Source organism: Falco rusticolus, chromosome 2, assembly GCF_015220075.1.
Source record: "Falco rusticolus isolate bFalRus1 chromosome 2, bFalRus1.pri, whole genome shotgun sequence".
NCBI classification, from domain to species: domain Eukaryota; kingdom Metazoa; phylum Chordata; class Aves; order Falconiformes; family Falconidae; genus Falco; species Falco rusticolus.
The window spans coordinates 40,248,543-40,810,105 of NC_051188.1; the positions used below are offsets into that span (position 1 = coordinate 40,248,543).

Sequence of the window (561,563 nt, forward strand, 5' to 3'; positions counted from 1 at the left end):
AACCATGGAAGTGAAGAAGCCTCACATCAAATAAATACTCAATCTTTTTTATTGTTTCCTTTTTCATATATACATCTGTGGTGGGTTGACCCTGGCCAGCAGCTAAGCACTCACACAGTTCCTTGTTCATTCCTCTCTCCTGCAGAATGGAGAGAAAGTGGAAGGTGAGAAACCTCATGGATTGAGACAGAGACAGTTTAATAGGTGAAGCAAAAGCTAAGTATGCAAGCATAGCAAAGAGGTAGTTCATCCACTGCACCCCACTGGCTGGCAACCTATTCACTTGTGGGGCAGAGTGGAAAAAGGAAAAAACCTTGATGCTGTGCAAGCATTGTTCAGCACCAGCCAATACACTTGTGTGTTATCAACACCATTCTAGTCACAAATCCAAAACACAGCACTGTACAGGCTGCAATGAAGAAAATTAACTCCATCCCACCCAGATCTGGCACAAAATCTCTTTTTTTTCTTGTTTAGGTTTACATTGTGATCAAATCTGGAATAAGTTGGCAGCAGATAACTCTCATGAGTCTGTCATTCTTTTCTCCAAGCTAGGCTAAGACATACTACTATTATTTCCTTGTGTTTGGTGTGACTGAAGTATCTATATGTACCACACCAAAAAAAGCTTGCCAACTGATGTGTTCTTCTCAACATCAGCTTCATTGAAAGATCTGATCTGGTGAATGAATCTTTAACAGGTGACACTCCATTGTATGCTGATAAATCACTGGTGAAATCAATATTTAGTGTATCTGTTGACATGGATGACTCATCCGCTCCTCTACCAGTATTCATCTTGTTCTGTTTAGAACAATTCTCTTCTTAGAATATGTGATTACTCAAAATTATATAATCTTTTCAGTGTACAAGCATAGGTAGAATTAATCTAAAAATCTTCTCTGCATCAATGTTAATTCTGTGGTCAAAAGCTGTCATTTATATTCCCTCTGTGCTCAGTGGACAGAAATAAACACCCCCAGACGGTGATTCATATGGGGTTAGGTTTTTTGGTGTTTTGTTTGTTTCTTTGATTGGCTTTTTGATGTGGGTTTTTGTGTGTGTGTGTGTGTGTTGGTTTTTGGGTTTAGATCCAGAAGTACTGAGCCAGTAGGATGATAACTCTATTGCCAAATGGTTTGTTTTAAGGATACAGTTCTCACACAGAATATAGCAGGAATCTGGATAACTAGCTTACACTGGAGGGTTCATTTTTAAACTGTGAAGTTATAAAAGAGTTTTTCCATTCCATCTGTTTTCTCTTAGTATCTACCCCTGTAGTTACCCCATGCAGTAAGCAATAAAAGTGCCATTACTGTTATCCTGAGAAATATAAACCTGTAATTGCTCCAGTCTATATATTGGTCTGTTATACCAGTTTGGTCTGCTGATGTATACAGCATCATATATTACAATTTTTAAAGCAGCATTGAACACAATACATCAAAAATCAAATGTGCTAACTTGATTAATTAAGTTCTCTGTAAATGTAAACATTTTTAATGCTAAAGTAGGCTTTTGTTAAAACATATACAAGTCTCAGTTTCCATTTCATCCTCTGTCAACTCCATCGTCCTTTCTATATTCTTCTAATAAAGAAAGTGTTGAACTAGTGGTTAGCAGATGCTGTATATGTCCTAGGACTGGTTGGTTTGGAGTTGTTTGAATAGTACCAATCTCCAGGAAGCTGAGAAATTTTCAGGAAAGCGTGGTCTACATATTAGAGCTATATACACCTATTTCCAAGCTTGACTAGATCAAGTTTCATACCAATATCACTGAAGTTGTATATTGTAGAAGAATTGTAGAGGAATGAAGGCAGATTAATTAACATTGATAATATACAGCTGTGGGCTGGCTTCAGGGGCGGTGGATTGGCTGACGTGGATAATGTACAGCTGTGGCTGGTTCCTGCTAAGTAGTTAAATAGCTCTAAGGGGTACAGAAGAAGAGCTCTGAATGAAGAGATCTGGAAGAAGCAGAGGGAGGAGAGAGAGTGTGCCCTGGATGTAGGAGAGACAAGGAGAGGCTCTGGAAGAAGAGGGCCTGGATGGGGAGAGGCTGCCTGGAAGCGGAGCCCAGAGGAGGAAAAATCCGGATGCAGCAGAAGCAAGAAGCAGGGTGGACTGGCCTGAAGGGGATAACGAGACACCACAGACAGTAGATCAACTTTTGGAACTGAGGGAGATTGGTGGCTGTGCCAGAGAAAGATGTGGGAACTACTTATTGAAGTTAACCTGGTATGGGATGGTAAAAGCCTTGTTGCAGCTGACTAGTTTTGATAGTGCTGTGACAGTACATGAGCAAATCCACCACATAACACTTGTCCTGCTTTCAGCTGGGATAGAGTTAATTTTCTTCTTAGTAGCTAGTACAGTGCTGTGTTTTGGCTATGATGTGACAACAATGTTGATAGGACACTGATGTTTTTAGTTGTTACTGGGTGATATTTACAGTGAGTCAAGTTCTTTGGGCCCTGCCAGCAAAAGGGCTGGAGGGGCACAGGAAACTGGGAGTGGACACAGCCAGGACAGCTGACCCCAACTAGCCAAAGGGATATTCCATACCATATGATGTTATGCTGAGTATATAACCTGGGGGAAGAAGGAAGGGGGGGACATTTGGCATTATGGTGTTTGTCTTCCCAAGTAGCTGCTATGTGATGGAACCCAGCTTCCCCGAGGATGGCCGAACACCTGCCTGCCTATGGGAAGTGGTGAATGAATTTCTTGCTTTGCTTGTGTGTGCAGCTTTTGCTTTACTTATTAAATTGTTCTTATCTCAACCCTTGAGTTTTACACTTCTTTCCAATCCTTCTCCCCACCCTTCTGGGTGGGAGGGAGTGAGCAAGCTGCTGTGTGGTGCTTGGGTGCTGGCTGGGGTTAAGCCACAATATCACTTCACTATCCTGTTTCATCGTTCTGTACAGTTAACAAAAAACAAACGGTATCCTTAAATGAAGCAATCCTTTTATATGAGGTTTATCATTCTACTGGGTTAATATTGACTGTTATAAGTAAATGTATAAGTCTATCAATCCTGGGATCCTATTTCATGCCTTAATTGAACTTTCTTCTTGTGGAAGGAATATGCATTTTTATATTGCTTCTGTCTTTATTCCAGTCTGATTTCACCCCATGACCCTTTAAGCCACTCTTACAAACCTTATCTAACAAGTAAGAATGTCCCCTCTTCAATTCTGAGCTGCGCAGTCTTGCTTTGCTCCCCTCACCATCTGTAGCATACCATGAGGTTCAGATACTATCATCTTCCCTGCATGTCAGACAGATTTGTCTCAGCTCTTGCCTTCAGTAGCCTGTCTGTTACACTATGTATATATACATCTCTATATTGCATATATATAGGGAATTATTACAAGATACAACTAGCTCAGCCAAGACTAGGTCAGAAGAGCTCTGATCATCCTGAGGACCATCAAGTCAGTACAAACACTATTACCTTTTATTAGAAATGGAAATACATTATTTACCAGGATGCAATTTCATTTGTAAATATACTGGAAACTGCCAGTGATTTGATCAATTAGAAGTTTCAAAAGCTTGCTAAAGAAAGTGGGTTTAATTTGATACATGGCACATGAAAACTTGATCTTGAGGGTTTGTCTAGTCTGGTAATATTTTACCCATTTTGTAGTTCTAGATATTTGGAGAAAAGTAGTTATAAATTGAATTACTGAACAAAGATCTGGCACAAATGGGGGAAAATTTTTGCTTTCTATATCTAAAAAGTTATTTAAGGTCTATTTCATATTAATGCAGAACTTGAAGATTTTTTTGGAAGCACTAGGTAAAAAGAAACATGAACAAGCTCTTCAGTCACATATTTTAAGTGCTGTCCAAAAATGCCAAAGGATTAACTTCAATAGCAGCAATGTAGTCTCATGTGTATGCATATTATAGCGTCCCATCACATGTGACTGTGGCACATTGCTCTCATGGTGAATGTGTCACAGAAATATAGAAATTTCCTGTTTGAAGGAAAACATCTTTAAGATTCCTCAAAGGGAAAACTGAAATCATGCTGCCAAGATCTCCATGAAGCAGTTCCAGACTTTCCACAGGAGACAGGAGTGATAAAGAAGTCTAAGTGCAGCATTACCCTTTTATCTGGATTTACTATATGAAATATCAGATGACAAGTCACTGTGGTTCCTCAGATAGCAGTGGCCTAAGAATTCAATGTTGAGAGATTAAATTAGTCATAGAAAGTATAAAACTGGTAAATGTACTAATAATGAATGAAAATAGCTGCAAAGTAGCATGTGAAACAATGTGGTTATAAAAGAGGGTGTTGACCTTAGAAATGCTAATCATGGTTTCACATATCCTTGTTGTTAAAGGTATTACAAAGACTAGTAGATTTAGGATGACAGTATTTCCAAGATAAGGCATTTCCACAGTAAGCCTTTATGGCAAGATGTAGTGCATATAATCCACCCACTCCCTCCCCCCAATAATGAAGAACACTTATATCTCTTAATAGACACTTCAATGTAATGGTAAGCTTTTAAAATTTAAACTTCCAAATGTAACTTTTCCATGAAGTTTAATAGCAGTTTTCTTAGTATTTATTGATGACTGCTGTATCTAAGATTCTTTTTTTTTCTTTAGATGAAACTCTAGGATACTGAGACTTACCAAACCATAATGCAGTTTTTTTAATTTGTGTAGAGATGTGCTTATTTGTCCAACTGTCTGTCTGTGTGTCCCTCTTAAATGAGCTCTGAACCCAAAAGACCTTGAATGTAACATTATAAATATATCAGTCTGGGGAAATGCTTTGATTAGTTCTCCAGGTGCATAGGGCACATGTTTTTGTTAGTTACAGGACTCATGGGTCTTGCCAAAGCGATGCTACAAAATAAAACAATTTTAAAATACAACATTCCATTCAGTGCTTTATCAATACAGTATACTCATTTTGTGAGACACTCTACATAACAATTTTTCCCATACATAAGAATAGAGATATCTCAAAAATAAATTTGTAAAAATTCAGCATTTCAGGGGGGTGGGGTGGGAGGTGTGGAATAAAAATATCTCTATAGATTAAAAATAACAAGAAAATGCCATGTACATATTTAACTCTGTTTGCATTGGTTGGCCTGTTGTACTCCCTGGGAAAAGCAAAAACAGAGGCCAAAAAAAAGAAGCAAGCCACACTGTGTTTTTAAAGATTGTTTGCTTTTCTCCCCCCTCATTTCCCACCTTTTTCAACTACATCTTTCCCCCCCCCGCCCCTATTTCTACAGCACTCCAGTTCTACTATCAATCCTTATTAGCAACCAGTAAATGGGCTGCACTTCCAGGGGAGGTCTGCAGGTCCTCAGTCTGATTTTTTTTTTTGTTTGTTTCTATCCATATTGGTACAACTTTCTTTTCTCTCCTCCTTCCCTTTTCCCACCCCTACTTCCCCAAAGCATCTTCATCCATGGACAATCCACAATAAAGGTCTACAACTTGTAGCAGCAACTGAAAGCAAGCAAGAACAATCACTGTTAAGTAAATGGGATACTAGTGTCCTACACCCAGTGACTCTTCAGGCCTTTCGGAGTGCTGCGTAACCAATCACATTTTCTGAAAAAAAAGTTTTAATTCACAATTTAATTCTGTCATTGGAGCAAATAGACTGATGTGATTTCAAGTAGAGGACAAGGAAAGATAAGCTACGCTTATGGCTAAAACTATACCCAGGTTGGTTTTTTTTTAAATTAAATAAAGCTGTTGTTAAAAACATTAATTGCCAACTGGAATGTAGAATTACTAAAATATTACTTGATAGGCGACAAATTTATGCTTTTCATTGATCACAAGCTACTTCCATCACCATGTAGGATGGACACAAATCACAGAATTAAGTTATATGTTTCTATGCAATCAAATGCTTTAAACTCTCAGGAACACATACAAACAAAAAAATCTGATTTCTAAATCCAGTTGCTCTGATCCTCATTTCCTTTAATGGAATAGAGAGGAAGAAGGCCAACTTCCATAGCCTCTTTACTGATGAAATCAAGCAGAGGCAGGCATAGACAGGCATACCTATGCTGCATTTTCTACCTAAACAACAAGAGCAGGAATGTGTCAGTCCATAGCATCACTGTCGTGGAACAGTGAGACATACCTGTACCTGTTGAAAATGTTGGAAAAAGAGCTTCTACGTTTTTTATACTCAGATAAGCCTGGAAACTGAGAAATATGTTTGCAAGTACAATGGACTTTTTCTTCCAGTAGACCATTATTACTCCTTAAAAAAAAAATAAGGACTTCAGTAAAATTCTCATTAGTATTCCTGTTAAGTTCTATTTTGCACCACAATTCACACTACAAATAATTAAGTGCTAATATTGTACACAAATTAACTTTTCACCATCTCTCTCATATGTCTGGATTTATGATTCAGGGGTTTAAAAGGGCAGTAAATACAACATCTGAAATACCTTTTCCCTTTGAGTACATCTGTCACAACAGAGAAATAATCTAGTTTGGTAATAGCCAAGAAAGTAAAGCTGTTCAGTCCTTCCTAATTACACCAGTTGTTTGTAACTACAGACCAATTTTTCTGTATAGGAAATCAAAGTTTTAGTTTAGTATCATTCATATTCTTATTTATTTACTATTTCTACTGTCTTCTTCTTTGTAGAGAATCCTCAGTCCATTCATTTTTATTACAGAAAATTTCCTTAGAATTTTCATTTACGTAAAAAGAAAAAAAAATAGCTTTTGACCTCGTACCTTTTACCGCATTATCTGTCATGGGTTCCTTTTGTTTCCTCATTTGGTTGGATTTTTTTTTTTTTTCCCCAAGGTTTCTTCATTATGCCTCAAGCATGTCCTCGTTTCCGATGTCTGCTATGTAACTCTAATGTCCCTCAACACAGTAGGACAAGCCTGGGAGTCTGATGTTGTATTTACTGCATGAACAACAACTTAATTAAGTCGTGCTTTAGAAATATCATCAGTGCTTTGTTGCTACTATTGCATTTGGGCATGTATCACATTGTTCTGACAAAAGTGTTGGGGGAATTGCTTTGTAGTTTGTCTTGTTTCTGGAACACTGCTGGCTAAGGACCCTAGAACAAATTGTTTCTATTGCACAGCTGGGGATAATGCTCTCAGTTCCCAAAAAGAACACAAAAGATTCAGGATGAGGACCAAAGTTCTTTCAAGACAGTACACAATCTGAATCAGAATTAGAACTACTTTACTTTCATTGTTATCTCATATGCCTGACATAGGAGGTAATATTTTTCTCCCCACCACCCGCCCCACCCCTTTATTAATACAGAAAACCCAGGCTAAAATTCCTTCTTCCATTCCTCTTTATATGTACAGCTAGGGAATGCAGGAAAATAGAGAACAAAGTACTTTTTATGCATCCTATAAAAGCTGTACCAGCATTTTCTGTTCTATTCCATTGCTTTGCACTCTGTGTGGTATATTCACTTGTATTACATAGGTGCAAATGAAATTAGTTGGGCTTGATTCTCCATCAGTTTTCAGCAAGTGTAAATATCTGTGCCTTTGTGAAGTAAGTACAAGGTGAATATGAACTAAGATAAAAAACACATTTTCACAATTACTGTCCTTAGTGTGAACAGACCACAGTGCTAGGAGGATCAAAGTGGCAAAGCCATAGTGAAGAAAGGCTAAAGCTAATGTTCAAAGATTACTTCAATTCCATAAAAACAGGATGGTGTAATAATTACATGGGAAAATTTTTGGATGTTGGAAACTAGGATGAACAAAAACCAGGGGGGTCCTAGCACTGTAAACCCACAACTGCTAACAGTATAGATAGGTTTTACAAAGTAGAGTTTAAACGAGATGTTGTTACCTTCAGAACTAATTTTGTGCAGTTCATACCTCTTCGTATATAGTTAAACAAATTGTTGAAAAGTCTGGCCTAAAATTTCTAGTCTAAAGTCTATTCATGTATTTGCTAATTCTTTACATGTTATTGTTCCAGTTGGAATGCTAGACTCATAGAATCACAGAATGGTTTGGATTGGAAGGGTCCTTTTGAGATGTTCTAGTGCAACACCCCTGCCATAAACAGGGAAAATTTTAACTATACCAGGTTGCTCAGAGCCCCATCCAAGCTGACCTTGAATACTGCCAGTGATGGTGCATCCACAACTTCTCTGGCAACCTGTTCCAATGTCTCACCACCCTCATTGTAAAAAATGTTGTCCTTATATCCAATCTAAACCTACCTTCTTTCATTGCCTCTGTCCTGTAACTATAGGCCTTGGTAAAAATTCTCTCAGTAGCTTTCCTGTAAGCCCCTGTGGGTTTTTTTGGATTCTGTCTCTAACTAAGCATCCCCTCAGCTTCTGGGTATCAGCTTCTTATAACATAAGACAGCCTCACACAAATACCTGTATTCCAAGCACTTGTTACATTCCTCTGAAAAATACTTTTGTTGGTAAATGTATATGGAAGAGGTGTCTGCTATTTTAGGGGTGTCTAGGCAACAAGCTTTTAAATGCAAAAAGGGATAAGTAAAGTAGGAAGCCATAAACAAGAACGTAAGAGAACAAGCCTCACTGACAAGTGAAAAGGGGGGTCATAGAAGAACAAAACCTGGTCAGTCACACTAATTGATAAGGATACGTGGGATTGTGAAAATGTTTATTTCATTAAGACTGTCTGCACAAGAACATTACCAAATGGTTTACTAGGGAAAATGAGGAAGCCATAAACAAAATTAACAGAGATGCAAACCTTGCAGACAAACTTAATGGAGACAAAGACAAGAAACAAACCTGCCCAGTCACAAAAACTGATGATGGGTTGTCACAAAACTGTAGGCAAACCAAGACTGCAGCTGGTAAGGATGCAAACCTGAAGGTCTGGGATATTGGGGGTGGGGGTACGTGGATCAATGAGACTGTGCTAGCTGGTGCAGGGGAGGAGGATAAGGAACAAAGCAGGAACAGGCAGAGAAAGATATAAAAGGGGCAATCTGGGGCAAAACGAGGCCCATCATATACTTGTCTGGTTGAGCCCTGTACCTGATCATCTCTGTCTGCCCTGTTTTATTAAATCTTTTCTTAACGACCTCTCTGCACAATCTCACTCTCTATCCCATGTGTGGCAGTGTTGCAAGGATTCAGTGCCAGCTACTGGAGGTACCAATGTGAGGGGACTGGGTACCAGCTGCTGGGGTCAGATTAAGGCTGCAAGCACCCCTGGCCTGTGGTGTCAGTGGAGCCAGTGAAGTCTTTTAACTTTGAGCCACTGGGGTGGCGGCATGTATGTCCCCCCCAAAAACAGCTACTGGGGGGACTGGGGTGAGTGAGGGGCTCAGCACTGGATGGGGACCATGGGTCACAGTCCATATGCCTGGTGACAGCTGCTCGGGTTGAGTGTCTGTATGTTCCCCAAACCAGGTATGTGTGGGATGTGCATGTGGATTTGTTGGCAAACTCCAAACTGGGCCAGCCACTGAGAGAGATCCATGGGGTATTGAGGGGAGCTGGGATCCAGGCAAGGATGCCGAGCAGGCAGAAGGGCTGTGCCGGTGCTCAGAGGACCCACAAATGTGTATGTATTTATGAACCTGGAGAGTGTGGTGTGTGCACTGCACTGGTGACCTTCTGCCTCTGCCAGCCCAAGAGGAGGAGGGGACGTGGCTGCCTGTGTCTGTGTCTGGTGTGAGACCTGAACGTGGGGGCTGCTGGGAGCACTGCCTTGTCTGAGGCCATCTGTGAAGCCACAGCTACAGCCATGTCCATGTCCTCTGTTTGTGTCTGTGTGTGTCCGGGATACACACTCAGTCTTGGTACTTCAACAGCTTCACTAGTGCAAAGGGGAAAGCAGCAGACATGTCCCTCAGCCTGGGCAGAGACCCTGGGTCTCTGGGCACCAGCCTGGGCTTCAGCAGCCAGTCAGGAGGGTCCTGGCCAGGGGCAGCTCCTAACTTCTCTAAATGTCCTTCAGATCTGACTAGGTTCTGGCACTAGTACTTCTTTCCTTAAGGACACTATGACCAAGTAAATAAATACTGGCCGAAACCCCTCTTTTAAATTAAAACACAGTTTGTTCTTTCTCTCAGGAGGCCAAGTTTAGAGATACAAATATTAGAGCCCCAAAAAACCATTCTTAAGTCAAAAAATATTCCAGTTTTCCAGTGACCAGAGTCACATTTAAATTATTTGTGACTGATGATCTGATTGCAGGTTCTCTTCCTCCCATAACCATGTTTTCATGAGCAAACCAAAGAATTAGACTCTTCTTTGCTCAGTTTTCTGCCTGATTTTTTCTAGCCAGTGCTTAAACCTCAACAGAACAGACAGAGAAATGAGCTTATGTTCAGGACAAATACCTGAGAAGCAAGACCTGCAATGAGTTTCAAGGTAAAGCTGTTAAGGAGGGCCCCAAACCTTTCCCACATTGTGAGAAACTGCTAAGATCACTACAAAAAGTTATACTTAGGACACTAGTTACAAGAAGATGATGGTTTTCTCCTCTGTATAGATATCTTTATTTCCACATCCTGATGGTCTGCACTCTTCTCCTCTGTATAGATACCTTTGGTTCCACATCCTGATTGTCTACACTCTGTAAAAATGCCATTATTTCTCTGTTTACTGTGGAAAAAAATTAGATGACACTGCTGCACGCATAATATTGAAATATTGAAAATCTGACGGGTGATGACAAGAACTAATCCCAATGTTCTCAGTCTCTAGTAGTTAAAGATAACTGCTTTGCAATTCAGTAAGTAGTTTCCTACATCTGATAGCTCCCTAGGTTCTATAAATAAGGCTAAAACACTTGTATAATCACATGTCATCTGTCCAATGTCTCAGTAGTCATGTACAGTAGTCCTGTTACTACAAAATCACTTAAACTCTGTCTCAGGTAGCATTTTTATTCCCAAGTGTGTTACCAGACAAAGAGTTAATCATTGAAATAATTGTTTTGTCTTTAAGATCACCATGTCACACTGATACTTCAATACATAATAAATATGTTGCAGCTGTTCTTTGATAGTAGCCTCTATTCATAACATTTATATTTGAGATTGACTAGCACTAGAATATCTTTCAAACTGACTATTAACAGGGGGACCATTTTTAGGGAACTTTGGGCCTGTGCAAATTAGATTTCCTTAATTATTTCTGCAATTGTTTCCCTGAGAGGCTTGAATATTTTACAGGCTGTCTATTGCCAAATAGCAATACAGTCATAGCTCTATGAGCAGAACCCATGCGTACAGATACTGTATGCCAAAAAGGACTTTCTGTTACAAAATTTGCTCAATTTCTCTATGTAATACTAGTTAAACCAACAAAACACCTGGTTTTAACAGCTCAGACATTTTGCTCCAAAATGCCTGCACTAGCAGTATAGTCTGAATTTACTATTTAGATTATGGTACAGATATTTTCTACCAAACACATGATATAAAATATTAAAATATTTAAGCCATGTAATGCTAAATGATGCTATCTTTCCCTCATTAGGTCTTTTGGTTGTAGAAACATCTACATCCTTGAAGCTATTCAGCATAATTCTTTGTATGACTTGGATTTATTTCATGTAACTTACGTTATCTACACTGCAGAAGTCTCTGTCTGAGCTGGTATCATTGCCATCCTTTCGTGCTTAATGAAGGGAAATACCCGTGCATATGCTGCAGGGTCTTTTATTTGGTTTATTTATTTATTTTAGATTTCTAAATTAGGTCTGCAGTTTAAGACTACCTATTTTTCTTCATTGACTCTGACGGGAGACTAACTCCACAGATTCATTTACACTGGAGTAGAAATGCTTGTATTTTATCATACGAAGTACATACCTTGTAACAAACATTATAACCACCTATTTTTTATTTGCAATGTCAGCTCTGTAGAGAAAGGACAATTGTCTCTATATGTGTTTGCACAATGTGAAAACCAGTAAAGTCTTGATCCATGGTAAATGTTTTTAGGCATTATGGGTAGTAATAATACAGTAACAAGTAGTACTAATACTAAAATGAATAGGTATGGAAAAGTATTCTGTTCTCTAATATATACTGGGATGCAGGATCTGGGAAAAATAAGCCTGCATAAATTCTGATAACAAGCTGTCTGAAATTCTCATTGAGATGAGTAGTTATGCTTGTTAAATGACTTTATAGAAATGGATAAATTACATCCTTTAGAAAAAATAATTGTAGAGTGATTTTCCTGGTCATGCAGTTGGGAAACACTTGTTAGGATTTTCTGTCAAAGGCTGCTCTTTCTTTTAACTATATTTCCATACTTCTTTAAGAGACTGTATTCTATGTCAACAAGCCTATGGGGCATTTCTGTGAGCACATTCTAAAAAGAAATGTAGTTTTGAAAACTATGGCATTTTTTGTCTTTCAGACTTTATCATCTTTATGGCTTTATATTTGGCTAAAAGCATGAAAACGTTTCTCTCAGATTGGAGAATTATATCCTTTTAAGCTATCCTAGGTAAGTATTTTCTTGGATTTCTTATAACCTAAGTGGTTGTGTCAGAGCCCCATGCTTCTCTGAAGCACAAGAGCAGAAATTTTTTAGCTGACAATGTTTTGTTTCACACTATGTAAACAAAATACACAGGATCCTAGGTCAGGAGTTAGCAGGGCTCATTGAGAGAGCTTTAAACTAGATTCTAAGGGTGACAGGCATAAAACCAAGCTTGTTAGAGATGAGCCTGGGAGCAGCAAGCCAGGGTGGGAGGCAGCACAGCCTAAGTGCATCTATGCCAATGCCTGAGGCACAGGCCACAAACAGGAGGAGCTGAAACCCATCATAACATAACCGCCATGATGGAAATATGGTAGAATAACTCACATGACTGGAGTGCTGCAATGGATGACTATAAATGCTTCAGAAGGGATAGCAAGGAAGGACAGGCGGTAGGGTAGCCCTGCATGTCAGGGAGTGTTTCAACTGCCTAGAGCTGAATGATGGTCACAGTAGAGTGGAGTGTTTATGGGTGAGAATCAGCGGGAAGGCCAAGAAGGTAGGTATCCTGGTGGAAGACTGTTACAGATCACCCTACCAGGATGAAGAGACAGATGAAACATTCTACAAGCAGGTGGGAGAAGTCTCAAGATAGCTAGCCCTGGTTCTCATGGGGGACTTCAAACTACCGGATGTCTGCTGAAAGTACAACACATCAGGGAGGAAACATTCTAAGAGGTTCCTGGAATGTGTGGAGGAAAACTTCCTGACACAGCTGGTGAGTGAGCCAACCATGGGAGACGCCACACTGGACCTGCTGTTTCAAACAGAAGAGAGTGATGTGGTGGTCAGAAGCTGTCTTGGGCACAGCGATCATGAGATTATAAAGTTTTCAAATCTCGGAGAAGTAAGGAGTGGGGTTAGCAGAACCCTAGACTTCCAGAGGGCCAACTATGGTTTACGGAGTCACTAGGGAGATAGTTCTGAAGGGCCAAGGTATCCGGGAAGGCTGGACATTCTTCAGGAAAGAGATCATAAAGGTGCAGGAGTAGACTATGCCCATGTGCCAAAAGATGAGCCAGCATTGTGTAAGACTGGCCTGGCTGAACAGAGAGCTTTGGCTGGAGCTCAGGCAAAAAAGGAGAGTTTGCCACCGTTGGAAGAAGGAGCAGTCAACTCCAGAGCACTATAAAGATGTCACGAGGTTATGCAAGGCCCAAATTAGGGAGGCAAAAGCCCAGCTACAACTCAGGCTGGCCACTGACATAAAAGAATGTAAGAAATTATTTTACAAATGCATTAGCAACAAAAGGAGGGTTAGAGAGAATCTGCAGACTTTATTGGATGCAGCAGGGAACACTGCCACAAAGGATGAGGAAAAGGCTGAGGTACTTCATGATTTCTTTGCCACAGTCTTTAACAGCAAGACCAGCTTCCCTCTGGGTACTCAGCCCCATGCGGTGGAAGACGGGGACAAGGTGCAGAGTGAAGTCCCACAGTCCAGGAGGAAACAGTTAGTGACCTGCTAAACTACTTAGTTGTACAAAAGTCTGTGGGGCCAGATGGCATCCGCTCACCTGAGGGTACAGAGGAAGCTGGCAGAAGAGTTCACCAAGCCACTCTCCATCATTCATCAACAGTCCTGGCAAACTGGAGAGGTCCCAGAAGACTGGGTGTTAGCCAGTGTGACACCCATCAACAAGAAGGGCTGGAAGGAAGATCCGGGGAAATATAAGCCTGACCTCAGTGCCAGGGAAGGCCATGGAGCAGGTCATCCTGAGTGCCATCATGTGGCACGTGCAGAACAACCAGGAGATGAGGCCCAGCCAGCAGGGGTTTGTGAAATGCAGCCCTGCTAGGCAAACCTGCTCTCCTTCTACCACAAGATGACCCACCTAGTAGATGAGGGAAAGGCTGCAGATGTTGTCTACCTGGGCCTTAGTAAAGCCTTTGACACCATCTACCACAGCATCCTCATGGAGGAACTGGCTGCTCATGGCTTGGACGGGTGTACTCTATGCTGGGTTAAAGGCTGGCTGGACAGCCAAGTCCAAGGAGTGGTAGTGAATGGAGTTACGCGCAGCTGGTGATTGATCACAAGTGGTGTTCCCCAGGGCTCAGTATTAGGGCCAGTCCGGTTTAATGTCTTCATCAGTGATCTTGACAAGGGGATTAAGTTCACCCTCAGTAGGTCTGGAGATGACACCAAGCTGGGTGGTTGTTGAGCCTGCTTGAGGGCAGGAAGGCTCTGCAGAGGGATCTGGACAGCCTGGACCAGTGGGCCAAGGCCAGTTGTATGAGGTTCAACAAGGCTCAGTGCCGGGTCTTGCACTTGGCTCAGAACAACCCCACACACTACAGGCTTGGGGAAGAGTGGCTGGAAAGCTGCCTGGCAGAACAGGACCTGGGGGTGCTGGCTGATGGCCAGCTGAGCATGAGCCAGCGGTGTGCCCAGGTGGCCAAGGCAGCCAACAGCATCCTGGCTTGTATGTGAAACAGTGTGGGCAGCAGGACCAGGGAAGTGATTGTCCCTCTACACTGGGCACTGGTGAGGCTGCACCTTGATTACTGTGTTCAGTTTTGGGCCCCTCGCTTCCAGAGGGACATAAATGTGCTGGAGCATGTCCAGAGAAGGGCAAAAAAGCTGGGGAAGGGTCTAGAGCCAAGTCTTAGCAGAAGCAGCTTAGGGAACGGAGTTGCTTAGCCTTGAGATGATGAGTTTCGGGGGGACCCAATTGCTCTCTACAACTACCTGAAAGGAGGTTGTAGGCAGGTGGGCGTAGGTCTCTTCTCCCAGATAATAAGCAATAAGATAAGAGGAAATGACCTTAAATCATATATATATATGATGCCAGCAGAGGTTTAGACTGGATTTTAGGTAAATGTTTTTCACTGAAAGGTGGTGAAACATTGGAACACCCTGCCCAGGAGGTGTTAAAATCACCATCCGTGGAGGTATTTAAAAAGCATGTAGATGCGGTCCTTTGGGACATGGTTTAGTGATGGACTTGACAGTCCTTGTTTGACTGTGAGTTGATGATACTAAATTCTTTTCCATCCTAAATGATTCTATGATTTTTCATTATTAGTATTTCTTCTATTTATTTCACAGGTAGTATGATAGCAATGGATTAAAGTATTGCATGATTAACACTTAAAATTTATGATTGTGTAAAAAAAATTAAGTTGATTTTACAATATTGTCTCTTTCTACTTTGAAATATGATTCTAAATTTTTTACCCATATAGTCATTAGGATTTACCAGTAAATGTAACCACTGTTAATTATGATGTTAACCTTATGCAGGTAACTTTCTCTTTTTACAGCTCCTGATTTCTGAGCCCTTAACATTCTTGATCTCTTACCCATAGTGTAGTATTAATAGTACTGTAGAGTATTTTGAAGCATTAGTCGTTAACGACACACTGCAGTAATTAGTAAAAGTATGTGCTTTTATTTAGGTTTGTTCTTTCTTTTCTTTTTTTTTCCCCTTTTTTGTCTTTTTTTTTTTTTTCTTTCTGTTAAATTGTCTGGACAGATCTCATGGATGTATTTAAACATACACCAAGGAATGTTTGCAAAGCTTTTATGGTGTGCTTTAGACAGCTACATAGTTTTGGTTTTGAGAGAGAGCTTTGCCCTGGAGGAGAATTCCTTCAGAGATAAGAAAAAAGGGAACACAAAGACTCAGAAAAAAAGTTCTGCAAATGTGGAGAATGATTAGCACAAAGGAAGGAGGAGGAGACATCTGTTGATTAAATGATTTTTAGAGATAATTAAGTGCATTCATCCAAAAATAACAAACATTACACATTGTTTGCAGGCACACACGGCTTTCTTGAAAACAAGAGAGAATTGAACAGAGCTTATAAAATAATCAGCAGCTTGGGGCCAGTCAAAACTGTGTCACTGGCATGACCTTCCAGATTTTGTACAAGCCTTTATGAAGTAGTAGTAGTAGCAATCAGATGCTGAGTGTTACATTAAAAGAGTCTAAATATAGATGTAGAAAGCTGAAATGAGGCAATCCTTTTCAAAAGTATTGTTCAACTTTTCTCAAGTAATGTATTAATATTCATCATCAATACTACATAATTCCATTCTTTTCTGTCATTCTCACTTCAAAAAAACACATCTGTTTTCCAAAACAGGTTAGGTATCTTCATAAATTATTTGTCCCTTTGAGAAGCTTCTGATACTTTATCTAATATGACAGATGTATGAAAAAAGAATTCAGGGACAAGATGCACTGCAGTTCAGAGGAGTGATGTTCTGCAAACTACAGTGTGACGGCTACTGTATATCTTAAAGAGAAAAGTATAAACAGAAAGCTATGTTTGTGTGATTTTTTTTGCTGCCATCATTTCTACCTGGAGTATTTATGATTATCACTATGTTTGATACCTATTTAATCAGAAACTGTTCTTTCTTTAGTCAGTTCTTTCTTCAAGGGAAAGGACTTCTGGTCAGAGTGGTCTTCAGGAGTTCATGTTTCAGAGTTAGCACTGGGTAAGGACTTAACTTCCAAGTCATCTGATATTGGCAAATAGCTGATACAAGTACTGTTGCAACCAAGTTTCACCATGCAGAAAAGCCATACAAGAAGAATTTCACTGCTGCTTTTCAGTCCTGGCCTTTATACACCCATTTACATATAAGTCTTTGACTCTGTCCTCTGTCTTCTTTTCTTGTAGGCTGCACAGAGACAACTAATAATAGAACTGGAAGGGGGAAACAAAAAAAGCAACAAAACCATTTATACCTGTAGCTAAGATTTAATCTCTAAGCCTACACATCTTCTTTATAAATTATAGTTTGGGATCAGATTCTATGAAGTTGAGACATTGTTGTGTTTTATCTAGAATATGTCTGTGGATGTGTTTAACCAAGGTGGACATATGATGGACATGTTTGATCCTAGGTAAGTTGTTACTGACCCTTTTCCTGACTGGCACTTTATGAGACAGTGTTGTGGGTTGACCTTGGCTGGTTGCCAGATGCCCGCTAAGCTGCCCTATTGCTCCCCCTCCATCAACAGGATAGAGGGAGAAAATATGAGAAAAAGCTCATGGGTTGAGATAAGGACAGGGAGATTACTTACCAATTACCATAATAGGAAAAACAGACTCAGGAAAATTAATTTAATTTATTGCCAATTAAACAGAATAGGATAATGAGAAATGAGAAAAGATTTCCACACCTCTCCCTCCTTCCAGGCTCAACTTCACTTTCAATTCTTCTACCTCCTCCCCCTGAGCAACACCGGGGGGATGGGGAATGGGGGTTGCAGTTAGTTCATGACACTTGAGCTCTGCTGCTCCTCCCTTCTCATATTCTTTCTCTACCCCATTGTGGGTTCCCCCCCATGGGAGACAGTCCTTCATGAACTTCTCCAGCATGGGTCCCTTCCACAGGCTGCAGTTCGTGAACTGTTCCAGCACAAGTCCTTTCCACAGGGTACACCCTTCAGGAACAGACTGCTCCAACATGGGTCCCCTAAGGGGTCACACACAGGTTCTGCTAGAAGACTTACTCCAGCATGGGATCCTCTCCATGGGACACAGTTCCTGCCAGGAGCCTGCTCCAGTGTGGGCTGTCCATGGGCTGCAGCTTTCTACAGGGCACATCCAACTGCACAGGTATGGGATTCTCCTTGGACTGCAGTATAGATATAGATATCTGCTTTACCATGATCCTCCATGGGCTGCAGGGGTACAACCTACTTACACCATGGCCTTCACCATGGGCTGCAGGGGAGTCTCTGCTCTGGCACCTGGAGCACCTCCTCACCTTCCTTCTTCACTGATCATGGTGTCTACAGAGCTGTTTGTCTCACATGTTCTCACTTCATTCTCCCAGCTGCTGCTACACAGAGTTTTTTTAGCTCTTTAATCCTTTTAAACTCCTTTAACCATTTCTTAATTATGTTATCATGGAGGTGCTACCAACATCACTGGTTGGCTCAGCTTTGGCCAGCAGCAGGTCTGTCTTGGAGCCAGCTGGAACTGTGTCTTTCCAACATGGGAGCATCTTCTGGTGTCTTCTCACAGAAACCACCATTGTAGCCCACCCCCCTGCTACAAAAACCTTGCCACACAAACCCAATACAGAGAGCTAAAAAACCTACAGATTGGGGTGAGCAGATGAATTTAGGAGCCAGGCCACTGCTGGTGTTAGAGGTGACTAAAGCTCAAGGAATTTGCAATAGCCCAGGCAGACACCGTTAAGGCAGGCTGAAGGAATGGTCATACTGGTACACAGCACTAAGCTACAGAGGAACTTTTCTCACATGGCTAGATTCACCAGAATCAAATCAGCTTTCCATTAAGTTATTTCCTTATTTAGTTTAAACCTCTTCATCACAAAACAGGATATAAAAGTAGTGCTGGTAAGGAAGCTGTTTGCTACAAGAAGTTACAGAAAATCCCAGAAGACAGTATCAAGTTGTCCTGGTTTCAGCTGGGATAGAGTTAATTTCCTTCTCAGTAGCTGGTGCAGTGCTGTGTTTTGGCTGTGGTGTGAGAACAATGCTGACAGCACACTGATGGGTTTGGCTGTTGCTGGGTCATGTTTATACTCAGCCAAGGACTTTTCAGTTTCTCAGGCCCTGCCAGCGAGAGGGCTGGAGGGGCACAGGAAATTGGGAGGGGACACAGCCAGGACAGGTGACCTGAACTAGCCAAAGGGATATTCCATACCATGGGATGTCATGCTGAGTATATGAACTGGGTGAGGTTGGCCAGGGCAGCTGATCACTGCTCAGGGACTGGTTGTGTCAGTCAGCAGGTGGTGAGCAACTGTATTGTGCATCACTTGCTGGTTTGGGGTTTTCTCCTTTTTGATTTTATTCCTCTCTCACTCTCTCCCCTTCTCATTACCATTTATTGTTGTTATTAGATTTTATTTTATTTCAATTATTAAATTGCTTTTATTTTAACCCATGATTTTTACCTTTTTCCTGATTCTCTTCCCCATCCTGCTGGGGTGCAGGGGGTGAGTGAGCTGCTGTGTGGTACTTTGTTGCTGGCTGGGGGTAAATGACAACACCAATGCATCCAAAAGACTTCAGGAATAATAACAATGGTAGGAAAGTGTTGGCATTCAACTCGTAACCAAGCGGTCCTACAGATTACAGCCCTCAGTCCTTGAACTTCAGGAGAAGACATAAAAGAGACCAGATGTTAAATAGAATGAGCTAATTATCTGCCCAAATCAGTTCTTAAATAGACCAAATAACTTTTTGTTATGTCCCAGACATAAGAAATATTAATTCCTCTTTTCCCAAAAGACTAGACTCTTCTGTGTATACATATGCCCATTTTCAAATGTGTGCTTAATAGAATGTGTCTTCTCTTTAAACACATTCAATATAAGAGTACGTTCCTTACCTATTGAAGCTAATATGTTATCATAACTAAGCCAATATGCTATCATAATCTTTACTGGTTAAGAGGAACAAGAATGAGATTACAAATAGTTGAAAATTTAACAAAAGGATCAAGAAAAAGTATAAAATCTTTATTTTCACAGATTTCAAGAAAGAATAATTAATTTAAAAAAATCCAAAAACTTAGAGCTTTGTCTAAACTCATAAAAAAGATTAAAGACATATAAGAGCTCTCATTTTACATTTCCCTATTCTGTTTCTCTACTAGATCTGTTAGTCCAGTTTTTACTCATCTCTGTTCATTTGTAGGGTACATTTCTTTTTCCAGAAAAGGTAAAACTCTTCTTCCCTATTCAGCTAGAGGCAAATTTATTTGCTTTTTGACTTAATATAATAACCATATTTCATATGTAATGTTCTATCATGCTGTAATATGAGCCAGATGTGGTCATTTTCCCAATTTTCGTCATTGACAGTATCGATACATGCCAATATATGTCAATATACGTGTCATGTATTAATACACTTTCAGCTCAGACAAATGGTTACTAGTCAATATCTGTGCATGTTTGTTTACCTCAGTTCTTTCAGTTAATGAAATAACACTGTAGGTAGAACACAGATCTTCTAATTCAGGTACACAATATAAACAGTATTGTGGTAAAAATTTAGATGCCTTCAAGAAGAGGAGTAATCAAATTCCCTACAGATGCAGTGAAGATTCACATTCTAATTTATGCATAAGAACTAGTGAGAAATGCTAGGCATACACACCTACCTGAATCAGTTTTTCTCATCACCTTCAGAGGATAAAACTTAATCAAGTAGGGATTTTTCTTTTTAATAAAAAAAACAAAAACAAAAACAAAACAAAACAGAAGTTGAAAATAGTATCTGAGCCTACCATGGCTTTCATAGTGTCTCTACACTTCATCCCATCCCTACATGTGAGCCCTAACTGTTGTGTAAGTTTAGTTTGCATTCCTCCTAAATTCATTACATTCTCATCCATGACTGCACAGTGATCTAGCCTCAAAATATGTAAGATCTCCTACTGAGGATACTCCACAGATTGGTTGTCACAGCATTGTCCTAGGAGATACAAGTTCAAAGCCTTTCCGTCTGACAGGGTCAAAAAAACAGCTTATAAATTTCTACTTCAAGCTTACGCTACATCACAGCTACCAAATGAGACATGATGTTCATACACAAACTTGACAGTGGCAAATCACATTTATGTTTTGGGGTTTCCTGGTGGACTTGGAACATGCATATGAGTCACATCCAAGTTCCAACCTGAAGAAAAGTACGTGTTCCCTCAAAACAGGCACTTCTGAGCAGGCATGACAAATTAACTGTCATTGGCAAGTGAGCATTCAGGCTCAGAAGATTAAGTAATGAATTTCAGGGTAAAGCAGTCCTGGACAGTAGGCAGACTGAGATGCTGTGTGGCACTAAAGAGGCTATAGGGGACTAAATTTTAATTAATAGGGATTTCTGTTGATTGAAATCCAGGCCATGACCAATCTTGCCCTCTTTGCAATAGCAAGACAATCTAAGCATCCTATATTTCTTACTTGATTCAGCCTTAGCATATACTTGTTTTTCACTTCATTCTTCCTCCGTCTCTAGTATGTATGACATGAAATCAAGATATTAGAAGTACTTCCTTTTTAAATAGTAATCTTCTCCTGCCTTTCATGTCTGCGCTGTTATCCCCATGTATTTATACTTTTTACAGTTTGACTTAAATAATCCCACTAACATAGTTGCTTTTTGGTTTTTGGGGTTGTTTGTTGTTTTTTTTTTTTTCCCCACCGCAATGATAGTCTAATACACCAGATCTCAGGCTTGGAAATCTCTGATCTTCACAGCTTTGCTTTAATTTCATTGTATTGTTTTCCTGTTACATGAACAGGATTTCTGTGATCCTTTCCATTTCTGTCTTTGGTATGTACATCTTTGAGCAATAGCCAGGGACTTACCATGAAGCTTTGTTGCTGTCCCTTAGCAAATCTGTGAATACTAACCATCCTTTCATCTCTGTGTATCTTAAGTCAAATCAGTTTAATTCCCTGACTGCTTTAGTTGCTTCATTCTTTTCAATTCATCAATGTATTTCTGGTAAAAAGGTGGCCAGATGTGAATGCAGACTTGAATTTTATCACTATATATTTCAAGTAGTTGTGTGAGATAGGTTTTGAATCAGTGAACAGAGATTTCACAATGAGTTGTCAAGTTGACATATTAAGGAGGTTACATTAGCTCCTGAAAAGTTTACATTTGCCTAAAAAATGAGAGGATTATACCATAACATTCATAGGTAGGTTTGTGTTATTTCCACAAGTGTGAAAAAAAAATATCAAAAATATGTTGCTCCGCAAATAATGAAATAAATTATTAATAATAATTATGTTAATATTAGGGAGCAAAAGCAGTGGGTTAGACAGTAATGTGAAGTAACATATGAGAAGACCCAGAACAGCAATGGCAATGTACAAGAGTGTCACCAAAAGGAAAGGTGACAAATTGATACAGACAGTTCTGGAATGGTTGCCAAAGCATGGGAATCCCAGCAAAAGAGACTAAACAGAATCGCAGAGAGACAGAACCTGGTAGATAAGCCAGAACAGCAGGGGTACAGACTAGCCAGGTACTGCAGAAGATGTAAGGCGCGGGGAGTCCTGTGTCCAGCAGTGGATTGATAATGGCAGATATGCTAAAAATATGTTGTATTTGTATTACTAATGCAGTTGTATGATGCTGCCATATTTGATTAAGCTGTTTCATACTGAGTCTATCTCATACAATGCAACTTCATGTGGTTGTACATAACACCATGAAGAGACCTAATGGAAGAGAATTGTTTTTTTCAAATGGATTTGCTGTCAGTTTGGATGAAAGTCATTTATATGTGACCTCACCTTGTGAAAGGCTATATGTTAATGTAACGAATAGAAAATACATTCAATTACTCTAATAAGTCTGTTGCCAAAGTCACTTTCAATCTAGGTCTCTCTCCGCCATGTAGAGAGTCCCCTGGGAGCATTGTCTGAGTGAAAGCCTGTAAAAGCAGACTCCTATGGTGACTGAAGTCAGTGGGAATTTTTCCAAAGGTTTTAATAGAATCGGGATGAGGCCTTCAAGAGAAATGACCATTAGGTTTTTCATCACTTAGTTTTTATGTACACACATGTTAGCAGGACCTTCAGTCCAAATGAGGCACTCACATTCACTTTGCAATTCATGCAATTATCTCTTGTTGCATGATCACAAAAAAACCTAACAAATCACAGCATTTAACTAAGTAACGAAATATCTGTTTTCTGGAGATTATCTATGCCCAGAAACAAAAGTTTGATCATTAGTATCCTACAAAGTTAAGTGTCTTTAATAAGCTATTGGGTCTGTGTTGCAAGGAGTTCACTGGCTCCCATTTGGTGTCATCAAATGAGCAAATGAATATATTCCTCTGTACTGCAGTGTCATCAAATGAGCAAATTAATATATTGCCCCAAGTACGTATTTGTCGACATTGTTTCTAGGCATATGAATACTTGTTTAACTTTAAGGAGGTGCTTAACTCCCACTGACTTTGATGGTGCTCAAATTAAGTAATCAGTGTGAAGCAGGTACTTATATGCTTCCCTGAATTAAGTCATTAATTAAGCACCATTTTTTGATTTTTTTAAAGATTATATTATTTTTCCAATTTCAAATAAAGAAGTAAAGAGTCAGTGTATTATTTGGAAAAGGAATTTGGGCACTGTTTGTTATAAATTAACCCCACAAAAACATATTAAGCCCTACTGAAACATGAAGTTTTTGCAAAATTTGACTTCAGATTGAACACTTTAGTTCCAAAACGAAAGCTTAAAACCTCACAAAAGGCAGTTATGTAAAGCTTGTTGTTGTTGTTGTTGATGCAGATACTTAGAATTATTCCAAGCCAGGACTCTTTGAAAAAGCAAAATATCTCACAGAACTGTAAAAACAGATGATAGCAAATAACATTTTAAAGCTTATCATGAACAGTTTTAACAGGTCTCTTTAGCTTCAGAAAGTAAAGGGAAAAAAAGACAAAGAAGCACAAGGCACCTAAGACATTTCTCAACCCATCTCCTTGCCTCTATAAAAGATAAGAGGAAAACACCCTGCTGATGCAGAGATTTAATTTGAAGTAAGATGCATAAACTTTGATACCTCCTCACGGGTTTCTTAACTCTGCCACAGATCTGCTATATTCTGCATACTGTATAAACACAGTTCTGAGGGTAATTCTCACACTAAAATTAGAAAAAAGAATAGCATGCATATTTAATACCTCCCTGAAGTGTTTTACTTCAGCAATAAAGCATAGCAGTGAGGTAAGAAAAAGCTTGCAGTTGCTTTCCTGAGCTATTTGCCTGAAAGGGATCACATTGCAGCATTTGTTTTATTATGTAGAAGCGGATTCACTTGAATAGAAATACATTTTTCCACACCCTTTTCTATTTATAAATGAGAAACAAAACAAAATGGGGAAAAAAAAGTGAGACAGCTGAAAAGAGGCTTATAGACAGAGCTGATCTTTGGCAGTTTGGATTCAGAAACAATAATGCTGCAGAAAAAGCAATGCTACAATTTAAAGTATAATAGCAAAACTGAAAGTGAAAATGGGTAGGTGGTTACCTTATTGGCTACTGTAATATTTCAGCCAACGTGATTTGATATAAAGTTGAAAGTATATAAACTCATACGTATTTATTGATCAATTTTTATGGACTCATTAGTAAAATTTTGGTAAGGAGAGTGCTAATAAGACAACAGTACAGTGATATACTTTTCCCTACTATCACACTGTCATCATGAAATTACATCTAACAAGGAATTGCAATTTCTTGCAATTTATGACACAAAACGAAAAAAACAACTGGAAATTTTGATCTTGCAATTTCCCCCTGTACAGACTTTTATAGGTACAAACATCCATTACTAAATAAAATAATGCCTATCCTGCCTAGAGTGTTGCAGAAGATATTTTATATTATGATATATAATGGTAGTAGCAAGAGTTATATTTTAAATTCATTGGGAAAACATGTAATGGATGCAACAAAAGGAAACTGAAAGACAATTGTGAAGACTATGCTCTTACTAAATGCTAGTTCAGAATTCTAGCATACTGATTAATTTGTTTGTACTATTTTAACATTATATTCTGAAGTGTGATAGATAAGTAAAAGTGAAGTACATTGTCCTTCCCTACGCATTTCATGTCTTAGCAGACTTCAAAGGAGGGAACTATACTAAAGTAACAAAAAAATTGCAGTAAATATTTTAACAGTCTAATTTGGTTTTGATTTACAGCATTTTTAGCATCTAGAATCACTATAAACAACAGATTTATTTCATAAGAAAGTTACTGCAAACCAGACCAACACTGAGACAAGAAATATAATTTAAATGAAGTTGAGCATCATGTACAGTAGTAGCAAATCTATTGGCTGATTTACCATGCCATGTTTGTCTTTAATTGTGGTAGTTGGATTTTTTCCTGTGCCATTTATGCTTTGTTCAGCTTGTGTGGTATGTATTACGAGCAATATATGAATACTGGAATTAATATATTAATTATATATATACATATATGTATGTATGTTTATGTTATATATATGAATATATGAATTACTGAAATAGGAACAAAGAAAAACCAAGCATAGGGGTGGTTTTGGTATAGCCCACAGTGCCTAAGTTAGACATGAAAGTTCACAAGTATCTTGAGCTTTGTCAGTTTAATAATAGCCTAGATTCAATTACAAACCAATGAAGTTAGCCAGATGCTGATCACCAAGTACAGATATGATGTCAAGGATTGTCTTCATGAATGAGAGGAAGTCTGGGTCTGCATTAGTTTGAAATAAGACTAAGCTTCAATTAAGTCAATTTCACGAGTTCAGCAAATCCCTGAAAGTTTGTTGGGTATCAAATCAGTACCGTTTTTTTCTGCTGTGGATTTAAACTCTGATAACATATAATACCACAGTGTGTTTTGTTTTGGTTTCAGGGGGCTTTTTTTCCTCTTTGTTTGTTTTTTCCTCTGGAGTTTCTGGCAACAATCTGTCCTCTTGAAGTGCAAACTCCTCTGATCAAAACCTAAAATTATAACTGAACCCACAGAAAGCAATGATAATTTCTTGAAGTATGAGAGCAATTTTCAGCTCCACGTAAAAATTTCTAATGCATTTTGAGGCTGTTGACTGTCAATACTCTGTGGCCATTCTCCGGACTTAGCTAATAGAAGATTTCAATGTTTCTGTAGTGGCAAAAAAATTCTTCCATTTAACATTTTTAGAACTGTAGGATATCAAATGAATACCTTTGGGTTTGGGGCACTCAGATCAGGCCTTCCTTTCTCTCGAGTTGTCTTACGTCCACCATGCCTACTTTTTTCCCTCTGATAACCTCAACGTGGATGTTTCATGTATTCTAAAGACATTACCTTGCTGAGGCATACTGTATGAAGCTCAATTGTACTTCTTTACATAGGAACCTATTTGGTTGAGAATAATCTAAAGTTTTAAGTGTTACTCTTCCTGAGGAGTATTCATAGCACTGAGAACAGATAAAATGCTTGTGAAGTTATACAAACATTTCACAGTGCAAACACTTCAATTCTTGTTTTGAATCATGCTTTTAGATTGCTACTAAATAAAAAAAAATATGCTAGTGACAAGTGCTAGTAAAAAGACTAAAAGCAAATAAATGTTTTATCTTAATAATCACTAGTTACAAACAGGTACCTGTAACTAGAATGCAGATACATTTCAAGCAACCTGACCAACAGCAGAATTATACCTGGATCATTAATTTTAGTTTATCTTGCAACAAAAGCAAAATGCTGCTTGAAAATACGGTAAGCAAACTGTAATGAATAAAAACATCACTGTTATATAGGAATTGACAATTTCATTGTGTAGGAAGTGGTTAAGACAGGAAAAAAATACTTAATTCATGCCACATTAAAATATTTAAATGCAGTATTTAAAATGTCTGAACAAGATTTGGAACAAAGGGATATGAATGAATCGAGGGACAGACTTAAAATAGTAGGCCACTTGGGGGGGGGGGGGGGGGGAAGAAAGAAAAAAAAAATATGTATATGTAGGTGTCACAGTTTAACCCCAGCCACCAACTAAGTACCATGCAGTTAGCTTGCTCAGTCCCCCATCCCTGCCCCAGCGGGATAGGGAGGAAATCAGAAAAAAGGTGAAACTCATGGGTTGAAATAAGAACAATTTAATAAAAGACACAATATATAATAATAACAACAACAATACTAGTAATAATTATAATTATAATGGAAAGGAGAGAGAGAGAGAGAGAGGAATAAAACACAGGGAAAAAAAACCCAAAACAACAAACACAAGTGATGCACAGTACAATTGCTCACCACCTGCTGACCGATGCCACGCAGTTCCCAAGCAGTGATTGGCCAGCCCTGGCCAATTTCCCCTGGTTTATATAATCAGCATGACATTCTGTGATATGGAATATCCCTTTGGTTAGTTGGGTCAGATGTCCTGGCTGTGTCCCTCCCGGTTTCTTGTACTCCTTTCCACTGACAGAGCATAGGAAACTTTAAAAGTACTTGATTTAGAGTAAGCACTATGTAGTAACAACTAAAACGTCAGTATGTTATCAGTATTATTTTCATACTAAATCGAAAACACAGCATTGTACCAGCTACCAAGAAGAAAATTAACTCTATCCCAGCAAAAAAGAGGACAGTAAGCATGCATAAACTCTGTTATTTTTCATTCTATTGCCCTGGACAGTCAAGGTTCAGATTCACAACATACGTCAGTTTATAAATATACCAGGCACAAGCGATGCTTTCTGATCTTTGACCAAATCAAGGGATCCCTGCCGAAGGGAAAATAGCCACAGTGCCAAGTTACAACTGTGAAGGAAGTGACAGCATCACACAGCAGTACTTCTGGCCCTAGCAGAGGTCAGCAAACACATTCAACATTGAGGAAGTAAGTTTCATTTACTTCTTGCAGTTTAAATAAATGAATGCTCAAGAGGCAGGCTACAGTAAGATCTGTAACCAGTTCACCCTTTGCCATATGGTTTATGAACTTTTCTCTTCTTTACAGGAAAAAATATATAATAATATTTGGACATTTTTTGACATTGAACATGTGATAACAATTTTTCAGAGTAATTTATCTCAAGGAATAATACTGAAGGAAAAAAACCTGTAATTTTGAAATGGCAATTGTACTCTGTGTATCCAGCACTACAACAAGAAATGCTATGACTATGTATTTTTATTCGGCAAATTTAAATTTTTGGCTTTATCTGTGTAACTAAGCTTATAATTTTGCCCTTTATAACCCAATAAATTCTTCCTTCAGCAGAACAAGACAGGTAAATTTGCCAAATAAACAGTATTACTTAAATGATGATTTTTTCAAAAGTGATCAAGAGAAAGCAGAGACTGACTCAGCATTGTTACATATTTTATTTTCTTTTTTTCTCTGTTTTTTAAGTTACATGTGATTTGTCTAGCTTCAGTTCAAATTAATCTTCTTTTCCAGAAATCTTGTCCAAATACACAAGCCAATGTGAAGACAGCTAGTATTGTGTTATTGATTTTTTTGCTGTCATTGGAAACTGTTATGTCTTTTCATTTAGTTTTCAACTCGTGTAGTCTTTTCTTTTTTATGGCTTCCTCCTTTGACCATCAGCTTTCTAATAATTAAAAAACCCCACACACAAACCAAAAACCAAACAAAACCCCCAACCAAACAAAAACAAACCATATTTATAATTGTAAAAATACTTTTCTTGTTAGCATATCAGAGTATTTAAATGTTAGATCAGTCTCAGACTAGATTTTTAAGGATAATGAGACTAAGGGTGAAATTCTATAAGTCTATTTACGTTGATCAAACCACAGTCTGCTAATAACATACCTAGGCAATGAGGGAGTCTGGAACAGAATTCAGTCCTTTCCTTTTTGACCTCTGTGAGCTAACACTAAAGCACAGTTTTACCTTTCTTCCTACTATCGATCAGCTAAACAGTCTTTACTATTTTATCCCTGTAGTGTCCAGATGCCCCAATGAATATACAAGTAATATTTTTGCTGGTACCTGCCGTTCTGAACAATGTCACATAGATGTTTCATTTGAGATATATTTTGTCTCTCTTTTTGTTAAGTAATGATAATTATTGTTTTTAAACTAGTCCAAGATGATAATAGAGAAAATTTGCAAGTATATGAAGCAGACCTCACTTCTCCCTTCCTTGCCCACCAGCCAGCATTTTTCCTTACTAGAAGCCATAATGAACATCCTATTCTTTTTGTTGTTACTATTTATGCCTTATTCAGTTTGATGTTTATTCGATTGACACTCATTCAGATTATTACATATATTGTCAAATTGATGCAGCCACATTGAAGAAGATAAAGATACACGTCCAGGAATGTTCAGGATGGTCATGTCAATTAAACTTACAGTGCCATAAATTTTTCAATGATTCTTTCCTACATATGAAATAGAGAAAACAGATTTTACAGGATCATACAAATGAAAGCTCTAGGGGATGAAGTGAAATGACAGCATTGCCTGAGACCTGCTTTTCATCATGAAAGAAAGAAGAGGAAAGTTGTCAGTTTACTTAGCAGAGAGAAACAGCTCTAAAGCAAGATTCATCTCACCTTAACACAGCTGTCTAAGGAAGACTGGGTTATTGGCTCTGTGAAAGTGTCTATTTCTCTCCATTGGCAATAAATTATGATCAAAGTTGTTAGGTGAGATTTGGGTGTTTAAGCTATAGAAATACAAAGAGATTAAATTAATTCTACATCAAAGTATTCTTGTCTTTCAATTGTTCATTTATGGATGTTCTTCTCTTTATTTTCTTAAAAATGTTCCATCATGTATGTTATAAGGCATAAATGGGATTTCACTTACTAATTATCAACTAGTCAACTTGTTGAAGTCTGGACTTTGTCCTTTGGTGAGGCACATTTCTCCTCATCCTCTGCACATTATTTGTTACAAATTGTTTTTATGATACTTCCTAGCACAAGTATGGATAAGTTTATGCCTACTGTTACATACTGCCTTTTCTTCTCTACTACTTTTAGCATCATTTTGCAAGAAACTCAGACATCAATACTATTTATTTTCCCTTGTAGCTAGGACATTAACGGCTTAATTCAGTTGCCTAAACACAGAAAACAACTACTGTTTTTTTAAATACTCTAGGTTACCTGAGATATCCACACAGGGATAAAAAATACAGCGTAACACCTGCAGGAGTATCATGCTCTCTGGGTAAGGCATTGGAAATCAAAGTAGGCTGCACAGGCCAACTACCATGACATTAGTTGCTACTCTTCTGAACTGAACTGAAGTCTGTTAGCTCATTGACTGTATGGCTATGTGAATTCTTGTCTGTGTCATTTTCAGGTAAACTGGTTAGAAGCGCTGGATTGACTCTTAATTTTTGTCTGTTAAATACAAAAAATAAATATGGAATACTACTTGATCTTTTCCATCAATCTGGTTTCCACAAACTCATATGTGCTATAGGAGACAAAATTCCATTTTTAATGATGAAACCTTAATAAGGGTATCTGTATGTCTATGTATTAAAATTATGATTTCACATTATGGTCAATAATCAGCTCAGTTCAGCCGCCCACATGTTTATATCTATTGCAATTTGAGCTGTAAGAATACTTTGGCTAGCATCTAGCCAATGTTTCTGGATTTGTGTCCTATAGGACTTGTGTCATATATGCAGACCCATGCAGCCTTGTTGATTATCTTTAGAAGTCTCAAATTAGTGCTAAGCATCTATGTATAGATAATTGAATCAAGCTGCAAGCTGAATTTCTTTCTAGGCTCCACTAGCAATATGAAAGCTTTGACATGTACATCTGCATACGACAGACAAGCAGAAATCTAAAATAGGTGTTTGGAGCTGAGGCTCAGCCTTCATTTCATGCTTGTTTTCATTGCTGGAGTTTTTACCAGATACAGTAACACTTTTACACACCCAGGGTAACACACAAACACCTACAGGTGGAGACAGAAATACACTGAAAATGAGAACGATCGGGGCGGGGGGTGGGGGTGGTGTGTGTGCTGGGGGAGGGAGGGGAAAGGCATCAGAAAAGTAGGTTTACAGTTTGCTTTCTCGACAAAGTTATGTGCAGTCACTACAAAGTCACAAAGCCAACACTTCTCTCAATCTAACAATGAAAACTATTGTGCTGTTTCATATGAATTAAAGCAGCATCTCTTTTTTTTTTTTCATTTTGAATTTTTCTACTTCTTAGGCATGAGCAGACCCAGAGTGCTCCAAAGACATATACACCTGAGAGAAAGCTAGAGAAAGACCAAGTCTGCTTTAGCAATTTTGTCCTATTTATCATACTCTGAAGAGTCAGAACCACTCAACTCAGTCACTACTGCAAGACCCTACAGCAGCCAGGGCAGGGTGGAGGAGCCACGCATCACTGAGGGTCCAGTCTGAGCTCAGGCGCATGGCACTCTAAGTAGTTTTACCATGATTACAGTACCCACTTCACTTACACCAAAGACATCATTTTACCTCAGGTATGTTTCATGATTCATATGATCATTTTCCCAAACAGTATTTTTTTGTTTAAGCACTATTCTCTGTAAAATCATCTTGGGCCTTAGATCAGTACTGAAAATCTGCACAAACGCTGAGAAGAATAAATCATTTCCCTGATTGTGTCTCCATCTCTCTGTCCATAAAGTGGGAAGTATGAAATCAACCTTGCCCGCACAGAGATCCAAGACCAACTGATAAAAGCAGTATGAAAGAAGTAGCTATTATTACATTATTAAAAAAGGGTGAGAAGAGTTTTCTCCCTTTTGGATGGCAAATGATGATTTATAGGCACCCCTGTGGTGTTTTTCAGAATTGCTTAATAGTGTGTAAGCTTTTAAACGTACTCAGCTCAGATCTAAGTATGATTTCATTGAAGTCAAGGGAAAACTCCTGCTGATTACTATTGCTGTTCTTTAATACTTACTGCTGAAGTTGGAAGAACAAAAGTTGAATAGTAAAGCACCATGAAAAGATCTTTCATTTTTATATGAGATTGGTACACAAAAACACACATATTTTTGAAGTTAAAGTTAAATGTATAAATATAGCACTTGAAAACAAAGGAAAAAGTATATTTTTAATATTTTAAATAATTATCACTGTAAATACAGATGAATCTGTAGAAATACATTACATTTGGAAACAAGGATGTAAAACTAAAGCTTAGTGATTCAGTTATTGACTACATTGAAGCAGATGCAGGTGATCTTTAGTCTTCCATACAGTGATTTACTGTGTTGTTAGAGTGAACCCCAAATTTTTACATATCATTGTAGTGTTTCTGGACACTGGATCTACTTTACGAGCTTCCTGGAGAGAAGTATGCTTTCAGATTCATAGGGGAAAAAAAGCATATCTTTCATTTTGGGGGTTTTATTGCCTTTTTATCCTATCACCTTAAATAGCTTGTGAATATATCAACATACATGCACTTGTACATGTTACACACAACTAGATGAGCTTAGATGTTTTAAGACTTGCACAAAAATGAAAAAGCAACAAAAATGCAACAGGTGAGAGAATGGATAGTAATGAGAATTGAATGCTCCAAGCTCCAGCAGAGGCAAAATATGGTTAACTTATACATAGGCATTTCTAAAAAGGAGGAAGTAATATGCTAATAAGTAAGTAACCTAACAAAATAATTAGGGTGCCAATGCAGGGGTCTCTGACTACAAAAAATCTGCTATGTAGTACCATAGAAAAAAAGGTACAGAAGAAATAATATCAGAAAATTGTGCTTGAGAATATAATGCTTGTCTCTTTTTACCATGTTTACCACCATCCCCCACAAAGACAAACGGTGTCCTCATTACCATTTGTAATGTTCCTGTTAAGAAGAGGCAGTATTAGACATATTAATGTGTTTGGTTCTCCTTTAATTTATGATTCTCTCCCCACTTTAATGAGATCTGCTCTACAGCCCATAAAATAATTGTTATGGTAAACTGACTTTTTAAAATTAGCTACACACCAGTTGGTCCAGAAATCTATTCCTCTGGACTACTCATGCACAGAATACCTTTGTGTGAAGCTCTTTCCAAACGTGTAATGACTGGAGTAAGTCCAGAAGTTTGCCTGCAGAGTCTCTCTGCATGATTGCCATTGCAAGCAGTCTTACAGTTTCTTTTCCCAGCAAAGTTATGGTAAGGGTTAGTGTCACGTAGAAATGTTGATGCTGCTTTTGGCCTTAACAATGAAAACCATAGTGCTTCTGCATGTGAAATTAAAGTACTTCCCTTTTTAAAAAGAGCTCTTCTAAACTTCCCATTCCACCCTAATAGGTCACAACTTTCTGTTATAAAATTCTTACAAAAAATCCAAGAAGGGGGAAAAATTATCAGATTTCCTGATTGTCTCTACAGTCTCATTAAGTTACTTCAGTGTGATACAGCACTGCTGTTTGCCCCCCAGACCATGTATCCCTTTGAGACATTCTATTTGAATGATTTCCTGCCAGGAGTGTTAGTTTAGGTCACAAACGCTGTTTACCAACAATATTTTCAAATCAGCCCTAGGAAAAATATTTTCTGTTCTCAGAAAATAGATCATCAGGAAAAAAAAAATCCACAAAACTTAAGGCAGCTGAGCTATTTCATATTTTAGGGGCTACATAAAATAAAGATACTGAAGAAAGTTTAAAGATCAAGGCATGCCAACAGACAAACTTCATCAGATATAGATACATATAAAACCGTGCATAGGCAGTTCTGCTGTCTCTAGCTGAAACAGGAATGAATGCTTCCCTGTGTGAGAAGTGGAGCAAAAGCATAATGGAGAGCTGGCTTTATATCCCAGTGAAGGAGACAAAAATCTGCAGCTCACAATTTTTTTGCTCTTCAGCGCTTAAAATAACTTCTGTAGAAGATGATGGCTGTAGACAAACAGGGAGCAGATCATGTTGAGGCCTCAGCAGAGGCCTCCTTATAAATGGGTGAGCATTTTGACTATGCTGCCTGACAGCTCTACTTTCCTTTCCTTTCTCAGCAGAGGAATTTTTAGACAGGAGTTGTGACTGAAGATGGTGCAGGGAGTTGGAGTAATCTGCTAACACTTCCAGAGCTTTGGTGTTTGTAGAGGAGTTCATAGCAGAACAGAAATTACCATTCTTAAGACTTTTTTTCTTGTGATTTTGGGTTTTTTGGGGTTTTTTTGCCTGTTACAAAGATCAGGGGGACATGTTTGAATTGATCAAATCTTAATCCCTGTTATACTCAGAAAAGAATCAAACATAATACCTATATACTACATGTGCACACTGAAACGTATAGCTGAGATCCTGGCTCATAGGACTGTTCCCACATTTTATAATGTAACCGTACAATGTAAAATGAATACAATGTTTCTGCATCTGGAAACCAGGTCTCAGTCCCACCCAAGAAAGTACATTAGATTATAGATTTGTGGATGATTTCATGCTTGGGCATCTCATATTGGTCTATATGCATAGACAAAATGAACAGAAAAAAGAGAAAAGCACCAGTTTGTTATACAAGGCACTCTCCTGGGCTCCACTTCTTTCAGTAATGTAAGACATAGGCATAGTGATCACAAGATGATAGTGTTTTCAATTCTTGGAGAAGGAAGGAAGCGGGTCAGCAAAACCACTATCTTACCCTTCCAGAGTGTCAACTTTGGCCTGTTTAGGAGCCTGGTTGAAAGAGTCCCTTGGGAAATAATTCTGAAGGGCCAAGGTATCCAGGAAGGCTGGACATTCTTCAGGAAGGAGATCATAAAGGTGCAGGAGTAGACTATGCCCATGTGCCAAAAGATGAGCCAGCATTGTGTAAGACTGGCCTGGCTGAACAGAGAGCTTTGGCTGGAGCTCAGGCAAAAAAGGAGAGTTTGCCACCGTTGGAAGAAGGAGCAGTCAACTCCAGAGCACTATAAAGATGTCACGAGGTTATGCAAGGCCCAAATTAGGGAGGCAAAAGCCCAGCTACAACTCAGGCTGGCCACTGACATAAAAGAATGTAAGAAATTATTTTACAAATGCATTAGCAACAAAAGGAGGGTTAGAGAGAATCTGCAGACTTTATTGGATGCAGCAGGGAACACTGCCACAAAGGATGAGGAAAAGGCTGAGGTACTTCATGATTTCTTTGCCACAGTCTTTAACAGCAAGACCAGCTTCCCTCTGGGTACTCAGCCCCATGCGGTGGAAGACGGGGACAAGGTGCAGAGTGAAGTCCCACAGTCCAGGAGGAAACAGTTAGTGACCTGCTAAACTACTTAGTTGTACAAAAGTCTGTGGGGCCAGATGGCATCCGCTCACCTGAGGGTACAGAGGAAGCTGGCAGAAGAGTTCACCAAGCCACTCTCCATCATTCATCAACAGTCCTGGCAAACTGGAGAGGTCCCAGAAGACTGGGTGTTAGCCAGTGTGACACCCATCAACAAGAAGGGCTGGAAGGAAGATCCGGGGAAATATAAGCCTGACCTCAGTGCCAGGGAAGGCCATGGAGCAGGTCATCCTGAGTGCCATCATGTGGCACGTGCAGAACAACCAGGAGATGAGGCCCAGCCAGCAGGGGTTTGTGAAATGCAGCCCTGCTAGGCAAACCTGCTCTCCTTCTACCACAAGATGACCCACCTAGTAGATGAGGGAAAGGCTGCAGATGTTGTCTACCTGGGCCTTAGTAAAGCCTTTGACACCATCTACCACAGCATCCTCATGGAGGAACTGGCTGCTCATGGCTTGGACGGGTGTACTCTATGCTGGGTTAAAGGCTGGCTGGACAGCCAAGTCCAAGGAGTGGTAGTGAATGGAGTTACGCGCAGCTGGTGATTGATCACAAGTGGTGTTCCCCAGGGCTCAGTATTAGGGCCAGTCCGGTTTAATGTCTTCATCAGTGATCTTGACAAGGGGATTAAGTTCACCCTCAGTAGGTCTGGAGATGACACCAAGCTGGGTGGTTGTTGAGCCTGCTTGAGGGCAGGAAGGCTCTGCAGAGGGATCTGGACAGCCTGGACCAGTGGGCCAAGGCCAGTTGTATGAGGTTCAACAAGGCTCAGTGCCGGGTCTTGCACTTGGCTCAGAACAACCCCACACAACACTACAGGCTTGGGGAAGAGTGGCTGGAAAGCTGCCTGGCAGAACAGGACCTGGGGGTGCTGGCTGATGGCCAGCTGAGCATGAGCCAGCGGTGTGCCCAGGTGGCCAAGGCAGCCAACAGCATCCTGGCTTGTATGTGAAACAGTGTGGGCAGCAGGACCAGGGAAGTGATTGTCCCTCTACACTGGGCACTGGTGAGGCTGCACCTTGATTACTGTGTTCAGTTTTGGGCCCCTCGCTTCCAGAGGGACATAAATGTGCTGGAGCATGTCCAGAGAAGGGCAAAAAAGCTGGGGAAGGGTCTAGAGCCAAGTCTTAGCAGAAGCAGCTTAGGGAACGGAGTTGCTTAGCCTTGAGATGATGAGTTTCGGGGGGACCCAATTGCTCTCTACAACTACCTGAAAGGAGGTTGTAGGCAGGTGGGCGTAGGTCTCTTCTCCCAGACACCTAGCGGAAACAGCCTCAAGTTGCCCCAGGGGAGGTTTAGACTGTGTTTTAGGAATCTTAGGAATCTTATGGAAAATTTCTTCACTGAATGCATGGTGAAACATTGGAACAGGCTACTTAGGGAGGTGATAAAATCACCATTTTAAAATTTAAATTTAATTTTAAAAACTTGTAGATGTGTCGCGTAAGGACATGGTTTAATGGTGGACTTGACAGTCCTGGATTAACTGTTGGAATTGATGATCTTAAACAACTTTTCTAACCTAAATGATTCTATGGTTCTCTAATTCTAAGCTGAAGGGGAAGATACAAAAACGGAGGGTGAATCATTTTCCTTATAGAGAACCCTTCTTTATACACCTTCGTAATTCAGGGGTGGTTGGATTGTCTGGGATGCTGGGGGGGTGGTGGAGAGGGGGAGGAGTTGTTTCGGAGATGTACCAGGTGGCAGAACCAGCCCAGGAAAATTCCTTTAGTTCTTGTTGAAATAATCAGTAGTAGTAAGGGTAAGGATCAACATTTCCCTACACTGTAACAACATGAACTACAGGAAATAAAATGTTTCAGACCTTTCTTGAATCTGTGAATGGATTTATTGCATAACAGCATCCCTAAATTGCCTCGGTTTTACATTAAAAATCTATAGAAACTATGCATTTCCTATCAGTCAGAGTAATTGTTACCCTAAAAAAAACTTCTCTCTTATTTCTATAAATAATGGAACTTCCCTGTGATTTTTCTAACAGAAATCATAAAGAAGCATAGATTTACATCATAGCAAAAATAAACTGCTTGGGTTTTTTTCGGTTATACCATTTTTTGTTCTATGAATCTGCATCTCTCCAAAAGAGCATAAGGTTAAAATCAAAGCAAAAGGCTTTTCAGAGGTGAAAGTATTAAAAAAAAAAAAATCCACTACTGAAGAGAAAGAAAAGAAAAGAAAAAAGAAAAGAAAAGAAAAGAAAAGAAAAGAAAAGAAAAGAAAAGAAAAGAAAAGAAAAGAAAAGAAAAGAAAAGAAAAGAAAAGAAAAGAAAAGAAAAGAAAAGAAAAAAGAAAAGAAAAAAGAAAAGAAAAGAAAAGAAAAGAAAAGAAAAGAAAAAAGAAAAGAAAAGAAAAGAAAAAAGAAAAGAAAAGAAAAGAAAAGAAAACTAAAGAAAAGAAAAGAAAAGAGAAGAAAAGAGAAGAGAAAAGAAAAGAAAAGAAAAGAAAAAAGAAAAGAAAAGAAAAGAAAAGAAAACTAAAGAAAAGAAAAGAAAAGAAAAGAAAAGAAAAGAGAAGAAAAGAAAAGAGAAAAGAAAAGAAAAGAAAAGAAAAGAAAAGAAAAGAAAAGAAAAGAAAAGAAAAGAAAAGAAAAGAAAAGAAAAGAAAAGAAAAGAAAAGAAAAGAAAAGAAAAGAAAAGAAAAGAAAAGAAAAGAAAAGAAAAGAAAAGAAAAGAAAAGAAAAGAAAAGAAAAAATCCCCAAGAAAAATCCTCAACCACTCATGAACAAACCTACCATGGCAAAGAAACCCAAGATGTAATGTGGAAATGCTCTCCCAATAGGATGCAGATTAGCGAACTACTACAGCAAAAACTCTAGAAAACCCTTCAGTTACTGGGAAATCTTCAGCAAATGAGAGACACCATCACCCCCCCAACATTATAAGATTATCCAAATTGTCAATAAACATAAACATGCAGCACACTTACCCAAAAAGACACAAATCACATCACTAAACCCCTAGAAACACCATGCAATGAAGTGATCTATCATCATACTTTTAAGAATTGCCTTAAAAATGAAACTCAATTGAGTCAGGATTTTTATCATCTTCAGGCAATGGAAGAACTGGCAAAGTGACTCAATGAGACATTTGAAATTCTTATCATTTGAATTGCCTGAGCCTTGAAGGTTGTTTAAATGTATAGAGTGTCTGCCTTCTCTGAAAATCTTAATGTCAAAATGTTATGATTGAGGGGAAAAAAGCCTGCCTTCAATCCACTCAAAAAGTCTGTTGAGATATATAAAATATATTAAATATTTAACTGTAAATACACATAATTTCAGCTCATTTAAACTGGAGGTGCTCCTTTCCTCTCCGAGGTAAGGAACCTCTATTTCCTTACTGTAAAACTGGTTGATCCATCAAGTGCATTGCATAGTCAATCACCACAAGTTTAGTTCCAGATGTGCTCTTTTTGCTCTGTAGGTCTGTACCAGGGGATATAGGAAGAAGGCTTGTGGAAAAACAGATGCAGCTCTGTGGAGGATTAGGCCTCAGTATCTCCCTTCCTCATGAAACAATTGTTTCATTTTCCAAGGATGTATTTTTCCTTGGTTTCTGGAGCAAAAACAAACTATTGAACTTGATATCTGAAGTTTGTATGAGTTGAAAAAATATGCATAATCCATCTATATTAAGTTTACTGTAATTTTAACAAGATACTAGAAACATAGTAATAGGAATTTGTGACATAGCTGAATTAGTAGTACTACAGTGACTGTGACTTTTGAATACCTGTGCTGTATTTCAACTCTAAAAACTCAATCCTTGCCCTAAAACATAAGCTTAGAAAACAGTACTTAAAGAATTTTGAAGAGAAGAGTCAGTCCTAATACCCCAAATCAGTATCAGCTAGACCTTTGCTTACATCTACACAGACATGCCATTAAGTGATTAAATTCCGGGTTTTTCTTGACACAGATCAAGCATCAGAAATGTATTTGTGAAACCTATGTAGATGGCCTGTGATATTCTGCAGTTCCTCTGTCGCACATTGTATTTGAGCTGTAAATTTCTGGCCCGTCCTTTGAGGATATTTTAAAATCAGAAACAGACAAGTATATACGATTAATAAGTCCTGAAAGAGAAAAACAGACTTGTTGCATACTTAAAGGAAGGGTTTCAATTCCTTTGAAATATTTATATTTGGGAGTCCTTTCACTCACTGCTGGTTTTGGTCCTAAGAGGATGGATGGGAAAGGAAGGGAAATGTTATTCATTCCTTATGAGAAAAAGTCTTACCACTGCATAATAGCAATATTTAATGGAGAGTAGAATACAGAGGATAGAACTTAATTTGTTTGTGTAGCCACAAAAGGAGAAAAAGCCTGAAAGTCAACAGAGTCTGCTGGAGTATGCAGTTAATGATTTATATTATTTTTTTAGGAAGCACTTTGTTTCTTCTTTTCTTCTGTCGACCGACTTTAAATTTTGCAGCAAGTACACAGTGAGTCAAAGATTTCTAGCCATGCCAATAAAATAACAAAGACAAACTAGTACATATATTCAGGGTTTCAAAACACCATTTTGGGGATTTCTATGAGCCTTTAAAGAGATGTGATTAGGAGGAGGATTAAAGGCTATTATGGATGATGTGCCGTTCAGGAGACAAAACCTCAGAGCAGGACAAAAAAGATCCATTGTCAGACTAGAAATAGGCTTACACTGGGCATTATTAGCACTAGTATTACCTACTAGTCTGGACAAGATGGCAAACAGTCTGATGCCCACATCTGAGGAATGAATGCAGACTATGGTACAGTCATATTCAAGCAAAGAACTGGAAAGGATCTAGTCTTCAAAGGAACTAGCCAAGTATGCAAACCAGTAGAAACCTAATTGACCCCATATACTTGTTAAGTCAATTTTATAAAATACATTGGGTTATATGCTTAGTTCCTCAGAGAAGAATACAAAAGGCAAGAACTCCAATGGGAGCTAATAAATTTAGACAAATGAGGAGGAGATTCATTGAATAAAAGATAAGGTATGTTACAGGCAAAACACATCATAAGGAATAATTTGAGTTGAATTACTCATATATGTTTCTGGGTTCTAAATTAACTGTAGTCACTGAGGCTAAACACCTGGGAAGCTCACGGAAACATATGTTCAGCCTGTAATTTAGATTATTTTTTTTTAAAGAAAAGAATCTTAAAATAGAAAATTTTGCGAAAGAAAAAGTACTATGGAAGTAGTATGTGATTTAACAGTGCCATCACCTAAATCATCAGTCAGCTCTGGTCATCCACAGTCATGTAGATTATAACCAGGGGGAAGAAAAAACCCAAAACCCCAACAGTCTGTAATAGTTTGTAATAGACCTGAAAGAAAAAGATATCCTCTATACCAGTAATGAAATAGGATAGTGTAATTTGAAGTTGAGAGATTTCATTTACTCTCTTCCATAAAAACAGATAAAGGAGAAATTCCATCATCCATACATAAAATTTAACCTTTAATTCTATAACCTTAAAATAGGCTATAGAAAGGCAGGGACAGAATGTCCAGACATTTTTTTCTCTCCCTTTCTTTTCAGGATGATGGGTCCACAAAAACACTCACTGTAGAACTGAGGTTCACTGCAGAAGTAACTGCTTTTCATCCATGTGACTGGCAGAGGGCTTACCACACCTGCAATCTTAAAGCCTGACAGTGACAATAAAATAAAGGTTTTGAAGCCTAGCCCCATATGATCTTGAGATTTTACTAGTTGTCCTTTCCTCAGAGGCAAGGGAATGGAAGGCAGGCAGTCTTTGAGATGAAACATTCCCCTTATGTTATAGACAAAGCAAAGAGGGGAAATCTGATAAGTTAGCAGATGTGGTGGGCTTTTGTTATTGTTTTAAAATTTTCCTTTTTTTAAAAAAAATTGTCCTGAACATTATGAATATGACAGATAAGCTCTGTAAAATTAGTTATATATAGCATTTGTTACATATAAGCAGATGTCTTCTGTCAGTGTCAGCCTACTTGTTTATCTACAAACTCAAATTTATAAGACATTTAACTCCCTGCTGCCTGCTGTGATCAAAGTCTGGCCCTTACATGAAGGACCTATGAGTTATAGCAATAAATAAGAAACACAAGTGCACTGTACCTGTTAAGCATTGATTCTCAACAGAAATGTGAAGTGGAATACTTCCTGTTTTAAACAATGGAAACCATACTAAAAAAAATCCCAAACAAACCTTTAGAAGAATACAATAATATGCCCTTCCCCTCGTTCTTCTACTATTTTCTTTTTCTTCTAAAAAGTCCAAGAAAAACCACAACTTTCTGTGCTGAACCATGAGGTTCAGGATGCAGGCTACTCCGAGTCAAATAGCAGCTCAATGTTAAATGACAGATCACATTAAGAGTCTATAAAGCTTCACTGTTGTCCAATTTGCTAAATGATCTGAAGACATGGACTAGTGACGACATATATGACTCCTAGACAATTGTCATCTGCACCATCTGTGGACCATATTGTGCATCAGATGGCAGGATAAAATTTTCAATAAGAAAGTTTCAGAGCAGAGCCATGTTCCAGGGACTGTAGCCATGATCATCATAGAACAGCTGCACTGGGCTGGTCACACATCTAGGATAGAAGACACCAGCATCCTGCAGCAGCTGGTGTGCTGTGGACTTGAAGAAGCAGCATGTAACCAGGACAGACAGATGAACCACTTCAAGGATACACTGAAACACAACCTCAAGTAATAAAAATTGCTAGGACAATAGATGGGTAAGACTGGTACACCGCAGTTCAAGTTGAAGAGACTCGGTTGAACCTGAACTTACTAGCAGAAGCATGCATGGTCTTGCTAACACATTTTCAAGGAGAGATGTCTCCATTTAAGAGGCCATTAGTGTTCACTGCTAACCTTTGTGTTTGGTTTCCTTACAGAGTGCAAGCAGAGGAGGCTAATATGGCTGGATCTGGCTTCCCTATGGAGGCAGAATGCAAATCTGAATTTGGCAACTCAGAGGCATTTCTGATGCTTGTGATCCTGCATATCTAAGCAGAAGTATTGCACCAATAGCAAACAAAGTAGACATTCAAGAAAAAAGAAAATCTCAGCAGCAACCCTTACTACTACACATTAAGCCATTTGGAAAAAGGCATTCCAGTAATGCACTGTGTTTGGGTTTGGTTTTTGTTTATTTGTTTGTTTGTTTGTTTGTTTGTTTTTCTTTTCCACCCCTTACAATATTTCAGGACAATACAATGAGAAGTATTCTCTTCACTCCTGAAGGACAAGGTGCCAAAAAGAATTTGGTAAATGTCAGAGAAGGGATTCTTTTGTGAAAACCACCTAGTAGACATAGTCTTACACTTAAGTTGATGTTAAGGTACTAATTCCAAAGCCTCACTTTAATTAATAAAACTAAAGTCACATTTTTTCTTTAGATAGTCAAGCTAATGATTTATTCATGAAATTATTTTGATATCTAAACGATGATAGAAGAGGATTAATTAACTTCAATAGATTTGAGATTAGGCTTTCAGTGTCTGAATTCCTGGACCTATGTATGCCTTCAATTTCATTCCAGATTTACAATGAAACTCTTCAATGTAACAACTAAAATAAAAAGTTTCTATGGCATTTTAACATTATTCAACTCAAATTAGCCAGTACAGGAATGATTATATAGTCTTTTTACTATTTGTTATTTATTTATTTATTTATACACTTTGCCTTTGAAATTCTTATTTGAAATTAATTATCAGATGTTGGTAAACATATAGGGAAATCATTAGTCTCATGACTAAATAAAAAAAAATGAAAATAAAAACTCCATCTTATTTTTCTTTCAAAATAATTATTACGATAGGTTGTGATAATTAAACCACAAATGGCTCATTTGACTAGAAGTGGATGTCCTTGAGGGTTGTAGATGTCCATATATATATATACATACATATACATACATACATTAAAATTAACATCCCACTTCTAGATGTATTCATAATATGCTCTCACTCATTACTTCAGTTTTGCCTGGACTGTGAGTACCAATTAACACCATCCAAAATAAAACCTCTGGGGAGACACCCAGGTTCTGTTGTTACTCAGTCTGCAGCCATGCATGACTATCCTGATACCTGAATTATAATGACATTTTAAGGACCTTAACAAATGGCACATGGGTTTTGGTGCAAGTGGAGTTGACTGACACAGAAGACCCACAGCTTAGTTGAAGATTACTTACAGATAATGGCAGGCTTTAAAGAAAATTCAGGGTTGAGTCTGGCAACACGTGGCTAATGTGATTGGACAGGAACTTGTGTGGGGATGTACTGTCAGACAGAGCAAAATCTGGACAAGAAAATGAGGAGGTGCTGTGTGTGGACAAGGGAGAAGAGGCAAGTTACAGTTCAGAGAGGTTAGAAAAGTAGTGATCTAAGTACATCAGGATGCCCAGCACCCTGGTTGGTGGTTGTTGTGTTGGAGCATTATTGAATTTGAGACATCCTGGCTGCCTCAAACTCCAGCAGAACTCATGACTTTTAAGGCCAGTGTTGAAGTCAAGAAATATTTCTATAAGTGAAAGCCTCCCAGAGTATTAAAACCTCTCTTCTAAGCTTGAATTAGCACTGCCATAATAATTCTAACTCCTACCAGCAAGCCTGCATTTCTGGGTCACCAAGCAATCTCCCAGAGTTCTGGGGAAGATCTTCACTTACAGCATATACACAGCAGTCCACCTGCTCCATGAGTCTGACAGCTCAAAACTGGACTACATATTCCTTGTTCTTTTGAGTTATTTCCATGTTTTCCCCTACTTTTGGAGGGGGAAGAGTAATAATATCTGCATCAACATTTACATGGTCTAGCAGTACAATTCCTGTGTCAAGCATAATAGTCTCAGACATCACAGAGACACATTCCCTGAGAAGACATCAGATCTGATCTTGGGTACAGCAAGCACAAACATTAAATATAACATCTTTCTTTTCTCTTCCTCTTTTTCCATTTCTTTACAGACAGTCAAACTCATCCCATCCTATCCTGGTTTCTTGCTCCTTTCAAAAACCCTCACAGTGAAAGCAGCTGCTGTGTATAATTATCTACAAGTGTACACCCTGTGACAGCCTTGAAAATTTGGATTTTCCCCTCAAAATATGGAGGTACTGCCTGCGCTCATATATAGGTGATCTACAGCAAGTCTTGAAGCAATTCAACATCGTCTCTGGGACATGCTTTGTTGTGCAAAACTTTGAATTCACGGCCAATGTGCATTGCATGAGGCTGTAAAGGATGAAAAGGAGTGGCCTTTCCACCAATGTTACGAAGATTCAGAGAGAAGCAGGTCTTGCAGGGTTAGGAGACTTAGGATTTTCTAAAATACGTCACTCACCCTGGATATCTTAGGAGATTTTGCAGTAGAGCAAAGACAGGTAGGAAGAGTGACTGAGAGACTGCATGAGAACATTGACATCCATTTCTTACAGCCAGAAGGCTGAAATGCTACTAGAATAAGACTGGGAACAACCAGGCAGATGATATCAAAAGATAATTGCGCCTATTTCACACACTAGCAGAAGTTAAAGGTGGAAAAGAAATACATGTCACATCTGAGGAGGTCTCCCAGGTGAACCTTTTACTATTTCTTTTTCCTTCTCCAGTGGCAGTATATGCACTCCTTATGTAAGTAGAGTGCTCTGGCTTGAAGAGGACACATTAGTCTACACTCCGATGCTCATCCTAGCTTTTTCATAGTGATGGTAGGGCTCTCCCAGGATGTCTAAAGAAGTCAGTTGTCCTCAGTAACAGTAGTGGAGGTGCTGAGAGGTCCTTCAGTGGTGGAAGTATAGAGAGGTCCTTTTTGCACAGCTGTGTTGACGCTTAAGGATGGGCCAGAAGAAGTCAGGGGAGGTCCTCCCACGTGTGACACATTGCCACCTACACTACAACTCTGCCATAGGAGCTCATGTAACAAAGAGCTTACTTTTACTGTATGCTTACTATTTGGGGACTAATATAGCATAACATCTCTATGTAATGCTAAAGAAAGTTGTAGGTAGTCCTTGTCTCCCATATTACCTATGCTTGTTTCTAGACAGGGCTAAAAAGCAAGCTGAGGACACCCTTACTTGGTTCATATTGCTCAGCCTGATCTTCAGAAGTTGGCTGGAATGCAAACACTGTGATTTAGCTCTCACCATTTTTCACTTCTTAGGAAATATTAAGATTTCCCCATACACTTGCAATTTAGGCTCAGGTGTCCTGTTTTGAGGATAAGAATCTAATTGATTTTATCCAGTTAACATGTTGATGAAGCCAGTATTTGCCTAAGTCCACGAGCAGCTTGTTGGATAGAGATGTGTAAGGAATTCATGAACATGTGCAGAGCCTACACTGTAGCACCAAAAAAATATTGAAACTGATGGAGGTCAATGTTAATTTTAGTGTTGATGGGAAGAGGTAGTGCTGAGGCACAGCTGGGTGCTGTGTGGTAGATCTGCAACTACATGCTATAATTTAGGCAGTCTGAATCTTTCTGCATTAAGACTGTTTTTCCCCTTTACTCCTCTACCTACATAATTGTCGGTTACACAGCATGATTACTTGGGGCATGTGAGTTTAAGGATTTTACGGTGTCTCTGAATGACATATGCTTTCATCCTTATTTGGTGTAATGGCTACTGACATGAAAACTACTGCTTGAGCTAATTCATCTCCTACAGAAATCAAAGGGAGTTTTTAATATAGGGACCTTTGCAGAATAATGAGATCTTCAAGACAAAAAAAGCAACTTTCACAAAATTTTACAAATTCCTCTCTAGACAGACCATCCAACTATTTACTTTCAGCAAAATGCCAGCTCCACAACTTGAGGATGTGATCAGCTCCTGCCTATCACAAAAAAATGAGGTGGCAAATACAAGAGAAGGGCAATGAATTCAGAATAGCTCCTCTGTGCCCGTGGCCTATTGTCATGTTTATTCTAGCACAATCAGAATGCCATAAACATTCAAAATACAAAAGCACTGTCACAAATGGCAGCTTAAGGTATTCAATAGATTCAGCAGCAACCAGTCTGTAGTAAAGCCAGCCAGACTGTTGGAAAATAGTCAGGAAATAATATTTTGGTAGCTGCATATCATGAAAAATGCAATCTCATTCTCATTTCTGTTTGTTTTCATTTTTTAATGCTTTTTTTTTTGGTTGGCAGTTCAAATACCCCAAAGCATCAATGGGTGTTAAACAGAATTTCTGTAATTTTGAAAATGTACAGACTGAGACCTCATTAAATCAGTAGTATCCCTTTTGAAATCATCCATGTCTACTCCCAATGCTAATGTAGTTGAATTAGTAATTATGCAATTGTTCAGGACTTAAGAATTACAGAGTCTGTGACTGCAAGCTTATTATAAATAGTAATCATGCAGTTGATAGTCTAGAAATGCAGATAAACTCAATTTCTTTGTACTTCCTATAGGAAAAACATATATTAACTGAATGCATATTTGTGTAGAATTGTTGCTTGTAAATTTATTGAGTTTAGCCTTTAGCATGGTAATCGAACCATGCATAGTAGGACATCCAGAAAACCCCACAGTATTAGCAATATACTTCCCTGCAGCTACATGTTTTACAAAGAAAAAAATCATCAAAAAATCTTGTACCTATCTTTCCCTCATCCTTTCACAAAGTTTCTTTGCCTTCTTTTTTAACCAGAGGGTTCACGTATTAACTTCAATTTCTCTTTCACTGTTGTTCTGCTTATAGGTTTCCAGGGTTTCAATATTAGTGATGGGTAATTTGATATGGTAAAGTATCCAGAGACTTTGCAGCTGTCAGCTGCAAAGTTTGGAATAGGTTCTGCACTCTGATTCTCCACAAAGCAGAGAGCTAGTGTGTCTAAACTTGGGAATAAAAGGTTTCTTTCTGAAGATCTTAAAACATAGCTCTTTACATGTTAGGGAACTTGTTTAAAAAGTTGCTCCGCTGTGGACCTAAAACTAAGGAGCCATAGACCTGCCTAAGATTGCATTCCCTCGAAGTCCATATATCCAGAGACTCGTCATGTTTCAGATCATTTTCAGAATGAGGTTTTTGACCCATCATGAGGCATAACTGTTCACAATTTCATTTGGTGGTGTTCCTAAAAAAGGAAACAAAGGGTGTGTTGCTGAATCAGTCAGCATCAGTAAGTAGGTAGTTCTGACTTGAATGAATAGGCCATTGTAAATTTTGCTTTCATAACACAGTACAGTATTTTGTGTGAATAAAAAAATTGTCTTTATGTGGCTGCCTCCCTTTCTTTTACTTTTGTCTCTTGGGGGCTTAACACCACATGGTGGACGGTAATTATGCATGATCTTTATCAATAATGTAGAAGAATTTCCTATTGAAGATAGCTCAAGTGTCCTAGGAGTACAAGATCACGCAGTAAGAGCACAGGCTTATACCATTCCCTATGGTAAATAATACTGAAAAAAATTCTTGAAAAAAAATCTTAAAAAGAAATACTAAAAAAATCAAAAGTACAAACACTGTAAACAGAATCCAAACTTTCTTTTTCCAAAAGAAAACAAACTATAAACTTGCATTATAAAAAATATAAAGTAATATTTATAAACTTGAAGTGCACTGTCTTTAAAGAATCTCCTTACCCAGCAGCAAGAAGGATATAGCACTTGTTGCATAATGATTAAATAGTGACTCGCAGTAGAAAAAAAAAATTATATTATTGTGATATCAGATTTTTGTTTTTATGTACCTGAAGTTCTTTAATCTCACATTGAATTGATTTAAATATCAGATTAGAACACAAACATCTTCACAACCCGTTCTGAATTCTGCAGAATGTTGCACATGGAAAAAAAAATGCACCAATCACTTTATGGCATTAAGACTTCATCTTTATCAGATGTGCTCTTTTGTGGGAGGTTGGGGGGTAGAAGTGTCTGCATTGTTTATCAGGAGTTTAATTTTTATGTATTATCTTTTCTTTTTTTTCCTTCTCTTTTCTAATTGGTAACAGATAATTTCTTATTCATTCAGACCTATGGATTATTTGCAAGCTATCTGTAGCTAACAGGTTTATAAGCATTTAATATTAAGAATTCACTAGTCAAACTCAGTGTTCAGTTACTGAAGTTGCATGATATTGTTTCTGGTCTCTATATTCATGTGGCAGGCAGAGGAGCAATGTCTCAAAAAGCATTTCTTAGAAGGAATGTGAATACTAAATGGCAGAAATTAATCAGAAGAATGATACAGCCTTGCCATAATTCTCGATACCCCTTTTTCACAAGAAAATAGTGTTAAATATTCTGTGTGTAGACAAGCTTATACAGACAGGAGGGTATACTTTTATGGTGTTACAGAGATACGAAGACTTAGAACGTGTCTTTAAAGGCCTTCATAATATTTTTCCTCATCAAATTCAAACTTACTCTTTTCACTGCTGCCATAGTTTACTGCTTCCCTACCACATACAGCCTTCTGCTATCCCCTCCCTTATCCATCTTTCTGCTACACTCTCTCTCATGTGCTCCATTGTAACCAATTAGGTCAACAGCCTTCTTTTTTATTAGTACCCATATGATAAGTTCTCAAAAATGTCCACATAGCTGCAGGACCACACAGATCCCACTTTCAGTTCCCTATCTGAAAAAAAATAGGAAAAAAATACCTCTGTATACCCTAGGAAGGACGTGGTACAGGTAAACATAACATAGGAACAGATTCAGCTTAATGTTGAAGTCTTTGAGGAGTACAGGTGGGTTCTCAAGTGATGTGAGAAAAAGCAAATTGTAGGAGAGAGTCTTAGGTAATGCCTGGTGGAAACAGTGCCTATCTGGCATTTCCTAAAAAGGAACCAAGGAACTTAAAAGAGCTGTCCAATTTGGGTACTAGGAACCCTCATCTGTTTCAAGTTCAGTCTACCATTTCATGACACTGCAGCCCTGTCCAGGAAGCATCCAAGACAATAAGGTGGGAAAGAAGGGAAGGGAGCAATCTTTCTATGGAATATTGCAGTCAATGCAAAGAAAGCAGAGGATGAGTTTCCTCCTCACAAATGCACATCTAAATGCTGGTGAAACACTGATTTTTTAAAGGATCAAGAAAACTCCCATTGACTTTGATATAACTAAGGGTTACCAAATCCAGTTCACAGTTTTATCAGCAATAAACGTTCTGAGCTCCTCAAAGAAGCACACATTCTAATTGATGCTTTCTACAAAACAAAGATGGAAACTGACTGTGAAAAATGAAAAAAAACCCCACTCTTTAGTGTACAAGATTTCTGACTCATCTTCTCTTAAATCAGCTGTTCTAAATATTATCCTCCAAGTGAAGAGCTTCTCCTTCACCCACTTGAAGCTTAATATATCATTACCTGAGAAATGAAGAATGTAGGTTTACTTATGCTAGCTACAGTAACCAAACCCTAACTACTGCATTATGCATTTATTTTATGGCTGATTTGAAGTACAGGTCTCATCCTAATTTCACTTGTGAATAAAGGCAAAAGGAAATTTAAAAGCCATTGGGGTATTCAGAGTTACATGAAGAAATGTTGTCCCAGCTTTACCTTAAATTTCGACCATATGTAAGGAGATAGTAAACACATAAAAAGACACATTCTTAAAACTCAGATCACTAATAAATATTGTTATAGGTATATATTTAGACAAGAAAAGAAACAGTTATAATTCCCATACAGTACTTACCCATTTTAACATTATCACATGGTTGTACAAACAGTATAACAAGCAGAAGAAAGCACTTTATTTAATGAATAAATAATCAAAAGCATTGGTGAGGGTAGTCTTAAGAATATGCTGCGTCATACAATTTAAAGTACATCAAACAACAAAATCCATAGTCCCAAAATTCCATTAAATAATACTGAGTAAGTATGTGATTGGTAATATTTAAGTGAGTATATATATATATATATATATATAATCTCTCTCTATATATGTGTATATAATCATATCATTATGAGTAATTAAGGTATCTATTTACATGCCATGCAATATTAGAATGTGTTGCAATACCTAGGCACAACAGGTGGATTTAAGAATGGCTGTGGTAAAAATAAAAACAACTTATTTTTGAAAATGAGGGACATTATTTCAGTTCTTTCTTTTCATAATTTACAGTGAAATTTTAGATCCTTTCTGGTAGTTAAAGACATACTTTTATTATTGTACAATTAAGTAGCAGTATAAGCTTAAAGCTGTAGTTAGAGCCATGAGATGCTTCAGTTAGAGGAAGCATTCTGGCTTCAAAACATAGCATATGACATGCATGTCTCTGATATTCTTCTCATTGTGGACCCAGTCCTGTGAAATGCTAAGCTGCTTCTAGAAGAGGATGCTTACTGCTGTGTTCTAAAGAAATTAGATGTACTCTGTTTCAAAAGAGCTGCACAGTATTTTGTCAGGATGAGGATACATATCAGCACGTAAGTTCTATTACTGTCCAGTGAAGTGATGTGTCTACGTCAATTAAAAAAATGCATTTGTTAGCATTAATTTCAGTTTATAAACTACATTGTATTGTAAAAACCTGGAAATGATAAATTTGTTACTTCTCAAGCATTTGCTAGTCCACTGCATAATAAAGCACTTGCTATTCCTATTACTAATTATGGGAAAGGTCCTGATATTTTGCCTCCTAAGAAGTTCAACAAAGCCTGAAGGATTAGAGTATGTCCCTCTGTGTTACAATCTTACTATGCCTAACTGGTTGAAAACAAAGTATAGAATGGGCTTTCACGAGAAAAACAGTTTATAATACAAATCAGCTGTATTATATAAGGTGTATTTTGGAGAAGCCAAACTGGAAAAAGTCACTCCACTCAAGTAATGTGTGAAAAAGGATATCTTATAATTTTACAAGGAAGCATCTACCATTGAGAGCTTTTCTGGAACAAGAGGAAAAGTCAAGGGTGGTTTTGGATTCTGGGTTTGATGGATGTGTCCACTAAAGTGATCAGCAGTGAAAGTTAATAAAACAAATATTAATTGAGTTAGAGCTTTACTGTCCATGATATACTGAGCTGATTCACACCTCTGGGTGATATTGTATCATGTTTTCTGTACAGTAAAATGCCTTGCTCTGCTCTAGAATTGGTTTCCATTGTGAAGTTTTTCATCACAGCAGCAAGGCCTGCAAGCATATAAATTAAATAAAGTTGAGACTTTGGAACACAATTCTGCTGAAGAAGTGTACTAAAAAGGAAAGAACTGAGCATTCAGAGGTAACGTCGTGAGTACTTAGTTGCTTTCGCTGTCTGAATTGGCACATGTGCTGTGGAGCACAAGAAATCAGTCATCACAGCACTTGTTCTTCTGTCTGAGCTGGATATGACACCACTGCTGTGCTCTCCTGCAAGCAGCGATAGTTTTGTAACTTATTTTGAGGTATCAGACACTACTGCCCAAGGCTATTAGATCCTACCCCTATGCTTTTTGTCATGTCATGAGGCTCATGGATCCCTGACATCACCTACTGCCACGTCCCATGATTTTCACAGCGTCCTCTTTTGTTAAAGGTACTAGTGCCTCTCTTTTTTCACATCCCAAGATTAAACTTCTCATCAATGTTGTGATCGTCTTTTCCCTATTTCTTTGTTTTACCATGTCAGCTACGTCAGCCTTTATCACTCCTGTTCTTTCCTCTCACATAGAAATACATCTCCTGCTCTTATGCCATACATGTATCCAAAGTTTCCTGAGTTTCTCCATTAAAGTTTAGTGTACTCCATGCTTAAGATGATTTCTGATCCTGATTCCTATTAATAACTTGCTAAAAGGTAATAATCATATTAAACAAGTATTGTTAATATAGTTTTCATCTCTGTTAAAATTGATGTGTATTTCTGCATCCTCCTTAATTCTGCTCCATGTATTTCTTAGACTGCCTCCAGAGAGTTCCTTGAGAAAGAGGTCCTGACTCATCTATCTTTAGAAAGAGTTGGTACTGCATAGGATTAAATGAGACTAAATACCGATATATATATATATGCATGCTTTCCATTTTCTATTTGGGCGAAGGGGTTTGGTCAGCGACAGAAAACAAAAAAGACTACTGAAAAAATCATTGATGCATCTTTTTAGCAGTCTTTCAACTGTGTGCATTACGAATTAAGTACACAAAGAATATCCAATCTTCCTAGCTGAAGAAAAAAGCTAGAACTGCCATCTGAGAGGCATCCATGTCATGCCAGGTTACCAATAATTTTAAGTAACTTCTAGCCTGACAGCTAGTAAACTTAAATATTGTCACCAATATTCAGTTGTCTTCTCATTCTGTGCAGTGAGATTTGTAAGTATTTTTTTTTTTTAAGCTCCTCATCTGAATTCCTGTCAGGATTTAACTTTTTTTCTTTTTTCCCCCTTTGTTTTCTTTTTCTTTTCTTAACTTGTGCAGTTTAGGCAACAGCAGTAGTATTAGTGATGAAGCAAATCAAATGGTTATGAATGAATGGAAACATACTGTATACATATTTAGGGCCAAATCCAGTTTCCATAGAAACCTCTGGAAAACATTACATTCCTTTGGCTTAAATGGGTTTAAGATACTGGTCTCAGTACTGCAAATGTTTATTTTCTTCCTTCCTTCCTTCCCGCTCTCTTTCTTTTATTTTCTTTCTCCTATTTTTTCTTTTCTTTCTCTTTCTTATTTATCCTATTTTCTTTTATTTTCTTTTATTTTCTTGTTGAATTCTTTTCTTTCTGCCTTTTTTTGATAAATAATTAAAAGTAGGGTGAGGCCTTAAGAATCTAAAATTACACAGAATTTAAGAAAATTTTATGAGAGAAGTTTCACTTGCTAGAAATTTAGATCATATTTGTTTGTGTTTCTCCTGCACAGGTTGGTGGCAGCACGAAATACTGAAGGTTGGAATAGAATATAGTTCTCCCTCTGTAGCAATAGTCACATTATTTACTTTTTATCCATGATAGAAATTATTTCAAGCATATTCTGTTTAGAAAGGCACTTATAATTTAAAATCGTTGGTGCTATTGGGGTTTTCAAATAATTATTGCATTTCTGGTTTTAATACAGAAATCAGGGGATCTCTGCTTTAAAACTCAGCACGTTCAAAAATAGGTTACTTTTATTGATTCATCTTTTTCAAGGTTGTTTGCCTTTTTTTTTCTTCTTTTTTTTTTTACTGTGCTGCAAGAAAAGTGATTATATAACCACACAATTTTTTGCTTGTAAGGAAGTATTTACTGTATTTTGATATGACTATTCTACGCTCAAAAGAAAGACTGAGGTGTGGTTAAGTGCTGACTTTCCTATATGCTACCACAGCACTGTAACAAAGACTCATGCAAGGATGCTTATCACATGTGCTTGTATGCCTAACAAATCTGAGCTAGATTCTGTCACCTTTGTGCTGGGTATGTAACACTTATTTCAAATAACTCATTTTGAATAAGTTCCTACTTACCATAGGAATGACAGAATATGGCCCTCAGGATTTATCATTTGTTGTATATTCCATTTTTATACATATCTAAATGAACCAAATGGACCATGATATGCATAGAAAAATAACTGGAAATCCAGAATGAAACAAAGAGACAAAAAACCAACAACAACAGAAAGAAAAGAGAAATTAACAAGAATAAAGTCCCTTAGGCTTCTGCCCAAGAACTAACACAACACAATCAGGAATTCAGAACATTTATTGCAAGAGCTGAATAACTAAATAACGTTGAACTGGCAAAGCAGTAACAAGGATAATTGGTTAGATATTTATTCTGTCAAAGTCATCAAACACCCCTCACAAACTGACATAAGTACTGCAATAAGCAATGCACCCCTAACCCATTTTTATGCCTTTTATACTGTGGAGGGATAGAAACGTAAAAAAAAAATTAATGAACTGCTATATACAAAAGAATAATAAAAAAACCCACGTTCTATTTTTGGTAAGAATAAAATAATCTTCAGATTAGCTAACTTTATTACTTTAAGACTGATGTGTCAATGTGGCATAAGTAACTTTTGCTTTTTTCTGTAAGGACTTTTTTTTTTACCTTTTTTTGTTTTTTGCATGCTATTTATTTGTGTAAATCATCTGTCATGCCTTAACAAAAACCATCTAAAAATGCTGGATTTGGATTTGCTTTGCGTGCAACTCAGATCTTAATAACATTAGGAGTCACTCTGCTGGTTTGACTGAGGTGACATGATATTGGTACCTGCCAGGCAATGACCAACTATGATAACAAACAGTTAAACAGCAATAATTAGAGATTTAACCCTTTACTTCCCCCAACTAGCCTACCAGGAGAATGCTCTGTTACATCATGAAGGCACAACACATTAAATATTCTGTGGCTATGGTCTAAAAACACTTGTGTTACTACAACGTTAACGCAGATGAAGATTAACACAAATGCTGCTGGTTCAGCAATACAAACTGTCTTAGGTATAGACACACACCTGTCCAATTGGAAAAATATGATTACTGTATTTTGCTCCTGTAGAATTTCCTCCATATATTAGAGCTGAGATCAATGTCAGCTATCACTCATTAAATGACAGACTGCAGCTAGCATGATCAAGGATTCCAAACTAACAGCTTTCCCTCTCTCACCCACCACCACAAATTTAAATATTATCCTTTTGTTTTGCAGTTTCCCTGTTTTATGAAACGTTATGGAAGTTTAAAAAAAATGTTAAATTTTTAAGCAAGCCCTTACACAAGTCCTTTCATTTCTTAATACTAAAATTAATAAATGGGAAAAAAAAAAAAGAAAAAGAAAAAGAAGAAAGGAAGAAGAAGAAATTCTACCTGAATGCTGGCACCATTTGCTCCTACATAGAAAGAAAAATCTTTTTTTTTTTCCCTTTCTACAACCAACCTTCCCTCCCACCCCATCACTCCTTTTTTTCAGGTTTAACACAAGTGTTTAGAGTTCCTTGGAACATTGTGTGTCAGACAGACTACTAACACAGAAACACCATCACTGAAAATAAAAGCAAAACAACAGGAAGCAAATGAAAGAAAGTAAAAAGCAACTGTGAAACACAGAAATATGCTACAGTATATCTTTTCAAGTGAACGTTATAAGTACACAAAAATTGTAAGTAATAACTTTCTATTTACAACTATTTGAACACTGATGGACTTATAAGTGTCCCCTAACATTGTTAATAGCACAACAGGTTTAATGTTTACAGTTTCATTTGCTTTGTTTGCAATATTATCTCAAGTATAACGGTCCCAGCATAGATCAATGAGAACAAAAGCACAATTTTCTAACTGGATATGCTTTTCAATCATTGCAATCCACTGAACTTTCTCGCACTCTCACTCTCCAAATGCATCTTCTGTTGTTCATAGCAGCAGTCCAGGGTCAAAAATCAAACAAACAAACAAAAAGGCTATTTGCAAACTGGAGAGATTTCTGCAGATTTTAATCATGTCTATTTAACAAAACCACACAACTAGTAGAAACACTCTTCCATCTTGCAGGACATCATACCTTCCACGACGCTAACATAAAGATATGCATATCTCTGCTAGGTGAAGCATAGTTCTAGAGGCCTACCCAGTACATAAAGCTCTGACACACACATAGTATTAGCAAGTCTAAGTAGGCTAAAGTCATTGGTCCAGAGTAACCATTTCTTATAGCTGGTGCTCCTTTGGACTCTCAACAGCTCCTGAGGCCTGTTTATAAGACTTCAAGTTGGCCAGAGGAATGTCAGTCATGTGGTTGCCAGTGTTGAAATGGCCCTCACTGGAACCATACTGCTTTCGGTCACTGAACTGGTTTCTGTTGCTATCTTCTTTCCAGGTCCTGGTCAATGTGTGTCCATTAACTAGTTTGTCCTTCTTAACCCATTCTTTCTGAGGTGCAAAGGTGGAGAGAGGAGACTTTGGCTGTTGGTATGGGCCCAGGCTGGGAGGCATCCAACAGTTGTCTGAGTGACCCAAAACCAGGCATTCTTGAGTACACATCTCTGTAGCTTCAGCTAATCCTCGTGGACCAAGAGGCCCATCTGTTGAATAAAAACAAAGAGAAAAAAGAAAGAGGGAGGAAGAAAAAAAAAAGACATAGTATTAGATTGTGATATCTAGCATTACCTTTATACATATACCTCATGAGAAAATTAACAATTATTCTTCAACAATATATTGTAGTGGTTAATCCTACACACATTTTCATTCTATTAGAGAGAAGTTCCTTTGTAGGCTATATACTCTCTGTATATTCTCCCTATATAGCTCCCCAAAGTGGAAATACATTTCAATTAGTCCTATGTTATCAGTCCCAGATCCTACTATGAATAAACTTAACGCCCTTTTTCTGTCACACTAAGAAAATAGTTACGTAGGTGAAAATGTCAGAGGAAGTAAATACACCCTTGCAGATTCTGAGTGAGAATTAACGTTGCTTGTAAAGGCCTGTGATTTGGATGTGTGCTCTTCTGCTCTCAAATCACTCCACTTCTGCAGAGCCTCGGGGAGCTGACAGCTACCGCAAACTGAGAAACAACGGCACCGTCCAAAAATGGGCTTGCCCAAAGGAACACTTTGTACGCAGGATCATTCTCATGTCCATTATTTTACAAACTTAGTTTGGTGCATAGTTCTAGACATTTACCCTGTGTATAAAACTATGATGTGCACTCCCAACTAGTAAGAAAGTACTTAAACTTTGCCATATTTAATATGAAACCATGAAACACTTCAAAACATTACAACATGAAAGAGAATAAAATCTGTAATTCTTCTGACCATTAAACACATCTCAGATAACTTCTATGCACCCATAAAAATCAAGGGGTAAATAAAAAAAGGTGGCTTATGTAAATCTTGAGTTTAGGAAAGAATTGTTCTCGTAATTCTTTCTAAGTCAGGAATATGAGACCACAGGAGACAGAAATGAAGTCTGCTGAAGTACTATGCATATTAAATATCCACATAATTCTTCACACACTGCTGAGGACACAGCTGGCCAGCTGCAGGCATCTTGTAATCAAGCAGACAGGTCACCCGTGTCTTCAGCGGCACTGAATTCCTCTCAGTCTCACTGCATTTCTAAATGGCTTAATTTACTCATCTGATCAGACTGGATGTATGAGGAAGGGCAAGCCAGGAAAAAGGCAGAGAAATCACTTTGTGTGTCTTCGTTAGATAATTCTCAATATCTGAGACATGCTTTGTCATAATTCTTTGCTAATTGTATTGTAATTTTGACCAAGAATTTTGAGATGCCTTGTCTCGACTTCAGAGTAAATCAACTGGCTACTGCTGTAGACATTCAAAGAGTTAAGGAGACAATTCTTCCTCGATTAAACAGCTCAGTGACAGGAAGGAAATTGTAGATTGATTTTTGAGAAAGAGCATTAGCAAGTAGGCATGAATATGAGCCATCTTAAAAAGTAGTACTAATCAAAAGAAAAAGGTCAGTGGTGTATCAGCAACAAAATTGTATCTTCAAAACAATATAATTGAATCTTTCATTTTCTTGTACTCCATGAATGTATAACAAATTACCTTTAGAAACAGATCTTTTTCTGAATACTGAAATATCCCAATTAATTGTATGGAAATTGCTATTCTTTCCCAGTTGTTTTTTTTTTTGTTTTTTTTTTTTTTTTACTGGCACATAACAAGTTATGGTAGCAAGTTCCAAAGATTATCAACCCACTGCTTTTACACATGTAGAAAATGCAGCCAGGTATGTTTCTACATGTTACAATGTACGGAGTTAATCTTATCTCTAAGTAACTCCCCTCTGGAGATAGTATCTGGAGAATATACAGTGTGCTGATGATGTAACAGAATATAATAAAGCATAATAAAAGTTGTTTCTGCATTTCCCATATAAGAATGTGTTCTACTGCTGATATCTAGAACATGAAAAATGTATAGAATCAACGCTACTTTCCATTTAGATCAATAGAAGATGAAATAATTAAGCCAGAACCATTAGGAAAAAAAGAAAAAGCAACTGTAAAGTAGCAGCTTAGAAAAGATTTCAGTGAGAACCAAGATCTTTGATTCTAAAATGAGAACTATGATAATTCCCTGGAAGAGAGAAATTCTTTTTTCTATAAAGCTCTTATTTGAATCCTCTACTATGAAGTTACAATCAAACTGAGGCAGGTACTTAGTAAAAAAAACCAAAAAACCCAAAACCAAAACCAAAAAAATAATAAGTAAAGGAAGTACTCACTGTAAATTAACATTTCCACAGGTTAATCTATGAATAAGTTGATTTTTGCCCCTGACAACAGAAATCTAATTGTAATTAGGTTTTTTCCCATTTTTTGAGGAAAAGAGTGAGAAATGTCAGAACTATTTTCAACCTGCCTGCTTTCACAGTACAATACTATCTTGCTGACCAAGGCGGAGAGGTTTTGCAGGATTAAAACTTTCAAAACACAAAAAAAACCATTCACCACAGAATGACACATTTCAAGAAATACAGTGCATGCACTCTGTGCTTCCAATCTACAGTGGAATAAAAGGTTAATAGGAGAGCCTTCAGTACTACAGTTCTGAAGGGGATAAGTTACTTATTCTGTTTAGTTAAATAAATTTCAAAAGAAAAGACATTCATTTCCATTTAAAATTTAAATGAGTAATAAGCTCGTTTTACTTCGTACTAAATATGCATGTGGCCCTATGTTAAACTACATGTCAAACTCTTTGGAAGATTTACTTCATGTGGTTTTCTTTCTTTAATAAGAGTTCAAGGCAGTTAATGCTCTTAAATTCAGAATAGATTTTAAACATCCTTTTCTTTAGGCATCTCTAAGTTTATGAACTTTCTGTAGCACACTGAAATATTTAGGTATCTGTTACTGTAAGGAGCAGACAGGAATGGGGTAGCAATGCCAAGATGATCACCTGTCCAGGAAGAGGAGCTCCTTGAGGTTTTTTTTTGTGTAAGAAAATACCACTGTTCAACTTAGACTTCAAAAATTAATTATTGTGTGCAAGTTCTCCTCTAGTCAACCTTACCTATGCAGAGGTTTCAAGCAAAGGCAAGACTACGGCACTCTCTGTAGTGGGCCAGTTACAATTTTTGTATGGATGTAGGTCACACCAAGTGACAGTTGTAGACAGTGAGGCCCCATCTTTTTAGGACAGGACTGGAAATCCCAGTGGAACACCTGTAAGACACTTCTTTTAGCTGTGTAACTGTTCAAATAGCTGTGAGGGATGGCATAAGTCTGTATACAGACTTACTGTATACTTATACAACTCTACATACTTTTACGTGTATGTAAAAATCTATGACTAAACTGCATGTCCAGAACTGAGAACAGGTTCGGACTCCTACTCAAGTGAGTATGCTTATTTTGCAGTACTCTGACTCATGCTTTCCAATCTGTAAAATACAGGGAATATTTACTTGCTTTATTAAAATATTGTGAGGTTCAAGTTTACAAAATGCCTCATAAGACTTTAAAAAATATAAACTAATATAAAATTATCAACCATTATTTTAAGCACTTTTAGTTTAAGCCATCACAAGAGAAAAAGAAATCCACAAAGGGTTTTTTGTGGTTTTTTTTTTGAAATGTGAATCTTTAAAATAATATATTTTACCGTTGAACTACTACAAGGCATGATCATGCTTACTGATTCAAGAAAAATGCAGTTTCATTTATGTGTGTTGTGTCTGTCACACCTGATCTCCAGTTAAGGCCCTTAGATACAAGTATAATGTTTTTGTAAATATTATTGTTAATAATGATGATGTTGACCATGATTTAGGGCACTCTATAAATGTTCTACTGTGAGAAACAGGGAAAAGACAAAAAACAGACTTGGGAAAAAAGGATCTCACCCACAAAATGGAAAAATCAAAGACAGTCTTTCAACAATATGGGTTTTTTTCAGCTTCTGTTTTGTGTAATTATGTTCTCAAGTATAGACAGTTTATTCTTTTCTAGGACTCCTTATTATTCAGGTTCCTATTCAGTAGTGTAAAGTGAAATGATCATGAGCAAGATGATGGGAGAGAGATCTTCTGGGGGTAGCTTGCACTGCAGAGTTGGCTTCTTTGTACTGAGAAAGAATAACGTTGCCTTAACGGTAATTATCTTTCTCCTCCACCACTGCTGAAAAATAGCTTTCACCCAATTTTCCAGTGTTGTTTCATTACCACATACAATGACAGCACTTAAAAACCTGTTCCTGCTGCTTTAATTTTATAATTGTATTAATTTGATTCCTTTTGCTTCATAAAAATGTCTCTGAAATTTCTGTATCAAGTTTTTCCACACTGCAGTACTTTATTGATATGTGAGGTATTTTTTTCCAAAGTATTTGTTCTCTGAACAATCCATAATCCATGAGGCTGGTTATCAGTCTTGGCTGCTTGAATATATAATGACACAAGTGCTGATAAAACTGTACAAGCCATCTGTCCCTGGAGTTAAATGTTTTGAAAGCAAACACAAAAGTGCATAACAAACACTCCCTTAAATTGTCTTTGTAAATATTTATATCAGATCTTACCCAAAAATGCTTTTTTGCTGTTAGTTTATTCTGTTAATAGCTGTCAAGCAGATGCATGACTTGCCTACTCAAAATCAGACAGGTGTAAGAAGGAAGATAATGTATGCCACTCAAGAGCTGGTCATAGCCTAATACTGGAATTTCTGTGTGGTCTTTTATCTCTTTTGATTATACCCAGAAGCTAAACTGCTATTTCATTGATTAACTTACTGCTGCAATTAGCAGCTAGCTTCTGGTGTGTTGACCAGCTGCTTTTCAACCTGCTTCTTTAAAACTCTTGCTTAAAGCCAGAAAATTCATTCTTCAATTCAGAGAATCAAGACCACAAGGTAAGTTCTATTTGGTGAGGCTTTTTGGTCTCAAAAAAATGAATGGGTACTATTTGCTGAGGGCACTAACATTAAGTATAGTGGATTTGAACATGGCTACAGCTGTGTTTCAATCATATATATTTAACTTTCCATATTGCATCTTAAAAAGAAAAAAGAAAACAACAGCAACAACATTTTCAGCTCTATTTAACCTCGAATACAGAAAGATTTTTAAGCTTTCATGGGCTACTTTACTAAATGACCTTTTTTGAGACCACGTGTTTTCACAGCCTTCCCCATATATATTGGAACTGAAATGACATTATTACATTTCATAGAGGTTTTGCAGCTACTGTATATATTAAATGTAAACACTGGAAAATAGTTCATAATGAAAAAGATTCTTTTGACTGTTTTTGCTTTTAAATACCAGCCAAATAAACGATAAAGACTGTTCTTTATTTCTAGTCTGTTAAAAAAATAATCCAAGGCTACAAAGCCACATGCACGCTGTGCTGGATGTATCTTCTCGGTATTATTAATTAACAGCAAGATTCAGTGACTACTAAAAATGTATTTTTAGTGGCTTATTCCATGGTCATTCCACCTGGCACAGTCAGTGCTGGTAAGATCACATTCTGTTCCCAAGTCACTTTGTTCCAATGTCCCTGGGTTCCTATCATTGCTGCTGCCAGTTTTTGGTAGACTTCACCACCACCACCTTGTAACCTGCCGATTCTCTCTCCTCTTCCTGGAGCTGCAACCTCCATGCTCAGGTATAGATCAAGAAACCCCTGCCAGTTTCTGTTCCCTGTCATGGCCCAAGCTTCTTTTTCATCACTACTGAACTAAATAATGCTGTGAAGTTAGCTTATATCTGTATTACTTAGCAGAGATAAGCTGCCAGCATCCTTAATTAGCGCAGTAACAGGAGGGACAGTAGGCAGCGGGGTAAGGGTGCATAGGAGCTACTGCCCAGAATACAGAAATGCAGCAACGGAAGTATTTTCTGAACAAACAGGAAAAAAACTAGTAGAGTAAGATTTTGTACACAATTCTGTGAAGCACTTAAGCGATCCAGATGGCTTCCACAGAAATATTGGCCGTCTAAGATCCAACCCATAATTTCAAAAATCATGCATGACTTCTTTGACACCATTGGCAGCTAAATTTTGAAATGCAACGTTATTCAAGTACTTGAAATTCTGTTTCTACCCAGAATTGCCTCATTTTCTGATGACTGAGATGAATTTTTCGTGTCTAAATCTGTCCAGAGTTAAGAAAATAAGTGTTCCCTTCTCTTCATATATTGAATATCTCAATGTGTTTATCATTTTAAGAGTACAACTAACATATGCTAACAGGTCGTAGCTTTGAACAATGTAGCAGCACAGTAGTCTGGGTTTTTCCCCCTCCAGTTTATACCCATAGGCTGATAACAGAAAGGGCACCTGTCTTTTGTTTCAAACGTTGTGCAGAGGCCACTTGTGGTTAGAACACTTCTGGAAAGCTCAACTCTGGTTTCCTTTTCTTCCTGACAGATTCTGGTCCCTCTCTCCTATAGATGTATAAGGATCAACCTCGATCTGGGTAACAGGAACTATTCTGAGAAATGAGAGACAGCTCTGTAACCCTGCAGAGAAGGGGACTTCTCACACACCTGAGGAATGCTGAAACTACTACTCTACTGTACAGAAGGTAGATGTTAACACCATGATCACTTACAGAAAGTGTTCTGTATTTCTTGTCTCGAGTTCCTTTCACCTATAGCTGCTCCGCTACAAAAGCTAAAATGAAAGGGATTGTTATTTAGGTGGTTGTATTTTACTTCTTTTTTTCTGGTAACCTTCCTAGAAATGTAATAACATTACAATTTACAAGTTACACCTCCACCAGTAATGGCTCTGCTGTCAACATGTTTTTATCCAGCCTAACTTTCTGTGCCTATTTCCAATTGCTTATATATTGATACATAAACTTCTGTGTTTCATGTGTGCATGTTCAGGAATTAGTCATGTACCATACAGTCCACCCTTTGAAAGCACTGGTAGCCTAAACAAAACCTTGCATTCTCCAATACTAGACACCTTCCAAAAGTTGACACCTTCCAAGAAATGGAATTCATTTTACAATGCTTTTGAGAATAAAGCCTTTGGTTTCCTAGACCTGCTTACTACACATTCCTTGGAAGGTATTTTGTGGCCTGTTTCTGCAGATGGGAACAAATAGGCTACTTTATTTACTGTCCAGCTAGATGCAGAGCTGGTGCCACAAGACTAAATTTGCATGTTGCTGTGCCTAAACAAATACACTTCAAGAAAGCATATAAGGAATTTCAGAAGAGTTTAGTAGTTTAGAGTTGTTAATAATCCCATGAAGTCTTCCAAACCAGCTTGTCTGGAAATGGAAAGTTCAGTCTATAAGCAGGCCACATTTACATCTCTCTGCTCCTGCCATCTAAACATACCCTTGAAATTAATTCAGCTGTATGTTGTTACATTTCTGGTTTAATTCTATTCTTTTTTTTTTAAATAACATAAATTATTTAATACTGAATTTACTTGGGACTTAACTCTTACCAACACCTTACAGTAAGAAGTAAGTTTTTATAGCCTAGTGGCAGTTCCTTTTGGTTGCTTGTAAAGTCAGAAATTTATCCAAATTTTAGGCCTCAGTTATCCATAGAAGACAGCAAACAGCCCATTTCCTAAAGTCTACTGAATACACTGCTATGCTTGTGAGACAGTAGCAGTCCAGTTTGCTTAGTGCTGTCTAGTCTTTATCAATAGATAGGTGAATTGACTGACAGACTTGCGACCATTCTGCAGGCAAGTCACAACACTTTGAAATCACAAGGGCATGGTCCATGCAATAAACAGCATAGAAATATGCCACAGGAGGTGTTCCAAAGCTGTCACGGTCTGGAGTGGTGCTGAGCTCCCACTAAACACTTCAAACCTGTAGGATTCAGTGCTCTTCACTTGTCATCAAAATCCAGCTTTGTTACTTATCATGGATTGCACACTGCCTTGTGTTCAGATCTCTATGCCACCCTTTCTTTATTTCTGAATTTAACTGGGTGAAACTTTATACCTTGTAGTAAAAAAAGTAGTTTCACTAGATACTGTAGTGGTTCTTTCTGGTCTTAAAAATCTATGTATCAGCAAATATTAACAACAACTGTATTCTGTATAAACTTTCATGAACAAATCTAACCAATTGTAGTATCCTCTTTAGAAATACAGAAGATACAAAATGATATCTGGGATTGTTATTCTGGTTTAAATGCATTCTGTCGTTAAACAAACAAACCAACCCCCACAAACTACTGCAATTTCTATTCTCAGCTTAAGTGTCACATTGTGGATGCAGTCACCTTCCAGGGAGAGCAGGAGAAAAGAAATGCAAACAGGATTTGGCAAAAATAATATTTTGTTAACAAATAAATAAAGATTAAATGTTTTACACATCTCTCATACAGATTTCATTCTTTGGTCACAGATGAAAAGTCAACATTTGCAAATGGAGATAGTCCAAATACAATAATACATGGGCACCCAGAACAACAGATTATCTCCCTGAGAGGATATTGTTAGACAGACTTTGTGGCACACAAATAGCAGACAGCATATCTTTTAAAGTTTGTACCCATCTTCAGCATGGCATGGAACTCATCCATCTTCTTGTCTGCTGAAGCTACACCTATGAAGAATGCTAACTCATCTGATTTTATTTCCTCAAAATTAGCATTTTTACCTTCCACACATGTAATTTTAGCAGGAAAATCTAACAAATCAAAATGCCACAGAGGATTCAAATGAACCTTCTAAATTTGTTTGGATCAATTAATGAGAAAAAAAACACAGTCAGTGTTCAACTATTTGGAATAACTGATTTTCAGCCTTCATCTTTTTTTGTTATGTAGCTCTTCATTTTGCTGCCTAAAAATGTCTTTATTCCCAAAAGGTGATGATGGATGGTGATAATAAAGTATTTATAAAGCATCCCATGGTCACAATCACTTACTATCTTTTTTCTCTCATCCCTAAATATTTATGGTACTTGATCAAAATATTTTGTGAATTGATTTACAAGCAACCTGTTGAGACAGCACCACTTTTGACACGGTCACTTTTTCTGATCTACTGATATGCGCCAAACATGAACCTCCTGTTAGTCAAAAACAACTTATGTCTCAATTTGGATTATTCTGTCAACTGTTCATCATAAAATCAGATTTTGGTGATTAATTTCTACAATTGGGTGTGTAAAAAGGTAGGATTCAATGTGAAAAAGAAATATTCTAAATCAGAAAAACTGACAGAATGCTGTGAAACAGAGCTGAAGAACACTTATTTCAACACTGTACATTTTGTAAACTTTTTATGGAGTTGTTATATGCGTGTCCATTAACACACATACAGCAGAAAAAAAAATAAAACCAGTTACCTTGAATTTAATTTTATTTTTATGATTTTTAAAAGAAGTCTATATCAAAGCATAGTTTTTCTTGATAACTCTCTAACCTACAGTAAAAGCTTGATCTTTTGACTTATGATAAATACAGATCATGCAATGAGGGCAGGCATGATACCTTGTGATTTTATCAAAGTAAGGATATAGGCTTTACTAATCCACAACTCAATAAAAGCACAATTCATCATCATATACATATATATATGAACTGTGCTCTGTAAAAAAATATATATAATGTGATTTATTTCTATACATCTCATATATTTTCTATACTTTTACACATATTTTACATATATATATATATATATATATAAATACACACACACTCACACACATATACTGTCTATCCATCTAAGTCCTTAACCTTCATTTAAAACAGAATGGAATTAATAGAGTGATACCCATTGAAGTTAAAGTAATCATTCACACAAAAGGAACAATTTAATTGCTGTGCTCAAGTTGGGTATGCAGTCGTCCTAGCCTCCTACTATCAAACAACAGAAAAGCATTTTTGAAAATTGATTCAGCTTTCTGAAGACCTGACTCACTTTCTGGAGGTGAGTTTCTGTCCATTGATGAACAAGGAACACATGGATGGTGACTACATTTCGCCTTAAGTATTTTAAATGGATGTAATGAGTCTAGCTCTTTTTTCGCCATTCCAGTAACTCCCTCTGATCTCTTGAAAATGCACTCGAATAAAGCTTTTTCATTATAAGCAAAGCGGTTCCAGCAGCCAGTGAATAAACCAGCAGATAATTTAGACTACACAAGATACTCAAAAGGCAGTGCATCTCAACCATACTCAGGAAGTAAGATTCTGTGAAGTCTGGAAGACACTTACTGGAGGGATCCTGATATCTATCTATCTATCTATCTATCTATCTATCTATCTATCTATCTATCTATCTATCTATCTATCTATCTATCTATCTATCTATCTATCTATCTATCTATCTATCTATCTATCTATCTGTCCTGTGTATATATATATATATATACACAGAAAATTAATACTTCCAATCAACTTTAGCCCTCCACGGGTTGAAATAGGTGGAAGCCCCTGAAATGCTGCTATTTGTAAGAGTGAGAAGACTGTGATTGTTGAGGTTTCCAAATCCTCGAAAGTAAGACTGGCGATACAATTAAAAGCCCGGAAAACATAAAACTGTGAAAAAGTGGAAATTGTTGAATTTATAAGCCAGATTTAGAAAGGTATCTTTGTAAGTTATTTACTGCACCAGAAATCTATTTGAGTTCTAAATTAGGCAGAAAGTTTGTATTCAGAAATGCATAGGGTTTTATTTACTGTACTTATCTCCAGGATATTCTCAACCCATACACAGAGTTAAAGAAACCCAAACCATATACTACATTTTAGTGGGTTTGTTATCTTATGTAAATCTTCTTTGATAAGTCATTCAGTTATTCTCAAAAATATCTCCAGTTTTCTCCTAAGCCCCAAATATTGCCAATTTTCCTGTAATCTTGAAGTATCACTAATAATAATATTCTGCAATTAGTTTAATATCTACTTGAGAGCTTAAGAACAAGGATTTCTTTATTCTATTGCAAGAATATTTTTAATGAAAGTATTGTATTCAAATAAAAAGTAACTTTTTCTTTAAATGGACACCACATGTTTTAAAGTTGCACTGGTCTTTCAAGCAAATTCTAGAAATAGCAGCAGGCTGAGCATCCAACAGAAATTGATGAAAAAGAATGGAGAACTATAGCCTCCAAAAAATAACCTTACTGCTCTTCTTATCCACCACAGAAATGTGTAAAGAGGAAACCAGGATACGGACCACATCAGGAGTTATCTTCTTATTTAATCACAAATAGTAGCATTCATCAATAAAACTGTCCTTTATGGAAAAGGGTTGGGTTTTTTTTGTTTTGTGTTGTTTTGTTTTTTGGGGTTTTGTGTGTGTGTGGTTGTTTTGTTTTTTTTTTTAACGTAGGCATACAGCTTATTTCACTATCCTACAACCCTTCCAGACTTCCAGGAATTTGGTACCAGATTTCAGTATATTTCTGCATTCTTGTAAATTTTACTTTTTCTCAAATCAGAGGTGCTCTTAACTGGAGTTGTCAGTTTGTTTCTCTCCAAAAGTAAGAAATCTTGGTTTTAATCTTGGGAAAAATAGTTCGAAGTTATTAACTTTGATATCTTCAGCAAATTTATAACATAAAGCTGCCACCAGAAACAATCAGTGTAGCTTCATATCAAATTCTATCACTCAGTTGTATTTTGAATCATTCAATTTTATTTCCTAAGTATTATTTTCTTAGCACTAGAGTAACCTTTGTACAGTGGCAAGTGCCAAAGTAAACATTTTCCCCATAATTTTTGAATAAGAAAGGGGAAAAATCAATTGCTTGCTTTAAGGAATAAATGAAAAATGGGAAAGAAAACTAAAAAAACCCACCAAACTACTAAAAAGCTACAAATTCTGTACTCCAGACAGTGATTCTTCTAAGAGCAAAATGAAACTGCATACATATACTATGGTGTTTAAAAAAACAATGTTAATTACAAAATATAATTAAGACTATTTTTGCACAGAAATATGAAAATTATTTTGTAATTAGGTTAATTACAGCTGTCTAAAGAAACATTAAATTTCAGCTGAAATGCATCTTTTTTGTGAAGCCCTATTGCTAATACATGTTTCTTGTCACTTTTGTGTTTTCCTGTTTTCCTTCAGTACAATTCAGACCAAAATCAAATCTAGGTTAAACTGAAGATGTTGCAAATTCATGACAGATGCCTTATGTGTAAGTGCTATTATGTAAATAAGTAATTTAACTGACTTGAAAAGACGTTTTGAAGTGCATTTCTCTTTGCAGAATTAGGACTTAAATCTGGGAACTTGTTCTCTAAACTTAAACTACATGAATCTGAAAAACTGAAGTACATAACAAAGGAGAGTGCTTAAATTAGTTGCCTGGTAAGCTTGATTACATTGTTGATTTTGTCTTCCATCCTACACAAAATGTATGCTTGATAAATTTCACAGGACACAGATGTCAGAGATGCCATTAAAGTAAGCCAGAGACGAAAGAACCGTTTCCTAATTCTGCTCCTATAATGGCATCTCATTTAGTTAATTTTGTAAAATTCAGTTTGGTGCCAGTTGAGCTGTCAGAACTACAGGCATGTTCCACAGAATATACTAGAAAGTGCTTTTGTCCATTATGTCTGAGCTACACCCATGCTACGGTCCCTCCATTTTCTTTAAAAGCTATGTTCATTTGAACCATTTCTTCAGAAGAGATATCCATAAGTCTTTTTATGAGCTTATATAGTTTACAGTAAAACTCCCATTAAACAAATGTTCCTGAGTCAAAACACATTTTATTAAACTCTGTTGGAAAATTAACCTGTGCTGCATTTAGTCATTATATTCAGTATACTGAAAATAAATATAGAAGCAATGTCTGTATACACTACTTTCCAAATAATTTTGGTTAGTCACACAGTCCTATTTAAATCCTTGGCAAGAAGTATACTTTTAGGCTTTCAAATCTTATGTGGAAGACTAGAGAAAAAAATCTTTGTGATTATGAAGAGCAAATCGAACCGTATTTCAATGAATAGTGAATCTACATTTAATGGAGGCTGACAAGTTTCTTCTGTCTTCAATTTAATGAAAAATCTCAGTAAACCAAGCCTTCCAAACCTCTTGCACTTGTCTTTACTGCATTACATTTATTCATGCAAGAGAAGCTAGAAAGTAGATCGCTCTAAGTTGTATCCAAATCTAAGTACACAGTAAAAAGGTTGGCTGAAATTAGTGCACAAAATGCACATATGGTAGGTCTTCACTAACACATTTAGAGGAGTATCCTTGATGGCTTCTCCTGGTGCCCAAACTTTTTAAAGCAAACAAATAGTAACAAATATTACTGAATTTTAAATGGATTAAAATGGATTCAGGGAGATGCTGAAGGAAAAATTGTCACTATGAGCACAGACCATGAACACTTAGACATATAATACGCTCTTTAGACGCTCCTTTATGATTTTACACAGTTTGGTCTCTCAAGCAATCAAAAAAATCATTGGAAGTTTGGGAAATTTGGTTCATGTGTAAAGCAATTTTGGGGCAGGAACACACCAAGTACAACTGTTATTTTTCTTTCCTTAAAACATTTTTTTTTAATAATACAAACCCCAAGATTTAAGACCTGCTTATCTCCTCAGAATTCATTTCATTGTTATAAAATGTGGCTAGAAACTTAAATTCCTTGCACGTCATATAAGAAACTAAAAATACCTATAATGGAGTTGTGAATACTTGGCAGTTCACTGGACATTTTTTTTTGTTCCAGTTTGAGATGTAAACACTAATGTCATATTTGAATTTAATGGGGTTTTTTTCCCATCTTATAATAATAATAATACTAATAAAACAAAAACAAAAAAAATCAATGCATAATATAATTTTGGGCACATAATTATTGAGGTATGTTATAGGCTTATCACACTGAAGCTTCTGAAAATAATGGGCACTATGAACAGCTTTGTATTTACTGAACTCGTAGAATTGTAAAACTATGAAGCAACTCAAAATAACAACGTGAAGGTAATCGTGTATCTTTTTACTTGCATATATGTATACATATATATATACACACACACATGTATAAAAGCTGATTTACCAAAATATGAAAAGTACATGAAGAATTCCAGTTGCCAGATTTAGTTTACTTAACATTTCCACTGTTTCACCTCCCTGACAGGAACTGCGGTGCAGATGTTAATTACCATTTATAGAATGCCTTGTCAAAACACCTAAGAATTATTGTTCCGTTAATGACTTTGTCATGCACTTGGGTTCATGACTGATTCAAGCTGAAGAATGCTGAAAAGGATAACTGAAACCTGGTTAGGACACCCGGCATTCCTCTGCAAACCCTAGCTAGTAATGCATGGCTTTGTGCCAACAATTTAACTTTAGAAGAGGAACTATTATAAAATTGCAGTTACGAGGGAATTAACAGTCACATTTAAGAAGATTATTACCTTTGTATCCAGTGAGTTAATTTATTAAATGGCAACTTCAGAGGCAGCAAGTAATTTAGAAACAATGCCGAACACTTAAAAGCACAATGACTTATCTGAGATGCCAGAATGCTTTATTGCTAGACAAACGGAAGTATTCCAGGTCAATGTATTCGGTGGGAAAACAGACACAGGCAGCTGTTTCTCCACACATCCATCGGACACGTACCTCTTCTCCTTTGAAATAGGTTGGAGTTTTGCTACTGCCTTCATTGGGTGCAAAACTAGGTCTTTTGTCTCTATAAAACACCAAATTAATTTCACCAGCAAGCCTGATTTAGAAGGCAGGCACTGAAAGAAACAAACCAATTCCCTTGTGAACTACAAGTCATCCCTTTAGCATTTAGTATCCCTATACACCACACCAATTCTTCCTTTACAGGTTCTTCAGCTCAAAGCTGCTTTTTCCACATTGTCTATATATAGTTCTGCTTACTCTCATTTTGACACACTTTCAACTCAGATCTCATCAGAATCCCTGTTTTTTTCTCCAAAAAAATATTTCCTCCTACCATCTTCCCAGCTGACTGGATGACAAGTCTTCCTACATGTTTATATCACTGAATTTAGCTACCAGATTTCACTTAAAATGAGTGAGGATCTTCTTTCTGTACTTCATTTAGGTATAAAACTCAAGGTTGCTTAAATACAGTCATTAGTAAGGTAGGATCCATTCCACCCTATGGTTCAGCTTTGGAGACAGTCATCTGAACTGATCATGCAAAGAGGTTTTGTCTTGTATATTTGCAAGGTGATGAAATGCCATAGAGAAAGCAAGTATAGAACTGAGATTCAGATTCAAAATTTAGATGTCCATGGTGTATATATCTACACAGGAACCATAGATACAAGTATTCCCTAATCTTTCATTTTAATTAACAAAAACCCTGTCTGTCCTATTGGTCTAGTCAATACTATACAGTAATTCACGAAACCAAATGTACAGAAATTTATCTGAACAGCTCTGTATTATACAAACTGTTCTGACTAGATCGCCATTAGCCATAAGAAGAAGTTAAGGCACCTGTTATGTACATACTATATTGTACATCGCTAAATTTAGCACTTGAATCTGGAGCTATATCGTACCCTTGGCTTTGCCATAACACTTCATCACTTCCATCTCTTAAAGGGCATGCACAGAATATAGGAATTCTAGGAAGAATAGGAAAACTTTCCTTACACAGTTAATTATTTCTTTAAATCTAATTGCTATATCAAACCGCTGAATTTTTTACTTACAAAATTAAGTCCATTGAAATAATTAATTTTTCCTGATCCCTGTTACTTGTGAGTGGATCTCATTTGGACAGAACAGAGCTCCTACTCTAGCAAGGCTTTCAGATGGTCTCCAAGCACATGCTGAAGAGTTTCAGGACATTTTCTCTAGAGAAAATTTTCATTTTTTTCTGTATTGTGACCCCAAAATAGAATGGAATGTCATAGAAATACCAGGGATAGCATTCACTTTCACAGTACTGCAGATCTCTATCACCACTGCAGTATGGATTTCTGCAGTATTAAGGGACCAAAGTTGTAGTGTGCCAGGCCAACAAAACTGATAAAGAAACAACTGAAAATCCCTCTAATGCTAATGGCTTTGTTGACTGCAAGGTGAGATGAAAAGCCCTTCAAAAAAGTTTGAAAAGATGGATTACATCGTAAATTGCATTTGTTGCCCCATTCAGGCATTAAGTTCTAGCAGTATTCCTGATTAAAATGGAAAATGTTGTTCCCTGCCTGCTGTGGGGAGAATAACAGCACTGAAAAGCAGAAAACACCTGGCAGACACCTTGAATATGAATTTTTTTATTAAGCACTGCATTTTTTTTCTTTGCTAATTAATCTATTTCACAGTCTCAGGTAATCACTTTGCAACTTCTCAGCAGTCTGACTTTCAAAGGAACTTTACACTCTGTCAGTTTCTCTACCTGTGTTGTCAAAGAACATGGGAATGTCATAAACACCTTGGGAATTCATTCACTGCCGGCTTGCACATTTGTTCCACAGTGCTCTTTTTCCAGAAGGCAGTAACATTAACAACATTCTTTGTCCTGATGTTTGTGCATCGACAGTGTTTCTCTAGGTCTGTATTAGTTTACTAAGTAAACCTTCAGGGTCCTACTATGTTACGGCTAAAAGATGGAGGCAGTAAAATCTCCTTGTTGGCAAGGCTGATTAAGTAAGGACCGCAACACTTGTCTGCACAAATGCCCACCTCAGCATGGCCTGCAGCAGCCACAGCAACAACCAGAAATACTTGCTTCAACTTCATGATAACTCTGTTGCATATCACCTAAGGTTCCCTTATGGGGCAGGCACAATTAATCAGAGGAAAAATCCAAATTCAGCACCAACCAGTTTTATAAATATGATGAATGCTACCTGACTGGGATGTCATAAATGTACACGCAATCTTAGAGGGGAGAAAAGTGAGCACAAGTCACTATAAATCTGTAAGAATTGATCTGAAGGAATTAAACAGCATTAAAAAGGAAAGTATAACACCGTGACAACTGATAAATGAGAAGATCTGCCACACATATTTTAAGAATGGTAGATTATGTGAGATTACTATGTTTAATTACTTCATTTTTAGAAGCAAAGGAAATTGAGTAAATCTCATCTCTCTGGACTCCAGTAAAGCATGTGATGAAGTGCCATATAAGAAATTATTTTAGTTTAGATAGAATATATGCTAATGGAACCTGTAGGCTGATTCAAGAATGAATAGATAGTGCTGAAAGGGGAAGTATGGTGCTGGAGAGAGGTTCCATGCATTCAAAAACTAATCCTGAATAATATTTAAATAACCTTGATATAAATATACGTAAATGGCTGATACAATCTGCTCCTGACACAGAACTGGGAAGTACCATCAGTAAAGGCCAAGTTATCTTATCAAAAGAACTAAAGAAAGAAAAAGACAGGAGTTTTCTTTTGTTTTAGGGAAGGCCAGGAGATTTTAGTTTTGTTTCTTTTAGGAGAATGAAACCAGAGAGAAAAAAAGGTGAAGAGCAGGAATAAAAAAATAAGAGACGTAAAATGACTTTGTAAATTAAAAGGTAGTGTTGTCCTAAGAATAAATCTGATAACATCATGTCTATGACAACAGACTACTAGACCCCTTCCCAAAATTTAGATTCTTATATTAGCAAAAATTCCACAAAAAAACACAGTAGACTTATTTTTATTGTGCATATTAATGGAAGTTTATACTCTTACATTTCTTTTCTTAATTTCTGACTCCAAAAATGGCAACTGATGTACAATAAAAGTTTGCATTGTAATAAAGTATTAAGACACTACAGTCACAACGTACTCTTTCTAACACAAGATAGATAAAAGGATTTACAATTCCTTACAGAGAATATGCAGCATTAAGGATAAGACTTCTTAGCAAGAAAGTGGGATTTTTCAGCATGTATGCTGTCCAGCATTCGCATACTTTCAAAAAATTGCACCTAGTAAAAGAAAGTACTAGAAGAAGGAATTATCTAATGAAATACTGGCATTTGTAATTGAAGAATACCTTTCAGCTAATCATCTAGATTCTTTAAACAGGCTCTTTTACAATGTGATTCATCTGAACTCCTTTAGGTTTTACTTTACAATGAGATGAATTGTGCCCTGAAAGTGTCTACTTCTCCCTGCTGAGTACTAAATTACCCAGAGTGCCTAGATCAGATGTATACGTGGGATCCTTAGCTTCTACAGCTGAAGCAACAGAAGACAGATCTTTGAAAATATCTATTAAATCAAAGACAATGTGTGTGACCTTAACTATGTCATTTAGTTCCTCTGTGTCTTTACTGCTCATCTATAAAATGAGGATAATAGAATTTCCTTTACCATACAGGGCAAAGCAGTAGGTTGTGGATTACATGGCACTCTAATATCATGTCAGTGGAAGCCCTGTAAGTACTTAAGCCTCTTCTGGACTGTTCAGTGAAGAAACCAAGAAGAACAGACAGTAAAACTTGCAAACTGTTTTATATTCAGAGGCCCATTTGATATTTCCCTGAAACGAAGTGCCATTGAAGGATGGGGTTTGTGTACAGCCCTCTATGAATAATCATAACAGTAACAGTGATGTTTTTGAAAGAGGGGGTATCCCTCCCTCCTGAACAAGAGAATTCACACAGGATATGTATTTCTTTTTTCTCACCAGTTGTCCCATTTGTCTCATGATTCAAATAAAAAATTGCTGTATCAACAAAAGATTCCTTTTGTTTACTGACCACTGATAAATGTTACATCCTTCTGAATTTTCTTTGTCCTCTTTTAAGACAGCAATCAGGGAGATGTTTGCTAGCATTCAAATCCTTAGTGAAAAATTCATTGCAACACATTTCTAGGGTTATACTTTGACTTTTCTGAGAAGATAGATGTTTGTTTCATATATGCAAAGGCTGATTTTGTTCTCATTTACACCAACACCAACTGACTTCAGCTAAACTACTCCTCATTTACCTTAGAATTGCTGTCAAAATCATCCTCACATTTCAGCCAGAGCTTACAAATCTCCGGCAGGAAAGTGACTTTTTATTGTAAGCCTAAATTGGCATTAATCCAGAATTCCCTGGGAGAAAGGGTTTTTTAACCGCATTGATTTAGAGAAACATAGAGGCCTTATTTATTTAAAATCAAGGATATAAATATTTTAACAGCAGCAGCAGCAGCCATAAAGAGAAGGCAGGCATTCGAAGTTGCTGCAAATAAAAAAAAAAAATCTCCTGTTAGGTTGTCTAGAGCTAATGGCTGATGATAGAATTTGGAGAGTGCAGAGAAATAGGTACAAAGAAGTACTTGTCAATAGTAAGAACAACAGCACTATATTTACAATCCGATGTTTAAAGCCAAAATATACATTTTTTTCTCTGTTTGATCTCAGGAAAAGTTATCTGCAGCTCACAGGCCTGAATTTGAGTCTTCTTATGTCACTCAAAAGAAGTGCTGAGATAACTGTGGTAAAGATGACAGACTAGTAACCCCTCTAGCAAGCCAAACCTGGTGGGGGGTGTCATGTTTTCTGTGTCTGGGCTGAAAGCACTCTTCCTACTTAGAAAAGCTCTTTTGTTCTCCCATAGTGCCTGAAAATCATTATCAAGAAGATATGGAAAGTTGAAATTCATCTCACAGAAAAAGGGTCTCTTCAATTTCCATAGGAACAAAGAATCACAAAATGTAAATTTTTTTTTTTCCTTCTTCTTCTTCTTCTTCTCAAGGCAGAACAGCTCACAGAAGTCTTAAACCAGATCCCCAGGACAAGAAAGTGCTACGACAAGAAACAAAACCTGAAGACTTAATGAGGTATTGTTTTTCAATAGAAAAATTGTGTTTCCCTCAAAGCATTTACATAGCATTTTACTTGTTATAATAAATCATGACCCTAAATAAAATACAGAAACTAGAGAAATCTTATGGATTAAAGAGACAGAGAAATTTGGGAGACCAAGTTCAAATATCTGGACATGTTAAATCACATGATTCAAACCATATACTGAAAGATCAAAACCAGAGCTCTGAACCTTGAGAGCCAGTAACATTACCAAACTGAAGGGCACCCAAAACTACCTTACTGCAGTTTGGCAATTCTCTTATCTAAACCCAAAATTTCCACAAAAGCAAACATATTCCTAAACCTGCTGAAATACAGGGCTAGAAATATGGATAAATATAAATATTAAAAAACAAACAAACAAAAAACAACCAAGCTTTCATCAGAGAAACTTTTAAAACTGTCAGTGCAATGGCAAGTTTTTCCAGTTTAATTTTCAACAACCAAGCTAAGAGACTGTCCTAGTAATGGCCTTCATTTACAACTGCAAAGATGATTCAAATCTGTATTGGCAAGATCTTAGTAACATACAGTTTCTTCTTTTAAAATAATGCCTATGCTATTTGCAGATTTATCAGGGGACTAAGGGAGCCTCTGTTCTCCTCCACTCAGCCCATAAGCCCACATCTCTTTCTTCCTCTCAGGAACTCTCTCACTCACAAAATTTTCAAAACCTTTTTGCTTGTCCTGAAATTCCTCCTCTGTTGACCTCATCTATTGACCACAATGAAATAACGCAAGTGAATAAACCCCAGCAGTTCCGTTCACAACCCAATACCAGTTGGTGCGGGAGCTGTGCAGGCACAGCGATGTCCCTATGTAACTCGCACCCTGACCGTGTGGGCTGGGGACCAGCATCCTGCACACAGCTGCCTGCAGGGCATCCTCCACCACAGCATGGTTTTGACAAAGAGAGAACTACAGTTACTCTCTTGATGGGTTTGCTTGCTTCTGGTAGAAGTCTACTTAAATTTTGGAAACTGAGCAGAGGATGGACAGATGTCTTGAAAACATCTTTTACCTTTGAAAGACTTTTGAGCTGTCATTGCAGAAGACAGTCACAATGTCCCTTGTAATGCAAACACTTTACTGCTTGAGCAGTGATTAGGTCCTTGTTCAAGTAGCCAGTGACAAGCTTTAATGACAGTGTTAATTACTTCCCCTCTCAACCATCCTGTTCTTGGGTCACTGAGAAAGCAGCAAAGGGAAAAGTGACTTCTGCCCAGTCTACACAACAGAGATTTTAATGAAATTAGCAGCAATACAAGCTTTTAATGACTAGCTTACAGCAAAGCAAAGTAAATGGAATATAAGACAAAAGACACAAGAACTCTCACGCACAGCCCTTAGAAGTTTTGGTAAAGCTACTCTGTGAACATAGTTACAGAACATGTGAGATAAAAGAAACAAAAGCGCCTTTCAGCTCTGATAATGGGGGTGCTGTTTCTTAGGCACCGCCACACTGCAAGTCTATCAGAGCTCTCTCTGTGTTCACACATTGTTCCCAAACTCTAGACATATATAGAGACCCTGTTGGCAAGATCCTCTAAGGCACAAGTCATTCCTTTTTTCATCTTTACAATGAAAAGGTTTTGCTTTGCTTTTAGTTTTGCTTAAGTCATGTAATATTTACACAACAGAGGGACCAATTCTGAAACATTAATCTTCCTTAATTATTCCTCTGTATATTTTTACAGAATTTTTACTTAGGATTCGATCCTGAATTACACAGAATTTACTGAACTCATCACCTTCAAAACTCAGGACAAAATAACAGAATAAAAGACAACAGATGAACAACTGAACACATCTTTAAATGCTCTTCTAGTCTACCAACATCTATTAATTATTTTTTTCTTTTTTAATTTCAAAACATAGGAATAACAGATATCTCCTGTTCTCAACATATGAAATAAAACAGGGAACCTGATGTATTTTAGTCTTGTCTATATGAGGAAGCATTTAACACACAGCCATATTGAACACTATTGTACTAAATAGGCCAGGAGAATGCAATTCTTACTTTTTATCAACAGGCTTTACTTCTGGGTAAGTAATATCTTAACTAGAAATATTGTATGACTTTTGCTTCATCAAAAGAATGGGTATGATTATGAGTATTTTCAGTACAATTGAAATGCATGAAGAGGAACAGTGTCTGAAAATGTAACTATAAGGAATACAAGAATTGTTTTATTAGGCTAACTTCCAAACCATAGTCCTTTTTTGGACAAAAAGGATAAGCTTTTGGGAGATGAAAAATACAACTTATTATTTTCAAATCAGAAATACAAAAGACTGAAGACACTCCAGCACACTCTTCGGAGTATACATTTTATGTGTCATTAATATATATATAAAAAATCAGATCATAGTTAAATATGCAAAAATGTGCCAAATGTGTCACTCAAATCGTTCATTAATGGTAAGCTGATTAACACAAAATGTTTTATTTCAGAGTGAAATGCAAAGCCTGTTACAGCAAAACAATTTAGGCTTACAGGATTGTAAGGAGCACTGTTATGCTTGACCATGCTAATGTAGCCGTTTTTATTTCAGAAGCACTGGGGAGGGAAGCATGAAATCATTGGTAATTATATAAATATTAAGGCCACACAACTGGCTCTATTACTGTTTTCAAATGGTAGCATCTGCAAGTTCAGCCTGTAATAAACACTAATGCATCCAGAGACGGAGAGTGCTGACACATGAATGGGATGCTTTGTCAGACTTGCATAAAAATGTAGATGTACTGCAGGGAAAGAAAGCCAAAGAATTCAAAGGCTTTCTTGATTGCCTTCTTTAAAATGCCAAGAACTTAAGAAGCTGGCCTTTCTTATCTTCCTCTACATGCATGTGACACTTTAGGAGATCTTTCTTATTGTACTATAATTCAGTAATTGTTCCAGCTCTGTGCACCATGCCTTCTTTCCAAAGGGCAGCATGAGATATATCATTCTGGTAATGAACAGCTGCTTAATTTAAGGGTCAGACTAGCAGGGCACTGTTCCTTATTTGTGTTTTCTTAGCAGTTGCCAAGATGTTCCAAGCCTATTTAGAAATATAATCCTTTGTCTGTCTTATTCCTGGTAGACAATATATGTTTAGGCTTGGTCATTTTCCAGAAAGTAGATTTTATCTGCTGAAGTACCAGAGCAAGCTTTCCTCTCATCTTCCTTCAAAGACAGCAGTACGGAACTATAATGAGGTATTTTCTTCCCCCAGACATGAACATTCTCTGTTCTATCATGCACACTTGTTCAGACCTGGTGCTATCCCCTTTCGAAGCATGATAAGACTTAATCACAGAGCTATCAAAGGCATTTCCACACAACATTTCTCTCACCAAGGCTAATCTTCCGAATGTTAAAAAGGTCCAGGCAGCTAGGCCTTCAAGATGAAAGCTGCATGCTGATTAATCAGCTGCTTTTTTATTCTGTTCTGGCAAGTGTTCCCTACTTGTAAATAAAAGTTTATCCTGCATTTCCTGTAAACCAAGGAGCATAAGGCAGCTTTGGACCAGACTCATAAAGCAACAAAGCCTTCTGGTGTTGCATCCGCAGGGGTAGGTTGTTTGTTCTATTGCAAATATACTTTCAGGTGTCCTGGAGAGAATGAGCTAATCTAACACAAACATCATTCCAACATGAGAAAATTACATGGCAACCTCTAAGTTGCCTGCTTCTTAATTATGTTCTTTGGCTTATGGTGGCACATTAATTGTTGCTTGCTTGAGGAGACCTGGCTGCAATTTGTGTCATTGCAGAAGTTCAGGTTGGTTTATGATGTGTGGCTCAATGTAACACAAGTCCCTCACAGAAACACTCTCATGTTAAAGACAAATATATTTCTTTATGTCGCAGAGTGCTGGCTTTCTATTCAGATGGTAAATAGGCAGTGTGAAAGAGATGTGACAGACCCAAGAAAACTAGAAATTGTCTGCAAACTGGCAGCCACTGTGGTTCACTGACAGCCCAAATTACTTTCAGGCAGTTTGGCACATCTCCATTTGTCACACTTAAAAGCTTGAGCCAAAGATATGCAATTAATACAGAACACAGTATTTCTCCCTCCTCAAAACTGGAAGAGAAATGCAAATATTTAGGATTCACAGCATGCATCATGTCACCTACACATCACAAAGGGATGCAATATAGTTATAAGTAAAGCATACGTAGCTTAACTCGCATCACACCCTTGTGGCCTCTGCTCAACTCAGGTTATCTTCTATGCTGTGCATACCACTACTGTACTGTTGATTCCAGACAATGATTTCTTATGTAGACTGAATCCCCTCTGCTGTAAATCCAAACAGCTAGTACAAATAGTTTGTGAATACAGGTATCAGGGAATGAGCTTTTGAAATATCTACCTAGACCAAGAAAGGGAAACAGTCCCTTCCCCGCCATATTTTGAAGGCAAAGTGAAGGTTCCGTATTTTGAAAGTAACAGAACCGTCATTAATCAGTATCAGGTTTTGACATTATTATATTAGTTCATCCATCAGTGCACAGCAATAACATCTGTATCTTTTGCTATGACCCAGTGCCAGTTTATACATTATTTGATTTGAATTATTGGTAGTGTAGTCATGAGGGTTAGGTTTATATATCTCATGTATGGACAGTTGAATCACAGGATTTCCTTGGAGAATTTCTGCTGTCCCTAAGTAAGTTTACAGAAGTCCTCTTCTATCCAGATGAACTTTTGTTGTTCAAAGGAGAAGAGAAAAAATGCAACACTTTCACTTACTATAAATATTAATCAAAAAGACCTGTGAGGCGCTCCCTCAGATTATCTAAGGCCAAATCAGATATGTAAAATAGAGAAATGGAAGGCTACATTCCTGGCAACCTATAATCAAAAGGTTTGAAATACTCATATTTTTCAAAGTAACTGATGATACAGATCTTTTGAAAAGGCAATGAAGAAATAGTGAGAGTTAAATAATGAATAAAGAATGAGAATGGCACCACGCTCTGCCATCTAAAGAAAGCTGCAGCTGGCCCCCTTCTTTGTTCATCCCCCTTGAAGCATCCATAAAAAAGTGTTTTAAAGAAAAATGTTCTCAGATACTTATCTGAGTTACTGCCTATTCCCAGCCAAAATCTGATATTGAACTCAAACTGGTAAGAGCTCCACTAACATTTTTTCAAGTATAGTGGTGTAAATAATATCAGAATCCCTGTTTAGTTGCCAATTAACATCTTTAACCAATATTTTTCCTGCTTAAGGCCATGGTATTTTTGACTGCGAAGTCCAGTAATAAATACAGCAAATGAAATGTTTGCTAGTCAAGATATTTCAGAACAAATTTTAAACTAACCATGGAGTATATTCAGTTTTTCAGATATTTTCATGCTGAAATTTGCATATATAATTTCCTCTGCTATACCTTCACCTCTTAGCATACATGGTATTCAGAAAAAGAAATCAGATGATAAAAATTAAATAAGAAGAAATGCTGTTTAAAAGTAGTTTCTTAAAATATAAAAATATTCAAAATCCTGATGCAGACTTTAAATTATGTGGTAAGCATAGGTAGTCTTGCAAATGCTGCTAAAACTCACCACATAAAGCGATACTGAAATATCAACCATGAAACAATATTTACAGGTTTAAAATGTAAAATCAAAGAAACAGATTTTTGTTGGTCTATTAAAATAAAATTGTAAATTTTGAGACAAAATGGACACAAAGTAAAGTATTTCTCCCCCTCTTTATTGAACATGCTAAGCACAGGAAAGGAAATTTAAACATATAACAGAAATTATAAAAATTTTGCAGAGCAACACCTAATAAATAGTTTCTAAATAAACTGACTGGAAAGAGACTATGACTCTAATATAACTTCATTACATTTCAGAGGATGACCTCGAATAATGCAGATGAAATTCTGTATCATTTGGGGTTCACTTAAATTAGGCTTATTAAAAAAAAATCTAAATTATAAGCTAATCAAAGAAGAAAGTATAGCTTTGTTGTGTTTTTTTTTAATTTATTCACAATGTTGATTGGTGGATGAACAATTTCAAGCAGTAGTTTGCTTTCTATATCACTGACATATGCACTTTGTTAGGCAAAACCTTTGAATAATTAGCCTTTATAATCACTTGATTATATTCTTTATATGAGAGAAATGGGTATGATTAAAAAGAGGTGTAATTTCATGTCTAGCCATATATATGTCTCTAACAAAGAATATTTTAAATCTGGGCTTAATTTTTTCACTTTTATTTTAGGTGATACAGTCAAATAGCCTAGAAGGCTAACCAACTAAAGGTAACCTCTCAGCTATTTTAGTGGCTCACAATGAGTAAATTAAAAAAAAACCCCAAATAAAATCAAAAAACAGTGCTTGAGTGAGATTGCACCTGGGATGGTTTTCTCCTGGAACAACCTCTTCCAGGCACAGTGGCAGGGAGAGCATGGGGCAGCGATTGTTCCCAGCAGGCAAGCCGCATGCAGCCACACTGCTCCAGAGACCAACCGTGCTGGCTCACGTAGATGTGGGCTATCCAGTTGGTCTCAGTGCCTTGACACAGTCCCAGGCATATTTATTGTATAGGGAGTCTCTGTAGCAAAACCAATAAAATACATCAAGGACTTTGTTGTAATTTGTGTAATTTTCCACTAATATAAAAAGAAATGTAACTTTGGTTGTCTGGGGTCATATATGTAAGCAAACCATTAAAAATGTTCAGTTAATAAAAATAAGCTTGGACTAAGGGCAAAACTTTCTTTTTTTTCTCCCCAGAGATTCTGGTCTGCATTTGAAAACTTACATAACTGTAAATGTGTTTTCTACATTAAATAATGCTGCCACAAATATTATCCTGGACTGTGTCACATTTTATCCAGTCCTTGGAATTACTGCTTACATCTCACTGTTCCATCAAGACTTTTCCAGAAATGCTTGATTTTAATTTTATTTAAAGGAGGGAAAAAAAAGCTTTTTGTTAGGAAAAAAGTTTGAGGCGACTTCCAGAAGAAAAGACTGTAATGAACTATGCTGTCACAAATACCTAGTGGAACTGAAACAGAATATGATTCATTACACTTGTCTGCTTACAGGTGATTGTTTGAAAGGTTACCAAGAAGAAAAATGTCCTCCAACCCAAAAAGGTATGCCTGCTAAAGAAAATGACACTTGTAGGACAAAAAGAAACATGCTATAGTTGTTACTTACATTAAGAAAATAAGTTTTTCATTGTTCGAATGTGCAGATTTCACTGTTTTAAAATGCACTGTCTTTCTGGTGGAAAAAAAAGCCACATATAAATATTGTCTCTCCTTCCTTTATATGCACATACACAGACAATCAGGCTGTTTGTTGTAAATAACTTTTTACTTAAGACAACAGATTTTTTTCTGGATAGATGTACTCAATTGCACTGTGAACGCTGATTATGGCATGAATCTACAGCCTACAAAACAGTCTTGAGTAATCAGCTACCTTTAAAGCTTCCTCTACTCTTGTCTCGTATGCTTTGTGATCCATACTCCATTATACACATTCTTTGCTGTAATTGGTTTCCTGCCAAATTTCCAGTGGAAAAAAATTCCATTAAAAGACGTAGCATGCTCTCTCAGCTCAGAAGAGCATTTTCTTCAGGTAAAACCAGTGCTTTTATATAGGCTGAGAAGCAGTAAGGTTGCATGAATTTAACTGAACCTAACTGGAGAATCAAGATCAACGTTCTGCTCCTCCATCCCAAAGAAACTGTGAACTATGAGGCATTTTAAGCTAATGTAAAATCTATAAATAATAGAAAGAATTCCCTCAATTAGTCGCTCTGGAATGAGAAGATGCTGTAGGGTATGCTCTGAATTCAAAACTGAAAAAGATACTCCGCACAGGATTTATACGAACAAATTTTATAGTCTCAAACTCAGAAATATTCAGCGTGCAATTTTTTGTTTTAAATATGGTATGTATATTTCTTTTGTCCTAAATATGTCAAGTCAACAGTTCAGTGTTTATTTTATGTGCTGCAACACTAAATATTTCCTCAGCTGAAGTCGTCATGGTTGCATACTAGCATATAGGAGCCAACTGCCTGTTTAATGATAACAGAAATGTTTTGCTGAATGGTTTATGTAATAATAAAAGGACACACATTTTTGATAATGAGTACTTTTTACAATTTCTATACTGTGATGTTATTGGAATCCTCATGAAGCTGAAGGTTTAGTAAGTAGAGGAATTCCTGTTAATGACAAAATTACAAACTCTGAAGGTATTACTGACTGAAGAAAAGAAGTCCAAAGAGTTGTTAGTTTAAATTATTACAGTATACGGAAGATGAAGGAATATACTTAAATTTAATGCAGTAAAGAAAATGAAGAAAATTATAGGGAATAAGCATCTTAGTTGTTTTGGGGAAATTATCTCTAACCGCTAAATGTCTGCTGTCAGTAGCTGGTAATCATGCACCTTTAACTGAAGTCCTAAATTTTAGCAAGGATAAAATTAAAACTAGAATAAAAATTAGAACTCAAAATTAGAAGAAGAAAGGAAAAAATATTCCTTCTTTACTGAAGAACACATAAAGCACACGGATATGTATATATATAATTGCTTGATCATAATTCTATTTTCAGTGCACCTTCAAACTTGTGTAGGCACACGTGTGTAGATAAGCATGTCTTTCTACACAAGTATACTCCCATACAGCAGCAGTGAAATAAATTGAAAGCGAAAACCAAAACTAAGCAAAAAAAATTGACAGCTCTTTGTTGAACTTCATCGAACTTCACAGCTTGCAAGTCCTTTCTACTTCAACTGTAAACTTTCCAGTTTGATAACACTGCCTTATAAATTGTCTCATACTATTACTGCTTTAGCATCTTTCAGTTCTGGAACAGAATTGAAGATTTGCACCACTCTGTGAACATGTGGCGACTTATTAAAAGGTAACAGTGCTCAAGTAAATTCTTCCAAATGAGCTGCCCATTACAGTGTAATCATGACCAAGCACACAGATTGTATTGTGAGATCAATACAAAGGTACACAGTTGCTGTAAAACAGTTCCACTAACCAGGGTAAGTAATCCACCATTTTAAAGACTTGAAGAACCAACCAATTAAATATTGGGTAAGGTCAAATATTATTGATTGTACATTGAAGTGAAAATCCTCTTGTTTCTTTTCCTTCTTTTGATTCTGCTTGTAATCTAAGTATTATTTCCTTAAAAATCCACTTTTTTTTTTCTTTTTTTCAGTGGCTGCACTTACATAGCAGTAAGATATGAGTGGTCTCACAGAACAACATAATGATGCATTGACTTGAAGATCAATACTGCTACAAAACCTTGGAGACAGAAAATAAAGTGGAAAACATATTTTTCAAAATCCACTAATGGTATAACTTCTACAGCTTTTAAACAGCAGGGTTTGACAATCCCATGAACTTTTCTAAAAAATAACAGACAACAGTATTTTGGTAATTGGGGAATACTAACAAAAGCTCATTTTAGGCTTCTTCCCCAGACAGCAGAGACTGAGTCTAAAACAAGATAAGAAGCAAGAGTAAGGTGCTCTTAATGAGTACCTTTCTGTGTCTTGAACATGCTAATGATTCTCTGCTACAGTCTAGTCCTATTCTAATATGCACAAAAGTCCAAGATATCAGATACAGGTTAAGTATGCTATCCATTGCTCTTTTGTTCTTTTGCTGCTATAAAATCCTCAGTGAGAAGTAGCTTTCACAGTTTGGAAAGCAGAAATATTAAGCATTACAAAAATTACCCAGATGCAAAACTTTTCAATAAAAGCTGCATTTACTGTTCATAATTTTTCTAATCTTTTTATTCTTGGCCAAATGCATATAAAAGGCCATTTTTTATGAATAATTTTTCTTACACACTCTTCTGGGACATCTTGTCTGCAAAGTAGTTGAGGTCTTTCGTCTTCTCTTCCAGAAACCTTGTAATACCACCACCATGTGGCTCCTATTTTAGACCCACTAAAAAAAGGGAATGAAAACATTCCTTCCCAGTTGGTGAGGAGATCATCTCCAAGCTTTTTTCTTGTGGGACTTTTTCTCTCTGAGCACAAAATTCCTTTGATGAAGTTTCACAGTGGCCAGATACGCCCTACATCAAGTTCCCGAATGGGAGTCTTCAGCACAGAGAAGGAAATGGGAAGCCTTGATTGCTTTGCCTTTCTGCAGTTCTATATGGGAGACCTACCTCTGAAGCTCCAGCCTGGTAGGGACTAAATGTATACTACAGCAAACTTCTGGGCTGTCCTATACAAAATAGCCAAGACAGTTCTGTCAATCTAACAGTCATCTAGTGTCTTTTTTTACTTCAAGTAGCTGTCTGTAATATAATAGCTATTTAAAGTTCACTATAATCTGCTATGAACACTGATAATGAGGGAGGTTAGCAGTATTATTTATTTTATGCTTTTACAATACAGTTATTTATTGTATTTGGTACAGAGCCATCCTTCTGGTTTGCACATTCTCTTTTTTCTAACATATTTAACATGTGGTCTTATATTTTCTCTAACTTTCTAATACCAATTCCATTTACCCTAACATTATTAATAAACTTTTGCTTTCTAGTTTGTAGGTGCTTATTAAATTAGTCTCAGTCTCATAGGCATTCTCGTGTATCCACAGGTAGAATGATATGCTGGTGTATTTTTATCTGTTGGTCTCCAGAAAGCTGTAAACAGAGACAAGGAAATATCACGTATTTGGAGAAATGCCACCTGGCACAAATCAGTTACTAGATGGCTGAATAGTGTGAAGAGAAACCACTGGCTAAATAGAAAATCCACTTCTTTGAATCCAGCAGTGCATCTGACTTTCACATTTAAAAGTGAAACAATGGATTTGTCTTAGTTAATAGCTTTGATGGTCTTTAACATTTTCTCCCTAGTTTTGCCTGTCTCACTAATGTAATCTGTTATAATTTGACTGATGATGTTTTACCTTTTTGTTTGTCTGTTTGTTTTTTCCCAAAAACCCATAGCAAATGAAGAATAAGAAAAGTTACATCCTATTTTTATTAAACAAGGCATTGGTGCCTTTTATGGGACTACATAAACCACCACAGATAATCCCCTTATATAACACTTCTAAAATTTGCTTTAAGCTCAATATAAAATGGAAACTATTATCACTTCTCAAATACAGTGGTGTACTTTAATGTCATCCGTTCCTATGGCATACATAACCTACCTGCCTATGTATTTTTGCCAGACTTTTCTATAGGTCAAACAGAAAGAGAAGTGGGAAAGCAATTACCTAAGCTAGCATGAACAAGGCATAAATTTTATAACAGATGTGCTACGTCCAATTGAAAATTTTCCATAAAGATGTGGGGGGTTTTCCCAACGGAAAATAGAACTTTTCATGATGTAACTGTTTGCCATTTCTAAAACAGAGGAAAGGTTACTGCAGCTGAAAATCCACTTAGGAAGGTGAAACTACAGAGCATAAGAAATCTGCACTGCAGATCTTTTGAGGTACCAGCACATATTCCTGAATAAAAATACTTGATCCTTGGCTAGACAATACTTGGTTTGGAATTTTTGCCCAAAATAAAGATTAGATTTATTCTTCCAAACACCTCTTTTCACATGATTCTGAGGTATAGTTTGAACTGAGTGTAAAGCTCCAGTGGCATTATTTACCACTTTTCTCCTGCTTGTCTTAAACAGGAAAGAATATAAAGGAGGAAAATGAAACCAGGATCAACGAACTGCATGCCACAAGAACTATAGTCTTATGTTAGAGATTTTACAGTAGTTTTAAGGCAAGTGACACTGAACAGCATCATACATCAAGAATTCTGCTGGAGTCCTGCTCTCTCTGTTATCCTCTCAGCATGCTTGTTTTAAGCCCAAGACAATGGCAGTGGGATTGTCCATTTTGGCAACCTTAAAGATGACAATGAAAGATGATTTGGAAGAAACAGGTTATCAAGTAAAAAGTCAAATGAATAGGTACTCCAGCTAAATCTGGTATGATGAGACACATGCAATAAACTCCACAGACGTAAAATCAGATTGCATTTACCATGTAACATCTCACCTGTTCTTGGTCCATGTATTCTGTTCCACTAGGACCACTGTGAATGTTCCAAATCTCTGACTACCTGTCAAACACCTGCTTTTATTTTTTTTTTTCTTTAAAGGAAAGCCAACCACAAAATCTTGTTCTTTTTCTTCACCATATTACGTTCATTCCCAAGTTTATACTGTAGCACTTGCAGTTAGAAGACTGCTCTGAAAAGACCTGCACATGGAATTAAACACATTTTTTGAACTCAGTGAAGCTACCTGCTATGTATAAAATAGCACATGTGCAAATCCTTGATAATTATTTATAATGTTAATGAATGTGTAAGTGAAGGTACTCTAGTTTATGGGACTACTTCCTTTTGGGTCTTCTGAATCCATGATATTAGTTTCTCAAATCTAATGGACTTTTACTTTTTCGGAGGACTATATGCATATTCTCCCTATACTCATCAAATCATTTCCTTATTGGCATGCAAATTCCAGTGAGTTCATATGTTTAAAAAAAAAAAAAATCGGGGGGGGGGGAGGGGGGGAAGGGAGAAAAAAAGGAAAAAAAAGTGTCAAATTTCTTCTGCAAATTCCCCTTAAGAAAAATACCCTTTTCGTGTGTTCTAAGTATATTGCCTACTGCCTTGCCTTTAAATGATTAGAGGCTTTAAGAAACTGACTCATTCTGTAGGATATGATAGACAGAAGAAGGGGAAAAGTATGACCTTAATAGTTATTATTGTTTGAACTACCACAGCCATTTAATGAAGTTGTTTAAAAAAAACCCTTTTGACCTGCAAAGATTTAATTAAATTGAATTTCCACAACAGATAAAGCATCTTAAGGAAAAAAAACCAAACATATTACAATTTCAATACACTTTTTACATAATTATCATTAGTATTATAGAACCTACTGTGGATTGTTATTGTTTATGGGGATTAGAAAGATCATAATTTACAAGATGTAATTACTTCTGCTAGAGACATAATACCAGTTAATTCTTTAGAAAGACTGTCCATATCTTTCTGCCAAAGACAACGACTTAGCTTTCCTATCAGATACTTAATTCTACCCCAAAGCAATTCCACCACATTCCACCACATTCCACCACATTCCTCCCCGCCCCCCCCCCCCCCCCCTTTAATTATTTCCTTTGGAGAAATGCATGCAAAAGAAATTTTCTTCCTTTGCTACACTGTGTAGTCCAATGGTGATTCTGAATTCTTCAGTGACCCAAAACTGGTATTGTCAAGGGAATCAGATATATCAGCGGTAAACTTAATTCTGAGAGAACTCTGGCTAGAATTATAGGACAGTAAGCACAGGAAAGTAAATGGAAGATGCACAGACTGCACACTATTTTAACAAAACTGTAATCTGCAACAATTTATAGCAACAGAGAATTTGGTTCACTGATTCAATCCAAAAGAAAAAAAGCCCACAACATATCTTTACAGAAATGCTTCTCCTTGGCTTAGCTCATCAGGCACATTGTTTTATCCACTGCTGTAAACAAAGAAAAACTGCCTGTGCTCTATGTACAATCCTGAAGCTCCATTTGATTTCAGCAATTTCATGGTTCATGTACTAGCTGAAAGAAAATTTCTCCCAAGAAGACTACACACATGAAGCACTGCCAATCTCAAACATTTTAAATCCTGAGTCCCAGATCAAAATTCGTGCTTGCTTACAAAACAATAAAAAAATCATTAAAAAAATCGTATTTGGTTGGTTAGATATGCCTTTTGCTTTCTTTTAGTTCTTAAGATAACTTTTCATTTCCAGGTTTCTTCCTCAGGTCACAAATATTAGGCATTTACTTATTTTTGTAATAGAGGATTATATGCTCTTGTGTATTTCCATCATTCCGGAATTTTAAGAAAAAAATGTTTCTAATCATGTAAACTTGTAACCCCACAGAACTGGCACTGCTTTTCCGTAGAAAATGCCTAGAAATATTGTGTTTACAGGAAAATTTTCAACAGACTAAAGATTTTTTTTTTTTAAATAATCTCTGCAACATTCGACTTATTTACATACTGTAGCCTGAATTCAGAACATCTAACATGTCTTAGCAAAGTATGCCCAGAAAGCAAAACAAAGAAAAATGCTGAGCAGAATGACAATGAAGGTGGCTGGCAGTTTCTTCACACAATGCCACGGAATTTTATATTCTCTTGCCCATACAATTGCCGATTTATATCCTCTCTGCTATTGGACATTATGCAACTTGCTAATGTTTTGCATGACAATAATTTATCATTCTTATTTGCTGGGCCCCCTACTACTATTAAGAAAACATAGTAGATTTTCTAGTAAATGGCTTTACCATGTAATTATCCAAGCCATGTTTCTTTTCATTCAGCTGCTGTATGATGTGTAAGCGCTGTGCACTTCCAATAGCAGAATAATACCTCAGCTAAGGTGGGGGATGTGGAGGCTCTATAAATTGTACCTATTGTACTATTATATGGGGTGGGAGTGGGGGGTGGGCATAAACTACTCGTCATCATTTATAGAAAGAAAATGAATAAAATAAAAAGAAATAGGAAGTCATGCTGCTTAGCACTAAAATACAGTTTTGCAAGTATGATTTAAAGTAAAATGAAACAAGATTAGGATGATCTTAAACCACTATTGTAGGAAGCTAACATAATTTTAAATGCCTACAGTCACATTCACGTTTGTATACTTTTACTGAACTATTAAGCTTTCTTTTAAATGTAATATTAATAACTTGAATATGTGATTGTAGGGTCAGATCCACAAACAAAGGGCAAGTATGTGACCATTTTAATATTTCTCTATTTAATACTTCTCTAGTACAATACACTTGGCAATGCTTATAGTGCCTTTTCTTGTCTTTTTTTTTTTAAACCAGATAAACTTTGGTAGAATAATTAAAATGCCTGCAAGAGTTTAGTAAGTGTCATAACAAAAGGATAAAAGGTGGTGTTGGACAGAAATTCATTGGGGTTTTACCTATGGAAAAGGTGTTAATTAGCAATACACTTGGTGGTGGTGTAAGATTAAAAGTCTAATTAAACCAAAAATTCAATCTTATGTATACATCATAATTAAATTGCTTGCCAAAATTATAGTTTAATTTGAACATTAGGAAATGACAACATAAGATCTGAATTCTAAACACTTCACAATTTCAAGCTGGGGTAAATACTAAAGAACTTTAATTTCAAGGTTGCTGATTTAAAAAAAATAATGCTGTTTATATATCAATTTAAAATGTGAAAATAGCCACATACCTTTCCATTTGAAACATTAGTCTCTCACTTTTCTTTATATTTATTATTGCTCAAACCTAAAGGGTGCATGTAATAACATATCTAGTAGAATCAAACCCACAAAATTGTTTATAAGCAAACACACGGAGACAAATACTACTGAATTACAGACCTGCAATAAGTGATCGCAGTTCATAAGAATTCTTTTCTACTTCATTGGTAAAAAATGAAAAGAGAAATAAATCCCGTATGTTGTCTACTACATATATATATATAGCAATGACGACAATAAATTCATTGAATTGAAAAGGTATCACTGAAGCCTGTATGTTTTCAGTAGGAGTAGTGAATGAAGAGATGACTGAAAAAGCTTTAAGTAATAGAAGGAAAACTGGGTATAGAACTTGACACACAGTTCAGAACACTTTATTAGTAAACTGAATTATCATATCAAAAATAGAATCACTGTGGAATCAAATCTCTCAAGAGAAGAGCGCTAACACAATACTGAAGGTAATAACATCAAATGCTTTAATATGTATGTGTATTGTAAGAAGATGATATAGTGTTGAGTGCATTATGTATGAAGTGCTACTCATAGGCAAGATTTCAAACATGGAATCCAGGGCTGATCATCTCCTATGGGCAGGAACACAGCAGCCTGACAACCTTTCAGTGGATATTCTTGCACACTAAACAAGGAATTGTTACAAAAGTTAATTTAAAGAGGCAAGTCTCCCTAACCCATCCCATAAAATAGGTCTCTTCTTGAGAAAGCCATAAAATCATAGGACTTTAAGAAACCTACAGGCATCATCTAGTCTACTCCTTTCTGCAGGTAGAATCAGTTATTTATAGCATTCATGACAGATGTCTGTCTCGCCTCCTCTTACAGCCTACCGATGACAGAGACTTTGTAATCTACTCGGATAAATTCTTCCAGCTTGCTTCCCTACCTGTACTGCTGGAGGATTTTTCCTATTTTATTATAAATCTTCCTTGTTGTGTTATTGCTTTGTCTCACTCACTGTCTACATGGAGAACAGACTTTGCATCAGTCTGTTAGGTATTTTAAAATGCTCATATCCCCCCATCATCTCCCCTTCATGACAACTCCAATTTCTACAATCTTTGCAAGCAGATAATTGTTTTGAAATCTCTTCTTGATCTCTTCTGTACTCTTTCTAAATGGTCCCCATCCTTCAAGTTAGGGTTCTGCTCAGAATCAACTGAAAGAGCTTATATCTTTCTATGCACTATTAAGGGAGCCTAGGGTTATTAGCCTCCCAAGGATAAAGTTAATCTTTGTGGAGCACTGGAGTAAATAAATTGTATTTTGTAGTTTCTTGCTAGATGTCTGTACTGTAAGGACCATTGCTCCTAAAATAGCTCCCTGACTGTTATTGTATGGTAAATGATGTGAATGACTTGTTGCTATATTCACAATACAGATGGTCTTAAAATCCACAGCTATGTGGCTTTATTATGTGACTAGGTTCTGAAGTGTGCTACTCAGCTATTTTATTAAACTTACATGTGGAATACTACAATTCAACAGATGGGAACTCATATTATGAATCAGAAGGCACTCACTGGATACAAACTATTTGAAGAAAAACTTCACTGAGAAACAATCAGGCCCTGTATATCAAAACATCTATGCATCTCATACTGTTCTATTTCCTTATCATTACTTCATTGAGAATTATTATTATTGTTGTTGTTGTTGTTGTTATTATTGTTATATCTAAAGCAGGGTCCATCATTTTGGCTCTTCAGAATATTATTGTTGTATCATCAGTATGCAAATTCTTAAGTTCCCCACACACACTTTGGCTTAGGCAACACGTTGCCTCATAGGATTTCTAACACTGTTCATTGCCTCAGAAAAATTAAAAAGTAAACTGAAATCCAAAAGTAGAAGAAAATATGTTACTGCTTACAGCTTATTGTTTCCTTAATGTTGCTGTCAGTAGGTCAGGAAGTCATGGAGGACCATGGGTCTGTTATATTTACTCTAATAAAGATTTTATTGTGGCATGGGCAGAACCGAAGCCAGCAGGGATGCCTACAGGCCCACCACGCTACCCAGAAGATACCAACAGGGGAACGGAATAGGACATTGCAACCACTGAACTAGCTAAGAAACACTGTACACATAGAATGGATATCACCCCTGTCCTTCTCCAGGACAGTTTGAAAGGCACTACTACGATAAATCAAAATACTTGGACAATCCATAAAACATATGGCAGTTACAATTTTTCCACTTGTATAGAAAAGTCATCATTCATAATAGTGAAAACAGACAGTATTTCCTTAAAAAAATAAAATTGCTAAACCTTTAGGAGTCTTTTTTGAACAACAGTAAAAATACTGCTGGCTATAAAAGTGGTGAGTAGGTTCTGCTCTTCAGTACAGAATTGATGAAGATGAATTGTGTTCAAAAAGAAATATCCGGAAGACCCAGCATGGAAATATACGAACTCAGAAACCCAACATGCATGATGAGAAGTTACTAGCACACTACCTTTTGCTGGCAGTCTATTGCAATAGGTTACCTGTGGTGACTATCTATTTCATATTGGATAAAGGTTAATAAAGGTTAGGCACTCAATGAATTCAATATGAATCTTTCAGCTGACATCAGCGGCTATTGAATTTGGCCTTAGAACAAAACAAATTGTATGAGGACATCTGTTTTTCTTTTATTATCTTAAAAGAAACAGCATTGAGAACAACAGAGATAAAGATGCTCTTTTCTTTTCCTATTTCCTATATTTTCCTATTCATCTCCTGGATGAATAAAGCTATAAAATAGTATTGATAAAGTAAGAAATCAGAAAACAGCAAGGCATGTTATTTCCTTTTAGCTGGTATTAATGGCCAGTTATAAATTCAGTAACACACGCTTGTGTTTCAGAGCTTCAAGCAAGGTCATCCTATGCAAAATGGAACTCGCGCTCCAGGTGCTGAAACCAGGAGAGTGTTTATTAATCTCAAGATGTGGTGTTTATAAGGGGTTATCACCTTCATGACTGCCATACAGTAATCTCACAAATCTCTTCATGTTGAGCAAATGTTGATCACAAAAACAGATGCATTATCATTGTACTTGACAGAGGATGCTTTTGACATTATTTTTTAAAGTAGCAGTGTCCACACAGACAACTCACAAATCTGTACCACAAAAGGATGAGGAAAAATCCAATCTTGCAAAATTTGAAACAAATACTTCAAACTAACCATCTTTGGTGATTTGAAAATACACTGAAAACAGCCTTAGCTCGTGTACTTGAATAGTACTTGAATTTGCATAGGAAGAGTCCAAGGCAAAAGTGATTAATATCTGTATTATCTGATACATAGTGTGCAGTATCTAATAATCATTCTCTCCAATTATTAACATACAGACATATATGTTTTATTTGCATTCTCAGGAAACAATTATCCCAGCTCTATAAAAATTAAAGGTGTTTTTTTTCTTGCAACTGAAAAATCTCTACTGCTAACACACCTGAAAGGTAAGCCAATGCTTTGCTAAAATCTCTGATCAGACAGTCTTTGAGAGCAAGCTGAAGGCAATTCATTCGAATAGGGTATGACACAGCTTTCTCAAATACTCATATAAAGATCTTCTATATTCCTGTATTGGCTAACTGATGAGATAATCTGCATAATAACATGCCCCCACTGTGTGTTTCTACTGTATCAATACAACTCTCAGTCTGCACAAAAGCACCACCAGCACGTATTAAGCAGACAGAACCTGCACTCTCACAATGATTTTCTTAACTGACATGAAGAGTTGTGTGCTAATCTCATAATTTCACTCCTAGAGTCCTCCATTTGTTCCAAGTTTTGCATCTTAACAGTAAAGGCATATAATTCAAACCAGTCTTTCTTCCATATAGATTGAAATACACTGCACAGGAATAAAACAGTTTGAATTTAATAGATGAATAAGAATTGTTCAGATCATTTTTGCCCAACAGAACATGGGCTTTCCATTTTAGTTATTAAAAATACCACTTCACAATCCCAGATTTGAGAAGATGTCAATTCAAAGTTCAAATTAGTACTTATACACACATTGTGACTGTGTTATTAAATATGCCTCAGTGCTGAGATAGGATTCAAAACATTGGAATTGATAATGATAGGTCTGTCTCCTCCCTCAGGAAACATATTCTTGAAGACAGTTGGAATTTTGGACTGGATGTTTTGATGACTTTTACGCTGAATTTTCACTGAAGTAAACTGTAAGTTTCAATTTTTTCACAGCTAGGCTTATTGTGTCATAATGGATGGGGTGTCATAATGGACCCTTTCAGTTTCCAGAGTCTAGCCTGTTACCACTGGCTACCCCCACAACAGCAAGTCATTTAGAGCAACAGGAATGGTTTAGTAAATCACACCAGGTAGTACAAAGGCCCTTACAAAAGCTTCTGGGTGGGGGAGGATGGTTGTTTTGATTAACATTCTACCTGGCCCCCTGAACTGAACATCTCTACCATGTGTATTACTTGAAGCCCTCCAAAGGTCCACTGTTTGGTTCAGATGCCTTATCCCATTAGGGGTAAGAAAGCATTTGGTGCATACCTGGCAGAGCTTAGCTCTCTGAAAGAAGTCTTCCTTAAAACAGAAATAGTGCACCAAAACTGCTCTGCAGAGATCAAAACAATGAAACAAAAAAACAGGGGAAACTGGAGGATTTGCTTTAAAACAGTACAACTGATTCAAACCAAAACACTAATGCAGATATATCCACTGAAGAATAACTGTTAACTGTTTTCTTCATCTATGCAGAAAGATAAAATTGATAATGATTTTGACAGAGCAGTAACTGTGACCCACTTCTAAGCTGAAGGTCCTGTGTGTTAGCATTAAAAATTTTACACTAATTCTGAGCAAATGTTCAGTCCAACACGATTAATCAGAAGAGAAATAATAAAATTCTATGTAGCTGGGGTAAAAGCAATATGCCATTGCCCACCCTCCATATTTAGCAATACTCTCAATGTGACACATTACTTAAAAATACAGACCTCTGTCAGCTATGACCATTGATACTGCTGTTGGGAAAGTAAAAAAAGCATTCCAAGACTTCAGAAACAAAGTTTATTTTGAGGTGAGCAACTCTTGGAAAACACAAATTAACACATAATTCTGTGAGACTAAATTGTAAACACAAAATATACTTTAGATAGATTACTTTCACTCCTCTTTTGCTCAAGGCATTTGAAGGTATACAAATGCAGCAATGCAGTGCTAGATGTTGGTGAGAGAGAAAGTAGATTATTATAGGCTTTTAGAGAAGGTCCTTGTCCCATGGTGTCATACTTCACACAGAGTGGGCCCAGATCTCCTCTCCGGCCTCAAATATATGATGTGGTCATACCCCCACAAAGCACTGTAAGCCATTAAGTGGAGAAGAGGGATCCGTCTTCTGACTAAGGCCATCACAGCCTGAATGTTGACACTGCTCTTGCTCTATTCAAAGTTACTCTGCTCTTACCCTTTCTAAAATCACCTCATTAAGAAAAAAATAATTTTGTTAATGAATATCAATGTTGTTTCTAAAAAACATGTTCATATGGTCGGTTTCTGAACTTTCCCAGTCTAACTCTTCCTCAGACATTTTTGTTCTCCTAATCTCAACGAGGGTGGAAGTGTGGTGTTGGGAGGGGGGGTGGGGGATAGGTTTTTTTGATTTTCTGGTGGGGTTTTTTTTTGTTTGTTTGCTTTTAAAAATCATTTTAGCACAACTGTAGCAGGATATGATATTGTAAGGTTAGTTTAAAGTCATAAAGAATGGGTATGGTTTAGGCAGAGTGCAATCAAACAACTGACAACAATTAAAAGGAGAAAATGGATTCAGAAAATTTTCAGCTAGATTCAAAAGGAAAAAAAAAAAGCACACCACACAGAAATTGTAAATACCCTTGGTACTACTTGCATATTTAAAACTTTACTTGCATATTTCAAACCTTCAACATTATGACCTCATCACCTTTAAGACAGACAGTAAAGCAGATGCATTACTAAACTTTGCCATTCTAAACAGATTTCCCTGGATAGAATCAGAATTCACTAGGGAAAAGATATTAGTTTCAGGAAAAAAATATTTTCTTCCCACTGCTATAAATGGCTAAGGATTTTTAATTTACTTGTATTTTATTTTACGACAAGTTGTGGAGATACTATTGTCATAAACCTAATCTATTAATTGATCTCCATCAGTACCGAGTAACCAAGTAAAGTTTTTGCAGCAAAGCTAAAGTATTAGTTGATACAAACATCAGCTGGAATCTTAGCACCTACCTCCTTGTAAGAACTTTAACACAGATGGTAAATGGAGTATGTTTAAGGCTTTTATGGAAGTAATGATGAGTTCAGTCATACAACAGACTGAAATAGTATTCCTCCCCCCCCCCCCCCCATGTTCATAACTGAAAGAACCCCCCCCCCCCCCCCCCCCCCCCCCCCATGTTCATAACTGAAAGAATGTATTCGGGTTATATGGGAAAATAATTAAGAATAGATATTTTCTGCCCAGCACATTAAATTGCTAATTTTTTTGACAGCTGGAGCTGAATTACTAGTGTACACTGAGACATGAGCCGTATGGGAAGAAAAGCACAATTGCCAAAAAAAGGAATAAAAAGAAAGGGGGGAAAAAAGTCTCTTGTCAGGGAAAAAAATCTTCATGAAGGAAGACCAAGTGGCAATATGTTGTTATAGCCTTGGAATGTGCAATTTGCAGATTGATTTCCCTGCTCTCTTTGCATAGTAGATGTAAAGATTATGCTGAAATCTAGGAAAATTTGATTGTACATGTGCCAAAGTGAATTGAGAACTTGAGTCAAATGCCTGCCCCTGTTCTAACAAATTCATAATGAGAAAATAGCTCTGCAAGGCATTTCTTTGTAAACACATCCAACTAATTTTGCAACTATGCATTTTGAGACTGTAAGTATGCAGGATGAGTCTGCCTCACCAATTCAGTTTGTTCTTGTAACATGACCATTTTTTTGCAGCTTTATCCTTCTGTGATACACAGGAATGTCACGTATCTTACATTTCTTTCATCTCTATGCTTTCAGTGCTGTTTGATAGGTTGTTTTTTTGTTTCGTTTTGTTTTTTTTTAATTACTCATTGTCCCTGTTTCTGGCTCATGTTTGGCAAGCCTGTGACCATTTCCACAGCAGAAAGTGGCATTACTAAAAACCCTTCCCACCCCTATCCCTCGACAAGCAACGTATCTCAAATGCCACCTTTGCTTGACTGATAGATGTACCACCTCTGGAACAAAACTTGCCACTCCTATTCCTCAGTCATCTCCATTTATTTGGAGCAGTTGGCTTCCTCCCTTCAGATACTTGTCAACATTTCCAGAAGATGTTTTAACTGGCACCCTGTCAGCTGACATATCTGGAGCAGGAAGGCTGACTAGCTGTGAAAGATGTGACTCTCAACCACAGCAAGACTCAAAGCACTGGAAACTGAAACAAACCCCTTAAGAGCATATGTTACCCTACTTACAATGAAGTTTTTGTGACATCCTTTTAATTGCAACCATATGACACTTGCTTGTAAGCCAGAGGCACTGAATATGAGTGAAAAGTCTCATGTGAGGTGCTAAGCTTTGAGTTTTCAAAGATGCTTTCCAAATAGATGAGTAGCTTCACTTTCAGCACAAAAGTAAACAAAACCCCCAAACCTTTTTTGCAAAATGATTTTGACTGATATAGACAATAAGTTCTATAGACTGGGAATATATACAAGTCATTCCTGGCAGAAAATTATACAATGCTGGTCAGCAACCAGGTTTTTAAAAAGATACCATTAGCAGAGTGTCTGTTCTGTGAATAATGGTCGGAGCACAGTTAAGCATACTGGATTCAGACAGAAGGAGGCAATGTAATTAGTTACTTTTAATAAGTGTAATTCATATAGCATTCTGAAATGCTTTGACTCTAATAATGCTAGCCTTGGCTGTGCACATGTTAAATTCCCTGGATACCAGTGAAGTTAGTCCATATTTCATCTAGAATAAATGAGAATTTATTCACATCTAGACTCTCAAACCTTCTTTCCTGTTTTTCTTTTCTTTAAAACGTCCAACACAAGTTTCAACTAATGCATACTATCATAGAACGCTCTTTTTTTTCACCATCTCCATTCCTCTCTCCACCTGTTTCTGTCTCAAAACACACTTCAAGGGATGTAGACAATAGTTACCTGACTGATTTATTTTGTAATAAGGTATGAAGCTTCAGAGTGGTTTCTATTACAACGTCTTGCCTACACTGTGTGAGGTAGGAATGCAAGACAGCTTTATGTGTCAGTGTTCAGAAATCAGAGTGAGATGACATGCTGAAATACATAATTTCATCAAAATGTGATTAATTTCAAAAAAAAGAATTACAAAATTGTACAGTCTTAATTTTAAAAGAGCACGAACAATATCAAAGTATAAAATGGGAAACACTAGAGGAAAACAGTGGCTAAAATATAAAGAATGAATTAAAAATAAAAATTGTGTACGCTAAATTAATCTCACTAGAGCTACCCGAGTTTAACCCTGGATATCATTTGGTCCCTGAGTCAGGAAAGCACTTAAGCATGTGTTTAAATCTATTGCCATTTAAAGAAGCACTTTAGCACATGCCCATCTTCAAGCAAGCCCTTTAAGAGCCACTGGTTCTGTGAAACTTAAATACAGGCTTAAAAATGTAACCATGTAATTAAAGCTCTATACTGAATAGAGGTGCTTCCCTGAAAGGGGTCCTTTGCCATGTACCTGCAAGTCATTGAATTGAGAGACCTCTAGAAATTAGATAAAATTGAAATGGCATTGGCAGCTCGCTGCCTAAAAAGCAGAATAGAAAACAGCATTTACTTCAGCAGTATTTATGGCATAATCAAGTGTAAAAAAATTTGCCTTAAATAATCATGTTTCTCAAATAGTCATGGTTAGGAAGACACTTCCCCTATGCTTGTGTGCAAGTTCCACAGATTCCTAACAGTTTTCCTGGTTCCAGATTCCTGTCTGATTTATTCATCAGTTAGTATAAGAGGAATAAAATTATTCTCCCACTTCTCTTGCCATGCTGAAGACCCTGACTACACTGTGGTTTCCTAATGGCTTTCAGGAAAGAACAAACTTGGTAAAACTATTGTCTACCTTCTTGAAAAAAACATGGCATGTTTTGCAGCCTCCCATCTCTCAGGGGTCAAAAAAAAGTTGCCAGCTTGAAACAACACAAAGGTGGTGAAGAGTATGAAAAGAATGCCCAGGGGCTTTGAGAACAGTAAAGGTAGGAAATAAACTTTAGTAAGACATGACTAGCCAGTCATGACCAGTAATTTTTGTTTTGGGGCTGATACTGAGAACAGCAAAAAACCCTGAAACTATCCCTGGCTGATACTGGAGTTGTGTATGAGACCTGCAGAAGGTTAATGGATTTATCCTCTGCACAGCAGAAGGAAATGAAATGCCAAGACACAAATTATTTGCCCAAAGTGGCATTGGAAATCTATGCGAAGAAGGAAATTGAACTTACACCAACAGAATCCCAGGTTAGCTGCAAAGACTGAATTATTTTTCTTAGGAAAAAAATTGATTTATAAAAATGAGACAAAGATAAAAATATTTCTTTTTAAACTAGAGAAACAACAGGCATCAAAGTTTTTCTAAATGACTAAAATAAATTAAATCATTAAGTCTATACGCACATGCAGGTATTTGAAACCAAAAGCAAAGACAAAGAGGAAAAAATAATAAAACACACAAAGAACTAGAGACATTAATTGTAACTGTAAAAGTAAAAAGAGAAATAAAAATAAATGATTAAAAATTAGACTTTTACATAGTAATGGCTTCGCTGACTGAAATGAAGAATTCAGAAGTTAAAATGTGCACACACTTTCTAGAAAGCATTTTGGAAATATATGGAAAAGATGATCAGGCTGAATGTTACAAAACATATTTACAACCCCAAAGTAAAAATTAATGTAGACAATTGATGTTTGGACAGCCAGAAATGCACATCCTTGTCACGAGCTGCTCTGTGTGGATTATATACAAGAGGGTATGACTAAAAGCAGAGGAATACAGTAATTCAAAATTTTAGGTATCAATGGGATTCATCTCTCCTAACCTCATGTGTGTAACAGTGACATCAGGCAGTGGATCATCACTGCAGAGCAACTGTTTTTCAAAGACAAGCTACATCAATTCCCCCTGAAGATGCCTGTTCCTTTCTTTTGATGATAAAAGGGTCCTGACTAGGTTGAAAAAGTGACGAATATTTACTTGGCCAGAGCAAGACGATACGAATCTCACATTGTTGTAGTTTAAGGATCTTAAAAAACGTGTTTTGGAAAATTTTCCATTGTAGACAGTTATTTAGTTGACTATTTAAGGCCAGATCATAACTAAATTAGAACTAGGGCTCAACAAGTAATATAACATATTTTTGTATCAAGGGAGATTAAAACATCTCAGTAAAACCTGGTCTGCCTAGAAATGCTTTTCAGCATCAAAATAACTTAGAAATCTAATTTACTTGCAGAAACAGATATCGTTACTGTGGAAATTTATATTGTTCCCATGTCCAGAATCTGGTGACCAGACACATAACTCCATCACTTCAAGCAAGTCACTGCTCTAAGGGCAAGCACAGTCAAAAGTGAGCACATTTTTAGCTAGTTCCGCATATCTTAAATCTGAATCACTCTCTGCAGGTACAACTTTCTGTTATAAAAGAGCAAGCTAGCAGTTAATAAACTTCCAGTGAGGCATCTGACAAGGTATCAAGTAACAGGATGAATCTAAGCCTAATTATATAGACAATCGTATGTGTAGACAACCCCTAATCCACTAAGAAGCTTCGCTGAAAATAGACTAAGCACAAACTTAATTTTCCTTCTCTAAAAATGTTAGTTCTTTGGCACCTCATTCCCTGATTAAATGAGAATGCACTTTCTTGGTATTGTCTTGCAAGAATTGCTACATCAATTCTTACTTTCTGTAAACCCTTCTGCAGGGAATGTGCAATTTTTCATTAGAATCTCATGAAAGGCTCATAGTGCCCTTAGAAACTGATTGGTTTAAAACTCACATATTTCCTGTTATGTTACCCAGATTCTAAATGTTATAGTTACAAATATTTTCTCACCTCAAGTCTTATCTGCAAATCAAGTAAAAGCTGAAATAATCTACTGTGAAAATCAGAAACAGAACAACTTTACTGAATTAGGGTAGAACACTGAACTAAATCATCGGGTTCATACCCATTTGCTATGATTCTGTGGATGAATTAATGTGGAAAGGCTTCAGATTAGACATTTTCCTATTCTAGCAGAAGAATTTTGTAAAGCAGAAACAGGGTAAGAAAACCAGCAAATCCAGAAGAGCTCACCTGGAGTATATAATCAAAAAATAGCTCTTCCTAACTTCAAACATAGAAAAATCCTTATTACTAAATACAAGCGAGATTAACATCAATTTTTAAGAAAGGCTTGTGATATTTCCAATTTGCCCAAAGACGTAATTTGGAATGAGTGTAATTTATTGTCAGCATTCATGAATTACCTCCATTGTGTTTTACTACTATTCACATCATCTTTTCCCTATAATAAAAGGATCATCAACACCCATTGGTTGTCTTCCACGGAAAATAAAACTTTCATAATGAAAAGCAAGATTTTACAGGCTTTTTAAAATTTGTCCTACACACAATAGAGACATGGCCTAAAACATCACATATATTAAATTAGTCTTAATTAGGTTAGGTTTGAAATTAGTTAATTATTAGCTTTCAGCCTAATAAGCTGTTTAAATAAAAAATTCTTAGCTATCAAATGAGGTAAATATCTCTTTGCAACATTATTATTGGTGAATCCTGACTGGCAAAGGTCTGGTCTGAAATACGCTATGTGCTCAGCTTTCTGGTAGAAAGGAGAACCTCGGCTACTAACCTGCCTACTCACACCCACATGTATGCTCAAACACAAAAGTAAATGAAGCACAAAAATTGAAAAGTTTATGGACAAACTGAACCATGGCTTGGAGAAGGAATCCATCTTAAATTAGTAAAATCTAGCAAAACTAACAGAGGACAGAAATTTTTTTTCCATCACCAAATACCTGAACTGCTAAAAATTCCTAAAGAAGTACCAAACATTGCACTGTGTTCCAAAGGTCTCCTCCAAAAAAGGTACAAGTGATACTAATCCATGTAAAATACCACAATGCATTCATCATCACATATATTCCTAGCTGTACTGCTTTCTAATCTGTGTCTCCTAATTATTTTCACTCTTCTGCTCTCTTTCACATTTTTCCTCCTCAGATCTCCTCTGGCAATGAGTAGCATTTTACACAGAACACTAAAAATATGAGACCTAGTGAAAGAGCTGTCCTCCAGTAGTAGTTAATCTGCTTTAGTGCTGAAATTTCACTTGAAGGTACAGATCTTATCTTTGGTGATTAAAACACACTTTGAAAAGAATGGAAAAGAACTTCCATTTTCTCTTGATGGAAAATGTCACTGAAGTTGTACAAAGCATTTACATTTCAACACTTAGCTAGAAATAACCCCTATGTTTGAGTCAAGCAGGCATTTTTTTACAAAAGTTTGGATACACCGGATTGCACTGCTTAGGGTTTTGGGTATTTGTAAAATCACTGCTCAACACTTGCTGATTCACAAGAACTTAAAATTCAAAAAAATAGTAATAAAACCTCTCCAAAACTTGTCAACCTTTTTCCTCAATGTTTTTTAAAAAAGAGGTAAATATCTATCTGCAAAATATTACTGGCAAGTTCATGTAATATACAACCACCCACAATGCCAGATAAATTGTAACATCTATTGCTGTATAGGATCAGTGAGAGCGTAGCATTGGATTTAGTAGCAGATATTTTGATGAATTCCCCTTTGAATTGCTCTCCTAACTTCTTTCCGAATCAGTTATTGCTGCCGACTATTCTGAGTACATTCTTATATTTTGCTTTTCTCTGTCATATAAGCACTTCTAGTGAAGTCCCAGTCACTGTAAATAACAACCATCATGTGTTGTTTGCATTGGCATGATGATCCTTCCTCATCATGTTCCTGTTCATCAGATTCAATCATTTTATCTGGTCTTAGATTAAACAGCACTTTTGGGCAAAAACCATATGTGTCTGAATGCTCATTATAACATGACCTCTGAGCACTATTTCCAGTGATGTTTTCTGAATGCTCATGGAAGTGGTTCTTTAAAATAAAACACATAACCACGTGTTCTCCACTGCTTAGTATGTATTTTTCTACTGAACCACATTTAAAAAGCGAAATAAAACCAAAAGACAACAGCATGCATATCACATGGGGAAAAAAACAAAACAAAACCCACAAAACATCTCCCAGAGTATACATAAGGCTGCAGGTGACGGAAATAAACAGTAACCATGATTAGGCTTCTGAAGGGCTGTAGGTTAAATGTGGAAATTTATATGTGTATGTTCACTTATGTTACTTTCCCACACATGTCAACAGGTAAAGTGTAATATAGCGTGCAAATAAATTATTGCAGACCATCACAGACCATGCGTTACTGAAAGAGCAACTAAAAAAAGCATCACTTAGTGAAAAAATGGTAGACCCCTCAGAGGTCTGAGAGTAGTGGTTACTTTGTAGTGGTAAGGTGTAAAGACATGACAGAGAAAACCTCAAATAAATCACATTTCAGAACAAAATTTAGAAACCACTGTGTGAAAACTGTACTTAGGTTTGTCCTAAAGCCAATCCATAGAATTAGGAGATTATTAGGGTTTTATTAATAAGGTTTTGTAAAGAATCTGTTCCTTCTTTCAGAATATAAGAAAAAAGTACCTGGGAAAAAGTCTTCATTAATCCAATATTATATTCCTCAAGTTTCACACAGGACTAATTTATGGCAAACTTAGATCAAAAAGTAGAGTAATTGGTAGCAACAGGACCTCACATTCTTTCAGAAGAGTTAAATCATATGAAACTCTCTCCTTCTCCAGATACTTGCAAGTGCTTCAGAAGTTGCTTCACAGCAATATTAATAGTTCTATGAGTAACTGGTGCTGGAGGGAAGCTGAAAATGGACCTTCCTGGGAACACAAAAGTGGTCAGATATTAAAAATATACTTCTCAAGAAAGCTGAATTACACAGAAATAGAAATATGTTTCTGGGCTACAATTTTGACTCCTCTTTATAGGAATTATTATGGAAATAACTTTGCTGAAAAGCCCCAAGGAGAAAGTAGAGCACAAAGCTGTGTGTTTAAATGAAAATGGATTTAAACATGAAATATTGGAATTGTTGTCATTCAACACTTTGGCAATATAATAGTATTTTATAAAGGTTTTTCAGATCCTCCAGTAAAAGAATAATCCATCTCTATTCACATAGCAGTCGTTAGCTCATAGAGTTCAGATGTAAGTATACTATGTTCTTTGCTCTCTTTATTTTTGGCACCAAGAAACAATATAATTATACCCAGCTTTAAGATCTGATCAGTGTGCAACCTCTGTTTTTCCATTACATAGTAACTTTGCTACAATTCAGGTATCCATGTTCTACTGCAATCGATCTAAATGTGTTCAAATAAATAAGTGAGCAAAAGAAAACAGAACTTGAATGAACCACATTCTCTGGCATTTACCCACTTTATAGCATGGTATTATAGTAAAACATAAACTCCCTGTGTGCATGGGCTTTACTTAAAATAGTTTACTACACCGTTACACAACCATTATACACCAATATTTCACTCGTGTCTTTCTCTTACCATCGATTAAGGATGTAATTTTATGTAGTGATGACTGGTTCAAATTCTTTTCATGTGAAATACCTAGACAGTAATATTCCTAGATCAAAACGATCCATAAAGCTCAGGACAGAACATAAAATGGTGAAGAAAAGTTGACCGGTTTATATTTAGAAAAGACTTGATCCAGAACAGATTGAAAAAAAGCAGAAAACTAGCATATGCTGTGCAAAAAATCCAGTTTTGGTGAAGATGTTTCTGCAGAATACTTTGTCAATAACATATCAGTAGATCCATCTATCTGATCCTGCTAGGTACAAGTAGCTCAAAAGGGTGAAAATAAATGACCAAAACCCCAAAAGACCTCCAAAATAATGAGTAAATCATATGACGGACAAACAAAAATAAAGGAACAAAAGATCTTCACGGGGACATTTTTGATCCAGAAAAGACAGCAGAACAAGCCCCTGAGACTATGACTTAAATATCCTGGGACTGTTCCCTGGTGCTGAGATTACCAGCATGGTAAAGCTTGTGCTGCTGCGATTAACTGCCTCACTCTCCAAAACAATCAGGTGAGGACAAGGCACATCTGAACCATCTGCTGGTGCTGGTCTCTGCTCTGCTCTGACTACCTGACTGTGCCCAGGAGTTGCTTGGAAGAGTCTCATTTGGCCTGGGCCAAAACCATGCGAGGGACAAATCTAACAATTTAACAATGTAGACAATTGGGTTCCAGTGACTAGAAACATTCCTTGGAGCTGTTTTATTTAATATAAATATAGCCTATGTTGTCACTAGAGATTTGCTATTGATACTCCAGTTATGTGGAAGGTGTTTCAATGACATGTTTATGAATGACAGTATAAAGCCTTAATATAAAAGACAGATCTCTTAGGGAAGCATTGAACAGATTTCACTTCTTATGGAGCAATAGGTTTTTACAGAATACAATCAGGAAAAGGCACTTGAAGCCTCTACTAATATAAAGTGCACAAAATAAACCTTTCCAGATTTATTTAATTATACAATGAAAAAAATACCATATTTTAAAAAGTAAAAAACAAATTTATTATTTATTATATTATTTCATTACAATAATCAATTTTACTTTAGAAATATGTATTTAAATCAAAAATTTCTGAATTCAAGGTACCTTAAGCTGCATTTTTAAAAACAAATTAAAAAACCCACTAGCTTCAGAAGCAATTACTTTAAGGTATAAAATGACACAATGACAGCAGTGTTACCTAACACAGCAAATACACCAACACACCTGTTTTTACAGGCTAGTCTACAGCCTTGTCAGACATATCCAAAGTACAATATATTGAGTATAGATTTTATCAAATGATTAAAAAAAAACCCTCTTGGACCTCTATTTATGAGAGAATTTATGCACCAAATAAAAAGAATTACTAGTCCAACTATGAACACTTTTGTTATTTATAAGAAAACTTCCAAGCTGATGAAAACTCAAGAACAAGAATCTGATAAAAGTAACTCACTCAACATTGCAAAATACCATCAGGAGGCCCTATATAGATAATAAAACCACAAAACTAAAAAAAAAAGAAAAATTCAACTTGATTACTTGTGGAATGTCATTACAAGCAGAATATTTAATAAAAACAAAATTGGTTTGCCTTCGTAACTCCACACAAATGGGTCCCAATCTGGAAACTCCCATTCCTCTTCTTCACTTTCCCCGAAACAAAACAAATCAAAAACCTCAAATTCAGTCTAAACCTATTTCCACATAAATATTTAATTCCTTCCTTTGAGAAATACAGTATCTGTGTATTTTATATAAAAAATGTGAAAACAATCTTTCCTGCTGTTTACAGAATAAAGAAAAGTAACAAGTCCTTGGCCAAGTTGTCATCTTGGAGCTGTGTATCCTGGTTTCAGCTGGGATAGAGTTACTTTTCTTCTTAGTAGCTGGTGCAGTGCTGTGTTTTGGCTCTGCTGTGAGAACAATGTTGACATTGATGGGTTTGGTTGTTGCTGGGTGATGTTTATACTCAGTCAAGGACTTTTCAGTTTCTTGGTCCCTGCCAGTGAGAGGGCTGGGGGGGCATGCGAAATGGGGAGGGGACACAGCCAGGACAGCTGACCCAAGCTAGCCAAAGGGATATTCCATACCATATGATGCCATGCTGAGTATATAAACTGGGGGAAGAAGAAGGAACGGCAGGACATTTGGCGTTACGGTGTTTGTCTTCCCAAGTAACCATTACACGTGATGGAGCCCGGCTTTCCTGGGGATGGCTGAACACCTGCCTGCCCATGGGCAGTGGTGAATGAATTCCTTGCTTTGCTTGTGTGCGTGGCTTTTGCTTTACCAATTAAATTGTTCTTATCTCAATCTCTGACTTTAACATTCCTTTTCCGATTCTCCTCTCCATCCCTCTGAGTGAGGAGGAGTGAGCAACTGGCTGCATGGTGCTTCGTTGCTGGCCAGGGTTAAACCACGACACTGTGCTATAGGACATGCAGAAATTCTGGTTTGACCTGTTTTAACTTCCAAAAAATAAATGGGACAGCACATGTTCAATCCAATCGAAGTGTTTATATTACCTGAGGCTTCCCCCTCAAATCTGCAGCTGCTAACTGGAAAGCAGTGAATTGAGGTCAGGAGGATGAACACAATGACTTCCAAAGCTACAGTGGCACTCCTGAGTGTCCCCCACTGACAGAGTACTTGAGCTGGCAAATATCTCCTTTTGATCAGATATTTTAATACCAGCAAATAAAATTTGTTTTGCCTGTTGCTAACTAGACCTACTCTGGACATTTAAGTCATGGTAAAAAGCAAGTCGTGGACACCGCACATCTGCTGCACAAAAGAATTGAGCACTCAAAGAGTTAAAGCTAGGAGGGATCTCAGGAGGTATCTAGTCCACCCTTGTGCTCAAAACAGCATCAGCTGTAAGATTAGCAAAGATTTACCCATTCAGGAGAACCTCTAGGGATGGAGACTGCAGAGATCCCCAGGCAACTTATTCCTGTGCTTGGCTGTCTTCATGGTAAAAAGGTTTCTTCTTCTATTCATACATACTTACTGCCAAATATGCAGAGATAATTCTAGACCATTTGTTTAGTAAATCTAATCTCACTTGCATGCAGACAAACTGTATGTCATGCAAACTGTACACGTGGCGTGACATCATTTGCAGCTGGAAAGTAGCTATCCAGGCTCCATGTGCTCATGTCTTGAGATTTTAGGCATGAAAAAATAATCCCTTATTGAAAATCGGGAGCATTTGAAAATGCATCGATACACTTCATTCAGTGATCCAATGTACCATTACCTGCAACTGCGAGCACTGTTACTTTCAGGAGATGCCATTGTGTCTATAAGTGAATGGAAAAACGAAAATTTCTTTCTACGTAATTATCAAGTCTCAGAATCATACAGCCAATATGACTATATGCAAATCATCATGCCGTCTTTTAGGGTTATGCCTAGAAAATCATAAAAAAACTTATTCTCATCTACCAAATCAGTTTAAGAACAAAGGAGGAGAAATTTCACTTTGTCAGATGTGAATACACAGGGATGCTGAGGTAGGATCCCAGTTTTCTTTGTAACTTACACTTTAAAAAGTTTGCAAATCTTCTAGCTATTAAAAGTTACTCTTGTAAAGAGATGCTGGTTGTTCAGTTGTAATTTTTAAGTTCTTTATAGATGACAAAGAGACCTTGTCAGCAACTAAATACTACTTTCAAGTATTTTAGCATGTACTAAAACTTTTTATGATACAGCTTCTAAATTAGAGAAATCTGATTGTGTACGTGCTCAGGTTTCTGCCATCATGAAAGATTACCTGACAACAAAGAACCAATGACAATTAATTCGGTCATAAACATGACTTTTATCTAAAAACACCCCCAGGGCAAAGCCGAAGAAAAATTAAAAATAATGGTACAGACACAATCCTCCTCAATTAACTGACTTCAAGTCTTGCTTCCAGGAAATAAAATTATTACATCTTGATTCAGCTACTTTTTTTTTTTTTTAAATAAAAGAAAAAAGAAACTTTAAGAAATATGTAGACTCTGCAGGAATGGCAAAGTTTGGCAAAAAAAAGAAAATGGTTTAACTGTCTGAGGAATATAATGTATTTCAAAAATACTGGATTGTGTGTTTGCATGCTTCAGAAATCTTGTTAAGAAATAGCAGAAATAGTCTAATGCTTGATCTTAAAATCCCAGCTTTCTGAATTTCTTTAAAACTTGTAAAATTTACTTAGCTCATTTCTGCATCAAATAGGAAAAAAGTTTTTTCTTGTGTAAACCAACTTGGGCAGATTGTAGAAGCCCATTAAACAGCATTTCTGCTAAAGGCTGAGATTTGAATGAATTTCAATTATATGCATAATGAGATATGAACTGAAATTCAGAAAGCAAAGATGTATTGAGATGCATTAAAACTGGTAAGATGTACTAGTTAATACTAAGTCAAAGATAAAAATAGTTGAGAGCAGTAAGAATTGTGAGACCTGTGGAAAAGTATATGCAAGGGAAAAAATACGTTCAGTGGTAAGGGAAACAGTGTTTTTCTTCAGTATCCCTCAGAAGAAAACATTTTTCCATAGTTAATACTGTTGTTGTTGAAAGATGTTTGTCAGTTACTTACAGGCCCAAAATGAGGACTGATAGATTAAAATAAGATGTTTTAAAAGGGAGAAAGTGGTATGGTTACTGACTATTTTAATTTTCATCACAACATTAGGTATCAAGTTGTTATTTTCCTGTAGGTATCATTAAAGAACATTTGCAAAAGTTCTGTAAGCACTATCACCAGGCAGATATCAAGAGCAGATCACTGAAAACTGGAAAAAACATACCTTTTTGAAGGAGCCAGCAACTTTAATTGAACTGTATAAAATACTGACTAGTGACATTATATGTCACCGTTATGCTAAGCAGGGCAGGGGCAGCAATAAGAGACTAAGAAAGAATAAGGAAATTTTGTTCCCTGTTCACACCCATCTCCCCAGCGAGTTAGCACATGTTCATAAACACAAAATGGTCTTTCCTCTGAACATCTGACATTACCCATTCCACAGCTCCAGCAAGTAGTGTTGTTCAAGACATCAGTATGCCAGTTGCAGAAAACCATAGAGAAAGTAAACTGCTGTGTAAAGCCATGGAATGTGCTCTCCTGTCCTTCAGATTTGCACTAGGCTCACCACTGATCTGACAGTGAAGTGTCTTGTTATATAAAATACGCTGAAACAAAAAAATAAAAAAACAAACTGGAAAACCTCTGTAATCCACATTATAACATTTCCTTCACGGTCCTCAGGATCTGATCTTACCTACTGTCCTCTATGACATGCCCGTATAAAAGCTTTTAGCCTTGATGAAGGCTGGGAAGGCAAATTCTGTGCTAGCCTACTACCAGGGAAAACTGGAGACAAAACTTGTATTGATGCCAAAATCGCCAGTACCATTCACTTAGAGAAACCAACAGCCTAATGCAAGGTCAGCTGTAGAAATCTATTTCTATTTCTTCTATGTAGAAATAAATGACTGAATAAGAAGAATGAAATAAGACAACATGAAACACATTTACCAGCCAGACCTTGCCTAGCGAAGGTGCGTGTGCCAGCTCAAAATCAACTCTGCATTTCCAAACCACGGGCATTTTATTTTACTTTTTTCTTTCTCTATACTGAAAATTTGAGACTTGGAAAATACCTGGTTACAGTGACAATGTGGCTAAAACTCCTAAGGATGTGATTATTCACTACTTCAAATGGAAAAAGACACTCATCTAACAGCACTCTGGAAATCTTTGTATTAAGGTACAAGTACATTGTGTTCTATTATGATGCCTTGTTCTTGGTATATAAAGGGAAATGGAGAACCTGTAATTCATTCAAGTTACTGAACAAGAATTCAAAATCCCTGGGCATATCTGACTGCCCAGCAGGATCTTATGCAGAGAAAAGCAACAACAATGACGACAACAACAACAACTTTAACTACTCTGAAATAACACACTTCTATCTGGATATATAATTGGCATACGCTAACAAAGTCACCATGAATTTACCATCTTTTCAGCAGTATGACAGATGATGCATATTTTCAAATTCACATGTATAAAGACTGGAAAAGAGAGCCCAGAATTACAGACACTGAAGTAATAAGATTCAATTAGATACTGTCAGACATAAAACCCCAAATCTATCAAAACCCCCACAGACATGTATATCAAAAAAAAGCAAATGCTTTATGGTTTATAGGACAACTGTAAAGGAATTCATTATAACAAAACTAAACATCCACATCTGACCTAATCACCCTAGGCACCTTTTACAATGAATGAAAAATAAGTTTCTCTAGCACGTAACTTATTTCTAGCTAAAGAAGTCATCTAGCACAGGTCAAATGAATGATGTCCTAAAATGGACATCTTTCTCTTAAATGTAACAGGTTAACCATCTCTGATGCAAATGTGTAAAGCTAGGCAAGATGAGTCCCAGTGAAAATGACTAGTTAAGAAAACAGTAGGTCATTTATAAAAATCCAGTACATCGGAAAGATTTGGTCTCTTAGACATATCCACCGGTGCTTAAAACAAACCAAAGCAAAACAGTCTGAGAGTCCTTACCCCTGCCACTTCTCCTTGAGCATGAATTTGTGCTACACAAACCTTTGACTGTCTTGTGTGTCAGTGGTTTAAAACCGCTGAAGTTCCAAACTACCATCTACTTTGCACTTTAAAATTGCAGTAAATTAAACAACAGTTCTTAAGTTGTCTCTAAGTGGCTATAATTAAATCTTCACTCCTAATGATGCCATCTTTTCCAAGGAAAAATTCAATATGGTAAGTGGTGTAAGAAAGGAGAATTATAAGAAAATCCTATGGCTTGGCATACAGCCATGTGTAAAGGGCATTCATGAGCATTTAAACAGATTCTGTAGGAGCTGCTGGAAGAGAATCAGTCGGCAAGGGTACACATGAGACAAAGTAAAAGATACAAACATATTTCTTATTCTGGCCCTCCATACCCCTTCAAATATTTTCTTCTCTTGTAAATAAATTTTTCCTTTGTCAGAGCTTAACCAAAGTTTACCTTTGATAATTCATTCTCAAGCAAGGTCTAGCCATGCTAACAGACCAAAGGTACTCAATATTGGGGTTTGTGTCTAGATGCAGGTATTAACATATTCCACTAGATTCCTCCACTTCTCTTGGAAGTCCTTATCCTAAACTCCTGTTAAGATTAGGTGTTCTCAAGGAATTCACAAAGCCTCCTCTTATTAACACAGAACCATAGAATAATACAACCACAGAATCATTTACATTGGAAAAGACCTTTAGGATCATCAAGTCGAACCGCTAACCTAGGATTGCCAAGTCTACCACTACCATGTCCCTAAGCACCGCATCTATGTGTTTTTTAAACACTTCCAGGGATGGCGATTCCACCACCTCCCTGGGCAGCCTGTTCCAATGCTTCACCACCCTTTCCATGAGGAAATTTTTCCTAATATCCATTCTAAACCTCATCTGGTGTAACTTGCTGCTGCTTCTCCTGACGCTAGTTATCTGGGAGAAAAGACCTACCCCCACCTGCCTACAAACTCCTTTCAGATAGCTGTAGAGAGCAATAAGATCTCCCGTGAGCCTTCTCCTCTCCAGGCTAAAGAACCCCAGTTCTCTCAGACACTTCTTGTAAGACTTGTTCTCTAGACCCCTCACCAGCTTTGTTGCCCTTCTCTGGACATACTCCAGCATGTTCATGTCCCTCTGGAAGTGAGGAGCCCAAAACTGAACACAGTATTCTAGATGTGGCCTTACCAGTGCCCTCCAGCTATAGGGGTGGCACTGCAAGGGTGCCACATGCTGGGACCCACACCTCTGAGTACTCATGTGAGCCCAATGGACCTTTTGCAGTAGCACTGGGTTGTAGGGAGCAGCACGGGCAGAGGTCACATATAAAGCCAGCACACTTGCAATCCCACCCGAAAGGTGTGTATCAAGGTGGGAACCTGCACTCATGGATGAGAAGAGGTGTGCACATAACCAACCATGTGGTTGTACCTGTGCAGTTAGAGCTTCCTGAGATTGCTGAGTGCAGTTAGAAACGTGTCATGGCACACCCACATTCTGTAGGCGTCCAGTGTTACACTTTAACCGCTGTATTGATATTGATCCCAAATGTATAGTTCACCAATTAGCCCATTAATTACGTATCATTCAAAAATCGATAAACTATTTTATCTTGACTTAGTTTAACCCAAGTGAGATGAGTAGTTCTTCCCTGCCACTTTTGTTGCAGTTACAATTTAGAATAATTACAGCTATAATAAATGATAAAAAAATGATAAAAATGCTAAACCCCTCTAATTAATTCCCACCTATTGCCTACTTAACTTTTGCCCAATAAGGTCAGACATGACTAAGGATTTGTAAAACAGATCATCTATCAGATCCTCAACATGGAGCTTGATGAAAAATTTGTTAAGCAAATGATTAAAAGTCTGCCAAGAAACTGAGAGAGCTTCTACTGAACAGCAGTACTGAAAAAGTAATAAATGAGTTCAATTTTCAAAGTACTCAAGTATGCAAATATTTTTTGTTTACATGTTTACATGTATGCTTTAAGGTAAGTTATGTTATTTATGCTACACTGAATCACTGTTCCCCCTCAAAAGCTGGAAATACCAGGAACACACATGATAGCAAATGTCATTGCTGTGGAAGCCAATTCAACGGTCTAACAATGAAGGTCCTCAGTTTCATTTTGAATTGATTAACTTCGGGCTTTTGGGGCAACCCAATTTTTTTTTTCCCCTCTTTTCTCTTCCCTATATGATTCTTGTACTTATATTCATGCAAAAGTACTTATGAATTGCAACTGTGATGGTGATTTTTGTGATGGCTTTTCATCTAAATTAATCTCTCCTTGATCTTATGGAGACATTATGATTTTGAAGATAAGAAGTGATATCAAATATAAAAGTAAAAGAATATGTTACTATTCTATTTTGTCAAAATCTAAGAATAGTAATGATACTATTGTCACTTAAGAAAAGTGTGTGCAGAAAGATCTTTTCCTTTCATCAGTCTCGAAAACAGAATTCTCCTTCCAAGCTTTGTCTTACTTAATATCTGATAAAAATGTAATGTTGCTTCATAAAAAAATATGCCATAATGAGTTAGTTCAAATGATACTAGATTATATAGAGAAATAAACAAAAAACGCACAATAATACTATACATGTTCAAATATCTCAAAATGTCAACATTTTTCTTTAATAAAGTTTTGTTAATTTTCTAAACAATCCCCCCCCCGAAAATGCTGTAAAAATCAGTCTGATGTAGAAAAAAATGGTTTAGCTGAAATGTCAGATTGTAAATTTGGCTTCTTTCCTTTCTCAAGCAGAAGGTGGAGAAATATGATGTTATATAGAATGATTATTTCTCTTTTTCTCATGTATAGACATTTGCCAGTGCTTAGATGCTATGGGGAACAACAGCAATGCAATTTTGGACAATGTTTGTTCTAAGCCTCTGCCAGTTTATCCCCCTGTATCTGACATACTGTGACCAGGAAGTTTATTCTGAATGCAGAAGTTAGTCTGTAGATTTGGCCATCACATTTTTAAGGCAAATTAATCCATACACCAGGCAGTACATGGAGCAATAACTGATCCTTTCTGTAACTTACACCTTGCAATTGTTTTTCAGTTTTAAAGTGCAATGTTTTTACTCCTAGATTTTACCTCCTAGTGCAAGTGTCTGTCTTGCAGGTGAAAGTAACTCCTATTGAGGTAGAAACTGAGTAGATCTACAGCTGCAAATCTGAGGGTTGTTATATGAATGCAGCATTAGTAACTAATTTTAAAAGTACCCAGAAACTTTCTATTTTTTTTTTATGAAGTAGATGACTAGAAAGACTATGTAAATACTTTTGGGGAGGGTGAGTGCAGTCACTTGCAGTGTAATCAGAGAAAGGGATATATGTAAGAACCAAGAAGCTATTGTGTTATTTCAATCTCTTTTCTTCTAGTAGCTATTTTAAAACCTGCATTTGACTTTCTAACACTAATTGGAGTATTGACTGACCATATAAATGCTGGCCCTCATTGTTCTGCTCTCACAAATTAACTAGCAAGTGCCTCCAGTTATCTAAATAAGGTGCTGATTGATCGTGTGGAAATAATTAATCAAGCAGAACTGGTATGATCTCCAGACATGTCAGAACTTTATTTTGTCATTATGCTTACCTAGTGCAGAATTTAAATTTACAGCCTGTGGCAAAAGGTAATGTTTTTTGATAGGCTTCTACAAGTCACATTACAAGGAGGAAGTCAGATTTCATTGTAATAAGACTTTAAATGAGTCCAATTACATTTTCGTTCAAACAGTCTTGTTTCAAATATTGTTCTGGCTGTCTGGCAGCATCTAATAGAAGCCAACATCGAGTTTAGAGCACTGGGGAATAATATGCCAACCTTCCTGTCTCGAATCAGTAGAAGCAGGCGTCCTTAGTGGACAGGCACTTAAATGCATGTAATGCAGAAACTGAAAAGCTGTTACAACTGTATTTCTCCTTAAAAACAAGTAGACATAGTAAGCAATACAATGGCTTTTGCTGCAGCTACTCATTTATCATGAACAAGTTTACTGTCCTTCACCCTTCACCCTCCCCGCCCCCCCCCCCCCTTAAAAAAAAAAAGAAAAAGATCTTTTTAACTGAAAAAAAGCAGAGGTAGCATACAATACTTATTTGTTCAGCAAAGTATGTTACTCTCTCAGTGCTCACATAAAGTCCTCAGACTTCTGCACAGTATCTTATCTAGGAAGGGCACAGCAGAAGTGATCTTCTAAATCATCAAATCCATACTACTGCAAGGACAAATGGATGCTACTTGCTAGTCTTTCTTGACACACTGTCTTGGTCCTAGCTGGCACTTTAACACAGGTGTTTTTACAGAGCACTACAATTACCTAGCTTCTCCTCTCGACACACTAGAAATGAAATGAGGTGAAAGCTTCTAACAAAGCTGTCATAATCTTATGACAACACAACGAGACTGAGAGCTAACACAGCTGCTCCCACAATGTAAAAGTGTGCCTGCTTTCTCCAGTAGTGACACAAGAAGTCAAGGCACAAGATCCTGACCTAGACTGACATTAGAAGTTCACCCGAACAGTTGTTAATTTCTACTACACCCAGAAACACACCACCACTGTTGAAAATGAAATAAAAAGCAACATTTGATTTGTAATTAAGAGTAGTTCCTAAATGTGCATACTTCAGCAACATTCCCTCAGATAAATTTGATGGTGAATCCAGGCCCTAGATGGGTCTGGATTCAGAAGTGGCAGAAACAAAGGCTCTGTTTTAATTGCATATGAATCAGCTTAAGCTGATTTTTACATTGTTAAAAGAGCACAATTCACAGCTTTCCTCCTGCACGCAACAGAAAATTTATGGGTTTACCCTTTGAATGCAGAAAGCATGTATTTGTAGTCAGGAGGAAAAAGCTGGAGTCTGTACTTTCAGATACATTTTTTCATGAAGATATCTGCAAGGTGTTTGACATTAAAACTTAATTACAACAAGGAACTGTTGCACAGAGTATTCGAAAGCAATCCACTTAGTTTACAATGATATATCTTTAATACTCATTTAAGGTGTTCACCAAAAGGAACAGAACACAAAACTGCCCAACTGGGAAAACAAATGGTCATCTTGTTTCACTCATAAATGAACACTGTTGGCAGTGAACAATAATGGAGAAATAAATTACCTTATTTCCAGTAGTAGACCATTATCAAATGCTACCAGATGCTCATCTCAATTGTCATATTTGAAGACTCTAATGATGCTAGCTAGTTCTCTACATAACAAAAAAAATAGGGTTTCTTCACCTCAAAGCTGCTTCCAGGATAAACTCCAATTTTGCAAGTAGGTCCATTTCCATTCTGAATGCCCAATTTCTTCAAACGAGACCACAACTTACTGGAGGGTTTCTTAACTGCTGCAGAAGAGTGTCGTGGCAGCTCTCCACAACTTAATTCCCAAGAGGGAAATAACTTACATGAAATGCAACCTCACTGGTTATGCTACCAGTATTGAGTTTATCATTAATATATTATCTTATGTTTTAATGATGGTACAGAATTTTAAACAAGTATGTATGTTTAAGGAAAATGAGTAAAGAAAAAAAAGCTTAAAAGACTATAACAAATATTTATTTAAAACAAACATTCTGAGTAGTATAGCTGCTTTTACATACATACACACACACATATATTTATAATATAGGCATACTTTCAATACCACAGTCTTAAGTTATGTCTTAGATATTTAATCATGTAATCAGATTTGGCCTCTGCTTAGAGTGTGTATGGCATTTTAAACCAGACTTGAGTAAAGTAAAAATACCTAGCACATTTGAAAGCCATGTAGTGCGTAGCTGTGCTTATCTAAGTGGATCAAGCCATGAGTAAGAATGTTGAATGGCCATTTGGTATCATGAATAATTAAAAGGACGCCATGAAATAATTTATTACAAATGGATTTTTGAAAGGGAGTCACTAAATGCATATGAGTTCTTTGCTAGGAGATCTCACTGCTTCAGTCACTGAATTCAAATAACATTATTGAGACCCTGCTGGGAAAGTAGCACAGGTACTTTCTGGATGGCCTTTTTGTTTGCTCCTATCTCTGTTCTTACTGTGCAAGTATTCCTTGCTCTATAGAAAATATGTGACTACTCAAGAATGAGATGAAAAGGTTTATTAAAGCTAGATCTGAAATTGCAACTGCACTCCACAGCAGACAATAAAACATTTTATCCCTATAATATTACTTTCACAATTAATGTACAAATCAAGCCTTAATCCAAGCCTACTAATAGAGACTTTAATAAATATGCTTCAAATTGTATCTTGACTTACTGCACTTACAAGGAGCATGCCCTTTTTAAGTTCACAGACCCCTCTCCTGCCCAGGCACCTCGGCATCTCACTGCTTTCAGCAGCATCAGTCAGATGCAGGGGGGCTCATACTTTAAGTAAAGCCATGTATAACAACCATGATCTTCACCACATTTTAATAAAGGGTTTGCCAGCACTTCCATTCTTGTCAGAGTGTTATTACTCATAAAGCATCACTCTGGGCTAAACATAGCACTTAGTGTTTTAGAAGAGATGAGCATATGTTTATAGCATTTAAAATAAAAAGAAAAAAGATCTTCAAGAATGTGTAAGATCTAAGTGCAGTAAAGCAATGAGATATGATCAGTTCAAAAATCCATCATCTTCCACAAGAGCCTACAATTTTCACCACATGTATGATTTCTTTAAACTACCACTGCAGTTTATTTTAATAATTTTCCTGGATCTAGGAATTGCTGTCATCTCTCTTTTGTTATGTGAACAAAGTAAATGTTTCAAGCACATCAGTGTCAATAAGAATTGTCAGTTACAGTCACATGTTTCATTGCTTTCATAAGAAAAAAATAACTTATTTCACAACACTTGGCACAGACATTAATATCCAGGTTGAGTGTTTCAAGTTAGTGTTGCATGGCGAGAAGTTTATGCACATTCTTTGATGCCAGAATTTATAAGTGTTCTGTATTTGAACAACCATGCTCATGACTTCATGAGTGGCCTACAGCAACCTATAAACAACAGAATTAATCTGCAGAATAATTCAGCATACACTGTGTAGATATGCATTTTAAGAGTCCAGCCTTGCCAACAAGATAACAGCATGCATACAAATAATCTTGCTTCAAGTCCCATGATATTTGCATAATTGTTTGTGAGAGCACACAGCTAGTCTGGACATTCAGAAAACATATTTGTTATATTAGCTAGGAACTAGAGAGCCTCTTAAACTTTCTAGATACAAATAATTTATATTCAGCAGATCCTCTTTTAATCACAGTATTTTACTTTATTTCATAGCATTCATATCTCTTCATCCCCTTCCTTACTGTACTGGTTTATTTGACTTGGGGCACCCAGGGAAGCAAAGAACACTGGTTGTGCATGTGAGGACATAAAACTGCAGAAGTGTGCTCTGGTGCCTCTATTTCCATTAGGTTCATGGGATTTCCATTTTTTGCCAGAAGCTTACTGACCAGGATTATGTATGAGTGCTAAAATTCTGTAAGGACAGCCTGTGGTAGCCACTTGGACAGATATTCTACTAAAATAAAAATACAGAGAATTCATATAAAATGGGTTGCTTACAGATGCCCTAAAGCTAATGCCAATGTGACATCTGGACAAATAGGAATAGGAATGACAGGAAAATGGATAACCTTATCAGTAGATTCAGACAAACATTTAAAAAGATACTACTAATAAAAATAATACAACTAGAAATATTATACAATTGCTCTCAGAAGCAGGTAAAACCACAGCCCAGAAAACCAGTAATTCACTATTATAATATTTATATATATATATATATATATATATATATATATATATATATATATAAAATACTGGCTCAGCAGGAGGGAATTCAAACTATAAATGCTAACATCAAATAAATAAAATAAATTTGCTTTACCCTGGTGAAACCATATGTGGGATATAAGTTACAGCTACATTAATGGATTAGATAACGTGATGAAGACTAAGCATGTATCTAGAATGAAGGACTAATAGTAATATATTGCTTATTGAATATTTTAAAAGGATTTATTATTAAGTAACCATACATACATATTTATTTAAGTATTTAAATAATTAAATCTGTATGTCTGCATAGAACACTTTTTCTACTTGCCTGATCTTTTAAACATGTGAATTGATTGAGTTGTTTCATATTTTTATTGTTCTGTTTTAGAGAAAGTAGTAAGAATCATTGATTCATAATAATGTTGATAAAAAAAATAATTAAAATGTTAATGAAATCAACACTAACAAAAAATGGTAAGTTCTTTCAGCGCTGATGCTAGACACTAGACAAAGCCCATTCAGTTTAGAGGACACAATAGAAACATGTATAGAGACAAAATAATAGCATAGTTGTAATTTATTGCAGAGGTAAAAATGACAAATCTATTAATGGACTGAGTACATGATATGGATTCAAAGAACTGTTTGTAAATAAGCTTTAAATAACCCTTTTGCAAGGTATCACGACACATTATATTGTGTTAGTGTTATTTACTTTAAAGGGTGTCATACTGTATTATTTGGGGAAAAAAACCCACAAAAACCTCCACCCAAAACACCCCCAAAAAACATCCCAGAAAAAACCAAATGGTTATGCAAAATTCAATCCTAAAAAAAATAAATAATTATATATGCTTTTGAAGAAACAACGTCGAGACAAAATGGTAGTATATTTCCAAAATAAGGGTATAACTCAAATGGATCTTTAAAGATTATATAAAAAAAAAAACCACACTGGCTGAAACAACTTGGAAAATTACAACTAAAGACTGGAGGAATTTAAAAATAATTTTTATATCAATCTTGAGTTACATGAAAGGCCTTCCTGCCTAACCAAGGCTTGAATCCATCTATGCAAATCGCATTCTAGATACAGATAAATGTCTAGGAGGATTTAAAGACATCTGACACCAGATGAGACATTGATTCTTTCATTAACATAAAAACGCAAATTAAAATTAAAGAGAAGGAAAAAAAAAACCCAACCAGGTGCAGACACAAATGTGAGACTTCTTTTTGTTTTGGATGCCATGCATGTTTCCTCTCAAAACACAGCACCTGAATTTTTTCTCCACAGGTACTTAACATTGCTTTCAAAAGTTACCTCAGCCACACAGAGCAATCAAATGCAGGTTGCTTGGAAAAACTGAAGCCAGGTCTTAATATTTGAGTGAAATGTCTTTTTATTTTTCACATTTTGTAGGTTTCTTTCTTTTAATCATTACACATGTGAAAAGTCATGTGCATTGTCTTTTGGGGTTCCATGATGTGAGAATCCATTTGTATAAATGTATATTTATTATCAACATTTCATAAATGGTGTCAAGCATATCCACTCTACAGTGTGAACAAAGCATTTTGCACATTTCATTTCTACCAACCACATGGATTCTTCATTCTGTTTCTATATGAATATAAATATTTTTCAATTGACTAGCCACTTGCCAACTGGTCAACTAAGTTCCTTATTAGCAAAAAGTTCTACTCACCTTGTACACACACACCCCACCCCCACCCCCCCATACTAGATCTTAAAATTTTACAGATCCTTTTCACTCTGAAACTACCCACTCAATACGGAAACTGAACTGATAACAAAACACAACAGTAAAGACAAATCTGTAAATGAAAGAAGGAAATGTTTTTTTGCATATTTGCAGAACTTTCTGTTCTGCCAGATGAGAAATAGGTGCATGTACTTAAGAGTTAAAGCTATTGGGGCAAAAATAAATGCTCTTTAGAATAATAATTTGCCATCAGTTGGTCTCAACCACAAAGTACTGTATATCTTATTTACAATACCTTCAACAATAATCAGATGGTTAAGAGCCTCACAGAAAAGCAGAGTCATATTAGAAAGAAGCAGTTTTGTTTCTATTTTCTGACATGCAAATCCAACCTATTACTATAGAGTAGGTGGCCTGAGATGTAGTTTTATTTCAAGATCCTTCTCTGCTCCTGCTTGCTGTAGCTTTTTATCTTCTGACTGTTCAGGTGGGTTTATGTTCCCTTGTGACCTGAGGCAGAGCTGTCGGATGATCCAATCCATCTATCCCACTGCAGCCAGTGCCAGCTGTCACTGGCTAGCTAAATAAAAGCCTGATTTAGACAAATCATCACTTTCCTCTTGCAGTACGGTCATTGTCTTGGATCTGCATCTCTGCTTAAAACCAAATCATCTCCTGACTCACTCTTACCCATCAGTGCCAGTCTCTGTGTTACTGACATGGTTCCAGGACAAGGGAGATTTACACATTTGAATACAGTTTTTGTCTGAAAACTATGTTGTGTGTTTTTGTTTTGTTTTGTTTTGTTTTTCTGCTGAAGAGTAAATTAATAAACTTCCAGAAAAAAAGCTCATATATCATGATTTAATCTTATTCAATTAAGAGGAAAAACCATCTATTTATTTCCCATTTACAACATACTGAACTTAATTAATCTTGGTGAACTGTTTTATACGGGCAGGAAATGAACACTGAAAATGTGTGATTAAGGTGCTTACTGAAACTGCAGAGATCCAAGTCCAGTTTTCCTATTGCCAAAGACTTCCTCTGTAATCCCTGGCAACTCGTTTCATCTCCCTCTGTTCCAGCTCTCACTCCTTTGCTTGTTTAACATACCCCTTTCATATACTGTTGGTACATCGGTGTTTTTGTGTTTTTTTTTTAACAATAGATACTTTTCAGAACAAAAAAATCTGTTTCTAGGATGATATGAGGGTTATCCTTAGAGTTACTGTATTTGCACATATCTGTGTGTAGGTGGTATGTATCTATATCCACATATATATATAAGTGTGTGTGTGTATAAATATATAGCTACTAAGAATGATCTTTGGCCAAATCATACATATGTGTGTCTAAGGTTTTATATTTTTAATATACATATATATATAAATCAAAACAAACATTAGATCTATCTGAACTAAACTGAGTATCAGTATTTCTTACAACTAGTATAGCCCTATGTGAAAAATCTGTGGTGAAAGGTAAGTGGATACAGTAATACTGCGCAGTCCGTAACTGACACATTTATTTATTTTCTGCTAAAACTATAGTAACTTACCTATTAATAATTAATGCCAGATAGATGTACAGAGGGATATATTTTGGTATAAAACTACAGTGTTAAGAAATGGGCATATGTTTTATGAAACATTTAATTATTTTTACACTGATATAAAATCAGTAAATAGCCTTTTTGTAATTTTACACACAAGTATTTCTTCATAAAGGAAAGTGCAAATATTTATGATTACACACCTGTTCATAGTATTTTGTTACATAGGCCAGCTATTTCCAAAACAAGCCACTTTGTAAGTCCAAATGTTGCAAACAAAGGGAAAAAGAAAAAGGTAAATACGTGGATGGATGGGTGAAAATAAAAATAGGTAACAAACATACTGCAAAACCAGAAACTAAATAAAGAATGTTGTCTGTGACAGCCTATTTCTAGTACCTTATTAGTAGGTGTTTAGCAGCCTATACAATAAATTAATTGCATTCTTGCTTACTATATATAGGAAAAGTACCATCTGAGAAACAATTTTAGTTCTGAAGATCAAAACTATGAACTGAAAATTCAGGGAAAATAGATTTATAATAGTTACTCAGCAGTCCAGCCATTTCATACTGTGTACCAAAACTTTCTTTTGAGGTTAAGAAAAAATCAGTATTTTGAATCTTTATAAATGAATACAGAATTTTCTGTTGTGCTTTGTACTGATAAACCATATATGCCAGTGAAAATTGATTTAACCATTAATATTTATTCTCCGAACCTAAGTATTTGAAAGTTATAATTATTTGCAATATTGTTGTTGATTGATCTGGACTTTTGATTTATTAAATCTGCTTAATGGATAGTGCACAGATGTCACTATTCATGTTGTTATAAACTAGAGTCCCTATTAATGCTGACATGCTGTGAAAAATGTATTACACTCACCCACGCTAAAATGCTTTATTCCTAGCACTTTAAATCAACAACATGTTTATATTTAATCATACAAAATGCACTTAAAGCATTAGAACACCAAAACTTAAAAAAACAATATGCCTTAGACTTGCTGATATTAATATCCTATCAATAAAAGTTATCAGAAACCAAATACAAACCAGCTTTGTGAAGTTTATTATTCATATTTACTTTCAAAACCTTCATGATTTTGCATCCTCAAGATAGGCTGTTTTGATGCAGCCGTGGTACAGGAGGTGATTTATAGGCAGACCATTTATAGGTATTCTTTATAACTACTATTATAAAATGTACCTGTATCTATTTAAGACACCTGTATATCATTGACAGCTAATAGATCAGAATAATAAGTGCAAATGCTTGATCTTCTTCAATACCTAACAGTCATCAGATCAGGTTTTATGTGTGTGTCGTGAATTACAGGTCTTTTTACAAGGCACACCAGGAACACCGACTCTAAGCGGATGGAAGGTCAAATCAATGACAAGGGTAAACCTGGATCTTATTAATGGCTACTGTTTCTATTTCCCACACTATTTTTTTTTCTGTAGAAAAGTGAGTAAGAGTAAAGGAAACATAAATACATAGTGCCATACTATCATTTTTACAGTCATTTTGTATCTCAGGACTGCACTAATATATTCTCCACTGTTCCAAAATTTCAACAATGGGCCTTTCATAAAGCTATTCTCACAGAACAGTGCCTGGGTCCCTCATTCAAATAAATTCAAGCCAAGGCTTCCAAGGAAAACTTCTGGCCACAATTCACATGACCTACACACCAGTAAGAAAAAAAGACTGCCCAACAAAGGGGAAGAAAAGAAACAATATCGCTCAGAAACAGACCATCCATTCAAGGAAAAAATGAAACACAGAGTACTGCTATAACTGAAAGGACCATGTGTAAAGAATACTAGAGGGTAAAACCTTTCCATAAAGCAATGTCAAACTACCAGCTGACCTTCACACTTTCACCTCCAGTGTAAGGCATTATGCACAGTAAAGTGTTAGAAGCACTTACAGAACTAATAAGGAGGAGGAAAAGAAGCAATTAGTATGCTCAGGCACAGCATAGGGAAAGAAAAAAACTGCAACAAAACAACAAACACCCGAACTGCTATGAAGCTATGTAAAAGCACTATGTTACAGCTCACTCGCCCCCTTGCCTTCCCCCTCTCAGTGGGCTCTCCTGCATATTAAACACTGGGTTCAGTACGGGACACAGCTTTTTGGATTCTCTAATGGCGAAGCATCCTTCTTCCATTCCAAGTACATTATATAACTGTGTAAGAGATGGAAGCCAATTCCACTGCCATGCCCTTAAGCAGCATTCATCTAATGCACACAGCTACAGAGAAATCTGCTGCTGCCTCACATGTGATCCCAGTCTAGGGAAAACATAATTCAGGACTTTGCCACACATCACAGCCTTAACCATTTGATTATAACTTACTGATTTCATAGAAAAAAATGTTCATTTTCATTGTGCCTCATTCCAAAGTAATCAAATACACTCCCTACAGTCATAGCTGATCTTTTATATGAAAGATTTAGCTTGACTCATTGCAACGGTTTTGGTCAAATCTCTAACAAGATTCACACTGATATTTAGAAGTAAAATAGAAGCTTAAATTGTTTGCATTTATCAGATATCATAGTAGAAATTAACTCATCTGAACCTGTTGACCATCTACTGCAGTTTACATGCTAACATTTTCAATTATTATTTTGTAGGAGAGTAAGCAATGTTTCTTTATGCTCTGGAGAAAAAGCACAACAAAGCCTCCAAAGAAACAAACAAACACCCCACCACCACCACCCACCACCCCCTCCATCCCTACCCTATTAAAAAATGCTTTCAAGTATAGTGGCAGCTAGCAAATAGAGAGTTAAAGTTCAAGGAATGGATTCCTAAGCAGCAGTTTTTCCATACAAAAGGGTGGTTTGTGCACCAGCTTTTGAGCCTTACAAATCCTTTCAGCTCTGGTGGCCTCTGATTCCTGGGGTGGAAGTTCACAGAAGACCCTTAAATTATGCACATGGCTTGGCATGACTAGTCTTTGAAATTATTTGCTTTTCCTTTGTGTGAAGGAGAGAAACTAATTGATTAAAAGTGTGTGGTATACAAAATAATAATAATAAAAAAAAGAAAGCAGAAGCTTCCTTCATGGCAAGACTGGTCCAGTTTGCTCACCTGTGGGAAAGATGGTGTATTGCAGTAAAGAGTAACTAGAGCACAAAAGGCAGGCAATGTCTGCTACTGTCGCATTTGGGAGGTAAAGACTCACAAAGCAAAAACTGTTTAATGTTTCCTGGCATGAGGTGACTAAGATTTCTAGATTTGATAGTAAAAAAATAGTTTCTCTGAGATTGCTGAGATTACTGCAACTGTTGGCAGTAAATATTACTCATGGATTGATTATTATCAAATAAGTAAAGTACATGGACAAATCTAAAATAAGATTAAAACTGGATTATTTTTTGGCACTTTCACTTACTCTGCTAAGATTTTTAATGCCATTTGAATTCTAAATCCATACCAGTGTTGCTGCTGAGATTAAACATTGTTTTCATTGATAAATTTGAGGCTTTAGCAGACTGAAGGGGTAGGATTTCTGTCAAATAACTTCACATATCTATGCTACAGAGGTATCTGTATTTGAAGACAAGTTAGGCTCTTTTATAGTCATTTCAAAGAAACATAAAATTCCTGGATGTGATTCATCTTGTACTGAAGGGGATATCTAAAACAAGTCACATGAATTGTTCCTTAAAAGTGCCTGTTTATCTCCACTGACAATAGAGAGTGACTGGAGGTAGACACCTACAGTTCAGAAGAAACTCATTCCAGATCTTTTGCGGCAGTGAAGATCTATCACAAAAGAAGTCAGCACTGAACACTGAACCCACCTAACACTTTTATGGCATTAAAAAGGAGTCTGTTTGAGTTTCCTCAATACTTTGGACAAAGCTGTCATGTGTCCCAGACATCTCAGTACTAACATCTTTTTCAAAATCATGAGCAGCGTTAATACCTTGCACAGGGGGTTTCTTAAAGCCAGCTAGGTAGAGAAGTTCAAAAATGAAGTAATAAAGTAGATAATCAGTAAAGAACAGGCACTTTTACACATACCCTCTCTTTCAAGAGAAAGGAGTCTAAATTCAGCACATCAGAGCAATCAGTTTTAGATTTCAACTTTAGCCCCTAATCAGGTAAAGGACATAAAGAAGCAGTAATGCAATAAAAAAAAAAAAAAGAAGGCATTTTTTTTTAGTTTTTGTTCTGCCTGTAATGGAATTGTAAGGTACTATTTGAAAACCATAGCTTTATTTCAAAATTACATTAATACTAAAAGAAAAAAGGTCAAAATCTTGAATGGTACAGTCAGCTTTTCAAAAAAATGGAGCCTCATATTTCATTTGTCTTTGAGTCAGCTTTGACATGAATGACACAATACAAGGACAGAAGGCATAAGTACCACACTGATGACCTGTGAGACAGCACCCCAAATACTGGTCGATGTACTGAAGAGTTCATTAGGGTTTTGGTGATTTTTTTTTTCAAATTTACTTGCCATGCTTTTCTTTCTTTTTCTTTTTAATTATTATGTCAGTTTTCTGCATAAGTTGCTTTGGTTTGAAATGACTGAACCCTGGAGTTCCAGAATAATGGAGATTTGGACACACTTGGAAACCAGCCAGGTGCCACAATTTTCACCTAAACTTGCTTGCTGAGCAGGTCAGCAACTTGAGGACCGTGATACTGCTGAGTATGAAACTAGAAACTAGTTACTGAGAAGCTATAAATCACAACTAAAATTTAGGGCCTACTAAAGAGATTAAGAAAAAGAAGCATGCAATGCTTTTGGCACCTGCAGTGCACTAGGGACATTGCTTATAAAGGGAAAATTGTTAAAGCATTAAGGCTCTTTTTGCCAAGATAAACCTATTACCGTCATTTGTTTTATGGTTTATAAAGTAACTGGTTTATGGTTTATAAAACCTGATGAATTAAGTCAGGAGACAGTACAAAAAGATATTCCAGGGTCAGGCAAATACTTCAAAAGTTTCCGGAGCTGGTGGGAGAAATGTTAAATGAAAGGAAAAAAGAAGATAACTATAGCAAAGAAATGTTGATATAGTTCTAAATGCTAAATATGAGGCTATTTTTTCAGGTCACTGAAAGATATCTGAAAACACTGAAAACACAGTTTTATCTGGGTTTATATGTGTGTATATTTATAGATGTATCTTTGTAGAGAATGTAGAAAAAAGTCAGTTAAATGAAAGATTGGATCAACCTTAACAACAGTGATGCAACTGGCAGTAGTGCTATAGGAATACATAGATAAGAAATAAACACCGAGTGTATCTGTACTGTTAAATAAATGAGACTAGGGAGCAAACAGGAGCATTAGCCATTGCAACTGTAGAAGTGTTTGCAGCATTTTAATCAGCTCTCTCCAGGACTCCATCCCAGCACAGTTCACGGGGCTGTTTGTGTCTGAGACCCTTCCTAAAATTCAGCATGTTCATAACCACAGCAGTTCTGGAACCATTCGCCCTGTGCTGCTCTCTATCAGCACTGTCCCGGCAGGTTAACACTGGTAGGCTAAAAAATTCTTGGTGTTCTTTACAACCTAATACATCCACACCTGAATCACAACGTGCATCCTCTGTTTCATGCTGTAAAAACATTGCTTTGATGGTTTGAATACAGCCTTTGCATCAGTTAAAAATATTCAAAACTGGTACTAATGCCTCATACAGGAGTGCCAGCTGGAGCTGTAAGGAAACCCACAGCTCAGTGCTGTGTGGAACAGACAGAGCCAGTCTGCTCCAGAGGGACACAGTCCCAAGTAATGTGGGTATGAACAATGCTGCAGGACTTCTTGTATGTAAATAAAGTATTTGTTTGTATGTGGACATGTGATAGAGAATCCAGCTGTTCACAAGTGTTAGTAAAAGTACTACTCTATTTATGACAATACATTTACTATATAACTCAGCAGTAAAATAAAACGTAAATAAAAAAAGGGGGGGTAGAAAATAGAAACACAAAATTTGGGGCAATTGAACCTGGATCACTACTTAATTTTAGGTCCTTAATTCAGACAAATAAATTAGTAGGCCTTCAGTTACCCTTCCTAAGCAGTGGAGAGGGCCTGGCACAGTCATGTATTTCCTCAGCCAAATTAAGGTCTGCATAAATGCCTAAAGTTAGGTAAGATGCTTCTGAATCCTGGAGAACTGAGAGCTTGAGAGAGCAAGTGAGTGTGGATGTGTGAGAAGAAATGTAACAGAATAGCAGCAGAAGACAAAATTTATGTTTGAAATGCTGAACGATACAGTGAGGTGTTGATAGTTTGTGGAAAGAAAAAAAACACCTTACAAACCTGTTAAGTGACCTACTGTGATCTTTTTTTCTCAATAGGTGACTGTGAGAAAAAATACATGTTTAGATGATAAAATGAAAGCAAGAGCACCAGAACAAAGTTCATGCTGTAGGATGTTTTACACAGTTTTTGTTCTATATGCTTATCTAACAAACCTGCTCTTCTGCTAGAAACCTATGAGAAACTTCAAGGCCAGCAGTTTTTATCCTCAGTCCTATATATTGCCACATGATGTCTTTTCCTTGCAACCTAAAAACCCCAAAAACTCAGCAAGCAAGAGCCTGAAGAAATTCAGAGCATATACATATCTTTACTTTTTCAGATAATGTTTGGATTGTTATCCTTCTATTTTTTACCTACTTCACATTTTATTTCGTTTTAATCTAAATACAGTCATTTAGATACCTCTTAGAGCAATGAAACTGAAATTAATCATTATGCACCACAATTTGGCTTCCTTACACAGGAAAAGAGATAACAGTATTCCACTGTAGAGCATTTTAAAGGATCGTGTTTCTCCTTCTTTAGAAAAAAATAGTAATAAAATCTTGATGTAAGAGGAAAGCCTAAGGAAATACATAAAACAACACTTCAGTCTTTACCTTCACATGACTGCACAAGAAGTACCAAATCCTATTTTAGAGAAGAAGAAAGGAGGAGGAGGAGGAGAATCCTACACAATTGATAAATTAAACTTCATGCTTTAAAGCCTTTGTTAAATGAATGATTAAACAATAAAGCATTATACAATGAGTGTGTGCTGTGGGTGTGATGCGAGGGTGTAAGTGAAGGACAACTGCAGTAAGTACTTTTGTTGCACAGTAGGAGTAAAAATAGCTGTATTCCTTCCCATCCTTTGTTCCATAGTGATATGATACACAAAAAAAATACAGTAACTTCTCTCCTGCAATAGTCACTGTATGCACAAAGACGTCTTTCAGGACACATGGGATCAGATTTTCATGTTTATCCTATTACTGCTAGAAGAGGCAACTCCCAGAAAGCCATGATTTAAACTTACAGCAGGTTAACACTTGCAGTATGAGGGGTGAGAACAAACTACTTAAAATTCTGTTTCAGCTTTATAAACAATATCAGATACTCACTATAGGGTTTCTGATGGAGTAAAAATAATTGCTAAGCCTAGCATTACATTATCATTTTCATACACTATTGAAGCCTCATTGAATTGAACAACCAACCTTAAATTTCTTTGAGAATTTCAACGAACGGCCCTTAGGCTTGGTCAGCCCTCAAATGCTTTCACACTTAACTCTTATTGACTTCAAGGGAGTTGCTCAGGTGTATCTAATGGAAGATTTGGGCCCTCAACACTAAATTTGCAGACAGATTAAAACAGTGGTATAAGCTTTTAGATAGCTACATACACAGAATATACACCTAAAATAGCCAAGGTGGGATTAGTGAATAGGCCACTGTTAATCACTGAAAATCTCTGCAAACATGTTTATAAATTGGCACACCACTGAACATATTTTATAAGTTGGCATCCTGTTTTTGCATTTTAGTCTATATCACTTTTAACTTCATGGCTTTATTGGATATAAGAAAATAGATTTTACAGTCTATTTTTATAGCCTCACTATAAGAAATCTATAGTTTTTTCCAGGCACCATTCAGTCCCAATTCAATTGCTATTATTGTTGCACTTCTCAAATAGAGACAGCAAGGTTTGCTCTGAAAGTTAACATCCTAACATTCCTAAATTAAAATCCCATCAATCACAAGGCATAGTAAAATAAGCTTTCCATAAAATAATCAGAAATCTAATGAAAGCAGATGCTTGGAAGTATACAGTACATGATTTTGGTAAATCCGATTCCCCTCACATGTGTTAATCTGAAGTGAAGAAGTAGATCAACATGAATAATAAGTTTTAAAAAAACCCAAAACACCACCACCAAAAAAAGTCCATTATTTAAATTGCAAAACAGCCAATTCCATTTGCCAATGTTAGTAAAGGTCTTAGTTCAGTCTTACTTCATTTAGAACAGTTTGCTTATCATTAGTATCACATAATTTCTGAATTATTCAGTTCAAATTCTATGTGGCAAAATAATTAATATATGACATGACAGTAAATATCTCAATTTCTAGTAAAAATTAATCAACATTAAGAAACAACTATGCAAAGCAAAACAATACTATCCCACGTTAGTACCCAATATGATACTACATACTGTTTTCATAGAATCATAGAGCCATAGAATCAATTAGGTTGGAAAAGACCTTTAGGAGCTTTTAGTCCAAATGTTAACCTAGTACTGCCAAGTCTAGCACTAAACCATCTCCATAAGTGCCACATCTATATGTCTTTAATATCTCCAGAGATGGTGACTCCACCACTTCCCTGGGCAGCATGTTCCAATGCTTGACAACCCTTCCAGTGAAGAAATTTTTCTTATTATCCAGTCTAAACCTTCCCTTCCAACTTGTGGCTGTCTCCTCTAATCCTACCACTTGTTCCTTGGAAGATCAACACCCACCTTGCTACAACCTCCATTCAGGTAGCTGTAGAGAGGAATAAGGTCTTCCCTGAGTCTCCTCCAGGCTAAACAACGCCAGTTCCCTCAGATACTCCTTATAAGACTTGTTCTCTAGACCCTTCCCCAGTTTTGCTGCATGTAGAGGAATTTTTAACAGACCGAAGACATATGTTACCATTGTCCGGGTTGGACAACCCAGGCCTGTTAGATGAAACTGGAGAGCAACTTTAAATTGTCCTTGAAACAAGCAGTGTGAGAAAGAAAACAAGCTATGCACAAACAAGAAGCCAGGTGCAGAGCAAGCCCTGGGAACCGTGAAATCAACACACTCTCATCGGCACACTCTGATCAGGCGCCTGTAGCATGCTCACCCATCAGCAACACAGACGCCCGCGTGACCAGAAACTTTTATCCAATCACCTGTGTGTAAAGTCGGGTGAGCGGTTGGTTTAAGTTATAAATATGACCTGTTTGTTTAATAAAGTTAGCACAGCATGTAGCCATGTTGGTGTGATTGTCGTGACTTGGCTGACTCTCCACGGGGGACCCTCTTCGGCTGCACTTCTTTAGACACGCTCCAGCAACTCAATGTCTGTTTTGTAGTGAGAGGGCCAACACTAAACACAGTGTTCAAGGTGCAGCCTCACCAGTGCTGAGTCCACTGAGACAATCATGTCCCTAGTCCTGCGGGCCATGCTATTTTGGATACAAGCCAGGATGCTGTTGGCTGCCTTGGCCACCTGGGCACACTGCTGGCTCATGCTCAGCTGGCCATCAGCCAGCACCCCCAGGTCCTGTTCTGCCAGGCAGCTTTCCAGCCACTCTCCCCCAAGCCTGTAGCGTTGCACAGGGTTATGAGACAAATGCAGGAACCAACACTTAGTAAACCTCATACAGCTGGCTTTGGCCCAACACCTGAGGCTGCCCAGATCCCTCTGTAGAGCCTTCCTGCCCTCAAACAGATCAACACTCCCACCCAGCTTGGTGTCATCTCCAGACTTACTGAAGGTGCACTCAATCCCCTTGCCAGATCATTGATAAAGATATTAAAAAGAACTGGCCCCAATACTGAGCCCTGGGGAACACCACTTGTGACTGGCCACCTGGATTTAACACTGTTCACCATCACTCTTTGGGCCCAGCCATACAGCCACTGTTTTACCCAGTGAACACTACACTCATCCAAGGAACAAGCAGCCAGGCTTTCCAGGAGAATACGGGAAATGGTGTCAAAGGCTTTACTGAAGCCTAGGTAGCCTTTCCCTCATCCACTAGGTGGCTCACTTTGCCATAGGAAGAGATCAAGTTTGCTAAGCAAGACCTGCCTTTCACAAACCCATGCTGACTTGGCCTGATCATTGGATGTCCTGCATGTGCCACGTGACTGCACTCCGGATCATCGGCTCCATCACCTTCCCTGGCATCGCGGTCAGACAGACGGTCCTGTAGTTCCACAGATCCTCTTTCTGGCCCTTCTTGTAGATGGTGTCACATTTGCTAATTTCCAGTCAAATGGGACCTCCCCAGTTAACCAGGACAGCTGATAAATAACGGGAAGTGGCTTGGTGAGCACTTCTGCCAGCTTCCTCAGTGCCCTCAGGTGAGTGGATCCCATCCCATCCAGCCCCATAGACTTGTGTGTGCCTAAGTGCCTAAGTAACAGGTCACTAATCATTTCCCCTTGGATTATGGGGGCTTCATTCTGCTCCCTGTCCCTGTCCTCCAGCTCAGGAACGAAGTACCTCAGCCTTTTCCTCATCCTTTGTCACCATGGTTCCCCCTGCATCCATTAAAAGGTGGAGATTCTCCTTAGCCCTCCTTTTATTGCTAACGTATTTAAAGTTGCCTTTTGCAGCAGTAGCCAGACCAAGTTCTAGCTGGGCTTTGGCCCTTCTAATTTTCTGCCTGCATAACCTGGTGGCATCCTTATAGTCCTCCAGAGTTGCCTGCCCCTTTTTCCAAAGGTGGCAAACTCTCCTTTTTTGACCCGAGCTCCAGCCAAAGCTCTGTTCAGCCAGGCTAGTCTTCTTCCCTGATGTCTGGTCTTTCAGCACATGGGAACGGCTTGCTCCTGCACCTGAAAGATTTGCTTCTTGACTCCTTTGACTTCCTGGCCTCCTTGGCCCTTCAGAATTATCTCCCAAGGAACTTCTGTCAGCAAGGCTCCTAAACAAGCCAAAGTCGGCCCTCTGGAAGTCCAAGGTGACAGTTCATCTGACTCCTCTTCTTACTTCTCTGAGAATTGAAAAGTTTGTCATTCTGTGATTGCTGTGCCCAAGACAGCCTCCGATCATCATTTCATGCACAAGTCCTTCCCTGTTCACAAACAACAGGTCCAGCAAGGCGCCTTCCCTAGTTGGTTCACTCACCAGCTGTGTCATGAACTTATCTTCCACAGACTCCAGGAACCTCTTAGACTGTTTCGTCTCTGCTGTACTGTATTTCCAGCAGACATCTGCTAAGTTGAAGCTCCCCATGAGAACAAGGTCTAGTGACCTTGAGACTTCTCCCACCTGCTTGTAGAATATTTCTGCTGCCTTTTCATCCTGTTTGGGTGGTCTATAAGAGTCTCCCGCCATGCTGTCTGCCTTGTTGGCCTTCCCCTCTATTCTTACCCATAAACACTCCACTCTACTGCCATTATCAAGCTCTAGACAAGTAAAACACTCCCTAACATACAGGGCTACGCCACCACCCCTCCTCCCTTGCCTATCACTTCTGAAGAGTTCATAGCCATCCATGGCAGCACTCCAGCTATGTGAGTCATCCCAACATGTTTCTGTGATGGCGACTATGTCATAGTCTTGCTGCTGCACAATGGCCTCTAACTCCTCCCATTTGTTGCCCATGCTGTGTGCACTGGTGTAGACGCACTTCAGCTGGGCTATTGATCCCACCAACATTTTGGGGGAAGCCGCCCTAATTCCTACATGACCATTCTCAGGCACTTCCATGGTTTCTAACCTTGTGTCTTTGCTGCTGCATCTATCTTTGTTACCTGCCTCCACCGAGACAGCAGACCAAAGGACCTTACTAGCACACAGTCCCTCAAACGTTGGCACGCTGCCCCCAGGCTTACCTCTAGCGAGCCTGGTTTTATCCCTTTCCCCCTTCAAATCTAGTTTAAAGCTCTTTCAATGAGCCCTGCTAACTCCTGTGCGAAGATTCTTTCCCCCCTTTGAGACAGGTGTACCCCATCTGTTGCCAGCAGGCCTGGTATCATGTAGACCAATCCAGAATGAAAAAAATACAAATTCTGCTGGTGGCACCAGGCCTGCAGCCAGGTATTGATCTTCTGGCTCTTCCCGTTTCTTTCCTCATCATTCCCTGCAACTGGAAGGATAGAGAACACTGCTTGTGCTCCTCACCCTTTCACCAGTCATCCCAAGGCCCTGAAGTCTCTCTCTATTGCCCTCAGACTTCTTGTTGCAACTTAACCACTGCCTACCTGGAAAGTCAATAATGGATAATAATCGAGGGCCATACCAGGATAGGATTAGCGATTTAATTTATTTTGCAATTAAGCAAATTAAAGCATGTAGAAACCGAGATAATTCTAAATATACAAATGTAGTGCATCTCCCTTTATCTTGTAAATGTTTGAAACCTTTTAAAGAGTTCCTCCTTCCAATAAGCTGAGTTGATTGTGAAGGAGGTTAGGACAGGGAATGAACAGTGGAACTGGATATTTTTGTGCTGCCTTTAGTTAGCTGAAAGAGAAACAGGCACTTTAATTATTAGGTCTCTTAATTAGTAAAATTTTACTGGAGAAGGTAACCTTGACTTACTCTTTGTAACTAAAGTACTATATATATTTACAGTTCTGTAATTATAATAACCTTTGGTGTTTAAACTTTGTGATAAGGACAGATGTAACTCTCCTGAGTTCATGAAGTACTTAGTCCAGAGATGACTTCCACCCTGTTTTATCTTACAGTACTGTCTTACCTCTTGGGTGTAGAACCTCTACAATTTCTTTGGAAGTACATATAAAACTCTGGTTTTATAGGCTGAAAGTATAGATGTATCAAGTTAGATATGACAGACTTCCGCTGCTTACACTTCATGTTCTTCTTCTTTTCTTGTTTGTTTGTGGTTCCCCCCCCACCCCCCCAAGAAAAAAAAAGCCATCTGGTTAAGCAGTTTAGAATGCACTGATGTGAAAAATCCCTCAGAATTCAGTAATGATGTTCTTGTCTTTCCACACATCTGCTCAAACTCCAAGTCACAAGAACCTATAAAAATTCCATGTCAGTGGGAGAGAGAGACACACTCAGAGGTGTTAAAGTGCTGCTGAATCAGTATTTCCACTACAGATTTTTGATGGCTAAGGAAGTGTAGCAGTTACAGTAGCAATTTCCCAACTGTGGTGTGAGAGTACATGGGTAACAAATACAGCCAAGGAGGGAGACCTGCTTTGCTGTGGCTTGTTATCTTCATGCTTTGTTCAAACATCACAAAGAAGGAAGGGCTAACCTGGCCCTCGCTGATGTCAGGTTTTGCTGTTTACTTTAAAAGTTCAGAATTACTTACCATCTTTAAACTCTTTGGTTCTTACAGACTCTCTCCATTTAGGAAGCAAACCCTTTCTTTTTATGTCTTAAGATGGCTTTAAGAAATAAGTCAAAGAGAGTAGATCCATACTACTCATTAATTTATTGGATCTGTTGATCTTGAAACCAATATATAAAACTTCAAAGTGGGCATTACTTTTGACTTGTGTAGCTAGCAGGAAGGAAAAGCAAGAAATTGCTATGAGGAAGAAGAAAAGACGGCACTCAGAAGAAAAATAATGGAAGAGCGTAGAAGAAAAATGTAACTGTAATTTAGTTCTCAGGACAGCACATTTTTAACTGGGCTATGTTGAGCCTAAAAATATTTTCCTTTCCAACCTTTTCAATATTTTCCCAGACATCTGTACAACTCAAAATATTTTGATTTTTTAGTAATTTTCCATGAATAAGCATATTCATTAAATATATTAAAAATAAAATAGATAATGTATTAAGTCCCAGGATGTATTCCTTCTCTGCTGTATAAGCAAGCCTTCGTCCGATATCACCGACTGCTCCTTTCTCTGAGGAATGTATCTCTACATCATCCTATAATTTATACCTAATTAACAGATTATGACTGAACTGACACTGACGGGTTTTTAAAATGGCTTTGTGTACTACTGGGCAATGAAGTAAAGAATGAAATTCATAATGGCTAGGTGCAAAGCCTTTGAAGACAAAAAAAAAGAACAGACCATTAGATCAGATTTTCAGCATCTATTTCAAAATACAGCCATATAAGAAGGTGCAGTGCTGTTCTGCTAGTCTCAAATTGGAAGTTAGTCTTACACTCCGTTTGTCCATGAAGTTTTCTTCCAAGATACACCACTGTAGTGATACTGGACAGAGCAACTGATGATGCAGGACCTTGCCCCTTTACCTCAGGTGAATGTTTCATGACCAGAACAGAGCTTGGAAAATTGGTTCCCATAGGAATGACTGTCGTCATCTTTCGCTTTTGTTATTTTCACCATTTTTAGCATGCCCGACAATTTTTGTTACAGAGTTTCTTTAGACAAATGGGCAGGAGAGATGAGCATTTACTGTGCAATTAAACACAGTTAGAAGTATTCTAAGAATATAAAGGTTCACTTCAGTCTTGGTATCGTTCTTATAGTGAAACAGAAAACATAACTGAGACATTTCTCAGCAGCCAATCTAAACAAGAACCCAGAAATCGCAGCATATATTCCTTTTGGCAGGTAATAAAACACAATTAATAAACAATATATACAGATCATTATAACATCCAAACTGACACACTAGAGTTCTGCTGTGTTAATTAGATTACAAGAAGGAAGGAAACAAATGATTCAGTATATAAACATCTAAAGATTTGCTACGGAACAATGCTGAAATCATCAACTAAATTCTTAATACCAACCTCCCAAACTGATCTTAAATTTGCACAGGAATGGTATACAAAAATATATACAAATGCAAGAACTGCGGTGGGATTAATGATGCATGTTTTTTCTGTAGAGAATGGACATTCTTTAGAAGAACTAGGCTGACACTCTGGGTAGGAAGAAACATACCTTAAATTGCCTGAGCTGCCATAAGGGGTAATAAATGTTGAATGAGGCACACCCACACATAGATGATTTTTTTGTTTAAAATATATTCTTCTCTGGATTTTTGTAGCTACTGTTAAAGTAATTGATACTTAATTTGAACAAGACTGGCTGATCATTAAATACCACTGCTCAGAGACAGCCAAAGCAAAATGCATTGTTGCCTTATCTGCAAGGTAAAACAGTTTGACACATGTGAAATCATATTCTGCAACTAATCTCCAAATGAGAAAACTATGGAATACAATTTTATGAGAGAAAAGGAGTGAAGAAATAACTTAAACCATACTCATGAAATACCTTTATGTAAGCTAAATATCTTTGTTGCCCAGTTTATTCCCACGTACTCATTCCCTAATTTCCATTGCTACACAAATCTCAGTTCATTCATAACTTACTAGAGTAAAAGAGTTGTTTCCAAAAGAAAACCTGTGTACAGTTCTGAGGACAGCTTGCTCCAGGGATCAGGGGTCATTTGTACAAACACAGCTTCATCAGATACGCAGTCCTCTAACACACTTAAAACAGGTTGTGCACCTGCAAGCATTCCTGTCGGTCCTCAGGCCACATCAAAGGAAAGGCCACCCTTACATCCTCTTTCATGCTTTAAAATTCTCATGCTGAGACTGCAGCACAGCCTTTGTAGTATTTCAGACACCCTACACTGAGAAAGCACACAAGAAATGATTGCTTTGTCTTAGGGTGATAGAGCCATTACACAGAGCCAGGGCTGTGCGCTATGTAGCGCTGATGGAGTGAGTCTGGTCTGAGAGGGGGCAGCCCTGAGTGATGCTCTGCACATAAGCCATCCTGCGCTGCTTGGCATGAGATCAGCCCCTTGGGGTGGGTGCAGGTGCAGACAACTGCTAAAAATGAATCGATGGTGAAAGCAGCACTAGAAAGTGTGGCAGCTGAACCAGATTACTGCTACCTGCTCTCTTTGTAACACTACCATGAAAGTCTTAACTCTCCCTTGAAATTCTGGAGATTATTTTCTGTTTAGATGTAAATATTCATGCTTGTACTCAACATCATTGTAGTCAATATCTCAGCTGCATGCACTTAGAGAAAGAAAACAAAATGAAACGAAAAAAGCACATATAAAACAAGGTCTACTTTATTGCACTGCAGCTAAGATTTGTAAGACGTTGGAGGTAATTTCACCACTGTCTATATTCCAATGGTACATGAGGAGAGTACATCTATAAGCACATACATATAACAGAATGACAGTGTAAACTTACCTAGCTCATCCTCAAGGCACCTATAAAGCTATCAGCTGAAGGGGGCATAAAGTATATCAGGCCTAGTTTCTCCAGGCCCACTAGCTTTAGGAGCAGCAAAAGACTCATCACTGAAGGAATACTCAAACGTGACATGCTGCAAAGAGACCCAAATTTATACCCTCAGAAGCAGTTCAGGTAAAAATTATTACCCTGACTTTTCCTAAGTGTATGTGTACAATTAGACATGTGGTTAGCTGTAATGGAAAAGTACCATGACAGAATTAAAAAAGATGAAAGCTTACAGAGTTTAAAATGTCTGAAACCAGTCTGATTCTGCAAATAAAAACTGACTGGCCTTTCGTAGTATGAGCATCTTAAGTAACTCTTTCCCTTGCTGTTCCTCAGTAACTCTGTGCCACCTATGGGATAGCTTTCATCCATTGGTGTTGAACATGGCAAAGCTCACAAAAAAAAATTCCCAAAGTCAAATGAAGCCTTAAGTGTTACTTGGGTTTGTGCCTCTCCCTTTACTGTGGACTGCACTATGTGGCATACCCCATGGATTCGTATCTGATACCAGCACCCCCAGGACAGCCACCACATTCAACATTGACAGAACTTTTACTGCTTTGCTCTAGGCAGGGAGGATGCACCTGATCATGTGCCTGTTGCTCAGTATCTGCAGCACTGTTTCTCACAGATAAGGAGTCGCACAGAACAAACTAAAGGAATACAAGGATGGATAGCCAAAATGAAACACAACCAGAAAATAAACCATACAAAGGTACACTAAATGATCTAGAGACATCTATCAAACTGGAAACTCTAGGGAGATGATCAGTCTCTTCAAATACCTTCAGGGTAATAATACATAAAAGAAAAAAGGGGTTTATTTAGTCTAGAAAATGGCAAGGACAGGGGGCATTGACCAAAAGCAAAGAACAGGAAAGTGGTGGCAGTAAACAAGAAAAAGGCCTTAACTTTAAGATCAATTGAATGCAGAAATAAGCTCCTTAAGGGCATTTGGTCAAGGCAGCGCCATTGCAGATGCTACAGAAAAGGCTAGATAAATCATTAGTTGTAATGATGTATCTGCCTTTATCAGTATCTGCCCAGTCTGATGGTTCTTAGTATTATTATTGCACAAGTAACACCACACATACAGCTCATATGCCCCTAGGTTTCATATTTTCATTGTAATGCAGGTCTAAAAAATACCAATGATGGGAGACACTATTAATTTCAATGTTCATCTGTTTATGTTTTGAACGTCTCAAGAATTAACTGTTATATTTTTAGCATCTTGTTTAAATACCACTGAGATTAATTTTACACCGACTTTTCATGCATAAGAGTTGAAATATTTGTCATCAACAGCTAGATTGATGTTAACCACAAATTTCATGGCTCAAAAGTAACTTTTTTGAGCATGACTTTTTCTTATGAAGTTACTGTCTTTGGTAAAATTTCATTTTCATTTTTTCAAATGCTTTTGAGAGATGTGGCCAAGAATGGCCATGGAAGCAGAAACTATTAAGGAGCCACCAATAAGAAGAAAGCCATTTTCTGCATTTACGAATAAAAATTTGAAGAACCACCATTATTTAAGCAATAATCTTTTAAATTAAACAAAGAGAAGGGAAATCTGAATCCACTGAAGTCCTGAATATCTTGTGTGAATTCCTTATTTAAAAGAAGCAAATTGTAAAATTCGTTTGACACTAGCAAGATCATTAAATTTCACGGACATCAGTTCCCACAAGTACAGAGATTAAAATCATAGGTTTAAACAAAAAACAGATTGTGTAACATTATGAATTTATGCTCCTAGTAACAAGTAAGTCTATTATGTCTGATAAGCTATTAAACAAATCTAACCAGCATTTAAGTACTGTGCCTTTTTGCAGAAAGAAAGTGTAATTTCAAATGCATTTTCTTGGTTATAGTGGTAGAAAAAGACATCGAATACAGATCAAATGAATGTGTCCATATGCCAAGCCATTATCACATAACAGCAAGGGTAACGCAACTGCCTGCACTGTAAATGTGTGGTGTTGGTATGAGAGCAAAGCTTGTTTACAGGCTCCAGAGAGACCAAGTCTGATAGCAGCAGCTAATAACTAACAGCACAATATAGCTAGGATCATTGAAGACTACCATGTTTGGGGATTTTTTGCAAAGAGGATAGGTGAGGTTTGCTTTCTTTCTGCTAAATGTGGCATACACACTGCCTTCAAAAGCAACATTTTCTTTACTACTTTTCTTACTGTGCATGGTCCAGAATATAGCAAGAACCTATTTTTACTCCGCTCAAATATTAAAGTATGATCACTTCTCAACAACAAGGTAATTTGGGAAGACTTGGGAAATAACTGTCCCCAAACCTTATGCTCTAGTAGTCATTATATAAAATACTGCTTACTAAAGCAAAATTCATAGTCTTTACACCCTTTCTGTTGAGGATGCAAACAATTGTCCTACTCTTTAATCTTACATGCATTTTCAGTGTTTGTGTCTTTATATGATCCTTCATTACAGGCATAAAGCATTAACCCATGTGTCATATCAAGCATTTGTCACAATCTGTTTTCCTAAATATATTTTAGAAATGTTAATAAAATAAGTGCTAACAAAACCATATGGCACCTAGATACCGAAAATAAGTAATGTATGCTGGATATAGTAAACTTGTGAATTTAGACTGATAATTATGTGAAATTAAAAATGCTATTTAAAAGTAAGTTTACTAAGTGTTCTTATTTCCATTTCATGGGGGGCTTACCTTACAATGAATGTGTACTTAGAAAGTGAGTTAGGATTGGTGACTAGACTCAGTAATTTAGCATGTGGGTTTTTTTAACAGCTCCCAGAGGAAAATTGCTACTGCATATAGTAGATATTCTAAAGCATGTTTTTTGCTTTCAATATAAGGAGATCAAACTGACTTCTATCATCTCTTCTCTGCTTTGTGTTGCCTGATATTTGCTCCAATATGCGTACAGCCCCTACTACCACTGGAGAAAAGGAGTACTGAAAATGTTATTCACAGTGTTCAGCAATGTGGACAGATGTACACCAAAGAGATTACAGTGCACAAGGACACCAGCTGAAAGAGTATCTTGTCCATCAGTTTTCATATCAACTTAATAGTTCAAGGGACATGTGGTTACTGCATCTCCACTGTATTAAACATATGAAAGGTTCAAATCTCAAAAAGGTCTTTTCATTCATTGCAACAAACAATTTGTTGCAGTGATGAGAAAATGGTAAGGTATGGCTGCAAAATTAAATAAACAGTTTGGGTAGAAAGGAAGCATAAAGAGGCTTAGAAGGGGAAGGAGAGGAAGAATAATGAAACAGATACAGGGCAAAACGATAACCAGGAACAAGACGACAAAAGTTCATGGCATCGTGGAACTGTCTAGACTTTGGAATATCGCTTATGTGTGGTTTCTTTTGCCAGATTGGTAAGGAACCCACTCCAAGTATTTTACAGTTACCATTCCCCATAATTCCACTTAAAAGTCAATCACAGAGCTAGTGTGACTTGTCCCTCACACACATCTCACATGTTTGGTTTCAGAAGTGCTTATAATGATTAGAGCAAATATGCATAATTCAGTGTAGTTTATGTTTTCCATGATTTAATCAAAGTAGTGTTTCAAATGTTCTTTAGAAAACTGATCACAAGATGAGTTGGACAGTTTTGGGGTTTTTTCCATTCACTGTAAAAGTCATAAAGGAATTAATAAATATTGTATTTATTCCCTTCTTTTAATTATGGTGATCTGACTAGACAGCAATACATACCCATGAACTTTTTTGTCTTGGAACAAGAAAAAAAAAAAAGTGTCTTACTATTGTGGATTAACCCTGGTGGGCAACTAAGCACCACACACCTGCTCGCTCACCTCCTCCTGTCCCACTCTCAGTGGAACGGGGGAAGAGGAAAGGAAGAACAAAAGCAAGAAAGCTTGGGGTCAAGATAAGACAAAATATTAATATGTGAAAGAAGATTTCAGAAGGAATTCTTTAAGAAGTGGAGGAAGAGAGAACAAGAAAAACCAAAAAACCAAACCAAAAACAAGTAAATGCAAAGGAAATCACTTACCACCCCTCAAGGGTCGACAAGACACCCAGCCAATTCCCAAGCAAAAGACAGCTAACACTCCTAAAACGTCCTCTCGTCCCTTTTATTGCTGAGCATGACGTTACATGGTATGGAGTATCTCTTTGGTTAGTTCAGGTTCTGTGCACAGTTGTGTCAACTACCAACCTATCATGCACCCCTGCCATGTATTCACTAGGGGAGCAGAGAGAGAAGCAGACGTGGCTTTGATGCTGTGTAAACACTACTAAGCAAAAGCTAGAGTATTAGTCTCTTATCTGTATTGCTTTGGTCAGAAATCCAAAACACAGCACCATATGAACCACTACAAAGAAAATTAACTCTATCCTAGCCAGGTCCAGTACACATACATACCATTAAAACTTAATAACAGGCAATATAATTTAAAGCAGAACACATTATTGGATATTTCACTTTAACATCAACATAGCTTCCATTTTAAACAGGGGTTTCAAAACTGTATTTTACAAATTTTTCCTCAACATTCAGATTTTAAAACAGCTGAATTCAAACTCAACCTCAGTTCTTTTTGCTGGGTCCTTGGAGGTGGGGAGGCAAAGGAAACCCCTGTAGACACAGGCCAACTGTAGCAAGAATAAAATTTTGGGTTAAATTTTTACAGATTAATTAATTACTGAAAGAACTACAGTCTAATATTTTAATCTTAGCAATCATGCCTGCTATGATGGCTCTAAACTATATACAGAATTATATACTTATTGTGAGTGTTCTCTGGTTGTACTACATGAATTATAAACTTACATTGATAGCTGTCACACAGGAATAAAGACAAAGCACTATATATTCTAAATAATACTTTTATTAAATGAAAATTAGATTATGAACTAAATAAAAAAGCTAACCTATAATTACCATAGTTTTAAATGGCAAGCTAAATCTATAATCATAGATTAGAAGCTTAATTCATTAATACAAGGAGAATTTCAGCATTAGATTGGGTTTATTTGCATCTGTAGTTCTTTATTTATAAAAAAATAGGTCAGATTATCTTGCTTTTCAATTACGTTCATGTAAAAGTTACATGAAATTAACATGCAATTAAAGAAGGATTAAATTAACTTTTAGCTTTGTAGGGCACTTACATGGGAACCAAGAGGATAAATTATGGACATAAAAGCCAAAGTCTTTATGCCAGCGTGGAAATTTACTATTGCCAAGCAGAAGAACATTAAGCAATTAATAAAGTCACAAAATATGATTTTTAAAATTTTATTTTAGTGGAATTCATCAAGAAAGTTTCCATCAAAGCTGGCAGAGCTGTCTTACATGACTGACTGACACAGATTTCTGTCATATGTGATACGCACATTTGTGTGAGCGGCTAAATCAAGCCTTAGGTGCTTACTTACTGTGGTGAGATCTCCACTGACTATAATGAGAACTTTGACATCTGTCTCAGATGTGGGTACTAAACTGAAAGTACTTAGTGTTATTCCTGTATGCATGTACCTTCAGGTGTTTCCATTTCCTAGAAATTGTCGTCCTTGGCTTTGCCCCTCAAAATTTTTTCCTGAGTTCAGCTGGAGCAGCAACATGGGACAGAAAATTGTATGAAACATCCCCATTCCTTACTTGATTTCAGCACTCCTGCCCTTTGTAGGTTTAAGATAGATAAACCTAAGCTTCTTCCTTTAGAAATATCAAATTCCTGGTTTCTATCCAGAACATTCTTGACTATTACTTTTTACATGAAGATATGACAGAGGAGCATTAATGGGTAAAAGTAATAATTACAAAATTTAATATAAAACTATTTTTAATATAAACCTGTATTTTTAAATATAAACCTATACATTTCCTAGGAATCACAAAATCAAGTGATAGTTACAGTGTCAGTGACTGAAAGTATTTAACTATCAGTCACTAAGACATCATTTTCTCTTGCAGTTTTATCAGTCCGAACTAGTTACCTTAATTATTATTTTTTTTATAATCCACTTCATGCTTAGGAATTTAGAGCATTATGAAGCAACTGAAATAAAGAATGTCTTTGAGCCAATCCAGGAGAAATATCATTATAGCAATCAGAGCTAGCAATTATGTTGTTGAATAATACTATTAAGCAGCCTGTAATTTAAATAATGTATGCATTTACCAAGGAAACATTTCTCTAAAAAGAATATAGAGGACAACAAGCTCAGAAAGATATTTATTCAGAAGATCCAGAGGAATAATTTAATTTAGATTAGCTTTTCACATTTTGCAGATTTAATATGACAACAGTTAGGTATTTTGACTACTTGAGAGGCCCCACTTGTAGTATCTATTAAATTTTTAGAAGTACTAAATAACACTACTGAATGTGTTTGCAATTTACACAGAGAAATAAATTAATTCTGTTTACTGTATTCTCTATTTTTGTCTTAAAGATTAAAAAGAGATCAGTATCTCAGGCTGAGCTTTTATGACCCTAGATTAATAAATAGGACAGTAAAGAGCTATATTCATAACCTTTAGATCCCTGAATTTACGCATCAGTGAAACATACTTTGCCAGAGAAGGAATTAAACTAGAAACTGCCTCTTAAGGAAGAGATAGAGAAATCCATTAAGTCTCGGCTGGATTCCTTGGTGTTTCAGGGAATGTCAACAAATTAGCTTTTATTATTTGTGCCTCAAACAATTACAAGCTCAGTCATGTTTAGAAGAGAACCTAGTGAACTGAAAATGCAAATCACAAAAGAACAATTTAAAAGAAAATATTTAAGGTAGTGTAATTAAAATAGAATTAAAATACAGATAGCAATGCTTTAATCTCAAGGCTCCTTGAGTTCAACATCTATTTGAAAAAGGGCAACTTCATCTCATTTGTGGGGAAAGGGGAAGTAAGAGAAGAAATACATTGGTGGAGGCGTTAATTCTTTACTCTCAAAAACAAATGAGTGTTTAACAACTTCCTTTTAGAAACCCATTTAAAAAATTGTTAAATAAAATTATGATTAGCTTCCTTCAACTGCTGTCACCCACTCTTGCATTCATCTTTTCCCCCCAGATTTAAAATAGTCAGCTGTGTCTTCTGAATTCAAGCTGAGAACATATTTGAACATGTTTTAGAAGGCAGCATCTGTTAGTCCTACTGTCTTCCAGCACAGGGTGCCAAACTTATAATCAGGAAAAAATTAAAGGAAACGCACTTTGTGTATGGAAAGAGTAATTTTCACTTTCTTTCATTAGCTTTAGACTTTCCACTCTCAATTTCTTTTTAATGGCATGCCTATCTGTGTTATGAGACAGGAAAAAAAATCAGAAATGTAAATATACATTGTCTAACATATTATAGTTTTACAGTGACAGAATTTGACAAACTTCTGGAGATCCCAGGCAAATCAGAATCCAAAATGACAAATATCTGTCAAAATAGTTTCAGCATTTCTTCAAAGTAGAATTTATTGCATGTTTTGAAGATACAGGACTCCAATATGACTTAACAATATATGAAGAAAACAGTACCAGAAGGAGAAATTAACTGTTATGTATAATAAAATGTTAAGTAGCAGCACATGAAAGAGCCTGAAAAATAAATAAAGCCTACTGACCTAATCTCTTAAATTTCAACACTATTAAACTCTAATAGGTGTATTAAAGATGTATTTGAAAATCACTGAAACAGCATATTGCACAGGATAACAGCACTAATAAAAAATAAACATATTTGATTATCTTTGATCAAATTTATGGATTAAGTATTTGGCAAAGTATAGGCTGCTGAGCATGAACTTAAAAACATCTAGCAGTACATAAGATTTTTTAGGACTTACATTTAAAGTATGCATTCAAGTTCATATGTTTACTGAAGCATAGTCAGTGCTTATAAATATGCATATTATTTAAACCACTTGATCTCCACATCTCTCAAAAACAAGACTGTCATGAGGTTCATAAGAGAAGCATATGATCAGACACTTTTTCACTCCAGGTTAAATTATAAAATATTTCTGTCTTAAGGGCACGGTAACTGTAACGTTCCAACCGGTCACACAAAAAATAATGGGGGAAACAACACTGGAGCTGAATTTTTCAGATACAATTAAAAAGTGTCAGTTACCCATGAGTTTTAGGTATGGGCTGGTGATTGAAATGTTGTAAGAGAAAGAGGTAATCTAATATTTTCCAAATTGTTACTTTATCGCTGATAATGCTAGAAGTTGCAAAAAAGAGCAACAAATCCCTATGTTCTTCTATAGTGGACATTAAAAAAAAACTATCACAGTTGCAATGAAGAAGCTATTGAATGACTGTGTGGGAGATTTTATCAAAGCCAGCAATATTCTGAACAAAGGTCTTATCATATACTTGCTTCTGTATTGTATTAATTGGTTTCTTATCACATTACCCAACTCCCCTCTCTTTAATAGCATACAAAAGTGAATAACATGTTAAAACGCTGATAATACTTTAAGACTTATTAACAACTTTCATGAGATTAGTTTCTTCCTGTTTCACTAGTACAGTAAAGCCCTCAGATCATATACTGTCAAGTACCTTTCATATCATATTAATTTAAATGAAACCATTAAGACAAAAGGCAGGCCAAAGATACAACAAAAAAGTCTCACTGTTTAAGTAACTTCCTAAGTATACAGGCTAATATTTTATTACACTAGATCACAGAAAGCATTTCTACTGGCAATACTTCCCTCATATCATCAATATGATGATAGATCATTACATTTTTAACAGTCAAAGGAAAGGCAGTCTTAGCATTCTCTCTTCACAGTGCAGCCACTGTAATAACTCGAGTTCCTGGAATACATCCATTGATGTATGACTACTGCATCAAGGGGTGATGATGTCCTCAGTACTTTTCCTGTATTTCCAGCTGGTTGCTCTCTGATAACCGACTACCATATTATACTAGCGAGGTATCTTAAATAAGGAATATGTTTGACCAGATGCAATCGCTAACAAAGGATATAGACAATGGCTTTACGGCTGTGGTTTATTCATTTGGATAAGAAAAATATTCCAAACTGAATTAACACAAATTTAAAATGAAATAACATTTATTTAAAAGATAGAAGCTGCAAAATTTCCTCACACGAATACATCTCTACTCATTAAGAAAGTTGAGGGGAAATTGCCAAAGAAGGACTTCTCATAACTGAATATGCAGGATGTATTATGTCATTCTGTAATGCAAATGGATTCCCACTCTCCTTGAGGGAATGTGGTGCCATTTACCTCGGGATCCAGCAGAGCACTGAGAGGGTGATCATAACATTAGCAAAAACAGATGTATATGAGAAAGTCTGTATGCATCAGAGCTTGCTGTTTTGTTCCTGGGAATTAGCAGTATACTAATAAATCTGTGTATAGGTGTTAGCAGCACCATAATTTGACTAATAACTGGCTTTATTTTGACTAGACAGTTCAAATACTTATTAAACAATCAGTACATTCCTGGTGCTTCATAAAATGTGTTCCCTTAGCCAACAGAAATTTCACAGAGGACAGCACACCTGTTGCAGCACTCTCAAAACTATCAAGCTGCAACAAGGTCTTTCACCATCACATATCAAGTTAACTTCAGTAAGTGGTTAGCACGCCTTGCCCCAGCATGGCCACCAATCCCCCACAAGGTCTCAAAGGTCCATCTACTGTTCATACCATTTCTTCATACTTTTCCAGCCAGTCCCTCTGCTTTTCACCTCTGCTGCCTTCTCCTTGTATCTCCTCATCCAGGTCTCCCTTCATTCCTGTTTTCTATTCATTGGCTATTTAACCACTTAACAGAACAAGCCACAGCTGTATATTATCAATGCTAATTATCCCAGCTTCATTCCTCTACAATTCCCCCTTTTTTTTTTCTTTTCTCTTTTCCTTCTTAACATTTCATACCTTAGGTATTTAACAATCATGTGTCCACAGAAAAACTATCTATAGACTAGTCTATCACACTTAGTGTGTATATCAAATTTATGTAGCCAAGCATAAGCTTAGCACAAGTACCCCTCTACCTATGCCTGTATTCATCTGTATCATCTTTTGAACCTGCAGACAAGACTGATCTGCGTTAGCATGCAGACCAGAAAAGTGTAAAATGAACACAAAGGCATTTATAAGAGCTATCTTTACTGTTTGCAACATTTTCCTGAAAATTTGGAACAGGAGGCAATGAATGGATGGAGGCACAGTCAGGGCTTTTACTCAGCTGTCACCCTGGAACGGCTAGCACAGTGGAGTTGGTGCAAAAAGAAGCAATGAGTCAGATATCCACAACTGGCATCATTTACTTTCCTTTAGGAGCAAGGGTAGAAAACAATGACAGCTATGATTTTCTAAAGCACAGTGTGGTCTCAGCTCTCTACTCCTGAATAGCAAGAATTGCACTTCCTTTTTCTAGAGGCAAAATTTCACTGCAGTTATTTCTTCAGCAGAAGCTATAACAGAGGTATAGTGTTGCAGATTGAACTGCAGTTTTGAAAACTGTGGCAGTGACCCGTTATCTGAAGTTCTAGTTCTAAATCTACTTCTTTTTTTAGTCAGCTGTGTTAACAGAGCTTTACAACATTCCACCCTCTGGACTGTAGCTATAATAAGAAGGATAAATCTTAAATGGGTAATAAGCCATCTATGATTCCCTCTGTTTCAAATACATAATATTTGCATATGAATGAAAGCAGAACTGTGCCTCAACACTTATTTTAGGCATGACTTACATTATAGTGCCCCAAATTTGGTATTTAAATAAGCTTATGGTGCCTTTGTTTCCTCCAGTTAGATGGGGTTTGTTAATTTTGGGTTTAACATTTATTTTCCTAAGAAAAATGCCTTGAAGCACGGGATGCAACAGATACTATACATTATTCCTTAGCTGTAACCTGGAAATCAATGGATTAAAAAACAATACAAAATCACCCACCAAAGCCTCCAATAAACAACCAAAAAACGACCCCCAAAACCCAAAGAGAAATAAGCAACTTCCCAATACATATTGGTAGAGACACATTTAGAAAGAGATTGAGATGAAGATTAAAATATGATCATGAAAAATCAGCATGTAACCTGTAATCTTTCTACTATCATCTGAGAACATTTGTCGTGACTAGTACTATAGCTCCCATCTCTAAGAAGGAAAGATAAGAGACATGCAAATATACACCTATACCTGCGTAAGTATGCATTTACGTACATATTATGTGGCTGAACAGATACATTCATAAATAGTTATATGCTTGTATTCTATTACTATCAGTGGTTTACTTTGGTACTATCAAAGGACAGTAGTGTATAAGTCTATTACTGCTCGCATACCATTTCTGTAATGTAATCATCTTTAAAACTGAAAGCAGTAAGAGGTCTGGAAACAATAAAAAACCCCTCTATTTTTAATAGGCCTTGTATATACACAAATTTGTTAAGAAAATATGAGCTCAGAAGTAACTAATTAAATGGCATACCTTTAGCTTCAGAAACTTTTTCAATAATGACATGTATTTCACTAAAATAAAATGATAGCTACTCTGTTTTCCTGAGTGTGTAATCTGAACATGTGCCTTCAGTACCACACCTTGCTCAGGCTATCCCAGACATTTTCTACTGCTAATCTAATCTCTCTGTAAAGTGTCAGTATCATCATGTGGTCCTGTTACATCTTTCCAAGGGGGTTGAGTCTCCCCATCTGTTTCCAGATGAACAGTCAAAGACCATGGTCTGTAGACCACAGAGACAACAGGGGTGCAATTAATCTTATCTACTTGAAACAAAACTAAACTGTAGGCAACAGAGCTAATCAGCCTAGTTTCCTTTATAATCAATGGAGAGAAACAGATGCTGTTAGCATGAAATTTATTTGACCTCTTAGATAACTGCTTTAGGATAAGATAAATTATGCCTAAAATTACCTTTTTCTTCTGTAGTCTGTAATCAGTCTAGATAGGTAGCTTAGACATAGATGTTGCCTGTAAGATAAATACCATCCCTTTTTTGCTCTCTAAGTGTACCCACTTCATGGTTTTGGCATATTGACTTGCATAAAATGAACAATTTAGAGTACTCACTGCTGATAAAAATAAAGATCCTGTTCCACTGCCTATTTAATAAAAACTTCAGAGGGACAACCACGATGAGATTGAGAGAAACCAACCCAAAAGAACCAAGATTTGTTTTACTTCCTCTAGGGAGCCAGCTCCTAGTGTCTGCTTGGCTTCATTCATGACAATTTTGATAAACAAGTATTACTTGTTCTCCAAAAGTGTAGTAGTCCTCAGAGAAACGGCTAGTCTAGAGGTCAATAGGTCTCGCTTTCTTCTTGAAGAGATTCAAAAGTCTTAGTTTTATTAAATGCAGACCACAAAATTCTAAAAATCTTGAAAGACTTCACAGACTAGAAAAATAACTTCCCATTGTGCTGCTTTTGACTGGGATAGAGTTAATTTTCCTCCTAGCAGCTGGTATGGGGCTACATTTTGGATTTGTGCTGGAAACAGTGTTACTAATAGAGGGATGGTTTGGTTATTGCTGGGGGGGGGGGGGGGGGGCGGGCACAAGAAGTTGGGAGGGGATACAGCAGGGACAGCTGACCCCAACTGACCAAAGGGTTATTCCATACCATATGGTGTCATGCTCTGCCTATAAAGTTGGGGGAAGAAGAAGGAAGGGGGGATGTTCAGAGTGATGGCATTTGTCTTCCCAAGTAACTGTTAGGCGTGATGGAGCCCTGTTTTCCTGAGCATGGCTGAATACCTGCCTGCCCATGGGCAGTGGTGAATGAATTCCTTGTCTTGCTTTGCTTGTGTAGGTAAGCTTTTGGTTACTTTTTAAACTGCATTTATCTCAACCCATGAGTTTTCTCATTTTTCTGATTCTCTCCCCCGTTCCACTAGGGGTGACTGAGTGGGTAGCCATGTGATGCTTAGTTGCTGGCTGGGCTTAAACCACAACAGCCATTCAAATGGGAGATCCAACAGTGAGGCTCAAAATAAGAGCTCAATAACTAGTATGGATTCATCTTTGCTATTTAGAAAGTACATTTACCTTCAAACTGCAGAACTCCTTCAGCCAAAACTGCAATAACAGAAACACGCCAAGGTCCTAGTTTGCCCTTTTGAGCAAGATAGAAGTCAAAGCACTAGATTTAACTATATAAATGAGAAATGATAAATATTTTAACTGATATTTAAGATGACTTTGACTGCCAAGAAACAACATGAGAATATTTTCACTCTGGCTCTGCCTTGGCTTAGTGTCAAATGTGAACACAGAGCCAAGTCAGCCACAGGTGCTGAACTCTAATTTAAATTTAACTTTCATTACATTCCTCACCACATTGTGGCCAAAACAGTAGATGAGCCAGTTCTTCAGCTGGAACCAAAAAGGCTCTTAATTGGCCACCAAGGGTGAAGACAATAAGAAAGAAGTCCTGTTTTATTTCCCATTGGGAGACTGAGAGTCTGATATTATAAAGTACAATTACGAGTTCCAGAGTCCCTCCATGTTTTTGGCTTCCAATGTATCAGTACTTCCTCTCATCTTCCAAATCATTAGACTAGGCAAAATGTTTCCTTCTTCATGTTTTGTTTATAAAAAATCCAGGAAAATAACTATGTCCTTAGAGTCAATATTCATCTGGTCACACACACACACACAAATACACACACAAAAGCAAAAAGCAAAACCCCAAAACAACCCTCCTGTTAGCCTGGATTTAGCAAGAGGCTATGTTAACAGTGATCCATTCTCTGCCATTCCCAACAGCTTGCTTTCTCAGCCTGATATTAATCTTCTAATCTGTCCTACAGAGAAAACGATAAGCAGTTGAATATTTCAGCCAGTGTGGCCTATGCTTCTTTAAATGCCACCAGGGCAATGATGGACAAAGACAACAAGCAGTTAACCACCAAGTCACTTGGTCATTTGTGAAGATCCTCAAGTGCAAGTTTCATTCACCTAGGTTAGTCTTCTAAAAGCAAGTTGAACATACCAGTTCAACTGGTTAACACAGTTCAAGGAAATAAAAAGTCACTTGAAATTTAGGTGAATAACACCATTTTAAGATGAAGCTAAACCATTGTCTGAAGGTACCTACCTCCATTGTCTACAGAAAAAGCCTGGAAGAATAACTTGACTGAGAAAAACAATCGCTAAATATCTGTGCATTTCATTGTAACTAAGTTCACCAGAAACTAAGTGTCTAATTGTCTGTACTTCATTAAAGCAGAGAGGAAAGAGGTCAAGTAACAGTTATTTACTGATAAAATGGTAAAAATACTTTTTTTCTACATAAAGAAGAACAAAATTATTACAATTAATTTCCATATAGATTCCTCATGTGTTGTTTCCTTACCCCAATTTTGCTGGCTTTTTGTATCCTTTCTTTTTAGCCTTCCTGAAATATGAACCATGGGAAAATTGGAATAGTACAGTTTTAATGTGTAAGTATCATGGTTTTGGTGGCATTGGTGTCTGGTATAAAAATCAGTTTGCAAACTGAAAAACTTTTCAATTTTCACCTGTTTCAAGAGATAAGGAATTCCTCTTCATAAAGAATCCACAGGGAAAATGGTGGCCTCTTTTTGCCAAGAAATGTTTGATTAGCAGAAGTTTGATATAGGTTTCTATGACCTCTTCTCAAACCTCTCTAAAATATTTAGATTTCTACGTTTATTACAAGACGTGCCTATTGAATCTGTATATCAAACGTTTTTTTTTTTAAAAAGAATTTAAAAAATCATTTTTTCTGAGTATATTTTGGTAAATAGCTATTTACCTGTCTAAACACTCACATATGTACAACATTCTTACTACTTTTTACTTACAGCACTAGGTTTTAAACTAGCATTTGACTATCCCTGAAACATAAAAGTTAATTTTCTCATGTCAGCTTTTCTTGTAGCTGTTTACCATCTAGAAAACTACCTTTATTTATGTTCAGTTCCTGAAAGCTGCACAGTTGATATTGCAATCTGCAAGTATCTGATTTTTGGACAGTCAGTTGTACTTGTCTCATAACAAAACATTCTTGCTCTCTAACACCCTAAGAATTAATATTTACCCTTACTGAGACTTTCAGCCTGCACCAGAAACTTTAACATAAGCTGTCCAAATCTCCATGCAGACTTGATTGGGAAGGTTAATAATAATTCCTTTTGATCAGAATTACTCTGTTGGCCAGCAATGGTTTCCATGGTAATCAGGTGGTAGACAGATCTGAAGCAGATTTCATCAGTTGTAAAACAGCATTAGAATTATCCTACACTTCTCATTATATCTTAGTAGGACTGACTTTTACAAACTGTAGCTCAGAGGCATTAAAAAAAAGACAGTTTTAACTACTGGAAAGCTTTTACAAGGAAATAAATTGCAGTACCCTCTTCTAACAGCTGGGGCTTTTGGGGGTGTTTTAGGGTGGCTTTTTTTTTTCCAGTTGATTGGTTGTTTTTTTTTTCAAGTGATTTTGTGACTTAGATCTTTATAAAAGGAATGAAATGCAATGAACTACAGTTAAGAATCACCTGCTGTATAACATTGAGACTTTTAGTGTTTCATGTGCTAATGGGAGCAACTCAAACTGCTGCAGGTCTTAGGAATTTTGTGTCAGAATAAATCATGTATCTTCAAAAACAGTAGGTTTAAATGTGAGGGTAGGTGATTCCAGCAGCAAGGGCAAATACATTTTCCACCTCATGCTGTAAACATTTTTATTGTTTTGTTTTTTTCTTTTTTTTTTCCCTGCTTATTTCTGTTTGTTTCTTTAAATAAAATGTCCTTGGGAAAATCCAGTATGAGACTTCTATTCCACAGTCCAGCTGGTTCCCCTGGCATAGCAGTAGCCAGTGTATGATAAGCATGCCAAATGAATACTTAATCCTTAGTTCAGTGGCAAACTCAAGAGTTGGTTGATACATATTTAGAATATGATTTACACTTGAAAAGAAGGTAGTTGAAAATTACTATATATGTCTACATTTACCACAGCACAGCTTTATTCAAAAGATGGCAGTACCTTTACAGTAAGTGTTCCTGGAAGCTCTAGATATGCTTTGGAGTGAGAGAAAGGGGAAGTAGAAGGGAGTAACCAAGAGCTCATTATATGGAGTTTATTTTGCAGGTGAGCAATACATAGTTAAGGCTGAATAGAGAGAAAGGACGCATATTTGAGGAGACTCTAGGATGACAAATTTGGCGTCTTTGGCTCAAACTTGAATTTTCATCCTATAAGCCTTGCGTACACATCTGACTGCAAACATTTTTATTACACAAAGAGCTGTAACTGTACATACCCAAAATCAGAGACTCATCTTTGAAACTATGACCCCTACAGTAAGGCATGTAGTCACTAACAGGAAATGACAAAAGGGAACAATAATGTAACTTTTCCTTCTAGTAATGACTGTAGAAGTTGCCAAGAAAGGACAGAAGAAAGACACTGGACTATTGCTAATCTGTAATTTTGCAAGTTTGATATTATATTAAGTTTAAGCCTACTAAAATTCATGCCAGGGGTAATAGAGCAGGCCAGAATAGAGTCAGAAGTCAGTTTCCTACAAATACAACAGGTAATGTAAACATGAGTCTAGTTCATGGTGCATAAATGATCACTGAGTGCACACCATGAACATGCTCTGCAGTCAGGTGATGTGAACAAGTCTGAGCTACAGGGCTGCAGGCAGATGCTGGCAGGTGGAAGGCCCTGCAGCAAGATTCTTCAATTCCCAGATCTGCAGCTGCAGAGCTGCCAGATGCTCACTGCTCTCTGTTCTTGGAAGAAGGAGTCCGAAATCCTTGGCTTAAGTCATGCTCTTCAGCATTGGCCTTACAGTAAGGATTCTTGGGAGCATCAGGGAACTCCAGCTTCACAGACAAGACTCTAAACCTGGAAATCTTCAAAATGTGATCTGATATCTGAACCTCCAGGATGGTGCACCCAGAGGTTATGAGCAGTTAAAGAATCATTCTAATGACTGTGGAGAAGCAAGCATTGTTACTTTTATTTTTCAGGTCTAATTTAGCCCAGAGATGAAGTCATTATTTACTGTTAGTGTTATTAGTTTAATGCCCAAGAGTTCCACTCAAATTTGAGGACCTAAATGTGCCTGATACAATATAAACATGGCATAAAAAATATCATATGAAAACTACAGCTTTAGGACAAGGCTTAGAAGACGACAGTTAAAAAGGTATATTATATATAAAAAATGAGAGAAAAAAACAGAAGGAAAATGAAACAAAACATTTCAGAGTACTGGTAAAAGGACCCTGACCTTTCAACTTCTGACAGACAATTAGTTTGTATGTGATCCAGTTCATTAACATGTCCAAATGAAACATCATTACTGACTGATGGCTATTCAATTGCTTATGAAAATTGATCCTATGGTCTCAGTTCACTTCCTCTTGGACAGATATCTGCATTACAACTGACAATCTTGTTGACAGTATCAAGAGGAATGCCATGAATAAAGCAGAGGTGGAGAGAACCTGTAAAGAGATTCTGATTTCTTGCAGAAAACTGTTGGTTTGGTTGCCTTTTTTAACACAGGACTTTGAATAATCTTTCAAAAGATATTCTTTGTAGCTAATCTCAGATTGACAGCATTCCCTTCCTCAAAAGATATGTGGTGCTCAGCAACATTTCAAGAAATACATGTAAAGAATGGAATTCTGCATTTAAATCACTTCCGTTATTCAAAATTTATTTTTTTTAGATGTGCCATTTTTGCATTAGGTAAATGTCTATTCCAGTATTTAGAGTATTTCATAAATGCTTTTATCCTTGTAATAGATTATTCTGAAAGCAGCCCCTACTGCCAAATTGTAATTACAGTCAACCCTAACCTTCATCATGACCAGTCTTAGTTTAGCAAAATATGTTTATCACTCCATTTGTTTAAGAAGGACACAGAGCAAGCAACAAAGGAGATAAAATGAGTTCCAGGTTTGCCTCATACTTTGCAAAGGCTGGTTAATTAACAAATTAAGTTTAATATTGCAAGAAAAACTGCAGAAGAAGGAGAAAAGCATAACATAATTAGAATCACATTAGAGTAAGAAGACTGGAGACCTGATTCTGCATTTATTGAAGGCAATAGCAAAACTCTATTCTTTTTTTACTCAGGCAAGACTGGATCTCTTAAAAAACTGACATGTTTCCAGGATACCTAAACAATGGCCAGCAGCAGCAAAAGGAAACAGGTTGTCCAGATGTTGCAAACAGAACACAGCTAATAGCATCAGAAGGAAATTCAATCATGTATTTATTAGTGTGAGACACAATGTACCGTAAGATATACAAAATCTTCAAGGACCTCTGGATTGGAATGTTTTAGAAGTGAGGAAAATCTAGATTTATACTTTCTCCTATGCGCTTAGTAACAACTGGTTTTTAATAGAAATACCCTGGGGAAATTCAAAAGAAATGTTTCTATGTGAGATTTGACTAAATCTACAACTAATACAGAGTTCCTTATACTCAGTAGAAAGAATGAGTACTTTTAGAGGATGATCTCATTTCACTATCAGCTAGCTGTTTGTAATAAGTTAGTTGAATGATAACCTAGAAAAGCCTGCTTCTTTTCAGTAACTAAAGAGGTAATCGAGGTATCAAGGTAAAGTTAGGTGAGATGAATCTTACAAGATGTGTAAATGGGGGCGGGGGAGGGCAGAGTACATCACCTGGTGCAGGGTAGGGGCACCAATCTCTCATAGGGTTGGCTAATCACTACTGAAGGTCCTTGAGTGGGGACAGGAGACTCAAGTTAATGTTAGCCTCTGTCATGAATTGTGTCATATGTAACATGGATTGAGACTTCCGAAGAGATCATTCTGCGTCATTATGTTCACGCAGAAAATACCATGAACCAAAGGCCGCTTTCACCTCTCTGGTCCTTGTGCAGAACACTCCTTTCCACAATTTAGCCTACAATGAAGCCAGCCTCAGACCAGCCACTTGCATCATGACAGAAAACATGCTAATCACTGAGTTCCCTTCACAGGCAAATTGTACCTGACCAGTCTGAGCCTTGTTATGATGACAGAACTGGCCATGTGTGTGAATGGTGGATGTGGCATACTTTGACTTCAGCAAGGCATCTGTCACAGTCTCTGATTGTATTCTTATAGCCAAATTCATGAGCTATGGACTGGATAAGTGTAAAATAAAGTGGGAGAAAAACTGGCTGAACTGTTAGTATTGAAGTGTGGTAATCAGCAGTAAAAAAGCCAGCTGGCAGTATTACGGGGGCAAATATTGTTCACTGACTTTATTCACAACCTGGAGGATGGGAGAGAGGGCACTCTCAGCATATTTGCAGATGACACAAAATTGGGAGGAACAGATGATACGCTTGAGGGCAGGGCTCCTCTTCAGAGGGACCTGGACAGGTATGAGGAATGGGCTGACAGCAACATCATGAAATTCAACAAAGTGTAAAATCCTGCATCTGGGAGGGAATAATCCCATGCAATACCATAGTCTGGGGGTTGGCTGGATCAAAAGTGGCTTGACAGAAAAGTATCTGAAAGTTCTGATGGACAAACAACATAAATCAGCAGCCCACCCTTGCAGCAAAAACTGACAACTGCAAGCTGGGATGCATTAGCAGAAGTGTAGTCAGCACATCCAGGAAAACAGTCCTTTTCTGTTTGGCAGCTGGTGCATCTCAAGTGCTGTGTCCAGCTTTGGGCTCCCCAGCACAAGACAGACACTCGTATACTGAGTGGGTCCAGCAAAGGTAATCAAGCTGGTGAGAGGGATAGAGCACACGGTGTGCAAGGAGCGGCTGTGCGAGGCTGTGAGGTCTTTCCAGCCTTAGGAGGAGAGGGCTCAGGGGAGACCTCATTGCTGTTTTCACATGCCTTGTGGCAGGGAACACAGAAGATGGAGCCAGTCTTCCTGGAAGTACATGGTGATTGGTCTGGAGGCAATGGACACAAGTTGGAGAGTGGGAAATTCTCCAGTGAGGATGTATTCTCTTTTTTACCATGAGAGTGGGCAAACAGTGGGAGACATTATCCAGAGAAACTGTGGGGTCTCCACAGGGACATCAAGACATTCAAAATGCAACTGGACTTGTCCCTGAGTGACTCTCTCTAACTGGACCTCCCTTGAGCAGGTGTCAGAGGACCTCCAGTGGTTCTTTCCAGCTAGTAAGGTTCTGACTTGTTGTGAGTATAGCTTGCTGTGATGAAGTACTCTCTTGCTTCTGAAGGCAGAGAAAGCCATGACGGTTTTTACCATTTACCACATCTAGCAGCAGTAATACTGCAAGAAAAAATTCTAGTCAGGTCTGTCCCTGGGTTAAGGGGAAAGAGTTATGGAGACAGTTTAAAAACCTTAAAGTGAAATAAATTAAAAAAAAAAAAAAAAAAAGAAAACTTATCTATGCTGGCTCTCAGCATTGTAGACAAATTCATATTTAGTTCAGATAAGGGCACTTCAAAGAAATCTGTTAAAGAGGCATAAATGGAACTGAAAAATAAACTTGACCAAGACTTAAGAAACCAGTGGAGTATGGCAGCAAAAGGGAAATCAATGTTTGGAAATAGGGCCATGAAAAAAAGATAGAGTTCTTTAAGGAAGTAGTAGATAGATACATAGCAAGGGTTATTTGTGGAGGGAGCAATGTATTAAAAAGGATTCATTCCTATGTGATTTTGGTTTCAAGTAGTTCATTGCAAATAAGTTAACAGATTTCATCTAGAAGAACAGTGGGGTAACACTGTTTAAAGAAAAACAAAAATTTTGTCTTGCAGGCTGCCAAGTGAAGGTCACACTTGCTTTTTAGTCTATTGTACAAGCCTATTTTCAGTTTATATCATCTATCCAGCTTCCTGTCAGAGGACAGGAGCCTAATATAAAGAAATTAAACTGTGAAACAATGTCTTTAATGCACTTCAGAAAGAAATCTGTGTTTGTATATTAGGGATAAACTGCAAGAGTACCTGTTCCTCTCAGTGAAACCTCCCAAGTTTAGTTTATGTATAAAAAGGGACAGTAGGCATTTGAATAGGCATATAATCTGCTCTTCTAGGAACAGCTACACGGAATGCCACAAGCTTAAAAATTTAAAAAATGGTAACTGTTTTGTGGTGCTATTAAAAGTAAAAAGAACCTGAAAATAGTAAGGATTGTAAAAGCAGTTTCATAATTCAATCCTTTACACAATGGAACAGTTACAGTTTCAAGATTAATACAGTTCTGTATAATCAGTACAAAGCTATGCTTTCTCAAAACCAGATTTTTCTTCTTAAAATTGTAATCTTGAAGTAACTGCTAACAAACAGTGTAATTCACTGCCCTTTTATTATTTTTTTTTACTCACAATTTAATTAATATGCTACAAATGGAAAATACATATACCCTAGCATAATGAACATCAGAAATCAGTATGAAAGTTTTCCTTTCCCTTTGCCATTCCCTTCTATTGGTAAACCCCAGTGGGCAGCTAAGTACCACTCAGATGACTGCTGACTCCCCCCCTACCCCACAGTAGGATGAGGGAAGAGGAGGAAAGGAAGAATAAAAACAAAAAACCCTGAATGTCTAGATTTAAAAAAAAAAAAAAAAAGTTTCATAACTGAAGGGTAAGTGGAAGAAGAGAGATGAAAGAGATGAAAACAGAACAAAAGAAGTGATGCAAAGGTGATCATTCACCACCTCTCAAGGGTAAACAGATGCCCAGCAACTTCCTGAGTAAAAGATGATCAACTTTCCTAAAACCTCCTCCTTTCCTTTTTATTGTTAAGCATGACATTATATGGTATGGAGTATCTCTGGTTAGTTCATGTCATCTGCAGGGTTTTCCCAGCTCCCAGACTACTGTGCAATCTCCAGTCTTTACACTAGGGGGTCACGGTGAGAAACAGAGGAGCCCTTGAGGCTAGCAAAGCTAGAACATTATGTTACCAGCATTGTTTTGGTCACAAATCTAAAACACAGCCCCGCATGAACTGCTAAGAAAAAAATTAACTCTGTCCTAGCCAGGTACACCTTCTTTCCTTACCCCTTCTCTTCTCTCTCTCTTTCCCCCTTTTTTTCAAGAACAGCGTAAACAGCATGCTGTGATTTGTACTCATTTTGTTCTTAGTAGTATAGTGTTATATATATAATTATACTTCACTTCTGCATACTAATACTGGATATAATTTCTCTTTTTCAGACCTCCTGAAGGCTGGCTCTTTATGTTTTAAATATAAGCTCATAGGAGCATACATTCCTATGCTCAGCAGACAAGATCAGTGCAAAAGTATTTATGCATAGTTTACCACTCCAGTCTTTCCCAGAATCACTAGATTATGAACAAGGGATCACAATGCTTTTGTGAAATAACAGCATAAATTGCAAGTTAGTTCATGAAGAACTGGCCTTCACTCCTCCAAAATTCAACAAATAACGTTTTCTTATTAAAAAGGTGTTGAATCAAATAAAATGTTTTATTTGTAAAATAAATAAATAAATAAAACTCTAGTCCTTATATCAGTATCCTTCAGTTATGTCACTCAGAGAAAGTACCTGAGGGGTCACACACAGATTTTTCTATTCCTTTGATGTATCTAAGACAGATACATCAGAGTAAAACATAAATGTTCTCTTTTAACCATATATTACAAGCTAGTAAATAGCTGACCTCTGTCACCATAGACCCAGAATGCTTTAGACTTTTAAATAATTCTAGCCTTGCAATGCCTTTTACAGTAAAAAAATATTAAAAATTGTATTTCAAAGATGGAAAATTCAAGGAAAGGGAGACCAAACAAGACGTCCAGTGAAAACAGAATGTACCTTAAGCAGGAAGAGCAAAAAAACTGATTAGTATCCAGGTACTGACAGGTTTTGCCAGGAACTCTTACAGCTGTCTCAGACTCTGCTATTGCTTAGACCCAGGGGCTACCCCAGCGGCTGCTTTACTTAATCTGAGGATTTCAGTATCTTTCACACTTGAAGCTCATTTGAAAGTCAGAAATGGACCTGCTCCTGAGATCCCTAAGGGATCTTATCTGATAGGGATATCTGATATATGGACACCACTGAGTTCACTGTAGAGGCAGCTTCTGGCTAATGTTTTATGTTGTTGGGATTTTTTTTACATAGGGAAAATACCAGGCAAGGGTGAGAAGCACAGTGACCTTTTTTCAAGAAGGGAGCGAAGCAAAGGGAAAGAAAGAGAAGAGAAGAATCAAGATGGAACTAAATAATCTTGGCTTGAATTACTTGTGAGCTGAGCATGTCTAACGATGTTTGTGAACTATTAGCATATCATGAAGAGGCAAGGTTTTTTTGTTCATATCACATTTGATGTGACTTTTTGTGTGATACAACCAAAAGTGACATGTATCTCCCTTAGCTTTATTCACCTAAAAGCTGTGTATCTACTATAATAGTGACTCAGTCTCACTTGATATCAAGTGGGGTATTTCCAGAGGACAATTCTTTGAGGTAGCTGTCCAAAACAGATCATATGACTTTATCTTAACACTAATCTCACGAGAAGATATTTTTTGTGTTGTAAGAAGAGCTTGATTCACTACTCACCTGAAGTCTTACAAAATGAGAACAGTACAGTGCATTCTGCTTTTACTTTATTTACAGGGTAAAAATAGCCACACTCAAGTAAAGTTATACAATCATCAGAAAGCCATTCTTAGGACCAGTACTTTCAGAAGACATCAAAATACTTTCTCCCTAAATACAGATAACATCATGCTATTCTTCAATGTGCTCTTCTAAGGCTTTGTCAATAGCATCTAGAAGATTCCAGCAATTAAGCTAAGTTAAGAAATGGTTATAGTGAATTACAAAAAATTGGCCCAGAAGGGAAAAGATCTGAGGAATAATTAGAAGTGAATCTGCCCCACTCCAGAAGCTGAGGACATGCTGATATGGTGAACTTGCAATATTCATGTAACACTCAAGCATATTTGCAGCAATAGTCAATCATTCCATAAAATATGCTTGAGAGTTTAGCAGGTCAGGAGTACATTTTCTGCAGAATTACTGAGCATAAATAATGTTAAAACTAACTGATACTAAAAGTAAATTAGGCAGTTAATTATTTCTTTAAAAGAAATAAAATATTTTTATGAAAGCATTAGTTTTCATTCTTCCAATGGTCTGTTGATTTGTTTGAAGTCTCAGAGAAAGCCTTATTTCCATGTTGATCCCATGAAATCTTAATGCAAGGGACAGGAAAGCAAATCAAGGAAACAGCAGGGGATTATTTTTCATTCCCCCGTCACTTTGTCAACGCTGATAAGCATGTGAACTCATTCTAAAAGCAGTTCCAAATCCATGAGGTGTGAGTTCATTGACAGGAAATCAGTAAGTTCAAAAGATAATGCACATGTGATTTTTTGGTGTCTATCATCCTTCCTGCCACGACATGGTCTTTTAGCTCTATAGAGTGTGAGAGTCTAAGCACTGACAGTGCAAGACTGACTTGTGGCACTTACTCCAACACACAAAGCAGATGTGACCAGCTACTACCAGAAACACATACAGTAACAGTGCACTTGGCATTTGCTTGTATGCTTAGTATTTAGAAAGCAGCAGCTTTCTGTTTCACACATAAAAACTCCATAATTCACAAACTATGAACTATGAATCATCTTTTGTGCTAAATATGATCAACTCCAATCATGATGTATATATATTCACACAATCATATCAAAAGGAAAGTGTACATCTAACCACAATTGCAGTACAGGGAATGTTCGCAATGGACAGCCATTTCTACCATCTATGTTTACACTGTGTAACACCATTACTTCAATTATAATAGCTCTGCCTCTTTGTGACCTTGTTCCCTGAGGCTTAGCAGTCACAGGAGGTTAATCTGGTTTTCTGATTTTTTATTTACTCCAAGTTCCAGTATCTTTACATTTATGCAAGTTTCCTAGGGGCTGTGCACTGGAGTGGATACATGCACAATCTCTCATCCTCTTTAGTTCAAGCATAAACTCTGACCAAAATAAAAGCCTAGTTTTTACAAAGCTCAGTTACTACAGGAAAATGATCACAGAGCCACAAAGTCATTAAGAGTAAACAAAATCTAGCACAGGGTGGGACGCAACCAAAAAAACAAAACCAAAACTTGTGTGACCTGGAAATAGATATAATTTGGCCCCTGTGAGCCTCGGATTCTGAGAACCAGCCTACAGTCTTTCTTCCAAGTATTTGCTGAAAGGAACCAAATTCAAAAACCTTTGGGTTTGGGAGAATGGGAGATGGGGGATATCTCACTCCCCATTAACGTTACTATAATCTCAGGGAGGAATGAAATAGCTCTTGTACCTTGAGAAAAGGCCTCTGGGTAAAAAAGCCTGGAGCTATTTCATTCACACCTTACGAAAAAGTAATATTATATGCCATTACACATACAAGTATTCTCAGCACCTGTCTTGTAACAAATGCATAATAGTGCTTTTTTTTCTGCAAAGACCATGAACCAAAAGATCCTATTAACAGCTTGAAATGAAACTCGAACACACAGTACCTACATATATGTTTTTAAAAAAGTATATTACTTTAAGCATCATTTCAAGCCCCAGAAGCCCATCGAAATGACCATATAGATATGACTGGCTAGAGACATGTTTCCTTCACATAAACTATAATTCAGCTAGATTATCTGCAGGCATGATTTAGCTGATGATAAAATCAATAGTGAATAAAATGGTCTATCTAGTATCTTACTAGGTGATCCCTTTAGCTCCTGACTATGATAAATGGAAAAGACAATTTTAAATATAACTAGTAAATCTCCTGCAAATTGGCAAGAATTTTCAAGACAGCAATTACAATGAGGAAAGCTACTTTTAAGTGTGTGTCACTCCAGCTGATGTGGTTTTTCCTTATGTGGTGATCATCCACTCATCTTCCTACACCTGTGCTTTTAAGCCTCTCATTACTGCTTTAGCTTTTTTTTTTTTTTTTTGGTTTGTTTCTCTTGATTTCTATACAAAACGTAATTTTATGCACCATATACTTAGGTATTTTAATAATATGCTGCAAACCTAAGTAAGTTATTGGTAGCGCAGACAAATGCATACATGATGCATTGTATTTGTTTCTCCTGCAATTCCTCCAAACAAATTTTAGACAATCCTCTTTCCTCAATAATAGTGAAGTAAGCTAGTCCAATTAGTGTCACTGGGTATCGCTACAAAATTAATTTCTATTACCCACTCTTGCATGAGATGATATGGTGATGATACGAAATAGTATTACAGAAAAACGTGTTGCCTAGCTGAAAACCCTGTTAAATGTAATAGTAGTGCCAGTGAGGAAAGGTTTATTAAATAATGCTATGGTAATTGTTTGAATCAAGGGCAAGATAATTTTACTTAAAAAAAAAAAGAAAGATTAATTTATTTTCTGTATCTTCCTCTCTCACAGTTCACTTGTGTGGGCTTTGCTAAAAAAAAGATAAATATCTGCTCCAAAATGAAAATCAGTGACATTAGAGATAGTCAGAGGAAATTCATTCTAACAGACAGATGTGAAAATGAACACACTTTCTTACCTCTTACATGGTATCTTAATTAGCACTTATACAGAGATTCATCACAAAGTTAATACTAAGACTGTTTTATTAAAAAAAAAGTTTAATATTTTAAAACAAATGCAAACATTTGAAAGTTACACTTTTCTAAAACTCATATGTAAGCACTGGGCTGACTTGGTTAGCAATTAAAGATGCAAGTAATTACTGCTAGAAAAAGAGGTTCAAGATACATCAATGCAAGTCTTTGTAAATAATAATTTGTAAGAAAAAAGTATTTAGAAAATAAATAAATATAAGGTACTCAGTCCCCTTTTTCCTTCCTCTCTGTTAATGAGTTCTCATATGTCGCAACAACTGACTTAAAAATGAAGAACTTTTACCAACACATCTGGATTTATTCCTTTGGGATTCAGTGTGAGAGTGTTACAATTTCCCTTGTTGAAATTATTTCCTCTTCCTTGGTTAACAACAGCCTGTTTATTAATTTCCTAGAAACAGACAAAGTATTGTGTCTGTGATTGTTAGCTATTATGAATAAGTTTAGCTGAAGTTCCTATTGTTTTGCAGCGCAGTCCTCAGCAAAACTAAGTATACTAGTAAGGACTAAGTATGCTAATAAGTCTTTTTTACACAGTCACTTTTTGTTCTCAAGGTATCAGGTACCTTGATTCAAATATTCACCACAAACACTAGTAATGAAATGGATAACAACAACATACATTTCTTCCATTATAATTCTTCATCTGCCTTTTACACAGAGTCCTTTATTTTGATGGAAGTAATTTAGACCTAAGTATTTTAACAAGTTAAGGCCAAACTACAAACACAAGGTGTTCGTTTTCCTCAAAATATACTTTGTCCTATTGTACTAGATTGATAGGTCCTGTAACTGATTTTTCTTCCTACCATGATTTTTCTACGAAATAATGCTTTATTCTGCTGAAGAATTTGGAGAATGAATACTGCATGGGTCATCTGGTTTATTCATCCTATGAATCTGTATTTCAGGATCATGAATTTATGTAAAAGAGTGCCATTTCCCCCCCTCTGATTATCATCAGAAAGAAATATACTATGCCTTAATACATACCTTGATCAATAGATAATTGTTGTTCTCCATAGAGACCACAAATCCTAAGTGTAGTTTGTTAGAGAGAAGTAACTACCATACTCAAGATTCCAACAAAGAGCATGGGCATACTTGCGAAGAGAAGGGGAAAAAAAAATACATTTTCTGTCTATCTTTCAGTTTGACTGAACCAAAGAACACTTATTCACTTAATGTCAGATTTCCATCCTCCAGTCCTGGTAATCAGCTGGTGGTGCCCTTAGAAGAACATGTAGGAGAACTACTTTTTGTTTAACTTCTCTGCTTAACCTTCACAGCATTTGCTTACTGTGTTGTCAGTAAACACAGGTCTTAAAGAACAGGAGCTGCTGGAAGGATAGTTAAGTGCAGCATTAAGCAACTTTTCCTCAGTCTCTGTGCAACTGCAGGTGGAAGTGAGTGGCTAAAATCCTGTATTTCTTAAGCAGAAAAATAAATGTAAAAAAAGATTGAGCACAGATTACAGATAAGTATCTGAGAGGCAAAAGTCTCTTGTTTTGACGCAGATTTCTCCAAGTGGACTACAAGTCTTATTTATTTGACACCGATAAAAATAAATCATTGTCAATTATCAAGTCTCCTGCAGATTTGATTTATTATTTCTTTGTACGATAATGTCTCTCCAGAGTTCTTGACTGAGGCCAAGTATCCAACATTTTTTTGCAAACTTGTGAGGAGACAAGCCATTGGCCAATATGACCTACATACACAAAACAGTCAAAGAATGGAAAGATAGATGGAAACCGAGGTTAAATGAATTGTTCTAAGTTCTATAATAGTCAGTGGTAGATTTATTAAGAGAATTCAAGATTTCTTAGCGGTAGTTTAGAGGCTTTACGTTGTGCAACCAGACCTTTTAACTGGATAAAACAGCAAGGACAGGGGGCTTTGCAGCCCTTATTTTAGTGAGAATAGGTGTTTTGCTTCTGTAAGGGCTGCAGAATCAAGAGGAAGCAATGACTGTTAAGGAAAATTAAAAGTGTTTGCAAACTCCATTCTGCTGTTGATAAAGAAGCTGTAAACCTGAATTAAATAGCCAGGCATATGAAAAGAAATTGATCATTCTCAATTTTCTGATTATCGTATAGATTGGTGAAGCAATTGATTTACTGAAAGAAAACAGAAACTTGAGTCAGTAAATAAAATGCTTTTGCAACACCTCCTCACACATGGATTTACTCAAACATGGAGACCAATAATATTTTTCCTTCTACTTACAGAATATTGACAATTTTGATTTGCATTGGCTAATATTGTAAAGAGTTCTGTTTAGTTGCACAGCTGTGGAAGCATGAAAATACTTGATAGCAGTTATTTGCCTTTGGTGAAATTCAGTGAAGGATTCAGAAGCTTGCAGGCTTATAGCAAAAGTTAATTTGTGCTCATCTGCCAGAGACACAGGAAGCTGGAAATACACTTTTATGGCATTTACCCATTTTAAAATACAGTTTTGTTGGAAGGCAACAGAGTACTCAGCATAAATGTCTTGCAGCTTTTCTATTTTCTCTTAATTTAGTACAATTATTAGGACATATATTTTCTAACAAATTCCCAACGAGTTTTTGTGATGTTTCACTTCTTAAAACAATTATGCCACCCTTTCTTTATGGCATGGAGGAAGGTGCAGGAATTCCAGAATATTCACAATTCCCAATGGAAGTATGTTTTTTAAGAAGTTCTAAGACCAAGGAGGGTCTTTTTCTCCCCATTCCTGGCAATAAGCATACAGTATAGAATGAGTACTTCAGATCTGACGTCTTCCTACCATTCCAAAGAGACTTTGATGCCAAAACGGCACAGAGTAACTGCTCAGAGACCAATTTTGTCTTTAAGCAGCAAAGGTGTTTATTTCGTGCAATGCTGGGGAGCTAGCTGATTTGCACCGGACAAACTAGCTCTGAAGTTTTCAGTGAAAAATTAGGTATTTTATATAGTTTTCGTGAGAGGTTACAACACCTTTACATACATAGTCGTTTGATTTTGACACCCAATCATTCCATTCATAATAGGTGGGATCTAGGTGGAATAGACCTTTCAATTTTCTTTGCTCAACTATTTCCTGACTTGATGGTCTCCTTATCTCCTTCAGGTGCCCACCTTATATTTTCTAATTATTCAGAATACATTCCTTTCTCAACACAGAGCATCACCCAGAGCATTGTACCAAACTCATCCTGACTAATCTTTTCTTTAAAGACCTTGTTCTGTTTCACTTTATAAAAAACCTGACGTTGCAGGCGTGGAATCAGGTTTTAACTTGTTCTTGCAACATTACTAGCTATCTTCCTATAGATTCCCACATGGAAACCAAAACAGATTTAATGCTGACTCATTCATAATATTATTCATGACATTATTTAGCAGCAACACAAAATTAAGCTGTAATATCACAGAAAGAGAGCATCATTACTTTTATCCTTTCATGCCTCTGAAGGAGAAATATAAGCATAAAAATAAAATTACTCCTTTTAGGTAGACTCTTTGTTTATAAATTGCAATAGAAAACATACTCTTGATTTCTGTGGTTTGGCTACCATTTCACTTTGTTTCTTTCCGCTCTCTTGCTGAACAGGAGGTAAAAGACAAGTTTGAATTGAAAAGCCAGCTGAACACTATAAAAATGGATCAATAGGAAAGTATGGCAAAACTGATTCACTCTGCAACATTACATGAACACCGTTTGCACTGAGTAAACTGTGACTTGCCAGAAGTATGACTCCACTTTGTACAGGAGATGAACACCCAGCGTGTCCTCCCTGTAACAGTGACAGAGTTTATATGTACTACGACTGCATTTCCTAGACCAACTTAACCATGGACCCACCTAGTATACAGCATTTTATGTAAATCATGCTCAGTTGAATATATTCATTGCCAAAAGAAATCTCCAAACTACCAGCAATATATGAATAGTCTCTGTTTTGGATGATGACTTGTAACATCTACTGTCAAAACCCTGACATCTTATTTAGACTAATGCACTAACAGAATGTGAAAATAAAGTAATATTCTTCAATTACAGTAGCTAATAATAAGTAAGGAAGAGCATGAAAGCATCCTGATCTTCACACTTTTTCCCTGGATAGTTTTCTCTGCTTTGTATTGACAATGCTGCCAGCTCAAATTTAGGGTCCTGCTACATCCTGGGTAGAATTGAATCAGTCTCCTTTAAGTGGCTGCCTACATGGATGGGCTGACCTAGAGCAATCGATTCCATCCAGCTAAGCAACACAATAATGCACATGCTCAAAGGGTTCTGCTCCAGGGAAGGTTATGTCACCAAGTATGGCTGTCAGCAAGTACGTAAGAGCAGAGAGGAACGGATGAAAAGGCAAATAAAATAATTAATGGTATTCTGTATGACTTGAAGGCAAACTACATGGCTCTTTGGTGATACCTCCATAGCTGTTCTTACGGATAGACTCGGACATGATCAAAAACTGTATTTTTAAAATGGTAAGAAAAATATAGGGTGTCAGTTCAGCCATTATTGTAATTCTGACAGCTGCTTTTCTCAGTATGAAAGTCAGGAATTAGTTCAATGAAACTACAGAACAGACTACCATTTCCAGTAATAGAATTAGTACATAGAGGCATAGATGTGTATCTAAACATTTCAGATTGACTTACTATGTCACTATGCAGCAGTTTCAGTACAAGTTCATGCCTCTCTTTTTCATCATAACATTATCATCTAGCATAAACTTCTTTCAGATATTCAGGTATTTATAGCATTGCACCAACCAGTAAATATCTTCCTGTTGCATTTCAATTTAAATTCAGTGCCAAATTGTGATATCTACAAATATTAAAAATTTGCATAAACACAGGGAAGATAAAAAAAGGGGTAAAGAAGATACGTGTATCTTCTGATGTAGTTTTTTCTGTCATCTAATGCAGCTGCACCCTGAATTTGACTTTAAATTGTCCTGAAAGTCTCTTGGCTCCAATGATGTATATGTTTTGAAACACGTCAGTAAGTCTGAAGAATAATTTTGCTATTAAATTAGATATTCTAGCATTCTTAAATATAAATAACTTCTGTTGTTTTGTTTTCCTATGCATAACATTCTAAGTTTTTGAGACTTAGTGCAATACATACTGTAGACATCACAAAAAATGTCAAAGTTTATTTTTAAAGTATTTATAATGGACATCCATATCTCAAAAAAAATTTAAAATCCAAAAATGGATCAAATAACGAGCAAGAAAAATCTAGGTTGTCTACAGGCCTATATAAGGGAACTGAATGCAATACAGAGAAAGAAGCAGAGAAAGGTGAATTACCACATAGTTATAAAATTAATCATAGAAGCCAGTTTTAAAGCTGCAGGTTTTTTTCTGACTGCTAGGAACACCTGAAAGACTTTACCTGTCTGAAGTGATTCTAACCTAAGGAATCTGTACTGAAGACTAATTCATACTTTCCCAATACAGATTGACTGGCCAGAGTATCCTTCTAAATTATTGAGTATAAGAGATGATGATGGGCAGAGCTAGGAAAACAAGTTCAGGAAAGAGAGAATTTCAATGTTGATAGTTAAGCTGAGATTCAGAATGAGGCATTCTCGGAGTACATTTGTAATCTGAAGTGCTGCTTACTTAGAAAGGAGAGCCAGCATCACTTGCTTCTTCAACCCTGTTTTTCTCTGCATTCCAACCACAACATACCCCTCTTGGAAGATCCTATTCTCATGTCTGCATTTTCATCCCATTTAAAACTTGTTCTATTGTCAGTGTTACAAACCTCAATATTCTGTTTGCTTGAGTGGTAGCCCTCAAGGCATGTAGGAACAACCTGTAAATGCACTGTTCTGCTTTACTAATCAAGTTTAACCCAAAATAACACAGTAGCCAGAGAGGTACAGCAGTCACTTTCACTCAACCAGCCTCCAAGTTAGAAGATAATTATTACAATCGTGTAAAAGTAAGTAAGTAATGCCAGGCCCATATTTTTTTCCATGAGCCATAGTGTGCTACATACGCGCTGTGTTTAGAACATTTATTGTGAAAGCATGCAGTGGTCCAAACTAAGTGCATACTTAATGCAGATCTTGAGCTGTTGTAAATGAGAGTAGTTCCATCAGCTATAAAAGAATAATAAGCGAGATCCAAAGTAAGTCTCAGGGAAGAGATGCTCATCTACATTGGTGATGAAGACAGGATTTTGAAAATGTCTTCTGCTGCCAAGTCTGGAAGCACCCACCTTACCCCAGCACCTCCACTTCAGACCCTGCAACTGCCTGTAGCTTCAGATGGGTGCAGGAGTAGGAGGCCCTGCCAGGGAACAACTCCTGTTGATTCAGGCCTCCCACTTTGAAATCATGCTTTGATTTCAATCCACTTTCAATCCACAATCAAATCCACTTTGAAGTCCATGCTCAAAGCCTGTCTAAGAATGCCAGCAATGCCAACAGGAATTGTGTAGGGTGTCCCAATGCCACTGCTGAGGCCAAACCTGTCACAACACTAAACTGCAAACAAACTCCAGGAGCTGCCAGCCAGCGTTCCACAAGACATGCAGGAGCCTGGCCATTGTGCACATTAATTCACCACCATAGAAAAAGTTGCTTCTTCAAATCTAAAAGCAGATCAAAGATCATATTGTATTCATGGCTCTTGCATAGCTTCTCTTAAAGCACAAAAACCATTTAAAACCATTTCCATGAATAATGTTAACTACACTTTTTTGTGAATTGCAGAGGAAAGACATAAAAAAACGGCTGAGGCCTGGTCCTGCCAGGGAAGATGAAATACTGGTTTCAAATGGCTGTCATCACAGACAAGATAAATGGCTTGACACAATCTGTCTAGGATGTTTATTTTAAAATTCTTGTCCCAGCATCCAGGGTGTTTATGTGCTTTATACAAAAATCATTGACTTCAGAAACATAGTCCTGGGAGCTGGGACTGGAATCACGTTTTTCAGTTTTTGCCACCTTTCTAGGTCTTCAGAATTTCTATCCCCGCAGTGATCCATTTTTATAAGAAAAAGATTGTAAACCATGTATCACATGGTTTTGGATCAGTTTTCGGCCTTTTTAGTTTATTAAATGAGATCATACCTCATCTTTTTTTCCCCATTCCAACAAATATTTAAACAGATCATACAACTACATCAGAGAAAGAAGAAAAAGAGATTGAGAAAATATTTATTCTGAATATATCTATAGCCCAGTACTTGATGCAAGCTTGTAGGAAACATACATTCAAGTTTCATCAAGCACTAAAAGGATCTAAAGAAAATGGTTGAGTGGTTCTTTAATCAATTAACTGTTGGAAAAAAATGTGCAGGACCTTGTTATTCTGCATTTTGTGTGAAGAGATTAGCTTGAATCCCTGTTTTCAGGACATGTTCACCTGTGAATCTAGTGAGAGGGATGATACTCTGGCAAAGGTGAGTCTTAAAGGACACTCCTCTCAGTGCTCAAGGCAACCCCAAATAGGAGTCTGTAAATTCACTGAAGTTGTTGCTCCACTCTCCTCTTTCCTCAAGTAAATCTGTGCACTCGAGATACTCAGTAGAAAACACTAAGTGGATAATGAACTAATAAATAAGTGAACAAAAAGTACATTTACATTTATTGTGAATCACACTCTTTAAAAATACTTCTTCTTCCTTCTGGGGCGTAGGTAATGCACCAAAATTACCGAAAATTTCTAGATACTTGGGGAATACGGATTCTTTAAAAGAACAATTGTCTTTCTATAGAGATAGTCTTATAACTATTACTGTTTCCCACAGTATATTTCCATGTCTCAGGTGCTGGAATGTGCATGTATCTCTGTATACTTAAGATGCGTACTAAAATTGGTAGAAGTTACTAAACAAAAAACCAAGGAAGTACTAGCTGCACATTCATAATATAATGAAGGCACTCACCTTTCTCTGATAAACTAGAAAGGCTATCAAGCCTAGAAAATGGAGAAGGAGAAAAAAGATAATTCCCACTCCCCATTGGTAAGAATTATTTATTTTGAGCAGAACCAAGAAATAAGCAAATTTTTTTTTAAAAAAAGTTACACTCATTTTATCTTCCTGCTATCTTAGTAATGTAGATTGAAATCATTCTGTAAATGAAAACCACTAATATATAGCTGGGAGATAGAATTTACTACAGTCACTTTACCGCTGCACAGTGATAGGTTGTACTTTAAGTCGGCCAGTTACAGAGCTGACATTCATAAAAGAAATCAGATGTTACCATTACTTACACTTAATTGTCCACATCAACGGTTTTGTGGTTTACTGCAATGAGTGAAATCCATGCAATTTCATTTAAGAGTGATGTTCTTAAAAGTCATACACCGAATACCACAGATTTGAAAGACTGAGGTCAGCCTTCCAGGTTTTCTAAGGAGGAATAGCCTTACATCATGTTTTGATGAAAAAAAAAAAAAAATTACCTTCTGTAGTACTCAGTTTTGATTTGCACATGTTCATTAGTAAAATAGGTTATATTACTTCAACACATTTTCCTACTATATATACCTAGAAAAAAGAATGTGAAGAAATCATGTGTGATAAGATGAATCTTCCATGTTTTCCATGTTACGTACCAACACGGGTAAACATGGACAAAAAAGGTTTAATGTAAAATATGTTAAGCAAAAAGAAAAAAACACTACAACTGTTTATTCAAATAGACCACTAGAAGATCTCAAAAAAGTCTTGGTTCTGTGGAATTAGTCTTGGTAATAATTAGGCAGGATGTGATCTACTCAGTTAACTGTAGTAGCCCAAGCTAAAGTTTTAACATGCCTGCTTCAGCCATTTGCTACATATCAGTACAGATAGCGAAAATGTTGAAGCACACACCAAATTCTGCATGATTTTTGAACTCATTAAGACATATTTTGTGATCACAAATATGAACAGCCATTCTTCAGTCTTGATACATATTAGCTTATCGATTTAAACTAGTATATATCAGAACACTGTGCTGCTGAGAAGTTGCAAGGATATTGTTTTGGGAAGGGTTCTGTTCAACAGAAAATGCAGAATGTATCCCTTAAGACAATTAAGAGGCGATTACGCCGAGGCTTTCCTGGGTGATTTTCTAATGTTTGTAAAATTGAGTGATTTTGAAATAAAATTAACTATATACAAAGATGTGGAAGACTGATTACAAGGTTAACATAACCTTTCTCGAGGGTTCATTGCGCTGATATCTAAATTCCATGAAATTGGAAGAGGGACACTGTTCCAGCTCTGCCTATTAATGAGATGTGAATAAACACCTTGATATCTATACTTCTGAATCTGATAAAAAGTACAAATTTATTGACTCTCTGTGTTGATGTTGATGGTGCTCCAGGCACTCTCTTTCATGTTTCCAATCCATTCTGAAGGATATTTTTTTCTTTTTTTTTTTTTTTCTTTTTAGCCTTTATTATCAAAACACATTATTTGTTCTTTGCTCTTGGGCAGAAGGACTCCTTGAAGTTAGAATCAACAATAAAGACAAATGAGAATTAGAAATAAGGCATGATATTTTAATTACAGTTTTTCAAACAGTGAGGGTATTAACTAAAACCAGACTTTTGTCGATAATTGTACTGAATATTTAATTATTGAACTTTTCAATCAAAATTAATATTCAACATTTTTTCCTAAAAAGTATGTAAACCTTGGCTACTCTTCTTAAAGATCAAGTCAGTTCAGTAAACTCCTAGAAGTTTTGTTATGAATAGACAAATTAAATAAAAACTTTTTTTTTTCCCCTTGAACTTAAAATCTCAGTGCTGATTCCCAAACCACTGTTTGGTCATAACTTCCCACACTCGTTCTTCATCAACCCATTTTTCATAACCTTTTCTCAGGCACTGTACAAAACACAAAGTAACACTAAATGTACTGAATACACACAGCTAAATTAAACAGTTCTAGTCCAGAAGTTGGCCTTTTTATTGGCTTAGCAATAGTCCAGTATTCATTGGACTGAAATTAATTCTTTAATGCTTCCTTTATCTCTCATCTTGAAATGCAGTTGTCTTAGTTAACTTCCCTGTGGCTAAGCCTGTCCTTCTTACAAAACATCCAGAAGAATTGTGACATTTCTTGGCAGTCGGAGCAGTAGTGTCAAGTACCGAATGAGCAAGCATTCAGTGCTTAGCCATGCATAGCCATGGCCTCTTGCATAGCCATGGCCCCAGGATTGTTGCAGGCTGGCTAGGTACTGCAGGGAAACATACATTGCTATTTCCCTTTTCAAACTAGATCTCTGAATCCGCCCATCCACGGTCACTTGAAATAGGGATGAAGGCTCAGTTTAACCAGCCTAAATTCAGGTAATTACTGAAAACACAGCAGGTTTCTGTTGTAGTTTAAGTCCAGCCAGTAACTAAGTACCACGCAGCTACTTGTTCTTGCTCACTCCCTCCTTACCCAGAGGGGTGGGGAGGAGAGTTGGAAAGGAATGTAAAACCCCAGGGTTGAGATAAGAACAATTTAATAATTGAAATAAAATAAAGCTAACAACAACAACAACAATACTAATACTAATAATAGTAATAACAGTTATAATGAAGAGGAGGGAGAAGGGAAGAGGAATGAAATCTAAAGGGAAGGGAGGAAAGAAAACAAGTGATACACAACACATCTGCTCACTCCTTGCTGACCAATGCCCAGCCAGTCCCCAAGAAATGATCTGCAGCCCCAAGCCAACCCCTCCCAGTTTATACCAAACATGACACCCCATGGTATGGAATACCTCTTTGGCTAGTTCAGGTCACCTGTCCTGGCTGTGTCCCCTCCCAATTTCCCTGGCAGGGCCTGAGAAACTGAAAAGTCCTTGGCTGAGTATAAACATGACCCAGCAGCAACCAAACCCATCAGTGTGCTGTCAGCATTGTTCTCACACCAGAGCCAAAACACAGCACTGCACCAGCTACTGAGAATAACATTAACTCTGTCCCAGCGAAAATCAGGACAGTTCCTATAGACCTCTATGAAAAGACACAGAGTCCTTCTAGAGGATGAATGAATCCTCTTTTGGAAATACCTGCTTCTTTACAGAGAAAACCTAGGAAATTGTGACCCTAATATTCAGCGCTACCGGCAGCTATCTTAAATCAGATGGATAAATCCTGGCATGAATTTACACTAGAAATATGCTAAGGCTTCTGTTAGAGGTGCACAGGAATAAGGCAAGAGGCAAAAAAGATGTTCAGGCCGCACATTAGGACCAAGGATGATCTAAACTACGGAGAAGGAGGAGACATAGGATTGAATCATATAGGAAAGTATTTTAGGGAAGTAAATACTAGAAATGTTTTATAAGTATCAGTTTTTTAGTGAACAAATGAATTTGTAACTGAAAGACATTTTTCTGTTTGCAAGTTTTCACTGCTTTTTTACTGTATGAACAGAATAGGATTTCTGTTCTTTCAAAACACCAAGGAAACACTGACTGTTCTGTATTACAGTGGAAGTAAGTGACATGAGAAAGGCAGAGTGCTGTGACCCAGCAGCATACATGTTAACTGGGACCGCTGTAATAGGTCAAACTCAATGTCCTTTGCACAAAAGAGGCGATAATTTAGTTTTTAAAGGGAGAAGTCCTCACAAAACCCCTAAATATTTAGGAATGGATTTTTATTCTCCATGTTTTTAATTTCAGCAAACCCAGACATAGTATGAGAACAAGATAACTGAAAAGTCACATCCTCTATATTTATTCAGATTTGTTGCCAAGGGTCAAATTCTGTCTTCTGATGTGCATCTCAGGAAAGATTTAGTGTCCAGAGACTTGAAAGAGCATAGTCTCTGACTCACTAATTTTGCTCTAACCCTAACTTACTTCCCAAAGGAACTGCTGCCTTGTGATAGATTTGTAGAAAGGTTTTTATTTCCAGATGGCACACAAATGCTGTTAACCTTAAATCAGTGACAAAATCAAAGCAAAAGACACCATGAAACACTTCAGTCTTTTCTTAGAGAGAGCAAGTTTGACAATGGTATGTTCCTCAGCTTATATTCTATTAACAAGAAAAAACTTTAATCACAGAAATTAAGAAGGATACACAGACGTTATATTCTACATGACAGATGCTCTTAAACACCGGTCTTCTATATATCTGGTTTCCCAGTCATTCCTCTCAGGGAACACGTAGGAGAACACCACAATTTCTTATAACCTAGAAATCCAGGTCTACTCATCAAGGAGTAGGAGCAAGTAGCTCAGAATTCTTCCCAGAAAAAAGTCATGACATCACTGGAGAATGCAGCCTAACCCATGAAATGGGATTCATATTTGCATTGCATCTTAGCTTTAAAATAAAGAGAGAGATATCTCTCCTTAGTGAGAGAGTTGAACTATCTGGGTCCATGTTCTTGTAAGTCCAGAAATTGGGTAGATTTCATAGGCTTTCTTGCAATTTACACCAAAGAGAAATAATGGACTCAAATCTTTCCATGCTACAGGTGATATCTGCTGAAAAATCAAGAACACTGGTTCCTGAAGATTTGGTAAATAAATTCATTAATACTTCTGAGATTCTCAAGCAGGAGGACAGAAGTCCAGAAAACTAAATATTTCAGGCCAGAATAACTCCAAATTAATTCTCCAGTTTTTTGTTTTTTTGGGTTTTTTTGTGTTTTGGGTTTGTTTGGGGTTTTTTTTGTGATGGATAGAAAATACCTAATTGTAGGGTAAAAAACAGTGAACCACTACTAAATATGTTTATATATTGCAGATCTTTCAAGTATTAAGGTTAGCAGGAATGTAAATAGATTTCCTGAATTCCTCACAGACACACTGATTTTTTCATAAACAGGTTGACAAAATATTCTGTAGAGCTTCCTCTATTTGATGTTTAGGTAGCTGTGAAAGCACGTATTTGACAAGATTTCTTTCTGTTGTAACCTGGACTGGACTCTTCATCTCTCAATTTTCTATATTTTATAGCATTGTTAGAATCATTCCAAATATTTTTGCTTTGATCTTGATGCAAGAGTCAGAACTCTGAAAAGTAGTAAGGACGTCTTACTTCACGTATATCAAGGAATAATTCACTATGAAGTCACTCACAGCTCCTTCATCAGTATACCTCAACTTTATTTGTGTTGAAGCAAATTTTTAAAATCATCAAGCAATAACTTTGGAAAAACAACAATAGCATTTTATATTTTTAAAACAGAAAAAAACCCAGACAGAAATGGAGGCTTTACAATGGGTGCAAGTGAAGAGAAAGATAATGAGAATGGATTAACATCAGTCCTAAAACTATAGTCTCCTGCCTTGGTAGATCCATGAGCTTACATGGATTCTTACATTTTGTAAGAAGAATCTGCAACACCATATTATGTTCTTTCTCTAGCTTCCCAATTTATTTTATCAATATTCAGTGAGTGTGAGCTATAGTACAGACATTTTCCCTGTGTACCATAGATTGAGAACACTGCCTAACAGATCAGAGAATGCAAGAAGTACTGACTTTAAGATACTTTTCCCGAGTCTAGTATTTGATAAAACCAATTTCTAGACATTTTTTTACATCTAGAAATCTGTAGATGTCTAATGAAGTTACAACACAGAGATACAGCAATTTCAAATGTATTTTTTCTTTTCTCAGCTTCCTTCACAAAAATCCCATTTGTATGTGATCAGGATAGTCCAGAAAAGTATGGAGGTTAAGAGAAACGTTTGAGGGTTTTTTCCTCCTGTTTTTCAGTCTTCCTTCTGATTAAACTAAAAAAACCCTCAACAACTAAACAAACCAAACCTGCCCAGTTTTCCTGTTGATGCATTAAGAGCTTACTTATGTTTTACTGGAAGAGCCTGGAAATCCAGTAGTATCACTGACGAATTGGATAATCAGCAAAAGTATCAGTTCTATTTTTTTTTTTTTTTTCTGTACCTCCAAAATGCTAGGTTTAATCCTCAGATTATTTTAGAAGCCTGTGTTGAGAAAACAATGACTTCAAATCTCCGTTACTCTTGGCTCTCAAAGTGTTGAGCTAGAGTTAAGCTGTTCTAACAGCTTTTCCAATCTTTTCAAACTTGCACTTGAATTAAGAAGTGCAGTCAAGTTGGTAAATTTAAATTGCCTTGACTTTGAAAATGTCAATTCAAGCTGAAACAAAATTGTTTTGAAAACTAGTAATTTAATACAAATTGACTATATTACAAAGTAAGCATATATTTGAGTATGCAAGCCCCATCTAATGCTATTCATTATACTTGCTGAGAACCTGTGCAAAATTAATATTCTATACCACTTTTCCCTAGGAAATAGTAACAAATATATTATCACACAAAAGGAGAAAATGTGTGTTGTAAACCCACACAAGCTGATGACCTATTTTCTTTCTTCTGTTATTCCCACATAGCAACAGAAGCATAGTACATATGCCTCCATAGGTACTGCCCCTCTCAACCTTTGTCAAACAACCAAGATTTATAAGGGCCCAAAATTACTTCCAAATTCCAAATTACGCTGGACACATAAAGCACTCAGATAATTTTCAAGAAATGCATTTAGGTTGCTCTGCCTTCTCTGTACAGTCATTGGAGCAAAAGAATCACCTTAAGGGCATTTCAGAATGGAAATGGGTACAGTCACTGGGAAAGCTTGTCCTTCTTCACTGTCTGGTCATTAGCACTGATGAAATAAAATAGAAAAGATCTTCTGGATCGCAGTCCCTTTGGGACTCATTGAGGTTATTTGCAGCTTAGTTATGTGATACTATGCAGTCAGCACCTCACTCACACTGTCATCACACTGTCACTGGCTAAATTCACTATCCATTTGTCTGATTTTGCAAGAACGATTGTCTGATGCAAATACCTATTTCTTTAAAATGCTGCATTTTCTCTCATTTTAAATAACTCAAGTAAAGGAGCTTCTACTGTCTCCCCTGCAAGACTATTAGCATTAAGTTTTCCTCATATTCTACTCTCCTTTGCATTATTAATACACATGTTTTATTATGTTCATTAATAATACGCATTGCTGTAATAATAGGTATTTAGTACTCCTTTCCTTCAACTATCACATACTTTTGTTGTGAGTATGTAGTAATTAATGCTTTAGAGACTTCATCATAAGCACAGTATCCAAAGTGGGTATTTTTTCACTGTAGTGTGACTACACTTTTCTGGCATTAATTTAGCCTTTCCTATATACTTCACAATGATTATTGGCTTTGCTTTGCTGGATTATTCTTCTTACTGACACCATAATTGCTATCATACATAGCAGTATGTTTATAAATAAACATGTGGATGAACAGCAGAAAACAAGCCACCAAAAATGTAATGAGGAGCAATCTGCATTTAGGAAAACATCGCAAAATTGTACAAAGTAAAAAAAGAGAGAAATATTTTTTTTTAATATTGTATCCAAAACTCTAAACTTCTCTGAAGAATCCAAGGCTTATTGATCACTTACGAGGAGCAAGCTCTGATCTGAGATTGGGATATACCATTAACAGTGGGAGTAAACCAGATCTGACCACAAATAATGCTGCCTGGAAATTCTTCCTATCAATATTTACTTTGTAAGTTTTCATAAAATTTCTCACACCACAGTTGAACAAAGAAAAGCCTCTCAAGAGCAGGGAGGTAGCTAGTCCACCCCAGAATGAGAAACAATACGCAAGAAGAGGCCAGTGGGGACTGGAGCCATGCATCTCCCAGGAGGCGCTTACACCACTGAAGCAAAGCGGGAGTGTGAACTTTTCTCTACGTCCTAGTGAATGCCAGTGTTACAGAGCAGGTATTTCCCCTCTCTTTTTTTGCAAATGATCAATGGATGTGGGAAATATTTCATGGGAGAGTCTTTACTGGCACTGGCATGTTTCCGAACAAACTATGATTTTGCTGAATTTGTGTTTTCTAACAAAAAAAAGACCTCTCTCTTGAAAAATCATTTCTTACAGTTCCAGCTGTATACTAGAAAACAAAACATCAGGCTTGACAGCGGACCACACTGTGCCAGATCTCAGTTGATCAACTATTGCCCCAGCGTAGCTTATCATTACAGAAATGGTACATCTTTATTTCCTCTTGGCTCACAAGTTACTCAGCGTTTGTGTTTCTGAATATTTTCTTCCATGAAAAAAATTTCCCATAATTTTCAATTTTTGTTGTTTCTTACCCCCTACCACTTCCTTAACTTTGCTTTCTTATTACTAGTTGTTCAGCATTTTCAGCTATATAATAAGAGAAAAAAGAAGAAAAAAAAAAAAAAAAAAGAGGTTTGGTCTTTCAATGGAAGAAGTTAGGCTACTTTTACTCTGTTAAGAAAATACTCAAATATTTTCAATTTTTTTTATAAACATATTTCAACCAGCAGCATTTATTGGAGAAACTCCTAATGAAATTAAGATGGTGCCTTAGAGCAAGCTGGGCTCTGTTCATTTATGCGAGGCAAAGGGTCTGACCCCAAGAGTCCTTGCTGTAACAGAAAGAACAAAGCCAAGAAAATATGTCTTTACTTGCTTTACTTGGACATATATCAGTATATACTGAATATTGAAGGCCTGGAAAGCAGCATTTCATTCAGATTTATAAATTATTTCCATTCAACATATCTCCTTAGAAAAAGTCAGCAAATTAAATAATTAGATACACAGTCATGGTTGACAATTTGTTTTAATGAGGACAGCAATATACCTGTTTTCAGCACAAAGAAACATTGTGCTTTCACAAAAGCAAATTATGTTGTCTCACAATAAAAGTGCTGCAGAAACAACTACTGAGATCATAATAATAAAAGTTGAAAAGATGATTAATATCTTTTTTCTAGTGTCATTTTATTTATGAATATTACACATCAGAGGTTCCTGGGGCATGGTACTTTTTTATTTACAGGTCCACTAGAGAACAGAAGGATCATAACTTAAAAAAGAGAAAGCTTCAAATACATTCAGCCATTCCTCACCCTCATGTGTGAATGAGCTATTGCTTTAACCACTAAAGTGACAATATTCTTTATTTTTGTCACAACTTTAATAGTGGCAAAATGTTAGAGAATTAAAAAAAAATAAAATTGTTATCTGCAGTTAGCTTCCACTTGGGCTAACGCTACCACGACAAGTCCAGGCCAGAGACAAGGCCTGATTCTGCGCACATGGATGTGTTAGGCAAGCCCAGGAATTCATCATGACTGCAATTAATATGTGGTGGAGCAGTATTTGTCTGAGAAACATGAATGGTCTATATGATAAAGTCAGATGAAACCAGATTCACTATCTACTAAACTGTACTAGTATCTGTCTTTAGTTTACAGGTATCTCCTTTTCTACTTCTGTGGAAAAAACACCAATTAAGCAAGGTCCTGATGGGTGGGATCCTCAGAATTTTTATTACTCTGTTTAAAAACTAGGTTTCTCATATAATGTATTTCCTATGTAGTTATCTAACTTCCTGTGTTCAGTATTACAGTATTTTTTCCCAGTATTTCCCAGATGTTTCTGGTACTGTGCATTAGATTTGAAACCAAAATACAGGCAAATTTGCACCGTTGTCGTCTTCTTGCCCAACTCATGGAGCTGAAACAAGGAGTGGTGCTGGGAAGGCAGGGAGCCATCTGCCCCTGCACCGGCCTCTGCAGCTGAGAGAGGAAACTTACGGGCAAAGACGATCATTTGCTTAGTCTTTCACCTGGTCAGCAGCAACCACTATTGGAGGGTGAAACACACCAGTAGGGTATCTCAACCCATTAAAAAAAGCACTGTTGCTGACCTCCAAGCCAGGCCAGCCAGAGCCAGGGGAATTTAGTGAGCAGCTGTCAGTTATTTCACTGTTTTTTGGGTATGTCCTAAAGCGGATTAAACACAGCATGAAGCATGATCACATCACTGTACTTGCACGGCTGGACACTGTCTTGAGAAACCAAACTTTAACAGCAAAGCTTTGGAAAGATTTGTATAGTTTAAACAATGTGAAATCAAAAGGCATAGTAGGTTGACAGAATATAAACAATTTGGGTTTGGATCATTCCCAGTTCTCAGTTTCCCAGTCCACACAGATGGAAATAGTATTTGTAAGCAAAGTTAGGAGGAAATATGCTGACTGTGTCTTCTTGAGAATTAAATCCCTAGCAGTACTTTTTGTTGGACAGATCAGAGTTATGCAGTCTGAAAGGAGGAATGACTTCTTTCATGAACACCTTAAAAATAATGTTTTCAAAGTACTATTAAAAAAAAAAAAGAGAGAGACTTACAGATCCAGAAGGGTAAAAAAGTATAGGAATTTCAAAACTGTCAGCAATGAAGTATGGACCAGATTCAGTTAACTGCAATGAGGACTTTGGTTCTTTACTTTGTAACTTGCATCAAGGCCAAAGTGTAGCACAACGTCCTGTGCTATTACGTAAAGAGATTAGATGGAAAGTTGGAAACTATAATTTAGTACATCCCTTTAGCACTCAGAAAGACGTCATGCTTCTTGAGGATTTCCCACTAAAAAAGATAATCGTGGACATACAGTTCAAGGATCTGACCACTGCTCACCACACCACAGCCCTGTATCACTGAAACCCCTCTTGCTTTTTGTCCCTCACAATAAATTCTGGAATCAGATTTTTGTTTGCATAATACTCAAAAGTCTCCTTAACCTAACCTTTACATAATCTTCAGAAGACTGTTAGTCTCATTTCCCATTAAACATTTACTCCAAGACTAAATTACACAGCTGCTTTTTTCCAGCAATACAATTGTTTTGCTGGGTGTTTTTTTATTTTCTTCAGGGTTTTTTAGTTTGGGGATTTTTTTTAGTTTCTCTCTTGTGTAATGGTGACAAGCCTTAATGAACATATGCTGCCTCTTTGTGTATGAGCAGTCCTAGCAAAACACTTTAGTTTAACACTAAAGTTAAACTTGAATTGCTTTAGCAGAATCCCACCAGTAACTTCTGAACAATGCATTTATTAAATTTCCAACAACATAACCCACAATTTACTGTACAAGATGTCACAAACGACAACAGATGAACTCTTCAGAATCTTTGGAATGTCAGTTAGTATTCATTGCACGTGCTTTCTTATACAAAGTACGTTACAACACTTACCATCCTTGCAAAATAAAAACTAGCTCTAGTTATTAATATCTTTATTTAAATGCAGATCTTGATTTCCCCAGGAGACTGGTAAAGCTCCAGCATTGAGCTATCAGGGGAAAAGCAAACTTTGAGTTGTATATTATCTGCAAACAAAGGGCTTTTCTAGGATTTAGTGGGTTGTCTCCACCCTGCCCCCACCTCCCCTTTTTTTTTCTGCTGCGTTGAGAATCTGTAATTGTATGTTTGCTGTTAATACCATATTGTACTTTTAGCCCTAGGACCCTATGCAAATCAACTGCTTTTGTATCATGACTCAGTATGCAGATAGCAGTCTATAAATGTAATAGCAATAGGAATGATAATAATGCTTGCCTCTCCTATAGCATTCTCCTATCAATTCAACAACTTTTAAACGGAGCGATAATTATCTTTGGTTTACAGATGGAGAAACTGAGGCACTGAAGAAGCTTAAAGATTGGATTTCCATGTTTGCAAAACAGGTTATTAGCTTTTCTTCCTTCATAAAATCTTTATTCCAGAGGACTCCAACTGTTTAATTGAAACAAAAATGTTACAAAGGCCTGTAGCGGGTGCTGACTCAGTGGGGTTTCTTCTCAGTATGCTGTCAGCTGACTAACTGGTACAGAACAGGAGAATCTATTTTAAATGTCTTGTTCCAGGGCATTTAAACATTAACTTTTTTCCCCACAAACAATTTTTAACCTAGACACAATGAAGTCAACCAGTACAGCCACTGAAATGGAGTCCCAGGTATTTTTCCTTACTTTGATACTAGACTGTAGTAACCACTTCTTTAATCACATTATAAGCTTTAATTTAATCATAGTACAGGCCCCCCTTTCCCTGCCCTCCAAAGCCTGAAAGAAATGTTACAAAGCAGTACGTAGCAGGAAAAAAAGTTTTGTGATTTAAATGTTAAATCAGAATAATCCTGGTGCACAATAGCATTGGCTTGCAATATTATTTAAGATTTGAAGCTGGTAAGAGGTTACAGAAATGACACACAACAAACATTTGAGATGCAGAACACTTTTCTATTAAGAACAGGCAAATAAAATATCTGAAAGAGGGAGATTTCTAGGTATGGCTATTTGCTTCATACTGTACTGGTCAGCACTGAAACAGAGGATGTGACCTACAACAGGTTTTGATGCTCTGTTTAGTTCTTTTCTGAAATCAAAAGGACCTTTCTTTGCACAAACAGGTGCAAAATAAAGATGGGTAGTTTGCAGAGATTAGGGTTAGTACATATCTTCTAATAAGAAAGAGCACCAGAAAGGAGACTTTGATAACCTGATTTAAGAATTATACCCACTTGATACTGAACAAAGAATGGAAACCAGAGGAAGAGTTCCAACTTATACTTACAGGTTAAAAGATATGGAAACATTCTAGATGACAGGAGGGAGATGAGAATGACCAAAACAAGTGAAACACGGGTTAAGAGGTCCAGGGAAAATTCAACATCTGGAGAAGGTCATCCTATAAGAAATAAATCCTACTTTGCATGAAGGAACAGAAAATTCCTGAACACAGTGGCCTGGCTAGTCTTGCAGGATAACCATGGCTGCTCACAAACATAAAGAACTTAATGAGTGGGAAAAAAGGGGGAAAAACTATTTTTTTCAAGGACTTATTACAGAGGATAAACAGTGTTCTGCATTAACAGACAGATAATAGGATGCTTTGTTTGTTTGTTTGTTTGTTCCTTTGGGTGGGATTCAACTGTCTTCACTTAGGAATGTGCTGTAATGTGTAGCGAGTGAAAAGAAATAGCTATTTCTTGATGACTCAGCTAATCAATAAATGTCCTACCCCTGAACATGAGAGAGAGTATTCCAGTTAATGAGACTTTATCCAAGCTGTTTCTTCCACCAGCAGAGAGATTCCAGATGATTACTCATTTCTTTTTAAGAGTGTCCTAAATTTGAAGAATGGAGATACCCTCCCCCACTGACTATAGAGAAAGCCTATAGAGCAGCTTAGACCACAAGCCTGATTTACTTATGTCATTACAATAAATATTATCCACAGCATAAATACAAAATTATTTATGTATCACTAGTCACTTCACAAGAATTTATTGGTGATGGTCCATTTTAGTACAAGTGCCATTTATCCATCTGAATTCATAGAACTTGTGGGGAATCAGCTGACTCAGCTAGTTAAAGGACATTAAACTAACAACTACCAAGGAGGGTGTAAAGGAGAAACAAATGAACATTCATTTAGCACAAAATCAAGATGTCAAGAATAAAATTAATCAAGACACCAAGAAGCTTCAGCAGAAATGCTTTAGTTGCCTATATATGAATGGTAAAAGTCTGGGTAATAAGAAAGAGGAATTGGAACTGGAATTGCTCTTTTATGATCTAGTGGTATTGCTGAGACCTGGTGGGAAGATTTGCATGAGTAGAACGTTAAAATCACTGATATACTGTATTTAGGCAGGATCTAGTGAGCAAAAAAGAGCAAAGGTACTTTAAATCAAAAAAGGGGTACTACCTGCTCCTGAGTTCTCTGGTAACTTAGAAGAAAACCATTTTGCATGTTCATAGATTCATGTTCTAACAAACACACAAACAAAAAGCTTAGATAAGGTACTGGTTGGTGTCTGTAATAGACCAACAATTTAGTCTAGGCAAAAAGAATGGCTAACCTGTAAAGCACTGATTTCTGCTGCGTAGGTGGAAAAACTGCATTACAATGTGTGACTTCAACATGAGTGGCATATGTTGGAAGTCTCATGATCCTTACTATTTCTAAAAATTATCAAGAAAAAAAATTGTAATAAAATAAATGTTACATCTCAGATGTTCTGCGTTTGTTACAGTTACCTCAGCAACCAAGGAATTCTAAAACCACATAACAACATCCACACCACCACCACCCCTGCTAAAGGTTTTTTTTTTTTTTTGAGACCTTCTAGCTCCTTTCCAGTACCTCAAGGGGGCCTACAAGAAAGCTGAAGAGGGACTTTTAACGAGAGCTTGTAGTGATAGGACAAGAGGGGAATAGCTTTAAACTGAGAGGGTAGATCTAGAGTAGATATTAGGAAGAAATTCTTTACTGTGTGGGTGGTGAGGCACAAGGACAAGTTGCCCAGAGTTGTGGATGCCCCATCCCTGGCAGTGCTCAAGGCCAGGTTGGATGGGGCTTTGAGCAACCTGGTACACTGGAAGGTGTCCCTGCCCCTGGCAGGGGGGTTGGAACTAGATGTTCTTTCAGGTCCCTTCCAACCTAAACTGTTCTATGATTCTATGTTTCTATGACTTAATTACTTCTGTCACAGGTAAACAACAGTAAGTCCAAACAAGATATGCATTCTCATCAAGTTTGGATGACACCCAAACTGGGGGTAGTAATCAATATGTTGGCAGACATAACTTTCATGCAGAAGGATTTCTACAGGCTGGAAGAATGGGCTTCCAGGAACATCTGGGAATTAAAAAAGGACAGTCATAGGCCTGCATCTGCAAAGGCAGAACCCCCTGTGCTGGTACAGATGGACAGGCTTGGCAGCAGCTCTGCTGACTAGGACCTGTAAATCCTGATGGACTGAAGGCTAAGCTTCCTTTAGCAGATACTTATTCATTTTCCTGAATATTTTACCGTAGCATTCTCAAAGACTCCCAGTCAGGAACAGAACCCTAGATTAATGTTAGAATATGGCATTTTTGCCATCAAAATTAAAGCTCAATCTGATCATTCAATGCTATAAAGCCAGGAAATATATACATATTTTTTCACCGAGAAATTAAGTAAAATTCATGAGTTCACTAAAAAACATTCATGGAAGTTAGCATAGCACTTTCAAAGCCAGTTCTTAGAACATGAACATGCTTTATTACTATTTTTCTTTTCCGTTCTTAAGTACATTGTCAAAATGACACACTACTACGATGTAGAAAACCCTGTCCCTTGAAAGAACAAAAAATACTTTCCTTCTTAATTGGCAAACTGGTATGGGACAAAGTCAATAAAAGGAATGTGAAACAATACAGGAGAGTTATATTTTGAAGATTATAAGAGAACTAATCAAAGGCAAAGACAATGTTGAGTGTTAAAGTGAATAACACTAATTCATAGGTCATTCTCACAGCAGAATTAAACTTTTTGTTTTAACTCCTGTGTACAAAATTCAACGAAGGATTACTAAGATGTACAATGAAAATACTAATTATTGCAATAGACCATTTCTCTTTTTTATCAATGTCTACCCATGTGGGGTTTTTCTGATTTTGTTTTTGTTTTTGTTTTATTTTATTTTTCTTATAGAGTGATGCTATAGTAATACCATTGCATGCTTTACAGAAGTACAATGCTGTGTAAAAAATGAAATGTCAACGACTGATCTTCAAAAAAATTAGAGGCAGAAGGGAAAAAAGGAACATTTTGGAAGATCTGGAAATATTTTCTTGCATGGCTGGTATAATGCATGTTACGTGAATTACTTTGATTTAGAATACTTTCCTTTTTCTGAGATAGACAGAAATAGCAACTTTTATTTTTAATTATTTGGAATGTAATGTTTCATTCACTGTGATTTTTGAAACTTGATTTTAGAATTAATTGATTTTATGTAAATCAATTTAATTTGCAAAGGAAAACCAGATTTTTTTTATAGGTACATGTTCTTGCGTTCTTTCTGTAGTTTCAGTCACTTTAAAGATGGCTTGGATATTATTCTACACATGTAATTTACTGAGCCTTCTAACCATACTTCTCCAGTATTTAATTTTTTTTTTCCCTTGCAAATCTATAAATCTAAATTTTCCATAAAATTAATCCATTGTGCTACAAAAATTTTTTTCTTATTCTATATCTTATTCTTATTCTATCTTATTCTAGATGGTTCTCACAGAAATGGTGAGTACTGGAAAAAAATCAAGAATACCTTCACAGCCACAAAAAGTTACTGAAATGCTTGGCTCCATTAGCTGTGTGTGTTCTGCCATCTGAGTTAAACAGTACCAGATAGTAACAGTAACTGTCAGTTGACCTTTTGATTAGACCTAGTCCTATTAAATGTTATGAGAGTAATCAATTGGTACTAAACAATGAGCAAAACAAGCAAACAAAATGATTTCATTACATGACCTTTTTGAACGGTATTAGTTTGAGAAGGGTATTTTTGGGGTTTAGCTTGGCTGTAACAGCAAAGTAAAACAAAATTATAACCTCTAAATATGTCCAGTTGCAATAAGGACAAAATCACATTGGTTATCTAAATCCATCAACACTCCTAAAACAGCTTAAGCATTTCCCCGTGTAGCCCCACCTCTTTTATCATCCTTATCCCTTCAACTCCAACAGGGCCCATCAAGTGACAAGGCTGAGGGCAGAACAGGAGTCCAAAGCATGCAGGTCAGTGCGTAAGGACACTTTGCATAAGGATGCTTTCCTGGATGGAACTAGCTGTTGAATGGACCATGTACAGTGATGCATACAGTGGCATCTTTTATGGACAAGATAGAGGTTCCCAGTCAATAGCGTTAACTCTTAGAAAAGTCACTTTTGTTAGGGAAAAAAATAATTACTTAACATTCATATATGACAGTATGCACTTCATTTGGTTATTTCATTAGTTATTTTTCTTACAGTACATTCAATTGCCATGGTAATGGATTTTATGCTGACCTGGGGCCAGCTATTTTTATTGCAGGGTGCTCTATTCACTCTTCCTCTGATAGATCCAACTATTCAGTCTTGCTTCACAGTCCCCTAACTCTGAAGCAGAACTGCTCACCTTTTAAAACACAAGTGGTTCCCCTCCAGGTACAATAACAAAATAAATTGATGGTACAGCATATAAAAACTTATTTCAGCCTCTGGAGACTTGCTTACTGCCTTTCACACTCAGACATATATAAACATGGTAATTCACTCTGATTTTATGAATTGTTTCCTGACTATCACTGGGGAGTAATGGTTACGCAGTGCTGAATGAGAGCATCTAAGGCAGCGTGTCTCTCAAGAAAGATGAGTTGGCAGGTAATGTTATAAATTACCATCAGGTGCCATTCACAGATGATAGGATTTTCATCCTGCATGACAGTCATTGATCTGATGCAGAACGAAGATGCAACCTTTGATGACACTCCTTGAGGAGAAAAGGTTATGCTTCACATTTAGTTATGAATAATAAGGTCACATTTTAATTAAAGTAGTATCTCAGTGGAATATTAGGGCAGTGAAAATGTACAAATTAGTATGACTTGTATAACAACTGTTGCTGGAAAACAGCCTAGTGCTTAAGATAATAATGCAGAATAGCAATGCAATTACATTAACGAGGCAAATAGCCCACCTCATTAGAAGGAACTGAACTATTCAGACCCAAAATTGAAAAAAAAAACCAACAGTATTTTTTTGAGCTTACATTTGACACTAAAACTGGCAAAACAAGAAAATTTACATCTAAGTAAGAAATACAGAAGGCATACACAATCTTTTGGGATACAGTAATTTCAAAGCATTTGAATTGAAAAATATTTTGTGCAATACCTATTATTTATGCTAAAAATAAGCTTGGGATGGACTGCTTATAGAGGTTTCTCAGTCTTCTCTTCTGGCCAACTTAAAGGACTGTTCACAATTTTTTTTCTTTCATATAGCCCCAACAACATTCCTGAACAAGTTTTCTGAAAATAAACCTGGCCAAATAACAAACTTATTTATTCACAAACTGCTATTAAATTAAGGCTTGCAGCAAATACTATTAATAAATATTTGTGAAATTTCTATAACATAGCATAATATAATATAATATAATATAATACAATACAATATAATATAATATAATGCAATGTAATGTAATGTAATATAATGTAATGTAATGTAATATGATATATGATATGATATGATATGATATGATATAATATACACATGATTGTGATGCTGATCTAGCAAAATACTTAAGTTTGTGCTTAAACAAGTCATCTAAATAACAACAATTTTAGAAATTTAATTAAAGGGTGTAGGGTGGGATAGAACTACTACGCAGTCTACTCAATAGTCAGTGAATAACATGTATACCAATTAGATACTTGAAAAGGTGATTCCACTCACCCAAGTCTCAGGAATTAACCTGTCATATAGCAAGTGCTATAAAAGGTCAGGCAAGAAGATTTAACAAGAAGTTACCACTGCTGCCTTGTGCCTTCTGTTGGCATGGCAGACTTTTATTTATTTTGATATACTGCAAAGCATGTACCACCAAGCCTGTCTTTCTTCCCACCCACAGTTTTTCTAGCTTATGGTGTCCTCAATCCCATCTAAATGTTCATTTTGCAATTACTCTTCTGTCAAATGATAAGGATATATACACAGTAAGTACTTAATAGCTTTAAAAATATACTTTCCATCATAATGTCACCACTTCCTTGTCAGCATTAGTAAATCTTAAAATGTTTAGTGCTCAAACTAGCAGAACACATCCAGATCAGAAACTGGGGTAGTGGCTCTGCAGGAGGCCAGCCATGCAAATGCCTTGAAAAATATAAATTGCTCTGAAAAGTCTGAAAACACAAGATCAGATAGGGAGGTCAAGAGATTACGGAAACGAGTTGTCCACCTCCCATGGTGCACAATAGATTTTAATTTCCCTTGCTTTTCCCAACATGACTGACCAGCCACAAAGCAAAACATAGTTACTACAGACACAGCAATACTCGCTGTGGGGCTCTTAGTAAGTCCGGGCAGTCACAGAAATGCAAAACCTCAAGATGACTACAGGACCTGACCGGTTACTTTGCACTTCAGAACTGCCTTTAAATCAACCAAAACTGGGATAGAAGCTGTTATGAATTTGTTTATAGCTGTCTTACAGATGTAATCCACAGCTTTGAATCATTATGTAACCTTTTAGATCATTATTTGTTTCCTGTAAATTTTAATCCAACTCAGTTTCATAACAGATTCACGCAAAATTAAGAACATTAACTATTTAGCATAACGTGGTACTGATTTTTCTTGCTTCCAGTTTTAGTGTGGAAATGTATACTCCTTGCTTTAAAAAAAAAGAAAAATAAAATTGAGTATGTTTTATGACATATCCTGTGTACCGATAATCATGTTCCATGCTATTGACTTCTGCACTATGAGGAACACAGGGTAACATAATTTTTACACTGAGGTCTTTTTTCAAAACGCTACTTCATAGCAGTACCTTCAAGATTAGAGAAAATATTCAGGGTGATCATGGGTGTACTTGGGGATTTGGTGGAAACACAAATCAATTAGTTATAGCTGATATATACATATATATATGTATATTAATGTAATGCACACATGCAATGTGTAGCTATCCCATTTACTTCTCTTCGGTGGAAAAATAAAATTCTACTGAAGAGACTAGCTAGGAATAAAACACTGCTTGCTGGCAATACTCCCGGCAATACTCCCATTTATATAAGCTTATTCTTTCTACATTTTTTTTTTTTTTTTTGTTAATGCAAAAGATTTGCCTGCTTCAAATCAGTCCATCCTTTCTTGTGCAAAAGTATGGATCAAAACAAGGATTGTTTTCAGTTTTTTCAATTGAAATCAGTCAGAATTACATCAACAGTTTTAATGAGATGAGACGAGGATCAATACCTGGATACTTGCACTATTAATTTGTTTTTGAAATATGCTCAAATATTGCATTTCCTAATCCAACATAAATGTACTGTATTCATTGGGGCACAACAACATTCTAACAGTAAAAGGTAAAAATCTTAAGAGGACAAGACTATCATAAATGTTAAGCTAAAAAACTTGCATGCAGCAGTTCACCTGTCACCTACAAACCCACAGCCTCTGAAATAGTGGAGGTTTATCTGACACACATGCAACTTGGATTTGATTCCCAACTACTTCACGGCAGAAGCTCAAAAAGCCATTTTGAAGCAATCCAACAAGACATAATGAGGAGATAGCAACTGATTTGTATGTTGTTGAGTACATTACATAGCATGTGGAAAAGTAAGATAACTGATTAGAAAATAAAAAGAAGTAAAACAATAAAGAAAAAAAGTAAATCAAGAAAGAAATTTAAAATAAAAAGCCTAATAGCATATACTTTTTAATCTGAATGCAAAGGAGATCTGAATCATGAATTTCGAGTTGCAATAGCATTGTTCCAATGAATGCCAATATTAATACAAATTTCCTGATAGCAAAAAGGTTTTTGAAGGTACAAAATATTGTTTGAAGCTCCTCTTAGTTATGCCTCAGTAGAATAAAATGTGTGGAAACATACTGAAGATCAAAAGTCTAAAGAATTATCTTCTTTATTAATTAATTCTAAAATTATACTTTACCAATATCCCTGCAGTACATATTTCAAGGATATATTACCAATATTTTAATACGTTCACTTCAGTGCAAACAGTGTTCACCCTTTGGTGACTGTTTAATTATTACCACATCAAGAGACCTCTGCCTTCCTTCATCCCTCTGGCAAAAATAATATTCCATTTTGTTTTATTTAGGCACTTACCCTTCAAAAAGGTAACACAGAGCATGATCTCAATACATTTATGAAGAGGAAACTTGACTTCTGAAGTACAAAATTGACCAACGGGATTTGGTAAGAAATATCAAAAGGAATTCTAAATCAATCAATGATAATATTTAAAAGCCTGCCTTGATTTACTTATGTATTCACCTTTATGCTAGAGTTAAAACTAATGCCATGTTGAAACTTCTAAAATCTAGAGGATGTTGTATATGGAAGACTACTGTCTCCTAAGTTAAAATGTATTAAAATTAACACTAGCATTTCATTTCTGCTCCATTTCCCTTTGTGTTACATGTGTTTTCCCTTATTGTGAGGCATGCAAGATCTATTTTATTGACAGTAATCTACATTTGGTATGTTAATTAGGAAGCCACCTTATCACTGGGTGAACCATTAAACATTCTTTTACTCCACACATTATAAGTCTTTAAATGGCTATTTCACAGATCTAGGTTAAACCCAAAACTTATGAAAAAATTGTTTTAAAATCAAAAGGGCAATTACTGGGTGGGGGATGGGTGGGGGGAGGGCACTTGCTTTGCTTTTCTTTGTTTTTTTTTTTCCTTCACTCAGACCTGACTGCTGATTTCAATCAAAGTTCTGTTTTTATGACTACAGAGACTCTGCTAAGTGATTAGGACCATATCTAGCTAAGAACTTAATATTTAGGTTTGGAATATATGAGGAGATCCACTGATCTCAGTAAGCTACAGGAATTAATCTATTAGAATAAATTTGAAAAAAAATTAGCACATTTTACTACCCTTCAAAGACGATGCTCCCTCTGCCATGTATATATGCCTAATTATTACTGTGGTGTTCCTTTCTATCCCATGTGCTAGGAAGCAAACCAATATGAACAATTATGAATTAGTATGAGGCTTACTATTTCAAATACTAGTTTGTGCTTTTTTACATTCTGGTCTTTACTCCTATATTTCATTCCTCCTACTAATTTCTGAAATACAAATGGTAAAGCTATTCATCTTATTAAAAACCTTACAGGAAAAATGGGCAAACCATCCTCTGGAAAATATTAAAGAAAACTGCATATGAGCCTACCCCCCAACACACACATAAATATATACATGCAAATATTTGTATGCAGACAAGATACCATTTATGAAACCAAATGGAGCTATACAGGCAGTAAGTGAGATTCCAATCTGAACCTATTCAAAGATGCATTTCTAAATCAATTTTAAAGATGTAATTTATTGAGTTTTCATTGTTTTAGATAGAAATATTATTTTTAACAACTTGCAGCTCACTTTTATTTAATTAAACACAAATAACAATTATTTATACACTTTTGTGATGCTCAAGACACACTGCAACATTGCAGCTAAATAACTAAGAGATAATGTAATTATTTTGCCATAACAACTTGTCAGTGTCAGATTTATGCCATGATATTGTACCATCAGGACTCAGTTTTGTCTCTAATTTATGTTGTATCACAATGAAACATTGCAAACCCATGCAAGGTTTTAAGAATACAGTGACAAGTGGTGCCCCTCAGGGGTCTGCACTGGGACCAGTACTGTTCAGTATCTTCACCAATGACACAGGCAGTGGGATTGAGTGCACCCTCATCAGCTTTGCAGACAACGCCAAGCCGAGTGGTACAGCTAATGTGTAAGGGAAGGAATGCCATCCAAAGGGACCTGGACAACAGGCTGGGGGATGAAGGGATTGAAAGCAGCCCTGCCGAGAAGGGCTTGGGGATACTGGTGGATCATGAGCCAGCTGTGTACGCTCACAGCCCAGGAAGCCAATCATACCCTGGGCTGCACCAAAAGAAGCATGGCCAACAGGTCTAGGGAGGTGACTCCCTCCCTCTACTCTGCTCTTGGAGATGATGTGGACCTGTTGGAGCAAGTCCAGAGGAGTGCCACAGAAATGATCAGAGGGATAGAACACCTCTCCTATGAGGAAAGGCTGAGAGCGCTGGGGTTGTTTAGCCTGGAGAAAAGGTGGCTCTGGAGAGACCTTATTACAGCCTTCCAATACTTAAAGGAGGCTTGTAAGAAAGGTAGGGACAGACTTTGTAGAGGGCCTGTTGTGACAGAACAAGGGATAACGGTTTTAAACTAAAAAAAGGCAGATTCAGACTAGATGTAAGGAAGCAATTTTTTTACAGTGATGGCAAAATACAAACAGGTTGCCCAGAGAGGCTATAGATGCTCCAACCCTGGAAACATTCAAGGTCAAGTCGGACAGGGCTCTGAGCAACCCGATCCTGTTGAAGATGTCGCTGTTCGTTGCAGGCGGATTGGACTAGATGACCTTTAAAGGCCCCTTCCAACCCAAACTGTTTTATGATTCTACGGTTTTGTTCTCACTCTGCTTCAACTCCATTTAATATATTGTAATTCCTCATTTTTTTCACCCAGAGTGACAGGTCCATTTCCTTTGCACCAAACTGTTTTCTAGATCTTGGACACAGACATGGTTAATGAAGGTTCAGCCTATGAAGACAGTAGTGAAGACCAGTGATTGGCTGGCAGGTTCCACTATACTAATTGCAACAATATTCTGGTCCACAATGTTCTGATCTGACCCTAACCCTAGAATAGGTAAGGAGATACCCCAGAGAAAACTAATTTGGGGTAGAAATAAATGTGAGTAATTCTGACCACAAGTGAGAAAGTCGCAAGAGCAAATCACAGGGCCTTCAGTGCTTGTATCTGGGCTATAGGTTGAAACAGTACTGCTCTGAATCATTTATAGGGAAAAAACCATAAACTGCAAACCCAGGAAAATGTGAGGAATGCATTTCTCCATTATCCTCAGGCACTGGCTCTTAGTATGATTTTACATATGCTGCTTGTTATGATGATATTGATTAGTAAGTCAACAGAAGCTTTCACAAGGGACTGCAGATCTCTTTACTATTGCTCTGTAAAATTAAAATGTCATTACTGAGTCACTAACTTTTTGCCCTGCTGTAATGTTATTCTCTGATGATTGCCTGCCTGAGCTGAAATTTGAAACTGTCACCCACAGACTTGTAGAAGTGATTCGACTTCACTTATAAGGAAACTGAAATTAAATATTCATCCCTGGACTGCATTTCAGGTTCAAACTGACTGAAGCTCCTCAAGGCAAAATGTACTTAAGTCATAGAAGATTTTTTTCGGTTTTAAAAATTTAAGATGTCTATTTATCAGGGCTGAACAGTCAAATAATCATTTATCTGGAACCTTTGTATGCAGATATTATTTTTCCTACTTTTGATTATTTTGGCTAGGTAAACTCCATCTCGAACACAGATTACTTTTAGCACACCAAACATCCAGACTGCTCCCCTCAACATGTAGCTGTTCAGATAAAATGACATTAAATTGTGGAAGACTTTAAGTCTGGACCATCTGAATGTCCTTACAGTGGTGAGCATTTCCGCAGGCAGCAGCCTTTGAAATTAAGGCAAATGACTTTTGTGAGTAAGTGGTTACAGTAATGACTAAAGTGCAGTTAAATCTTCAGATGGATGTAATGTCCTGAGACCTAACTCAACCTCCAAATTACAGATTCACTTCAGGTTTTACCCACTCTGGAATCAAAAAGGTCTAAGTAAATAAAGACAAAGTTTTAAATACCCCCTAGACAAGATTTCCTCTGAATACAAAAGGTGGGAAAATTCACTGATCCAGAATGTAGAAGCAAAGGATTCTTCACAAGGGAAATTTTTTTTGGGCAGTTGCAGCCAAATTAATGGAAAATAGCTCACAGACTTGAAATTTGGTTCATTTACGAAGCTCAGTGAGGGAAATACAATTTTATTTAGAATTTCTATGTTTTATTCCCACTATTCTTGCTGTAACACTGGGAATTTAGCATAGGATTTGGTAATTTTTAATGCTGTTTTACTGAATTCTACTAAGAGATACATTATATTTTGGGAGTGTCCTAAAGCCATATATACTCACGCAGCAAAAGACTGAGCCAGGTATGGCAGATACCAACACTGAGAAAGCCATCATTCCAGGCACCCTCAGACTAACCATATCCATGCAGCAGAACAGAGGGGAGGCAGAAGGATTTGGGAAAGCACTTAGCTCATGGCTGTCCCCCCTCAACCACTCTCAAATGAAACTGAGAAATACTAATAAGCAAATACGAGTTTTATAGAATTGTGAAATCAGAATAATAAAAAAAGTATATGACACAAAAACAAAAGTGCAAATGTTTATACATTCATGTGTTTTTCTAAAAATTACAACCATCTCAGATATCCAACTTCCTATGTAGAAGGGTTTTTTCCTTTAAAACTCGTTAGCACTGCATTTCTTTCTGTGTAAGGTAACTTTGCGCTGTATGCTAAAGGTATTTCTGGACATATTTTATGGGGTTCCTCCTTGCTTTACCATAGATGAGGTGTAAAGGTTGAGGCAGGATATAAAATAATTGCCAGTAGGAAGACAATAAAAGTGGCAATATATATTTGGAAAATCAGCAAAATATACTACACATATTCAAGGCTCAGGCTGGTGCTGGATTTAAATGAGAACCACTGGCCATAATAAACAGTTGTTGCCTTTAGTGAGTACTGGCCCCTTTATCGCTAGAGTAAAATCACAATGTTCAATTAAAACAAAAATAAAAAATGTCAAGAACAGTCAGCCAATAGCATGATCCAAACAAATTCTAAACATTGGTTTGGAACTTCTGACATAGGCAATGAGCAATTTCTACTAATATTGTGTGGATTTCCGGTTTCTGTTTGGTCAAGAAGACTAAAAGTACTGAAATCTCTTGTCATCTTTGGGTCGGTTTGTCAGGAGGGATTTTACTTCCTCTTTTTATGAAGGACTCGTATGATTATTTGGCATTCAGTTTTCAGGTAGAATTTCAACCCAGTAAAAGCATAACCAGCAAGATTTTTATTCTAGATTATATTCCCATTTATATATGAATTTTCAACTTGTATTAAATTAATGATCTGCTTTGTCTTTGATACATATGATACATATGAGTTCTGCTTTTGTAAGATTTTAGAGCACCAGATAGACTTGTGTTTGAATCTGTGACAATCATGCTGACCTTCTTTGTATGATGTAACAGTATTTCTCTCCCTAGGCTTCTCATCTGTATGAAAGTGGGTCTTGGTCTCATGCTTTTTCTCCCAGTGCAAAGTACTGCATAGGAAAATTACTTGTAGATTAAACTTGTCTTCTGCCTAAGCAGGTGTCAGAACCAAATTATGAAAGGACTAACTCAAATTACTAATTGCAGAAAACACATGTTTTATCTCTGCTTCTTTTTGATGAACAGCACAGCTAGAAATATCTCATTATTGTTTAATTTTGTTTACCAGAAGTATATACAAAAACTATAATCTTCCAGGAATGAATTCTGGGAAAGAAATTTTAATCAATGCTGTCAATGCAGAGAATGCAATACTAAAACTTATCTGTCATTAGAGATATTTTTTTCCCTATTAATTATATTCATATGAAAAACAGAGTAATTGTGTTCCTCATGGATCACAATTCCTGCTTAAGAGAAAGGGAAACTAGTTGAGGAGAATACAGGTATCAGTATGTGACTGAATTTTTTACCCCCTGGCATCATGAGTTGTCCCTGAGTACTGGCTGAGGCCTTCTCCCTAAGTCGTTACTACATCCTCTTAGACTGGTCACGTACCTGAAAACCCAACTGATTTTTCATCTCCAAGGTGAAATACTAAAAGCCACAACATGTAGCTATTAAATGCCCATTTCATATGCCAGACAAATTAATTCTCTCAATCTGGGGCTAAGCCTGAAGTATCTGAAGACAGGTACTTGGAAGAAAGATTAGTTGTTTGTCATGTCACTACTTACACATCCCTCCAACTGATTCAGAGAGATTCAGCACAGAACCGTACGTTACCATGCAACAAGGCGGGGGGTGGGTTATAAAAGTATTGCCATTTCATAAAACATAAAGTGATTCAGCATTTCTGAATTTCATAAATAGTTTTATAATGGACACACTTTGCTCGATCTACAGAATCAACTTCTATCTCCAATCCTTCAGAAGCCCCAGAAAAGATACTACATTCAAACCCAGTGGAGTGAAGAAAGCTGGGTGCCTAAGTATTATGAAGACACAATTTATCAGTATTTCACATAATGAGCATATCTTTCTCATATTTACAACATCACAAAACTAAATTTGAAGGTCCAAACAAGTTCCTTTGCAAAAAATAGGAAAAAGAAGGGATCGTTTTTCTTTGTGGTTTATATCAAGGTCTTTTTTTTTTTTTACATTTAAATTAAACTGGGTCATGTAAAAAAAAAAAACTATCACCATGATAAAAGCGTTATTATATCCTTTTGGATGGTTCTATTTTATCTCTTTGTATATTTCATGCTCAGAATAAACTGAGAAATACTTTTTTCTATGAGGGAACATTAATAGATGTGCTGCCATTTTACATATCTGTAAATTGAAAATTAAATCCATGAACTTATGGATTCTCTGCTTTCTCAGATGAGTTACAGCATTTTTATTAGTTTAAAGTGATAATTTAGGACATAAACAGAGAATCATCTCACTGAACTTTAGAACTCTTAAAAGTTACATGTTTAAGAGTGCAGTACTCATGCTAGTGTCCTTTACAATCAATGTGGAGCATCAGAGAAGAGTACAGAGGTGTCTTAAACAGTCAAGTAACAGATCAGAAGGTTCATACTCTCACGGTGCCTATGTCCTTTCATTTAGTATAAATACGGTTTGAGTCTGTCTTGTTCTGTGGATGACAGCTAAATTTAAGAAGTCTACATTAATGCAGATCAGACTATCCCAGGGTGTATAAAACATTCTTCCTAATGCAACATTATTTTTTTCAAATGTTATGTGACAAAAATATATAGATTTCCAGCTGAGTCAGGTATGTAATTTTCTGAAATGCTGAAAAGAAAACTAATGAAAAAGTAGTGCAATCTCCTTTGCTTGTACAAAAATGTCACTGTTTTACCTTAAAAAAAAAAAAAAACACCACTGAAATTAGTTAAACTATTGCAGTTAGTATTATGGCTTTTAAGAAAGGGCAAAACAAAGTATGTATGAAATAGTATGGACTCATCTACACAGACGAGAGTTACATGGGAATTGACAGAAGCCACATACTAATTTTTTAGTTCAGAGTTGTATTTACTGTCCTAAACAAGGTCTGCTTGGTTTTATGTATTATTTTTATAATTCTTTTAGTATTAAAATAAATAATGTATGAATTCACATAAAAATTATAATTAAAAAAAGTGCCTGACATATCTTTGAAAACACATTTTTCTACTAGGACTACGCAGAGTTGTGATTTGAATTAGAAAGAAGAGGCTTTCCCTTTCTTGGAATGTGGTGGAATGATCATGCCTAATGAAAACATAAGCAAAAGTCACCTTCATGCAAAAAAGCAATAGATGGGAATTAATGAACCAGCTAAATTCCCTAAACCCTGCTAATAAAACATCTTTTGTCTAACCAAATTGTTCTGTAGCAGAAGAAGATATCTTATACGTGGATCTGTCTAAATTTCTGCATACAAACTGTGATGAAATTACCAATCTGTGGGTTATGGCTTTGGTATTAGAAGGAACATTGTTTGAGAGATTTTGTTTAAAAATTAGCAAAATTGCTTACTCAATTACTTTAAAAGGAATGGAGTAGATTTTCCAGTTCAGGGAGTTTTATATTAGCAACAATCAAGCAAGCTACCCTATTATGGTCCCCAAAACTTTTATTCATCTACCAGACTGTAGATTACAATAAAGTTGAAACTTGTACTACCCAATATTGAATAATTCTCTATAGCTTGCTTCAATTTATTAAAAAAAAAAAAAAAAAGGCCATGAAAAAATCCAAAAACTTATTGAAATAAGTTTCCTGGACTGGGCATGTAGTCTGCGGAAAGAAAATTTATGTGTAAAAACAGAACAGAACAGAACAGAACAAAAATACAAAGCTGAATATATGTCTGTTTATTTTTAAGAAATTTTTGCAAACAACTGAACCAATTAAAAAAAAAAAAGGCACTAGAAGAATGATGCATTTCATTATTCTAATGATCTAAAAGATTCCTGATGTTCAATTGAGGTGTCAAGAACGTATCTTCAGTTTCCTGAAGTTCATCAACCCCTCAGTCATACAACTACTGTTTAAGGCTTATTTTCTACCCTGCTTAGCAGTGCAATTATGGGCACTATTTAGAATCTATGCTAAAAAGAAACAGTTGGACAAAGCAATTTATGCACTAGGCTAATTATTATCAGTGACATTTCTGAGCAGCCATTTCCTCACAGTGATTTGACAAAACTGAATCTTTCAAAAGTGTAAGAGCTTGCACATACTAAAAATACACTATGATTCTTCTGTTCATATTGAAATTTACTATAACACAACATTGTATGCGCATGTGAAGCATAGAGTGCAACTAGCGTCTACAATATTTTCCCAAAAATCAGTAGCTCAGATCGTGGTTTTTTAGATTTTGACTTTCAGCACAAAGTTATTATTGCATGACACATGTTAATTACAGAATTATTTACTGGTTTGGTGTCTAAAAAGCTGCAATATACATGATATTCAGACATATGCACAAAAGGGTATAAGTACAGAACAGAATTAGAACCCTCTAATCAGAAAAAAACTCTTTTCCATTCTGTGTCTTTCCCTATCTCCCTCATCCTCTTTTTTCTTTTTCAGGTGAGCACATGCACCTTAACTCTTACTGGTGCAACAGAACTTACTTAGGGCTAAGACATAGAATCAAGAACATGAGTTTTCTACAAACACCCGTGAGTCAACCCATATGTGTATGAATTAACCACCTGCATGTTCTTAGCCCATGGCAAATGCAGGTAAATCCAGACGTTTATAGACTATTGTCAGTTGCTGAGTGCAACTGATGCATGATAACGTGTTCTGGCTTTAGTAGGAGCTCATTCTGCATCTAGCTTAAATGTTCTTGTTCATTTCCGATGGGTTCAGCAGTAAAGTAGATATTTTTACTGCAAGTAGATGAGGATGAAAACACCAAGGTACGGTTCTTTGCCTTGGCTGCTATGATGCGTAACAATAGGTGCCACATATATCAGCACTTGCAAACCTAAGTGTCACAAGGTAACAAAATATTAATAATATATTTTGGACCCTGATAGGTGAGTTATAGTATCATCTTCCAGAGTGTTATGTTCCTCCATAATTTAACTTGCACAAGAACTATCAGCAAAAAGGAATATAATAGTAACTATAGTAAATATTACTGTAGTACACGTTCCTATCTTGTTTTCCATAAATACATTTTACTCTCAAGCAATAATTTCATTTCGTAAAAATGCATTAATAATTTTGTTCCATTAGCTCTCCAAACAAAGTAACCTTCTCCCTGTCTCGTCTGAATTTGGCACAAGTTAAAACTACGGTACTTTTTTTTTCTTCTCTGCCCCGAGAAATACTACTCTGACAATTTAGACTTTTAAAAATGTGAGACAAATTACACTGTCACTTACCTGGACATTGATAACCGGATGGGTGAAGTGTATATGAAATTTAAACTACTTTTTAATGTAGGACATATTTTGCTGTCAACTGAGTTTAGACATCTTCAGTATCTTGAAGAGCAGTCATATCATTTTGTAACCCCAATGGAAGAGATATGCACAATATTGTCACAGTTTAGGCACAACACATATGCCAATGTGAGTAAATATGACTATTATACCTTTTTTTTTTCCTTGCAGTTTCTGCATTTAGGATTTTTTTTCTGGGATTTTAAGGGATTTTTTACTATCTTTTTGCTTGTAGTGACGGATATGCAGATGGGAATCAAATTATCTGGAATATCCTGCTTTCAGTGATTGTGTGTGAAAAGTAAATTGCTCTTTTTTTCAGTATTGTTATCCCTTAAGCTTTGTTTAAAATTTAAAGTTCACATATTTTACATAGTAATTAAAAAACATGAATAATTTTTCTTAGTAGCTCTCCTGTCTTCAGTGATACCTGTTCTGGTACCTGGATGTCTTTAACATAACATTGTTCTCCAGTAAAATTCCAATGTCCTTGCTCTTTGTTTCAGACAAAAAAATGAAGCCTATAAGATCAAGGCATATCAATCAAAAACAACAGAGTCAGCACTAAGTCTAATAATGAAAACCATGATTTCATAAATCATCTTCCACAGGTAGGGGTCATCTTTAAAAAATTTCTTATCAGGTGCAGCTCAAGATTTCTCAGACTCTCATTCTTCTTTCTTTAATGAAAACAATAAGAAGGATGTCAGCATACAAATGATGTGACCCTCTTAGGCTTAAAAAAATCCTGAAAATGAAAAGATTATGCTTTGCTTTGTCCTTGAAATTGTGGAAGTCAGGATTTCTACCTCCCCTCCCATGAAGTTCAAAGAAGTTTCACAGCTCTATAATGAAATCAAAGTATCTAATCATATGTGGACTTAATTTAATAAACTGTAGATTTAATTTAAAGAACTTGCTGTTATAGGAGACTTTCTCTACTGCCTGTACCCTGTATATAAGTTTGTAATTGCCTAAGTGGTCTTTGTTACTGCATATCCTTAAGCAAATCAGGAGCCCTCCTTTAATGAAACTATGTATTTTTATTTCCATCAACAAGTTTCAATGCTTCACTTTAGATTTAGACATTACTGTAGTTTGGAAAACACTATTAAAAAAATGAATTAATTGTCCTGTCTTTCAAGCCTAAAAAATGAAAGAAGATGAGTATGGCATCCAATCCCCGCTAACAAAACGCAGATTTCTCAGCCTTCACCTTCTGGACCTGATGTCCTTTCTGTACTTTTACACTCACACAGCCTGACATAACAACAACTTGCAAAATTCCATTTTTAAGTTTTCAAAAGGATGTAATCTACTCCCTCATGTAACAATTAATTTTCTCCCAGTAGAGAAAACTTAAGAAAAATCAGAGGTAGAAAGACCTATGGGAAGAAAAAAAATAAATTCCTCAAGTAAGGCAGTTTTAAAGAAGCATTGCAAGACAGCAGTAGTATCTATCCCAGTTAATTGCACCTGTACTGTTCTGTAAACAAAATCTGGGTCATGTCTTGCTATTGATTTACTAAAATAGAAAAAATGTATGTGTTAATATGGGATGGATCATGGTAATTTGTTTCGTTTCACTCTTAGAGAAGGATACATTCCCTATGGATACATCTGCACTGCTGGCTGAGACGCACCTTTAAAGACACTAAACTGCAAGAACAGATCCAATTTGATCAAAGTACACTTTCTGAAATAATGTGTACGTGAACTAAGATGCCATTGGCTGAACTATATACCACTCTTTATGAAAGAACAGATAGTCATTGATTGCAATGCTGAATACCAATTTATGGATGCTATCTTGAAAGGAGCAAGAGCCTTTCTGTGATACGACAAATTAGAATCTTCTTCTTACCATTGACTGAAGCAATACAATTAGCACAAAAATTACTAAGACAAAGAGAGGGACAATTCCAGGAATGGTTGACAGGCAAGAAGGGAAAATGTCTCCTGAAAGGTCCTGACAAACATACGCAAATCTGAGTTATGCCAGACTTCACCCTGACCTGATGTCAACTCTGTAGCACCTTGCTCCTGCATATAAGGATTTAGGTCATCCAGCACAGCTTTGTTGCCAGCACATGTAAAATCCACAATACGAACTGATCAGGTTCGATATCAGGAAGATAACTTCCTCACACAGCTGGTCAGTGAGCCAAACAGGGGAGATGCCCTGCTGGAAGGACTGGTGGGTGATGTGGTAGTCAGAGGTTGTCTTGGGCACAGCAAACATGAGATAATACGAGTTTTTTGTTCTTGGAGAAGAAGAGGATCAGCAGAACTGCTATCTTACCCTTCCAGAGGGCCAGCTTTGGCCTGTTTAGGACACTGGTCGACAGAGTCAATTGGGAGGCAGTTCTAAAGTGCCAAGGTATCCAGGAAGGCTGGACAGTCTTCAGGAAGTTAGTCCTAAAGGTGCAGGAGCAGCCTGTTCCCATGTGCTGAAAGATGAGCTGGTGGGGAAGAAGACTGGCCTGGCTGAACAGAGAGCTTTGGCTGGCACTTGGGGAAAAAAAGAGAGTTTGCCACCTTTGGGAGAAGGGGCAGGCAACTCCAGAGGACTATAAGGATGTCACGAGGTTATGCAAGGCCCAGATTAGAGAGGCAAAAGCCCAGCTACAACTCAGGCTGGCCACTGACATAAAAGAATGTAAGAAATTATTTTACAAATACATTAGAAACAAAGGGAGGGCGAGGGATAATCTCCATCCTTTAACTGGATGCAGCAGGGAACACTGCTACAAAGGATGAGGTAAAGGCTGAGGTACTTAATGATTTCTTTGCCACAGTCTTTAACAGCAAGACCAGCTTCCCTCAGCTTGTACTCAGCCCTCTGAGCTGGAAGACTGGGACAGGGAGCACAATGAAGTCCCCACAGTCCAGGAGGAAACAGTTAGTGACCTGCTAAACCACTTAGGCACACACAAGTCTATGGGGCCAGATGGCATCCGCTCACCTGAGGGTACTGGGGAAGATGGCAGAAGAGCTCACCAAACTCATTTATCAACAATCCTGGCAAACTGGAGAGGTCCCAGAAGACTGGGGGTTAGCCAGTGTGATGCCCATCAACAAGAAGGGCCAGAAGGAAGATCCAGCAAACTACAGGCCTGTCAGCCTGACCACAGTGTCAGGGAAGGCCATGAAGCAGATCATCCTGAGTGCCATCATGTGCCATGTACAGGACACCCAGGAGATGAGGCCCAGCCAGCAGGGGTTTGTGAAAGGCAGGTCCTGCTTGACAAACCTGACCTCCTTCTACGACAAGATGACCCACCTAGTGGATGAGGGAAAGGCTGCAGATGTTGTCTACCCTGGACCTTAGTAAAGCCTTTGACACCATCTACCACAGCATCCTCATGGAGGAACTGGCTGCTCATGGCTTGGACAGGTGTACTCTATGCTGGGTTCCAGGCTGGCTGGACAGCCAAGTCCAAGGAGTGGTAGTGAATGGAGCTACACCCAGCTGGTGATCGATTACAAGTGGTGTTCCCCAGGGCTCAGTATTAGGGCCAGTCCTGATTAATAACTTTATCAGTGATCTCAATGAGGGCACTGAGTGCACTCAGTAAGTTTGGAGATGACACCGAGCTGCATGGGATTGTTGAGCTGCTTGAGGGCAGGAGGGCTCTTCAGAGGGATCTGGACAGCCTGGACCAATGGGCCAAAGCCAACTGTATTGAGTTTCAACAAGGAGAAGTGCCAGGTCTTGCATTTGGCTCAGAACAACCCCACACAACACTACAGGCTTGGGGAAGAGTGGCTGGAAAGCTGCCTGGCAGAACAGGACCTGGGGGTGCTGGCTGATGGCCAGCTGAGCATGAGCCAGCAGTGTGCCCAGGTGGCCAAGGCAGCCAACAGCATCCTGGCTTGTATGTGAAACAGTGTGGGCAGCAGGACCAGGGAAGTGGTTGTCCCTCTACACTGGGCACTGGTGAGGCTGCACCTTGAATACTGTGTTCAGTTTTGGGCCCCTCGCTTCCAGAGGGACATAAATGTGCTGGAGCATGTCCAGAGAAGGGCAACAAAACTGGGGAAGGGTCTAGAGAAAAAGCCTTATGAGGAGTGACTGAGGGAACTGGGGTTGTTTAGTCTGGAGAAAAGGAGGTTCGGGGGCGGGGGGGCATCTTATTGCTCTCTGCAACTACCTGAAATGAGGTTGTAGTCAGGTGGGGGTAGGTCTTTTCTCCCAGTTAACTAGTGTCAGGAGAAGAGGCCTGAAGGTATGCCAGGTGAGGTTGAGACTGGATATTAGGAAAAATTTCCTCATGGAAAGAGTGGTGAAGCATTAGAACAGGCTGCCCAAGGAGGTGGTGGAATCGCCATCCCTGGAGGTGTTAGAAAAACGCATAGATGCAGTGCTTAGGGACATGGTGTAGTGATGGACTTGGCAGTCCTGGGTTAATGGTTGGACTTGGTGATCTTAATAGTGTTTTCCAATCTAAATGATTCTATGATTCCATGACATGGTATTTGGTGGTAATCCCCCTTCTAAAGTCTGTAGCAGTGTCTGAGTGTGTTGCCTCAGGTAGATGTTGCTATTAAACTTATAAAGGAATTTGAGATACTTCACTGCAAAGTGAATAGTTCAGATACAAGCAGAGCATTAGTGGCCTGTCACTTAGTAAGTGGAAAGCTTGAGGGAAAAGTGGTTTGGTAGGAAGCTACCCTTTATCACAAATTTCTCTTCTCCTTTCTTTGTCAGAATTTTGGAGCATATCTGTATTAAACTGCCCTGAACTCATGTGAAGTTTCATCTGCACTGAACTTTCTTTGGGGTCTTGTCCCCACTCTGCCATTTATGAACCATGATGTATTCTGAACTATCAAAGTTAACTGTTAAGATCTGAAATATTTGAAATAAGTTTATTTCACCAGTTTCTTGATTAACCATCTATCATGAGTATCAAGCAGTAGAAAATACTTCTTAAAAACAAGGGAACAAATAGATTTTTAAGTTCTTTAATAAACTGCAAGTGACAGAAATAAGCTCAAAATTCTCTTTAGAAGGGCAAGCTTTGACTATGAAGAGGTGGTGATGACAGTGACCAGCCAGTTCCTCCTGCAGAGGTCTTGGACTATCTCCTAAGAACCATATGAAGCAAAAATTGTGGAGCATATTCATGAACTCAGTAATTCATATAAAACAACTGAAATAATCTCACTTTAGTTACTCTTGAAATGACACAAATGCCTGAAACCTTTTAATGAAGGATGGAAAATGGTGCCAGGTATATAAAGAAGAGCAATTGTGAGGTCATGACACGGAGTTTTACAGCTCTGGGCTGAAAAAACCCCAACTTCCTCAGCTTTTCTTTGTAGATTTTCCAGCCCACTGATAGGCATTTTCATGCCCCTCCTCTGGACCTGCTCTAACATGTCCATGCCTTTTTTGTACTAGGGGCCTTAGAGCTGGATGCAGTATTCCAGGCAGGGTGTCATGAGGGTGGAGTAGAGTGGGGAGAATCACCTCCCTCAACCTGCTAGTCACGCTTCTTTCTATGCAGCCAAGATTACAATTGGCTTTCTGTGGCACATTGCACGCTTATACTTATTTTTTCATTCACCAGTATCTCCAAGTCCTTCTCCACAAGGCTGGTCTCAATCCCTTCATCCCCTAGTCTTTATTAATACCCAGGGTTGCCCCAACCCAGGTGAAGGACCTTGCAGGAGGCCTTGCTGAACCTCATGACATAAGTTTCACATGGGCCCACTTCTGCCTACTAGGGCTAAACCAGAAGAATAATAATGTATTTTTATCTATCTATCTATCTATCTATCTATCTATCTATCTATCTATCTATCTATCTACCTACCTACCTACCTACCTACCTGTTACATAAAATATGACTTTGTATGCATATGTACATAGAATGTATATGAAATATGTACAAACCATATTGTGTATATGTATACTCATTTACATGTTTTCATTATTGCAGGACACATATAGAGCTGTATTGATGAATTTTGAGTAAAGGTTTTAAAGGAAAGACCTTCAAAAACATAGGCACTACAGGCTTATTGAGCATCGAGCCACCACTACATTTGAATGGCTGCTTCTATGCAAGTCATAATCTTATGAATTGTAGAAGTCATCCTTTGGATTATTTTCCTGGTTTCAGCTGGGAAAGAATTTTCTTCTCAGTAGCTGGTGCAGTGCTGTGTTTTGGATTTGGTGTGAGAACAATACTGACAGCACACTGATGGGTTTGGTTGTTGCTGGGTCATGTTTATACTCAGTCAAGGACTTTTCATTTTCTTGGGCCCTGCCAACGAGAGGGCTGGAGGGGCACGGGAAACTGGGAGGGGACACAGCCAGGACAGGTGACCTGAACTAGCCAAAGAGATACTCCATACCATATGATGTCATGCTGAGTATATACAAGCTGGGGGAAGAAGAAGGAGCGGGAGACATTTGGCATTACAGCGTTTATCTTCCCAAGTAACTGTTCAGTGTGATGGAGCCCTGCTTTCCTGGAGATGGCTGAGCACCTACCCACTGATGGGCAGTGGTGAATGAATTCCTTGTGTGTGTGGCTTTTGCTCTACCTAATAAATTGCCTTTCTCTCAACCCATGAGTTTTCTCACTTCTACTTTTCTAATCCTCTCCCCCATCCCACTAGAGGGGAGTGAGTGAGGAGCTGTGTGGTGCTTTGTTGCCAGCCAGGGTTAAAGCACAACCATTAGTATGAGCACATACTCCTCAAAATTCACAATACAAAGCACAATCCTACTCTAAGCAAGTCCTCCAAAGTTCTTGCAAATTAACCAGTGTATAACATAGACAGGCAATAACTACTTCAGCACTTCATGCTAAAAAACTTGTAGTTAGGATCCAATACACCTGACATTCTTAAAATGAAATACAGATATTTAAAATGTAAGTTCCAGGCAAAGATACGGTCCATCACTTTCCAATACTAACTGAAAAGACAGACATCTAACCTGACAAGACAATTTTTGTTGTGAAAGGTTTTTGTGTGCCAATACACCAGCACCAATCCTAACCCAGAATACTGTGCTTAGAGAAACAGACACATAATGTTCCCTTTTGCACTCCATTTAAAAAAAATATATTTTGTGCTTAATCAGGGGTATCTAGTGGATTATCTAATTTATAAATTTTTCTTCCTGTATTCTGTGGGGCTAGTATTGCTAAGCTGAATATAATACATGGCAAAACAGGATGGTATTAAAAGAAATTAACTGATCCTTGCTAAGGCTAAGAAAATATCTTTTTAATATTATGAGAATTCTTCACATGTCATCCTAATGCGATTTGAATCCCCTTGTTTTAAAAGGAATTAGTGTATCAAAAAAGATTACTTTTTTTTTGTCTTTATCATTTATTACTAACCTAAGGAAGTATGTAATAATTCAAATTAATTTATATTTCCCTGAAGTAGTATAATTTAATGGATAATACACATGGAGCTTCTGTATTAATAACACCTAACTGCAGACAGTAGAATACATATGATATGTAGTGGTTACAATTAAGTAGGAAGACCTGAGACAGAGGCATTTATACCAGCAGCTTTGTGCTGCTTGGGAAAGTAAATGGACCCTGAGGCAAAGCTGAGGGACTTCTTTAACTGTTATGATTAAAACTACTGATAATTCCAAAAGTGGTAGGTTCAGCTGCTGTTCCACATTTTATTACTTAAGATATTAATGAAGAAACAGAAACACTGCCTGTCCAATTTAGTTACACCAAAGACCATATTCCATTTGCCATTTTGTCATTAGTCTACATTACTGTTGTTCATTCCAAGTTTTATGAAATGGTCCTTGGAGTAACCCATCTACTAAGAGAGTATAATAGCTTTACAAGTATGCCAGGTCTATTGTGATACCTGAAGAATATTGTTATTGTGACTGGTTCTGCAGTTTCACCTGTTTCTACTCACCAATATTTGGTTATTAATCCAAGTTATAATAAAGTTTGTAGTTTAGATTAAAATTTTACTTACATAAATGATATATTGATTATTTGTAGAAATATTGAAATATTGAGTACAGTAATGCTGTCCATAGAGAGGGGTAGAACAGTTTTCCTTGCAGTCATTACACTGAAATGAGACTTGACCCTGATCTCCAGTCAACACAGAGTAATCCTTTCAAGTGGGATGAACAATGAAATATTCCATCTAAGCAGCAGCACATCGGAAAAGCAGAGATCACTGGCTCAGTCAGTCACATTAAGAAGCACGGTTAGAAGCCAAGTGATGAGAGTTGAAGCAGTGATTGTAAAAATGAAGAATGAAATAAGTGTGTCAAGCTCTGGTGTCTGATGGTGAGAAACAGTCATGACAGTAACTCTACAGAGTGGCTGCTCAGGACATGAGACAGACAAGAATATCAGATTCAAAAATTCACTTCCGATCAGCAACAATCCAGTAAAATTTTTAAAAGTGTGCCTAAATATTTAATAGGTTAAAGTTATTACTTTGTCTCCCTAAGCAGAGGAAGACTTTATGCTGTCTTTTCCATGTTATTTGTTCTAATTTTATCTTCAAAAAGACTTTTGACAGTTGTCCTTTGTTTCTTCCCTGTCTGGGATGCCCTTTCTCATGGCTGGTGAGTAAAACATCAAGGATTTATTTATTTATTTATTTATTTATTTTTAAAAAATCCCACACTACTGCAGACTGAAATAATTCCCTGGGTGAGGGTGTCATCTCACTTCTCAATGTTCACAAGACAGGAGAAGCACCCAAATATGTGATATTTAAAAGCTACCCCATTATTCTCATTACTTCTCTGGGGTAGTAAAGTTACAGTACTTTCAAATAAAGGCTTAGCATGTTTTGGTAAGTATTTATAATACCTGGTAAACAAGGCTTCATGCATTTGCTCTGACAGCCATGGGTAAAAGCATACAATAACAATGCTTTGTGAAAAGTTTAGAGTTGAATAGAAAAAGGTCTGGCTGGTCTGCTGGCAAGATTTAGAAAGAAAACCGGATATATCAGTATTTTCTTTTCTGAATTGGTGCTAGCCATTCAGACTAGAAGAATTAAATAAGAAGCTAAACACGGTAGGAGCATAGTAAGATCTGAAGATAATAGGAGACTATTTGGAATGAGGCAGATAAGAGATAATGTTTCTACCATCTATAACTTGCTCAACAGCCAGGTTACTAGCCACCCTGTCTGAACAAATCGGCCTACGCAGTCAGATCTGCCTCTTACCCATCAGCTTCTCACCTTCCTTCAGAGCCAACACCCTGAGGGAAGAGACTGCAACATGCAACCCCCACACCAGATCAAACAGGGGTATTTCCTACAGAAAATTTCAGTTACGATGGGAACAAGTTTCCATACAGGAGCTTTTGGCTTGCACTGGAATAACCATTACAGAAATTTCAACTTTTCTGTGGAAAACAGATGTATTTCATACCATATGAGACTATATGTACTATACTATATGCTATCACTATAAATATATCTAAATATATAAGAAATATATACATCACTGCAGTGCCAAATCTATGTTACATACATATGTACAATTTGGCTATCACTCATTATCAACAAGGAAAAAAGAATGACCTTTGATTATTTTCAAAGGGAAAATTTTGAAACTTGCAGAATTGACAGAAAAATTTTATTAAATATTACACCAGTGAAACTCAAATATGTTACTTATTTCTCAAAACAGTATGCCTTATATATCAAACAAGACAGGCAGACAACTAATGCAACATAATATCTCTCTACAGAATTCACAGATCTATGTTTATGTAATAGTAACTAATATTCCATACAGAAGTTGAAGGTACCTGTTATGATTATTCTGTTTTATACCTTTATGGAATATTCCTTCCTTTAAATTTTTTTGTTCTACAATAATAGGGCTCACAATAGGTAAAACCATCTTAATTCTGACTTGACTGTGTAGCAGATCATCTGGCTTAATTTCTCTGACCACTGTCAGATGTTTTGGTGATATGGCTATAGACAGCAGCCATAGCTCCTATCTGGGTGCCTTTTCAAGACAAAAATACTAACAAGTTTAAACTGCACAACTTTTTTTATTTGACAGATCAGTGGCAGTCCCATTAAAATAAGATACATGCTTTTGCATTAGCCTGACAAGGGATTACACTAAATAAAATGGTTTTGACTGGCATGAGTTTCCTATTAGTCAATTTGTCCTTTGGTGCCAGAATAGAGATATAAAAAGGAACATAACATGAAAAGTCCTTGTCCTCAGGCTCCTTGAAATTACTTGGAGGCCAGCAGTCCTGAAATTCATATGTATTCTTTATTTAGCCTTTACTAGTATGCTGTTTTCTAATAATGTTAATACTAACATTTCAATGCATTTATTTCTCAAATATAAATGCCATTCTGACTGATATTTCACTAACAACAGTTTTATAGACATTTCTGCATGTGCACAGAACTATTCTTTCATCTCATATACTCGTCTAAACTCAAAGTTTTTGTCATTCAGCACAAGTTATACTATTATTTTTCTGTTGTATTTTATTTCTCTACCAAGTCAGAAGGTAAAGGCTGATGAACTTGGGCTGTTCCCTGATACTTCTAAGCAAAAAAAAAGTGATATTGAACCAAGGTGACCATTGGAATTAGTCAGCTAGCAGCTCTGCTCTCAGACAGATAGTCCATGGTCTGGTTTTTAATGTCACCAACACTGAACACTTTATGTGACCTTCAAAGGATTCAGTCTTTGTCACTCAAACTAAGGAAGAATTTCAGTCAACAAGGGAATCAGCCAAAAGAATGGCTCCCACCTGCTCAAGCAAACATACAATGTCTGTCCCGGTTGGAAACCACTTTTGCCAATTCTTTTCCTGTTTAGTGGAAAGGACACACCAAAGTTCACCATTTCCACATTGCCAGCTGATATAACCTCCAGGAAATCCAAAAGCTAAAATAGGGCTAACCATCCCACAGAATCTTTCAGATCACAGCTACCAGGTGTTGCTTCTTTATTCCATAGAAAATAAAAATCAAATTATGTACCAAGTAATAAATAACAATTAAATCTAGCCTTTGCAGATCTTATTCCTCATTTTGAATTAGCAGCTCAAGGTATTCCTCAGTTTCCATGGAGTCAGAGGTTTCTGCCTCACCAAATCAAAAGTGTGAAATAATTATGCTTTACATCTAACAACTCAAGTGGGTTCACACCCGCTACCCACTTAGAGACACTGAATGTTTAACTCTTTTGATCTAACTATACTACCTCATTAAACAATATTTTCTCACTAATTTTTTGTATGTAAACATTGAACAAAAGGCTAAATATTGTGCCAAAGAAGAACTGAATACTGCACAGCAGGGTTTGATGATAGCAGCCAATTGCCTACCCTGCAGTTGGAAGACAGCTTGGGTAACTATTCCAAAGATTAATGAGCAATCAGTTCTAAATTAAACTAAGACCTATGTTTAAATCCATTTTCCTCACACCCTTTACAAGCCTGAATCTGAGTTACACTCACAGAGATAAAATGCAGTATTTGGCTTTCTGTGTTGTAGAACATTATTAGCAGAGTGAAAAATGGCTTCTTTAGCATTTCCTTCACATTTTTCAGCTTTTATTTTCCTGAGCAATTTGAAAGGAAATGGACCATGATGAGGTTTTCAGCTTCTGCACCAGGCTATAAACAGAAGTTTCCTGTCAGTCACTTCTAGAAGCTATACAATCCCATTTTGAAACTGGAACAAAAGTATTAGATCTGTGAAACTCCCAGCTGTTCTGACACACCGTTTTCATACTGAGCTCAGTTTTCAACTATTGACAAAGCATTCAGGTAGTATGAAACAAATACTATAGTGAACAATAAGAAGTGTTATTTGAGGGCTTTTCAGCAGCTTAGTAAATGACAAGTTATTTGTGTCTACACAGCCTCTGTAATGCTGCACCTCTTCCTCTGTATCAGTTCAGTTTCTACGTACAGTACTGGTACAATAATATTGTTATCAATATGCAACAATAAAGTTAGGCGCACGTGTACAAGTCTGCAACAGTAGTTACGTACTGTAAGCACAAAAGTCACTTTTAGATTAGAGTAAGTAAAGTTGCTGTAGAATAACAGCACCATTCTAAACATGACTGGTTTAGGATAGATGGCAGAACTAAAAAAATCCATTTTGTATATATTTATGTTCTAATTTCCTAACTGCCCTCTCTTTCCCTTCCTCCTCCTTCAATTCCATCCTAAAAAACATGAAGCAGGAGTTAAAAAGCACCTCGGAGACTGCCAGAGGTCAGAAATGCAAAAGTGACCCTATGAGGAAACTTTCAGAACATATTAATTTGCTGTGTAATTTCCTCCTTTGGAGTATGAACATGCCTCATTTTGTCCATGCATAGGTTATCGTGTGTGTATGTATCTACAATAAGGAATCAATGTTATGTACCACCAAATAGTGTTTTTTACACATTCTTTGTATTGTGTAAAGAGCAAAACCACAGAAGATAATTTTGCTGAGTTTAAATCTGCTAAAGTTCTTAAAACATTGATATTAATTCACATACAACGAATTACAGAGTAAACAGGATTAAGAAAGTAATGTGGTTTGTTAAATCAGAAAAAAATTTATCACAGTGATACCAGCCATTTTGATCCTGAATAGCAGTCACATCATGTGGCATTGACATAGAGAACTGTTTTTTTCCTTCTCACTTTCCAATATATCTCAAACAAAAGAAGCATACTTAGTTTACAGATTTTTTTAAAAATAATTAAATGAAAGAAAAATAAAAGCAGCATTATATAACTTAATGGTTTTGTACCTTATTTTGTATTAAAAGTTGACAGTGAAATGTGGAAGTTAGGTTGGCTGGGGTGGGTTGTTTTTTTCAGGTTGTATATCTAAAGAAACTTCTAACAAAAGGCATCCTATTCAATGAAAAAAACCACCTGTGAAAATTACATTATACTACGACTGTATTACAATACAGCTATTACAGGTCAACCGGGTGATGGTGGTTAGATAAAAATATGATATCTATTGTGGAGTTCAGCTGTTATCTGAAAGCACACTCATGAACTTTGTGAAACAGAGAAGAGGAAGCATCTCTGAGTTGGTGCAAAATACATGAACTCGTTTAATATATTTAGTATTGACAATGGGCTTAATAGTAAACAAAATAAAGTAGACTTCAACACACTGCCTTTTTCCAATTCAGGAAAATCATTATTATGAAATTAATTTCTCCTGGTATTTCCCATGTACTCATGCAAAATCTACTGACACTGACATTTTTAAAAGCATACATACAGTTATTCTATACATATATTTCAATTAAAAATGCAATTATTCTTAAAGTCAAGCTGAAGAGATGAAATCTCAGTGAAATTAATAAAATAGCTGAGATTTTTGCAGGTGTTGCTAGCTAAATAACTTCACTAGAATATCCATCATTACCAGAAATTTTTTATAATCCTGATACAATCACTTGAACCTGAGACATAAATTGCTTACCCACATTGGGTAATGGATCCCTGAGCTGGAATATTATGTTTGTGTTTATCCTGTCAGCAGAGTTGGGATACAGAGGCTTCATGTTTGTGTTCATTTTCCTGTCAGGAGATATCAGTTAGGCACAGGGCCATGCAAATTTTGGTTGTTCTAGACCCAAGTTATGCCAGTCTAGGAGTTTCTGTACCAAATTTACCTATTTCTAGAAATATGATTGCCGAAAAAAGGTGAGATAGGACTTGTCTGCAGTCATCACCTAAGATAAGGCAGGATATCTTGATACCTTGATTTCGTATGTGCCTGCATCCTTTTCACTTCTAGTTTCATTTACAGTTTTCCATACATGTCTAGTTTTAGTACATAAAGGTTGCATGAGGAGGAAAAAGTCTCTGTATTAGACAATTTTTGAGAGCTTTCTCAGAAAACACTACATGCTGGAAGACTACCACAAATCTTCCTGAAAGTGAGTAATTTGGGCTATTTTCATATAGCTCACCACATGAAATGTTTATTACTGGTAGCTTAAGTTTTCCCATCGTAAGCTAATGTATAGCAATTTATTTATCCATCACTAGTTATTTAAACAAGACATGAGTCATAGATAGGGAGACAACCATAATGAGTTCTTGTTTTTGAAAAGCTCATGTTCACATTATTTTACCACCATCATGTTAGAGAAATTATTGTGTTATATTCAAATAAATGGAAAATAATGGCAAATGAAAAAAGGGTGGAATTGTCTGTGATAAAGCTTCAGGGTTTAATAAGTAATGGTACTGTACAATGGTTATTAATTTCCTTTAGAACTAAATATGCCTTTTCTCACATGTAACAGTTTATAGTTTTTATTTTTTTTTCATTACTTGATATTTATTTACTTTGGGTGATTGTGTATCCAAGTGTGTCAGAATATACCATTTTACAAGATTGGTCCCAACATTACAGAGAGTTTTCAGAAATGTAGTCTGTTTCTCTCATATATTGCGATTGAAAGCACGACACATTTATTTAAAATTATCTAACTACCTAGCTGTCCCATTGTAGGTCCCACAAGAACAGTAAGTGCTGTACTTCTTTACTCAGTGCTTCTTTACCACCCCTCTGTCCCATTCCTCTGAAGGACAGATCAGCCACAAGTCCCCAGAGGAGACTTACAAGGAAAAAAACTAACCCAAAAGACCAGGGACACTTCTAAAGGAAAGGAGACAGAAAGACTGAGCAAACAAGTGAACTAAGAAGAGATTAGGAAAAGAATGTGTCAGAAAAGATTAATTTGAAGACATGAGGCATAATATCAGGCATTTTTATGGAACAGCTAGAGAGGCCAAAAAAAGAAAAGGGAGAAGAAAAAAAGAGAAGAGAGGTGAATAAGACGAGTGAAGCCTTTCAAAATGTATCAGAATAGCCCAAGATTAAAAGTAAGAGAAACGTGTCAAAAAAGGGAAGGATAAAATAAGTGGTGAGCATAAAAAGGAAGGGTTTGGTCCAAAGTCTAAAACACTGAAGAGGGAATTTGTGTAGAAATGCAAATGAACTGGTTAAATGCATTGGTTGGAGTACACTTAATCCCAACAGACTAGGATGCCACCTTCAAAATGTAACTCCAATGTCACCTGCAGTAGGGACCAAATAAAGCACATGTCACTTTACCCAGAGGAGGCAAAGTTCTCTTTGACTACACTGCTGAGAAGCTTGCTCAGAGCCTACATTCACTTTCCTTTGAAAGCTAAGACCATTCAGCCAGTGCTGAAACGTATTTTAATAAATGCACTTCACATCCGTGGGTTTAATTAGTTATATTCTACACAGAGCTCTCCTGAATGTCTATTTGTTAGCATGGCCCAAGAATTTAGTTTTTTTTCTAAAGTTTATGATCTGATTATTGAAAATCAGGTTATGTACCTGGAATTTAAATACCTTGTGAACATAATTTAGACTTCAACTCTTATGGGAGCTTATAAGGAATTTGAAAATATATAGTTAACAGAAAAGTTATTCAAAGGTTAGTAGTTCTTACGACTGAGTGGAGAGAAAGTAGGGAAACTTTAGTAGCTTTTTCATGTTAACTCATTTCAGCTGGAAATCTCTGAGGGCTGTAAAGTGACTATCCTACCTCTGTTTACCAGATGAAAACAGTCTAGCGACATACTAGGGCGTTAGTGTCTAATCAATTTGACATCAATTGAGGAAAAAGCGCAAAAAAAGCTATATTTAGGTAATCAAAAGTTATCTATGCAAAAACTATTACACACATTAATCTAAATAGATGCTGAAAATGAGCAATCAACCCTGAAAATATCTGGCAAAATTCCTACCTTGAAAAAGTGTAAATCAAGACATTAGATACTCTGGTAATTGTAGGTATTTTACACAGGATGATAAAATTAAGAATAGAATATGCTGACAACAAAAGAAACAAACACAAACCAGGCTAAAGCAATACCTGCCCAAGTTACTGAAACATGCAATATATTTCATATTCTTTGATATACAATCTTAAAATAAATTGAAATTAGATATCTATATGGGAAACTTTTAAGAAAACCAGAGTAAATTAAGGGGAAATCACAGCATTTTCAAAAGTGACAAAAGAGGAAAGGAAAAAGTTTTAGAAAAAGCCTAGTCATACAAGAACACAGGTTTGACTTATTTGTTTGCCTGAAGGGATGTGACTTTTTTTTTCTTTCTTCACAAAAGGATATGCCAGAAACATTTCTGGGAGGTCCTGTCAATCTACTCCATATAAATAATTAAAAATTAATGGGAAGAGAAACAGAAAGCTGCATGTTTGTCTCCTGGATGGATGCACTAATCATCAGGCAATATCAACATTTTCACCCTTGGGTCCTCTAAGTATTTTAATAACCTATATTGAGCAGAAAGTCTGGAGCAGGATGTACTGAATAAAATCCAAATCTAAAATACTTAGACTCTAATATTTAAGGACCTGTAATGAAAAATGAAAAATAGTAATTTACAGGTCCTCAGACACAGAATGGATCTTGCTGTTTCTTGTTGAAAAGTTTAGCCCCTGAAACTTTGTATAAAAGGAAAGTCACAGCATCCTTTTCAGCTCAAGATAACCATTAAATGCTGCCTGAAATTTGCAAATAGTTCCATGATAATGGAAACACAAGTATTGAACATAATACTTATTGAGAAAATGTCATTTAGCTTTGGAAAAGGTACAGAGAAGATACTGACAAAATACAAAGGAAAGGAAAGTCTTAGATTCAGCTTTTCAGTTATCCTACAGCAAATATTGTATTGGTGGTGGAATAAAGGTGAATTAGAATACATTTGGCTGTTTACCCCTTTTTCAGGTATACTAGCAATAATGTAGCTCCACTAGGTTCCTCGTGAAGGAATACAGTTCCATTAAGATCAGGACTATGACATGACTACAGCCACACAATCAGTATCATTGGGTGTTCTTTGATGCCTCTCAAATGTGCACTAAGAATACTGGATAGCCAGTCACCCATCACAAAGCCAGCCAAGGAACATAAAGGACAGAAAGCAAACGTACTCTGTACCTCACTTTCCTCCTAAACTGCACTTAACTGCAGTGACAGTAAAGGGAAAATAAAGACAAATGACATAATTTAGGAACTATTGAATATGGAAGATAACTAACCTCTAAAGTAATGAGAGGGCTTTTTGTTTGGTGGTTTGTTGTTTGTTTCTTCATTCCCTTATGGATAAGAAAATATTTGTTTTTCCTAGGGATGGGATTCTTTTGATTGGCTGCTTATTTCTGAAAAATGTTACATGAAAACACTAAGTAGCTAAAGCTAAGTTTATCTTAGCAGTTACTGAATTGCTTAGGGAATCTTAGAAAGACATAGTTCAAACTGGCCTAATAGAAAACCTGTATATTAGTTACAAATGTCCAGTACTGATTCTTATACACACATTTACTATCAGTATTTTATATCAGCTGCCAGAACACTATTCAGTCTTTTGTTATAAAAGAGAGAATGTGGGCATCTAGACGATTTCTGTATTTTCAGATCAAACTGGGCAAGCTTGGAAGACCAGCCAAAAAATTATGTCAATTTTAAGACATCCTGGCTAAGGTTAAGGGTGGATTTGAAGACAGAGCACCTCCAACAAAGCTGACTTAAAGCCAACAAATAGATTATCACAGAATCAGAATGGTTTCGGATGGAAGGGACCTTAAAGATCATTTAGTTCTATCCCCCCTGCCATAAGCAGGGACACCTTCCACTAGACCAGGTTGCTCAAAGCCCCATCCAACCTGGCCTTGAACACTTCCAGGGATGGGGCATCCACAAGTCTCTGGGCAATCTCTCCCAGTGTCTCACCACCCTCACAGTAAAGAATTTCTTCTCAGTATCCAATCTAAGTCTACACTCTTTTAGTTAAAAAACATTGCCTCCTGTCCTACTGCTACAGGCCCTGCTAAAAAGTCTGTCCCCATCTTTCTTAAAAGCCCCCTTTAAGTTTAGGCTTACAATAATCACTATAATTTGAATTTTGGAATTTTTTTCCTTTCTCTTTTCCCCCCATATCAGTCAAGCACATACCTTATGTTTCCTGAATGAAAGTAAAAGCATGCAAAAAAATAAGATATACTAAACATTGCTAGAGTGACACCACAGATTGCACCCACCATAATCACATGGGAAAAACATGGTAACCGTAACTTTGATCCCATATAGCCACAATTATTGATCAATGTTGATTTTTGAAATTATTTTAAGAGATAGTATTTTTTTTCCTGAGGGAAATTTTTCAAACCTTACAATGGCAATACCAAGCAAACTGTTAAACACGATTCACAATTCACAGTTTGAATACATTTTTCTGTTTTTCACTGTTAATACAGGAATTCAGTTTTCATCGTCCTGTTCTATGCACAGGAAAAATTTAAAAGTTCCAAAATTAGAAGAAAAGGGTACATTTGCACTTTAATCACTTGTCTGGACTTGCTGCACATAAATCAGGCACTGAAACCCCATCAGCATATCAGAAATTATACTCATGGAGTCTTACTGACATCATTCTGCAATCTTACATGTTAGGTACTTTATGTCATGGAAAATTATGGAATCTTGTTTTGGGGGTCTTTTTTTCTTCTTTCTTTTTTAAGTTTGGAGTTAGAATAAAGGGAAGAGTTAAAAAGGAGTCTGAACTTTATGATCTGTTGGAAAGAAAAACACGTAAACCCAGACAAGTGTAAAACCAAAACCCTCCAATGAATAAATATTGTAAAATATTACTAAAGAAAAACAGTAACAACAACAAAAAGGATCTAGAAAATAAAACTATGCACTGAAAATGCCAGTTACATCTATCTGACTGTAGATATTCATTGGATTTACTCAGTGTTAGACACGACTGCTTCACCTCTGCATGCCAGCACAGACATCCCCTAATCCTCAACAAAGCTTTTCTGACAAAATTGCTCCACAGTATTGGGAAACTTTCAGGAAATATATGATTACTTAAAACTTCTGTTGTGTAAATCTATGAATCCTGTACAAGTTCTAATCACTCCCAAAGTACTGTAAATCAGTGTCAGTGAGAGATTCAGTTGGTCTCCCTCTTTACTTACACAAATGGAAGAAAACCACCGTAATTACTGCTCATTTCTCACAGAGGGGTGGTGGGTGGTGGTCCACGGGACAGTAAGTTGCCCTTTGTTTTTGGAGTATAAGCTAATTAAGTACTGGTAGTGTGTCGAACTGTTCTCTGCTTTAGCATCATATCATCTTACTGCATCTTTATAATTGGTACATATGAATTTCTTGTATCTAAATGCTTACATTGAGATTTTGTGGAATACTGAGTTTATATGTATACACTGAGATTTTTGTGTATGAGAAATACGTGATAGCAAAAATCTTTCTCAGTGCAATGACCTCTTTATACACTGACATTGATTAGAATTAGAAAACTGATAGAATGAAAGTAAAAAATTAAGAATGTTCCAAAGTAGGACAAAATAAAATCATGTAACAAATCATCTTCATTATCTTCAGAAAGCTCATAAGCATCCACCATTATAATCTAATATTTTTGACTAGTCTCTCATAAAAGGAATATTGAGAGGCCAACTTCACAGCACAAGCTTAGCAGATAAGGACCATCCAAAACCATCATTTTAAAAGTGAAATATTACTATTTTGGTCACTTATTTGATCTCACATACAGCAGTAGAGACTGCATACTTCTGCATGTAAAAGTACTTAGGTTTTTTTATTAAAAAAAAATCCAACCACCTTTCATAGATATTAAGGATGTTTAAACATGTTATGCTTGTTGGTAAATTGTGCCTATGATTAAATACCTTCATCTTCAAAACTGAAATTTAGTTCTTCTTATAATTCTCCTTCAATCTCCAAAATTCAATTTTAAAATTTTGGATCTTAGAAGGATTTCAAAATAAAATAACTAATGACAATAACAAAGGAATACTCATTACCAACTTTGTTTGATATAAAAGCAGAATAAATACAGGCTGTTCCACTACAACTGAAATTATTTGATAGTTCATCACAGATTTCATTATATGATTTACCAGAATTTAATCTACCACACATATATCTTCAACAGCTCATACTTCTTGCTAAGTCCCCCCACCCATGCTTTTTGCTTTTCATGGAAAAAATACTCACAAAAAACCAACCCTCATTATTCCATATCATTTTTCTAGTACAATATTTTGAAACCGCTATTTAAAAATCCATTAATCCAGGACAGTGAGGGCAAATAATACCTGTCTGAAAAGATATGTCAGCCTACATTTCCCCCCCAGTACACTGTAACTACTCTGCCTGGCAGACAGCTTCTAAAACAGCTCGCAACTCCCATTGAGAAAAAAGTATCTGCTTTTTTCCAAGCACATTCTTTAAACACCTCCATCATTTTCACAATCTGCTGGCTCCTATAGCTAGGCAGGGATTAAAATCTGGCTGGCAGTCACTAATACAAACTCCACAGAGGAGTGGCAAAGTCAAATGGTACACCGCTGCCAAGGCTTGAGTGGCACTGCTCCCGCGCAGTTTGCTTCCCTGGGGAGCGATTGCTACCAGGGCAGCAAAGCATCTCCCTGCTAATCTCCTCTACCTGTTGTTGACCTATCCCTGCCATCCCCTCCCAAGTATACAATAAATCAAGCACATTTTACATGAAAAATGAGGTAATTACTCAGTGAATCCAATGGCTAATTGCACACAGAAGCCTCTGGGAAATGTGGGACAAATCCATGTCAGATTTCAAAAGGCAGAGAAAAAGAAGACTAAGTTAATAACTCCTCAAATACTGACAGACTGAGAGGGATTGAAATGCACCATTTCTTCAAAGAAACCAATACCTTGCTTAAGGGAAACGGAAAATTCTAGCTATATAGTTTAGCTTTACAGTAACAACAGGAGTGATTTTGACGAAACACCGTACCAAAAGTAATCAGTTTGTGGAGAAAAATGTCAGGGAACTGTAGCTTCTTATGTCAGATATCATTATTACACATTATTTAAAGTAACCTCTTTTTCTATACCCTGCTTGCTTTCCACTGCTCTGCAACCATGTACTTCTGAGTCCCATAATTCCTCATTCAACTTAATTCAGTTTACTTGTTGCTTCTTTCCCCAGCTTCCCTCTTGATTGCTCCTTATCTAGCCAAACCCTCCCCAAACTTCTATTACCAATGTATCTATTTCTCTGGCTGTTTAAACGCTGCATACTTGAGCTAGCCAGCTTTCTCAGCAGTGTTATGGAGGGAGAGGAGAAAAAGTACTGGGACAGGGAGAAAGCAGGTGAAAGACAGAAAAATTCCTTTGCTCAAAGATCACATCAGGTGTGATTAGTTTCATCCTTACAGCTCTGACCTGAATGAAGTATTTTTTTGTTATATTTGAGCATAGCATCTCATCATCTGTATAGTATTATGAACTGTAAGAGACCAAACACGCTCAGTAACTTTTTTAGAGGTAATATTACTGAAGTCCTGGTAAGTATCCACCGAACATATGTGCCTTTTCAACTTGGCTAAATTTGCTTGGATTGTCACAGGATAGCAAAAGAAACATGCATGACACAAATGCCACTCCTCTGCCAAATTTCAAGGTCACTTACAATTTAGCTTTGAAAAATAACACATTTTTCTCCAGCCTAGCTGCTGGAAACAGCTGAACCATTTTGGCAGATTTTTTTCAAGTCCTCCTCCCAAGATGACTAGCCAGCATGGAAAATTTTAACCTGAAGAGTTATAAAACCTGCCGAGCCTCATCTGTTTAGTCTGGGGTATACATTTTCAGTTACTTCCCAGGTGTCTCCCATAGCAGTTACCTTCATCTCACATAGCTACAGGGCAGTGCTGAGCTCTTGACTGCAATTGGAGATACCATCAGCAGGATACAGCACATCAGGTGATGAGGTTTTTTTAGTGAAGGGGGGGGGGGGAAAAGCTCAAAATAAGAAACTGTTCAGTTCTTTAAAAACATGACATAAAAAAAAATATTGCAGTGACTTCTGGAAATTAAATTTGGATGCTTGTGCTTCACTTTACTGGTTAGACTTCTCAGCGGGGGCTAAAAGCCTAGTTAAATCAGGGGAGATAAGACTATGAGAAAGAAAAAGGAGAACTGAAATATGTGACCTACAGTTTCTTTAGCTATCTGAAATAAAGCTTATTTAGACTCAAAAGGTTCAGCTTAAAGATCTGAGTTCAGCAGTGAACTTCAAGACTTTTTAAAAGTAGAAGACAGGAGACATTGCCAAAGAGTCAGAATGTTTTAATACAGAGAAATATTCAACAACAAAAAAGCAAAAAGCTCTTGGGCATTGGAGGATCAGAGGTAATTGGATTTGATCAGATAAAGAGGAAGGCAATTATTTACATAACAAAAAAAAAATCCACAGAGGAAAAATACTCTTCCTTTCATGATATCTTAGGGACAATCAGACATCAAAACATTATTTTTATGCAGCCATGTTTTATTGTCTCCTTAGGCTTTATCAACATCCAAGGATGATTTGGAGATACTCAGAAATTAAAACTTCATTCCTACTATGTTTCTTTAACTTCAAAAAGTTTAACTGTGTTAATTTAATGTACTTGCTTATGTAATGCAAACAGTTTCTTTTCTTTTTGATATAACAAAAAAACAGTGACACGTCACAGGCATGAGAGATGATACAGGTAGTATTACAGTTGTTGCAGCAAAGATGTTAAACTTAGAAAGCTTGCATCAATCAGCACTACAAGGTGAACAGAGAGATGGGCATATTCAGTGGACATTACACTATATATATATGTGTGTGTGTGTGTGTATGCTAGAAAGGAGAATCTTTAAATTATCTTAGCTCTTTTTTAACAACTACTTTTTCAAAACAAACACCTCTGATTTTAGTTGGTTGGGCTTTCTAAAACCAAATTTCTATCATAATTTCAGAATACCTGAATGTCACTGTCTGCACCTCAAACTTGAGAGGACAGAAATAACAGGAGTAACCTACTTTGATGCATTCATATACCTCTTGGGTTGGAGGAAAAAAATGTTTGCTGTTGATTGGTTAGACAGACAAAGTACACTCAAACGAAGAAGGTAAACGAGTTCACTCTGTGCTTTGTGCTGACATGGCTAGCACTTCAGTTAGTCTGATTATGTATATACAAGCCTGAAACACAGAAACAATGTAGGGAGTCAGTGGCAGCACATTACTCTCACTTAAAAGACTGTTGCTGGGGGTGGGGTGGGGTAGGGGTGGATGTTTTTATTTCTAATTTCTGCTGAAAATCTGAAGATGTTCAGGAAAATGAAAATTTCAATGCTGTATTAAACAGCCCTTTTTTATCTACAACCCATTTAGAATTTAAGAACCAGTATTTCCTCTTAAATATATGGAAGATGGACATCTATACAACTACATATATTTATATGATCAAAGCCCAGCAATGTCATATTAAATCCTGAACATATTTTTATATTATACATATTTAAAACATTTTTCTGGCAAAATATTTTGTCACCAAGGAAATGCAAATGAGTTCAGTAAACATACTAGCTTCTTAAATACTATCCCTTTGCAGAGAGAATACACAGTTGGGAATAAGATAAAGGAATTATGAATTTTGTCTGTTTTCAGAAATGTGTATGTGTCCTAAACTATACCAAGTGTCATTTCAGTATAATATTTTTTTTATATAACCTTTTATTTTTAATTTGACATATGTTTTTCGCTATTGCTCAGTAATAACCCTCAAAAATATGTTGCATGTTTTATGCAGTGAAATGGTACGGTATCAGTGCTGTTTTCTTACACCGTAATCCAAGATTTTACATTGAGTGGATAGTATTAAACATGCTTTCTGAAATGCTCTACTAATCACTTTTTCTTTTGAATATTTGTATAATCAGTATCGAAACTCTGATTGCTGGAAAAGGTTTTTGTTTTCTCCTCACCCACCTTCAGTATTTCCACACTGTCTCTAAAGTGAACACTGATTTTTCTCTTTAACTTCATATTTGTTTTTTAAATACCTATTACTATGCCAACAGTGTTCTTTAAATCTCATAAAGGACAACCTTAAATCACTACAGAAAAAAAACGTACTGCTACATATTGAACCAAATATTCAACCTCTGAACCTCCTGCAACTCAATTCTTGGTGTATTCCCGATACAAGACTCGGCAGTGATAAGGCAGTGAGTTTGACGATAAAGCGCTGAATCTGACACAATAAAGATAAATGAGAATTACTGATAGAAAGCTGTCCTACTTTTGCTGCACTGTATGGGAAGATGGGTTAATTTCCATCTCCCTGTCAGGCACCTGAAAACAACGTGCCTTATCCCTCCTTAATATCAATGGGTTACCTTCATAAGCTGTTTAAAAGTTATATATGGAAGCTGGAGTAAGCCGATTAGCAGTGGTTGTTTGCAATCGGACATCAGCAAAGTACATAATAATACTGCAACATTACTGAGAATACAGAATGAGGATGATGCCAGTGGGAAGATATAGCAATGTTATTTAAAACACAGAAGGGTCACACAAAACTCAGACGGTAGCTATGCACATTTTCAAATGGCACCTCTTCCATCTGGAGACAGCCATCTAAAATTTCCTGATGTTGAAGAGGGCACATTTGCTGACACTACTCAAACTACAGAAACTTCACTGTAAATCACTTTCTAGGTATACATTCAATCTTTCTCAAGTTTTGACTTTCTGAAGTTCTAAAACAATGATTGATAGCACTCATTTATGTCTATTAGGTATATTTTATTGTAATATCATCAGTATGCCCAACATTTTCCAAAGTACATTTTGTATTTACTGGTTTAATGCAGCTTTTAGAAAGTCACACTAGCATTTTGTACTGGAACATTCCCTCACTAACATTTGTACTGTGACAAATAGTTCAATTATGGTATCATAGCATCATCCCAGAATCATAGAATAGTTTCGGATGGAAGGGACCTTAAAGATCATCTAGTTCTAACCCCCCCGCCATGGGCAGGGACACTTTCTGCTAGATCTGGTTGCTCAAAGCCCCATCCAACCTGGCCTTGAACACTACCAGGGACGGGGCATCCACAGCTGTTCTGGGCAGCCTGTTCCAGAGACTGGCCACCCTCATAGCGAAGAGTTTCTTCCCAATACCTAATCTAAATCTGTCCTCTTTCAGTTTAAAGCCATTCCCCCTTGTCCTATCACTACATGCCCTTGTAAAAAATCCCTCTCCAGCTTCCTTGTAAGCCCCCTTGAGCTACTGGAAGGCTGCTATAAGGCCTCCCCAGAGCCTTCTCCACACTGAACAACTCCAACTCTCAGGCCATCTTCATAGGAGAGGTGCTCCACCACTGCAGTTATCTTTGTGGCCCTCCTCTGGACTTGTTCTAACAGGTCCATGTCCTTATGTTGGGGGCACCAGAGCTGAACGCAGAACTCCAGGTGAGGTCTCATGACAGTGGAGTAGAGAAGGAGAATTACCTCCCTTGACTTGCTGGTCATGCTTCTTTGGATGCAGCCCAGGATATGGTTGGCTTTCTGGGCTGCAAGTGCACATTGCTGGGCTGTGTTAAGCTTCTCATCAATCAAAACCCTCAAGTCCTTCTCCTCAGGGCTGCTCTCAATCCATTCTCCTGCCATTCTGTATTTGTGCTTGGGATTGCCCAGACCCATGTGCAGGATCTTGCATTCGGCCTTGTTGAACTTCATGAAGTTCTCATGGGCCCACCTCTCAAGCCTGCCAAGGTCCCTCTGGATGGCCCTCTTCCTTAAAATGTGTACATATACATTCTGCTCCCCACCCACCCCACCGCCCCACCCCATCTAATGTGGTAGTAAAACCAATGCTGAGTGAACTATGATGCCCAAATATCCCCTTCTGAACAGATTTTAGCCTGCCTTGCATCCTTTGAAATGATATCTGTGTCATGTTTACCCATTTGTCAGTCCTAGATAACACTGAAAATTGAGAGGACAGGAAAAAAGAGGGAGTTGATTAAAAGTAAAAATAAGGCGGAATAGCATATATGTTAGCTAAAGTTCTGTATGATGCTCCTGAGATTAGACAACCTTCTGATTTAATTTTTCCTGACAGTTCAGTATAATATCATAATAGACAGAATGTCCTTGGTTATCACTTCTGCTTCTCCTCACTGCTTGTCCTTGTCTAGTGCAGATGCTTTGTCTGAACCACATAACTTTTCAGACAAAGCAAATAAACCAGAAAGTTTTTTACCCCCAGTTTTAGGTGAAAGTAATATGAAGGGCCTATCTATGATTTCTGTTGCAACTCTAAGTATTGAATTACTTTCCTTTATTTAACATACAGCATTGTGGAAGGGGAACCAAGACATACGGTACCTGCCAATAGTTTAAGAGCATATATATAGCCAACTTTCAAGGCTAGACTTAACCCCTACTTATATTAGAAACCCTCAAGGGTATGTTCAGATATGCACATAGCCTGAGCTCCTGAATATTCTCAGCATGTTAGCATGCTTCTGTAATTATGTTGACCAAGCACAACCACAGCCAAGCACAAAATAGCCCAGAGTATACGCTAATTCCCAAGTATTACCGGGCTGCTTTGAGACTTTGCCACAGTTGTGGTATAGAAAACAATGTGGTCAGAAATAATGGATGCCTGCGTTGGCGAAGTGAAGCCCTCTCTTCACCTTGTAACATAGATATAGTCAGAGATACTGGCATAGTCATTTAGAGGTATAAAGGTATCTGACCTTAGAGGGGTTGATGACAATTAACCTTAGGGGAGTTACGATGGGAGGCTGATGAAAATTAAATTCTAACGTTCAGAACTAGAAAGAGGTTTTAATGACATATCCACAGTAAAAAAATTATATTTGGGGTGGATTAGGTCATACAATGTATTTATACAATTGAAACTAATTCCTAATGCTGAAGTTAGAACAGCAAACATTGGTCACTCTTCCTTAACATATTCCTGTACACCTGGATACGGGGAAAAAGTAGAAATACTTGTTAAACTATTTCTCTCTTGAATCCTACTTTCGGAAGGAGAAACTGTGCTAGAATTTAGGGTACAGACTTGCACATTGTAATCATAATGTCAGCTTCAGTTTAATATTTAACCCACACAATGCAGTCCATTAAATATTTTCCAGGAACATAATGAAAAGTATCAAAATTATAAACACATTTTAAATACTACATGTATGAGGCTATCACCCTATCCTTAAAACAGTGATATCTTTACATTTCAATTTGCAACAAAGATATTACAAAAATGTACATTTTTTAATAACAGTGATTCTTACTTACCTTTTCATCCATAAATCCCTAGTGCTTTGTTAACAGTCATTTTACCCCTGGGAAAACAAGACAATGACAAGTAACAACTCTTTTCCCATAAAGATGGGAACTGCCCCCTCCTCATTTGGCATGAACCAAGATCTAGTCATTCTGTTCCCTTTGCATTCTTTGAATGCTCATATTAGAGAGATAGATAGCAATGCTATATAGGAAATAAGGTAGATGAACCATTCTGATTAAACAGAAAGTGACTACAGTCTATATAAGAATATTCTATTATTCTTTTGCAGTTACTGTTCCACAACATACTAAAAATTTTCTAGGCCTCCAAGCATATTCTGATTTCTCAGACTGGGAGTTGGAGTTTTCCCTGGAAAGGCTCAGTATCCTACTCTTTATGGTTCACATGCGTCATTACTTGCCATTTCTTCATTGCAATGATTTGAGAGGTTTTAAACTATCTTTGAAAAGAGCTGGGGTGGATGGAAAATACTTGCTCTTCCCTTTTGTGCATTCAAGGTGTACAAGAAATGCTGTGAGAATGAGAAATTGATTGGCTGCAGTTTAAACCACCAGTAGAAATCTCTCAAGAATACACATTAAAGATGTTTTAAAGTAGGCTGATATCCAAACCCCTGTGAGATTGCTGATTTTTAAACTGATTCCTTTACTGCTTTTATCCCATTAACTAATGCTTCTGCCAGTCAGTTAGCCATATTGAAAATCTGAGAGTAAATGTGCTGGTAAAACTAAGAATGCATAAAACTAGCTCTGTAGATTGAAAAGAAAATAATTTATTCGATTTAAACCAATGATAACTACTACAGAAGGCAGTGCAGCTAAGACCTGTCTAAGCTCTGACTGCACTGTTTCTGTAGCACTGAAAAGTGGAAGTCTTCCTGAATGACTCAAAGTCCTTTTAAATATATGACTATGTACAATTTGAATATACAAAGAACAGCCTAGTTACATTCTCTTTCCTATTCAGTTCTGTACACTCACATTAACTCTTGTGAATGTGGATATGTAAAAAAATAGTCTATATAAAAAGTGATGGATGACTGGCTCTCAGTGCAAAAGTATAGCTTTGCATTGCTTACAGTATTGCCCTGTGCCTTTCTGGTCCCACCTGGCTTTCAGCACTGTGAAATAGTCACCCATCCATATATCCACATGGCCAGCTCTCTTTAACAGCAGCAATAGAATTAGTCTTGTTTCTTTTAAGTTATGGTAAAACCAGGTATTAACTACATAGACATTAAAGAGACCAACATGAGCAAAGACTGACCTGGCTATCATTGCCAACGAAGTATTTCAGCTCAATTATCCAGCTACTGCCCTTTGGATGGAGAATGACAGTGGTGTTATCCTTAATTTATCTCTCCATTAGCATTTATCTAAAATGTGATAAATAATGAAAACAAAATGGATTGAAGTTGCTAAAATGTCTTGAAAAGTGCTCAGACTGAACCTTACTAAGAACTTGTTCCCAGAAATCCTGAAATGTTTTGGGTTTATTTTGATTTTTAAAGGCAAACCATAAACAGATAGATGGTTGATATGTATTATAAAATTAAGTGTAAAAAGAGAGTCTACTGGATAGGACTTTAGGATTAAATTAAATTTTAAATATCCCAAACAAACATACACTCAATCACACACCCAGTTTACTAGTCCACTTTCCTGGTAGCTGTATTTGGGAAAAAAAGTGAACAGGAATAAGATGACCCATTCCTCCAACCTTACTTCTGGCTGTAAAGGTAGGACAGAAACACTTCTCAGTATGTTTTTTTTTTTCAACTGTTTAAAAAAAAAAAAAAGAAAGAATTCCTATATATATTTTTATAGCCCCCCACACAATGGGGGCTGCAATAACATATGAGGTTTCTGATGTTTCTTGAGTACAAATAAAGGAAAGAAAAGGCTTTCTTCCATTTTCTTCATGTATACAGGACATATACACTAATAAGTTTTCAAGCGGTGAATTAGAACATCCTGAAAGATAAACTGTATGAAATCCTCTGATGTAAGGATGTAATGGTCTTTATGTATATACTGGCCATGTGTAAGGCAGCATAATGTAGAGTAACGATAGCAAAAATACAATATGTTTAGTAAATCGTCTTCAAAACGGTCAAGTGCATTAGATATGCAGGGCATAGAGGGTTTTTATCCTGTTGTAGGATCAGACCCATACTAGTGCTTTATATTAACGATCTCTATTAGACATACAAAAGCCCCTAAACCTTCTGAAATTAAGCAAAAACCACTTCAGGCTCTAAAAATGATTGCACACTTGAATATAGTTAGGAGAATGCTTTGTTTGTAGAACGCTTTGAAGATAAATCCTAAGCAGAGCTTTTTATCTACACAAGCAGTAAAATAGAGCGCAGACCTGCACATACATGCATCAGAGAAAATTTGGAGCACTATATTGTGAATGATTATGAGGAAAACACTATGGTGAAAGTATATGGTTAATTTAGGGTTCTGAAAAGAAAAAAAATTCTTCTAACATACAATTTAAAAGACAGTAGAAGTTCTGAGATCTAAACCCACAATTCTTTTCTATTTATCTTTCTTCAAACTACACATTTTTTAACAGCTTACAATCTGTGCTGATCATTAAAATATTCCTGAGATTTAATCACATAGGATTGGGTTTCTGAATGTGTCCATAAAAGTGAAGCAAATAACAATGTCCTCATGAGACTGTATCCATTACCATTTTTGTTAATTTATATGGTTCTTCTTGTACGTTGTATGACAAGAACATTATAAGAACAGAGGACTGACTATTTTCTCAGTTACAATTATGTAAATAGATAGTTAATTCAGGTTTTTCCCAACCCCAAATTTATTGTTAAGATTTTCATTTTCATTCTATTTACACAAAGAAATTGAAACATTCCTTAAATATAAATACTGAGTAGAAGATAAATGCTCATTAAGGTAACTACATCAGGTGAAGCTCCTAAGTTTTCCCACCAAATCCAAAGTAAATTGCTTTGAGCTCTTGGCAGTTTAGATCCTTCACAAGGAAAACCTGCCATCCATTTCAGTGTTATTTCAGTTGTCATATTTTACCCTTTCATATTTAATTCTGATGAAGACCAGCCCTCCTGCACCCCTTAGGAAACATCGTTGGGGGAAAATAACTGGTTTTATGTGTCTTTCCTTCACCTCTGCACTCCGTTTAGCTGTAGGCAGCGTTGTGGAACAGCAATAACCACAGCACTGTCGCAGAGATGGCAGCACACATCGGTACTCACAGACTCTAGGGTGCTTCTACAGATGTACCAAGGTAATCTGTTTTCAGAGTTACTGAAATGCACAACAAATTTAAAAATGGCTTTTTTGTAAGGAGTGAAAAAAGACATAGTCATTAACACCCAGCATAATTTTTCTTTCTTTTGTAGCTGCATAAGGGATGCTCAGATTTTTTTGTCCCCCCTCCCCCCCCCCCAACACACACGGTGCCCTCTCTCCCTATGACTTCCATAGGCCAGCTGTTTCAAATCATGTTTTTTTTAAGAAACCATGCCTATAATAAAAATCTTCAAATAAAAGATGGACCAGGTATGTCAAAAGCCTCTAACTAAATTCAGGTTGCCCATTAGGAAGCCTTCATAACCCGTTAGCTGCTATAAGGTATACGTGATGACTAAGAAAGCAACCTCTGACCCACTGGCTTTTTCATGCTCTAACTAGTAAGTAGGAAACAACAGGGGTTGAGGGGAGCTCTATGAAACAGTGCTCGTCAGAGCATGACAAATTGGAAAATGGGCTCTTCTGTATTCTGTAATGACAAGATTATTTAATAGGCTATGTAGGGGGTACATTAAAAAAGATGTTAGCTAGCCTGAAAGTACACTCCTGGGGTGAAGTCCTAGTCCCACTGAAGTCCATTGCAAAAAGTTCCATCAGATTGAATGGGGCCATAATTTCACTTCTGATATACACCCAAGTGAAAGTGTCTATTTAATTTTACAATAGATAGGAATTCCGAAGTGTGCTTTTTGATTCTACACAAAACACTGAAAATACCTGCTTAGGTAAAATGGCACAGGCCAGCATTACAGCTCCTGAGGCTTAAAATAAACCAATTTAATTTTGTCTTCCTGCTTCACCACTCACAAAATGAGAGCCTGCCTTTAGGTTCTCGGTGGTGAATTATGTCAGCTGTACTTTTTTATCCCACAATTCAACAGGGTGTAGAGTGCCATAAAGTGGATTATTGAAAAACGGTTTGCAAGAGTGCAAAATAAAATTTATCTAAGTAGGCTTTTTCCCCTTCTTGGCTAATAACTCCAGTATTAGTAATTTTGCTCCTATTGACATTTGTAAGAATTGTGACTGCAGAAAGACTGAAAAAAACCACTGATCAGAAGTGATACAGGGGCTGGAGCATAAACCTAGGCTCTGTGCTGAAGTCCTTTCTCTTCCAGTAATGTCTTGGCAAAGTCACTTTGGACTCAATTTTTAAAGGTGTTAGGCTTCAAGAAATACAGATAGGCACCAGATTAGGTTTTCAAAAGGCATTTAAGGCATCTAACTCTTTTTAAATTCTATGCTGACTTCACAGAATGTGGGAAAAGGTACAGATTTCTAAGATGGGCATAACAGAACGTGCATACCTTATACATGCCTCATAAACATAAAGATATCAAACACTGAAATATTTATACACACACAATTCACAAACATCTAAGCAGTCACAAGAAGAGAAAGACAGTGAGTGATAATCAGGTCTGAAATTATGATATTGTTCCTTAATATCTTATTATCCAATCTTATTTGTATAAACAGACATACTGGGTGGTAAAGTAATAAAGTATGAATAACGGTAGCAGACTTGGCCTGAAAATGATTTTGTTTTCACATGCAACATTAATTACCATTTGGATTAGACTAATGCACCACTTATCACTCAGAAGTGGTGTACAGGGAAAGGAGGAATGGAAAAAACCTTAGTGTAATTATTATTCTTTCTAAGTGAATCAGTATGCTTTACATGTCTGTTTTCTTTAATCTACTAGTGTAAAAATCCTTTTTTGCAAACTGCTGAAGAGTTCATTACATTAATCCTTTAGGAAGAGTTTCTGTCAGATGCTTTAACTAATGGCTCTTAGCCCCCGGATGAGTTTGAAAGAAAAATATTACTTGGATCAATAATTAAACACCTGAGTTTTGGGGTTACTTTTTAAAAAAGGGATTACATATTATTATTCCTGTCAACCTTGCTTGGCACTGACTAGTGACTTTAGAAATCTTGTTATAAGACAAATCTTTTATTTGCCATTGGCCATTTCCTTTAAGCTTATATGCCCTAAATATTCTGCTTTGGAGAACGTACCTTCAAAGTGCTCTTTAATCACTACTATATTAACTGCTGTCATTAACCAGCCACTTCCATGAATGTTTAATATTGGAATGACTGATTTTCACTAAAGTTTGTATTAACCGTGGGTAAGTAAACAATTACAGTCCAGAAGATCTATGAATAAAAGTCATAAAGCACACACTGAAACAGCTTAAATGTCTCTTTTTCAGTATGACAAAAGCTCATGTATTAATTCTGGTCTGCAAATTAGTCCATCAATTATGGATCCTGAACACTGTTAATACTACTTTAAGATAGATTTTAATGTTCTTACTCATATTGGGTAGCACTTCACTCTGAACCAGTCTCATTATTGATTTTAATAGGACTATTTATTAAGTTAAGTGGTTTTCAACATGACTCAAGATTTAACTATTAAGTATCTATTCACATAGTCCAATTAGGTATTTTAAGTAGGGAGCATCTACACTAGCATTTCAGTTTTGATCAGGAGTGCATTTTTGAAAGGCATCTCTTGAACTGCCCATTTACTGCTCTTCAGCTCACAGCATAAAGAATTATTGGAGCACACAAACAGATCTTTTCTTGGATGAAACTGAGACACAATAGACACTCTAGTTGCCACCACTAACAGTAATGGGTACTTAGTCCAAAGGATTCACTTTGAGCTACTCTCAGGAGTACACATACACCCCACAAAACACATTCAGTGAAGACACAGAGTCCCAAACACCACCTCTTTCATTACACACATCTGCTCCTATTGGGCCACTGCACTTATCACTGTAGGCATATTTGTAATGCACCCTAACCACTAACAGGCATTATATCTAAACGAGAAAGAAATAGAAGAAAATAAAACCAGTCCAGAAAAAAAACTCTGAAATGCACACAATATGAACACTGTACCCTTTGCCAATTTGTTTGTATTGGTCCACACTACTTATTAGTTAGAAAATAAAAATAGGATTCTGAGATCCCCATAGGCTTAATAGAGATAGGAGGCATCTCCAGAGTGGTTATTCAGAACTGACAAGTCAGTGACATAAAGGAGACAGTGTTAATACACTTCTGTGACTAATTTATTCCTTTCTCTTTGGCAGCTGGGTGGCTAATTTTATGTTTTAAGAATAATACAACAAAATAATGTAGAAAAACTGCTAAGGAAGGACCTCAGGCTGTACAGTTCCAAGATAATAATGTTCCAAGTAGAGAGCTGAACACCAAATTGTCAGTGGGAGCTGTAAAACCATAAGCATCTCCCCATTATGATTTCATTACTTATAAACACTATCTTTCATCACTTTAAGAGACTTCTACTCTATTTCTATCTACTTAGCTCTCTATGCCCAGCCACTGAGCTCCTGCTCACTGCTAGGATTCATTCTCTCAGTTGATGTTTATCTCCATCAACAGCTGATTCAGCTGTTGGCCTAACCTGATGGCATGGAAAGCCTAAGTGATGAGGGAAGGAGACAAGAAAGTGAAACAAGATGAAAAAGCCAGGAAAAAGTAAGCGTGATTTGCTTCTGACAGAAAGAAGCACTGCTTTTAATGTGTCGCTGTCCTTACTTAATATATAGTTCCTATCCCCATCATTCAATCCTAGCCTGTTTATTACATCACAGTATACTGTAAAAATAAATAACATTTCTATATTTTTATTCTGGTTTATTTTCAGATCTTGAGGTTTTCTTGCATTTGTATTGTGGGGTTTTGGGTTTTTTTCCCACCACCTGTTGTGACAAAACTACAAGACAGAATTAAGCCACTGCAGGAAAAAATTGAATAAAAATACTGTTTCACAGCTATGTGTTCTATGCAGGAATATGGACAGAGGGATAAAGTTTGAGGAATGAGTCTCTCTGTCACAAAGACAATATTCCTTGTTTCACAGAACTAACCAAAACCAAGTAACTCAGCTTATCTCTGCCATAAGACTCCACTGAAGTAAATCTGAGTTCTATATAGTTGGGCTGTGATCCAGTTGTCCTCAGTGGCACTTCATATGTCATAAAAATATTATTTATACTTTTTTCTCAAGAAAAAAACAATATTCACTTAAGATGACTATAAAACCATGTGGGGTTAGGGGTACAGGGAATGGGTATATAAAAACAGTAATTATAAATTCAGAAATAAAGGGGAATTGTACACTGTTAAGATTGTTAGACACATCATTTCCCTACAAACCTCATTGCTACAAATACAGCAAATAGCTGCTTTGACCTTGATTTTAAAAATGTGAAAATCTGGTTTAGTATTTAGACATCCATTGTAAGGAAAGACACATAATCTCAGCAGAATAGTAATATGTCAACCAGCATTTTCTTCCTGAAGAAAGGAGGAAAACTTATTCTTTGCCAACAAAAACAACAACAAAATAATAATGCATTAACAAGGTACAATGAAACAATCCAGACTTCAAATTCCGTCACTGTGACACTTGCATTTTAGACAGCTATAGCAATTTTGACTATTATTCATGGAGCTGCTTCTCGGATGCAGCCAAAGACAGGAAATAGGCTATGGCTTAGCATTTGTCTCAAGCCTGCTTCCTAATTCACCAGCTGAACATACTTTTAAAGCTTTAATTCCTGACTATAGATTTCATCTTTTGATACTCAGTGGGTTTCCCAGGCTTAAAGGAAAGCCTCCTGAGTTCCAATACATCAAGTAGACAGAATGGCAGGTTACAGGCAGCAACAGCTGGAAATCTATTTGTAGCTATCTTTGCTTGTAATTGTTGCTCCACAGCTGACTCTAGAGCCTGCGTATATAGTATATGAGTATACCTGCTTCACTTCATACACTGAAGGTGGCAGTTAGAAGTATAGTTTACTTATATATATATATATATATATATATATACACACATGTATAAAGTTCAACAAGAAGTGCCAGGTCCTGCACTTGGGTCAGAACAACCCCACACAACACTACAGGCTTGGGGAAGAGTGGCTGGAAAGCTGCCTGGCAGAACAGGACCTGGGGGTGCTGGCTGATGGCCAGCTGAGCATGAGCCAGCAGTGTGCCCAGGTGGCCAAGGCAGCCAACAGCATCCCGGCTTGTATGTGAAACAGTGTGGGCAGCAGGACCAGGGAAGTGGTTGTCCCTCTACACTGGGCACTGGTGAGGCTGCACCTTGATTACTGTGTTCAGTTTTGGGCCCCTCGCTTCCAGAGGGACATAAATGTGCTGGAGCATGTCTAGAGAAGGGCAACAAAGCTGGGGAAGGGTCTAGAGAAAAAGCCTTATGAGGAGTGACTGAGGGAACTGGGGTTGTTTAGCTTGGAGAGGACAAAGCTCGAGGGGGCTTCATTGTTCTCTGCAACTACCTGAAAGGAGCTTGTAGGTAGATGGGGGTGGGTCTTTTCTCCCAGATAACTAGCGTCAGGAGAAGAGGAAACCGCCTCAAGTTGCCCCAGGGGAGGTTTACGCTGGATATTAGAAAAAATTTCCTCATGGAAAGGGTGGTGAAGCATTGGCATAGGCTGCTTAGGGAGGTGGTAAAATCACCATCCCGGGAAGTGTTTAAAAAACGCTTAGATGTCATGCTTAGGGACATGGTGTAGTGATGGACTTGGCAGTCCTGGGTTAACAGTTGGACTTGGTGATCTTAAAGGTGTTTTCCAACCTAAATGATTCCATGATCCTATTATTCCCAGTTGAGCCTGATGGCTGCTCTTCCTAAGTAATGCATGCACCCACCTAGGTGGGATGCAGGTCTCAGGTGTGAATCAGTACTGTTAATTGATCATGAATACTCTAGTAGCGATGCTTTCTCTCTAAGATGGAAAGAATCGCACTGATGCTCCAAGAACACTTAGTCTGCTGCTTCCTACTGAGTGAAAGTGAGAAAACAGGAAAACTTTCCCAGTGGTAGTAGTAGTTTCAGTTGCTACTTTCCCATCCTAATTTGTCCTTTGTTCTGTCCAATATCTGTCACTTGGACACAGCAGATAAATCAGTAGTCTTGCCTAACCGAAGGTAAAGATCTAAGACCAGGACACTTAACAGCATATATCTTTAATCACAACTTAAATTAGGTTCCTAAAGATGGCAGACTCTATCACTTATTATTCTCAAACTTAATTACAGCTCCTGAGTTTGGTTCTGAGATTAGAGTGGTGTAAGAGTTGGTATAAAATGGAAAAGAATATGCACACTCATCAGTCCTTTGTTTTTAAGCAATTGCTTGAATATTTTGATGATGTTCAAATTGCTGAGCAAGCTGATCAGTTCAGTGCCAGCCCATCTCTCACTGTAAGGAATACACTTAATTATTTTGCAATTCTAAAAGGTCAGGTAATTTAAATTAAATACAAATGATAATACAGCAAATACAAATGATGATACACAACAAATAAAATGCACCTAGAATCAATATACCATAGAGCTGTTTCTGATTCAAATAAATCAATTGGACTATCACATAAAGCCTGTCTTTGCATGCTTTTGTGAAACAGAAGAAAGATTAAAGTAGGTATAAATCAGTCTGCTTAGTGCCATTTCTTATTGTCAAATTTTCAACTGCAACACAAAATAAAGTGTCAAGCTACCTGGTCAACTCCCAGGAGCACAGGAGCACACCTCTCAGTAAATGACCAATGCTTTTTTTACAAGTGAGATGAAACAAAAATGGACTGCTCTTAAAAACTCTGGTCCTTCTGCATCAAATCACAGTGCCCCTGGAGACAGAATGCACTATGCCTTTCTCTGCAACATTTTAAGGTTACCAGTTACTCTTTTGCTAGATATACACACTATAAGGATAAAACCTATAACAGATCAGAACAGTTACTTTAATTAGAATAAATTAGTGCTTTGGCCTGGATATCTTTGATCATTGTCATGTTAACAAGCAGAATAACAATGAAGTCTTCGAACAGCAGCCTCTGCTGGGATTTCTGTAGTATATAATGTGTCCAACTATAGCTAAATCCTGCTAAGCCAATGCTTTTGTTTCTTCATGCAGTTTCATCATAAAGGTAAATGTTATCCAGTACAGTTACACATTAACCACCATCAATGACTGTTGAGTCTTTTATAGAAAACTGTCACTGTCAAAGGCTAATCTTCTTTCCTTTTTTATCGTTATTTTTCCTGCCTGACAAAAGGCACAGACAGAGTTTATATGGATACAAGCAATGGCTGCTCACACTCGAGTTTATATGGATACAAGCAATGGCTGCTCACACTCATTAAGCTTATCCTACTTGTCTAGGTAAAAGACAAAGGTGCACTTAAAGCAAGCTTTCCATCCTAATGACACATGACTAGACAATGCAAATGTTCTACTCAAGCTTTTCATTAATTTAGCTCACTTTTGTGCGCTCACTTTCCTGTTTACCTTCAAAGAGAGAGAACAGGAAAAGACAGAGGCAAACAGTTATATAAACTCACATACATTTTAATGTTCCACCACTGCTAGCACTTTATTTTGTCTTGAAGATGCTGATATATGTCATAGCAGACATTTCAGATCACAAGATAAACTGTTTGTTCTTTCATTCCCCAAGTACAGCTCATCTCTGTGTGTTCTATTTGATTTAGAAAAAGCAGAAACATGTGACAGCAGGACTTCTTATCAAATAAGGCCAGTAATTTAAAGAAGCTTTAATAGCTTTAAAAAAGTAAAATAAGAAAACTTATCAAACCTCTATAGGTTTTACAAAGTGCTGGAAACAGAGTGACTTGCAGTGAACAGGTGCCAGGTATCTGACAGAGAAGTTCACAAAATATAATAAAACTTTCTAACTAATAATGAAAAAAACACATTCTCCTAGATCATTATACAGAATGGTGAAAGCATACCACACTTTGACCTTGCAGGCAGAGTCATCTAGAACTGTAAATTCACAGAGACCTCCTTGACACTGCTTCATCATCACCATCACTTTCTCACTCCCACAAGCTCACTGGTATTGATGCACTGCTTCAAAACACAGCCATGCATTGTCACCACTCCACACTACACCAAACACGTCGCTTTCTGCCTCCAGTTGACACAATGGGCCCTATGTCATTAAATGCCCCAAAACGTGAGAAGAGTGACAAGAGAAAAATGCAGTCAAATGACTCCTCTGGCTGTGAACACAACACAGTATTTTACTTTACACAAAAGGAAGGAGAACGGTTTTCTTTTCTTCCCTTGCTTCCCTTGTTGCCAGAGCTGGCCTACTGACTCAAGTCCTGCTGTGGTCCTGCAGAGAGGGTTTGTAAATCCAACACAATTCCTGTACATTTTACCAGTGTTTTACTGAATACATTAGGACTTTTACTAGTAAAGTTTACAGATGACACAAAGATTGATGGAGTAATAAATACTAAGGACACCGTACTTTTACAGAATGATGCAGATCACTGAGTTCAAAGGCCCCATTGAACAAAATGCATTTTAATAGAGCAAATAAAAGCTAATGCACCTGAGAATTAACAATTCAAGCTGTACTTGAAAATCAGGAGCTTTAAAAGTAGTGGCCTAGAAAAGGATTGCCAAAGCTCTGAGGGCACTCACAGGACTCACTGTCCTTGCCCAGGCGTCCCCAGGGCCTCTCTGTGCCCTGCCCAGGGCCCAGGACCCCTGTCAGCCCCCCAGAGCCGTCAGCCCCTGCCCCAGCGACACCGCAGCAGGGCCGGTCTCCAGCTGCCCAGCCCTGCCCTGCCCAGACATGGGCTCCACTGAGCCAGGCCCACCCTTGAGCCCATGGCTTTGTCCAGCCTCAGCCTGTCCCCAGGGAGCTGCCCAGTGCTGGGGGCTGGGGCTGCCACAGCAACCCCCAGCTGCCCTGCCCCTGGCTGAGGGTGGGACTGGCCCGGGGTGCCTGGCCCTGCCCTGAGGGACCTTTTAGGGACCCCCCATCACTCCTGGCTCTAGGGAGCCCCTGGACCACTTGCTGCCTAAACAAGTGTTTGGGAATCAACATAAATAATTGCTCTCAGTGCTATAAGCAGAGGAAATATTTTAAAACTTGCAGACTTGATGCTGGTTGAGATAATAAAATCTCAGCCAGGCATGCAGACTTCAGAAAATATGAAAAAACCACAGAAGCCAGCTCAGAGGTCATCTATGAGAAAAGTGAGTGTGCAACTTGGTCACTGTTTGCAAGCACTTGCACATCCAGAGAGAGAGGTCTGACAAAGGCAAGTTTCAGTCTTACAGACTGAAACCCAGTATCAAATAGATTGCACCTGAATTTAGGAAAACTCAAGCTGGAAATAGTCTTGACTTTATTTTTCCAGCTGTGTGGGTGAGTAATCACTGGAGGACTGGATTACGGTAAGGACATGCACCAGGTCCCACATGTGTTGTAAGCATAAATCACCATTACCATTTAAAGATTACTTGTCTTTTGGAAAGGCATCTTCCAGTCTGGATGTAGGAAAATATTTATATAGCATGAATTCAGGAATTCACCCAAAGTTAACAGCATAATCACTGGACTCCTGAATGCTCTGACTTGCCTCACGCACGTCAGCTGCTTGCTCATGCAATCGGCAATTTATGCACACTGCCCAAAAGGAGGGAGGCTGAAAGTGATACAACAATAAGCACTTTATAAACAGTGATACGGGGTGCTTTGACCGTACTCTTCTCCCCTCCCCCCAGTATAGACATAGATGTGCAGAAGTTGTGCAGATCTTTTGATCTGTTCTAGTTCAGCTTCATAATGCTTAGTTGTGTTTAATTCTGTGCTGGTGTTACGCTTATTCAGTACTTCTGTAATGGGCTGAGACATAGCCCCATGTCTCTGTCTAAATTTGACTTTCCCTTCCTTTCTGGATTTAAATCATCTATGGCCATTAACATGATGAATTCAGAGAATAAGTAAATAGAGAAAAAAGTTGCTGGATTCACAGGTTCAAATGGTACAAATGCTAAACGTTCCTATATCTGAAGATATAGGAAGATCTGAAAATACAGGGAAAGATGAAAAATGTGCTCACACATAATGTTAACCTCACTTCACTGAGACTATTATAGAGACTGGTAATGGGAATCACATTGGTATTGTGATTGAACTGCATATTGTAATTACTATATTTTGCTAAGCGTAACTTATATTTGTATTGTGTTTTCAGTATATTTTGTATCACTTCACTAAATCAGAAATCCCATGTAACACTACCTGTCTTAAAATAAGTAAATTTTATATTAAACATTACACTCTCCAATGTGGAATATCTAAAAGAACTTGATCAGAGAGTATTGGCCTCTGACATTTTATAATAAGTAATAAATTTAAGTCTCTTCAGTGACCACCTGCAGCTTTTGATACAAAGGCAAAGCCAATTCTAAAGCTGGTGTAAATCAGAATGGTTTCAGTTGTGAGTGAAATTATGCTAATTTATACTAGCTGAATATCTGATACATGAAGTCCACAAGAAATGGAAGACTAAACACATGCTCTAAATTATCTACTGAATTAGGAGGATAATGAAATCTACTTATTGGTAAAGTGCCTTCTCTCCATCAGACTTGGAAGGAAAAAATAAAATCTAACAAAAGAAGAATGCTTACCTGATTTTAGACATGCACACAAAGGCAACCTCATAGCTCCTTCAGAGGCTGAGCTGAAGAGAAACAGCTGTATGGCAAATCACATAAGCAGGAGGATGCATAACAAGTGTAATGGCTGCAGAAACAATATATAGCTTTCTCATCATCAGAGAGATCATAATACACTGGGAGGAAAAAAAACTCCTTAACATCCATGTGGATATATATAATACAAAACTTTTGGGGTGTTTAAGGTACTATCCTTATATTTTGCTGAAGTTTTTTGAGCTGTGTGATACAGTTTACTCCTGTTCCCATTGTCAGTCTCTTTCTCTTTGGCAGTCATGGATTTAATAAGTCTAACAGATTATTATGTTGCCACAGCTGAATACGTGCTTAGCAATGGCCACTCAGAAGTCTGTCTTTTTTTTTTTTTTTTTTCCCCTGGTAAGTGAAAGTAGAATAGAAGATCCCACTTTTAAACAGTTTTGTCTTTTACAAGAAGATAACCTCTTTTTGCTAGCTCCCTGGTACTTTTTTTCATGGAAAGAGCAGCCCTTTAAAAGGTGGGACCAATTGCAGGAAAGGACTACTGTGTTCTGTGAGTGTAGAAATGTCATTGATTGTGAAAGCATGTGAAAATCTGACAGGGTGTATCTCCCTCACAAGGATCTACAACTCTAAGAGAAACGCCTTCTTCCCTCCTAAAACTAAACAGAATCTAAGAATGGAGTAAGTGTAAGAAAAAATATAAAAACTGATGATCAATCTCCTCCTGCTCAGAGCAGGAGAAAACAACAAGACTGGAAATAAAATTTCTAAATTCTCTAATGTTACTGAAAAACATCTGGTAGATTAGCATAGTATATTTGATGTGGCTGTGCCAGTTTTGCCGATTTAGCCATTTCAGCAAGGAATTAAATTTGACCTGAACCATGTACCAAACTGCCACTTCCATTCATTCAAATTAAAATGCAACTTATGCTGCCTGAATAATGCAATCAGCAAATTAGTTATTAGATATTTCTTACACTACATTTGAAGTTGAAAGATCTCTGAGGAACTCTTGATGTGAGTCATAAATGTGATGCCACTGAGGACACAACTAAAACTTTATGTACACTTACACTGCTGACAGTCATGAAGGGGAAAAGAAAAAATAAAGAAGAGAGAGAAAAGGAAAAGGTCTGAAAACTTTTACTACTTTTGTTTCTCTGTAAGAGCAATTAACACATAATCCTAAAGGAACTACTGAAAGAAGGAAGGAAACTGAGGATTCCCTTTGGGGATGATAGTAACTGTAGAAAGCATTAAATATGCAAGCAGCCATTAGGCATGATTAAAGATTAATTCTGTGTCATAGACAGGACCTGGGGTCATTACAGGTCATGACTTTCATCTTAATTATTTGGCTTACTGTTTTTATTTAATTAGCTTGGCTTAATGAGTCTTTGGTTATAGATGTCTGGCACACTGGATTATTGTGCACCATTTATTTAAGTAAGACACTCAGCTATTTGAATTTTTCTTAGCAGATAATTTCTACAATCCCAGCAACAAGATTCTGGATAAAACCAGAGTGGATTCTGTGTATATTATATGTATTTGTTACACTGGTAAAATTCTCTGTAAGTCAACACTCAGCTCTCAGTAGCCACTGTATATTGTACTGGCCATGTCAGGGTATTTCAAGTCTTTGTGTTCCGTTCAGTTTTTTGACACAATATATTCCGTCAGAACATAAAATTACTAATTATGTTGAAACTAATTTAAACCACATTTTAAATATAAACTGCATATTTAAATAATAAAGATATGACCAAGACCTTCACATACTTTTCAAACAGAAAACAGTTTCTTATGCATTTTGTTTAATTTAGTATTTGCATTCTGCTTTAAAGGCCTACTTTTTTCCCCTTTAAAACTGTAAAACCTAAGTTGATTTAATTCTCCTACCTATTTCTAAACTTTGCTTAACAGTCAAATAAACCACAAGTATGACTGAATCTCAATACAATGCAGTTTTCCCTCCTGTTTCAGTTAAAGGGATAATTAATCAAACAAATAATAATTAAACAGAGCACCTGTAAGAAATAAAGGACTGGTGGGAAAAGGCTTGCGATGCAAGCATAGCTAGGGGAACAGGAGATTCTCCTCCTTCTCAGGTCCTGTCTTCCAAACAAGAATGAAAAGGAAATTACCCTGTCCTTGAAAGACTTTAAAAAATAACCTAAACTTCAGAAAAAAACATGAGTGAAGGCGCATTCCCTTTCTCAGTGCCCCCAAAATGGACAGACTTTCTCAAGGCAAAAACTAGTGAAACCAGGATAGAAATTTGCCTGTGAATTAAGAGTGCTTCTAAAGCACAGCAAATACTAGGGAAGAGAACTAAGGCCATTGTGGCCTAGAATAAAACGAAGACAGCTAAGGCTTAAATAAGACTTCATGAAATTAAAAAAATTAACATTAGAATAAATTTGCAGCATACCTGGTGCACAAATTAACCAGATATACTGGCAAGCTTCTAGGTAGCCTGGCACATACTGTTTTAGAATCTTTAAGGACACTAGGAATCCCAGTTCATCCAACAGTTATATTCAGGATTTGCTGAAGGATAAGGCTGAGGGATATGCAGACCAGGGAGAAGGTGATAGCCCTATGGTCATGTAACTCAAATTTTTTGGAAGAATGGAACAAATTATAGTTCAGTAACTTTTCTTGTTGCTTTCAGACCTAGAAAGATTTTGTCAGAGATAGTAAGTTTGCTTGTATGAGCACTTTAGAAGGGACAAATATTTTGCCTATTGAAAGAAAACTTTTTTTATATTGAAATATTTGGAGATGGGTCAAAAGAACAGAAGGTCCTAGAAAAAAGAAAGTAATGCATTTCCTGGTATCAGGCCTGCTAAGAGAACTGAAAACTCTATCCAGCAACTTTTGGCATAGATTTTTTTCAGTATTGATACAGCAACAATAAGACAGATGTTCTTGGCCATTGATCCCTGCAATCATGTTATTAAAAAACTTATATCCAGAAAGAAAGTTAATGATTTAATGGAGTCTTAACAGTTAATGATTTAATGGACTCTTATCCATTGAGCCCCAACAGCAGCCAAGTCAGCTGCAAGTTCTTAACCGTGCATGAAGGATGAAGTCATTCTCTTGTTATGAAGCTAGTGTCTCTTCAGCACTCACTGATGGCTGTGCAACAGGCAGATTAGCTCCTAATTGCTTACCTTGATAGTGATGTGAAGGCTTACAACAGAATTAAAATTCAGAGGACACCAAATTCAATGGCAGCTATTAGCAGTGCAATTAGAGTGGTTGATTAGAAGTGTTTATGAAAGTTTTGCAGACTCTGAGTTTGTGCCAGACTGAAAAAAAAAAAAAAAAAAAAAAAAAGGCCTGGAACAATATGAGCTAGTAAGCTGCCAAGACAGTATCTTCTGAAAACATGGCAATTGCACAGGTCTATCTGATATGCCAGATAGATGAAGTATTTAGGGATAACAAATTCTACCAGCTGAACAACGCAACCTTGGGGACTGACTTGGGCAAAACTACTTAGACTAGGAAAAGAGTTCAAACAAGCTAATTTTTTATGCAATAGCAAATACTTGTGACGTATAACTAAGTGAATTTGGGGCTAGGAATTAGATATGTACCTAAAGCTGCCACAAACTGAGCCTCTGACTGAGTACCCTCTCTTCTCCATGCAGAAGAAAGCAAGTATGATCCAAAGCTTGAAGTGTCTTACTTTAATTATTATGTATTAATTCAAAAACAGATCAAATTAAATCAAAGTTGAATCTCCTATACTGTTCCTCTGTCTGAACTTAGACTGATAAATACCTACCATCTACATAATTTCCTCTATCACCCATTTCCTTCCATTGAAAACTTCCATGGCTTCATTCCCATCTCTTTTTCCCTTCTGAATTTCAGAAATAAAGACTGTGCTTCCCTACAGGGAATCTTCATTTAGTTGGTATTAATGGAGCTTTACTATAAACACATGGTGCACTGAGCACAGAGAACTGATACTTTGGAATGGATCCAAGATCTATTTAGTTCGACATCCTGTCTCTGACAGGAAGGTGTAAGAAACCTTCAACAGTCAGATCTAGGGTTATTCAATCTAAAAGACAGAGACTACATTAACCTTAAGATTAAAATATTAATTTCAAAACAATGGTTTACAATTTGTTACAAGAAAAGAAATGTGTTGCCAATGCCATGACTTCTTTTTTAAAAAACTTCCTCAGTATTTGACCTAAATGGAGTTCTGTTTTATATAAGCTCTATAATCCGTTTACGTGTGCATGAAAAAAAAATAGTAAATGTATAAGCAATTCTGGATTGCACAACATTTTATTTTTTTAATTGTTTTCCTACAATTTGAATCTATTCTATTAAATTTCACTTACCATTTGTTTCAGCTCCCTTGCATATCTAGAAACCCCCATGATTTCTCTGATCGCGAACAAACAGCTCTTTGATGTTAAATATGTTATCTTTAAATATAACTACCTCATTACTCTCTGTCTGTATTTTCAGTCGATTGATATGGATATTTAAAACAAAGGTAAAGAAGTGAAAGACCAAATACAAAATCTGAACTCAGCCTCATTGCTGAAGTTTTTCCATGAGAAAAAAAATAGCACATACTTCTTTGTTTGCATCCTGTTTTATCCAATGTTTGAACTGTGACAATATATCACTTCATTATGTATAGTTACTTACTTCTTTTAATAACCTGTCAGAGCAATAAGAATTGCTGTGTTACAAGAGTATTAGAAATATTAGAAAATTCATTTTTTAATTTATATAACCCAATTCATTGATAATGGACTATTGCTGGATCATCAGAATATTCCTTCAGTTACAATCCCATATTGTCAAAGAAATTCAGTACTGAATGTTTTCCAAATAATTGCTAATGCTCTGTTTTTCTCAAAACATTTCACCATGTGAGAAACATACAAAACCCTATAGAAGTAATACCAGAACAATTCAGAAATGTCCATTACTACTTTCATTAGCAAAAATGCATAATCCAAGGATAATGCCACAACAGTGTAGTAACAGAAATGGTCTCTATTAAAGTCAGTGGTTGTTAGGTGGTGCGTTTAGTTATTTATTTAACACTCAGTTCCCTGTGTGTTGTAATTGTAGCTTATCGTGAATACATTCTTGAACATAAACAATAGAGTCAATTTTCCAAGAAAGGAAAAGAGTACGATAAAGTTTACAGTAAGCCTTTTGTATTTATGAAGTGCTATAAACAATTTATATGACCGAGTTTTCAGGGGAAAAAAGTTTCCTCCTTTCTGTTTTCTCATTTTGCATAATGCTTTTCCTAAGGGAATGGCATGAGAGAATGGGGAAATCAATTGTACACCAAATTGTAGAAACACTGACACATTCCTATAGATCACTGAAGTAATCAGGCAGTAAGTGAAAAGTGTACATAATTTGTCCATCAGAATTTGTCAAAACTTTATATGACAATTCATTAACCCACAACAATTCTAATCATATCTGACACTAAAATTTTGTATCTGTCTTGCTAACAGAACATCACCAAGCCAAATTCCTAGAGGGATAAGAATAGTGCAACATAAGTAAAAACCTAGTTTCACTGAGGAGAAAAATCTGCTTACTGCTGTCATTATTTTTTTCCCCCCTGAATTTCCTGGTGATTATTTGAGGTTAGTTAAGGAAACAAAGTCCCACAAAAGATGGAGTCAACATTACAGATAGAAAAAAAGATGATATCAAATACAAAAAGTAATGGACTGATAATTACTGAACAAGGAATTGGTTCCTTGGAATAAAATGTATCTCCACATAACTGCATAATCTGTGACACAGCAAAAATGCAGACTTGTTTATTTAGTAATGAATAAGCTGAATTCACTGTACTGCTACCTGTAAGGTTCAATTGTATATTGTCTATGGATACTGATGCCATGACTGGTATCAACAGAAAGTGGTTATAAACACCCAACTTACCATTTATTTATTTATTCATAGACTTTTAACTAATAATTCATAATACTTTATTCTCCATTTAAGGCTCTGACTTTTCCTGTTATACACTGAAAATACACCATCTAATTTAGAATTTGTTATTGATTATCATTGCTATATGCACCATAAATACAGATCAGAGAGGATTTCAGCAATCTCCCCCCTGTTCATCTAAAACTATGCTTACTTACTTTCATCTTCTGAAGCAGTAGTATTTTTAGATATTCAATTTTTATACTATGATTAAAAGATAAATAAATCTGATAGCATTTCCAGAGTGGTCTGTTTCTGCTCTTTCTGTGCTTTGGAACTCTTTTCTAGTCAAAAACATTTAAATGATAAAGTTTTGTCTTTGGATTTTAAATGGGGAAAGTATGATCAGAAAGGAAAAAACCAACCAACCAAAAAACACCAAAACCAACCAACCAACCAACCAAAACCCTCACAACCCCAAACGCACAAAAAATAGTTACATGCTTTAGTCAGTTTTTGGATTTACATTATCCATGAGGAATGAAACTTTCCTTGTGGTTCATATATGAAACTAGTATTGCCTGGACCTGTTTTATTCATGAGTTCTAGATGAGGATCAAAGCATGAAATTAGAGATGGTAGCTCACAGGAGGAAGATGTGAGGGCAAGGATATAGTGAAAAGCTATTGCCTATTGATGAGAAAAGCAGCCATATCCCTCACAGTATGACATGTGTACTTTGTGTTTACATTCGTGTTAAGATTATATATATACATATATATATATACACACACACATATATATACATATATATATATATATATCCCAGAGCTCACAAATGTAGAACAAATACATGGGACTGGCTGGGATTCACCTGAGGATATTAAAAGATCTTGCTGATATGACTGACTGCAAGGCTGAGGATTTGGCTAACAGAAATGTCATGAAGTTCAGGGAAGTGCAGAACTATGTATCTAGCAGAATAAACCAGTGCACTGATATAGACTGGGAAGCAGCTGGCTGAATACCAGACCATCTGAATATGACCAGGGTCTTGCCAGTGAAGAGGAGGTTGAATAGGATTGAACTTTGCATGCTCATTGTGAGTGAGGCAAACCACATACAGGGCTATGTAAGACAAACTGTGGTCAGCAGACAGAGCTAAATTACTGTCTTCAACTCAATCCCAGTGAGGCTGGACTTGGAGTATATGTCCAGTCTTGTGTTTTGTGTCTCAGTTCAACAGACATTCTGGAAAACTGGGAAGTACTCAATGGAAGACAACCAAGGTAGTGAGGTACCTGCCTGCCAGAGGAAATTGAGTGAGCTGGGTTTATTTAGTTTGTTGAAGAGAAGAATAAACCTACAAATACTTGAAGAATATCTACGACCATAACTGTCAAACTCCTGGCAATGGCAAATTGTAAAATAAGGAGCAATCATTATTAGCTGTGACTTGGGAGGTTTACATGTGGCACTAGGAAAAACTTTGGTACAGCACTGGATCAGGTTATACAGAGAAGTTGTGAAATCTCCACCTTCGGACATTTTCAACACTGAACTAGAGAAACCATGGGTAACCTGATTACAGTCACTATTCAAAGAGCTGCTTCTTGAACTCATTGAGGAGGCTGAATTAAACAGCTTCCCAAGGTCTCTTCCAACCCATATTTGTGATGCAGATACATATCCTCCTGCAGGTGGAAATATGAGTAATATTTCTTAAGAGAACAGTAGGAGTAAATACCAAAATAGCAAGATGCTGAAGCTACATGACCATATAGACTGAGTTTTAAGTAAAGCAGGGACACTATGTCCTGCACTGCTAAAATAAAAGTTGTATGTCTTCCTTATTAAGGGAAGAGTAGTTTATCTAGGAGTCTAAGGGAAGCTAGCATTCGGCTAGCTTTCTGAAGCACTTTCCTTCAGCCTTACCCGATACTGGAAATAGTTCTCAAGAGGACCTAAACAACAACATCTAAAGAAGAAAACCAGATCAGCTCAATCGTGATTTGACTCAATGTCATCATTAAGACAAAAATGGCCATTTTTAGTTATTACACATAATAACAAAGTGCTGCTTTTTAACAACACAGTGCATTATTTTCATGTGCGATTTTCTTAATATTTTTTTATTACTCCACATTATTATTATTTGTTTAGGCATAAAATCTCGTTTAAGTTGCACAAAACACAAATATAAGCCCTTGGTTAGGAAAAAAAAAAGGATCCATTATAGAATGAAAAATTTGGATAGTACTACATCTGTATGTATGTATGTATATTACGATCTATATAATAGCCACCAACTATAGTAATACAATGCTTACACATTAAAAAGTAAAATGTCATGTAACCAGATCTAACTCTGAAGTCAGCCTTTTGAAGAAGCTAGGATAGATGACATCCAGAGATTCCTCTGAACACAAATTATTCTGTTAGCCTATTATTACTTACAATAAATTATGAAGAAGGAAAATAAATTGAAAAGTACTTCTAAGACTCAGCTTTGCTTAGGGCTGAAAAAATCCTGTTCGTAAGTACACACACAAGAGAAAGAGAAGCCTAGATGAAAAAAATTGGTAGAAAAAGCCTTTTTTTTTTCCCCTCCCCCAGAAATAAAATAATTTTAAATCACCCAAATGTCAACAGACAAGTCTTTGGAAGAATGACTGATGTTACATAACGGAGACAGTAATGTCAGTAATGTGTTGTGGTGTGGCAGGATGAGCTAAGGACACAGCTTTATTCTGCACTCAAAATGTCTTCAGTATAGTGGGTTGAAGTGAAACCCTTAATGTGAGCAAAATGTGGCTTTTAGTTGTTAATAGTAGGATAAGTGAAGATACACAAACACACAGACGTATCCTCAACATTTACAAAACTCTTCTCTTCATATCTAATACTTGCCTCCACATCCCATTATGTCAAATCAGGTGCTATAGTGCTACATGATGGATATAATCTAATGTGACAGGTTACAATGTAGCACATTATTTGGAAAATTGGGAAAAAGGTAGTTGTTATGAAATTTGCTGTTAAAGATGTCTCAGCATTTTTTGGTTGGTCCTTTTTTTGTTTATGGTTTTGATTTGGTGGGTTTGTTCATTTTTTGTTTTGTCTCTGGTTTGTTTTTTTTGGTTTTTTTTTGTTGTTGTTGTTGTTGGTTATGGTTTGTTGTTGGTTTTTTAACCCATGCAGAAGAAAACCTTAAGCTGGTAGGTTTTATTTTAAAACACATAATTCATCCCTAATGTAAGACCTAGGGATTTCTCCACATGCAGCAGAAGTTTAAAAGGTGTAAACAATTAGAGACAGGATCACTAAGCAGACATTCCCTCTAATGATCCAGCAAAAGGAAAACTTGTGCATGTTGCAGAGAGAGTGCTTTCTCCCTTGTCCTTATAGAGAAACTCCAGCTAGACTACAGCATTTATCTGTAATGATAAAGTAGGAAATAAAATCCAACAAAACCTACATCCAACTACTTTAAATGGATACAACTACAGCTCTTGCCTTTGACCTTGTTTGGCCTTGTGTTCCTTTCCCCCCACCCACCCCCCACCCCCCCCTTGAAGGACTACTCCAGTTTTTACTGAGCTAAATACCATCTCCAGTAACAGAAGATAAAGTTTCCAAATACATTGCACAGGGGTTGATTCTGCATGGACATTAGAAAACGTAAGTATTTGGGGTGGGGGTGGTGTTTGTATCATTTATTTATTGCCATTTGACTTATTATGTTAGGTTTGGATTTCAGATGAGACACTGAAAAAAGAAAAAGATAAACGTCTTTTGCATCATGGTGAGGTCTGTATACTCAGATTTTCAATCAGCCACAGAAATGAAGTCTCTAAAATCTGATTCCGCCTTAGAAATTTCACAGACTGAATGGGGAGCAATGGAAAGACTTGGATAGATCAGAAGTATTTAAAAATTATTCCAATAGCAAGAACTATTTAATTAGAGTCATATGATGATCTTCAACTATAGCAAGGTATTGTGACATTGTAATAGCATGTGTACTACAAGAATCAGGACAAAAATAGGTAAGAGTATGTATTATGTGTTATTATTATATGTTAATAAAATATAATTGTACATACTTTGGTAGATTGTTCCTACATTAATTTTTCCCCTTAAAAATTTAGAAAGGCTTCCACAATATAATGTCTCGTGAGATTGACAGCAACACTGAACTTATGACAATGCAAATATCAATAGATGTATCAATTATCTTTCAGCACAACAGACACAGTATGGACACTGTACCTTAATATACATATTGATAGGAGACCTAATATGGGAGACCTAATTACTGAACGGTCAAAAGACCATGACTTCATTCCCTTTTGGAAAATCCCATCTGCATAAGTTTGATCCCCAAATGGGATAATATATATCTATAATGTACACATAAATATATGTCTCTATATGTGTGTATACATACATGCATATACATACACACACACACATATATATACGGAATATCTATTTTTCCATTTCAGTGATGGCAAAATATGCCACGGTGGTATATGAGTAAAAATATTTGCATGACTAACATGACTGCATTAATTGTTAGATAGGTCAAATTTAATAAAAACGGGTATGAACTGTAGTTTTCCAGATTTTCAGAAGGATTTATTTTGGTTTTTTTAACCCAAAAGTAACAGATACTGTCATGCATTTCTCCATAGAGCTGCAGTGGTGTCCATCATTATAAGTTTTTATATTTCTATCATTTATGTTTCCATACATCAAGTGAAGTGAAGCAGTATGCAAATACACAGACCCAGAGCAAGAGATTTTCTCCTTCCCTGATCAATCATCAGAACACTACACTATATAAAAACTGCTCTAGTTGCTTGATATCAGTGAGGATACAAGATGTTTTTATTACAGCAAACTGTTAAATGGAAGTGTAATCTTGGGTCTGAGCAGCATAATCTCAAAAATAGCATGTCAAAAACTGAACAAAGAATACTTGAAATTTCAGAAGGAAAACAGCAACTGGTGATATACAGAAGAAAGAACCATTCTGTAAATCAACACAACTGAAAGGGATATAGATTTTCAAGTAGTGTGAAAGAGGCTTCTTTCACATTGTAGTTTTACCTCATTGCAATCCCACCACTTGGGGGAACCTCTTATTAATTATTATTTCTATGATTATTGCAAAAAAGATAAACAGCCCACTTATTATGCATCATATCGTAATCTGTCCTAAAATTCTATCACAGTTCAGTATCCATTCAAGCATCACAGTAGAGAAAGTGTATTATTACAACCATGAATCTTTGGTGGCATTTTGTAAAGGTTCACCCATTGTTACCTTCCATTAACAGCCAAATAATCCAATACAATCAGCTCCACATGTCCCCTCCGGAATTATTTAAAATTCAGTCTTCTGGTATTATCTACAGCTCTAATAAGTTGGACAGGAAAAAAAAAAAAAAAAAGAAAACGAACAAAGCAACAAACCACAAAACTGAAAAGATGGAAAAAAAGACCCTGGTACCAGGGCTTATCTTGGATGTACTGACTTTTATTATTTCTTATAATTTTCAGAGACAGTATGTCCCTAAAGCTAAGTTTCTTCAAAGATATGGCCAAAACTCAAGGGACTGCAAAACTTTTGTATCTAATTGTATCAGGGCTTTTTATGAAGGCACATATACTTTCAGGAAAGCAAAGCTGAACTCTGTGAATACAATACTTTCAACCTCCTACAAATTAAAAGCCTCTCAAAGGAAAAAACAAAACAAAAAAAAGGAAAGTAACATTGTCAGAATTACCCAGTGGATTTTTTAAGTTTTCCCATAACAAAAGACCAGTTAAAGAATTCCAAGGTTTTATATTTAAAAATCTCAATCATTGTAGTTGATTTCTTTTTAGAGAAACCTCTTAGAAACAAATCGGGAAGAATTTATACCTGAGCATGAGACTGACATTTCACAGCAGAATAATCTTCCTTTATATTTTAGGTCATTCACAAACTCACTGGAAAGATGTCGAATAATGCAGCAGCATGAATGTTTATATCTCTGTGAAAGACACTCACTACTAACACCCCTGCATTTTCTATTACATGATGTCTAATTAAGCCCCATGATGCCACTCTCAAATCTGAAAAGCAGAGATAATTCTTGACATTTTCAAAAATTTGGCTTATGTTCCCCTTCTTTTACAGTGACACAAGCTGGGGCTTCAAGCCGATAATAACATTGCAGCAAGTTTCTGGTTTTTTAGTCTTTTTCACACAGTAGTTTACTCAGAAGGAACGGAATCACACAGACCTTTATTTGCCTTTGCAATCTTCAAGCACAGAATCACGGCAGCCAAAAGAGCAAATTTTGCCCTTACTTGCCTCTGTTCAGCTCCCACCAAAATCAATGGAAATCATGTGTTATGCTACCCAGGGAGTGATTTGGTCCATAGCACACAGAGAGAACCACCACAGCACATATGAGGTGATAGGTCACGTCACTTCAATTGTCCCTATCTTCTTTCAGCACTAGACAAACATCAGAGGAGACAAACATAAAACAGTAAAATAGCAATAGTAATACTCAGTGTCCTGGTGCTGTCCCTGTCACTGCTGCTTCTCCAATCCAGCCATAATGCAGAATTTTCTCTACCACATGTGGTGCCTCACATCTACCTTTCTTGGGCAGCAGCAGGAGGCAGACCAGCAATATTTGGAGGCTGTCTTTATTTTAAGACTCATCTCTTTAACATGAAACTGTGGCTTTTCAAATAGAAAAATAAGGACAAGGGTAACAAAAAGTCCTGCATATGCTTCTGAAGTTACGAAAAATCACAGAATATGCTTTCCCTGTTTTAGAAAATCAGGTCTTGTCATTGCTTTGTTTGCATTACTTAAAGGATATCAATTCCACCTTCCCTGTCCTGGTAGTATCACTGTGTTCTTATTTATTTTACTATGTTCACTTTGACACTAGCCAGAAACTACACAACATCAGTTTCTCCTTAAAAAGAAACAATAAAAAGAAGCGGTAATGACTTACAGTTTTTCCACAAACATCTTGCAATGATTAAGAGCTGGCTTACAGATCTTAGAGGGGAAAATAATAAAAATCAACTAAAATTACAGAAACCTCATTAGTATATGGTTTCAGAAGGCATAACTTAGCATTTTGTTTCTCAGTCAAAAAGTCTTTCACATCCTTGAGTTAAGACTAAAGCAAAAATCATTAATATTTTCAACTGTAAACTCAAAGACCTGTGCACAATAGTAAAATTAATTGTTTTTCCACAATTTTCTCCTAGAAACTCCTTTAAAACAGTTTTACAAGAATCACCATTTGTTCAAATTCTATCCCAATTCACCCCACAAACAACAAAACTAATTATTTTCAACCCCAACCTTTACCCAACAATATCTTTTGAAGGCAGACACCAAATTGGTGGAACATTACATCTTACATTGGATTTCATGCTTATCACTTTCCCCCCCCTATCTTTCTATCTATTTGATTAAATCATTTCACATCTTTCAGAAGTCATAAGTTACAAAGAAAAAAAGAATTCACCATAGGAAGATTTAATGTGTATAAAGAATATCCCCATTACAGTTGTGGACTTAGTCATTTGAGCAGTCAAGCTAGAGCACACAATAATCCAACTCATTCCTGAGCAACAGTAGAGTTTCACCAGATATAATCTTCTCTCTTCCAACACAAACTTAAGACTGTAAGAGAAACTTATTTGCAATGAATTTGTGTCTTCTTTGTTTATAATTCTTATTATTGTAGCATTAAGATTCTAGGTGCTGGGCAGCCATGAAGTCAGAAAAGGCTCCTGGTTATTAAGTCTTGCAAAATTCTCTGATCAGCTGTAATAAATACAGTTCATTGGGATTCCATTTCAATATGGTATTTTTACTATTGTTAAGAAGCTGGATTTGGGCAGCTCACTTTATAAGAAGGAAAAGTATAAAGAAGCTCCAAAGGAAAATGTAATCCCTTTATTTCATGCAAATCAATAAGGTGCAGTAGCTTATTTTCAGTGTTTCCTCCAGCTTTTATGTTGTGCACCTAACCCTCTCACATCTGAATGATCAAAGACATTCACCATAGGGGATACACACTGACTTACATCCTTTTGTAAGGAGACCATGTATCCCTTGCTATCAGTTAAGTTTTAGGCAGTATAACATCCTAATAATCATATTGAAAGAACAGGCATATCTATTTGCATATATTTGCACACTCTGTTAAATTCTCTACTGTAATGCAAAATTAACTACTGTTCTTCACATTACTCCAAACAGACCACAAGAACTACAAGCATGGAAACTATCATTCACTAAGGAATGGACACAAATGAGAAGTTTTATAAATACACTGATATGATAGATTCTTCTTTCGCCAGAAATAACAGCAAAGATTCTGTGTGAACTGCCCAACATTGGGACTGATGACTGCAGTTTTCGCAAGAAATTTAACAAGACTATTTTCATGGCAACAAACTAGGCAAATCCAGGATTAATAGATTTCTATTTATGTACTTTCTGACCAAATAATCGGCAGAAAAGGTATTATTTTATGTGAAACACATTCAAATGAACTGCTTTTCTGAGTCTTGAGTAACTCCTAACAATGACTAGCTTGATTTGACAGCTTGTCTGCTCTTCATTACAGCTGGGTAACAGTCATCCACAAAAGCATTTGATTAGTTTATCATTACCTGTGTCTTTGCTGAACAGATGTTTTCAAAGGGCTTTGCCTCAGTACTCAGTGCAATTTGTCACCAGATAATGTGGAGTGGGCAACTGTTGTTCAAGTTACTGCTAAGTTCTTTCAGTGTTTTACAGCAGTTTCTTTCAACACTGAACGTAAGTTTAGATCACCTGTAAAGCACAATATTTGGGTCTACTTTTAAAATAGAGGTAATTCTGGGAATACCTAGAAAACTGAGTTGCAATAAATGAGTATTAGGTAGTAGAGTTGAAGAGAGGAGTCAGGAGAAAACAGAAGTAAACCAGTATTTTCAAATGATCCCTATGTGCATTATTCATACTTCAGTCCCAATGGAGGGTGAATATCCAGTGATCATAGCACATGTTGTGTCATGTTGTACCTTAACATTGAAGAATAATATCATAATGATAATGAAAATATCACAGTGTGTTGCCAGGTAAAAGTGTGCTTGCAAAAACAAACAGTCAATAGTAATAGCTTCAAAAGGACAGGATAAGCCTCACGTATAAAATCAGAACCCACAGCATTATTCTGGGGTAAGTTTTTGCAAAGAAGTATTACCTTTATATAGTAACTTAAAACTCAAGTGTGGCCTTGCAAAACGACCAACACACTTGGCTTTCTGTGTTTGTGAAGCTGTCTGTTTCATGATTGTTTTTGCTTTGGCCGAGATATTGTTAGTTTTCTTCGTAGTAGCTGGTGCAATGCTGTGCTTTGGATATATGAGAATAATGTTGATAATATACTGATGTTTTCAGTTGTTGAGGTCATGTCTATCTTAATTCAAGGACTTTTTAGTTTCTTAGGCCCTGCCAGTGAGAGGGCTGGAGGGGCACAGGAAACTGGGAGGGAGCAAGAGCCAGTATGGCTGACCCAAGCTGACCAAAGGGATGTCCCACACCATATGATGTCATGCTCACCATATAAAGCTGGGGGAAGAAGAAGGAAGGGGGCGATGTTCAGAGTGATGGTGTTTGTCTGTCCAAGTAACTATTACACGCGATGGAGCCCTGATTTCCTGGGGAAGGCTGAACACCTGCCTGCCGACGGAAGTGGTGAAGGAATTCCTTGGCTTCCTTTGCTTGTGCATGCAGTTTTTGCTTTGCCTGTAAAACTGTCTTTATCTCAACCCATGTGTTATCTCATTTTTACTCTTCCGATTCTCTCCCTACTCCTGACACAGGGGGTGAGCGAGTGGCTGTGTGGGGCTTAGTTGCTGGCTGTGATTAAACCACAACAGTGATGGACAGTTCATGTTGTTTTTCCTCTCTCTTATGGAAGGCGAAATTGGCAGGATTTAATTCAATATTATACAGTTTTAATGTAGATTGGCAATATCAAATTTTTACTCCATTAACATTTTTGGGCAGGTGGATTGGTTATTCTAGGTAGTCTGATAGTGTGTTACTATAGACAGTTAAGTGCCTTCCAATGTATCTGACAAGAAGGAATCAAATTACTTAGCTCTTCTCTGATGTACTGCATTATGTAGTAACTCCCATTTTGTCTAGAAAAGTTAGTGTTCTACCTTGTATCTCCTAAATTGTATATTAACAAGTTTTAGTCTGAATGAGAATTAATTTAGGTTATGCAAAAATGGTAGATCCACCTTATTTCCTTATAACAAAATTAACATTTAAGAGTTTTTTATTAACACTAATACTATACAATAGATACACTGTTTTATACTACTGAGGAAAAGATCCTATTTTTACTAATAAAACCAATGTATATATATGGATATAAATAGCACGGGTACGCATTCTATCAATATGTTTATATGTACTTGTAAAAATCTAGGTGTTGGAACAGATTTTTCCAATCCCAACCACTTCATGCAGACTGGGTGACATAGTACACTGAAAGTAAAGGAGAAGCAGCAGCAGAAGAATGTGGAACTTTGCCACAGCATTTCTTTGCTTGCTCAACTTCTGCTAGAAGATTCCATTTTACTAGTTGGTTGTGCTAAATCCTGGAAACGATGTACTCAGGTTCAAACAATTATATTGCTAGGAGATTACAGTGGTTTACTAACTAGAGAACTTGACTTAAAAAAAATACCGCTGAACCTTTCAATGAAATTGCAGTTTATTTTTTAGCCATTGCAAATTTTCTAAACAAAGGTAATCCAACTGTAGAAGCCACAGGGACTGGAACCTTCCTTTGGGACCTCTCTGTGGACCATGCAATGTCACTCTCAGACTTGCCCCAGTTTTCACCTCCACTGCTTCTCAGTCCACCTCCTGGCAGCACAGGGGAAGCATCTCTCGAATCAGACCCAGGCACAAGAGTCCAACCACCCTGTTATAAGTCACTGCCTAGTGTCTAAATAAGGCCCTAAAGCAGGTAACTGTATGACATTTTTACTGAACTACATTTATTTCTGTTGAAACTGTCATGGTGAGTATATAGTTTGATATACAGAAAAAATGGATTACCATCAATCTAAGTGAAAAGAGATTTAAGCTCATGATATGCAATTTCTGTTCTAATTTTAACACAAATTTTCCTTGAGCTACTTCTTTATTTAGCATAATTTAAAAAATAATTTTTTGACAAGCAATTTTCTTAAAATGTAAGTGACAAATATGAGTAGATTATCTGGGATATCACTTACGTGTATTCTTGGATCACTGTGAGGATACGTTGACTAAGAGTATAAAACAGCTGCACAAGAAAGAAACATATACCTTCCAGTTCCTTGCTGTCACTTTGTTATCTCATACAGTGAAGCTGCAGAAAAGAGATGGCTATAAGATCCAATTCTTTAATGATTTCTTTCTTAATGAAATAGCTCTCAAGTTTTGCTTGAGGAGAAAGACAGCAGCCTCTACAAGCTGGTAATTCCCCTTCACCCTAGCCCCCATTTAACTAATTAAATGTTCTTTAGAATTTGAAATCACTAAGTATAACAAAGCTCCTGAGAATCATAAGCAAAGTCAGGAGGACATCTCAAACAGGGGAATGGTTAGTATAGGACAGTCTAGGGAGTACATGATGCTTCCAGTATCATTTTGTACTGTACTTTAGGACTTTAATAACCCTTCCAGCAATGTTGCACCGACTGCTAATCAATACCAATTATTTTTCTCACCATAGAAACGAGGTTTAGTTAACCTCTTGAGTGCCTTATCCTGAAATAAACAGAGGATATAATTTTTACATGGATGAAGAAAACAGTCCATCTCTATAACCTTATACAGATATACTTACTGTCTCTACATATTCTCACCATCTTTGTTCTAATGGAAATCTAGATTCTCCTGAAGTAAGTGCAAATCCCTGCCAAGATTCCATTAATGTTTAATGTCTGTCTGATCAACTATCTATTTCTACCTATCTATCTGTAAGTATGCATGAAATGTTTAATTCTTATAGATCAGCAGAGCTTTGTATATATTCATTCAGTACAATATACCATCAAGCGGGAATAAATTAGAACACAAAATAGTTTAATTTGATAGAAGAAAAAAGTAATGAGTCTTTAAGACTAAAGTGGAGAAGCTTATCCTATAACACACTTCACAAAGATGACAATTCTAATAGGACTGAGAGATAGAGAAAAAATAACCAATAATGTTGAATACTCTTCTGCAATGGATTTATCAATACATATAAGTAATTCGGTTTATGTTGCTTTGTTTAAGCTACCTAAGCTAATATATCATTGCAGTGGTCAGTTTAGAAAATGAAGCTGTCTATAATCATAGAGGATTATGTAATTACTCAGAAGACAGTGCAATATTCCTTGACTCTCAGTACACCATACAGAACTATCTGAAACATTTTCTCGATCCCATTTAACCCACTCCAGAGGAGCAGAGGTTCCAACATGCCATTGCCCTCTGAAGCTGCCACTGATCTCAGCATAACCTTGAAACACTGTTTTCATCAGTAATCTTTTCTGGCTTTCACAATAAACTGGCCCACATTATTACTATTGTTTGCCACATCCTCTGACTCTTTGAGGGCTCTGAGCTGGTGTAATGAAGTATATTTCAAAGCCATGTGAAACTTTGTTTCAGGTGTTCTAGAAAAGTTTTCCTAAGGCCCATGAATTTTTTATGGCAGAAAGAACATAATCTGTACTGGGTTGACAAGAATGCTTTGCCAAAGAAGAAAATCAGGGACTGATGACAAGTGGAGGTGAATTTTGCTAGAAGATTTTATTACAACTTTCTAAGTTTTTTGGTGTTTTTTTCTTAATGTTTTAATTTCTCCACTGCTTTTTCTAGGTAGTACTAGAAGGAAGACAGAACAAAGGACTTGGAATCTTAACAGTTTTTTTAAATGACAAAAAATAATAATGCTAGCAAGCAGAGGATGTAACTTCCTTTTATTACTTCCTCAATCCACTCCCATCAGACACAGTAACATACAACAGTGTCTTAAAAGGATAAAGTAAAAATGGCCCAAACAAATTGCACAACACCATTGAATCCATGAAAGCATTTCTTTCCTTTCTTCCATATAGCTGTCCATTGCTTTACTAAAATACAGAATTCTTATACCACATAAAAAAATGATGCTATATATTTAAAACTGTAATGCATACCTGTACTTGAAAATACAAAAGTACTTACAGCTGGCCACAAATATGACCAGTTTGTCTTTAAAACCTTTTGTCTCTAATAGTAAGAGATGCCACCACCTGAGGTTTTCTTTCTCTACCAAAAGTCTTCCCGTGTTTAAGATGATACAGTGACTAACCATTGCAACTGCTTCCACCATGGTATGCAGTTAAATTATTAGGTTGACGCTACTGTCCCCTAACTAAAGTATCAATACTGCCATTTTAACCACTTATATAAAATACTGGTGGATCTTTACAATAGGATTTTGTACCTGCCTGCGTTATTTTTGTATTTATTTATTTATTTTAAATTTAAAAGAGTACTGAAAAGTGCTGAGTAGAGAGGGGAGAGAGAAAGCAAGGATTATTTCTCCACGGAAAAATTCTTAATCTAATACTTGAGGCTGAGCTATAATTGGATACAAATATACAGGCAACTCAGTAAAAGCCTTTGCCAGATCTAATACATACTCTGTTCAGCATATCATTATGCTTCTATCTGTATCAGAAATTGAGAGACTGAGAGAGAACAAAAGTCACACCAAAACATAAAAATCTGGTAGGATTTTACACTAGGAAAATGAGCATTCAGAATCTACAGATAACTTTAAAAAATATTTTACATTGCATTTAAAAGCTCAACTTTTTTTTCTGAAGACCAATCAAACAAAACACGAAAGACTGAAAGACTCTTTCCTTTGGAATAAATTAGGTCTTTTTAGGTGCTTTAGTGCATTAAACTCATGATATCAACATCTGAACACCCAACACTCAACATCTTGAAAACTGACATTGCTAGAATGGCTTGGTGGCATAGCAGAGGCAATGGGAAAAACCCTCATTGAGACAAAAAGCTTCCATCTGGATTTCATTAAGCAGTCATTTTCTTATAATTTATTCTATCATTCTCTATCATTAAAGTCATTAGACGTATTAATATATAATAATTTTGAGACATTATATAAGAAGTGTGGCTTTACTCAAGCATTTATTCTATTGCTGCATGGGCTAATATTTCACAAATTAATTATCTGAACAACAACAACAAGCTATTCAGTAATGGTGTTCTGCCTTAGATCTGTCAGCAATTTCATTCAGTTTGAGTCAATCATTGATCTTAAAGCTAATATTCACTAAAATGTAAGTGACCATAATTTTGTATATACTTTTACTTACAAATAGTATTAGCCATCCCACCGACAAACATGTGCTATGTATTGAAAGAAAACCCTATTCCTTTTACTTATTTATGCAAAATATGTTTTAAAAATATATAAAATTATAATAATCAGTTAATTTTGAGAATATTTATTAGAACTTCAAAATCAAAGTTCCAGTCTGATCAAAAAGGCAGCAGACAGATATTTTTTTTTTATTTGTACACTTGTTTGAATTGTGACTAAAAGGAAAATTATGGTAAGGAACTGCATCTTCCATTTTTAGTCAAAGTATTATCCTATTACATCAATTTTCTTACAGAAAGAAAAAAATAAAAATCAGTACTTCTGTGTTTGGACTTTACGTTAGATCACTGCTTCCATGTGCCAAGCTAGCTAGGATTAAATTGCTTAACGACCTTCAAATTCATTAAACTTGGATGCCACAAACTGTTGTATTCTTTTGAGAGACTATGCCTTTGCAAAGCAGAAATAACTGTTGGAATTTCATCTTTGTGAATCCTTCTGCAGTCTAGGCCTGTCTCTTCACTTTTCAGAACCTGCACAGCAGTGTCCAGTATTGAATTATCTTTCTTTTATTCTTGGATGTTTCTATTATTTTTGCTTTTTTTACACAGTACCAATATGGATATACAGAGGTTAATAATGGAGCACAGAGGACCTAGCACTTAAATACAGACAGCACAGGTATAAGCAGTGACAACCTTAGTGGAAAACTGTGCCTAGCTCTGGAAATCTTGCTTCCAAAATAGTGCTGATAAAATGGAAAAAAGTTGGGGGTGGGAGTGGGGGTGAGGGGGAGAGTCGCAATTTTAAAGGAGCAGTTTAAAGCAACAGTTTCAAGCTGCTACTAAAATGTGAGATTTAAGACAGTCTAAATACTCTGTGAGAAAACTACATGGCACTTTGATCACAGGCTACAGTATTCATGTGGGGAGAAGATACCTAAGAAAATTCAGGCTCTACTTAATAGAAATTATGGAATGAGCAGAGATGATACCGTTAACATTTATGAACTTGACATATCACAGCTCCTATACAAGCAGAAGCCTATTTCAATGCTGCAAATCAACGGTATCTATCTCTCTCTCTCCTCCCCCTTGAGTTAAACATTAGGGTAGGGATTAGCTATGGAGATCTCAAATTATACACTAACTTATCTTTACAGTCTAAAGGAATATTTGTATTTTTACAAAGGAGGGGGAGAAAAAAATGCTGTTAGTGAGGGGTGAATTGAGCACTTAACACTTGTTTGAGTTTACAGGTCGATTTTAATTTTGTATGAGAGATTACAGAGAAATCTGTCAATAAAACAATGGTAGAGAAAACACCTGAAGGCAGTAGAAAAGCAACTCTTACTATCTAATGTATAAGTTCCCATATAAATTATAATATTGAAAGCAAAATAAACTTTCATGTGGTTCAGACAGACTATCTAGATTTCCACAATCTCAGAGGCATCAAATCTCTGGCTGGTTCAAACACCTGACCTGTACATGTCTTACAGAAAACAAAAGACTATTCCAGGTATATAGAACAGCTACATAAGATCAGACATCTAATTGCAAAAGTGCGAGTCCTTCCTAAAAAAAAACAACCATAAAACAGTACCAACAAAAGCACTTTGAATTAATATAACTTCATAATACTTCACGTATTACTCTGAAATCACCTTCGCTGAAGCGGTTCTCACAGACATTTCCCTTACATACACGCTAACAAGGCCAGTTACTTGGCAGTTAAGTTTCTCTGTGCCTATTTGGCAAGCTCCGGGTTTTGAGGGGGGGGCACTTCTGAGCACAGACTGAAACCTCTCACCACCACTAAGCATGCTGTCACTCACATTCCCTCTGTGTGCCCCCAGCAAGAGGAGAGGAGTACTAATGTTCTCTTGTAAGTCCCCGTTAGCAATTGTTCCCAAATAAATTAACTGCAGTGCACATTACCAGATTTCTTAAACAAAGTAGGCATTTAATATCTATTGGCACCCCAAGACAGGAACTGTACCGAAAGCAAAAGATGGAATTAAATCAGCGCTTATTAGGATTTACTTTACCAATTAGGCATACAACCTTTGCATTTTTTGCCATACTTCAAGAGCACAAAGATCTAAACTACTATTTGAGTACGCTGACATTAATTGTGGAAACACTTAAAACTCAGTGACTTAATCAAACTGCATTTGTCTTGTAATTACTTTACCAATTACATTATTTTAGAGAGAAAACAGTAGGAGGAATGATCTGAAAACACAAAGTGTGATACAAACTTCAATGAGTGATCATTTTGGGAGAGGTAAAACTGTTGGAGATCCCTAGCAAGGCAACGTAAAAATCCTGAGAAGAAAAGCGCTCAGAGGATGATGCTTCCAGTTGTTTACAGAACACCAGTCACACAAGAAAAGTCTGATAACTTTCTGGTCAAAAATTAAGAATTTTGAAGGAATCCAATACAAAGAAACAGAACATATACCTTCAACAGTATTTCCTGAAACCATATTTAAAACCAGAATTCCACTGACATACATATTTCTTATGAGTTTATTTCTTAAGAGAAGCTTATAAAATTTTAAAAGTAAATACTCATATTTGATCACACTGTTATTTGAATAGCGATACATATTTCCTCTTTGAAAACATTGAGAAGTAGAGCTGAAAACTCTGCTTAAGTAAATTTTCTTCCAGATTCTGAAAATTTCCCCTGTATAATCTCCTGAAAATAATATGAATTTCCATGAAATATGGTTCTATTCAATGTAGTATCAGATTTCAACATGCATTAGTATTAACACTGTATTTGAGTTCATTGCCAAGATGCAGTCAGTTTGCTTAAAGACTGTAACAACAACCAAACCGCAGAACTGATGACAGCTGAGGAAATAAACCCTAATTCCAATCCCTTTTTTTCTCCAGATACTCTTCAATGTAGCTTTTTCTTCCTACTCAAAGAAAAATAAATAAACAAAATATATATTATAGTATGTTGTCTCGTTCATAAAGCAAGAAAAGTGGAGGTCAGGAATTTAAACATATGAGGGATAAGCATACATGCAATATTTTTAAAGAACTCGGGAAGGAGTTGGAGGACATTTTATTAAAGTGAACTTAATGATTTATATCTGAATATTTACTACCATGCACTTCCTAGCAAGTTTCACAGCTACCAAGCACCTGAAAAACATATTTTGATATGCTACAGGAATAAAGTTATTATCAAGGCAAGCAACCACAATATGGTGTTTACTTTACTTTGTCTATTAAACTTAAGCATTTGCTTAAAAAAATTCACATTTACCAACCTACTATGAAAACTGTATTTTTAAAAGGATATTTTCCTTCCTGTTTCTTTGACTGTCCAAATCATTCCAGCTTCATTTCATATGTATATTTGTATAAATGAAAACTAGTGAGTTGTGTGCACAGGGGAAAATGCAACAATTTAAACAGTGGATTAAAAAAAATATGTGCTTATGGAATATCAATAAATAGAAAGCTTTTCCATTCAAGCAAAAACCACAGTAATATCCAGTAAAACTGAATTGCTTGCATAATTATCATAATTAGTAGAAAAAACACTAGAAAATTCTTTGGTCCTGGCTCTAGTATCTTCACTTATATATAAACCAAATCTAGTCCATAAATAAAAGCAATTATTTAAAAGGCAGTATTCACCATATGATTTTTTGCCTTTCATAAAGAATTATTCCATTAAAAAGTATCACAGATACTTTTAATACCTGTTATTTAAAGCATTTTTACTTGATTTTTATGTTAATACTGTTTAATTACTTTTTTTAATTGTTAGTACCATTTAATTTCAGGCAGCAGGCCTGAAATTGTCCTCCACTCATTTGTGTATCACAGTGTTTGTAAAGCACTGAAAACTGTGAAACTTTCAAGTAAAATAAAATGTGGAAATGAAAACCACAAACACTTAAGCAGTTATTCATGTGCATTTATGGAGCTAGAAGGTGATGGCTTGCTTGTTTTTAATGAAGGCTGGTCAAAAGATAGTTGGATATGCCTGCAATTCCCTTTACAGCCTAACCCTCTCTGACAGACTTTCCTGGGCACATTCTGCTAACTAGCTGTTTCCTAGCTAAAGCTGGTTGCTTGTCAAGCTGCCTGAAGACAACCACCCATGAGTCAGTCTCAGAGATGCCAATGACACAACTGTAATTTTAATTACATACACTCTTGATTTTTTAAGTGTATGACTGATGCTTGTCATTGGTATTCAAATTCAGCAGTGTCTAACAGTGGGAATAGTCCTCCTATCATAAGCTCTTGGGATTCCTCAGCATTAAAAGCTGTGGTTCAATTGGAAGAGACTGGAGGAGGGAATACAGTCCCACTGATGATCACAGCTGAGCCACCACGCTCCCCAGCAGGACTAAAATGAACCTATAGTAATTACAGTGACAGATATTGCATAGAAAAAAATGTATGTGTAGTTGTCCTTCACCGCTGTGGTTATTGTTTTTTTACAATAGACTGGTTTAACAGAAGGCCCACAGACACGTGATCTTCTCAAAGTACAGTAAACAGGAACCCTTAACAACTTCCTTAGTATAACCATTTTCACAAGTAACTTCTCTTTACTGGGATTAAAGAGCTCCAGTTGCCAAAATGGAGGTGAGGATGAACACGAGGATGAATTTAATAAGAATTGAGAAAGCATGAAAATTTTCCATATTTTTTGTGGAGCCACTAAAAATGTATTGATAGAAAAGGTGTTACCTTAACTGATCCCCTTTACTATGTGAAATTGCAGTGCTACTGATAATCCATACTAATGTTAAGCTATCATAAAAATGTTTTTTAAAAAATAAATTACAATCTGTAACAGAAACTGCTTTGATGTGACAAAAAAAGTCATCTGTAGAGAGTTATTTAGCCAGTCTGCCTGGGAAGGTATTTCCAACAACTGTTAAAGAATGATGAACAAAAGTATGTGAAAAATATGCCATTGCTTTATAAATTTCTTAGTGGTAATAAAAATGTAAAGTTTCAGTTATTTTAGATTAATTAGGGGATCTGAAAAAAGTTTCTTGTTTCAGATTGTTGAATTCATATACACAAGTATAGTCCCAGTCCCAATATGTCATTAGATTAAAAAAAAATACTAATGGGACAATCCCTTTTGCCAGCCTTGGGTGTTTCTACTCCATTCTTCATGGTTGAAACCACACTAAAACTGAGAAGTAATCTGTTTTGTTTTGGAACCATAATTACATATTGACAAGTTAAAACTGTGAGACCTAAATCAAGGGGATTTGGGCTATTATGTGAGCATCCTCATGGGACAAACCTAAAGGGACATCAATTATTTTGCCACAGCCTAACTCCTTTTCAATTTTCCTTTTTGAGTGGCATTAAATACTTGGAGAAAAGGAACTACAGAAATAAAAATGCAAGGCAAATGTAACAAGGATGTCAGAAAGAGTTGCTACATATAATTAAAATAAAAATAGACATGCTTTATTAGTAAAATGTTCAACAAAAGGCATTTTTAAGACTAAAAAAATATTTCCTCTTGCTTATTTTTCTTTGGTTAGATTTTTCCCATCTTAAATAGTTTTGATTATGTTTTTAAATCCTTACCAAAAAACTTAAGAGAATGATCTAATTTACTGAACAATTACTACTGCTAAATTACTAGCCAGAGTGTTTTCAAATCATTCATTAGTTGATAAAAAGTAGTTTGTGAATAACATATAGCGAAGAAAGGAATCACAGAATGGTTTGGGTTGGAAGGCACCTTAAAGATCATCTAGTCCAACTCCCTTGCCATGGGCAGGGACACCTTCCGCTAGACCAGGTTGTTCAAAGCCCCATCCAGCCTGGCCATAACACTTCCAGGGATGGGGCATCCACAGCTTTCCTGGGCAACCTGTGCCAGTGCCTCACCACTCTCAAAGTGAAGAATTTCTTCCTTACATCTAATTTAAATCTACCCTTTTTCAGTTTAAATTTTTTGGGGGGTTGGGGGGAGTTTTTTAAATATGCTTATATAAGGTGGCAAAATTGAAATGTGGTTTACATTTTAAAATATACTGCATTTGTTTAGGAATAACTGAATGCTTTTGTCTTGACATACTGTAAAATCACTCCTTAGGAGGCAGTTTCTAGATTTAAAATGATGCATATCCTCCCTATGGTCATACTGCATTTAGTTTTTACCCATATTATTTGGTTTATTTTTAAGAACAGCTCTATACATAAATAACAAATATTGACCATGCTATACATAGCATTTACATGCTTAAAAAAATAATAAAAGTGCTACCAGTCTTTTGGCTTAACTTTCTAAGCAAAAATTTCAAAGAAAATTATCAAATACAACAGATTCAACAAAAGAAAACAAAAAAATATACACCTAACCTAAGTACTCAAAAACCGCAAAAACAACCTTTAACTTTCCGAGAAAAATACAAAAACCCAATAGAAATTTGCTGTTACATGAAGAACATGAGGAAGCACTGAAATAACTTCAGAAATTTGCACCTACTTGTATGAATAACATAAAAGTGCACCATTATGTATGCTTGCATCACTTGTTTTTCTGCAATATTTGATCTTCTGCAACAAAATCTCATTAAGAAAAAAACACTGTAAGTACTGTTGGGATTGGTTTTACTGAACTCGTATTAAATTTACTTTACAAGCATAAAAGTATATTGCCCATAGTATGAAAATTCAGTGCAACTACTTTTTTAAGGTTAACTTTAATTCTTGCTTAAAGGTTAGGGTTTGGCCTATATGGGAATATAACATCCCTGTATACATGCTTCACTGACTTGGGGTCCCTAGCCTCTACCAATGGAACACATGAGGTGTGGTGTGTCATAGCTCATGTCTGCATTTTGATTGCTTGTAAAGCTCCATAGCAACCGAAATAGAAGGAGCCTCTTCTAGCAACAGGAGATTGCTTTCATATTTTACTAAGATTGGGCGTTCCACTTGAGTTGTACAGTAGTGGATGACTTACTGGTTTCTTTTTTTCTTTTTTTTTTTTTTTTTAAAAAAAAAAGCAAGAATGAAAAATGTTTACAGAGTAGAAGTTTTTGACTTTTTACAAACTTAGATGTATGACATTCAGCAACCTTTGCTGATGCCCAGTAAGGTATCAGTTTCAGGGGGAAATCAAAAGAAGATGATATAAATTAATATTAAATTAATAAATTTTAGGGATTAAACTAATTAAAAGAGGGAGAGTGAGCATAAATCTAAACCAGAGAAGAAGAACATAAAAACAAAACAAAAAAACAAACCAGAGAAGCAAAATGACACAATTATAATATGATGGCATAATAATTCTGACCTTTCCCAAGGGGAAGTATGCAAAATCAAGTAGATGAATGAAAACCTTAAGGCTTCCCACATGGAGTTTTTATCAAATTGTTCCTTAATGAGATTGTAGTTTGATGACTAAAACCTTTCCTCCTCTCCCCAACTATAAATAGCAAAACCAGGGTGTTGGATGACTAAATTCTATTTCTGACCTCCTTGGCAGGTTTCTACAGACTGAAAAGCTTTCTTTTATCCTAGATGATATATTTACAAAGGGAATAGTGAACATCCACAGTTTCTTTCATCCTCACTGTTCCTTTTCAGTGTAGTGAAGCCCATAGAGGAGTTTAGTGTGGTTAGAACTGAAGCAGCCAAGAAAACATTTCAGTTCTGTTTATCCAAACTGTTTAATGTGTGACCACCTAACAAATTATTGCCTGTCTGCAGACCGAAGGTGAGAGGGGACAGTCATTCCCCAGGGCAGTACCTGGATGCTATGTACATAGGACACAAATCCTGGTTCACTCGTGCCTGCTATGCCTTATGACCAGCTGGATGCCTCCAAGTGAGACCTACATGAGTGTAACTTGAAAGCCACAGATTGCCTTGTAGTTTTCTGCCTACTGAGTTCTTCGTTCTCATTCTTGATTCTGAACCCTGTCTCTTCAGTTTGCATTCTTGAATCATGATATTTTATGCTTAATTCCTTTTCCTACCTAGTTCCCATAGGTTCTGAAGCCTACCTGTTAGTCCAGTGTATCCTAATCAGTTGAACTTTGAAATTATTTGGCATTGCACTGAGGTCTTGCTGTACCTCTTCAGATTTTTGTGCATGTGTTCATGATATACCTGTGGATTCAGTGGCCTAGCCTAATCATTAACTTCGCTTTTGGCTTCTTCTTTCTACTGACTGCTTCCTATCATTATTTCTTTATAACTCTCCCTAGTGCACCAAACTTACCTACAGGCTGAATTCAGACCAAGACTAACAACTAGGTTTTATCATTCATATGTCATAAACAGTGGAACTGCTGTCAGTGGGTTGTCCAATCTATGTTCCAAGAAGGTACACTATAAAAAAAAAACCTTTTTCTACAATTGCTGCATCTTATCTGCACTCGGGGAAGATTGCACTGGTTCTCCCTACTTATTACTTGGTTGAGCACGTTTATTCTCTACTACACATGACCAGTTCCTTCCATTATTCTTTGTCTTTACTTTGCTTTACAGGTTTTCAACCCTAGTGAAAAAAACTAACCCAGGAAAATACTGTAGGAGCAGGAAAAGCATAGGCTGGTAATTCTCATACAGCTTTTCTTTATACATTGTATCTTTATGGTTATAATGTATCCAGCGGTCTCCTTAAGAACATGGAAGGCAGAGGCAGTTACATGTGGTAGGACAAGATTCCAGTACCCCACTTCTTTCACAGGAATTTTTCAATATTCATTTCCCTGATCCAATGAATTTTGCATTCCTTCTCCAAAGCAATCCTCAGTGCAATCTCCCACTCTCTTGGGTGGTGTTCTGTTTAATAGGCTGTTATGTAAAAGCAAACATTTCTAGTTTTCTTTCCCCAGCATCATTAATGCCTCGGCTACTTATGCAGGTCCACAGAAGCTATTTACATTTAATCTTAGAACTGGATCTTTAATTGTGAATCACAGCCTCACTGTAGAAATTTAATTGGAATCACAAACAGACACTTAAGTCTAGTGACATACAAAATCTTTGTCCTGAGCACTTCTAATTCCTGACCTTAGACATACTTTTCCTCAGCATACTGACTTCTTGAATACTGTCCTTTGGTAGTATAAACTACATCGAGATTGTGGAAACTAATCTTCTAAATTTTCAACTTCCTAGGATCAGGTATATGCCTCAGCTGTTTCCTGACTCCTCAGCAGGGCATCGATTGTGTTAACTAATGGTCAGCCACATAAAGGAAATTAATATATGCAAGATTGGAAAGAGTAATAAAACTGTGGAACACATGGCATAATCATGTCCCCTCCCATCAAACATAGGTGCCTAAACTCTCCTTTATTTTTGTTTATCCCTAAATCAAATCCATGAAAATTGATCTCAGTGTAACTGTTCAAAAAGATGTGGTGTCTGATCCCTATACACATGATCTACGTTTTAAACTCTATTCACAATAATAACTTCTTTATTCAAAACATGAATCATGTGAAACTTTTAAATTTAGTTTCATTTTGCCATTAATGTACATGTCCAACTCCAGAGAACTTCAATACTGTAAATGAGGACAAAATGTATCCCTTAATTAATTCTAAGTCACATTCATAATAAATACTGTAATTTAAAGTTTGTTCTACAGCTATTCATTGTCAATCAATATCAGACTTTCTTGGAAGAAACAGATATTATGTTATTATTAATAACATCTTGATATTGCTATTCTTTACATGCAATAACCACAGTTTAAAAAAATCCCATAAGGGGCAATGGCCTCAATCAGTTTTAACAGGCATTTTTATTCAAACTCTTAAAACACAAAGCAAAAATCTCTTGTGCTGATACATAGATACTGTAATCACAAATTATTCTGGGTTTTATGTAAACTTCTGACTGAAGCACATATCTTCCATAGGATTTCACTGTGCTAATCTATGGTTATAAATTAGGCAGAAATTATTTTGAGTGACAGCTCTTCTCACCATCAGGGGAGTGCTTACCTCTCTCACTTTACTTTTTACATGGCAGGCCTCCAAAACTCCCACTGTTAAATCTGAATTAAGTAGCCTTAATATGTATGATATTTAACATTTTCAGAAGCTATGCATTAAATCTGTGGCCTAAAACTTCTAGTTAAGGAATTAATCCAACACTTCAGGGCTTTACACGCATTTCTTTATCTTTAATTCCTCTTGCCAAGTGGATGTTTAAGTGCAAACTGTATAAAAGTTCACATCACCTGGATCTGCTTCTGTAAGATTAGTGGAGGAACATCTTAGTCTGAAACTGATCTTGTTCTTCCACAGCTTTTAGTCTCTGAACTCTAAGCCTTGTATTAAATATGAAATAGGAATAATGAGTTTTAATTTTTAAAGACATTAAATACCCTGAACAAGCTGGTTAAGAATTGTACAGTGACTTTGCCACCAAAAAAGAGCTTAGAAAATCCAGTAAAGTACCACATTAGTTTTCTATATGCATGATTATATATATTTGATATATTATCAATTTCTGAGAATGTATTCATTCCTTGAAATTGAATTTCTTTGAACAATGCAAGATGAAAAATGAGTGACTGAAGTCTCATTTACCCACCCAGCATCTTGCCACTACACTGCCAGCCATACTAACCCTACATGTACTACTCTGCAAAGGTGTTTACATATTCTGAACATGTGGAACATTTAATAATGTTGTTAATAGGAGTTTCTTTCCTACTTGTACTCCAAACAAGTGGATTCTTTCCCTCCTTAGACTATGATAAAATTGAGCTATCAATGTAGATTCAACATAATGGTCACTTCTTTACATTCGTTTATTCACATTTTTCAAAATGAATTTACATTCAGGTCTACAGCATGAATTACATCTCTAAATAACAACTATCAATAATGAGATGTTTACTTAGTAAAGAAGGTATCAAGATATAGTTGCATCTCATCTTAAAAAACTGTGATGCTCTGGGTCACAGTCCAGTACTTTTCCCCCTTTACCCATAACCTCTTTCAGGACTGGTGCTTCTACTATTGACACTGGTAAGTGCCTGGCAGACCTGAACTACTGCATCAGTGCTTTATGATAGCTCATACTTCAGTTGGCATATCAGTGTGATTTTGTTTCTATTATTATCTCTCTTTGTCAAATGCTGTTAGCATTGTAAAAAAAGTAACGAGACACAATCCTGCATCTATATATACTTACAAAAGTATTCACGAAGTAAATGGCAATCTCAGAATCTGTACTTAAAATTGTATGCATAATCTGTTCTAAAGTAACAGCCATTTGTACAAGTGGACCAAAGACAAAAAAAGATAGGAAAAGCTTTCTATTCTGCTTTAGATCAAAAGTGATGGAGAAAGGTAGACAAAACCTAAGTGAACTGATAAAACGTTCTATCCCATGGATCATTTTAAAGGGGTCAAATATACCCCAGAACACTGTAAAAGGGACCATGACTACAATTTTAATAGGGTCCAAAGTAAGCATGATGAAAAAACAGATAAAATCCCAGTATACAGTAACAGCAAGATAAATAACACCTTGTAATCTGCCGGCTGCAGAGCTGTTAATGACAGTTCAAAGGAAAGTGAAAGGTCACATGTCAATTCTCCTATAAATATTTAAGCTTTGACTTTAGTAGTGTGGTGGGTTGACCTTGGCTGGCCACTAGGTGCCAACCAAGCCACTGTATCACTCCCTCTCCTCAACAGGACAGGGGGAAAAATACAACATAGAGATCGCAGGTCAAGATAAGGACAAGGAGATTACTTACTGATTGCCATCACAGGCAAAACAGTCTTGACTCAGGGAAATTAATTTAATTTACTGCCAAATAAAACAGAGTAGGAGAATAAGAAAAAAGAACAAATCTAAACCCACCTTCCCTCCACCCCTCTCTTCTTCCCAGGCTCACCTTCACTCTGGACTTCTCTAAATCCTCCCTCCAAGTAATGCAGGGAGATGGGGAATGGATATTGCAGTCAGTTCATCAGACTTTGTCTCTGCCACTCCTTCCTTCTCATATTCTTCCCCTGCTCCAGTGTGAGGTCACTCCCATGGGACACAGTCCTTCATGAACTGCTCCAGCATAGGTCCTTTCTACAGGGTGCAGTCCTTCAGGAACAGACATGAAGGGTCCCTCACTGGATCACAGGTCCTGCCAGGAACCTGCTCCAGCATGGTGTTTCCACAGGCTGCAGCTTCCTTCAGGACACATCCACCTGCTGTGGCATGGGGTCCTCCGCAAGTTGCAGGTGGATATCTGCTTCACCATGGTCCTCCATGGGCTGCAGGGGGAATCTCTGCTCCAGCACCTGGAGCACCTCCTCCCTCCTCCTTGTCTATTGACCTTTGTGTCTGCAGAGTTGTTTTCTCACATATTCACACTCCTTTCCTCAGGTACTGTTGCGCAACACTTTTTACCCTTTCTTAAATATTATGACAGAGGCACTACCAATGTCACTGCTTGGCTCAGATGTAGCCAGTGGTAGATCCCTCCTGAAAACAGCTGGAACTGGCTTTGCCTGATATGGGGGCAGCCCCTGGCATCTTCTCACAGAAGCCACGCTGGCACCCCCTACCCCCCTCAACCCACCCCCACCCCATGCAAACCTTTTCACATAAACCAAATACAAGTACCTGCAAGGATATTATGTAATAACAAATTATATAGGAGGTGGTGAAGATATGGAAGAGTATTAAACTGAAGATCACTGTATGAGGAAAATGTTAAGGTCCTACCACAGCACAATTTATTATACATATACATTAGAAGATAAACTTAAAATGGCATTTCTCACTATTTACTCTCAAATAGGATTACAACACAGGCCACACTACCTGCTATTCTCTCTAAGCAATACCTTACGGCAAACTGGGAAAGCAGAATATTCTTGATGCTGAAGACTATCTTAATACCCATTTTCCATGTAACTGCTGTCATCCTAACAATGCATTTCCAACTGTGAGAACACAGATAGCTTCCTGCAGAGCTTCTAATCTCAGGGCCATTTTGTGGAGCAGCCAGGAGGATGTGCTAACATAATGAGAAAGCTGGTAACTACTGCCTAGAGATGTAACACTCCATGTCTGCTCACTTCTCAAGCTCTGTTGGCTTGAAACAGGGATCCTAGCTTGGCTCCTAAATCTTTCTTTCCCTAGATAGCAACACATTATTCTCACACCAGATAGCTTAACTTACTGGCTGCCTACAGAACCCCTGAGATCCCATTTAATTACATACAGAACTAACACACAAGGTCCATAAAACACTTCCAAGTCAGTCAAGACTGCTAACTACTTGGATTTGAAGTGAGCATGCTTATGTTTGGATTAATTCATCATTTATATTTACATTGCAAGTGAATACAAAATATGCCAAAGATCAAGGGCGACTAGTATGCACAAGGCTGTACAATGGACTTCAAAGTTAATGGCCCAGATTTGGTTCATTTAAAAGACAACACAGGGTTATTTTGGGCAATAGATTCTAAGGTAGCTAAAGAAAGGACACCATTTCAGCACTTACTTTTTCCCCACAATAAGTTTAAAAAAAATCTTCTTTTTGCTTGACATAATTTCCCTGTGGCATTGTGCCACCTCACATAGCCATCCATAACTCTTCTCCTGCTTGAAACAATCTTCAACATGCCACTCTTGTTAATGACTGAGATACCCCCTGATGGTGCTTAACATTTAATAGTGCTAGAGCTCCACGTTTGCCCAAACAACCTTTTCCATTTACCTTACCTCAAAGGCATTCTAATTTTTCTTCAGAGACAGAAATCCTTTAAGCCCATTGTATCCTTAGGCTACAAATTTACTGAGATTTAGGTTTCCAATAAGAGTGCTGAGATGAATGCCACCTTCTCATTTATGAATCAATTTTTGCCCATCGGCTTTTCAGTGTTATTACTTTTTATTTTATTTTACACTCAAAGGACAGAACCTCAGGAATACATATATACACGCACACACAATGTTGGGGGGGGTAGGGAGGAGGACAAATTTAAAATCAGAACCTAATAAAACATATGCCACGTTCTCCTCAACTTATCCTAAATACAGAAATCTCACATAACGTAGTCAGAGATCTACTAGCTTTCTCATCTTCAGGACTCATTTTATCCATACTTACCACAAAGGCAAACATGCTATTTCTTAATATCAAGAGCTGTATTTCTATATAATGCTTGTAAGTGGTTAAAGCAGCCCTTTCCTTTTCATGCACTACAATTCGACTGACACTGTCATTCATCTTCAGTGGTTAGCATGTTTTTGGTCTCAATGAAGACAACACTGTATTTCACAAAATTCTGTAGAGGGAGTAGAACATGATTTTTTTTTTTGGTCTGAAATAACTAAAAATCCATTGCTCTCCTTTGTAGCTAAATTTCAAACAAATGAAACAATAAACTGAATGGTTTAGAAAGCTTAGTTTCAAGAATCATTATTTTCAAATTACTGATATCTGCACTCTGTTTGTTTTAATAGCGTGTTTACTGAAATGAATATTGACTTCATGTAAAGCCCAACACACTAAGCAGTTCTAATTAGGGAATTATGTGGTCATGGTCATGTATCAGGTCTAGATAAACTATAATCCAATTTTAACTGCTTGCAGGGATTCAGATGCTACTCTTGCTGCATGGCTCAGAATTCATCCCATTTGAAGAATACCTTGAAGAGCAAAAGATAAAATCAATCTTCTATCAGAAGTTAGCCTGTCATGACAGAACTCTCCTTGGCTACACAAACATCCCTCGTAAAATAGGTATTGCCATACTAACCAGTCAACAAGTTTGCTAAATCCTGTTGGCACAAGCAAATTAGAATTTCAGCTGCATTTATGACAGCTGTAGTACTACCTTTAGTTACATCATTATATCGTAAGAAATCATTTAACAACAGTAATAGATTCAGTTGATGGGAAGGGAGGTATCTTGAGAGTCTGTAAGCTACCTAGAAAGTTCAAACTACTGAGCAAAATCTTTCTGCAAACACGGTGATTAGGAATTTACCTCTGAAGATTTTCCTGGAGAGACAGAATACCTCTTCCAGGTCAGTTGAACTATGATATTAATAAAAATGGTGACATGGAGTTCAATATGATCTACATATATGCTTAAAGGATACTCCTGATCAATGGGCGACTAGGTCCCAAGAGAATCCGCATGAAAACAGACACTGAACTACAGGATGTACTGTAAAATGAGTCAGGGCTCTCTCTTAACGCCACAAATCTGGCACCCTGACCAGACTGCTCCATTTATCTTTCATTCTCTGCCTCTTCCCCACCCACCCCCCCACCCACCCCCCCCCCATGTCTTCATTCTGCTCACTGTATTCTGCATCTGAATTTCCAGTTGCACAGACAGACAGTGGAAGTGATGTAAACATTTGTAGGCTTACACTCCTAAATATGCCTTGTAGTCAGATTCGGAAAAAGAAAGAGGGGAAAAAAATCAAAGAAAACAAAACAAAAAAGCCAACCAAAAACCCTCTCAAGAGTGCTGTTGTTTGCACTTGGAGAACAGGTCTTGCATAGCAAACATCAGGAAAAGCCATTTTCAAAGGTCATCTGAACTCATGTTAAATAGTTGACTACTCAACCAAGCGAAAAATAGATCCAAAGGATGAAATAATAAAGCACTAGGGACAAAAGATGCACACACTATTTAGCAGAGAATGAGGCTCTCTATAATGGAAACATAAGCAGAGTCTTTTACAATTCTTTGAAAAAATTATTGCAAGCAAAGCGTTGTGAAAAGTCAACGTATTCTGTGACAGCTGTTTACAGTTTTTCCTTTTAAGCTGTTCACAGTTGTATGTCAGGGCAGTGATTTTAGGAAAAAAAATATCAAAAAAACCCTGAATGCTTTTCCAGATACAGGCATGCAATAAAAACATATTTATCTGGCAATCAATGATAATGGTATTAATGGGTCAAAAAAAGCTTTGTACAATGTGAATTGAAAGACTCTAAACCTTGAGTTTTCTAAAATGCATTTTTTCAGGTTTAGATACTTTATTTAATATTCAGAATTAATTTTCATAGTTTCTGGATAAGCCATTCAGAATGGCAATCTATTACAATTGAGAGGGGAAGGAGGGAACTAGAATATAGTACAAAGCATCTGCAATGTCTCCTGCTCTGTTTCCAGAAAAAAAAATAACCTACAAGTATTTTTTGTTCTGATGAAGCAAGGCAGTGAGATTCTTACAGTAATGTGTTTAAGATAAAACTAGATACCAATCCAAAAAGTACCATTTCTACACATTACAGATATCTTTTAGCATCCGTATCTTAATTTTGTTTTCTGAAATAATGCAGGACTTCTGTTTTTATTTATACCTGTTGTTTCATAAGAAATGAAAGGGAAAAGTATTCTTTAAAAAAACAACGAGTATTGCAAAGCATTGTTGTTATACTCTATCAGTGTAAACCAGTCTTCAAAATCTCTGGGAAGCAGTGTAAATGAGGTGAGTGATAGCACAGCACAGGTCATTTGGAACCTGTAAGACCTCCTGTTGCAGGAAGTGAATTGGCAAATGTTAAGGTTTTTCTTCCCAGGCTCTGTTTTACTTATAGGGAAAGCAAAACCTTATACTATGGAAGTTTTTTATGATTACAGCCTTTGTAAGGAGCTGAAATGGCAGCCTGACTTACAGTTTCTTCACATAAGAAAACAGGAAGACGATCTGTGCTTTAATAGGTTCTAGCTTCTTGCTATCTCTCCCCACTAACCCCAATATAGGTGAGACACAGCTTATTATCTTTGGCTTTCTGATTCCGATAATATTGTCATATGTCACTAAGGAAGCTTGCCTTCCTAGATTGGAAATGCTGACAGAATAATACAGCTCTTTTAGGAGAAAGCTTGTGGTTCCGCATGGAGAGATTTTGTTGAGGAAGCAAAGGCTGGAACAAAATCTCGGGTGTAGGCGGGGGAAGAAATGTACTTTCAGCATAGGTCATGTTCTGCAATTTTATATTTATCAGAATTGCTTCAGTGACATGGCAAGATCCTTCACTGAAATGCAAATATATATACATTCAAAATATTAGTTCCTCAAAACTTCCTTATGTATATTTAAGAAGAGTTATGATATCTTCTGCCAAAATTCCTCACATACAACTGTATGGCAATGACACAGAGTATCTGATAAACTTCTCTTACATGCAAGTATGGACTAGACAGACTACAACATCCTCAGGAACATAAAATAGAAAGCGAGATAGTGGAAAGATAGAAATAAAAGAATATAGGACAGATTAAAAAATGCCCATAACATTTTAACTGGGCTCTTCTCTGGTAAATATTAGTATTTATTGAATAATACTTTTCTCTAAACTCTGAGGCTATTTTCCTAGGCAACTAGGTTAAACTAACACGCATGGTGGGTTGACCTTGACAGGCTGCCAGATGCCCACCCCACCACTCTCTCACTGCTCCTCCTTGACAGGAGAGAAAATAAAATGGAAATGCTCATGGATTGAAATAAAGATGAGAAGACTGTTTAATGGTTACCGCCATGGGCAATACAGGCCTGACTAGGGAAAACTGATTTAATTTATTGCCTGCTAAAACAGCTGGGTGGTGAGAAATAAAGCCAAAATACAGACAAAAATATACCAAATACCAAAAAACCAGACAAAAAGGAACACCCTCCCCTCACTAACCCTTTTTTTCCTGGCTCAGCTTCACGCCTTAGTTGCTGATATGTGGATGAACCTGCTCTGGTGTGGTCTGCCGCAGGGCCCGCAGGGGTCTCTGCTCTGGTGCCTGGGGCACCCCTTCCCTTCCTTCTTTCTCTCACTGCGGTGTCTGCGGGGCCATTTCTCACATGTTTCCTCATTTCTCACTGCCAGAAAACTTTTTACCCTCTCTTTCCCTGAGGCAACAACCCGCTGGCCACAGACCTGGCAGTGCCCTGCGGTGGGTGGGCCAGAGCCGGCTGGAACCGGCTGTGCCTGGCCTGGGGCACCCTGGCCACCCCACAGAGGCCCTGCAGGCCCTGCTGCTGGTGCTCTGGGAATCTACAACCACAAATACATCTCTGTATAATCCTGTACTGGTTTTGGTTAGGACAGAATTAATTTTCTTCCTAGCAGCTGGTATGGGGCTATGTTTTGGATTTGTGAGCAAAAAAGTGTTGATAACACAGGGATGTTTGGGTTACTACTGAGCAGGGCTGACACAGAGCCAAGGCCTGTTCTGCTCCTCACCCCACCCCACCAGCAGGGAGGCTGGGGGGGCACAAGAAGCTGGAAGGGGACACAGCTGGGACAGTTGACCTCAACTGACCAAAGGGATAATCCATACCATATGTTGTCATGCTCAGCACATAAAGCTGGGGGAAGAAGAACGTTTGTAGTGATGGCATTTGTCTTCCCAAGTAACCATGATGGAGCCCAGCTTTCCTGGGGATGGCCGAACACCTGCCTGCCAATGGGCTGTGGTGAATGAGTTCCTTGATTTGCTTTGTTTGCATGCGTGGCTTTTGCTTTGCCTGTAAAACTGTCTTTATCTCAACCCCTGAGTTTTCTCACTTTCACTCTTCTAATTCTCTCTTCCATCCCAACAGAGGGGGAGTGAGTGAGCAGCTCTGTGGGGCTTGGTTGCTGGTTGGGATTAAACCACAACAAAACCCTATAAATGCATCCAATATATTTTTGAAAAATAGTAAAAAAAAATAGATGTAAATATATTAAGTGGATTAGGTTGAAAAAGATGAGCATTTAGCAAAATAAAAATGTACACACTTGTTTCATGGCATAGAGCCAGGTTGAGTAATAAGACAGACACTTTTTCTGTGCAGTTGCAGAGAATTTTTCATACATTGTTCTGATTTATGGCCAAGATTAAATGTGAAAAATGAAATATTTATCTTTTCAAAATCTATTTGAAACACTTGAGCCAGAAAGGTTAAAAAAAGTTCAGGGAACAATCACACAAAAAATTTAAGGCCATGATTTACGTAGGAGGTTCAAAGTGATAATGAGCAAAACTGCTAATCAGTGCCCACAGATATTAGGTAATAAATTCAATAGGTTGAAATGGGTATTTGTAGTGCAGCAAATGTTAGTCTAATGATTGAATTTATCTTAACACAGAAAAATTCTTGCATGCTGAATTTGTTTACCGCATAACATGCTAATGAAGATAAAACTAGTAAGTCTTCTTTACCCTTATGAATTAAAAGTTTTATCTGGGAAGAGTTGAAAGGGCATTAAGTGGTAAGGTTTTGTAAGAGACACATGAAAAGATCTGAGCAAATAGGAGATGGCAATAGATAAGGTATTCTTTTTTTAATTACACCTAATGTGGCTGAATAGAAATTATTTGATTAGTACAGTGTATCAAAGAACCTAGTATGCAAAAGAGATCTAGAAATAACCAAAGTGCTTCATAATTAGCTGATCATTCTGATGTTTCCTAAAACCACATTTGTTGGATAAGAAGGAAAATCCATGTATGTCTGTGCACACGTGGCTGGAAGTTAACATCTCTGTGCTAATTAACTTTTTATTCCTGATCATTAAACAAATGCACTTACAATGATAACTAAGGACAACTTCCCTCAAGTGCCTTGCCTGAAAAGGCAACACATTCAAAAAGCAAACAAACAGACCAACAAAACTCCAACAATGAAAATCACAGCTTTTCTCTCCTTTAAAAATATCTGGTTTCTGTTTTGGGGCACAACCAGCTATTAGAGCAGAAAGCAATGTTTTCAAGTTTCAGTTTGTCCCTTTAATACACAGATCAATGGCCTAGTCTGACAAACCTTTCAGAAGGCAGATTATCAGCAAAGCTGATCCTCAACTACAGAAAGAACCTCAAGATTCTTTTCAATTATTATTTTAATTTTTTTTAAAAAAACTGGTCATCTCTCAGCTATTTTAAGCTGGAACTGTACTAAAGTATCATCCTGAGACATAGAATTAGTTACACCAATCCACCCTTTTGGATTGTGACTGGCTTATTCAAATGATCAAAGCTGCAGAAATAAACTCCATCAAAACAAAAACACTGTTAATGACTTAGGTAGATGCTAAATCCAAGTTTACAGTCAGTTATCTGTTCCAAAGGAAACCAGATCTGATTTTTTTTTCAGCCAGTAAAATAATTTAAGTGATCCAATTACTTAATCTGGACTAAGAAGTAATATATGCCAAATTTATCTGAAAAAAGACCCAGCATTTTGCCATCTTTACCATATCTTCCTAAGACTGAATATACCATTCTATATGCCTGCCATGTTGAAATTTGCATATGACTTACACTTTAATTTCAGATGCACTGAAAAGAAGGTATAGAAACTATAGACATTTGAGAAAGTAACCCCACATACGATATAAAAAAGGAAAGAAAACACCCCGCCAACTCCAAAACCTGTTCTTATACTACTGTTAGTGTTAGCAGAGATGTGCGATATGCAAATATTTCTTCAACACAATTCAGAGGTCAGAGCTACCTGCTCTTAAGCATTACATCTGGCACCGTGACAGTTTAACACCATTGGTTAGTGCAGACATGCTCTTCAGATCTAATAGTCACAACCTAATTATACATTTTTTACTGGGCAACCAGGGTAGAAAAGTAGAACATTGTTGCCAGCGAACTCCCAGACTTATGAGATGCCATATACCCTGTAGCAGGAACACAACATTGAGTAGGCTGGCATCTTGTGATAGGCAAACATTTGACAAGACCAAAAAAAAAGGAGTATCAATTAAGCAATATGGCACTCATCTTTTCCCCAGCTAAGTGCTCTGTTTCTCAGTTTGGATTGTCTTACAGTTTGCTTTGGAATTTTGCAGTCTTCTAAGGACAAGTACTCTTCCCTTCAAGTTCAGTTGACAGAATGATTCATGGACATTTTTGAGCCATAAATAAAACAGCCTTCTGACTTCTGAGTAGCACAGAACTGTTCTACAATGTTTCAATGTACATAGAAGAATTACCTAGACCAATGTCAGTTCCCTGGCACTCCGCTTTTAATATGCCATGCCCATGCTTTTGTGTATAATCTATCTGTCCAGCTGGCAGTTTACCTGACACCTTCCAAGCCATTCTTTCCTCTGCCTCTCCAGTAACACCAGCCTAATCTCCCTCCTTTTCTTTCCCTGCAGTTGTCCAACAGAGTAAGCAATACCAAGTCACTTCTGGACCCGTCCCATTGAAAAAATACACCCTATCTCATCACCAACTCAAACATAATGATTTCTAAACAAAAGACATGAGATCTAGACATACATTAGCATATGGTGCTAGGATTTATTCTTTTAGTGTGTGAAGATCCAAGCAGTTGCAGTTGAACTAAATTAAGACAGATGAGTGGAATATATTTTAGTCAAACAAGCAAGCAAGAGAGACACAGACTTATAAAAGGTCACAGAAAATGTTCCTCAAAAATGAAAGATGTGGCCCATGAGTTTCTTTTGTACTATGGTATCACCCGAAGGATCAAACTGTTATTTCTTCAATGTTTCTTTAGCTTTTATAAAGATTTTTTATGTATTTATTTATTCATGTGAGTTCTCGTGCAACCAGTTGATCTCTCTTAGGCCTAAAAGTGAACAAAGCATGCAAAGTAACTTATTATTTGGTCATTCCAGGATTCTTCATTATTTTTTTGCTTAACCGGTATAACTTCTCCATAATAATGTTGCCATTGTTTGCAAAATAACATGGAAAAATTCACGCGTGTCTCTAAAGTTGTCTTTTTCATCCTGTTCCTCTCTTTTGACACAACCTTCCTCCATTTACACAGACAGTAGCTCAAAAATGCTGTCTGACTTTCAGGACAGAAAGTCAGTATTCATATTTTTTAAAAATTTCAAATTATTCTGGATCAATTGGGAGGCATGACTCATATTATAGGCTAAAGACTTAAGTATGCATAATGTGTATTTAGGGTTAAAGAGTCTATTTTTGTTAGGTTTCTCAGAGATTAACCTGACAGGCATCCTACGCCTAACACAGCAGTCCGTATATTCAGAAACAGGGCTTGTGAGCATAGGCTCCTAGCTAGAATTTCTTGATGACCATAAGAGTCTGATAAGACTGCACAAAATATCAACAGAACATAAACACTGATGCATCATGTTATTGTTAACTATGTCCACCTTCAAGATCAGTCATGCTATCTCTTTAAATGCTGAAGGGAAGTTGGGTAGCCAAAGGTCAGTATCATTAATAAACATGCAGATTATCTGAACATCTCTGCACCCTAGGTGAACATGGTATATCTATGTATGTCAGTAAGCATAGATATGCATATATGTGTCTTTTACAGCTGGCACACTGACCTAAATTCATCTATGTTAGGTATTTTCATTCTTCTGCAAAAAGTATAATTAATATATCTCCAAACAGTGTAGCTGCTCATGCAAAGAGACTTGTAATATTAACTGTCTATTTAGAACAGAAAATACATGATTTCCATTCATAATGAAACAATAGTAAAGAACATATATGTATACTATCAAAAAAGAAAAAAACCAACCATCTTAGACCTAAAGTAACAGCAAAAAGTAATGACCTCATTCTATCCCCTTCATTTCATATGAAAAAAAAAACCATATAAACTGTGAAACTATCATTCAGACAACTAATCCACTGCAGCATGGATGATTATTTTTGAGTCATTTGGTTCATCTTCTGAATGATCCAAGGAATCTGCAGTTAAATCAGCTGAAAAAGGCAACAGTGCAGGGAAATTTTTGATTACACTTTTAATTTCACAAGCTAACCTACAAATGACTTTCAAATTGCTGATAACACTACAGTACTACTAACCACCTACACATTTTTACTGAAAGACTGTAGCTACAATCCATTAGTTAATGACTATGTTGTGCTTGCCAGATCACATTCACACTCACAACAACCAGTAAGTGGCAGGGTTTCAAGAGCCTTGCAATTACACTACAAATTAAAACCAGCCTCTTTTGTTATATTTTTGCAAAAACAATATACGAAAAAACCCAACACCCAAAACCAATTAACCAAAACAACAAAAAAGAAAACCCCTAAACACCCAAATTGTATTGGTGTCTCTACTGAAAATAAAAACTATTTCGTATGCCTTTGCTCTGTTACAGCATAAGTCTTTGGTACTACTAAAATATGTGCTTGCGTATTTTAAGTACATCTTAAATTGCAGTAATTTACATCTTTTGAATAAAAAATTGCTTTCCCTTAAATTCAGTAATTGACTACTGCTCTTCATCAGAAAATAATTTGTTAATATTCCGTAAAAGCTAACAACAAAACTGGTCAATGATTCCATCATACCATAATGTCAGTCACATATATATTTTACACAAGCAAAAATGAAGGACATGTAAAGTGATAAATATGCACATTATGAGTTTATTGGATTAAAAAATATGCAATTATTAAAAAGTTGAGAAGGTTTTCATTTTTGAGTTATTTTAGATAGATGAGTCATTTATAACTGATGCTTTTACTTGATATGAAAGTATGTCTTCAATAGCTATCTCCATGACATTTTTCTATAAATGCCGCTGTACTGTTTAGTAAGGATAAAGTAAAAGAAAGAAGTTATTTAATCTTTCTCAATGAACTTAAACACTTTCTTTAGATTTTGAAGACAGCACAGATTTGATGTAAAAGAGTAACTGGGCATTACCAAGAGAGCTAAAAGAATCCTTCTCCTAATACAGCAGGCACAGAATTTAATCACAAGTTTTACCTTGAAAATGAATTTTTGTGGGTTTTTCAGGGTGAAGAACCTTAAAATCATAATAAATGTGCTGGGAATATTTAAGCATGCAGTATTTGGATGGTAGTTCAGTAATGTAAATTATTTTTTTTTAAAGATAGGCGAGTTGGTCCATGAGGAAAGAAATACATGTTACTAAACAATACTCTGTATCAACTTTCTGGGGTGCACTTCTGAGATTAATTTCCTAGTCATCTCCACTTGACACACTTGACTTTCTATTGTGAAACCCTTTTGGAGCACAAGGATGGGATTCCTTTTGGACAAAATAAAATCAGTCTAATGGGACATTCAGTCATGGGCCCACTCAAGTCCAGAGTAAAAGCCACAGAAGTGTACATAGTAAATGTTGTGCCCCTAGCACCATCTGCTTCTCACTCAGACCTGTTCTTCCTGCGGTGTATATAACTTTTTAATGTAGCTATAACGACACGGATTAATGTATAAAAATGATAGGTATATGCAAGAATTTTTTTTTCTACTTTCAAAGATGATCAGATGTTACTAAATTAAGATCAACTTCTTTTAAAAAAAAATTTGTGGCGATGTAGCATGGGTTTTGCATTGAAAATCTTTTTGCTAAAGCTGCAAAATTTTCTAACCTTCCTGAAAAGTCTAAGTATTATTCATGCTTTATTTCATTGATTGCAAATGGGAAAAAAACCACATTTCAAGGCTTTGGTAAAGATTTTGTACATACTTTGCTTTCCTTGCCAAAGGTAAATATGTCCTAAGTTTTGCTGCTTATGATATTACGACATTTGGATGGCTTCTGTCTGGAAGGCATACCTTCACCTTGCAACCAAAGAATAAACAAACGTAACATGCTGTGCACAGTGAACAAAGTAAGTATTCTATTATTATTTTCATTCTCCCTACTTATCTTCTTTTAACATGCATTTACCTGAATCTGTATGGAAAGGGATAAAGCTTTAGAATAAGGAAAGAGTCAACTGTTATTCCTATTTCTAGAAGCTTTACTTATGTATGTTTTAGACTGTAAATACAATTCCTTATTTGTTTTAATGTACTTAATTAATCTCTCCTGCCCCTTCTCTTGTTTAAGACAGAGTTTAGTTTATGCGCAGAAACATAAAGCATTCTTTGGAAAGGCAAATACTTGAAACAAAAGATAATATCTGCTACTTAGATAACTTTCAGACCTTACTCACAGAACCACCCGACATATGCATGGATTTCTCTTTAGATTTACAACAAAGAAGCAAAAATAAAGTCTGAGAAAAACAAAAAGACAAAGCCATAAAGTAAATATAATAAACAAAATGAACACCTAGTCCCTGGACAAGACTAGGTCAAGTCTGAAGACGCTGATATATAAGGGTATTCCTTAACATTACACACTTTTTCTATCAGAGGACTAGATTTCCTTCTTGGAAAGCAAAAGCTTGCCAAGATACTTCCTTTAAGGAAGGAACTCAATATTCTGTGACTGGATTCCATGAATGTTCCATATGGACATTCTTAAAGAGACAGACAAAATGCAAAATCTTCACTTCAACACATGCTATTTTTCGAAACAGCATAAGACTTATATTACTTACCAGCCAATATTTGGTGGTTGGTTGTAAGAAGGAAAACTAACTAGAGAACAAAAAAAATAATTATCAGAAATCTTTCTTTATGCTTTAAAAGATAGGGTTTTTTAACTTCAGATATAGCAAAAAATAGGAAGATATGCAGATTGGTATTTGTATTCAAATAATATTGTAAAAATGAGGCAGGGATTTTAAAAACCATTACTTTTACTTTGAAAAATGTTATGTGCAGGTAGGTATGAAAGACTGTTAAATCTCCCACAAGATAAAGAGTATTCCCTTAACAACAAGAACAGCTGGGATTCATCTCACACAAAAGGTTGCATTTGTTGGAATCAACTAAATTTAGGTGTCTAAGCTTCCCCTTACACACAATGGCAATTTAGTCAATATAGTCTGGAAAACTATGCCTCTCACCGTAGACACGTATGTTAGGTAGCTGAGTGGGTGTCTAGACTCGATTAGGATACTGCCTAGGTCTCCACTGACTACAATTGGAGCTCAGACTACCTAACTCACATCTGAATGAGTTACAGATACATAGAGAGGTTACATATATAACATCTGCATTCATAGCGATAGTCACCTAAATGTGCTAACTTCTTTTTGAATGAATCTCAACCTAAACCTCACTTCTCATACTTAACCATGAGCATGCAATGCCAATTTAGAAACATCCTGGGGTACCTCAGACTTTTGCATGTGGATGTGAAATGTGAAAGAAGGGACTGCAGTTAACAGCGGGTAGGTAGCTTCAAGGTATTTCAAGCAGCACCAGATGCCTATGTATAACAAATGAGTTGAACCCTATACTTCCACATTCTGGAGCTAAACTCCATCCCGACTGTCTATATGTAAGTTTGGTTTTTAATCTCCTATTACACTCAATAGAAATATGGTAAATGGAACTAGAGTGAAATTCAGCCAATCTGTTTAGACACCTGTTTTAAGATTAAATGAAAGCTGTAGTGCTCAAGAAATTAAAAAGTGAGATTAGACACTTAGGTTAAAGTTTTAGATATTTACATGCAAGCATCCAAATTCAGGAGTCCATAATATGGAGTTGAGTTCTATTATTAATGTCTTCAGCTAACACCTGGAACTCTTGTAAACCTACTACAGCCTTCATTCATAACCTGTGATGGGATATAGGCACTTCTCTATGAAATTTACTTCACCAGTCTCAGTTATCTACCTTAGGGGCTAAAGCACTTTCCATATATAGCTTCTTCAACTGCCCGCACAAAGTATGGAGCTAGACAGACCATTGGTCTTACTCCTTTACTGTGTTCTTACGAAGCCTACCATGGTCTATACATTTCTATATAAACAGTGTTTAGGCAAACTAGTGTGGATATTGAGTCTCAATATAGTTGCATTATAGTTGGGTTTGGTGTAATTTGAGCTTTTCATTACCCTGTCTGGTTTCCTATAGAAAATAGTTCCTGTGCCACATATGCTGGATGTGGCAGTATCGCATACCCTATGGCATCACAAATGGCACTACATTGTCCTGTTTAGGCAAATAGATTAGAAACCAGCAGCCTGAGTGTACATATTTCTGTTTATTGGGTTACTGTACTGTGCACAGTAGTACACAAGATATGCTACCATAAATTTACAAGTTTATAATTAATTTACCTTAGCAAATACAGATTTTTCTTTCCTTCTTTTTTCATATCTGCATTGCGCAGTCTACACAAGACAAATTTTATTACTTCATAGGATTGCTGGATGACAGAACGATTGAGGATAGAAGGACCTCTGGAGACTGTTTAGTCCAACCTCCCTGCTCAAATCAGGGTCAACTAGAGCCATGTCGAGTTCAATTTTCAAAACATTCAAGCATGGAGACTCCGCAGCCTCTCTGGCAAACCTGGTGCAGAGTTCTACCACTCTGACAGTATGAAAGCGTGAGTGGTTTTATCCCCCTTACATTTAAAGAGAATTTCTTTGTATTTCAGTTTGTGCCCATTGCTCCTTCTTCTTTTATTTGGGATATTACTAAGAGTCTGGCTCTGCTCTGCTCTCCCTCCCCTCACACCATCAAGTATTTGCACACGTTAATAATATCCTCCCTAAGCCTTCTCTTCTCCAGGATGACCAGTCCCAGTTCTCTCAGCATCTCCTCATGTGATAGATGCTCAAATACCTTAATCACCTTTGTGGCACTTTGCTGGGCTCACTGTATTTCTGTTTCCCTTCTGCACTGGGGAGCCCAGTACTGGACTCAACACTTCAAATGTGTCTCACCAGTGCTAAGCAGAGGGGAAGGATCTCCATCAACCTGCTGGCAACACCTTTCTAATGCAGTATAGGAGGTTGTTTTCTTTTCTTCAAGGCTGTATTGGTCGCTTATGGCCAGTTTGTTGTCCACTAGGACTCCCAGTTCTTTTATGGCAAAGCTGCTTTCTAGTCAGGCCTAAGCCTGTGCTGGTGCAATGGGATTATTCCTCCTGCATGGAATTACTCCTCTCTTTGGAGCCATCATCCGTTCTACTTACAATTTGTAACCACTTGAATGCTGAAATTAACAACTTCATGCTAAACTAGTTATATTCTCACAACTATAATCTTTCTTTTAAACTAAATGTTTGTCATTGTGAATAAAGGTTGCACTGCTAAGTCTCCATTAGAAACAGAATGTGAAACATCAGAAAATGAATCTTAGTATAACAAAAAGACATAGTTGGCAATAATAACTTTAAGTACATTTCAGAAAAAGCAACCTCAAAAATCTCAAACAAATAAACATTGCTGCCATAATCACATTATCACAGCTTTAAAAGGCGCATTGTCTGGAATACAGTTACCTGACAGAGCACCTAGAATGCTAATAAAGCCCTTCTAATGTGATTAAAGATATATGTATTCCATTGTGCTTTTTACTTTTATTTCCCATAGAAAGTCTCTAAAGAACAGAAAAATCTGTTGTTCTGCTGGTAAAAAGTACTGTTAAATAGCATGCTTATGAGGCATGGAAAGTACCCACTCTGGTCAAAACAATGAATGACAAAGAGATAAACTGATTTTTTAAAAAATTGTGATTTAAAGGATTTATGTTTTTCTTGTCGTGAATATTTAACTTGACACTACTATGTCATTTATCTGTAAGATACTGCAACATTCAAAATACTACAAAGAACTAATGAATTTATTACAGATCTGAGGTGATCTGAGCACTGTATCTAAACTACGGACACCAAACATCCAGTTTATCAGTTTATCAAATGAAAGATGAAAAGTTGACTCAAAGTCAGTAATCATCAGAATAGTGTTTCCTCTCCCACTGAAGATTATTAAATCAAGGAATCATTCTGAAACATATGTTGTAGATACCAGCAGAAGATACACACTTTGTTATAAGATACAGGTAAAATTTCTGACCTGTGTTACGCAAGAGGCTGTAGTAGTCAACAGCCCCTTGGGCCGCAAACACCTGTGCACTCGTGGAAATCAAAGACTTCCTGTTGACAAAGGCTGGTACAGTCTCACAGCCAGGAGCTCGGCACAGGCCTGGGAATACAACAGCCACTTTAACACCCTGGTGGGTTAACCCTGGCTACTGCGAGGCACCCACCAAGCCGCTCTATCACTTCCCCTACTCAGCAAGACTGGAGAAGATAAAAAGCTCGTGGGCTGAGATAAGGACAGGGAGATCACTCGCCAGTTACTACCACTGGCAGAACTGATTCAACCTGGGGAAGATTAATGTAATTTATTGCAAATTAAAAATAGAGTAGGATTGTGAGGAACATGAAAAACAAACCTAAAAACAACCTCCCACCACCTCGTCCTTCGCAGCCCCCATTTCACTCCTTCACCCCCTACTCTTCCCAGCCCCAATTTCACTCCTTCACCCCCTACTCTTCTGACCCCCGTTCCCCTACCCGACCCCATCTTGCCGAGTGGTGCAGGTAGACGGAGAATGGGAGCTCCAGACAGCTGGTAACATTTTGTCTCTGCTGCTGCTTCCTCATCACACTGTTCCCCCGCTACAGCGTGGGACCCTTCCAAAGAATACAGTCCTTTACTGGCTGTTCCAGCATTGGTCCCTTCCACAGGGTGCAGGCCTTCAGGAAGAGCCTGCCCCACTGTGGGTCCCCCATGGGGTCACAAGTCCTGGGAGCAAACCTGCTCCTGTGCGGGCTCTTCACAGGCTGCCAGCTTCCCCCAGGGCACACCTATCTGCTCCAGCGTGGGGTTCTTCATGGGCTGCAGGGGACACCATGGTCCTCTCCGCAGGCTGCAGAGGAATCTCCTCTGGTGCCTGGAACACCTTGTCCACACCTTCTTCTTCAATGACCTCGGTGTCTGCAGGGTTGTTTCTCTCACATTTTTCTTACTCCTCTCTCCCAGATGCTGTGCAGCTCTGGGCAGCAGTGGGTCTGTTTTGGAGGCAGCAGGAACTGCCTCTGTCTAACGCAAGGCCAGCCTCTGGTCTCTTCCCACAGAAGCACCCCTGCTACCCCTTCCCCTCCAGCCTTGCCATGTAAACCCAATGCAAACACCAAGTGAAATAAATCACTGGGGAAGCTTGATTTAAGAAAACCTGTGTAAAATTCTATGCACTGTGCTATGGCAGAGGTTTGACTAGATAATGATAATGCTTTAAAACTTAAAAAAAACTATGAAACTCTGCAGTAGATTTGGGCTTACTGTGATAAGAAGAAAAGTCTTCTGAGAAGATAACTCTTACTGATAGGAGAAAATAACTCTTTATCAATCCCTTAAATAAGTCTTTTGTTTTAGCTTGCACCACTGACAAAAGCACCTGTGGTTTTAAACACTCCTAGGTATCATCAGCAATGGCAGTCACAAGCACCAGGTTCTGCCTGATGTGCAACCTTCCCCCTCCTTTAATCCTCTAAACCTTCTAAATTTTTCTTACAAGTCTGAATAGTCCCCATGACCCATCCAGCCTTTTCAACTCACTGCTAGGGACCTGCAATTTCTCATCTTGGATGGCAGCAGCAGCTAGAAAGTTCAGACACATTAGGTGTTCATCTTAGAGAAGCAATAGAAGAAGTTCCCCTCTCACTACCCATTCAATGTCTATGCCATCCTGATTTACACTCCAATTAGCTTTGGTGCATGGGGGGAAAGAGAGTAAAGAGGAACAGATGTAACAGTGGCTTTTCTAAACCAAGACAATTTTGAAATCCTCACTGTAATGAGGCAGCAAAAAGACACAAAGAGATAGCAATACCTCTTATGCCTCTCAGATTTTATTTATCTTTTTAAAGAAATAAGTGCATGGGCTAAGACTGAATTCAGACTTCAGACTATTTTATAGCTTTTTGGTAGGTTAATTCACCAACTTGACTCCAGTTTTTCTTACTCCTACTTGCCGGTAGCTAAATGTGACAGTGTTAGATTCTGTGTGAGGTATGAACTTGTGTTTAATGAAATGGAGGAAATGACTCAAAGGCAAATGTTCCTATTTTAGTTCACATAGAGCCTCATATTATGAAAACACAGGAATAACTATGGACAGTGATTTATCTAGAGCTAAGCATTAACAGAGCAACATTTCTTCTTACACCACAGGATGTTCAGCCATGGACTGTAATATTGCCAAGTAAGACAAGAAACTTTTGAGGCAGCAAAATGAAAAGCAGAATTAAGTAGAGGGTATGCCTGCAAGGTTAAACCATCATCACCCACTGGGTGTAATGATAGTGACACTGTAAAACCAAAGCTCTTTGCATGAAAGGCTTAGCTTCTCCACATGGGACTCTATCATACGACCAAGTGCAATACAAGACAGTCGTGCCATTACTCTGAATTTTAATCATAATTAAACCACTGCCACGGAGATATTCCTGCTTATTACTGGAATTACAGTAAGATTTAATACCCTTGACATCACTTGACTAAACCACCATAGTATTAGGTTTATTAAAATGTGGGAACTCATGTATTTATCAGCCACATTCACCCATAAAACTTTTAATGTACTGGAAATAAAAAAGCTATCCACAAACATTATTATTGATTGACAGCATTATAACAGCACTTCCAAAAATATGGAATTGCTTTGGAATTTGTAATTAATAACTTAAGACATAATATTCTACTTAATTTGAATGTCGTCCTTTTTAACTAAGTAAAAAAGATGACCTTCAAAACAGTGTTTTTCTTACAACTTTTTCCACAGCTCCCTGTTATAAAGCTATTACTTTGTGTTATGTATCATATATTGATACTACTTATTAATCAGGTGTAGAAATTAGGCAAGCATTTACTTTAGCTTCATAAACATGTATCAGAAGACATAAATATTATATTTCTGTCTGGTTTTAAACTGTTGGAATTATTGCACAGATTCATCCATAGTTTATAGTAGGCTTTCTCCCTTAAGCAGTTCTAACACTCCATTAAATATATGCTATTCCTCTTTATCTCTTTGAAGAAAAATGAATCACAACCACAGCTTGCAGCTATCAAAATGTGATTTATCAAGCATTTTCATGAGAGTGCATTTTCCCCCTTTTTTACACTAGGAGGCATGTTTTTCCTTCATACAGTTCTGTTGCACAGCTCGGCCGCAAGAAACCCTTAGAAATATTAACAATTCTAATCTAAATTAAAGTCCTTGACAACCTTTACTAAACCACAGTGAAAAAAGAATTCTTCACTAATAAGGTGGGGTTAGTTTTGTTTTGTTGGTTTGTTGGGTTTTTTTTACGCCAAGGAAAAACACACTTACAGTAATGAAAAATAACAAACTGAACCTGGCTGCTGGCAAACAATAACAGTTTTCTTTTCAGTGAAGAAATAATTCACATTAAAATGCATTCGACAGCTGCACACTTTCAATGTAACTGATGATAAAGATTATGTTTCTTTTAAAAGTGCACTTCCTGATATGCACATTTAAAACCATTAAAAAGCAGGATTTTTGGTAATTGGAGAGTCTATAAAGTCATACCAGCAAATACAATTCTACAGTGGTTTGGTTTTTTTCTAGATCCTAAAGAAACTTTATGTTTTTTAAATTCTTATATGACATACTAAAAGGTAAAGAACTTTAATCAGCTGACTGATCTTTGGAATATCTTCCTTTAATTTTTATAGGAAGTGTAATATACACCCTCCAAATGCAAAAGCTAATTTTCATTTGAAGAATATGTGAAGTCAGTGTTCCAAACAGCAAAGCACAGTTCAGATTATTCAAAACCATCAGTTTCCAAGAAATTATAGAACCTCCTTTTTGGCACCTGCCTTGTTTTGGTTTGTTGGTTGTTTGGTTTTGGTTTTTTTACAGACTCTCAACAGGATAATATTTACAATCTTTCTCTTTTGTTTGTCATCATGGTGAACAAACAATGTAACCATGTAATGTCCAGCTGCTAACCCTTCCTCTTGACCCATGCTTTTGGAAAAGTTGTGGTCAGCAAGGCAAAGCTAAAGGTTGTTAATCACTGCATTTAAATCCAATAAAATGCTGTAACGTACACAAGACTGGCCTTACAAATCAATATTGTGTGCAAAATTAGATCATCACAACCATGGCTCTTGAATAATGAGACTTCCTGTAGTAAACTTTAATTAGTTGTTGTTATCATCATTTAATAATGCATAACAAAACCACAGTGCTGGTGTCACTCTGTAATGTTATGTTGTTTTTAAACACAGTGAATTGTTGCTCACTGATTGAAGAATTCCTATAAAGCATATCAGGGTGCAAATAAGACAAAGGTGAAATATAACCAAGTTACAACTGGCTAACTGGTTAACAAAGTTAACAACTGGTTGACATCGTGGTCCTCTGACAATCAGTTAATACTGATCAATCAACAATGGTGAAATGGAAAAAGTATCTTAGTGAACTGAATGAAATGCTCAAGTTAAAAGACTACAAAGACAGGCTTGAGCGATACAAACCAAATATGGACTATGCACATCATTATAAAAGTTCTTATAAATTTTATTTTTTACTTCATATTTCTGTCTTGTTGTCTTTCTCTCATAACCACAGTGACAATGTGTGGCTGACAACACCAGAGTTTGGTACCTCTCTTCAGTTTCCCCCAGTGAGAGAGATTGCTGTTTCAAGATTCGCTAGATGAATGTATTCTCCCTGTGTATGTTTCTTTCATTAAATTATGTAATTGTAGCTCTTCTGTCTCTGTAGTAGCTAATGATTGCAAGAAAATACGGCAATACCTTTGTGTAATAAGTTATCAAGAGTTTTAGCACTTTTTTTTCCCCCCACCCTCCCCTATTTCAGGTTTTGAAGACCTGGGACTTAGTCACTCTTCAAATACAATTAAAATAGCAACATACTAATATTGATAAATTTATTTTTATTCACATAACTTCACAGTGTACAGTAATAAACCACACAACTCGCTGAGCATTAAAGCTATTAACCAAAATTGCTCTCACTATGAGGCAAGGACTTTACTACCAAGCTTAACGTCATATTCCCATGAGCTGAAGCAAACTTTTACTTAGAATGAACTTCAATAAAAATACAGTGGGACCAATCTGTATTTATTGTGTGGGTTTTATTTCTGGAGATCATTAGGAAATATTCCCATAAGCACTTCTCCTCTTCAGCTGGAGCATTTAAAATAAAAACAAAATACTGTTCTGAAACATTTATCATCCAAAACTGGCAGCAGTACAGGTACATGCTAATATTACTACTCTCCACTAAGACTTCTTCCTTACTTTATAGCTTCATCTTTTACCTCAGCATCCACCAAGTTTTTTCATGAACAGCAATCCCTTAAACAGCCACTGAAATAAAACTACCACCACTCTTAGATACAGCTATTTAACATGTTGCTGCAATATACTAGAAATTCAGTTTAGAAGTGTCAAAAAACACAATGTTGAAATTATACTACATCAGTTATTTTAACCATGAACATATGTAAATACCAACAAAGTAATTTTGTCCAATCACCAGCTAACATTTTTCTCTTCCGAAAATTGCTGCAGGATCTTCAATAACCATAAATTGCTTTAAAATCCTTTTCACATCACGTCCAAAAACTTGTGCTTCCAATAGCAAAATAACTTTTGACACCATGCCTAGGCAATAGCTCAACACTGAAACAGACATAAAATTCTAATCCATGGAATGGGCAGCATCAGTCCCTTACTGGCTTGGGTTTTCCTAGGATGACTTCTGTCACAGTAATGACTATATCATTCCCTTCTTAGTTTGTAACATTCAGTGAGGTACGGAATGCAGTACTTCAATGTCTGTCCTAATTCAGTCTGATAAAAGATGAAACACCTATACTTCAGTACTTCACTAATCATCATCGATTTTCATAAATTTGCCATGAATCTAGCATCCCCAAACCTAAACCAGGTGTAACCACAGACATAGTAAAACTTTACCTATAGCTTCCAAGAACTGTTATTCTCTCTGACTTCTATTATTCTCTGGATTAGGGATGATCAATCGTAATAAATATACTATGTTTTTACAATGTGCTTAACAAAATCTCTAAAAACATATTTTTAATAACTTGGTATAAAGTTTACCAAACTCATTTTCCCTAAGTCTCCTGGGGGACTTTTATGTCACATTTTGAAGAGATGTGGAATTCAGAGTCAGTGAAGCCAATGTGACAGTGCCAACACACAATGCTGCCTTAAAACTCCTCTCTGATCTTGTTAAATCTTTCACAGGTCTCATATGTGGTCAGAGAATTAACAGGATAATTCCACTTAAGCTCCTCGCTCACTTAAGCAGACACACATTCTAGCTCCAGAGTCAATTCATTCATAGTTACTTTCTTTTATAGTTCTTTGTATTTCTACAGATTTAGGGTTTAAGATCATAGTTTCAACAACATTTCTGTTTTGGTAAGAAAATAAAATGCAGGTGTCATATACAGGAAAAGAAAAAAAAAAAAAAGATGAAAAGGGAATAGGAAACCAGAATATAACTCTGAGACATTAAAGCATTTCAAATTGTTTCTTCATAGAGTTTCACCCAACACACCCTCTCGGTTTTCCCATAAAAATCACAAGAAAAATGTTTCTAAGGTCAATATCCCACAGTCCTCATTCTCATCTGCCATAATTTAAATGTCATAAATCAGATCTAGCTCTGCCCAAATGAGAACATGGACATTAATATTGTTCATCAGATCACAAGGCCACCTTGTCTCCTGGTTTGTACAGGCCCAGTGACAATTTAATCATCTACACAAAAGGGAGAAATGCCAAAGGGAGAAACTAATTTTTATTTTTTTACTCATGAGATGCAAGAGAACTCAAGTTCAATTACCTTCCAAAAGCACAGATAAGACTTTTAACCTTTGTCTCCACATTCTGGACAGAAAACAAAAGGCTTAAGGGCAGTGTTACTGCCCCCTGCCTGTTTTCAGTACGTTCAAGTCCCCAGTTTCCACTGCCAAAGTACTAGCCAAGAGTATTGGCTAACATCTCACTTCATTTTTTAGTACTGACTATCACAGAACAATAATGTAAATGTATTATGGAGAAGGAAAGAAGAAGAAAGGCATAAATTCCCAACTCAGACCAACTGCACATACTTATTATTTGTATGAAAATACGTATCTGACAGTTCCAAAATACAGACCATCACACCATTCCGACCTAACAAAGAAACACTGTTTCTTGCTGTTAGAAAGGGGAATTGTAGGTGTTACGTAAATTTGGATTCTTTAAATTTTTCAGTGTTTCACTGATTTACTGGTTTCTGTGTTATTCTAACAGATAGTGCAACTTCCATACCCTTGCTCTTTAAATGTGTTCAGAATGACTTTCCTAAAACAAAATCCAACGTTAAATAGCAACAGCACTGCAAGCATCAAGAAAAGCATGCTACTTTGTAGGAGTTCCTTCTCCCCAGCTGGTCTCACTTACTGTGCAATTAGTGTGGAGCTGGTTTTTTTCTATAGTCAAATTAAAACATGAGGTACTTCAGGCAAACTACATTATTTCCTACAAAACATTACAAGATAACATGACCAAATATTCCTGCACATGCTTAAAAACATCTCAACCATTGCAAAGCTCAAAGGGATGAAAAGGAAAGTAACCAAGTTACCAAAGCCACTCAGATAAGCAGACCACTGACAGTGACTCACCCGAGTTGGGGTCCGAGTTGCCATCAGCTTCAGTCCTCTTGTCTGGTGAAGCCTGGTCGTAGAATTCGTCCTGCGGCTGAACCAGAGGGAGAGGGTGTGAGATCAGGGTTCCACCACCCACCGGCTCGTGGTCTCCCAGACCACTGTCACTGCAGCTTTCCTGGGAGCCATCGGGGAGGTGAAATGTAACACGGCGCTGGGACTACAAAGAAGAGCACAGGACACACTGATTAGTGCTCTTCTTTTCTGTTCTCCTGATATTTTTTTTTTTTTTTAAACTTTTGACATACAAATAGATTCCTGGCAATGCTTACGATGCAATCGTTATTGTGTTTGCTTGGGTTTGTTTGTTTTGTTTTTTTTTTCTTGTGGCTTGCTTTTAGAGCAACCCAGGGAGGATGGCAGGCAGGAGAACCAAATTTCAAAGCACATGCTCATCTGTGAAGTAAGTTTCTTATAAGAAAGTGATCAGTAGACAGTTAGGTATATTCCTCATAATTTTGACAGTGTAAACTATAAAAACTCTCTCTGACAAGCAGAAGCTGTTGCAAACTATGTTATGGAAAGCAAATGACATCAGAAAATGTAGTAAGTATATATTTCTGAGGTTAAAACCTGTACTATTATATAGTTCATACCGAAAAAAAAACCCCTCCACCAACTTAAACAAACCAATAAAAATGGTTGTCATTTTCCAGGAATAGAAGGATATATAAATACATATCTATTAGGATATTTAATTGATATCAATTATCTAACTAATAAGGATATTTAAGATTGATAATATATCTGTGAAATCACAGTGGTCAAGAAAGAATCACAGAATGCAATGAGGGAATAAGCCATTATAATTCTGGTAAGAGAAATAAAAATAAACAGCACATATTTGTTCAAAACAACACAGTGAATGAGAGCCAGAAACACAAATTTTCCTGAACTTCTTAAAAAAAACCTAACCCACAGTTATATGAAAAGAAAAAAAAAATAATCTGCAGTGTACAATTGGATTAATTAACCATTATTGATTTTTAATCTCTCATCTGGAGAAATAACTCAGCTTTGTGGATTGTTACCACAGAATGATACAGTGATTCCCCATGAGCTCCAGAGCACTGCTGCAAATTGTTTTGCAACCGTGACTATGGGATTCATGAAAGGGGTATTACAGGTCTTCATGGATCAAAATACTGCATTTTTGAAGCACTAGAAACAACTAGTTCAAGAGTATCTCAAGAGAGTGTTTAAATTAAGCACATCTTCCCACAAAAATGAGTTTCAGCAGCAGGGAGCCTGAGTGATCTGGTTAGCTAGATTGGTTTAGAATAAAGAAGACATTCACAAAGTTTGCATTAAGCTTAATAACTGTTTAGTGGTTACTTTCTTACCAGTATTAGCCATCTGAAAGTTAAGTATTCAAGATTCCTACAGAGTCAGTAGATAAAGGAATATCAGGAAGCTACCACAACAGGTTATCTTGCACTAGTTACTTATTTTTAACTAGTTAAAATCAGGTGTCTGGTATCCATCCCAAATCCAAGTTTTCCTGAAGTTAATGGAGAAAGCATCAGGCCCTGACTCTCTTTTAGCTCTGACTCTCCTTTTTCACACTTTTTTTTTTTTTAATTGAGGAAAACCTCAAGTTAACAGTACTAACTGTACGTTTGCTTATTAAAAACTATTTGTTAATGTTAATTGCTACCATTTTATATGATGATCAATATCCCCTACCAGGTTACTTTTTATTCATCTCCCTTGGGTGGACATAGATAGTTGATTAAGTCAATTTTGGATTACTGTTAATTCAGTATAGAAATAAATGTAATACTATTTGCTCTTGGCTGTGATTTTGTAATTAGCATTTTACTTTTAAGTTCCTTTTCTAGCTTTAGGATTAGAATCCAGCTGTAGCAAAACCAAATAGATCCTCTGAGTCCTTGGGTTGTGTTCGTTTACATCAGCAGAGGACTTAACTCTATATACCCTTATTAAGCAAACATTCATGTCACACTTTGTTACTCTCTCTTACAACTTTTTCATTCTGGAATTGCCACCCTGAACAACTGGTTTTTTGTTGGTTTGGTTTTTGGTTTTTTTGTTTTTTTTTAATTGCTAGCAGGATCTTTCCCTTCAATATGAATATATATATATATATAGCTAACCAGACAGTTTAAAATCTTCTCTTTCTGCATTTATTTTCAGTAACCCAAATTTAGAAGTCTGTTTTTTCGAAGTAGGAATTTATGTCACTTAGCAAGATCAGTAAGAGGCACAGGAAAAGGAGATTACTTTCATTTTTTTAAACTGAAATATGACTCCATTAGAAAATATGAATGACTGAGAAAATAAATCCTTAAAGTAAGGCAGGAGATGAAAGTTTAAGATTCTGCAAAATAATCAAACCCCTGTAATTAATTAACCACCTAAATAAACAGAAAAATACATCATTACCAAAATGGCCAGTTTAATGAGTTACATAGTGAAAACACTGGTCTTGGGTAACAAAAGCTCCTTATACTAGACTAAATCTGCTCTGACTATACTGACAGGAACCAGTCAGACAGTGAAATGGCACAGGCCTAACACTAATACTGGCAACTTTTCAGCTCATAGTGCTATAATTTTTTAAATCCATGCCTTAAATGATAAAGAAAAAAATATATCAGTTTGGCTTTCTGAGCCTCCCATTGAGGACCCCACAAATCATAAGTGATTATAAAAAAATCTGAAGGTCACATAAACAGTGATCCAGTTCCAGAGACGATGAACAGGCAGCATGCAGTCCATCTCGAAACTTTAGTAAGCTGTACCATCAAAACAATGAGGGGGAAAACCCTTCTGCAAAGAGACACTCAACACAAATGTTTAAGCTTAGGCACGTCATGTTCATTGCTAGGGAAGGCTGTCACTCAACCTACTGAGAGCTTATGACAGTATTAAGTAATGTGGTATGTGTCACCTCCTCCAACTGCGTGGTCCACAACCCTCCTGCCTGGCTGCTGGTGCCTATCCAGTGCCCGGGGACCTGGGGTCTCTGCCCCGCCTGAGAGACATGTCTGCCACTTCCCCTTCGCACTGGCAAAGCTGCTGCAGTACCGAGGCTGTGTGTATCCCACAGACAGGCACAGACACACACAGACACATACGGGACATGGACATGGACACAGCCGGTCACACAGATGGCCACAGACAAGGCGCTGCCCCCAGCAGCCCCCACGTTCAGGTCTCACACCAGACACAGACACAGGCAGCCACGTCCCCTCCTCCTCTGGGGCTGGCAGAGGCAGAAGGTCACCGGTGCAGCACACACACCACACTCTCCAGGTTCACAAGCACACTCACATTCATGGATCCCCTGAGAACCAGCACAGCCCCTCTGCCTGCCAGGCACCCCTGCACCCCCTTACCCACCCCACAGGTCCCCAAATCACCAGCTGGCCCAGGGGGTGCTCATTGCACACATGCAGCACTCACACACTCACCCCACACACACCCCGCACTCCTGGGTCTCCTCAAATACCTGCACAGGCCCTCTGGCTACCTGATGGCCCTATCTAGACCCAGGGCCTCCTACTCCATCTGGTCCAGCCTGGAGTGCCAGCGAACCCACACGCACACCCCGTGGGCACCCGGTTTGGGGAAGGCACAGACACTCGCTCCCAGAAGACGGCATTCGGCACACAGACTGTGACCCATGGTCCTGATCCAGTGCTGAGCCCCTCACTCCTACACTGATTTTCTTCTCTCTACAGTTGTATCAGGGACTCTTCTTTCAGAAGAACAGGCTACAACACGCTTAGACCATGTCTGTATTTATCTGCTCCCTTGTGCAACCAAATGCTGCTTTGAATTCTTTTACCTGAAGACAGAGTCAAGCTTCTCTGAGTAATGAATTTTATAGTGGATACAACACTGGGACTAATGGTAACAAGTAATTACAATTTTAATTAGGCTACAACATATGCAGGATTATATACAGCATGAGGTAAGGTGATGGTTCAGGTTCACAACACCTGGACAAAATTCAAATCTAAAGTCTGTGACATATTCAATCATAAGCCATCACTAGGGGAGGCGGGCAAAATACGGGTTTTCTTCAGGTGATGAAAAACATCCAGTCTTTATTTTTAAACAGGAAATATCACATCACTATTATGTGAAACATGAAACCAAAAGGAAATTCAGTCAAACCTGTATCATTTTCACCTGTGTAAAAGTAATTTCAATAAATAATTCAGAACGATTTGTCTCAATAAGTTTTTGAACCTGGGCTGAGTTTAAAAATCAGGAAAATTGGTTTCAGTTACATGGAATCATTTTTCTTTCAATCACCTATTGCAGCTGATTCTATAAAACATATCCAGGTAAAGCATGACTTCATACCCACAAAAAAAACAGAGAAGAATTAATTCTGTATCTTAGGTGGTCAAAAAGGATAGCAAACTCTGGTGCTGATAAAAGAACAGTTTGAGCGTAATAGGAACACATCTTTTCTTCAGTTTTCAGACCAGGTGGTCGGTTGGCAAATATTTTTTTAAGTCATAGTAACAACCACAATTATATCAAATCATCCACACATGTAACTGTTCTAGCTGCTTCCTTCCTGCTGTAACAAAACTAAATACGTTCCTAGTACTTTCTAACAATTGTAATTTGGGGAATTACTGAATATAAGTAATAGCTGTGGTACTTGAAAACGTCAATTAAAATATGAACAAGATCTCTTGGGTGGAGGGGAGGAATGGATGGTAGAGGATGGGGGGTATTTCTGATCTTATTGATCAAACACAGAAAAGTAGAAACTGTGCTTGACATAGCATATTGCATTTTTCTTCATTACAATATTTCATCTGGAGATACTGAAAACATTTTACAAGTACATTTCAGTCACAGCTTATCATTTTCCCTTCCTCATATTCTTCTGTCCTGCTTTCCTCACTTCTGTTGTCTTGATATGAGGGATTCAGTGGTGCCCAGTGACAGGACAGCACAGGTATTAATAGGCATAAACTGAAACACAGGAGGTTCTGAACATCAGGAAACACTTTTTTACTGGGAGGGTGACTCAGCACTGGAACAAGTAGTCCAGAGTGGAGTCTCCCTCCTTGGAGATATCCAGAAACCATCCAAACATGGTCCTGGACAACCGGCTCTATGTGTCCCTGTTTGATTATAGGGGTCAGGCTAGAGGGCCTCCAGAGGCCCCTTCCAACCCCAACCCTTTTGTGAATCTGTGAATTATAACTGAAAATAAAACTGAGAAATATCTGGAGCTGTTTATTAATACTCCAGTGCTGAAAACGTGACTTTCTACTGAAGTACTTTATTTCTGACAATCCTAGCTGTATAAAATGTATTCTGATACCAGAATTTGTAATTTCATTCCATACAAATCTATTGCTTTGGAAAGTGGCATACAGCATTAAAGATACAATCCTGAAATCCTTATTTAAGCAAAAGAATTGGTAGGAATTGTAACTCAGCACGGATTTGTAGAAAAGGCAGGTCAAAGCCAGTGAGGTTTGGGCACTGCTTATGAGACTAAGCCTTTTGCTGCTGCCTTATTTTCCCAAACCCCCTCATACTGGCAGAAAGTGGGCTTTAAATAGTGTAAGTTATTTTGTTTACCTGAGTGTTCAAAGTCTGAAGTAGAGGAAAGATCATGCCATGTGATACTGAGTGTTTGGAATGTTCTATGGCAGATGAGTTACAAGCTGCGCTGGAAACATATATTTAACGTAGGATGCATGAACACTTGTTTTCAAAACTGTTTGGTGCTTTCCATTGTATACTAGCTTCTAAAATGCATTTTACTTCCAACTATGTGCTTGAATCAAATATTAAGTTACAGAAATCAGCATTAAGAGGATCTTCTGCATGGTGAGATTGTTCTATTCTGAAAAAAACAGATTTTCAAGCTTTGTACAACTATTGTACTGTTTTTACTAATCAGGAATCCAAGAAGTAATTATACTATTGTTCCGCTGCAGAATACAGGGATAGATTTGGCTACGGATCCTATCCATTGTTACAAAACAAGCTATAATTAAAAACCCCACATTTCTACGTTGGGTTGTTGCAAATTGAATCTGCTGAATTTTAACCAACTGAGCTGTCTTCTGACTTTACAAATTAGGTACTTTAAACAAAATGCCCTGTTCTCCACTCAATATAGTTGGTGCAATTTAAGAGCCTTGATTTCTGTCCTTCATTTTCCAGACAGGCAGAAGTCACCAAAACATCCAACTCACAGCACGTCAAATTAAGAATTACAGAATGGGCCATATGTTTGCATATCATAATATATATTCAAGCATGAGACATATTCAATTGTCTTTCAGCTCTTTGATTTCATATACGGAGATTTTGCATCAAAAAAATTCTTTCCCTTCCCTTTCTGAACTATTATGCCATACTTTGTATTAAGATGACAAAGGAATATTATGAAGGAAAACCAAAGACAAAGAAAACATTCTTGGAATATTTTGCTTATGGAAAGATTGCTGATATGGAGGCTTAAAAGAAAAACCTGAAAGAACAATTTAACTTTAAGGAAGACAAACAGAAGAATCTATACATGACACACTTTACTGAAACTTAAACCCTGCTTATGAACAGAAAAGTCAGAGAGTAAATATATGAATATAAAATCAAGTGTAAACAATAGACAAATACTCTAAAAAGACTATGAAATTATAATGACAATGAAGATATTTTTTGTGCACAAATTCAAGAAAATGTAAGGACACAATAAAAAAATGTGCTTCATTGGAGGTCCTTTGTTGAAGATGTCTGTCTGATAAAGTTTGCTCCTCCCAGGATAAAAATAAAAAATCCCGGTTCATGTACTAAAACATGGATATATTATTTTTTATGAGATCAAAACCATAAATAGAAGCTGTTATTTAGGAAAACCAGACTAATAACAGCTTCAGAGGGGAAGATAAAAGATGTGTTGGGCACCACCAAGCTTTAAAATAAAATTTTGACAAACTGTAGTTTAAACCCTTGTTTTCTCTAAGATAAATCATATTTTTCTCTTAAATTCCTATGCTGGAAGCACAAACAGTACTTGTTCTAATGTGGCAAGAGCATGATGTGGGATAAGGAGATTCTTTTTAAACTAAAATACAACAGGAAACTTAAACAAAAAATATCTGCACTTGTATTTGCTCCACAGAAAGAACTGTCAAGGTCTTTGAATTAATATATGGTTGCTGTATTAGACTGTTTTATAAATAAAGGTTTATTATATATTTTTTCTCTTCTGATTCAATTAATGAAAGCCCCCTATAACCTATAATCTACATTCTCTTTTCCAAATCAGAAAAATGAATGAAAATCTATTTTTGGACTTTAACCTCCGAAAGAGTGTAGTTGTAGTGTATCTCGCAGGAAGGCCACAAAGTGCCTCAAATAGTGCGTCATATAATTTGGCTCAGTGATCACTTACAAACGCCTTCTTTCATTTTCACTTAAGCTTAGAAAAGAATATGAATCTGAGATAAAATCATTCTACTTTCTTAGCGAAAGTCATTCTTACTTCTCCCAGATATTCTTGGCTGAACTCTGTGTTATGTAAAAATTGCGCAGTAGGTCCCTGCAATTTGCTAAGAGAAATAGGATTAATTTTTTCAGCTGCATCTAAACTAAACTCCCCTGTGCAGTCCCTGTGGCCATCCTTATTCAGGAATGCTACTGGCATCACAGGGTAATCCATTCTCCATGCCCATCTTGGTATCTTACCCACAGAACCAAGTAATGGAGATAGATAAGGTCTCCACCAATCTTTCAGGCTAAACTAAGAACGAAAAAAGAAAAAGGAATTCATACTGCATCTTCATACCATGCTACCCATATAAATTGCTGAAGTGGTTAGGTATTAACTTGTTTTTTCCCCCTAAGGTAACAATGTTGGTATTGATTTCAGAATGTAAATTGTAGTTATACCAGTCAATCATTTGATTTCTTCTGCTCAATTTTGCAGTACTAAGATTTCATAGAAATCAGTAAATTGCACTGGAATATTAAAAGAAAGCATAAATATAATTACATATTATATCTCTTGCTGCTTAGGCTGCAGAGAACCAGCCTTTTCTTCAGGGTGAAAAATACTAGCAATTACAGTCTGAACACTGACTGGGGAGGAAATGTCTGCTTCATGGTCCTGAGCACATTTAAACGTGGGGAATGAACAGCCACTCTGGCTGGGGAGTTGTTTTAGTTCTGCAGAGAGAGTGAATGAAGACAGACCTGTTGTCAAACCCTATGGTTTCAGTCATCTTTTGAGGTATTACCACTTTCTTCCTTTGTTTATGTAGTGATGTTCTTTCATTTTTTTTCCATGAAACTACAGTCTTCGTGCCACAAATTCTTCCTGAGTTTTGTTGCATTTTATTTATTTATTTATTTATTTATTTATTAAATCAGAACACTAAAGTCTGTCAAACCTTTAACTGAAGACACCAAACACAGGAATATAGTTTTACCTTCCCAATTTCCACTTAGAAGGCAAATACCCCTTTTCCTAATAAGCACTGTATCCATCTACAATCATCTTTACTGCAAGGTAAATTTTACCTAACAGGAAAGCTGAATGTTACAATTTAACCTGGTCTAAATCACCTTGCTCAACTTGGGAGTCTGGTAAAATACTAATACATTTTCAACATTTTACGTTTTAGCCTCCATCCTCCAAAATTATTTGTATGAGACTCAGGAAATCAGTTCTAAGCCTACAATTATGCAAACTAATCTTTCAGATGCATGGCAAGGCAAGTGGGGAGGGAGAAATGGAAACTGCTGTACACAATAAAAACCAAAATAACCAGGTGTGCTACCAGTAGACCAAGCTACTGTTCAGAAACATTATTCACCCAAATGGCTACATGTTAGTAAACCACACTTTGCTATATTTGTTACATATTTCTTACCAGAAATTCTGTGGCAAATAACTATAATAACTTTGTAGATATCTATTAAAAAATAGTGTTGTATCTAGGACAGTTTTCTAAACACATTTGTAAGTTAATGGAGAAAGAGAGGCAGCTCTAGTGAACGAACATTCATGCCATCCTAAAAAATAAGAGATTGTAAAATAACAGTAAAATGCCTGTTTGAGCTGTCCGTTCTCAGGCTTGGACTACAGATGACTAGTTAAACGTAGGACACATATTAGAAGAATTAAGACAAATTAGTTCCTTTGATAACTCTATTATTATACTCCTTGATAGTACAGCAACATGAAATTCAAAGTTTTCTAATGTAAATGCTCAAAGCTAACCTACCAGTAAGAAGAGGTAGATCTTGAACAACATTCGTAACTATTTAGGCATCTGACTTTAGACATTCAATACCTGAAATTTTAACTGTCATTAAGTATTTAGGATACAAGAACCTAAATAAACAGACCTCACTGACAAAAAGATATTACATTGACTTATCTGTTGCTCTGGCACATTTTATATGAAGAAATTTGTTTTACAGCGTGCAAAGAACTCACATATAAACAATTCAGTTGTAACAGAGTTATACTTCATGTGATCTTTAGTAATTTAAAGACTTCAGTGATCTTCAATTTATTTGTTTAGTTTGATTTTGGTGATGAGCTTCTAGCAAGACAGATAATGCACATTACAAGTGCACTCAATTGAAGCACTGCAGAAGCACTGTACCAATTATAACAATACCAGCATAACTTCTCTACACTCTGAGAACTTTTAAATTAGTAAAAGCATGTGTTGATCAATAATGTATATGAACTACTAAAATGTAGAAAACAGCTGTTGCTGAAATTTTACAAGTTTAATTATAATAATAAATTTGCCCTGATTTACATTCTCTAAAACGCATCTGGCTTCAGTAATGTGAATGAAGTAATGAAGTTTCTGAGACTTTCTTTTAACTATAAATTGCATTTTAAAATGTGAGAATAAATTATTGTGAATATTTCCCATCTGAGGAATGTACATTATCTGGAGGCTGCTTATAAAAATAGCCTTATTGTTGTCACATATGAAAATACTGGCTGCTATACTTTGCAGTTATATTTATGATGGTGACATAAAGCATGCTTATAGTATTTAATGAGTTAAGGAAGTATTCTATTAACTAAGCATTATTAATTATGTTGATACATGTGTTACCATGCCAACAATAATTCTTGATACTGCATCTTAGTGTTAAGGATGATATTTACTGTATTACAGAGGTCCTGTGTACTTATTCTTTCAGCACTGTCAGTCACTAGAAGAGATACGCAGAGCTGCACAGTACGAGGAAGCAGGAAACTCTCTAGTGATTTTCAGGAAAACGATGTGGTAAAAACTCCTTTAGTAATCTGTTCCATTAGTACTCTTTAGTATGGCATATAACCTTGGAAATCAAGCGGGCCACAGATGTTGTGTAAAGGTAGCAATCTTTGATCCGGGGAGATGAAGTCCTCTATATTGAAGGTAAACCCAGGATTTGAATACCTCATTTTTAATTGTGTATATAACAGGAAGAAAAACACACTTCAAAATCCATAGATTTAGCAGCAAATGACCAGCTGTCCACTAGGAAGTTTTGTATCACAGGGTTGTAAAGGTAGTCATAGTGATATCATGATGTCAGTCTTCATTTTTATTTGTGAGTCTGAGGAAATGCAATTAAGATGATCATATTGCTTCTCAATAAAGCAAGGATTAATATATGAAAAAAAAAGTTAATTCTCATAAAGATTCCAAGGATATCCTGTATCAGCATGGGGGCAAGAGGAAGGTAAGGGAGGTGCCTCTCAATTTAGGGATGCTGTAGGGAGAAAAATACATTAGAACTGAACTAGTACTAGCCTCCTGAACCAGTACTGGTGTGTGTAACGGGTATCTGCCACTGACAGCTCACTGGGTTACAACTAATTCTAAGTCAGCAGTCATGTCTTCTCCTACAAGCATGGAAAGCAGAAACAGCAACAGCAGCAGCATTGCCCTTTGAGGATAAGACCTTTTACATGCTGTGATTCTAAAAAGGAGCTGTACATCTATTAACACAATGGACACTATAGCTGTCACATTAGATAAATGGATCCACACTGGAAAAGCTGAAAGTGGACATGATTGTCAAGGGTAATGCAGTTAAGCTGGTGCACTCTGGGAAACATGCAATTTCTATAATATTTTAATTTTGAAACTAATATTATTATCTCAATCGATTCCACAAAGTGTAAGTTAATTAAAACACCCCTTTTAAAACATATCTACATCTCTGCTAGAAAAAGAACCAGGCAACAATGTACTTGCACCATAAACCCCCTATGTTTTATTACCTGGGACAGGATGTCCTTAAGAACTGCTTTCCTAAAGGCAGATTTCTAAATTTATTTTGTGGTGTTTGGGTTTATTTTTAACTTCTTTTGAACTTCCAAAGTTTTGGAGTTTTCATTTTGCATACGCAAACACGTGCTACATAAAATGAAAAAACAAATCAATCCCCAGCTTTTCACTTCAGAGAACAATACATATTATAAGTACTGTCAATTCTTCTTCCACCATGTACACCACATATGTACATCTGCCTGGCAATATCTTATGATGTCAAATCAAAGATTGGAAAATTAAAACCACAGAGAATGTTAGGATTTTCACTGGTTGAATGGGCTATTTTTATTGTGATAATGGGTCTTTCATTCCTGTGCCACGTTGACTATTGGGGGAAACCTCTACTACATGAAAGTATAGTCCCAAATAAGATGCAAAATGAAGAGTAAGCATATTAAGGTGTTCACAGAGACTTCTAGAAAAAAATATAAAATATGCTTCAGCAGCTTGGCCATTGAGGAAGCTAAAGCATCATTTATTAACATACTAGATGAAAAAAGAAACATGAAAAATAAGGCCTTTTTGCATGGAAATCAGCTACACAGAGAAGACAGTGGTACTAATGTACTATCAAAACAGCAGATACTGTCATAGGTATCATTGTGAGGGTAATTAGAAATATATTTTCTGTTGGCCTCAAGTAGAAGTCAAATGAGAACTGACAAAAATCACTATTATTATTATACTTCATCCAATTTTCAGTATTTTCCACAAATTACATATGACATGCTCTTGACACGTTAGAAGTTACAGGGAAAACAAGAACTCTGACTATCATCTGGATAGTTTTAAGTAATAATGCCAATGCCATGAGTCCCCTTGGAATAAGCCAAAAATATAAGTTTGATAGTCTGTGTTCATGTTCTAGTGTTGATGATATAACCTAATTTGTGCTAGCTGAGTTTAATGCTAGTAAAATGAACTCACACTGGTGAATTTCTTTCTTTCTTTTAGTGGTCTAAAAGAATAACATCACAGAAGTGTATGAAGTTACATCAACTGATGCTAATATCCATCTATTGCTACTCAACTTCTATTAGAAACAGATCCACTAAGTCACATATTCAAAACTACCGACCTTCATACGATCTTGGCCTGTGACATCTACATTATCTGTCTACAAAACCAGAGAAAGCAGGTCATTGGACATTTACTTTGAACATAAACCATTTATTGATTGGCTTTTGGTTTTGTTTTTTTTTTTCAAATGTAGATACTAGCAAGTTTCTTATTTCACAGAATTTGTTGGATGCCATCACCTTTGATCCCAATGTTTGAAACTGATGGACTTATTTGTGCACTTTCCACCTAGAGCACATGACCACATCTAGTAATACAGATAGCCAAAGACTGCTGACTTTTGAGCCCAATGTTTACTAACATTTCAAGGGTAATTTATACAAATTTGCAAATGCTGGCTTTTCATTAGGCAAACTGACAAGCACAAACATGTTTCACATTTTATTTTATGCAACAATACTGATTTCAATGAAAGCATGAAAAACAAAGAGCCACAAAGGGATGAAATTAACACTTCACAAAAATATTGTAAAGGTATACGGACATGTCCTGTGTGTCTTTGTTTTCCAGAGACTATTAAAAAAAGAAGTACAAAGAGGTTGTACCTAAACCTGAAGCAATGGTTTACGAATATTGCTATTATGTCATGACATGTTCTATGTTACATTACTAGCTATTTACAGAACAGACAGGACACATTTCTGAGTGATAATTCAGCATTAGGCCATGAAATGATATCTATTTATGGGCAAATTGAACCGAGTTGCATTATTGTTTTAATATCAATTTCTCACATAGTAGTAGATGAGGATCCTTTCTGACATGTACTACTATGACAGATGGAAGAAGATGCATGGTGGTACTCCGATATTTCAGGTGTTATCAAACTGTACAATACATCACAGAGCTCAGTGCCTGTGGAAGCCATCTTATCTCAGTCTTCACAGGTTGACAAGGCATGTAAAGAACGCATCCAAACCCCCTGGTTTGATCTCTATTGTTGACAGATCACAGATATGGAAGCTTGAGATATTTCCACAGGAACTGCAAGTAGGGTGATAACTAGTCAAAAATGGCAGATAACCACACCTACATCAGCAACAATCTGAAAATGGAAAGTTATTATTTTTTTAGAGCAAATGAGCAGAGGAAGATGTCATTACATTACAGTTGCTAGTAATACAAATAAAGCAGCAAAAAGAGCAGGCAAAACAGCTTCAAGGCTGAGAAAATTCTCCAAAATGGAGACTTTAATTCTTGTTCACACAATTTTGAATTTCATTTGTAGAAGGAATAAACATGGGCCTAACCTAGAACCTAGTAAAGTAACTGGAAGGTTTCCCACTGATATCAATAGGATTATAACTTCTTTATCAGCATTTTCACTAGCACTAAAGCTAATAAAATCCCAAGTTTTTCTTGTCATCTAACAGTCATTGTTCTGAATGTTTCTGACTTTACCAACCTTTCTAATCTAAATTACATTACTCACAGATACTATCTTTTGTAGTGAAGACACTCATCACACATAATCTACTTTTTTGCCTTTTAGTGTTGGATTTTCTTTTCCAGTGTGTACTAATAAGTGTTCTTTGGATATAAAAATATAAATCTGATTATGGCTTCTTAAACAAGCTTTGAGCATATTAAATTATCACTTAGGTTTGACATTGTGTTTTGTGTGTCAGTGTTTTCTCTGTGTGTGCAGACTCCTCGTGCCTGAACTTCCCAGAATCAATTAAGTATATATTCTTTTAATAGCTTCTCTCTCTAGTTTCTAAATGGAGATCAAATTCTTATGTGTAATTAATGAACTATATATGAAGCATACCCTCAAGTTCTGAATAACACAATGGCCAAAAAAAGTAGTCAAAATTTATGCAGCACTCAAAGCGAGATCGACATTTCAGTATGAAATGACAGGCACGTTTCATTAAAGGCCAAATCCTGAAGTTATACTTCAGAAGGTAACAGAGGCCTTGCGCAGCAGTACGGATTGCTGATTTCACTAACAGGCAATTATTCCATTAATACCTCCATTATGCAAAGACAGAGTGGCCAAACTACTCAAGTGTTTAAGCATGCATCACATTTGGCCAGACCGGTCCTCACATATATGCAGGCTATAGAATAGCCATAGAAGTCCCACTCAGTACAGATGTATTCCCTTTACTCCTTAAAACAGCACACAGATTGCACTGAGGCAGTGACAACAGCTGAAACAATGTACTGAAGAAAAACAGCAGGTAGGCTAATTAGATCAGTCTTTTTTTTGTATCAGGCATTTCTCTGGAAGATTTCCTGGAACTAGGGAAAAAAGCAGGTAAGACTACATTTGGATAAGTGCTTATCACAAAATTATCTTTTTCCATGGAATAGTCATAGATAATACTTATTGTAACTAGTTTTATTGAAAGTAATACAATCAAAATGACTAATTCATTCCCCACCTAATGCATACAAGAGCCTAAACCATGTATATATAACAGATTAGAGAAATGCCTTATGTGCACTTTGAAAAAGATCAAAGGGTATGGGTTTTGCTCCATAGAGGCAAGGTTATGTATCATTCCTTAGGAAAATGCATAGTCCAAAATCTCTCGAAGTGAAACTAGAAACCCTCTGGATAATGTATTTTGAATAGCAGTCCTAATAAAAACAGTAAAAGTAGCAAAAATTATCAAACAACAAACTGTAAGTAAATAACTTTGTAATGAAGAAGCCAAATGCTTTCCACTAGGAAAAAATTGATACGGCACATGCCCTGGATTGACAGATGGAAGGAAAAGAAAGACAGATGTGCTCTAATTTCTTGATTATTTTTTTTTTATTTCATCCTTCCCCCCGCCCCCCCCTAAGATGACTATCAGGCATAAATGAAACTGCTTACTCAATAACAGTGGCTACAGATATCCACCAGAGCAGTAATGCCAAATATCCTTCAGGACTTTGCCTACTAGTATCATCTCAAATGACACTCGGTAACAAGCAAAATGACTAACAGCTGGAACTTTCCTTAGAAATGGCAAAACACTGACCAGGTCCAGTTTGTGCAACCCTGGTAGAGGGCACCATCTGGAATGCTAGCCTGAATCTTAACAATTAAAATCAGGTGCCAGGTCAGACAAGTAGCATCTTAAATAATTCATGATACTGAGTTTCTAAGCTAGACTGAAAATGACAGAGATGTTAACATGTGAGAGGATATAAGTAGTCATTCTCACCCAGGGGAGGGAGGGTGATCATGTGATTAAAGTACAGGACATGGAGCTAGAATATGGACTCTGTGACAGATTTCATGTGTAATAAAATGTAAGTCACTGTAATAAACAGAAAGTTTCCAATTAGACTCAGAATCAGGTATCTGGGGTCTATCTTCCAGGTACTGAGAACCCCCAATGGTGGCCAGCTGCTGTCAGCTGCCAGTGATGTGAAACACTCAACATTTCTCCTTATTGATAGGTGGGAAAGATCACTGCCTTTTTTCAGCTAGGCACAATGCTTCTGAAAGCTAACATGTTATTTGCAAGTGAATTTAAGATGCTCAGATGGCAAACGCTATCCAAAGAATAAATATTTAATTATTTCATAATTTGAGGTAGAAGAAATAGGTTTATAATTTCCATTTACTTGATTATAAAAGTCTTAACACTGAGCAGGGGAAGGACAGAAGAGAAAACAGAAGAGCAGCACTGTGAGAGGTAATACTCATATAACACAGGAAAGAAGGCTGTTCTTTCACAAAATTTACAAACTGATTGAAGACTGGATGAAGTAAAGACAACAAGAGAGCTATAGGGAAATAACAAAGATAGCAGTAAGAGTTCCATATGATTACTACAGTTAAGCGATGTGTCCTGCTTGATGGATCGAAATCATTATAACATTATGGTTTCTGGTTGTTTCTGGGCATATACTTTCCTTAAAAAAAGAAAGGAAAAAAAGAAAAAAAGAAAAAAAAAAAAAAGCAGAAGCAGATCTTCCTTTGTTTCTTCTCATAACTAATTTATCTCTTCTTTAATTTCCTAATTTCACTTTTATGATGATGAATTTTACTTAACATATTCCTTTCCATGCTTTGATTTTTAAAACAGTAACAAATAGAATTACACACATTCCTCCCTCCGTTCAGACATTCCCTTGCAGAATTCAGTAGCTATCCACCCGCAAACGGCCAAGGCACCTCTTGGAAAATAAACACAGGAAGACCCATTACCAAGTAATGGTGAGAACAGGATATGCTGCATAAACACTTCCACTAAATGGTTGTGAAAATACCTAAATGTAAGTTTTCCAATAATTACAAGAGTTGTTTTAATCTTAGAAGAGGTCATTAGTCTGTGATACCACTCAGCTCACTATGTTTTCAGGCTATTCTTTATCGCCACTTTAAAGATATTTTTAACTAAGATTTTTTCAAGCATACAAAAATCATTACTAAAGTGATATGATACCATACATAGGTAGTCCAAGCAAAACCGTAGAACTACTAATTTCTGGAAAACTATGAATAATTGTACACCTACAGGATATACTTTTTTTCTATGGAATAGAAAATTGTATATCTATATATGGATATAGATATAGGACATTTTTCTATGTTAATATCCAAATATTGCTTATATAAGTAATAATGGTGTGAAACTCCTCCAAACCAGCAACTCAAAAACTGCTTTACTCAATCCTGCTTTCTGTCTAAACTCAAATATGACAAATGAGTGTGTTGTGCCAGCCTCCAGAATAAATACTTCAAACAGTACCAATGACAATTTTCACTGGTATCCAGCACAAAGACCCTCTATGTTTACTTGTGATTGTGTTTCATTTCATACTGAGATGATTAATCAGAGTAAATGTCTTTATTTTCTGCTGTTTTAACTTCAAGAAATGATCTCTTCTGTTTTTATCCTATTATAAGGTTCGTTACAAAAATGGGAAACAATTAACACTGGGTTTAATGCGTGAACGCCACAGAGCTGAAGTAATTGCACTCAAGGTCTGCTAGCTTTTTAATCAGGCATTCGGTTGCAAGCTGCTCAAGATTGATTCTGAGAGAAGAACTAACACAATCTAGGCAGCAAAAGCAGGTGTGCCAAAAAAGCAGACATGCTGGCAAAACCAATGAAAGAGTCTAGAGGGTAAAAGAAGCAAAAACTAATGCAAAATTCTTCTTAAAAGACTTTTGCTTGGGATTGTCATAACTGAGTGAAATTAATTGAGGCAAATGAGCACAGAGAGCTTTTTTGACCAAAATAATTAAGAAATATGAACAGCAAAACCACAAAAGCTCAACCTAGAGAAGACTTGCCAGTCAGAATCTTAGTGAACAGAATTAATTAGATCAGGGAGTTGAAATTTTCACATGCATTTTGCTACATAAATAAATAAGAAACACTATGAGAGGTTTATGGAATTACAATTAGAACCCTTACTATTCTCAGCATTTATGCTTTGTTTTGGAGAGAAGAGCAGATCCGTTTTTATTTCTATTCATTAATTTTTTTTTCCTTTCTCTAATAAATCTAGTCTCCATGATTAAGACAGTCCTGAATTCAGAAGTGCTTACACAGCACAGCGCTGGGTGCATTTATAAATTATATGTGCTGATGAAGACTATGGCTACACACACACACACGTCTACAGAATGACAATTATGTCAAAAAAGCAAGTGTATCCACTTGTAGGTATATAATCTAAAAGAAAATTGTGTGCTTACACCACTTTTCAAGTGAAAATACTCTTTGATTCATAGACAGTACAACAATAATAAACTTTCAGGATTGCCCTCAAGTAAAATTTGATTAGGTCCATATGTTTGCATACCATCTTTGAGGTTTGCGGGTTGTTTTTTTTTGCTTTTGGTTGTTTTGGGGTTTTTTTAATCATTCACTTTAAGCCATCTATGTACCTAATTTCAACTACTTGTATACTTGTATACAAAACTCATTATTTACATAACCTCCTATAGCAGTTCTGCAGCAGAATCTTGACCAAACTCCCCAAGACTTCTAGATTACAAATAGAAAACCATATTGACAATAAGGTTCTGACCCTTGTTAATGCAAATCAGGAAAGATTCTCACTTACAAACTAGTAAGCACTATTCATCTTGGGGAAAAAAACACCCCACCTACAGAATAGTTAATGCAAGAGGTTTGGACAGTTTATTTCACAGCTATCTCTGAAAACCTTGTACAAATAATACTTTTTTAAAAAAGAGTAACAAGATACAGGATTCAGCTGAAACCCAGGTATTTCTAAAACAAAAATATTCTGCAAAATCCTAATCCTTCTGCCTAGGAACTATTTCTCTGAAAACTCCAAAAATGTGTTTCCTATCTTTTAGGCACACTTTTGTGAAGAAATTACTAATGTCAGCTTCCATGCTTTGCTATTTCTAAGGCAAAGCAGGCAATGATGACTTAGAACCAGTTATGTTAAAAGTAAGGGCATCTAAATATTGTTCTAAACCCTTGCAGTTCTTTTCTTTTACTTTCCAGATGAGTGAATCCTACCAAGTACAAGACATTAACTAACTCAGAGAGTCACAGTATACAGATGCCTGCATCAAAACACATGAATCCAACAGCGTCACTTCGAATTCTTTTAGAGCTGGCTGAGTACAGAAGTGGTAGGATATCAGAAGCTTTAATCATTGCCCTATTTGCTTCAATCAATAGCATCATCTACTCTCAAATTGTTTACCAACACTTGAAAACAGCAAGAAAAAAGCAGCTTGGGCAGCAGCAGAGCCAAACAGCAAGGACAGCTTCTAAGGCTGATGACCAAACATACCCAAAAGTTTTTCTCTCTTCCAGTGCCTAAGTAGCAGCAATTTTGCAAAGCAATACACAATTCAATGGCCACTACCTTGCCTTGGGGTAAGTATGGAAGAACAGTAACATATTTGTGAACCTGCCAACACCCCAATGACAACTTTCTTTCACCTTCCTTCTAACAGCTATTGCTCAGTCACTCTACTGTCTGTCATCTGCAGGTGAAGGGTTTTACAGAAATGAAAGGCAGTGGTCTGGCACAGGGCCACTCACACACTCTCACAAAGATACCCTTAATCATAAGGGACTTTCACATCTCTCTGATCTGGGAGCAATTCAGGATACTTGCCAGAAGGAAGAAGAACAAAGATACCAGCATTTGAAAATTCCCTCAGTGGCTTAATAATACTGCTGAGATGGCTTTTGCCAGATTAAACAGACATGGTCCTTTAGACCCTAAATATTGCTCTGAAACTAATTCCCCAAGCATTGTCCAGAGTTTAACAGGGGTTGGGATACCAACAATCAAACTTTGAAGTAATTCTTCAAATTCCAGTGGAGTTGGCTGCAGAGACAGCTAGAATATTCAGGTCTTTCCAGGCCAAGGAGAGAGCAAGCAGTTTGATTTCTTTGCAATTGTTGTCTTCAAAGGACTTGGACAAAGCTATTCCAACACAACAGCTTATTTCTAAAATGCTTCAAAGGATAGGTGTGGGGGAGTAGTGAACTAGCTGGTATTTTTTAATGGTGCCTACATTCAGCACAGCATTCTGACACTTCAGGAGAACGCTACAGGAGCTGCAATACATTAGTGAAGCCTGACAGGGTAAAGATCTTCCTTCACTTGCCATTTTGTTTTGAAGTGATAAGAAAGCTACAGGCAACAGAGGAGTTCAAGATGAGGTTTCTATCTGATACTCACATGAAGCATCATTGTATGCAATTGTCTAAGTGATGTCAACAATACAAACTATAACTGCATCTAAGCAGAAAAAATATTTAAAAAATCTTAGAAGAAACGTATTTTTAAAGTGGCTAATGCTTTAGCTTCTTACATGCCAATACTCACCTACATAATTCCCCTGAGACACACTCAAACATTAAAAGAGCCCATTTGCTTATCTGTGTTCATTCAGTTGAACACTCAACAGGATCACTTTCTTGTGATGTTTCTAGTACTTTGGTTAATTTCATTACACTCTGTGAGATATTAATCATCAAGAAATATCAGGATATCAAAATGCAATGCAGTACTTAAATTGCAGTCCACTTATATGGGTGAATCAAATTAATGTCAACCTGGAAATTTGCTCTGAGTTATTAGTGGATATATTCACTTCTTCCAGGCCCTTATCAGCTTCTGCAGAATCTACATTTTTTAAAAAAAATCTGAAAAGAAGGTCTCAAAATTATAAACTGAATGAATGCAAGGCAGTTCTTGCTTTCTAAATCAGCAGACAGACAGCTGGAATGCCACTGCTGTAACCCAAAGATTTGACAGACTACAGCAGAGTTAAAACTGACAAGAGCCTTTTGTCATATTTTCCTGCTGCTATTCAAAACTCTCTGAGCAGTAGGAGACTGACAAGAAGGAGGTTAATTTCGCTCTGCAGCAGTTTAGACTATGGAAGACTGAAGAAAGCAAACAGTATAGGGCTGTGTCATTCCTATAAATCGCAGCACATGTGATTTGGGGGAGATGAGTTAGCAAGGCAGCTATTGTTTCAACCAGACTTCATAATGTCTTTAAATGTGATGGGGGGGGTGTTAAATTTCTTGATTTTTCTCCTTTTAAGTGCAAAAATCCAGGAAAACAAGCCTGAATGTCATTTTAAATGCATCATATTGTTCCAGAACAGTAAATCATGGAGAAACATTTTATTCTGTCCTTTGGAGCAAGATCTAATAAGGAATAGTTAGCCTACCATGGGGACATGAACTACATCTCTGCAGAGGATGCAAAGCATGTACACTGTGACCAGGGAAGTGGCAAGGAACCTGAGTCTGGAAACATATAACAGGAGGGATGACTGAAACTGGACACAAAGAGAAGAACTAGAATTAGGGAAGCAGCCTGAAACTTCTAGGTAGGAAAGAATGAAATAAAAGGCAGCACAAAGATAGTGGATAACACCAAGGCTGTATGGCAAGCCAAGGCCAAAATAAGAATAGGTATCAATTTGTATTTACCAGTGGGAGAAGTGGAAGGTGGTGAAAGGAAGCAGATATTACAAGGACTTGGGAGAAAAGCCTCCAGCTGGCCTACACAGTTAGGACTAGGAAATGCATGGAAGGGAGAAGGAGAAAACCATTGAGAAGAGAAATTGTCTAAGAGAAAACACTCCATGATTTGAGTGCAATAGGACAAAACTCTCTGGAATGAACCAATATTTAGTACTGAATAGTATCATAGTGATCAGAAATATTTCAAATCTAAGTATTAAAATATATAGGTTGAAGGGTTAAAAAAATGTTCCCTGGAAAAGCTATATATATAAATCCCACTCTGAATTAGATTTTGTCCTTGCTTTCACCACACAAGAAGTGTATAGTGTACTAGGGAATTTGTTACAATTTCTACAAATGACCAATATGGGTGAAAAGCATAGGTTGCTTTTCAAGTCAGTGGAGAGAAATGGGCATTTGCCGGGGATGCCATGTTTGACATCATCCTTAAGACAGGATGAATCACTTCCTGTCAGTGCCACTTACTTCCCATTGACTAAAAGCAATGTCTACGTGACCTTCTCCAAGTAAGACGAAATGCTACTGAAGTCAGTTTCTGTTCTTTACTGCCTGAATAGTTAATTTAGGGTCTGAGAGTTGAGATCATGCATGCAACAGTGGCTTGTGCTCCACTCCTTCAAAGCTGCAAAGGCTACTAATATCCTTTTGATTCTGCACCAAAGAATAAGCGTGTTAATATTTGCAAAGTATTCAGATACTGTAGTGATAAATGTCATAGCAAATTCCATGAGAAAACTAATAGCTCTGTCTCCAAAACAGGATATGAACACTGCAACAAATAACGCCAACATGTAGTGAACAACAAGGAGGAAGGCAAATATCGAGGTTAGCTCATTAACTTGGGCTGAATATTTTGTGCACTGAATAGGGCCAAGATTCTCTGGAAACAATGATTGATATATAATTAGGTAATTAAAGACTGTATTGTAATTCCTACACACAGGGGGACTGAAGTGAGTTTCCAGTAGCAACATTGATACTGGCTTCTAGGTGCTAGATTCTGGAACAGTAAAATGATGATTAAATATACTTTGTTCTTAGTGGATATACCACGGCAACTTGCAAAGAGGTAGGGAGAGAGGACATCTTGCCAAGACATGCATACAAGTATGAGAGATAGTCCTGCTAGGGGGAAGAAGATCAAAGTAACTGGAAACAAAATCTGTATTTTCTGTACAACCTTTTCTCCGCAGCCCCCCCCCCCCCCCCCCCCCCCCACCAATTATCTTTGCCAAGTCTTTTTAAGTCTTTCGGAAATATGGTTCAGTTTTTTCCTGTTTGTTATATATATATACTCTTTATCCTAGCCCAGGAGTTTTAATTGTTTCTCTTCTTTATGAAGTAAAAACAAACTGACATTACAGTTTTCACTCTGCCTGCTAAAGCCATCACCAGGAAACACTATTTTTGACCATACTTCCATTAAACAAAGTGCATATTTGTTTGACATTCCCTCACTCAGAGTTTAGTTTCTATTTATAAATCTCATGGATTGCAGACTGAAATGCTTCCACAAAGGCATACTTGGCTCAGTTTGTATGCTAGTCTAACTGGCAAGAAACAACAACAGTGCTCAGGACTGACTCTCTCCTCTCTTTTCAGAGAAAGCTGCTGTGAAAAGTGAACCTATGCACACAGTCATTGAGAAATCTGAAAATGCTGTCATTGGAAGTGACAATATGGCTTGCGTAGTGAGGATTTATTTTGAATGTGCAGCTTCAGAATTATTTACTAATTAGAAATGTTTTACCATGGAGTAACCAGTTGAGATTTGCCTCTTCTTTCCTAGGGTGCAGGAGCGTGAAATCATGGATGAATGAGCTATAGCACTGTATTTTGCCTCTGTCAGTTTATATGAAAAGGTCTGAAATGAACTGGTGAAATTAGTTCACAACATTTTTACTCACCAGTAAGTGCAATTTAATTTTATGGTAACCTGTAAAAGCATACCCACTTTTCACAAACTCCTCATCTTATGCCAGACAGTAGAATTATTTGTCATGCGTCCTATGCTGTGCCCTCTTTAGACTAGGGAAATGAAGGTATCAGCCAATTGGCATTGAATTCCCAACATCCAGCATTGAGAAGAGTATGTTGCATGTGGATGAAACAAATAACAACCAGAAAAAAAGACCTTAACTATTGGGGTAAAAGAAAGAAAGGACACTTGCTGGCAGTAACAGATACACATGTGACTAAAAAGGACTAGTATCACTCTTACTAATAGTAGAATAAAGTCACTCAGCTGTGAAATGACTCATAATTAGGATGACCTCATTCAAAACCCAGTTACAGCAAGATACTAGACAAGCAAATCAAAATCATCACTTCCATTCTTTAAAGACAGATAGCATGCAGTATCCATCTGTTAAGAGATACCACCTGTTCTATCAACTCACTTCATCGCCTCAAGTATTAAGCGGGAAAGTCAATTAAGTCAATCCGTGTGCAAGAGTACCTTCATGGATGGTGAGCAATTGTTCTCTGCTACTCGGTATCTCATCCCAGTAAGGAAGAAACAGGACAACTCCAGAAGAGCTTAATCTGTCCCCTGTCAGACTCCATCTCCACCTCTTGATTAATAATATAGGAGGCACTGAACAAATACAACACAGTCTATATAAAAAGTGGGTTGTCTTTTGCTATCAACACAAGGTCATTAGCCTCTGTGTCATACCCAGAAAGAAATCTAATAAAGTTTTTTTATTGTGTTCTTCTGAGTGAAGACTAAATTTTATGTGCTCAAGCCCACCATCACCTCAAAATGCTGTTACCAGCATATGTTATTTCAGCCAAAACCTAATTATGTTACTTGCATAACCTGTGATCGCCAGTATATGCATGTTTACACAAAATACATGTTTCCATGTATAAAGAAGCTATACTCCATGATTCAGACTCTACCTCTGTAGCTGGAAATCAGTATCTTCATATTGGGTTAACTATTTCCTTGCAGTCAGCAATCATAAGAAGGAAATTTAATATGCTGTCTGAGCAGAACATGGCAAAGGGCTATTAGTAAAAGCAAATTCATGTTTATGGGGAAGCCAGAGAAAATTCTTCAGAGAAATTTGAGATTTATGTCACAACTGATTTACACTTACAGGATCCCTCAATGAGGTTTAATGCTTACAAATATAAGGTGGGATTGAATATAAAAGTTACATATGCCCCAAAACCTCTTCAGTGAAGACACACTTAAGTAAAATAATGCTGGCATAAGAAATGAATCCCAACTACATAGCTGAGAAGTAATTTTGTAGCCTGATGCCTGCTAAATACGAAGAGTGAGAAAAACCTCTCATCACCAGAAAAGATGACAGGGAAATCACTTTTCCTGGAATCTAAGAGGTAATGTGCCAGGCTGAGTAACTTCTGCAAAATCATGGCAAGACTTACTTACTGTATTAATGGTGTTTGATTAGGGCGGGATGTGGTTCCCTTAGTTAGTGTGACATTGCTAGGGAAACACTTAAAACCCCTGATTAATATTTAGCAAAGCTAAAAAGCAAGAGAAGCTTTAATGTGCCCTTCAATGATATTCATTCTCTTTAGCTGGATAAGATTTCTCTCTATATAAAGCATAAGATTTGTCTATCTGCAGTCTGCTGCACTTATATAAATAGAAGTCAACATTTAGTTTTAATGTGTAGGTAAAAATGTGGTTTAGTCTTCCTCAATATGTATGTGCAATTTTATGTAGATTTTTTTCTTCCTTTTTGGATAGTGACAAATATGAATAATGATTATTTACCGGGGGGGGGACGACCAAACAAAAACCCAACAAAACCAACAAAACCAGAAAAGAAACAAACAAACCCCCCCCCAAAAAAACCCCACCAACACACCAACCCCAAGACCCCTAACCACCCCACCCCACACACACACCCCTTTACAACAATGTCACTCTTTTAATAAAGTGTTTTTAACAGACCCATATGATTATCAGGAGAACAGTTTTGTAACTTCCAAGCTCATTTCCTTTCACTATTTCAATTATCCATTTCTAATATAGCCAGTAGGTGCACTACCACCTCCAACCAAATGTCAGCAGGCCTGTGGAGTCACAATGATACCACTGATGACACAGGTCCTCATCTGCACTGCGACTGGAAAGGAGGAAGCTGGACAAAAACACTCCAAAGATCTGGTTGGGCACAAATTCAGAGTAAGATGAAGAACAACATTTTATAGAATAAATTTATGTCAGCCAAGAATATGTTGCTGAAACCTCATCAAGATCCCAGTTTTGCCAGCTGAAAATTTCTTCCATGAAGCTGCTTTTATATTTTTTAAGAGTAAGAGATTTGCAGTCTGTCAGTCAAGTTTTATGTTTCTGAAAGATATTTACCTGTGTTTGATAACATAAATATATATTGGATCTTTTTGCACTGAGACAACTTATTTTGGCTAGGACAACATTCTTTTTTAATCTCTAGTTCTTAAGAAAGTTATAATCTCTATTGGAAGAATTCTTTGCATTCAGAATTTGTGTTTGCATGTAGGAACTGACCTATGGGGAAATGAATTTGCTAGTTGCCTGTCATCTTGCAATTTTCTGATTGCTTTCCTTATTTTTATTGTGTCACTTAATAACATTTTAAGTAATGTTTCTCTTTAGATTCCCTTCTCTAGGTCTTTACATACAGATACTGCCTAAATTTTAAGACTCATCCTATCTGACAGATTTTAAAAGACATTTCTCAGGTATGTCTGCACAACTAACATGCCTATCCATCTTTTTATCTTGTACCTTGATTACAGCAAAATCTCTTCCTCACACTTTATAAAATGCAGTCCTGCAGATCATCTAACTGCATTATCCCTACCTATGTTTTAATGACAATACCTAAGAACTTTAGTTAAAAAGAGAAGAAAAGAACAAAGCTTCTCCACAAAATTCGTCTGCCCTGAACGCATGCCTGTTGATCTTCATAAGGTATTAGGCTCTTCTCACTGCACAAGGGCAGCAGAGCTAGCAGTGCAGTGTCCCACATCACAAGATCTACATGCTGAGTAAATCTTCAAAGCAATAGCAAAAGCAGTCATGCTGCTCAGTGAAGGAGAGGGCATAGGGAAAAGGATGACGACAGCTGAAGTGAAATGCAATGCTGATGCCTCTGTACATATTTCAGGAGCTAGGTCTGCTCTTCCGTTATCATTATTTTGCCTCTACAGATCTGAGAGTGGCCGTTGTTCTCCTGTCTGGAATATGTATACAGAAAGCAGGCATATTTCCACACAAGCAATATTATCCCATCTTTGAGGCATTTTCTAATCAGCTTTTATTCCACAGTAGTTTTTCAGCAAACTTCAGCAAAGCCTCCACTTCCAGCCTGCTGTGACTGAAACATACCATTTAACCTGTCATCAAGGACATGCAACCCTTTTCTGCAGCAGTGTTTTTCGCTGGTACATGTAGGATGCAGGATAACATGGAAATAGGTTCAGACCCTTTTTGGAAACCCACTTATCTCATGGTTTCCAGAAATGCCTCAATTCACTAGTCATAAAGGACTCGGTCCCTTACTTAAGACTCAGTAACAACCTTTCTCAAGAGAACATTTTCAGTGTATGTAGCTAAACAAAACCCAAAAGACTCTGAAAAAGAATTAATGTCCTCTGTATGTAACAGTTATCATTCCTGAGAACAAAAACTGCGCGGTTTTCATTTAAGCAAGCCACACTCTCAAATGTACTGTTTAGCATAGTTCTTTGAAGTACGAGTTTATTTTCCAACAGGTTTTTGGTTGGTTTGGGGGGGAGGCGGGGGTTCCCCCCACAAAACATGCTGGCTATAACATGAGGTGCAGCTATTTCAGTTTCCTTTGCTGCTGCTCATCTCTGGCATACAGCAGCAGGCTGAGTCTCTTCATAGCACTGGGATGCTCATAGTCAGTCTTGTTCTCAGGCTGCAGCCAAGCAGAAGGTTCAGTTCAGCATTTATCACCATGATCTGTGACACTGGCACTAGCTTTATCGTATTTCAGAAGTCTACATAGTTTCATATGGTTTAAGGTGAGAGGGGACTATTAGATCATCTGCTCTGACCTCCCATATATCATAAACCATTAAGCTTCACCCACAAGCTCTTAAATTAAGCCCAAAGACTTTAGTTAGTGCTCCTCAGAAGACTAAGCTTTTTGCCAAAGGGAGACAGAAAATGAGAAAAACAGATGCTACCAATCCAAACTCCTCTGCAATGGCAGACAATTGATTAAGTGAGAGAAGTGATTTATACACATTCTCTCGTGTGAAGAAGGCATTTGCTGTATTGGCTAAAAGTTGGGAAACATGAATTTTATACCCTGCTCTGGTTGCTGACTTCAGACAAGCCTCTTCCCCTTTGTTTGCCCCAGGTTCTAATTTATGAAATGGTTGTAATTAAAATTTCCTTTCTGAAAGCTTATTGTTACACTGGTCATGAAACAGACTTACTAAGTACTTATACAAACCTCTTGTCTTAAGTAATGCTTAGTTAGGAAAAGTCTGAGTAGCAGACTCCTTTAGTACAGCACTGCTGTTTGCTATTCTCTTTTCTTAAAATTACCTGCTAGCTTTCTCAGGGCCATGAGGCAGTAAGTACACAGTCTTCTTGTTCTGCATCCTGCCTTTTCTGTTAGCTAGTGCAGCAGTGCACTAATATCCAAAAATCACCAAAAAAAGGATGGCCCATTCGTTGTCTAAACTAAAACCCCGTAGGAAGAGGAAGAAAAATGCGTGTAGAGGATTGTTACAGGATTACTGAGTTATGATAAGAGCAACTCAAGGTTAGCAGCACAATTTCACCTCCTAGTAATTAATGCTAAAGAAAAAAGCCGGCACAAGCTGAAAGTGCCGTTCTGCATACACCTTACATAAAAAATGGCAGTCTAATTACTTCTACAAGTAACTTTTTAAAACGTTTATTAAACACCTAGACTGTTTAGAGCAAAAGAAAATATTAGAAGCATCTTCCACCAGAACAGTGAAACAGCTCAGAGTGCTGTAATTTTGCTGAAATTTTGTTTCAAAGAAGCAAAAAGCTGACGATGTTGACTGTCTTTAATCCTTTATTCTGAAATTACTATTCATAGAATTGAAAGAGATCTACTAGGTTAGCAAATCCAAAACCCTGCTGTCACAGGCAGCCATGAAATGCCATCCTGTTCTCTTTTCTATTTATATAATTCTGTGTATTACAGTACAAAACAGAATTTAAATAAAAGTGATTAATCTAGAATTATTTTTTTAAAAATCCCTTCAAATGAATTTTCGGATTTAGTTGCAATTCAGAAGGAAGACACGTCAAAAACCTGAGAGCATTCATGAAAAAAATAAAAAAAAGGGCCTTCAAAAAGGTCTAATAAAAATGCTTCTTAAAAATGGCAGCCTTCTTAGGACATTTTTTCCACTGCTTCAAAAATTCTTTCAAGTTAATCTGACAGGGCAGCAAACAGGAGAAAGAATTGGTAGCAAATAGTAAGTGCAGTTCCTACTGTTCATCTGAGAAGAGAAACCAGCAGAGAAACAGTATGTAAGTCTGGTATGAGCACTGCAATAAAAGCACAAAAGTCAACTCAGCAGGGTATACTACCGTCTCCATTCATGCCGAGGTTAGTTCCATGCAGAAATCCCTACACACGGAAATTAGAACGTACTCCATTCCCTATGTCCACACTGTGCATCTGACAGTTTCTGCATGCCAGAGATTCTCGACTACAAGCTGTTCTTTTACGCTAAGCTGCAATTCCACCATAGAGGCCTCACTGAATTTAATATAAACCAAGCCTCCTTTTAAGCCACGGGGGCAGTATGTTTAATGGATGCCAAAGCTTCTAAGACATGGCATTCAAAGCACTCACATCTGGAGGAAATGTGCAGTATTTTTTGGGGGGGTCTTTTTTTCTTTCTTCATTTTAAACTTCAATTTTTATCTTCATGCAACACTGTTGAGAAAAGTATTGAAAAGCTAATGAGTAACGAATGAAGGGAAAAGTGAGTCCATGTAAAATCTATTTTGCTTGTTGGTGCATGACATTATTTTATATGAAGAACATGTTTTATGCCTTTTATCTTTGCAAGGAATTCAGAATTCTAGCATTTAGAAATGTAAATCTTGATTGAAAAAAGTGAAGCATAACTGGAATATATAGAAACAGCTTGGGCAATATTACCTTTGGATCAGATCTGAACTCTATTATGGAAAAAGCAGTAATGATCCAATTGTTGGATACAGAATTCAAACACTGAAATGACTGTATGCCCCTGTGATTACAGAGTCAAAGGCTTGTGGGTTTTACCAGTCTGCTTAAATTCTGAGGCTCCTGGGTATCAAAGATAAGAATTATAAATCATAAGACATTTTTGTGTCAGTGTTAAACTAACACACCTAGATCTATTTTGCTTCCCAAAGTAGTTTGCAATAAGTAACTTTGTCTTCAATTATATATTCAGATGGGAATCTCATTTTACATTTTATTCATCAACAGAAGAGATAAAAGCAGTTAGAAAATACTTGATAGCAGAGTTTTATTGCAATAGTAAATCATACCTCTGCTATAAAAGTCGAGGGAAGCATTATGTGAGGTTGTGTTACACTCCAGGATTTTATGGCCTTGAAAAAAAATCAGCGATAAATTTAAGTAAGGCTGAGGAGGAAAGCAGCTGGAGATGCAAAAGAGAAGTGACACCTTTATACTGTACTTCTGTTTACCATTTATCTGTCATTTTTACCTCCACAACTTGAGATTAGAAATCTTTTTTGCATAGTTAAAATGTCAGTGACAACTTCAGATTTTAATGTCTTAGGCTGTCGATGACACTTTGTTTTAGTAACTTCCAAAGAACTTCTAAGTATTCTGTTTCTTAGATGGTAGAGAAAAGAGAAATACAGAAAGGAAAAATGTTTGCAGATTAAATACTCTATCCCTGGTTCCTCTTTTAGATAATTAAAACCGTGCAGGTTAAAAGAATAACCAACAGCTTGAATTTTTTTGTTAAAATTGATATTTATGTAAAAAATCAAACTGATGGCTTGTATCCATCCGTATTTCATCTAGAGCAAATTCCACTAATTATTATTATTAGAAATGAAGATACTAAAATCTGAGGATAATACAGTGTTAGATATTGACTTCTTGTTTTGTTTTGCAGGGGGTGGGGGAGTTGCAACATCTTTGAGATAATGCTAGTAAATCACTTCAAAATCTAATCCTGAGCCAAACTATAGGCATAATCCTCTTCTCGATAGCTCCAAAGACTATACTGCTAGCACTGAATTTAATATAGGATTTAGATACCTTTGTAGCTAAAGGGTCAGTAAGTGTTTGTTTTGTAAATACCTAATTTCACAGGTTTATAATTTACAAATCCTTCTGAGCTAAAGATATTCTTACAAATGTATCTGTGGGTATTTCTAGAGTACTAGAAACACAAAGCCTGCCCTTTACACTTCCCACTGACAGAAGTTACGTTTAAAACTAAACTTGAAAAAGCTATTGGAACAAATTTAGTTATTGTATTTTAAAAATTATTAAAGCAAAATCACCTTACAGTCATTCTGAATATCACTGAAGACAGATATTTTTTTTCCATCCTTTTTCTGGGGGAAAACATTCCCACGCTTATGAACAGAAAATCCCAATTTTGCGAACATTTTCTACAACCATCTTTGTTGTACAAGTAGGACTCTGAGGTACAAGCATATCCCATTACTGTTTCTCCTTAACAAATCTGAAATATAAAGAAACTGCAAAGGCTATTCTCTGTGGATAGTACTTTGTGTAGTTTTCTAGTAGGTTTAGCATTCAGAAACCTTTTGTGGGCTAGAGTAAGAGAAATTTAACCTTCTGTTCTGTAAATAAGAAAGTTTTATTTTAAGATGTTGATTAGGAAAATAAATTAGAAACAGTTCAAACTGAAAGTGATCAAGAGAAAAGTATCTTTTGCCCTTTATGAATCTAAAAACACTGCATATTAATTGTATGCAAGTCATCCCAGGCAATTTTAAACTTGAATAAATAGTAAATGCACATGAAATGTAAACACTTCCCATGTTTGACCAACCCCCAGTCTGCACCTGTTATCTCAACAGGTTTGACAGGTATGGCATTAATGGTACAGTTACATTAATGCCATCTGTAGCATACTGTACCAGCAACATCAGCTATAATTCAGGTAAGTTGTTCATGGATAATATAGTCTCCCCAAAACCAACCAACCAACCAAAAAAACCCCCCCAAAACCCAAGAGTATCGTTCAAATCATTCTTAATCATACATGGAATAACTAGAAATTAATAAAGTTTAGGTTTCACTCCATTTAAAAAAATCATTTTCTAATTACATGTAAATAGCTTTCATTTACAACTTCAGATAAAAATCTGGCCTAAAAATACACTTGACAAAATGTCTCACAGTTTCACAGCCAACGTATCTGTGTCTGTACAGCAGGTCTGTGTAATTGCATATCCTTGTAAACATGTGGATGGGTAGAAAGATAGATAGACCACACTAGAAATCTGCAAAGAGATTTTACGTTATAGAAAATATCCATTAAGATCTATATTTGTGTCTCATTATCTAAGTAAGGTACTGAAATGACAGTGTTGAATCCTGTAAAAAGGGGTGGTTTTGCTTGTATGTTTCTTTTCATTTTTCCCCAGACCCATGGAACACTGCCAAACAAATAATATACATAGAAAAAAGCATCAGCCTGTATTTGTTTAACCCTCAGCTAGCTAAATATTTCATGTTGAATATTTTTCTAATAACTTTGTTTTAAAGTAGGCAAATCAACATAATTTAACTTTACCCAGCAGCTCACAAAATGAGGGATTCGGTAAACCTGAAATCTGTTCATCAAGGAAAGTAACATGACATGGTGTTCAATCAGTTAGTCTAAAGCTTTACGCCCTGCCCCTCACTTCTGCACTACATTATTTCCCACTAAAAAAATGAAATATCATCATCATAATGTTTGGCAATTTATGAACTAGAATGGTGTGACCAGATAGCAAAAGTTCCTAAAATAAACTGGAAGGTATTATCAGGTTACTAAAGCTAAAGAAAAAAAAATATCTGTGTTTTGTCTTGGGTTTTTTTTCAGCCAAGTAGTGGCTGTTTGTCCAAGTCTGGTCAGAAGAGATCATTCCGAGCAGTCCTCAGTTAAGAATCCTTTAAGATGCTCAAATTTCTTGTTTCAGTATAGAGATCGGTTAATATTTTGTGGTGTTTAACCAAATGTCACTGTCTCTAGGATGAATCACATTGTAAGGCTGCTTACCATTCTTATACTTTGAATGAGAGACAACATTTCCCACATTTTAACAATGGCAGCTAAACAATGTGAAACCTCTGGAGCAGCATGCATGTCAGCTAAAAATAGTTATTAAAATTAAGGATCCAATCTCAGCTACTTGCTAAAGCTAGTTCAATTAACTGATTTACACTGTAAAAAACTTAATGATAAAAAAGTTTATTTATTTTATATTTAGATACAAACGCATCTAAAATGAGTGAGATTAGGCAGCTTATGCAGGTGCCGATACCCTTCTACTTCATCAGGCAATTGTAAGGTGTAATTTCTCTGACAGCTGAATCTATTAAAGGCTAGCCCCTGCCAACAGTGTTCTAGGTGTGCATCCACGCAATGTAATGTTATTGATAACTGGATTGTTTCTGGGATGGGTACTTTCAAAAAATCAAATTTACTAATACAGAATAAAAAGTGAAAATTATCATTTTTTATTGAAAGTTACATTTACAAGTTTGAAATCTCACTGAACCGGTGTTTCAAAAGACTGTGAAATGTCAAGAATAAGATTTCTTTCAAGCCTGAGGAAAAAAAAAAAGTTTGCAAGCTATCAGTATTCTGTTTTTAATAGTAAATCCTGGATTTTCTAAATTAATGTATTAATTTTTGCAACCACCTGTGTACTGTTACTGTCAGAACTGATTCAGGTTCTCTAAGTGCTCAGAAATCTTAGCTGTGACTGTGAAGTTTTAACTCTTTTAGACAAGTTAATGAGGAACACCTATACTCATACCTCTTCTAATAAACTGGCTTCTTGATTAAAAAGACGGAGCAGGGAACAAAAAAACCCCAACCCAAACAAACAAAATACAAGGGTAGCATGGTAACACAGGTCTCTAGCCTTCTTTCAGTGAACTCAGTGGGGGGTTTGACCACAGAACTGCGATGTAAAGGACTGAAGTTAACTTTTCTTTCAGCTGAGCTCTTTGAAGATACTCAGACACAGCTGCCAAAGCGTAGAGAATGGTGTGATCATTGTATCTCAGTCGTGAAATCTACGTATCAGACGTTTAAGATGAAATTAGACATCCTGGATAATTTAAACTTAAGTTCTTATTCAGAGGCCAAAGTAGTTAAGAGAGAGAAATAGGCATTTCTACAGAACAGCACGTCTATTACATCTCCTCTGACCACAGAAACATGACTCTTCCAAGGTGTGGGACTTCGATGTTTAAAGCAATGCAGAACAAATCTTTTTCCAAAGAAAAATCACCTTGCTCACCTTTCCAAACCCCTTGTTGGTTGAGGATTTGAAGCAATGGTGCCAGCAGTAAAAAACGTATCTGCTGCTTTAGATTAAAATATCACTTAATGTAAGTGTATATAATTCTATAGTATGTTAACATTAATTTGAATTTAAATTACATTCTCAACATCTGGTGCTTTTTATGAAAACAGAGGCATAAAATTGCAAGCAAAGCTATACATACATACAGTGCGCTCAGCTAAGAGGTAATTCTTCTGATGTGTATATAAAAATAGATAATCCATACTTATCTCACAAAAATATTTGAGGATTAATGTTTGCAAACCACTCAGGAAAAGGTTCCAACTGTTCTCTGAAAAAAAACACCTCTTTGTTGGTATTCAGCTTTCCTGAATTTATAGGACTTTTAACTCACATCCATTATGATCAATGACAGGGGAGCACATCATGGAAATTAGTTGACTATGGCAATTTCTGATTTTTAATACTGTCCTGTGAATATGCCTCATTTGTCTTTTAATGCTACAGTGCTACAAGGTAATCAAAAAAATGCATAGACAAATTATTTTAACCAGGTGATGCAATGCAGTCATTACTTACCGGTAAATCTTCCAACACAGTCCTGATAGTCTGTGCAAAACTCAGTTCTGGCGAGTCATTTACTATGGATACCTTACAATTTTGATTCATTCTACCATGCAGCTTGAAGCACAGAAGCAAGACCTAAACTAGGAGTTTAGTTAATCTAGTGTATCAACTTGGGTGCCTCAATTAACTGCTAGAAATGAAAGCATGAACCTTCAATTTCTTATAATGGCAATCAAGATTTATCTTACTGCAGGGCTGGAATCATGCAGGAAGTTATCATCCATATATGATCAAGCACGAAAATACCTGGAAATTTGGTTCTCGGTGATTTTTTTAAGTCTGTGAATAGTGCAAAAATACACTATTCCAAAATTTACCACATTGCCTTTTAATATTTTCTATGAAAAAGTAACTGACGACACGGAAGCATTATAGAAGAGATGCGGCTTTGGATTATATAAATAATATACAAAGCTATGTAATTTTTTCAGTAGCCTTAAAGAACCAGTTATATACATCTTTAGTAAAAATTAGGCTGAGTATTTATGCCTACATACACATATCCTAAGAAGAAAACACTCAGAACGTGCACATGTTCTCAGGTGCTGCAGCACTCAAGAATTTTAGAATTAGAGACTACAGAATTTGTGCCAAATAAAATATTGGTTTATTTTAAGGGTTTTTTTTGGCTAGGTAAATAACTGCTTCTAGTCACGTTTTATCTGTGGGACACATCTGTAAAATGATACCACACTATTAATTATAATTTCCTGTTCATTTTAATGCCATTTGGAAAGCTTTTGTAGCTCACTAAATGAGCTGCTTGGACTCCTTTTCTGCCTGGTTAGTGACTACCAGCAAGTAATAGTGTACAGCAGGGATAGTCTAATTACTGCCAAAACCAAAGGTCACCTAATTCCAGGCAATGCAAATAGGCCAATTATATTGTTTCTTAAGGTGTCTTCCAGACATGTGTCAATCAGCAAGAAAAGCAAACAGCAGAATAAGAAGTCCTATACTATCATAAATTCTACATAGTTCCATTTAGAATAATGTAGTCAAATGACACCATGTGAAATTGGTTCATAGGGAATTTAATTACTATGCTTTATAAAAAGGAAACCATGGGATATTAAAAAAACCTGGAAACTCTTTCTGTGACCTTTAAATAATTAGTGTTTCATAATTATGTACATGTAGTCTGTAGTTACTTTTTTAAAAGAAGGCAACATCTCATCCCCAACAAGCCACACATTATAGTTATTTTAATTTCTATTCTAAATAAGAAAAGTTCTTATTGGAACAATATTTATCATTGCTAATCTGGAAGGAAAAACAAAAGGATAGCACCCACATAAATTAAACATTACAGAATCCTAACTTTTGGTCTTATGATTACTTGAGTTCTGTGTACATTACCTTCAAATTTTTATTTAAGATCTTTGGAAAAATTGCACTAACTATCAGTGACACTCATACCCAAATCAGCAACGGGTATTTCAGTGTGTTCCCCACATCACTCCAAACAAAACCTCTAACTGTTTTAGTTTAAAGCTATCACCATTCCTAATTTGAAAATTCTCTCAGAAAAAATCTATTCCCAGCAAGAAAGAGCTCAGTGCCAGCACACCATACTAACACTACGTTATTCTACCATATAGGTAAAGTGGTCATTAACTGCAAGAATTAAAAAATTAACAAATTTTAATGTAAGACTCTGTTAAACAAGCAGTCAGGCCGCTGAATGCTATACATGATGTGATACTCAGCTGCTATCACATTAAGAGTACTGCCTATCCTGCTTTCACACGTATGCCTGAGCAACAAACCAACCACTGGGTCCTGTGGATAATCCTGGAAAACAGCGTCGGCTCTGAGCTACTTCCTTCATTCTCCAGCATAAATTGTATCTGAAACAGCACTGAAATTTCCTAACGTACTACATGTGTTTAAATTCTACCTTTCAAAGTTACTTAGAAATGCCATCTTTACTTAGACATGAGGCTTACTAAGGCTTTGAAGCTGCTGATAGGCATCATGTATGGGTCCACAGTACCAGCACAGGCTGTTTCAGAGAGGTGGGGAAGGCAAACCCTGAAATTCTGAGACAGAAGCACAGAACGTGAGGGGTGCAGTCCATCCTGTCTTGGGGACTGTCAAGAGGAAGTGTAAAGGAAACAAATCAAAACCAAGCAACGAGGTCACTATTCCTGGTATTCTCCAATTTGTCAGTGCATAGGCTATTTAGAAACCAAATGATAGAAAGATGTTACCAGCAAAACCTGTAATACCTGTGCAAACTGCTAACGTGTTAGCTGTCTGCAGCTGCCATTCAAATTTGGGTTTAGGACATGTTGCAGTACAAGAGTGGGCTGTCTGCAAATCCCGCAATCAAGAAAACTTCAGTTTTGATGGCAAGGCTATGAGACACTTCCAATTTGTATTTTTTGGCCCAATGGGCAGTCACAATCTATTGGCCTAGCACCAGTCTAGGCCAAACGCACTGTCAATTTACACAGCTTAACCAGCAAGTCAGGCTTGTCGCCAGTCATTGTTCTCAAAGCAGCTACACAACACCCCATCAGAGACAAGGACAAGCAGGTAATAGGAAAGAAATCTAAAAAAATCTGCAGCTGCACATTCTGTGTTTTTTCCCCCATTCTCAGGACAGAACAGTTTAAAGATATAAATGGTGTGATGTTACATCCTATAAACTGCCATCCCAAAGTAATGTAATCACAGTGCCGTTACTGTGCAATGCCTGAGTTCATTCTTCATTACTTCAGTTACCGTGCTGAGTGTCAAATTAGTGTATCCACATTATAATTGCAATTCTACTGATACATGGCTTTCTATGGATCTTAGTAATTGTATAGGTTCAAAGTAGTGAAAAAGTATTTGCTTTTATCCACCAGTTTTCTATCCTACTTAACTAAAATTTCAGAAGAAGCAGAAGCAGGCTTTCATGTGGTGAAGTGTCCACTGCAATGTTTAAATGAATAATTTACCATCCAAATTGACTGCACCGATCATCTAAATTTAGAGATATCAGAGTTTTAACAGATGGTACACTACAGACAGTAACTCTTGGTCAAAAGTGCTTCTGGAATATGCAATTTGCTATGGTAAACTGGTCCATCAAATCAATCTGGCATTCTGCCTCTGGGGAAGGGTACTACTTAATCCTCTATAGAAAGATGAACTTCTCCCATAATACACTTGGTCAATTGTGCAATGCTATACATTCTTGAGTGGAAGAAAAAAAAATATCCGTATGCTTTCAGGTAAGTAGAATTTGTTATGGTATCAACTGGAAGACAGCCATATCCAAATAAATTACATTTTTTATTAAGGGTATGACCCTAATATCCCCTAATCTTATTGACATAAACGGAAGCTCTCTACACACAGTATTTTCAGGAGCAGACAACAAATTGGCACATAGTTTAACAGTTAGTATATAGAAAGGAAATTAAAAGAAACAGAAAGTATGCATGCCTTCTATTTTAGGTTAATGCACTTCTAAGGACAGGAAATACTATTCTGGTTATTTGACATCCTGTATAATATAGATACTACACTTTAATTATTTCTGCTTCAAATTCAATATTTAAGCTTGATTTAGACTATATCTTTAACAGAAGAAAATGAATAAAGGTCACATTTTTATTTCCAGTGACAGAAAATCTATCAATTGCACCAGAAAGTAGTTTCCAGGATTAGTTAAAACATCCAGTTTATTTTTAGTTTGATTTGGTCTCTGTTCTGCTTTTAGCCATTACACTTCGACATTTTCCTGCCTACAGACTTAATAGACCAGCATGAACAAATTTTTCTCCTCCATGTAAGTATTTATAGCTTCTAATCAAGTATCTACTAAGTCTGCTTTTCCCTTTTTTTTTTAGACTAAGTTCAGCTTTTTATTGCAAAGCACATGTTTCAGTCCTTTCAATCATTTCTTTGTGCTGCTTTGACATTTAGTGTTTTGTTTTCCTAACTGATGGCACCAGAATAGGAGACAATATTCATGAAATGGTCATACTAGTGCCAAAAGCCTTACTCAATATTTGCATAACCACATCTTTAAAAACCTTTCACTTTTGTGAGTGAACATTCCCTTGTTTATACAGTATTTCTCCCTGCAAAGTTTTCACTTTATGAAAGAGACTGCTTTCCTGAAGCAGTAGTTTGCCATCTGTAAATACGATCCATCTTCCCAGGATTTTACAGTGCTCACAGTGGAATTCATAACAATTTACCAAGTTTGATGAGATTTAGCCATTTATGCCTTTATTACCAACTACTTGCCAACTTGCGTGGCACCAGAAAACACTATCGGTACTGAGCTTATGATTTAATTCCTCAAAATACAAAGTAACAGCGAAACAAGAACCAGTTTCCCCCACGGAGCACAAATGCTCCCTTGGTTCATTTTCTTCACATTCAGAAGTTCAGCTCTCTCTTTATTTGTATAATCAAATATGAAGCCTCTTGGTCATGCTATTCACACCTGATGCTACGAAACCTGCTATGTAGCAAATAAATCAATAAAAGAAATTAAATAGCTGGCATCACAAAATTTCTTCTTGCCTTCAGTTCTTCAAAGACATCCCAGTAATGCACTCATATTACAAAGAGCTGAATGAGGCCATCCAGAATGGTCCCTTCACAAGGTATTAAGCCCTGCTTGATGCTAAGCAAAAATACAATTAAATAAGCCCTGATGCTCCTTAATCAGATGACTAGTGGGTTTTCAAGTTCCCTATAAATATTACTGATGCTGTATGCACCATCAAATCAGAATAAAATATGTAACAGTTTGCAAACATGAACTATATTGTCCCCAGATTTCCTTCTAGCTGCAGTGACAGCAGGAATCTGTTCTACATTTTAAACTAAAAGCCCATACCACTTTGCTTGTTCACTTTCACAGTATTTTCCTAACGGGAAGAAAATACAAAGAATTTTTGGGATAGCGGATAGTGCTGTTTTGTTTCCAGCTTTGTAAGATCCGCCTCCCCCCACGGCCGCCTTTGCCCAGACTGAGTACCTATTGTTTCCCTCTCTTGTAATGAATACCTGGCAGCAATGGCTGATATCAAACCCTACTAGTACTGTATTTTGACAGTTGCAGTTGAAAACTGTAGCAAAAGCTTTGCTATTCTGTGCTGGTTTGAAACAAAATCCATTTGATTATAATACACAATAGAAAAAAAAAATATTAACAAGCTGACCATAGTAAGACGTATCAGAAATATTCTAGACTGGATGCTACATTCTCCACTTTCCATTTTAAATCATCTCGTAATATCAATACACATTGGTAAGAGCTGCCACTGTCTACTCAACAGATATCTGACTTTCATCACAGTGTGTAACGGCCTCACAAATAATACAAGCATGGGTTAACTGAGTTTATAAAACATACTAAGGCCTCTTACGAAAGGTGCTGTGAAAATTGTCCATGGATTGTACATCCCGAGCCATCTAACCAAATCAAGTATATGGCTCCAGTTTCCAAAAACGCCATGGATATACAGAATGAAATGAAACCTATTACAACAATAAAGTGATACAGAGGGAAAAAAATGAATTTGCATGTAAAATGAAGGGCTGATCTAGAAAGCAGAATCTGAATATACTAATTAATACTGTTCATATAGCATGTTATTAAGAGATCTTAAAATCTAACGTTTGAAACTGAATCGTTATTTTTAAGATCTATATCTTTGAAAGTAAGGGCAATTGCTCCCAGAAAAAATTGTTCTACTTACATTACACATAAACTTAGAACCCTGCAAAGACTTGCAACAGTCTGTAAGATCAGAAGAATACATAGGAATGATTTTTTTCTGCTTCTGACTTCCTCCAATTTTATTCAAGATCTCCAGGGAAGTATATTACAATCCTTGAACACAAAATTATGAGGACAAACTCTTCTTTTAATGCATAATTATATTTCTGTGTTATAATATGCTACCATAATCTAGCATTTGCAAACATGTCTTTAGTGAGTAGCTGATCTGGCTACTGATATGAGCTCTACATTGGGTTGCACCTTAAATCAACCTGGAAACAATCTGGTATAGGAAGGTGCCATTCTGCTTGATATGCTTTGTATCCCTTTATGAGCATTTGACATCTGCTCTCCAAATCTGATCTGGCTGCCTGTTGTTTTTCAAGTGGAGTCTGAAGTGCTGTTTTTGACCTATAAAGCCCAAAATGACTTGAAGCTTGCTTTTTTGAGAGACTGACTCACTCCCCATGTGTTAAGATTACTGACAGCACTGAAGCACCTTTGAGTGAAAGATAGAGAACTAATGACAAGGTATATGAGTGCTCTTTCACTGCAGAATTCACTTCCACACCTATCTGAAGTGATCTAAATTTGTTAATCTTTGGAATATACCAAAACCCCATCCATCTATACAGACATGTAGGTAAGATTGCTGTCATGAAAAGCGAAAAGGGGAAGGGAAGCTTTCTGTGCACTTTTTTCTGTGGCCAGGGAATGACTGTTGCCTACTGACTAATGTTCCTGTCCATCGTGAATGGCATTTTAATTTTTCAAGAGCACCAATAGGTCAAAAAAGATATCTGAAGGTGTTCTGAAGACAACATACAACGTTTTAAGACTATATGTACAGAGAAGGGAGGATTAGAAATAGCTCTGTGCATAAAAGTTAACCTAACCGCACACACCACCACCCCCAACCCAAACCAAACACAACCCACAAGCCCACACTCACTTGCCATTATTTAAAGTATGAAGTACAGAAGAGACAGACATTATGCTGGATGATTCTATAAACTAATTACAATTACTACATCATTAAATGTCAGTAAATATAAAGGTATAGTTACAATTGCACTCATAGCTAAACTCCTTGCATTCTGATACTTCAAAGACATTTAAAACTAATGCTGGTTTGAAAATTGTTTAGGATGTGCATTCATACCTCCTCCCCTGCACAAGTACTTCCATTAGCACCACCACTTTCTCCCCCTCAAAAAACAAAAAAAACCCCAAAAAACAAAACAAAGCCCACAAACCACCAAATCAAAAAACCAGTCACCTCTAGGTGACTAGAAAAGACTTCTACAGCCCTCTAGTGTTGCCATAGTACAGACCCTGGCTAAAAATAGACCAAAGCAATGCTAACTTCTGCCCCACATGAAGGAAGCCCTGCTGATTTTGCCACTGCTGGGCATACCCGTTATTCAAACAACGAAAATCACAGCTCTGGCAGAGTGAGTTACGCTGCTCTCACTCTCACATCACAAGGGAGAGGGTACCGAGTGGCCAAATGCTCAGAAGTGGCCTTTGCAAATAAAGCATATTCACAGAAAGGAAAGGAGGAAAACAACAGTATCAAAGATCCGGGTTAATTTGCTGTGTAGATATTTAAACAACTGACTGGGGAGTTTATGATGCCTGATTGCCGGTCTTCAACAGCGATAGCTGGTTCCTCCTTTTGCTCCCTCCCTGCTTCTTTCCCAGTGAGTTTCCGTTGACAGAGCCTACGGCTATACTCTCAGAAATCATATAAAACCTGACAGCGCCAAAATTTCAACCGCAAAAAGGTGTTTTAAGGTGTTGCCTTTCAAATTTAATTTTAGCAGACAACTGTGTTCAGCGAACACATCCCCGGATGGCAGCAGGCAGCACTCGGCTGCCCATGGGCTGCAGATGGAGCTGTTGACAAAACAGTTCAACTCACCGGAGATGAGCTGGGCTGGCACCCAGCGCTACAGAGCCACAGCAGCTCGCTTTTACAGGTGTGCTGCTGTAAGAATAATAATAACAACATAAACAACCATAGAGACAACAGCAGTGACATTAACAATAATAATTCATTGTAGTTGTTGCAGTTGTTACTACTTTTAAGTGTCTGCACAACTGAAAGAACATGATTTCAAACCTCCTAACCTTAAAAAGCCAGACTAGGACTCCCTGGCCAACCTTCAAGATATCCTTAACGTAGGAACATAAAAGCATATTAACAAATCTGGGCAGGTGAATAAAAATTCACATCAGAAATTATGCAATGAAGAGAGAGATATACAAAAGCATTGATGTTTCTGTTACCAGCATTAACTCCTTTTTGAAAAGAACTAAGAAAAAATTATGTGCTACACACTCCCATAAAAATTGTGCTTATCAAGTAAATGTTTGTGCATCAGAACACCTGAGATGTGCAAGCATTATTGAAGGGAGAGGTGTGACAGGATCACATTTACACTGTTTATATTGCCCTTAATATAGCTGTACACATATCACTGTGCAGACTGACTGCTGTAGCACAACAGTTTATTTTGCACTTGAAATTTCTGATAAACATTGCCTGGAGATCTCTGCAGGGAACTAACGGAATCCCAGCTGTTATATTTACCAGCAAGGATGTTAATTCAACCTTCTTTGGACAATTCACATGAAAGCACTAGGTCATAATTACACATCAAGAAAGAATGATACAGATGATTTTCATGTTCTCATGCTGTTGAAAAAAACTGTTCTAATTAGTGTTGCAACCATGATAATGTGTTGCTACAGCTTTGAAACTCATGCTTTAATTTGAGCAGGTAAGTGCAAAAAATAAGTAATTGCCTAATCTGAATCAAAGTTTTGAATTAAAATCCACAAGTTTAGAGATCTAGCTGGATTTTCTTATTTAGTTAGTTAAAATGCTGAAAATATACAGTCAGATTCTACTCCCAGTTACTGTAAGGTTTATTCAATACATGTGAGCAAGTGTGGTCTATTAAAATTCCAGACTACTACATTAAAAGCTTATGAAACCAAATTTCAAACTCATTCTGCTGCAAAATGCGTATGTCAAAGTGGCACTGCCCCTTTATTGTTTTTTAAATTATACTCAAGTATATCATACACATTCTGCAAACACTCTGAGCATAAACATCATTCCCAAAAGTAAAAATTATCTACATCACAGGCTGCATATGACTTAGTGAGTCAGTATATGTATAAAAATAAAGGCAAAAGAATAAGGTTACAGATCGCATTTTACTAGAGAAATTTAGGAGAGTTAATGTCCAATAGTACACATAGTAATCTTTTATTCCTGGCTTTTTTGCATTTACCCTGTATACCCTAAATTATATGCTTGTTTCTGCTTATTTGCTTGTTTGTTGTCTTTTGTTTAAACTGGATGAAAAATTTTGACCTCCATATACTGTTAGCATTTAAATAGCCCTTTAACTATTTGGTGTTCAGCCTACATTAATCTGGTTCATTTTCCAGCTTGCCAAAGTACATTAAAAGCCTCTAATATGTTTGTGCAAGATTTAATTCCCTCATGCTTATAAAAGTTTTGAATTGCTTTATGAAAGGCATATAACATAAAGGGAGATTTTTAAAATACTATGTTGTATTCCATAAATTTTATCCAGGACAAAAAAGAGCAAGTTATGAGTAGTTCTGGAACATAACAAAACTAACTTTAAAAGAACCCTCAAAATCTGCAAAGTACCTTGCACTTGTCTTGCACGATTTTATAAGAAACATTCAAAACAGGCACCATTCAGAATCTTATTTTTGAAAAATCCAAACTCACTGGATCTCCAAGAGAAATCTGTTGGAGAGGTGGGGTTACCCTTACACAATTCAAATGTTGGCTCAACCTCTGGGCCATCATAAGTCTCTAGCTCTCTTTTATTTAGCAATATAGAGTCTAAAGATTCACCTGTCACTCCTGAAATTCTTAAGACCATATTTATATAGTGCACAGGCTGAGTTAAAGACATAACATTATCTAATTGTGGGGGGAGTTAAACCAATAAAATACTGTATAAACAGCAAAAATAACTACAGTGATAATAAAATTAATGTTAAGTCTTACAACAACATGCAAAGTTCTTACAGATGATCCCAACTATACAATTCAGTGTAGTCTGACTTGCAGTGACTGAAGATTAAGGTTCACCACTGTCCATTTAATTGGACAGGTTGTGCTACACATCTGGTGAAGTGGAATGTCACAGCCCAGTAGAGCATGGTGAGTAAAAGCGGATTAGGAAATGATGTCAAAGTTGACTAGTAGAATGTTTCAAATGTATGGACAAAGGGGAAGAACTCTTAAGAAAAAAGTTATGTAAGAAAGTTGCTTCATGATTTGGTAATGATCTTGATGCAGAAGGAAAAAAAAAAAAAAGAAAAGTTGAAGAGCATAAAGTCAGGATTTCACGGCTTATAAAAACTTCTGCACAGTAATAATGTACACACACATACAAAAAAACCCACCAACCAACCAAACAACAAGAACGACAGGAAAAAAAAACAAAACCAAAAAAAACAACCACAAAACCCAGAAGAAAACCACAACATTAATCATCAACAGTACTGTAAATAACTTCACAAGCTAAAGATGAAGTCTTACAGAAGGATGAATAGCTATACCACAATTTTTAAAAATGCAGTTTGATGAAACATAGATATTGGACAAAATGCAAATAAATTTTCAATAGATTGACATGAAATTTGAGTAAAAAGTTTCAAGTCAGTATTAGTGTAGTCAAATAAGATATGACGAGGGTAGCCTAATTTTACAACATGGGTGGACAGAAATACGTTTCTATAAATGGTTGCTCTCATTTCCAAGTTCATATATTCCTACTCATCATTGATGTCTGGTTTCAACAAGTCTATATGTTTACATTAAGACTGTACTGTGTTTAATACAGGTGACTACAGTGAGTTCAGATGTGAAAATATAATCTTGCTGTTTTATTTTAATTGGGAAAACACAACATTTTTATTTCTGTATATTAAAATCCATTACTGGACTGCCAGCAATATACAGGCATATTGTGTGAGATCTTAGCCCCGTTGAGCATTTTACTAAGGAAACAGGTTGTATATTTTTAATTTAACTTTTGGTATTTGTCCCTGTGTTTTCCATTTATTTCAGTAAAATTAGAAGAACTGCATTAACATAATACAATTACTAGCTTTGCCAGGTACATTCCATAAAATAATCCATAATTAGAAAATAAAACTCAAAAACATCTAAGAATGTAAGGGAAGACAGAGATTACTATCAAGCATTATAAATGGCCATTGAATATATTTGTTGTATCAGCAAGGAATATTGCAATGATTACTGATACAGTTTCCTGATTATACTAAATATATTGCACACCAAATAGCTAAAAAGGCAGACCTAACTATTTCTGCATAATTCAGAATATATTCAGAAATAATTCAACATAAACATGTATCAAAATAGACCCGGAAAATTCATTAAATGATACCTATATAACATGCAATGCTGGTTAAATGTGGGGTGAGAACTGATACAGCTCATAGTAAGGATCCAAGGGGAATGAGGTAGCTGAGGAGGAAGCTGGCGTTCTCTGAGCCAACAACTTAAATGCACAGGTGTTTCCAAAACATCATGCTATCTATCTTCAGTGATCTCAAGAGCCTCACCTTTGTGTGCAACTCAGAATAGCAGCATTCCTTCAATTTCCCCATTGTGTGTCCCCATCAACTTTTTTTTCAGTACTAGCTTACGAGAAATTATTTAGGAAAGGATCTTACATTGGCTACCTACATTTTTCTCCTTGAGTATGCGGAAAGTGAAAAAGAAAAATTGTAAGTCATTCTAGCAAATAAGGTAACATACTACACAAGTGAAAAACCTGCAATAGGAAGTGGATGGGAAGTCTAGTGTCTGACATGAATCCTGTTGAGTTTGGCATGACTGTTGATTCTTAATGTTGGTTCTTAAAAAGAACATGACTCTACTATCGCTTAATAATAAAACCATTTCAATAAGTCAAGTCACCAAGTACATGAGCAAAGAAGAGAGACTATAATGTGGAAATTATAGCTTAATTTGTGAGAAGAACCATTCAATCCTGTCTTGGAGGCAGGGAGAAGGCAGAAATCTGATCTGAATTTTAAATAAAATTCTGCGATGGTAAACTAACTATTCACAATGCTATTATTTCTATTTCACATCTATCCATCGTTCTTGTGTTTACTAGAATAACAAAAGAAACTGTTAAACAAAAAAAAGATGGAAAATTTTGTAGCCATTCTAACCCTATCAATTTTAAACTCATATAAGCTATGGTAAAACCACGTAAAAGCTCCTACTGTGCAATGGTTGTTTTATACAGTTTGACTATGTGATGAAAGAAACTAGTTGACATGCACTTATCGTATTAAGCCCTGGCACCTGCATTGCAGACACTAATCAAAGTGCTCCTTCAGAGGGGTGAAAGAATCGCCATTTGTAACGCAATAATTAGGCTGGGTAGAAGGGCCTGAAAAGTAAATCAATCTCTTCTGCTCTCTAAATCTGACACCATTCTCTAGGCAGATTGTTAACATAATGAGACAGAAGCCTACAAGAGGTCCCATAAAAGATCTATGACTTTTTTTTCCCCTTCTTTCTTTATACTTGCAATGTTACTAAGAGCATAATTACAGACAATCCTACCCTAAGTCACTGGCATAAAAGCAGCTATTTCTAAGCAGCTCATCAAAAATAAGTTGGCAGAACAGACGGGCTATATAACACAGCAGCAGGCTGACTCTATTTGCCCAACTGGATGAAGATTATTTTAACCTATTCCCTACTAAAATTATTATGATAATGTTTGACAGAGAAAAGTAGTAAGTTCCTGTAACATGGCAAGAAAATAATTTTGGTGAATTAATCTGATTCTCTGCTCACACTGGGCAAATGAAGAATAATTCCACTGAAATCAATATTATTACTGCAGTTGTGTGGAAAAGAATCATGCCCAATGTGATCACTGATTTTTAAAAAGGAAACCAGTAACAGAATAGCAACATTGATGGTAAATTTTTTAAACAGCCAATTTTTTCTCGTACAGCCTTTCAAATTGCAAGAGCGTATATGATTTAATAGCCAAAAATGAGCAATTCCATTTTCCTTTGTAAGACAGTTGCACTATAGTTGATGCTTTGTAATATCAATAGCTTAGGAGCCTTTTTTACAGTCTCTTGTGGATGCTGTACATACTTATGTAAAAAACTCACATGAAGATATATAAGAGAATACAAAAATGAAAATAATCTATGCTGCAAGTGGTGAAATGGAGTAAGTAGGTATTTGTGTAAAACAACAAAATGAATGGGATGAATCCTCTGTCACAGTCGTCATTATTTCTCCTTATTTACCTTAATTTCATTTAGGCGCTCCCATTTATACTTTGTAACTGTGTAGCCCAGTAATAGAGAACTGTCATTGATAGTAACAGGTGTACACTTTGTACTAAATCTGCAAGGCCTCTGGACTGTGACTTGTCAGGTGTGCTCTGAACCTGCAGCTTTGATTTACTTGGTTGAGTTGTGACAGCGATTTCTCTAATTGGCCAGGTGGCTATGGCTAATCTGTATTACTTTTCTGTGTCTTTGTATGGCAGACCCGTATTTTTACACAGATAGCAGTAACAAGCAATTACTGTACAAGGAATGAGGTATTTGTGACTCTGCATGGTGATGTAGAGAATTACTGGCCTGGTATGGCAGCAATGGCATTGAGAAGTGGGGATGCGGCAGAGGACTTCTAAGTATAACTTCTAAGGTATATTCAATTAAATTATGTGTGTTCCAGTGGTTTTTATTTTTTCAGCTGTACATCATACTGGTTCTTTCAAAATCCTTAAAAATCAGGATACTCTATGTGACCAACAAAGACCAGTAAAGACCACTCAACAGTTACTAAATGTTTAAAATGATAATTTCATACATATTTCATATGTACCTCCATTCTCTCAATAATTTGATACAATTCATCTCACTTTAAGTATTTAGAAGTTTTGTTTCAATGCAAGTTAGCCAGCTTGTCTTCTTTTTGCAGGCATGTCCAGACCATGATTCCTGTGATCTATCTTACTGATCTTAAAAAGAAATGAATTATGGTCGGCAGGCACCTACTTCTTTACATGGGTTTGGTTAATTGGCTCACATTTGGATGTCTAAATGCAGGTAAGGAAAGTTAATAAGAAAGTAAGAAAGGAACAGTACAAGAGTGTCAGACTGCAGGCGTTTCTTTTGGAAGTTTATTTGCATAAAACTTAAACCTCCCAATCAAAATCTCACACAGACTACCTGCAGTGTCTGAATCCCATTGCTCAATGAAGACCTTCAAAATGATCTCTTATCTCATTTCTGTTTCTTTTACAATATTATACCTTCACATTCTACACTGTTCTGTTGTGTTGGGGTGGGTGGGTGGTTTTTTTTTTTTTTTACTTTATTTTATTTTTTATTCAGAAACTCTGCCTTGCAAGCTGTAAACACCCAACACAGAGGAAACCAGCTACTGTTGAAACGGCTGCACAGCACATGAAGGCTATTAACAGCACACAGACGCTGTATACAGTCATTCAATATGACAGGAAAAATGGAATTGAAAACTGACTTCAGTCTGAAACCAGGATATCAGTGTTTGGCTAGAACAACACAGATTCAGTGCTGTAAAACAACAGATTTGGCTATGCCAGATCAAGTTTCTAGAACTATACTTCACAGACAAGACAACAAAGTTTCTCTATTCCAACACCATTATGAATGTACAGCATCGTTTTATCTATAAGAGCAACACATACAAAGTTACTTTTATATTATTTATAACACTTATCAGAATGCACTGGTTTAATTACATTAAGTAACAACAGATTTGACAGTCTATGCTAGTTATTTTACTGTTTCTTTACTGGGAGAAATTACTTAAATGGAGAAAATGTAGGAGGTATCTGGATGGAAGGGAAAGTTACCTTTTTTCTAAAAAACTGAGTTCTGCAATGGACATTCTACATTTTTAGCAGACAGTCTCTATCATATAATAATACACAGGATTTGAAAATATATTTTAAAATATTTAGTATATATTTTTCAATTGTTAATAATCCATTCATGGCTTTCATATTGAGAAGAAAGTTTGGGTTGGTTTTTTTTTTCAGATGAATTAAACTAAAAAAATAGCCTTCTTATTGACAGATTGATGTATAAACATGTTGCTGATTTTTGCATGAAAATAATATATCAAATAATTGCCTTAATTTTCCTAGGTGGCTATAACCTTCACTATAGCATACAGCTGTATTTCAATAAGACGGAACCCAAGTCTCAAATTTTATGTGACAAACACAATAATAAAGAAAACCAGACCTTTCCTAGTGCTGTTTTCCTGTAAGCTTCTAGATACAAATTTGTACATAAGTGTATATATACATACACATAGAACATTCATGTTTTATTGAACACTTCAAAAGCATGCAAGTTTGCAAGTTGTGCTTTCTTGTGTTTTTGTTAGATAATCCGGAAAAAAGTAAGTGCAAAGTGATCACCATAAACAATGTTTTGCCTTCTGAAAGAACCCTTAGCTGAATTTTCAGGAAAAAAAAATAGTTTATTTATTTCTTAAAGAAGGGAATTAAAATAATTTCAATGAAAACAGCACGGACATAAAAAAGACTACAAAGAAAACAGCAACTATGGAGCACCTGCCTCTCCTTTCTGGGTGGCTGGAAGATAACAATCTACCATGTCAAGAGGAGTAAAAATACATTTAGAATTAAAAAAAAATATAATTAAGGTTAAGATCTCTTCCTCAAGTGCTGCTGCAAAGCTGTTATCTGCAGTGGAGATCTTTATTGCACTTTTTGTTCTCCTTTGTGTACTGCCTGAGAGTAGTTTATGCAACATATGCAAAACACAAGAGAATATCCCCAACTACTACCATGAGTTTACAGAGACCCAGCACCACACTGGCTTAACACTGCCATCTAACCAGAGCACTCTCAACACTTCTCAGGGGATAGCAGATGAAATTTAATTTTTACAGCACTTACTATGACAGACAATCATTTTGCTTATCCTGCAACAGAGGCAGGGGCAAACCTGTAAGAGCCAGAAGGAAAACAGCTCTGGCTTGCTGCCACCACAAAGAGCAAGGGTAGTGAAAACTGCTGGTAGGTGAAGCCTGACATCCAGCGCACACACCCTTGGATGTGCACACCAGACCTCTTTTGGGAGCAGCTACAACCAGGCTAGTTTCCGAAGTCTTTAATTTCCAAAAATAGTACAGCTATGGGCATTTTGCTGTTCCCCTCCTTTCATACTTGCAGTTTCTGAGAGCAACAGGAGCAGAAGTGGTCTGTAGTAAAAGGGGTTATTTAACACTGATTCTGTCCCAAACTGCAATTTCAAGGAGGTTCAGACATAGATTTAAGAAATCAACTGAGTGTATTCTCACAGCTTAGAAGAGCAAGTTACAGATCTTTCTGACAATCCTGATTCAGTATCTTTGTTTTTTTCCCAGATAAATCAAAAGTGGACTGATGCTACAAAACTTGACTAAAAACATTAATGAGATGTGTCCTTCTTAATCATTTCAGACTAGCAATTTCCCCTGTAGCTTGAAGGTCTTTGAAAGTGCAAAAAAATCCAGTTACAGGCCAAATTCTGTCTCTTGACTGCAAACTGCTAATATAGAATAACTTTTCTGACAGAAGCCAAGCCACTCATGATTTATTTTTATGTAATTAACTGCAAGTAAGATGTTGACAATTTCTTCCAGTTAAGCTGTCCCATCCCAAACTCTTTAAGGCAAAGTCCAAATTAAAAACCGTAAGTTGTTCTACATAGCAAAAGCTTCTGTACTCCTTGTTTTTAGTTTTCCAATTGAAATCACATCCCTGAAGAAATAAGGACCCTGGAAAACATGACCCTGAATACAGATGTGTTTTATTGTGGGGTCACGCTATGCACAGTAGTTCTTGGTTATTCATGAGCCAAGTGGCTCTGCAGTTAGTTCAACAAACTATAAATAGACTGTTTTCAAGAGCATTAAAAAGAGTGTCAGAGTGCATTGGAGTCCACCAAAAAACTGCAAGGCCTTCATAATGGTCCAACAACCTAAAACATTCAGGATCTATTAGTCTGAAGACTGGATTTAACTAAGTATTATATGCAGGTATTAGATACAATCCTCCCAAAAATTTTGTGCAACAGCCTAAGCTCCTGATGTTGACAAAAGGACCAGGAAAGGTATGTTAGACGCTTTTATTCCTACTGACTCTTACTGATATGTTATTAATATCTCATTTGCAATTTTTGTGGAGAACCAACCTAAAAGGGTGTAGCAATCTGAGAAAGACTATAACCTGCTAAGACTGTGTTAGCTAAAGGCTGGTAAACTTTGAGGAACCAACAGAAAGGGTCTGCTACCTGCATATACATTTTATAGCTCAGAGCTCATCTGGTAAGAGGGAAAGACTAAATATATTAAGAACAGTGTGTTATCACAGGAAGGATTTTACTAGATAAAAAGCAGGCCTTCAGATATCCACTCAATATACCCCATAGTCAACATAACAACACAGTAATGGAAGAGCTTAAAGGAGCAAGTAGTGTCCTGAATTTTACATCAGCAGTCCCTCTGAGGTGGCAGGCATGGGCAGTACTGCTGCACTACAGCCCCGATGCAGTACTTGCCTAACTAGCATGGGCCCAGTTACCACTGACTTTTGTTGAAGCTACAGGACTTCACGAAATTCATCACCTCAGAGATTAATCCCTCATTTTTACATGCAAATATGCTCCCTTAAGTTTTCCCTGTGCTCTGTTCTAGGTTTCAGTAAAACCTTTTATCAGAGCCGTTGTTTTTAGTAGATAAAATCAGGAGACCATCAAGGCAAAACCTGACCTTCAAGAGAAATTAAATCAAGAAAGGAGCAGCTAATAAATTTGAAAACCTTCTAATTGCAAATTAACCCCTGAATCACCCATCTGATTATCAGCTTAGCTTTGACACCACTTTCCACACTTGTAAAGAAGGAATACCCATCACTCCTCTTAGCCAGCACTTGTTTCAGTCTGAGAATACAACAGAGAAACTATGGGTCCAGTTACCAAACAGCAATAATAAACCCACCTTAATGCCTTCAATTAGATAATCCACAGGGAATCACTTTATACAACCTATAGGGATTAACCAGCTCTTCATGAAACACTACAAATAATTACAAAGGGATGAGCAACCATCAAGAGCTGGCAGAGGAACAGAACTTGCTATCTATAGACAGTTTCAATTACTCTCTGTGCTCATTTGTGGGGAGGCATTATTCTTCACCCACATATAAATACCTTGCCAGGACAAGCCTGAGGCAGACTTCTGTAAAGACTCTATACTGGACATCTTTGAGGATTATGCTAATATTAAGCCCAAAAGAAAAATATAGTCTCATCATACTGGATGTGTCACAAGAGCAGGTGTTAGTATTTTGACAGTGGCTTTGCTCAGCCTTTGCGCCTTGCCATTTTCAAATTGAGTTCTTGCCTTTTTTGAGAATGTTTATTTGGCACAGCAAGAAAGTCAAACAGTGTAAGTACAGGAAATCAAAGAGATTAATGCTCACAGAAAGCAAATACAGTGGAAGTACTTCCTTTAATGGACAAATATTTAATCTGTTTTCAACTTTATTTGATCATTTTTGAGCACATGATGTTTTTAAGTCACTTCTATTGGCAATGAAACTTCAAAAGATGAGGAAGAGAAAACTGCTTCCTATGTGCCTGTTCATATATGTGGGGAGACACATGCACATGAACTTAATATACACACACATTGTATGTAACAAAGAATATACACATGCACAGGACGGTATGCAAAAATGTGTGTTAACAATACAAATATCCTAGAGATAACACACTAATTCTAGAATTATGCTCTGGGCACCACATCTAAGTGGGAAGGATGCAAACTCCTAAATGCAGACAACTCTGCCTTAGAGCTAAAACTTTAGCATCTGCCTGCTCTCTTGAGACCATGCAGGGCTCCACATCCTTCAGCGAAACTAACCTTGCACACAGACAGAAACTTGCCCCCCAACTAAATTTATGGTGGTTGAGTTGAGAAGTCAATTTTAATTCCACAAAATGACAAAGTCAACGCAGTCTTGTCACAGCTTAGGAGGTCACAGTACATTCTGGGATGTGATCAAAAGTGAGACAGAGTATTTTAGCCAGAAGAAAATCCCCAAGTTTTTTTAATTTTGCCGTAAGACTGAATGAGCTGGTTGATTATAGCACTTGACAACTTATATACCACTTCAGGAATAGAAGGCTTATTCTGAAGCAATGGATTGGTGACAAAAACCTTCTAAGAAGTTCCGGTTGCAAATGATACAATTGCTCTTTAACTGCATCTCAGTCACAAGCACTTAACTTAGCATAAGAAATACCTTTAGGATCTTTTTCTTCCACCTTTTTCTGCTACATGAGACCCACACTACATGTCATGTACACTGTACTTCCCTGACAAGCTTAAGCTGCAAATAAACAAAATCCCCACTATCTTCCTTTCCTTTCCTAACCAATATTTAATGAAGTAGGAAAATACCACAACATGCCCCTTTTACCATGGGATGGAAACAAAACCACCTAAGATGTTAAATAACATGTAACTTGAAATGTCTTACACATCCAGTTGACAGAGACATTTTTCACAACGAGTAAAAAACATCTTTTCATTTATCAGTAAGAAATGGGCCAAATGAATGAACAGCTGCACTCAGTCCTTGAATTAGTATACTTGAATAACCTAAATTATCTGCTAGCTCTCCAGAGGCAGAGAGGAAAGTTCTAAAAGTGTTAGGCCGGGTTGGGTTGGTGGCAAGGGACATTTCTGATCATTTCCAAATGATGACTGACATCCTGAAGAAAGAAGTATAGAAAGTGGAAAATGATTGCCTGAGAGAAGCGGAATAAAACCAGCATCTGCTTTGCTTCTAAGACTAATAACATTCCTAGCACTCAACTGGGGAGAAGAGTTTTATCTACTATATAAGCAGTCTTACTAGTATGTCTCTTTTGCTCTTCCAGACAAGCCTTCACCCCCTCTATCATACCACAGTACTTAATTTGCAGTTATTGCCAACTCAGTGTTTCATCTAAGCAAAATTGGCAGAATTTCTGCAGGAATGTAATGTTCACATTGCAGAAAAAAAAATGATGATTCATGTTATTCCACGGTGCAACTGAAACTGAATTCAAAGCCTTTTCTGAATCCTTGTTCTCCTGAGGTTCATATGGAGAAGTAGGTAGTGTTTTGAACTTCAGTACTCCTTTCAATGGCAGCAACTTTGCCGTGTGGCCTTCATTTTGTAAATTCAGGGTTGATTAAGGTATTATGTTGTTTTATTTCAGATTTTTATTCTCCAAATTTGTTTCTAAGGCCAAGAGCATTTGGAAAGGATCTTTTCAATACTTCAGAAGAAAAAAACTGCAATAAATAGAGGGCGGCCATCAGACCCCCAGCAAATCAGCTAGAAAAGTCAAATTTAAGACTTCTGAAAAATATTCCATATTATTTAGTGTATTTTATTAAAAGAATACGTTCTCTTTTCTTGTACAGCAGCATTCAGTTTTTCTCAGTAGTGTTTTCCAATTATAGTGTTCTTTGGGTTTGTTGGTTTGTTGGCTTTTTTAAATTCATTATTGTTAAACAATGGTTCTGGTTTTATTTTTTTAAATTATCATTATTATTGGGTACATACCAAAATCACATTCACTGCATTAGCTTGTCTCTCTGAACAATGTCTGAACTTGTTTCAACTTAAACAAAAGAATTTGAAAAGAAAAAATAAGCATGAGACAGCATGACAATGACAAGAATGCATACTTTGCCATATACAAAATTACGCTCTTGGTGTGAAACTGACACGTTCTCCATCTGCAAAGACAAGTGCCTTTGTCCTGTCCTTCACTACATAAAGGTTTTACAAAGCTATATCCACTGCTTGTATCCTCTTCAACTACATGCTAGATTAAAGCAAACAAAACTTCTATATTTAAGGGGTAACATGAACTATTATCAAAGAGGAAATGTTACTAAGGAAATGGGAAAACCTTTCCAGAAGAAATGCTGAACATACAGAAGGAATAACAGTGTAAGTAGTTTGGCTATGGATGCTTATAGTTAGAGGAGGAAGAAGCATATCCACACTCCTCCAAGAATATAAGTAAGTCTAACTTTTTATTGAAAAGACACAAAAGAAGTGCTGTGGGGTTTTTTTGGTAGAAAAGACTTTGACAACTAGTCAGAAATGTTTTGGGAGGTATCAAAAATTATTTGTTAAAAGCTAACACTGCGGTAGTTATGTGCAGACCTATAGCAGCATGTGGTACCTGCCACAAACTGCTTATAGTGTACGGCAGGATTGTGACATTTGCTGAGCATTTACACAGAGGAATAATGGAGCATAAGGTTAGGTTGCTCTCATGCTGAGACCACTGCCCATCACGCTGGCCCATACTGTCTCACGGCTCCTTTCTGATCCCCTCATGGCCTGCACATATTTATTAACTCTCATCTTACACTGTGCAGAGACGTTTTAAATGAGTCACAGTGGCAGCTGGCCCTTAATACCTCTTAGGATGTGAGAGCTGCTGGAATGTTTAACCAGAGAGAGGAAACCAGAAGGTGGGACGGCAAAAGTCCTGTGAGAAAACATATGCAAACAATTAAATTTGGAAGATAAGTATGTTTTGGTGTCATGTGAGCTAACGACAAAAGTACAGTCCAAGGAAAGGATAACTTTGAGTAGTAACAGCTTGATATATCCTCTGTTCTGAATAGTGGGGACTTACAGCATTTTGTACTACCCTTGTAAATAGGTAACAAAAATCACAGGTGATCTTTTCGTAAGAGAAGATGGAATTATTATAAAGAAAGTTGAAACTATGGAAAACAACAACTTCCTTTTGATAATTACAACTGGAGTAAAATAATTCTAAACCTTGAAATTTAATGGAAGCCAAAAACTTTATCAGCACTGCTGTTAAAAATACTTTCCAACAGAGGCAAATTGGCTATGTGTTTTCCAACGCAAGCTTAGGCTCCTGGAACAAAACCACCATGGAATACAAATAAAATGTTCTCTTTTCTGTTTTAGCTTACTGCAACTGTGGCTCTGTTATATGTTCATCACCCTTTTCCTGGAAGAAAGTTCAGAAAACAGCAACAGACATGCCAGTAGGAGAGGTGTATATAATCTACATACAATTTAAAACCATTAAAGCAAAAGGAGTAGAGAAATTTGTTTGGAAATGCAACATGCTGTAGAAAATAGAAATAATCAGTAAATACTGTTGAAGAAAAATAATACCAAGAAATTAATCACTGGCATTAATTTGTTTCTGGAACAATATTGCAAAATTAGTGTAAGAACTTAACTGCTTTTACCAAAGCATCAGAACATACAGAATAAGCGGCATAAAGAGGTTGGTTGTGTGAGCAATACACTTAGGTTTTTTTTCATTTGCGAATGTCTGATTACTCTGACCAGAGATGCACTACCCAGTAGTAAACACACACACACACACCCCCAAAGTAAACGCACACACCTTTTAAAAAAGCCCATACTGGATAAACAGGGGTACGGCCAGAGCGCCCAAATTAACCAGTTAACCAAATGAGTTTCATTTTTAAGAAAAGCTACTAAATTAGGTTTGAACGTTCTACAGTCGATGTTTACGGAATCTCTGGGTTTTTCCACTGACTGACTTAAAAATCAGTTGATACATAAAACTATAAATACAAATGTCTAAAAATAAGAACGTACACATGGACACACGTACACTTTCCTATACCTATAAAAGTGGAATGTCTCAATATCAGAAGGAAATGTGTTTTGAATGTCATTTTCAGAGGAAAGAACATCATAAAAAATGTAAACAGAAAAATCTCCAAATTCACAAAATGCTACAGTGAGTCACTGACTTCAGGTAATCCAATTAAAATTAACATATTTTAGTCACTGGAGTGGTCACTTACACCATCCATTTATAAGAACAGCTTGAGTTTTAAGGACAGTTTTACTGTACAAATATAACTGTTGATTGCCAGTTGCTGTTGCTGTGAGATACAGAGAGGTATACAAAGAATTACTTCTATTGTATTTATAAAATATATAAATATATACAGAGAAAAAATTACATATAACATTTGGCTCTACTTATTGGAAGTACTTACTAAGAAGACTTTTGGATGTGTTTATGGTTGTGGGTTTTTTTTTTTATATTAATAGGCGTCTCACCTTTATGTGTGCAACGCAACGCTGCTGCGTAAGAGAGAATGAAGTTCTGGGCCCACAGAAACCAATTACAGTTCCACTACAACAACACGGAAATGAAAGCCAATGGAAAGCACAGCTAATTCTCTTTGAAGGAACTAAGCACCAAAATACTTGTCATACACTGACACTTTAATGTTCCTCACTCCTCAGGCTGAGTCACCAGACCTCCTCTGTCCTTAAATCTCACATTATTCTATACAGTTCTTAAGGGGAAAAAAAAATATATATTACACTCAGTCTTGAATTAAAGTTCTGTTGTGTATTGGTTTGAGTTACTATACATTCAAATAGGTAAGCCAGACAATATTTGGTACCCTGTTATCTTCTCGAGAGGAGGTAAGCCTTCACATGCTTTCAGCTCTAATAATTTGTTTAAACAAGGAGTATAAATGTGAGATTAATTATCTAAAATGAGAAAGGAATTTAAAGTCCTCAGTACGGCACAACTGATTCAAATGAGATCAACCACAAAAACACGGGAATGGTATGTGGGAGTTCCCTAAAAGCTAAAGGGGATTCATGGGGAAATGTTCAACTTTTTGGGGTTTTCAAGAGAAAAGGCATCCAGAGACCTTGACTATTAAGCCAAACATAACACCATGATATTTAAAACTTCTATTTCAAATAAATGTACTGTTCAAATACAGCATACAAGTCCCTTCTACTGTCAGCAATTATGGAAACCTGGACATACAAATAATCAAAACCATAATACATTTTTCATTAACATACTCCTATTTTACTTGCAACGTGTTTAAAAATCTTCAGAGTTCTTGTTCTGGTTTGAAATGTCTGAAGTTATTACAGAAAGCTGACTACAATATTTGTTGTTATTGATTATTTCAGGAGTTGGAATAGGCACTTAACCTCTACTTGTGAACAGCCAGATGTGTGTGAAATTTGATCCAAACTAACAAAGCGACATCTTTACTTTATCTTTATACCTGTTTCTTAGATCCCTCTTTTCATAATCCTTTTCCAACTCATGAAGCAAATATTTTTTTCATTATAATCTCCTTCAGGAGTTACAGAACAGGACCCATGATAAAAAAAACCCTCACTTATTAATTGGAATTTTATTGTTTAACCAATTATTATTCTGAAATATTACATCAGGAATAGATATTGAGCTGTCCTAAATGGAAACGCAGAACTAATTTTAACTCCAGGCTGGTCTGGTCTTTCTTACTTCTGAGAGTCTTACTTATTTTTCATTCCTATTCCATGTTCACCCTCCAAAAGTGATTGCGGTGCTTTTAGATTATTAGTAAAGTAATTCAAGAAAATGTTTAATTCAAGAAAATGTTATCATGCCGATTAGCTAGAGTAAAAGCTGTCTGGTTTCAGTCTGAAAGTTTTTCTTTCATCTGGGGTTCAGGTCCCAATAACTGTCTAGAAGAAAGTCTGGCATGCAGATTAGAGAAGCTGGCCTCTGCTCACCCTTAGTTTAAATTAATACTTTTTTCAGTGTAGAGAACATTTGCTTTGTTCTTCCTGAGGTTAGTTCCTGTCTTGCTTTAAATCACTGCTGGAGCAGATCTGCCAAATAGCCTGCACTTGCCAAGTCAGTCATGCATTCCTACAGAACCCAGAAAATGTACCACGTGCTTTCTCTTTGCCCTCTTCAAAACTACCACCCTTTCTCAGGCTATTGTGAGCTAACCCATACTTCTCCCAAGTCTCATATTTTGATCTTAAACAAGGAAATCCAGCACTCATTTATTATACAATTTAAGCAATGGAAATGTTTCATATGAGACTGCAAGAAAAAATGTGAATAAAACTCTATTTATAATATATCAGATGCAAGCATTATCCACTTTTCTAAAGTCTGTTTTTATTTTTATAAATGCAATGCATCATCATGTATTACAATGCTCACTAGTGTACTACTAGCTCTTATTCTGTCATTTAGTTTAAACTAAGAGGTTTATCAGAGTGCTGTTGACTCCACACTAATGAACATTAACCTTTAACTAAAGTGGTTTTAGAGACACAGCTCTCAGGCTCCTTTCCCTGACATAACTCAAACACAGTTATTGTTACTTCTCTTGTTATGTCAACAATATCAGATGGTTAAGGGAAAAGAAAAATCCTATTTCATTCTATTCCTATCATTGTTCATAAAAGCCAACAACCACTGGAATAAAAAACATCTAAGCGGAGCATTTAAAAATACTCGGGCTTGTCCTCCTAGGGTGCCTGGACAGTCAGCAGTGACAGGCAGGTATCTGGGTCGGTCAGTTCAGATCTCGGTCACACTCTGACCCTGAAACTTGGAGCACTTGTGCTGGCTGTCTCAGTTAAGTTCCTTGTATTAAGTGACATGAATCTGGGCCCACAATGTCCTCTTTGTGTTCTGCAAGTAGGCTGGCTCACACCTTCTCAAAGCACTGTGGATGTGTATGTATTACTTAGCCATTACACCTATTCAGGAGATAACATGCTAGCTACTTGCAAGAAGAAATAAAAGCTTCCCACAGTGAATTCTTCTGTGCACAATGTTATTTAAATCTATTGCGACTTCTTGTATACCAAGGGAAGTATTTTCTCAATATCAATGGAAGAGAACACTTTTCATTTTGTTTTTGAAGATCAAGCATGATTTTAAAAAGGTTAGCTAGGAAAGGGAAAAATACCTTGTTTTCCATGTCTCTCTCTATCGTTTTTTCAATTCATCTAGCTGTCTCTCTGAAATACCTTGCACAAACCATGAAGAAAAAACCACCTCCACAAAACTCAGAGAATAATCTGCATTTAAATACAATTTATACTTTAGATGGACTATGTTTGGTCACTGCCTTAATTACATAGTCTTATAAAATGGAGACTTTTAGGATTTAAACAAAGGTTTCCTATACCATCAACAATGAAACCATTTCTAAGATGTTACCACTAATGATGCTAATAACAGGTCCAATTGTGTTACTACTTTCAGTATAATCTTGACCAAGGCAGTTTGGAAAAGACCTGTGCTTTTTAGATATACCATTGTAAGTATCAACTTCAGAGGAGCCACCCACCTTAAATATACATGATTAGACTAGCCTTGCTTTCAGAGGGACAGGCAAAGACATTTCTTTTCATTTGTCTTTGAGGTGAATAACAGAGAATGGCTTCTTCTTTGACTGTTAGATTCACAGTCCTTTTATAATATGAAGAGTAAGAAAAAGGAAAAAATATTACCTTGCAATACAGTACAGTAACTGAAAATTTCTTTCTGTAAAAGATAACAGTTAAGTGGGCTACAATTAATTGTCAAACCTCAGTCAGGTTAACGAGTGTAAATTTTGGCATTTCCCCCATTTATACAGTCATAGCACTACTGGGGGGTTTTTTTGGGGGGTTGGGTGGTGGTGGTGGGGATCTTTTATAATGGCTATTTTTACAGAGTCTTTAAATGATACTGATGGACTCCTTACTTTATTTAAAATTATGATCAGAAAAATGTGGATGTTGTTCTACATATTGGTTAATACATGGTTCTATGTAGTAGTCACAGAACTTGCAATTAGAAATACTCATTGACAATTACTGAAACTGCAATTACATCAAAATTTCTTCCAGCAATAGAGTGAAAACTTACTTAGATGGATCAGACTTTCACTCTTTGCATACACAGAAATAACTATCTAAAACAGGAAAAAAAGATCCCAACAAATGATTGCAAAACCTGAAAATACTTTACAGCTTTCTCTCCCTCCTAAATTCACATCTTTTTGATGAAACAGTAATCTGTTAGCCCAAGAATTCAACAGGACCAAATTCTACATTCATACTGCAAATGCACAGGGAAATGTAAACTGCCTTTGTTCCAGCCTCACTCTCAAATCTTTTTTCATGCCAGGAAAGGACCATTTGCTTCTCCACGGAAATCTCATGGAAATGTTCACTCAGAACTTTCTTCAATGCTTAAGTTATGCATGGAATTATTATTTTCTACAGACAGCTGTACTGAGCATCAACGGTGACGGTTTGGTAATAGGTTTGCCAGTCACAGCCAGTTCTAGATGACTCCAAATGGACCCAAAGATGATGAGGGGACTGGAGCATCTCCCTTATGAGGGAAGGCTGAGAGAGCTGGGCCTCTTTACCCTGGAGAAGACTGAGAGGGGACCTTAACAATGCATACACATATCTTAAGGGCAAGTGTCAAGAGGATGGGACCAGGTTCTTTTCAGTGGTACCCAGCGACAGGACAAGGGGCAACGGGCACAAACCGAAACACAGGCAGTTCCATCTGAATATGAGGAAAAACTTCTTTACTTTGAGGGTGACAGAGCTCTGGAACAGGCTGCCCAGAGAGGCTGTGGAGTATCCTCCTCTGGAGACATTCAAAACCTACCTGGGTATGATCCTGCACAACGCACTCTAGGAAGGCCTGCTTTAGCAGGGGTTGGAGTAAACCATCTCCACAGGACTCTTCTAACCCCAACCATTCTGTGGTTCTGTGACCCACCACAGGACAGAGCTGAGCCCATCAGCCAAGCTGGTGGTGCCTTCGGGAAAACATATTTAATAAACCGCAAAACACTGGACAATGGACAAGAGCCTGGGGTGGGGGGGTGGGGGGTGGGGAGCAGAGGGAAGTGCCAAAAACGGTCCTATGAATACCAAGGTGAGAGAAGAAGGAGGATGAGGAGATGCTCCAGGCAGTGGAGCAGACACTGCTCTGCAGCGAGCCAAGAAGCCCACGCTGGAGCATGCTTATCCTAAAGGAACTGCCCATGAGAAAGACCCATGCTGGAGGAGAGGAAAAGTGTGAGGAGCTGCTGGGGACAGACCACAATCCCCCACTGCCCATCCTCCTGTGCTGTGGGTGGGAGTCTGTCCTGTAGCCAAGGCTAACTCACCACAGCAATGAAATTAGACATACATGTATCACTCATATGACATTAAAGCAATTCTTCTAAAACAAGACACAGCCTACCCCCTTGGCAATGTCTTCAATTTTGTTCTAAGTCCCGCTTTTGCAGAATGAATCAAGTCTGTAAAATTTGTTTGTTTGCTTCATTTTTAACAGTAAAACACACGTAAAGCTGTATGAGTGCAGGTAATTAAACACAAAATTAATTCCAGAATGTTTAAGCATTGTACTTTGAGTTAATTGCTTTCACAAATAGCTGCATTGGCACTGCACATAATAGGATCAAGAAGATGCTTGTGCATCTGAAAGCTGTTCCTTTTTACAACCGTAACAGGTAGCCTAATACCATAAACAAAATGCAACATAACCCTGTATTGCTCTTGATTATCAATTAGTATGTAACAGCATATTACCTCTATGAAGTTTGTGTCTCAAGCTTTCCTTCACCTTCACACCAGTGTTTTTTCAATTTTTCCATACAAAAATTACTGCTATTTTCTACAGTAGTATTTTTATCATGGCAGTATTCAAAGATCTATTTATGGCAAAGACACTCAAATCTATTACTTATACTTTCTAATAGTTAAAACTGTGCTTCTGTGACCAAACGAATCAGAAAACAGATATTCCCAATCCAAGAATAGTAGGTACAAGTAAAACAAACTAAAAAATAAAAAACCAACACCCAAACCCCAAAACCAACAACAACAACCCCAAACAAACAACAACACAAAAAAGCCTTAATCATAACCCCCACACACATTGATAAGGAAAGAGAAAGTAAAATTTCCTTTGAAATTCTGTACATGAGATAACGTGGCAAACTCCTTAGAAATTCTCCAGGGAATAAAGGAAAAATAGCTGATATCCTCTCAATTATGTATTGTTAAATATTTTTGTGAATTAGTCCTGTAACCCAGCTGTTAAATGGTACTGAGTTCCAATACCAAGTACTTGATAAATATCTTAAGTATGAGGTACTGCACATGTAGCAAGGGACATACTAAGGCTAACTGCCAACAAAGCATTTCAGCCTTACCCATCTAAAACTAGTCATCCAAGTGTTCACATACAGGTTCCCTTTTTATCCAGTGCAAAGACAATTCCCACCACTCCCAGACACCTGTTTTTAAAGGGTATTAATCACTTGGTGTCAATTTCTTCCCACTGACCATAGGAGGAGCTAGATACCCAGTTTACTTTTTGACAATTCTTGGACAGCTGGGGTGGGTGAGACAATTCCTACCCAGGCTAATCCAAGGCAACCAATTTCTAGAGAAATAATTTTCCTCTTTGCTGGAGGGAAATTAACGCAAGGTCAACTCTGTAATGCATAGGGCTGGACAGGTTTCTTTTTTTTTGTTTTTGTTTTCTTTGTTTTCCTTTTACAATGTCCCCTTTAACTTTAGTAACTTTTGATTTAAACCACACCACAAAACCAGTTCCACAGCCCTCCAAAGGAAAAACAAAAACAAAACAAAACCACATAGACTAAGCACCAACACAGAGTTTGGAACGTTTACCGCAATTTTAAAAGCCAATCTCTGTGGAAAATTTTTAGCCTGCAGGCAGTGGTGCAAACTCTAAAACAAGCTACTCTGTAGTTTACCTTATTGGACTTCTTTTTTTCCTTTGTTTCTTTGTTTGATTTGGACTTTTAGAGGGGATCTTCTGTTTAATGGATGCATTCTGGACTGCAAGTTAGACTCATTCATCACTTCAACCAGGTTAACACCAGAGGGAATGCACTTCAACCAGAGCAGTGTAACTGGTGAAATGATGAAATCTATTCATTTATTTTGTTGCAGAGTAGAAATAAGACTATTTTTAAATGTAAACAGCATGAACACTAAACTTGGAAATCAGAACTCGGAAAAAAGATCTCTCATTTAACAGACTACAGTGTATTACCTCATTTCATAGGAGTAAAGAATAATTTCACAGCCCACCAAAGCAATGAGGAACTGCAGTGAAAATGTGAAAATTAGCAATAAAACACCAGGGTGTTTAGCTATAGTGTAAAATGCCCCAATGAAATTTTCACCTTGATTCTTTGACCACCCAGGGAGTATCTTTAATTAATACAAATTGAAGCCTAATGCAATAAGGGGAAAACTATATATTCTGAAAAAGATGCTGCACTATGAAAATTTTCTTCTTGTTTGTTGCACATTTTTATCATGTCTGACCATGAAAAGAATTGAAAGAGTAACTCTGAAAAACCCTAATTAAAAAGCATGTACACTGAAAAGACAGTTGTTTATGGATTATGATATTCCACCATGTGTATCAAACAAGTCTCTCTCTTCAATGTAGCCTTCTCAAGAAGTGAGACTTGATCCACTGTGGTGTTTTATCTTGAGCAGTCATTTACAGTCCTGCAAAGACAATGTGAATCCCTGCTAAATCAAATTATCTTCTCAAATAAGACAGCAGTCAAATCAGGCTGCGACTGTTACTATAGCTCCTGTGAGGTCAATAGCACTGTGACAATCTGAGTGAGCAGAAGATCTGCTTCTGAGACTACTTTAGGGACTTTGCACAAGTGCACCTAACTTTGCAGAGCGAAGAGTACAATGGTAACCAAACAGACTGAAATTGGCAACTGCCAGAACCTCATGGAACGGCAGCTCAGACAAAGCACTTCGACATGTTTGACTTTAGGGTGGTTTTGCAGAAGAGGAAATTGGTATTTGTTCATGAAGGGTCCAATACTGTGTCAAGTGCTAGTATCAACACCTGCTAGTATAAACATGATACGCTGTATCTTCAGGAACTACAGCTTTGTACTATCTAGAGTTACCACAAAGGTGAATGAAAAGAGTTTAGTCCCAAATTATTTTTAAATATTTCTTAATAATAAAACTTCATTTTTCCAACAAAACAATGAATAACCGATTACTTATTTTCCTTCATGAGTCACAAGATTGTGTATAAAATATACTGAGCAATTTAAAGCCAATCAGGCTGAAAACTAGTTCATAAATGATACAGAGCTTTTGAAAGCAAGAGATTATATTTGTCTTTTCAGAAGAAAAAAAGTATGAAGCAGCCCTTAGCATTTATTTACTTTTTGAGCTGAAGTATGAATAATTTAGTGGTGGTAAGACTTCATTTGAACAACATGCAATTTTATAATCTGTTCCTAAGTAAACTGATTATTAACTGTATTATGCTAAGGCAGGTTTTTTTACATATTGTATTTGTCATATCTGCTCTTTTTACCCCTTGGAGATTTCTCTTATACTACTAAAGCTTTTAACAATCAAAATAAGGGTTTGGGTTGGGTCTTGTGGTTTTATTTAATAACCAGAAAACCCCTTTTTGGTCTTCCTGAGACTCCACCAAGTAATTCAGTCATAAATAAATGATGGCAACATAAGCAAACATAATAAAGATAGCTATAGATAGTGTCTAGATCAATATGAATATTACAGTTTGCTTTCAGTCTTTTTAACTCAGAGGAAACTCTTGCCACTCACACAGAAAATCATTGAGCTTCCACTCCACCAACATCTTCTCATTAAGAAATTGTCACACAATGTGATGAGAAGAATTTTTTTAGAACTTCAAAGGTAAATTGTACAACATAATTCTGTCATGCTTATACATCTTAGGACAAAGATTTTCACTTTAAAAACATAATGAGGCTTTAAATGTCATTAGGATGAAGATACAAGGGGGAAAACACAACAGAAGAGAAGCCTTTACGCACCTCTTAATCAGGGAATTCTAAGAATTATTTTTTTTAAAAAATCACTGTCCTTAAAATATTATTTCTCACTCTATCTCAAACCACCTACTGTCTCTTAAGATATTTTCAGTCCAAGGTAGTGTATTCTCCTAAAATTGTTGCGAAAGACCCTCTCAAATATCTAGATGTAGAGGCCTCCACATTATCCAGTAGTTTTTTCTTTATCTCTGGAGTAAGTTAATTTACATTTCTTTCTATATCCTCAATAATGTATTTCCTTTCAACTTTTAAAATTATGTATTTCTCTTTTCCACACATCTTTGATCCTAAAAGGATGTGGAAGCTCTCTAGTTCACCAAAGGAAATCAGCATGTTTAACTCTCAGTATCTATTTAAATTACATATAATGTAAGAGGCTTACACAATTCACTTATATCAAATACAAGAAATGAAAGCTTTCTATTTTTCCCCAGGCTTAGGATAATTATTTGTGTCTGTTTGTAATTCTACAATTGCTTTGCACAACAGTTCTAAAGACCATTTTGAGGTTTTTAGATTTCACAGAGGAACCAAAGCCAACAGACAACATTCACCTAAATACCCAGTCAAACCAAAAAAACAACCAGGCAATAAAATAAAATGAAATAGAGGTAGATAGCTCTTTTGCATAAACAGAAAGTTTTCTGAATTACAAACTGGTAAAAGACAACAATATAGTGTATGAACTATGTAGCCGAGATTTTATTTTCCATGCTTCTGAATCATCAGAACAACTCAGAAATGAAATCTACTAGGAATATAACCTAAAAACTGGAAATTGGTGTGATGAGAAGAACAAATCCTTATTAAAAGTCAGCCACATAATCCAGATCTGTCAGCATTTGATAGATTCATGCCAACTTCCACGCATTTCCAGGACTCATTTTTTTTTACAAATTTTGTTATGATCTATCTCAAATAGTCAAGTTATTTTAAGGTATACTCTAGAGTGGATAAGCCTCAAATCTCATAGTTGTACTGACAGTTGGAGGCTGAGAGGGACAAATACTGTATGTGGGTTCATCATAAAAAAACCAAATGAGATTAACATTCAAAACCTTGAGTGAGAAAACTGATAAAATCTCTCTGTTACTGTGTTTTCCTTATGCCACCAGAGTTATGGTAAAATTATCTGCAATGTTCCTAAAGCTGTAAAATTAGAGAAACAGTGAAAGCAGAGCAAAGGTAAAGTTAGGAAAAATGCCTGCTGTGTGGAAGTTTAAAAACTCTGCTTGTTTTCAGTACAAAAATACATCATTCCTAACACAGAGCGCCCTTGATCGAAGTACCTTGTTGATAAATACGAATCAATTCTTCCCTCACATCACCAAAATTTTAATTTTCTCATCTCAACCACTGAAAGAGCAAGATACTGCAATTACATTAGATGTACTGGAGTCTTAAAGAAGTAAAAGTTGATTTTATTTCAAGATTTCTTTGCAGCCTGGATCACCAAAGATTTTAATGTTCGTATGTATTACTATTTTCCCTTTTTGCTTTGTGCTTGTCTATGTTCTTTAGAAGACTTGTAACACTGGTCGTATGTGTCCATAGATCCCAGCGGGCATGCAAGAAAAAAATATCTCTAATATTTTTGATACAGACAAGAAAATACACAATTTTAAATGCACTGCTCTAAAGGACAAAAAGGAATTAGTAAGTATCTTTAGCTTCTAAGGAACAAAAATATTTTCCAACATGCCATAGCAAAGATACCAAACTGCTTTAAAATGCAACAGAACAGAACAGGTTTCCATTTGTAATGTTGTGTATTAGGGGTATAAAAGAAGCTCATTAAAACCACTGTAGTCCTTCATTTGCCTTCAGCTGGTTTGGGATTAAGAGTTTTGGAGGGTTTTTTAATATCTGGAAGTGCCAAATACTAATGATACATTTATTACAAATTACTGTTGATTTCTGTAATGATGAATTCATACCCTACCTCCACTGTGAGTAATATGTTGAAGTATTTTGATGGAGTACAATTACTTTTCATCTTCAGGAAGAAACTAGAGCAAGTTCCACAGAGATTTTAATCACAGGGACAGTTTCTGTTTAAATTGCAAGAATCACACCTTTGAGTTTTCCTGTTACTTTTTATTTTCCAAAACCATAGGTCAAGACTGTCTTACTCATCTCCAGAAAACCTACACTACTTACACTTCCGAGTCTCACATGTATCAGAAACCATAGTGCTTATAATCTTGTATAAAGACTGGTCAGTAGAAAGGTGAACACTGCAGTGCAGTAAAGCTACTGCTAACCTTGTATTGGTGAACTTGTCATAACAGTACTGTATCAAAGGCAAGACTTTTGGTTTGATCCCCTCAGGTTCTACTAGGCACACTACATTGAATAGTTTTAGCTATTTGCAACTCCAGTTAAATTCCATTAAATGTCTGTAAAATAATCAGAATGTTAAAAGTTTACTTCAGTTACTGTTCCTGCTCTGGACAGCATCTCCCTTGATCAAAAAACACAAAGAAATATGTATCTGGCAAACTGAATTATAAGAAATGGCGTTAACGTATCATCTGTTACAATGTCAGGCTTCTTTTAGGGCTTTCCTTTTCCCAGCAAAACCCTTAATATTCAACTACCAAGTATTCACATTCTTTCAATACCGAACTTTTATTTGGGCTCATCAATTTGTTTCTCAAAAATAATGGAAGATCCTAAGATTTTTTTTCCCTATTATCTCAAATATTTTAAGAAGTCCTCTGCCTTAGTTCCTGACTATCTGCAGAGAAGTTTTTGGACCCAATTTACAGGAAAAAAAAAATAAAAATAAAGAAAGGAAAAAAAAAAAAGGCAAAGAATAATTGTATCTAGGCTCTTCTACTTCCCCTTGTAATAGTAAATGAATTAATTTGTATTCAGTCTTTATCCATCACATATTGAACAGACATTGCCATATATGCCTTAATTAGCTCAATATTAATTTGCCAGCATTTGCTTATGTAGGCTATATGATTTCTTTCCATCACCATGCTTAAACATTTCCTATAAACATTCAACAGAATTATACAACAATTACCCATAGGCCCGTAGGCCTTTAACCTAATGGTTTAGTAGCCTGACTGTCAATACTAGCAAGGTGGGGATGATGCAGAAATAGGATGAATGTTTCTGAGGAAGCATCATTTCCTTAATGTTGTACAGATGTCATCAGCTCAAGAGAGAAGGAAGATTCATTTTTATTTTATAGTCTTATTTTTATATTTATATTCTTATTTAATAGAAGCCAGGTAAATCTAAAAATCAAGGATTGTAAGTTGTTTAGAGACAATTTCCATCCTTCCTATGATAACATCAGAGAGGATGTGGAGGATTTCTGCAAGAAGACCATAAACCATCTAAAAGAGGCTGAACATCTTTCTATTACTTTAAAAATGGATGCATGTAAAAATCCAGTTTTGTGATATAAGAAATGAATATTCAGAGCCTGCTGAGTGCAAAAATAAATCACTCAATAAGGTTAAAAGAACACTGAATTCTGGGAAACTGATAGAATACAAGCTACAGCACACATAATCATTAGGCAATGAGAAAGATCTGGCAAGACTTCTGTAACAAAATTGATGCTGATAACTCTGCATCATCAGTTTAGAAGTACAAGTGGGATTCAGGATAAAAAAAGAACCGTGCCCTGTTTATGTACTGACAGAATATAATACCATATGTTGAAAAGGGCACTATTAATAGCCCTATCTCTTCTGTAAGATGGAGAAATACAGTTTAACTTAAATAAACTGCAAACTTATTTAATTCAGAGTTTAAAACTTTGCACACTACAAAGGCATTAGAGGAATCAGGGTTAATTATTTGTAAGGAAGAAAGGCTTAAGTTAAAACACAATTCCTTAAAACCAATCAACAAATAAAAACTCTATGACCTGGTCCAACTACGATTTCTGATTATCTGTCATCTTTCCACCAACTGAAATGCATCTCCATTCTTTCACACAATCTCATTATTTTTGTAGAGTTTATTTTCTGTGATCACTCAGTCACTTCGGACAGTTTTCTCTCTTTGTCTTGACAAGTATCCTCTATCTACTTTCTTGCTGTTCAGATATAATCAACCTCTCTGGAATTATCTGCTACATTTTGATTGCTTGAGGGTTTTTTTCTGTCTTTGCAATTGTAAAACTGTATACCTCTGTCAATTAACTGAATGAAATAGGTATTTATATTATTTCCTAATCACTTACAAACTGGTATACAGCACAGGAGCAATTCCACTGCTTGATGCAAATCCCTAGAATAGCTCCCTTAAAACCAAATTAAAGCAGACATGCCACATTAATGCAGAATATTACTTGACTAGGAAAAATGCAACTATCAGTAAAAGGATGTCTGCATAACATAAAATCCTGATAAAAAATCAGTAAGTTATTAGTTCCAAAATTTGTAACCTGCAGACCACCGTCAATCAATTGTCAAACCAATATTTACAGTCTTTCCTTCCATTTCTAGCCCTTTAACCTCCCAATATCCAACACAGGTGCTAAGAACTCCCTCCTAGCCTCCCTGTTTAAATTAATTCTTTCAGCCATAGGCTGGTTCTAATACTCACTACATATAAACCATATTTCTTTCCGCAGCATTTTGGCTAGGAATCATTTTAAGGATGGGAAGGAGAAAAGCAGCTATCCTGCTGCTGGTTCATCTTTCTCGTCCTAGATGTACCATATTGTGCAATAGTTCAGACCCAACTGACCTGTCCACACTGTTAAGTCAGCTCTGTCTGCGAGGTACTTCTAGGGAATTCTGCTGTGAAACATGATTATTATGTTTTGTTTTTCAAAGTACCAATAAAATTTCAGTCACATCTTCAGGTTGTTTTCATACCTAATCACTTCAGATGCCCAAACATTTATTTTTGTGTACACTTCATTATCATGTACCCAGTGGAAAAAATAAAAATACAAGAAACCAGATCAAAACATGTCTCTCCTAACTATCAAAAAAAGCAGCAAGGAAAGTATAACAGAAGGCAAAGTACAGCTACATGCTTATGGGAATTTTTTAAAAATGTAAATTTATTTACGACAGAAAACAACAACTTTGTTTACACACTTCCCCAAAATAATTAAGAGTAATAATTTTGACCAGTCTCCCATTTGCAAATGACATGAGGTGACAAGAGACATACATATAGAAAATCTATTTATTTGTAAAAAAAAAAAAAAAAGAAGAAGAAAAAATTAATCTCCCTCTAACAAAGACATTCCTATGTATTTTATTTTATTCAGAGAACTGAAAGCAATCCTGAGACGCAAGGTATATAATAATGGAAGAAAAAGGGTATTACCAAGTTCAAAAAATGACATCTTCTATCCCTTTTCCCCTCTGCAGAAACAACTATGCTTGTTTCTATCCTAGCCAATGTCAGTCTAATTTAGAAAGCTCTCATCAGTGAAGTTTTCAAAACCTTCCTCAAATCTCTAACCCAGTGTTTAGGCATCCTTACTGTTACAAGATATTTCCTAATGTCTAATCTAAATCTCCCTTGCTGATTTTAGTCTTTATTTGTTGTGCCCACACAAGTCTGGTATTGTCTAGATTGAACAACTGCCGTTCTTTAGAACTTCCCTCATGGATTATATCTTCTTTAGAGAACTGATCATTCTTATAGCTCACCTGTAGTGAACTCTTTTCAACCAGTCCACATCTTTCTACTCTGGATTGTCACCAATTGAGCCTCATCCTTTCAATTATCTAATATCAGAAATCAAATGTATGCTCTGTCAACCCAAACTTTGTACAGAAAACCTGTAATGGCCAGCATTTCCCCTCAAAGATTATATTTGAAAAAGAAAATGCACTTCTACATGCACCACAGTCTGGGCTTGTTATGGCAGATTGACACAAAGGAGAACCTACAAGGATCGTGTTAAGTATGGTATGGCAGCAACGTTTTTAATTACTCAAGTGCACCAATCAGTAAAAGGCTCCAGTATATGCATTTTATCACAAAAAAAGTGTATTTAATGTTCTTTGAAATTAACTGACAGTGAATCCTGAAATGCAGGTACATTTATATGTATTTAATTTTAATAATGTTTGTCAGGTAGGCTAATTTAAGATTATTAATCAATTTCACATGAAGAAAAGGGCAGAATATATAAAAAAGAGGGGAAAAAAGCCCTGTAATGCTTTATGGCATTGTTTTGATCTATACATGTATACATGTATTACATACATGCCATTTTGGGGAGACATGTATGTGTCTTCTTCAACCAAAGGTGTCACTGCCATTTGCATGTGTTTTATGCGTGGGATTGCAGCTCACACAGCTGTACTTTGTTAATTGTATCTAGCAGACTCACATACTGTGCTAACAGGGAATCTAGCATAAACAAGGATTTTGCAAGATTACATAGGTCTTACCACACCCCCTAATGAATGAATGAATTCAAAGTTCAGTTGAGTATGTCAGCAGGAGTCATCCCTTCGACTGCAGTTCAGACATACTCATAAAGGGCTGAATAACTCTAGGGACTAGTTATCAGCTATGGAAGGTGCAGCTTCACATATGAAAAGGACTCATTGAAATATATTAATCACTCCTCCCCTGCTCCCAAGAGTTAAGTTAGCTAAATACAGGTACAATGGATTTCTCACTGTATCAGTAAATACAGTAAATAAGGAAGCACGAGTACTTTGGAGATCCCATCATGTTCATAGTTTCCTTCAGTACAATTAAACAATAAAATGCTGACGTTGTTGCTCATCCCAAATTTGTTTCTGCCCTATAAGAAATCTTTGCAGTTTACTCAGTGTCCAGAACCGCAGCAAATGGTCAATATTTTTACAGATATATTTCCCAATCTCTGCAATCAGCCCACTGGACTGGGAATATGCACTTTATTTATATAATTTGCAATTGTTTGTGCTCCAGTATTTTTCTCTGTCTCCAATATAGTGCACAATTCTACATATATCTCATTTTTACTGCTACAAAAGTTTAATTTCCAAGCTCCTTGCTTATGTAACAATAAAAGGCAAAAGGCCTCAGACATATTTCCTTCATATTATATATAATTCTCTTGCCTGTGAGATACTACACTACTTAATGAGTCTCCCTATCACTAGTTTAATAAAAAGTTAGGAATTTTCTGTATTTGTGTGTGGGTGCACAAATGTATTTCAAGCATGATTTTCCAAAGAAGATGGCACCCTTCATGAACTTAAGCAAGATACAGATAGTTAGATAGATAGATAGATATGTGTGTATATATATTCACATGAATAGATCTGCATATACATATACAGATATACATACGCACACACACACACCCCATAATAAATAGAAGCCCTAAAATTCACAAGCAGCACAGTACTATGATACATTATAGCATACCTCACACTCAAGGTTGTTGTTATAAGGTAACAATGTTTCCTATTTCATTGGGTTGTTTTTGGTGGGTTTTTTTGACTAGCTGACAATTCTGCTGTGTCGCTTTAAGCAGACTTAAAGTGAAGTTTGGGGGAAAATATTAAAAACCCTACAGAATTATATAGACACAAACACATATATACATAATAAATATATACATATGTGTGTGTGTGTGTGAATGAAAAAACAAGTAATAATTCTTGATATTCCTTATGTCACAGAGATCAAAACCTTTAAATGGATGCAAACTTAGAATATCATTATGGACAGTGGGACATCAAGAGTTAAAACTGACTAGGGGATTTTGTTCTTTTTTTTTTACCTACCCCCACAGCTGGAAGAAAACTGCAGAGCCATCATCTTGATTAAAAAGCAGAGAACATAAGTACCTATTTTATTTTCTTATTTCAGTTCAGCTGTAGGTTATTTACAGCACTTTTTTGTCGTTATCTCTAGCTGTATACTGTAACAGAAAGAATCCTGCTCACAGCCCCCACGATGCCCTCCTACTGTACCTATATATACCTGACTTGGCCTTTCAATTTATTCCTGTACTAATGTTTCCTTTCCAAACCTACTCATTTTAAATGAGCTTGGGAAAAGTTGTTTCTGAAACAGCAATTTAGCTCATTTTCTGGGCCTAGAGGAATATAGTTAGCTGATGTATTGCCCAATGGATGTTATAATTGTTGCAAAACATGATGTATTCCCAGAACAGTGATATCAGTATGTCATTTTGAAAATGTCTCCCAGCATTTCACTGAAATTAATGATGCATCATTAAATAGCTGCAGTTCTTAAGCATGTTGTACATTCCAGCATGCAAAGAGTTATTGACAAACTTCAAGATGTCAAAGGTAATATTTGTCAAATCAAAGCTAAATGTGGTAATAGCTTCTGAAAGGGCACTTTAATAACATCCCAAGTTTAAGCTCTTTAACATGCACTGTAACTTTGAGAAACTATAACAGAGAACAAGAAATGGTAGACTTCAAGCATGCAAGTAATTTAGGAGACACCATACAGCTATTACAATTTATCCAGAAGAACTCCCTCAAAATTAGGAAAACTTACACAACTAAGCTTACTGCTTTCAAAAGACTTCCCTGACAACAAGCAAGGAAAAAAAGAAAAAAAACCCAAACCACTAAACTTTCTCTAGTAACTATTTATAAGATTCTTTCAGAATATATATGCTCAAGTAGAAACAGGTTATTCTTATTATCATTAGTAGTTTGCCAAATTAATTTAAAATCTAGGATAACATTTTCAAGATCAAGTAGCAAGCTTTTTCAGTATTCTCTAAAAATCAGATTTAGATGATTACATAAAACACCTGGTTTAAAAGATACTGAAGAGCTCTTATTTGAGCATGATTTTGAAAATTAAGCCACAAGAAACACATTTTTAAAAACTGGTAAAATCAAATTAATTAAAAACTACACTCAAGTTTGGGAATCCCATTTTTACCGTATGTACAAAGTTATTCTTGTAATGTAATCTTAGATGAGGACTCAATCCATACTTCACCCAAAACTCATCAGCTGTCCAAAGTCCCACATACCATTCTGTAACACAGCTTGACTATGATCAAGTCAGCAGAGCCTTAAAGGAAAATCAGAAACGGGGAGATGCACAGCACTGTGAACTCAATCACACACTGACAGAATTAACAAGGAGACCAAGGCTCCACGCTTACCCTTAGAAACAAAACATAAAGTTCTAATAATGAAAATGTTATTCTGGACACTTCATTTTAACTTAGCCATCTGAATTAAGTGCCTTTTCTACGCAAAGTTACAATATACATGTTACAGCACAGGTTTTATGAAGGCAGCCTTGACCTTAAAATATGAAAAAAATTCCTTTCATGGTCCATGCTTGGTATTGGTTGCTGATGCTCTGGATAATACCAGTAAGCCAAAAAAAATTACTATTTCTGAACCAGTTTATTTAAGCACTGCATAAATGGAGCATGCTCAAGTTTTCATGCCAACAGGCCAACATTCCATTACGTGTCATATTTTTGTTTACAAAGTACTTACTAGTTTCCATCTGCCTGCTACTCTAACAAATATTGGAAGCATTAATAGTCTGTCTTCACTTATGCCAGACAAATGGCTGGGAATTTATTGATTGAGACTTTTTTTTATTTCATATAATGATCTATCAATCAAAGTATAAGCACATATTCTATTATGGTTACTAAGTACTTCATTAACATCTCATATTACTTACTGTTTTTAAACTACTAGGCCAGCAAACAAAACACCTTAAATGGCTATAGACACAGTAGAAAATGGACATGGGATATGCGAGAAATACTAGAAATTAGTAAGAGTGTTGCAAGTAAATATTGGAGGTAAAATACATACACAAAATTTCAGGTATGTGCTGATAAATGTTTATATTCACTTTTCTATTTAGGGTATTCAAGATAGCCAGGCTTTGTAACTTTCTCTTTTAAAAATGTAAAAAACTGTATTTAAAGTTCTATAATGTTTTCTATATCCTATTTTTCTGTATAGATTATTCACTGTCACTCTTCAGTAAAGGAGAAAAAAAATTATAAAAATCCCTGTTTCAATCAGCGTACAAATAACTATAAACAAACACCATCCACCTGAAACAGTCAAAGTTTTCTGGATTCAGTACTGATCAGATCAGGGATAGTTTAAAGACAAGAACTGAAGAGATCATGAATTGAAATAATACATAAAAACCATAATTATCTGCATACACCAAATATTCCTATTTCCTACATACTATAGAAAGCATTTTTTGCATGTAGTGTGAAATTCATATTCCCCTGAAAATGCAAACAGTGACCTCAGCAATACTCTCTAGTCAGTTGAGAGTACAGATGCCACCTTTATGATAAATTAACAGCATCTATTTTAAAGAAGGAAAGCAATGACAATAATAAAACTAACAATAACCACCTTATAGCTTCTAATTATTCAGAAACAAAAGTGCAAGCTTACAAACCATATAAAATCACATCAAAACAGCAATAAAAAGTTAGCAAATTAAGAGAACTATCCTTTCGTCTAAAGAATATTTACAGAAATTATCATTAAAAGTATAATTTTAATTCATTGCTTCATGACAGCAGAAACAAATAAAAAACCAACCCACAGAATGTCATCGTAATTCCTTCCCAGTGATAGGTACACTCAGATAATAACAGTGAGTGTGAATCCAAAATACCACTTGGAAATTTGGTGGCTATGGAAGAGGTTCTCAAAAGAAATCGGAAATAGAAAAGCTGAAGATCTTTATTTCATAAAATTCTGCAACGGAAGTTCTACAAAATTATTTTCCAAGAAAACTTTCCACTATACAAACAGAACTTAATACTGAAAATCTGTATTTTAATAATCTGCGGGAGGGGAAAGCATACCATTCCACAAACAACAAAAACCTTTTGTGAGCATAGCAGGGGTTTTAATTATCTCAAACAAAGAGAGTGCTAATGCTCAGATATGCTATTTATTTAATTTAGAAGGCACCCATATACCAGGGTGATGGATGGCAGCCTACAGTAGATTAGGGTAGATTTAATGCTTGCCTTCTCAGTTAAAAGTCTAAAAATTGTGAATTGGAAAGGGGCTTGTTCCTACATTCTCCTCCTCTCAATTGGTTATTCACTGGCTAGCTGACAGCAAAAGGAAGTAACCATCCATCATCTTCAATGGGGAGCCAAAGTAAGAAAAAAAATCTTCATAATGTTCTGACAAAAACTGCAGGGGAAACACAGTGTAATTCTGAGATGCAAGTGTGATACGCAAATCCCTGACTTTTATCACACAGAGTATCAGCACAGAGAGCTATTCACACCTGGTATAAAGGAGAACTACACACTTTCTAATTTACTCTTCAGTCTTACTAGTTTGAATCCCTCCTGCATCAGTTTGCAAGGTAAAATGACAGCACTGAACTCTGACCAGGACAAAACCACTTACCTAGTAAATGTTTATTGACTGAGAGTTTCTGAGTCTTATCAATTTGACTGTAGAATTCAGACAAGAATGAATGACAGGTGTCCAGCACCTCAGCACAATGATAATGATTTCTTGTGTTGAATTAATAGCAACGAAACATGCCAGATTTCAGCAGCTGCTGGAAGCAGCAGGGTTGCTCCAGTCAGCATAAAGAGAGACTCCCACCTCCCCAAGTAAATGCATTCAAATCACACAGTGCATACCAACAGCCAGCAGCACCCTGCTCTTGTGTTAACAGCGATTAATCACATCGCTGATTGGTTCTCAACTATCTTCACTTCTGTCCTCACTGTGGACAAGAACACTGAGCTGCTCATTAAAAAAGCGGCAGATGAGCTGCAGGAGGGAAGGATGGTGATCCCTGAAGAATTATTATAATCAGTGTGAGACCTTTTCAGCACTTTATATAAGCTTAACCTGGGTCAGATGTCAGTGATTCCCCACACCTCCCCTGAGGCCAATTCCACTTTGCACCCCACTACTGACAATACTGTCCGTAGCATAATTCAGTTTTATTGGTGGAACATTTGTACGAACTACAGCATGGGGAAAAAAGTCAGTTGACTCTATACACATAATAAGCGGTCTGCAAGTCCTGGAATATGTGAATATAGAAAAAATGGCTAGAATATGGGCAGATAGTTACATAGTCGTACTACTGGGATAATTTGCCACAGGCACATTTAATCCCTCTTCCACCATCTGTTATCTCAGCTCTCCACAAGTTAGGCATTCAATTTAAATCACTCATCCAGTCCACCTCTATAGACAAAAGAGAAAGATCCTCCAGAGAATAATTCAAACACCTGAAATCAGATGCCCTGGACATCATGATTCACTCCCTTGGGATGCTTGTTTTTCTACACCAACCATAGACAGACATGGAGTGACTAGTTTTGACCTAGCACCTAACTTGTAGATAGGAAGTTTTGTGAGAGAAAACAAATTGTGATTTCAGTCATTAGATTCTATCAAGTCGCTAGCCAATCTATTTCTATTGCTAGTCAGAAGTATTTGTGATATGACTGGATATCAGGCCAACCTGACCATGTTTGTCCAGCGTAACACAGGCCTTAATGAGACCTTCAAGGATCATTGGTGTCTGCTCTCAGCTGGATTTGCATCAGGTATTGAAAAGGCCCTGTATTGACTGAATCAATTTACTCTTCAGCATTCTTCCAAATCACCTTCTTCCTCTGTTTCTGCTCTCTGATCTGACACAAGTATTGGTAGCTCTTAAAATCAGATTTGTCTGAGCTCATCCACGGCTGTAAGAAACCTGGTTTCTGAAAAATGGAAAAAATCTAATCTGCATACAAAATGCTGTGGAGGTCACCTCATTAAAGTTTTGCTGTAAGTTACTGAACAGTAACAAAACAGTTTTAAACGCATCTGTTACTTAGCCACACATCCTTGTGGATTTTGGTCTCTGTAACTCTTGACAGCTGCTTAAGTCATTACCATATCCTCATCAATGTAATCAGTACCCTAAGGCTGCCCTACCTCTCAAATTCACAATCTGCAATGCTGCTCACTTCAGTGCTTTGGGGCATATTAGCAACTCAAGCTTTTTCTGCTTTGATGTGCATGTTCTGTACCACTGACCCCAAAATACGTAGGTCTAATGAATTAGCTTTAATAGTTTTCTTACCCACTTAAATGTTTTTGTTTTAATTGGCTATACTACCATGTGTCCTGAACTACACTGAAAAGTTCACAGCATAGATGCTAATGGTGCCTTTCTAATTACTGCATAATGAACAAAGGTCTGTCAGAGCAATTTCAGAGGTTAGACTTCACAATTAGGAACCCCACTTTAATAAAAATAAACCTAAAAATTTCACACACTTAACAGAAATAATCTGCATCATTAAATGTATTTTTTAGAAATCTGGGGTTTTTTTAAATATTTGTATAAATTCTTCTAGTTACACAAAGTTACTATTTTCTTCATTCCCTTTTAATATACCTGCTTACAGCCACAACCTCAGCTTTATCACATTGTCCCTGAAGTGTACTTAACTTTCATGGATCACTGCTCTGGGCCTGAACTTCATTTCTCTTTCCATTTACTTTAGGGAGCACTGATAACTTAGGGGCAGGGTCATGCCATCTACTGGCAAGTCTTAGATCCACGTCTGTATGGAGCAGAATCCAATAATTTTTCTTAGAAAACCCCAATGCTTTTTCAAACGAAATTATATTTTTTTCCAGTATTTCCGATTACACAGTATCAGTAAAGATGTTACTTTTAATGTAGACAGAAAGTGTAACACCTGGTTCCATTTCATCCCCTGTGCCACCTGCTTTGTGCGTCAATGGCACTAGCCAAAATACTTTTGCATCGCTGCTAGCCTGAAGACCTAGGATCATGATGACATAGTGAAAGTTTAAGATTAGAGTAGAAAAGGATGGAAGGCCTCCACATAATGTCAAAAGACTGTGGATTAGACATGAACAAGGTCCAATATCAGCAATCTCCATTATAACATCAGTTTTCTGCTCTGTTCATTCTCCTCATTTTACATTAGGTTTGACACCTGGGGAGATTAGCAGAATATTCATACACCAATGTTGCACACTTTAGCTATAAATAAAACAACACATCTGATATTAGGACAGTTACTATGGTTGCACTTCTAAATGTTCAGCCACCGGAATATATAAAGTTCAACAAGAAAAAATGTTGGAACAGTTCACTACTATTTCCACTTAAACATTTAGATACAATTACACAGCAATACAGCATGACATCACACTTTTTATTCCTAAAAATGTAGCTACAACATTCAATTTCCTGCCACTGTTCCACCTGGTCATAAACCTCTTCTTCTTCTTTTTCTTCTTTTTTTGGGTCTTTTTTATTCATTTAATGTTTATTAAAAATCCCCCTTAGAAACTAAACAGTTCCTTTAATTGTAAAGTGTGCAACTAGCTAGGGATTAGCAGGAAAATCAGGTAACGTACAGCTTTCAATAAAATTAACAATGTGGTACTCATAGTTCAGCCATACTAAATTTTTTTGGACTACCAGGAATCCATGTTATACTCAGATCAGTTAAAACCTGCATGTATCTGAAGTTCACCGACATGAGCATTTTGGTTTGAACTGGGAACCAGTTTTAGAAATTAACCTGCAGCTTGTGTTCACTGAGCCTTGGTTTACAATGTGGAGAGGTCTGGAATTGCACTAACTGGCTTTCTGGCAAATTCAGCTGCGTAGTGAGATGAGCTCCTGTATTCCAGGACATCCAGCACAGGACCAGACAAGAGCCAGACCTAGCAAAATGCAAAAAATTCATAGGGTATACACGTCAAGACCTCAACATCAGCTGCTTCATTCTAAGTTTGTCTGTTGTGTGACCTTACTTGACAATATTAGATGTAGTCTACGTACTTGGGGAAAGAGTAAAATAGCAAACTTGAACTCCTTGCTTCTAGGAAAAGGGAAAAAAAAGAAAAAAAAGAAAAGAGGAAGGTCAATAGGGCTTAGGAGGTTTTGTTGTCTTTATTTTTCTTTGGTTGGTTGGTTTTTAGAATAAAGCAATTTTAGCACAGAGCAGGTTTTGGCTAAGATAGAGTTAATTTTCTCCCTAGTACACTGCTGTGTTTTGGATTTATTATAAGAATAATGTTGATAATATATTAATGTTTTTAGTTGTTGCTTCAAGTAGCGTTTATACTAAGTCAAGGACTTTTCAGCTTCTCATGCCTTACCAGCAGGAGGGCTGGAGGGGCACAAGAAGCTGGGAGGGGACACAGCCAGGACAGCTGACCCCAACGGGCCAAAGGGATGTTCCATACCATGTGATGCCATGCTCAGTAAATAAACTGCAGGAATAGCTGGCCAGGGAGGAGAGGATCACTGCTCGGGGACTAGCTGGGCATCAGTGAGTGGCGAGTAGCTGTGTTGTGCATCGCTTGTTTTTTTCTTGGGTTTTATTTCTTACTCTTGTCTTTAATTTCCCTTTTCACTACAATTAGTATTGTATTATATTTTACTTTAATTATTGAACACTTCTTATCTCAACCCACAGGTTTTACCTTTTTCGATTTCTCCTCCATCCCACTCTGGGGGTGAGGAGTGAGTGGCTACATGATACTTAGCTGCTGGCTGGGGTTAAAACACAACTGCTTTTAAGAATAAAACAATTTTTGCAGAGAGCAGGAAGTCACGCTGCATCAGCAGAAAAATACCTATGCTAAGTATAGCCACTGGACTCAAGTTTCTTTTATTTTAATAGTATTTTACACAGATTGTTCAAAGCAGTACTAAAGTCACTTTCTCCTTTACAGACTTAGCTACAATGACTGCTATCTTTATGGAAGTCAGAGCACTACAAACTGTTACAAGAACACGAAGGTAAGAGAACAGAGAAAAATCTCCTGAACTGAAATTTTAAGAATTCAAAAACACATCCTGTATGATTATTTTAAGTAAGCAAGTCTCTTCAAAGACACAGCATCTCCACATACACATTACCAATGATTTCATCTTTGGGAAGGAATATTCACAGGAAATCTTTTACAACATTTTTCTACATTGCCCCTTAAGAAGACTAGCTACACGTGTCTCTTCTCTGTCCATCACACTAACTCTCACACATTTGCAAAACACATAAAAAAAATCAGTGAGGTAAGTTCTTAGAATGTGAATTCCAAGTTTTTTCTGCCAGGGTTGTTCTCTAACAACAGAGTTTAAGTGTACCGGTATGGAAAACTTTGGTCATAACCCTACACAAAATCTCAAGAGCAGAAACAATCTTTCAGACTTTCACTCTTTAACCAATACCCAGAGGTGAGGAAAAGTACCATGTCCATTTCTTGGCTCTTCCTGTCTGTACTCTTTAGTCATTTAAATACCACCTGATGAAGGCTCTTTTCAACCTCTGAGGTGTAAAAGAATACCATGAAATCTAGAGGAGTTCTAAATCATATCCACAGTTTCTAATTTCTGGTATCAGAAAGAGATGTCTCAACAGCCAGGCAAAGGATAACCCAGTGTTTTTATATACTTTTCCTCCTAAAACCACAAAATGATGACTACTTCACTACACTACCACTAATAACTGCAGAAAATACATCACAGCCTCTTCTCTCTGTAAATTTTTTTTCCTATTCTCATTTATGTAGCCTATGTCAATTTATTAAAACACATGTTTGAGGAGATGAGTGTAATCTATGAATAATATTTATGATTCCAATTTTGGTTATTGTTTTCATTCCTGTCTTACTGAACATTCCTTTCTTCCATGAACTTTATTATTTATGCATAAAGAACACTAACTGTTTATTAAGTAACCCTTTAAATGGTATAGAAAACGCTGAATGAACAGTTATGTCACTATCTGTAAAACTAACACAAAAATTAACAGTTACCAAGTGGTGCAGGTTTCAAAACAGAACTTTTGCATCACACAAAGAAAATATTTTGGTCAGTGAAACTGTGTAACACATACATCAAATAGAGTTTCATTGGCTGGCTAAATTCCAGTTAAGAAGATCACAGGTGATCACTGTTTCCCAGAAGTGAGCCACAGTTCCAGTGGGTAAACTGTTTGGTGAGGTTTGGGTTTTTTGGGGGGGATCTTTTTGTTTTGTTTTTTATGGAATATAGCAAGGCAATATCACTGAGACACAACAGAGGAAGGAACACTGTCAGATAAACCAATATAGCTTTCTACCATGAAGAGCTGACACTGGAGGGGGGGAGGGGGGGCGTGTAAGTGAAATTTCCAGCAGTCTTCAGATAATATTCCACTTACTAGATGCTTTTGTGACTACTTAATGCAGCTTCTATTCCTGCCTGCAGATACTTGTCATATAAAAAAAATTTAACATGTGAAAGTGAGAAGGAATATATGACTTTCTATCTAACTTCCTCATATATGCTTCCTCTTAAATAAATGCACTAATGAAAAATTAAGAAAACCTCGCCCAACAAACACCAAAACACAGAACCCAGTAAAATGCTAATTCAGAATGTCTTTAGAATTACCTCTAGTTCAATTTTGTGAGATTGGACCAAAGATAATTGTGCCTAAACATGAAAATAAGCTTTCAATAACGGCTTCAGAACAAAGGAAGTATTCACTCTCTCACATGGCACATATTTACATTTCATTTCCATGCTTAAAGGAAATGCTTTCCAATCTCCAGACTGAACTTTAATGCAAGCTGTGGGTAAAGGACATCATCTACATTAAGCATCAACCAGCAATCAAACAAATAACAACATTTCAAAGTAGAATTCCCACTCTGCAGGGTTCCAGTGAAGGAAATAATAAAGTGAAATATGAAAAATAAAACTGTTCTTCAAGAAGAACAGATCTAATTAAAAGGAAGACCTAACAACTTCATGGATTAATTGGGAACCAACTGAGATAATTAGACCTCTGGGAGTAAGATTACACCCATCATAAACTGCTTTTTCACAACTACAGGTTAAGTGCTTAAAGCTTTAATTGGGGGCAGCACTAAGAGGAAAGTGGAACTTGCACAGAAGAATTAATATTTGGTGAAGCAATATCCTGAAGTACTTTGGCACCATTAAAAACCACATTATTATTTTCCCAAAGTGCATGGGATTCTTGGAGCCAAGTTGACAACCATGGTCACAATTTGTACCAATCAAAAAATGCTCACACTATTACACTTTGACCTATAAACCACATGTAGCTACTCTGTACATCCGTAGTTCAAATACAGTTTCACCCTCTGTGATTACAGTTTAAATGAGCTGTAACTTTAACACATACATAACACCATGATCATTTCTGTAGTCAAACCATGTCCTTCAAGAGAAATCTACCTTGAGATTACTTAACTAAATTTAAAAATCTAAAAATAAAATAAAAAATTAAAAAAAAAAAAAGACTTTAAAGACCTGGTAAACTGCTGCAAAGAACAACTACTTCTCAGAATTGCTGCAAAGACTAATCTTATTTAAACCATTTGAAACAGAAACAATTTAATACCATAATACAATTGTAATGGAAAATTTGGCATCCAGCTGATGAATTGTGTGTCCATTAAACAACTTGGAAAGCACAGGAGGAAAGCTTTACCAATACAACACAAAAGCTAGTCAGGGTTCCTGCTTTAATCCCCCTTTTGGGGCAGGAAAACACCTGCAGAAGAAAGAAATTTTCTCTTTTCTAAAAGAACCATATGCTTTTTCCTAAACAATAACTTTCAAGATAAAGATAATTTCTTTTATTTGCATGCATAATGACCTACTTCAATACTAATTCACCATCTTATTTTTGAGATTATGTACAACAGATGAGAAGGTTGAATTATTTAAATGTTTTAAAATACCATAGAATATACACGGGATTGGATTTACTGTGATATAATTTTGGCGTAACACAAGTTACGTGGTCCATAGTAATCTAGAGTTACCTAAATCTAATTACCCCTAAAAATCCAATCTAGAAAAGTCTGAAGAATGTTTCTGAGATGTGTATTTCAGTGGGTTGTAAACATGTTACAAGGTGCTTCTCTGAATATGCATGGTTTGGCCAACGGCTATTTGTTCAATTTACGAAAATATTTTCAGGAAGTCTCAAGCCGTTATTGGATTAAAATAAGAAGGAAAAAAAACCCAACACAACTGTGTCTAAGATTCCCTTCTTGTAATTGCTTCACAGTCACTTCATCTACTCCCAGTCTTTGTCAAGCTGTCAAGCTCCAGCTGTCAGGCTCTACCTGCATAATTAATCTGTAGTTACCCATTTAGGTGTGATGAGTTTCTTGAAGACTAAGAGCTATCCTACAAGCCTGATATGGTTACCTCAGTTAACAGCTATCTTAGGAATTCGACCCACTGCTCTTTGTTTGAGATGCTGCTTGGATGTTCTTGTCTGTTTTACCCTACCTCCTTTCTGCTACTGCTACAGCTCAGGATCTTCCCTCCTCTGCATTTAAAACTCCATCTAGTAACATTAATCTAGGATGAAGATGAAGCAGGGGTAGAAGAAATTGTTCAGACCAATGGCATCCCATCATCATGTCCCACAGACTGGCAGATTTCTTGGTTCCCCCCATTCTCTGGTAATTCTGGCCTCTGACCATGGTCATTGTTTGGTCTTTGGACTGGTACACTGCAACTTTTCTTGTTATGACTTTTTCTAGCTCCAAAAATGACTCTAGCTTCAACTAATTAGAACTCTATCATGGAGTGATATAGTAATTGCCATAACTACAGATGTCAGTTTTAGTCAATGAAATTGTGCGACAAATTTGGTATGACACCATGACTTAGTAATAGAACAATAAACACATTGTTAATAAGTGGTGTCCAAGTTGCACCTTGGTGTGAGAAATAAACATATGACAATAAAGTAGATCTATTGGCAATCATATCAAACACCAGATAATCTTGATTTCTCAAAACACAGACAAAAAAATCTCAAAAAATGTTGTTAAACTATTTATAAGTGCATCACATTGGAAGCCAAATTGTCAGTTAATTTTAACTATTTCTGTATGCCTTCTGGATTCAGGCACTAATGAACCAATAGCTATCAGCATGACTTTTGCTGAAATACTGTTACATTAATGAGTTTGGATCAGCTGCTCAAACAGTTTGACTGAAAAAGATGTCTGCCCAGGAAATATACTGGGAGGTGGACAGAAATGTTAATTTTTCGCCCCTTAAGTTTAGTTGATTGCAAAGATGATGACCAAAACCTTTTTCTACATTCAACTTGATTTGAAACTGCACTGAATAAATTAGACTGTATATTAAACTGCCTTGTTTATCTTTCATGCAAAAACACTGGGACAAGTTCTCCTCTTTATTATACACTTCATAACCCAAATGACATCCTATGTTACACCAGTGTAAACCACTGGTGAATTTGTCAGTATCATATTGAAGTCAGCATTATTCAAACCTAAAAGTTATTCCCTCAGTTGTGCTATACCTCTATATTATCCTGTCTGAGACTGACACAAACTCCAGTGGGGTCACGTATCTCTAGAATTAACATTCTGGTGTGAAAAGGCAACAGGGATTTACATATGACATTGCTTAAATTAATTCTTTCTGTTGTCTTCAGTACAGTACAGTACTTCCCTGGAGCACCTTTAGTCATGCAATCCACATGGAATGAGAAAGCTTTCTGTATATTAGCCTATTAAAGGAACCAAAATATGAGTCACTAGTTATATACCTTGCTTTTAAGGAAAACCTACTCAAATACTGGTAATTATTAGATTATACCTGATTGAATCACCCCCTGCACCTGTGAGCAGGTAAAGGTGATTCACCTGAACTGATGGCTCAGCACCGCGTAGACCAAATAATATGTCTGAAAAGGGAGGGGAAAACCATTTCTATCATCTTTTCACCTACACAGTACTAAACTGTGCTCTTGAGGGAAAATAAAAAAAAAAGAAATAAAATTTAAAGTCCATTCAAGCCAATTTAACTGGACAACCTGAAACTGAAATTCCAAAGACAGTATTTTAAAAATATTTCAGTGACACTTGTCCTATATAGGAAGCAGCTGCATTTATCTAGTTTAAGTCAGACACCAGCATTTGGGATTTGTTCAACTCCAGGGTTGTATCATAAATTCCTTGAGGGAATTCACAATTCACCGAATGACGTATTGTTATTGTCACCAAAAGTGAACCATATTTAACAAAACAGTACTCAGTGGGCTGCAATTCTGCAGTGTATAATTATAGTTGCAATTTCCCATCCCAGGACTAAATGTGTTTTCACTTTTCAACTTCAACAACAAGAAAAAACCAAACCACACCTTTCTCCACCCATTGAAACACTTAAGGAGATTAGTTTTAATATTTAAACAATTCTTTATCTTTTTTAAAGAATTCTCTGACTAAATCCCGTGTATACAATTTCACTGGAACATCTGGATTTTCCTTTCTTTCTAGCATTACTCTGGGTTCTGAGGTTTGGGGTTTCTTTTGTTTTTGCTTTTTGACTATATGATACTGCTACCAAGTATCACCTGCATCTACATTATAACAAAGGTCTTGTTTCTCTTTTGATTACTGTAAATGCCTTGAAGAAAAGAAAAAAAAAAACATTACTCACCTCTTTTTTTAGCAGTATAAAAGACCATGTTGCTCCAGTTTATGAGCTATGGCATTTTATGCAGTATTGTTGGCATCTTTAGCTAGCTAAAATCCTCCATATTTCTCACCTAAAAACCTAAGGTCATGTTCCATTTTCAGTTGCACTTGTGTAACTTCAGAAAAATTCTCTCACTCTACAGAGTTTGGAAGCCCTTGCAGATAGTTAGAAAAGATACGAGTCCTATACTTACACTGGAATAAAGGGCAACAGACCTAACTCATAGCTCAGGAAGTTTAGATGTGGTTTCATGTATGAGACCACCTGATATTCTTTACTGATGTAACCGGATTAAAGGGTCTTGGAGTACATAAGGCATTCAGTGATTAATATTAATTTATTAATACATTATACCTCCTGTCATTTAGAAAGCATTGATGAACATGCCCTTACAACACAAACAAACACATGACAGATATCCTTAAGCAAGCACTATCTGAAATACCTTTGGAATAATCAGCAACATAGACACATTTATGCAATGCTGAGGAAATAGGACCTTGGCATTGCATGAGTAAAATGTGACCTAGTACATCTGCGTGGTGATGTGTCATCTGGTGCAGATTTATTTGCTTGCATTAACATTACCTCACAGATTCATATATCAGAACCTGTCATGTTACTTTTATCCTAGTTCAGTGTGGAATTAATTCTTTCTGTTATACCTCTCCTGATATCCAAAAGTAGGTGTGCATTTCTATGCTGGAGGAGAAGTATATGTGATAACAATTGTCCTGAGGATAATAAAAAACCACAAGACAAAGATTCTCATTCTGCTCTTAAAATTCCCTCCCCTTCTCTTTCTCTTCCTTTTTTTCTTTTCCATATGCCTATGTGAATTGTGAGAGGATAATTCACTCCTCAGCCACATTTTCTCACCTGAATTTTTTAGAAATCTACTTGGTGGGGTGGATTTTTGTTGTTTCTTTTTGCTTTTTTTTTTTAAAGATGAGATGTTCCTTAAAACCTTTTGAAGGTACAGCTTTGCATCCATAAAACTTTTAGCAGTGGCAGTGAGATTATGAATAGAAATATGAGAGATGGTATCTTGACTACCAAATACAGATACAAATCAGGTAGCCAGATGCAGTTATTCTACTGACCTAGTTTGTAGTTAAGGAATCTGTTCCTCCACCTTTCTAAAAACATGCAACTGAAAACTGCCTAGCACACCAACGAAAAACACACATGCACTCTCAGAATAAATATGTCTGTAGAAGAGTCAGAAAAGTACCTGAATTTGCTGTCTACCTGGATTCACCTTGCTGTTTAACACATACACGAAATGACAGTAATTATCCAGTTGGTTCCTGCATTTAACTGCAAACTTGAACTCTGAAGCCTTTCTAATTGGTTGTGCTTGTCACACTTAATTTGTTCTGATTTTATTTTAAACAATTATTAAATACAAGTGAAAACACTAAAAGCTATTTTGTTCCATTAGCCTTGTGCATTCCACTCTGTATTCAGGCCCTATATCAACAACTGCTGCAGCAATACTGTTTCTTTCAGGATGAAGACAAAACATGGATTACATCCAACTTTTAATCAGCTGTACAGATGGGTTTATTTCACAAATGCACTAGGCTGCACAGATGGAAGTTCCTGAATGCCTGACAAGGTGTTAAAATGGTTACTGAGATTACAAAGGAGTAAAAAAAGCAGCACTGGAAATTATAATTAGCAGGGACTCTATCTCTTAAGGGCTTATTAGTTCAGAACTTAAATTTTGTCCTTGGTGTGCGAAAGATGGTTTGCAGAGGGGAACACATACCAGATTAGCTATGATAACTGTTTTCTATCCCTTAAGAATACACGCAATCTTACAAATATCTAACTCTGCCGCTATACCTGATAAAATACTCACTGAAACCAGCCAAAACCATGATATAATATTTTTCACTATCCAAAAGCAGAACAAACGGAGCAGCAGTTGGTGCTCGCTGACATACTGAGCTGAGCAGTTAAAAAAAGTCCTGCAGATACCAGTGGAGAAAAATAGCTTTATACCCACTTAATGGTATCATGCTTTTCAGCAGTTTTATTATAAACTCACAGATTTTATGCCTAAAAAAGTTACCTGAATTACCATACTTGACTGAGCAGGTTACAGCGTTCATCACCTCATGGAATACTATGCCAATCTACCATCATAATGCCAAATGTTCTAGCCTGTGTTTTGGAAATAACACAATAATAAAAGAGGTCATGAGTAACTGTGATCATTATAGATACCTGTGCTCTTGTTTGCAGGGCTGGAGGGCTGCAAAGACAATGCTATATTTATGCTAAGAGCACTAACTTTTCTCCATTTTTTATGTGATGAGCTTTAGGTTATTCAGGGAAGAAATAAGGTATCACAAATGTCTTTGCAATCTCTTCATATATACTGAGTTGGGGACCGTTGCGTATTGGTGAATCAATAACAGACTGTCCTAATGCACTGGAAGCTGCACTGCAATTTTATGTGGAACTTTGTACTGAGTATTTTATTCATAATATGCTCTTGTAAAGATCTCTGGTCTTTCAGTACTATGAATAAGAGGTGTCTACTGTCCAAAACACTAGTTTGTGTTCCATGGTAAAAACTGTTCTGTGATGAGCATAGCACACAAACATGCATACATGACACTGTATAGACAGTACGTATCTTTAAATGGATAAAATCCAGGTAAGGAAAAAAATGTTTTACAATGTTCAAGAAAGACAGTACTACCCACTTTAAAATGTAGCTTAGAATAGAATGGAAAACATCTTTAAGAACTGGACATTAAATTCAAAAGAATCGTGGTGTGACTGGCATGGTGGAACAGTCAAAGAAGACATGAAGGTAAAAATATTCTATAAATTGAGTATTTTCATAGAAAAAAGCAAGAAGTTAAAAAAGGTTATAGAATTCAACATCATTCTGGTTCTAAGCAAAGTAATACCTATCTGTAGGGATTTAGATACAAAAATGAAGGTAGATATGATTAGAACAGAAATAAGATAACATAGGTTCATGAAAAACAGATTTACCCAAAATAGTAAAATTCTTTCAGACAAGATTAATTTCTGTATCATTTTCCATTTGATAAAAAAAGTATCTGTCTCTCCACATCATTTTACTAGTGAAACTAGACACTACAAGTTTTACACACTAAATAAATATACAAAAAAAGGCTAATTAGTAAGTGTCAAAAATGTAAAGGTAAACATAGAATAGTTATTAAGCAGGTTTGTTTTTACTGGTATCCTTCAGGTGCCAAATATTGGCACTGTGATTTAAGATTTTCATGAATGGATGAAACAAAAAATTAGGGATTGATTCTGTAGTTGACATAAGGATTATGGGAAAGCAAATAAATAAAAAAAGTGACTGATTAGGAGGACTTTTGGACCACATTGGAATCTGGGACCAAGTAAACTATCTATTTTAACATAATCAGATGTAAACATAAATGTGGGACAGGAATGGTGGTGGGCAAAGAACAAACATAAAACTTTGCTGATGATGTTTACACACATGGGGAAGTAATTACATCCAAGAGGATTTTAGGGCTGTCAGGGATAATCAGCTGAACTTGAGCTCCAAATACAAACCAGTGTGCTGGTTTTGGCTGGGATAGAGTTAATTTTCTTCATAGTAGATGGTATGGGGATATGTTTAGGATTTGTACTGGAAAGTGTTGATATAATACAGGGATGTTTTCATTATTGCTGAGCAGGGCTGACAAAGCCAAGGCCTTTGCTGCTTCTCACCCCACCACGCCAGCGAGGATGGGGGGGACACAAAGAGTTGGGAGGGGACATAGCTGGGACAGCTGACCCCAACTGACCAAAAGGGTACCCCATACCATATGATGTCACACTCAGCATATAGAGCTGGAGGAAGGAGAAGGAGGGGGCGGACATTTGGAGTGATGACGTTTGTCTTCCCAAGTAACCATTAGATGTGATGGAGCCCTGCTTTCCTGGAGTTTCCTTCCCCGAGACAGCAGCTGCATCGTGCTTAGTTGCCTGCTGGGGTTAAACTATGAAAGACTGCGATCAAGAAGACTAACATGGTTCTTACATATGTTATATTCAAAAGACTCACATAGTTATTGAAGATTTTCATATTAAAATATGACCAATGCATTAGTGTTGGTTTGTGGTTTGTTGTTTTTTTTTTTTTATTTCATGCAGGGGTACCATTGCCAGAATATGGTGTTCATCTTTACATCAGGAAATAAACTAACAGCGTGTGGGATTTAAAAAAACTATAGAGAAGACAGTTTGAAGGCACAAGAACTGCACTTGTGAGAATCTCAGCAAACCAAATAATACCCTTTAACTGTATTCAGAATTTGCTGATTTGCTGATAGGAGATGCTTTAGACTGGCACACTCAAGTATAGCAAGATTAAATGACCAAAACCTAAAATTCAACACAGTCAGAATAAAAGTCATTTACATTAATTTAACAATAAGTTTAATTAGTTAAAAAAATCAAAAGTACTGGGAGATTCACTGTCATTTGATATTCTTAAAGAAAAACCAGTAAGAGGAAATCCTGTAGCCTTTGTAAGGGAGAAATGCATGTTAGACTATCACATGGCTACTGCTGTCTTTACAAACAAGAAAGAATATAAAATAATATCACTGATGTGTTAGTAAATTTATTTGGTGAAACACTGAACTAGATAAAGCCTAAATAATGCCTGTGCACATAGCAGGATCTACATTCCTAAAGAGGTAATATTGACACACAGGTGTCATTCCATTGTTTAAATAAATAGAAGTTAAGATTTTAGTTCCCACATGTAATGGTTTCATACAGTGTAAGAGTAATCTAATGAAATGCAATTAAAGTTTTTAGCTTCTGAGGCTGATTTCAGCATAAATGTATTCAACAAACATTACAAAATCACTAAATAAATTTATAAAACTGCATTACTTCCTCATTGAGGAGTACAAATGGTAGATTAATAATCTTGCCAGCAACAGATTCAAAATCCAGCATTTAAGGTTAATATATTTTATCTGCATAGGGAATCAGATGTTAAATTATACACCATGCAGATCAGCAAATACCAGGATGGAAGACTGTCAATGGAAATACCAGCAATCCAGGTTATGTTATGTTTCATAACTATCTAACTCTTGTTTAAAAGAAAATTGCAAGGTGATGATGTGCTTAGTAAGGAACGGTGATAGACAGTGGAATGTAATGCTAATGTGCCATCTCTCAAATAAGAAAGGAAATCAAGATCCAGATCACTGGGGATTGCTTATAATCTCATAAAATATTTCCCCATATAAAAATACTATCACTGTTAGACTTGGTTGGTGACCTTTGGAAACTTCATTTTGAGTAATTAAATTTTGCCCAACTCAGACATCCCCAAACTTACATTTATCTGACAGCATGATCAATTATTCTATAGACTGCCCACTGTCATAGCATCTGGGAATTAATTTTAAAAATTAGTAATATTAATAATTTCTAGAAACTTCCCACCCTTAATAAAGCATTTCTGTTTCCTAAAGAAACATTAGAAAATGCAGTTTAATATCTTCAGAATATGAAAGGACAGAAGTCAGTGAAATGAAATAAACTTCAAATATAGTCTTTATTTCATATAATTTTAGATTATATAACTTAAGTCACCTAGTGTAAACTACTTATATAATCTCCTTAGCTAGGCTTGGGGGGAAAAAACCACACAGTTCCAGAAGCAAACCCCCACCTAACCTGTTAGAATTTATCCTCAGATCCACTTGCATCACTACTGTAACTACAGAGTAAGTTTAAATGACTGTACCCGAGCCTCTGTTCTCAAATGTCACAAAAAGAGACAAGGCTGAATTTTAGACCAAAAGTGCGTGCCTTTCTTTTCTAAACAAAGAGAATTGCATATTAATTACCTCCTTGTTCTTCTTCTTTATCTTTTTAATAGCAGTCAGTTAACAAAATACCATGTAAATTTTAAAGCATAAGTCAACTGTGTTTTCAGTTTTAATACACACACCTTTCCAAAAAAGAACCCTCTGTAGGTTTATACAGTCCACACATGACAGAATTCTTCACGACTACAAAAAGGTTTACCTCCCGCCCATCTTCAAGAAGGAGGAGGATCATGGGGGGAACTGCAGCCCAGTCAGCCTGGCCTCACTACTCACCAAATCCTCATGGAAGCCACATCCAGGCACTTACTAGTAGGAGGAGGAGGCGACCAGGAACAGCCTACATGCATTTACCAATGGCAAAATGTGCTTGACCAACCTGATTAGCTTCTGTGGTGAGATGGCTGCACTGGTGAAGAAGAGGTTCCCTGATGTCAGCAAGGCTTTTTTCTTTTTTTTTTTTTTTTTAATCCATAGTAACAACTTGATGAAAACATGGTTTGGGTAGGCAGACTATCAAGTGCCTGGAAAAACTGCTCAGACTCTGAGGTTCAAAGGGTTGCGATCACAGGTGCTCAGTCCAACGGGCAGATGGCTGGTAGGGGTGGATAATGGGGCCAACGCTGATTTAGCACCTGATGTCTTTATTAATAAGCCAGACCGTGAGGCAGAGTACACCCTCTGCAAGCGCGCAGATGACTCCATGCGAGGGGAAAGCGCTCCGCATGCTGCAAGGCCGGGCTTCGATTCCATGGAAGCCTGACAGGCTGGGACAATGGGCAACAGGTACCTCACAAAGCGCAGCAACGGCAAGCATGGAGTCCTGCCCCAGGAGGGAATAACCCCGTGCAACAATGCAGGCTGGGGCCCGACCGGATAGAAAACAGCCCAGCAAAAAAAGGACTGATAGGGTCTCACAGAAAACATGTTGAATATAACTCAGCAGCGTGACCCTGCAATACAGAAGGCCAACTGCATACTGGGTTGTATTAGCAAAAATGTAATCAGCCTGATGAGGGTAGTGATTCTTTCCCTCTTTTCAGCACTTGTGAGGCCATATCTGGAATAATGTATCAAGTTCGGGGCTCTCTGTATTGAGCTGGGCTTTGGACCTCCACAATTCCCTTCCAACCTAAAGTACTTTATGAAGACTGCTACTTATACACATCTCTGCCATATCTAATAAGGATACAATTCAGAAAGAACTTTAAAGCTTACACACTTGGTTGAAGTCTTAGCAACTTGTAGTCTTACAGGCAATGTGACTTTTCACACAGTGAAGGACTTGATTTCAACTGAAGCCTTGATATACAGATAACAAAGTACATTCACTGAGAGATGGGTCTACCAAGGCAAACTGGATAAAGTACAGAAGACAGATGAAGAAGCATTCCAGTGTTCTTTCAGGTCAAATTAAACCCACAAATTTTTAAAAGCTGAATTTTCCTCTAGTTAGTCTCAGAATACCATGAATGATAATATGGATGAAAGTCTGCAACTACTTGAAAAAGAACTAGCATCACAGAACACTTCAAATTTGACATTAATCCACAAAACATCCATATGCACATCTCAGTCTCACATGAGATGATGACTGAGAAACAAGTCTCTTGTTCCATGTTGTTGTTCACACAAGTTATAAGACATGAAATGGAAATTACTTTTTCATGAGCAGTATTACATTTTTTTACACTTATTGGCTAGGGAACTACTAGGAAATAAAATTAACTGAGAGTTAGAAAAAGGATACTCATCTATCAATCAAACATATCAATATATGATGCGCTCCTTAGAGAAGCAAACAAAACAAAAAAATAGTCCAAAGTAAAAGATCTATTCTGTGATAAGCTTGGGTAACGTATAGTGCTTCAAATGCACAACAGAAACATTATTGTGTGTAAAAGAAGTGCATACACAGTAAAGAAAAGATGGAAAAAACAATTAGGAAAGAGACTTACTGGTATTACTAATGGCAGTAAAAGCAGATTAGTTTCACCATATCTGAACTGGCTGTGAAAATAAAACTGTTTCTTGGAATACACATTCACTTGAATTTCATGAGATAAGATGCAGTAAATTACAGTCATCCCTAGCAAAATTCCTTTTTTTTTTTTTTTCTAAAGGCTATCGAAAAATTGAAGTAGTGGTGATGCCTAGCTTTAGCACAGTAACTATGTAGTTATGACAGTTATTCAAGAAACAGGAAAACCGGTCCTTCCAGTTTATAGCGAAGCCCTGGAAGATATCCTGATCACCAGGCTAGAATGTAAGTATTCTCAACTCTTCCTATAGAAATCTCTTATAAAAACAAGAACGTTGAATTTTTAGTCATGAAAATAAAGCAAATGAGGCAGCCTAAACAGTACAAGGACAGACTGAGAAGAGGGAAGTCCCTGGCCTCAGTCTCTACTCCCACAGATTTCATCTAATGGCATTCAAATGGAAAAAGAAAAAAATAAAAAAAAAGGTCTTGAATGGATTTCCCCCTCCTACCTTAGTAATCCCAACAGAAGACAACAGAGCCATGTGTTCTCTTGTGCTGTCTTCTTTTGGAGACATATATGGTTTCTGTGTTAAATATCACTTTCCTATCCTATTGACATTGGATGAGAACATGAGAAACAATAACAAAAAATATGTTTTATGATTTATTTTAGTGTGCAACTGGTCACCAACATATCATTCACGGCATGTGTAGTTCTGCACCTGCCACAGAAATAGCTATACCCTTGAATCACAATTTTGTTTGCATAATACAATACATTGATAATGTGTCCCTCCTGTCAGTTACACATAGTGGCTGCACACACGATTTTCACTAGAACTGTGAAAATAAATTATCCAGCTGAAACAAATCTAAATGTTCAAGGAGAGTATTTGCCAAGACGACAACTACGCTGACTAAATGAAGGAAACAGACAAGAGGGAAGTAGAACAGGATACTCTGGCACTATTTTAGTATACTCTAGTGGACTTCGTACTTGTTGAAAATGAGAAGCAGACTACTGGATACATAAAAACCTTGTCATAAAAATGCAAAGAAAGTTTTTAACTAGTGAAGGTAATTAATTTCACCTCATGGCAACAAACAGAAGGAACATTTCCCTTTATTTTTATGCATTTTTTCTTTCTTTTTTTTTTTTTTTTTTAAAGTGAGATCCACTGGATTTTATTTTCTGGAATACCTGAGCCAGTTTTTATTGCTTAACAGATTCCTTTCATCCATAAACCTAAATAGGTGTTTTAAATTTGAAAGCAGGAAAAAAAAAATAGAAACCTAATTTCTCGGAGAAAAAAAACACACTGATAATTTTACCATATGGTAGTGCTCGATTATTGAAGCTCTATTTTCATTAGCTTTTGAAAAATAATACTGCATTCAAACAAGTAGATTAAATGCTATTAACTTTAATACCTTTTAAACAAAGTAATCTGTTGAAGTGATAATGGATTTTAAAGTAAGTATACTCATTACATCAGTTTTACACCATTGTGGTTTCCCTGTTGGCCACACGAATCTCTAAACCTGACACTGTTAATTACAAGTATAATACGTAGTATGTGAACACTTGATTAACTTCATACCATGTTTAAGGCAGACATAAAAGTAATTGAAGAATTCTACCACCAAACCGAAATGGTGTTGTCACAGAAGCCCAAAAATACTACTTGCCATTTAATTCACTTGGAAATGAGCTGCACAAGATTTCCACAGCAAAGCTACCATCTATTCAAGCCTTAAAAATAAAAGTTTTATTTGAAAGGCAATCGGATAACTCTACAGGCATGAGACAGGCACTACAACTCGTCAAAAATTTATCGATGGGAAAGGTCTGAAGCTGTCGTGCTTTTACATGTACACCCCAATTTAGATTTTTAGTTACTTTTACTTGAAAAATTGGCTCCAACTCTCCACATGGCTTGAGGCATAGTTTCAATACTACTTTTTTGTGTCAAAAACACCTGTCTTTTTACTTCAGTGCCAGAAGGGCTTAGCATCTTGTCAGTGAAGTAACACAGCCTGCACACTTATAGGTGTCACTCACTTTGCCATCTGTTTTTTAGGATAACAGTCACCACTATCACCCAGCCCCTCCAGAGGCTTTAACAATCTTTATGGATTAAGGTTGAGATCCACACTAAAGAGCAACTAGGGGTATTCTATCACTTCCCACCAGCTCATTCTACATGTCCTTTAACCTTAACTCTGTGAATACCTCATCCTACATGAATTCAGTAACTATCCCTCATGCAAAATTTTTTGTCAGTAGCATCCTACCACTTGTTAAAATGTTACAGCAAGTAATTGGCAAACAAATGTCTGCATGATGTACACAGAGAAAACTGCATGCATATGAACACCTAAATTCTGTTTCATTGATAAAGCTGCTAATCAGATCATTTAGCAAATCTATTAATAATAAATACATATAGTATGAGAACTCAAGCTTAATTTGTCTATTAGTGAACAGAAAGGGGGTTACTTTAAAAAGGTTTTTGGGTTTTTTTCCACAGGAAGTACAATTTATTAATCCTTACTTCCCATTAAAATCAATAAATATATAAATAAATAATATCACAGACCACATTACATGCTTTTTATGTACCACTACAGCTAAGAATTTTTTATGGATATACAGAACCAAAGCCAAAAGAGACACAGATTTTGATACAGGAACGATATCTCAAGGCTGCTGTGAGAAAATGTTGCAGCACAATCAAACTAATAGGCTGCAACAAGGCTTTACCCATTGGCCACGTTCTACTGTCTGTGCTGTATCTCCTTCCTCCAGCGGTCAGACCACCCTGCTCCTCCTCCACCCAACCCCCTCTCCCACACTCCTCAGGGCTATTTACCCACTTAGCAGAAACAAGCTACAGCTGCACATCATCCATGTCAATCAACCCACTGCCTTTGAGGCAAGGCCACAGCTGCATGTTATCAATGCTAAGCAACCCACTGCCTTCATTCCTCTACAAGGAAATGTATAAGCTATTGGCCTTGAAGCTGGACTTTCAGAGAGAAAAAAGAAATCCTTCAGAAACTTTTAAAGCATGTTAAAATGTCTGCCTCAACTGGGGACCTGTGTAGTCCTAAAATATGAGACTGGTTCAAGTCTTGCAGTACAACCAAATGGAAGGGATAATATCAAACAAGTACCCTTGTGTGATCCCATACATGTATTCTTCCAGAAATGATACGACTTTGACAATTCTTTGGCACATAAACATTGTTTTCAACTTTCTCTGATGTTAAGGTATTAATTCAGCATTTATATCACCTATAACTTATCCCTTGCCTAGAAGTAGCACTTTTCCACTTCTATAACCAGGCAGGGCTAAATGAATGCTACCAATACATTTCTATGTTAAAATCCCAGCAAGGACTTTCTAACGGTAATGTTTCAGTTGTTAAAAGCTTAATGTTCTCAGGTGTAAAGGAACACAATGAAACAGATAAAATTTTCTGCTACCTGACTGTCTTCCTGATAGATATCTAAATGTACAACCCTGTCCAAATCACCTGGAATAACACAACCTCCTCTTTTTTTTTCTAACTCATGCATCATAACATACCGTTCACACCTTATTATCCTTTTCATTACTTAGAATAGGACATGTGTAAGGGTGGACGATGATCAGTGAGACTGCCCTGAGCGGCTATAAAGTTTCAGATGAAGTCTCCTCCTTTCCTTTTATAAAGGAGGCAGACAGATGCAGCTGCTGTCGTCCCACATTTCTCCATAACTGAGCTGCCTGTCTGCCAAGCCAGTTAGAGAGTTTGAAAGCAACGGTAAATATGTTCATGTTGACAAAATGAATTTCTAAGCCAGAGTATACTGTACAATTGAGAAAAAAAACATTTTATACTAAATCTGGGTGTAGACTGAAGCTATTAAAACAGCACCTTTTGAAGAGTATAAAGATAATTCTGCTCTCTCCTCCCACTATTTTGCAGTGATTTGTTTCAACCTCCTGAATGAAACCTGTTCATTTCTCTGACGGGGAGACAGTGAATGCTTGCCAGCCTTTCCCTGGCTGGGAACCCACTGGGGCAGGTTCTTCCTCTCCTCATCTTCACACTAGATTTCCTGCATTAGTTATTTATTGGTGAAACAGTATCTCTGTCACCAATGGAGCATACTTTCAGAAATAATTTAAGCAATCATGTTAATGTGGCATCTCTAGGACGCTAATTACTGTGGACATGGGGACATTTTTTTGCTTGCCATTAGATATTGGTTAAGCAGTGGCCCTGGCATTGAGTTGTAGCTGGCCAATGTTTTTCCACTAGGCCCAATTTTCTTCCCATTTTGAATTGGAAAAGAAGCAGCCTGAAATTCCTCAGCCAAATCAGCTTGTTCACTACATCATGACATTTAGGCTGTGTGGGTGGAGGGGGTTGAGAGTGGTACTGCCTTGCCATCCCTGTAAAACATTTTAGTGTCTCACAGAGCAACACAGCAGTGTCAGCACAGTGCTCTCATTACTGTGGAAATATTACATGTAGCCATTAGTCTTCTCCCTTCAATTAGTGACAGTCAGTTAAGCTGTGCCCCCAGCCTGCTTTAGCTGTTGGCAGCATTGCCAAGTCAAACTTGTCTCCCATTTGGAAAGTAAACTGGGGAAACCTACTGCTCACCAGCCACACTCTTTGGCTGTGAAAAGGAAAACAGGACAAGGGCATAGGTTTGTTTGAAAATATTATGCAATTAATGTACAGGTAAGCAAATGGCACTGGAAAATTTTAAGGAGACGATCTTCATGATACACAGATGACACTGTTAATATGATACAACTTTTGGAGTGTCACTTCACAGAGGAGTCCTTGTTTCATCTTATTACATTTTTGGTTGGTTTGTTTTCAGGGGTGTAGGAGGAGTTATACACCATGTGACAGGTTTGAATTAAGAAATATTCTTCTGGAGCTACTTTTTTTTTCCTACTGGACATATCAGAAGAGATTTGAAAGGTCAGCTGTAAAAAGCAGTGCTGTCTTCTGTAGGTGAAATCCAATTAAAATAGGCAGAAAAGAGGATTCTCTAGCTCGAGTGATAAAGAAATTGCAAAACTGAAGTTCCTCTGATAAATCTTGTGGGGCAAAGAGTCTGCTAATAGCCTAATTGGTGTTAAATGCAATGTCATTTATTGATAGAAAAAGATATTTGGGTCCTATATCCATACAAGACATCCCCTAAACAGCCAGTGATGAGATACAATCAGACAAGATCAAAGTTTTTCTATGTGTTAACATGAGATTTTAGATTTAAAAAACACTATAAACTGTGGAGTGTTCAAAATAATGGCTCAGAACTGCATTCCTACCATCCTGAATACAGAATCAAAAAGCTTGAAGCCAGGTAACAGTGAAAGCTTAATGTAATCTGTATACCTTGGCTCTCAAAACATGATCTTTATCTGTATTTGTGCTGTAATTATTTTGCTGGTTTGTTTTTCCACATGAAACCAAAAGCTCACAGCTGTTAAACACCTCAGTGTACATAAACTCCACCATTGCTTCCATTGTTCATTCTATCAAAACCCCCTACATTCTCTTGATCAGTTCTCCCTAAACGAGCTATTCCTCTTAATTGTAACTGGAGTACTGAAATGTATTCAAACCTATTGAGGAACTACATTTTCTCCCACTTCAGTGAATGAAATTACCTTCCCAAGATATCTTTACATAATAAAAATAAATTCTGAACTTATAATTACATTTCTTTACAGCTTCAGAGACAGCAATCCTAGTTTGCCAAGTCTGGCAATCCAATTAACTGCTCTAACACGAAATACCATTTTCAAACAAGATTTCTTTAGGTTATTTTTCATATGAAAATACTGTATGCAGCTTTCACTACTAAAGGTCAGGTGATAGAGCACTTGGATTAAATCACAAGCAGGGATCAACATACTGCATGTAGTCTGCTACCAAAAACTGCTAAATGACAGATGGCTGGCAAGCTGTAAGGAGTCCACTACTAAGACACTTCTAACAAAAAAAAAAATAATCCTCCCCAAAAAAGAACAAAACCCCAAGCCCCTAACAAACAAAGAAAATGTATGAACAAGATCCATGTATTAACATATCCATATTGGTCAGTCACCTGTGGGCATCTGACCTACATCCATTATGTCTTCCTACAGTGATAAAAGCTTTCCTTCTTCTCAGCAAGTAGTAATCTTCCAGGAAGAACTGCTGAGAACTGCAGGTATCCCTACTTGCTGATCTCCCAAACTGTTTTTGGTGATACAGGCATTTCTGCAGTGTATCTACCTTTTGCTCTCTCTTAATTTTCCATTTTCTCCTGGCAATCCACAAACAACATAGCACAAGAGGAGATGGCCTCAAGTTGTGTCAGGGGAGGGTTAGATTGGATTTTAAGAAAAATTTCTTCATCAAATGGGTTGGCAAGCATTGGAACAGGCTGCCCAGGGAAGTGGTGCCGTCCTCATCCCTGGAGGTATTTAAAAGACGTAAACATGTGGCACTTAGGGACACAAGTGGTGGACTTGGCAGTGTTAGGTTATCATTGGACTCAATGATCTTAAAGGGTTTTTTCCTAACCTAAATGATTCTATGATTATAGTATTATAAGGTCTGAGAGAAAGGTCAATACTAGCTGCAGTGGCAAAGTTCTATGCACCTTCAATATGCAGCGTGTTCAGCACTATTTTATAAACAGACAATACAGGTCATTAATAGCTTGTTGGAAGAACTCTTCTGAGTATCATATTTGATTTATATTAGCTTACTGTTCCTTCACATTGTATATTTCTCGCTGAACTCCCACCTATGAAAAGTCAAAAAAGCTGTATTAGCACAAGGTTCAGGGATTCCCTTGCCTACTTCTACTGGGAAAGCGTGTTGATTTAAGACTAATATAAGTAGATGTCCTCAGCTGCTGATGTGCAACTCCATCAATTTTCAGCTGTATAGATGCATACAAAAAAATTTACCATATCAGTTAAAAAAAAAAAATGTTTTATATTCACAGTCCAAAAAAGACTCAAAATATCAATGCAAGCAAATGTTGCTCTGAAAATATCTCTCTCAAAAGTAATGTCTTTATGTCCTTCTCCCTCTCTCTTTTCTCAGATTTCTAACAGAAAACAGAAGGGAAAATCCTTCTAAATTCATAACTCAGGTAACATATATAAGATAAGAAAGTCTTCATAAAATTATCCAGTGGCTTCTAACAGTATTTGTAGAGCAGGATATTAAGAATATCAGAAAACCCATTCTCTGTCATGATAATCATTTTGTATTGTGCCACTGCAGGTCAAAAATAAAAGAACAATATATGTTTCAACCTCAAATACTCTTTGGGACTGATTAATACAATTACACACAGTTATATTTCCACCGCAACAAATTTCCATCTAAAGTCAAAATGAAGTTTACAATCGCTCTAGGCTCTGCACAAAATTAACACTTCGTTAAATATTAATGGATTACTCTTTGTGACCAATTGCTATGCAAATAATACTTGTGTCAGAATTTATAATTACATTTATTTCAAGATAAAACATATTAATATTAACATTGAAAAAGAATTCCACAATAAAGTGAGTAAATCAATTAAGACACAAGCCATGGTATTATTAAACTTACGGTTTTGTTGCTGATTTTGCACAACTAGGTAATGCTATTTTTCCATACTAATTTCTAATGATTATGAAAGCTCAGTAGTATCCTAGCATTCTACCTCTACAAATTGCATTTGGATTTGGTCTGGAATGAAATACAATTCATATTAGTTACATCATGCATCATTCTAATTTATCAGTTAAAAGCAAACTGATACTGAATATTTTTGTTAACTTCATCATACATTTTTTATCACCAAGCCTAAGTTCCTATAATAGTAAGTGGAAGCTACCGCATCGCTTGCATCCTTTTTCCTGCAATGATGAGCTTTTTGTCATTGTTTACAAGAAGTAGCTTGCAGGACCAACAGCTGAATGTCTTTGTACTACCAATGCAGCCTTGGGAGAAACAACACTGCTATAAAATCATCTCAATACTGAAAAATAGTATTGGTTCTACAAAAGTCCTCTCAAGTATCAGTTCACTTTGCTTGGAATGGCAAGATTATTTCAACATGCTCCTAAACCACAGTCTGTCAAATAACAGAGACATAATGTTTCATAATAATTCTTCAATACATCATTTATGAAAGGCGGGGGGAATTAAGTCTCAGGTTTCTCTGTTGCTCTGCAAGGAAACCTGGATTAAATACTTGTGTTTTACCAAGCCCATGTGCAGTAAACAAAGAAAAATAATTTTCTTCTTCCTCCCCCCATCCCCCCTAAGAATAAACCACAGAGGCAATGATAAGAAAAAGTAAATAGCTAAAGAAGTCAGAGAAGGAATTAAACATTAGCAGCTATAATACAAATTCCATAATTTTTTTAAATTCACCCCATACTGTGGAGACTACACTAACAGAGAGCTCTTTAACTTAACAAGAGAGTTATAAAGTATAGAAGTTTTTACTAATCTCATGGCATACTGATGGTGTTGAGGTTATTAAAGTGAATTATATCGTTTTATAAATGGGATCAATTCTGAGTACACAGTAAAGTCAGGAGTGAATTTCACTACTATGAACAAATGGATGTAATTAATTATGGTGTCAACCACTCTAGGAGAGGGCATCATGCCACCAGAAGACTGAACAAGGATGTGTTTCTACCTTCTGCCATAATGACAATTGTTTCCTCATGCCCTGTTTCTCCTCTCACTTTCAAACAGATGTGTGATCCGCAGCACACAAAATAATTTTAAAAGTCATGACATTCAGAAACTGTAATATATATTGCTATCGCTTTGCACTGTTGCTGCTGCTGTGGCAAGCTATTGTGAAACACCTACCACACAAAACTACATTCATGAGCTGTATGAACCAAGTATCCTTGTCCAAAACAAATTTATGATAACTATCACTCTAATTTCACACCACTGCAACTTCATAATATTCTGGAATAGGAAAGCTTCGTCTCCCAACTCTACAGAGTTAATGCTGAGCTATTAGACATGCATTAGAGGAGGGACTGTAAGTCCCACCAGCAACTTAATGCAGCCACTGTAGCCAGAGCTACACTTAATGAAGCAATGCTTTTCCTTTTGCTGTCAATCTTCAGTACCAGAGCAGCAGGGTTTTATTTTATCTTTCCTTTTTTCCCCAATTCACAAGGGTATTTAAAATTTGATCACAACAATGGTTCAGTTCATATGCATATTACAAACTGCTTTGGGGACTGCTCAGTGCAAAATGGGCGGATAATGTTACAGATTAACTTGACTCTGGAGTGTGAACTGTCAGCTATATCCTTTAGCTGGGGAAAAGACTTTAAACACTACCTGGAAAATTGTGAGCCCTAATCTTTCTGCTGTGCTCGCTTGCAGTATAATCCGAATAATGTGAATGTGCTTTCCATCTGACTGAGGCAGGCATGCTGTTAAGTGATTTGAACGATTTGCCTGGTATAATAACCAGTTTTCCCTGTCTCACTGGATGTCAGGAACTTCCTGAAAATCTTTGCCTATGGCTTGACACAGACTGCTGAGCAGCCACAAAACTATTTGATAAAAGCACCAGTTTTGTCCAGTATAAATCAATAGAATCCCGCTGCAATAGCTGTATTCGACTACAGCACTCAGCTGTTATCAAGCAGGGGACCTGTTCTGACTATTTTAACTTCAGAGTACATATCTTTTTCCCAGCTGGTCTTCAACACAGCAGGAACGGCTGTGGTGTGTGCTCAGTGTTCTAGCCAAAGGACATTCAACAGTTAACAGCACTCCACTGGCCTCCAGACAAAGACTAACTGAAAATGCATTTCAAGGCAGGTATCAAATTGTTTTAGTAAAAGAGTTTACAAAGTATGATTCTTCAAAAGTGAGCTCTTAAATCTGAACTGGAAAGATTTTCCAGTGATTCCACCTGTCCTTCCTACCCGGTGTGACCCTATTTTTCCAGGAACACCTACCACAAAAAGTCACACTTCACACATGTAACGATGTGAAATGAAGCTGGAAAACATCTCCTAACACAAATGTTCAAAACATCATTGTCTTCACCTCTATGTACATTTTACCCATGAAAACACTTCCTAGGTAACAAGACAAAATACATTTTCTGGATAGACTCATGGCACAGTAAAAATAATCAACTTTTTTCTCCCTAAAACTGAAATCACTTCTGGAGAAAAATGTCTTTTCTGAAGTTCTATGTCACTAAGCTAGAAAAATGCTACAAGTTAAATTTTTCTTATTCTGTTTTTATTTCTTCTTGTGTCTTTCTATTTTTCATTTTATACCTTGCAGAGCATGGAGGTTTGCCCCCAAAGCATGTATAATCCCAATATGCTGGTTTAAGAAAAGGAGAAAGCATCTGGTGATAGCAAGAATTTCTTTTTCCTTGAAATTTCACTTATGGAGCTGATAATCTTTTACAAATCCTTGGTTCCACTGAAGTTGATAAATTTTTGACCTTTAATAATACAAGAATATTTGTATTGTCCTACGGTATAGATGTGCTATAAGACTAGTAATTATAAATAATTTTAGTTTACTTGGCGATGAAGCTGTAAGTCTCACGTAGTTTGCTGACAAACCATATAGTTCTTCCATGTTCCCCATGCTACCTTGCACACTGGGAAGATCAGTATCCCTTTCTTTCCCAGTTGGCCTTGGGAATACTATGAAAAAACACATGATTCCAAGCCCTTAGTGACCCTCTTATTTTCCAAAATTTTCCAGTACTCTTCTGTATTAGTGATACATTGAAATTATTTATCATTCTAAGTTTTTATTTTACATAACTGCAAGTTAGGTTCAAAGATGTTAAAGTATTTGTAACCTGAAATACTGAAAAAGAACAGCAGAAAAATCCTCCAGGAGTTTCTGTCACATACATAGGTGTGTGTAAAAAACACCTCTAAGGGTATGAGTAGCTTGAATTGGGCTGCTCCTAACAAGTAATGTCATTAAGTTAAGGATGTTCTCTTACAGTGAACAGCAGAATATCACAAATCAGGAGGTGGCTGGTAATTCAAACATTCATCGGGTATCAGACAGGCTCCATGTTGGACAAAAAACATGCAGAGAAACCTTGAACACTTTTCTACAACACCTCTAGCTTTTCTAACATGATTTGCAGCTGACTTCCAAACTTCAGTTTGCATAATTTGAAAACATCAGTTTAATTTTCTGTTCTCTATCAGGACGTACAGCACTGTTAGATGATCACTTTGACCTGAGCTCCTCTGAGACTGCCTACAAGTTATCCACACTATTCTAATTAAAAAAAAAAAAAAAAAGAAAAAGGGAGGTTCTACGTATCTGCTATATTAAAAACAAAGGAAAAGAGAGAGGAAGGGAGGGAGGGAAGGGGAAGGGAAATGAGAAAGAAAGCCTGCATGTGCCCCATGCTAAATTGTAAAAAAAATAAAAATAAAAAATCAGCTTGAATATCTGTGTGTAGATATGACATGTTAATACAGCCAACACAGCAACAGCCAAGGGCGATCTGCTGCTTAGCTGCCTCAAGTGATTTTAAGTGAAGATGTCTCCTAGGCACACACAGTTAACTTACTTATGCACACAATTTCTGTAAGATTTCTGTAAGGTTTTCCAAAATGCTACAGGATATTCAGCATGTTCAATACCACAAGGTGCTTCCTGTTAACAAGTCTCTGCATTTCTTCCAATGACAACATTTTTCCAAGTCTCTCCCTCAATTTTTCAAGTAAATTTTCTATGGAAAATGAAAATTTAATTCTTTAGAGTAATAGATATAAAGAAAAATTATAGAAAAAATAAGTTACCACAGCTTTCATAGCCATACTCAGAACAGCTTTGTGATTGTCAAAATTCCTACTAATTGTGATTAAGGCAGACCCTCATGATTTTGAATTTCTGCTTAGGGGTAGGGGGTCCTTTTTTAAAGTCAGCGATTGCCATCTACATTTCATGCTCTAACACGGTGAAGAAAGCTCATACTGATCATACTTTCCTAAGTTTTCAGAACATTAGCATCTCAAGGAGCAGTTCCATTTGTGTCTGCTAAATCTAGCTCCTATTTAAACTTGAGTGAGTTTAATGAGACACTCCTTTTTAATAAAAATTGAGCTTAATTAGAATTTTACTAGAAATTTAACCTTTATTTGATGGATGTTTAGGACTGAGTTTCAACCTATGTAATAATATTCTTGCCCTCAAACTATGATTTGGTTTTACTGTAGCCAAAAAGAAGGCCTGCTGGATGCAGTACTTCAGATGACTACTAAGCAAGAAAGTTAGTATTTACTTGCCTGGAACACAGACAGAAGTACGCTAAAACAGCATAACCAGCTACAGTATATAAGCATGTTTTAACATTGAAAAAACATTAATAACACCTTGCAATGCATCTCAGCTTAATACATTAATAATAGCCTTAATTGCAAGGGAGCAGATGGAGTTGTGATACAGTGGCACAAACAGGGTGCATAAAAGATGTGCAAGTACTAAACTCTGCTTTATAAGAACGGAGGATGCAGAGTAGGCAAGAATGATGTCTGGTAAAACCAAAATAATCCTGCAGAGCAGGCAGGCAGGGTGTCTGATGGAACCAGAATAATCCTGCAGAATGTGCAAAACGAGAACAAGCCTTCATCCCAAAAATAAATGTCAAGAGAAGCTGAGATCACCCAATTTTCTTTTAGGGGGGAGGCAGAGGAGCAGAGAACATCAATTGTGTTTTATGGGGAAGGACGGGGAAGAAAGAAGGTGGCAGACTGTGTTCTTGCTTCCCCTCTCAAACTGTTCTCTGGACTGATGGATTACATCTATGACTATAAACTAAAATGGCATCACTGCAGTGGCATTGTAAACTTGCAAGTAATTTAAGATAAGCTTGTTAAGGATAATTGATAGTGATTAAGAGCTAACTACTGGCAATGTGCATTATTAACAAATCCAGTCAATCCAGCAGAGTCATTCTGAAGCTTGAACTAGCTTGGCTGGTTCTGGAGTCTTCTCCCATCACACTCCCATCACACTGTTCTGGTAACTCCCTGGTATATAGAGATCTACCTATATTCAGTTGCAGTGTTACGTTTACATTCTACATTTTCATAGGACTTCTACAAAATTTTCTAAATGCTTCAAGATTCATCACACTAGAGCAAGACACAACATGAAATGTACATTTTTTCCACCTGTCTTACTTTCTTACAAGGTAATGTAGTCTTTAGGAAATTCCATAGTTTTGTAGCGGTTTTCATCTCCATTCTATACATGATGACTGTAAAGTAATCATCTTGGAAAGACATGAAAAGCAAAGGTAATAGTGCCTATTGTTCTGACCTATATGAGTATACTACTTATGTGTATACACACACATACATATATACATCAGACACCGGCAGTATTAGGATTCCTTTCTTTATCTAGGCCTGAGATGACTTCTCAGTGTAGGGGGGTGAGGGGGCTGCGGGGGTGATTTGAGAGAAGGAATATGGTTGTCCCATCTCTCACATTCTAAAATGAGATCATTATTAGATGATAGTTTCACAGGATAAATTGATTTATATATACACAGTTAAAGCTCCTCCCCGTGCCTGCCCCCACACCCCATGTGTTGTCTCCTCTTTCTGGATACCTCTGATACCATACAGTAGCACTTTATGAGACAGACTTGCAATTAATCCTTTACAGAATAGATGCTTTAGCATACAGAAAAGCACAGAACAACAAAGGAACTACACCAACCCTCCCATATTTAATTATTTTAAACTATAATCAACTTGGTCCAGCAGCAAACTGTATTAAAAGTGTATTAAAAGAAATTAAGGGGAAAAATCAGAAATAATTAACTATGTTTTCTCCTTATTCAGTGAAATAGTGTCTGATATTTAGTTCTGCATCATCGGAATAGTTTATGAAAATAGTGAGGCTATCAGTGGGCTTGTTAATTTGTAGTGGCTATTTCTCCTGACCTAATTTCTTTTCCCGCTTGAAAACTGTTCGAAATTACATCCGACTACAATCAGGTTTATTGGAAATATTAATGCCTGTGCTCTCCCCATAAGCCACCAGCAGGGTAACTGATTGAAAGATTAATTACAACATCTGCATTAAGGGAATATAGAGTTGTAGTGTGGAGTCTGGCTCTTTGTCCTTTGCTGCCATCCCCTCCTTCACTCTGAATGTGATTCTGACAATCGAGACTTTTTTTTTTTGAGAGAGACACACAGCCCTACCAGACTACCATTAATAATATACATTACACACTGTGGTTTATAATAGATGGTTGTTTATCCAAAGCTTGGGGAATGACTTTTGAAACTTCCTTAGTCTCTGAAACAAATTGGAATTGCTATGAACTACAGAGCCCTTCTTGATATCAATGGGTGTATGATACCTATAATTTATTAACAATATTTCCCTTAAAACTAAAAAAAAAGAAAGGAAGGAAATACCTACTTAGATAAAGAATATTCCCAAATTGTTCAGTGAATATTGTTCCATTACTACAAGAGAGGAAAAAAATCATTAGTCTTGTATGTAAGCCCACAATGAGGTCTATCCTACTTACAAAAGTGTTTAAGCATGCAAGAATCAAGCACACAAAAAGAAACTGAATGCAACTTGGGAACAAGAATGTGGCAAGAATCTGTGGCTCCTCCAGTGCAATGTGCATGGTGTCTGTGCTCCATCTTTAATGTGACACCGTTATATGTATATGTAACTTTCTATGGCAACATGAATTTTTTCCCTAAAAAGTTCAACACAGAAATACAGTGCTGATGACATTTCAGGATCTTCTGTTATTGTGTAAAGGGGAAAAATTTAATGCAAAAACTAAAAAGAATGTCAAGAGAAAAACATTTGGGTTTTGAAGATTTACATCTGTAAATGATGTAGTTTCTTCAGCTAAAATAATTTTGAAATCATTTCTTACCAGTACCTTAGAACAGCTTTCTTAATTATTCATAATTTCAGGATAGCAAATGGACAACAGGATTTGGAGGAAGGAAGCAGTGGGAAAGGTAATTTATTACCCATAACAGAACTGCTTCAAATACCTCTCTCACTGTGTCCATCTTCATACAAGAGAGGATGAAAGGATAGTAAATGTGTTCCATGACACAAGGCTTAGATCTCAAATGAAAAAAAATACAAAAGCTACTTTCCCTGCACTGAGTGAACAAACCAGACACTTGATAAATCAGATGAATGAACCAAATTAGTCTGAATGCTTTTTAGTTTTTCAGACACAAAACCCAGACAACTAGCTAGAAAGTCAGTTCAGCACTGACATTTATCATCCATACTATCAATAAAAGTGAAACAGTATTAGCAGGCTTCTGCGTTGATTTCTTCACTACAGTTCCTTCTATGACCTCCAAAGCTTCCTCACCCTGTAGACTATGCCTACATCTTTTGTATCATTTTCTGATACTTAACTCATACTGATGTGAGAAAATCAAGAATTCTTTCTGTCTCTCATTTCTAACTCCTGAAATATTATCTCTTGCTTACAGTATCTTTTCATATTTCTATGTCTGATTTAAATATTCCTTAAAATGATTAAAATAATCAACATTTGATAGTAGCAAAAGCACTCCCTCTTGTTCTCATGCCTTAAAACTGAATTTTGCATTCTTAATGCTTTGTGAATAAAATGCTGTTGATATACAGATGACACCATGCATAGGCCTTTATACCATTTTTTAAGTAATCAGTTTTGCTTTTATAGTTTTTGAGAGGTGTTTTAGACACTTATGTAAGGGTTTTTGTGACAGTATGAGTCTACTTATAAATATATAGTAGTTACAAAATTATCCAACAGATTGGGTAGGAAGTCCAAAATTCATAAATAAATGTTATGTATGTGATTTCCTTTCAGTTAGCTAAGCTGTTTTGTCCAGATAGATTAGGCACACAATTATATCTCAATTACAACAGTTGTTCTGGATGCTGTGTTTATCCCTATAGACATCAGCTTTAAAATTACTTCTCTCAGCTCCCCAAAACCTTTAAAACATTAGGAAATCATTACCACAACACTATTTAAAAAAAAATAAAATAATAAAAAAAAAATAAAATAAGATAGTTCTGCTGGTCACAAATAAAACCATTCAGAATATCTGCACTTGGACGTTCATGAAACAAAGATTTATTGTACCTCTACTGACCTTAATTTCACCTCAACCAGTATAACCTCTTGGGTTAATAACTCCTGATGTTCACCTCCACAGAAGTCAGTATCACAAGAAGTATGTGATAGCACCTGCTTCAGTTAAAGTTGAAAAATGGTTTCCATTATCACTACATTTTCAAACTCCCTGCTTATTGTTGCCTCAATAGCACTCTGGAAAACTAGAAGCACTCAAAAAACCCCTGCTCTATCCCAGTTATTACTCTATAACACAATTTTGTTTCCTAGGTCAAAGATGGGGAGATCATGGGTAAAGTAGCCACATTACAGACAGTGTCTAAAAGGTCTACTTTTAGTTATAATTCTGATAGCAAGTTTCATCAATGAACACCCTTCACCCTTCTTCAGTTGCCAGCCTTATCAAGAACCATATGCAGTGAATATCCGTTTTGCTGATGGCACACTATCAGAATTTCTGTAAAGTTTTCTCATTTTTTAAGCATGCCTTTGGCTTGATAGCAATGACACTCAACTGCTGTGCCACAGCGAGTTCTTTACCCTTATATCAGAAAACCACAGTCCATTAACTTCTGAAAGGTTTTCTGGCTTCTGAGACTTAAAGAACAACCACAAGGTTTCTGTTTACTTTCAGATGCTTGGTTACAGTAACATTTAAATTCATTCCAAAAGGAATAACAACATGCTATAAAAGCTCTGTAACTGCTAAATCACATTTTCAGACATTAGAAGTCAGGTAAAACTGGATTAAACACGCACACACACAAATGTTGGGTGGAAAGGTATTTGAGATCTAGCCTCTGGTTTCTCAGTTATCAAAAAGGCTATATTAAAACCAAAGCAAGGTTCAATTTATCTAACCTATCTTTTCACAGAGACTCAACTCTTTTATACTGTGATACCTCTTTCAGAGAGAAACTATTCAAGGGGTTGTTTTTTTAAATTTCATCAGTTAACTCATACAGTAATATAGGGATCTTCCTTTTACATTCATTTTATGATGTAGAAGTGTCAGTCCTTCAGAACTAGAAAGTCCTCCAAAACTATAAGTCTCTAGGACATGAACAGAGATTAAAAGACATCTACAGTGGAGCTCAAACCTTTTTAAAACATTTTTTCTTTCTCTGTTTTGCTTTCTAACAAATTCCTATTTTTGAAGAGATATTTTTGAATGCTTGCTACAGCAAGTGATTATTACTCCATCACTATCACATAAACTCAATGATGGGAGGAATGGAGTATCAGGAGTATATCTCTCTCTCTTTTATCTTTAAATATCTGTTGATGGACCATTACAGGATACTTCTCTGAAGCTGTTTAAAATTGAGATTTCCCCCCACTTTAAAATACTTTGCTGTCATCTTACACAACTTTTTGAGTGATGGAGATCTTGCAGTGCCTCTCAAGGTGGCAATTAAAATGCTAGCACCAAATGGTACTTATAATTATTTTTTTAAAAAAAAGAAATGGAGGAATATTGAAGGAAAAGGAATTAAATGCAAGAGAGAGCCTGTTTAAAGTGCAAGGTAAATGGCACATCTTCTTGAAGTATGCCACTCCCCTTAGTAATGTTAAACATAAATGGGCAAACGTACTTGTTATCCATTTATATTTAACATTATATGTCCATTTCATCTTGTTCAGCAAGATGAAAATACCATTGAAAACAGCAGACTGAAATGTGTGCTACTACTGACTTCAACGTAACTTTACATTTAAGTCTAAAGCCCCCAAACTTATTATGGGGAAAAAGGAAATTTTCCACTGGCACAAACATACCCTACAAACACAGCATGCATCCAAGGCAATGATAATTCTGATTTCAATTAGAACTTACTAGCTCTCTTGTGCCTCATTTTTTACAAGGAAAATAAATTTGAGAAAGGCATTGCTGTGATTAGCTCCTACAGCCACCTTTTCTGAGTAGTCTGAAGTGACAGCCACAGGGGTAAAACTGATTGTACTAAAATGTCTACTAATGAGGCCCCTGTAGCACTGCTCCGAGAAGGACCATTATATGCTACATTTGTCAATTTCATCTCTTTGGCTTTCTTTTTATTATCTGGAAAAAATACTGATTAAGGGAATGTTTCTTCTTAAGGCTTTTTCTGTTTAACTTTCATAATAATGTTCATTGCCTTCCTGTACAGCTAGAATGTTCCAAAGTAAAATGTTAAAATGTTCCATACTTCCTACTGACTTTTATCAGTTTCTTGAAATGAATATATACTTTATGATAACAATCCACAAACTTTCTGCTGAGTTATAGAAAGGAAGGTATAAAAAGTACCTGCAAATATCCTTATAAATTCAAAGCAGCAAGCCAAAATGGAAAACTGTAAAACTTTTTCTGTTGTTGTGGAAGATATATTCATGACACAAGTCTAGTATGATGTGATGAACAAAAAAAAAAAAAAAAAGGAAGTGGGAATTAAAAATAATAAAAATATTTTAAAGTCAAACAGAACTAGAATTTAACTAAGAATGAAAAACTGTAAGACAAAAAGAAAGAAAGAAAAAAAAAAGTCATAGCAACAGGCAGTACCTATTTGGGTGACTACAGAGGAGGAGAATTAAAAAAAACCTGAGTTCCAAACATAAATGATGACAGAAACTGATAGTGAATTCTCTAACTGCTATCATTCTGTATACTGTACCTGAAAAATAGATATAAACGAAACAAGATTACTGCATATATGGCTCTTAAGAAGAAGCATGATTAATACCTTTTCACAAACTAACCAATATTTAAATTCTAGGAAAAAGACAAAGTTCTTCAAGAACACACATCTCATTTTGTTTATGTCTAGTATATATAATATATACATATATACATTTATATACATATATATAGTGTGTGTATATATATATAAAATAGCATAAATAGTATATAATTATATATACTATATAATATGAAGGAGCAACTTTTTTTTATATTGAAATCTGAGAGAGTGGTAAAAAGAAAACTGGAACTGAGTAAGGTACAAAGTAAGGAACATGGCTGTGGACTTAAAAAACCCAAAACCTACAGCACTCAAAACTGAAGTTTGTTTTTGTTCCATGTCATAAAACAATAAATACGAAGGACCACTACTTTGTAATAACTTCAAAGAACTATTACAGATTAATAAAATTATAATAGATTTAATAAAATTACTGTATGATGATGTCTCCAAAGAGTGAATTTTTTAAAAAGGGAAAAAAACCAAAAAGTCCATGCACTTGGGCACATATATACACATAATTATTTAAACTCTGGGACTTCAGGTACACAGTCATTATCAATGGGAACCTTTTAGTACACTCTCTAGACTACTTCAATCTTTACAGAAATATTTTTCATGAATTACAAGGAACTAGCTGAAATAAGGGCATATCAGTCTTGATGAATTCTGTTGCACTGTCAGCTTTTGAAAGATGCATGTATTTTAGGAACATGCAGCTTGGGACGAGAAGTCTGGAGTCTTGATAAAAGCGAGAGAGAATGACTGCTCAGTTTTACCTTCCGGTAAAGAAAGACTTGGAATTGTAGTTAGTGGGTTTATATTTCTACTTTAAATACCTTCAAAAATTTTTAGGATCCGATGTCCGTAATGACAATTAGAGATTAAATGTCTTGATTTCATTTTCCTTTGGTTCTGTTAACCAGTCCCTAGGCAACAGCTTATATCTTTTCCTAACAAAATAATTTGTATACCTGATTAGTCACTGGTTTTGCGGACTTATAAAGCAATGATTAAACTTCACATTTTACACAAGTGGGTTTTCAGGTATTTTTCTGTTCTGTTTATAGAAATCCAGTCTTTATATAAGCCAAGTGTAATCTTCCATGGCAAGGAAGATTAACCTGCCACTAATACCACTTGGCTTCATCTCACAGAACAAATGCCTTACATCTCTGTATTCCATTTGTATTTGAGAGATCTTCAAATACTGAGCCTACCTCATGAAAGATCACTTTATACTTAAAATGTACATATTTGTGGACTATATTGACGACCACTGTCTTGAAAATGGAAATTAAATTCCCTTATCAAACCATCAGACTGCTTTATCAAACCAGCCTAACACTGAATTATTCAATTTTCTAAGATTTTAACAGCACATTTATTCAAGGTTATGTGTTAAGTTGTCCTGAAGGTGGGAATGAGCATGAAATACAGTCTCCAGTACTCATACAACCCAATTTACTAGAATCTAATGAGTTGAGACTTCTAATGTCTGTTAAATATTTTGGGATCTATGGGGATATGATTAGGGAATTCTTTAGTAGGTGAAGCCCTAAACAGTTCTTTCGATCTGCCAATTTCCAATTATTAAAATTGCAGTGATTTATTTCATCCTCCATATTAAGCTGTTTCCTATGAAAGTTCAGACCTTCCACTAAAGTGAAAGTCCCATTTGTTCTGGATGCAATAAAGATCTAAATCCTTACATCAGCCTCTTTCTGTCTGTCTTCTCTGGTTGTGAAAATGTAACAGTAGTCACTGGAACTATAGGGTTATCTTTTTTTGCGTATTACACCTTTAGTTAAAATATTATTCCTTTTTTATCATGCATGATCCAAACTCTTTCAGAACCCAGTTTGGCTCTTTGCCAAAACACACCACCAAGACTCTACTCATTTCATCCTTTTGGCCTTAGTAAGAAAAAAGTAGTCCTTCCATTCAGCCTCCGTTTTCAGAATGGTTTGCTGACAGTCCAACAGTTCCCGTGTTCGCAACTGTAAATCCCACAACTATCTGGTTCTAGAATAAATGAGAAACAAAGCCAGGGCAGATCTATAATCTTTTTCAAATGTTCAAGCATGCCTTGTAATCATTGTATCCTACAAAAGAGCTCTAATGGTTCTGTTCAGTCATTAGGATCTAAATAGCTTTGGTTGATTCTAGCATTATACTAGTATTTTAACTTCTCTATATAAATCACAGCAGTGCATACCAACAAATTTAGCCCTGTCTTACCTAAAATTAATTACTGTTACTTTAAATCTTATCATAGCACATAATCCCAGGACTGAGGACTAATTTCGTTTTCATTTGTAACACTGTACCCCCACACGCACAAGTTAAGAAGCATTAAGAACTTCCCTCTAGATCTTTTTTACTCCTTTATAAAATAGAGAACTTCTGACCAGTAACTATTCCTCTATCTCTACTTATGCTAAATTCAATCTCATTTCTTTGAGACTTGCTAGATATTCTACAACTTGTATAACTTTTCACACTAGTGTCACAGTCTGATTTGTGCAGTTATGTAATGGTACTCAACTTCCTTGAATATTAACTGCTTCTTACATGTGATTAAGCCAATTCTGTCAGATGGATTAAAAAAAAAAGGTTTTGCTAACAGAGATATTAATTGATCAATGTAAATGTAATTCAATACCCTATACTTTACTTCCTTCCATATATAGCATGCTGGGTACCTCAGTGTCCACTCCATTAGTCAAACACAGTTCCTTTTTAGTTAAAAGTTTTCCCTTTTGTCTTCAGTTAATTCACCGTGTAACTGTACAATTTCTTTCAATTTATGTAAATCATACTCAAATATATATGAGCTAGAATACTTACACTGATAAGCTGTTGTCAAAAATGTTTAGGACACTGAGTAATTATGTTCTGAAGTATGCAGGTCAGTACTGAACAGTAAAAATACTGAGAAAATACTGGTTGATGAGTAAGAAATGTACGTAGGAAGGAAAATGACAATACTGAAAGCCAGATTATGATTTTATTTCTTCGCTTTTAGAATCTTCTGATAGTTTTTCTTTATCCAAGTTTGAAATCTTTACTGTTCTTAGCAAATTGCCCTGGCAATGTTATATTCTTTCTGAATACAGTTGTGTGGATTTTATTGCTTCACACTGTTGAGTGAAAAGGATTTGCCAGCTTGGGGAAATGCCAGAATTTGCATTTTAATAAAGATATGTCAAACAATAAACTTGCTTAACATCTTGTGACAGATCTGGTGAAGCTGTGTGTTCTAAGTGTGTATTACTGCACTCACTACACTTTCCTACAGTTGTTTTAGATAAAGCACTAAAACCAAACTCATGTATTAACTTCCTTTTTAGCAATACCTAAAAATCCTATTATTGGGGTACTATAATTCTGTTAGATCTGCAGTGATAAGCAGGAAATCTCTCCCACCTAGCCCTAAAAAGTTTGGAGTCACGATGGCGGCCTGAATTTCACCTACATCATGAAGAGACAGAGCTGTTGAGGAAGGAAGCTTCAATTAGAAAGTAGCTAGAAACCCTAAGATGTAGCAGTGACCTCAAGATGAGAGGGTACATTGTGCAGGCAACTGCTTACAGTTTAAAGGGCTTTTTGCTTCAAGTATTACCTTTACTGTCTATTCACCTGTGAAAATATAGTGCTACACCACAGTCACTCAAAAAAAGTAACAGGCTTGAAAGGCAAAAATCAACTAAAATCGAAGCAATTAATTATTATTGAAAATACTACTATATCAACCCCACATACGGCTAACAGTTTTATAACAGTGGAAACCATAAAAAAATGACTGAGACGTATCATAATAATTTGACATAAGCAGAACCAAGCAAGTGTCTTTTGGCTTCAATATATGAAAACTGGAAATACTATGTCAATAGATGCATTACTGACTCATTCTAGTTTTCTGTTTGCCACATTTTATTCTACATATGGTAAAAAACAAACAAACAAACAAACAAAAAACCAAACCAAAACAAAAAAACCACAACCAAACACAGCAAAAACTCCCACTATATTAAAACAAAAAACAGGATCCCTGCATTTTTGGTATCTTATTTCAAAGTCTCTGGGATTTAAAACATTGCCTATGGAATTGTTAATGCCATATGAAGCAAATACCCAACTAAGGAACTGCTGTGGAGACCAACCAAAGCAAAAATACATTTTATAGCTCATCAACTTTCCAAATGGAGCATAGAGGTGATGAAGAAGATTTCTTTGATCTCTGCTTCCATAGACACAGAAAATACAACAATCTTACAAGATCTTGGGTTTCACTGAAGTGCAAAAAAGTCAGAAGCTCTTAAAGGAAAAACCCCACCTGGTCAGGCAATCTGCATTTGAATACAGGAACTCACCAAAGCAGCAATCATCGCATTTTTCATATAATTTCTTGGGTTTATTCACTGGAAACTTCCAAGTAAAGAAAGATAAGATTATTGCTCTGATTACTACTTCTTTGCTTTCATTCCTTTGCTTGCTGGCTGATAATGAAGCCAGTTCTGCAGGAATAGACATGCTGGAGCAAACTACTCTGTAGTCTATCTCTGCCAACTTTCAGTCATAACTGCAGCTTTAATTTGTGCCAGCTTTAAAGCACCAGCTTTCCTCACAAATTCTGAGTCCTGTTTTCCACCCTAAGCAGCACTCCTTGCAAGTGGCATGAAGAAAACTACAATTACTTAGGTACAGTATGCTTTATGATAGGGCAGTAGTGTAGAGAAGGTTTGTTGTAACTGCTTATTCAAATCCAGTCATAATTCAATGCTGAAATGTCACCATCTTTAAAGGGGAACAGCATTTGGCAATGACAGATACCTAATTACCTTCACGTAATGATACGTTTTTCATGCAAATTGTGGATGAAGTTTAGGTGCACCATAAACCACAATGTAAAAGCATCAAACCTATTCTGCCTATAAAAAATGTGTCATTACATTTGATAAAGATGCCAAAAGATTTTTTAATACCTGGTAAATACTCTTAAAAATAAAGACTACATTTAAAATCATTTTATGGTTTTAAACTGAGAATAACAAAACTTCCTGACATCCATTATTTGCCCACATTTTCTTTGTAAATGGTATAGACTTTTCCATAGTGTTATGTAAGAGCACTAATTAAGAAGATAATCACCAACACAGCTGATTTTTTTTTTTTAAAGTGATGTTCATTATTTTAACTTTCAGATTTTATAATTCACTTTTGAATATTAGCAGTGTTACTTTTACTTCAGATATCGAACAGTCTTTCTTCACAACACCTTCATCCTGAAAGGAGTCTATTCCAAATTTTCTGTTGAGGTCACAAGTTCTTAGGATAAATCATGGCGAGGAGAGAGAAGACTGAAGAGTAGGTTTGCAGCTGTCTTTTTCAGTACCAGAAAACTGTATTTTCTACCAAGTTTCAAATACTTCAAAGATTTCTTTTTTAAAGGAGTTTTTTTGGTGAGTTTTCTTTTTTTTTTTTTAGTTTGTAGAACAAGAACTGCAAGCTTCCCCTCAAAGCCTCCTACAGAGATTAGTAAGAAGTAGAGTCAGAATACTTTATAGACAGATGCTCTAGCAAACTTCAGCATGCCAGCTAAGCCATAGCTGGCTACATTTTTTAAATCTCCTGGAACATGAAATTGTCCTTTCTCTAAATATACCACCTTCCAAGAGCTCTGGGGAGATGCAAGGGTACTAAAATAATACAGGAGGTGCAAGGTGGGGTAAAGAGGAAGGGAGTGGGTGGTAGCCATGTAAGCTGGCAGACTGTACTGGAAAAGGACCAGCATGCCATCTGCATATTAGGCCAACACTAACTGCTTAAATAGGGGGCTACAGTTTTCAGCTATAGTGAGGGAATCAGACAAATATACTTACATGATCTAGTTTTTAATTAATGTGCCTGGAATGAGGTTTCCTTATAAGGTGCTGAACTAATTTCTGCATGGGAGTCATCCCACTTCTAACTTCTGCAAAAAAACACTCTCTCTGTATTGTCAAGGAAGTGAGTTACAGCTCCCTGTATAACAGAATGGTCTGGATTATGAAAGAACACTCAGAAACAGAATATAACAAAAGTACTAACACCTATATTCAGTCTTTCTTACTTAAGGTTGAACACTAGTTGTCTAACTCTCCTCTTCAGCCAATGGCCAGGCATAAGTACCTCTGGAAGGCTGGACTTGTAAATGAAATTAAATGAATTCACATGGGCTGTGTAGTATATTCATACCTGACAAAACAAGGTAAAAAACCAAAAAAACCACACCACCAAAAAACAACTGCCAAATGCAAATCATCAAAGGCTTAACCTATGTTTAATTTTGCAACTATTTATTAATATTGAACTGTAGTTCAATATAATTATGATTCAAGAATTTATAACCATTTAGTCATGTTGCATAACAATGCATTTGTATATCACCATTTTGCTAAATAAAACCAGCCTCCAATACTAAACCCCCAATCATTCACCTAGGTGTATTACCTTTTGGGTCTGTTCTACACACTTTCAACAATCTCCTTACAAGCAAATCTGCCACAGAAGGCTTTAGGCGTAAGTGCTGTTGACATGAACCACTCGGTGTCAGAGCCAAACAGCTGACCATGGTATACTCTTTCAAATAATGCTGCAGGCATGGCCAGTATGCTTAAAAAATACTTCTAAACGAAAAGAAAACCAAACCAAATACCTTACTTCTATTTTTACTAAACAAACTCCACTCCCCCACCCTCACCCCCCACCCCTTGAAATCATGCTAAATTGTTGTGCATTAATTCAAAGAAAAAATTGGCCACACTGTTGTCCAGCCAGACTAAATTTATACGATGGCTTCAGTCTCAGGCTATACTTAAGCATTCTCATAGCTCTCCTGTGATACAAAATGTGTGACTTGTTAAGGGGAGGTGGTTGCAAGGATTAAACAACACTTAACTCTACACTAGCACAAAGAGTAGTTGAAGCTGTTGATTCTAATCTTTGAGGGCCTTTATAGCTTAGATCGTCCTTGGAAGGTACCTCTTTATCTGTGTCAGATGTAGCAATAGAGATAGAAGAAATCTTGTTTATGGGGTCTTGATTCACAGCTGGAAAAGCCAGAATATATACAGGCTCTACGGAGGTAACTATTCAGAACTTCAGAAAGCTTGTTTTATTCACACCATGACAACAGTTTCAAAAGTATAGCTACTACTACTTGTCTGAATCTTAAGTTATAGAATCATAGAACCATAAAATCATAGAATCTTGGAATCACAGACTGGTTTGATTGGAAGGGACCCTAAAGACCATCTAGTTCCAACCCACCTGCCATGGGCAGGGACACCTTCCACTAGACCAGGTTGCTCCAAGCCCCGTCCAACCTGGCCTTGAACACTTCCAGGGATGGGGCATCCACAGCTTCTCTGGGCAACCTGTACCAGTGCCTCACCACCCTCATCATGAAAATTTCTTCCCAATATCTAATCTGCGTCTACCCTCTTTCACCTTAAAAACATTACCCGTTGTCCTACCACTATATGCCCTTGTAAAAAGTCCCTCTCCAGCTTTCTTGCAGGCCCCCTTGACGTACTGGAAGGCTGCTCTAAGTTCTCAGAGCCTTCTCCCCTCTCCAGGCTGAACAACCCCAGCTCTCTAAGCCTGTCTTTACAGTCCAAACATACTCCAAAAATCACAGTCAGTGAGAAAAAAATATTGAGACAATGTAAGACATGGATTTGCCTTACAGACATGTGAGTGTACACAACATTTAGCATAACAAAAGACCTGAAAGAAAAGGACATACATGATGATATTTACCAATGTGAAAGAACAAGAGACAGTCAACAAATTGCCACTCAATGAATTACAGAAATGCTGTTGTGTTTGGGTTTGGGTTTTTTGTGTTTGTTTTTTTTTTAATGCAGATATTTAATGTCTAGAGAATGCAATACACCATGCTTCGGCAAGCGACATATTAAAAAACCAATCAAAAATTACTGAATAAAGATCCTTAATTGCTATTTAAGAGACAGTTAATATTCTGACCTGCAATGAAGTGATGCAGGTTTTTGGTTCTCACAGCAGTTTCACTTCTTAGATGAGATTCAACTATAAGATTTTGGATTTTAAACACCACAGAATAATAAACAAATAAATAGAGCCATATAGCTCTTCTTCTTCTAGAGGAAATTATTTCCCACAAGACATTCTTGAGTACTTTGTCTAATCTAGTTTCAGATGCCTGAGGAATGGATACTTTCATTGGTTTTTTCTGCAAGATTTACATAAACCAATTTAAAAATATCAACACCCATTGCACTGATACTTTCAGTGAAATGCATTTAAAACCTTTCTATGTATAAATTACTGAGTAAATTCTTTGTAAAAAAGTGAAATAATTCTACCTTCCAAAGATGTCAAAAAAAGCCTTTTTAGGGGCTATATTTTGCATATCCATCTAGTGCAAGCTACATATACTTATTTATATTGCACTTCTGTTTAATGCCAGGCCGTTTGTTTTCCACTTTCTTCAGTTTATCAAATATGTCAACATGTTTCTGATATTGAAGAATCTAGACTGGGAGAAGACTACACAAATCCTATGGATGAAAGAATGTATTTTAGAAGCCCGAAGTCATAAGCACATGAGCACTCGATCACCAAGTGTAACAAATCAAGAAAGGAAGGCAAGAGACCAACATGGCTGAGTTAAGACCTGATGGTCCAACTAAAAGGCAAGAAAGAAATGCACAGGCAGTGGAAGCAGGAATGTGTATCCTGGGAAGACTATAGGGGTGTTTCCCAGTTGTATAGGGATGGGTCAGGAAGGCCAAGGCACAGCTGGAGCAGAACTTGGCAAGGGGCAGAAAGAATAATAATAAGGGTGTCTATAGGTATAGCTACCAGAAAAAGAAATTTAAGGAAAGCATACCCCGCTGATGAATGTGACTGGCAAACTGGTAACAATGGACAAGGAGAAGGCTGAGGTACTCAACTACTTCATTGCCTCCATCTTCACTGGAAAGCTCTCTTCCTACATACACCTCTTGAATGGATGGACTGTAGGACAGGGGCTGGGGGAGCAAAGTCCCTCCCACTGTAAGAGAAGGTCTGGTTTGTGACCACCTGAGGAACCTAAACACATATAATAAGTCTATGGGACCTGAGGAGATGCATCCCATAGTCCTGAAGGAATTGGCTGATCTGGTTGGCAAGCCACTCTCCGTGATACCTGAAAAGCCATGGCAGTCAGGTGGAGTCCCCAGCGAACTGGAAAAAGGGGAAAACTGCACTCATTTTTAAAAAAGGGTAGAAAGGAGGACCCTGGGAACTATCAACCTGTCAGCCTCACCTCTGTGCCTGGCAAGATCACACAACAGATCCCCCTAGAATCTATGGTAGAGCGCATGGAAGACAGGGAAGCGATTTGAGACCAGCTTCACCAAGGGCAAGTCTTGCCTGACCAACCTAATGGCCTTCTATGATGGAGTGACTACATCAGTGGACAAGGGAAGAGCTACAGATGTCAGCTATCTGGTCTTCTGTAAGCCCTTTGAGATGGTCTCCTTCAACAGGCTTCTCTCCAAACTGGAGAGAGACGGATTTGATGCATGGATTGTTTGGTGGATGAGGAACTGGATGGTCACATCCAGAGAGTGGTGGTCAATGGCTCAACGTCTGGATGGAGAGCAATGACAGTGGTGTCCCTCAGGAGTCCGTACTGGGACCAGTACTAATTAATACTATCAATGACAGACAGTGGGATTGAGTGCACCCTCAGCAAGTTTGCATATGACACCAAGCTGAGTGGTGCAGTTCACACACCTGAGGGATGGGACGCCATCCAGAGGGACCTGGACAAGCTTGAGAAGTGAGCCCTCAGGAGGTTCAACAAGGCCACCTGCAAGGTCCTGCACCTGGGTCAGGGCAACCCCTGGTATCAATACAGCCTGGGGGATGAGGGGATTGAGAGCAGCCCTTGAGGGTACTGGTGGATGAAAAATTAGGCATGAGCCAGCGATGCGCACTCACAGCCCAGAAAGCAAATTGAATCCTGGGCTGCATCAAAAGAAGCATGGCCCGCAGGGCAAAGGAGGTAGTTTTCCCCCTCTGCTCCACTCCCATGAGACCCCACCTGGAGTACTACATCCAGCTCTTGCGTTCTCAGCACAAGAAAGACATCAACCTGTTAAGAGTGGGCCCAGAGGAGAGCCAAAAAAATGATCAGAGGGTTGGAACTCCTGTACTATAAGGAAAGGCTGAAAGAATTCGGGTTGTTCAGCCTGGAGAAGAGAAGACTCCAGGGAGACCTTATTGTAGCCAGCCTTTTAATACTTACTTACAGGGGCTTACAGAGATGGGGAGAGACTTTTCAGTAGGGCCTGTAGCAATGGGACAAGAGATAATGGTTTTAAACTAAAGGAGGGCAGATGGGTAGATTCACACCAGACATACGGAAGACATTTGCTGATTGTTTCAAGATCAGCTGATAGATCAAGTGAATTGAAAGGCTGTCCTTGAATCTTTCTCCTTATCCAGATTCTGTGCAAAGCCCCAAACATTTGATTCATTATTAATCTAATCAATCATTAGATTCATCATTCCTGAAATGGTATCTGAAGAATGAAGGAATAGTTGAGTCCCTGAACTCATTTACTTGGCCTCGCAGAGCTGCCAAAACCAAACGAAAGGGCAGTAAGAGTATCTTATTTTCTGCAACTTAAAATGGATGTCAGCTCATTTAATCTATGCTTCCAGAAGTATCAGTTGCTGATTACTTAGTTCGTTACCTACCCTTATATTGAAGGGTTAAATATAATGTGTTTTTTCGCTGTGACACCCCCTACGCAGCTCACATATTTTTTACAGATTTTGTTTTTCAAGAGAGAGGAGGTTGATAGAGCTGTTGTAAATTTATTCTGTACAACTGAAACACAGGAAAACTTCCATGAAAATTGGTCATGAATTCCTTTCCTTCAAAAATTACAGATGTTCAATGCTCCCAGAAGTTTTACTCTCCTAAATAAATCTTCACTGACATAACCACAAAAGATCTATACTTACTAATCATGAGAAAAACAACAGAGACTTCCAAGAAGGCTCTTCCACTCTATGGACGCTCATGCATAAGGCTGAAAACCTAATTTCATTATTTTTTAATCTTCAGGTGGAGTTAAAAGTGAAATAAAAATTAATCTTAGTGCTGTACTCTAGAACAAAATTTGACCTTGCAATTAATATGTTCCTACTGTGCTTATGAGTTACAGCTGTCCATCTTTCTTCAGGCATGATTTGACATTTTACAGAAATCATGGTAAAGCTTCCATGGATTTCATGCTAGCATTCTGAGGTTCAATAATTTATTTCAAAGAGCCCAGGTAGTAGTCCATCTTTCAACATACCCTGCCAGTGTTTGTAAACCTAACACCATTAATGCTTGCAATTCAGAATGCATCTTATGTGGGGTGCTGTGCTGTATTTTTGTCTCACAATAAACTAATTCATATTTTCCTCACGGAAGCAAAGACAAGAAAATCTTTGTGGATTTCACAGCATGACCTGTAGAAATAGAATAAGGAAGCGGCTGGTTCCATGGGAAAGAATCATGAAGTATCACATGATAACACAATATTACAAAATGTATGCAGAAACGAAGCTGTGCACCCCAAGTCTCATTACACAAGATGTGAAAAATTGCCATTGACCTAATGGAAGTTGCATGTAATCTGCAGACAGGGATTTCAAGCACTCTGAATGCTGCAGTATTAGGCTAAAGATTTGAGGCAGGATCGTGTACTTCATAATTTTCAGTCAGTTCTAAGTCTCAATCTAGTCATTCCAATAGAAGTGTAAAACAATCTTTAGAATGATTAGTTCTTTATTTCAACTTGTCAGATTTATTTCAAAATCAGTATTAATTTTTACATAAGAACTGATTGCTTGGAGGGGAGTACGTTCACTGCAGACATCTTAGGCTTTTTAATAATATAAAAAACTATACATGTGTTCTGTTCATCTCTCATCTTTTCATTTTGTTTTGTTTTATTCAAAAGCTTCCTAATGCCACATGTCAACATCTCTAAGTAGCATTACAAAAGAAATTACAAATAAGAAATCTGTTTCTAAATATGCCATAGATCTGTAAAGGGCATTAGGTGTCTTAGATACCTACTCTCAAGGCAGACTACATGCCGAAGCTGCACACCTAATTTCTGTACTATATGCAGCTTCTTGGAATGGAATTTACAATCGTGTGCTGGGACAGGCAGATAGCGCTAGTCATGGAGAAGAGCGATGCTGATCCATAGGAAATACCCAATAGATGCACCTTTCTCTGCTGGACTTGGTCATAACTGCAATCTGGAGTTAAACATCTCTGTGAGACTACACTGTAAAACTCACTTCCCTTCTTCTCTAATTTCTACGCATTTGTTCACTAAAAATACATTTTTTTTTATATGGGAGGTGGATTAGAGGTTAACAACCTCTATATGCACTATGCGTCTGTGATGCCAGATTCATTGCCCAATACAATTTCACCAAATAGATATACTTAATATATATATATATAGAGAGAGAGAATATATAATGAATATATATATAGTATATATTCAATAGGTTCAAAACTTTAATTCTGCCCATGCAAAGTAAAAGGATGTGCACTATGACCATTATGTTACAGGTCATGACACATGCTCCTCCTTGGACAGTGTTCTGCTCTGTCCCAACAGAATGCTGCACACCACTGTACTGGAGTCTTGTGTTGCAGGTTGGTTCTGCCTTTGTCCATCTCCAAGCAAAACTAGTAATGGCGAGTGCTTCATACTGTACTCAGCACGGTCAGCACATGCTACACATGCCAAAAATCCACTTACTGGATGATCTATCTTCTCACAGGGATTGCTCACAGGGGAAACCACTTTGTGCCTAGGCTTGTTTGGAATTTACAGGTTTGACAACAAAGTATTTAGCTCAGCCAATTTGGGTGTTGCCTCTGCTTATCCCTGTTGGCAGATTTTTAGATAGATAAAACTTCACCTGAAAAACCTTAGGTACTTACAGACTCTCCAGCATCAAAGCTATACATTAATCTATTATGGGTTTCCTTTGAATTGTCTTGTACAGCTTAGATGCAAACCTCTTTAAACACCAATCTGTGTCTGGGAATTTACTCGCTTACTGTTTCTATAGCCTAATTTTCAGTTGTACTTCCAACCCTAGATAAAAGCCAAATTCTCATGCCAAGCATTTATATACTTCGATAAAAGTAAACAGATCTCTGCTTACATGAATGTACATACTGTTGCCATTTAAAAAAAAGTGGAAGACAACTTAAAATTACTAGATGATTTATAAACAGAAATTACACCAGCTAGCTGAAGAAGACACCCCAAAGGAAATTTAGAAGAAATCCCATAGGTCAACTTGAGATTTGTTATGTTCATGAAAAAAAACACCCAAACCCCAATGTACAAAACCAGAGAAACACTTCTTGCTGTACTTCACTTCAGTTGTTACTTCCTTTGACAACAATATGGAAAAGATACAGCCAGCTGTAATCATAGACAATGATGAGCAATCTCAATATTTGTAATTAACTTAGCCTCTTAGGATTGTCTTAGCTATCATTTGCATTTTTATTTTTTTTTATTTTTTTTTTGCAACAGTGAGTCCAGTAGCAATTTATAGGCCACCATTTCAAAACCACACGATGGCTTTATGTTCTGGGATTAATACTGAGGTAGTATTTACAGTACAGTAAGAAATACAGAAAGATGATCTAATTTACTAGTCTTGGCTTTTCATTCCATTGAACTCCAAACTTAGAGTGAATAACAGCATGTCAGAGCAATCTCCGGCTGCTAAACAAATGCCTAGCAAAAAGGAAGTTTAGGTAAAAAACAGTAAGCTTTCACTTTCTGAGTTCCCGTTCCACACTGGAAATACTCTAAATGTGCTGGAAAGGCTTAAATGGTTTCTCTCTACCGATTGAACTTGTGCCGTTAAAACTCAAACCCAGTTCTGCATTGACTTTAATCAGAGGAAGATCAAACATCTACTCTTCCTTCAGAAATACTTCCAGCAGGAAAGATTCAGCCAACTGGAATCAAATAAAAGCATGACATAAGAGGTTCCTCAAAAGAGCCTTCAATGTTAGTCATACCTGTAGTGGAACAAGATTATCAAAAGGTCTTTGCCTTTGACACAACATACATTTAATAACCCATGGCTGCAACGAATATTGTGTAGTGCATCTGTCAGGGCCCTTCATGCAAGTAGTAAAGGATCTGCTACAAGCAGCCACCCATCAGTTCCACCTACTCCCAGCATCATGGTCTCCAATTCTTCTCCTTCAAGTTTTTGCTTTCTGCCACTGTAATGCTGTCAAAAGCTGTTCTATTACACATTGTTTACAGTGCCTGGTTTTTGGCACCATGGACATCTGGAGGCTGGATTTACGTGGCAAAATGGATATGGGTACTGTAAGGCCCACAGAAAATCTGGGTCCTGTTATCAGGCCTGTCAGTGACAGCCTGGGACACTTTACTCACTTTCTTAACTGATCTCTGCATACTACCTTTTACACATAAAATAATAACCTATACACATGCCTATATGTAGATAACATAGTTGAGAACTGTATTTTAGGTTTTTTCTTTCCCCCTACTTAAATACGTTGGAAAGATCAGAGAGGGAAAGTTGTATCACATTACATTAACTGTCTTAATTTCATCGCTAACATTCAGTTTAACTGCCGTATTAATTCATCAAGAACATTCTAAACTTTTTAACATGAAAAAGATAAAGAAATGTTTTGGAAAACATGAACTGGCCCACAGTAATTTTGTATGCAGTGAGTATGAATAATGTATTTTTGTATGTATCATTTTGTGTTGTATAAATTCATCTTTGGCCTTTTACCTTCCACCAATGATATGATTTAATCACCAGCCTGATTTAAATCAGCAGCAGTGAAGGGTGTCAGAGCAACAAGCTTAGCAGCTGGAACCTTGTCAGAAATTCTACATTAAATATCTATTGTTGCTGTATTTTTTTTTCTTTTGATATTTCTGACTTTGTAAAATTACAGTATAAAGTAACAAGCAATGCTCTGTTAAACATACTAATTCTCCCATCCCAAATTCAAGGCTTGATATGATAAATTCATGTGATATGGCAAAAGGCTGGAGACTGACGACAAGTAAAACAGAAAACCTGAACCCAAACGTCAGTTTGGCATGCAATCAAAGCTGTCGACTTCTTACCACTGCAGCTGCCTAGGCTTTAGTTAACCTCTCATGGATCTCCCCAAATAGGATTTCTTCTAAAGCACCAAATTAAAAACTGAGGTTTGGTTCCGTAAACTGAAAAGTGTACAAAGGAATTGCTAACAAATATACTTGGCAGTTTCATCTTTATAAAGTCTCTGATTCTGAACCTAACAAAAGTTGGTAGAGGTCAGGCTGGTTTTGGGGAGGAGAGGAAACAGAACATGAAGCAAAATGTAATGATGTATTTTGCTCTATGTTAAGGAAGTAGTCAGTGAACAAAAGCTAGTTACTAAGAAATTTACTGTTTCTGATAATGGAATGGTATAATGAATAAAAAATATAAATAAATAAATAAAAAGCACAGTGAAGATCACCTGAAGAAGGAAAAAACAAACCAAAACAAAAGACCAATCAAGAAAAAAACCCCTTGTAATAAATCCCTGTGATCTGCAGTACATTGTCACGCTGAAGAACATGCAGTAACAACCATTTCGCTTTGTGCTATTTCCTGAGTGCTACATTCATGTACCCAAGTGAATACACCCAGTCTTCTAAAGGAAGGTCCAGGCTGTGAGGGTTTACAGTGCTGCAATATATAAGAAATATGACAGCTCAAAACAGCACTATACTAAATGAATTTTCTGGGTTTAAAAGGAACAGCACTGTTGAAACATTTCAGAATAAAATACTTTCCATTCCTTTCCCACAAAGATCACTAACTGCTTATCCACTCTACCCCTATCCATGAAGCCTCATTAGTCCCAAACAAGAAACAATTAATCTGATACATCATGCATGCAAAAAATTGAAACCTCTTTTTACTCATATTTTGGATCCTCAGAGACTACTAAATTCACTACAAATGTTGGATCCTACTCCGCTCAAATCAGGTGAATCATCACAAACGAGGAAAACTTTTTAAAGCTATTAAGTAATGTCTACGTATCTCACCCTGATGAAGGGAATAGTGACAAAGCTTTTGCCCAGAAAAGACTAGATTTCTACAGATGAGAGGAATCATTGGCACATACTTGGCCAACATCCAATTCAGTCAAATACAATGGGTAATATCCAGGAGCATTATGAAGGTCAATGGCAAATGTCCACTGACTTCAATCAGGATAAAGGTATCCTTATCTATGCTTCTTCAGTCATTGACAAAGATGATGCTGAATTACATTTTATGTATCACTTCTGTTTATCCCCACAAGACACTCTTGCTAGCCTATACTGACATTTCATGTCCTTATTCAATTTCTGCATTAGAAAGCTTATCAATTCCTCAGTGACAACCATGTGACCTGTGATTCTTACAGGTGTTGCTGACGGCATAATCTGATGTCATATGGCACAAAAAAGATGGACAAAAATGTTAGGTGTCCATAAACCACCTCAATCTCTGTAAGCAGTTTTCCCATTTCTTTATCAAATTCACTGGATATGATTTGGAAAATACAACAACAACAAAAACACACACACACACACAAAAACCCCAACCAAACGAAACCAAACCCCCAGGATGATGTGAAGGCTGCATTTCAACTCTAGGCTCAGACACCCAAAGTTAGAGATCCACATTACAGGTGTTCAAGCACCAGTTACAAGCAGTGAAGTACTAGGACTTCATTCCATTGTCTAAACACTGGGTCTACAAACATTTCAGAAACCATAAAGCTATGTATGCTTCAGGCTTCCTAATACAACTACCTATTTAGAAGCATAGAAGACAGGAGACCTAAGAAACAACATTTCAGGTAACCAACAACAACAAAAAGGAAGTAATCTTTTTTGTGATACTATCATCTTCAATCAAAGGAAATGCACACCGCAAAAAAGAAGAGTGAAAGTGCTGTTATTGTGAATCACACTTGTACCCTTTTTACTCCTACTCCACCTTTGAATTTAACACTAGATCATAAAATCTTCGTATTATGGAACATAATGTTCTTTTTCATTCTCTCCTCCTCCAAGGCAAAATGCAACTGAAAGCCAAATTTCCTTCAGTATGGAAAGTTAATTTATTTTAATAGGTATAGGACAGATGAACAAAACTTGTGAAGAACTGTTATGCATACTTCCCTGCCTCTCCCACTTACAATGATAATTACTGGTTTAAGAAAACAAAATAGCAAACAAAGGTATACAAACAGAAATGTCCAAGATACTTCTCATACAAATATACTATCAAGCAAACCCACCTGGATAACCTCTGTGGCATACACCTTATCATAAAAGACTGGCATCTTAGTAACATTAAATAACAGATGTATCTTCCTTAAAATATTTGAATACACTAAAGTTATCTTCCTCCTCCCCCAAGAAAAACAGGTTTTAAACAAAATAAAACTGTGGAAGTACATAAAAATGTCAAATATCTTTTTTGATAGTACAATTCAGTGCAGCAGTTCAAATGTGTTTATAATAGTATATGTTGATTATTTATTGTTTTAAATTTACTTTATGCATGATTATAGTACTGGAAGAAAAGAACATGAAAACTGCTGTACTTCTTCAACTCCTGTGTTTTGATCCCCTATATAAGATCAGCCTTTCCAAAACATTTCAACACCTTTTTTACAAAGAAGAATAAACCAACACCAACAACAAACTGGCCAGGCATATGCATGGCTGCTTTCTGCTTCACACTTCAGTGATGTTAAAAAAAAAAAAGTAACAAAAACAAAACCCCGTTGTACCATTTGAAAAATCAGACTGAAAGATGTCTGCCAGTAGAGATGCAGGAAATAAAAAGCTTAAGAAAATACTCCCAAATAAAAAGATAATTATTCAGTACTTCAAGTTTTTACACTCCTTTTTCTCTTGCTGTGCACATATGCATAACAATATATACAAAGTGTCTGTTCTCTTCATGAACTTGCATACACTATTTAAACACAGGTAGACACTAAAATTATGCATAGATATTTTGTATGTACACAATGAACACCTGTATCAAAACATTTCTATGTCATAGTATATTTAATGAATTGGAGCTAGACCCAGACTTGCAGAGAAGGTTGTTAATCTAGCCAGAAGGGCTATAAACATCTGGAGATGGTGGACAAAAGAACTGAGACTATCTGAGGAGGGACAGGAGAAAGCAAGTGCTCAGGAGTAAGCACATGAGGTACATCCCCTGTAAACACAATGCAGCTGGGGGGGGGGCATTCACCTCAAGTGCCGGTACATACCCATGTGCAGAGTGGAAAACAAATTGCAGGGAACCCATCCAGCCTCCTCAGGACAAGTGAGGAGAAGTTGCATTCTGTAGAAAAGGGCAGTTTGAATTCATGGAGCTTTGCACAGGAGCAGGCGACCTACCAGTCCAGTGCTGATGGATCAAGATCAGTGATGACAGAGTGATTGATGGATCAAGAGAAAAGGAAGCAAAGCCTTTAAAAACCTGGGGGAAGCCTCAGAATCACAAGGGTAATTCTCAGGGGGTATACAAACAACCCCAACACCTTTGAAGGGGGAGGGGAATAAAACCAGTCTCACTAGAGATGAGCCTGGAGGCAGCATGCCAGTGTTGGAGATGAGTTTGATAGCACAACTGACGTGCATCTACGCAAATGCCACAAGCATGGGCAAAAAACAGGAGGAGCTGGAAACCATCATGCAGCAGGAAATGTATCACACAGTCACTATAATGGAAACACGGTGGGATAACTCACATGACTGGAGCGCTGCAATGGATGGCTATAAAGCCTTCAGGAGGGATAGGCAAGGAAGGAGAGGCGGTGGGGTAGCTCTATATGTCAGGGAGTGTTTTGATCATCTGGACCTTAATGATGGTAACAGTGTTTATGGGTAAGAATAGGGGAGGGACAACAAGGCAGATATCCTGGTGAAAGACTATTATACACCGCCCGACCAAGATAAAGAGGCAGGTAAAATATTCTGCAAGCAGATGCGAGAAGTCTCATGATCACAGCCCTTGTTCTAGTGGTGGAATCCAGCTTATCAGTTATCTGCTGAAAATACAAAACATCAGAGAGGAAACAGTCTAGGAGGTTCCAGGAGTGTGTGGAATGTAACTTCCTGACACAGCTGGTGAGTGAACCAGCCAGGGGGAGATGCCCCACCAGACCTGCTGTTTGCAAACAGGGAAGGACAGGTAGGTGATGTGGTGGTCAGAGGACATCCTGGGCATAGCAATCACGAGGTGCTAAAGAGTTTTCAATGCTTGGAGAAATAAAGAGAAGGGTCAGCAGAACCGCTACCTTGGACTTCAGAAGGGCAGACTTTGGCCTGTTTAGGAGACTGGTTGACACAGTCACTTGGGAGACAGTCCTAAAGGGCCAAGGCATCCAGGAAGGCTGGAGATCCCTCAAGAAGGATGTTTTAAAGGTGAAGGAGCGGGCTGTCCCATGTGCTGAAAGACAAGCCAGCAGGGAAGACTGGCCTGGGCTGAACAGAGAGCTTTGGCTGGCACTCAGGGGAAAAAGAGTTTGCCACCTTTGGGAGAAGGGGCAGGCAACTCCAGAGGACTATAAGGATGTCACGAGGTTATGCAAGGCCCAGATTAGAGAGGCAAAAGCCCAGCTACAACTCAGGCTGGCCACTGACATAAAAGACAATAAAGACTTTTTAATGTGTTTTTACAAATACATTAGAAACAAAGGGAGGGCGAGGGATAATCTCCATCCTTTAACTGGATGCAGCAGGGAACACTGCCACAAAGGATGAGGAAAAGGCTGAGGTACTTCGTGATTTCTTTGCCACAGTCTTTAACAGCAAGACCAGCTTCCCTCAGCTTGTACTCAGCCCTCTGAGCTGGAAGACTGGGACAGGGAGCACAATGAAGTCCCCACAGTCCAGGAGGAAACAGTTAGTGACCTGCTAAACCACTTAGGCACACACAAGTCTACGGGGCCAGATGGCATCCGCTCACCTGAGGGTACTGGGGAAGATGGCAGAAGAGCTCACCAAGCCACTCTCCATTATTAAAAAACAGTCCTGGCAAACTGGAGAGGTCCCAGAAGACTGGGGGTTAGCCAGTGTGATGCCCATCAACAAGAAGGGCCGGAAGGAAGATCCAGCAAACTACAGGCCTGTCAGCCTGACCACAGTGTCAGGGAAGGCCATGAAGCAGATCATCCTGAGTGCCATCATGTGCCATGTACAGGACACCCAGGAGATGAGGCCCAGCCAGCAGGGGTTTGTGAAAGGCAGGTCCTGCTTGACAAACCTGCTCTCCTTCTAACACAAAATGACCCACCTAGTGGATGAGGGAAAGGCTGCAGATGTTGTCTACCCTGGACCTTAGTAAAGCCTTTGACACCATCTACCACAGCATCCTCATGGAGGAACTGGCTGCTCATGGCTTGGATGGGTGTACTTTAATGGTGGGTAAAAAACTGGCTGGACAGCTGAGCCCAAAGAGTCATAATGAATAAAGTTACATCCAACTGGCAGCTGGTCACCAGTAGTATTCCCCAGGGCTCAGTAATGGGGCCAGTCCTAATTAATAACCTTACTGACAATCTGGACGAGGGGACTGAGTTCACCCTCTCTAAGTTTGCAGATGACACCAAGCTGGGTGGGATTGTTGAACTGCTTGAGGGCAGGAAGGCTCTGCAGAGGGATCTGGACAGCCTGGACCAATGGGCCAAGGCCAGTTGTATGAGGTTCAATGAGGAGCAGTGCCGGGTCCTGCACCTGAATCACAACAACCCCACACAACACTACAGGTTTGGGGAAGAGTGGCTGGAAAGCTGCCTGGCAGAACAGGACCTGGGGGTGCTGGCTGATGGCCAGCTGAGCATGAGCCAGCAGTGTGCCCAAGTGGCCAAGAAGGCCAGTAGCTTCCTGGCTGCTGTCAGAAACAGTGTGACCAGGAGGACTACAGAAGTGATCTTCCCCCTGTAATTTGCACTGGTGAAGTCACAACTTAAATACTGTTCTCATTATATAGGCCCCTCACTTCAACAGGGATGCTGAGGTGCCAGAGCATGTCCAGAGAAGGGCAGTGAAGCTGGTGAAGGGTCTAGACCACAAGTCTTATGAGGAGCGGCTGAGGGAACTGGGGTTGTTTAGCCTGGAGAAAAAGAGGTTCAGGGGAGACCTTATTGCTCCCCACAACTACCTGAAAGGAAGTTATAGGCAGGTGGGCATAGGTCTCTTCTCCCAGATAACTAGCCACAGGACAAGGCGAAACAGCCTCAAGTTATGTCAGGTGAGGTTTAGATTGAATATTAGGAGAAACTTCTTCACTGAAAGTGTAGTCAACCATTAGAATAGGCTTCCCAGGGAGGTGGTAGAACAAGCATCCCTGGAAGTGTTTAAAAAATGCATAGATGTGGCGCTTAGGAACATGGTTTAGTGATGGATATGGCAGTCCAGTGGGTTAGCAGATGGACTTTATGATCTTAAAAGTATTTTCCAACCTAAATGATTCCATGATTCTATGATTCTGAGAGGGCAAAATGGTGGATCACAAATTTTCAAGAGATTTCCAGGAAGCATCAATAAATGTTTTTTAGATACAGGTGTACAGGTGGCTGACAAACGTACCAGAGGAGACACTCAGTTGGATCTATTACTAAAATAATAATAATAATAATAATTTTAAAAAAAATAAATTACAAACCTAGACTTCAAAAAGCAGATTTAAATTTGTTCAGGGATCCGGTTGGTGAGGGCTAATGGGAAACAGCCCTGGAGGGTAAAGGAGCTCAGCAGAACTGATTGATCATCAATGACAACTTCCTCAAAGCATGGGAAAAGTTGAGTGTTATGCCCATCAAGTCAAACAAGCACCGTATAAGTCAGCATGCATAATGGGGAAATTCTAACTGACCTCAGCTGTAATTATGAAACCCACTTCTCTCTTGGAGTTGATACTAGTGAGGACTGTGAAACCTAAAAAGGAAGTTATACTATCAGCAAAAACAAGAGAATGCCTACATGCATTTACCAATGGCAAAATGTGCTTGACCAACCTGATTAGCTTCTGTGGTGAGATGGCTGCACTGGTGAAGAAGAGGTTCCCTGATGTCAGCAAGGCTTTTTTCTTTTTTTTTTTTTTTTAATCCATAGTAACAACTTGATGAAAACATGGTTTGGGTAGGCAGACTATCAAGTGCCTGGAAAAACTGCTCGGACTCTGAGGTTCAAAGGGTTGCGATCACAGGTGCTCAGTCCAACGGGCAGATGGCTGGTAGGGGTGGATAATGGGGCCAACGCTGATTTAGCACCTGATGTCTTTATTAATAAGCCAGACCGTGAGGCAGAGTACACCCTCTGCAAGCGCGCAGATGACTCCATGCGAGGGGAAAGCGCTCCGCATGCTGCAAGGCCGGGCTTCGATTCCATGGAAGCCTGACAGGCTGGGACAATGGGCAACAGGTACCTCACAAAGCGCAGCAACGGCAAGCATGGAGTCCTGCCCCAGGAGGGAATAACCCCGTGCAACAATGCAGGCTGGGGCCCGACCGGATAGAAAACAGCCCAGCAAAAAAGATCTGTTGGTCCTGGTAAACAACCATTCCAGAATGAATCAGCAGAGTGTCCTTAAACAAAGGTCAAACTGCATCAGTAACAATGTAGCGAGAAAGCTCTAGGAGGCAATTCTTCCTTTCTATTCAGTATGCCAGTGTCTTTTCCAAAGTAAGGTGGTAAGATGAGAGGAACTGGCCTCAAGTTGTGCAGGAGGGGTTTAGATTGGCATTCTATTTCTTCACCAACAGAGTTATCAAGCACTGGAACCGGCTGCCCAGGGAACTGCTTGAGTCCTTCCATCCCTGCTGGTATTTAAAAGACTTGTAGATGTTGCATTTAGGCACACTGCTGACCTGGCAGTTAGGTTTACAGTTGGACTTGATGGTCTCAAAGGTCTTTTCTAACCTAAAGGATTCCATGATTCCATGTCTGAGACTGCATGTGGAATGATGCGCCCAGCTTGGAGCTCTCTGGTACAGGAAAACACTGGAGTAAGCCCAGCAAAGAGTCAGAAGGTTGGTCAGGAGTTGGTCAGGAGGCTATAGAGCATAAAGGTAGCCCCTGAGTGCTACATGTGCTCACCCTTAAGATGCAAAAGTTGTTGCAATTTTAGCTGCTTAATGGGAGGCCCTGGACAATATGGATCCAAACTCTTTTTGAAGACTGATAGGATGAGAAGCACTGGAGACAAGTTGCAACATGGAAAATTCTAATTTGATATGAAGCGAAAAAAATTCACAAAGATGATCAAAAACTGGAACAGGGTGCCCAGCAAGGCCATGGCAAGCCTTGGAGACAGCCTTGGAGATACTCGAAACTTGACTGAGCAAGGCCCTGAACAACCTGATCTAAATTAGCCCTTTTGGGGTAGGACACTGTATCAGATGACCTCTGAAGGTCCCTTCCAACTTAGATTACTCCACAATAATGGAACCATCATCCGTGCATATAGCAAGACTTAAAAATAATCACATGCCTAGCCTTAATACATTTACTACTTTTCATTTTTATATAATATTTTAATGAACAATAAATCATATTTTCTGTGTAATACACAGAAATATATATTTTTAAAGAAAAATTAGAAAAAAGACACAGTTTTGTTCTAATTGTGGTTATGACATTTAAATTAACACCGTTTGATTGTTCAACTCTTTTCTTCTTCCACGATGGATAAATATTTAACAGGAAGAATCTCCACTGTGATTGTGAACAGCATGAAGAAGTTAATTTCTACTCTGTTTTTTCTTAGGTCCCTGAGAAACCAGGTATAATTTGAGGAGTTACAAAATAACTAGCTTTCCTCCAAATCTCTTTGTAAGTATTCACCAGAATGCTAACATTTATTTAGATATACCTAAAGGAACTTCGCTACCCCAGGAGAAATCCTGCTGAACTTTACACAGGGCAGCCATATCTAGAGTCAGGAACAGTACGAATTTGATTTTTATACTTAAGCTGGGTCTTCAGTCTTAGTTACAGATGCAATCGCTCAAAGCCTTGGTCTGCCTGACTCAGATGTACTGATAACACCTTGTTATTGGTAGCACTGCAAGGAACACATGAGGCTCCTTCCAAAACCAAGTATGAGGAAATCCACACAGGGGACTATTACATTATTTCTGCTAAGAAAACATACCTCAAAAATATCTCAAAAAATCCAGTAGCCAACGATTAATCTATGACTTCTCCTTAGTTCTATATTTAATTACTGTATATTGTATCATGAGGAGAAGCTAGAGGTAGAAGAAAGCTATAAAAACTATATAACCCTTCGAGCGTGGGAACTAGAGTAGATTCCGGGGGCGTGCGTGCGTGTGTGTGTGTGCGCGCGCGTGCGCGCACGCGGCGAAGAAGCAAAACCCCACATTCTTGAAAATATTAAAATATGACATATATAACAGTTCATGACTGGCGCTCTTTTCTCTTATATACTATACATAGAAAGAAATGGAGAGATAGAGGATAAAAGAACATCTTACTATTTTATTCATTACATCATTACTAATGGAAGTATTATATGGTTTGAGAGAGAAAGAAAACCAGCAATATACTAAAGTACTGACAGCACCATCCTGCTTCAAATGGTAGATTCCTAGCAAATGCCACCTTCTGGAGAATAAAAGATGCACTCTTTATACAAGATTGTGATTTGCACTAGATGCCAAAACAAGGGTGAGAGAGAACACCTAGACTTACATTCCCATATAAGCCGTTAGACCTGTCATAACAACACTCAGACAGACATTAGAATACCTTTTCTTGACATGTCACGAGAAAAGAGCAGGTGAAGAAGATAATGCGTAACAGCAGTCTGGAGGCGCAGCTCTTCATGAGGACAGAGAGATCTGACCTAACCATTTCAATTAATACATTGCACATACTCAAAATTTTCTATACATATCACACTCTCAATTTAAAACATAGGTGAACTAGTTGATGAAAGTATTGGAATATTGTATAACATAACAAGAATGGATCTATATTCACCCCAGTAGGGTACTTGGTTTTCCATATGCTGTTTCATGTGCTTCTGCTGTGCATCTGTCTCATAGAAAGCATTAGATGGTTAGATTCACTATCAATTACAGGCTGGAACAAGTTTGATTTCAATTACAGCAGGAGGAGAAAACAGCTGGGATCCCTAAGGGGAGGTGCAGGCACCAAGGGGGTGAATCAAAAGTCAAGAATGGTACATAGCATGCTACTAATTAGGGAGAAAAATGAAGTCAAGATACATATGTAAACATGTATTTTTATATAAACCTGAGGTTGCTCCGTTTCACTTTAACCACATTTGAGACAAAACAGTAGTACCTCATTGACCACCATCTATTTTGATTCATTTGAAAGAGCTGCTTCAGAAGTAATTTTAATGACAGCTTTAAACTAAAAAGCAGCTTATTTTGAAAACAAAGTCATAATAAAATCTAATTACAAAGAAGATAGGTGTTTGTCCAACATCACTGAATTCAAGTTAAGAAACTTCTTTTACCAGTTAATAGGCACAGGAAGTTATGATCAGAACAAAATAAAATTATGAAAACCTCTGCCAGGGTAAATAACCATATATTTATATGCAAACTCAAAAAAAAAAATGTACAGAGAATTCCTCTTCTCAGAATCCTGCCTCAAATGATTATTACCATCTAGCTTGAACAGCAGAGAAAATTATTTTTTTTTTTCTTTTTATGGGAAAAAATACGCTTGCATAATCTACTGTTTGGAAACCAAGTCATTTATACGGAACATACTCAAATGAGGTATTTGAATAGTCTCAGATTCTTTCCTTTAACCTCAGACCATTTCCTACAGCTCTGCATCTCTCTCTTCTCTCAAAGAAAGGTTCTGTTACTTTAGGGTTCTGTTAAATGTTAGGGTGGGAGGGGGTGTTTCCACCCCAAAGGAACAGATATTGATGTTATCAATGCCAAAGTACCATTATATTTCTAGAAGGGATCATTTTGATCATGTCACGGATAGAGTCTACCCAAAAGCATTGCTCAGATAAATGGGACAATGACTACATCTGCCCATCTGCAAATAACAAAATGAACCTTGTATGACATGAAAAACACAGCTGCACTAGCTGAACTCCATCATGTATTTCTTGCTGACTTCACACTTCTGTAACACATTTGGGTAGGGAGACCAGAGTGATAGAAACCTCAGTGACAACTGCTAGTTGGCCTTACATATGGGTGATATCAAGGAGACTGGCCTGAGGCTGTATAACTAGTGAGGCCACATGGCTCACTAGCTTGGCTTATAATGACTTATACCAACAACATGATTTATAAAGTAATAAACAGTTAAGACAATGACTCCTCAAGAGTGTACACATCCCTGGGCATCCAGCACCACGTAGAAGGCTGAGCCTGAACCGTGCACACAGGAGTCCGGCTGACAATCAGGACCCAGCTATAGAGTAAGTGTGCTGTACCCCCTGCATGCTTGCCTGAACTGGGCTGGAGGAAATGCAGCTTTGACTGGTGTGTGCCTATGTGCGTGCATGTGCATGCATGTGTATATGCATGTGTGTGTGCTGTAGAATAGGTTTCTTAAAAGACAAATTGCTATCGAGGCACTACCTACATGCTAAATACATTCTAGATTGCTGATCACTGAGTTTTGTGTTTCCATTCCTGCATCCAGCCCACTCCATCCCAAGTTCCCCCACAAAATTGTGCTGTCTGAACTGCTGCTTAATCAGATACACCAGACACTTATCTAAGAATTTCTGCATCTAATCTTTAGGTCTAGCTACCACCACCATTAAAGACAATGGCTAAAATTTAACTTAGAGAAACAGAAAATCCATTAAGTCTGAAACTTGTTTTAAGAGGGTTTTTTCGATTTTATTACATGCAATGTTAATGGAGCTTTGCTTTACCAAGAATCTTTTAGAAAGAGATGGTGTAATTGCTATTTAGATGAGCAAAGTACTCACAGGTAATTCAAATGTTTTTTTAAAAAGCAAGAATACAGTATTTCCTTATTCATACTCAGTAATGCATGGCAAAATGAGCAGTCCTCATTCACACTACAGACCATCAACATTACTTAGTTATTCTTCAGACTGTGAAGATCAATATTAAAATGATAAAAATACATTCAAATACTTAAAATGCTTTCCATAATTAAAGGGTTGGAGGATTTTTTCAAAGCATATCACTCACATGGATGGAAAAGAAGCTTTAATTAAAGTGATTAGTCAGGCTGCCGTTGTCAGCTAGAAAAAAAAACAACAACAACAAAGCTTTCCATGCCCAATATCAACTGGTAGAGAAAAGGGAATAAATCTCCACATGTTTTAAAACCTAGAACAGGCATGGGAAATAATAGCCTATCTGTTTAACTCTCTTGAAGCACCAAACCTAGCTGAAAAGATTTGTCTGACAAAGAGCAACAACTCTTATGGAAAGAATGAGAAAGTTCCATAAAATCTTCCAGAAATTAGCTTAAAAGCTTAGTCCTTTCTTCCTGTTTAGTTACTTTACAACTTATATTCTAGTAATTAACTTCCAACTACCATGGCAAAGATTTCTCTTAACAACTGTAACTGTTAAAAGACCAGCTTTTACAATGTAATGTGCAGAATAATATACTTTCCCACAAAAAAATTGACTAGACTATGAAGTATTATGTATATGTTGTTCTTAGAGCTTTAAATAAAACAGTACATAAAGACACCTTATTTTGTAATTATTGTCTAATGAAATAAAATACTGGAAGTGACAGCTTCTGCTGAAGTACTACACTCTAATACTGATACTAGATATCCCAAAACTGAGCTAAGAGCTTAAGTGCACGTTTACTTTCATGTGGTACTCCACTGCCTGAATCCACTTCAGTGTGGTCTAACCATTCTACATTGCCTTAATAAGAATTTATCAGGTTTATAGTATACTAAGAGATTCAACAAAGTTTATTCATACTATTTTACACTAAAAACTTAATACAATTCCCCTGTCTCTGAAGTCCCTAGATTGAGGCTAAAATAGTCTACTATAAAGGATAAACCACCAAATATCCAATAGGTTGCTAGAAAACATAGTTTAAAATTTAATGTCTGATACTGGAAACTCCCATTTCCAGGAAATTTTCTTCTTCCAATGTAGCTTAAAGTGAGTGACACGGAGTGCATAGTATTGGGGAAAGAGGTCTACATTATCAAGAAAACAACTTTTTACTGCAATCTTGTAGTTTAACTAGTTGAACAAATGTAATGAAATTAACATAAGATGTAACTAAATTGCAATTGCATTTATTACTTTTAAACTTTAACACAAATGCAAGTTCTGACCTTCTACATGGAGTTTTCTGTTACTTATTTTGGAGAAACTGTCTTTAGAAAGCACAGATAGTGGACAGAAACCACAGTCCTTGATTCCACACAGAAAACCCAGCACAGAAACCGACAGACTAGACTGCAATTCTGCACAGAGAAGAAACTATGCGTCTAAGTAGACGACAGTTCCTCCTTACTGCAGAGTCTTAAGAGATCAAAGCACTGAACCCTGGTTCTTCTCTGATTACTGCCTCTGAAAGTGGAAGACAAACAGCATCTGCCAGACTTTTTTTCTGAGAAGTCCACATGGTCCTCAACAGGAGATGGGTTATTTTTCTTGGCTTACTGGGTTGGAGTCCAGAGCAGGTGTAAAACAAGTGTAACAAGAGGATGCCTGGAGAAAGGTACTATTCAGTAGGCCCAGCTGTGAACCATGAATTGCTCTGATGGGCAATAGCTAGCCACTTTGTGAGCAAAGATAAGAGAAAATGTCTTGTAACCTCCAGCTGATCAATTTGCTCTTCCCCCTGACAGATGCTACCACACAGTTCTAGTTCACCACAGGCATTACTTCAACTTCACACCAGTCTGACAATACTGAAAAGAATGGAAATACACTTGCATAAATTTCCAGTAATGCACTTCTTACGAGCCCTGCAAGAGTTTTGCCCATTGAATTCAGTGACAACAGGGCCCAAAATACCTATCTTAAAATTAAATGTGTATTTTATTGACTTCAGTGGATCTGATATCTTACCACCCATGGTTTTTCAGGCACCCAAATCTCCCACAAGTACTTCAGCATATCTCCAAAATTCAGTGCCTAAAAAGCAATAATATTTAAATAAAAAAGATGTGTCATTCTTACTACAGATCTTCAGATAACCCGCCTCCCCAGTGGCCCAATATTGGTAATATAGAAAGTAAAATGTTAGCAAATTTCTACTCAAAATAGATAAAGGACTTTTTATGAGGGTTCAACAAACTCCAGAGGCTGTAGCCTAGTACGTGTGTGCTGGTACCTGGTAACTGGTACCAAACGTGTGTGCTAACATTTAAAATGCTACATCAAATGTCAGTGTGGTTTCTGAAGGCTGATTGTGTAACATTTTGCTGCAGCCAGGCAACAGATTTTAAGATGGGATTTTATTCTGTTTAGTGAACTACCAAGTGAAATCGCTGTCTCATAATAAGACACTTTTTTTAAGTTTAATGCACTATTAAGCTTTTTATTAAGATATTATTAATCAACCCTGAGACTCTAAAAAGCAAAACCAGCAGATCTTTAAAACTGCAATTAAAGCTGTGTTTAATGTGGGAGCATTAATGGATGTTCATGCTCTGTTACTAACTGCTGAATATAAATAGCACAATGCACTTCAGGTTCCCTCCTGTGTATAATACTCAGACACCCCAATATACCATGTCTCCAAGGACACAAGTCACAAGGACCCTGTGTGTATGTGACTACAAGAGAACTGTGGAGGGAAACTTCAGTAAGTTACTAAGACTGCAGAATCTTCAAAACTGCCTATTCCTTGAGAAACTGGTTATCCAACCTGACAGCAGCACAGTACCATAATAACTCAGAACAATATAAGCCAGACCGACATATGCATTTGAAGGACAGTCAGAAACTCAGGTATCAACCCAGCACCAGGCATTTGTACTGTTCTATTGTATTTGAGAAAATAAGGCTTCTCAGCGAGAGAACATTACATCAAGGGTAATGCCTCTGGAAAGTGGGACAATTTCAAATCCGTTCTCTGTAGAGAGTAATATGCCCAAATTGCAACAAGCACTCTGTGCACCATATTCAGAAAGGACATTAGTATCCTATACAGAACAGTTTATCTGCTCATTTACCACCGCGTAGTGAGCAAAATCATCAGAAAACTTTACATTAAATTGTAGTTTTTACTTGCAATGGAAAACACATGTCTCTTGCAAAGCACTCCCAACAGGTACCTCAGATACCTCACACAAGTTTGTTCTTAGAGAATTGTACCACAGTTCTGAAAGCTTTTCCAAGAAATCCCCTTGAAAGCAGAAAGTCATCTTAACTCTTTTATCTCACAAAAATATTCTCCTCTGATATCTGAAGTTTTTCCAACTAACTTCAGGAAGTCCCTTCTTTGTCATCTAAAATTTCATTTGAAAAAAACCAAAACGCTTTACATAAGCAGAAATATTATTTGGTCTTACACTCTGAGTGAAAAGGCACTTACACAATCCATGGAGATTAACAGTATAGCTTAACAGAAAGGTAAATGCCACTGAAAATGACTCATTTTAAAATCTGCCTGTATCTCCTCTGATATTTTACATATGATTGTTTTCCTCATTTACATGAGTACAAATGAAGAGCAATTCACCCAAAGGCAACAGAATTAAAGTAGTAAAAAAGCAAAGGAGTCTCTAAGGATCAAGTTCTCTTTTGAGAATCTATATTGAACAGTTTTATCCATTTTGATAAAGTGATGAGTTTTTGAAGGCAGACTGCATATTACCAAATACCTTCTTACTTGGCAGAAAGTCACCTTTATAGAAATAAGTCACATTTGCAGAAATAATTATTGTTTCCTGAAAATAATTGGAAAGGAATCACAAAAGTAATTTCAATAACCACAAATAGTGAATATTTCCCCCATCCCCTTTGCTAGTTCAAAGAATAGGGAGACCATCAAAATAAAACAGGAATGAGCAGGAACAAAATCTTATTCATGTAACAATCGCAGATTGGAAAGACAGACGCATGGCATCACTAAAATTCTACATAGCTACTTCATAAGAAGGCAGACTACTGCTATGTCAGAAGTGAAATAAATCTTTCTCACTTTCCCTTGCTGTTTGGAATACTTAAGATCATTATGTATTGCCAGGCCAGCAAAGAGAACCAGGCAAGCAACAGCTTTGCAACAGCTTCTCTGGCTCCACATCCTTTTACAGCTTCCCTGTGCCCACCAGCACACGATAGAAAGCTGTAAAAGAAGTGGCTCCTGCTCTCAGTCTTACCAGTGGCAATTCCATCTGCAATTAAACTCGGACCACAATCTTCACCGAAATAAATTACAGCTAGAGGCTGAGGGAAAAAAGGTTTTGATGGGGGGGGGGGGGGGGGGGGGGGAGGAGAGGGGGGGGAAAGTACCTGTAAGGGACAACTAACATGAAATGTATTTTTAAGTATTACAAAGAATGGTTTGAAGTTCTAAGAGGAGATGAGTCCCTTGTCACTGAGGTCAGTGTAGAAAGTACTCCCATCAGTTGATGACAAAAATATACAATTCCTGAAATGGGTCATGACTGCCAAACATTCAAAATTCAGAGTTGGATTCAAGAGGTCTTAAGTACATATAGATTCTTCCCCAAAAGGTGTTCAAAAGTCAACATAAATAAGGTACTATAAAACATGCAAGATTTCTTTCTGCAAAACTTAGTACCGTTTTATCATTTTCTTTCCAATAGTTCCACTATTTCATGAGCTGACATCAGCAAAATCCTTCAAACAAAATGCACACTGGCTTTTTATTTCATTTATCATCCAACATCTACAAACAAAAATGTTGTGGGAATATCTTGAGCAAAACAGTTTGGACGGAGGAGGGAAATGACAAAGTCAGCACCATAGATGAGATTGGAACCCAAGAGCAAGGAAGCTAACACAGAAAAAACTTGCCAATTGCTTTTTTCCCAATAAAATGAACAGATAGAACCACAGACCTCTAAGAGTAATGAAAACAACCTACTGTGTCATCATTTTATGCAAGAAAGGGAGAAAGAAATTAGCCTAAAACTCCTACAATAATATGGATTTTTTCAGCTGACAAAAGCAATACTATATAAAATCTTTTCTGTGCTTTATTTCTAATTACCTTCTATCCTTTAATGAACAAGAAAGCACTTGATCTTGAAAGTCCTTGTGCAGTCAAAACTCCCACTAAAATTAATGGGACCTTTTTTTCCCAGCCTAAGAGCTCTGAGATCAGTCCTCAAACTTAGCTCTTTCTAAGCTTCTTCCATTAATCAAACTTCTTACTTTTCTCCTCTCCTTTTCTGCTAGGATCATATATTAAAAAATACAGACACCAGAAACTATAACCTTGCCTGAGGAAGAAAGCCTGCTGTACTTGGCTATCCTCAAAAGTTTAGCTCAATTCCACAAGTGAAACACTGATTATGAAGAACCTTGGTTACCTGGACACCACAAACTTAATTTTGGCGTCTTCAAACAGTTTATACAGATGTTGTTGCACAGTGCCTGTGGAAGTTAAGCTGCCTGAATTACACCACTGAAATGCGTGTACACAAACTTCCTAATCAGGCAAACCTCTCAAACTAATAGACCAAAACATACGGGACTCTAAACATCTCTCACTCCCAGTAAACAAGGAGTTAAGGGACTGAAGTTCAATGCACATTTCTTCCACCTAGCCTCAGACAACTTGCAACATATGTCTGACATTTCAGTGCCTAAAAGGAATAAATTAAATCCTTATTTGTATGCCTCAATAAATCGTTTCAGTTTGCAGACTGCTGGTCACTCATTTCAGGAAAATGACAAATCCTACACAGTTTAAAAAAAAAACAACAACAACAACAAAAAAAAATCCACCACACACACACAAAAACCAGCACAACAAAACCTAGCAAGAAATTTCTGTATTCAAAATAAATTACCGTCTTTTTGGCTGTAATACAGTAACATCATTACCCCACCATAATTCTCAATTTTCTCCCACTGAAATAGTATAGGAGGCTTTTACACAGAAATAAAAATAAAATACACTGTAACCTGTCAAATCAGGTAGTACTAACAACAGTGTTCTAAGAAAAACTACGAGACTTGTTTATGGCCTGTTTTATGGCCTTGTTACAGACCTTCGCAAGGGTAATTTCCTTTGTTCATTTTTACACTTCAACAGTACAGTAGTGTGTGTATATATGAGAGAACTGACAGGACGGTACAGCATTTAGTTGCTCATTTAGCCAGTGAGATGCTGTACCGCACCAACATGCAGTCTAGGAATTATACCATTCTGCATTGATTCTTACATAGGACTATACCTTCCCATGAAGATGCTGTACTATCTGTGAAGATTCTGTAACACTGCCTTCATTTATGGAGAAATCAAACATAATGAACTACTGATCTTTTAATTACAGTAAAGAAATAAAAAATCCAGGAGATGAAGGAAAGAAGGAGGACTAAGGATGACAGACTGATTTAAACTTTTACACATTAATACACACACACACACAATACCTCCACAGTAAACATTCAGTTGAATAAGCAGCACCAAAGACTTTCTTGCCAACTAAATGGCTCTCTTTTTTGCCAGCTGGCATGTTTTAAATTGACTTCAGCATTCTTTCGCCTATAGCTTGCCTTTATTTTAAAATGCTGTTAATTTACAGGACTTCAAAACACACAGAAAAATGTTTAATAAATAATACCTACTGGTGATGGTTGCTCATCACGGAAGAGGAAAAAAACACCAGAAAATCAGCAGCATCAGTCCCAGAGATAAGCAATTTTGCTTGCTTTCAAAAACAAAACCAATAAAAACCCTCTTTCAAAAACAGTCACTTTCAAAAGGATGAAGTAAAACCCTAAAAGGCAAATTGTAATTTATTAAAAAGAATGAAAATAAGAATATAATGTCAATGTTAAAACTGAAAGGTTCACAAGACATGCAATTATTTTCCTGTGTGAGTAGTTAAGTATGTTTTTGTAAAGACAAATAAACTTTTTGTTGATTAAAGAAACCAAGTACATTTTTCACTCCTTTGAAAAAAAAAAAAAAAAAAAAAGAACACAACAAACCCACCACGACCTAGTCTAGAATCACCTATACTGGTGTTAGCAGTGAATACAGAACACAGAAAATCTAGCAAGAGGAATGCCTTGGAGATCATGGAGAAACTCTACCCCATCAGAAAAAAGCAAAAAGAGACTTCATGAATCAATTTTGATTCTCAAAGCACATGCACTCCCCCATGCAATCTTTGTACTTGCACCACAATACTCTACCCTATGAAAATTTTACTGTTAAGAGTCTTTTAGTCATGGTTGCCTCACAGACTTCAGATTCCCTGCCTTTGTCCCAGACTCCTTTGTTAAGGAAGTCGCTGGTACTTGACTAGTAGCTGTTAAAATGAGATGTAAAGAGGAACTAATACTGCAAAGACAGTGCAAACATAACAGCAAGTTCACCTTTCATATTCTACAGTGAATCCATTGCTCTATTTATTGTCTATGCAATGTCTAATTAACGCTCATCTCCTGAAGTGAGACCCTTTGACAGATAAAAAACTTTATCACATGTAAGGTACTGAATATATAATTTCACCAGAAGACTTTGCTTATTTTGAGCACATATAGATGCAATCCATACATAAGGACAATATAATACAATTATTAACTAAAAATCTCTTGGTATTTCTATTACAGTGTAATTCTTTAGGGCTAAAATGGATCTCAATTTACTGTTAATTATGACAGTTTATAACTGGTTTCAGCCATAAAAGATTATATTATTATGCTGCAAATCTCAAATTATTGTGGTTTTTTGCTTCTTCAGCATTGCCTAGAATTGTGATCTGTGAAGTCTTCCATCCTCATCCCAAGGGCAAAAGAAAGACATAGTCATATAAGACAAAGAATAATGAGTAGTTCTTGAGAAACAGATGACCAATATTTGGCCTTGCGCGGATTAATCCTACACGAAATAAATCGATAGTTTCAATTTAGTTCAAAGTAAATGTGATCTATGTATGAAAAAAACACAAATAGACTACTTACTGGTAACTCTAAGGTCAAAAAGATCAAAGATACAAACCACTACCTGCCCAACAGCGACTGACTCTGTGCACTGCTGTTCATTACACTGCATCTGTTCTGTGGATGGACTGTGACAAAAGTGGATGATATATGCCTATATGTCACCTCTCATGACTGTGAAACTCCCTTTAAGTGAAACTACAGAAGGCTCAATTATATGAAAGCACAGCAACATCCAGGGGGCAAACTGTTTCAGCAGCTGCAGCATTAAGTTAGCAAACTATATGCAATAGGAAAAATTAAAGAGCATAGTTTTGTACTCTCCAGATATTTCTAAATGCTAAAACTATCCTAAAAAAAATAAAAAAAAAAGAAATAAAAGAAAGATATAAATTAAACAGAATGCCTCTTTAAAAGCAATAAAATACCTTATTTTCTCTTTCTCTCAGAAGCAGCATATTGTGTGGCAAATGACAACGCTTTACACCTCGGAAAAAGATTCTGCTCTGGTGTGAAGACTCTTAGTTATGCAAAGCTACATTTTACTGAAATCCCAAAGGCATATGTGGCTCAGCTTTGAAATTTGCACTATGATTCAACGTACTAACTTGTTTACCATTTTAGTGCTTTGACTCCATTCCTGTGAATTCCATAACCTCAAATCTATGCTCAGAATAAACATATACACTGAGACTGTCTGGTGATGATTTGCACAGGTAGCATGGCAGTTCTCTATTATGAAGCAAACAAATTATGAAGGGAGCAGCAGCCTTATGGTTGAGGAGAAGGAGTACAGTTAATTATTGCTGCCGTTCAAAGAAAACAAGTGTAAACTTCTGACAGTAGTCAGAAGAAAATCATAAGGAGTTTATTGTGATCAGATTATTTTTCTCACTATAAAGAATAGTAATAAAGTAATCCTAATGAAGACCATGAGGATATCAAAGAAACTAAGCGATGTTTGAAAGAAACTTCAGAAGTTACTCACTACAATGCCTATGATATGATTGACTGAGCCCACTGTTAGTAACTTTCCCCTTCACAAACTGAAAAAATATTTTGTCAAGATTTACATAAAGAACCTACATTGTTATAGACATACCTATTCAATTATTCATACACCTTGTTTCTAGTAAGTCTAATCTTATTTTTCTCTTCTGTTTGAATGCCATAAATTTTATCCCAGTTCTTACACTGATGTTAATACTAGAAGGAGGAAGGGGTTGTCTTGAAGTTTAACCCATTACATACTTAGTAACATAATTAACACAACTGCCTGCTTAATCAGTCAAAGGCTGATTCATACCCTAAGGTATCTTAATTTATCTGTATTGATCCCACTGTAATCCATTACCATCTCCATGCTAAGAAAGAAAAAAAGACACCTTGCCTATCGTACCTCTACATAAACTTGCTTAACTTTTTAAATAAACAATATGGTCTTCAATCTCTTTACATTTTTTCTGATTATTCAAAAACTACGCTTAAAGTGAAAAAAAAAGTCAATTAAAAATGCTTTCTTTGCAGTGATTTGGATATCAAACATATTCCACTCGTGGAAGAAAAAGAAAGTATTTTTCAACAAGACAATGGCAAATTGAAGTCAGAAGTCTAAAATCTTGGCTTCTCATATCATCCCACACTAATTCTGACATTGCCAGCGGTTGATTGTATCAGTGAGTATTACACTGTAATGTAATTAGTAATGGTAATATTACCACAAATAGTATAAACAGCCCTGCTCTACTGCCTTTAAATTATTTCTGTAAGCATGTTAATAACATACCATCAAGCATCAATACAAATCCTTGACAGCTTCCTGAAGAAAGATTATGCATGTCTAAGCAATTTTCTCATACACGGGTTTTCTTTAGAAAACATGTTGTCACTATTCCATTAGCTCAGAACAGAGTGTATGCATAAAAGAATCTCTTCTAAAGAAGGCTGACTGCTAGCCAGGAAAGCATATGTTCAATAGCTTGTATTTACTGCTGGTTGGGATAGGGTTTTAGGTACCACAGCATCAAAAGAATTTTTTCTTTAAAAGATGTCTAGCGGTGCAGTGAATGCATTTCACTTTCAAAGGGGGAACCCTTTGAACGGCGCAAAACCTCATTTTGATGGTATTTCAACAGAGACTGTTGGAATCAAAACAGAATAGATTAACAGATATGTAGGGCAAGACATCTTAGGTCTGATCTGAAGCCTCTGAAGTCCAAACAGATTTGAATGGTGTCCTAAACTAGTAGCTTTCCTGAAACAGTTAAAAAAGAACAACCACCACCCCACCTCACCACCCCAAAAAACCACCACAAAAAAACCAACACAACCCAAAACCACCAAGCCCAAAATTAATTTCACGTATTTTTGCTGCCTATCTTACCATAATTTGAGGGTGCCAAACTCCTTACAGTCAAATGCTACTTTATTGGCAAAGGCAGAAACACAGTATGGAACTCAGTTTTCCAACTTGTGTTATGCTGGTCTGCCCTCTGGAAGTGCCACTCCCTTTACTACAGACGGAGCCCTGCACAGGAGTTTGAACTTCAATGTCTATCATTTTGCTGTAAAAAGTTCACCATGAGGAATCTTATAATCATTGTTCAAAGATATTTTCTATACCATCGGAGAGTTGGCTGATTTAGTTTACTTTCCATTTTGTACAGAACTGTTAGCTTCATAAGACATTCAGAATGCCAACAGGTATCTTTAACACTGATATGATGCATATAACGTTAGAGAAAAGGCTTTTGTCAGGTTAATTTATACAGAGATCGAAAAGAGATTTTCCTCTAACCTTATTTTTTTAGAAACAGTGGAAACATTTTAAACTCTGTGTTCTTCAAAAATTTTAATCTCTATAGTCAGTATCATTCGTAGAATATTTCAGTCCAAATTTTTACAGTTTGGTTACTGCAAGCAAAGATATAATGGCAGCGTGGAGTTTTTTTCTGGGGTTCTTTTGAGGGGGAGTAGTTGTAATGGTTTCTGGGATTTTCTTTGAAAGCACACAAGGTCTTAAGTCTGGCTGTTAGTGATGGAAATTTACATTCACAGGTATACCCACACAGTTTCTCTGATCAAAATTTCATGTTGTGACTGTATGAAATATTTTCTATGGTTCTACTTATCAATACCTTCACAATCATTTTACTGAAACAAAACTCATCATTTTAACTTAAATTTTACCTCTTGCTTGGGAAACCAAGAAATTTGAAAAGACAGGTGAATCATCATAAAAAAAAATCCTTCTCTTGACCCTCAAATAAAGCTATCTTGGCCTTACACAGATGGATCAATCATCTATTTCCACTTCTGGGGCTGAGTTGAATTTTTCCTGCTGCTTACCCTGTTTTGATTTCATTTAACATTTTTACATCTTAAGTGGCTGACATTAAAAAATCAGTAATACTATGCTAAAATTAAAAAAAAAAAAAACCCAAACCAAAAAAAACAAACAAACAAAACACCACCACATTTTTAATCCTTGAATTCAGGGTCATGATGAAGTCATCCCTCCTGTAGTGAGGTAAACCACTTAGAGAAGAGGAAAAGTTCCTTCAAGATCCCCACCATGTAAGGATTGCTTAGACAGTGAAACTTGGGAATCTGTTACATCTCTCATTTCCATGGCAGCTGGCAGAAAAATACAGAGAAAGAAGGTATGGCTCTTTCCTTCCTTCCCTTTGCTGAAGACCATCATATAGAACTAGGATTGATCAGGATAATACTGTTCTGTGGATCAGTTTCAGTTTAAGCAGCCAAGATGAGCCTCTACTGACAAAATATAAAAAAATAATTCACGCGATTAGTATATTATATTAGCAACTTTAAAGGATATCCATTGTGAAGGTTTTATATTACATGGACATTTAGTGCCCTATTGCAAATCCAATATTCCCTGATGTGACAGAGAACCCTCTGATGTAATAGAACAGCTGATAACACAGCAACATATTTGAAGCTTTTATTAATTCTTAAATCCAACATACTTTTTTCTTTATTTTTACAAAAGTCAATATTCTCTTAAGAAAGTACTAGCACACTGATGAATTTTACCATGATAATTACTTTTGTCAGATTTTGCAAGAGTAGACTGCAGTTAGTGCTATGATAAAGCTCCTATGTTTAATTACACAGAATTTTCAAAACTCTGAATTTAAGAAAATAAAGCAATTTTTAAAAATCCTCAACTTAAAACACAAATGATCAGTTTAGTGCCAAAAGAAAATAATTCTATGAAGTCTGAAAGAAACTGTGAAAACATTTTAGAAGTTAAAGACAGGAAAGGGAAATGTATGTGTTAAGTTTTTTAATTGCATAAATTTTGCCTAGTATGTTTTAATAAAAAGAATTTCCTGCAGTGGTATTGCATGAAGTTCTTCAAATTAATTATATGGATCATTCAACTAATTGTTTTTACTGCCAAACAAATTCTCGTCACCAAATGTATCATAAATCCTTTTTTGCCACATAGCTTTTATTTGAAGTGTTATATAAACCAGGTCACCCTATGTTCTCTCCTTTTTATATACATGTATTTGTTACTTATTTGCATTTGGATAAGCAGAAGGAAGAAATCAAATTCCTGGCCTCCACTTGATTTGAGATTGGAAGAAAACATCAACAGTTGAAAGCAAAAGGCTTTAAAATTTGAACTAAAGATTCACATTTAGCTGCCTGAGACTTTAAAATCTTCTGTGAAGATTAGGTACTAAAGAGGAAGACCTTCTTAGTTTTAAAATTTTCTAGTGTGGTTTTCAAGCCAACATCACTTATTTACTACTTCAGCATTAAATTACATAATTTATAGTAAATACTATGATCCTAATTACAACAGACAGTGAGACTTTTTCAGAATTGCAGAAATTAAAACTGTCTAGCTTCCAGGTCCAAGCATGTACAACATAACTGGGTGCCATGTTGAAGACACCACCACCTCATCACATTTCTGCCTCACAGACAGTAACCCCAACTAAAAGGGAAAACAAAAACAACACAGAAAAACAAACAAAAACCAAACTAACCAACAACCAAAAAAACCCGCATACCAACCCACCCAATCAAAACCCAACCAGCTATAAGTATTGAATGTGCCACGTGACAGGTGGTGAGTTGTTGGATCAGATGACCTCCAGAGGTACAGACATACAGGTTCAGTTCAAGGACCTGCCTGGCTCAGTATCCTGTCTCCAACCATCTTGACAGCTTTTGTGAAATGACTCCAGTATAAACTCAAGAACACAAAGCTATCTGGATCTACAATGGATTTATTCATTCACAGGTCTAAAATAAATGGGTAATTTCTTGTGTGCATACATTATGCAGGATTCATCATTTTTCTGGAGAAAAAAAGAACAGGCAGTTCTTTATTTCAGAAAACAGACATCAAACCAAAATTTACAACAAACAATTCATGCTGGCTCTAGGAAAACTAAGAGATAAGCAAGCATCTCTCAAGCCTTCTCCAGCTTCTGATTATTCGAAAATCAGTCTGATAGCTACTTAGAAGCCCAAAACTTTTCTCAGTATTTCATACCTATTCAGGATCATTTCTTCAATAACTGATAAAAGTGACCATATGAGTAGAAAGAAATCAGCTGAAGGTGACCTTGCCTATATGGGCAGCTGTGAGGCTTTACAGTGGTTTTATTTATGCATCTATTTCTAATTCTATCTTTAATAATAGCTACTATTTAGAGACTCAAACTGAAATATTTTGGACTCTTCAGTATTAATCTTTAAGCATCTAGAAACAGAAAAAAACCCAAACAAACCACAAGTTTAAGAAGCTTAGTTGATACAATTAATAGCAATGCATTAATTTAGTATTCTGTCCATACAGTAATATCCTAACTATTACAGAGTTCGTCAGAAAGATGCTACAGAATGTCTTTAGCTCCAAAGACTAAATTTCCCAGTGTCTTCCATGACAATCAGGCTCCTCTGAAAACAAACTTACCACCAGAAGGCTTCAAAAGTAGTAGAAAGAATTTCCATTCTTCCTTGTGTTGACTTACCCAGAAAAATTGAGCTTCAGCACATTCCAAACTAATAGGAAAATCTTAAGTGTTCTCTTGCAAATTCCTACATAGAAATGAATCAAGAACTGCATCAGTATACACTAATAAATATGAAGAAAAAGAACCCTGACTACCTAATTCACTTGTTCTAATAGAAATCTTCAACTACCACTAAAATTGAAAACACAAGTAACACAGCAGGCTACAAGGGCAGACACCAAAAGAATTATACAGTTGCCGTTTGCTGAACTCCAGAGTTTAGCAAACATTCACAAACCCCAGCCAAAGCTTTTTTGAGGATTTCTTTTTTTTTTTTTTTTTTTTCATTCTGCAAACTTCCATTGAGGTTTATGTGATCTCAGACTGCACTGCCACCAGAAAGACAGCCCTTACTTTCTTATCTTTTGCTGGGCACATCCTTTGCTAGGTCAGTACTTAAACCACGTAGCTCACCAGTTATGTCAGTTCCTTGAACTGACTGAAAACTAGACCTGCCTCCCCAAATTATTATTTTTCCCAGCACAGCTGAACAATCACTGGTGCTGACACAAGAGAGGTGGCAGGAACAGACAGCTGGAGGCAGGGAAAAGAGCACGACTTGCCTTTTTGGCAGTAGTGTGGTCAAAACTGATGCTGAGAGATCAAAGAGAAAGCCAAAATATTATATGACAGGAGCTGTAACTCATTCTGTATTCTTCTCCTGAACTGGAAGAGCATGAGATGAACATGAATTCCCATTAGAACTAGCTTTATTATACAGGCAGCTAACACCAGTACTTTTTCACTATCTGGAACAATGATCTGATGATTTATGGTATTGGAAGCCAGGCTATAATTTCACAAGGGGCACACAAACAGCAGGATCTTGACTTTTTAAACTTAGGAAAACAAGTTTCTTTAAAAGAAGAAGTAACCACAGAACCACAGCATTTGGTCAAGAGCACATGCCAAAGTAGTCACTTTGCTGCTCCCTTGGGAGCTATTAGAGAAAAAGGTTTATCAGACATCTACTGCAGTAAAGCCCATAAGAGATACCTATATTGCATTTAAAGAAGGAAAGAGTCAAAACAAAGTGCACACAGTAAACTAAAACTGCTTGCTTTTTAAGTCTACCAGATGACTTCTAATTTCACATACATGGGAGAAAAATCACAAAATATAAATCTAAAATCTGTCTCTATGAATAAAAAGGGTAAGCCATTCAACATTAATCCTGATTCAAACAAAGCATGGCAAAGAACCTTCAGGAATAAAAGACAGTGATATTTCCTATCAGTGGTCCACACTTGACAATTATTGGAAGTGTACTTCTAGAACATTTACTTAACTGAAACACTGAAGATTTAAACTGTTTACCTTGAATATTTATTGAACTGTATCAGTAACAACTTCTTCAAGGAAGTGCCTGGACTTGGAGATATACTGTAGTTTTTCTTTCCAGAAAGAGCAATTTACAAAAAAACCAATCTTACGACTGAACTTTCAGGGCAAGTACATTTCTGTAAGTCTCACAAAATTTCAGATTGCACCTGAAAACAGCAGTCAGAACTTCTGATTTACACCCTTTCTTTTAAATCTTCTTTTCTTTTTTAATTGAATACTCAGATTGTACAATATTAGGGATTAGTTAGGTGAAGATCTAAAATTTGATATTTTTCCAGATGTATTTCAATCTCATTGTTAGTCATTCTCCCTAATTCAGTGTCAGTTTATAATCTTACTGATGTCTTCACCAATCATGACAAACACTGAATATACTCTAGAAATGTTAATGTATACTCCAATAATAAATATATCTGAAAAACAACCCCTTTAAAGAATGGGTTTGCATTTCCAGAAATCCACACAGATCTTCCCTCTCAACTAAAATAAGCTTTTGGCTTTTCCAGAAGTGGCTGTCATAATAACATGTCAAAGGTAGGTCCTCAGAACATTAGAAGTTGGATTACACATTAGAAGAGGGGAGCCAGAATATCTGCAGCAGCCACTAACATTAAATTTATTACCTACAAAACCCATACAACAGCAGTTATGCTTTAACATTGTGTAAACTATGTGTATGTTGCCATTCTAGAAGTAACTTTCCAACCACTGGAAAAGGCAGTATGGATGTAAATAGAATCCTTATTTTATTTTTAAATCCGGTATCTTAGGACATTTCACAGTGTCAAGGTCCTGAAGTATCCACGTCTTACTGTGGTTTGTTTTACTGTGTGAGATCCGAGCGAAATTAAACTCAACCGTTTGATGAGCTGCACCAATCTAATCTTAGAGCTTCTGCTGTATAAATGCCCAATTCCCTTGCTCTGATCCCTTCTCTTACTGAAACTGATCCAGTAATCTCTGTTGTACACTGAAACTAGCCTCAAAGGAGAAAGTATTTTCTATGGCAGCTCTAGGGAGACTTGACACCACTGTTAGACATTACTAAGCCCTCAGATATTCAATCTCTTCCAAGTTAGTGAATTTAAAAAGAGTTCCTTGTAGCACAAGGTTCACTGTTTGATATTTTGCACTTGAATATGTGCCAACTCACCTTTCAGCACCATTGGTTACTAAAGTAAAGAAAAATCTGTTCGGTATTTGTTCATTTTTCTGAAATGGGAAGCTTATTTCTCAGAGTCTAACAACCTTTCCACATTGATACGGCAGGAAGGTCTAGCATTCCTTTCAATTAAAATGCTGAGGTATTCAAACTGCGTGAGAAATTTGATAATGTAGACAGCACATGTAAAGCCCGTGACTTGCAAATGACGGAGAACTTGCAATCCATCATCTAAAACAAAACCCATAAGAACTGTCCTAGCATGAAAGATATCTTTCCCAGAACTATTACCACTGGCATCCTGCACCATTTCACACTGCTACACTGAGAAAATATGAAAGTATTCCCAAACTGTTCAGAGAATACAAATGCATTTGGTCTTTGATTAATTGCATTAAAACCACGAATGTGAAACCTTCACACAGAGAAATGGGTGAATAGGACACTTTTCCCCTCTTTTATTTTTGTCTTGTTATAAAAATGTCACAGTTTTCACTTTTAGGAAAGATGCCAGCAATACTGAAATACACTGAAAATGTTGGCCAGAATGAAAGTTTTGCTCTAACCCTCAAGGTTCCTGTAAAGGATATTGAGGGTGAGGTGTGGGTTGAAGAACAGAAGAAATGACAAGATTTTCAGGGTGATTTTTTGTTGATGACAATATGCACTAAATTTTTCAATTTTGCTTCTAACCTTTCCCATGCCCCCAGTGTATCAATTCCCTTCTTGTCCCACTGAAATTAACCTAGTTTCCAGTTTTCAGTTTCTTTTCATATTATGTTCTGTCTCTTCAGACATTTTGGAAAACTGCTTACACCAGACACATGAGATCTTACTGCCTTGCCTTGCAAATCAATCAGTTATATTTTGCTAGCAATAAGAACAGGAACTCAGAGTAACACCTAATCCAAAATCAGCACCCTGAGGGTTATCTGGCACCCTGAGGGTGACCTGTGTGCACTGGGTTACTGAACTCTAACACTTGAATAAGAGGCTTTAAGAAGATAGTAACATCAGTGATCATTTAATTACATTTGTATGGAAGGCATTCATCTGGTTTCTGGCCATACCTATATTGTGGGTCATTTGCAACCATGGTCTGTTTATATTGTCAGTTAAAGAGAAGTAAGCACCTACCATAGATGAGATAGTAAAAGTCCTGATGGTAAAAGGTTTTGGGGTTTTTTTTTCCCTCTAACTATAAATGCAGATGTTTGTACTTCAACAGAAACATGAGACAAAAAAAAAAAAAAAAAAGAAAAGAAAAAAGTGTTTGAGAGTGTTTACAAAATTCCTCATTGCAAACCATAACAAACTCTGCAAAGCCATGGAAAAAAGACAACTAAACAGAAAATATCAATTGTGGTAATCAAATTTTACATATGATAATGCAATGCTTGGTAATCTGAATTTTGGGCAACATCATTGAAAGGGCTCAAAGTTCAGATATGAAAGTGTCTTAAATGAGATTTTTCGGAGAAATTTTCAGAAGTAATGTGTATTTTTAAATGTACTGACATATGTTTGCCTATCTGTGAGGCAAACGATGTGATTTGTAGCATATGTCCTACCAAATTATTAATTGTAATGGGGTAGGGGAAAGAGTACACTGTAGACTACTTCAGACTAACCAACTCTGCCTGTCATTTGACTGACTTAGAAAATAACAAGAAAAGGAGAGTATAAAAATTGAGTTTATCAAGGTAACAGTTCTATTGTGAAAAAGAATTGCTTCTATCAATTTACCTCAATACAAGAAAAAAACCCAGTTGTCTCAAATTCAAAAGAAGGAGAAGTTGTGACACAATTAACAGGCAAGAAATGATGTATTATTCACACCAAATGAAAAACTTACAAAAGCTTATAGACAATATTGACAAGCTGCATGTATTCAAATTCAAAAGACCTGACAGGATTCTCCCGAGTGCTGTAAGGGCTGGCTGATGTGACTGTAGTCCACTGCCTATAACTTGCATGGAAATTAGATGAAGTCCCTGATGGCTGTAAAAATGCAATCATTACATTCATTCCTAAAAAGGAAAGAAAAATGACCCAGAGAATAATTATATGAGCCTCAGCTAGGTTCCTGACTATAGAAATACCATGGGAAATGTCTCCCAGGAATGCTTTGTCAAGCACACGAGGATGATAAAGTAATCAGGAATGTACAACATGGATTTACCAACAGTAAGTCAAGATTGACCAACCTGATACCTTCGATAAAATGTCTGGCTGCAAAGAGCAATGGATGTAACCTATCTTGACTTTAGTGAGCCTGTGGGTATTACATCCCACACTTTCTTCATATGAAAGCTGAAGAGGCATGGGCTAGAAATAAGGATTGTTAGGTGGGATGAAAGTTGGTTGCATTGCCATGAAACCAAAGGTTGGACATCTATCTAACAGCTGGTAACAAATAGACTATCCCAGTGGTTGATATGTGGTCCCATACTGTTCAATAACTTAATTTACAGACTGGACTATGACACAGACCACACCCTCACGAAGTCTGAAGATATCAGTAATGATGGGTGAGTACTTGACACAAAAAATGGGAGAGACTCAATCCAGGAGAACCTAGATAAACTTGAGGACTGGAACAACAGAAAATTTATGAGACTCAATTAAAAAAAAAAATGTAAAAAATAATCCCATGCAGACTGGAAAGTGGTTGGCTGAATAAGAAGCCTGTTAAAAGGGTCTGAAGTTCATGTCTGATGTCAGATGGAATGTGCATCTCATGACAAACGAGGTAAGCTATATACATTAAGAGCACTGTAGCTAAGAGTTACTACCCCCCTTCACACAGATTGTTGAGATTGCACAAGCAGGGATGTTGAAAAAAATCAGGAGACTGCAGCAGGTAATGTCAACACTCATTTATTATTATTACTATACGACTATTATTAAATGTATATATTCATATTATCACTACACTTTTTAAAAAAGTGATAATTCAGAAAGGGTAAAAATAAGTAAGTGATCTTCAGTCACTGCTGTATGAAGATAGATGGTAACCATATTTTAAGTTATGTTCTGAGGCCAAGAAAAATGCTTGTTGTGTCTGTACAGCATCTTTCAACACCTAACAACACTACCAGTATTTTGCACTACTATTTTAGAAACTTCGGGACATGAATCCGTAAGTATAGATACATGGTAACTGAAAATGCTACATAACCATACTGAAATGAGGCTTGTAATTCAAATACCATATCTGCACCCCCACGGGATTTCTGGGGTAGGGAGATACTAAAAACAAAGTGCAGAAAAGGAGCAGAATTATCAATATATCAATAAAGGCTGACAACAACTGGTTTAAGACTTATGACACAAAAATTATTTTTTTAATCAAGAAATTAGTTTTACATAGATACAGACAGGAAGAGAGGCCAGCATTTTCCAGATTTTCAGAAAAAATATGGATGGCTGACAGCCTGAAAGATGATGATTTGTTTTGCCACCATCCGTTACACTTTGTTTCCGTAACTTCATATTTCTTTTCTAAAACTCAAAGTGCTTTCATTGGGAGTGAGCAAGAACAGCGTTTTTAGAGTGGCAAAATAGTTTCATTTATCTATTGCTGTATCGTTCCATGAAATAAAACTTCCTTATATCTAATCAAATTACATTGATGAGAGCAGCAATGAGCAGGACAAATTAGCAATGATACTTGCCAGGTAGCTTAAATATTTAAAAACAGCATATGGAAAATTATATCACTACAAAGCAATATAAACCAGGGAATCTTGAATGGTCCTGAAAAATCTAATTCTAGCTGTTTAATTAACAATGTATACTTATTAGAATGGTAACATCAGTAATGCAGAACAAAAAGATTGCTAAAAAAACAGAAGGAAGTGTAAGATAATAATGAGAAATTAACTGAATTGCAGATACATTTAGATGCCTTGGTTTGAAGCCCACTCAGTGCAAATAAAAACAAACATGTCCTGAGACAAAAGGCACAGCAGAGGCATGTGGAAATTGAAAAGATGCTTTGGATTGCACAACATCAGGAGGTGTACAATCCGTGATGGGCATGAGATGATTTCTCAGGGTGTTTTGGCATAGCAGAACAGAATTCTTCCACTGTGCTCACTTGAAGAACTGAGAATGGGACAACTAGCAACGCTTCCTATAAAAAGCTTTTGCTCTCTGAAAGTCACTCGGAAGAGCATCACTTATGACAGCGATAGACTTCGAATATTTGTAGGAATTGTGAAACTACTGAACTGCCACATTAAATCTGTTGCATGACAGCATTATTTGCCTTTGTGAAAATTACAGAAATAACAGAAAGGAGAAATGAATGCTAGGCCAGTATATTAAACAAAAAGAAAGAAATAAGGACATGAGAGTTTAAGAAGAGGTTGAAACAATAATGAAGACCATGCTAGCCTAAGACAAACTCAGCATTTCCACATCTTAGAATGTGAAACTATTTTCTCATGTAGTTTGGGTTTTCTAAATATTCTTGAACCAAATAATTGTTTTTAGTTTCTTATGATTTTTCTCATTAAAAAAAAAATTGTACTTTTTAATTTGTTGTTTTCTATATTTCTAATAGCAGCTTTATATATATCAAAAGTTCAACACAAGATGATGAACACACAAATCTTCGTCTGTATCTTAATTGAAAAGAACTCCAGTAACATAAAAGGACATAGGGAACAAAGATCATATCTGGCTCTAAAACAAGACTAGCAAATGAATTATTAGATAGGATTACATGATTTTTTGTTTTGCTGTTGCCACTCTCTAAATATAGTCATCCTCTACTTGCCTGAAACTTTCACCTACTTTCTCATAAAGTTTTCTTGTCTTGGGTTCTACTGAAAGGACTTTTTCCTTGTTGATGCATGAAAGAGTAGGAAAAAGACACAGCTCAAGTATTTAATATGCTATAGGTGAAAGGAAAAAGCAAAATATTTCTGTGAAAAAAACAGTCTTTTAAATTTTGTTGCCTCTTCTTTTGAGGTCGTTTCACCATGAAGCTGAAATCTGTTAGTGAGCTAGGACACTGAGAGGTAGTATTTCGGAGCAACCTGACAGTTACTGCTCTTGAGTTTATTGATTGAATAGCTAGCAGGAAGGGGGTGGGGGGGGTGGGGAAGCTCTGAATTTGCAATACACTTGGGAGGGAGTTAGAAGTCAGTGAGATTGCCATATGCAGAAGTATTCACACACGTGTAACTGACAATTTAACTGCATATCTAAGGAAAGAAACACAGTTAGTGTTTGCTTTTAGTCCTGAAATTAAAAGGCTAGAATGAATTGCAGGATGTCATCCTCTTGTTTCCTGCTTCAGGACACGACAAACATTGTCAATGTTTTTCTAAACTGATATTTATCGACTCTGCCCTTAATAAACCTCCAGTGATGACAAGTCTTCTGTCTCTCCAGGTAATTTATTTTCACATGATAATGCTTTAATACTATTATAGGAAGAAAGTTTTAACCTGAGTTTTCAATGCTGCAATTTAAGCTAGTTCTTGTTGTATCCACCATGGACATAACACAGAAAACAGATTGTTCCTTCCCTATTTACAGTAGCCTTTTACATGGTAAACTTCGTGCATGGAGACAAATGTGATACAGCCACACAGGGCCTGATCCCATGTCTGATAAACTCAGCGCATAGGCACTGCTCTGATCATTTATGTGCCAGATGTCCCACAGAGCCATGGTTGTATTTTTCCCAGCAGGAGAAGGAGAAAAACTTTTACTGTTGTTTTTACTTGTATGACACACTCAGATGCCACAGCGATGAAAAACATATTAGAAGTTAGACAGGTTCTCTACTTCTTTCAAAAGTAACTTGCTACTTCCAAGAACTGCCATGGCAGCTGCTATTTCCTAAAGTCTTCCCAAAAGCAACCTGTAGAAGAGTAACCTACACCAGGTTTTACAATATGCACAGTATGAGCTGTACCAATAAAATCTAGTCAAAAAAGCTATAGTGTATAACAAAAACCAAAGCAAAATTAATAATAAAAATGTCATTTAAAGAAAAAGATTAACACTAGGTAACTACTGACACATAAATGCTTTCTGGTAATTTTTCCTTTAACAATGTATCTTCTTCACGATTAAGCAATGATTACAGTGCAGGTACCTTCAGAAAAACCTGTTCTACCCATATTTCCAGGCTTAATGTAACAGTTTTTTCTCAAACTACAGGGTATTTTTTCAAACAAAATCCAAGTATGTCTACTAATTTTCCAGTTATCACTGCCTATCAGTCCTTACGCCCTCACAGGTGGGCAAACAGGTTTTATTTGTTTTAATAAATAAATAAAACCTTTAAAACAGATTTTACTATAAACAGTAAGAATAGGAGCCAGAAATATCAAATAGAGGACCAGGAATAATTTTCTTGTAAAGGACAAGAAGGAGAAAAGAAGCTGTACACACTTGCTACAAACCTCTTTCTCTCTTGAAGCATTCTCCCTGCTTACTCCCTGTACAGCTACATAACCAATGAGTTGCTTCTGTAATTACCATCACTGTCCCTGTCTTGCCCCCTAGACTCTTGCACAGTGTTTCAAAATGAGCTTACAGAGCAGCAATGTATCAAGTTTTCAGGTTTTCCTCTGTCATATCAGGATATTGGACTTGCTGGCTTTAGCAGTCAAGAGTGAGCATGGTCTTGTTCCCCAGCAGACCGCTCAGTTAGCATTAGGTATCAGGCAAAATTTAAAGAACATAATTGTTTAACTCCACACTTCCAATAATGAACCATACTATAGCACTATGTAAGAACAGAATTCATTATTAATACAATTAGATTTTCCCTCAGCTACTCTGGAGTCTTCACTTCTGAAATTAATTAGCCTCTAACCAGCCCCAGGGTTGTTATGCCTTCAGAGTTCTCAAAATATGCACCTTCCTTTCTCTTATCATTAAAGATGCTAATACAGTTACCCAGAGCACTGCTCAAAAAGACCAGCAATTTTCCAGACTAAACCAAAATTACCATCTGCTCCCTCTGTTTCAGTTCTGTGTTCCCCTTTTGCCTGTCATTGATTACTGGGCTATCACCTGGTAACGCAAAGGATTAACTTCTCTCCTGCTCCTGATCCTCAGGGATATTCAATTAAAAACATTATTGCAGACTCCAGTATACTTCTGGGTTTGGCCATTTAACCATTACAACCTTCTAAAACGGCTGAAATTTTATTGACTATATTATTAGAAATATAAAATCTACAGCCTTTTCTGATTCACACCTTTTACTTATCGGTATTCTACAAAGACCAAATGTCTGGGAATGAGGTCTTCAACTGAAAAACATTCCCCTGGGATATGCTATTAGTTTTAAGAGGAAATCTTCTGAAAACTGTCACAAAATAAGGTTCATCTATTGTTACCTTTGCTCTTGCTGTAACTTTGTTTTCCCATTTTCAGTCAGTACAGAAGATAGCCTGAATGGTTATTACTGGAGTAGCTAAATTCTAGATGTAGTTTTAGTTACTGATTTTCTTTAAAACTTGTTTTCAGAACAGTCAAGTAAAAGTAGTACTTGCAGAGCGGAAGAAAACAGGGGGTAGGGGGAGTGGGGTGTGAAGAAAAAAAAGGGGGGGGGGGGGGGAATGTTATCCAGCCATGTAGATGCTGTTGATAAAATTTATAGCTAAAAATTTAATATGTTTAGGGCCATGATGAAACACTTATCATCAGCTTGCATTGCCTGTAGTTCTGGCTGATTCCAGCCCTCTCAGCGTATCCTGGTAATGAAATGAAATGGCACGGGTCCAGTGCCTGCAAAATAAAATTCATTTCATTACTGTTCAAGAGGCTTTCTTTTTCTTTTCTTTCTTAAATGCTGGGCTCAGGAATATACAGATCATAAACCTTTATGGGATTCTTTTTTTTATATATATATATATATTTTTTTTTTTTAAACACTATGTTTTTTATCTGTTATTTAAAGGATAACCAATATCTCAAATGTAAATTTACTGGCAATGACTCCGGTACATCCTTCCCTTAAACCCAGATTTGGTCTCATGACTTATGAGCACCTACTTTAAGAAATTCTATTCAGAATCAATGTCACCATTCACTGAGTAATATATTGGCTGCTTCTTCCTCGGTTCCTCCTTATTTACTCATTTACCCTTACCCAGCCATGGTGATTCTACCTTAATAATCATTTAAAGGTTACAAAACACCAACGAGGATCCATTGTCACTTGATATTTTCTCGGGGGGGGAAGAAAAAACCAAAATCTGATTTCTGAAACCACAAAACAAGAATGTTTGCTTGCTTTGGTTTTATTTTGTCACATATAGCAGGTTTTCCACAGTAACAAATTTATGGAGAAGCGTAACTGACCCACAAAATTTGACTATACCAAAAATATCACATTCTAACAAACATTGCATCACTATGATTCATAATCTTCCTATGAACTAAATCTTGCTACAGGAAAGTTTATCTATGTAAACTGATGTGCATACAGTTTTGTTCAACAGCACTAAGAACAGGATTAGTCTGTTAAGCTCCAGTTTTACTGTGCCTTCCCCTCAAAACTTCTATTTTATTCCCCCACAAACAAAATTTTGTTTACTTTCACATTAGAAGCATACTTAACGCTTCCCAGAGTTACTGTTATTTTTAAAGCCAAATTCAGACCTTGTATTCACCCTAAAAAACTGTGTGCTTCCATTAAATGGACTACATAGGTGTCTCAGAATTTGCCCTCTACTATTTCATGCCTTCAACAGTAAACTGAATGAGCCAAATGTACCTGTATTTCTGCCATATAAAGACAAATTTTATAAAGAGATATGTATTCTGTTCTCAAATGTGCTAAACTTTCTTTTTCAGGATAAACCAAAACAGAAGCCAGTCTGAAAGCTTTTGGCATTGATAACAAAGAACCTATTATTTAATTTGTATTAAATCCAGGCAGGAGCTGCAGAAACTCTCCACTGACTTGTATTTCTCTTTTATGAGAAAACTGACTTTTAAAAGTAGAAGATGAAAATACTTGCATTAATAATCTTCTTCCAAAGGATGGATAGGTACAGTGATTAAAGTGTTATCTTAGGGCTTTAATGACCTGGGTTCAAGTCTCTGTTCTATTTTCCTTATCTCTTTGAGACACAAAGCTACATGACTTGTGTTCCCAAACTAATAAAAATACCCAGATGCTCCAGATGCTTATGTTTCCTTGTCCTTGAAGACACTTTTAAAAGTTCTTTTTTTTTTTTTAAGTTAACTACTTTTGGTAGACAGAGACTTGATCCAACTAAAATAAATGAATTCCAAGCGGACATTTCAACATGATATCCAATGTAAAAAACCCAGCTTCCTTGGAAAAGCAAAAGCTCTTGAAAAATATTTAATGGCTTTTTGGTATTGTCAGGTAAAATATCTTCAATCTGAAACATCTACAGGATAGAGAGCTAGAGAGTCTTGCTTTCTAGACTTCTGAAGTTACTTACATTAATAGAGCACAGCATCTAGTAAACACAATTCATATTTAATGGCTTACAGCCTAAACTGTTTTCTACTTTTTTCTTTTTCTTTTTAACCTCAGATTAATCTGTAATTCCACCTGTCTGCCATTTGCAATTGCCAGACCCACGCTGAAGGCCCTCATTAGAGCAAATGAGGGGATGAGTGGGCAGCAAAGTTACACAGTACCAATTTGCCTTTACCGGAATGAAAAGTGCAGCTAAATCCTTTTGAGGGAAAAGAGCCTAATACTTTCAAAACAGAATCACACTCAGCAAGGTGCTAAAGAAATTAATTGTTCTAAAGGACTGGGTTACTGACCTTGTCAAAAGCCCCAGGAACAAAATTTTCTGAACTTTTTCCTGGTATGTATTTGCTGCCCTCTGGTAGCACATCCCTTGTTGGTAAATGTAACACAAGTCTTGAAACAGTTGAGACTGCTTTCTCCTGTCATTTGCTAGAGCCTTCAGTGATGGTCACTCACTCCTCCTTAATTTGGATTATATTTCTCTAAATTATTTCCACTCTCTACAAGGTAATGCTTTTTTTTTTTTTTTTGCCTTTTTTTTTTTTCTGATTTGCAACTCTGGATCTCTAAAACATCAGACGTATACTGGATTATGTCTGCTACAAGGGAGATCTGGGCATTTTACCAGTAAATCTGACCAGCTTCAATATCATCAGAAGGACAATGACACTACTGCCTGCTTCCCCAAACACATGGCACCTCCTTTCATTTAGCCTTCGGTTTTCTAGCACTGCTACTGAGCTTAATGGACCAAAATACCTTTTCCTGCATTGGAAAGTGCAGTCTGTCATTAGAAAAAAAGTCTCCAAATTAGTTTATAATAGACCTCTTTTTCCCAGAACAAAAAAGTTGGAATGCAAATAGTTTTCTAAACTCAAGTAATGATTAAAATTCAGTTTTACGGCCTGTATGGATTTGAATGTAATAACAATTAAGGAGAGCAACCATTACTGACCTCTGATGTATGTTTGACAATCCCTATTTCAGCAAGAAGGTCGCTAATATTTTTCTGAGCTGCAAAGAAGAGGAATCTAAGTATAGAACCAGGAGTATCAGCGGTTTGGCTGGCTGAAATACTTAATAGTGATTGCTGTTACTGGGAGCCTAACATGGGACAAATACAGATAGTCATGTTGATAAGGGTCATAGGAACCACAGAAAAATGGAATGGGCAGAAACCAGTAAAGAAAATGCCAATCTGCATTCTGAAGGAGACACAAAGAATTAATAATGTGGCAAAAGGTATCTTTCTCCTAACAGATGTCACTTTCTGCTAAGATTAGAGACACATTGGTAGGTGCAAGAAAATGCACACCTTCTCCCATAGTGCACTAGATACACAAGGATGGCTGATGCCAAAAGAAGTAAAAATATATAAGGTACGTAAAAATAGTTTTTAAACATCTACTGAAAGTGTATCTACAGCCAGAATGTAAGTTGCTGCACTTATTAATGTATCAAATATTTATGATTAATAATAAACTTCTCACAACTGAGTTAATGTGCTGCAGATTTCAGAATGAATCAAGTCAATCCAGGTTAAGTGATTCACTCTGCTGATTATTTTCCCTCAACATGAATTTGATGAGATATGTTGCCTCTAGAATCTATTATCAATAAATGCTACAACCTCCAGCCACAGCTGAGAGCTTAGAGCCATAAAGTACTGCAGACTTGCACAAAAAAGTACTGTAAACAGTGCAGTGAGGTTTACTGAAGAAGTCTTAATTACCATGACAGTAAACTCATCTAACCACAGCCAGTACAGAAAAAGGTAGTTACAGAACTTATTGAGCCTTGTTCAACCCAGATATATATCTTCCCTCACTCTTCATTTTTATTTTTCCTCATCATCCAGAAGAACATATTTTTTTGGTTGATCACAAACCTTCTGTCTGTTCCGTCCTTTAAGTCATTTGTCACAATCCTCAAGGTCACAGGGGAGTCTCAGTGGGAAAGCATGTGTGTTGATTGATTGGTACTGTGATGCCTGTGTCTACCAGGGCTACTAAATGAGCTTCTCTCCCCTCTCCCCGTACTTCTCTTGCCTCCAAGCAATGCTGTGATTGAAGGGAGGGAGGGGGTGGAAGGAAGAGGGGAGGACACCTTACAGGGAAAGAAAAAAAAAATTGCCTGTGAGTCCAGTTAGGAAGGTTTATAAAGCAGTATTATCCCTGGTGACCAAACTGTCTTGTATTCCTAATCCCTGACCACTTGCTGGGCAACAAAATGGTCATATTTTCCCTAGAAAAAATATGATACAGTAAGTTTGAGAGAAGTGATAGAACAAAAGAGAGAGAGGCACAGTGCACAGGAGTAAGTAAAGAGAATGAAAGTGTAAGAGCATGAATAAGAAAAGGAGTAAGTGTAAGAGAAAGAGTGCATGCAAGAGAGACGGCACTAGAGACTGCGAGAGGAAGCAAGGGAGCAAGACAGTGAGTGTGCAAGAATGAGCAAGCAAGACACTGAGTGACAGCACATGCAAGAGAGCATGTGAAAGAGGCAGAGCGCACTTGAGAAAGTGAGAGAGAGAGCACATGCATGTGAGAAAGACAGAGTGCCACACTGGCTGCGAGAGGTGTGACAGGAATAGTACAAAGGAACATGGGAAACAGGGAGCCAGGAAGAGTGAGAGCAAGACAAAAATAAACGAGGAGAAACCAAACATGGAAACCCTCTTCAAGAAAAAAAAGACAGAAACTTCCCTCTGTGGCTTATTACTACTTGCATTATCTAGGGAAAAAAAAAGTATTTTAATGCTTCTGGTAACTACATTCCTAATATATATCTATTAACTGCATTGAAAACACATACTTATGATATTGAAACAGACACTGACTACATCTGATATATTAGATGAAAAGGTGTGCTTCTCTGAACAGCTCTTCCTGTTCACTTCTTAGCAACTCATAAACACATAGACATGCCATCAGACAGATTGTATCAGCAGCATCTAGAGGCACCATTTTAATTTCAAAGAGAATAAATCTGAAAGACTGTGACTGCAGTAGGCATCAATGGCGCGTGGATTATCATAATGCCTCCCATAAAAAGAACCCAGATTAAAACAGAACTTGCTACCATAAAAATGCTAAATAAAAAAATCTGATTTCTTACTATGTATTTGTTCTTCATAAGTATGTATAGTAGTCAGAATCTACAGGGGTGTTCTTCCACGGCCCTTCAGTCACATCAGCAGTAAAGAAACAACAGATATTGGTGGTGGAAACAGAATGAAACTCACTCTCCTTCTTCCTTCACTTCACTGATTTGCTACTTACACAGTGTAATGAAGTTAAAAATTCCCACCCTCCTCTTTCTGCCACCCAGCTCATACTGTTATGCAGCAAGACTATTAAGCACATTAACCCTTAAAGGTCCTTCTAAGTTATCTCTTCATGACTGACAGGTTCTGTCCAGCTTCTGGGCACAACTCTGCCTAACCCTTAAGGCTAGCTTGCTTGGGGAATTTTGTTGTTGGTGGTTTTGGCTTTTTTAAGTTAGTTAATATTCTCAGCTTCTAAAGTTGTCCAATATCAAAAACGTTGGCAGTTCACAAGGTCCATGAAGGTATACCTCATAAGTACCTACTAATATTGTTTTGGCTTCTGCATAACCTAAATAAAAGTGAAAGATATTATCTTCTGTACAAGAATCACCCATTAAGAACAGTAAGTGCAGTTTTTCTGTTGTTAATACGGCATAATGTGTAAATGTTAAGCTGTGGCCATCCATGCACAAGCCACACAAAACTGCATGATATCACCAATTGAAAAACAGATGAATATAGAATAATTTTCCCACTGACAAAAACATAGCCATAGCAAAAATAATTAGATGCAAAAGTAGTTCCACTTTTAGTGAACTAGACCAGTAATACAGTTTCAAAAAAATACCCTGTATGAAAATACCTATTTTCTGTGCAATAGCAAACTCACACAACTGAGAACACAGGAATAGTAATGGTATGATAGTATGTGCAAACATCTGAAACTTTCTTATTAGTAAAGCCAGAAAATACATAAAAGTAAGCATTTTCCCAATCTTGAGTTGCATAATGAAGTCTTAAATCTGTTATGAACAGATATTGATATAAGATTTACTATTAAAATTATTAAGCTGAGTGATTGATTACACAGAACAGATGTCAAAACCTAAATGCTAAAAACTGCTAATCTTGTACAATTTTGAAAATACTGGCAGGAGAACTGAAACTCAATTGTAAATGGTATGCTGAATTCTTTAAAAACTGAAAAAAAACCAAAAAAGTCAGAAATAATGGTCAAACCATTTAGAGTGAACAATTAAAACTTTTTGGTTTAACTGGACAAAATCACTTTCACTAAAAAATTATTCCACATTTTTCATTAAGACTTGTGTAAACTCTGAAAGATAAACCTCAGATTACGTGGACACGTCAAATATTTATGAGGAACACCTAAAGTTTTCAGTATGATAATTGGGATTACTTCACAAGTCAGGATACATTATAGACACAGAAATAAAACTATAGGAGCAGTCCCACTACAAAGTAGAGCAAGGATCTGTATTTTTTTGATTGAGAAAGTCCCTGAAGCGTAAGTTTGTATCTTCTGAGTGTTTTGTTTTAGTTTTGTTATATACATATAAATAAGAAAAAAAATTGACATATATATATTCTAAGTCTGGTTTGGTTGGTTTTTTTTTGGGGGGGGGGGGGGGGCGCAAATCAGTTGACTTCTTCAGTGCAGGATAAGAGGTAATAGCAAGTGCGGTAGTAAATGTAAAAACAAAGCACTGGTGATACATTTAAGCATATGTGTGGTTTCTTTGTTATAACAATAGAAACATCTGCTTTGGGACATTTTTGACTACTGACTGCAGCATACTGTTAGTTATTTTGTCTGTATGTCAGTAGAGAAAAGAGAAGTTGCATGTAGTAAAACCCATAGGTAATCAGCAATAAAAAGAGAAAAGCTTAAAAAGAATTAGTTTGCAGGAACATCCCAAATCTCAATGCTATCACAAACTAATCCACTCAGTTGTAAAATTATACTGGAAGCTTTTTACAAGCAAGCTTTCCCAGGCAATCTAACACTTTTTACCTCTGCCTAGGACAGACATATTGCAAGTAAAATATTTGTCTTAATCTCTCGGCTTCTAGAAAACACAGAGGAAAATCAATTAATATTGTAATAACGTGTTGGGCTTTTTTTAACACTCAGCATTAAAAAGTGCTTAGCCTGAGATCTGGGGAAGGGAATGTGGTTGTCATCCTTATTTCACTCATTTAATCTCAACTGGTCTTTTACCTTCCAAATGAGATCAACTTTTTGAAAAAATGCAAACCCACTTTAATCTTAAAAATTATTTGTAGAATTTTGCATTCTATTGCCCCTCTCAGATTTTACTGTAAAATGACTGGTAAGTTTAAAACTGATAGTTTATCATCACAAAATGTCCAAAGTATGGTCTCTCCCCTTTAAAAACTAAACCACTAGAAAATAAAAACTGATAGGAACTAACAGAACTACACTGGTTAAAATGTCACTGTTTCAACAGAATTTTCTACACCCTCAACTTGACATCTTTCCTTCCGTACCATCTAGTTAACATTCAACTAAGTTAGACATTTGTCTTCAAATGTGTCAATAGAGTACATGTTACAAGCTTGAATAAGAAAGGTATAACTGTATTTTGCCACTTAACAGTTTCTGCATCAGCAAGGGTATTTGCTTTGAAAAGCAGCAGGAGTACTTTCTCAAAACTTTCTCGTTCCCACCCACAATCACTCAGGGTAAGTAGCAAGCACTTTTTGGTTTTGTTTTTTGTTCTGTTTTGTTTTTTTTTTTAAGCTCCTTCCCTCAGCTTGTCTCCACAGCCATCAGATGTATGGCATCTCGATAAATTATTCAGGCCCACGCTGCTCCTCATCTTGCTCAGTTGTGGGACTTCCTGTCACACATCCCCATGAATAGCCACCGACATGCACACGACCTACAGAACATCATGAATGTGTGTATGCCTGCATTAATCACCAGAGCACACAGCTCCAGTTGCCTTACAGAGCCCTCATGAGGCAGTCCTGTTCCCTTCCTCTTACTCCTCCTGTTTCCTGCCTAACCCGCGATCCCATTTTATAAATTTTGATTCCCATGTTCTCTCTCCTCCATTCCAGTTTTTTATTATAGCACAGGACGGCTTCAATGCAAGACACTAGAGCTGTCACTTGTTCTAAATCCGCTGCCGCCTTCCACCCTCCCACTCTGTGCTCAATTCGCTCCACGAACAGCTGCATCACAGCTGTCAGGGTGAACGGCAAAGATGTCCTTTTCCAATAAGACTGTGCCTGTGGCGCACAGAGTTCCTTCGAACAGCTAATTAGCAGGAGACAGGCCACAGCAAGGTTTGGTGCCGTCCGTCAAGTCTGCTGCCGATGTCAACACCATCAGCTGAGCTGTCATATTTGGCTCCTCATTTAGGCAACTGGCAAAGCCTCCTTTTTATGGCTAAGGAAAGATGGTGGGGTATGGGTAGCAGACAGAAAGTGGAGGGTCAGACTCCATCAGTGTTCAGTAAAGAAGTGTTTCATACCTACTAAAGCCCTTTCTTTGCATATACTTTGTCTCTTCTAGTTAGCTCCTCTACTAACAGCTCACAACTATGGCAACAAAACCAGACAAAACGCAGCAGCAGGACAGACTAAATTTTTTTTGTAAAAACAGAGGTTAACACGCCTGTAACTGGCATTGCATTTGTGATCACAGTTTTTGGAAACTATCCTCTAAAAGTGTTCATCTGCAAAAAAAAAACAACCAACATTTTACTAACAGATAACAACCACGAGCATAGATTTTCTTTCGATATTTTTAAAAATTTCTACAGCAAAGCTTACTACGTATACACCAAGCACTACAAGTATGTGTAATCAGCTGAAGCCAAACTCCAATCAAAATTACAACCCTTGGACTGCAGGAGCATTTAATCATGAATACAAAAATGTAGACGGGAATAAGAAAGGAAAGTTAAATCTCTGATTACATCACTATAGAGAGAAACAGATTCTGGGATGCCTGTGAGGAGCTGCCATTTTTGATTTCAATGGCTTTTATACATCTGAGTTGTCAGAGCTAAAGCACAATATTTAGCTATGGCCATTAGTGTGGGCACGGTGCCGTCGCATCAGGAAGATGCAACCTGAGCACAGCCATTATGTTAAATCTTAAAATATAATGCAGTTTAGAACTGTAAAATAATTTAAATTGGAAACAAACTTGGGAATTCATCTAGTCTTGACGGCTCAAAGAAGAGGCTAACTTCAGAGCATGACCAGGTTGCCCAGGGCTTTGTCTAGTCAAGTTTTAGGAATTTCCAAGGATGAAGATTCTCCGTTGCCAGTTTTAGCTTCATGCAGCTGTGTACAAAATGGCTCTTCTCTCAAATCACACCTGGGAAAAGACTATGCCTATGGCATGCGGAGTTCTTTCAAATGCTCACAACCTGTGAGTCTGTTCGTCACAAAGCAGAGGCATGGCTGTTGCCCAAGTTCATGTAAGAAAGGGCCATCTTCATCAGACTCTTCTGAAAAATATCATAAAGCTACGTATTTTCAATGCAATCTCTATTGCAAAAAAATTAGTAATTCAGAATATCAAAAGAACCAGCCTCCTAATTCAGTAGAGCATACAACCTGCTCCAAAAAGGTTTCCCCATTGCAGTCTTTTTTTAACAAAAAACTTTCTCCCCTTTTTTTTTAATTGTGTTTTTATTTCAGTGTAAATACTTGAAAGAGGCAGGTTTATAATTAGTAGCTATGGAATCCCATTGTTGTGATTAATAAGCTTCCAATTTATTTCTCTCCTTTTTTTATCACTCCTTTTTCATTTGATACTCTTACATGAAGAAAGAGAAACTACCTTTATTTCCACTTGAATTATTTGCCTATCATAGTTTAAAATTAGCTCCTTAAGTGCCAATATTCAATGTACAGCACAAGCACACAACTTTAAGCAAATAAAAACTGGACTGGGCTGAACAGGAAAAAATCAGAATTCTTAGAAAAAATGGTTTTATATTAAAAAATATGGATGCAACAGTACTACAAATTAAAATTTTATTTCCATATGATTATAACTGATCACTGAATTAACCTTAGCTTACAGCATATTATGTCATGTCATGCTGAAATTAAAAAAAAGACAAAAGAAAAAAGAAAACAAGAAAAAAGAAAAGAAAAAAGAAAAAAAAAAAAAAAAGAAGAAGAAAAAAGAAAAGAAAAAAGAAAAAAAAAAAAGAAGAAGAAAAAAGAAAAAAGTAGGTTTGTCTCCCAGAAATAATTTCCCTTGTTTGGGTCTTCTACCTTAATCAGTCAACTTCGTGGTGTCTTCAGTAAGTCTGTTTCTGAGCAGTGGGATTATTTATTTGTTTTCAATTAGAAGGAACAGTTACTTAAATAGAAGCAATTAAGTTTTATTCTTTATACTGAAAGGTAATTGGAATATGGTTATCATCCAGTTTCATAAAGGTACAGGCATATACTTAATTTCCTCAAAATCTGAGTTACATTTCCAGGCAAAATATGGAGAAAAAGATTTGTCTCTTCCCATCAAAACATTACTTCTCATTTTCATTTAAACTTTTTCCCTCCTTATTTTCAAACATCTTTCCCAGCCATCTGCACCCAGGAATTTCATGCTTGGCCTTCCTGCCAAATTTATGAAGGTAAAGCTTGAAATCTGCACTCATTAAAATCCTTTCCATCAATCTTTCAAACTTTGAGAACTTTGATTTCCATTTGACATTGATTTTTTTGATTACATCCCTAGACGGAAGAAGTTGTATCAGACGCTCATGCACTGCACAATGGATGACTCAGTAAAACTCCTTCAGCTGAAGTATCAAAGACAGTGACAGGAACCAGCTACTTGCATTGAAACAGCCTAATGTGACTTCCAGTGGGATTCTAATTAAGATCACAGCATTTGGGAAAAATGGAGTACTTTAGGTAAATGTTTGCCTAAAATGGACAGTGTAAAATTATATTTTGTCTTCTATTTCAAAACAGTTATCAAATAGCTTAATTTAAAGCTTTGTCAGAAACCTTACTAAATGATCATTTACATACACTGCTCAGCTGTGACTTCATAAAAGTACCTCAGAAAACAAATCAAGTGCATGCATTTTACCTTCCAGATGAAAATTAACAATTCAGAACCACAGAAATAGCAAAGGAACAACAACTATTTTACTTCAGCTGTCAGCTGAATTCAGTGAAATGTAAAATAAGATTTTGTATGTCTAAATGCACAGAAAAAAAACCAAACAAAAAGAAGTCTTTTCCATACATAACTGCAGAATGAAGTCCACCAAGATTCACAGAACACAAAGATAAAATACAGCCCCTGATCCAGCAATCATTTAAAGCACAGATGACGAAGGTTAAAAACAAAACAGAGAAACACAAAAAAAATCCCACACAAACAAAAACAGGTGATAGACACACAATATGCTTAGCCTGGTCTAGGGGTTTTTCTTCTTTCTATTGAAGGCCACTTAAAAGGCTAGGACAACTCCTGGCCAGGGTGTAGTAGGACCATTCTTATGTATGCTAATTGATTAATCAAAAGGGATGGATAATGGTATTAATTAAGATATTTTAGTTAACATAGATTTTCATTGATTCATTGATACTTTCAGTAAAAAAAAAAAAAAACAACCTGTTGTGATGGGAGGAAGTAAATAATTCACCTATGGTATTTCTAAAGTTCCCTTTTTAAATTCATAAGAATGAGGTAGCAGCTATGGAATGAGCACCACTACCGTGCAATAGAAATATCTGAAAATGCAGATTGTTGCGGCAAATGCCAGAGGACACAGGCTGAACCAAGAGACACTGGAAAACAAAAAAATGCAATTGTTCTGACAAAAAGAAGAGTGAGTAAGAATTAATATATAATGTTCTTTTTGAAGGGAACAGGGGAAGAAGGTGAAGCTTTAGAAATATCCATTAAAGAAAAAAAAATCCCACTTTGAATGTGTGATGAGAATGGAACAGTATTTTTTTTCCCATTTTACAACCAGTTCTAAACTGCACTAAAATTCCATTTGTTCCCAGATGTAAAGTGAACTACACTAATTCTCCACCTGCTTTCACATACCATGAAGTTTCCTGAAAATAAACATTATTCTATAAATCTGCAAGGATTTCTATTTTTGAATACTTGTGATTTTCTACAGTGATGTCATCCCTAATTAAAAGTACATTCTTAGATAAAGAGCAGACCACCTGACATGACAAAAAGATTTAAAGCATTCCTGGGGTTCACAGGATGAATTCTGAACCCTTTTGATGTTGGATTTTCAATTTCATCATCTCCACGCTTTGTTTGACTCACCTGATTATTCCCCATTACGACAAACATTTACATAAGTGCTTAACCTTACATAGAGCTCCCTCTCTGTTTATAATGATCTGGTTTCACTTCCTCTGAATTGCACATCCTATTCTTTCCAATTGTAAGGAATTTATTTAGCCACCTTCAACTACAGAAGAAATCCGCACTCACAGAACCATTCACTGGCTGTGTTGAGACTGAATAAAATTTGTGCTGGTCTCATGGAAAATTACATGTGCAGCTACTGAGGTCCTGTCCTTTTGAGAGAAATGAGATATGGCAAAATGTTCACCCCAAGCTGGAAGTATTCCACATACATCAATTTAGACACAGTCGTTTACTTCACTGGCAGTACTGAAAGGGTGATTTTTTTGTTTGTGGGGATTTTGGGTTTTGTGGGTTTTTTTCCAGAGAAAACCATTAAGTCATATTTCTGAATAGCAATGCAAGGAAGTGGAACTCAAAAAGAATTCTTAACTCAGACTGGTGATAATTAATCATGATCAGCAGACTCCTTGTTTATCTTGTTGAGATAAATAACAAACTTTGGGTTTATTACAAAATTCATTTTGTTAAAAGTTTTTACAAAACAGAAGATCAATGTAATGCTTTCTTTAAGAAATGAAAAAGAAAACCCTTCATGGAAGTAATTATTTTACAATAAAAACAACAATAATAACCATTCACACCTTATTCTGAGGTATGGTGTTTAATGATACATACCCAACTGCAAAGTAATGAGAAACTCAGTATTAAAAAAAATGGAATGTTTAATCTGTAGTTATTATTGCCTTGATACATACCAGCAAAAGGCAAATATCCTGTAACACTTCTATTTGTCAAGAAAAAATCAAAAAGTATATTAAATAGATGACCTGTATAACTTTGTGTTGGAAAGAAAATGAAAAAGGAAATACAGATTTTTACCGCTCATTATTACAAAACCTTACATTCTATTACAGGTAGGACAGATCCCCTTTTCATCCTTTATTCACTGTAAAAACAAGTATGTAAGAGAAGAAAAAACACTGCCATCAATTAAATAAAATCTCTGTGTACACTTCCATGAATGGCAAGGCAGCAAACTCTGTTTGAAGGTTCCTAATTCACGCTCCAAGATACTACACTGTGTTTGTATGCTGTTCTGTACTGGCTTTTATTTAGGCATGCAGTAAAAGCTGTTTCCAAACAGGGCTTCCTAAGAAGAACATTTAATAATGTAATAAAAAAGGTGGGTAAGAGAAATGCGTTAATGTCTCACCATACAAAGGTGAGAAAATGCAAGGGAAAACTAACTTTTGAGGGGCAGAGGAATTTCCTCAAATTTTCAGAGCAACTGATTGCATGGGCACATATGCCTCATAACCTGTATTTCACAGCCTGCACTTCAGGTTTGTGAGTGTACAGAAACAGGGATTTTAATTTTTCTTGAAACTGTAAACCACTGAGCATTTAACACAGTCACTTATACTAATCAAACACAAAGCACACACAAAAAGAAACACTTTTGTGTTTCTTATCAATTACCAATATTTTAACTTCCTAAATTTCTCCCTTCCTGTCTTAGACAAATATACCGTCAGATACACAAAGAGGTCTGAAGGGATAGAAGAAATAAAGATCATATTCTTATAAACAGAACTGTGTGAGCCAAAGAAAAATATTTAATGACATCCTTGCTGCTTTGTTTGCTCTAGGGAGAAAAAACAAACAAACAAACAAACAAAAAAACAACACAAAAAACCACACAACACAAAAAACCAACAAAACCAAAAACTAAATCAAATCCAACACTGAAACAGAAATCTATACTTTACTTACCAGAAGTGTAAACACATTTCTCTTAAAAATTTAAGTTTGTATTCCCACTGTTTCTGAGTGTATTCCTAAACCGCAGTCCCAGGTGCGACTGCAATTGGACTCCCAATATAACCCAAGCAGCTTGGGGAATGATGGCTGCAGAATGAGCTGATGACACTCCAGCAGTTAGACCAGCCTACCTAAGCTCCAAGAAGATGAGTGAGAATATTTCAGCGCACACCAAACACAATATTGCCACAGCTAAACTAGTATCTACTTGATCAGGCACATATACATATGCTGCCACCATATAGTTGGACTGCATCATAAGATCAACCTGAGGTACCACTGTGTTTGGACTGGTTTTTTATTCATTCTCCAGATGGGGGGGGGGGGGGGGTGTGTGGAGGTGGAGAAAAAAAAGGCTAGTCTATCTTCAATTTGTGCCCCTCATGCTCCCATAACTGCAATAAAAACAGATAAACCAAAACCCCAAATTAATGTATACCCTAGGAGCTTCTCCACTCAGACCAATCCAAAGCAATGCATTTCTCATCCGAATCCTGTGCTGCCATTGCTGAGGTCACCATGAAGATCTGCATGGTCTGTAAAGTGCCCAGTTCAGCATTCCTAGAGAATCTTAGTCCCAGAGATAAATTATTTCTGGACATGATGAGCACCTCAAGTTTGTCTAGGGCAGTCTGAAGACATATCCCAACTCTCAGGTTTGTGCCGGTATTTTACATCTCCCTGTTTCCAGCCTTTCATGTTTGAATGTCTTTTGTGGAGTAAATGAGTGGCATAAAATAAACAAACAAAATATCTTTTGTGGTAAGACATGGTTATGAGCATAAAAACCTGAAAATGCCTAATGATAAACTAAGGCTCAACTACTCAAATTAAAGGAAGTGAAAAAAATCAGAAGCTAAATTCATCCATATTTAGATTATCTTCTGAAATTCCACACCTACCAAAACAGATCATCTTCACAGCTGGACAGTAGTGTTTTACACTGATACTTACTGCCATACTAAATTTGAAACTTAGTGAGATTTTTTTCAACAATTTTGAAGTTGAGGAAATAATAGATAAGAATGGCCTGTATTTGCCACCTTTACAGATAACCCATTCCATAAGTAGTTTCTCTGGTATGAAAAAAGTAGGTATTCCTTCATCTTGTGTTAAGTAAGCTCTGACTGAGAGTTGGGAAGCACTTAGAATTCAAGGATAAGTCTTTAATCAAATGAGATAAGAACACCAAAGAAAAGGTAATCACAATATTTTATGAGATGACCGAGTTTAATACTACTAGCAATTTTGCTAATGTTGGTAGGTCTTAAGGAAAGACCTATGTTGCACATGCCAGTAAACTGTACACTCCAAGCAAATGTTTCAGATTGTTGTGTAAAAAAAGACTACCCCAACCCTCCAATGGCAGGTACTACGAGCCTAACGTGCCTGCCACGCATTGTTGATCATGTAATGTGGAGCTGACCTGGGCATGTTCAGTGGTCATTTGTCAGAGAATTCTGCAAATCAGACAACTGAGCTAAACAGAAAACCAAAAACCAAAATAAACCCCACCCAAAACCTGAATAAAATAGAAATAAAATAGAAAAGCACTAAGCTACCTCTGCAAGAAACTTTCAAATACAGAATCTAATAAGGGTTGCCAAGTTTAATCAGTACTTTGAACTGCTTGACTGAAGAGGAGTATCTCTGCAGCTTATTTTTAGGTCCATTTTACCTCATGGCCTTAATGTAAAATATTTTTCCCTTGTTTAGTTTTATATAACCAGTATTAATAAATAAATAGTGTATAGAAGACATCATTAAAAAAAAAAAAAAAACAACACAAAACCCCTACAACCATCTGTTTTTTGAAAATGGCAACAAACTTAATGAGGAAACAGCAACATAAAAGAGAACCCTCCAAGTGATCAAGGAGAAAATCAATGACACAAACATGAAGACTCCCTAGAAACATACCTCATAATGTCTTCTTCCAGTCTTCTGCAAATGAGAAATTATCACACAGGGATTTCACGTACAGTTGTGAGAAGAATACTGTCAACTTTGTTAGGCTGAGTTGCACTGAATTTGACTGCCAAATGATTGTGAAAAAACTAGTCAGCTACTCACAGCTCAGGGTGATTACCAGTAACAAGCTTCAATGCAGTAAAAAACCTATCAACTGCTCCAGACAAAGCAAGGCATGGAAATCACTTAAAATAGCTGCAAGTCAGAAAGTCCTACAATTTTATATGAAAAACCCGAGTTGTTCATAAAAACTCAGCTCCAGTAAGAGTTCTGCCTAGTCCTACATTACTATACACTGACTATATACAGAGTTTTCACTGCCAGCTATCTAGGACATGATGTGCCTTTAAAACAGTACAACTAGATTACTCTTATTTACCATATACACTGCCATATATTACAACTCTTAAGCTAATGCAAAACGTGACTGCCCAATTCCCAAGAGAGTAAGCGCATACATAAACTCAAGCATCTCACATACTGTTTTCCTTCCTATTTCTGTATTGCTGGAAAGGCACAGTTTTGTTCTCCATCCAAAGGCTACCAACGTATCATGACCTATTTGTATCAGTTAATGACTCCTATTCAGATGGTAGCAGTATTTAAACCCCCAAATAATACAAATTTCAAAAAGATGAGAGATACTATGTAGTTGGGTCACGTGCTGTCACAACAGGCAGGACGAGGCCAAGATGAGACCTGCAGTTTTGACCCTACAATGGTCCAAATTATTGGCAAACCAGACCTCAGCGCACATCAACAGAAGTGTGACTCAGCACTGAAGAGAACAGTTAGGACTTAGAACTTCTGTATCAGTTTGTGGCAAATTTATAAACAATTCCTTGTCTCAGCTAACACTTGCAACAAGGACTTCAGAGACCAAAAGAAACGACAGCATTAAAATCCTTGCTCATTCAGAACGAATGAGTTTCTTGCCAGACTCAGACTGAACTTCTCCTAAAATGGTATCTTGATCCCCAGTCTACCCTACCTTATGGGGTTTGCAGCATTTTTTCTTGCGATAGGGGAACTTTAACAATGGATACATAATCTAAGAAAGCTCCGTAACAATAAATACACTTGAAAATTATTTACCAGCTTCAGCAGGGTATTGCTTTCCATTAAAGGTCCCTGAATAGGACCCTTAGGTTTTACTTTCATGCCAGCAAACAGCATACTTATACAGTATTGTAAAACTCCAAATATCTTCTTTTGAAATGCTGCTGCTCTTCTGTCTTGTGAGAGAGACAGAATGAATTCAGAGGCTTCAATCGTACAACCAAGTACACTTGCCTGTTAGAGATACTTATTTTCCCAAAGAGCATGTAATTTCTCTGAAGAATCTGCTAAACTGTAACAAACAGTATTTCTGAAAAGGCATGATAAAATATGGGGTTTTAAAATACCATTAGACAGTGCTGGAAACTTGTCAGATCCCACACAATTCATTCTCCTATTCAATAACGTATATTTGGCACATAATGTACTTATGCTTTTTGTTTGCAAAAGGAAGACATTTTTCCCTCCCATGCTTCTGACCTTTATTCTTTTTATCAAACATCACTTTCCAATTTCATTGAATTATGCAAAATTATCCCTATCCCTTGTGAGTAGTCAGAAGGATTTTGTCCATCTCTTGGAATGAGATAATTGACAGTTTAAGCAGTTAGTTTGTGTTTCCAAACTCTACTTACACAAGAAAATATTAGATTCAAAAACAGTGCAAAACTGGGAAAAAATTATAAAGCTCTATGTTTTATATCTCAGAATTACCTATTATATCTAACCAGTAATTAAAAATAGCTTAATACAAAGAACAATTTCTCTAACCAAGTTCAGAGATTTCCTTATCCAGTAAGGATCTGAGCACTTCTGGGGAATAAAGGTGCTGATGGTGAATGAAAGAAAAGCAGAATAGCTTGATTTTGGTTGTACTATATGATCCTTGTTACCACCTTCCTGTAAGGGTTTATCCAACTTTGAAATATCATTGTTATTTTAAGTTCACTAATTAGGTTCCTTATAAAAAAAGTAATTCAGTCCAAGAAGGCATTTCTTTCATTTTAATTATGTAATGACTATTTCAGCGACTGGCAAAAGTTCTTCAAAATGCTATATTCAATCTGTATTCAATCAGAGACAATCTGTACTGCCTACATAGCATTACCTCATCTCACTAGCTTTTACAGCAGCTACGTGTTATCTATTGAGATTTTAGGATGTAATTTCCTGTGAATGACAGAAGCTGATAACAGTCCAAGTAATGAAATTGAGAACGATATTCACTTTTTAGAATATTGAAAATATATGCTACATCAATTACACAAATAATTGAATATTTTTGTTTAAGCAGCACTTCAGTGCCACTACCCTGCTAGAAAGCAATAGCAGTGGATGCTGTTACTTTGTTGCTCCACCTACCCTTCCTACAATATCAACATTGTTCAAAAAGATCAATAGAACCATTACAGAATGCGTTCACTATAATTAAGGAGACTAGAGTTTTATATTTATTCTGCAGGATCCATTAAAATACCACAGACATCAGGACTGAGTTAGCACTCTCCCAGCTACACCAGTTATTACTCACTAAATCACGCTGTGGTCTGGGTTGTTTTTTTTTTTGCTTCAGGTACCACCAATTTCTACTTGCTGATTAAGAACCCCATACTCTAAACTTTAAAAAACAAAACAAAACAAAACAAAAACCTGCAGGAAATTTATTTCTCCACATACTTTGGTAAGGAAGCAGAGTTTAAAGAACACAGAGTACAGGGAACAGGTAAAGACTATACTCCAAGTTCCTTATAAAACAAAGTGGGAAATCTCTTAAAAGTAAGTAGAGCTACAAATAGGTCTTTCTTTTGTGGGTGGAGGAAGGGAATCAAACAACCATTTATATGTGTTTATATATAAATATATACATACACACACACCCCCCATAAGCATATATTTATATAGGTTTACATCTGAAAAGGATCTTACTACCATTAATAGCCATGTTACTCCTGAAAAGCGCACAACTGATTTTTAAATTTTTGTAGGGCTGAAACCTTAAAATGGAAGACTGTAATTTCCATTTTGCTTACTCAGTATCTTGTGTCAGTAACAATTCTGACAAAGTTCTCAAATTATATGTTTATCTGAAAAAGGATGCAGACATGCACTATGCCTGATGCACCCTCAGTCCTAAGTTCGGTTCATGTTAAATAGTCTTGGAATTTTACTAGCAAAATCCCATCCCAAATAATTTATTATCATAAACCTACATAATGAAATATTGCACAACTTCATATAGTTGTACAATACTTTATTGTTCCAATTTAAAAAAGGTAATTTACAAGAGGTGGAAGCAGAGACAAGTTACAAAAGGGGCAATTTAGAAACACTTTGAGGGCACAAAGGGCTGATGTCAGGAGAGCAAAAGACCACCTAAAGCACAGACTTGCAATGGACATCAAGGGCAACAAGATGAATTTTTACCATGATGCTGACAGCAAAAGGGTGAATGACAAGAATGTGGAACTGTTACTGAATACTGCAAGTGTTTTAGTGACAGCAGGCACAAGTATAGCTGAGGCACTTGATGCTTTCTTTGCCTGAGTCTTCATCAACATGCTCCAGTCCTCTAGGAAGAGGGACAGTATTCACAGTGGAAAGCAACAATCAGCAATGGATGAGGATCAAGTCAGGGATATATGTCACGATAAGAATAATTACATTCCTTTAACTCTGAAACTGTGATACTAGAACAGAATTAAGACATAAAGGTATCAAATATAACATTTTTTCCATTGTGTTTTTTATTTCAATTAGAATATGTTTAGAACACTCAGCTTCATGGCATATGTTCATAATTAAACACACCTAAAGATATAAAAAAAAATTACTTTTAAACCAGACCTATTTTCAAATGTCTTTGTTTAAAGTGTATAAGAAAAGAGAAAAAATAGTGTTCCTTCATAATGCTTAAAATAGAACTGGCTCAAGTTTAACGGTGTATTTGTTGCACACGTAACAGCCATCATACTGTATAAATATAAAATAAACCACTATTTCACTTACCCATTGAAAATAGTACAGTAATTGTTTGCAAATAATATATTACATGTACAATTACAATGGAATTGTTGGTGATTTAATTAAGAACTGAAGAACAGCACCCTTTTTGAAAGTAACTCAGCAGGTTCCTTGTAAATGATCTCTAATACACAAGCCAGACTAGTTCAGCTAAAATCCAGCAAAGCATTAAGTGTGCCAAGGAAAAAAATGCAGAGAATCAGGTGACTGGAGAATGGTAAGCAAAACCTTGCACTTAGGAAAGCCTATCTTGTATTTCAAAGCCCAACTGCAAAGATTATTCCATTCAACTACTGTCCATCTCTCCATCTTACTATATCCACACCAGATACAATTTCAAGTCATTACTCACAAAGCAGAAGGAATGTAGAAATGCTTTGTTATGGATCAAACTCTTCAGATGTCCTGTGCCTGTTTCTCAGGACTAAAGGGTTCATACCCATTATATTTTTATTTTATAGCACTGTTCTGACCAAGTTGCCATGGGTAGGCATTTTAAAAAAATTCTCATCAAAATATACTTTGAACAACAGTGGGATATATCTTGCAACTTCCTCACATAAAGTTACTGTCTTTCTGAAAAATTATTTCATAGAAGGAAAATGCAACAAAAAGTTTCAAATTACAAAAGGATAACATGCCAGACTGGCTCTACATATCTGCATTACAGGCCACTGTGATTTCCTCAAAATTATGCTTTAAATAAATTCAAAATTATGCTTTAAATAAATAGATACAAGAAATGTAGGCATCTGGAACTTTACAACAGAAGAATACAAATGCCATTTTGGTCCAAAGACTGTCTTAGGAAGAAGATATCAGGTATTTTCATTAATAGCTAAAGGAATTCATTGCATCTGCTGCTAAGTAGACTGACTCTACTAAAGAACTGAAGCATTTTAAGTATCGTGAACATACTATTTGTATAGTAAAAAATCATGAACTTATCTTTACCCTGCAGAATTAACTCCTTTTCAATATTTAATATGAAATATGACCTTATTGCACTGCTAAAAAAACCCAACCTCCTGTGCAGTATATTGCAACATAAATTTATTTCTGAAACAAGTGAAGTACAACACTGTAATACTAGTATCTGATTAAAATAAGTGATTGCCTGTCTAAATAGGGAAACTAGCTGTGTTTTAGCTCAGAGCTCAAATTTACCTCTCGTTACAAAAACCGTAATACCATTTTAATGGAAGATACCTTTCTAAGCACCTGTCACAATCCACCCAAAAGCAGATCCATTTCAGCAGCTGTTATAGATGTGATTGGACATGTAAGCAAACAGTTCAAACTAAAATTTTTCTTCATATATGTTTAGAAATTTGTCAGAAAAGAAATCTAACAGAATTACGATTTATTTTAGTAGTTTTTAATAATGTGTTGGAGTCTTAAAATTAGGGATATTCTGAGCACACAGGAAAACCCTTCCTTATTACCTGCACAAATACATGTGCACACCCACACAAGTGTTCCATTTTATATTTCAGATGGAGAACATACTCTTTATTTGGACCTTAGGACAAACAGTGAATGTGACAAGATCAAGATACAGATGACAGTTTAAAGCAAGTTGACTCATGAACCTGACTGAAGTGGGCTGGATGCCAGGTGCCCACCAAAGCCACTCTATCACTCCCCTCCTGAACTGGACAGGGGACAGAAAATAGCAGGAAAAGCTCATGGGTCAAGATGAAGGACAGGGAGATCACCCAGTCATTACCACCATGGGTAAAACAGACTCGACTTGGGGAAATCAGTTTAATTTATTACCATTCAAATCACAGTAGGGTAATGAGAAAAAAACCCTACATCTTAAAAACACCTTCCCCCTGCCCCTCCCTTCTTCCGGGGATTAACTTTACTCCTGATTTCTCTACCTCCTCCCCCTGCTGAGCAGCACAGGGGGACAGGGAATGGGGGCTGTGGTCAGTTCATCACACAAACATGCTCCAGCATGGACCTCTCCCTCCACAGGTCCTTCCAGGAGCTTGCTCCAGCACAGGCTTCCCATGGGGTCACAGCCTCCTTTGAGCATTCACCTGTGGCATGGGGTCCTCCAAAGGGCTGGAGGTGGATATTTGCTCCACTGTGGACCTCCATGGGCTGCAGGGCACAGCCTGCTTCACCATGGCTTCACCACAGGCTGCAGGGGAATCTCTGCTCCAGTGCCTGGAGCTCCTCCTGCCCCTCCTGCACTGGCCTGGGTACCCGCAGGGCTGTGCCTCTCACATATTCTCACTCCTCTCTCTGGATGCAACTTGTTGCACAGTTTCTTTCGCTCCCTTCTTAAATGCATTATCCTAGAGGCGCTACCACTGTCACTGATGGGCTCAGCCTTGCCCAGCGGCAGGTCCATCCTGGAGCCGGCTGGCACTGGCTCTGTCAGACATGGGGAGAGCTTCTAGCAGCTTCTCACAGAAACCACCCCTGCACTGGCTCTGTCAGACATGGGGAGAGCTTCTAGCAGCTTCTCACAGAAACCACCCCTGTAGTCCCACCACTATCAAAACCTTGCCACACAAACCAAATATGCTAGGCTGTAATACAACATAACAATATAAACTCAAAATCAGCTTTCTGTACAGTCTTAAGCTTTCCTCTCTGCCAGCTTTGCAGAACAAACAACTACAAGCAAGCTTCAAGGGGGGGGGGGGGGGAGCGGGCTGGGACAGGGAAAGATACTAAATATGAAAACATGAAGACGTTCAGTATGACTGAAAAACTTGGGTATTTTTACTAAGATCGCTTTTTCCTCAACTCATTTCAATCCACAATACAGTCTAGACTGCTCTGAAATCTATGAAGCCCAAAGGGGTACCAAAGGTAAGGTCTGTTCCCTAAAGAACAAATAAAATCTGTCTTCAAGATGGAGGGAAAATGCTACAGTAACCTACAATTGACATTCAGTCCGCATCTGTTCAGGACACAATTTTACATTTTCCAATTCTGCTGACAGAAAAAAATCAAATCCATCAAGTTGTTGATAGTCTTAAGAGATTTCAGTTCAGCAATATTAACAATCTAGTAACCATCAAGAGAAAATAAAATAATTAGTGTCAAGACCCAAAATCAAAGTTATTGTGTTAAAATACCGGTTATTCCTTGGACATAGCTCAACAGCCTCTGACTTCCACCAAGTGCAAAGCGCCTATCTTTTAAAATCAAAGTACCAGAACACATCTGGAGAAAATCAGATTATTTTCCCAAAAGTATTTATAGTCTGCTTACTGGGGTTTTCTCTTTGGTTTTGACTCGTTTGATTCAGGAGAAATAAGTAACTTGCACAACAGACTTATCTTTCACTGTGAACCAGAATCAAGAAGTGAAGCAGTGTCACATAACACACAATTCCCCCTTACGCTCCCACCGAGCATGAGGGGGAGTTTTGGGTGAGGAATGAATGCAGAGTCATGTCCTCAGGCTTTACTCACCTCTTATTTGGAGCTCCAGTGTAATAGTAACTGACATAAAAAAAGGCCAAAAACCTGCTCCTGCAGCAGTGCTTTGACTGTAGAGCTTCTTATTCACGCTCTTCAAAATCATATTAATGCCAGTGTATTTTCAAAGGGAGATTGAAATCTTCCTTCAGTTCCACCATTTATAGGGTCCTCTCACATGACCCTGTTCAATTCTCTTTTAAAAGGAGCAGTAATGGCTGAACTATGCCTTTGATCCTGCCACCATTTTTTTTATATTCTAGCAGTACAGAATTTATATAGTTTCAGGGGCTGCTTTGAGAACCTTTTTGTAGTCAGGAGCTCAATAATTCCTGCATTTAGGCTGCAGGAGGATCAAACCACAGCAATCTCTCAGGCAAGATCCTTATCTTGATACAGGTACAGTCTAACTCCAGACACGAATGCATAATAAACTGCAATAGTTAGCCTTTCATCTAATTCTTCTATAAAAGCTTGATATCTCTTAAAGACCATATCCTAAATACGTGAGCCACATTTCTTTTCACATTCACTGAAAACTGATCTCACAAGCTTAGGCAAGGGTATTTCTGAAGGAGAGATACGTTGCATGAGGAAGAATCTATAAACTCTGCCACAGAGGGGGAAAAAAAAATTCTCTTTGAAATCCTTTCTTTGTTTTAGGCACAAAACCTGTACAACCTCTGCACAGCAATTTTAGAGTTTATTCTTTAAATCCAAGGTCATGTAGCCATAGCAGCTAGTTCATGCTCAGAGGGGAGGTAATCATCCTCTGTTCTTCTCAGCAAGTGCTCTTTGCTGAGGTCAAAGAAATAGGGCAATGTAACACTGGAATCCATTACAAATTAGCATAATGTCACCACCTCTCTCTCTGTGACATTTAAAATAAGCACAGATGAAGGACAGTGTGGAAAACAATGCAGTTACAAGTATCTGGATCCAACAATATTTCTGGGAATGAGCAAGGAACTGGAACTGCATGTAATGAATCCTTTAACAAACTCCAGTGTTCCTTTTATTGCCTTCTTTCTCTGTCATACCATTAAACAAAACAAAATGGGAAGATAAAAAAAAAAAAAAACAACAAAAAAAACACAAACCACCCACACAACCAGAAATTCCAGTCAGACATTCACTTCTGAAGGCAGGAAGCCTGAATGTAACAACCACAAGCCTTCATCATGTACAAATACAAAAAGATAAAACACACGTAAAGGTGAGAACACCATCTCAACACCACAATGCAGCACCACTGTGAAGCAATCTGTGAAGATGAGATCTCTCTCTGCCTCTACATTAATGTCTAATCAGACTTTAACACTTCTGAAAATCCATCAAAAAAAGGCATCAAATATAAAGAAAAGGGAAAAGAAACATACAAACCCCAGAAACAAAACTTGTTATCATGTTACACAGTCCAGTAGTAATTTCAGCACATTTTTTAATCAGCTCTGCTCAAAAATACAGGGAAGGAACGTAAGTACAGACATTTACAAAGCAGGGCAGAGTAAGAAACAATTCAGCTTCTTTTCAATAAAAATCAGCAACTTCCATTTCTTCCTACGTGCTCTAAGCTGTCTGAAAAAGAAAAGGGGGCAAGAAGCTAAAAACTTCAGTCTTAACTTATTCTGAAAACATTTTTGATTTTATGTCTTTTCTGAAACATTATAGTTAATTAGTTGTATGATTATCATAATTAGAAACACTAATCATTGCAGTCTTGATGAAAATTCAGTGATTATCCCAAGAGGGTTGTGGTCCAGTAAATGTTTTGACAAGCTATTTGTTATTATAATAGGAACGCATCATGGTAGCATATAGCAGAAAACAAAGGACAAACAGATTAATACTACCCACGATACTTCAATACAAGCAAAAATCTAATGTGACCTCCAGGTCAAATTATGTTCTTCCTACTCAAGCAAAATTTCTTATAACATCAGTTTTGCATTCAGAAGACTGTAGTCTCCTGGTGAATGAAAATACAAATCCCATTAAAATAGCCAGCAACCAGTGCCAGACCACATCATGACCTCTCCTTAAAATTACCACAGTTAATTGAGAAGTTAGTCTGTCGTAATTTTTAGAAGTACAATCAAAATATTCCAAGTACAAATAAAATATATGGAACAGCATCTCTCCCCTTCATAAAGTTTTGTCGCTAAATTCTTCAAACACCTAAAAAATTATTTATTCTATCTAATCATTATTAGATATTTTTACCATTACATCAAAGTAACCTCCCTTTTAACCAATCATTAGCAGTACCAGAACTTTTATAACAGAAAAATGACATTAGCTAAACTACACTTCCCCAAGTAGCTGCAGTTTGCCAGCCCACTTGAGGTTTTATTTTTAACCCTGTTCCTTCAGCCTGTAATTTCTTATTTCCACTTTCAATTTAACAACCTGAAAGTGGAACTGTTCAGAAATGAAATAGTCAAGGAGTTGCTTTAAAATACTAAATTACTATTATCTGCTCCACAAGTTGGAAACCTTTTCTCTCCTTCTCATTTCTGCCTTTTTATTTTTATTATTTTCAGCAGGTAGTATTAAATGTCACCCAAGCTCTACAAAAATACCAATGCTATTACTTTCTCTTTTTTTCCTCTTTCCCCTTCAAGACTAACAGCTGCCAGAACTGTGGCTGTCAAAACTGGCAGCTGGGAACTTTTCCCATAGTTGCCAAAGAGTTGATTGGAGATATGCAAATAACACTTCTCCAAAAATTGTCCAAGAGGTCCCAAGAGGCACAACTGAGGTTTGATACTTCCTTTACAACTCTGTGAAGCCACTGTATCTTCCGATCTCCCAGAAATAGAAAGCAAGAATTAAAGACAAAGTAGATGTCATTTTCACAATGACTTCATAGTGTAGCTGTCCATCATTCTACAGTGTAAACGTATATGGATTCCATTGTCACTGTATCCAAGTAATCTCAATACTTCACATAAATATTCTCCTACTCATGACTACTAAGTGTAGGGAAAGTATTACTGTGTTTTAAGGCGAAGAAACCGAGTCACGAAAATGCAAAATAAACCTAAGTACAATAAACATAAATTTTATGGGTTCATATTAATGAATGGGAAATGAGATCTCTCGGAACGTCTACTTCAACTACATAAATGAAGAAAAGCAATTATGCTTGACTCTTTTGTCAGACATTTGGCAAATGTGAGGAAAACCTCAGAAAATAAAATATCTGTGGGGAATTTATAACAGTAGTTTACTGCTTGATAAACTTTTACATCTTTTACCCTAACCTTGACCTGTAGTTTAACCAATTTATTCTTCTATTTCATTTGGTGGCCAAGAAAAGCAATTGATCATTGTTCTGTTTGCAACAGATCTTTGCATAACAGAGACCTCATATTTTCTCTGAGTCTTCTTTACTCTAGATTAAATAAAACAAATTCTATCAGTGTTTCTTTATAGGACATGTCTTCAAAAACCCTCATCATTTTTACTCTTCTCTTTTGGACTTTCTCTGGCTTGCTTAACTTTCTTAAACCATTAAAACCAAAACTAAACAACATACTAAAGATGGTCTCAGAAGCACTGACTTGAATATTATTTTCCACATCTTGCACACAGTAATCATGTTAATGTATTTTACAGGGTTACATTGTTAATTCATGTTTCCTTTCTGACTATCACCAGATTAGCTAGATATTTTCAACTTGGTGCATTTAATTTCCCCTTTCTGAGTGTAACATTTCCCACAAAACTTTAAAGAGTATTAACTTGTCACTTTAAAGGTGTTATCCAAAATCTTGAATGCTGGTCCCCAATAAGCTCCCTACACATATGAACTTTGTTAAAACCTTTTAACTGCAGGTTTTATAACAACACATTAGTCTATCATCAAAATCAATGAAAACATTGAAAAGAATATTCCATCCAGGACAGAAAAATGCAGGACTCTGTTGGCATGCCTTCATAATTTGAACAGAGACTAACTGATTGATTCTTATACATCACACAATATTGATTAAACGGAATCGAAGTTTGCCTACAGAAATGTCATGTGGAACAGGATGAAAGAGTGTACTAAACTCAAGGTGTTACATCTACAGATTTCTATAGATGTAACCCTGTCAAAAGAATTCTAGAGTTAAATTCACCTCTTATAGATATTAATAGCTTGCTCTAGTCTACTACCAAGGATTCAGGTCAGACTGGCTATGACACATGGTTGTCTTTTTTTTTTTTTTTTCCCCTCCTTATTTTCAAGCCCAGTAATACATTTACATTCCTCTAACCCCCAACAACTCCCTCGGTCTACACCAGTTCTCAAAATGTACAAGATTCAGAGAAAACTCTCATTTGTGACATTTTACTGTATTCATGAATTTTATCTTTTAAAGTCTTTGTTTTAGACAGCCATACTTCCTACCTTCTGTCCTCATGTTTCTCATGTACCCTACATATTCATTAAAATACTTCCATTGGGTAACTAAATCAAGTAATTCTGCATGATGGTGCACAGAAAAGCACTGAATTCTTCAGCTTTCTCAGCATCATGCCGTATTTGCTCTCCTCTTTACATTTTGTAAGGGAAAGATACTATTTTCTTATTTTTATATGTCTATGAGATCAACCTAGCCTTCTCATGATTTTTTTTCTACCACGTCCTAACTAACATACAGTTTTCACTTTGCACTATTTTATTTCATCTTTCTCTTCAGCTTATTTTTCTCTTCTTATGCCTAGTTATGTATACCTTCCTTCCATTGTTATATGATTACTTTCTGGTTCAAGTTATCAAAGAGCTTCTGATGCACTCGTAATGGTATTTTATGGTGTTGCCTGGCTTTTATGCACTTCTCAAAATGGTTTGCAGCTGTACTTCTACCGAAGTCTGTGTCTCCAGTTCTCAATATACCTTCAATGATCTTCCTCAAGGAGCTTACTTACCTATTCCCTAAATTTGTCAAAGTCCATTATCCTCATTCTACTATTGTACATCTTCCTCTCTGCGAGGAAGGAGAATGAAATGTAGCTTCCGAGTGTTTATTCAAACTTGTTATTCAAACATGTTCAAAATTTGAGTCTCCGACAGTTGGACAGAGTCACAAACAACTGTCATGCTCAGATTAATAAACTCAGGTCTTCAGATTGTCAAAACGATACCCCACACTTTATCCCACAACTCTCTTTTTTTCTTCGAAAAACTTTTACACTTTTTCAGGAAATCTCATGTGTCTCAGAATAGTCTCCCCTTTCAGTACTAATGGTTGACCATTCCAAAACATGACTAGCATAAATACTAGTACTGTAGCATCTAAAAATAAAAACATTTGATAACTCAACACAGTTAGCATTCTGTTCTGTGATCACCATGTTGAAGAAACCTCACTTGCAATTTGAATTCAGGAGTCCTGGGAAACACAGTTTTTAATACTTGCAAGCAACTGGGGAAAAAATCAACACTGTCTTCCTTAAAACTACAGAGAACACATACATGGAACAAGCTGTATATTCATATAATGGGACTCCAGAAGACTGACTTGGGTGCCAGGCAAACTACGAAGTGTTTCAAAAAGCAGCCACAATATGAAAGGCAAACTTATTTAAAGGAAAACAACAACAAAAAAACTTAAGTGTAAAAGAAACCTTGCATTATTAGAAGGCATATAAATTGTCTGATAAATTACAGTTTCACTTTGCCACAATTGACATCTTGTTAGCTACTTCACAACTACCTGCAAGCCCAGTCACTTCTTTGCAAACAGGAAGGGGGCAATCATGTTCTGTGGGGTCACTGCATACCCAACCCTCTCAGCATGCTGTAGCTGACATTTGGCAAGCTGAACCTTGGATCACATCAGATAAACCATTTGTGTCAACATCATCAAAACCAGTTCTCATCAATCCCCAGCATTACTGTTAGGATAGCCTGAAATATCTTGGCTAAAACACTAATTCCCCTGAATTTTTAACACTTACAGTGTATTTTGTACATGCCTAAACAAGACTGGAGTAATGAATTTTGCTGTCTAACAGAGGTGTTTTACCTCAGCAAACAATTTCTCACATTAGTAACCTTTCTCAGAGGAGTTGAGTGACCTTGTATAAACATACTCACTCTTTCTATCAAAAATTAAAACATGTAGCATGATTTGACATGCCATCATTTTCCTTCCTACACATCACTGAAAGAAGGTGCAAATCCCAAATGTGATACATAAATTATGCATGCTGTCTATACACTACAGAATTCTGAGAACATACTAATTTCCACAACTTCTAATTGGGCTTTTTACAGATAAGATGTTTCCCACTGGGAAGCAGGTAAAAATAAAGACAGACAGTTGTCCCCACCCCCCTACGACCCCAATCCAACAAGAACTCCAAAATAAAGCCACAAAGACAGCATCATTTTATAGAACAAAGAGGATTTTTAAACTTTTCCTTCAAAGTACAGGAACTGGGTCATGTTGCATTTAGTAAAGATGGGCCAGCAACTGTAGGAAAGTTACTGTTATAATACGAAGTTTTACCTTAAGACTGAAATTTAGGATGCATTAATATGAAATGGGATGGTTTTGAGGGTTTGATATGTTCAAGAGTTTGAATATAATCCCAAATATTAGTTTACAATACATACACTTCAATAAGAGCGCAAGAACAATGTATCAAATGAGTTCCTACAATCTAAATACTACTTAACAATACATCAGAATTGCTTTGTGAAAGCCCTCTCTATGTCTGCTCAGAACATTAAATCAAACCAAACATTTAAAGCTAATAAGCAGAAAATTAGGTTTCCAAAATTAAATCCAGTATTTAAAATGAAAGATCATACACAGCATTAAGCAAGATAGGTATCCTACTAATTTCAGTCAATACCAGTACGATAATGTAGCTCAATACAGGTGAAAAAATGAAGATGTTATTTTTTATGAGCATAGCTAAAAAGAAAACCACTGAAAAAACATCCCAAAAGCCTAATGAAGTTGAATACTGGATTTAAAAGGAAAAAACCCAAACCGTGATTTGAATAGTCTTTTACACTATTGAGATCAAATCACTGCTCTTAATCTTAACTAATGTTGCTATCACAAGTTTTCTTCTGTATTTATAACATAATGGTAATAACTTTCAATTTCAAGTAATCAAAACCATAATTAGAAATAACTTTATTCATTATGGTTACCAAAATATGTTTGTTAACATTATCAAATCCTTCTGGCTTAACTCATTCTCAGAATATCACCCACAGAGTTACTAACCCTGACCTATTCCTTTGGAATTAAGCATACAACAGAACTCAGTATGTTAAATGTCTGAAAGCAAATGTAAAATAACCTAGTCAACAGCACTTTTTTTATGGCTACTGGATAATGTAAGTCCAAAACATTTCAGAACAAGCATACAGAAAAGCATTTTTGTCATACCCCAGCTGTCAAGGAGCGTTAAAAGTGAACAAGCAAGCCAAAAGCCAGTTTCTTAATATGGTAAGGATATGGAATATAATCCTTTACAAAACTAGTTAGTGAATTTAGTATTCAGTATTTCAAAAGTTGGTGCAACATTGTTTCATAAAAAGCTAAAAAAGGCAGAGGAGATGGATAAATAAAGGTATGATTTACAGTCAGAATTCTATGAAGGACTTAGTAAAACTGAAAATCTTTCAAACTGTGTTAAAGCTTGGCTAACCACAGAAATTTAGGTTTCTGCCCAGACTCAATGAAACAACTACTAAAACAAAAGCAAACAACTGCATAATTCTTTCCAATTTTGTAATTGGCATTTCATAGTGTAATAACAGTCCACAGACTGGATGAGATTCAGTTACTTAGACAGAGATGTCTAATGCTATTTAAAATGCCCCAGGGACTCCTTGGCATGACAGACTATGACATACCTGCTGTCACATAGGGTAGATAGAACATAGGACTATTAGGTCAACTACACCGTTCTAGAGGAGTACGTATTCCAGAGCATTCCAAACTGCATGGGACAACTATGTTCAGGCATCTGATTTCAACCGAAGTACCCACGGTTTTATTCCCTTCTTCCCTGATACTGAGACTTTCTTATTGTCTGCAGACATGTAAAATTGCACACACAAGTTTTGATTTCACCATTATGCAAACACATTTCTTTTCTACCTGTTCAGCTAATTTATTAGTACTTTAAAATAATGTCAGTGTAACAATTTCTGTTCATGTTCACTCTGATTTTAGCCTCAATAGGTTCATCCTGTCCATCTTCAGGCAACTATGGTACCCACATTAACTCAGTTTTTGTTTCTAGATTCTCAGCATGATTTAACCCACCCAATATCTCAACCACCTTCTTCAGTTACCTCTATTTTCCTTTTAACTGTCTGAGAAGTGCAAAATTTAGCACTTCAGCTGGCTACTTAATTTTATAGGGACTCACAGACCAGTTCTCGGGTGCAGAAAAACTAGAATTCAGCAGAGGTGTGTGCGGCAACTCTGACAAGCTGGCTTTTCACCTTCATGCTCCTCTCATCTGAGATACATCAAGGGCTGGGTCGCTAATGACAAAAAAAATTACTTGGTGGTTTAGGACTGGAACTGAGAATGAATCACAGGCATGTCTCCATGTAGTGTAACTGGAGTCAGCTGACTGGGATGGGATGAAGAAAGTGGCATTCAGACTGCTCTTGCAGGAGGAAGACCTCAGATCTGAAGTCTCTTAATTCTTATTAAAAATAGAGTATTTATTCTGCAAAACAGCAGCACAGCTCTCAACCTACTCTTTACTTGATTTAATGTTACAGCAAGTCTTTGCTCTATTGCATGTTAGTTTTCTCAAGTTGTTATGAAAATACAAAGAGACCTCATCCTAAAAGAGAGCCTCTGGAGATTTGACTAGGAAAAAATAAAAATGAACTTAAGACCTTCTCCCCAAAATCCAACAACCTTTCCCACCTTACTCAAGCATGTGGATATAAGATCAATACTAACCCTGCATAATGCTCTGTTACTGCTTCAGGGCTTTCTACGCTTATCAAAAAAGTAGATGGATCATCATATAGAGCACTCTGCCATCTTTTGCACTACAGCAAAATCACAAACCTTCCTCTCACAGTCTGAAGTTCTTGCTTCTACTCTGAGCTTTTCCTGGTGCCCACGGGAACAGCCAGAAAGTAAAATCATCATAACTTCCAGAAAAGAAAAAACTGCATTTAATTCTGAAGGTTCAGACCAATTCTCAGGGTCCGTACAACAAACTGACTGGTAAAATATTGTCAAGACTTTTGTCTCAACTGATACTATTTTTTAATACAATCTATTTGATTATAATTTATTTAATTAAAATTACATTATCCATTATGTGAGTCACTGATTCCCCAAAATGCAATGTTACTTAGAGTAACTTACAGAAAGCTCTTCATTCCTGAAGGAGAAAAACTAAAAATATACCTCAAATTGAAAACAAACAAACAAACAAATGAACAAGGGAAAGAGGCAAATGCTGGAAACTCGGAAGGGAGCTAGAAGTATTGTGAAAGCAGAAGTGGTAATGAAGCAGAGAAGACTGGAGTGAAGTTGACATTACTGGAGGGCTCTCCGAGACAACAGACAAATGTGAGTTTACTGCAGTGGAAGAAAAGAAAGGCAGAATAGGTTTAAAGATATAATTTTGCAACAAACCAGGATTCATCCTTTCTACCCTTCATGGAATATGTTTTTGCTGAAATTCTGTTTTTTAATGCAAGCCCTTCAGACCCCCAAGAAATTCTCTTCATACACCCACACTGTGTTTTCTGGCTTGGATAAGTTTGTTAGTAGATAAACACTGCCGCTGCCTCATGCTTGAGAAGTTTTGAATGTAATTGACTGTCAATGATATGATGATTTATAATGCAATCTGCTGCTACTTCTGCTGCTGCAGATAACTCTAATTTGCCTCTATTGTATTAGATATGATGAACTTGACAATCATTTTCAATTATCCTATTTGGCTTTCATTCAGTTTGATGTGGCCAGTAACAGTGAATTTTCATTGTTCTCCCCCAAAAGCAATAAATGAACAGGAGCCTGTTTTATATGAAGCAGTTAGCTGTTTCCAAGACTCATTTATTGTGTAATGAAGCTTCTGCCAAGCAAAATATTTAGCAAAAGTGTGACTGAAAGTTTTGTTTAAAATCTTTATGTTTTACTATATCAAATACTGGCCCAATTACGCTACATGAAAAAGCAGATAGGTGACAGGGAGAGAACGAGCCTACAAACACGATGAAAACAGTACTAGCTCATTAAGATTACACAGTTCCATAATTCTGGTCATGCTTAGACCTGGAGGCTTTGGTTTCTTTAGGGGGAACAGGTGAAAGAGTGTTGAGATATTCATGGAGAACAAATAAGGAATGGAAAGTGACAAAAAGTAGCATTATGATGTGGACAAAATGCCTCCACTTTCATACAGGTAGGGCATGAGGTAACAATTTAACAAGGTGAAATCTTTTTCATGTGGCCTATCTTTCAAACAGAATTTTGCTTTTCCTGTCTAAGTAGAATCTCAAAGATGCTCTGCCACTTCTGCTTTATTCACACAGACTGACATTTATGGACAGAAACTATGCAGTGATCTGCAGCCATACACCATGAGAGAATATATGGATTGCATTTTTTTTACACCGGGTGAAATGTGGGCTCAGTACATATGCATATTTTTCTCAGTCCTGAAACTCAATGATCAACTTAAGCGCAGAACATCAACAGCCCTCAGAGACGATCAAGAATTGTAGTTGCATCTACAGAACTTGTCCCATGCGTGCAGATATAAGCTTTACTCTTTTCTTCCCAACAAAGCAAAAATAAAACATCTTTTCTTCAGTGTAAAAAAGCAAGCAAAAAAATTTGTTGTTTTACCAAAAATCTTTAGCGTAACTGGTTTGTGCCAGTCTAGCTGGCCTTTCAGTCCCAGAAAGCAGAAGCAAAACAAAAGAGAACATTTGACTGAGAACTGGAACATGAAATTACAATGTAGCAACAGTGCAGAACCATAGCAATAGATAACTGTTCCTACAAGTTTGAGATCATATACATATTTGCTGTTGTGTTTAGGAGTTTTCAGATGATACTTCACTCATATGTTAGTACAGTTCAAAAAAACCTCCTGAGATACAGGCTGGTTATGGTTGACATACTAAATTGTAATTCATCCCCTTCTGTCTACCGTGCTATTTGTAGAGAGAGGAAGACAAAATAAAGACAAGCTTTTTTTGGTGGCTTGTTTAATCTGCTAAAACCTATTTGAAGTAATCCCTGCTCCATAGTGGCTCCCAGTGGGAGATGTAAGCTGGCAGCAATACAAGCATTCCCCCAAAAAACTGCAACTGAGACATCTCTTTTAAAATATACTCTAAGAACAGGAAACTGAGCTCTTAAAAACATAACAAAATATTTTTCTACATGCCGTTGCCAGTACGGCACCTCAAGTTAACATCACAAGAGGAGAAATCCCCTGTGTCCTCCTGTGACAACACTTAAATGGCAATTTTTTTGAAAAAAAAAAAAAATTGAAAAATGAACCACCACACACATATGAGCTGAGCACACAGTTCCTCTCTGGAGTTGGCCTCTGGGGCTTCAATCTTGTAACAATTTTAGCTATACAAGCAAAATTCCAGCCTTCTGTATTCTAAACACCAGATTAAGTTTTTAGGAAGTCTGTATATCTTCATCAGGACAGTTACATATTTTAAGTTTTATACTTTCCCTATCACACCAAGATTTATGAATATAAATTTGCAGGCAGGAAAAGGTATTCACTCTGTAAATCAGGAACCCTTTGAAATTTGGTGTTTCTCTTCACTGCTCTATCAAAAGAAGAAAATAAAAAACACAGAAAAACCAGTGCCTGAACATGTCACACTGCACACAGCTCCTCTGAACTGTGGTAAGCACTACCTGAATCCCACAATGTGTACAGAGCTCAAAAAGTGGCATTATTAGAGCTTTTATGAACACATAAAAGCAATCCAGCAATGAAGGAAGATCTTCCTAGCAATTTACAGTGCAGTTTTGCTACTGAAGGAGAAGCATGTAGTTAAAGAATTCAGTCTTTCTAAAGAGATGCTTCCACATGCACATTTTGATGACAGAATCATAAATGTATTCTGATAAAAAAAAAGGGGGGGGGGGGAGGTCCTCACTATTTTTTCTTTAATGTTATCCTTTCCTTCATCCCTCCACTGCTACAGAACACACAAACCAACATTTTCAGACCTGACACTTAACAGCTCAGCTCCTAAATCCACGTGGGGTATATTTAACTATAATTTTTATTCAGTCCACTATGGGTGAAGACATTTAGCTTTACACACCAGATCTGAAAGCACTGGTTATAGTTCAGACAGAACTGTATCACTGGGTGGGAAACCATAATATCAGAACTCGTAAAAGACCATGTTCCTTTTAGATTGTACTACATATCAGAAATAGAAGAAATATTTAAAAGGCACTGAAAGAGAGGCAGTGTGGTGTGGGTTTTTTGAGAAACTGAACTGTGAGAAAGAAGGGAATTTAGCTGTCATGCAAAGACCTGGACTGCCAGCATTAGAGACAGTTTTCATTTATAGAGAGAACTGCAATAAGCAAAAAACGCTACCATGCTTATTGTCAGTGAATAGCGTAATTTACCTTTAAAAGTACCTCTGAAAATGAAAAGAAAGTCAATATAACTGTGATAACTGAACTAATCTTTGAAATCTTCATTCAAGTGAAAGAGAAAAATATGTATAGAGGACTGCAAATCTAAATCTTCAGTCTATGTCATTGCAGAGGATTTTTTTTATCTAATTTAAATATCTGTGGTAATTTTGTTGTTGAACATTTTATTATGAATAAATAGCAATAAATGTATTTCCTGATCTGTAACTTTAGAGGGTGTTCTTAGTCTTTCAGTTCTCAGGAGCCAAATATTTTCTCAAACAGAACTGGCAGTGGCATTTGCTAAAACATGTATTTTACCAAAATGGCATTTAACAAAAAATAGTTTCTCCTGTTTCTAAGGCTTGTGCTTTACTGAAGTTCAGTTCCACACTGGCAGCCCTGTCATGCAAGCCACCTGGAGCTGTAGATCACCTTGCTTCTCATTTTCTTAATGCAGAGACAGAAGTCCCTGTGCTGATGGAAATTTTGTGGGTGCATGCATTTAAGCATGCATTAGAGGCCTGATTTACCAAATTCTCGTACAAATTAACATCCAGTCAGGGTGTGCACCCACACTCCTTTCTTCAGGAAGCAATGGGTTAGAAAGGGATAAAGCCTGGAATATGAAGGTTTTGTTAGTTGCAGAGTCAGAATGTGACCAGCCCATACCATACGCATGTCCAGCCCTGGGGCTTCGTGTAGCTAAAGCCTCAGGCTCATTTCCAGGACCTCACCTTCATCTATCATTTATGAGCCCAGTTTTCTAACACAGTGCAAGAACGTCAACTTAAAATATAAAATGCCTTTAAATTAAACAACATGTTTTCTTTAAGTATCCAGTATAAAGAGCTATTTTCAGCATTGTTTGCCTTTTCTTTCATTTTTTATCTATGCAAAATGCTCTCCTGTTTTTCCTGTTTCATAACTTAAAAGTTCAAAATAGTGACCTAAAAGAAAATGCTCAGGACCATATCCTTCAAATTTGTCAATGGCTCTTAACTTCACAAACAATGTCAAAAAGAAAAAGGGAAAAGAAAAAAAATAATCTTGTACAATCACAGGCTTTGAGGTCGCACAGTGTTCTGTTCTGGTAAAGAGAACGTTCAGGTGGGATAATGCTTTTTTAACACCAGTAAACATCATACCAGTTAAACAGGTAACATTACAGCGCTATCAAAAAAATCTCATTACAGAAACTAACACTCGATCATAAAAGGCTTGTATCACTTTATGTGGAATAATAGCATATTAAACAGAGGGAAGGTTTAGGTGCCTATTCACAAGGGTCACATGAAGAACAGGAAAGGACTTCACAGGTGCAGTTTCACCCTCCACCTAATTGCTGTTTGGCACTGGAAAAGATAATCCTAGTCCTCTTCATCTCCCAGCACTCCTGCAGCTAGGAGATAGTTGGTTCTTTCTTGATTAGTGGAAAAGAACGTATACTTTTTCCAGTTAGGGGATACAAGATAAGCAACAGGAAGCACAAAGCCATAAGGGCTGGGAGCATCCTTGTTGGCAGCAGCCCATAATTACATCAGATTAGGTATAATTTGATACTATGCCCAAGGCCGTCTGAAGTTTTAGCACTGCCCATTACATTTTGGTAGAGAGAGGAGAGAAGGGAAAGCTCTGCTGTTTACAAGAACTGCTGAACTACACATCTAGATGGTGGAATTGGAGAATATAGGAGCCATTTGCTAAACAAGACAGTCAAAGCACCACAAATCCCCCCATGAACTCACAGGTCAAGCCTATTATTAGCAGCATCCTACAGAAAATTGACACTTTATCAAGCTAAAGTTTGTTTAAATGCCAAATTTTCCAGTGTGAGGGTACATGCACTCCTAGCAATGCTTCTGAGAATAAATTAGAATTAACCTCCAGTGTATCTTACCTACCACCCAGCCACTGCTCTCTGTGCTGCAATAAAAGTGAGGTTTCAAAACCACTGCCATGAATTCTTCCTTCCCACTGTTTAGTCTGAGGCTGCCTCTACCGTTCTGACTTTGAAGACTCATAGATCCCTGTTATAAGTAATAGCTCTACTTACTGGCCCAGGCAATTACTGGTTGTACCAGACCACAGATGGTTTTAGTCAGAAGCTACAAGTACAAACACACCAGGCTTAGCTCTCCTGTTTAAAGCTCCAGTCAGGAGGTCACAGATGATACTGGAAAATTTGTCCAGCACACCGATAATAACAAAGACAGACAGGTAAATAAAGCAACTTCTTTCTCTGTTGCCCCCAGAAACTGCCCAGCAGCTGCCATGGCTACAGAGATTAGGACAGGTGAACACTGGCATTGACACTGCTATAGTAACTCCTACGTTTATGATCCTTCAGATGAAATGGTAAAGTATGCTCTGGCCACCTCTCTTCCACAAAACAGTGGCAATAGGAAATATCTTAATGCACAGAATTTCTAGGTCTCATTGAAAGTTTTGCTTTATATAACAAAATTTAAGGCAAGTTGCCTTTTTTTTTTTTTTTACTCCAGCACACGGACAGATCTTTCAAGGGTTTAGTATCTAGCAGTCTGTTAAACTGACAATAATAAAAGGCTCAGTATGCAGGGTGGGGGGAGAGAATGTCAGTGAATAAGGTGAAGAGAAAGGAAAAAACAAATATTATTGTGTAGTACCTGAAAAAACTTTTTTCCCCCCATTATAGTAAAATATAGTCTGTGCATCAGTTTCTACACAGACACTATAAATCCAAGTTATATAGCCACATACCAAATACACCAAGAGAAGCCACTTCTCTTTTTTACTTGATAAGGTGTCCCCTTCTGCCACTACAAGATGAGTAAATTACTCCACCTGTCTAAGTGATTCCCAGTATTCAGCCTGACACTGACAATGGCAGTGCACCTGTTAGTGTGATGGACAAGTGATTGGCAGCATGGCATTTGCTGCTTTCTATAATAAGTTGGTTATTATACAATGATGTTGACAATCTAGAGAGACTGCAAATATTAAAGTGTAACTAGGTACAGGTTTGAGAGAGAAAAAAACCAGGTTATGGATGAAATGTGACCCTGAATAAATTTTATGCCAAAGGCTTCTTTCATTTTGGAAAGAAAAATATCAGATTTCAAGAATTACACTTCTTCTTAGGAGCAAATTATTCTATTTACATGTAGTCACCAAATGTCAGTTCTGAGTTTTCCCATAAACTAAGCACAAGACTGCAAGTCACTGCCTTGATCAGCTTCTCAGGCATACTGCATCTACAAATGCAAAAAGTTAAGCCACTGTAGTTATAGTCTTTGTAAGAAAACAGCTTCTGCAGCCATAGTAAACTATGACTTTGATGCAACTATTCTGTCTTCTTCCCCATGGTTCTACTACGTGTCTCCCTTCTTGTATAAGCATCACTCTGGACCAAGTATAACTGTACTGTTTGAGCACAGACGAAAGCTTCACCATCTACTAGCAGCTGAAAGTCTGAATGGCCTTGGTATTGAACACAGTTACCTAGGATGCCAGTCTGTAGGCTATAACACTTACTGGCCTACCTTGAAAAGCAGAATATAGCTCCATTCTGGAATTTAGCAATTGATAATAAAATTTCAGGCAAACAAGTATTGCATTTAAATTCAGCACCTTGCTTCCACCAGTTACCAGTGTCATGCAGAATAAACACACTGTACCAAGTACCTCTGAGGTCATCTTATCCCTATCATACTTTCATCCTAATTTTTAATAGTGAGGAATTAGTTTAAATCTTGACATGGGGAATTTTATTCCCAATATTATTCTTGCTAGCATTACTTATCGCAATGATTGGTATCCTTGCTTTTCACTTAAATGTCTACAAACTTTGCAGGACTCTGGTTTTTATGATGTCAAACTGTAATACATGACAGTGCCAAATCGTTACTGTTTTCCATGACAGCATTTCACCCTGGAGCATGTTACTGTGATTAAACATAAGCAGCCATGCAAATTATAAAACCTGAAGATTATGATGTGACACCTCAAAAACTATACAATTCTAATGATATTGTCTACATAAGTACTACTTGACTTTCCTTTCCCTTTAGCTGTGATATAATAGATGTATAATGACACAGGTCCTCTTTAGCAAATGACATGGTATATGAATTTTACATGGTGTTCTAATTAAATTGCTATTCCCCATCCCAATGGCTACATTTATCCTAGCAATCTGAACAGCAGTGTGTCACAGCCTTGAACTCTGGCACACATGTATCCACATGGTCAAACTGTTTACTATCCTGCAAACTGCCTACTCTTTGGACTGTTAAAACTTCTTAAAATCCCTTAACGTGGTTCAAGCTGCCAGTATGGCCCGAGCCTATTCCCCCAGCAGGCAGCCTTCTGGGGGGATGAAGAACAGACAGACAGGTGGACAGTAAATGTTTAGTTGTATGACTGTGATCAGTGCTGTGACATTTGAAGAATGCAATTTTCCAATCCTTTTATTAACCTCTAATCAAAACCAACAAATTCTAGAGAAATGGACAACATGTGGAAATACGCACTGTAAGTCAACATTTAAGCAGTAAGCCTTAACTGTCCTCATCATACCTAGACTGTTTTCAAAAAAGATATTAAATGCACTGTACAACCTTACTAAGACTTCCACATCAAATTTTGAAGAACACAGCTTGAAATTTTTCTGCAAACAGAAGACTAGTTGTTGATTCATGATGTTACTATTAGAAAAAAATCTCCAAGTTTCTAGTTATAAGATCTCCTGACAGGAAAATTAATAAAGCTTAGAAATGAAATTAGCATATTGTGTGTTCACATGACACCATTAACAATTCATGTATTTATTAATAGCTGATAAATTAATAATGTCTTAATAAATTTGTAATCCACAGTAACTGATTCCCCACAAATCTTATAATCAGCACTTAGGTTTGTAACCATGGGTTTCAACCACATATTGCAAATTCTACAGACCTGCATAAAGCCATACGTAAGACATAGTATTTACAACTGCAACATGCTCATAAAACATATTGAAATAGCTTATAACCCTTTTTAAACATTAGGAGATATTTCAATTATTTCTTACATATCACCATTACTAATATGGACATGCACACACAGGGACACACATTTACATAGACACATCCTTTTCTATTCTAAGTTTAGTGGGGGGAAAAGTCACTAAATTAAAAGAATGCTGAAACAAGCAGTTACACACTCTAACTGACTGCCACAATGCAAAATCCAGTCTCACAAAGCTTGCAGAGTGACTTGAAATCTTTTTTTTTTTTCCAATCCAAAAGCTATTTTTCAATTCAGTGGGCCTCAAGCTTTTCAACAAACTGGATCAATTTGAAGCTACTCATTCAAAAGGGCTTCTTAAATGCCAGTCCTAGAATTCAACATGACAGAAGAGACAAAGAGTCATCTTCATTTCCAGTCACAATCAGCTGTGTGCACAGCCCCATGTCAGCATAGGGCCACTGGACTGTGCTGTAAGTGCAAGTCGCTCAGGGAGAAGCAAACAGCTTTTCAGGTTTTTTTTTTTTTTCCAAATTGCAACCAGGGCAAGAACATTATTAATTATCTTTTTTTTTAAAATACAAAGTGGTAATTTTTAATATCACTTCCTTTGGACAACTTAGAACTATTACACCATGGTACAAATGGAAGAAGTGATGGCTTTTCAGCTAAGCAAATGTATAGCGGGCAAACGGTAGCCTTTCCTCATATGGAACAGTACCCACTTTCTGTGACTTCACTTGGCAAGTGCTATAAACTCAGTTCTCAACATGCAGTACTTCAGCTTCTGCAACTGCAATTATACAGCACAAGCATATGCCAGGGGTCTTAAACCAGAGATCTGGTAACAGTTTAGGAAAGAATGAAGCCTCTGACAGCTGTGAAAAACTGCTGCCACGATACCCTGCTTGTGAAGGGGGAGCCGGTAAATGAAAGTTCAAAAGACTCTGGAGCAGCTGCTCTGTCTCCAATGCACACCTTCACCCACGTAACTTCTTTGATCTTTTGTAGAAATTTGGCTGCTTTATGCTGTTTGCAAGCAAAAGGTATGTCACTGAAGATCCATTTGTATGCAGCTGATTTATTTCTATACAAATGCTCTAAAAAGCGGGAAAAGAGCTATGGTGGTGAACAGTACAGAAAGAACGAACCAAGTGTGGGAAGTACAGCTTATGTTTCAATAAAGGCCACAGAAACAGGGAAATACCTTAGGATTTTTATAGGAATAGTAATAAAAACATAAAAATGGAAGAGATTCACAGATATTCAGAGAATACAGAAAGTCCTTTCTGTACTGGTTTGGACATTTACAAGCAGAAAGTGTAGGGCCAGACAGAGAGAGTAGGACAATGGAAGAAGTAAAGGTCTATTCAAGGACTGTTTTCTACCTCTAAAAACCTGTCACTATAAAGATTTGAGAGACAGAACACAACAGGCATACTGGTGTTATTTTTTTTTAACCAGGCTCTGCTGGGTATTTTTTTTTCTTTTTTTTTGTGCTCCCTAGCCTTTTTTTTTTCTTTTGTGCCACCATCTATCTTCTCATTTGCCATAACACAAGCTAGCAGCATAACTGCTATGTCAACTTGATACAGTGCCCCATCTTCAACTCTTAGCTCCTCTGCAGCCCAGCAGAATGCTACCTCTCATGAGGTGGCACCCCATCTGTCCACATTTTTGAAGTGCCGAGCTATCCCAGCCAAGCAGTCAGTGTGCTGGCACATCTCTCATAGGTTTTCCACTCTGCTGTGATACCACAGCATCTCAAGTGCAGACGGTTAATAGTTTGAAAAAATTATGACATATTTTCATTTCTAGAGCAAGTAAAGATCTATTGAGTTGGCCCCAAAATGCATTCTGTTCTCACATTTAGCTGCTGGTTTATGAACTGTGTCACATAACAAATTAAGATTCCTGAAAACAACACACCTGTCTTGCCCTTTTGAAGCTCAGTTGCATCAAAACAAATGAGGGCATTCTGATAGGTGTCCTTTCCACAGCACAAAGAAGGCTGTAGGTTTTGTCCACAGCCTGTTCTGCTGTTTTGTTTTGTTTGATTTTTATTTTCCCTCTTTACAATGTTTCTGATTGATAGCTCTATGAAATCTGTGGTAGTAACCAACTGGCAAACAATGCTTCGGTGGAAAAATACAACAGAATTTAATACAGAGTTCTACAGAAGTTTTTTCTAAAAATGCACAAAACAACCATGGTGTATGGGCATCTTTTTAAATCTACCTACTTAATTTTCTAACAGGATTATATGGCAAGATAATACACTGAAAGTGCTAGGTATGGTACTCGGGTATTATTTCCACTAGCAGATACTCTGTTCAACAGAGCAAGTCACTGAAACTATTATCCATGATTGTCCTTACATATGTATTCAACAAATATAAAATCTACATGTGTATAGTAGGCAATCTGAATGTGGTTCCTAATATTCTAGATTTTATAAAATATTTAAATAATTAGTTTCTAAACATGTTACATCCTAGTAACTCCATGGAGTTTTATTTTGGAAGACCATCCTGAACTGTCACAATGTGGAGAAGACTGAAGCATCAACTACTATCACCTTGTCCTCTGTTTATATTGAACATGTGATGGTTATCTGCAAAAGCTACCCACTGTGTATATCACATTGTGTGCTTTGCAAAACAATGTATTTTTTTTTCCAGCAAAGAACAGATATAGTAGTTGTTTTCTTATAGTCATTTGTTTTGTTGCATTCTTTTTGCCTCACAGCCTGTATAACACACCCAGGTACCAACTAGGTTATATTAATAATCTGATAGACACAGCATCCATCAAGATTTCAGTCAAGAAATCTATTAAAATTACTGAAAATTAATCTTTTGAAAATTCATGCTATACTCCTAGTAACAGTTCTATTTTTTGTTGCAACAGGTCTTTTAGCACCATCACACAATTGCAAAATCATTAAGACATAGTCATTCTTCTTTGAAGGGTTAGAAAAATCTTCCCTAGTAAAGGACTATATGCTATTGACTCAATTCTAAATAAAATCATGTCGTACCAAAACCATACTCTACAGTTGGGAAAGGTCCTTCCACTGGCCATCGCTATAATTTACAGCAGGAGAATCAGAGTTAGCATAGACTGTGTTCATGTACTCTTTTCTTTACCCTGAATCAGAACATTAATTCTGTGCTTTTTTTGTCTTCACTGAAAATCTGAAAGCCAGTGCTAATTAACTGTAAGGTATGATAGCTGCTAGAATAGAAGAAATCTCTTGTCACCTTAAAGGCTCTCTAGATATTTCTGAAGTCTGCATGTAGAGGCTTAAATATTAACCCTAGAAGCAGCATTAAAATCAGAATATACCAATTAAAAAAATCTCATGAACCAAGAATAAACTATTTTACTGATTTCACTGGATTTTGAATGTGTACCTTGAAGACTGGTACAAGACAACACAAGCAATGGAAGCGGCATTACTTAAAGCCCTAAACACAGGACTATTCAAAACCTTTCTCTGCACAAAGTCATTCAGTGCTTTTCTGTGAAGCACAGAACAGGTACACACCACACTAAGATCAATCAGCTCAACCCTCCAGAATTTTCTTCATGTTTATATGAGGAGAAATTGAAGAAATATACCACTTTGCTGTACAGGACCTTCAGGAGAACATTTAACAGCCTCCCCAAACATTATGATCCTGCATTTAGCATTACTAAGCCAAATCTACTGCAATACCTATTGACATCAGTTTGTAGCATCTACAACCCTGTGAAGGCTAGCTAATTAACAGAGTCCCATTCAGAAATATTCCATAAGTGGACTAAAACTACAATATTAAAAAGGTTTTTTCTGATTTACACACACACACACGCACACGCACGCACACACACACGCACACACGCACGCGCACACACGCACACACACACACGCACGCACGAGAAAAAGAAAGTAGTAAGCTTCATATGTATTTCTTAGTGACATCAGTTGTCCTGGTCTGTCTCTTCAACTACACGCCTTCTCCCTGGAAGAAAACGTGAAGTGACGGATTTTGCATTCAGAAGCACAGATACACTGTGTTCTTTTACTTTACTCATAAATGCCTACAATGATGCAGAGAAAGAATGACAAGGAAAGGCTTATCATTAATTGCGGGCATTGTGCCAGTTGACTCCCTCAATACAATGCCTTCTCAGAATCTGAGGAAAATGAAATATGTAAAAGAGAAGATCAGAAAGCCTAGAGAATATTTATGCAAATATTAAAATGAGACATAAATCAGACGAGCGTGTGTGTGTTTTTAAGAATTTCTACCATACACAAAAAATAGGAAATTAAATAATTACACAAGAAATATTGTGTGCATACATTATGCTTTTCTTCCACTGACAACAGAAATACAGACACAAACATTTTTACATTGCAAATGTACTTCTTATGTCAAGTTAAGTCTTTATAAAAAAACCCCTGATTCTCAACACTGCTAATTAATAAACATTTCCTTGTGATGTTCAGATATTTAAGCTAGAAACCATGGGGTTTTGCCTGTTGTGCATGTCTAGGTATCTAAGTTTTAATACTGATCTAATGTTAAAAGACTGGCCACTATTCTTAGTTCTCAACACTGTTCAGAATGCTAGCAAAAACAGAACTGACATTTCTAAAAATAAATTTAAAAAACTATGAAACAAACCACAAAGTCACACTGGATTGATTTGCTTTAAATATTTGGGGATATCATTATTTAACTGAACAACAGCATTTATCCAGTAAGTTGTCCCTGCGCACTTTAAATGAGCAGCTCAGTATGACAGAGGGAACACAACACTCAGAGCAAGTCATTCATATGTGACAATATAAATGACTTCTTCCAATGTGTTGATGAAAGACACATTTACAATTTTTTGAGGTATCACACATCATAGTAGAGAATCCTTTAGATGGTGTTCATTCATCAAAAGCAAGCAACTGTGTTAGCAGATGAGTTACTGGAACACTATGCAGTTCTTTTTTCAATAGTAAAATTGACTATATTCGGAGGTTAAAATGTAAATAGTAGAAATAATTGTGACATGAATACTATCCTTGCAGTATGATAGAAAAAAAGGCAGTAAATGAATAATCATGTAGCCTTTCCCCTAAATAGGCTCCTATTGAAAGTTTCCAACAAAACTTCAGAGTAGCACAAAACTTATCTCACATCTGTTCATATTCACTAGCTTCCCAGCTGAATCTGACACACTATAAGAGAAAGTTAGAATTCATGATTTTAGATAAAATCTGGTTTTGTTTTGGTTCTTAAAGAAAGCAACTCTCTGTTAATATTAAGCTCAATTTCATCCTCAATGTAAAACTTTCACAATCCCTTAAAAATAAAACTGTGATTTAAAGGGGGGGGGGGGGGGGGGGGGGGAGAGAGATTAAAACAAAACAACAAAACACAAGCCCCAGCAGCTGTATGCACTTTTAATCTTCAGGAAAGCATGTATTATGAGAACCATGTTTGGTTTTAAAACATCTGTAGGCATTTTATATGAAATTACATTCTATAAAAACCAACATATTGCAATCACACATCATACACATTGGTATTCTCATCTTCTGCACACCATACCAATATTTCATCTAATACTGATATGAAAGTATGCACCACCTATAAGTTATTAATGCAATTAGAATATATTTTTTTACTTGAGAATGCTTTTATTTGTAAGAAGAAATAGGATTATTTTAACTAAATCCTTATTTTATATCATAGATCATATATTTTTTTTTATAAATTGCAACTGGGAACAGGAAGTAGAAAGCCAGATAATTTCCATTTGAACAGAAGGTGAGGATTATGTGTATTTACAAGAACGTATCTGTAAAGAGATTACTTCTCTTTCTATCCTAACTTCAGTATAACAGTTCTTAATGCATTTGATGTACACACCTATCAATTGACCAATGCCTATTGAGTTACAGAACCAAGTCTGGAAAAACCATGTAATAATCAAATCTCTCTATCCAAGGGTATATTTGCAGCTTTGTCCTATCATCTGAACTCTCATGCTCTTCAGCATTCAGCTTAATTACACAGCTGTTTTCACAGATGAATACTGACTCTACCAGCTACTCTTGTGTTGAGTAGCAGACTGCTGACAGGTGGCTGTACCATACTCTCCTTTCTTACACAGTAAAGCACAATGCAACTCACAGGCTGGAAAGTCAGTGACACAAATCCCTCCTTTGTGCTCTGGTGTGACTTTTTGCTAACTACAGTAGCACTGCTTGCAAACCACACATTTTTACACCTATATGACACACAGCCCCTTCCCCCACTCCACCACACAGCAGTAATACTTTGTAATTCATGCACTGCTTTTAACAGAGGAGCAGCCAGCTTCCACTGACTCACCTTCCAACTGGGTGCTCACATGCTGGCAGGAAATGAAAACTCATTCCTGCAGATTCCTGGCTCAACTGTTTTTGCCTGGATAAGATGGAGGTGGGAAGGGAAATGGAAATGGGGGTCTACAACAGAGAAGGGTCTGCACTGGAGAGGTAGGAACGGCATCACTTAAGGCAGGGTGTCTACTTCTCCTGTTGCAGTTCCCAAGTTATTCAGAACCAAGGAATAATACAGGTTGTTTCTTTACATGTTAAGTAGGGCACACAGATCCTGTCTAGTAATGAGTAATCTCTACTTTCTGTGCCTCCCTCAGAGAATATGTTGCTTAGCTATGCTTCAAAACAGCCCAAAGTTGTTACCGCTACTGATACTACTGCCCTGTAAACTGAGGCACAAACAGATCAATGCACAATTAGAAGAATGTTTGGGGCATTCAGAAATTTAAACACCTACTGTTCACACATGTACCTCTAGAGGCCTGAGATAAGGACCCAGACTTCTTAGGCATTCTCGGGTGCAAAATAAAGCATTTCCAAAGTAGACCTATTTTAAATTGGAGTAGGAGACACTGTAAAAGCCTACAGTGTCAAAGTCTACTTAAATCTCTAAATATATTGTTAATTATTATTACCCTCCTAGAAAGAAAAGAAATGGCCTCCTAATCCAAATACATCTAGCAGATTTTCAGAAGTTTCTGTCAAGATGAGTTAGTCTTAAAATTTTATCTCTGATGGCTATTAAACCTGACTATAAAAATGTTAAGATGTTTTTTTCCTGGAGTAGAAGTTAAAGACAACACACTCAAGTGACAAGGTCAAGTTTTGTGAGATGAAGAGAATGAACATATGCAAGGTCCAGATTCCCAGTTGACTATGAACACTCAGAAGTGGTTCAGAGAGAGATCTAAAACAAGGTCCTCCTCTGTTACTGACAAAAAAAAGATTTCTATCCTTACTTCAGTAAGGAAGAATAAATACCTGGATGGTATATGACAATTATGCAAACTCAATCCTGTCTCTGTTGTCTAATCAGCATGATAATGTATGCAACTCCTCAGGCAGCCATGCTGTAAGTATGTGACTCAATGACTGCAAGGACAAGTTATGAAAGCAAATCAGAAATTGAATGTAAAAAAGGCTACTTTTTTTTATATATATATATACACATATACATACCTTCCACCATCATTTAGCATGTACAGAGCAATGATGCTGGTTAAAATAAGTTGAATGTGAATTCATGTGAATAAGAAGATTAATTTCTCCTTCTTACCCAAAATATGAACAATATATTTCAAGCTTCACTAGAAGTTAAAAAAATTAAAAAAAAATAAAAAAAATAATTCCAACAGTATAGATTCACTGATCAAAGTCACTACACCGTTTATGCAACTACCTTGAGCTTTGCTATGAGTAAAATAGCCAGATTGAGCATGCCCAGCAACATGTTCAGCAAGCAATATATTTCAGCTGTTTCTTGTCCTTACGTATATACCTGTTTTGACAATGCTCTAATGTGAAGAACATTGCTGTCAGAAGCAATCCTTTTGCAGCTATAATGCACAGCCTTTCAGAAAACCATGCAGAAGATCTAAGGGAGTTACTGGCTTTAGGAAACATTGTCTTAAGCTGTTTAATCAAATCCTTACCTGTGTTTACCATGTGAACTGCTGAGCAATAAATCCTTCCAAGCTAACACTTCCCATTCACTGCCTAATGTGCAAAGGGAAAGTATGGGTTTATTTGCTTTATTAGAAACCATTACTGCCAGTCCTTTGGGAACATTAATACCTTGTGGTTATTTTCTAATTTTTAATGCTAAAATGAAGACCTCAGTTTTTATACATGCAACAATGTTGTTGTTATTGTAAAAGCAGATTTGTGTTACTCAGACTTTATGCTGTTTTCACAGTAGGTCTGGTTACATGAATTCTAATTATCTTCAGCAGAAGAAAAGTGGAAAATTCTTGGAGTCATGAATTTCTAATGTATAACAGTTTCTTCTTTGCAACTAACACACAGAGATGATACAGAAGATGCTGTTTCCCCTTCCAGAAATAAAATACTGATTTTCATAGAATTTTCTGCAGCAAAGAATTGTTTATTTGTGTAAGAGATACTACTGCTTAACACCAAAAGAGGCCTAACAGGCTTTCAGTCTGATAAAGAAGCAGATGAATTTCTTAGAAAGCAGCCAACAGCTAAAGTGGAAAGAAGGTATTTTAGATAAAAATTCATAAGAACATGCAGTTCATCTCCAGAAGCAGCCGGAGCTAAGACTCTACCCCAGCAACAGCTCAGTCACATACGTAACATTGTCCTCTGCAAAGAACTGAGGTGACTATTTGCAGCTCCTGAACCAAAGCATGAAATTTTATTATGGAACAGGTTAACAGTTCTGATTGTTTAAGGGTGGCTTCCCCCCACCCCCCCTTTTTGGTATAAACAGTGACCCCATTCCACTATCTGAAAAAAAAAAAAAAAAAACACAAAAAAACCAAAAAAAAAACCCACCAAAAAAAACCCCAAAACACCCCTCTTCTAGACATATTTTGTCCAGCTCCCATCTATGTGAATTTGATTACAAGACTATGGTTTAAGATTTAAGTACATCTGTTACAAAAACAATATGCCTTTATCTTGAAGTATCTCTATCTACTAACCATGTATTTCTAGAAATGAATTGTTCTGACATCCTGCCCTAAGAAAGGTGGAGAGTAACAGATGAGGTAGCACAGCAATATAAAAGCTTTCCTCATTTTTCCTTCATAGAATTTATGGCTTTGCTATCCAGTGTTGCTCAGACTCCTCCTCTTTTCCCAAGTATTCATACTAGTCTTTCTCCTGTGAAACAATTTACATGAATATTGACTATCACTCTTACTGTGTTTGGATTCTTACCTCAGGAACAGGATTCCAGACAGGGGAAAAAGCTGGGAGGGTGTTTTATTTTATTAATTTTGTTTTTAAATCATGGTAAATGAAATACTGTCACTTACAAAGGAACTTGGGCAGTGCAAGATGCATTTTAGAAAGTTTAGCCACAATCCTGAATGGGTAATTGCAAGTAAAAAACAATCAATTAACGATTCATCTGAGAGCATCAGCCCCAACATACACATTCTGCTCACCAGACTGGGCTGTTAGATTAATATATATTTCTGGTTTTAAACCGTGGCATTTAAACTTCTAAGGTTCACATTACTGATACATGGAACCTTCCACTAAAGGAATGATATCCCCTCACAGACCAGTTCTGACCTTATTTAACGGGAGGAGGTGACAAAAACCTGGTTGGCGGTTCAGGTACTAATTGCGGATCACTCGCCTCTCGTGCGAGCCAGCCGCCTCAGCGCTCGCTCCCCCACCACCCTCGGGGCCCGGCCCGGGACGGTGCAGCCCAACTCGGCGGCCGCGGACCCGATGCGGAGCCAACCGCCGCCCGGGGCCCGGCAGCGGCCCCGCTGTCCCGGGGGACACGTCCCGCCGCCGCCCGCGGCGAAGGGACACGCGGCCGCCGCGTGCGCCCCGCGGACCCGCGTGCCCAGGTGGGGCACATGCGCGGACGTGCGGCACGTGACGTTGTCCGGGAAACGGCTCCCGCGCGCCCTGTCGGAGCCCGCGCGATCGCCCGGTGAGGGGTGGGACACGGGTACAGGGTGGTGGCTGGTGCTCGACGCCCCGCCCCCTCCTACCGCTGTTCGCTTGCGGACGCTCCGCTCCCAGAAACTTCCCGATCGGCGCCGTCCGACCGAGTGTGCGTCTCCCCCCGCTCCGGGTGTCACACCGGCCCCCGGCGGGGCCGTCCCGAGCACATCAGGAAGACGAGTGCGATTTCTAGCTCCAGTATGCCAGAAGGCGACATTCACATATTTGCTACTCAGTACTTCTGAATTCTGACTTGCACGGACAAGTAAAACTCCTCTGTCTTCAAAGCTGTGTTTTGAAATGTAGCTAAAGTAGTTAATTTATCAAGTTAATAAGTGAGAAGTTTAAAAAGCGATTGTGCTCTAAAGAAGAGGTGAATTGGTTAAGAGGAAAGACCAGTGGAAGCCCCTCGTCACCCTGGTGTGTTTGTGGGCGCCGGGCAGCAATGGCCACCGCTCCCGTTTGCCACCGCACTGCAGCCTGCTACCAGCAACCGCAGGGAAGTACTGGGGCCATCACAGCTTCTGTCTTTGACAAACCACATCTCTGTGGCACTACGAACACAGGCAAGTTAATAAAAACACACTCCTGGGTCTTTATACATCAAGAACTGTTTGCAGGAAAGCCTGTAAAAAGTGAGTGTATGACAATTAAGACATACCTATGAAATATTTAATGTTCTATCAGTTCTATTTCTTGGGGTTTCTCTCCTATCTTACCCAAATTTTTGCTCCTCTACGTTCTCCTTCTTCCTCAGAATAGGTTTCTAAGATTTAAAAAAATTGCTGAAACATCAAGGGTCAAACTGAGGCAAGCATGAGCAGAGAGAAAATAGTTTTTACTGCACTCCAGGAACTGCCCAGACCACATGCTGGGCACTCATGCTTACACAACTGTGGGATAGAGCAATGGGCGGATTTTGTATGAAGTGGTGTATTCCAGTAAAAACAAGCAAACACACACCTCTACATTTTCTTCACATTTGATTCCATAGTGGAACATCTGCCTCTAAAAATGTAATAAATTAGGAAAGTTTCCTGAATGCTAAACCCTTCAGACAAAATTACTATCTTTAAAACTGACTACAGTATAATGACAAATGAATGAATTATTCTATTGGTGAAATCTAAACCACCATTTAGATTATTTGGTGGAGAAATGGAGCCTGTTTGAAATGCATCCTCCTCTCACCTAAGGAAACTGAGCAGTTTAGGACTTTTGCCATACTTCTGTGTCTTCATAAATCTTATGCTAGACTTATCATCTAATGATGATAGGAGTCAGCTTATAACAGTACATTTGAATGCTGTTTGTCTAAGATTTACAGCATAGAGTCTTAGTGTCCTACATTTAAGGCAGGAGAGAGAGTTTCATTGCAGTGTTCAGTGCTATAGATCTCACTGTTCATAAAAACTAACTGTGGCAACTGGTGATGTTTAACCGCTTAGGTTTCCACTCTAAGAGAAAACAGAAGCTGACATAAGCTTGCAAGCAAAGCAGTCTTCTACCTTTGTCAAATCAAATAAAATGAGAACTTTAAAGATACTTTAGTGCTCCAGTTTCAAAATGAATTGTTACTTTCTTTTGTAGCAGTGCTAGAATAAAAGAGAAGCAGGTGCTGCTGGATATTCATCCTGACTAGTCTTAAAAGTTGAAACTCCAGATAGAGCTATCTTCATTTAACCTATAAATATAAATCTGTTTCATTTTATGTAAAATCTAACTCTGATCCAGAAGGAAGAATAAACGTGTCAAACCAGAATTTAGTAAGGAAAGGAGGAGGAACAGTATCCTGTTTTTTTTTGAAGAAAGTGTCTCTTTGTCATGACAGAGGCACCACACTTGTAAAGGTTGTAAACAACATATATCTTATGTTTTCTTCTGTACTGCCATAGTAGATAATTTAATTTATCCTCTGAGAAACAAGTTCATGTATATTTAAAGAAAAAACAAAAACAAAAACCTGGTTGAACTATGCAGTATTTTCCAGTTTATGAATGTCTTATCTTAAAAATACATAATTTTCCTTACAACCAGCACTTCAGAAACCTGCTTACTAAAATAAAAAATCACGGCAAAAGGGGTCACTGCAGTAGAGGGAGCAGACTATGGAGGATCAGAGACAGGAGACTACCTGCAAAAAGAATATTCCAGGAGAACCACCTTCTCCTCTGGACATATATTTAACCCTTAGCTACTGCAGATGGAGTTACACTGTTGCAGGTGTTTTATTTATGCAGACCATGGGAAAATGTCATAATTAGGCTATGTTCTCTGATGGGATGCTGATCACTGTATACTTTCAGAATCCAGATACTTAATACAAGTTGTCAGGCAGAAGTTCTGTCAACATGCTCAAACACACAAGATGAGAGAATGGCCAGGGATGCTCTTTGTGCAGGAAAATTCTCACACTAACAAGTAAGGTGGCACTCACAGTAAGGCCTTGGTGACAGATACCAGATTCTGTAATTTTGCAAATTCAGTAATAGTTGAAGCTGCTTTGGTACCGTAGCCACAGAGGGAAAAAAAAAAAAAAAAAAAAAAAAAGGGGAAAGACAGATAGGTGCATAGCCATATTTCAAATTTGTTTCATCTAAACAGCTTTCTATGAATGCTTCCTAGATATGCAGAGTAAGAAAAAAAATCAATATTTTTTTTCATTTATGCACAACACATTTTTCATAGTATGAGGCAGCTGAAATGTTCAGATAGGAACACCTATTCCTGAAAAAGTGTGAGGCTTTCAGATAAACTAATTAAATAATCTTTGAGCACATCTTTTATTCAAGAAATGCAAAGCACAAGTGAAATACTGTTTTTTGCTAAAATTAAAAAAAGATTTTGAATAGTTATTAAATACAAAACAATGCAGATATATTTGATGGACAAAATCTGATGAAAAATCACCTTTAATGTGTAAGATGGTAAAGTTATGAATATGCTCATATTTTTAAGATTTATAAATTAATCTTAACTGAATCCTTAATGAGAAGCTCTGACCCTGTGCAGTATATGTGCTACTTCAAAAGAAACTTTGTATGCGAGAAGAAGAAAAGTTATAAAGAAGGTTGAGATCTATTTACTTGATTTTTAATTCATTTGACCATCTTCTTTCTGTCTGGCCTATTTGGCATACACTTTTTGTCTGACCTTGCTGTCTGGAGATCATCTCAAAATGACAACTGAAAACACAGCATGATATGCAGTATGCATCTCCTAGCTTACTACCCGTGGAAGAAAACAATAAAATAAATAGTGAAAAAACATGTGGAGGCAAGACCTCCTCACAATCACTTTTAAAGCAGAAAAGAACTGTGAAATTTGTTGTGTGTCATTAAAGAAGCCCATATATATATATAAATATATGTACTTATGTCGTATCCACATACATAACTAACTTCTTCACTTCCTGTTAAATGAACTGCATAGTATAGATAAGATTCTCCAGTAGCAACATGCACAGACCATTACACCTCTACAAAGCCAAAGAAAAAACACAATGTATATACAGCACAGTTACACTAATACATACTTTGTAATGGAGATGTTAATAATGGCCTGTAATAGTTTCACTGATATTCACTTATAAACCTCTTCCATCTACTGGCCAAAAAAACCTTCCAGCATTAGTATTATATGAAAGTGTATTTTTTTATCAGTATAAAGTTTAAAAGTCATTCTTGTTGGAAAAAATGACCACCCTTGCCTGCTACTGATTCCTATAGTTGCCATTTGCTTTACTTAGGGCTGTAAGAAAGACCTGCTCTACAGTAAGAAGGATACTGCTATTACCTGTGAACTGTAAACCACGTAACACACTGCTTACAACAGAACTACATATTTTGATAGGGAATCAAGAGAAACTGATGATTTGTTTAGAGATTGCTGATGTTTGAGTAAGGACAGTATTTTGTTTAGCTTTGCTATTTTAATAGCAAGTCCCATATCTGTTTATAGATTGTCTCACCTTTAACTGACCCCATTTCTTTTAAGTTGGTTGTATTTTTATATAGACATGCTGCTTCTTTTAAATACATATATTTTCAAATTATTTTTTTTAAATAAACAAGTAAAATTCATTAATTCATATGTTAGACTTTCTTAAAAAATTAAAGAAAAATAATTTGCTCATATATCAATATAACACAGCTAAGCATACACCATCAAAATACAGATTGAATGTGTACACACATGCATCTTAATGGATCTAGTGGATTCCCAAACTGTTCCTTTATAGCTGTTGAAGAAATAAAATAAATTAGTAACAAAGCTTTATCTGAATAACTCTGTCTCTTCTGCTTTGTATTTTGAGTTGTTCTTTTCTTTTAGGTCTGATTTGCCCAGCCAGAGAGCTCAAGAGAGATTCATTAAACATGGCATGGGTGTTTTCTAAAACATCCTTGGTAGCTACTGACAACCATTTTCTATCTGAGGGCTTCTCACTATCCAAATTTTCAATTTCCTCAAGAGCACATTTTCATAATCTGCCCTCTCAATTTTTAAATTTGCTATCTCACTGTCTGCCATTAAAAAACGGTGCAATTCCAAACCAGGGTGTAATACCGGGGCCCCAGGTAAGTGAGAATATGAAGCCACACGCTCCTCTCATACGCAGGTAGAAAGCTTCACTGATCACCCCTAAATATGAATCTGACTTTCACTGGCTAACCTGCTATCCTGGAGAGTAAGGTGATCCATGAAACATCTCCTTAAATATTGCATTGTACCCCTGTAAGGATTGCACTGAAGGGATTTGTGCTCCCTAACAAACCGGGTTCTTCCCTTCTTTCCATGCCAACATTCACAACAGGTCATTTGGCACATGTAGCTTTCCAAAGACACAGAAAAACATGCCTGCAAGTGGAAACTTTTTCTTTCAACAGACTTCTCCAAAATACCCTTACAGATTACGGATAATTGGGCACTGACGACTCTAGTGGTTTGACCTTGACTGGACACCCGATGCCCACCGAGCCATCCAGTTACTCCTGTCCTCAAGAGGACAGGGGGAAGAAAATAAGATGGAAAAAACCTTGTGGGTCAAGATAAAGGCAGTTTAATAAAGCAAAAACAAAGGCCACTTGCAGAAGCAAAGGAAAACAAAAGATTTATTCTCTTCTTCCCATCAGCAGGTGACTTCCAGCCACTTCCCAGGAAGATGGCCCTCAGTACACATAGCACTTGCTCTGAAAGACAAAGGTCGTAATAAGGAATGTGTCCCCCCCCTCCTCCTTTCTCTTAGCTTTTATTGCTGAGCAGACATCATATGGTATGGAATTTTCCTTTAGTCAGTTTCAGTCAGCTGTCCTGGCTGTGTCCCCTCCCTAGATCTTGCGCAGCCCCAGCCTGCTGGTGTATGTGGGGGGAAGGCTGGAGAGACAGCCCTGATGCACAGCACTATGAGGGCTGCTATGGGGAAAATTAACTCCATCTCAGCCAGACCCAATGAAATTACTCTTGTGAAAAAGGTGAACGTCTTACTATGCTACCTAAGTGAGTATGATAAAACTAAGTCTGCCCATTTCTGCAAATACCTGATAGGCTATATCGCCAGATATACAAAATCAAGATTAAAAAAAAACAGAAACAAAAAAAAAAAATAAAAGCTTTTTCAGCAGACCACCCAAGCAAAATTTGGCTAAAATGGAAGTTATTCTGCAGTGGAGTCAGAGATCACAGACATGAATCCAGTTTTATTTTGATCAATATTGATACGGTTCACAGAATCACAGCAGAAAGCAGTCAACCAGAGCCAGTTACTGGCCAAAGAAATCTGACCTCCAGGACTGGGATCCTATCATGTTTGAGACCCAGCCATAATCAAACAAAATATTGTTCACTCACAAATTAAGCACTGCCATTCTCAAAGCTGCCTTCTAAGGAAAGGGGTGAATGAATAAGCAACCAGACTAACTTCAAAGGGTCCTTTACAGAAAAAAAAATATGTAAATGTAAGTGCTTTGATCAACATTGTCTATCATCTGTCTTTCTCTCAACACAGTTCTACGATTTGTCATTAAACAAAAATACACAATCAATAATAGAACAGGCATCTGCTCTACATATTGACTATCGGGTTGAAATACACCTGGCAAGCTTTTGAAATTAGCATTCCCTAAAGAATGCAGTATGGCTTCAGGTTGTTAAAAAAAAAAACACACATAGTTTATCTTTAACAACCTTTTATACTGTAGGAGCTTCATGGCAAGTAGCCCATATTCATTTTTAAAATCATAGATGCTATTGATAATGTTACTAAAGAGTTAAAACTTCATGTCATAGGTTATTTTGCACATATCTGGACCATCTCCACCACTTATTGAAAAAGGTCACTACATATAGACAACTTGTTATAATCGGGGGGGGGGAAAGCCCACAAAACAAACCAAACAAAAACAAAAAAAAAAACCAACCTCAGAAAACAACCAAGCAACCCATCCCCCCCAAAAAAATAATAAAATGTGGGACTAATAGCTGAGAAAACTAGTTTATTTTCTAGACTCTGCTAACTCTGTAGCCTTCTACTTCTCTGGACCTGTTTCTAGCCATGCTACATGGAGTCCCACCTGACTTAAGGATTCTAGCTGATAAAAGAATGCAATCAGTTTACTCCCACATCATTGTGCAATGCGGTATGCATGAAGGGCATCCATGAAAACACTGCCTATTCTGTCAGGGCACATTTTTAGAGACATTTCACCTAGAAATGAAGGTCTTGAGTTCTGCAAGCAATGTAAAGCACAAGTTTACTGTTCAATGCAAGACACCACATAAACCCTAATCTAGCCCTTATCTCTACCAGGTGCAGCAAACACCTAGGAAGAGGCAATAAATTACATTCACAACCAATGCTAATACAGGCACATTAGCTCAGAAAGTATGCCATATTCTTCTGCTCCACCTTCAGGATGAGGTCTTAAGCCATCACTGAGGCAGACTGTACAGAAAGAGGAAAGTTGTCTGATTGCTTAGAAACTACCCACACACAAGAAATGTCTTTTTCAAGGAGAAAGAGGGCTTCTCAGGAATTTGCAGGCACAGCAGCATACCCTGTCCAATATGGATACCCTGTATTTACCAAGAAAGCCTCATTTGCTACCACCTTTATCACTGTACCTGGATAAAATGAGAATAAAATGCTGTTTTCTTCCAGTGCAGTAGCATTTTTTACACTCACTTTGCACCACAGTAAATGATTACACACATTGCAAGGTGGTGAAATTCAGGTTTGAAAGGCATAACTTTTTACCTGTCCTTTGCCACTTTCAGCAGAAATCAAGTATTAAAATGTTGCCAACCACCTCCAGTGCCACTTGGCTCCATCTGAGAATTTCAAAGGTATTTTGCAATCAATTCCCTACATATCTGCACCAAACAAAAAAAAACAAACCTCCTATTATTATACAGTCAAGCAAATGAAGCCACAAAAAAGTTACCAAAGGACAAGTGAATAGAAGAAACTCCTATGTCTCCAGGATACGTAATTTGCAATCCCCTGCCCTAACCCTTAAGCCACACCCGCACTTTGCAATAGCATTTTCAGTAAAGTCCCTCATTTCATTTTCTATGTATTGCAGTTGCTCCATGATTCCTTTTCCTTTTCCCCAGGCCCTAGGAAAGAGACATTAATCCTCCTCTGATACAAATGTCTTTTTCTGACACGCTGATGGTCATATAGATGTGGCTTTGCAGCTCTTCTTCCCAGTGAGTAAAGTTTAAGGTGTCTTCACTTTGAACAAAAGGGTTAACACAAATGCAGAAAGAAATAAGGAAGATGAAAACGAGCAAGATAAGCAACATCAAGCAGTTCCACAATTCTCCTCAACAGATGATGCTGCACTGTGACAAATCAGGCTTGTATAGATTCTGTCATAAGCTAACAAAAAGACACTACAACTTTCAAAGGTCATCCCCTGTTTTCAAAACACTGCATTAAAACAAAATGTTGCCTTTAATTGCTTTGTTTGGCCAACTACTATGTACTTCTTCCCTTCTTCAAATGCTGACGTGAGTCAAGCACTTGTGAAATACGGTTGCCACTCAAGGAATTCTTAGGGTAACTAAATTCCATAGAAAATACAAATACCAGTAAGCATAGCAGCAGCACTTCTTACCATAGAATCACAGAATCATTTAGGTTGGAAAAGACCTTTGAGATCATCAAGACCAACTGTTTACCCAGAACTGCAAATTCTATCACTAAACCATGTCACTAAGCACCACATCTACACATTTTTTAAACACTTCCAGGGATGCTCATTCCACCACCTCCCTGAGCAGCCTGTATCAATGCTTGACCGCCCGTTCAGTGAGGAAATTTTTCCTAGTACCTTTTATGAGATGGTGCCATTTATATGATACAGGGGCCAATCAGACCATGTTTTCATCAAAGACACCAGCTGAAATCTCCAATCCTTTTCAGCGAAAAGGTCAGGCTCATCTTTCAGACATGCTTTTATTCAGCTGCGTGTGAATTGATAACCTACTAATGCATAATTACCCCACCAGTAGGTGCCTTCCCAGCAGATACTTCTTTTTAAACCACATTAATTATTAGCCCTAAGTGTGGCACTAGCTATTCATATCATCAGCTATATAATGTAATCATAAAAGTCCTCTTTAGGAACATCATGTACATGCTTACAAGTGATTCTAAAAACGTAATTCTAGTGTTGTAGCAGTAAATGGAGACTAAAGCAGGTTTAAGCATTTTCTTTATGTCCCACAGGAATTCATCTTAGAATTTCCTCTTCTAAAAGACTTTATCAGACAACCATTTTTCTTTCCTCAATGCCATTTGTTGCAGTAAACTAGCACTTGTTTATCTGAACTGCTACATGTACATAATGGAGATGTGATTATCTACGTCCTTTAAGTCCTTTCTCTCTCCCTCTTCCACCAACCTGCCAGCATCAGGAAATTCACAGCATAATAATTATGACATTCAGTATCAAAAGCATGTTGCTATGACCCCACTATTTTCTTCAGATACTGAGTACATTTACAAGTCAACACTATGCAAGACAGAAAGATGAACTGGATCTCAACATAGCATAAAAAACTGCTACGTTGAGATGCATGTGCAATCAGCCATACAGGGACTTAAACTAAAAATGCTGTTATTATGCAAACAGTAGTCTCTGGTATGCAAATAAATATAAACAAAGCAAAACACAAAACTTTTGAATATCAGCTGCTGCTAGCAGTTAAGAAATTATTTCTTCCAATCACCTAAAAACAAGACTCATCCTGTTTTAAACATGCTTGTCATATATACATTAAAAGGATCACAGGTACGGCAGGAATGCATTTAAAACCCCAGAGACTACACCCATTTCTTTAACAAATGGTGGCCTTCTTCAAGTAGGCATTTTAATTAATCAATCTATCTTGCAACTGAACCACTACCACCAGCACAGCTACACACTTGCATTAGGGTTACAGAATTTAATTGTGTAAACAGTTTACAGAAGCAGAGCAACCTAACGTACATGAGAGTAAACTTTAAGCAGAGGACAGATAAAGGATTGAAGCTGCAGTTTTTGAAGCATTATTAGCAGCCTCCACTTACTTTTCCGCCTGCCCCCCTACTAAAATAAAGAAGAACAGAAAAGAAATACATGTAGTTTTAAGAACAGCCGGGAGCCAGTACTGCAAAAAAGACTCTACATGCCCTTTTGTTTTAGAGTTCTTGCAGCATCTATACTGAATCTGCATTACAATGCTTTGCCTCTGGGCAGCAGCAATACCATAGTATACTACCGTTAACTATAAATGTTTAATCACTGCCTATGATCTCAGCACAGTCCACCAGTTTCATTTTGTGAGCATGGGCCAAGCTGTGCAGAAATATCCTAAATCAAGGTTTAACAGCATCAGTTAGAAATTACTCTGGCTGTGAATCCTCTTATCTCCTCTTATTCATACTACCCAGCTTTGAAGGCAGACTGCTTTTCCAGCACAACTGTTAAACCTAAAGATGCACCCCACAATGCAGAGCACGTAGACAAGCAAATTAACTCCCAGTCACATTAATGTTATCAGACCTCAGTGATATCCACACTCCTACAAGCTACAAGCCAGCTGTCTGTTCTCTGTGAAGCTCAAAAGTCATAGTAGGATCCAGAAAAAGTGAGAAAATGAGATTGATCAAGTTCATTTCAATAGTGCTGTTTTGCATAAGAGGAGCCCTTTTGGTAAGTAACTAAAGAACGTATTTCCTTCTTCACTGGAAGAAAAATTAAAAACAGGAAACAAACAAGGCAGGATATAATAGGAAGGTCCATTATATGATATGTTAAACTGAATTTTCAGGCCCCCGGCACATGAATAGTCTAAAGATGTAACTAACTGACATTCAACATCCTGCAGGCTAATTATGAGCAACTGCACTAGTAATCCTGAGTGAACTATTCACCTTCCTCATTGACAGAATTGCACCAGTGTAACCTGACTTTAATAATGACTGGTATCGCCAACATTGTATTTTAATGAGTTCTGATTTGATATTAGTAACAGCTTGCCCCATATTAGTGTACTGATGATGGCCTCCTACAGTTTCTCTTTGAAAATAAACTGAATTAGGATCATAGAACAACAGATTTTGTAAACTCTAGTGAATAATCTAAAAGACAGGCTCTGATCTATAACAAGTATACAGGACATTAATATGAGGATAATTTTGTGGCTCAAAAGCTAAATAATCAAGACTGTGCCCGTGAAATCTATGCCAGGTATTAACATGTGTCTATATTTTAGACAGTTAACTAGATGTGTATATAATACTATTTCTGCATGTAAATACCTTCTCTTTGCAAAACTAGCCCTTCACCAGGTGATGTTATTTTCTTGGTTCTCCAGTGGACAATTTGTGTTCATTTGGTGCATTTCTTTTAGCAGTCATTTAGTTGTTTTACTGAGCTTGGAGGAGATACCACTGAACTGTTACACAATATTTGGAAAATTACTGCATCGTGAAGCCCCACTGCTTCAACTGAGGTTAAAATGTACTTTTCAGAAGTGTCATTTTAAATGAAGGGCCAACATTGCTCCCCCAAACAAGTACCACAGACAGTCATGCTCAGCTGCTCTCAGACAGGAAATTATTTTTTTCTATAGAATGTTTTGTAATTCTTTGGCTATATATTTTTTTCCACTTTAGCAAAATGGAATTGCAAGAGGTTGTACTGGTAGAGGGCACGAGTATCCTCTTGCTAAACAGAGTAAGCCATTCAGATATCCAGTAAGTATAATTACTAACTTTATTTAAAGATCTCTCCCATACTCTGCAGGCCTTGTATTGTTTTTTTCCACTTACTTATATCTGACTTTCCACAAAACAGTTTTCAGATTTGTACGTTACCCTTTGCCTATTGCTTTAGTAATGTGTATCTTTCCTTCAAAATTACACAAAACCACTCAGATACAGGCTTTCTCAAATCTCTTTCATTTTCAAAGAGAAAAAAAGAAAAAATATTTGGGGATCCAGTAAGAAAATCGTGCAGTGCTTGCCTGCTTTCAAACATTATGAATCCTGTGTAACAGGTCAAGCTTTTAACTCCTGCTCTCTACTCACTGTAACAAGGCAGAAAGATAGGGGCCCAGATACTGGCTGCAAAAGCACAGGATGCATTTTGGAAGCCCACTTTTCTCGCCTGTTCCCTCCATTGAAAGCAAGGGGCATAGCTATTTTGATATTGTTGTTGTGAAGTGTTCATTAAATTATTGCTCATAGCAGGGGGCAAGTATACTTTTGAATAAATCTGTTAGCCAGACTCCTGCAGTGACTCTCCTCTGGATTCCCCAGCAGGCGTCTCTTTGAAGTGCTTATAATAAATGGAATACAACTGGGAGAAATCAGAAAGGGCAATGTTGACAACTGTCATAGCAGGTTACAACTTGAATGGCAACTGAGCAGAAGGTCTCTCTCTGTCTCTCTCATACCTCAGATCTCCTTAGCATCATTTCTGGTAGGCATCCAACCTCCATTAGCAAGAGTTTCTGGAAAATTGCATTGCTCCCTAAATTCTCTCTCTCTGCTGTAAACGTAATGCACTGTTTCAGGCTACCAGGTCTTCTAGATGAAATGGTTTTGCAACTGTAAGAGCATATCCACTATGACAGGCAAAGTGCCAAGATATAATTGGTGATACATAACAGAAATTACAAGCGATATTAATGGAGGATAAATTTCAAGGAAAGACCCATTTTCATTCCAGAACCATTCTGATGCCATTATATAAAGGACAAAGAGGTTAATGCTACTAAATATGGTATAATTCCTCAGCAACCATTTTTATCTGATGAATGCTATATATTTATGCCGTACCACAAATTGCCTTATCAATTATCTCATTTCATCAGTGCTACAAAATTCAAAATATGACAACTTTAAAATATCTACTAATAGCTGACAGTCTGACATACTACTCAATATACTGTGAAAGCACACATGTTTTTTAAATTAATTTTTTTATATACTAGAATACACATACATGCTACTTTAGTTGGTAACAATAACTGTAAGTTCCCCTGAAGTCAGGAAAATTATCTCATACCTGTTTAAAGTGTTCCAATATCTAATAATGTTTTCAGTGTTTGTTAATATTTTGCTTTGCAATATCAACTTCTGAGGTGAGGGCTTAAAAGCAAAAAAAAAGTTAAAATACCTAACAAAAGCTGTTTGAAGGCTAAACATAACAAACAAGGACAGCAAAGAGACAAAGTTTAAAAAAAAACAGATTTCACACACAAAAAACCCACAGTCTAGTAAACTGAAAGGCAAAAGTTGCTTGATTTGAGATTTCATTATTTCAAATCAGTCTAGAAAATTCCTGTTACAGCAAAAGCTGATGCTACGTGGTCCAATAGGCTTTTATAAATCCTAATTTCTTATGATTCTACAGAAAATGCCCATGCATTTAGTGGGAATTAAAGCATCTCCAACTGAAGGATGCTAAAATGTAAGCTAACACTCTGAGCAATAGCAAATCATATTGTTGTTTTGAATGACAATTTGGTGCATGTGTGAGACAAGCCTGAGGCCTAACCAGGACTTCCCACAGAGAGAGGATGAGCAGGCAGCATGGTATGAGCCCCACAGCAACACTTTCAAGTGCTGTATTTCAAAAATAAACCTAAGACTATGTATAGTAGAAAGGACACAGGGACAGAAGCACTAATTAACCCTCCAAAGTGCTGTATTTCAAAAATAAACCTAAGACTATGTATAGTAGAAAGGACACAGGGACAGAAGCACTAATTAACCCTCCAAAGAACGATTTTAAGTTTTCATTTTTCAAAAACATTCTGGAATCCACTATTCAAAGAGTAACTGATGAACAAGAATAGGTATATTGGTAAACAAAAACACAGTAGTGATAAAAAGAGAGCACTGTTAAACTGTGCAAGAGATGGTGCCAAATTTGAAGAGAAATAGCAGTTTCAATAGTTTCCACAAGAATTAATTATGACAAACTATCTTGGGACTCAAATTGTACTCAGCATATGCAAACATCAAGATGATGATCTTGGACACTGGGGAAACAATTTAAAATAAGATGTCATGTATTCTTTGAAGTCCCTTCTAATACAGCACTGGGTTAATGTCACTGGCCTTAAAGTTAGCTGTCATACTATTTAATTGCAAATTCCAAGCTAACCTAAGTTTTCCTATCATGTTCCTGTCCATCAAACCAGTGCAATAGCTATTTTAAGGTTGGCCATGTGTGGGAGATCACTGATGCTGAAAAAATCACCACTGAAATATTTGTCTAATTAATTCTCAAAACAGATTGAAACATAACACAAAACAAAAAGTGCAATTGTACAGTTATAAAGTGGTGTCACTTCTCATCTTGGCTAGGGACCAGGGACTCTTAACTTCTATGCTTTTATAAGTTCTCCATATGCACCAACACATCTCTCCTCCATGCCCACAAACTCCATTCTCCAGTTGTTCATACTGTGGACAGATGTTAACTTATGCACTTGGTGGACCGGACTTGGAGGCACATTCCAAAATTTCCCACTTGCTTTCGACACGATGTCATGCTATCTCAAATGTTGCCAGAGATAAAAGACTCAGTACCCAAATACATAGAAGTTACTGTAAGAGAGAGAAACTGAAAGTCAAAAAGGACTCAGACTTTGGCTGTAGGTGATATTGGACTTGTATACAACTGCCTTTTCCAAATATGATTCAACATAATTGCTCTCAGCTTCCCTTAAAGCAACAGATACATGCCATTTCTCTACCTGCACAACAAACAATTCCATAAACATCACTAAGAAAAAATGGTTGAAAAAAGGCTCAGATGATTTAGCCCAGCAAGATGCCAGCCAGGCTAGACACTGACTATCCATAAAGTCTTGGTGTATGGTCATGAAAGGCTCTACAAACAGCTTACTGTAAACTCTGTTGACTACATTGATACTTGTTTTCTAAGTAGATCCTTAGATCTCTTGTTCCATTCCAAATGTTTGCCTAAAGAAAACAAGAAAAATCACTAAGATATTCCTTGTCCTTTTACCCATCATAAAAAAGTAAGATCATATGAAGACTTAGCTGATTAGTAAGCTCATCTTTCATTTTTGCTTTGTTTCAGAAGAAAAAAAAAAACAACCAAAAAACCACCCAAACCAATTTTTAGTCACAGCAATTCAAATATCATCATATGAAATGTAGATTTTCCAATTTCAAAATTTTAGTGATTCTTTTTTCACATTAAAAATTTATACTACTTAAGTAGAACCTACAGATACCAGCAAAACTTAGCTGAAAAAGTGATGTAAAACTGGTACAAAGGAAATTCAAATCATCTTTATAAATAGCAATACCTTAAAAAAGACTTCACGTGATTGTTTTCTCACATTTTAAGCTTTTTGCATCACAAAGGTATAGTCACAACCACTTTAGTAAGGGCTTCAGTGGTTTAAGATGTCAGCAACCCACAGAAGTGCTAGCTGAATGGATTGTCTGAATATTCATTAATCAATTTAAGTAGAAAACCTTCCAAAACACCTCCACTGGTCTTTTAAATTAAGCTGGCTGGCTGTGTACTGAAGCACTAAGAATCACAGAAATTCCTACAGGTGAAAGTAGGAAGTCTCTAGATCTGCATCATAACAAAGGCCAAAAAATAAAATAATTGTGGGGGGGGGGGGGGGGGGGGGGTGGAGGAGATAGAAGAGTTATGGTTTGTTTTACTGCAGCCATTATTTGAAAGGCTGCAACACACATGAAAATCGAAATAGGTGCTCTAATACAAGCCAAAGATTGATCCTCTATAACAAACAATAGGAATTTTGAGAAGCTGGCATTGACACAATTAAAACTTGCCAAAATTCAAAATGACAAATCTAGCTCTAGTTTTCAAACCCTTGTCTAACCTCAGGGAATTTTTATATCACTATACACCAAAAAGAATTTTCTTGCCTTTAACTGAGTAACTAAGTGATCTGTGCAAGGTAAATAGTTTGCTGTTGGATTGTTCCTCTTTTCCAATTAGCTTGAAGTTGTTTGTGTAGTTTGGCCTTGTCAACAGGTAGCTACTAGAGATGTTCTGAATTTTGACTTAGTATGAATTTCATAGCTTGTAGATACTTTCTATAATTTTGTTTATATTTACCTTTTAAATAAAGATTTCACCTGTTTTAAGTACTTACCTAGTTCTCTCAGGATCAACCTGAGTTATATCAGGGAACTAAGTCCAACAGGCAGTAGGAATAGATTATCACTGTGGGTCCCTTTCAATCTAACTATTCTAATCCATAATGTTTATTTTAAAATAATAGTAGCATTAATAATCATTACTGCAGACACAGCAGTAACAATGTTGATCACTGGGCATACAGAACAGGTACTTGTCATGTAAGACCATCAAACTCCAATTCTGCATGCACCAAGATTTAGAAATTGAAGCACATACATATGCTATTGCCAAATAAGACAAAACATCATAGAAAGTTTAGCTCTGGCATTTTTATTTGGCTCTCAGGCTAATATCCAGAAATTATATAATAATCCAAACCCTACTCTGTTGTATTTCCAATAATGTCACTGAAAGCACTTTTGGTCAGACACACCGCATATTCAAAGGCCAAAGAAAGTCTGTTGGAAATAAAATGTTTACTTTCAGGCTATGCCGGAAATTGAAGTCATTTTTGTACCTTAACAGGTAAATAAAATAAATTTTTACAGTAGAAGGTAGGTGCCTTGGTACAAAATTGCAATTCTAAAAATGTCTTCCCAGATGTGGTGAAACCCTGAAAGTGTCCTCATTACATAGCTAAGGCAGAACCTTCATTTTAGAGATCATTAGTTATTCCCAGATCTTGCCCAATATTTGATTTAGGGACTTACCTGCTAGGCTTTGGGACAACATACTAGAACTTTGCTTTTCTCTTACTCATTACATTACTAAGCTGCCCGACTACTCATTGTAGTAACAATATGCACTGAGACTGAAGTACAATGCACTATTTTATGCCAAGTCCTGTGAAGACAAACTTAAGATTTAAGGGTAATACTGCTGTTCTGAAAGGTACAACATCATTGTTGATTGCACTGTTAGATGTTTATTTTCTTCATCAGACTTCAGAGATTGAATCACTCACTGGATGAAATGGCATGTGAGTTCCATAGTAAGGAGAGCTATAAAAATAATCTAAGCTAGAATTTGAATGCAAGGCATTAAAAATGTGTATGTTGTTCTATGTAATGCAAATACACATTAATCTTTGTGAGCACTATCCTTTTATGTGTAAAAACCAAACTGATCAACAGAATACAAATAGAAAAGTAGTTTTGACTTTGGAAAGGAAAAAAAAAAAATTGTCCTCATCCTGATGCAAGAATAAAGCTCTCTATTTAAAAAAAAATAATCATAATAATGGTTCCTACTCGTATTATACTTTAAAAGACTATATTCCTCCTTTCTGTTTCACAACAGTAAAAAAGGACTAATTCTTATTTTTAATATTCTCATCTGACTAAATTAGAGGATTAACTGGAAAACCCAGATAAGATACAGCTAGTTCAATTTGTTCAATAGAAACATGCTTTAAAAAAAATATTTTATAAATCTTAATAGTGAAATATGTAAGGAAAAACTGAGAATCTCTTTTACTTCTCAGATGCGAAATTAATTACAGAGATAAGTGAGCTGCCAAGGGTTATTCAAAACCTTTAAGGAAGTAAGAGACTGAACAGCAGATCTCAGCCTACTGCTTTATCAGCATATAATTTTTATGAGTGGCACGATGTCAGATCTCTTATACTATTAAAAATACACTTACATACAGCCTCCTCTAAACACACAACCTGTTCTATTGGAAAACAAACAACCAACCAACCCACAAGTAAATATCAGGGGAAAGAATAATTTTTCTGTATAAACTATGAAAATATAATCTTTCTCCTCTTCAGAAGTATGTATGCTATGAACAGAATTTTGACCACAGAACCATGCATGGACATTCTTACAAATTAAGTACTGCTTCAAAAATCCTGCTTGCTTAGTCACAATACTGGATGTAAGCTCTCACAGAGCTTATGGAATGCATTTTAGACACATGGATAGAATCCAGGGGATCAAACACAAAACTTACACTGGTATTAGATATACAGCAAGGAAGTACTATATTGGGCAAAATTCATAACGGATGGCAGGACCTCTTTGTCCCTCAAATATATGGCAGCTCGAGGCACATTTAACTCCGTGTCACATTACCAAGGTGCTGCTCTTTTACTGATCCTCATCACTGGACACACTGTGATGGTTTAACCTGGATGCAACTAAGCCCCATGCAGCCACTCACTCACTTCCCCCACAGGGGGGTGGGGGAGAGATTCAGAAAAGTAGAAGTGCAAAAAAACATGGGTTGAAATAAAGCCAGTTTAATAGGTAAAGCAAAAGCTGTGCATACAAAAAACCAAAGCAATTTATTCACTACTTCCCATCGGCTGGCAGCCATTCTGCCATCTCCAGGAAAGCAGGGCTCCGTCACGCATAACGGTTACTCGGGAAGGCATGTACCATAACACTGAACATCCCTCCTTCCTTCTTCTTTCCCCAGTTTATATATACCGAGCAGGATGCCATATGGTATGAAATATCCCTTGGAGTCAGTTGTCCTGGCTGTGTCCCCTCCCAATTTCCCGTGCCCCTCCAGCCCTCTTGCTGGCAGGGCTGAGAAACTAAAATGTCATTGACTTAGTATAAACATGACCCAACAACAACTAAAAGCATCAGTGTCCTATCAACATTGTCCTCACACCAAATCCAAAACACAGCACTGCACCAGCTACTAAGAAGAAAATTAACTCTATCCTAGCTGAAACCAGGACAGTATCCATCCCTTATTCCATACCATTTATGTCATGCCACACTTTCCAATACAACCTCATCAACCACTACCACCCATCCCATCCTTTGATACAATACACAGATATCATTCCCCTAGTTTATGGGCCACCCCTGTAAAAGTGTCCACAGATGTCCACAAATGTCCACTGAATTTATTTAGTCCACGACTTTGGGCTCCATCTATTATGGTGGTTACTCAGGACAGGAGAGGTTGTGTGTTATATGGGGTTACTGGGCACCAAAGCCAGCTCACATGGGGTCACTGCTGCACTTGCACTGTTTCTTGTAAGGCTTGTCCTCCAATGGTTCAGGTGGTTCCTGCTATAGTAATTCATGTAACAGGAAACTCAAATAATGGGTAAAGGTATACAGTATCTAGCCCTGGTCCCTTTGGACCAGCCCGTAATTTTTAACATTGCAATAAACTCCTCTCCTTGCCCCTGCTCTGACTTGGATTTATCCACAGACTGCAGTCCCTTAGGGTTGTACCCTCTCCAAGTGGAGCCTCAGCTATGAATAGTCTCTCCAGGGGTATACCTGCTCTGTCATGGCTTACCCATGGCTACATGCTTTGAGATGCTCCAGCATGACCTCATGCACAGCCACTGATGCTTCGGGCTGTACCTGCTGCAGCATGGACTCATCCACAGCAACAGATGCTTTGAGGTGTACCTTTCCAGTGTGGACTTGTCCTTGGGCCACAGCTCCTTCAGAGGCATACCTGCTGCAGCATGGTCATAGCCATGGCCATAGACACTTCAAGACACTTCCTACGCTGGCATGGACTTAGTCATGGCCGCAGGGGCTTTGGGGTGTCCTGCTCCCACATGGACTCATCCACAGGTCACACAGTCCCTCTGACTCAAGTTCACACTGGCGTTCCAGCCTGTTCAGTACAGCAGCACAGAAACAGCAGCGATGCCCTGGCCATCTGCCAGCCCAGGCGCATCGCCATTGCTGTTATCAAAATGTTCCCAGGCACAGCACAGTAAGATGATAAGCAGTGCAGCACTACAGCAAGCAGCGAAAGCAAGAAGCAGCCACTAACAAGCACTAGACTAATACACAGTAAGACAAGCTAGCTCCATGGCAAGCACAGGAGCCTGCCGATTATAATAGTGAAAAAGCCATAACAGCTGTAAATCCAAACTAGCACATTCCAATCAAATCTGTTATTGCGAATCCTTTGAGCCCCACATTGGGTGCCAGAAAGGACTGTGACAGTTTAACCCCAGCTGGCAAACAAGCACCACAGAGCCACTTGCTCAATCCCTGCAGAGTGGGATGGGGGACAGAATAAGAGTAAAAGTGAAAAAACTCATGGATTGGGTTAAAAACAGTGTAATATTAGGTAAAGCTAAAGTCATGCACACAAGCAAAGCGAAAGAAGGAATTTATTCACCACTTCTCATCGGGAGGCAGCAGTCCTGGCATCCCTGGGAAAGCAGGGCTCCATCATGCATAACAGTTACTCAGGAATACAAACGCCATTAACTCCAAACATCCCCCCCTTCCTTCTTCTTCCCCCAGCTTATATATACCGAGCATGACACCATATGGTATGGAATATTCCTTTGGCTAGTTCAGGTCACCTGTCCTGGCTGTGTCCCCTCCCAATTTCCCGTGCCCCTCCAGCCCTCACGCTGGCAGGGCTGAGAAACTTAAAAGTCCTTGACTTAGTATAAACATCACCCAGCAGCAACCAAACCCATCAGTGTGCTGTCAGTATTGTCCTGACACCAAATCCAAAACTCAGCACTGCACCAGCTACTAGGAAGAAAATTAACTCTGTCCCATCTGAAACCAGGACACACATCCCCTTGTCCATGACAGGCCTTTTGCTTTCAGCACTACTGTGCATTTGATCTCAGTTTCATAATGGATAAGAAAAGATCACGCCAAAATAACAAAGGTCAGTGATGACTTTTATTTGAGCCTTTCTATGTGTATACATTGTCTAAGTCCACCAGCTGTATAGCAGAAGGATTTGCTTCCACATGGATCAAGGGTGAGAGTATCAGTTGTGCTCTGGGATCCCTGTCAATTGGGATCAAATCCATAGGTCAAAGAAAAGAAATCTTGGCTGTTCAGAGGCATCTAGGGGGAGTTTGCTGTTCCCAAAGGAACTATGTCTAGCAGGCTATAGCAAGCGAAAACTGGCAAAGTATTATGGTTCAGCTGCAGTTAAGTTCTATTTTCAAGTGAAAATACAACAAAAACAAACCCCAAATCCAAACATGAAAGTGTCTCACACAGCTAACATTGGACCTGCATTCAGAAATAGTTTCACTCTGCACTTCTGCAGTGTTTCTGTTAGCATGATCCCTTGCCATTGGACAGCAGATGCTTAGTGCAGGAACTCCTGGATAGGTTTCATCCTTTCAATAGAGGCTCTACTTCCATTTTCAACTACAGGAATTCAGTGTATGACAAAGGGAAAACAGTTAAGAAATTTTAGTAAGTCGGCATAATAACAGCTACTCCAAAACATGCAGAAAAAGCTGTAAATTGAAGCAGATATTCCACATGGAAGCATGCTGCTTTATCACTGAATCACTGGTTTAGTTTCCCTTTTAATGAATTCTCTTCTGAGGCTCTGAGAATAAAGATACACATATTGAACACACTGTTCTTCCTTTATTAAGCAAAAATACCTTGCTTCAGCCTTAATTGTATTTTCCTCATACACCAGGAAGAAATAATTCAAACCAAAGCAAATCCAAATATTCTTTAACCCCAAAATTAAGAGTTCAAAAAACAGGCAAAACATTTCAGTGTTGGTTGGTGATCTACTGCCACTGTAACCACAAACTGCCTTCATAAAGACATGGGGGGAGGGGGGAGGGGCGTGGCGGGGGGGCAGCGGGGGGAGATCCGAATTAATATACAGCAGTTAAAACACACCTGAAGAATACCAAATTAAATGAAAATAAAGCACTAGGAAAAAAATTCTGTTTATCCACTTCAAGCCTTTTCAAATCAAACTTGTTCTTACTATGAAGAGGAATGCCTTCTAACATAAACACATGCAGCGCTTTCATTGGTACAATATTACAGGCAAAGCATTAGGAATTAGTAGAGAGGAGTTTCCCTCCTGAGAGGAACACAATAGGATACAGCTTTACATCTTTACATCTTAAGAATAGGTACATCTTCATTCTGAAGGAGAATGAAGCTGGAGGGAAAAACAAATAACAAAAACCCCCAAAAAGCCCAAATCAAAAAGCAAACACACATCCCTCCACCCCTCCTCAAAAAAAAAAAAAAAAAAAAAAAAACCAAACCAAACCAAAACAAACAAAAACCAACCACACTGCACAGCTCTCAGTGCATTTTGAGGTGCAAATCCCCAGGAGATGTATTACCACTGTGGTGTAAACTACGCCACAGTTGCTACCACTCAGATTTTTACATAATAGCATATCCATTATATCAGTCCATTAAGGATTGCCCCATCTAACCGATGCTGAGTAAGCACTTCAGCAAATAGCTCCCACTATGCTGCCCGTGGCTATATTGCTAGCGAAAGCAAAGCTGGCTCACTTTGAGCTAATTGGGAATGTCTACTTAAGCTGCGGTACTGCTGCTGAGGTGGTCCACCACAATACACAGCTGCTAGACAAGTACTAAGTTGACAGGCAGATCTGGGTCTGGCCTGGTTAGAAGAGGAAAGGAGTGGCTAGTACCTTGGCCCTGAAGAGAGCAGAGGGACAGCCACACCAGAAGAAGCTCCAGATACCTAACACAACATCTGATTTTCCCCACAAATTCCTGAAAGCCACAAGTCTGGCAGTCAACATTTTCCACTGCTACCTTGTGTGGAAGCTGCTCACAAATGAAGAATGTAGGCTGGAAAAGCCTCCATTGAATTTTTACAACTATTCCAAGCATCCCATCTCCTCCCACAGCTGAAAGGAACAGTACTGGAGGACTATACTTTTCTTACCAGAAGGGTAAATGATGGATTATTCAAGTTCGGTAGCACAAGCTTACCCGACCATGAGTGGTTGCTTTTATTCAGTTCATAGTCAGTATCACCATAACTAAACAGCTACAGGATGTTTTTTCTCTGCTTATTTGAAGAAATATTAGTTTTAAAGACCCTGCCAGGCTATCCAGCACTGTAAAAAATAATTAAGTTTCACTGAAGCCAATTAACATCCCATTTACTTGGTAGAAACTTCAGTTTCTACCACCTTCCTGGAACATTTTCATCTTGAGATGCCAAAGTGTGGAGGACCCAGTTCCACCACTGACTCAGCCAGGGATGAGAGGCAGTGTCAATACACATCCTGTAACAGATGGCTTCTGACTGCTTAAAACAAATAAGCAAGTAGGCACTTCTATAGCTGTTTATCTTCTTTCCCCTCTCAGGCCTCATAGATGTAAAAGCAGCAGAAGAAAGTGGCAAGATGTCATGACTGTTTCAACAGCATGCAGAGGGAAAGCAGAAAATACAACTTTTTGGTATACTCATCAGTTTGAATGAAAAGCTGCACATTATTTATGAGACATGTGAGAAACAATCCATTGTACTGAACAACGACAGTCAATCCTAGATATAAATTCTCCGCTGGTCGATAACCACTATACCCATTCCCTTAGCCATGAAAATGACCTGACAGAGCCATAAATTCACACATTGTCCATTTTTCACAGACAAGCTCCCCACCCCAGACAGTCTGCAGTGCACCAACCATGACATCAGTGTAAACATTTACTCATTTATTATTTTATGTTGACTGCTTTTCAGCTTCCTGACAAAGGACAGGCAAGTAACAATGGTGATATAACCTGGGCCAGGTGCAAGACCCAAGTACAGGCTGAATATAGGTTTCAGAGATGGCACAGTGTGCTACCACTTGCTATCCCAGCAGCACACTGTAACTCGCTAAAAATAGATTTTCTTTTAACACAAAAACTTCCATAAATCCATAAGGTTTCAATTTACACATGCACGAAACAAATTCTCTACCTACAAGTTTATTTCAGAGAACCAAACAGAAAATCCAGTCTGAACTTACTGAAAATCTCAATAACGCCTGGCATTGACCCAAAATCTTTCTGAAGAGCCTGACTGATAATTAGTACATTTTCAATGACTTGTCCCTTTTGAGGCCAGTGTTCTAATAGGTTTTAGTGGTAGCAAATCGGTGCTAGGATTTGTTCTGTGCATTAATGGGCAGAGTGCTAAGCTACTTATTTGTAATGATACTGTTGCTGTAGGAAAGCCTGCCTTGATTGTTAGCGATACTTGAGGCTCTCAATCTTAAAATGGAGGAGGAAAGAAACTGCAGGGTGTGGCATAGTGTGCTACACAGCTTGTCATTTACTGAAAATAAAAACCTCACTTAATTCCACTGACAGCACTCAGAATATTATAATAGGCATTTAATTTCCTAAGCAAATTACATCTTAAGAAGCTGGCGCAACCTCTTACATTGCACTATTTTTGTTTATATTTTTGTTGGGGTTTTTTTTAAGCTAGGACCTATTCAAAAGTCATTTACTCAAAAAGAATAATTTGAAGAAACTTGTTCTTAAAGACTTAAAAGACTGTTGTATCATCAGTATTACTCCACTGCTGTCTAATAGTATATACTGTTGATACACTTATTGGTTTATTGACTACTTTAAAGTTTTACAACTTTTCATTCAGCCCAATGTGCCCTTGCTGTGAACTCACCCAAAGAATTACCAGGTTCAATAACCTAAATTATATTTGTTACTACTATAATAGATATATGCAATAACAAAGAAAAAAAACCCAACTGTATTGTTGTTACCAATACCAAACACTATTACCTTCACACAAGTAGTCCAATCGACTTCAGTAAGACTGATTTTATAGAACAAAAAACTGCTCAGACAATCAAGACTTTGAATATCCAAAATAAAATCCTTACATGCACAATATCAGACATCTGAGCATCACATACTATCATAAAAGTAAACTGGAAGAATAAGTCTTGTAATGCTTAATCACAAGTAGGTACGGTCAAAAATATTATGACATCCAGGAAAAAAAAAAAGAAAATACTACGAAATCTGAGCTGACTGGTAAAATATCATAAAATAATGTCCTGCCAGATTACCCTGATGCTGTCAACATTTTAAAAATTTAACTCCAATCTTCCCCAAGTATTTCGAAAATAGAAAGAAAAATAAAATGTTCTGTCTAACCTATCTAGTTTGGAATTCAAACAGAAAGTCAAATTGACAAATTCTTTGTGAAACATAAATTTCAGGTTTGTCACAATTCCGTTACAGAGCTGACGCTGTACAGAGATTGCAAGAAAGGTTCTGGATCACTTCTAAGTATCAAGCAATGTAACAGATACATGCACACTAGAAGAGATGTCTGTGGGAGGTGAGCTTAGCTCTTCTGTGGCTAAGCACCATCTTTACCTTCTAGAGACAAAATGTCAGTAAATATGTAAAGTATTATGTCACAAGAACATTATTCTGGTGTTTGTATACAGAATATAGATACATGTATTTATATACATACATATATAAATGGGAATACTGTTGATTAAAAAAACACAAAGTAGTATAAAAGCCTCTAAGCATGTGAAGAGCTGTGAACGCAGCTGATGGTGCAAAAGATAAAAAGGACAGGAATCAGTATTGAAATAAGACACACTGAAAGGTTGTCAAACAACTTAGTGAATCAGCTGCCGACCTCATATCAAACTTAGTCTTAATCACAGAGAAGGAAAATTGCTGTTTGTAGATGGCTGGAAAAGGCTTTAAGCCACAAACTCATCTGGACTTAACATACTATGACAGACACTGGGTAACATATTTTCATCTCCTACCCAACTTCCTGAATTATCTACCTGCAAATTATCTAAAATCATCCTGCATTTTCATTCCCATTAATTGCCAGTGTACATATAAATTAAGATAAAATTACATTTGTAATAAAATACGTAAAATACACTCTTAATTTAGTGCTTAAAAAATCATGTAAATTAAAAAATTGGGTAAATAACCCTGTTATTTGAAATAGCTCTCAAAGACTAGCCTGCCCTTATGAACTGACTGGAGTGCACAGGGAGGTAGAAAGAATTTGGTATTTTCTGTTCTGTTTCAGTCTTAAAAAGGTCAGATCCAGTGAGAGGACAACTCTGAGAAAATTTCCCTAAATCCAGCATTTATGGAAAGAGAGAAATACAGACATTTACATGCATGCTGACTCTACAGTTCTGTTCTTAGAATATTCATCTACCCATACCCTGCAAAACATCAAGGATTCGTCGGAAGCACTTTTGGACCCAGCAAATCACCTGTAGTTGTCACGATCCCAAATATTTCCTTACTGAGTGGCTATACAGTTCCCAAAGTGCATTACATAAATTACTTCAAAACTGTTGCATGTATGCTGTCAAAATGCGTGAATGCCACATGCTGAAAAGGCCTTCCAAGCTATCATGCTTGCTATCGTGGATGTCAGACATGGCTGGTTGCTCGCTGTTAACTCATGCACTGTACACAGCAATACAGGATCTGGGTTTTTGAAGATAAATGCCAAGATAATGCCCAGACACCAGCCTAAACCACCATCCCAAAGTGTCAGGTGCACATCTATTTATGAAAGAACTGGTGGTGGTCAGTGGTCAGTTCCCTGGGGGAAATGTGCAATCCCCCAAAACACTGGCCCTGACAGTATGCCTGGCCCCATCCTCCTCCTACATCTACAACAAACCCATCTGATGGTAAGGAAGGAAGTCACCCACCAGATGTGGTGGCGGGTGTCTTGATAACTAAATATCAGTCACAGTCAGTTATCCATACTGCTTGTAATCAGGCTAAAAGATCCTGAGGGCTCACCATCTGGAATTATCTGCATAGCTATGTATCTCTAACAAGTTATTTTCTTTGGGCTTTGGTTTTTGTTTTTTTTCACTATGGCTAGACTTTAGACAGCAACAGGTTGGAAGTAAGCCTGCCCATTCCTTTCCTTCAGGTGAGGTCTATAAGCAAAATAAGGCTTTTGAGGTTTTTTCCTTTTCAACACCACCACACACACACACACCTCTGAGTGAGCTGTATTAGAAAGTAACTTGGAAAAACAGATACATTAACATGGAAAAAACTCTGCATGTAACAGGAAAGACTATAGACAAATTCCTCTCTTGCCTGCTGTCTCTTCCGCCTGCTTTCCTCTCAGATCAGCTGTCTTTCAATAGCTTACCATACTGCAAAAAACTCTGTGGAAGCAACTGTCCCTCAGGGAAGAAAACAAGCAGAAAAAAAACAGAGCAACCTTTCCCTCCATCCCTTCTACAACTTGGCTGCACCTGTGGTCCCTGCTCTGCCCAGAACTCCAGGTCTCTGTTGTGTGGCAAAACCCATCTTTCATTTTCACTTTCTTCTTCCCTCTCTGGTCCTACTCAGTGTCCTGCTGCTCTCAGCAAAGGGGTAAGCACTCTTTTTGCAGATATTTGCCTGAGCCAAAGCTCAGAGCCAGATTAATGCAAAACAAGAGTTTTTTTCTCAACTGCCTGGTCGCTTCTTTTTAAAGAAGCATACTATGATGAACTGCAACAATAAAATAGAAATATTCTGTTACAAGGACTTTTTAATGAAAATTTAGTCTGTCTATGGACTCTTCCAGATTTTTAGTTTTCTTTACAGTGCTTTTTACATCACCATTTACTATAGTGACTCCATTGTATAACTTGCTGTAAATATCCTACTAAACATGGAACTAAATTCACAGATCTGCAAGATGGTGTTCTATTAAGCTGTGGAATCAATGAATGTCTTTTTTTTTTTTTTTTCTCTCTTCTTTGTTTGTTTTTGTTATCCAAATGTAATTCTTTGAGGGGTTTGACTTCTTCATCTGTTTTTCTCAGATGTCCTTAAGTACATTTGTAGCACCAGTTTTGCACTGGTAAATTTTTTTTTTTTTTAATCAAGATAATCACAAAACAACTGGACCAAGTATCTAAGAATTTCCATACATATCTGAACTGTGCTGTTCCAAATAAATTGTTGGTATCTACAGTATCAAAAACTCTGTACCATACACAAAGTACAGCAGACCCGTTTCAGCTGTTGTCTTGCACAGCAAGACCACAGACAGAAGTACATCCACAGACAGACTCTTATGTCTTACTTATCCAGGGGTATTGAAGACAGTTTGTAAATCACCCTGCAGACCAGGACAGCTTCACGTTAGTGCAATGTACTATGAAAAGGGAGTTTCAGTCTGTAATAATGAGTATATTCACTAATCTGTGTAACAGTCAAGTTTACCAATTTAACCTAATTTTCCTTCGTGCAGTCAATCTGTTTCGATTAACCACTTTAGTTGCATAGTATAAGCCTAAAAAGTGCCCTTTATTGGGCAATATACTAAAATAACTGTTGGGTGTTGCTGTTGCTTTAACATAGACATTTTCCTTTAATTAAATACTATAGCCAGCGAACAGGTTCCAAAATTTAGATTTCATTATCCAAATTGTATTTTCATATGTGCGAGCTCTTCAAGAAACCATGCAATTCATTCTGCAACTGATTTTTGCTAGTAATGAACGCAACTGCCTGATAATGGAAGCAGCACTTAATAAAATTAGCCCATAGCCCGCTAAAGCTCCTTCACACTGCCACTTCCCTGAATACTTTGATGAGTTTATCTACTCTGGTGCATTCTCCTCAAGAATACCAAGCCAGTGAATGTGTATGCTACCAACACCTGAAATATCACCTGAATTAATGTTACTCCTGCATGTGGCAGTGTCCTGTCTCAAACTCTTGATTTAGCAGTTACTGCTAACTTCCTCACGAACTGAAATCTCTGCCCTGTTATTAGAAAAGAAAACAAAACAAAACCAACACAAAAACACCTTCCCCCTCAAAACAAAAATGTAAAACTCACCAGTTAAATATGAAGATATTCTAACTTGTGTACCATAGGGATGCTGTCTTTAATATCCATATATTTTAGCTCCAAACTTCAAAGACCTGATAACTATTCCTCTGCAGGAGACCCAATGTTTTCCTACAAGTAGTAATTATCATTTTCCAGCAAAAAACCTCACAGAGATCTTTTGCCAGTGTTGTTGTTTCAAAACAATTTAGCTGAATAAATAAAGCAGCTCTCATTCACAATACACTGTATTTGATCAGGAAAATAAGAACATAGGGTTTTGGAAAGAAAAAAGCTTGATAACTTTTATTAGTGTCTCATAACAGTCAATTTCTGTATACATTGCTTTGCAAAGATCTGATGGTACCTTAACTGAATTTGATAAACGTCAGGAAAGAGACTCCAGGGGCTTTCAAACATAGCCAGGAAAAAGAAGAAGAAAAAAAAAAAAATTACATCTAGAAATATAAAACATTTCTCCGCAAAATGTTCATTTTCATTCTTCTCTGAAGATAGGGAAAGTTTGATAAATTCAAATAAAACAGATTGAGCTTAGAGAATGAAACCAAATGCTTATCCATGCTATCTTCTCTATCACTTATGAGGAACTGCATTTTGGAAGATAAAAAAGTCCTCCTTTCCCTCCCTCTCTCACATCTCCCCCCCTGCCCTCCTGCATGACATCATTACATATGCACTCCTCTAGTAACTGTCTGAAGCAAGTAAAAGTCTCTAGCTAAAAACAGCAACATGCAATTTCAAACGTTTTTGGAGCTGAAGTTCCACTTCATTAGTAATAAAAAAATGTCAGAGTTTATTCAGAATTTTTGCATAAAAAGCTGATGTTTACCTAAAATGTAATCCTATTCTGTAAACTACATTCATAAACAGTATAGAACACTTTTGCATTTTCAGTATGCCACAGGACTGACTATCAAATTTTCTGAATTTACAAGTCAATAGGCAGTCTTTCAATCTATCTGGTCCTTGCAGACTCAGCATGCTACTTGTAAGCCAAGCTGTTGTCCTTCTGGCTTCGTATGTTGCTGCCAGTCCTGAAGATTTGGCAGACAAAATTCCTCGCTTAGTAGACACAGCACAGCGGACTGGGGTCTGCTGGACATTCCCAGATTAACAGATACTTCAGATGGTAAGTAGAGTTCCATGCCACAGTGCAAAGCAGCATCAAGTCAATTTACTAGCTGTAGTGCACTGATGTCGTGTTCCTCAGTGCTACCAGTTTTAACTACATAGGCAGCGTATATAGACCCTGCAGACTTTACAAAACTATGCTCTGAAAAGAGAACGTTATTAAGAACCTGGAAGATGAATGAACTAGACGATCATCCAGTTTGTTCTTCCACAACTTCCCCAGCTTTACAGTTTACAATAGCATTAAGGAAAAAGGAAGCAAAAAAAAACCCCAAACCCTAAACAAAAAAACAAACAAACAAACAAACAAAACCAAAAAAACCCGCCAAACCGCCCACCCTCCAAAATCACAACAGCAAAGGGAAAAAAAAAAGCCACAAACAAAAAAAACCCCACTTTTAATATATAAATTTCTTTCTTGTTATGAAAGATGCAAAAATGATCATAAAAGAAACCAGAGGGCAGCATGCGATAAAAGTTCCATTCAATCTGTTTTTTGGAGTAAAGCTGTGCTTAAAATACCATTCTGCCTCAACTAACCACCTCCTTTCTAAGAAAAAAAATTAAATGGGATAATGTTATTGCTTGCAATAGTAAAAAGGAACTGAACACAGAAACTCCAGAAGGTCTTCTGCAGCCTTAAGTTCCCCACATGCTGTAAATATGCATGTTGTCTTTACTCTGTATTCTGTTCTAAAGTTTCCCCACAAACCAACTGTCATCCCTGATGCCTGCAGCTTCGTTACCAAGAGAAAACACCAACATTATCACTAAGGATTTGCTACTGGATCAATTCTGTAGGTGTAAATCAGCATAGCTTTAGTAACTGCAGTTAAGGGACGATGATTTACAATGCCCTGAGGATCTGGACCTCTGTCCTTATTACTTTGTTAATCTGCATATTCCTGCAATGTACACCAATCTTTTTTCTAATTATTTTTACTTCAACCTACCTGTTGTAAGTCTGATACGGATTTATACAGACTTCATATCATACTTTCTTACTTATTTTTTAACAAGCATTGCCATGAATCTATCCATGGTCCATAAATGATCTATATGGCTGACTGAATCAAGCCTGAGCTGGTAGCTGTCAGCAGGTACGAATTCAATTTCGCAAGACCAATCCATTAGTACCTAAACACTATTAATAGAGTGGAGAGGGAGAAGCACATTTTTTCTATCCCAGGGAAAAAGAGGCTGGCCACTTCTGGTAGGAAGGTATTTGATCAGGTCTGTCAGAGTCAGAAGAGCATGGTGAGTACCTTCTCATAATAGTATCTCATTCCCAAGAGAAGAGAAAGTTGGTACCAGGCAGCATGTTTTATCATATTCTTTCAAGCCATCACTGAAGCTAAGGGCCCAGAAGGATATAAAGGAGGTTTAGATATTTATATAGACAACCAGACCATCAACTACTATACTGGACACCATATATTCTCTTTTGTAATAAAATAAACTCTCATATTTCAGTGCATAACTCTGCTACTAGACATGCAGGATAGAAACATGCTCAGTGGAAGTGCTGCTACATTTCCATTTTGGAGCTTTCCGTACTTCCCTTAATTTCTCCCTGACACCATCTACTGTTGTAAGAGGACTCTGAGGGAACGGCACCCTGATCCTCCATGGCACGGCCTGAAAATCAAGGAACCCAGTCAGTGAACAAAATCCTGCCTGCTACATTTTATATCCAAATTTATTTTTGAAAAATAAAGTGTTGTGTTAATCCCAAGTTTAAAGTGAGGCACCAGTAACCCACATGAAATTTATTACGTGGGCATTTAAACACCTCCGAAGTCCTCCAAAAGTAGCAGTAACATGGAAGAAATAATTTAGATGGAGTTAGAAGAACTACTTCTTCTGCCTAAAACCTGGTGTTTTTCTAAAAGCAAATGTTCTCAAAGCATTATCTGCATAAATATGCAATGGTTATGTTTAACAAGTCAGCATTTTTTAAATGCTACAATACTGTATATCCGAAATGGTATTTTTCATAAACAGAATGAACTGAGACCTCAAATTACCATACTTAATTAACAAGTCCAGGATTTTATATAGAATGTCTAACCATAGGAGGTATTTAAGGACGGACATAAGATTCCATACCCTACATGAATGAATCTTAACATCAACTTGGAGAAGGTTACTATTCTATCAGGCTGAGAGCGCTAAACGGAAGAAAAAATGTACTTTGGATGGGCTAAAGCAAAGGTTTCCTGCACAGATCTGGGAGTTGGACACAGTGCCAGGAATGAGATTTGTCACTCTCAGATACACTGAAATAACTAATTCCAAGAGAGGGAGAGTTAAAGGTGGCCATACTGTAATTAAGCTAATGTTAATTGTACATACGACTTACCTAGGGAACGGGAATCAGCTGAGTGTACAATTTAAATAAAAGTCACACCTTGCTGATTTCTTAGAAGTTCTTTCATTGCAGTTCTAACAGGTAAAGAAATACAACTTCTTAGTCATCTCCTCTTCAAAATTTATTTTGGGCTACAAAAGGGTATCTTACTCATCAAGTAAAATTCTCTTCAGTAATCAGGAATACTGTAATAAATGCCTGCCTGCTTCTGTAAAATCAGGATAAATTTTAAAGGCCCACTAATTAAAGCAAACAGTTGCACATATCATTCTGCATTGCTGCAGTGTTATTACTAACCTCATAAATTGAAGTAAAAAAAGAAATACTAAACAAATTGCTATGCTCTCCCATTTGCCTACATGGAGCCATCAGTAAGATGCTACTTTTAATATTTTTTTCTACAGTTTCTGGGAGAACAGTTGCTAAATATTTTGGTCTTCCCCTAAATACTTCCAACCTGACAGGTTTGCTGATGCTATTCTTTCTATGCACTTACTGCACATAAAGGAGAAATCTCGTTATCAAGCCTATTCTGAATTCTTATCTTCAGTCAAGTCATCCACCATTGCTCCTCCCATTCTTTAGAAAACAGCATTTCTTGGGATTTAGTGACTGTTCTGTAGAAACGCATGCGCTGAGTTTGAATCTCCCACTGTGTTTCAGGAATGACTTCACTGAAATTGCGTGGGTCTTCAGAGAATAAATATTAAGTGGATTTCAATCACAGCAATATGAAGACTTTTGTTAAGACCAAATGGGAGTGCACAAGGCAAATGAATGGGTGAGCCACAAAATTTCAACCTAAGATTTCCATGCTGTAATCTCTCTTCCTACCCTCTTCTCCCCTCCTGTTTCAAAACCTTAACTAGTTTGTTTATTACATCTTCAGTCTTAGAAAAAATAAATATTGCTACCTGATTCCCTTCTGGCTACGATAATCCGATTTTGCTACTACATTTCCTATCTCCTCAGCCCCAGGCTTTTTATCTGAAGTCACTACATACTCCACTAGTAAACTATCACTGCTCATCACCTGCTGTGAATCACAAAGTCGCTGCAGAAACTAATTAGGGACCTATAGCTGGCAGGAAGCAGTAACTGCTTTCTTCAGCTCCTTGCCCCAGAATAAGAGCCTACACAGAATATACCCTGCTAGTGAGCTGTGCAGTAAGTGCAATTTGCATTCGCTGGTCAGTGCCCATTGCTTCTCAGCGATGACTGTTAGCCACTGTGAGAAAAAGGTCACTACCAGCCACTGACTGGCAACTGCTGTGTGCAGAAATGGGTCAGCAATGATCTCTTACCACAGAACAAGTATTCACTGTGTCCAAATTTTAAAATGGCAAATACTGCAATAATGGCAGGTGGCACTGATGGGTTGCAGCGTGGCAAATCCCGTTTGCAGCACCTGGTCAGCTTATAGTAGTGAAATACCTACTTTTGTCAGGATAGCCATCACCATTGATAGTGTTAATCAGCTACTGCCAAAACCAGAAACAGGCTAGTACCAGTTAATTATAAGTAGTACCCGTTCTAAATACATGGGGTCCCAACTAATCAAGGCTAAATAATTAACTCTTTTGTCATCTTATGATAACCTAATGCCAGAGTTTTTCTCTTACATTTTGCTACAGCATCCTCCCACCCTATTTCTGCTCTTCAGTAGTGCAACATAATCTTCCAGCCGCATATCTTTCTACCTGCAATAACCACAACAGCTGCATTTCCCAAGCCCTTCTCTTCTTTTCTCCACCTACACATGGGTACCTAGCCTATGATTTCTCTAGAAGTTGTTCAGCAGATAAACTGGAGCAGCAGCCACAACTAACTGCTGCTCAGGCCACGATTACTTACCACCTTGCGGTCTTTTCCTTGCCTGCAAGCTTGAGAGGTGGTAACCTTGGTTTATGGCAAGGTAACAAGGAAGGCTAAAGAAATACCTTGAATTGTCACATGAAGTATTGGTTGCCAGCTTTTGGTTTAGATATGTAGTCTTTCCTAAGGTTGATTTCTTCAGAATATAGATAATAATAGATGTAGTTGTTGTGGGCTGGGTTTTTTTCGCCTTGCTTTTCAGGTTATATCACAGATTTTTGGCAAGGTCCTTTCTAAGCAGACTTTCTTTAAAAAAAGAACTGATAAAAAAAGATCTTAAGTCAGATCCTAAAGTTCTGGAAAAATGGATGCCCCAATTTCCCACTGTTTTGCATCTCTTATCCAGCATTTTTAATCCAAACATCTTACTGAGGTCATCAGCTTGATTTGTATTTACAGATATAGAAAATGGATAATAAGTGAATATATGCTCAGTAAGATAGTTTCAGAACCAAGAGTGAATAATAGTGCTTTGAATCCCTTCCCAGTGTACTGTGTGTGCAATAATAAAGAGCCATGGACATGTCTGTGAAACAACTGAATCACCCCAGTTCAAGTGATTATATAGAAAAGCTTGAAAAGAAGTGGAAAATCAGGCCCTGGATGAGTCATAAAGTAAGCAGATAAACCAAATCTACCTTCCTCCTTTATTAACTTTCTTAATGAGGTTATCTCTGACTATCAGGAACTCTTAACGAGACCAACAACTATCTATTTTAAATGCCAAGCAAATGCCTGTTAAGCAACAGACTCCTTCTTTGTAGGGTTGATGCTCTTGAATCCAAATAGTAATCCTGACTCCTGGGGTTTTTCTTCCACTTTGCATTTTGAGTATGTGGCAAAGCACTGTGCAAGGGATTGCCTTTACAAGCAGAGCTGTATGTTTTCTAAAATGGGTAAACAGTATTGTAATAATATATGTGGAAAGATCAAAATGCAATTTCTTTTTATTATTCCTATTATTGCATTCCCCTACACAATGGCAACCTCTTCAGAGACATTGTCTGCAACATAATATTGATTTAATGTGCCAGTTCATATGCCTGCCACGTCCTCAGATTAAAGATTTAAATTACTATGACAAGTGAAACACTAAGAAATTCAACAAATCACCAGATAGGCTTATTCACACAGGATACATTTTACAGTGAAAAAAAAAGATAAAGAAAAAAAAAATACCCACCCCAGCAGCCACAGCTTAGGTGTAGGCCAGATTTAATTTGCTTGATTGGTCTTGAGATCTTTGTGCACGAATTCATTATTCTCTTATTAACTATTATCATTACTGGAATTTATAAGGAACCTATAAACCTATTAAACTGGTCTTAAATGTTGCAATCTATTTATTGAACACACTAGCAATGAAAAATTAATTATTAAACAACCACCACAGGAAAACGTCAGTGGCCTTGTCACCTCGGAGGTAGATTGATAGCATGTTACTTTCTGGAGAATGGGGCCCTGCAACACTCAAATATAAACCTTGGAAGGATAATGCTGAGTATGTCACAGCATAAGTCACATTTTTAATTTTATGTTTTATTAAATGTTAGATAGAATAAATTTATCCAGGCTCCACAGACTCTGTCTTAATAAATGAATTGGCGCTCTTTCAGATGTAAAAAATGGTCACAGCTTCTCAAGGGCATCAGAAACCCTGAAGCATAAGACACCAGTAAATACAAAGAGCAAAGGCAGCATGGACAGTGATATATTTGCAAGCACTGCGGGTGAGCCAACACTTTCAAAATGCTGAGGCTAACAAAACAAGGGCAGTGAACTCCCAAAATGGGAAAAGCACCTGCAGTAAGAAGCTGTGCTTGAGTGCTATTGCACGAATGTGTCCACTACTGAAAGAAAGTAGAAAAGCTGCGGGTTTATCACCCTCCTGCTACTATATTTCAGGATATGTTTGTACATTTAAAATTTCATGAGCAGTATTAATAATTTATTTTTCTCCTGTCCTTTAATTTTCTAAGGCTAGACTTTGAAAACAAAAGGCAGAGAGACCATGTATTTTCTCCTTCCTCTGCAGTTATCTACAGCACCTTCACTTGTGTTTCTTGTAGAACTGCTGTCATTAGTAATACATAATTTGACTAGGAAAAATGGTTACAAGTTCCTTAGTCCAAACCAGTATGTCTCTGCCCTGGCACATCCCTCCAGAGACATCCTAAGATTTCTGCAAGTGGCTCCAATTCAATAACATTTGGCTTACATAAGGCAGGGCAGCTCAATGCTACCACTCAAGCAATGAAAGGCTTTCAGAGCATAATCAAGTTGTACTATATATTTCCACAGACACTAAAGCAAATTATTGTAAACAACTATCAAAACTGCAAGAGAAGTCCCCTTCCCTCCACTGTTTAATTAAAAAAAAAAAAAAAAAATTGCTTAAAATGCTTTTTATCCAGATGTCTAAGACATTGGTGTTCAATAGCCATCCCTCTCACATTGTCATACATGTTACACTGTCAGCCAGCGTAAGAACAGGTTCCAATAAGCAACACTCAAAACCAGAGAGCAGTGAGTTATGCTAAAAACGTCTTCTCCTGCAGTCTGTGCTTCTTGAATTCATGCAGCTGGCATCCTCCTGCTGAATGCACAAGAGTATTTGAACCAGAAGGTGAAAAGGAAGAGGACCCTGAAACTTCCTTTGAGTCTGGCATTTTTCCAGCAAGTCAGGAAGCAAATTCCCAGCATGTAAACAATATAAAGGAAAGTGAACAACAAAACGAAGTGCACAACTGTGCTTGGAATTTACATTACATTACATTCTTCCTAACTTCATGACGCTTACCACCCTACTTATGAGTCCTACAACTGATGTGAGAGGCGATTAGAAGGACTTTATTAATCAATAAATGAAATGTGACTTCACATAGGCAAAGGGTTGCATGGAAACATAAGCAGTGAGATGAACTTGCTACCGCTAAAACTGACAAAAAACCAAAGTTGAGCTACACTATATTTAATCCTATCAGTCTTTAGCTGACCCAAGGCAATATATTATAACCTCACATGAGTAGTCACAGTTTATAACATGAACTGCATATTTATATGAAAATTTTAGGTTTGTATTCAAAATGTGAAGGAAAAGGTATGAAGAGAAAATGACCTTTTTTCTCTCCCATTCTGTGAGGATAACAGATATTAGATGGCTTTCCAGAAGTGCACAGCACTGGATCCAGCAATGGAAGCCAGTTTTTAAAATTATTATGCAGTATATATTTATATGAAGAATATACAGGGTTCAACAAATAAATGAGATTAATCATATCTTGAAGCTTAGTTTTGTACTTGTTTTGGCTGGGATAGAATTAATATTCTTCACAGTAGTCAGCATGGTGCTATGCTTTGGATTTGTAGCCAAAACAGTGTTGATTACACCCTGATTTTTTAACTATTGCTGAGCAGGGCTGGCACAGCCTCAAAGCCTTTTCTGTTTCTCACACTGCCCTGCCAGTGAGGAAGCTGGGGGTGCACAAGAAGTTGTGAGGGGACACAGCTGGGACAGCTGACCCCATCTGACCAAAGGCATATCCTATACCATATGACATCATTCTTAGCAATATAAGCTATGGGAAGAAGCAGGGAGGGTGGCCATTTGGCATTATGATGGAGCCCTGCTTTCCTGGAGGTGGCTGAACACCTGCCTGCTGATGGGAATCAGTGAATGAATTCCTTGTTTTGCTTTGCCTGCATGCACAGCTTTCATTTTACCTGTTAAACTGCCTTTATCTCAACCCACTGTGGTGGAGTGAGCCAGCAGCTGTGTGGGGCTGAGCTACCTGGCAGAGTTAAACCACAACCAGTTTTTAATTATTCTTTATTTATTTTTATTATTATTGTTGTTGTTACTGTTACTATTGTTATTATTGTTTTATAATGGACATTTTCATTTCACAAGTGGTTCTCTTCTTTATCACCAAATCACCCTTCTTTAGTGGTGGGAAGGAAGACCGACTCAGTTTTAAAGGATGTTCTTTCATCAGACATTCTTTTAGTCACAGTTTCAGCTACTCAGGGAAACTGATTGCTTTAGTACTAAGAAACTACTGCATTTTGACTGCATTTTTGAGGTACATTCTTTGTAACTCAGGCATATAAAAATGTTAACACTTTTAAGCAGGAGTAAGTGTGTATGCAGGCAAGGAAATAAATATGTTTAGTACACGTTGTAAGAGAGCAGAAAATCAAGCACAGCATAAGTAGCTCAAAATGTTCCAGCTGCATCTAAACTTACCCTCTTGGAACATGACTCCTTCTGCCAAATCCATGTGCCCTGATTTCCTTTCCAGGATTATCAGGACACTGAGAAGAGGGATATGGCAGATGTCCTTCTGTTGTCAAAATACGAAATTTGCATCCTGTGGGGAACACGCTCCCTGACTTGGACATCTGCAGGGCTGGTATGTTCAGTGCCACAGATACATTCATAGTGTCTAGCTCCTGCTACAGAGTGAAGAGAAATCTGATACTGGTGGAATGAAAGGTCTTATCTCTCTACTCCAGAAGAAAGAAAATAGTGCCTGAATGCAGCAGTTGTTACCCAAGGATACACTCGCAACGCAATGTATCTGAATCCACTCTCTATTAAATTGACAAAAAAAGCATGGGAAGTTAGGCAGACGAATGACTATAAAGTGATAGTTACAGTAATAAGTAAATCTTAATCTTTTTCTAGTGCTTTAACATTTAGCACTTTTTCTAGAACTGTAAAAATCTAAATATTCAGTAGTTATAAAGCTCACATTGCTAAATATATGACATTGCAACATATGTTCGTTCACTACTTTCTCTCTATTAAGAGGCACAATTTATGAGCCTGTCTAAAGAAAACTATAGCCATCAGATATCAAATATAGCCTGTACAGGCCTGTTCTGTACCCAACCAAAACATCTCGTACTCTTGCTGAATAGAATGAATGTCCATGTGAAATTATTTCACTATTTTCAGGCAGAATATAACTTGCCTAAATATTTTTCATTCCTGTTACCAAAATGATGCAAGCTGAAATTCACACTTGTCTGCTAGTGAACAGGCATCCAGCTGAAGCCTCCTGTCCAGCAAGATCAACCAGACTTGTAAGAACTGGCATAGGGTGCTCAATTTCATCCACAATATAATACGTACAGTATCGTTATGTCTACAACAGCTGGCCCACACCAAATCTAAACCACAATCTAAAATATGATGCAATTTAGGAAATCCACACACTGTCAAGAATGTATTGCTCTGCTCCAATATAGTGTACTTTTGTAAATTAGCCACTAGAACAGGTTGGTATCAGGCCATCTGTACTATCAGTACTTACAAATGGGAAGCCCTGAAACTACAACCTATGACTCACATATTAGCTTTACCAAAACTAAGGGTATGAAATTTCAAAACTTCATCAACTGAGCCAATTTGCAGTGAGCCAGCAAAGTGGAAGTCCATCAAAGAGAACAGCAAGTGAAATAAGGGCTCTGTCTGTTTTAACAGAGGAATTTGCTTCTCATCTCTCCCCAAACCACAATATGTTTTTTATAAGGTGCACAATAATGACAATATGTAACAGAAAATTTCTCAGAGATACATGGATCTCAACAGATGATTATATATCAATTGTTTTTATCCTACATAACATACAGATGGATAGGTAGATAGGTAAATGGATAGATACAAACCATTAGTATGTGTGTGCATATTATGTCCATGCATGGCTAGAAAGCTCCTTGGCAATACTATTAAATGTCAAAAGACTTCTAAAAGGATTTTAAATACAAATTAAAAATCAAAAGTCTGTGACATGGAGGATGTCTGTCCTTTAGTAACCTTTGGTTCTGAAAATGAAAAATTGAGATTTGCCATCCACTTCTACAGTGACTAATGAGCTAATAAATGTACAGACAGATGAATGCAGAATTCTTGATTTCTCTTTAAAAAGGTGCCTACGACCCAAATTAATTATTTTAATCAAAAACAGAAGAGCCATAAATACTGTGAAAGAACTACATTTTCAAGAGCTCTGCCCAACCCTTATGAACATAAATGAGACTGTTTACCGTGGTGCCATTACTCCTGAGTATAGAAACTTGCTTTTTACTGAAGGCAAATGTTTTTCAAACAAATTCCAAAAAGTTGTGTGTATTACAAATGCTTTCACACATGGAAATTGCGGAGATTATGGATTATAGTCCATTTTATAGCAAAAAAAGAATTATTAACCTTGGTGACTTTGGGCAGGTGATTTCATTCTTCTTCCTTCTCTTTGCCTTCCTATTCTTTGCCTATGAATTCTATTTTTCTTGTAAGCTCTTTGAAGCAGGAGTTATTCATATATGTACTTTAGTCCTCCATTATTGACTAAGGACTCCAAGAACAACTGTAGTACAGATAAATAAATATATGGATAGTCACAGTTGAAGGTGTCATATCAGCACTATTGTAACAGTTACCTATGAAAAAGCTACTCAGTTTGTAGTATGTGCTATACCAAGCAAACAGATCTCCCTTTTGTCCGAAAACTTCTACTCATTTCTAACCATTTCTAAAGTTCACTATAGACTTACATCATTCATAGTCCCTATCACTCTCTTCCCCCTTTCTCCCTTCACTTGTCTCCTTTCTGTCCCTCTGCAACATATTGCTATTGTGGGAGGCATTCACACTGTCTAACTTTAGTCAACTAATTTAGGGCTCTGAATCACCCTCTAGGAGTGGCTACCTCACAGAATATGACTATATATGGAATAGAAAAATTTAAACTTAGATGTTCTAATATGTACTTTCTTCAAATACCCAAAGTAGCTTGGCCTAGGTGGTGTTAATATTCTGCTGTATAAAACACTGCCTGTCAACAGTAAGAGAAGTTACAAAGTGTTCGGGTTGCAGATGTATTTTCACTAGCTCAGTACCTCCTTTCATTTTCTCTCACACTGATTTAACACAGTAAGCACACTACTCGTAGGAAATCATAAAAGAAAAAAGAAAAGATTAAATGAATATGATATTTACCCATGGAATTTGCTAAAACATTAGTAGAATTTAAAGAGCACATGGCTGCTCAATAAATTGCAGCATTCAGCCAAGGAGGCTGCAGCTGTAAGACAGTACATGAGTCCCATGCCTAACCACATCTTGACCTTTCTTCTAAGACTGTCAACAAAGGTGTCAATTAGGGCAACAATTAGAGCAACACATTTTGTGTTGTGCTAGACACACTGTTACCAAGGGGACAAAGATCATACATTTTGCTTAACACTGGATTCCTGATTGGCTCAACACAGATCTTCCACTGACAACTACTTTGGTAAGTCTCAAGGTGAGAAACAGGTAAGTGCACCACTGACATACTTTTCTTTTGATCTTTTGGGACACAGAAAAGCTTATACTGTAAATGTCTGAATGATTTCCTGGTTCATCGTTGGTTTTGTTTAGTTTATCATCTCTCTTACACAACTTAAGTGATCTAAGCATTTACAAAGTTCCTTTTATATCAGGATTTAACATTAGAACTGTTTGTTTCCCCGTATCACACTAATTATGTCAGCCATAAATTATGCATCCTAATTCATCATATTGAAAGCTTCATCATATTCAAGACTAGCTTCTGAAAGCCTCCCCTTAGCCATGCCATAATAAAAGGCTTGATCAACACATGTATCAACTATCAATGCATTTAATTAAAGAATGGTAAATGTGATAAGGTAATGAAGGACAGAAAAAAAGGAAGTATTTTTTTTCTGTCTCAGTTGGAAAATGAATGCATTTTGTATTCATTAGACAAAACTTACAGAGGTAAGATGAAAACAATATGTAGTTGAATGTGGACTGTCCACAGCATAAAAAGGCAGTGTGCTGTGTACTAATGGTAGGAAAAAGAATATGGAATTACATCAGGGGTCCTCAAACTACGGCCCATGGGCTGGATACGACCCCCCAGGGTCCTCAACACCCCCGCCACCCCCACCCCCCCCCCCCGCAGGGGTTGGGGGGGGAAGCCAAGCAGCCGCAGATGACTGCCTGC

General features: G+C 37.0%; 1 protein-coding gene across 1 annotated transcript; it reads right to left on the reverse strand.

Moving 5' to 3' along the window:
• Positions 1 to 53,892: 53,892 nt before the first annotated feature.
• LOC119143299 (protocadherin-9-like) lies at positions 53,893 to 446,480 on the reverse strand. Its single transcript, XM_037377458.1, has 3 exons — positions 446,419 to 446,480; positions 302,660 to 302,735; positions 53,893 to 56,239 (listed from the first exon to the last, which is right to left on the reverse strand). Exons 1-3 carry the CDS (start codon positions 446,464 to 446,466, stop codon positions 55,866 to 55,868), a joined length of 498 nt encoding a protein of 165 aa, XP_037233355.1. The 5' UTR covers positions 446,467 to 446,480; the 3' UTR covers positions 53,893 to 55,865.
• Positions 446,481 to 561,563: the final 115,083 nt, after the last annotated feature.

What these genes read in the sequence shown, in the direction of transcription:
- LOC119143299 (XM_037377458.1), bottom strand. Translation starts at nt 446,466, where the DNA reads ATGCTGAAGTACTTGTGGGAGATTTGGGTGCCTGAAAAACCATGGGTG. An exon ending in TGCCTGAAAAACCATGGGTG is followed by an intron (nt 302,736 to 446,418) that starts GTAAGATATCAG and finishes CCTCTGGTTCAG; the next exon opens with CCGCAGGACGAATTCTACGA. An exon ending in CAACTCGGACCCCAACTCGG is followed by an intron (nt 56,240 to 302,659) that starts GTGAGTCACTGT and finishes TTTATTCAACAG; the next exon opens with ATGGGCCTCTTGGTCCACGA.